This window comes from Aethalodelphis obliquidens, unplaced genomic scaffold (assembly GCF_003676395.1).
Source record: "Aethalodelphis obliquidens isolate GAN/ISIS:26980383/991018 unplaced genomic scaffold, ASM367639v1 scaffold3, whole genome shotgun sequence".
Lineage (NCBI taxonomy): Eukaryota > Metazoa > Chordata > Mammalia > Artiodactyla > Delphinidae > Aethalodelphis > Aethalodelphis obliquidens.
This window is the reverse complement of record NW_020837947.1, coordinates 2,425,825-2,856,089: the sequence shown is the minus strand read 5'-3', so window position 1 is coordinate 2,856,089 and position 430,265 is coordinate 2,425,825. Positions and strand designations below refer to the sequence as shown.

The window sequence follows — 430,265 nt, the reverse complement described above, 5'->3', positions numbered from 1 at the left end:
AAGGAAGGAAGGAAGGAAGGAAGGAAAGAAGGAAGGAAGGAAGGAAGGAAGGAAGGAAGGAAGGAAGGAAGGGAAAGAAAAGGAAAGAGAGAGAGAGGAAGAAAGGGAAAGAAAAAAAAGACAGGGTAGAAAAAAATAGAGGAAAACACAGAACCAGCTTTTGCAATTTGAAATAAATATTACACTCCTGTGAGAATTCTCATAATTTTGTGCTTCTTTGCAGAGTTTTATTTTTTCAGTAAGTCATTATACTAATGGCTCTGGGCCCCTTCCGATTTACCATGTAGATTACCTACAAATTAGAAGCTTGTAGCACTAAATTCTAAAAAGAAAGCAGAAGAATTTAAATTGAATGAACTCAATTTTGAAAACAAAAATAAAGAGAAATTGAAATGCATTCCTAGACAAAAATGTTTTGACAATGTACCTAAACTTTCTAAACTGGAGGAAATCTCCCCAGAAAACTTTCTAAACTTTGAGGTGAACTGCTTTGGGAGACTTGGAAATCCTAAAAATATTAACTCTTATCCCTGAAAACAAAATGTTTTTCAAGAAAAGCAAAAGGAAGAAAGCAATGACGTTCTGGTGCCTCTGCGGAGCAGCTAGAGCCCTCCAGTAAAGGCTGATGTATTTCAGCCTTAACTTTACTAAAACCTCAGGATTGGAAAGCAAATTTCTCGTGTGCAATTGGACGCTCCTTCCTCCCTGAGAGGGGAAGCAGTGGATGTCGGGGAAGCCCGCGGCCTGGCTGCCCAGGCCCTGCCGCCTCAGCCGGGACCACAGGAGGGCACGCCGTGAGTCTGTGCCTCAGTTTCCCCCCACCTGAAAGACGAAAGAAAGAAAGCGAGCCTCTGACCCCCTGGAAGTCTGTGAACCAACAGGCGTGAATTCAGAATCGTGGGCTGTTCGCCTCCCTTAGCTGATCCTTCCTCCTGCTAGGCCTCAAAGCTGAGGACGGGAGAGCCAAACAGGACGCGGAGAGAAGGGAAGCCTGAGCCCCCCGCGCCCGGCGCAGGCACGTCAATTCGGGCAGTTTTCCAGACCTCAAGTCTGCAACCCCTCGCTCCACGTATCCAATTCAGGGGATCTGGCCAGCATTTTGCAATGTAATAGAAGAGAAAACAATGTAACATATATTCTATATAACGTAAATGTAACAGAGCAGAAGAGACTGCATTTCACATAGTAAGAGTGAGGGTGGTATCATTACATTTTGGTTGTTTCAGACACACACAGTCCCAGCGTAGAGCACATTTCCTCTGCAGGTCACAGTGAAGGTGTGGGGGGCCAGGAGAGGCTCCCGCGACCCTCTAACCACAAGAGGACACTCTTACCCACCGAGCAGACAGAAATCAGGCTGTGCCTGTGCAGACCTGGCCTTTCCCTGGGTTGCCATGGCAAACCGCTCCCGCAGTCTCCACATTTGCAGGATCCTGTCTTTCTCCCCGATGGGCCTGTGAGAACCCGCTGTCTGGGGTCTCCATGCACCCCCGGACCCTGACACCCACAGACCCGGGGGAGGAGGGAGCCCGATGGGAAGCCCCCGGGCCGAAGCCAGCACAGGAGACCCGCCCCGGGGCCCAGCGATTCTCATCAGCAGGCAAAGCTCTAGTGTCGTGTTTTTTCCTGTTACATGAGAAATGCGTTTACGGGGCTCGGAGGGGGGGGAGTGGAAAGAACAGAAAACAGTCCCTGTTTCCCTGGTGACAGCCTGAACCTGTGGCGCAGGATTGGACAGCAGCCTCACTGGTGAGGAAACAAGATGAAAGGAGAGGGCACTGAGTGCCATTCCTCACGCTCCAGAGACAGACGGGCCACAAAAGCAGCCCCTGGGGACCGCTGTAAAGTGGTCTCATCGAGACGTAGATTCAGTATTTCTATTCAGAGCCTGCTTCATCTTCACTATCTAGTATCTGCATTTTCATCTCTTAGTCACTGAGGAAAGAAGACACCTTCATAAGGACAAAAATACCAGAGACAAAGGAAATTGTTTAAGAAAACCACATCCAACAGCTGCATCTGTGTAAGCGTAGTATGTTCTAAATCTAATTTCTCCTCGTCAAATATCTGATGCCTTTTCAGTGAGTTCAGGGACTCCTTAAGATTAGAATGAGGCTAATCATCAGAAAACAACCAGTTTTTTAAACGGGCAAAAGATGTGAATAGACGCTCCTCCCGGAGAAGACCAAGGGCTGGCAGATGAAGACGGTGTTCAAATCAGAACCAAGGTGAGACGCCACCACAGGCTTAAGAGAACAGCTAAACGTCAACAGGCGGCCACACCAAGTGTGGGCCAGGGCGTGGAATTCTGCCTCTGGCTGGTGAGGATGTGAAACGTGCAGCCACTTTGGAAACCAGCTTCAGTTTCTTAAAAAGTTAAACGTACATTTACCACTTGAAGCCCTTGTCTACTTCTAGGTATTTACCCAGGAGAAAGTGTATGTGTCTATGTGTACATGCGCGTTTATAGCAACCTTACATGTCACAGCCAACGACTGGAAATGACCCAGTGCCCATCAAGAGGCACGTAGACAGCAGAGCTCGTAGGCCACACGACAGAATGGAAAGCTACCCAGCAGTGGAAAGGGGTAAGTCATTGATACACCTGGCACCCTGAAACAAGACCGATTCTCCAAGAGCAAAAAAAAAAAGACAGACAAAAGAAAGTAAAGAGTGCAGGCTTCCCTGGTGGCGCAGTGGTTGAGAGTCCACCTGCCAATGCAGGGGACGCGGGTTCGTGCCCCGGTCTGGGAAGATCCCACATGCCGCGGAGCGGCTGGGCCCATGAGCCATGGCCGCTGAGCCTGCGCGTCCGGAGCCTGTGCTCTGCAACGGGAGAGGCCACAACAGTGAGAGGCCCGCGTACTGCAAAAATAAAAAAATAAAAAAAGTAAAGAGTGCATGTGGGAAGATACTTCTTGGATAGAATTCTAGAAAATGCACACTAATCGATTGTGACAAAAAGCCAATCAGTGGAGGATAAGGGGGAGGACTTCCAAAGGGACACAAGGATATTTAGGGGGTGATGACACATCTACTGTTTTGAACATGGTGATGGTTTCGCAGGAGCACACATGCATCAAAACTGACCAAAGTACATGGGTTTACATAAGTGCAGCGGATTGTGTGTCAATGACACAGCAAAAAGCTATAAATCAAAAACCCTCCTTTGCCTCTCAGGCCCCTCTTACCCCTGTCAACCGTCTTCTTCCCTCTAAAGATGACATTCACCTCCTTCACCAGCTCGTCTCTTATTTATTGCCACTGTGATCTGATTTCTACCCTCGCAGCTCTACCGAAACCACTCTCGCAAAGGCCACTAATTATCCGCGGAGTGTGAGACCCACTGGCCCTTCTCCCACCAGCTCGTTGTGGCACCCGACCCCTTGGCCCTCCCCTGTTTTCTCCCTCAGCTGCTGGTCCTTTGGTTCCCCTCCTGTCTCCATGGCCTCTCACCTCCGTCTACCTCGTGGGTCCTCCCACTTGCCCACGTGCAGTTGGTTAGTCAGGGCTCTGTTCGGCCCTCTTGGCCCTTCTGCCATGACCCCCAGGATGCTGAGGGGGCCACACCCCAACTCCACATCCATCGGGAGGTCCCGTCAGCCCCCGGAGCCCCATGCATCCACACCTGAGCTCCTTCTCTTCTCCTGAGGGTCCCCCGCACACCAACATTCCCTGTCTCGGGCAACATCACACGATCAACCAAATCAGAAAACGGGGTGCTCGGACACACCTCCCCCTGCGCGTAATCAACCCGCACATCCTGTGAAATCCCCCCACCAGGAGCGTTCAGGTTCAGTCCCTCTGCTCCAGGTGCATCGCTGCCCTTTGTCTCGGCCCTCACCCTCTCTAAGCGGCCTGCCTAGATTCCTCCGCCTGCCAGAGCGATCTTTCCAGAAGGGAAATCTAATCACCCTCTCCGCGCGCACTTACAAAGCTTCCTTTCCAAGCTCTTCCCATCTCTGCGGCGCTCAGACTCTAACGTGTGTAAAATCATCTGGGAAGATTGTTGAAAAGACAGGGTCTAACCTCACATCCCAGAGGTTCTGCTCCAGGAGCTCTGACGCGGGCACGGGAACCTAACACTTTAATGAAACTCTCGAGTGGGGTGGGGAGGCCGCAGGCAGGAGGACGGGGGCGTGCTTGTGGCGTCCAGTGAACAGAGGCGGGATGCTGGTCAACATCTCGCAGCACGCGGGGCAGTCCACCCGCCCACCAGCGCCGAGAGCTCTCCAGCCTCAGGCATCAGTGTCTGGACTCAAAGTTGCGCTGAATAAATACTCTTCTTCTGTTCCTTATCTCTTTCAAACAACTCGCTGGACCGTTTTGCTGGTGATGTAATTGTGTTTAAGGGAAGGAATTTTTTTAAAACAACAGTGTATCTTTTTTTTGGTACTAATCTTTAAACTAGCCAGCATTTTCCACCTGCTTCTTGTTAACCTTTCTGTAGAATAGAATAAAGTCTGCAATCTGGTTACTCTTTTGAAATAATAAAATAAAGCATCAGCGACATGGAGGTTGGGGGCTCCGTCCCCTCCTCCGCAGGGCACATGAGGCCCCCTGACTCCCCTGAGCGCTGTCCCCGGGGAAGACCCTCAACAAGACCCATGGTTGGTTGCTGTCCCCACTCACCGTGCTCGTCAAAGCCCCCGCCACCTTCTTTCCAAATCCCCGGTCCTGGCAGCTTCAGCCGGGCGTGGGACCTGCACCTGCCCAAACAAGAGCTTTGGCTTGTAATGTGATTCCCGAGGGGGTGACGCAGAGGATGTGGTGGCCAGGATACAGTGGGGCGCCCGCGCCCCAGCGGAGCAGGGTCAGTCGTGGCGCTAGATGACTGTCCCTGTCTATGACTTTGCCCACACCCGGTCTCCTTCTGTCCCGCTCGCTACCTAGACCCCTTGTTGGCTCTGTGAGCTGCTTACCGCCCCTCCAATCAATTCTCTTTTTTATAAAGTTACTCAGAATTAGTTTCTACTGTTTGTAGCCAAGAGTCTCACTGGTACAGCCCTTGTTACTCAATGTGTCTGGCACTAAAAAGAACTCAATAAATATTTGTTCCATAAATGTCATTACTAAGAAGGAAAGTGAAAAGAATGCATGGTTACATAAAACCAGGGAAATCTGGACGTTCCAGTCCACCAGCAAGGCGGCAGTCACCCTTTCAGCGGACGTCATAGCATCGTGGATGGGGCAAGACAGTTATTGCCCAAAAATACAGTTGGCCTCTGTACTACCATGCTGGCTTTTCAGAGTAAATGGAAGATGGATTAGATTATAGCCTCATCCCAAAGCTAAGGAAGTATTTTCCAAAACAGAATCAGAAAAAAGGAAAATGACCCTGCAAAGGATGGGTGCTGTGGTGGACACATGCACCTCTGGGGTTAAATCCAACGAGCCCACACTTGTTGTGCACATGAAATAAGCAGGAAGAATGACTGGGAACTGTGTAAAACTAATGATTTAACTGAAAACAACACAGAAGAATATTAAATAGAGTGGGGCTTAATGATAGGGATACGGTGAAGCCTGAAGCAAAGGTCCAATAAAAAGTGTGCCGTGCAAGTCTCCTAATCCAGAGAAATTCTCTCCTTCAGTTTGCCAGGAGCTGAGTTCAGTCTCCTAATCATAAAAAAAAGGCACATCTAGAAGATTCTAAACATCATGCACATGTGCAAACACACAAAGAGCAGAACAATGATGCTCAAGCGTGGGTCATGGGACATAAGTACAGAAACTGACAGTGAGGAACGAGAAACTGTTTAGAAAATTGAATGTAGATATTTTACACCTGTGAAATTAATAAGAGAAAATGTTGCCTTGCATTTTGTAGGTCTTTTAAATTTTCATTGAAATTGAGAATAGAAAAAACCTGATTCTTCACCCCAGACAACTTGAGAAGCAAAGATACCATATAAAATGATGGGCTGGGCTTCCCTGGTGGCGCAGTGGGTGAGAGTCTGCCTGCCGATGCAGGGGACACGGGTTCGTGCCCCGGTCTGGGAAGATCCCACATGCCACGGAGCAGCTGGGCCTGTGAGCCATGGCCGCTGAGCCTGCGCGTCCGGAGCCTGAGCTCCGTAACGGGAGAGGCCACAACAGTGAGAGGCCCGTGTACCGCGAAAAAATAATAATAATAATAAAAACATAATGGGCTGATCGATGGAAATAATAGTTTGTAGAAAATCGGTCAGATCAGTATTCCACGTCTAATAGAACAATCTTCAGGGGGAAAAGCATAGAATGAAAGTACTAAGATGGGGCAAAGCTTGATGAGGTAGAGTGAACTCTTTGTTTGATATTCTGTTACTCTTCCCCTGGGTGTTTCCCTACCAGGAAAATGAAGAACCTTCCAGAAGCCTGAGCCACAAGCCAGAGAACACGGCCTGGGACCTACCTCCAGGAAGAGAAGCCGCAGGAGCTAATCGAGGAACATTCCATCCCTCTGCCCCTGGCAGCACTGCCCCTGGGATTTCAGAATCCTCAGTCCTGGACGTGGAGCCTGGGAGCCCGGGGAGGGTCTCCCTTGGGGAGGAAGCAGTGTATTTTGCACGTGGAAGAGAAGAGAAGCAATTCCTTGTGACAAGGAGGAAGAGGATGGTGGATGGTCTTATTTGTTTCCCATTTGCTGTCTGCCCCTCCTGGGCCTGCACTTCGGGGGCACGGCCCCCAACCCTGAAGTCGGGCACTGGGCCTTGGCCAGCGTGTGCCCGGGCGGACTGTCACCAAGTTGCACCACAGTTCTTTCCTCTGCCCTAAGCACCGTCCCTGCCAGGCTCCTCCGCCAGCCCCAGGCCCCTCGAAGGGAGACGCTGAGGAGGCAGCAGCCTGGCCTGCGGCTGATGTGACTCAGACACCACCACCGAGCTGTAGGGATCAACACCCCAGAACGACAAACTCAGTGGACACTCTCACCACAGGATCAAAGCTCTGACCCTCCCGGGTGTTTGCAAATGTATTCACACTGAACTTGGATACATCCAGGGTAGCATGGCGTGATCCGTCTCAGCTGATGTGTGCTGCAGTGGGGAGGGAAACGGAGGCTTTTGTCTGCAGGGAGGCGGGGAAAGGGGAGCCGTGCCTGCGGTCACAGCGTGCGGGCCGGAGGCACAGGGTGTCTCCTGCGGGGACTCAGGTGTGAACGTCGGCGAAGCACAGCCTGGCAAGTCACAGGACAGAGCCCATGACCCAGCGTCAGGTGCACAGAAAGGAAAACATAAGCCGCCTGTTCTGAGGTTGATGGTGTAAAACTGGACAGAATGAGCCGACGTAGAACTGGGTCGTGAACTGTGAGGGAGGGTCCACAGGCAGCCACTCCTGTGTCTCGGGAGCCGCTGCAGCGCCTTTGATTCCTAAGTGGGAGCGAGCTTGACTTCCGAACCTGAGGGCACCCAAGGGGGGCTTCAACATGGCCGGGGCGGGGCAGGGTCTGTCTCCACCAGAGCAGCCTCTGTGACCCCTATGTCGGGACCCACAGAACACCAACGACCATCTCCAGATGAAGCCTCCTAGCCCCCGGCTATGTAACCTCAAACATTCGTCTTAGGTAGGGGACCAAGAACCGGGAAACGGTTCAGCCATCTTTTTGGAAAGTGTCCTCTTGCAGAGTAGGATAGGCACCATCTCAAGGGACCTCGGTCAAGATGTGTCCATTTGCCCGACACACAGGCCAAGCTGCAGGTTTCTCAGAAACTCCACCAATGTGACCAGGGACCGCCCAGATCCTGTGGGTCTCCACCTACTTACGTGCAGACATTTCAGGTCAGAGGAAGAGGCCCAGCTTAGGGACGGATGGGTGATTTGAGCCCCATACCCTCAGGAGCACCCATGTCCTCCGTGAGGTCCGGGAACACAGGGAGAATGCGGGAAGGAGCCTGGAACCATCTGGTCTCTTCACAGATTACACGTTCACAGTTAGAGAAACTCTGGTCTCGAGGGCCCACATCTTCTGAGAAGGGCCACATCCAGAGCTCCAAAAACATCATATACAATTCAGAGATGCTCTGCTGATTCTTACACCACCTTCACTCACATGCCTTCTGCTAACGCCCCGGGACCCAGCACCAGCTGGGAGGGTCATCGCCAAAGCTTTGCAGAACTTGGGATTTCTGTTTTACCAGGATATTCAGGGGGCCTTGGAATGAAGCCCAGCGTTTTACAAACACACAAAATATTACCTGTCGCTGGGAACGAGTTGTAATTGTGTTAAAATCAACATCAACATTTTATCTCATTAAGACTAGCCGCTCGGGAAGCAGAGACCCTCCTATGTGTGGCTGAGTGCCGGGTCTCTCCACAAACACCGCGTCCCTCCACGTGGCCAGCTCTCCATGACTCCCGCCTTGCCCTGGACTTCCACACACTTTCTCCCATCCCAAATCTGACCTTATTAGAGGCCCGTCATGGAGACAGTCCCAAACAAATGAAGGGGGAAAGACAGGGGGGCACCGTTCCATTTCTATAACTGGAATATACTTACTTCCTCTGTTGCCAGTTATCCAGTATATGACCAGTTCATGAGAGTGACACGGCAGGGGCCACTGGAAGAGAGGGAAATGCGATTTCTTGGTAAAAGTGAGGGTCAGCCGCCATCACCCAGAAGGGGCTCCACCACCTGCTGTGAAGACAGAGGACAAAGTCGGATCGGTTTTCCTGAGGACACTCGCCAAGGTGTGACACACCAGAGCAGGGTCACAGCCACTCCAAGGACCCCCAGTTCCACCGTCCTCCCCGCAGACCATGCTGGGACGATGGCCAACAGGAGGATGAAGAAAGAGCAAGCGGCTACTACTCTACGGACATGGTTTCCTCCTGGACGGTCTCCCCGGGGGGTGGGGGAGGGCTGGTCAGAAGGTCAAGGCTGACCTTCGGTACCTCTTCGGTACCCACAGGAAAACATTCAATAATAACGTGTGTTCCTACGATGAAGAAGAAGATGATCTGGTCCATGAGGGAAGCACCTTCAAGCGGAGGGAAACTCAGGGGCTTCTCAGGAGCTCTTCCAGCAGTCGGGGTGCACGTGAGGGGTCCCTCAAGGCTCTGTCGTCTGTCCCGATCACAGAGAAGGCCTGGGGGCAAGGGGCTCCTGGAGTGATGAAAGGGCCCTGCAAGGCAGGAGGCCTGGGGCCAGTGTCCAGGGTCTGCCGTTAACTGTGACTTTGGCCAATCAACTCCAAGCTCAGGTAACCAAGACGTGGGAAGACAGGGGTTCTCCCCTGGGACTCTGACCCCGACTCCGACGTGTATTAACACTCTGGTCTGTTAGGGACTGCTCGGCCTCCCTTTAACTTCAGTTACCTAATTTCTAAATGGGATTGGAAGAACCCCTTACCTGCCGGAGGCCGGGAGTCCCAGTTAATATCTTGGGACCTTGTGGCTTCACACTCTAAGGGGCTAATCCTGTCCATACCCCTAACCAGCTGGAGGCGACTGGGCTCTGCTTTGTTCAGTAAAATGTGTGGCTTTTCTCCCCATTGCCTTGGACAAGTTTCAACATTACTGAAAGCCAGAACACTGCTTCCCCAGGTTTTTGTATCGGGAACTGAAATTCCCCTGCATCTCTTTCTATTCCCCTCCCACCCCCATTACACCGTGAACATGGCGCCCTCCTGGGACCTGCGTTTCCAAGGTTTCTCCTCTACAAATGATGGTGAGGAAGGAAATAAAACACGCCCGGGTTTTAAGTTGCTGGTGTGTGTGATGTATTTAGAGAACTACATGAGGCAGGGCGGTTAGTGTGGGAAGTAAAGTTTTAGACAGAGATTCCCAACTCTAGCCGCCCATTACAATCACCTGGGCAGTTTCAGCCTGATGTCCAGGCCATCCCGGGATTCTGAATCACCGGGCGTTGTCTCTTGTTTTGTTCTGTTTTGTTTCTAATTACCCAGGGGCAGCCAGAGTTGAACACAGATCACCCGCCCATGACAGAGAACAGCCATTAACTCAGCTGGGAAGGAAAAAGATAGTTTAATGGCGCTGCCACTTAAAAGTCATTTTAATGACTCAAAAAAAGTAAAGACAAAACCCCAAACCCTCCGTGTTATTGCCAGGAGTATTTAAGAATATAATACATTTCTTTTTTTTTTCTTGAATCTTTTTTCATGAAAATTAGAGGAGTACAACAATCTAATCTCCGTTGCTCGATTTATTTTTGCAAAACAAAACAAATCCAAAAGCTACCAAGGTGATGTTTGTTTTTCCACGGTGCTATTTTTTTTTTCCCCCCCACGGTGCTATTTTAAATAAAGAGGCCTCACAGGCCTGCTGCAGCATTTTCATGCGTGATGTTAATCTCCTGATTCCCTAGAGAAACAGGCCAGCAGTCTTTCCCGGGCCAGCACAGAGGGTGCCCAGGTGGCCTCACCCGGGAGGGGTCAAGGGGCCCATGACCGTGTCCTTCCCATCTCCTCTCTTCCGCTCCCTTTCACACTCCTCACGCCTCGCTCCAGCCCTGATTTTGACGACGACCCCCCACCCCCAACCCCAGACGCCCTCCTGGTGCCCAGCGTGCCCACCCCCGCTCTGCGTTCTCTGGGGCGCAGCTCCAGCCGGTCGGTCCCGGTGCGCGCCGCCCCAGTCCCGGCACGTCCCGGCCCGGGACTCACCGTGGACTGCGCGTCTCCATAGCCGGCTGTCACAACACACGAGCAGTGTTTGGTGACACCTTGGTGCTCCCGGGCGCTGCTCCAGCATCCTTTGTTCTCATTTACCGTTCTACCAACAGCTACCGGTTCATGTGGGAATTTAGTGCTTGTTTGTCCTCGCTGTATAACTTTCTTGCTCTTGTTAGATTCCTTCCCCCAAGAAAGCTCCTTGAGCTTTTGGACTTTTGGTCTTGCCTCGAAATTAGTAAGCACTGGGGAACACCCCCAGTGTTTGCATTTTCAAAAGCTGCATGCATTTGTGATACTGAGAATTATACTAAAAATATAGTGTGGTAATACCTCATCAGGCTAAATAAGTATGGGAATAGAAGTCACTTTCTGTTTATTATTCAATCAATCACATCATTCCATCCTTTCAGGTGCTTTCATGAATCCTGGCATCAGGAGGGTGAGGAGTGTGGCTTGGGCAGGTTTGGGAGCCGGGAAGCTCTGAGTGGACCCACGTTCATGGAGGGGCGAAGGTTCTGGTGGCAGGAAACACATCTGAAGCTCCTCCCTTTTGCACTTAATTTGTTTGCTCCAGCTGGGAAGAGTGAACAGTTACCCTCAAATGGAGGCTTCCTGTTACCCCACACAAACCTTGTCCACGGGACTCTAAGGGCAGAGCGCTGATCTAACAACTGAAAAAAAAATAGAACCGTTTGGAAGGGGATTTCTTTATCGATTATAAATCTACAAGCCTCCTTCCCTCCATCCTTAAATCCTGTGAGACTGGACGTGTAGCAGCAGTTAGGAGCAGACTGGCCCAGGCTGAATCTTCGCTCCCACGCTCACTGCTGTGTGACAGTGGACAAGCTGAGCAGCCTTTCTGGGCCTCAGTCTTCATGTCTGCAAAATAGCGCCTACCTCACAAGGTGTCAAGATAGTTCAATGAGTTCATACACACACCATGTGTGGCGTTAAAGAAAAAAGTATTCTGGCACTTGTGAAAGCGGTAAGGAAGATGCTGTTCGGGGCTATTGCGTCACGGTCAAGACTGTCACGACAGGGAGAAAGACTGGGCTCGGCTCCAAATACAGCAAAGGCAGCCGGGGATTCAGAGCCGGGGTATCGTGATGCACGCCCGGCTCTCAGACCAGTGCCGGCACATGTTTGCATCTGGTAAGTGAATGCCCGTGGCCACCGCATGAGACAATGCACATAGGTGCCCAGCGCAGGGCAGGTGCTCTGCGTCACTGAGTTGCAGTGGCCGGTGGCATCCACCCTGCCCTCCTGTGGGCAGACATCCTCACTTCCCCACCCCCACTGGGTGAGGACAAACCACAGCCGTCTTCTCCCCAAAATCTGCATCCTGCAGGGAGTGACACAGAGCCAGCCAAGGCGGGCTCCCCATTAGTGCCTGCGCCCTGGATCCCCGAGCCTGCTCTGGTCCCGCCCTCTCCAAAGCCTGATTCCTCAGCTTTTCCTCCCATTCTTTCTATTTTTTTTTTACATTGAAGTATAATTGACTTACAATCCTACAATATTGTATCAGTTGCAAGTGTACAACATAGTGATTTTATATTTTTATGCATTACAAAATGATCACCACGATAAGTCTAGTTACCATCTATCACCATACAAAGTTGCTCCAATATTACTGACTGTATTCCCTATGCCGCGCGTGCCCCTCCTCGTTTATTTATTTATTTATATATATTTTGGCGGTACGCGGGCCTCTCACTGCTGTGGCCTCTCCCGTTGTGGAGCACAGGCTCCGGACGCGCAGGCTCAGCAGCCATGGCTCACGGGCCCAGCCGCTCCGCGGCATGTGGGATCTTCCCGGACCGGGGCACGCACCCGTGTCCCCTGCATCGGCAGGCGGACTCTCACCCACTGCGCCACCAGGGAAGCCCCCCCTCCCGCCGCCTCGTTTATTTTAAAGCTGGAAGTTTGTACCTGTCCCTCTCCATCACAGATGCCTCTCACCCCTCCCCCTTCCGTTCTTTTCAGAGTCCATAACCTTCTCAGAACTCTCTTGTGTTCATGTTGAAGCAAAGTTAGCTTCTATTTTTAGAAACCAAAGAACCCTACAAGTAGATTTTGCCTTCTCCATATCCCTATTTAAATGCTCTTATGGATGGTGAAAACCAAAGTTAAAAAGTTGTTTGTTTTTACTTAATAACTGGACTGAGTGTGTAGTTCCTGCCCAAATAACCCTTGACTGGTCACTTCCAAGAGCTGGAAAGCCACAGAGCAACCCCACATTCTGCAGACCGTGGGAGCCGCTCAGGGGCAAGCAGAGCGGCAGATTACGCCTAGCGGATCCATGAACTAGGAATTCCAGTGTTAATTGTAGCAGGACCCAATACCAAAGAAATAAAGTCAAAATCCTCCCGTCCACCCCGGGGCCCGGAGCCCTCACTCACATCACGACCCTGTGGGCAGAAAGCACCTCACTTCGTCTGCCCACATCTCTGGCTGGGACAGGGGCTCCCGGTGAACTGATTTTTGAGTTACCAGCTCTCTTGCTGCCATGTTGAGAAGTCGTCAGATCACCATCTCATTCGGCTACTTAATACTTTAGGTAAAGATGGATGTGAAAGATAATTGAAGAGTGAACGTGGCGAGTTTTCAAGTACTAACTGGAGAGCTAACGTCTATAGGTGATGGGTAGTCCCACCCCACCTAAAACTCTAACAGATCAGAGGGACGGTCGGAACTAGTGGGTAGAAAACTTGGTGAACAGAGCAACACCGTTTCATTGCTGATTCTCCGGAAGCGTTTGCTCAGTGGTCCTACCTGCCTGTAGATTTCTCCACGTGCTGAGAAAGGAGAATCCAAGTCCCCTTTTACGGGTGTTGTACGAACGATTTCTGATTAGTGAATTGAGCCAGATGGATTGCTCATTTAATCAAAAGGCGTTCACTCACTCATTCACTATTCACTCATTTAAGAGGCATTTTTACACACTGACAACGTTCAAGCAGTGTCACAGGACCGGTATTGTGTGTAGCGATGAGTCACAGCTCCCAGCTCCTGCCCTTGGCGGGGATGTGTCTAAGAGGGGAGAAGAGAACGGTGCAAAAACAGCTCCAACTCAAGGCAGAATACGGCCCACGTCAGGGGAGAGCGGGGCAGAAAGGGAGGTAACTCTGCTGCGGGTGCCGGGACGCTTCCAGCTTGGAGGGGGCACTGAGATGTCAGGTGTGACAGTGACGTCCGCTTTCATTAGCACGAGCGCAGCGGGAGAGCCGCTGGGGGCTGGAGGTTGTGCAAGAAGAGCCCCTGACACGAAGGGGGCCCCAGGGATTGAACTGCTGGCTCTAGGACAGCCCTGAGGGGCAGAGCCAGGCGCCTGCGCAGAGCAGCTCCCAGCCCCTGCCCCTACGTTAGCACCTGTCCTTTAAAATCTCCTCGGACCCTCACACTTAAGGTGGGAGTTAAATATGAGTACAGTATGAATAAATGCATTTAGAGGAGCTGAGAAGGCCAATCAGATCTTAATTAAGGGGAAAAACGTGGTTCTTCCTGACTTCCAAAGCAACAGGAAGATTAGGGAAGGGTTAATCCAAACTCTTTCATCGTTAGAATTAAACCCCAATTTCAATCTGAACCACAGCAGTGTTCAGATTTGAACTGATATTTAATTCCAAGCACATAACGCATGAAATACTTTTGTTTAAATCTTATTTCTTTCCCTGCTTGAAGAAAATAAGAAAAGGGACGACAAGAGAGAGTTAATCTTTTTGACCAAGATCACGGGATCGTGGGGAGCCTTCCCTGCGTCTTTGCTCCCAACTGATCCTTTATGTTTTTGATTTTAGTATTGCATAGCTATGCGGGGAAATCTAGTATTTCTGTTCACTGTAAATTATAAGCTGTGTACTTGATCGTAAGCTTTTATAAGATACTAAGTTTTTTGAGAAAGGAAACGCCAAATGAAGAGGGTCCTGCCGTCTAATTAGTTGACAGACAAATAAAACCAACTTCTTGAGAAGCCGGGGTCGCGGAGACCTTGGGGAAGGTTCTCCTGTTTATGATTGTTTCCATGGTGGCTTTAACCCACAAGTTCAGGTATGTACTCTGCCCTGGGCTCATTCTTTATTGTGGTTTTGTTATTTTAAGATATTATTATTTGACCAAGACACAGAGAGAATTCTGAACAAAGGCGATCATTTCCTCCCTCTGTGTTTATGTGCACCGGAGCGTCCCTTATTTATTTGCAATGAGCTGGAAGGGGCTACTTTGGAGGAGTACATCGGGGCCTTCCGGATCCTTCCAGCCGGCAGAGGAGACAAGAGGAGGGAGAAAAATGAAAGAGGCCTGACCTGGGCAGTGGCCCTCGATTTCTCCCAACAGGAGGTAAAGTCGACGTGGGGGAAGAACCTCAGTGAAGCAGAACGTCCCTGGAAAGCCCGGAGTTTGTGGGTGCGGTGCTTGTGCAACTGCATTCCCCTCCATCTCCTCCCGACGGGTGCGGATGAGGCCCCCAGGGAAGTACGGCCAGGGCAGCTGTTCAAACAGCCCACTGTCCTGGCAGCTTGCAGCCCAGTGGCTGAGACCTTGACAACCACCAGCACGTTTGCCTAGGGTTTTGCTGACACATGGCCGGGGCCCGGGGCCCCTTTGAGTCACACCCGTAACCATCAAAGTCTTTTGGTGGGCAAATGGGGGAGTCTTTTTTTCTAATATCAGATGAATATTTTTAATAAGCTTTCAAAAAAAACCACATAATTTCATCTGTCTTCAGTTTTTCAATTTTGCAAAATGCACAGGTTAGTAACCCCAGCAGCAGAGATAACAGCAAATCTGAGGTCGAGTGGAGAAAGCTGGAAGGAACCCAGTCTGGGTTCATCCTGGCAACACAGACTCCTAACTTTTTCTTTAAAAATCTGGTATCTTTGGTCACGATCAGCATGTGTAATTTTATAATTTTTAAAAATCTGATAAAGCAAGCTGCGACGGAATCATCCTCCTGTGCGACGCCTGCTATTCAGTTGACGTGGGAGAATCGCTGTCTCCGTCACGTATCTGGGATTGCAGATGGTACGTGGGACAGCTTCTGGGTCCTTCCAGCACCACCGGGAAATGAACACGAGCCAGCTCAGCATAACCCACTAGCACACACCGCTCACAGCTCAGCGACGTGCAGGAGTAAATCTGCGTGACCCGTTCAAGGTCCCGGAAGACCCCTGGGTGTGTGCCTGGTAGCACCAACACATCACGATGGCACGTGCCCTGGGGGGGCATCCGCGGCACTGAGCACCGGGGCTCCTGATCTCTTGAAGGAGCACCAATACCGACCAGAGCGAGCGGTCACGTTCTGGAAACAGTGGGCTCTGCGGCCCCAGCTGAGCGAACAAGCCTTTCATTCTCTGCGGTTCAGTGTGGGACGTTAATGGTTCTTCACAGTTAACGGACAGTCAGGGCTCTGAGGCACAGCCAGCCTCACTGTGCTGCCGTGCAGAAGGAAAGAGCCGCCCGGGACATACCAGTCACCCCGGCCAATGGGCCGGCATCTGAACACACGTGGTGTGCGTGCTCCCAGGCGGGCACCCCGCCAGCAGGCGTGCCCGGAGCCTCTGCTCACGCCCCTCCCAAGAATGGGGCCCCCAAACATGTCTTACGCTCAAATATATGTTTGAACAATGATGTCATGGTACTGATTTGGGTGTGTTTCCTGAGAAACGGACTCAGGGTGTTTTCCGTCCAGGGGGATCAGAACTGCCTCAAGCTTTGGAGAGTTTGCTCGGACCCGGAGGATGAGGGCGAGGGAGGTTTTGGAGGGCGCCTGGCCTGTGCCCTTCCCAGGAGGGTGGCCCACGGGGACCCCTGGGCACGTTACAGAGCCCGCCCCCGGCGGGCCCACCCCCTCCCTGCTCACTGGCTTTCTCCTGCCCCTCCCGCAGGGCTGGCAGACACGACGGCCACAGTGGACGCGGCTGTCCGGATCCTGCATCCCATCTCTCCTGGCCCTGACGCTCCGCCCACCCTCCACCTCTTCAGATGCATCATGCTCCCCACTCCACCCCCTGGGAGAAAACATCCCACAGCTTGTCCTGGAGCAAACGGGCCACCCTCCTGGACAGGAGAGGCCCCTGTCGGCCTTGCCTGCACAGCTGTATGTAGACTCACCTGCGTTTTAGGGCAGAACTAGAATCTTCACGCCACTGACAGTAAGCACGTGCACTCCTAGCTCAGTGACGGGGCGGTGCAGAGCATCTGTACCCCAGGCCGACTCCGGCCATTTCCCCTTATTTACTTTCCTAACGAGGATCTACTGGTGATTCTAGAACAAAGGTCAGCGCAGCTAGAAGACCACAAATGGCAAAGCATCGCTCACTCTTGTAATCACAGCTCCGTTTTTGCCTGGACGTCTGCTCGTCTTTCCTTTCTACCGATGAGGGGTCCCTTCTCTTTGTGCTGCATATTTAACATTTTGAGGGCATTTTTTCTAAAATTTGGTCAACTATTCTGTTGTTAGTGGAAGAGCGGGTGTAATTTCTGCCAGGAGCTGCTAGGCTCTGAGAACAGACAGGCGTCCTTGAAAAGGTGCCCCTGACTTTCGGACACGCCTTCTGTGGAGATGGAAAGTGAGGGACGCGGGTGAAACAATCTCCTTAACGTGGCTTCGGCCGTGGGGCGGTGGGCGCCCGCCGGCCAGTCTGCCCGGGACAGCTGTGCTCTATAACAGGGATGAAATCATCTGATCGTCTGTCGTTGGCCCTTCCATCGCCCGTGGTGTTTCTCTGCAGGCGCCGGGACGGCACAGCAGTGGGTACTGGCTGTGCTTGGTCATGAGTGAGCCCTTTGTTGGAAGGCCTGTCCCCACCACTAAGAGATTGTTCCAGCACTCTCTGGCTGGGCCTTCTTTGCTGGTGCGGCGCTGCGGTCAGCGGGGTCATGTTCAGGGGTCTGTGCCCAATGACGGCGAGCACCGCGTGACCGCGTGCCAGGCCCAGCCCCCGGGCCGGAGCTCCCATCGCCCTGGTCCAGAGGGGGAAGCCGGGAAGGCAGTGACCGAAGAGGTCACTGAGAACGTGGGGACCAGGGATGGGCCAGGCACTGGGCTCGGTGCTGCCAGCCCACCGGCATCACCGGGTGACACCTGGACACAGAGACCCTCAGGGTCACTGAGTCTCCCTCAGGGTCTGCTTTCTCTTTCACCCAGAAAGTTGGTTTCTTCTAAGAGCACCTTTTCAGCAAGTCCCTGGGATAAGGTTTTCATGTTTTTGGCCTGGAGACCACATCACCCCATCCCAACCCCTCCGCTGTGTGACACACCCGTGGGTCTCAGGTGACTGTAACACCTCACAAGCATCATAACTGAAGGGTGTGGCCCCTCCGACTCGTGAAACTACAGAGTGAAACTAACTCGTGAAACTACAGAGTCCAGGTCAGGAGGCGTCCTGGGCAGACTTCCCTGGACGCTTCCCTGTGGGCGTGGGACACAGCAGCCGGGGGGAGGGGCGGGGACACCCGCCTCTGCCGCCCCAGCACCCGGGGAGCACCGGCCACAGTTCGGTTGTTGCCACTCATACCTGAGTGCTTGGACACATCACAGGTGCCCCTTTTGTCTATAAAATTGGCCAAAGTGTTTCATCCAAACTGGTGATGAATGTCAGAGCTCGGAAATGAAGGCTAGCGTTGTTACTGATGCAATAAAAAGGCAAAACAGGGCTGCAGGCAGGCAGATCACAGCGCCAGGGACCAGGGCAGAGACTCAACCCAGCGGCTCGACAGAGCACAGCCTGCTGTGGGGGAAGAGTGAGCCCGAGCGGCCCCGGGGCAGAGAGGGGGGATGCCCAGGGCACGGGAGAGGCCCCGCACCGCGAGTGACGTGGCCGCAAACCAGGCGCTCCTTGCAGAAGGGAAGTGACTTTTTCCAGCGTCTTTGTGACTGTACGTTGGAGGCTTTCTGTTTAATCTTTTGCTTAAGGAAACAAGCAAAATCCTCCTTGCAGCAAAATGAGTCACAATGCAGAATAAACACGTGTGCCTCAGACATGCAAATATCAGGTGCTTTCACTGTTCCGCAAACTAGATACTGACCTTGGAAAGGAACTTTTTCTAAAATAAACAGCGAACACTAATAAACACTAAGAAAACACGCTGGCCAGCGCCTGCTCTGACCAGCACTGCCGGCGGTGGGTGGGAAGGCAGGCCTCCTTCTGTCTCACGGTCTAACTGCCCTTTTAAAATCTGTGGGATTTGCAGTTAAATCCCTCCTCTTACTTCTGATCTTGGCGATTTGTGCGTTTTTTTTCTCTTGATCAGTCACACTAGACGCTTTTTTTTTTTTTTTTTTTTTTGTGGTCACGCTGCACAGCAATGCAGGATCTTAGTTCCCGGACCAGGGTTCGAACCCGCGCCCCCTGTTGTGGAAGCTCGGAGTCTAAACCACTGGACTGCCAGGGAAGCCCCTCATTTTAACTAATCTTTAAAAAGAACCAACTTAGGGCTTTGTAAGTTCTCTCTATTGTAAGTGTCCTACTTTGTTGATTTCTGGTGTGATCTTTGTCTATAAAAGGTTTTAAATCTATGCTCCACGGAAAATTCAAGATTCCCAAAACCCACTGAGGGAGGTTCCTGGAAGGGGCGCCGTGTGAGGGTCCTCCCCACGCTCGCCCACGTGTCCTCCACATTCACTGGACCCTCTGTGTGAAGGTTAAGAAGTTGAATCCGGAGACCCGGGTATGAGGTCAGCTCTACCACTGGGTGGTGGTACAGGTGCTGGTGTGAGCTGCTTTCCCCTCTAGACTCATCTACATCTGCAGATGGAGAGAAGGCGGCCGTGTCCTTGCAGCCGGGGCTGCATCCCGAGCCTCCTACTGGCGGAGGCTCCACCTGGGGCACACGGGGAGGCCCCCCGGGAATCCCGCAGAGGCCGCAAGCCCCGGCTCTGTCTTCTCCCACGCGTCTCCACCAGGTAGAGCGCGCTGCGGCCATTTCAGGCAGAGGGAATCTAACACCGCACGTGGGTTTCAGAACGCAGAAGGGCGGCGGCAGTGGTGGCGACACGCAGTCGGCCTGAGTCGCCCACGGTGGTCCCTGCAGGCCACGCGGCTGCCAGGTTCCCTTCTGCCGGAGCAAGAGCCCCCGAGAGCTGCTGTCTGAGGCTGCTGGGCCCCGAGCTGCCCCGAAGCTGGTCCTGCTGTCTGAGTCGGCCCCGCCTGAGGTCTGCTGAATTAGGACATCTAGATGGGGTTTGGATGGTCTGTGTCTTCAAATGCTTCCCCAGGATTTCAGACGTAGGCCTCCACCCCCCGCAGAGATGACAGGCAGCAGGAACTGAGGATACACATGGTGGAAACGAGTGGTTCTCAAAGCGGGCTCCAGGGGCTTCTGAGGGTCCCCAGATTCTTCTAGGGTCTTGGCTTGTATTTCTAATACAAGAAGTATTGATAGAAATATAATCTACATAGATTTAAGCTCTTTGGCCTCCTTCAATAACTTTTAAGCATAATATGTTTTTAAAGGTTTTGGTCTTGAGACCAAAAAGCTTGGGAGCTGATTTGCAGACAATTTTCTGGTGTTTTAGGCTTGTTGTTGCTAAATAGTTAAGCAGCTCTAAAACTACTTCCTAAAGACTCTCTATTATTATTTTTTCAGGTTTCCATATAATCCACCTCCATCACGTGGGACGGCCCAACTGAGGATGCAACTGAATTATCCCATTGGCTTTCATTAAGAACTAAGAGTAATATGAAGAACATTTATGCATCTTCTGGAAACTGCATTTAAGGATTCGGTCTACCATATTGTATGTAATACAAATATATACATAACACAGAAATAGTTTCCTCTAAGAAAAGGTTTGTCTCTTGTAATGTGTTAGTGTGTCTTGTTATTAGATATGGAAATGAACAGCTCACTACTTTAAATTTTGCCTTTGCTACCAGGAAGCTCAGAGCTAAATTTTGTGTTTGGCTTGAAATAAGTCTGAATTAAGGAGGTGAACCACAAGACAGGTTTTTATTTTAAACTCCTCAGGGAAATAAATCTTTAGCCCTCACCACACATGTGCATTCAATGGTTAGAGAGAAAAATCTCGGAATACTCTAGCCAGGGAGGGTTTTGATTTTGCACACATAAGTGCCAGAGAATCATGTTTCTGGAGAGTAAAGATTCTCTGAAGTAGTAATTACAGCTGACCTTGAGCTGGGGATGCACCGTGTGGTCCCAAACGCTTCACACACACACCTCAGCATAATCCTTACCAGGATCCACCGTGTCCTCTTATCCCCATAACACTTAAGAGATGGAGACGCAGAAATTTAATGAGAGATGGCTGACAAAGAACAGCAGGCTGGACGGCTCCAAAGGCCACCTGTGACCTCCAAGTGAACATTCTCCTGGACCACACTGGGGAGGTGCTCAGTCTCTAAGCTGAGCACAGGGCCACCATGCCAGGCCACGGGAACAGCAGCCCTCTTCACCGGGCAGCATCTGGACAAAGGCAGTGCTGGTCTGAACCAGGTCACGCTGGGCCCCTCACTGGTGACAAGGCGTTTGTGCGCAGGTCTGTAACACGCAAGTGTTTTTACTGCTCATTTCACAGTTCGCAGAAATGTTCATGCTAACATCAAAGGTACAAAATTACAATTTCAGAGTCAGTTTAATGGACCCAGATCCCACAGGTCACCACCTTCCACAGAATCGTATCATTTCTTGTGAAACCACAAAACTGAAGTTTCTGATTTCTGGCATCTGCTATTTCCGGAAAAGATGCACCTGCTTTCCAGCAAGACGCTCTGCAACATATCCTTAGGAGCATATTTGAATACAGCTTTCATGGGGGGTCTGTGCCACGACAGGAGGTTGAGTACCGTTGCCAACCTTATTTCAATACTCTTTGACTAGCATTAGAATTATTAAAATCCTGGTCACTGCTGGCAAGTAATTAAGGCCAATGACCCTTTGCCAACCCCTGGAAATTCCAGAGCCCCAGGTGGGGCAGCACCACGGAGAGACCATCTCAGATGAACTTTATTTATTTATTTATTTATTTGGTCTCGCTGCTCAGCTTGTGGGATCTTAGTTCCCTGACCAGGGATCGAACCTTCGCCCTTGGCAGTGAAAGCACTGAATCCTAACCACTGGACCGCCAGGGAATTCCCTCAGAAGATCTCTAAATATCTCGGTGATCTCTTCCTGATCAGTGTTTAATATCCTCCTAAAAAGAAATACAGTCATCAAATTTCTCTTTTATTTAAGCATTAAGAAGCTGCAGCACAGTGACTTAGAAAACATCCTCAAAACATCAGTTACAACATGAACAGACGTCACGTGTCATGTGTAGAAGCTTTCTCGCGTTTTACTGAGGGTCGTCAACCAGCGTAGTATAAACGTTCCACACATCTGCTTTTAAAGTGACGAACAAGGCACACAACTCTACCCGACGTCGCAAGGGAGAAAAATGTGTGTGGTGTCTTACTGCTGCCAGTTAAGAGCGAGATGGGGCTAGGAGCCCAGAGAAGGGGGGAGGGTGAGGAGAGGGAAACAGACAAAGGATAACACAGGGGCACAGAGACCACGCATGAGCAGCAGCAGGACCCAGACACACACGGGCAGACGCAGAAAGACGCTCTGCAAACGTCGATTCCTTTAGCAAAGTCTTTAAAATGCTGTTATCGTCACGATGGGCAGGACCCTGGGCCTCTTAATCACCGGTATTTGCGCTAAGTGCAAATGAGAGCAAGTTACGACTCTGCCCACCTTGAATTCACAGTTCACTCTCAACCTGCTGGTTGACGTCCAGAACGAGCTTTCATTTCTCCCCCAGGACCCAGCTCTGCAGACGCCACCGGGGGTGCCCGGAGCATTCATGAGACACGTGTCTTAATGTCACCTCCGGACGATGGCTGGCTTTGCCTCTCTGGTAGTAATACACTCATCTACAATAAAAGACGGTCTAGCTCTGTGCATTCAAACAGGAGGCAAGCTATTCAGCGGGCGGGGTATTTGGTTTTGCATCTCATCTGGCGGCTGATCTAGCTCCCACAAAATTAGATGCTCCGTGTCTACCTAGACTTGTGCCTGGCCCGAGAGAGCGAGATTAGAGCAGAGATCTCCACAAGAAAAATACAAACTGGTTTTTAAAAATGTAAAGCTTCAATGTAAATATAATCAAGACTTGACACATTAAAGTCTAATGAGATAAACATCAAACTAGTCATTAACTTTTACAAAGTAAGTCCAAAATTGAGGTAATACATTACACTGTTCTATAACGAGCTTTATCTGATTATAACATTTTTCCCCCTTCTCAACCTTCCAGTGAAATAGATGCATGGAAAAAAACAAATCTAGAAGAATCAGCCTGGAGTTAGTGGGGAAGAGCACGACCCCTGAAAGGCAGAAGAGTCTCACCCTTTGTTCAAATAATAGAAATTTCCTTTTCTCTAATCACTATATACAAATGTACAAAGCCACCACGTCACTGATTTTCACACAGCGGTTAAAATACTGAAAACACACATCTGCTCTGCACTCCCCACTTTTCTCCCTAAACAAGCGGCTCTCTGGCCCGGCACATCTTGTCCTGCGTCTGGGTCCAGCTCTCTGCACTTTGCCCCCTCCCTCTGCCTACCCTTCCTTTCTGTAGCACAAAAGACATTTGTGAGCAGCACTTCAAGTACAGAGGATGCATTTTCCAGAAGCTGAGCCTCGCTCCGGCTCACACCTTACCCCAGACGCTGAAAACAATTCCCGCAGCTGTGCTTCAGAAAGCCTTGTGTGTGTGCGCGCGCGTGTGAGGTTTGTGAGTGGAGACAGGACTGCCGGCAAGAGCATGCATGTGAACCAGTGTGAGTGTGAGGATGTGTGAGCATGTGTGCCTGTAGGAGCATGAGTGTGAGGTGTGTTAAGTGTGCATGAGAGCACGAGTATGAGTGTGAGCTGAGTGCGTGTGTGTGTAAGCATGTGTGAGTGTGCGTGTGTAAGTGTGTACGTGGGCTCGAAAGCCCCCACGAGTCAGTGTTGTGACCACCGAGCACTATGCCCGTCACAGCGCCCACTCTCCAGGCGGACCTTCCTGGTGGTCACTACCCTCCCCCTTCCCGTTGGGAAGTTCGGTTCACTTGAGCCCCCAGGCCTTCCAGTCCCCGGGACATGTTTCTACTCAGCAGAAACAAAATCCTAAGTGCAGCACCATGTCCAGCTCTGCACCAGACGGCCACCCTCCTGGTTCGCCCCGCACCCACACGTGGCTGTCACCCACTGCTCGGAGCAGGGCACCTGGCGTAGCGCACCCGCAGAGCGACACCCACAGACGGGGGCCCGCGCCCCGCGGAGGGTCTCCGGGACCTACGCGAACCTTAGGAGTGGGAGCTGAGAGGCACCTTCACCGCCGCTCATCCCCCCCACCACCACGAGCCCCGAGGACACCTGTGGGTGTGGAAGAGGCCCGCAGGTGCAGAAGGCAGACCCACAGGCCCCGGCGTGCGGCAGGGAGAGGTCGGCGGCCGTCCGCCCCCGAGGGAGGTGGGCCGCGTCCCGCTTGGGCCCCTCCGCTCCCGGGAGGGGCGCGGGGCGTCAGCGAGGCCGAGTCCCCCCGAGGGCGCGGTCACAGCGAGCTCAGGTGCGGCAGCGCGTCCAGGGGCCCCGCCCGGTCGCGCGCGGCGGCCGCCGACTCCACGCCGCGCAGCCACTCGGTGCACTTTCGCACCAGGCCCTCGTCGGCGGCCGCGACCTCCTCCTCGTACTCCACGTCGTCGTACTTGTGCCGCTCGTTGAGCAGCGACACCTTGAGCAGCGGGCGCAGGTCAGCGGGCCGTGGGCCGGGGTCGGGGCCCTGCAGGCCGCCGGGCAGCAGCGGGCGGCGGCCGAGGCCTGCGGCCCGGGCCCGGGGCCAGGGGGCGAGCGGGCGCCCGGCGTCGGTCGAGGGCGCGGGCGCCGCCCGACGGGGCCGCGCCAGCAACTGCTTCTCCAGGTGGCGCCGCTGGATGACCAGCACGGCCTCGGGCGTGAGGCTCAGGGAGAAGTGCAGGGCTGCGTCGGGCCCGGCCCCGGAGGTGGCGACCCCCGCGGGGCCGTCGCCGGAGCCGGCCGGCCGGGGCGTGCACGGAGCCGGGGCGCGCGGGCGGCCGGGCGCGGACGGGGGCGGGGCGCGCGGGGAGGCCGGGCCGGGGGCGCGGCGGGCCGGCGGCCTCTTCAGGGTGGCAGAGGGCCAGGAGCTGGACAGCAGCACCGGGGGTCGCTCGGGGGGCCGTCTCTTCTCCGCGGCCGCGGCGGGCGGCAAGGGCCCCGGCGGGGCGCAGGCGGGCACGGCCGCCTTGCGGGTGGCGCCCGGCTTCCGGGGCGGTGGGCGCGCGGCCGGGACCCCCGGGGCGGGGGTGGGCGGCGGCGGCTGCAGGGGCGGGAACGGCATGGTGCTGCCAGGCCGGCGGGTCGTCAGCGCCCTGGAAGGAGAGGGGCGGCTTTAGTCTCGGTGCGCGGGGCTCAGCGCCCTCCCCGTGGGTGGCCGGGGTCTGGCCCTCGTCCTCGCTCCGCACCCACCTCGGTCCGGCCGCAGCATCTCCGGCTTCCTCACGTCCCGGCGCCCACAGCCAGGGCTTCACGCCAAGGCACCCCTCTCTCCTTCCTCCCTCCCTCCCTTCTGGGGCCCGGGGCTCTGCCCCGACTCGGGTCTCCTCGCCTGGCTCGGCGGGCACAGCACCGTCCGCCCGGGCCACGCCGAGCCAGACGCGCCGGCGGGAGAAGGAGCCGAGCGCGGTGGCCGAGGACGCGGCGGGGCGAGGAGCCGCTGCGCCCGGCTGGTGTCACGAGCGACTGGACCGGGCGAGGCTCCCCAGCTGGCCTTCCACCGCCAGGGGCTAGTTTTAATCCACCAGAGGCGGGGAGAGCCGGGCGTGTCCTAAGCCCTAGGCGGAGTCCTTGCACGTTGGAGAGAAAATCCTGAGTAGCCTCTCGGTGCCTTTAAGATGGTGGGCCAGGTGGCGGCGGCGGGTGGTACCTCTGGCCGGGCCGGCCTTGCAGTCCGGTGTCGGAGGAGAAAGCTGGCTGGAGCTCAGAGGTGGGGAAAAGACATTTCAGGGAATCTTCCTGCTTTTGCTTTTATATAATGTTGATGCCACTGCTGAAAGACTGTCATTTTAAAATTAAAAACCTAGTTTTCTTTGAATAGGCAAAATAGACCAGTTTCAGTTAAATCATGATATAGGAAGTACCAGACATTAAGTTCTTTTCAGGAGTGATTCCTGTGAGCAAAGGAGAGTATTTATTGCTGCAGCAGTGGTTCAGAATGAATGAGACAGCTTCACCGTCAACTTAGATTCTAGTGGTAGAGACACGAAAACACTCCTTCGATATTCAAACGTTTGTTGAATACATGAATAATTCAGTGAATAATTACAGAGCAATACGTCATAAAGTCAAAGTTTCATACAAGCAGTCCCTGCATTACTTATGGAGAACTGTCGGTTGTTTAGATCTGCAAAAAATCATTTTCCATAGGATATGCTCTTCTGGGCTAACCCAGGAACGTAAGTAGGTTGTGTGGGGTATGGCCCCAGCTTAGCTAAGAGCATTCAAATGTGGGTACACTCGTATGTGACCAACGGCCCCAGCGGCCCCGCCCAGCTCTCTGAACGCTCCTGTCGTGGCACCGGCACCTCTCTGTGGTCGGTGGCCACGAGGGCACCGGTCACTTTCCCCCCTGCCTACTCTGATGTGTCCCCACTGGGTCAGGCACCCCAAGAAGGAAACTTGATAGGTGACCAGAAACATTTCTCATGACGGCTGGGGGTGGGGGTAGGTTTAGGCCCCATCATCTCCACCAGCACCCTCAAAACCACCACCACCACCACCCCACCACCCCCCGTTTACCTCTTCTCCATAAAATATGCAAACACAGCTTCCAGACATGGACCTTCTCCCCTTCCCCACCAGGGCCTCGAGGCAACCTGTCTCCTCCCATAGCCTTGGGTGAATACGTTTGAGACCGTTTAGGTCATAAGATATCTGTGTCGTAGGTCCCGAAATCACACGTGCATTTTATTCCAGGTATTTCTGGGTGGGTGTGGACTAGGTATGTTAGCCGTGGCAGCAGGTGGACACTCCTGCCGGGAGTGTGGAGGGCAGGAGATGAGGTGAAGCTAGTGAAGACGGGGGTGGGGGGCTGGAGGCCGGAGGACAAGGAGGGGGCTATGGTACCACTTCTGCAGGCACAGCCCAGCGGTAGCTGGACGCCCAGCGATTTGAGTAGGGTCCCCAGCAGTTCAAAAGCTGTAACCGTATCAGCGACTGGGTTTCTCTCCTTCCGATTTCCTAATTCTTAGGCTGCTTCAGAAGTAATGACAGTTGAAGGGTGAGGGTCGGAGGTGAGTGTGGATTGGCATCTCATAATTATAACAGCTAAGGGATGTGACTGACGTGCTACGTGGCAGGCACTCTCCTGACCCCTCTGACTATCTCCAATCTACTAGAAAATGGGGGCTTAGGTGCGGAAACACCTCCCAACAACACACGGCTCCAATGGGATGGAGATGAGCCTCAGTACCAGCAACGGGGTTCCAGAGCCGCGTCTGAGCCATCACACTAACGGAGAAGGACAGTCTTTGGGCAGGGGTGATGGGGGTAAGTAGCCTCCACCACCCACACCAGCAGAGACTGAGCACTTTCCCCCAAGAGAAAGTGAGAGTCCTCAGTTTGCCCAGCACATCTGACCAGCCTGGTCACGGGATTCTCCCAGTCCCCCCCATGTCTTGTCCCAGCCCAGAAGCTTGGGGACTTGGGAGGCTATAATCCGCCAGGCCTCTGAGGCAGGAGAGTAAATGCTGAGTGCCTGCCCCCCATCACCCACCCAAGTCGGAAGGGCATTCCTCTGCCCCCTCCCCGCTGAAGGCCCCACAGTCCCCCCGACCCATGGGGGAAGAGGAGTTCCCGTGCCTCGTGGCGGGTGGTCTGCTGTCCCAGGAGCCACAGGGGAGTTAGCATTTCTGAAGGGACTCCGGCCCGCAGACTCTGCCGACGCACCCAAATGACAGCATTACTGGTCCCTGCCCGCAACCTCCCCTACATGAAACCTCCAGCCCCTCGAAAATTAGAAACTAGAAACCCCAGCAAGGGCCTGGGAGGGAGCCTGGGAAGACAGCACGGGTCTCGGCACTGTCACGGGCAGCTGGCTGTTAAAGAATCCATTTACACATTCTGTTTGGTTGAGTTGCTAGCCGGTGACGGTTACCAGTAAGGCAAGTCACACCAGGAGAAGACTGCCAAACTTAAACGTTCAGATGGAAAAGGGATTAGTCAAGAAATACAGTACAATTTAATTCGTAATTTACATAGGATTTTGCATAACAAGCCCAGAACACAACATTGGGGATAAACTGTTTATATATTAAATAGTACAACTTAGCACTAGAATACTGTGGTAAGCTTATCAGTTGCACAAACATGTTTCTGGGATCATCAGAAAGAGCTGATCTCCAAAAAACACGATGATTACATTTCACCTCGAGGATGTGAAATTTACTATTTCAAATAAGCTTGTTAATTTGAAAGGAAAAATCAAATATATGTATTTGAACTGTCCACATTTTTACTTATGATATTTAATTTTCAAATTATGTTTATTCTATTTTCAAATTTCAAATAAACAAGGACGATACTTTTCCACCGTTTGGAAATTAATGGTAAGTTTTTCTCCTACTATTGTAGCAGAGTCAGTGTATGGAGAAAGACTTTTCACTGTAACAACCCTTTAAAGTATTTCCAGGATGAGTCAAATAAATGCAGAAAATATTTCAATCATTAAAATAAAATACCAAGAAGAGCATATCCAGGAGTATATCCCAAGTAAAACTATAGAGGGTTACTGGTCCACAGGTTTGAAACAGAACTGAAAATTATGGAGGCTGTGGTATGATGACCCCGCTCTGCAAATAATGGCTGTAGACATGCTCCCACTTCACACCTGGACCCCACAGATACATCCAAAATGGACGTGTGCTCTTTATCACACAGACATGTGTGATCAACTGGTCATCGCCACAGAGTTACCAGTTGATTAAATTACAGCCAGTGATCGCACCATAATACCAGGAAATTAGCCATTATTTCAAGAAATGTTTCATTTTCCTCATTAATGTTTTAGGTTCTTGGTTCTACTAAGGCATATACTTCAATGTTCAGAAAAATTTCAAAAAGGAAAATAAATCAATCTTATTTTTCCAGTTACACCCTCTTTCCATTTCTGTATTTTAATTCAAAGCATTTTACTTAATAGAGCGAGAAGTAAATGTTCTAGATCCAACATCTAGAACTAAAACTAAATCTGAATTTTAAAATGTGGAAAGCTCATTCTAGTTTTAAAAATCCTATTTTATTACTGAGACATAGAGAATTTGGCCAATAACTGGAAAACACCTCCATTTTTCCTTGTGACACTGGTCTGTTACTGTGAAAGCCTTCGCGAGTAGAAAACATTTAGGAAATTGTTCAGATATTATTTGCTTTAGTCTTTCTTTTTTCCCATCATTAGGATAATAATCTGCTTTATTGAGATTACTGCATTGAAACCTCTTGAGAGTCTTATGAGAGAAGAAGCAGTAACACTTGCATTTTACAGATGAAGAAACCAAGGTTTACCCAAATAGCCCCAGAGCATGGCGGGGGCGATACCCGTCCAGGGAGTGAGAGCCCAAAGCACGCTCACCACTCAGCGCCAGTGGGTCTCAAGACCCCTTTACACTCTCAGGACCCAAAGAGCTTCTGTTCTGTAGCCTCTATCTACTGATGTTAATCTTGTTAAGAATTTAAACCGAGGGGCTTCCCTGGTGGCGCAGTGGTTGAGAATCCGCCTGCCAATGAAGGGGACACGGGTTCGAGCGGTGGTCCGGGAAGATCCCACATGCCGCGGAGCAACTAAGCCCGCGAGCCACAGCGACTGAGCCTGCGCTCTAGAGCCCACGAGCCACAACTTCTGAAGCCCGCGTGCCTAGAGCCCATGCTCCGCAACAAGAGAAGCCACTGCAGTGAGAAGCCCACACACCGCAGCAAAGAGTAGCCCCCGCTCGCCACAACTAGAGAAAGCCCGCGCGCAGCAACGAAGACCCAACACAGCCAAAAATAACTTAATGATAAAAAAAATAGTTGGCTTAAGGATTAAAAAAAAAAAAAAGAATTTAAACCGAGGCTTTGAAAAAAGGGGTTAATAATACATTTAATGAAGATAATATTTTCTAAAACAGGTCAGAGATGAGTGGCGGGGTCTGTGCTCCATCCCTGTGCGATCGCACGCCCACAGCCTCATGACTCCGCTGTGCACTCACGGTAGAGTGAACAGTGCAGTGTCGGGGTAATTACCAAAGTGGACCCTGAAAAGGTCCCCGGGATGCCCAGGCATGTTGCTGGCCTGGGCCACACTGAGAACTGCTACACTGCCTGCCAGGCGGCACAAGGAACACCTCTCTGATATCGCCAACCATCACCATCATCATGTCCTCCTCTTTGAAAGCAAAACTTAATACTTGGTTCCTTCTTGTAACAACCTGGAAAAAAGGGAAGCAAGTAAAAACATGAGATCACACAGGAAGAAAAGTCACAAGCTGTACTATTAAAAATGATACGCCTTCAGTTTATATTACCCCTTTTTCTTGCAAAGCTCAGGTTTTTAGATGTATGAAATGTACTTAGTGTCTTCCCATAGGGCAGGGAGAAGCAGCAGCTGTCAGTCTTATTTATCCTGTGCTCGGAACGTGTGTGCAGATGAACGCTTTCTTAGAAACCCCAGGCCAGCAGATGCTTCCGGGAATGGAGAAATGGAGTTAGGTGGCTGCAGTCCTGGTGGAGTGAAAGAAATGCGGGTGGAGGACAGAAAAGCAGTGGTCCGAGCGGCCCTGTGGAGGCACCGCTGCCGTCACCTGGGCAGGTGTGCCTCGCTGGGGCCTTGCCACCCACATTACCCACAGGTGAGCGTGCTTTCTCAGGGTGGAACCCTTCTGTGTGACTGCACCCCTGCTCACCTCCACGCACCCCATGACACGTTAAACACAAGCACTAGACAGTCTCCATGAGAGGTAGGTGGCGTGATGTGCTTCCTCACCCCACAAAAGCATCTCGCTGTAAGCTGTTCCTTAAATAATTCACTTGAAAGAAAAGTGCCTAAATTAAGGATGGCGAGAAGGCCACTGAGGACGGCGCTCTTTAACGCGGACAGTCCCACGTGGGCCGCGACTCCTGTGCGTGTCCCGTACCCCCAATCCAGCACTGCAGGTGCAACGACAGGCTTAAAGCGGCTTTGTAGAAGCAGACCGTGATTTTAAATGACCTTGCAGATGTTTTCACGGCTAGTTCATATGTCAAGAGATGGCTTAATTACCACTGGAAGAGAAGAACAGAGCGAAGTCCCCATCTTCCCGGGTCACACGAGTCGGGGAGAGAGAAGATGAAGGATCTGCAAACAGGAGCTGCTGTCTCTTCGCCCTGCTCCACCCCGACTCCGGTGCGGGTCCTTCTCCCAGACCCCCACGGGTCCTCTGTAGACACTGCCACACGGGGCCCGTCATCTCCCAGCCCAGTTCCTGACTGGACGCCAGCCACTGACGCCCCAGGACCTGAGAGGCCGCCCCAAAGCCCTGTCATCGCTGCCATTTCCAGCAGGACACCCTTGGCACCGCTTCCCGCGGAAGCTCCTAAACAGCGATCCTGACGCCCTCGGGCCTGTGGGGCTCAGCGTCCCCTCCCGCAGTCCTGAGGGTCACTCTGGGGCCCCTCGGGTACAATGCACTGTGTCCCAAAGGCTCGCAGAGATGAGTGTAAAGCAGCCTTTCCAACAGATGCCCACAGGCTTTCTGAATGGTCCGTGTATAGAAGGCTGCCGCCAGGCACTGCTCACTCCTTTATTCCTCCCAGCCGTCCTGCCAGGGAAACACCGGTAGAACCCCATGTTTAGACATTTTCTTGAGATGAGGAAATGGAAGCTGACAGAGGTAAGCACCTTGTCCAAGCTCGAATAGCCAGACGTGGGAGGGCCACCCCACGCCCGAGGCACGCTGTCCTCCAAAGGGTGGCCAAGCTGCGGGCAGTCTTGGTGAAGGTCACCGAGCCCCGCTTCCCCTCCTGACGGCTGCTGCGGCCTCAAGCGGAGGCCCCTCAGGGGTTACGGCAGATTGTAAGTTCAGGGGGGAGTGCCTTTGAGGAGCTGGCAAAAGCGATGGGACACAGGAACTCTAAGGTTTGCATACGTGTGGGGACGAGGGGAGCCTCCCCAGGGACCCGCCAGGGGACCGCAGCAGCACGAATTGCTCTCGGGGAGGCCGAGAGGGAGGCGCAGGCAGGTGCCCGGGCCGCCGTGCTCTCCGTGCGCGCTGCCGGCTGGCCGCAGGGCCAGCGGTGACCCGGAGGTGAGGGCCGCTCTGGCGATGATCCTGCTGTGGATCGGACCTCCGACCACGACAGGCCCCCTCCCAAGGGGGACCCCCCTGCCGAAGGGCTGCCGCAAGTAGTCTGACGAGGAATTCTGCAAGTAACGAGAGACTGGTCCACACTTCCACGCAAGGCAGGGCCCAGCACGGCGCGGGCAGACCTCGGACGCCGTCCCTTCCTGCAGGGGTCACACGTGCACCGTGTCCCACCCAGGCCAACAGGCTCTGAAGCTCACTGAACTGTCCCCCCACCCCCTGTAGGGGGACACGGAGCAGCTACGGGGGGGACGCCAGGAGCATCTGCACTGCTGCCGCCTGGCTGGACAGAGGGTCCCTGTGAAGCCGGAGAGCTCCGAGGGGCCGCAGCCTGGCTGTCTCAGGGCTCTGTCCCTCCCTCCCGCACCATCTCAGCGGACTCAGTGACCCCCCCCCCCCCCCCCCCGTCCCGAGGCCACGCCCCACCTCCACGGAGTACATCTTCACCCGAAGCTGCTCTGTACCGTCCCGGGATCCTCTGCACCCACACAGCAACGGGCTTCCAGTCGGCTCTGCGGACACGTGGCTCTAAAGCATGACTCCAACCGTGGGCTCGACTGGAGATGAGGACCCCGTCCAGGACAGGGTGTGTCTGCTCTCTGCTCACCAGCCCAGCCCTCGTGCTGGTCCCCAGCAGACCCCTCACCGACTCAGCAAGTCCTTCTCCCACACCCTCCCAGGAGCCCGTCCTCCCCCACTCTCCTCACCGAGGCCGCCTTCCCTCTGCCCAGGGAGGTGTGGTGCCGGCACCGGGCCCGGGCCATTTCCCTGCAGACGAGCTGGCGCAGGCCACGCAGGCTCTCCCTCCTCGGCGGCCCGGCTCCTTCCTCTCGGCCGGCTTCCCCGACCCAACCTGGCCGGTCAGCCCTCCTCGCTCCTCTGCTCCGCCCCGCCTGCCCGCCTCCTCGGGCGGCCGTCCTGACCGGCTCTGTGTCCAGGCTCGCACCCTGAACAGCACACTGATGGATAAACGCTTTCACTGTTACTCGGCCTCTCATCCTTCACAGACTTGTGCTCAGCCCCATTATTAGGACAGAGATTGTATCCTACTCGTTTTTCTGCAGAAAGATTGCATAAGTGCCCAAACTAAATTTTATTCAACTGAATCAATGTACCACCCACTTAAAACATAAATTTGATCAAGAAAATGTTTTTCCCAAGTGTGGGTTTATTTCAAAATTATAAAGATTTATATATTATTTTTATTACATATAATTAGCAATTTTTAGCTTATAAAAAATTTCACATTTAAAGTTTTTATTTTAATAAGATATTTTTAAAATGTAGACATTTTAAAACCACCAAAAAAGCTGAATATATCTTGCAGCATAGGTTTACCCTTAAATATACACATCTCAGATGCTGTTTAGAAAAGATTAAAAAAACTGGCTAAAAATCATTTACAAGTGGCAATGATTAAAATCTCCTTATCTCTGGAAGAGCATCTTAATGACACAAAATGAATTTAACATCACAAGCATTTAACAGTTTAATTAGCATGTAGTTTTTATCAGTATACAAAATGGTCTTAAATGGTCAGTGCAGTTGTTTTTTTGGAGTGATTACTGTATCAGGAAAAGTATACTTCACCAAAAACAGAACATCAGCTTTCAAATGGTCTTTTCAAAGAGTTTCTGATTTTCAACTCAGCAAAGAAGAACAGCATTTAATTACTGCATCCCTGGTGAAAAAACAAAAGAGGAAAAACAATATAATAACCTGCCTCCAGAGTGAACTTGCAAAAAGATTCCTGCCGAGAGACAAATACACGATCACCTTTTCCCGTCAGAACTCAGCGGAACCCCCAGTACCTTTCCATAATTAAAACTTTGTTGAATATCACTTGAAATCAAGAACTGAGACATGGAAATAATTTGTTAGTTGCTAAAATGGTATTTATTTATTTCAAAATCTTAAACAACACATATGCTAATTTTATTATGAAGAAATAAATGTAAATACCCAAAACAAAGAAAGTATTTTTAAAAAGAAACAATGAACTGGATTTTAAAAAGCAGAACGTTTATAACTGTGTCCCTAAGAATTCCAAAAAAATTCATGTGAAAAACCTCATTCGCCTTTCACATGTCTCTTCACAACAGTTAGTTTGAACTGTTGTTATATGAATACGGACTGCTAAGGCGAGCACCAACAGACTGGAGATGTACGGACAGACTGTATGCTGCTCTCAAGGGCAGGGCCCGACAGTTCTGGGGAGGGTGGTCACTGCCCAGACGCCCTGCCCTGGCTGTGAGCTCCAGCTCTACTGCAGTGGACATCATTTGGGGCACCTTTTCCCCTCGTTGAGAAACAGCAAGAGCTCTCCCAGCCAAGGTCCTGAGGACTGGCAAGTTACCTCTGCGCTCCTGTTCTAAGCCTGCTCTCCTTTAGTTGACCCTGCTTTGCTTTTTCTCCTTTTAGGTGTTCATCAAAAAGAATCATCCATTTGAAACTGAATAAAAATAGAACTGCTATCAATTTCCTTCACTGTTCGTATCAGGCATACAATTCTGCTGTTTTTCATATGCAACCTATGTTTCCAAATTTCACAAAGAAACAAAGCTGTGCCTCAACAGAATATTCCTCCAAATCGGTCAGATTTAAGACTGCAATTAAGTATTTGTTTTTTCCTCCATAATTAAATTAGTACATTTCTCTGAAAAGATACAAGAAAACAGCAATTACCTCTTGCTATACAAAGGGCAATTACCTCCTGACATACAGAATAAATATGTTTCTACTGGCTTAAAACAAACATTTCTATATCAGATTTTTTCATTAACTTTCTTTTTTTTTTAAGTAGAATTTATTTTTGCTGAAGTCTCCATATCCTATTTACTGAATACTTGCAGTCGCGGAAGGATCTAGAATCTCTTGCCAAAATTCACTAACTGCAAATGTTCAGGTGGTAAATCAGAAGTACACTCCTAGCCTACCTGTTACATCTGTTCAACATGTTTTTTCTTGATATGGCAAGCTTCTATTCCACTCATTTAAAAAATAGTTTCCTTCTGGGAACAAAGTCAACCAAAATCAGCCTTTTAAATCACATTTTAATATGAAAATTACTAAAATTCACGTATCTGTGTAAAGAGCATTAGAGGAGCAGAAACAAGACAGAATTGAAACAAGCTCACCTTGCATACGGGATGTACGACAGACTATACCTGCAAGAAAAATTCAAGAACGTTGAAACTGAATGATGTTTTCCTTTTTGCCAAATGGCCATATTCTAACACCATAAAAAATGAAGCAGTAGACTATTGCACAGTGATTCTCAAAGTATGACCCTTGACGGCATACAGCATCACCGGGGAACTCGTTAAAAACGCAGATTCCTGCCCCCCCACACCTCCTGAATGAGAAACTGCGTCTCAGTAAGCAATGTGCTTTTAAAAAACTCTGATTCTGATGCCTGCTGAAGCCTGCTGTAATAAAAAGCCTGTTGTATTACCCTTTTCAAGTTATTTTTTAAAAATAAAAACTATAAAATAACAGAATAAACTGCACTCTCCTTCAGGGATAAAGCAATCATTAAGTACAGATTAACAATAAAAAGCAACATATTAACAGAAAATAACAAAGATTTAAATTTTTCCACATTTCACTGAAAAAGAGTAAAACAACATCATAAGGTTCTTTTGTAACATGCAGAGAACTGCATTTGACATCTGTTGACATTCCGTCAGCGGAAAGGTAGAAACAGCATCAAAACAAAGACTGGGGCTTCCCTGGTGGCACAGCAGTTCAGAGTCTGCCTGCCGATGCAGGGGACACGGGTTCATGCCCCAGTCCGGGAAGATCCCACATGCCATGGAGCGGCTGGACCAGTGAGCCATGGCCGCTGAGCCTGCGCGTCCGGAGCCTCTGCTCCGCAACGGGAGAGGCCACAACAGGGAGAGGCCCACGTACCGCAAAAAAACAAAAAACAAAAACCAAAAACCACTGATCTCAGATTGGGTGATATCAAAAAGGAGAAATTTAAAACAGCAAAGTCAGGAAGGGGTTTACTGACAATTGCAAGGAAGCAAACAAGACTGAGCTCTAAAGAAAAAGGAAAAACACTCGTAGAAATATTTTGTACGTGAAGAACACCTTTCTGGTCTGACGCGGGAGCGTGCAAGGAGGGCACATTCAACTCAATCGTATTCGCTGGGCCGTCAGCCCAGGACCTGAACGTGGCCTGGGGAGGGAGCGATCAGGAAGGACGGTGTGACTGAACGCTCAGAGGGGAGGGCGCCTCAGGGAGAGGCAAGGGCAGAGCAGCCTCGCTGAGGAGTTGGCACCAGAACGAACTCACTCGGCAGGTGCTCAGCAATACCAGGCAGTGAGTGGTTCCCCGCCGTGCCCTCGGGCTCATCCTGTGGCTCAGCCTGGACCTCAGGGTTCGTGTGGCACCTCCTGCATTTCTGTTTCACACGTTAGAGAAGTGAACGCAGCCCTGTGTGCCTCTCCTCAGCTCTCCCACATTTAGGCCCCCCAGGACACACTACAGACCTCAGGCACCTGACCTCTCAGGAGGCCCTTCCCCTCCAAGGCACAGGCTTACCTGACCCGGTAAAATGCCAATGACCTTCCTAGGCTTACAGGCTCAGAACAAAATGCATGGCACTGCTTAGGAAATTTTAACTTTCTATTTAGTGTAAGACTTACCAGGTCATTGACAAGAACTGCAATATGCAGAATAATAAGGCCAGCCCCTTCTTATGCCACTGACAACAGCAAAGACAAAGAAATAATGAGTTAAACATTTTTTTAAAAAATATTTTTCACAAGCAAGTTCAGTTCCTCCCCTTCAAAAATATAAACGATAGCTCCAACTTGTTTCATTAAATCCTAGTATGACAAATTTAAGATTCAGGAGATCTGAGAATTACATATCTATAAATTGTATCTTCTTTCTAGAATCCTCTGATTCCATTTATTCAAATGCTGCTAAGTATATGGCATTAAACATTAATGAAATAAATGTGCACAGGCCGAAAATATTAAATCTCTCTCATGTTAGGTCCTTTAAGTCAAGGTTAACCTTTCTAAAATACCCACTTGGTTATTAGATCTGTATCCTATGTGGAATTTACGTATCTTTCTCATTCACACTTGTTCATTTTCTTGAGTTATTTTTTGAACTAAAATTGTATTTTATTGTGATCTTCTGGAATAATGTAAGATAAAGTTTCCACAGTTGTTTTAAAATGATCTATTTTTAGAATTTCTTGTCCATCTTTATTTTAAATTTTTATTTATTTACTTTTTCACTTATTTTTAATCTACTGCTTATAAACAGACTGCTGGACCTTTCCAAACCAGAAATCAATTTTCCATAGGGAAATGCGAAGATCGTTTACAAAAATTCTTTTAAGTTATCACTGGGAAATGATGTATTAAGTGCATTCTTGCATAACTAAAGTCCGGTCCTTAAATCATCAAAATTAAAAGCAGAACATTTTTGATGAACGTTTCTGCAGTGTGTCGTATGCCACCCCATCTTCTTTAAAGTGTGCAGTGTTCTTGGGAGCTCAAGAACCTCCTCAGACCCCTTTGGAGGTGGATAAGGAACAATAAGCAAATGTAATGAAGAATCAGGAGCATCGACGAGTAAACTGAATTGTAATAAAGTAACTTCTCTGAAGGCTAATGAGGAGCCGTTCACCTCATCCATAAGTGGTGCAAGAATAATTTAAGTCCTTTTGTCCCTCTGTGTTAATCTGTTTGGGTTTGTTTTCCGGCCCTTTCTCCTCACTGTGTGGACACCCTGATGCTCACGATGCACCCCCCACCCTAGAGCCACAGCACAGCGAGGCTATCAGCACAGCTGACAGAGCACGCAGACCCTCAGCGAGGGCCTCTCACGGCCCTGGGCCTGAGAGAGGGGCCAGTCTGACCTGGACGCAAGCACGAGCTCACTTCTGTCTGTTTTAGGTGGCAGAATCTACTGCAAGCCTAGCTGTTAACTAGGTTTTAGGGACACCCAGTCTTTGGTGGGTTTTAAGAAACCAGACTTTGAGCTCCTTGGAAATGATGGTGCGATGACAGTCTACCTGGTGAGGGGCCACACAGTTAGTAGAAAACAGATATGGTTGAGGTAACTTACCCAAAGAGCAGCGCACAGGGTAAGTATGAAACACAACTACAGGAAAGGAAAGAAAAATCATCAATTTGAGCCTTTTCCAAAGCTTAACAAAAATGCATACACTATTCTGCATTCATTTGCATGGTAACACACTAGAGAACAAAATTAATGAGACCGCTTACTCTAGCTGTCCTTATATATTCCCTGAGTATTAGAGTCTGTGACTGCTGCAATATATATTCCTTGGTAAACTGAAAGCACGTAATAAATCACCCGCTGACTAAGCCAACAGAGAGACTGTTTCAAGAATGAATGAGAGTGACAGCAGCTGTTGTTATGGATTTATGAATGCTTGCACTAACGTTTACTAATTCAAGCTGCCACCGCAGGACTCAGTACAACCGCTCCTGTACAGTAAGTTCTGTTTTACTTAGCTTTACAAAGGAACCTGTTATAATGATTTCACACAGAAAGACTGCACTGTCATTCCACAGCTATGTCCCCCAGAGGAGGCAGGGGAGAGACGAGGAGAGGCAGGGAAAGCAGTGGGGCAGGCGTGGAGACAGAAGCCTAGGTATTTGTGCAACAGTCCAACGGGGGAGCGACAAAGGCCAGGTGACAGGCCACCAAAATTAAGCCAACTCTCCCTGAGAAGCCTCATATGGACCCAGAAGTGACCCGTCTTCCAGGCCCACCCTCCAGAAAGTACACACAGGGGTCCATTAAGGTGCTCCATGGGGCCTGAAAATGAAATACATGCAGCTCTCATTTTCACGTGCAATACACAGAGCTACACTGTTAGAATACACAAAAGAAAACAGGATTCACCCAGCCAATCATTTTAGGTAATGCTACAAATCCAAACTCTTTAAACACACAGCCTGAAGAATGTGACTGTCATATTCAACAAGAGAATTATAACATTAGTACCTCACAAAGTAATGCAAAAAGAAAAAAAAAATTCGAAAAAAGTTTTTTGAAAGTATCATTATTTACTTACCAGCATAACAATCGTTGCAAGCAATCTCGTTGTTTCAAACATTTTCTTCAGTTGTTTCACGGGTCCCATTAAAAAGCATGTACTATTTGAAACAAATAAAAGAAATGAGAGAGGGAGCTATTAACTTGTCCGGCTGTGTAAAAATAAGTACTTTTAAGAAAAGAAATCCTATGTTAGTTTAATTAGAAAATCTCACTGAGTCTGTTGCATTTCTCCTTAACATTAGAAGGAAGCGTTACTCCTTTTGTCTTCTGAGACACAGGAACGCCTGTCACAAATCACTCACAGTGCCGGTGAGCGCGACCGCTGAGCCGGTCCAGGCTGACAAGGCAGCCTGCTCTCCGTTGGTGCCAATTCAGCCACTGCTTCCTCACCTCTACGCACGTTCCCCGTCATAACAGGGAGAACAGCCCCACAAGCACTGTCTAAGGGCAAAAGTGTGCAACTGCGCCCTCAGGCCTCTTCCAGGCTGCGGTCTGAGGAGGGGCATCGGGGCGAGCCCAGGAGAGGGGACCGAGCTTGGCCACGGCTCACGCCTCTGCACTGGGCAGCACCTCTGATGCAGAACGTCCCTGAAGAGGCAGGAGCTCACCTCTGAAAGCTGAGAGCTCGTAAACGTGACAACTACGCTAACAGACATCAACTCCCCCAGAGATGCACCCAAGGCCCCCGGGGGGGACTCCCTGAGCGCCCAGTGCACAGTCCTCAGAGTCACTGCCACTGTGTGGCCCTGTCTGACTCCTGGGCCCGGCACTGCCACCCCCAATCTGCTTCCGCCGCTGGTCGGCTGGGCATCTGACGGTCCCCTCGCCGAGGCAGCTACAAGCCGGGGCTCCGGAGGACTCTCGGGTGGGAACCAGGCCTGGTCACCTCACTAGGCACCTCCCCGGGGAGTGACCCCCCCGCCCCATGCTACTACATCCTGCTATAAGATGGGCTGATAACAGTGCCCACCTCACAAATGGGGTGACAGACACAGAACACTTAGGATAGGGCCTGGCACACAGTAAGTACCTCCAAATGCTGGCTATTCCCACCATGAACACTCTATGATGGCAGCTGGCACACAGCAGGAGTCTAAGTATCTATTGAATGAATGTAAATTTTGAATTCACAGTATGTATAGATCTACAGAAATATATCCTATTAGAAAAGAAAATTTTGATAATGATAGCAAATGAAATATTTTGAGAAGCCAAACTTCTGTACATACCTGGCTAAGGCAGCAATATTTCCAAGGGTATAAAACACTGCAAAAAGCTTTATGCCACCAGGAAGCCACAGTAATCCAGTTCCCTGAGTTAAGATATTATAGTTATTTAAAAGTAATTTTACCACTGTAATAGATTAAAATATAAATGTGCTACTGTAGTAATAATAGAACAGTAATAATAGAATATACATATATTATAAAGTTTATGTATAAATGTGTTAATATATAGTCTCTATATAGTTTTTTAAAAAGTAGTTAATTTTCAATGTTATTTGCTAATTTGAATCTTCTGCCTATTTGCATATAAGTATATATAAATGAGCCATTACATAACTTTATTTATACATCTGAGTAAATCTCACTCTACTTAAGTATTCTTTTTATAAATGGCAAGTCAAAAATCTAAATCACATCTAAATCACTGACTGCAACTCCCCTAATACACACTGATCTTTCTTAAATGAAATTATTTTAACAATCCATAAACCCCCCAAAATATTAATCTCTGCATCTTTTTATTGATCTCTACCCCTTTATTTCAGGGGACTAAATATGTCCCATCAGAACAGTCCAGATAAAGTGGACTGCATGTTGGGACTAAATGGAATGATCAGTCTCACACAAAATAGAAATTACGGAGCAACATACAGCCTTAACGCACAAGAATAGAGAAGACGATGCCACTGGCGAAGCATATGGCAAACCATTTCAGCCTGGTGTTGAAACTGAGGGACGAGGCGTCCAGGACCTGAGGAAAGAAGGGGAATCAGAACGTGTTTTTAAATCATCACTTGCCGACCTGATGCTTTATACTACATTAAAGCAAAGCTTCATGTTAATATAGACAATGAATCTGTTTTACTCTGCACATTGTAGTGTTAAGAACATTACGATTCCATGGCCGTAAAGGGGAATATCAACAGGTCTGGGAATGAGACGGTCCTGAGGAGTCACTGTTAACTTTGCCAGGTGAGATAACAGCATTATTGTGTTATACGGTTTTAGAAAGCTCTCACCTGTTAGGGACAGGAGAATCACTGATGTGGATGAAATGACATAAGCTATGAGATACCTTATAAAATACTCATTGATTGAAAAGTAGGGGAAAGATGAAACAAGACGGGCAAAATGTTGACAGGTCAACACCTGTGGACTCATAGACACACACCTTCTCTCAACATCTCTATGTCCGAGGGCATCTGGGCAAAGTCCCTACACGCAGAGCCTGACACGGGGACTGTCCTGCCGGAACCTCTCTGGGGGCGGGGGAGGGGGGAGCCCTCAGGCAAGGGAGGGCAGCTGGACAGAGAAGGGGAGGGACGAGTGAGGCCCTGCTTGCAGCTGGAGCTCGGTTAACACCATACCTCACTGTCTGTGCCGCTTGAGGCCAGGCCGCCCTTCTGGAACCCTCCTCCCAGCAGCTGGTGGCTGGCTGCAGGCAGAGGGCGGAGGGCCCAGGCTGCTGCAGGAGCTACAGCGCGAGCACAAGAGGACAGCTGTGAGCTGCAGGGCGGCGGGCACGTCCACCCAGTGACTGGGACCTGGGGAGCCCCCACAGCGTCTACCACGGGGCACATCTGACAACCTCAGCTACAAGTCACGGAAGCCCTGGCGTCCTCACAACCGTTATTAGAAACGCACGCGAATCAACTGCAGGGGGACAACATCCCCGCATGTCACGTGGACTCCAACCAGATTATACGGGGCCGCACTCCACACACGTCACACTGTGATGCGGCACACAGTAACGATTAAGCACACATTTCCTTTCACTGAAGTACAGTGTAACTGAAGTACTAACAATATTATTATATTATTTAAATATTACATTAGTTTCAGCTGTACAGCACAGTGATTCAATATTTTTATAAGTTATATTCCCTTTAAGGTTACTACAAAATAACGGGGATATTTCCTTGTGCTGTACATCTCAGCTGCTTAGCTATTTTATACACACCAGTTTGTATCTCTTAATCCCCTCCTCCTATCTTGCCCCTCCCCCTTCTCTCCCCACTGGTAACCACTAGTTCGTTCTCTGTATCTGTGAGTCTGCTTCTGTTCTGTTATACACATTTGTTTTATTTTTTAGATTCCACATATAAGCAATAACATGCAGTATTTGTCTTTCTCTTCATTAAGCTTAATGCTCTCTAGGTCCATCTACATTGTTGCAAATGGTAAGCACACATTTACATTACTAAGTACACCATTAAAACTCATTTTCCCAACAAGGCTGAAAAAGTATCAACAACAGATGTTTCAAGAAACTAGAAATATACAATAAGGATTTATATTCCAAAATTATTATTAACTTGCATTATCATATACTTGAAAGACCACATGCTTATAATGTATTTTCAAGAATAATGATGCAAAAATACAAAGTTTTATATGCAAAAGCTCAAAATTCCTTACCTCAATAGATTGATCTGTGAATCCTTATGCAGCATGAAAAGCAGATAAAAACAACTAAAGATTCTGTCAATGTAACATCCATCACTTTTGAACACATTTTAAATATTTTTTAAAATCTGCTTTAATCCACAGACATTCTTGTTTCCAGCAATGTCATCTGTTTATACTAAAACTGATCACTGTCTTTTAAACAAAGAATGAACCTGCCTATAAAAACATCTAAATTTCATTTTTATCTGATTAGGTAGAATACACATAGAACAGAATAAACCCTGCAGACTGCATATCGCACAGGGAATCTACCGGTTTGTAAAAAAGGAGAAACGGTACCCTAAGTAAGCAGGGTTTCTAAGTGGTCAGTGCAAATACACGATGACGTGAGGACTTAATGAGAGTGGAAGAAGCATCTGTTTTTACTTCCTTTACAAGTTTCAATCACCCCATTGTTCTTAAGTTCAACTCAGTATTAAGCAGAGTCATTTGTATAAATAGTAGATATTTTTCCTCTCATTACCATCAGCCAAGTGATCTTTAAATCGAAACATGTAACAAATTCTTTCCATTTGTAAATTTGGAATATTTGATCCACAAGCAAATGACCTGTCGCAAGCCCTTCAGATTGCCCAGGATACAGAAACAAATCACAGACTCCCTAACTCCCAATTGGGAAAATGATACAGTGCCCACCATGCAAGAAAACCAGGCACTGCCCTGTCCATGAGGGAGACGGAGGGAGCCCTGACCCCGCAGACCCGCGTTAGCATGTGCTTGTAGGTGTGACATGCGTAGGTGTGACATGCTTGTCCGACGGGATCAGGAAGGAGCCCACCAAAACCAGCAACTATTCTGATCTTGTAAATTTAGTCTTAGCAAAGAAACACACATTGAAGTGGCCACCAGTTATTTTACTTATTTGTTATCAAAGGAAGAGGAAGCCAAGAATAAACCTCGTGAGAGCAGGAGCGACTCTCCCATTCGCCGGTGCCCTCTTCCTGCTGCAATAAATCAACCTCACCTGGAACCAGAACTTATTAAAAAAAAAAGTTGGAAACAATGGAGGAAAACGTCTTCACCGCAGCACCAACATTACAAGTGAATGAATGAACCCATAGCACAGATACGAGCTGCCTTCCTAGGGGATGGAGAAGCCGGGAGGAGAAGGACACCATCACAAGGGAACAGCATGGGCACCTGGGCCTGGCTCCCGGGCCACCACCACTCGAATAAAGGCAACCACCGCATACATGGAATTCCTAGAACTGCTCCTCCAGAGACAGTGGTGGACGATGAGATAAAGACGAGAGGACAGCGAGCACAGAAGCAGGCGCCCACGGCCCCTCCAGTGCGGTCCTGACCCACCTCCCCAGGGGTCCCCTCCCCTACTCAGAGGCTCCTCATCGCCGTCACCCACCGTTCTCCCAGGCATCCTCTCTCACTCAGCAGCCCCGACCACAGGTCCTGCCCCAGATCCTAGCAGAGTCTCGGGTGCTTTCTACATGCACATTGACAGCCCAGCCTTTCTGTTCCTCACTCTCTCCTCTCCAACAGCCTCTGCTCTCCCCTCCACTCAGAGACCCTGGGACTCGCACTCCCCGAAATCACTCCAAGTCCAGGCCACACTGCTCTCCAGCTGCGACATCCTCCCCAGGGCACTGATTCAAGGGCTCCTGCCTGGATGCTTCGCAGCCTCTCGGGCCCCTTTATCCCCTCCTTTACTTCAATACAAAAGCGCAAGTTCCCTTTCTGCTCTATCCACCAGCAAAACCCTGGCATGACTCAAGCCCTCCTTCCTCTTCCTCTGGGTGGAGTCACACGGCAGGACGTGGCATCCTAACCAGGTCATCGCCAACTTCAGGGGGCCCTGGGCACTGCCTGCCAGGCATCCCAAGTGCACTGCTGTTTAAGTTGACCTGCCTTCTCACTGTCACCCCCTGACCCTGCCAACCCACCTCCATTTCAACCTCCAGTTCCTGCCCTGGCACCTCCCCAGTCAGCAGACACACTGCCTCTATTTCCCACAGAACACGGAAGCCCCGTGGGGATGCCCTGCACCGCTTGCTGTTGCCAAACACCAAGCTCACCCTAGGAACCCTCACCTCCCTTCCTGGCCCCGGACCACAGCACAGGGGCAAAGGCCAACGTGGCCGCCCTGCTTCAGAGGCCAAGCCCTCTGACGCCCCAGGGAACTGACACAGCTGGCTTTTCTCCCCGTGTACAACAGTGAACCACATTCTTGCGGAGACCCCCTTCCATCAACCTGTGAACACGCGTAAGCCTCTTCCATCTTAAACAGACAAAAATGCCTGACTTCACCCTCCAGCCTTTGCTCAGTCAGTCATTCACTGATTCACTCAACAAATACCTACTGGGTGCTCCTGGGTGCTAAGTGCGGGGTGAGGGCCTGGCTCTTGGTTAAAAGGCGCGGGGGGGGGGGGCCTTCCCTGGTGGCGCAGTGGTTGGGAGTCCGCCTGCCGATGCAGGGGACACGGGTTCGTGCCCCGGTCCGGGAAGATCCCACGTGCTGCGGAGCGGCCGGGCCCGTGAGCCATGGCTGCTGAGCCTGCGCGTCCGGAGCCTGTGCTCCGCAACGGGAGAGGCCACAGCAGTGAGAGGCCCGCGTACCGCAAACAAACAAACAAACAAAAAGGCACGTGGGGGAAGCTGCCAGGCCCACAGCCCCTGAGAGGAGCTGCAGGCAAGGACAGCGGCTGGTCCTGCCCTTTCACCTCCCTGCACCCCCAGACCCGAGGCTCTTTGTCTGAGGCCCTTAGAAGAGCTCCCTGTCCAACAGGGGACACGCTCCTCCTGACTCATCCCCCTCGGCCCTCCCAATCGCCCTCCTCCCCTGACCTCAGAGTCCATAAAACTGCCTGACCCCAGGCCTTCGCTGCCCCATGAGACCCCAGATCACCACCCCGTCCCTGGTTTTAGCCCCGGGCTGGTTACATCGCAGGAAGTGATCTGCGGCTGAACTAGCCCCTTCATTTGTGGCTCTGCTTGAGGTGCTGAGCTCCAAGGACCTGGCCCTCTCCAGGTTCCCAGTCTCCTGAGCTCCTCACTGAAAGCTCCAGAGGTCAAACCCTGGGCCTTCTCCCTTTTCTACTTACCCACAATCCCTTGGTTATCTCAAGTACTTCCTCCCATGAGCTCTAGAACCTGCACTCAGATGCTAGCTGGCATCTCACTCAACATCCAGATGACCCCCCAGCGTGCGCCTTCCATGTCCCAGTCAAGGGCGACTCCATCTCTCCAGCGGCTCAGGTCAAAACCAGAGGCACCCGGGCCCCTCCAGCAGCACTCTCACACCCAGCCCGTCAGCTCTGCACTCAGACCATTTACAGAGCCTGGCCGCTCTCACTTTAAGCCACCGTCACTCCCACCTCCCTGACCCAGGTCTCTTCCCAGGACCACTACCCTAGTCCTCTGACCAGGCTCCAGCTGCCACTCTTGCCCCTGCAGTCTGTTCTCCACAGACCAGCCAGGGCGATCCTTTAAAATCCAAGGCAGTCACATGCCCGCTCTGCTCAAAACCCAACGGCTCCTCAGCACACTCAGAGTAAAGGCTGAAGTCCTTACTGTGTCCTGCAACACCCCACATGACCTGGAGCCCACCTCCCACCTTCCCGCTTCCCTGGCCCTTGGCTCCAGACACCCTGAGGCCTCTTTACGGGTCTTGAACGTGCTGAGCCTGTTCTCAGGATCTATGTTTGCATGAGTTGGGAGATATTTACTTGTACGGGTTACCCAGATATCCCAGTGCTCTTCAGATCTATGCTGTAATGTCACCCTAACAGACACATCTTCCCTGACCATCCAACACAACAAGATGATCCCAACCTCATCCACCTGCTTTACCTTCTTCCATGGCACTTATCACTGGCTGACATATTTTTATATTTGCTTGTTTATTAACTGTTTTCCCCAATTAAAATGTAAGTTCCATGTAGGAGAGGCCTTTCTTTTGGTCACTTTTATAACACCAGCATCTTGAACAGAGCCAAACATATGCAGGCGCCAAAATATTTGTTGAATGAATAAATGATCACCTCTTCTGAACTCAATGCACTTGTCCATTCCAGTCAATCACTCCAATCTTTGGTCAATGACTTCTCTACATAATTTTTCTCCCCTCTACAGAATGGGCTCAAGAGAAGTGGCACCACCACCTTCACGCCCCCAAGGTTTAGAGCAGCTCTGTCTAACAGGACTTTCTGCAATGGAATGCCCCAAGCATGTACTGTCCTATGCATCAGCCACTAACTTACTTGCCCACCCAGCACCTAAAACGTGGCTGGTATGGCTGAGAAAGGAATTTTAAATTTTATTTAACTTAAATTTAAATAGCCGCATGTCGCTAGGGCTACTGTTTGTATAGCACAGACCTAGAGCATAACGTGAAGCATAAAACAGTGGTTTAATAAATGAGCTGGGGGCTTCCCTGGTGGCACAGTAGTTAAGAATCCACCTGCCAATGCAGGGGACACAGGTTCGATCCCTGGTCTGGGAAGATCCCACATGCCACAGAGCAACTAAGCCCGTGCACCACAACTACTGAGCCTGCGCTCTGGAACCCGTGAGCCACAACTACTGAGCCCGCGAGCCACAACTAATGAGCCCGCACACCACAACTACTAAGCCCACGTGCCACAACTACTGAAGCCCGCGCGCCTAGAGCCCATGCTCAGCAAGAGAAACCACCACAATGAGAAGCCCGCACACTGCAAAGAGGAGTAGCCCCGCTCGCCACAACTAGAGAAAGCCCGTGCGCAGCAAAGAAGACCCCACGCAGCCAAAAATAAAATAAAATAAATAAATTTATAAAACAATTAAAATAAAATAAAATAAATAAATGAGCTGGGTAAGCCATTGCTGCCTAATGGACGTTTCTCATATTACCATTTATGGGTTCTTGTATTACCATTACGATTCGCCAAACTGGTTAGAGCAGATGCCTGGCTTTCAGTCTCTGAACCCTCACAGACTAGTCCAGAATCCTGTTCACAAGAGGTGCTGTTTATAACAAGGAAGGAAGTTAGGACAAGAGAAGGGACAAATAAAAGGTCCTTACGTAATACCGTTTCATTTTAAATGTTCCACTTCTGTGACAGGCAGGCAAGAATTTGTCTGCATGCAAATGACAAAGATACTTATAAAGCAGTTCCTCCTGCACTATTTTTATCCCTCCTTTTAACGGAAGGAACCCTTTTCAAGTCTCGTGGGTAAAGTACGCAGACAAGGATTGTTTTTTAAAAAAACCGCTTATGAGGGCTCAACTGACAACTTTTAATTCAGTATTATTTCACTTCTCAATGACCTGTGTTTTTTTCTTTTCTCCCTCCAGTCTCCCTCCTTCCAAAAAACATACACTCACAACACCTCACTTAATTCCAGGGTCTAACAGATGCAACGAAGCTTTAAGATTTCAGCTTATGCAGCTGGCAGGACGGGTACCCGCACAGCTACTGCGCTGCCAGCCCGAGTTCAAAGTCCACACCAGGCGCAGAAAACCAAGCGGAGGCTGGGGGAGAGCAGCGTGGGGGCAAATGGGTTATTTGGGAAAGGAAGACATGCAGCGAAGTACGTTCCTGAGAGTCGCAAGGCCAAACTGGGGGTGGGGGGGTCTCAAAGTGAGCTTCTGTAGACTACATGGAAACCTGGAAAGCGCCCCAAGTTCTTCCCGGGAGGCCCGTGGCGCCCTCCCGCATCACCTCTGCAGGTAGAAGCGGCCCGCTGCCCACGCTCCGCGGCCCCGCCCCAACACACGTTCACCCCAGAGGCCGGAGGCAGGCTCCCTACCTGTGCAGTCAGGCCCTGCTCCTCGTCGTCCTGGCCGCTCAGGACTCGCCGAAGCTTATCCATGGCCCTGCTCCTGGGCCGCAACGGCCCTTCTCGCCCGCCGAGAAACCCGGAACCGGAAACTCTTGCGGTCCACCGGAAGTCTGGGTAGCCCGCTTCCGGCACGTCGGCGCGGCCCTTGCGGCCCCCGTAGCAGCGTGCGCATGCGCGTCGGGTTCCGCCGCTGGCCTGTGTGGGCCCTGTGGCCGCGGGCGGGGGTGCCTGGGGTATGGCGTCCACATTGTGCTGGCTGCTCGCCGGCCCGCGGGGCGGAAGCTGTCCGGGAAGGACGCGGAGAGCCGCGGTCTCCCGCGCTCCGGTTCAGCAGTCGCTGCCTCCGACCTCCGGGAGTCGGGACCCAGAGGTGCGCACAGCCGTTGCTTGTTGGATGAATAGACCCACGAACGCGGATCCTCACGAGTGTCCTCGAAGCCGCGTGCCTTGGGCCCACGTCCAGGCCTGCGGACCCGGGCTCCAGTGCCGGGACTAGAAGTCTAGATCTGCAGACTCAGGTCCAGTACTGAGGCCCCGTGCCCTAGACCCGCTTCCAGGCCCGACAGAAGAAGGCTGGGGCCCTTGTGCCAATACTGGCAGGGATTCCGTTCTAAACTGCCGTTCGCCGAGTATCTCCGCTCGAAGGGAGTCCGGGGACAAGGGGCAGGCTTTGGGCGCTGGTGGTGTAACAGGGAATAGCTAAATCCGACTCCCTGTTCCGTCTGTTTCTTTGATTTCAGCCTTTGCTTTTCGTCGCTTTTGTTGGTGTAATCACATACATATATTATGGCCTGCCCCAGGGAACCCTGCCCCTCTGCCTGAATGTTAAACTAAAGAGCGTCTCTTCGTTTCCCAGGGAGACAGTCTCACCCCGCCCACCTGTAGATGGCTGCCAAAAAGAAAAAAAAAAAAGACATTAACACATCCCCTCACTCAGGCTGGCAGTTCCAGGGAATATTTGCAAAACGTATGGCCTTTTTACTTTGCTTCCTCGTCTCTAACCCCTTTCTGTGCCATAAAAGGAACTGGCATCCAAACCCCGATAAGGTGGTTTATCGGAGACACTAGTCAGCCGTCTTCTCAGTCTGCCGGCAGTGACTTATTTTCTCTCTTATTCTCTACCTTGCTAAGGAGAGATGAGAAACTAGGGCTTCCTGTACAGTGTGAATTCCAGAGAATCCAGGAGTTTTCCAGAAATACACTCCTGCTTTCCAGTTTGGTGTGATCGTGATGAAATGCCTACTGTTTTGTTTTATTACATCACCTACTCCGTTCCTTCCCTAAAATGTAACAATTAAAAGGTGGAGCCCCAAAGGCTTTTATTGCCCATCCTTACTGCTTTCAGTAGAATTGTATCTAATCTCAATGAGATAGAAAACACATGGTAAGACCCGTAGAAACACAGATGATACACTTGCTCTGATAAAACAGTCCAATGTTCAGCATATTTTAGGTGGAAAATACTTATATTTGGCCTGTTTATACTGAAGTGTGAGATCCTATTCTTTTGTCCTTAACTTAAAAAGATCAGAAAATAGAGCGGAAAAAATGCTATGAAATAATAAACCTGTGTGCTTCTATAATAAGAGTACCTCTATACATTCTCTAAATTTTTTCCTTTTGAAGTATAGTAACTTTAGTTTTGCGTATGCAAAAAGACGAAACAAACTGATACCTCTACTAATGGGGAGAAAGCTTTCCAAGGATATGTGAGGTTGAGCCATGGAATTTGCCAGTGTCCAATTGTGTTTAACCTAAAAAGGGCAATTTCATGATTTTCAACCTGTACCTGGGTGTAAGAAATTTTACTTAGAAAAGAATATTGAAGATTTAAGAATGTGATTTGGGCCTTTTCACTTCTCATGCCCTATGAGCCAAGCTTCGTTTCCTAAAAAATACCACATAAAATTTACTGAAGTCATAAGCCAATGGAGATAATTGGATAAGAGTCTAGGCTCCGTAGTCAGACTGCCTGGGTTAGAATCCTGGCTCCCCCGTTTTGTAGCTGTGACGTTTGGGGCAAGTCAACCTAAACTCCTGTTTCACTTTCTGATATGAGAAAATCAAGGTGATAATAGTGCCTACCTTGCAGGGTTGTTATGAGGATTAAATAATACATCAATCGACCCTCATCATTCAGGGGTTCTATATTACAAATTCACCTACATGCCAAAATTTATTTGTAACCCCGAGATCAATACTTGCAAGCACTTTCGCAGTCACTCAGGACATGTGCAGAACAGTGAAAAGTCAGACACCCAACACTCACCATCACGGCTGGGGTGGAACAAGGCCGTGATGTGCCTTCCTGTTTCAACTCATACTGCAAACAGGCGCCGTTTTTGCGGTCTGCTTAGTGCTACATTTTTTCACATACTTGTGCCTTTTCTTGGTGATCTCACTGTTTAAAATAGCCCCCAAGCCTAGTGCTGAAGTGCTGTCTAGGGTCCTAAGCACAAGAAGGCTTATGGAAAAAAAGTATGTGTTAGAGAAGCTTCATTCAGGCTGTTGTATGCTAATGTCTGTGAGTTCCACATTAATGAATAATACATACTGAATATGAAGTTTTTAAACAGAATCACTTCAGACAAGGTTATGGGTTGATCAGTTGAGGAACACGCAGTCAGAGGCTCGCAGGACCCTGACCCGTGTCTGCAGGAGTGGGGCCTCAGTCTTCGTAAACCAGTGTTTGCAGCGACTTTATCAAACGTAACCTGCAGATGACAAGGATTGACTATAGGTGTAAGGACGGGGCCTACCACATGCCAAGTGCTGAACAAATGCTGGGTTTTGTGATTCTAACCATTACTGTTGTTTCATCGTGTCTAATGTCTGCTCTGGGTCCCTGTCTCCCTTCCCATCTGTGAAAGGAAGATCTAAACGGAGTCATTATTGCTCAGAGAGCTCTGTGACCTGGAACCAGGAAGCCACGGAGGAAGGTGACATGCATGCCTCAGCCTGGATGGACTCTGACCTTTTGACCTGATGAAGTTGTCCAGAGCACCTGCCAGAAACGCAAGATACTTATCGGACCCTTACCCTAAAATAACTTGAGACAGTCTATCTACTTATTGGACCCCTGCCCTAAAACAACTGACGATGCCTTAAGGACAAATCTTCTCTCACTTGCGACTGTCGATCACGGTTCTTGCCAGGCAACCTTTAACAGCCTCCTGGCTTGTTTTCTTTTTTCCTGGCTTTGTGTCTTCAGAAGCCCCTGATCCTTTCTCTTCCTTGGAACACTTCTTTGGGGTTGCCCTGAATCTGTCTCCCAGACTGCAATTCTTAAGACCCCAAATAGATTCTTCCTATTTGCACCCTGACACATCCTAGTGAACAGTCTGTAAGGAAGCCCGAAGTTAGCTTGTACTTCGTGCCCAGAATCCTAGAACAAAAGCCGGGAGCTTCCTACTTCCTTCCTCTTCCTGCTTCTCAGCCACAGGTCTTTCCAGAGGCAATGGCCTATCCAAACATGAGGCAGCCGGACAAGCAGGAGGCGGTCCCAAGTGGTGAGATGCAAAGCTTGAGAACATCTTTCCTGGGCCCCGAGATGAGGGTCCCCGCTTCCTTCCAGGCCCGCCAGAGGGGGTCTCCGCACCTGCGATGGTCCCTCCTCCCTCCTCCCTCCACCCACCCTCCCTCTGTCCCTTCACCAGCCCGCAGGGGAGCCCGAGTGAAGGAAGCAACAACAAGTTCCAGCAGAGCCCTCGGTCAGGGAAGCTGAGGTCCCCCCGGGAGACGTGTGGTCCTTTCCGGAGGCAAGCCCAGGGCCAGCCCACCCCCCAGAGGCCACTCCATCCCACGTCAAGACCTCTGCCCCCAAGGGGCCCCACGCACAAACCAGCACCCCTTCACCAGCTGACTGTGGTGAAAGAGGCTGGGTTCCCAGAGGGGCCTTAGGAGAGGTAACACCTGGTGAGCCTCTGCGGGAACCCTTCCCCATGGAAACATTTTAAGCATTTTGAAACAAAGACAATACAAAACATCTCAAGTTTCCTATTCCCATTTCTTAAGTTTCATACAGTACTTTGTAGAAAAATGTATCAGACACTCTCCAGTGACAATTCAGGTAGGAAATTACACTGGAATCTGAGCCCCTGAGCGGCTAGAAGGGCCTTAGAAAGAGTGCAGCAGCCATGAGTTGGGAGAGAGCTGGTGACAGTTCATCATGGGCCCTTGACTGTCTCATAAGCTTGCCTTAATCCCTTCTCTGGACATGATAGCAAAGCTGGGCACAAAATGCAACACAATAGCTTTTCTTCCTTGAGGACTGAGGCACCAGAATGCTTTGTGAGTGAACCAAGTCGGTTGCCCGTTAAGGCCGTGAGGCTGCCCCAGGCAGAGGGTGGGGACCAGCTGTCATTGTGCAGGGGTGGGGATGGAGAGACCTTCATTCCTTTCTGCCTCCCGACCACACCCCTGGAAACAAAGCGAGCGCCCTGACAAGCCCTGCCATAAGGGCGACACTCAGAGTGTCCCACTGGAACAGGAGGTGGGCGCCGTCGCCACGCTCCCGGGTCAGCAGGGCCCCTGAGATGATCGCCACACCGCTCCCGCACCCAGGGGAAGGCAGACGGGCGGGCAAACAGCATGTGGTTTGGCAACGCCACTGTCCCAGGACACACACGGCACAGAAGTGGCCGACGTCAGCACCAGCCAATCCCTCGTCTGGCCCCGCAGCCGGCCATTCTCCACACGTGGCGTGGAGGTCATTGTAAATCTATTCATCTCACTCCTCTGCTGAAAAACCTCCAAGGACTCCACTCCAGCCCCAGAGTAAAGGGCACTATCGTGATAACAAAGGGCAGGGTAGATTAGAGAAGCGCACAGAGCTGGTCCTGACCCAGCCCCGGCTCTTCTCTCCAGCCTCACACATCACCACATCTTTCTTTCCACAACACATACAGGGGCACACGTACGTGCATGCCTGCACGCACACCATGTAAACACACGTGGAGACCCACCTGTTTAGCCAGGCCTCCGTGCTCAGCGTCTGCGGCATCCACAGGCCTGTTCTCGTTGCTTGAAATCTTGCCTCCCATGTCCCCCAAGGCCCACACCCAACTCCTCCAAACTTCCTTTCTCGGCCAATGCCCACTTGACCTCTGGGTCTCCTCCTCGGGGGAGCCCTCCCGGACCTTTTACGACGTGGCCAGGGGTCCGAGCCCAGAGCCCTCCTCATGCTCTGTCCATCCCTAAGCAGGGTCACCAGTCTCTCCCCAGCTTTGCCTGGCCGAGGTCGGTCATCCCACTAGACTGCCTCGTGTCCAGACCCCACCCCGTGATGGAAGCTCAGAGGATGTTTATAGAATGAATACATGAGTAACAGTAACGAGAGCACGTTTAAAGGATCTGAGACATAATTTGCCTCAATACGACGTCTAAAGTTCATTGTAGGGATGAAAGTAAATCTAGGTGTCAATAAATGAACAGTTATGTGTTGAGCACGTTCTGTGTGTAGCTGTCCCTTCAGCGGGCTGGTGAGGTCTAGAAAGATACAGCTGAGCGTTCAAACGGCCCAGATAAGCCAGGCGTTTCTTCCACCGTGGGTGCTCACGGGGCCTCCCTCCACTACTGAGGAGGAGAAGGTCCGAACCTTTGCCATGTGTGAGCTAAGTGGTGTGCAGTGTGCTTTGACCCTCAGGCTCCCTTCTCACACACTGAGCCGCGTGAACCACTGAGTGCTGAGTGAAGGGGTGTGTCCCCCAAAGATCTGCTCTTTTGGAAAATATCCTGCTTCTTAATTTTGCTCAAATGTGTTATTCCAAAGAAAGACACAAAGGTGATTCTTTTTATGATTATCTGTTGGGCATTATATCTTTCCAGGGGAGAAGGTTTTTTTTGTTTTTCTTAAGATTTTTTGATGTAAACCATTTTTAAAGTCTTTATTGAATTTGTTGCAATATTACTTCTTTTTTTTTTTTTTTTTTTAATGTTTTGGCTTTTTTGGACCCGAGGCATGTGGGATCGTAGCTCCCCGACCAGAGATTGAACCCGCACCTGCTGTATTGAAAGGCCAAGTCTTAACCACCGGACCTCCAGGGAATTCCCCAGGGGAAAAGTTTTTGCAACTCAAACCCCTTGACGAGAGAAAATGCCACCCCCAAATCCTGTTTCCTGAGAGAGAGCAGAGAGCCTGGTAGGTAAGAACAGAACTCTGCTCTTGCTCTGTCTTTCTGTCAACAGGTGGTGGTGTCAGCGATAAAATCCCTGCTGAGGTCACAGCTCTGCTGTAAATGGAGCTTCCAGTCACCCTATTAATGTCCATTTGAGGTCTTCAGGAAACTCCTTTACTAGTTCCTCAAAGCAAGGGACCCTCACACGACTTTGAATGAGTGAACCAGCTATAAACGAGTTTTGGATGTTGCTTGCTTAAAAGCAAAGGTAAATCCAGCATTTTGATCATTTATTTCTCCTGCTCCATTTGCTATATCCCTACTGGATGATGGAAACATGACTGCAGTATTACACGAATGGTTAAAATATGTTCCCATGGTAACTGCGACCAGGATGCAATCTATAGAAAAAGAGTGTGTATCAGTGCAACTAAATGACAATCCAATTAAAAATAACCCAATCTGCCTTTTAAGGAATTAGTAGATTAACGTGCATTTGTTTTGTACTTGTTATTTTGTTCAGAGAAGAAAAAGATACTATCTCACCCTTGAAGAAGTTACAAATTAATTTTTGAAATGATATTTAATCATAAATGAACACAAGCAAGACAGCACAGGGTGAATTTTAACTTTGGACATTCGTGGCCCCTGAAGGCAGCACCTGGGACTGTTTTGGAAGCGTAGAGCCTCAGGCCCTGGAGTGAGGGCTTCCCGCTACCGGGCCCCTCGGGTGATGCACAGCGAAGTGTGCAAGCGCTGGCCTCCACTAGGGAAACAGGGAGATCCCGAGGCAGCCTTATTCAGGAGGCGGATTTGGAGGGATACTTGTATAAAAACAAGGATTTGCTGCCCAATTCCAGAGACCTTACTTTCCAAATCTGTATCGATTCCGTTCTTCTTTCTCCATCTCAACTCTCTCTGCAGAGCCCAAGCCTCGGCCCCCCTCGGCGGGCATCCCTTCTCCTACTCTGATGCGGCTCCCATCCCGCTGACCAGTGAAACGCAGGTGACAGCCCCTCGGCTTTCACACCTGCGTGCGGCTCCCTTCCAGATAGGTCAGGTCCATACCACCTGCCCCGACTGGGTTCCCATGGAGACAGTGCGGCAGATGTCTGTGTGCAGGACGCAGGACCAGCCCCAGCAGGGGCGTGACAGGAGCAGGTGTGCACCCAGACAATGGGATAGAGTCTAGGCAGAGGCTTTGAGCCCATCCCACGAGGCAACCCATCATGAGGGCAAAGGTCCAGGCCTCCACTTCTGCGTCCATCCGTCACTGGACAGGACTGCCCCTGGGGACAGGCGTGACCTGGTGTGAGGCGGCCATTCCCCAAGAGGACTCAGCCAGCACTCGAGTGGCTTCACCGAGGTTACGTGTGAGAGGGGCGGTCAGCCTGGGAACCAAGGAGAAGTGAGCACCACCGTGGGGCCACCTGCAAGGTCAGTGTCAGGAGCTAAGCCACCGTCAGCAGCAGCCATGGCCAGCCGGCCAGCGTGAGTGGGGCGGGGAGATGCAGCTACAGCTGCCGTGGCCAGAAAAGGCTATTGGCCACAGGGGGACTCATGTGGGAACAGAGAGCGCTGAGTTAGACCCATACCCCTGAGTCCTTGAAGCTGGTTTGGCTGAAGAGGAAGTCAGTTTACAGACAGCTTGGGCACCGCTTATACCAATGTTGGGTCTCTGAATCCTGTCACTTATATGACCCGTTCACTTCATATTTGTCTCTGTCTCCTTTTTCTTCTCTGTAAATTGGGAATCATAATAGTACCGACATGATAGGGATGTTGTGAAGTAGTGATCTTGGACTGCGCCTGCTACACACTGAACGCTTGCTCAGTGATGATGGGTATTAGCATCATTTATTTGGATAAACCTGTAATTATATTCCAGCCTGGCCTCTTAGGTGCTGTGACCTTGTGCAGGTTTTCTGTTGCTGTTTTTTTTACTTCATGTCTCTGCTTAGAAATAATATTATTTCATGCACTTTTCGTTGATTGCATCTTTTGGAAATTCTATTCCCTGGTTAAGAAAATGAATTGCAAATTTGTGTTAAGATAAGCAAAGATTAAAAGGAAACATCTGTTTTGTGCTGCTACAAAGAATATTAACATCCAAGATGCATGAGCTGGGGTCTCACTTAGCACCCAGCACTCTCCTTCTTGGTACTCCATTACGTGGGCTGACTGAATCACAAGCTATCTTTACACCAAAATAATGCATATTTCAACTTCAGAAAATGTATTAGATGTCTGTCACGATTGTCAAGTCTGTCTTTGTTTTCCTGTCATCGGAACAGTGAATGTATTTTACAGGAATTTAGGCAGGGACTTTTCATATGTTGTATAAAAAGCTCTTGCAAGTGCAGGAAATATAACTGATGCTGATAAAAGTGCCTAAAAAGTTAAACGGCAAACTGTCCATTCTAGGTGCTCATATGAGTTTCTGTTGATGTAAATAGGATGACTTGTGACAATTATTATAAAAGCCAGGGTAACCCAGAGATGTGTGCACTAGTTTTCTAACTAGCCTTTCAATAATCCTTCTAGAACCTTTGCCATGGGAGCACACCTGTATACCTGGATCATATGTCCACGGGGGCTCTCCAGCTTTACCCGGCGGTTGGTGTATTGCAGTAAGTAGAGGGTCATTTTTCCATAAGCTATAAGGTGTTTGAGCAGGTACAAGGTGATTTCCTCAGCTCTTTGCATGGTTTTCCTAGGATCAGAGTCTGGACTTGTGATTGTGGTATCCCTGCCCATGACACTGTACACTCTTCCCAGCGAAGAGGGGGAACAGCTCCCCTCAGGGTAAGCTTGTTGAACTCAGGTACCACATCGAGGTCATTCTGTTTGTTTCCTTCTTTATGTATTCCCAGCGTCTGTCAGACTCATGGAACATAGTAAATGTTCCCTAAATATTTTTCGCATGAATGAACGAACAAAAAGTTATAACTCCAACAGTTCACTAGAAATTATCTCATCTTTCCTCCTTTTTAAATAAATAAGGCAAGCATCCTCATTCAGTAACATTCTTGCAGTCTTACAGCTGGTTAAGAGCTGAGCAAATGTCAGCCACATCAACAGACCGTTGGTGACGAGACTGGGTCATTTTGCTCGGCCTGAGTGGGAGAGAGGTCACGAGGACGGTTCCCAGACATCCTTCCTGACACGCAGGGTCTTCTTCACTCACCACTTGCGTTTCCTGTCCAGAGATAGTTATGGAAGCAGAAGATGGTTAAGGGGTAGATTTGTTTTTGCATCAATTTCATTGTTAATCACTCTTGCAGAAGGGTTGGTTACGAACAAACAAAAAAATAAAAGTTGTACAATCTAAAGCGCTTTGTTTTCAGACAGTCTTGGCCCTGCCTGAACTGGCCCAGACGCTAAATCTCAGAAACGTGTGAGCTTTTCGTCCTAGGTTTTCATGTGTATGTTAGGAGGCGAAAGGGAGATTCTAAGAAGGAGGATGTATGTGTTTTTAAAAGTGTTGTTGTATTCCTTACAACAAACATTAGCTGAACACAATCACGACTCCATGACCTCAGGGTTTGAACCTTGTGAGGCCACAAGGGGGCGTAATTTGGCCACAAAAGAGTCTCAAGCCTGGAGAGAGCCGAGGAGGGCAGAGCCTCTTTGGGAACCACCTGCCTCCGGGAGGAGAAGCAGGTGTCTGCGCTTTCCACCTTCTCCCTCAGGTGCTCCTTGCTCCCAAAGCCGGGGGCAGAGTCTCTTCCAGCCCAACCCAGTGACTGTGTCCCTGGGGCATCACAACTTAACACAGGAAGAGCAGGGTCCTCCCTGCAGACAGGTGGAGGCCTTAGGAGATCTTAATGATTTGTGTATTTTATTGAAAACCCCAAATATTTCATTGGCTGCTAAAACTGACGACACACAAATTCCTCCCTCCGCCCCCGCCCTTCTCTTTCTTTCTTTCTTTCTTTCTAACTCATATTTAGGAGACTCCATCCCCTTTATTTCCTTTTTTTTTTTCTTTTTTTCTTTTTGCGGTACGCGGGCCTCTCACTGTTGGGGCCTCCCCCGTCGCGGAGCACAGGCTCCGGACGCGCAGGCCCAGCGGCCATGGCTCACAGGCCCAGCCGCTCCGCGGCATGGGGGATCCTCCCGGACCAGGACACGAACCCGCATCCCCTGCATCGGCAGGCGGACTCTCAACCACTGTGCCACCAGGGAAGCCCCATCCCCTTTATCTCTTTTGGCCCTGATCTTGCACCTCTGCCTGGGGACCAGCCCACAAGTGCCAGTGTAAACAGGGGAAAGCGCAGAGGGTTAGGCCTGCACCTGGGAAGGCAGCTCTGTGCTCCAGGCTTTCTGGAAGGACTTCTTCTCTTACTGGTTGTGTTGCTTCCACAGGATGAAAATTATTTTCTCTGACTGTTGTGTGTTATCTGAGTTCCAGTTAGGAAAACTCCAGCTGGACGGCAGATGCCCGTACTCTTCTTATGGAACTTGAGCTGAGATCAGGTAAAGTAAGACAAACGTCTTTGCTGCTGCGACTACCGGCAATTAACACGTCAGACAGAACTTGTCTTAGGTGAATGTTCCATGATTACTGGGGACTGAGGTTGACCATGTTGCTTAGTGGTTGGGTGGTGGGTTCTGGTCTTAAAGACCTGGGTTCAAACCCTGAGCCCCTTGCTGTGTGACTGATCTCAGACAAGCTATCTAACCTCTTTGTGTCCAGTCTCTATCTGTGGAAGAGGGAACATAGTGGGATGTAAAGTACCCAGAGCGTCTTAAGTGCTTCCTATACACTTGTTATTATAATGTCATAATGTTTATAGTAGAGTTTGCTCATACCCTTCACCTAATTCTCCCTAATGTTGACATCTTACATCACCAGACCGCAGGGATAAAACCAGGAAATTAACGTGGATGCAACACCATTAACTAAGCTGTGGACTCTATTCGTGTTTCTCCAACTGTCCCCCTAACGTCCTTCTTTGTGTCCGGGACCCAGTCCCAATGGGTTCAGCGGCCACGACTCCTCAGCCCCTAGCGGGTCTGCAGGCTTCCTTCCTCTTTCACAACCTGAGCACTTTGAGAGATTCCTGGCAAGTGATTCTGTAGAATGTCCTTTGCTTTGGGCTAATCTGATATTGCCTCACAATTACACTGAGCTTACGCATTCTGGGGCAAGAATACCGCAGAATTCTCAGTGCATCCTGTCCGGAAAGACGTGTGTTGATATGTCTTATTACAGACACAGTCGGTCCTCCGTATCCACGGGTTCCCAATCTGGTGGATTCAACCAACTGAGGTTGAATGAAAACATTAAAAATAAATTTTTCCAGAAAGTTCCAGGAAGCAAACCTTAAGTTTCAGGTGTCAGCAAATATTTACATAGTATTTACCTCGTACTTACAACTACAGGCATTGGCATTTTAATAGGCATTGTAAGTTATCCAGAGACATTTAAAGTATAGGAGGATGTGCATGGGTTATATGCAAATACTACACCATTGTATACAAGGGACTTGAGCACCTGCGGATTTTGGTGTCCGAGGGGGGTCCTGGAACCAGTCAGCCTCGGATAATGAGGGACGACTGTTCTGTTAACTTTATTCCGGTGGCGTCAGCCGTGTGTCCTCGCCGTAGAGTCACTGTTTTCCCATCTGTAATTGGTACACACCTCGGAGGAGATACACTGAGACTGCAGCCATGATTCCTCATCATGCCCACACCCACCACGTTTAGCACCACTAGATGGTTCTGGCCTAGGCCCATTATTACTGTGGTGTCAGCCTAAGGGAAATTTTCTATTTCCATCATTTACATTTACCTCTGTAATTCTACTGTAAGGAAGAACTGTCCCTTCTCTGCTGTATGCATGTATGTATGTATGTGTGTATATATGTATGTGTGTATGTGTGTGTGTGTGTTCATTCATTCATCCATTCATTCATTCGTTCTTCATTGACATGACTATGGACTTATGGGTATTGATGTTATCCTATGGGTTAGTAATTACTATCACTTTTTTTGCCAAAATTGTCCCAGATTTGGCCCCTGGGGCTCTTCAAGCAGAGGCTCCTGTGTTTTTTCAACATATGCCCTCACGATTTTTTCAGCGCTTCCTTAATTTCTGGCACCATAAAAATGTTCCAAGCTCATCGTGTGTTTTCCTAACCCCACGCTGGAGTTGACCATTTTCCAAGGAGTACTGTTGCTTTTATTGGAAACTCATACTTAGAAACGGGTATCTGACCTCTAGGTTGTGCTGCCCCTGGGTGTCCTTGACTCTCGGCCACCCAAGCAGACAGAACTGGATCAATATATAGACACTATGAGTTGATTCTTACACCTCCCCTTCATCCTGTCCTCCCCTTTGCCTGGCTCATAACTGTCTTTTTCTGACAGTGAGAAACCTGGCTTTTATCATCCGTGGTGTATTTACATATTTGCTCAATCCTGGATTAAACGTAATTCAGTTCACAATTTCTTACCCTCACTCCTTGGGAAACACATTTCCGAACGAGAGTGAGATATTTGAATGTGGATCGTTTTGTCCTGAGCGTCACCGTGTAGTCGATGTACCGTTTTCCAAACGTAACGGGTTCGTGATTTTCTTCCCCACTCGCTTCATTGCCGGTGTCATCCAGTCTCCCCACAGCCAGGTTCATGTGGAACCTGTGCACTACACCCGGGCTACCCCACATCCTGGCTGACTTTAAGTACTTATTTGAGGGAGCTGTTCTAGAACCAAAGGATACACAGAGGTGTCTCTCTCCCCTCACCTCCTTTTCCTCATTCCCTTCCCTTCACTGTCTCCACCCCATTCCCACACTTCCCTGGCTGGTGACTAATCTCATTAATTTCTAGTTTGTGCTTCTGCATTTCTTTTGCACAAAGAGCAGATACATGCGTATTCTCCTGCGTCACCCTCCTCTCTTACACAAGGCTGGTATACTAAGGTACCCTTCTGTATTTCACTTTTGTCACTTAGCACTATATTCTGGAATATCCATATCAGTTCTTAGAGGTCATTTTTTTTTTTTTTACAGCTGCATAACGCTACATTGTATTCTGCAGTTTTCTTAATGACTACTTAGGTTCTTTCTACATTTTTTTCCATAACAAATAATGTTACAATGAATAACAATGCATACATATATAGATACACATACATATACACATATGTGTATGTGGAGTTATGAGCTATCTACTGCTGCCTAACAAATTCCCTCCAAATATAATATCTTAAAACAACGAACGTTTATCACCTCACGGAATCCGGGGGTCAGGGATCTACGCACGGCTTCTCTGGGTCATCTGTCTCGGGTCTGTCGCAGAGCGCCGTCGAGGTTCCAGCAGGGCGGCGGTCTCAGCTGAGAGGACCCAGGTGCAGGCTCACTCACGCGGCTGTTGGTAGGATGCAGTCACGTGGTGGCGCTGGGCTGAGAGCCTTGCTGGCTGCAGGCTGCTCTCCGTTCCCAGGTCATCCGCGGGAAGCTGGCTTCCATCCGCGCAAGCGAGCAAGACAGAACAAGACCCAAGTTACAGGCTTTTTGCAGCCTAATGTCAGACGTGGCATTCCATCCCTTTGCCACATTCTGTTCATTAGAGGTGAGTCAGTAGGTCCAGGTAACACTCGAAGAAGGGGAGTGCACGGGGGCCTCAATTCCAGGCGGTGGGATGCCGGGGAGCCGTTGCAGAGCCTGCCTGTCACAGAATGAATCTTCAGGGTAAAGCAGAGGATTGCTGGGCCAGAGTCCGTGTGTGTAGGTTTGCTGGGTGTCACTGAATTCCCCCGCAAGGTAGGTTACACAGATTTGCATTCCCACCAGTCACACGTACGAGTGTGTTTGCCCACAGCCTGGACAACACGATGCATCATTGGGCATTTCTATTTTGACCAATTTGACAGGTAAAAAATATTTCAATGTTGTTTTATTTTGATTTCTTTAATTATGAGTGAGTGTGAACATGTCTTCCATACATTTAAGTACCATTTTAATATCTTTTAGGTGAATTGTCTGATGGTGTATTTTTCCTATTTTTGTATCACAATTTTGTTTTTTGTTCTTCGATTTTAAAGAGTTTTTTATATATTATAGTTATTAGCCTTTCTCTGTAACATGAGTTGCAAATGTTGTCTCCCAGCTTGACAGCTGCCTTTTGACTTTGCATATAGTGCTTTTTCCATGCAAAATTTTTAAATTATTTTGGTAAGTCAAATTTATCACCTTTTTTTGTATTACTTCTGAATTTTGAGTCATAGTTAAAAAGCCTTTCTGTCCACTAATGTTAAAGAGGAATTCACCCATGGTTTCTTCCAGTGTTTGAATGGTTTCCTTTTCCACTTATGTCCTTGTTTCATTTGGTGTTTATCCTCGTGTATGGTGTGACGTAGGACTGTGACAATGTCTATTTGCAAATGGCTACCCAGTTGTCCCAGCAACATTTATCAAAGTCCTCTTTTTTTTAGAGTTTTGACTGTCTTCTTCTTCTTCTTTTTTTCATTTTTAACATCTTTATTGGAGTATAATTGATTTACAGTGGTGTGTTAGTTTCTGCTTTATAATAAAGTGAATCAGCTATACATATACATATATCCCCATATCTTCTCCCTCTTGTGTCTCCTTCCCACCCTCCCTATCCCACCCCTCTAGGTGGTCACAAAGCACCGAGCTGATCTCGCTGTGCTATGCGGATGCTTTCCACTAGCTATCTATTTTACGTTTGGTAGTGTATATATGTCCTTGCCACTCTCTTACTTTATCAAAGTCCTCTGGTGTCCTGTTTTGCTATTGAGAATCCACTTCAATCTGACTTATTCTTTGCCCCAGTGACCTGAGTATATTAAATTTTCATATGTGCTTGTATCTATCCCTGGGCTTCCTTTTCTCTGCCACTGGTCTCTGTCTGCTCATTCCCCCACACCACAGTATTGTAACTTAAAAGGTTTCTGGCAGAGATAAGCCACCCTCATAGTTTTTCTTTTTTAGTATTTTCCTAGCTATATTTACATGTTTAATTTTCCAAATGAAATTTAAAAATTTTTTTAAATTTATTTTTGGCTGCATTGGGTTTTTGTTGCTGCGCGCAGGCTTTCTTTAATTGCAGTGAGCGGGGGCTACTCTTTGTTGTGGTGCGCGGGCTTCTCATTGCGGTGGCTTCTCTTGTTGCAGAGCATGGGCTCTAGGCGCACGGGCTTCAGTAGTTGTGGCTTGTGGGCTCAGTAGTCGTGGCTCACGTGCTCTAGAGCACAGGCTCAGTAGTTGTGGCGCACGGGCTTAGTTGCTCCGCTGCATGTGGAATCTTCCCGGACCAGGGCTCGAACCCATGTCCCCTGCATTGGCAGGCGGATTCTTAACTACTGCTCCACCAGGGAAGTCCCCGAAATGAACTTTAATATTAACTTGTCTAACTCCATAAAAAAAGCCTATGGATATTTTTATTTCTATTGGGGTTTTATTGCATTCATAAGTTAATCTAGGGAGAACTGACATTTTTCTAAGTTTGAATCATCCTATCCAAGAACAGGTGGTGTCTTTCCATTTGTTCAAGTCTAATTTTGTGTCTTTCCAGAGTACTTTAAAGTTTTCCTCCTATAGTTTTTGCATATTTCATGGTTTTTTTTATTCCTAAGTGTTTCATCTTCTGTTTATTCCTAAGTATTTCATCTCCTTTGTTGCTTTTGTAAATAGGGTTTTCTCTACTACCGTGTCCTCCAATTGGTTATTGTTTGTGTAAAAGAACTCTTGATTTCTGTATGTGAGGTCTATATCTTGCTACTACACTAAATTATTTTATTGAGTTAGTTTTGTCATTGATTTTCTAGGGTTTTCCTGGTATATTTTCATATCATATATAGAGTTGTTTTTGTTTTTTTGGTTTTTTTTGCGGTACGCGGGCCTCTCACTGTTGTGGCCTCTCCCGTTGTGGAGCACAGGCTCCGGATGCGCAGGCTCGGTGGCCATGGCTCACGGGCCCAGCTGCTCTGCGGCATGTGGGATCTTCCCAGACCGGGGCACGAACCCGTATCCCCTGCATCGGCAGGCGGACTCTCAACCACTGCGCCACCAGGGAAGCCCAAAGAGAGAGTTTTTACTTCTTCTTTACCAATCCTTACACCTGTACTTGATTACCCTTCTCTAATTGCATTGCCTAGTATCCCTATACAGTGTTGAATAGTTGAGGAGATACTGGGCGTCCTTAACCTTGTTCCTGATCTTAGTAAAAATGCCTCTAAAGTTTCTCCATTAAATAAGATGCTGGCTTCAGGACCAAGGACTATGTATGTTATCTTTATTATTATCATATTAAGAAAGCATCTGGGGACTTCCCTGGTGGCACAGTGGTTAAGAATCCGCCTGCCAATGCAGGGGACCCAGGTTCGATACCTGGTCTGGGAAGATCCCATGTGCTGCAGAGCAACTAAGCCCGTGCACCACAACTACTGAGCCTGTGCTCTAGAGCCCGCAAGCCACAACTACTGAGCTCATGCACCACAGCTACTGAAGCTGTGCACCTAGAGCCCGCGCACCGCAACGAAGAGTAGCCCCCGCTCGTCACAACTAGAGAAAGCCCGCACCCAGCAACGAAGACCCAATGCAGCCAAAAATCAATCAATCAATTTATTAACAACAACAACAAAAGAAACCATCTTTCAAATCCATTGAGTAATTTTGGTCAGGAATGTGTTCTGAATTTTGTTCCAAGGCTTTTACAGCATCTGTAATTATATGATGTCTGTAATTATATGATGTAATTATATGATGTGGAGATACTGTAATTATATGATGTCTTCCTGGATCTGTAAATAGGTGAATAATATTAATGGATTTTCAAATATTGAACCAACTTTGCTTTCCTGGAATAAGTCACACTTGGTCATGGGGAATTATTTTCTTAATGTGGTATTGACTTCTACTTGCTAACATCTTATTTGTATTTTTATCATCCATTATATGCAATTTTTCGGTATCTTTCTGTTTTAATTATGTCTCTTCTAGACATCATATTATCGGACATTGATTTTTTTTAATAGTCAATCTGAGAGTCTTTATCTTTTATATTTGTAAGTTTTATCTATTTATAATTATTATGGTGACCATATACTAGGATTTATCTTATTTCATATTTTGCTTTTATTGAACTTTTTTTGGCTTCCTTTATTCTCTTCTCCTGTTTTCCTTGGTCATTTTGAGTATTCTGCCAGTTTAAAAAGTTAAACATTATATTTTCGTTCTTACTGTGGCTACCCTCTACTTAAAACCTATAATTATGCATATTTACCTGTAGTAGTAAACTTAGAAATATCTTATTGTGCCCTTATTAGTCAGGATTTTCTGCCCACGATCATGTCCCTTGGTCTCCCTCTTCCCTCAGCCCCATAGTGCTGAGATTTTAGTTCTAGACTGTTATGGACAGTCTGTTTCCCACTTGGGTCCTATAGTGGACTTTACCTAAGCATTTGATTATCCTTAATTCCACACCTCTTATAGCAGTCTCCTGAATTTGTCTCTTTTCTTGTCTGAATCCTTCCTTCAAGAGCATTTCCACTGTGTGATAACATTTTTGAGGCTTTATATGAGTGAGAATACTTATATCCTCACATCTGAGTGACAATTTGGATAAAAAAATCTGACATTCAAAGTTCTTTACTTTTACTACTTTAAAACCATTACACCAGTATCCCCTTGTACCATTTCCCTACCAGTCTGTCTCTTACTCCTTTATAGTTTAGGGTGAAGATAAAATTTATCGTTCAACCAGGACACATTTGAGAGTGAAGAGGGCACTACCAGTAATTAAGCTTGGGCAGTCGGTGTAAACCAGGATGATCCTGTGTAAACTGAGACATAATACCCTGCTTACTTACAGGTGGTTTAGTCACCCCACTTATAGATGATTACTTCTTTCTCTCTGGAAGCTTTTAGAATTTTCTTTCATTTGATATTCTTGGGTTTTGCTGTAACACTTTTAGGTGTGGTTTTCTCTTTTTTAAAATATTTACTTATTTATATTTTTGGCTGCGTTGGGTCTTAGTTGCAGCAGGCAGGATCCTCTGCTGTGGCCCACGTGCTCAGTAGTTGTGACCCATGTGCTCGGGGGTTGTGGCACGGGGGCTTAGTTGCCCTGAGGCATGCAGGCTCTTAGTTCCCCAACCAGGGATCAAACCGTGTCCCCTACATTGGAAGGCAGATCCTTAACCACTGAACCACCAGGGAAGTCCCTAGGTGTGGATTTTCTGTTGTCCCCTACTTGGTCTTCTATGAATTCTTTCCATTTGAGCCATATCTTCCTCCCTCCCTCCCTTCCTTCCTTCCTTCCTTCCTTCCCTTCCCTTCCTCCATCTATGTCCCAGTGACTCCTGCTGTAATTTCTTTCACTCCCAGACTCTTTATTGTAGTCAAATGCAGAGAGTCACTTATCCTGCCAGCAGGAGTTCTTTCAGTCTATGTGAGATGTATATTTATTACTGCAAATTTTTAAAAAGGATTTTGTTTTGCACCTCTGTCTCCAGTACATTTTAATTTTTGAGTGCTTTCACAGCCTTAGGCACTCTGGGCCTGCGGAGTCAGGAGCCCCATCCCCTGGCCTTCCCTAAGAAGACATTACACTGGGCTAATCGTAAAGGATATTTCCAGATGCCCACGGCTCCACTGATGTCTCATCAGGAATTGTGGACATGAAGCCTAAGACGTCACGTTCCTTGTCTCAGGATGGTTAGAGCTGCTGATTGCAAACAGTGGAATCTACTTGGACCAGTTTAAGCAGAAAAGGGATTTACTAAATGCTTTGAGGTCCACCACGGAATCGTGCAGAATGGAAATGAGTTTTAAGACTATGTTTCCAGGACCAACACCTGGACCGTGCGATGCGACTGGACAAGTGAGAAAGTGGCCTCCACCTGCTTAAAGCCTGGGCATCTGCTGCCGGAACTGACGCCCCTTCTCAGTGACGGAAGCTGCACGTGGACCCACAAAGTGGACGTTGTGTGGAGAGCCTGCTTCCTGGGATGCTCGCTTCCAAACGCAGGGTCACCTGGGAGGCTGTGTGGCACAGAGGGAGCCCTCCAAGGCTCCCGGCTGCCAGGGAGGCTTAATTAGAAAGACTTTTAGAAGAAAATGGAATGTGGTTGGATTTAAATGAAGCAAAACTTGAAAGACTGGATCCATCCATTATAGACTGTTATTATCATCTATATAATAATGCAGATTATTATATCTGTAGTGCTGGTTTAAAAATACAGAGGAAGGACTTCGGCAGGCCCAGGGCAGGTGACTGGAGCCTGTTTGAACGTGTTTCACCCCGTGCTCTTGTTTCACTCTTGGCCAGAAGCAAAGATATTGCAGCGAAAGTCACTGCTGCACACATTAGACTTCCAGCTGGCTCGCTTGGACCTTTACCCTGACTTTTGGCAAAAATTGTGTCAAAAGTGGTGCTGCTCTTGCAAACTAAGCACATGTGGTCTGGCTAAACTCTTGTGTTTTATTTGTATTTTAAAGGACATAACTATAGTCACTATAAGGTTTGAGGTGGGTGAACTACTTAGAGGGTATTTGATTGTGCTAGAAAATATATTAAGAAAGCAAACCCTGCATTCTGACTTCTGAGTGAAGAGAGGATTTCAGACAAAAATTTAAAAAATAAAGAGAGCTTGTTTTTACATGTGTTGCCTTTGCTTACCCTGTGGAATCTTGGGACCATGTGTCTCCTCAAAATCTCCGTACAAGAAAATTAAACACTGACTGCATGCGGTTAAGAAAATATTAACTGAGAATTATTTGAATGTATATAATGTAAGCCTTGGTGTGAAAATACAGAGCGTGGTATGCAGAAAATTTGGATATTATTATTTCTATTTAAAGAGAAAAGTGATAGCTCAAAAAGGGCACAAGATAAAACTTGCACGTCAGTACAAGATTAAAAAATTAAACTATGTAGGTTGTAACAGTACTAGAAATTAAGTAGGAAAAGGTAGAGTTGATTTGTTCAGCCAGAACCCATGAGTGTAGACAGACTTCACCGTCTACACTGGAGAATTGAAGCGATCATAGAGATGGAATTTCCCCGATAGTCATTTAACTGTTAGCCTGGCCTCCAATTCCTGTACTAGGAACACGAGTCAGGAGCTGCCACCTTCTAAGAACTAGCAGCCGCTAGAATGCAAGAGCCTTCACATTGAAAATAAATATGAACAACTGTGTTGAACTCTACATTGGGGAAGTGCTTGCGTAGCAGAGACAAAAGATTATTTTAAGTGAATTTAGAACGATTACTTGGAACCTACATACTTGGGACGTTCATTCCAAGGACAAAGAATAAGGGAAATTTCGGGCTTGTATTCAGTAGTTTCATTGTTTACAGTAATAATGGTGTGACTGAGAAACCATTTTTCTTTATATTGTTGGGTAAAGCAAGTAAGTAATGAAACGTTTGTGTTAGAAATAATGCAATTCAGTATAAAAGATTCAATTACGAAAGTGAAAGAAATTAAGTAGAGGTACTATAGTAGAATTGACAGGGAAGTATCAGTATGAATGCATGATTTCTTTTTAAAGTCCTTTTGAGTACTGTGCGCTGAACTGGCCAAGAAGCCCTGTACCTCTAGCAGCAAGTGGGTACGGAGAGCCCGTGTGTAGGGCGCAAACCCCACTTCCCATATACATGGAGCCCGCGCTCCCCATACACGTAGAAATGTCTTCGTGGTGGGGAAGCAAACATTCAGAGTGGGCAGGAGGCATCGTGCCAGGAAACGTGGAGGCTTAACGGGATCAAAGCCCAAGAGACCTGGAGGGGGGCTCCCAGTGGCCAAAGTTACGACAATTGAGCCAAAAAATGATAATAAACACTGTTGATAAAAACACTTTCAATCTATGAAAATTCGTGAGTCTGTTATGCTCAAAAGGGAAAACGCCAGAAAAATTAATTCAAAATAATGTGTTACAACTGAAACAGCTATTGAACCAATTATACTTTAAAAATTGGGCAGAAAAGGAAAGAATTGAGTATTTATCCTGCCTTTTCAGTAGGGCCCATGTCCAGGTTAGGGTATAGTCTTAGTTAATGGAGTAAAGCCCTAGTTTATAAAAGGCCCTCTGATAACTGGACATAGAACACCACTGTCTAGCGGCCCTCATGAATGATTAGGTGAGAAATACTAGTTGGGGCTGAAATATTGTCTCGATGGCCTCAGCTGGACCTTCAGAGCAACTGAGAGGAATCAGAGCCGGGCTCCATCAGGAATATAGACCAACAGCCCGTTTTGTGCCCGCCGCCTAAGGAACGTTTGCCCGAGGTGCCTGCCAGCAAGCAGGTCTTGGCTTTGAGATCAGCTTTTGTAGTAAAGCTCTCAGGGAGGGTAGCTGATTCTCATGCAGCTTTTCTGTGGAGCTGGGAGCTCCATCACAATCCTGGGAGCCCCGTGGCCACCCGTTGGCCAGCACCTCCCCCCAGGCCATCCTCCGCCCTCCTCCCATCCCCCATGGCTCCAAGGCAACGGCCCTGCCTGGGGCTACCGCCCCCCAGTCACCAAGCTTTGCTCTTGTTGGCTCTCTCCTGGGCCTGAAAAAACAAATTATTTTGAGACAATGAAATTGATCTCAGAGAGGCAGCAGTGCCTTGCCGCTTGAAGCGCAATCTTAGTTCCCTGACCAGGAACTGAACCTGGGTAGCCTGGATGGAAACCAGGAATCCTAGCTGCTAGACCAGCAAGCCACCAGACAAGCAAATTTTCCCTGGTTCTTTTCCCCACCGAAAAATGCATTTCTCCCATAATTCAAAAAGACACATGCACGCCAATGTTCACTGCAGCACTATTCACTATAGCCAGGACATGGAAGCAGCCTAAGTGTCCATCGTGAGACTAATGGATAAAGAAGATGTGGCACATATATACAATGGAATATTACTCAGCCATTAAAAGGAACTGGGTCATTTGTAGAGACGTGGATGGACCTAGAGAGTGTCATGAAGTAAGTCAGAAAGAGAAAAATAAATATTGTATATTGCATACATGTGGAATCTAGAAAAATGGTACAGATGATCTTATTCGCAAAGCAGAAGTAGAGACACAAACGTAGAGAACAAATGTACGGATACCAAGGGGGAAGGAGGGGTGGGAGGAATTGGGAGATTGGGATTGACACATATATATTATTGATACTGTGCATGAAATAGATAACTGAGGAGACCATGCTGTATAGCACAGGAAGTCTACTTAATGCACTGTGGTGACCTAAATGGGAATGAAATCCAAAAAAAGGGGATATATGTATACGTATAGCTGATTCATTTTGCTGTACAGTAGAAACTAACACAACATTGTAAAGCAACTATACTCCAATAAAAATTAATTAAAAAATAAGCAATGCTGATGGGAAAAATAAAGAAAGAAAAATGCATTTCTCAAGGAGGCAAAAACTGTAAAAACAGGCACAAGTTTATTATTAGAGACACGGCACAACAACAAGTGGGAGAGCACACAGAGAAGCAGTTTGTTTAGTTAAGACAGAAGCAGGGCAGAGATGCACCCCTGGAGGGAAAGGGTGTGGGTGTCCCCCACCAACGAGGAGGAGCCCGGTAAAGAGGCGGTTAAGTCACTGACAGGACACTCCTTCCAGGTCTTTGTTTGCCTTAGGCCAATTATCTGGTATCTTTCTCCACACCCGACCTCCCCCAGGACCCTCCCCACCGTGCGTGTGCAACTTTTTTCCAAGATGGATTCCAGCCCAGAGGCCTATGGAGAGCCTTGGCGTCACATATTATGGGGTGGTGCCCCCTCCTTTTTGACCCCCAAGGAGCCTTTCTGCACATGCGCAATGTCTCCCTTGCCCCAAGGATGGGAGATACGTGACCTGTGGATCTGTTACTCAAACAAGGGTTAGCTCCTCTCTGTTCATGCCGCGACTGTTATCTTAAAGTGTCCTCAGGAGGCAAAATCCAACTATTTACCCTGGTCCTGTTGTTATTTCTATCTCAAAGTACAAACAGAGGGCTGGTTGTAAATATCTAGCCTGGAGCCCACTTGCCTCCCGCCTCAGGAAATGTAACCAGAAGGCTGGTTGTAAATGCCCCGCCTGGAGCCCATCTATCTCCAGCCTCAAAATGACTGGGAAGAACTCTGATGTAATGTCGGGTGTCAGGACCTCAGATGTTGTAACAACTCTTGCTGCTTTCCCGCTACTGTCTGCAAACCTTCCCTACACATGCACCTGAGAAAACGACTAAGAAATCCTGGATGAAAATGTAGAAAGACAAAAGGAGTCACTGAGCTCTGCAGGGAGGCGTGTGGCAACTGTCACCACCGACGCTTATCACCCTTTGCTCCAGGGGAGGTACACGTCCCAGCCCAGGACCCACGCTGTGGGTGGGAAAGATGGGGCAGTGCAGGACGTACTTCACGATGGTCACCTCTGTCCCGTGACTTGTCAGAGAAAGGAAATGCTCCTTGGCTGAAGCCCTCGTGGCACTTTGGCCCTGACAGTCAGTGTCCCTTATCATGGAGGTGGCATAGTGCATTCGTAGCTTCAAATTCTCTCTGTATTTTATTATTTGAAATGAAAAATATTTTGAGATCTTGAGTATTTTTAGAGACAACGTTATATGTGGTAATTTAAAAATCCGGAAATGTATTTTTACCGACCCAAATTTGGGTCCACTTGCCCGCACGGTAAAGCCAAGCCACTGACCCCGGGCTGTGGGGAAGGAAAGTACAGCCTTTACTGCAGGCGCCGAGCAAGGAGTCCAGACAGCTGGTGCTCAAAACACCCGAACTCCCCGATGCATTTCAGGAAAGCATTTTCAAAGGCCAGCTGAGGGAGCAGGGGGCTCCCAGGGTGTGTGATCCGCTCGCGCACAGTTCTGATTGGTTGATGGTGAGGTCACAGGGCGGGGTCACAGGGGTCCACATGATCAATCCTTAGGTGCCAGTAGGGCTGGGGGCTACGTGCCCATGGTCGTCAAGCAGTTAATTTCTTCCATTTGGTGGCGGTTTTAGCATCTGTAAAACAACTCGGGAAAGGTGCATCAGGTACTATGATCTGGGTACTTCAGAGCGGAGCTGATGAAGAGGACCTGGGGGAGGGGCCTGTTCCAGGAAGGCCCCATCGGGTCCTGCTCGGTTACAGGATCATTGGGCCTTTAGAGTAATTACATTTTGCATCAACCCTGTCCTTGTGTTTTCATGTTTTAGCTGTGCAGCTGTTGTTACTGTAAATGTGAACTCCTGTTCATTGTTAACGTATTTACGTATTGACATTGCTGGCAGTGTTCTCTACTAATACACCCCCAATGCCCAGGTATGATGCCCTGAGGACACCCTGAAGGGAGCAGGCACTGCTCTCACAGTGTAGACCAAAGAGCCACATTTTTTCTTTTAACTTTATTGGAGTATAGTTGATGTACAGTGTTGACCACCATGCTGTGATGACACACTTCAGATGTCTCCACAAGACAGAGCTCTTTAAGTTCCCAGGAAGAGCACCGAGCTTGCCCAGGCCCTGGAGTCGGTGCTCCCAGGAGGGCTCCTGTCCAGTCCCCACGGCAACGAAGTTTTCATGTCGTTTGGTCAGTCTGCTTGAAGAGGGTTTCACTTATAAATGGAACACCCACTTGTTTTAAGTGTCCTGTTTGCTAATGAGACACTGGTCACTTTAAAGGAACCAAGAACCTTTACAAAATCTTGTTCCAGAGCACAGTTTTTCCTGTTGGTGTCGACGCTGTAGGAAATTAGGGGTCAGATGCCAGCCGTGGAAGACTGCACACCCTGCCCCACCTTTTCTCATTGTTCACTTGGAATCCTTGCCTCTGTCCTTGCCAGTACTCGGGACACTGTGCTCAGAGAAAGAGGACAGCTGGGGGCTTCCCGAGACCCCATCAGGGAGCTGCCAGGGTACGAGACCCGTGTCCTCTGTCTGGGCCCCTCAGGACCCTCTCTGATGTGGGCCGTCCACCTTGCGGCTCCCACGGGACCCCTTCCCCGCATACCTTCTGCCCACGCACACGCCCTGCTCATCCGTGTTCATTCAGAGCACTAGTGACCTTGCTGGCCTCTGCCCCATTTCCTCACCAGGTGTGAGAGCAGCTCAGGGAAGCAGACCGTTGACTGACGTTATCGGGCCCTCTCCTGCTCCCATCTCTGCAGCATCTCTCCAGGGCCTGGGGCAGCATCTGTCCCGGGCCTGGGGCGGCATCTCGGTTTCCAGCCCGGCTGACCCCCGCAGGCTATCCCTGCTCCTCACTTAGCACTAAAGACAGGTAGGTAGGACGAGTTTCCCAAGGTGAAAAGGGAAGCGGAAGATCCAAAACCACAAAAGCTAACAGTGGTGACTCCGGACAGATGGGACAGGAAGAAAGGCACGAGCCTGCGGTGGCTCCTTTATATGCGTCTGTATAGTTTGAATTTCTTACCAGTTATATTACTTGTATGTCAGATTAAGCAGGACGCACGGTTTTAACTGAATTAAACCCATCTGGGCTCTTATCGCCAGCTGCTTTCAACCACCCTCAACTCCAGTGAGCTGTGGAGGAATGAGCCTGAGGGCCCCCAGCCCCGGGTGGCGGGGCAGACGCAGCCGCGTGTCAGGAGGCCCCGCCACGCACACCCCCTTGTACCCCGTGTGGAAGCGCACCAGTCCGGCTTCACAGGGCTGCGTGTGGCTCAAAGAACGCATCCGAAAGCGCTTTGAAAGCGGTGTAACGCCTCTGAAGGAAAGAAAAAGTGACAGAAATGATTCAGAGGGGACAGGCTAGCTGAGGAGGTGCTGGGACACAGACCCGCCGACGTCAGCCCTGCGCCTGCCGCTCTCGTCCACTATTGCCAGGAGATGGGAAACCGTGCTCACGTTCACGGTGAAGGTTGAAAAACTCCAACTAAGTGCGTGATGTGACCTGAGGCGTGAGGACTGTGCTCTCAGGACGCTCTCGGGCCGCGGGTCCACCCCTGCCCCGCAGAGCTGGCTCCCTGCCCAGAGGTCAGCCTCCACTCCCGGGGCCCAGCGCGGCACTGGCCACCAGGCCGTCGACACGTGCTGTGGGCCTGCAAGCCCCACGGCTTCCCTGGAAACAGCACAGACGTTAGCTGACCTGCCTCGGGGGGAAACTCAAGCCCAGGATGCTTCCGGGCAGCCTGCAGTCAGCTAGTGCGGGGCAGTTTTAGGCGCAGTGCTTGGGTGCCTTTTCTAATATCTGCCCATTGCAAGAGCGCATTATGAATAGCTGGGAATGTGGACGCTTTCCCGAAACTGGCCCCCAGCTTGTCACTTCCCTAGCCATCTGAATCATTTTCAAGGAGTTCCACTTTTCACCTGTAATTGACCTTTTAGGGATATAGTTCTTCAGTTTCTTAATAAGGCATTTAATCATGCTCATTTGACAAATATTTAAATCATTTATTGCCATTAATTTACAGCATTTCAATATACACACTGCATGGAAATACAAATACCTTTTCAAACACTGGCAATGTGATTTTAGCTATGTGGCCAGCTGCCAGCTGTCTCATGGTCATTAAACGAAAGGTCAGGATTTCTGAGTACTTAAATGCTGATGGTTACAAATTTTGTTCTCTTCGGTTTTTCATAAGGTAACTTCTAACAGATAACATACATATTACTGCAGATAAAACCATCACTGGGAATCATTACATTGATCGCATATTTGAGCTACGCTTTCTGAAGAGAAGTAAAACATTCAGTACTTGTAAGGCAGCCGAGAGTGGGTTTGGGAACTCCCTGCTATTTCTAGAAGAATCATCTGGTTAGTAAAAATAGCATTCTGCATATTTCTCTTAGCAAGACTATTCACTAGGGTGGAATGTGTGACTCAGCAGCAGCAGCTGGCAATGCCACCCCTTCAAGAAGCCGGTTCTTCATTTTCCATTGTTATGCTGAGGAATTTTTAGACATCCTGGGAAGGAGCACAAAGACAAAAGCAGTGAGAAACAAAACTTCACCGCCAGCCTCGAAGGCCTTGGGGGGCTTTAAGAAGACACCTTTACGTTAACATGTATTTCAACTCACGATGTCATAAGAACAGTAATGCCCTATTTCATGCTAATTTTCATGTTTGATAAGTGAATTCTCATCGCACTGTCTCAACGGCGCAGTCGCTTCTCAGCGTATTTCTGCTCTGCATCGAGTCTCCCCAGCCGCACAGTCACAGCCCGCCCCACGACAGACACAGGCCTCCCCAGCTCCTCAGAACACAAAGCTCAGCGGGACCTACTTACTCGTGCTGGAGCAGCCGTCCGCCCTGGGTGAGCTGGGCTACCTCGTTGGTGGCGTGGCAGGCGAACAGCAGCCAGTTGCGAGGCTGCACCTTGTAGGCGAATCTCATGAACGCCAGCGAGTAACAGCAGAGGGCTGCGGGGACACGCAGGACAGTGACCTGCAGCCTCCAGCTGAGGGCTGCCGGGGACACGCAGGACAGTGACCTACAGCCTCCAGCTGAGGGCTGCGGGGACACGCAGGACAGTGACCTGCAGCCTCCAGCTGAGGGCTGCGGGGACACGCAGGACAGTGACCTACAGCCTCCAGCTGAGGGCTGACAGGGCTCAACTGCCTCAAAAAAAGAACCTTTTCTGCTAAAACCTTTACAAATGATAAAAGCTATTGCTTAGATGCTTCCATGAATGGGAAACTCATCAGATGGTTTGCTCCCGTTACGTATTGTTACTTATTACTTAAACAGTTAAAGAACATAATGTCAGTAAACTGACATCAGTTCTAGCCTCCTTTTCTGTCCCCTAGAGTGGTTTATAGTCCCTTATCTGAAAGAACTGCTATTTAATCCCCTCAACGAGTTTTATGTTCAAATATCAGGACTTCAAGTAAACTTTAAGATCCTTTTTCCACATAAAGTTCAAGAGGACACAGTCCTTAACTAGGGGGACTACATCTGAAAGGTAAATGGGACCTTAACAAATACTTCCAACTATAGTAACCCTTTTCCTTCCTTACCATGAGGAGTTAACACCCATCAATGACGTCAGGCGCTTTGCATTACTTTCTAATGGTGACTGTAGTGTCTGGTGCTACGCACTTGAAATGTAAGCAGGAGCTGTATTATGCTATGATTTTATATGTAAAGAGCCTCCCAGTTATTCCAATCTGCATCCTTACCAAATGTCATCCGCCCGCTGATAATCTCTGGAGACTTCTTCATGTCATTGATGGCGGCAATGGGAAGACCCCAGTTGGCTACTGGGCCCCAAAAGTGCTGTTAAAAAATGAGGGGAGAAAGAAGAGGAAAAGTGAAGACAGAGCGTGAACAGCTACAACTTCTCTTAAACAGTGACGTGAAGTGTGCGGTTAACTGGGGAAGGTTACCGTGCAGGCGTTCGGTGTGCAGGCATGTGCCTATGAACCAGCAGCTCTCACCAGGTGAGAGCCCCAAACCAGAAGGGATCGGGCACTTTACCAAGGTCCCTACCAGCTTCCAGATCACAACTAAGTAATCTCGGACTGTCCCGTTTAGAGAATTTTCAAATGAGATTAAATTCTTACACAAGTCACTCTTGCTACAACTTAAACCTGTTACAACCATTCTCGTAATGTAACGTTTAAATCTATCAAACTTTTTTCAAATTTTCATTAAGGTATTTATTTGTCAACATCTCTTAAAATGCAGACCCTAAGTTGGATACTTTTTCTGAAGAAAGTAACTTAATAAGGGAAGAAATTGCTTTTCGGCTCATACGAGCTATATGAAGATCAGAGAACCTAAAATCTACACTCAGACCCCCAGATAATGAGAAATTAAACTGAAAATTAATTTTGAAGTAATAGGAACAGCCTATATTTAAGAAATGGATCAGGAGTTTCTCATGTACGGCCATGGCCATCCCAGGGTACCGAAATGAAGTTGTCCACGTTGAACAGTAGCAACATGCAATTTAACTTCTGAGGTTGAAATAAGTCCAGGGGCTTTCCCCATTAAATTAAAAATTGTTTTATTTATGTACGATTTGCAAATATGAAGGAGGGAGTTCCCTGGAGGCCCAACGGTTAGGACTTGGTGCTTTCACTGCCCTGGCCCGGGTTCCATCCCTGGATGGGGAACTAAGATCCCGAAAGCAGTGCAGCACGGCCCAAAAAAAGTGAAAAACAAAAAATAAAATAAAATATGAAGGAAACCACACACTGTTGGATAAAGACCCTTTTCAGTTATCAGAACATTAAGCAGTGCTTTATTTCTGCCTATCAGAGCATTTAAGATAAACGCAGACTGCAAAATACCTTTCTAGACCTGCATTTCTAATACTGACCAAGAGTCATTAAAATCCAAAAACTTCGTAAGAATGAGAAACAAGGAAATGCAAGAAAAATAAGTGAGAATTACCTTCGTCATGATTTAAGAATATTTTGAAACATTTACATAACGTGTTTAATGTAAGCATGAGGCCTCTGCCTTAAATAGCTGTAAAACTGTCAGAGCTGTTCTACTGCCAGCATGGTGAGTACTGCACAATCTCACACCTGAGTTATGGACGCCGCACCTCAGGCACAGTTGGTATAAAGAATCTTTGAGGTTCTGGGGAAGGCTATTTAGTCCTCCTGCTTTCAGACTGGATTTTGTCTCAGCTACTCATTGCTGACACTTTAATGCTTCTTGTGCCTAGATGAAGCCTGGCCATTTTCCTCCTTCCTCATCCTCCAGACCTCTGGTGATGGAGTATCTATCCCTCCTCACCTACCCGCCTGTTTCCCTTCCTGTCCTTCCCTTTGTGTCCCTTCACTTTTAACTCTCTGTTACTCCAGTGATGTTCCTCTCCTCCTTCTTTCGACCACGTCAGTCTATTCCCATCGCTTGCCTGTTTAATCACTTTCCACCGCTCTGCTCTACTCTGCACGGTGGCCCCCAGATCCCCGCATTATGCACACACTCAGGGCTGCCCTGAGGGGCTCAGCGAGGCCAGGCGTCTGCGCTCACAGCTGCGGCCAGGTAGTAAGAGGCCACGGCATAAATCTGAAACCTGAGGCAGCCCGGGGGACTTCTGGCCACAAGACAGTATTCAAAGTTTTACTGTGGTGAGTGTAGGGTTATATGAAGCAGCGTTCTGCAAGTTAAGGGCTATATATACACTTGTGATTATAAGCATTGAGATATACTTGAGATATTTCATAAAAAGAACATAAAAGGTAAAGATAATTTCAACACTAGTTACTAAAATATCTAACCACAGAAAGTTAATAATACATCTTTTCCATCGAGTACAAGACTCTAGTTCTCACTTCCCTTTCCTGGAATACATGTTTGGTCTGTGCTCTGTCAGATATTCATCAGTCAATGCACTGGTCCTGCAGAGAAGTTAGTGTCCAGAGTGGAACCGGAGGACCAAGGGGTCACTGGAGGTGCCCTTAGCCTGGGACCCACAAGGTCCCAGGATGTGGCATGATAGCTGTCTCCTGTCCATACTCTGTTAATGCAGAAAGTCTGCAGAAGCCTGATATGAAGTAGCGACAGGTTCTTACCGTACTATTTTGTGAGGAGTCACCGAGGTTCAGACAGGAGAGACATGAGGGGAAAAAAAAAAAAAGATCAGATGCTTTGTAAGATTTCGGTTACTTTAACCTCATACATGTGTTCAAGTTTCAGTAACAGAACTACAACACTAGGAGCACATATTCTTTTTTTTTTCTTGAGAAGATCTAGTGATATTAGGTCAATAACTTTGACCTAATGAAAGTAAACCTTAATTTTTGAAACGTAAACTTAATCCTTAGAGTGGAGCTATCCAACAGGAATATAATGCAAGTCACGAACAGGAGTCACATGAAATTTAAAAATTTCTAGAAGTCATGTTAACAAAAGTGAAAAACAACAGGAGTTAATTTTATTATTTATTCCAACATTTCTAACTATTTTAATTTGAACACGTAATCAATAACAACCTACTGATGACGTATTTTACATTCTTTTTCGGCACTGAGCCTCCGAGATCCGGTGGGTGTCGACACAGCTCAGCTTGGACTGGCCACCCTCCACGAGCTCCCCTGCCACCTGGTGCTTGTGGCTCTCAGACTGGACAGCACGGGCTTATAGGGGGCATTTCTTTGAAAATGACAAGTTGGAGAGAAGCACAATGCTGCAGAATTCTACCAGCAACGGACTTTCCGTTTTTACTTACCAACAGCCTCTCACCAGAACGTAAGCTCCTAAAAATAGGCGTGTAATTCCATATTCTGTTCACAGCTGAAACTCTGGCCTAAGTGTGCCCAGAATTCACAAGGCACTCAGAAAATGTTTGCTGAACGAATGAAGAGAAAGGTCTTCTAATGTTAAGTGAATTGTTTTCCTGAATGCTAAAATTAATACCATTCAGAAATACGTCGAATTACTTTTACTTCTGAGATGGCATTTCTTCTTTTCAGGATATAGCTTAATTGTTCTGACAAGGCAAACTCTTGAAAGTGTAGCTCCTGAAAGAATTACTGAAATAAAATGATAAAATCCTCTATACACACTGTCTCGTCCAAACAGCTCCGCTAGTTGTTTTGATGCAGAGGTCAAGGAGGTTCTAATCTCCAGCATGAGAGTAGTTGTTGACGATGCTAATAATATACTTCAAATAGGTTCTGTTATGAAATACGAACAGCCTAGAAAGAGTCCATCTTTCAATGTTAAGTGCACTGTTTTAATAGATAATGTTTCAACTGCGGTAACAAATTACATTGCCAAGATTGTATTTCACAGCAAGTCCAAGCTGAGCACAGTGTTTGGACGGCAGAGAGGGTGAGTCCCTTATCAGGTCAGAGGGCAGGATCCAGTAGTTTATGGACTATAGTCACCTGTGGTGTCACTCTCCTTTGTTCAGGATCTGAACACAGGCCTTTTATTTATCTGTAAATTACCAACGGCACATTTTTTTTCCAACAAAAATATTTTAAAAGATGTGTTTCTTAAAATCTAAATTGTCAGCTCGGAGATAATTGAGTTTTCAATTCAGGACTCTTTCCCTGAGTTGTGCAATAGTTCAAATTCTACCCTATTTTACAACAGGCAGGTCATAAAGGAGTGTGAAGGAGGAATAACTTCTGCCATCATACTCTGCTCAATCCCAAAGTCCTACGTGAAAGTGACCACAAAAATAAAGTTGATCACATCACTTTAATAGTGGTTTAATGACGATAAGCCAATCTGAGAATAAATTTATTCTAAACATCCCTGGGAAATACAAAAAGCCACAACTCAGCATCCCTTAATTCTATGTCAGAACTGTCCAAAACATGCATCAAGTACTCAGGCAAAAAATCTGAGAAGCATATTTGCGCAGAGCCAAACTGACAAGAAAAGCTTCCTAGTATGTATTAGCTTCTGTTCCAAAGAAAGGTAAACTTATAAGCAACACAAACTGCAGTTGGCGGACAATAATGTTAAAACTGTGTGGAAAATACCCTTGACTTTCTCTTTATTCGGTATGTTGCCTGTATTTTGTTTCAGTGAAGGTTAAAACAACCTCAAAATGCATAAGGGTTTTCTTGGTTCACTTATGACCTTGAATTCTTGCGGAGGAAAAACCGATCTCCCCCGTTAAGAATGATGATGGAGGTGACAGAGGATGACTACCCTGCATAAATTTTATCCTCTGTTTCCCCTTAATTTGGAATACTGTTTGTTTGGCTCCAGGTTTCTTCTAAGCTCATTTTTATTTTCTTAGTGTCTTCTTGGCATTGCCAATCTGTTTCTTCCTTTCCTAAAATTACTGACAGTAACTGTTAGCTTTCTCTGAAAGTACTGTGAGTAATTTATAACTTGCTTACACAGTACTAAAAGGATCTAAGTGGCAGCCTAGCATAGTCTGTTTATGTCATCACTGAGAGCGGGGTAAGGCTTGGAGACGTTCGAGACTGCAGTTCTCCTACAGGCTGAAAACGCTCACTGCCATTTCAGTTATGCTCAGCAACTTGTACCTCATTTTCTAGTCCAAGTTAAAATGAGAGGGAGTTTTTACAATCAGAATGTGTGATATTCAACTGTATTTAGATGGTCAAAACTAAACTGGACGGCAGAAAAGAGATTCCTGTGGCCAGTTCTGCTTCAACGCTTTCAGCCTCAGTAACTTTCTGAAGGTCATTTACATGGCAGGGAAGTAAGGCCAGGGGCGGGTATGCAAGCAGCATGGCAGAGAAGGGAGGCAGACACAGGAAAAGTAGGTGCAAAGAAAGTACCTGAAACCTTCTTTTCAAAACTGTTTTTGTGCATAACCATTTCCCTTTAAATCTTAATGTCATCTTAATGACATTCCTGTTTTGGTTTCACAGGTTTGGCGTCCAGAGGGTCTCAACTTTTCCGCCTGGTTTGGATCTGTTTTTCCATATGGCAGGTGAAGTGTTGGACTACTGATGTCTGAAGTCCATTCCAGCTCTAATATCCTATAACTTGTGAAAGACTCCCTGTTTTCCACTGCAACTTCTCACTTGGGTAGTAAATATAAATTCTTAAAGCTCTCCTGGAAACTAAGAAGTTAAAATAACTTAGAATAGATAATCTCATTAACTGGAGAATATTCACTGCCAACAGCCAACTCACTTCAGATTTACAAGAGCATGCTGACTGATTAACTGATTTTCAAATACTCGTGATCTAGGTTCTACCTAAGAAAGCATTCTTTGCACATATATCCAAATACATATGTGCACGTATACCTCTGTTCACTTCTCTGAGGGAGGGGAGTAAATCTCTAGGATAAATATACACAGACCTTGACCGACTCAGTCACTAGAACACACATCCTACCTCAAAACTTAGTTGCTCATCTAATTTATTTTTCTTAACCAAAATTCAGGAGGGAGAATAAGAGCAAAAAAGAGACAGCTATCTTCTTTTACTCCACCAATAACGTATGTGAGGAAATAGTTTATTTAAAAAAACAAAACAAAACGATAATAGAGATCCAGGAAGTTCTTGATTCAAGATTTTCATTAAAGTAAGTGAGAAGAAATCAGTGAAAGGAAGGATGGAAGGCATCAGAAGGAGCACTGGGAGCCCAGGGATTAAACATGGAATACTGATAGCAATAACAAGAGAACATTTACTTCTGTAATATACACAGCACTGTGCTGTGTTGTCAAACAGCTACCAAAGCCCCAACACCAAGCAATTTGTCCAAGACTACACAGCTGGAAAGCAAACGGGCTGGGTTGCAAACCCATCATCAAACCCATCACCTATAGGTGTAATACTACTGCCATCGCTTCCAACAAAAACTGTCAGGAATTACTTAACAGTTTAATACTAAGACCCAAGTTAAATGCCCCAGTTGTCCCAGTAATGCCGTTTATAGCTGTTTTTTCCCATATCAGATCCAATCAAAATCCACACACTGCCTTTGGTTACAGCCTGTTCTAACTCCTGTTCCTCAATGAAAAAAAAAAATCAACATTTTAAAATACACTTGGAAATTCACTTTAATAAGAAAGACATTTCAGTCTTATCCATAAAATGTAATTGACAGGAGGTTATAATCTATGTAAAATATGACTTTAAATTTTTGCTAAAAACTTCAACTATGTTGTTAATAAAATGACTTTAAAAATTCTAGAGCAGCTTTAGTTTGGAAAACCTCTACACCCCTTCGGCAGGCTGTAAAAACAACGCTAGAGAGCTTGAGTTGTTCAGGAGTGCAAATGATTGACAAGGCGAGAAGGCACAGGGCTCCGTCTCTGATTGGAAGAGAATATGAAATTGTCTCCTTATGGCTTTATTTATTTGCCAAAGCAAAGCAGGGGCCGTAAGCAAGAAGACTAGAGGACCAAACAGGGGAAACGTTCCTCTAATAAATGCTGGGGAGAAGTGACTCCTTTCTGGAGAAAAAGCTAATAAATGAGCTGCTGCTGAGCGTTTTGATATCAGCCCAATCACTGCTCTGCAGGCTGGCATGAAATCCTACTGCTGCCAGGAGCAGCAGGGAAGACAAGGCCAGTGGACATCTCACTTCACCTGTTCAGTCCACAGAAGGATTTCCAAGTCAAAATCGCAGAGCTTTACGCCTCATGAAACTGAGCAGGACCCTGCAGGGCCTTCCTGAGTACAAATGCCCCTCTGTGTCCCCCGTTTCTTGTTGTAGAAAAAGGCTTGAGTCTTCCAGGCCTTCCCCAAGTTCCCAAGGGCGGACTCAAGCAGTTGCTAAGGAGGGAAGTGAGGGAATGCAGGAAGAAGGAAAAGCAGTTAAGCAAGAAAAGTAATGATAGCTTAAACAATAGTTCAGCGATAAAACAGAGCCCTAGTTCCTCCTGAAGGGATACACATATCAATCTAACACATATCTTTGAGTTGTTCTGCAGGAACTAAGGCTCCCACCCAGGTGGAGGATGGTCACTACATTCCCACCACAAGAGGTAGCCTCAGACTAGTTGGAACCAGAAGGTTGACATTAAGATTCCCAAAATATCACCCTGTTACCTCACCACCTACCAGTCAGAAGAAAGTCCACAAACTGATCACGCACCCTGCAAGCCTCACTCCTAATGTGTCTTTAAAAACCCCTCCCTGAAAGCCATCTGGGAGTTTGAGCATGAGTTGCCCCTTCTCCTTGGTTGGCAGGCGCCCTGCAGTAAACGCTGCACTTCCCTTCCCCACAACCAGTGTCAGGAGACCGGCTTTGCTGTGTGTCGGGTGCACAGACTCAAGTTCTGTTCAGTAACACTCACACTTAAGATTTTAACTTTTCCCATATCAGTACACTTTTTAAAATGTTTCTGCTACAAAAATAGCAAGATATAATAGAAATACATAGTGATTTGGGGTTTCCAAGTATTTTCACATCCCTCATCTGGTTTACTTTTCTCAACAACCCAACCAGATAGGGCACTGTCATTAAACCCATTTCACAGACAGGGTAACAAAAGTCCACTGGGATTGACTGCTGGGGATCCCTTGGCTAGAAGTCATTCTTCAGAATCCTAGCTGGATGTCCTACCAGGCAGCACTTTCCTGGACACTGCAATTCTCTTTTTTTCCTCATTTAGTCAGAGCTTGATACAATAAAAGCAATACTAGAAAAGGCATGTAAACATTAAAGCTACATGAACTTAATCTTTGAAAAAAGGTTAGACCATATATCAAAGTATTCAATTGAAATACCTGGCTCACAGACCCCTGTCTAGTAAAAAAAAAAAAACATACATTTAGAAAAGCAGGGCTAACTCTCTTCATTGAAAATACATATATTTTACAAATTCTTCTTGTGTAATAGAATGTTAGGTAATCATCAGCATATTTCTAATATGGATAAGACTTTATTCTTAATTACATCATACAGTTTTACCCTTAGCTGTACTTAACTATTAGGAAGGCTCATACAAAGGAGAAACATTAGTGAAACCTAAGGTAATATTTGAAGTCATAGAGAAACTTGACTGCAGGGACTAATAACACAGCCTCCCATGACTACTTTCCTCCGATCTCCCCAGCACATTACTCTGATAAATACTCTGCTCCACAGTACTAAACATCTGTCCTAATTAATCATGGTCCTATGCAAGTACACAAAGTTCATTTTTGGAAAGTCAAGAGTGAAGCTTCTGTTTCCAAATTTACCACGTGGCAATTATTTTTCTTACCCTACTGCCCTTAAAATTACAAGCAAACAGTATTTGCAATAAAATTCAGAATTTAAAAAAAATAATCCTTTTTTTTTCTTTTACTGGTAAAATGAAGCTGCCTTCATACTGTACCCTATGGATACTTATTTCTCCTCAGTTGTCATCACTTCACCTCTTTACTACACTAACCTGTTGAAAAATACTGCAGCCCTACACTTACCTAGGTTTAAAAAAAAATCACAAAGAAAAACTAAAATGTATACACCTAAATAAACTATATCAAACGGTTTTAAAGTTATATTAAATAAATGAAATAAAAAGCAAGCATCTCAAGATTACAGGCGAAAATAAAATACAGAAAGTGGGACTTCCCTGGAGGTCCAGTGGTTAAGACTAGCGCTTCCAATGCAGGGGCCGCAGGTGGCCCCTGTGGGGGGGCGGGATTAGGACCCCGCCTGACGAGCGGCGAAGCCAAAAAATAAAATAAAACATAGGAAGTAGGCTTTTCATCCCGCCACTGCCCTTTCTTTCTCATTGAAAATAAAGACTTAATGGAAAGCAGAATATTAAAAAGTATGCCCTTGGTTGGCAGAATATTCGTATGTTAGATTTGATTCCGTCCCACGCTTGACGTCCTGAAGCTGCGAAATCCGAAGGGCGAGGTCGACCGGGCAGGCTCAGTGCCCTTGTCGCGGAAAAGGAGCACCTGCGGCTCACCTTCCACCGAGCGATGCCGGGACGCGCCCTCCCAGCCCGCGCCCGGGGCAGGTCCGCCGCACACCTGGGCACACACCTGCCAAGCAGGTGCAGCGAGCCGGAGCCCCGGCCCCACTCGCCGGACCGGGCCCGCTCTCGGCGCCCGCCCGCGCCGGGGTGGGGCTCCCCCCACCGGGGCTCCGGCCCGCCCCGCTGCCCCACTGTCCGGAGCCCCAGGCGCCACTACCCCGGAACCCTGCCCGGCTGCCTGGACTCCCGCCCCGCGGCCGGGAGCCCCAACCCCGCTGTCCGCAACCCACCGCCCCGCCGCCCCGGAATCCCCGCCCCGTTGCGCGGAGCCCACCCCGCTGCCCGCACCCTTGCGGCCCCTCGTTCCGGCGGCGTCGGCTCCGCACCCCGGACCCCTTGGTGGGTCCGGCCCCGGGGACTCGTCACCTCATGAGGTAGTCCCGGAAGTCCTTGCTCCGGACATAGTCCGCCGCCTTCCGCACCAGCGCGCCCGCCATGGCCGTGCCAGACACCAGGCCGCCCGCGGTGCCCTGGGCGCCGCTCCTCGGAGCCCAATGACACCCGGCGGAGCGGACAGCGCGGACACCGCAACCGCTCGCCGGCGTGCCTCACGACAGCTCGGCCCCACCGTACGGTCGCGGCCCGCCACCTGACTCTGGGCCAATGGGAGGGCGCAGGGCGGGAGGCGGCGGCACGGATTGGCTCGCGCTCGCCGCACACCTCCTCCCCGCCCCTCGGCAGCGCGTGGGGGCGAGGCTTGCTGCCGTAAAACGGCCGGGGTCCGGCGGCGATTGGCTGGCGGTTGCCAGGCATCCGCGCTGGCGCGCTCAGGGCGGGCAGATGATTGTCCGAGGGCGCGCGGGACTACCCGCCGCCCGCACCTCGTGGGCCTTTGCAGCGTCCGCGAGCCCCCGCGGCCGCCCGGGCCTGCAGGCTCCAGACTGGAGGTGGGCGCCGGGAGGAGCGCAGCAGCGGCGCGCGGGCTGCGTCCGCAGTTGCCGCTACACGTGCCGGAGAGCAGGTCCGCTAGCTCTGGACCAGCGCGGGAACCGCAGCGCCACGTGTGGGGCGCACCGCGTGGAGAGGGAGACGTGGGAGGCTCCGGCTGTTAAGGGCTTTGTTTTGTTTTTGTTTATTGTAAATGTTTTACCCTGGCCAAAACTGTAGACGGCCGCGTCATCTAAAATGCCCCGGATGAGAGCATGGGGGCAGAGACCCTTGGGCATCTCTAGCAAGGACTTCAGTTGGAATGTAAACACCATTATTTTTGATATGGAAGGATTGGAAATGAGTTACATATCCACCAAAGGGACAGAGTCAAATAAATCGTGGTGCATCCATTCCATCATCGAATACTATACGGTAGTTTAAAAGAATAAGGGAACTATGTGTGCTGATATGGAAAGATCTTTAAAATTTATAGGGAAAAAAATCAAGGTGCAGAATCCTGTGTGAAGTATGCCAGTCATTTGTACATAGGGACAAAGAAAGTATAAATTTGTCTCCAAAGATAGAGGAGAAATGTTAGTGTTTACCTGTAGGGAGGGCTAAGGGGGTGAGGGAGGGAGGGAAACTTCACTGTATACCCTTGTTCCTTTTGAAGCGTGTAAAATGAACATATGCTATCTATTCAAAATAAAAAGCATTAAAGAAGAAACAAAATGCCTTTGAGAGTTAAAATAGCAATCGTTTCATTGAATCAGATTTATTTCCTGTTAGGCTGTCTATGGGTCACACCTAACCTTGATCTTCTGTGAAAGTATATCTTAATACACAATGTTGCAATCCCATAATAACACCGGGAAGGCCGTTAGATTCCACTGGTGCTTTATGATGGAGAGAGGAATGTACGACCTAGCAGGACCAAAGCGGTCTTTATTATTCATAATATTATTAATACCTCCCATTTGTTGACCAAGAGGCACTTTGTTTATTTATTTTTGGCTGTGTTGGGTCTTTGTTGCTGCGCACGGGCTTTCTCTAGTTCCGTTGAGCGGGGGCTACTCTTCGTTGCTGTGCGCGGGCTTCTCATTGCGCTGGCTTCTCGTTGCAGAGCACAGGCTCTAGGCATGCGGGCTGCAGTAGTTGTGGCACGCGGGCTCAGTAGTTGTGGTGCACGGGCTTAGTTGCTCTGCAGCATGTGGGATCTTCCCGGACCAGGGCTCGAACCCGTGTCCCCTGCTTTGGCAGGCGGATTCTTAACCACTGCGCCACCAGGGAGGTCCCAAGAGGCACTTTTCAAATGTAATTTCTCCTCCTCACATCAACCCAGAAGGTGGGTGTAAGGAAACTGAAGGGCTTTTTAAATAAAACCAAACTGTGTCTGCCCCCTGCCATGTGAGAAGGGGCTCCCGGATCTCAGTGGTTCAGTCTTATCCCCTAATATTTTTCTTTCCCTCATAAGCAGTGGTTCTGAAACTTGAGCTGTCAGAAGACCCCCCAACCTCAAAGCCTCAGGAGGTCCAGAGTGGAGCCCTGCGCCTCATTGTCAAGTGACAGCACTTGGAGAAAGGCTGCTGAGGTCATCTGTCCCAATTCCTGCTGTCCTCTCTCGGCCGGCCTCGAGGACTCAGCTTTCCCATTTGGGCCTCAGCTGGGCCTTTGAGCTTTCCATTGGTTTCCCATTGTGTGGAGGAATGTCAACTGGAGTATTTAAGTATAGGAATATACTGGATAAAGGAATATATAAATGTCCTACTAAGTAGCTAACCTGGGATCCGAACCCAGTTCTCTTACTCTGAGAGCCATACTTTCTCCACTATTTCAGATGTTGGGACAAAGAGGATTTCATGTAATAGTATCTTTGCTGCTTTAAATATGGAGCAGGCAGTATGGGCTAATGTATAAGAAAACATAACAGTAGATAAACCCAGCTACATTATTTCCTAAATCTTCAGAAAGGCCCAACCCTCCGTGGTCCCTGCACGGACAGAGTATGGGAGGTGAAGATGCAGACATCACTGGCTACTTTGAACCCCAGGTTTGCAAAAGTGACTGCAAAGGCCTAGCAGTGAGTGGGAACCCGCATGCCCATCCGAGTCCAGGAAAGGCAGTCACCGCCGAGGCTGCGCTCAGAGCTTCCCTGCTGGCTGAGGACAGACTGTGAGCTTTGACAGATTGCTGAAGCCAGAGGTTGGAGGGAGGCTGGCCCCGGGTTCAGAGCAGTCTCATGGCCAGCTCTGTTAGTACGGGCTGTGTTTACATAGGGCTGTGTTTACATACGGTGTGTGCAACGGCAGTGCTTGTGCTGTAGAAGGGCGGGGATGTCCAGTTCTCCTTCCCTGCGTCCCCCTTGGGAAGGGCTCCCGCCTGCCCTCCTGTCTTTTGCTACTGGGTTGTTTGTTTTTTTATTATTATTATTAGGGAGAGGTTGTACCTTGCACCACCCTTTAATCCTCTGAGCATTATCTACTCTCCTGAAGGACAAAGGTGGCAAGAGGTTATCTGTGTGGATTTCTGTCCTTGGAGGAAGGTCGGAGGGGTCAGAGCTCGCCTGTGGGGGTGGGGTGGGGGGGTGGGGGGGTGCTCATCTCTGCTTCTCCTGCACGATCATTTGGTTCTGTATATGCGGAAAATCAGGTTAGGGGAAAACCAGGTCCACCCAAAGGGTAGCTCCCAGCTCCGACCCAGGCTTAGCTGGTGGTAGGAGCCTGCAGGGGGAGCTGGCCCTGAGCCCTGTGAGGGACTCTGGGGTAGTGGTTACAGGGGCCTGGGAAGTCCTCTCTCATCTCCAGCTAACACTGACCTGAAATTCTACCTCTGTGAGGACGCTCTTGAAGACAGTCGGTGTTGTATTGACAGAACAGGAAGCCGTCCTTGGAGGGTCTCCCCCTGGCTAAACACAGACAGGCTGAGTATTGAAAAGAATGACTACAGACAATGGAAACATGCATGCGATTTTGTGAGTTCACAATTGTCAAGGAAAAACAAAAAGATAGATACACCACAGAATGGGAGATTTTTGTAAATCATACACCTGACAAGCGACTTGTATCTAAAATATTTAAAGAACTTTTAGAACTCAATAATACAAAGACAAAGAACCCCATTAAATAATAAGCAAAGGATCAGAATAGACATTTCTCTGAAGAAGATGGACAAATGCTCAATAAACGCATGAAAAGATATTCAACATCATTAGCAATCACGGAAATGATAATCAAAACCATAATGAGATACCACTTCACACTCTCCAGTATAGCTACAATCAAAAAAATGGAAAATGGTAAGGATGTAGAGAAATAGGAACCCTTGTGCACAGCTGGTGGGAAAGGAAAATGGTGCATCTGCTTTGAAAAACAGTCTAGCAGTTCTTTGAATGATTAAACACAGAGTTACCATGTGACCCAGCAATTCCACTCCTAGGTATACACCCAAGAGAAGTGAAGACATACATCCTCATAAAAACTTGTGTACGAATGCTCATAGCAGCCCTGTAAATAATAGCAAAAAAGTGAAAACGACTCAGATGTCTAATCAGCTGTGAGTAGGTAAATATGGAATATCCATAAGATGGAATATTGTCCAGCAATAAAAAGAAATGAAGTTCTGACAGGTGCTACAACATGGACAGATCTTGCAAACACTGCTAAAGTACAAGAAACCAGACACAAAGGAACACATGTCCTGTGATTCCACTTACGTGAAGAGTAGGCAAATCTGTAGAGACAGTAAGTTGCCTGGTGGCTGCCTCAGGCTGGGAGGGTTGGGGAAACAGAGATGCTAATGGGTCTACGCTCTCCTCTTGGGGTGATGAAAATGGTCCAACATTGGTTGTAGTGAATGGTTGCACATCGGTGACTATGCTAGAAACCATGGACTTGTACACTTTTAAGGGATGAATTGTAGGATATGTGAATTATATCCCAATAAAGTTATTTTTTAAAACTTAACAGAAAAAAAATCTTTAAAAAGATGCACAGAAAAGCAAACAGCAAAAATCCTGAAACCCCTTTGTCATAATCAGTACACCAACTCTTGGTAATTAAAGGGGAAGAAGCATTTATCTGTATGAACTATTTCAGACAGCCCTAGTCATGAAGGAAAGCTCTTCTTTTCAGAATGAGTCCAGCTAATAAATATGAAGGAATGGCAGAATTAAAAGAACATCAGTCTGTAATCCCACGTGAAATATTGATTCAGACAAAGATCATCAAGGACGCTAACCCTGTTCAGTAAAGGAACGGGAACTGGGGCTCGCAGGGCAGCAGTGTTATCCCAGGGATTATTTGCTGGTCTGAAAGGGGAAAATGCAAATTTGCAAGGAGGGATGCAGCTGGACCAACTCAGCATCACAGCTGACTCTTAAGTGCTTCCCGGCAGCACCTGGCCTACAGTACCCCCACCCCCCCACCCCGCATCTTGAACCTGAATCTGATTAGGCATGTGGGTCCATCTTCGAGTTCCCAGGAAATGAAGGTGCTAGAAGAACTAGTCAAGGGAAACTAGTGAGGGAGTGACCCAGCTTCTCCAGTAAGTGGAACATTTTAATAGGACAACACGACAACGGAAGCCCTCTCTTCCCTGGCCTGAGGAAGGAGGACGGTCCAGATCAGCAGTGCCCCGTAGAAGTGTAACAGGAACCACAACCCAAGCTCTGAGTATTTCAGTAGCCACATTAAAAACGTAAAAAGAAACAGAGAAAGTTAGTTTTGATAATGCATCTATTTAGCCCAATATATCCAAAATATTATTTCAAAAATAATCAATAACATATATCACTGAAATATTTTATTTTCTTCTTTTGTACTGTCTTCAACATCTGGTGTGTATTTTACACTTATAATTAATCTTAATTCAGATGCTAAATTTTCATTGGCAATATTTGATCTGTATTTAAATTTCATAGCATTTACAGTTTAAAAAAGTATATTTACACACCCAAGTTGTTCCAAACATACTGAAAAAATTTCCAAAACTGAACCAAAAAAGAAAAGAAATCATTTTCCTTTAACATTTGCATTTGCATTGACAATTCAAAATTACATCAGTTCAATTTAAATTCACCTACTCTTGTTTCAGCTCAGTCGTGTTAACCTTAATGTCAAAGGTTAGTTATTGTCCGACTTCCCTGGTGGCGCAGTGGTTAAGAATCCGCCTGCCAATGCAGGGGGCACGGGTTCGAGCCCTGTTCCATGAAGATCGCACGTGCCACGGAGCAACTAAGCCCATGCGCCACAGCTACTGAGCCTGTGCTCAGGAGCCTGCGAGCCACAACTACTGAACCTATGTGCTGCAACTACTGAAGCCTGCGCCTAGAGCCCGTGCTCCGCAAAAAAAGAAGCCACCGCAATGAGAAGCCCGTGCACCACAACTAGAGAAAGCCTGCGTGCAGCAGCAAAGACCCAACACAGCCAAAAATAAAATGTAAATAAATTAATTTTAAAAAAAAAGGTTAGTTATTGCCTAAATGGAAAAGCATCTCTTTAGTTTGAGGGTAGTTCTTGCAGTTAATTTACATAATGCTGTTTATTACTATTAAAATGTTCTGCCTATGTATTCATGTTAGGAAAGCTTTGTAAAATCATTATTATTGATCTGTAGTCCAAAAATTTCAATTGCAAATAAATTCTCATACCTGTCTAGCTAGGACACAAATGTGAAAAAGTTCACTTTTTTTTTAAGAAATATTTTTTTATTTATTTGGTTGTGCTGGGTCTTCGTTGCAGCATGCAAACTCTTAGTTGCAGCATGCAAACTCTTAGTTGCACCATGCATGTGGGATCGAACCCGGGCCCCCTGCATTGGGAGCGCGGAGTCTTAACCACTGCACCACCAGGGAAGTCCCCCCTAAATTCACGTTTTAAGTGAAGTTTTTAAGCTTCAGGTTTAGCTCATTCATATGCAGTGTGATGCTGGGGAGAAAACCCAAATCACACAGCTGTTTGTTGCCTTTGATTACTGAATATTTGGCAAATAGTCCCTTTATTTCAAGAAATCCTTGAACTGGAGGTAAAGTAGGAGTAAAACTCTGCCAGTGAGCATTGGCACACATCATTACATTCCTCGTCCTTAATGGGTTCTTTCAACAAATCCATTAAACTGAGGATGAGTCATAGCATTGGCACACATTTAAGGAACAATTAAAAGAAAAACTATTTATGACACTCTTTGCAGTGTCTGCTTCAGAAAACCGGATGCAAATATTTTCAATACGCATCACGCAACGGAACAAAGCAATAAGAGAAACATCAGTGTCATGTTTTAAAATTCCAGGGCCTTCCCTGGGGGCACAGTGGTTGAGAATCCGCCTGCCAATTCAGGGGACACAGGTTCAAGCCCTGGTCCGGGAAGATCCTGCATGCTGTGGAGCAACTAAGCCCGTGTGCCACAACTACTGAGCCCACGTGCCACAACTACTGAAGCCCGTGGGCCTAGAGCCCGTGCTCCGCAACAAGAGAAGCCACTGCAATAAGAAGGCTACACATCGCAACGAAGAGTAGCCCCCACTCGCCGCAACTAGAGAAAGTCCACACTCAGCAACGAAGACCCAGTGCAGCCGAAATAAATAAATAAACAATTCCCCAAAATTCCTGATTTCCGCTAACATAGTTGGAGCGCCATCCATTGTGTTAGAAATTACACCCGTTTTTTTCACCTGTAGCTGACACTCTAAAAGACCCCAAAATGCCCGCCTTGGGCTCTATTTTCCAGGCCATGAATTGGCAACATTTCTTTCTACCTTTGCAAGTCAGCTGCTGGCCTGGTACGTGGCTTCAGCCTTGGACCAGCCCATGCCATCTTCCTTCATTTCATATCTCGTTCCATATTTGACATGTTTAGGTGCGTTTTAGATCCGTTTATTATTATTACCTTTTGAAAACCTAAATGATGTTTCGAGCAATTGAAAGATGGGTGTATTCTGAATACATAATATTGGCAACTTGTCACCAATTTTTCATGAATATGAATTTTCTTTATCATAACATGCAGCGCCCACCCTGCTGTGTCGGTTGCTAGTTTCTTCAAGACACATTACAGATCATTTCCTCTGATGCCCCATCCTGGTTTCTCCTTGTTTTACCTGCAGAACACCCCACAAGCTTTGCCAGCTTTCCACAGCGGTGCCTCATCTCAGCCTGAAGCCAGTGGGCTGGGAGCTTGGATTCTAACGGCTCCAACTAGGCCTCAGTTAACACATCTTCAAAATGGGAAAAAGGACAGAGATGAAAGTAGCTGGTGGCCTTGGGGCATAGTTGAAGTGCATACCCTATCAGTATAATGTGGTTACACAGACTAGTCACAAACACTGAAACCCAGGATAAGATCGATCAATTTCTTCAGAAATCTTTCACCCACAAAATGGGTTAAAGTTTGACTGGGTTAAGTCTATTGACTTGACCTCAAAGACACTTCCACATGGGCCATGCCCTGTGGTCTGGATTGCAGTTCTGAGTGGCGAATCTAAAAGCTAATATTTGCTCTGTCCTCGCCTGTTATCCTCGGCCTAGGTCTACACTTCAAAAGAGAAGATGCAGCCTTACAGGAGTCTATGCTATCAAGCAAACGCCAGTGTCCTCGGGTCATTTAGCTGAAGGAGGCGTTGCCTGCAACAGCAATAAGAGTTGCTCTGGACGTTTCCACCGAGAGAGAGAGGGAACCCGTGAGGCACCTCCCGTGGTCCCCACGTGTCACGCAGCTCCCCTCCTGGGGGGAGAAACAGGACGGCCCCAACTTCACTCCACATTCCCTTCACCGAAGCCCCTGGGACAGGACAGGTCCTCACGCAGCTCAGAATAGCCCAGGGTTTGAGCCTGTGGCTTCCAGGTGCCAGAGGGAACGTGCTTTTCTATTTTCACACACGGCTGGTACCGGCTGTGGACATGAAGTCTTCCAGTGACTTTGGGTGGGGTGGGGAGCGGAAGGGGGAGGTTTTCTCTATCTAGTGACCCCAGATCTTACATGGTGCCCCCCCCCACACCGTCTCTGCGCTGCTCCCATGCTGGTCTCCCTCCAGTCTCCATCCGTACCACGGGTGCTGCCTGAGAGCCCGGGAGATGCCAGGTGGCGCACCTGAGGTTCAGGGAAACTCAGACAGATGAGGACTCTGCTCACATTCCAGCAGAGAGACAGACAGACAGACAGACACGGAGACAGAGAGAACGAGTTAATGCGCTTCTGCCAAGCGCCAGGAGGGGGAGGCAGGGTGATGAGATAGAGCAGGCCGTGGACAGGGCGGGCTAGGCGGCCCGCTGCTGCTTTGGGTGGGATCATGGGAGAAAGCGTCTCTGGGAAGCTGAGGCCTGAGTCCCCAGCAGGAGCCGCTAGGGAGGGGTGTCGGGGCAGAGGAGATGGCAGAGAGGACCAAAACTCCTTTTGTTAGAGAAACAGCTGGGAGTCGGGGTGAGGGACAGGGCGGGTCACCCAGCACAGGTGTGTCATGGCAGCTGGAGTCTCCGCCCCCTGGCACCTTCCACATGGCCTCCAGGGAGGCCCCCCCCGACTGGCTGAGTGGGCCCAGCTCCTAGACAGCCCTGTGCGATCAGACGGCCCCCATCAGGCTTCTTCACACAACAGCCGTGGGCTCACCAAGCGCCCGTCACCATGGACCCGCCCAGTGTCGTTTCTGCCCAAGGGGCTCAGAGCAAAGGGGGCGCGGGGAGCTGAATGTCGCATCCCCTCCCATCCATATGGTGAACCCTAACCCCCGTGTGATGGCACGTGCAGGGGGGCCTCTGGGAGGGGCTTAGGGTTAGACGGGATCATGTGGGGAGGGGCTCTTACAAGATGAAGGGACCAGAGCCTTCTCTGAACCAGGAAGCGGGTCCCCACCAGACACCGAGGGGGCGGGCGCCCCGACCTTAGACCCCCGGCCCCCTGAACTGTCTGCTGCTTCAGCCCCCAGCCCGAGGAATTCTGCCTGAAGGCTCATGCCTCCGGGATTCAGGGTCCTGCCCAGCTTCCTTAAGGCCTGTGGCGGTGTCAGGGTAGGACAGCGCCGGGGCCGCCCGCGGAGAGGTCACCGTGCGGGGACTGGGGTGTGGTCCCGGCCTAGGCGGTGGGCACTGAGACACCGCAGTTCTGGGGCTTTTCTCTGTCGGGCCCCAGGGGCTGGAGAAGGAGGGGCGCAGGTGCTGGTGGGACCCAGTGGGCCATGAGCAACCGGTGTCTTGGCTTTGCCTGTGTCTTTGGGTGCTGCAAGTGGGGAGCGAGGGGAGAGCGTTTCCCCGGGGACACAAATGTGGCTCTATCAAGCCGGTCTGCCAGATGCCGCCAGGCTGCATCGCAGGCCAAGAGCTGTCGCCGCGTGGTGACCTCTCCTGAGGAGGCAGCGGTGGACGAGGGCTCCTGCTACAGTGGGGAGGGAGGAGGCCCCCACGCACAGCTCGCGCAGTGGGGAATATGCCCCGGCTCAGGAGGCGAACCAGCGGGATCTGAAGGTTGATGATGCGGGAGGGGCTGGGGGAGAGGCTCTGGACCAAAGGATGGGTCCATCTCTGGATGGATCCTCTGGAAATGGTGTGAGTCAAAGTGTCTCCACTGAGTTCAGGGATCAGGAAGGAGCGGCAGGTTTTGGGAGGCTGGGGTGAAGACGCAGGTTCAGGACTGATGAACCAGGATGAAGTGCTTGGCAAATGTCTGCGTGGCGACGAGCAGCCTGTAGTGGCCAGCAGCTTGGGTGTCCAGCCAGGGTAGGACCTGGTTGTTTTTGGAACTTAGAGCCACGCATGGTGTTCTGCTTCTCCAACAGGGCCGATCCGTGAAATCACAGGGTTGCTTTAAAGCTACGGGTGTCGAGTGTCCAAATCCATTGTCTGAGCGTCTCTCCTTGGTGGTTACCAGGGTCACTGATTCACAGCCATTTTCACCATCAAAGACCTTTTTAGAAATTGTTTTTCCTATAGACCTGTTCTAAGAAAGACTGTCTAATAAAGATATATTTGTTAAGTAACTTTTCTGCTCCTCTCCAGGAGCATTTTAAAAGTGAAATTGTAAAATTTCCCCTGTGTGTGAGGTAATTAAAGTTAAGGTAAAACCAACCAAGGCCCAGAGGAGCCTGACGTGTTGCCGTGTAGGTTCCTGGTGTGTAAACCTGTGCTTCTCACACAGCTTTTGGCGATGTTGACATAGATCTCAGACGCCCAGATCTGCCGAGAGCTCAGGCTGGCAGTCCCTGACCGGGTATAAGGAACCAGGGGCAGGACTGGGGACAGCTGCCATCCCCGCACCGTCCCAGGGAAGCTGCGATCTGGGAGGGGTGCTGGGGAGGGAGGGGACACTTTCAACACTGCGCTCTAGTGGCACATTGTGACAATTGCAAACTCACAGAAAGCCCTTGCTCTGTGCCCGAGGCTGTAGTGAAGCTTTGGGGGGAGGAAATGAACTCATGTGACCCTCCCTGCCCTGCAGTACCTGCCCCCCACTGCCGCGTGCTGACCCACCGGTGACGCCTTCTCTGACCCTGTTTGAATTTGCCCAGCGCTGCCCACCTTGTCCTCTGTTTCTCCCACAATGCTCAGTACCATTTGAGAGCCACATCCTCTGTGTGATTTGTTTCTTCTGTTTCCCCTCACTAGGAAAAAGGCTGATGGAGGGCAGAGAGATTTGTCTGCTTCCCTGGTGCCTGGCGAAGAGCTGATGTCAGGAAATGTTTGTGTGAATGAACCAGTAGATCGAGAGCCGTCCGATGGAGAACCTCCCGGACAGTGGCTCAGGGCTCTGCCCTTCCTGGACAGCACTGGACACCCCGTGCAGTGGGCCCTCCCCTTTCAGCGCCTCCATCAGCCGTCAGGAGGCTGAGACCCCCGCCCAGGGGTCACTGCCTTCTCCCATTTCTGCAGGGGGTCCTGGAAGGTTTTGTTGGAGGAAACGGAAGTCTGGAGTCACTAGAACGTTCGGGGGATGTGGGAGCCTGAGTCCCAGCCTGTGAACTGTAGTCTGGGAGGCGTACTGACCTCTGGCCTCCTTTTGTCTAAAATGTCAGGGACAGTCGCTTGTCCGGTTCCTGTGAGGCCAATGTTTATTATTTTATCATTAATCTTCTCAAGGGCTTAGACATTAAACTTTCACTACTGTTCATACCAAAGGCTTTTAGATCGAGTTCTATGTGAGTCTGGGTTTCCTTGGACGCTTTCCAGGTTTCACTGGGGATATTTCGTAACTAGGCGAGAGTTTACGTTGTTAGCAAAACCTTAGGCTCTAAAAATGTGTTTTAAAGTTATGTGAAGAGCTTAACTCTGCTCTCAATTTCTCTTAAGAAAATCTTTTCTTCAGTCTGAACACTTACTTATTCAACTGTTATTTAGGACTAAAAACAAACCTGATCGATCCAGTTTCCAAGTCCATGAAGAAGCAGGGTTTGAAAGTCTGTGGGTTTTGACGTGTCTCCGCGTGATCAAAGTTTCCAATTTCACAATCTGTCCCTCAGCCCAAAGCAGAACCCAGGAGAGCTGAGGTCAGGGGCCAAACTGGCTTCCTATTCCCTCAGGAGAGAAAACCCCGTGTGATACAATTTGGGGAAAACACCGAAATAAATGGAACTTGCTGCCAACAATGACGTTTCGGAGCTGAAACCACAGCTGCGGTTTGGAAATCGTGGCTTTCTCGCCCAAGCTCAGGTGTGATGAAAAGAGCATAGTGAAGGTGGTTCCTCTGCCAAACATTTATTTGATGTCTCTCCTCACCACGGTAAAGGACACACACGTGCCCACACTGGACGTATGTCGTAAACGAGTGTTCTTGATTTTGGATCCTGAATTGTAGCCATTATCGGGGAATCAATTAAATAAAATTCAAAAGTCATGGGCTCAACATTGAAAGGTTGGTAACATCTGTTGCTGAGGAGAACCAGCAAATCTTAAGGATCAGTGCACGTTCTGAATTCCCTTCCTGAATAAAACGTCAAGTCCCCTCGGTCCGCTCTGCTTTTCCCTCAGAGCGCTCGCCACCTTGGCATCTACCGTTTATGTGCCGTTACTGGTTTGCTTTTTCTCCCCTGCTGGAAGCTTAGCGTCACCAGAGGAGGGCCCTGCCCTGTGGCTGAGGAACCTCTTAGGACAGCGATGGGAGTGTGGTCCAAGCTCAGGAAATGTGTTCTGATTGAGCGAATCTCTGCTGTGAGGGATCATCTGTTTAGTCTGAGTTTCCACATGCCAGGGATGAAATGACTGTCACTATGTGAAAGCACTGACAAGCTGAAACAACTGGGGCGGTTGTCCTCCCGTCAGTGGAGATGCCCCGACCCTGGTACGGCCAAGGAATCCGAGCCCTGGGATGGGGACGTGTCCACACCACACTGGCAGCAGAGCACGACCCCATGCCCAGCCTCTGACTCGGGATCCTGAGTCACAATCTGCCCTGCCATCTGCCCTCGTACACGAGATTTACTCATTTTACCTAGGAGGTCACAGACCGGATAAAACACCAGGGATTTGGTGGGCGGCATAACTGGGTGACCCGGGGGCTGCCTTGGTAACCAGAAGCCCAGGCTCGAGGCTCCCTTACCCGCCCCATGTTTCCAGCATCTTGGGAAGCAAATACGGCCAGTGGTCTGGGATGGCATTACTTAGGACAAGTGGCAAGCTGGATTTGCAAGTATAGATACAACGCTCTGCATGAAAGGCACCTGGAGGACTAGGTTACATCCTGCAAAAGACGGATGTGTGCGCTTGCGGTTGAGTTAGCGGGACATCCCCCGAGACACTGCACAGCCGGGGAGACAGGACTGCGTCCCCATCCCGGGCAAAGGATGGCTGTTTGCCTGCAGCCCTTTATAAATGACTGGTGTTTCCCAAGTTGGGCCCCGGCTGTCACACAGCCCTCTGGGTAACCCTCGGCCTGGGCCACACTCCACCACCCCCGTGAGACCGGGGGGCCAGGGGACTGACACACACAGGGTCTCGCTGTTTGCTATGGGGGTGGCTGGGCTCTGACCCAGAGTCTCGCGTCTCGGTCCGGCATCCACGAGACTGTGGCAGGTAACTTGTCAGCTTCTGAGAAAGCAAAGCCCCAAAGCGACACAGCTCCTGAATCTCGTCCCCCTGTGAACCACACACAGGCTGAAACGTGTGGCCAGATCTTCGCTGGCCCGGCAGACAGAGTGACGGGCCCCGCAAAGATGTCACATGCTGGTGCCGGGGCAAAGGGGAGCTGAGGTGGCAGGGGGAATTCAGGCTGCTAACCAGCTGGCCTTACAGAAGGGAGTGTGTCCTGGGTGCTCCAGGTGGGTGACAGATGTGAGGACCGTAGCTTCGGCCCCTGCGGCTGGCTCTGAGGCTGGAGGGACACTGGGAAAGGGCTGGAAAGGTCTCCCCTGGAGCCCCAGAAGGAATGCAGCCCTGCCCACACCCTGATTTCACCCCACGGGACCCATCTCGGACTTGTGACCTCCAGAACTATCACATAACGAATTGTTCAGCACCACCAGGTTAAGGGAATTTATCACAGTGGCAATAGAAGATAACACACATCGGATGTAAGAGATGCTTTCTCCAATTCAATCTCTTCCACTTGGCGTTTTCTGAGCACGCTCTGGGGCAGCAGGAGAAAGAATTCCTTGGGCGTTATCGTTGGCCCTGAAATTCAGCGCTCCACCTGCACCGTGAGGCTGTAGGATCTCGGGAAGATCCCTCACCTGCTGGGGAAGCAGCCCCAAAACGATGGCAGAGATGTGTGCGTGGGGGGGTCCCACCGGCTGACACACGCAGGTTAGGAACTGACCAAGAGGGAAGAAGAAATTAGGTTGCAGAGCTCACGACCGACAGCGTAGCTTCTTGTTTTATTACTGTACGAAGAAAAGCTGGGCGTGGGTGGCAGGTGGCACACCCGCGAGAGACCGCGGGGCTGGTGCCCAGCAGTCCACCCGGACCACCTGCTTCGTTACCAACATGACCACCCCGTCTCCTGCCGGGTTGCACGGGGAGCGGACGCACACACACGTGCTCACACGTGCAAACGCACACACACGCGCATCACACAACGCGCTTGGGCACGCGCTTACACACCCACACGTGCACGCACGCGCGGCCCCGTGCACGCACAGCTCTCAGGGTGGGGGACGGCCGTGCCGCCTGCCCCCACGAGGAGGCCAGCTGGTGGCAGCAGAGGCTGGGGCGGCCGGAAGGCGGTGCAAGGGGAGGGGGAGGGCCTGGTCAGAAGCTCACCTGCAGACTGTTATTCGGGACGGTATACAAAGTCCAATATCACAGTTATGCTAGAAAAACATTACACTTCATAAAACCCACGTTTATTAAAAAAATCTATTCAGAACGTCTGGAAAGCGTAATAAATATCGTAGAGTGGCCGCCCATCTCCAACATAAAATAGAAAGCGTGAACACGAGAGTCCCCTGTAAACGTGGACGCGGGCAGGGACGCAAAGTGCTGGCGGCGTCCTCGGGGGAGCGCGGGCTCGGCTGCAGCTGGCGGGTCCCTCCCCGGGGACGCCGTGAGCCTGCGGGTGGCTTCTCCTCGTCACTCAGGGCCTGCGGCGTCCTTTCCATTCTAGAACCCCACGGCTCTCGGAGCGGTGAGGGCCACCAAACCACGTGGGAGAGGACGAGTGCGGATCAGATCCCTCCCGTGCTGGAAGCACCCAGTGAAGCAAGGCCACCACCCCAGAGCGGCGCTGGGTCACGCCACTAGTGAGCAGGGCCGGCTCGCATCGGAGCCGTGGCCAATCGAGCCCTGACAGCCGTCCGCGCAGCAACACACACGCGGGTAGTCTGAAATCACGCCCCACTGCCCCTGGGGAACAAGTGAAACCTCACTCTTGCCCAGTGTGACGTGGGGGGCAGCACTGGGCGAAGCTCTCCCTCCGGGGGGCGTCAGGTGTTTCTCTTAAAGTGGGCAGGTGCCAGGGTGGATGGGACCACAGTGGGTACCACGGAGGGGGACCGGCAGGGCCAAAGGCCTGAGACCCCGGGCTCGGGTTTATCACAACCAAGTCTGGTTCTGGTGATCCTGAGGGGGTCTGACTCTACAGGAGGGCAGGGCAGCCAGTTAACCTGCTGGGCTGTCACACCACGTGTGCAAATCCCGCAAGGCCTTGCGTGAATGGTGGAGGTGCCCGTACAGGTGAATAACGCGGTGATCGCACCTTCATTCACATACCGACTGCCGGTTAGGAAGCCCAGCCACTGGCTACTTGAGACTTAAGCCAGTTCAATTAAACACAGGCTCTCAGCTTCTCTAGGCTGCCTCTCTGCAGAAGGGTTTCAAGTACCACTTTGTTTTGCAGAAGGGCGAGGGAGTGGAGGTATCTCAGGGCATTCGAGTTGGTTCAGGAGAGAGTGGGGAAGAGCCGGGGTGCCCCTGCCACAGGCGGGGTCCGGTGCGGGGTGAGTCCCGGGGTCCCCGCGGGGCTCTGAACGGTCAGAACTAAGGCTGCACACGTAAGGGGGCTGGTGTGACGCACAGAAAACACGCGCTGGCCGCTCTCCCAGCCGTGCTGCATCTCTGTCTCTCCTTTCTGTCCCCTTCCATCACAACACACGATTTCAAGCAAACCAGCAACGTGCCGACGAGCCCAGGACAGAGGCCCAGGCGGCTGACGGACCGGCCGTTGCCTGTGCAGCAAACACAAGATACAAGGACCACTGTCGATTTCTGGGAGGGCAAAACCTGTGAGCTGGGGCCCCCCAGGTGTTCCTAAGTTTCTAATAACAGACGAAATAGTTCTGACCTAAAACAAAACTCTTGTGGGTGGACGTCTTTTGAGCCTTGGGAAAAGAATTGAGGAATATGCCAAGTGCCCAAGAGGGCTTTGTGGGAAAACAGGTCCACGAACCTGTCCCCACCTTTTTATTCCTTGTGGTTCTGAGGAAAAGAAAAAAAAAAAGGCTCACGGGATAATTAAAGCTTCTGCAATACGTTTATATTTTCAGGTCTGAAAACCATTAGACCAAGCTAGGGAGCTAATGTTTAGAAGGCGGCATTGTTTTTGTTTTTGTCGGTCGAGTTGGGTACCAGAGTGAGTTAAAATGGAGGGACTTTCAGAAATTGTCTTCTTGGTGAAAACCCGGCTGAGACCAACAGGTGCCCTCCCTCCCCCCGAGGGCAGGGGGTGCCCAGTGATGCTGGCCAGTCACAGCACAGTGGGCAAGGGCCTGGTTTGGGGCCGGCTGGGAGGACACAGGCCTCTGTCCTCCAGGCCCCGGTGGTGGCTCGCCCTGCATCACACCCACTCCTGTGTTCACACGCCCCGGGGGAAACATTAAATATCCCTGACATGTCAGGTGAGGACAGACCTGTGCAACAGAAACACAAAGCACGACACAAAAGCACAGCTTCCACAAAGGGCACCCCTGCTCTCAGCAACACATCCTCTGCTCCCCTCTGGCCCCGGGCGGGGGGCAGGGGTCTCCAGGGGAACCGGGAAGGGATTGACGGGAGGCAACCCAACTGAGGGTTCCCACGGGCCACAGGGTTTCCATGAAAGGGGAAAGCCAGCACTCAGGGAAGCCCAGGCCCTCTCGGAAGCTCGGGGCGGCCGCGGCGACCCTTGAGCCGCTCCTGCAGACCCCGGTCCTCAGGAGAACGCGCAAACATGGGCACAGGTTGGGCTGGCTCCCTCCCAGGGACGCGAGCGATTCTTGGGAAGCGTGGCCACCGAGGCGAAGTTGCTGCTCCCGGGGCCGGGGTGGCCTCACCCCATCAGATCTGCAACGGGAGAGAACACGGGGGCCTCAGTCCCGAGTGGGGGGCAATGAGACGAGGGCTCTTTGGATCATCTGGAGGGACCAGGCATCTGCTCCTAGGTGCCCTGTGGCCCGCCGGTCACTCAGCCGCGGGCAAGGGCAGAGGCGCAGAAGCCGGGCCCCCAGGGCTCTGCCGTTAACTGTCACCTTCGCACCGTGACACCTGGGCTGTGTGTGCCGGAAATCAGACCAGGTCACTGACTTTATAACTGGGAAACACATGTCTCCACGGAAACACAGGCCACGACTGCGCAAGACCCACGGGCTGGGGAGCCTCCAGGCACTCGGCAGGTCCGCAGTGGAAGGGCCCCGGCTGGTCGGCTGGGGGCGGAGACGGCAAGGTCAGCACAGCCAGGCGTCGGGAGGTCCCGCCTGGATCCCCTCCGGCTGCCCGAGAAGGTGCAGGATGAGCGGGTGCCAGGCTCGGCTACAGCCGCGTAGACGTGAGTCTCTTCATGCCCCGGCGCTGCGCCAGGCTGGAGGACAACACGGGCTCCAGCCGCGGGGCCTGGGGGGCTCTGTTCAGAGCGAAGTAGGTGGCGGCCATCGCTCCCTGCAACACAAGGGAGCGGCGGTGACGCTGTGCCGGCCCCCGACCCGGCCTGGGCCTCGCCGAGCCTGGGCTACGGGAGGCCTTCCTTCAGGGCCACGGAGCACCGGCTCTCAAACATCAGGGTGTTGCTCTGATTGCCGTGTCCACCCGCCCCCCCGACCCCATCTGTGAACCGTGCGGTGACTGGGGGTAGACGCTCTGGGCTCCCGGGGAGCCCCGGGGTGAGGTTCTCCCGGCCCCCGATCCGCTCTGTGGCTGCGGGGTCCCTGGGGTGCCCTCCTGGCAATGGCACCCCAGCTCTGCCAATCTTGAGGATCCGGGACCAACCTGGGTGACTGGGCCCCTCCTGGAGCAGCTCTAAACCCTCGGGGGGTCTTGAACGGGAGGCTCCCAGCAGGAGAACCCCAGCCGTGCATACCTCCCAGAAGAGGGGCCGCCCCTTCTGTGTTAACAGAAGTTGTCACTTGCTCAGAGTCTGGCATGTGACTGCACGTATGGGATGAACCAAGTAGCCGTAAATACACCGGGGTGCCTATCTGGGCCTGTTGCGGGTTCCCTGCCGGCACCCCGTGACCCCTGGGGTTAGCCGTGCGGGTATCGGGGCAGCTCTCCGGAGTCCTCGCTCCCACCGTTCTGCCGTGGGGACCAGTGGTCGGTACCTTCACCAAGTGGACGTCCTGTCTGCGGAGCTGGTTTGGGGACAGGTACTCTCTATTCACAATCCAGGGGTGTCTGAGGACCTGGACGGCTGTCAGGCGCTGCTGAGGGTCCACGTGGAGCATCTTGGACACGACATCCTGTGGGGGGAGGGCAGTGGGTGCCGCTGCTTCTCAGGGCTCCCAGCCAAAGTCCTCCCCTGCTCACGGCGACACCCGGCCACCAGGCTGACAAGCTCCGCGCCTGGGGCCGAACGTTTACCCCCAGGTTTCTACACATGTGATTTTTTTTTTAAAGTTTTAACCATCGTCAACTTGGTGGATCACCCCAGGTTCATACAGTATTAAAGATTTTATGTCTGAAGAGAAATCAAATGTGGAAACGTTCAATAGCGGGTGTAAGTTACTGAAATATCATTTGAGTAAAAACGATAATCTTCCAAAGGGAGAAGCTGAAATAATGACTATCCCACAGATATAAACCAGTCATAACAATGTCCTCAGTTACATTTTATCACATATAATAAATATTACTATCCTCAAATCCACAAGTGTTTGCTGCAAATAATCACCAACTGTGGAATTAGTCATCTGCTGCTGTTACTGTGTCCAAAGGGGCTCATGTTCCATAGAGGTGATTTTCTTATTTGAGTTTGTTCGTTTTTTGTTTTTTTTTTTTTTGCGGTACGCGGGCCTCTCACTGTTGTGGCTTCTCCTGTTGCGGAGCACAGGCTCCGGACGCGCAGGCTCAGCAGCCATGGCTCACGGGCCCAGCCGCTCCGCGGCATGTGGGCTCTTCCTGGACCGGGGCACGAACCCGTGTCCCCTGAATCGGCAGGCGGACTCCCAACCACTGCGCCACCAGGGAAGCCCTGATTTTCTTATTTGATTGTAATGTAATAGCAACAAAAACTCCTACAACGGGTTTAGAGACTGAGCTCCACTTTAGATTTACAGGTGGCAACACATGCAGATGTGTGTACCTACGTCTACACACACGTACGACTAGAACTGTGAGCTGCATCTGCATGGAATTCATGAGACTGTCTTCACACGCTTGACGCACCTGCTCTTGTGAGCATCAGGGCTGTCCTTGGGGGAAAGAGGGTGAATATTACATCCCTGTTTTGTAGGTGAAGACGTGATGTGTATAGTTCTTCACCAAGTGCCCAAGGAAGAGCCTCGGTGAGAATCCGTGCTTTTCTGCTGGCCTCCTCTCCTCCTTTCACTCTTCCCATCACATTCCAAAATGAAATGAAATCAGTTAGAGTATCTGTTTAATGTGAAGTTGCATCACTCAACAGAATTTGTGGTCATCAACCGCAACAAAGAAATATTATACACTAATAAAATACCCTTCTACAGAGAAATACAATGCCTTTTGATATTTGATAACATTAATCTTGGTAACTTCTTGAAACAAATATCTCCTGGAAGGACTGTTCTCCCCATTTCTATGTGTGGAAAATGAAAGCAGGGAGACCTTTATTGACTTGATCAAGACCTCACAGTAGGGAATTCCCTGGCGGTCCAGTGGTTAGGACTCCGCACTGTCACTGCCGAGGGCAGGGGTTCAGTCTCTGGTTGGGGAACTAAGATCCTGCAAGCTGTGTGGCGAGGCCAAAAAAAACTCACAGTAAAGCAGTGTGTTTTTACACAGTGCATGCAGGAGGCGGATAAAGTATCATAAAAACATACAAATCCGTAGGCCTTGCCTGTTTTCGGAGGATTGGAGGTTTTGTTGTGTGGCGAGCACAGAGGGGGGAAAAGGCACAGGGCGAGGGGAAGACATGGCAGGGAAGGAGCAGGGAGAAGCCGGCAAAAGGTCCTGGGAGGCAGCGAAGCCCTCTCCCTGCAGCTGTGACCTTGGTAATGTGTCCTGTACCTGACGAACTCCTTTCCTGCCACCTTTTCCCTGCCCCTCACTCCTGTTTGAAATCACCTCTCAAAGAAACCACCAGCACCCAAGTCCTGGTCTGTGGCTCTACTGTGGGAACCGGAACTAAGACAATTCCCATACTCATTCAAAACAGAGTGGATGGAAGGAGCAATGCGGGTGTCAGGGTACAACACAGGGGAGGTGCTCACTAAATGCCAGCTGCCATTACCTCCACCATGACCTCCACCATCTCCTCCACCATGACCTCCACCATCTCCTCCACCATGACCTTCACCATCTCCTCCACCATGACCTCCACCATCTCCTCCACCATGACCTTCACATCACCTCCACCACTTCCTCCACCATGACCTTCACCATCTCCTCCACCATCTGCTCCACCATGACCTCCACCATCTCCTCCACCATGACCTTCACCATCTCCTCCACCATGACCTCCACCATCTGCTCCACCATGACCTCCACCATCTGCTCCACCATGACCTTCACCATCTCCTCCACCATGACTTCCACCATCTCCTCCACCATGACCTTCACCATCTCCTCCACCATCTCCTCCACCATGACCTTCACAACACCTCCACCACTTCTTCCACCATGACCTTCACCACTACATCCACCATCTCCTCCACCATGACCTTCACCATCAGCTCTACCACTTCCTCCACCATGACCTTCACCATTCCCATCATCTCCACCATGACCTTCACCACCACATCCACCATCTTCTCCACCATGACCTCCACCATCTCCTCCACCATGACCTTCACCATCACATCCACCATCACCTCCATCATCTCCTCTGCCATCTCCACCATCCTCTTCACCACCTTCATCACCTCCATCATCTCCTCCACCATCACTGTATGAGGTCACACAGAGACGGTAATGGCAGAGCTGGAATCAGAACCCCAGAATTTCTCCTCCTCTGGTCATTTTATAGGAACACAGGAAATAGACTGTTGATGCTGTTTCTTACTGTGGTTGGACTATAATTTACTATTTGATTAGAGAGGAATTCCAAGTCTGATGGACAGAGAAACAGGGCTGGTCACAAATGGTGCAGATGCAGAGAAGTCCCAATTCAAAGTATTTTTTAATAACAGAAATACACCCCTGTACCAGAGTTTTACTTGATCAGTCTGTGAACACTCAGGGCTATCATTTTGCAACATCCCTAAAAGTGTGACGGTTAATTTTCTGTGTCAACTTGGTTAGGTCATGGTACCCAGTGTTTGGTCAAACACCTGTCTGCTTTATAATAATTATAAATGGAGTACAATCTTTAAAACTTGTGAATCACTATGTTGTACACCTGCAACTTACATAATGAACCATACTTCAATGAAAAAAAAGAAAAACAAAACAAAAGACACTCGTCTGGAGAACTCCCTGGTGGTCCAGTGGTTAGGACTCTGCCCTTTCACTGCCGAGGGTGCAGGTTCGATTCCTGGTTGGGGAAGTAAGATCCCACAGGCCGTGTGGTGAGGCCAACCCCCCCCCCCCCCCCAAAAAGAACCAGTAGTGATCTAGATGTTTCTGTGAAGGTGACATTAACAATTAAATCTGTCAACTTCTCCATAATGTGCGTGGGCCTCATCCAATCAGTTGAAGGTCTTAAGTGAAAAAAGACTGAAGTCCCCGAGGAAAAGGGAATTCTGCCAGAAGATGGCCTTTGGACTAGAGCTGCAACATCTACTCTTTCCTGAGTCTCCAGGCTTCTGGCCTGGCCTATAGGTTTTGGACTTGCCTCCACAATTCCATAAAAATAAATAGCTCATCCTCTGTCTTAGTCTCTCTCTGTCTCTGTCTCTATACATACACATCCTATTGGTTCTGTATCTCTGGAGAACCCTAATACACCAAGGCTGTAGAAAATGTGAAAAGTGCGCTGAAATATTTTTGCAAAATTTCTTTTTTTTAGCTGTGTTTCTTAAAAAAATCTACGAGTATAAAATATCTATATGATTTACACGAAAAGTATCCTCTAGTATTCTCAAAGATAAAATGGTTACTGCAGAATGTCCATACCTGAGAAGAGCACTGGGCAATGTACTCACCTTTGCCGCATCAGATATGGAATCCCAGTTTCCCCCGGAAAGGGCGTACTTCCCGCTGCCAATCCTTGCCAAGATATCCTCAGGGGTATCATCTGGTCCGTTTGCAAAAGGGGTAAATCTGTGTGATGAGAGAATTTGTGGTAATGAGCTTCCATTTTATAATCTAAGATAAAGTTCATTTCGCCTCTTTGTTGTAAAAAGAATAATATTTTCTTTCCCATCATGCCCCAAATCCAGGATTCATGGTAAAGTGTAATTTATTTCTTACTGCTGTGTCTCTTTTCCTTACTCAGCCAGTGAAGAAAGTTCTGTGGACCCAAGGATGAGCCTTTCTGGACCGTTTCTGGCTTCCCTGGTGACAGTGTGGTACAGTGGTTTGACCGGTGATGCGGTTTCCATGGTGACAGTGTGGTATATAGTGGATGGGAGACTGGGATTTGAAGTCTGAGAGACCCATGGTCGATCTATTACCAACTCTGGCTTCTCTGACAAATGAATTTTTTGAACCTCAATTGCAAAATGGGCAGAATAATACACTTGCAGGTACGCACAAACACACACAAAATGCAAACGGTTCTTGCCCTACTGTAAGTGTGTGATAGATGTTTACTGTCACCCCTTCACGTAAACCAGGGTGGGTCAGCGTAGCCTCCCCAGAAAGAAAATTATATGTAATCCTAACGCACTTCCTTCAGTGGCAGGGTTTGTACTCCTAGTTTATGTATTGGCAAAGTAAGCACCAGAAGAATCACAAAACGTGGCATTGGGAAGAAACTGCAGGGCCTCCTTTGCTATTGCAGCCCTCAGGGCACGGCCCCAGGCTCACCGGGGCTCCCCCCTCCACTGCGACACTAGTCACTGATTGACTAGGAAATACCTCACTGAGGCCACGCAAAAAGCAGGGCATTCTCAGTCACTCCTGTGATTCACCGGGAGCAGAGCTAGTGAGGGTGAATCTATGACCCGGAGCCTGGGCTGCCTGCCTCTTCGAGACGTGGCTGCTTCCTGGCTCGAGAAGATGTCTGTAAGGAAAGATGCTGTGACCTCTGTGCAGAGGATGCGTGGTGCAGAGGCGAGAACGTGGACCCGCGGTCAGAGGCTTGGGTTTTTGTTGATGAGCTGGGCTGAGCTGTGGAGCCCCAGTTCCCTAATTCCAGAGACACACTTGAACGACAAGGCATGACTTTCTGCCCTTGCTCTCTGGTTGTCCTGCAGGGGCCTCAGGAGACTGAACTCAAGGTCTGTAGGTATGGGCCCACACCGTGCACAGGGACAGGCCCACAAGGGCCAGCAGCCTCGGCAGGGGCGCCCTGAGCGCCGACACCCACGTGAGGGTTTGCGTTACCCCGCCAGCATGGTGTACAGCAGGATCCCCAGACTCCAGATGTCACAAGCCGCGTCATAGCCTTGCCGCTTCAGGACCTGCCGGGGGAAAAGCAGACGACGGATAAGCACCTGGCAGGGAAAATTCAAGCTGTGATGAGTCCATAACCCCGGCGGGGGTCGGGGGGATGGCTGGGGATGCGGGGTGACTTCAGTGGAACTGTCGCTTATCGCCGCAAAGCCAACCCTAATTCCTTGCCGTAGGATTCCCCAAAGACCCGCGCACACAGGGAGCCCTGGCTCTTGCCAGATACACGACAGACTGAAGAGGAAACAGTTAATTTTTAAGGCAGAAGAATTTTGGGAGTTCCCTGGTGGCCTAGTGGTTAGGATTCCGGGCTTTCACTGCGGTGGCCCAGGTTCAATCCTTGGTCGGGGAACTGAGATCCTGCAAGCCGTGCAGTGTGGCAAAAACCAAAACCAAACAAAACAAAAACCAAACGAAACAGAAGAATTTTTTTTACTCTGGTAAAATATACTTAGCATAACATGTCCCACCTTTGCCGTTTTTAGGCGTACAGTTGAGTGATACTAGGTACGATCATATTGCTGGGCAGCTGTCAGCATCACCCATCCCCACAACTCTTTTCCTTTTGCAAAACTGAAGCTCTGTCCCCATGAAACAACAACTCCCCCTCCCCTCCCCCCAGCCCCTGGGAACTACCATTTAACTTTCTGTCTCTATGAATTTGCCAACTCTAGGTCCCTCATGTAAGAGGAATCACAAAATTGTCCTTTTCTTCCTGGTGTATCACACTCAACACAGTGTCCTCAAGGTTCGTCCATGATGTGGCGTAGGACAGGATTTCCCTCTTTCTTAAGGCTAATATTCCACTGTACCGTCCATCCATCGATGGACACGTGGGTTGTTTCCACCTTTTCGCTGCTGTGAACACGGGTGGACAGATACCTGTTCTTGCCTCTGCTTTCAACTCTTCTGGGTTTGTACCCAGAGGTGGAGTTGCTTGGTCACCTGGTAGTTCTGTGTTTGAGTTTCTGAGGACTAGTTAACATGGGAGAGCGTTCGTGTCCCGGGGTTACACACTTCAGGGGAGGGCAATCCTCTCATACGTCTACAGTTGAATAACAATGAAGAAAAGCAGCGCGAGTACTCCGGGCGACTGCAGGTCACTGGACTGACATTGAACGTGAAGTCAGGAGAGCCATGCCCAATTTCCTTAGACACGAGGGCCGGGATCTTTGCACCTCAGGCGTGGTGTCTGCAGCATGGCAGGTCACCGAGGCGTGTGAACACACCAAGCGTTCGGGGTTCAAGCCCTTGCCCATGTTCACTAGCTGAGTGATCTTCAGTCCCTTCAACACATGGGGTCTGTTTTTTTTTTAATCTGTGAGCTGTTTGTGGCTAACAGTATCTACCCTGCCCACTCCATGTGGCATAGGAGGATAAAAGCAAAAAATACAGGTAAAAGTGCTCAGTAAATGGTAAAGTAATATACCAACGTAAGGCAGTCTCTAATCACTAAAACCAATACTATTAACATTAGTAGTGATCAAATAAGGCAATAACATTGCTCAAATAGAACCAGATTGTTCTTAAAGGGGCTACAGGTAGCATCTGGACAGCCTAATGATGGCCCCAGCTGCGTATCCATCCGTATCCTGGCAGGCACGTGGACATCTTCCTCGTGGACCACTGGCCGTGGTCACCTCGTGGACCCCACCTGGGTCACCTCTCAGCTCACAGACTGGCCACTAGGGGCCAGCATGCCTCTCTCTTAGGACTTTCTGTACTTGTCACTGCACCCACCAGGGCCACCCTGGAGCGGCTTCACCAACCACCAGAGGGATCCACGCAGAACCTAACGTCTGTTTTCATTCCTGACCTCGCCCCCCACCCTGCACCCATCAGCAACGTCAGCCTCTTCTGTTTCCAGCTCTGCTCTCACCAGCATCTTGGGTTTGGTTGCTTTTCTAAAAAGCAAGAAACTGGATTTGTCTCCACAAACACATCAGTGAGTGCAGGACCTACCGGAAATGATCCCCAGAGCCCGAAAAGGGCACAGCACGTACGAGATGTGCTGCCGAGGCCTCTGGTGCCCTGAGACGAGGGGGCGGGAGGGGGGGCCCGCAGGATTCACGTGCGTTCTCATCCACAAATCTCGGCGGAACCCCAGCGTTCGGTCCCACAGCACCTGACCCGCTCCTGGAGCTCTGGGAAACAACCCAGATCAAGAGCTCTGGCACCAAGTCCACGCACATGCCCTCCCTCCTGGTGCAGCTGCTGGTAGATTGCTGATCCCAGGTGACCCACTGGCTCCCCGCCCGGTTGTAGGAGAGACCGACGCACTATTTCTCACCGCAACTCCTAACAGACAGGCAGGTTTGATGGAAATCATCTAGAGCACAATGACAATTCCACATGCAAACCTCACCATTACAGATTTTACGAATAGGAAATAAAATGATAAAATAACTGTGTTTGAGCGAAAAGAGACCGAAGCTCCTCGTTTCTGCCCTCTAGAGTTACTGCCGATGCCAATACACCGAACCGCGCAGTGACTCTGGAAGTAGGAAAGGGCCGTCCTCCCGCCGGCTCAGCGGCCCTCTCACCTCCGGGGCAACGAAGTTGGCTGTGTAGCAGGGGGTCATCAGCAGCCCGTTCTCGGCTCGCAGCTGCTTGGCGAACCCGAAGTCACAGATCCGGATGGACTCGGGGTTTCCAGACTCGTCCATGTACAGAATATTGCTCGGCTTCAGGTCTCGATGAACAACCTAGAGAGGCAGGAGGAAGTACGCCTGAGCTGGGGCCCAGGCTGAAGCAGGGGACAGAAGCGGGGACGCACTCAGGAGATAAGGGCTTATCTGGAGTCGTTTATTCTGGGCAGGTCCTGAGGCAGGAAGCAATCGGCTGGGATGCTCTGATCTCTGTAGGTCCTCCCCCCTCTCCTTCTCTCACACTGACACTCAAAAATCGAGGACCCCACCTAAGCCCCTCGGATGGCGAGTATTTGGATGAAGAGATAAGTAAGCCTGTGCCCAAGATCAGGGAGGCCCGCTGGGGCCATCACACAGAGAGACACTGGTGGTGAGCTCAGTAACACGGATGGAAGATTTCTAAAGATAAACATCTGCTGTGTGATGCCACGTTCCAGCGGGCAGGTGTCGGGCACCCAGCGGGTGATGCAGACAAGAAGCCTCTGTCGTGTGCACGTGGCCAGTGGACAGAAACCCGAGAGCCGCATCTGTGCGGAGGGAGCCGCACGGCGCTCTGAGCACCGAGGACGGGGCCGGCGGCGCCTCAAAGCACAGCGGCTATGTAGCTATTTAGGGCACAAAGCGGTTTCTTCTGAAGGGGACAGAGGCCGATTGTAAGAACATGTGGTGTGTCTGCATGTGGCTTGGGGCCCACGTGTCTCATTGTCCTGCTAACACCCAGGGAGAGGACAGAGAAGGGAGATTAAAGGGCCACGGCCGGCAGCCGGCTTACAGGGGCTCCGATGGCCAGGAAACAAAAGACTTCGGTTCCAGGTGTATTGCCCCCCCTCGTGCAACAGAAGCCAATCTGCAAAACCATCATCTGCAGGGCTGCTTCTACAGTCTGACCGTCCTGGGAAATGACCATCGTGTAGCCCTGGAGGAATGTCCTGGTCAGACGGGGCTGCATTTTAAAAGCTGACAGCCACACGTGCACAGCTGGCCAGGGAAGCACTGCTGCTTCCTGGGAGGTGCTGAGAAGGTGGGGGTCTGGGGCTGAGGGCGAGGGGTCTAGAAGCATGGTGCTGGGTTAGAACCCGGCTGTGTGTGCAGCTTTGGGCGCGATACTCAACCCTTCTGCGCTCTGGTCTCCTCATCTGTGAAATGGGTGTGATCCAGAGTCTAGAACTGCCCAGACGAAGAGCTCAGAGCAGCACCTGGAACCCTCAGCGGTCGCTGTCATTTTACCACCATATTTCTTGGCATTGGTGGAGGAATTCAATTCTAAATAGGGCAACTGATGAACATTCCAAATTTCCCTTTATCAAGCCCAAACTACTTTTTTGCTGGTCTCGGTGAATTTAATTTCTTGACCTAGCTCCTGGACACACAGCGTGTGTGTCTAAAATCATTTAGACCCAAGAGGGACAGTTGTGATTCACAAGGAAGACGAGGACACCTGAGTTCCCAGCTCTTGAGCCCGTGGCCTGAGCGCCCCCGGGTCCCGCTCTTCCTCTGTCCTCCCCGCGGGGCTGCCCAGGGTGGGGGTGGGGCGTGGCCTTACCCCCTGGGAGTGGAGGTAGTCCATGGTCTTGGTGATGGTGCACAGCACATCGCTGGCCTCCCGCTCCGAGAAGTACCTCTGCCGCAGGATACGGTCCAGCAGCTCCCCACCCCGCATCAGCTCCATCACCAGGTACACGAACTTCCCGTCGTCGTAGACCTGGGGGTGGGGCGGGAGAGCACACAGGCCTCAGGGACCTCGCGGTCACCCTCGCAGGCCTGCTGGCCACTGGGAAGGAGGGGCCACCCCGGCAGGGGCAGGGGGCGCATCAGTGCATAGAGCCTGGAGTCCCAGTACTCCCCTGGGAGCAGACACAAGACTTCTGTAGAAAATGAGTGAGGATTTTCTAGTCATGCCAGACGAGGCTCTTCTTGGGAAAAAAACCGCTTTAATGATCTGCTGCTGGGCAGGGCATGGGTCAGCAGCGCTGAGACCTGCACGGATGGATTTAGCTGCAGTGAACCCTGGTACTGCCCCGCCTCCGGGAGAGCGATGTTCAGAGACGGACAACGCGATGCTGGCCCAGCCCCAGGTGGCGGCGTTTTCCAGGGCCGCGCTTTTCAAACCTTACCGAGCAGGTGGTTGGTGGGGAGCCTGACCCCGGGGGCCCTCTACGCTGCTGTGCCCTGTGCGGGGGACAAGCCCTGGGAGTCCGGGAGGAGAGGAGGTAGGAGGGCTGGTCTGCTTTTATTTCAGAAAAGCAGTAGATGAAGAGAGCTTTCGTCATACTAGCGTTAATCTCCTGAACGTAAAAGACAAACCAAACCAACAAGCTCTGGGTCTCTGTCAGGCCGATGGCCCAGCAGAGGGGCCGCCCAAGTGCTGAGAAGAACCAGAGAGAGACGGAGCAAAGCACCTGAATACGGTGACTTTCTAGCTTCCGAGCCAGTGATTTCAGAACAAATCACTAAAACAATCTGGCTGGCACGGAGCTCAGTAAAGGACGTGAAGTTCATCTTGTATTTACTTCTGAGTTTCTGAGCAAATGCTCTGCTTTCGAGAATGTGCCCAGGGTGCCATCACTCATCCCAAACACAGTCAGGGCTCTTCGGGAGTTTTCAAACTCGCTGATTTCTGTTTGCGGATCTCCGCACACACACGACGAAGGCAAGAGCGAGGGGGCTGATCTCGCGCAGGGGAGCTGACCGTGACCCACAGGGACGCAGCTGGGCTGCACTTTAAGCTTTGCTCACACAAGGCCTGTTCCACGCTTTTCTCAGAACTGAATTGGCATTTGGAAGGCCTCTTACTCCAGGCATTCATGGGGCCCAAAGGAAACTGAGGTGGCCCCAGTATTTTGAGGTTTTGGGTTCGCGATGCTGGGATCACTCTGGAGTTGGAGAGGAAGACAAGGCTCTCTCCCCTGCCTGACCCCAGAGGCCCAGCCCTAGGCTGCCAGGTGCACCCAACTGGCTCCAGTGTGACTGGGCCCTGCTCCCTTCCCCTCTTCCAGGGACAAGGGCCACAGATCGCTCAATCGGGAAAGCGAAGGGAGCTGGGAGGGGCTCCGGGTCTGGAGTCTCAGAGCTGGAGCCCATCTCATGGGCCCCACGCTCTCCATGACAGCGAAGTGAAACACACCTGGATTAGAATCCACACCAGCTCTCTCTCCTTTACACACGTGCACATTCTGTGATTTGGGAGGAGTGGGGTGCCGTCAATGGGGTGTGAATAAACGGCCCGGCAGGTCGGGCTACCCAGCTGCCGGGTGTCCCCGAGCTGTCCGGGCAGCAGCCCCTCCGGCTCCGAGCTCCTGGGCGCCAGGAACAGCCGGTGAGCCGAGCAGCCGGCTTGCACCAGATCAACGGTGGCTTCTGGCGCCGGCCGGAGGGACACAGAGCGCAAGCGACACCACTGTTGCACGAAGGCGCTTACGTCTTTGAGGGTGATGATGTTGGGGTGCTGGCCGTACCGCAGGAGGATCTCAATCTCTTCCGAGGGGTCCCTTTTACTCTTATCGATGATCTGAAACAAACAGAGGTGGACGTGAGGCTTCCAGCTGGCGCCTGCGGCTGCGACCCTTTCTGTCCCTCCTCCCCTCCGGCTCAAGCTCAACCAAGGTAACCCGCGACTGCCTAGGAATTCACGGCAATCCTTGCTTCCCACTGGGCAGAAGAGACTGACGTGAAAAAAAGAGAGAGCACCTGCCTCCACACGCTAATGTTAAGCTATGACAGGGCTGCATGGAGAAGGGTGGGTTCGGGGCGCTCACACAGGCACCACCGAAAACAGAAGGCGCTCTTCCACCACTCACAGCGCAGGCTCTGGGCTGGCGGCCTGTGCCCCCTGCCCCATCCAAAGTGGGCCTCCGGCTGCCGTGCATCTCTCTCCCTGTTTGGTGGTCACACGCCGGCAACAAAGTGAGACCCAGTGTGGTTCTCACCAAGAGACACCACGGCGGCGTGCGTGCCGAGGCTGCGCTGTGACTTACACATACGGACGCTCCTTCTGGCTCCTATCTCCTCCTCCTGGTCTTAGGATGGCAGATAAAATCCTCTTACCCCATGAAAACAGATGGCTTCCGATCACAGGGTGTCATGAGTGAAAGCCCAGCTGGAAACAAGGGGTCACCTGTTGGTGGACAGTCACTCAAACCTCTGGGGACAGCTTCCTGGGCCCCAGCTCCTGCTTCTTACGGGGATGCAGCTGGCTGGGGAGGGGACCCCACTCAGGCGAAGGCTACAGCCCGTGTGTGGGAAACGACACTCAGAAGAGGAGGATGGTTTTTGTGCATTAGCTTCACCCAAGTTCAAAACATTCGCCATGTGGACGACGTGCAGTCATTTCGCTGCTAGAGTGTGAGGGAAGTTCACTTCCACTCTCTATCACGTCCGAGGGTCTGAGCGGAGGCTTGCGTGAAACTCACTTTCTTCTTTAGATGAACTAAATGCTCAGGTGGCACAGGACCCAGCGTTGGAGCTCTGCCCGCCCGATGCCCTGCCGCCCCTTCGCTGCAGTGGAAGACGGTCATGGTGCCCGCGCTTCTCTCAGTTTTAAACCCACTGCCAGGCTCTGACGACATTGGCGCCCAGGACCATGAGCCCCATGACACACGTTGTTCAACAAGGAAAAACCCAAGCTTCTTTTTTTTTAAAAAATAATAAATTTATTTACTTTTTGTTTATTTTTGGCTGCATTGGGTGTTCGTTGCTGCGCACAGGCTTTCTCTAGTTGCGGCGAGCAGGGCTACTCTTCACTGCGGTGCGCGGGTTTCTCATGGCGGTGGCTTCTCTTGATGCGGAGCACGGGCTCTAGGCGCACGGCTTCAGTAGTTGCGGCACGTGGGCTCAGTAGTTGTCGCTCGTGAGCTCAGTAGTTGCGGCACGCGGGCTCTAGAGCGCAGGCTCAGTAGCTGTGGCACACGGGCTTAGTTGCTCCGCAGGATGTGGGATCTTCCCGGACCAGGGCTCGAACCCGTGCCCCCTGCATCGGCAGGCGGATTCTCAACCACTGCGCCACCAGGGAAGCCCCAGCTTCCTTTCCTGACACAGCTTCCCTCCTTTTGTTCCTAAAGTTCCAGCTAGGACACTGGGGTCACTTCTGTTACTGGTAGAAGCCAACACACAATGCATCCTTCTAGAGGAGAGTTTTCTAAAGGCTCGTTCAGTGGGTGATGGAGGGGATGCCCTAACATGTGGGTGCCCAGGCAGCCACGGGGCAGACCCTTACACTGCCTGGATCACATGTTGACCAACAGGGTTCTAGGACCGTCTCTGCCCCAGCTGCCTGCCGGGCCATTCAATCCCTGGGCTGCGATCCCTTTGCAATTTGAGAAGGTTAAAATCACTAGTGGTTTTTTTAAAAAGTTAGTGGTAGATTCATAGTTTTTCAAATAAAATTTCATGATAAAGGAAATGTATTTTTAGCACAAATCACAATAGAATAGGATGCAAGATAAACAAGAAAGAGGAAGCCTTTTCTCTATGCCGATGGCCCAGAGCAGGGGGGGGAGGGAGCAGTTACGGGACCAGAGGGGCGGCTGCACGAACAAGGCACCCACAGGGGCTGGGGGCTCTACCCTCCTCCCTCCTGTGGCGTCCACCCCGGCAGAACCGACTGGAAGGCAGAGGGCAGGCAGGGTGGGGTGATGGGGTCCCCAGCGGGCACGGAGGAGAGGGTGGGTGCCTGCCTGGAAGGGAGGCCCCCGGGGAGTGGAGGCAAGCACGGGCTCCTGCACCTGCCCAGCCGGCCGCTGCCTCTCCTATAGTCTGGGCAACGTGGGACCGACACACGGCAGCAAGTTCTGTTCAGACCCAGCGCTGTCATCCTGATCGCTGTCAGCAAAGGCCGGCAGCTTCGTCCACAAATCTTTTTCCGGGATGTTTTTGGGCGAAAGGTCAGGAAGAAGAGACACAGAGCAGTGAGGTGTGATGACTGGTCCCTGAGCACAAAGCCCAGGTCTGTGGGGTACAGCGGAGCCTGGGGGAGGGGGGTGGTTTGAGCACATTGTTCAGACGCACCCAGGAAGGAATTTCTTCTCCGTGGGGTCCATTTCTCGGGATTGCTATTGTGGGACTGGCTTCTAGTTCAAGTGAGCCCTGGTTAATCGAGGCCTGTATCTTGAGAACAGTATTGTTTTATAATCTTGCTTATGCAGCAAAACCGAGGGAGGCGTTCTCAGCAAACACGTTCACCCGCAAGACCTCCTCTCTCCATGCCGATGCTCAAATGATGCGACGGACCGCGAGCGGGGAGGAACGGTGGATCTGTCCTCACCCGCAGCAGGAGGCCACCCACAGGTCAGCACCCAACGGGCCTGGCAAATCAGACTCTCACGGGGCCGCTGTTTGACAAGCTGTATATTTCCACAGTCCGTGAAGCGAGGCTGGCCCCAACAAAGGATGGCAGACAACGTGATTGTCCTCAGCAGGTGAAGCGTGCGGGTGGGTATCGGTACATCCTTACTCCTGGTGGCTGAAGGCGGGGGCAGGACTGGTCCAGGCTTCACTACCATCCACGCACTCTCCCCTCTGCCTTTTGGTCTCTGCGTTTCCCCATCTCCCTCTTGCCCATCTCTCTCCAGCACAGGCTCCCCTCCTGGACACTGAATGGCGTGGGGCTTCGAGGTGGTCAAGAGGCGGCCTGAGCTCACAGGCTGGCCGAGCACCTCCGGAGGTGGGCGTTTCTGCTGACGTGTCGAGAGGATCCATACGTTTGACACGGGAGGAGTAGAGCACGGAACCCCTTGTAAAATTCAACAGATACCCTCTCCTGTTCAACTACTTTAAACAAATGACACAGAGAAAGGACTCCAAGTTTTCCTGCCGGAAAAAATTAAAATTTCCATGCCAATCAGTTTTCCTTCTAAAAATAAGCTCTATTCACGTCAGGCATCTGTCAATTCCATTGCTTTTTCTGGCTGACAAATTACATACACAGTAGGAAAATGAGCCCAGAAACGCGATGTAATTGTCAACGGTCTGCTGTGAATACCAATTGGGGCTCCTTCTGGAGAGAGGCAGCCCAGCTTCAGCCCTGAGTGTGTCAGCCACACTTCACTAGAATTAAGGACTGCATGACACAGACTCCTGTACAATTTCAAGGATCTCACTTTATTTTCACCTGATTCTATTGCTACTTTAATAACACAAAAATCTGCTCCTGAAAGGACATGCAGCTGTGCTTCCCTCCAGGAAAACGTGGCCATGGCTGGTGACATCCATCCATCCCTGAGTGAGCCTCTCAGACAAAGGGGGCAAATGTGCGAGTGGAGCTTTGAATGAAGAGAAGCGTGTGTCTGCATGTTGGAAGATAAAACAGGCCAACAGGAAAGGCTACAGCGACAGGAAAGCTCCCTTAGCTTCTGATTCTTCAGTGACATTCCCCTTTTCGCTATGGCTCTGGTTCTGTGATCAGTAAAGTCCCTCCATGGCTTGACTGTGAGTTCCCTGAGAACAGGTTTGTTTTTGCCTGGAACCTAGCACTGCGTCTGCCTTGGAAAAAGCGTTAATAAAAAATTTGTAAAAACGAATGAAAGGAACTGGTTACTGAACAGGGGAGTCCCTGCAGAATGAAATGCGTTCTAGAGACAAGAAATGTTCTTTGGAGCAGTCGTACTGCCCACTCGACAATAAAAAAGCCAAAGAAGGGGATGAGGTGATTTCGAATTTGAAGAAAAGCTCCTGATTTATATTTCTCTCTCTCTCTCTCTTTTTTCTTTTTTTTTTTGGGCCACACCACTCAGCTTGTGGGATCTTAGTTCCTCGAGCAGGCACTGAACCCAGGTCCCGGCAGTGAAAGCGCGGGGTCCTAACCACCGGACCTCCAGGGAACTTCCGGTATCTTTCTCTCTTAAATAACATTGGTCCTCGACACCACCAAGCACCATGACAGGGGTGTGGAGACAGGAAATGAGCTGCGAAGCATGTCAGGGGTTACAAAAGCCCTAAAGAAGGTACTGAAGGCGAGGACGATGGGGGAGGACCACATCGGGGTCAGAGGTCAGCACCCAGGCTGGGGAGGAAACTGCTGGGCTCAGGGAAGAGTGTGTCGCCCTTGCGGGAGAGGGCTGGGGACAGAGGAGGGGCCTGAGGCGCTCCAGGAACGGGGCTGTGAGGCCCTGCTGGCCACTGCAAGGATCTGGGCTCCATGTGAGTGAGACGGAAACCACTGGAGAGGGGGGTTTGTGCAAATGGCAGTGTCCAGATCCTGGGTCATGTCAAGCCACAAAGACCTAAAACCGAAGTAAAAATGAAACCTTGTGCAATTTTTGAAAAGTGAGTACAGAACCTTTCATGAAATAAGAATATTATCTTTTCCTTCCAAATACACCTCTTCCCTTTGAATCCTACCCTGCCACAGTTACTTTCTGCAGTTCATCGCTGATTCCATTTCAGTCTTATTTTAAATGACAGGTGCATTAATGCCCTGGCATCTATGCAGTATTATGTCATGCTTATTTCAAAGTCCTATATACACTTTCACCTCCTACCACTAGCCTCTGGGGCTGGCTATGAAGACAAAGGTGGACCTGAGTTTCACATCAGACTCCTGAGCTATTTTGTCCCATGGAAATAGCTCCGAGAGCTTGTTTGGAGGTTCTAGCAGGGGAGTGCAGCTACTCGTATACCCTTGACCGAAGAACGGTCCTCCTCTATCGGGGAAGGTCTTCCTCTTCGACCGAGCACACAGCTTTGGGAGGGACGCACGTGGAGTGGTGAGGGAGGAAGGGGACACCCGCCTAGCCAGCCAGATCAGCTGAATCAAGCCTGGCGATCAATGGGGTGACAGATGTCGCAGCCAGACGGACTTGAGGATATGGGGAGGGGGAAGGGTGAGCTGTGACAAAGCGAGAGAGAGGCATGGACATATATACCCTACCAAACGTAAGGTAGATAGCTAGTGGGAAGCAGCCGCACAGCACAGGGAGATCAGCTCGGTGCTTTGTGACCACCTAGAGGGGTGGGATAGGGAGGGTGGGAGGGAGGGAGACGCAGGAGGGAAGAGATATGGGAACATATGTATAACTGATTCACTTTGTTATAAAGCAGAAACCGACAGACCATTGTAAAGCAATTATACTCCAATAAAGATGTAAAAAAAAATTAAAAAAAAAAAAAAAAGAAATAGGTCCGAGATCCTAGAAAGTAGGGCACATCTGTTCACTGGGATGTGTCTGAGAGAACGTCACGGTTTTTCTCACTGAGCCATCCTAGCCCAAGGCAGGTGCACTGGGAGGACACCCCCAGCAGGTGGAGGGCGTCAGCACCCTGTCCTCTGAGGCCAGATTCTCCCGGTGGAGGATCCCGGGCAGCCTGATGGTGTTTTGCCACAGCAGAAGGGAGGGACCAAGCCTAGGGACCCAGACTCTGAGTGAACCCACACTTACTGAGTCGCTATTCCATGTAGGCACTGCCCTAAAGGTTTTGTTAAGTGGGAGCTAGAATTGGTCTCACTAATTTAGGGCCTGCGCAAAAGTATGCAGCTGAGAGCAAATGCAAAACCAGCGATCTTGTTGCCTGGGGTACGCTGGGGCAGGTTGCTTGTTGCCTGGGGTACACTGGGGCAGGTTGCTTGCTGCCTGGGATACACTGGGGCAGGTTGCTTTACGTATATCCGTTAAGTTTAACTCAAATGCGGTTAATATGATGACAGAATAATTATTGTGCAAAATTAGGTACTTATAAGACAGACATAAACTTAAAGCAAGACACAATGGTATTTCCAAGGATGTGAGACCCACTGTATCCCACTCTTGAGTTTGGAGGCTGACCGTTAAGGGCTGGCACTGCCGTCCCCTCAGGACCGCACTTGGTTCCCGCCCCTGCAGAGGGTGGGAGCCGCGGTGCTCTTGGTCTATCACCTTCCTGCTGCCAGAACAGTGAGCGGAGGCTCAGCAGAGGGAAAACCCTCCCTTGTCTCCGGATACCAGCTGCTGGAACTTATCTACATAAGACACCCCTTCAACTCTATGCTTTCGGCTGGGTTTCCCAACCTCGGCACCCAGACATTTTGACTGGGTGAGTCTCTGGGGTGTGTGGGCGGGTGTCCTGTGCAGGAGGCAGGGCAGCACCCTGGCCTCTGTACACCACATACCAGGAGCGACTCCCGCCCCAGGTGTGACAGTCAGAAGGTATCCAGACACTGCCAGCGTCCCCGGGGTGGGGGGCAGAATCACCCCGATACGACGGCCTCAGGCAAAGCCCGTGTACTCGGGCCACAGGGCTACAGTCCCCTGGGGACCTGCTCTCTTGCCGGTGCTCTGTACTCAGTGGGGAAGTTCCCGAACCCTCCCCGTAGCTGGATGGAGGCCCCGACGGGATTGTCTCTCAAGATGAAACGGACACCGTTTTCCATCCAAGAATCTGCAGAGCTGGGTTTGCAAACTGTGGTGGCCCAGAGAGGTGACGCTGAACTCTAGCGGCTGAATCTCAACGGGGCTTCTGCGGATCCACGTCACTGAACGGCACCCTTGCTTCCATGTCATACTCGAGAACACGCTGAGCCGTGCGGTTTCTTAGTTCCTCAGCAGTAAGTGGGGTACTGCTGCCCATCCAGATACAGAGCAGAAAAAAGCCCGAACACATTTCAGCTACGTTCTACCTGGAAAACTCTGGAAAGGGAACAGAACAGTGACCCTAGGGGAGTTACAGCAGTTTGGGTAGCAAACGGGCTCATTCTAAACACTCTTTGCCATGGCACTCCTGCCAGCTCTTCCATCTTTGAAGGAAATCTGCCCTCGGATGGAGGAACCGACCTGCAGCGCGCGGCTTAAAACGTGCCCCGAAACAGCCCTGGGTCCCGGGGCACTCATCTCACTGGAAAGGCTCTGCTTCTTCCTGTGCTCGGGTAGTTCAAGCATCTTCCAGACAATGAATTACGACCCACCAGAGTCTCGGAGAGGATGAGGGAAAGCCTTGTAACGTCCACTTGCCCGGTTCACCCCGGGAACTTCAAGGCTTGTAAAACAGAAACAGGACGCCTGGCTCTTTCTTTCTCCATCAGTTGCAGCCTCAGCTCCTGGCTTTGCTGCCAGAGAGGCCGGGGCTGAAATTCCCCAGAAATTCCCACCGCAGGGTCTGATCTTCGGGGATCGAGCTATAAGCCACTTGTTGCCAAAGCTGATTCGGATGGTGTCTTTTTGTGAGAGCTGGATATGGAGACATAAGACACTATTGCCTTTGTCTGGGGATTTATTTTCAGACACGTCCCAGCATCAGGCTGTTTTCTAGAAAGGCATCAGGGTCAGCGAGCTTGCCAAACACTAGACGGGTTTCTTTGCACTCAGTGGAAGCCGCGATTGCTTCTAGGACTGCTGCTGGTCACCTGATAAACTGTCTAAAGAAATTCTGCGAGAAATGACACACGCAGAAAGAATTTTAAGATGCCTGTGCACGCTTATGAGGTATGTGAAATATATTTAAAGTAAAAATGAAATTCTCTCGTCTGAGGTAGGACTAGGGTCTCCTCTCCATCACTGGCTCGTCTGGATACGGGAACGGCATCACCCGAGCTCCCCTACAAACTCTCCCAAGGATGGGGAAAAATAAAAGTCCTCAACGATCCAAATCCCGAAATACATCAGGCCCACACGCCAGTGGCTCCCGTGCAGTCTCAAGCCCCCTCTCCCAGGAATTTTAAATCGCGCGACGTTTCCTCCCGTCACCCACTCCTCAGCATGTTCAAGACACTGGGCAGGCTGATGACCATGGACCCAAAGGACCCACACACTGAGCCTTCCTCCAATGTAAACACTCTTTTTTGTTTGAGGAATTCAAGCTAAACTTGCCAAAAAGCCGCAAATTCCCAACCCAAAAGTAAACCAACGGGCCTGCGTTTTTTGGGGGCTGGTGACTTTTTGGACAGGGCAGAGCATTTCCTCAGGGCCAGAAGCACTGTGCAGACATCCCAGCAGATACGAGGGTGTATCTGCTTCCACAGAGCGGCCGTGAGCCGTGGGTGAGGTGGAGCGAGGCCATCGCTTCATCGTCACTGTTTTGAACAATTTTCTCAGAGCTTAGGAAAATCACAACGGACGGAATGACTCCTCTTACACAGCTGCCTGCTGGACAGGCTCCATCTGTCCCCAAAAGTTCTTTGAAGAGCAGGGTAGTGTCATGTGCTCCAGATGAGTTTGGGATAAGCCAGGATGGTCTGGTCACCATGACACCGGCTGGACCTGGGTCCTCAAGCGCCTCCAGGTCAGCTGAGTGGGTGAGTGGTGGACAGACCAGCTCTCGCTCCCTTGGAGGGAGAATGTACAATTTATGCTTTTTACAAAAATTAGATGATGCCTTTAGCAGAATGCTCCAGCTGTTACACACCAGGAAACGCAAGAAACTGGTAACTTGGATTTCCAGATCGAATATTTAATTTAGCAACGATTATAGAAGCCAAAGGCAGGATGGAGAGAGTGCCAAACTGGGCTGTAGTTGTTATTCTTTTCCTATGTATTTACTTATTTATTTAGGCTGCACTAGGTCTTAGTTGCGGCACGTGGGATCCTTTAGTTTTGGCATGCGGGCTTCTTCGTTGCGGCATGCATGTGGGATCTAGTTCCCCGACCAGGGATCAAACCCCGGCCCCCTGCATTGGGAGCGCAGAGTCTTACCCACTGGACCACCAGAGAAGTTCCCTGTTACTGTTTTCTGTTCTTGATGATTCAGGGTAAAACTACCAGCTCTCTCCTTAAGGTTTTGCAAATATTACAAAAGATTTGATTCTATTTATTTCTTTGATTTAAGTTTTGGTGACTGTAGCTTCCTTTCCCTTCCTCTTTCCTCCTCCCCCCCCCCTCCTTCCCCAAATGTTCTGCCTGGCCCCCAACTCTATATTTTCCAAAATGCTGAGTGCCCAGAGCTTTTGTTCCAGTGTTTTATGTAGAAAGTTACTAAAGGTGGTCAGTACCTACACGTCGGCTGGAGCAGAACGTATTCATGATTTGCAAAATAGTTTTTTAACAGGTGACCTAATATCAAAGTCAACGGAACGGCCCCGCATCAGAGCTTAGAAGAGGCCGAGGGAGAGTGTCTGCGAGGCTGGGCGTGCCCGCCGGGGCCTGGGGCCCGGGCAGCTGCAGACGCGGCCGCCGCGTGCCCCACTCTTACCTTCACGGCGTACTCGGCGTCTGTGGCCATGTGCACACAGCGCTTGCATACGGAGTAGGCGCCCACCCCGATGTCCTCCTTGACCTCATAGCCATCGGTGAAGCGGGTGTTGTTCCCGTGTAACTGCTGCAGAGAGAGCGGGCGGGCAGAGAGCGCGATCAGGGGCCTCTCGTGCAAGGGCACCGAACGTGGTGCAAAGGAGGCTTCAGCCCTTGCACGTGGGGACACGGAGGCCAGGAGGTGGTGGCGTCCTCGGACCACAGTCACGGAGCTAGCTGGCCGTGGTTCCAGATCTCAGCCCAGCTTCCCCATCTGTCGGGTCAGGACCCTGTTCTCAGACACCCAGCACCCTGTGTCGCTGACCTGCCTGCTTCCCCACAAAGGTCCGAGAGAGGTGAGAGGTCAGACGTCCCCGAGACCGGGTGCAGCTCTGACGCTGGTGTCCAGAGCGGTGTCCAGATGCCAACGTCTGATTGGGAATCTGACCCCCTGACGCCCCCTCGCCACCCTCACCCTACTGACTAAGGGCGCAGAGAGCGTCACCCATTACAGTGGACGCTGCCACAGCAAGTGTCCACTCTAGACACGCCGTGTCTCCCCGGAGGCCCTTGGGGAGAGAAGCATGGAAGCCCAACGCCATCTGCTGTGCCCTGCCTCGGCTCTTCAAGGAAACGTGGTCATGATCCCTTCTAAAATTCTCTACCTCTGCTCGTATTAATACGGTGGGAAACTCCTTATAAAAACAGCACCTTCACTGAGCCCCGAAGACTACATTTCGCGATGGGGATTGGTGCCCACAAACCCAGCCACTCTCTCGCGGTGCTGGCTCGACTCTGCACAGCAGAGACCCCCGAGCGTGAGCCCTGCTGGGGCTCCAGCCACAGCCACACCACGATGACATCCTTCTCAGGACTCTTTCTGTCTTGAGGACGAACGTGAAGCACGGCTCAGATCACCATCTCAATGACCCCGGGGAGGCGGGGGGGAGGAGTTCGTGAAGGAAGTGCACCCCAACTCGGCTGAGACAGCTCTGTCCACGGGTCGCCTCAGGGCGGCCACCTCCTTGCCCAACCCGCTGGGGGCGAGCAGAGCCGGGCTGTACGGGATGCCCTGCACCACGGGGGGCTGATTACCTGCACGATGGGGTGAACCGCGGCTTTGTGCAGATCCTGCTGCGAGGGCTCCTGCACCAAGCTGGAGGCCACAAAACTGAATCCTCTAAACAGATGGTGAGCGTTGGCACTGGGGGGGACGCCAGGTGAGTCTGCAGGTAACAACCAGAGAGTCAACAGCCACGACGTGGTGAGGTAACCCTGTGGGTGTGTGATGTGTGCGTGTGTGGTGTGTGTGTGCATGTGTGCACACGCACATGTGCATCTCTGTGATGTGTGCATGTGTGTGTGTGTCAGGTGTGCAGGTGTGTTAGGTGTGTGCATGTGTGCGTGGTGTGTGTTCGGTGCGTGTGGTGTGTGTGCATGTGTCAGGTGTGAGGCATGTGTGTGCATGTGTGTCAGGTGTGTGTGCATGTGTGTGTCAGTTGTATGTGTCAGGTGTGAGGTGTGTATGTGTCAGGTTGTGCACGTGTGTGTTCGGTGTGTGCATGTGTGCGTGGTGTGTTTGGTGTGTGTGCACATGTGCATCTGTGTGATGTGTGTGCATGTGTGTGTAAGCACACCTTACAGGTGTGTGTGTCAGGTGTGTGTGCGTGTGTGCATCTATGTGATGTGTGTGTCAGGTGTGAGGTGTGTGTGCCAGGTGTGTGTGCACATCTGTGTGATGTGTGCGTGCATATGTCAAGTGTATGTGTCAGGTGTGAGGTGTGTGTGTCAGGTTGTGCACGCGTGTGTGTTCGGTGTGTGTCGGGTGCATGCGCACGTGTGTGTTTGTCAGGTGTGAGGTGTGTGTGTGTGTCAGGTGTGAGGTGTGTGTCAGATGTGTGTCAGGTGTGAGGTGTATGTGTGTCAGATGTGTGTATGTGTCAGGTGTGTGTCARGTTGTGCACGTGTGTGTTCGGTGTGTTGGGTGTGTGCACACGTGTGTGTTTGGTGTGTGTGTGTMAGGTGTGAGGTGTGTGTATGTGGTGAGTGTGTGTGTTGGAGAATGGGGTGAAACGGAGATCAGACAGCCTGAACCATATGAAACCACACTTTATTCTGGGCGGTGCCAGTGGTTTGATACCCGGCAAAAATACCCAGAGCAAAAACTTGAGGGTAATCGTTGATCATCACTTACTAGATATTCATTCTCAGTGGCAACCCTCTGCCCTGCGCACTCCAGACTGAGCCCAGAGCCACCAGCAACCTCGGGGTGAGCTGTCACTCCTGGGCCAGGGCAGAGGAGGCCACCCTCTGAGTTTCTCAGGTCAGCAGGAACCGGGCACAGGGACGCAGGCCCGGGCATTGGTGACTCTTCTGTCCCCCCTGCCCCAGGCCCGAGGAGCTCGAGGGCAGCACGCAGGGTGCTCTGCTCCCAGGGAGCCTCAGGGAGCCCTTCAATCGTGACCCCTCTAAGCTCTGTCGATTTGTCTGAAGGCTTGACTGCTGTTGAGATGGGTCCCAGTTCAAGGTAGAAGTGGAGTTATCTACCAAAGTACAAAATACACCTGTCTTTTGAAGAGCAACTAGACTTTTATGAATTTATCTGACAGAATTACTTTCAAAAATGCTTAGAAATAAATGTAGAAAATGTTTGTCTTGGTGTAGATATATACTGATTTAATGGCATATTACTCAGCCTTTAAAAAGAATAAAATAGTGCCATTTGCAGCTACACGGTGGACCTAGAGATTATTATACTAAGCGAAGTAAGTCAGAAAGAGAAAGACAAATACCATATGATATCACCTATATGTGGAATCTAAAATACGACACGAATGAACCTATCTACACAACAGAAACAGACTCACAGACATAGAGAACAGACTTGTGGTTGCCAAGGGGAAGGTGGGGTGGGGAACAGAATTACTGGGAGTTTGGGGTCGGCAGATGCAAACTATAGTACGTAGAATGGATAAACAACAAGGTCCTACTGTATAGCACAGGGAACTATATTCAATATCCTGAGATAAACCATGATGGAAAAGAACATGAAAAAGAATATATATATAGGTATAGCTGAGTAACTTTGCTGTATAGCAGAAATTAACACAACACTGTAAATCAACGACATGTCAATAAAATTTAAAAACAAACAAAATGTGATCTTTAAAAACTCTAAAAAAAGAGAAAAAAAGAAAATGTTTGTCTTAGCAATATTTGTAATAGCAAAACAAACAAACAAACAAACAAAAACTGGAGACAACCTAAATGTTCACCACTGAGGAAACCATGCACAAGACCAACAACGTTCATGCGTGCAGGTAACACTAGTTAAGACTACGATACCCGGGATGAGACATGGCTGTGTGAACTGACACAATAGTCTGTCAAGTCAAAAAAGAGAAAACAAGCTGTAGAACGTACACACTGCAGGAAAAAATGTTTTTTTAATTTTTTAAAAACTTTTTTTTACATCTTTATTGGAGTATAATTGCTTTACAATGGTGTGTTAGTTTCTGCTGTATAACAAGGTGAAATCAGCTATATATGTACTAAAATACATTACAATAAACTCATAAGCAATATATAACAATATGATAACATAAATTCTATCACTTAGGCATTATATATATAAATCTATAATAATACATAAAGTATATAATGTGGATTTAAATGTTTCTTACAACGTACATATGTAAGATTTAAATCCATATTATATAGAAAACTCTGGCGAGTGGGACTGGAAAGGCCATAGGAGTGGGGGTTTGCTTTTCTACTACCTTCCTTTTCTGCTACCTTTTTACTTGGCCTTGATACTTCACTTTGATGTGGAAACAGTACACTAAAGCTTCCATGGTGGGGCAGGTGGCTGGGGGCTTGGAGGGTGAGCTGTTGCAGAGAATGTGGGTTTTATTCCTGAGCATTTTATTTTGAGGGAAAGGCGACTGGGGCGCTCCTTCCACACCTGGGAGCTACACCACGAGCTGCGTGATGTGGGATCTCTCCCTGCAGATAAGTGGCCGACCCGGTGGCCCACACGGCTCTTCCAGGAAGACCTTGCCAGGTGACAGGAGGCTTCACGTGCCTGACCCACTGCGCCTTCAGCATCTTGGACCACGAGGGAGAAGACTCGGGTCTCAGCCCCGTACCTGTTACCTAGCAAAGAGCTCCGGAGTCACCCCGGAGCTAATGAGATCAGAGCTGACTGTGTTTGGAAATAAGCTGCAAGGCTAGAGAAGCTTAATTAAAAAGCACAAGGCTCGGCTGAGTCATTTTTAGAATCTGGAAATGATGCACCGCAGGACAGCAGAGGCAGCAAGTGTCCTCTGAAGACGCTGGGCTTTGCTCCCGGGCTGGCTTTGCACTTTGCCTTGCTTCGCCCTGCACAGAACCCTGGCTTTGAGGTCTGCCTGCTCTTAAAAATCCCCCAGACTACCGTGTCCTGCCCTAGGTCTGCACAAGCACAGGGATATAGCATCGATTCAGCCACCGTCAAGCCCCGAGGCGCAGGTTTTAGATGCAAGAACTGGAGCCCGTCCCAGGAACTAGTGTGAGCTGTGCAAAGGTTGAGGGCCGAGTGCATGGAGGCTCAGTTACAGCACCTGGGAGTGTGTGTGTGGTGGGGAGGTACTGTCCGGTGAACTTGAACTGATACACCTTCCCTAGTGAATGGAAAGTCTGTAGATCAAATAAGGAAGGACTTTCAACCATCAAGGAGGCGTGAAGCCCAGGGCCATGCCTGCTGTGCCCGGGCTGCCTCTCCCTGCTCAGACCAAGAGATCAGCTGAGGTTCACATGTACTTCACGAGAGGTTGTCACAGCCAACACTGGGTCCGTGTAGCTAGATGGTGACCACGTGGTAGGTGGTATCAACGGCATTTAACACGCTTTATAAGTGGCTAGGGAACGCCGATTCTTAGCTCGGTACTAAGAGAAGAGCAAAGATGTGAGTTGGATGAAAGGAAATTTAAAGCTGAGTACAGTCAACCTTCGTTGATCCTAGGAGTGATTTCTGACTTGTGCAATACGTTTCTGGGTCTTTAAATCTTAGAGTGGCATCTCCCATCGGTCAGCAGGCTCTGATGGGCAGCTGGTGTGTCTTCAGGGAACATCCACCAGCTTCAGCATCGGTTGAAGTTAAAAAGGAAAGACTTTAAGGCCACTACAAAAAATTCCGACAGGCAGCATCCGAGTCTCACGCAGGAGGTGGATTACCCGCTGTTTCAGAATCACGTCACCTCTGCTGCCCTTTAAGAGCCGTGCGCTCAGCTCATGTGCTTAGAAAATTCTACTCTCTTATAAATATAGAGAGAGAATGACTACCTCCTCAAAGGCAAACTGTCCTGCAATAAGTTGACTTTAAGTACAACTGATTGGAGAAATCCAAATAGTAAGGAGTAAAAAAGCCATTTCTGGACGTCATTAAAATGCATGGTGTCTAATTACGTTTTCCTTCAGCTAATAATAAAATAAATTTGAATTCTCTGTGCACAAAACGTGCATGAGGTGCTAAAAAAAAAGCCTGCTAATCTCACAGGCCGACTAGGTCGGAGTTTAAATTCTTCACGGATAACACAGAAAGCAGGTAAAGGCGAATAATTTCGAGTTGGCTGTATGAGCATTTTCTTGCTAGGCAGCACAAACGTGGTCTTTATTTCAGTATTTTAAGCACAGAGTCCGAATGACGGAAACCCTCGGTGAAACAGTGCACGTTTCATTAAGGACCGGGAGGTCGTGTGGGTGGCGGTCACAGGCAGTGTCCTTTGTCAGGGTTAATTGTTTCTGTGTTCCTTTACGTTCAGGTAAACCACAGGAGGAGAAAGAAAGCGACTTGCTCAGGTGAGCTGCGGGCACACCCGGGATGGAATCCCCAATCCTTCCCCATCTTTCCAAACTCTGAAGCTAAAAAGTAATCTGATTCTGTGAAGTGGTCAATTTTGTCAACAGGAAGGACTGACCCCAATACCCAAGAACCTTCTGAGGCCGTTGAGAACTGGAGAAACATTGGACCGTCTCTACTAGAGAGGACAGACCTAGATCTCCTCCACCTCCTCGACAGCCACGGTACATCTAGCAGCAGCGACTACCCCAGACTGTGACAGCAGGCATCACCCTAGCTCTGTCCCTGAGGACAGTCTTAGTTTTATCTGGGGGCTGCAGGAGGACCCGAAAGAAATGAGTGAGCGTCTGCGTCCCGACTCCCTCATTGATAGCCCCCAGAATTTGCTTCTTTCTCGGTCCTGGAGCCCCTGCTGTGTGGGTCAGGAGATGCCCTGGGACCACCAGCGGCCCCATGGATGCCCCCAATCCTCTGTGTTTGCACAGAGCTCACACCCCTAATGTGCCCACCCGCGGCGTGTGGGACACAGGCTCTCACCAGCAGCTTAAACCAGAGGGAGCCCAGTGGACTCTCTGTTGCAACTTTATCTACTTGATACTTTCTATCTGACCATCTATTTGTTTCATGATACTTTTTTAATCACAGAAAATTTTAGATGCAATAACAGTGAGAAAAGCATGGGAACCCCCCATGGGCACATCACACAGCCCCAAGAGCTACCAACTGGCTGAACTTTTCCCACCCATATCTCCAGAAGGGGCATGTTAATTTGTTTTTTAGACAAAATCACCATACCTTCACTGGGATGAACTGAACCGTGCCCCACAAAATTCACGTGTTGAAGCCCAATGTGGCAGTATTTGGAGAAGGAGTCTTGCGGAGGGTAGTTAAGGTTAAATGAGGTGATGAGGGTGGGACTCTGATTCAGCAAGACTGATGTCTTTATAAGAAGAAGGGACACCAGGGACTTCTCTCTCCTTCTCCTCGAGCACAAAGTAAGGCCATGTGAAGACACAAAGAGAAGGAGGCCGTCTGCAAGCCCAGAAGAGAGCTCTCACGGGAAACCAAGATAAATTTCTCTAGTTGAAGCCGTCCAGTCTGTGGTATTTTGTTATGGCCGCCTGGGTAGACTAGGACAATTACCATATCTAAAAAAGGTTAGTATTAATTTATCCATATCACAAAATGACAAATTTTAAAGGGAGCTGACCAGTTCTGATTGAATTTGGTAGACCTTAGGAGTAATTTAAGACGTATCATAGAGGCTAAGTACACAAGTCCATCTGCCGTGCCGAGATACAGCAGCTGATGCAACTTTTCAAACAGGTGTTTGTTTTTTGTATGAATAAGAACAATAGTCCACACATTAACAGACTTAACAGACAGGCTCCCTCTTCCCATAAAACCTCCCTAATTAAACAAGAGATTTTCATTGTCTTGAGGTTCTTTTCTCGAGCTTGCCCGGGTGTGTCCCTCTGACAGGTGGACACTGGATTGACAACTTAGGCCAAGAGGCAGCATGAGGTGGGCGGGGGATACAGAACACCTGGGAAATTTCCCAGCTGGGTATTACCTGGGCGCTAACTGATAAGTGTTTCTGTCACGTAAGCCTTTACTACGAGCAGAGGAACAAGAGGACTGAGGACTGTATCCCATGGAAGGGCCCTTGAACATGGCGCTCTCTGGCTCCTGGATGCCTGTCCCCACCTGGCCAGGTTGGAGGACCCGCCATGGGAAAGACACACAGGCCCGCCCCCCTCTCCCTGCCTGCACGCACCTGTGGGCGTCCTCGCCGTGAACTCGGGGTCGAAGTGGAAGGTGTCCTCTGGCCTGCCCACCGCCGGCTTGAAGGGCGGCTTGATCTCCTTCCTGTACAGCTTCTGCGTGGACAGCAAGACAGGGCGCTGAGGGCCAGCAGGGAGAATGCGGGCGGGAAACCCATCTGTGCCACCTGCCAATCAGGTGCTAGCACACGGCAGCCCCTCCCAGAGCTCTGCCACGTTTAGTAACGCACACAAAATATGATATCTGTTGTATACGACACAGAATAGTTACATAGTTTACAAAGAGGCATAAAGGCCACAGTTCGAGGGAAAAGGGTCTGGGGACATCTAAGTATTCTTGATTTTAGGGCAGTGGCTTTCAACCTCTTTCGGGCAGCAGAATCTTCTTCTTCAAGTAAAATCTGACAGGACAGCTATGCCCTGCCCCACCCCCAGGTAACAGCAGGAAGAGCCCTGCTCCTTGGCAAGTGCTTCCTGCCCCGGCGACCTCGGAGCCAGCACCCGGGACCCTGCTCTGCGGGGACACAGACCCCATCCGGGTCCTTCCTCACCCACACCCCAATGCCTGTGCACCTCCCTGGGGCACCTACTCCGGCTGCCACCAAATTTGGGCGTCCAGACCCCTCTGCTCAAGTCGAGGGGCTGCATCGGGCTCTTGGGTTTAGTTACACATTTTTGTGCACTTTAAGGGCCTGACGAGCACGAGCCAGAGAACTGGCCACGTGTGGAGCTGCCTTCGGTGGGATGCAGAGGCCACACCCTCACGTGCACTGTTCCAAGCCTCGCAGGCCCAGCAAGGACCCCTTCTGCTGGAAGGGGTCCTGATCCAGGACTGTTTCCCGGCTGGAAACACCAGGCTCAGGCACTTTTCGGAGCTCCTGTTTCACCAGGTCTGGACTCAGGACCCCCCCACCCCCCGTCGGGGGAGTCTGGAAATGGAGCCAGTGACTTGTGGAGATCCGCTCTCAATCTTTCAATAACACAGTAAAGCAGATTTTGTCACCCGAGTTTCCAGACAAGGAAATAGGCTAAGATTAGGTAAGACCCCCTCCAGGGTCAAGGGCGATGAAGGGTCAGACGGGAGGAGGGCCTGGGTCTCCAGACTCTTCCCATCCCAGGGGAGACCCCGCCCAGAGCACAGCCTTCCAGAAGGCGCCGTCAAACAGCTGCACTGACCGGTGGCCGCTGGGCTCCCTCCCAGGGCTCAGAGCAGCCGGGGCTGCAGGTGTGCATGTGGAGCTGGGGGTGGGGGGGCGCCGTGCACTTGGGAGCCACCGGAGGAGGAAAGAACGAGTTAATTCAGTGGAGCATTATTCGGTCGTTTCCTGCCCTGGGTGAAGAGATGTCATTACGAATTGAGTTACTCTATAAACCCTTTCCAGATAGAAAGAGGATGCCTTCCACGCGGACACACCAGTAGGGTGGGAATGCACCTCCCTGATGCTTGCACTTGTCAGGGGAAGTCTAATAAGCAGGGGCGAGCTCGGCACCCCGCTTCAAATGCTGCCCAGCCTGGCCTGCGGGGCTCGGCTCTCCCCTCCCACCAGCGATATTTGAGCTGGGTTATTAAATAAATATATGTCCTGATCCAGTAAAAATCACATCCTCATCCCTCTGCCTTCACGAGTCCTCCTGTAACTTCCCAGAGAAGGGGGAGGGACGGGAATCTCCACTGCAGCAGGACTCCTGCTTCTATGACGAGGGGGGATCTGTTTACAGGAGAGATTTCCATTATAAAAACACACGTGTGGCTGCCAGAGGTGGGGTGGGGCTTGGGAGAGTTTGGGGAGGGGGGTTGGAGCGGCTGAAATGGACCCAATGAAAGGAAGAGGATCGAAAGGTGCAAATTTTCGGTTATAAAATAAATAAATCCTGGGGGTGCACGGGGCAGCCTGGTGGCTACAGTTCGTAAGACCGTGCTGCAAGTTCTCTGCACAGGAAAAAAAACCTCTTATAAGTGTGCGGTGATAGATTTTAACTAGACTTATTGGGGTGATCACTTCACAATGCAAAGATCAAATCATTACGTTGTACACCTGAACCTAACATAATGGTTTTTTAATTTTAATTTATTTTTTTACTTTTTATTTTTCTTTTTCAAACAGTTTATTTGTTGTTTAGCTTACAAATGACCAAGTTTTTTTGGGGGGGGGTTTGTTTTTTACAGCCCATGCTGTCTCTTTCTCTAAAATTTAATTAATTTATTTATACAGCAGGTTCTTATTAGTTATCTATTTTATACCTATTAATGTATATATGTCAATCCCAATCTCCCAGTTCATCCCACCACCCGCTTTTCCCCCTTGATGTCCATATGTTTGTTCTCTACATCTGTGTCTCTACTTCTGCCTTGCAAACCGTGAACCTAACATAATGTTATATGTCAACTGTATCTCAACATACACACACACACACACACACACACACACAGAACTGGTTGTCATTTCATGGAAATGAGAGACATTTTGCATCTGAAGGCTGAAGCTCATACATTTCAGTTCCTCTCCCCACCCCAACTCCCAGGCCGATCCTTCTACTTGCCTCCGTTGACTGCAGCTCACTGGTCCTGGCTGGGAGGCTGACCCCTTGGGAGAAGACGCAGCCCCTGACTTCCAAGTCCTCAGCCATAAGGAGAAGAGTTCGTCGGAATCAGACTGTCCCCTGGCCGTGAGCTGCTGTGGACTTAGTTTGGGTGGAGAGCACTGCACCCTTTTAACTGAGGTATCTAGTGATGACTCGGGAAGCGAGAGAGGACGTGGTACCCGGGGTTCCCCGCCCAGGACGGTGCCCGGCTCACGCTTGCCCCACCCTGCCCTGTGCAGAATCCCAACTCCAGACGCCCACCAAGCCAGTCCCAGAACCCGGTGTGCAGCGTGTACAACCTCTGGCTTCGCATGGCAACGTGTGCAAGCACATGTCTGTGTTTCCTTGCATTTTCCAAACCGCCTCTGTAAGCCTGTGCCTCAGCTACGGAGAGCCTGACTGACCCGAGGCACAGCGTGGAAGAAAGCTTCCCAAGGCTTGCAGGAGAGCAGCAGGAAGTCCTCTCGAAGACCCCTCTTCACCCCAACACTGGTCCCTGCAGAGACAGAGCCTGTGAGCGTCATCTGCCCACCGGCCCCCAGACCTCCACCCTCTCTGTCTCCGGAGGTTGTTGCGGTTTCATCCTGGTTTCAAGTGGGCAGCAAAGAGCTGTGTAGGCCACCTGGGGTGTTTGGTCACCCTGCCCTTCGGATACACCCTTGTGTTTGCTGCAGTCTTAAAGGCCTGTCAATGTCTTCCTGTTACTGGATAAACATTTTGGAAAGTGCTAATATGTGTTATTCTTATACATGTTTTTTCTTCCTTTCCAGGTGTCCAAACCTAGGAGTGGGTTTGAGGATTTAGGGAAAAGGTGACCTTGCTTCTCATTCTGTAATGTCCGCTGCTGTGCACGGGGTCAAATGGAGAATGAACAGTCAGATGTATTCTGTGGACTTTGAGCTTGACGAGGTGCAGGCATAGTTCTGACCTAGATTCCCCTTTCTGAGCCTCTGGAACAATTTACCCCACACTGATGGAAGGAAAGTGGGATCTCATGACCAAATGCACCAGGCATCACCTTCAATCATGGCATTTGTCCCAGGATCTCAGGATGATGATCTCAAGTTGCAAGGTGTAGCAACGCTGGAACGGGATTTCACATCGCACAGGTACAGGCTGGGATGCTCTCTGCAGGCGCATCCAAATTCTACTTATACCTAAAAGACCTTCAGGTGACTCGGGAAGGATAGAGGAAGCAAAATAAAAATAGCAACTGAAGAGATAATGAAGAGAAGACTGATTCTAGTTCGGGGTCACAGACCTAATGTCTGTTTTCTGCCGGCACTTTTGGCTCCGGGCATATCAAAATCAACATGCTCCAATTAGGCAAAGGGCACCGTTAGAGATGATTCCTGAAATAGCAACGCAGAAATGATGCAGATCCAGATGCAGAGCGACGGCAGGACAGGAGGAGGAACAGGAAGAATTTCATGACTGCAGCATGCCGTGGGCAGATCTGGGGCGTCTGGTCCACGAGGTGCAGAGCTCTGCTTCCACTGGTGACCCCACCGTGAGCTGCTCCAACCCCAGTATCTGGATTTACAAAACCCCCGAGCCAAAGGGCGATTAAGTCTTTGAACAAAGACACCTGTCGGCTCCTTGGAAGGGTGAGTTCTCCTGGTGTACTTAACATGGGAGTAGATCGACAGCAATCTTCCAGTGGGCCGTGGAAGGGGCCCACGCACAGTGAGATGCCAAGCAGCAGCGGGTAGTTCCCGGGACCCAAACCGGAGGGGTCCCCCCTCTGCGGCCCGGAGCCCCACTCTCCTCCTGCCAGCCCACACGGCCGGCGATCTGGGGGCTCTGCACACGATGCCGGGTCGCCCAGGGACGGGGTGCACTCCTCTCACTGCCTTGGGTTCAGTTCCCCCCGGGGAATCCCTCCCATCTCACACCCACCAACCGGTGATGTGCTTGGAAGGGTTTCAGAAAGTAAAAAGAACAGCACAAGCACACTCCCAGCGTTAATAAAAGTGATTGGAAGAATGAGTCGTCATAGTTACAGGGCGGGCCTTGGCTGTGGAAGCGTTATTCCCACTGCGAGGGGAGCCCGGCTCACGGGGCCCGGGGTGATTAACTCGGACGAAGCTTATTTGGGGTCTGTGCTCACTTGTGTGTTCTCGGCACCGCTCCAGCCACGGGGGAAAAGTAAACGCAGCTTCTGTGCCCGACTCTCCCATCAGCGGCTGCAGAGGCTTTCAGTCTATAATTAACTTGTAATTTTTCATTTCTCCTACCGCAGGGAGCGAGCTTTCAGGGAGGATGCCTCCTGGGCAGGTGCTAATTGCTGGGCTCTGAGGACAAGGTGATGGCAGAGCAGGACAAACGGGGCAGCGCCCCCCAGGTGCAGTGTCCCTGGACTCACTCTGCCCCAGCAGGAAACCCGAACACCCCAGGGAGAAGCGCGGGACGACAGGTATTTACTTAAAAAAACCAGAAACTTCTGCTGGCAGTTCTGGGTCACAGAAGGAAGCAGAGGTGAAGTCATATCCTTATATGTCCCAGGCTGGATCCTGAGGCCGGCTCTGGGGTAGAGTCGGATAGTCAAGGAGATGCCTTGTCACTGTCACTCTGAGCATCTGCCTGGCAGTGGGAAGGCCCGTTGGTACTAACAGTTTTCGCAAATGCGTCTCCCTCCCCTGTGGTTTCCAGTTATCTAAGCTGCCGAAAGCAGAACGAGCGCATCTGGACAAATCTATCCCGTGCATGTCCTTCTAAAGCTGGGGCCGGTCACTGGCCAGGACCCAGCGGCCCCTACGGGGCTGACCAGCTCGTGCCGGGGCTGGAGAGGACGAAAGCTCATCATCCCGGGAAGGGCCCGAGCGGCTGGAGCGAGGCTGCGGTCCCAGGAGATCTTTGCTGGGAGGACTCCCTCCCCCCCGCCCCCCTCCCCCGCTCCCCCCCTTGTCAATCCTCCTCAAATCTCTGCGGCGTCACCCCCTCCCAGACGGGACAGCCCCACCGCACGCCTCTTCCGTGGCTGGACGACGGCACGCCTGCACCCCCGGGACTTGAAGCAGCTTGAGGACAGCTGTGTCTTTGCATCGTTATGTCCCGGACACCTGCTCACGTTGACACGGGCAAGCCCCAGGTAGTCATTAAATACACCAATGCGCACAAAAGTGGTCTCTCAGTCCTCCCCATCTCTGGCTGCTTCATCCAGAGCGAGGGATGCACTGAGATCCTCGCACGCCTCTGGCCCTGCCTGGTCATCCTCGGGGAATGGAAATGACAGGAGGTAAGGCTGTCTGAGTGCGTCAGAAGGGTCTCTCTCAAAAACCAAACCAAACCAACAAGAAATGAAACGAAACGCTAAAAGCAACGGAAGAAACTTCCCAACCTAACTCCAGCCTGATTGCTCTGACATGACGCAGAAGTACCACCTCCTTGGTACAGGAAGCCAGGGGCTTTGCGCCGACCACAGAGCCAGGCCCAGCCGTGCACCAGGGCTGCTCTAAATGGCCGGGCGCCTCAGCTCGTGCTCAGCGCTCACGCAGACCTGGGCTTTCTGGAACGCACGGGAACCCGGCCTGCAGCGTTCCAGGGCCACTGCGCTGTGAAAATCCCACGCACCTCACGAAGCTGACTTGGATCCCCCCGTGACAAGCCCCTTCTTCGGCGCCGTCCTGGGGTGAGCATCTCCCCAGCACCTGCCCACGGCCCCCCTTCCAGCCAGGCTCTAGTGTTGAGCGGTGTGGCCGCTGGGACCCCCTCCTTCCCCTCTGTGCTGCTCCCTTCCCACTGCAGCCCCTGCCCCAGCGATGCCGTCCCTATTTCCCAGGCGCCTCACGTCACCAGAGAGTCACCAGGTTTCTCTCTACTCTTACCTCTGAAACCGAGTCTAAGTGTGTGCATATATTCTACCACCGGCATCTAAAAGTAGGTTAGCAAACTACTGCCAGTCGGAGTGCTTCCTGGGCCGAGGTGGGGAGCGGAGGAGAGGCTGCAGGGGTGAGGCTGGGAAGCTCGGCGAGCAGCGGGTTTTACGTGCCGTTTGTGCGGAAATGACCCCAGAGGTGAGACCTGGGGCGGGGCCTGCCCACCCACCGGAGCCGAGGCGCCACCCCTTCCCGAGGCCGCGGACACCCCACACTCCGCGGGGAGGGGGGCGGGCAGACACGGGCACTGCCCTCTGCAGCATAGAGAGACTTTCACTTTGTAAACATTCTGGTCAAATCCTAGCTCAGGAAAAGAAAACCCCACAGCTAAGAGCTGTGCTTACGCAGTGGGAAAGGACCAAGGACCTGCTCCCAGAGGAGGCCTGCCGCCTCCAGACGGGGAGCCTGGCCCGGTGGTCGGCTGGCGCCCCGGGAGCCGCCCGCCCTGACCCTCCCCCACAGAGCCAGCAGCCGGGCGCCGGGGAGGTGAGAGTCGGGAACTTCTGAGCCGACGTCCAGCTCCACGCCGCGTCCAGTCGGGCGGCTGGGAGCGCTGGACCCGGGGTCCTTCTTGGTGGGGGGGGGGGGCGCAGTCCACATCCATCCGGCAGCGCGGAGCCGGCGACGTCCCCTGACTCTGACCCGACCTGCCCGGGCCCCTGAGCTCTCCCCAGCAGGCCTGACCCTGACCCGGCTCAGCAAGAATCCTGGTCGGTGGGTTTAGCCGGAGGCCCCTTACCCTGGTGCTTCCTCTCAGTCCCTTTCTGGCCCCTGACACGCCCCCTCCTTCCTTGTTGTATTCGGAGTTGAGCCCCATCTCTCTCCCGACGGCTGGACCCCCTACCCGCCTGCAGTGGTCCCCACGCCATCTCGACAGGCCCCCGAGCGAAGTCTTCTTTATGTCTTTAACAAGCGTCCCGAACAGCTTTGTCTTTTCTGGTCTGGACAATGCTTTTCTGCAGCAACATCTACAGGACTGCTGAGTGCGGCGTGATCCCGTTTAGAGGCAGGGAGCAGCACCGAATCTGGGCGCCCAGAGGCCCCAAACTGAAAGCTCTGTGCAGCCCGGGAGCGGCCGAGGGGCCCCTTCAGCCTTCTGCTGGGCCCAGGGAAAGTGTGGAAGGGGTTCCAGGCCTGGAGCCGCAGGGAAGGGGTGGCGGTCCCTGGTCTGCGCCGGGGAAATGCCTGCGCGTTCAGAGCCCCCCAAGGGAGCACGCTCCCCCAGGTGACGGGTCTATACTGACCTCGGGTTTGTACCAGCAGCTGCCGGCTCCCCCGCCCCACCTCCCTGTGCTTTCTGTGCAGTCGGGACCCTGGCCTGCAACTTACGTTCCAGTCGATGGTGACAAAGAAAGGGTGGCGCTTGATCTCCTCCACGCCGTCCAGGCCAGCACCTGCCGTGACCACAGAGCAGAGATGAGCATCAGAGCAAACCCGTGACTGCAGTTCTGACGCAGCAGGGAGGGGGCTGGGGTCCTGACGCCCTCCAGGGGGAAGGAGCCCCCAGCTGTGACCTCTTCTGCCAGCTGCCCCCTCACAGCCCATAGCGGCCACCACTCAGCCCTGCAGAGCTGTGACCAGGTGAGGTGGCAGAGAGGGGGGCGGGCAGGCTAGACCCTCCTGCTGCAGGTGTGGGGATGCCCGGGCACCTGGGCAAGGAAGCGGAGGCCCATCCCAGTCTCCATCAGAGCCAGCATCAGGCCGGGCCTTCCAGAGGATGAGAACACGCAGGCGAGGGCAGGGTGGAGGCTACAGTGCAGAGAACCTTGTATGGCTGCTCTGGGGCTTACAGGGAAGGGGAAGGAAGCCAGGGCCTGGAGAGGCTGTTTCTAGCAGGACGGGAACCTGGAGAGAGACGGAGGTGGCCTGTGTCCACCTGGGCCTGCGCGAGACAGAGGTTTCTTGTCACCTGGACACTGTGTACAAACAGTGCTGCTTCGCCGGCTCCTTCTGCCTAATCTCTCCCTGGCTTGTTGCTTATGTGAAATCCTGAGCCCCAAGGGAGGAGGGATGGGTGAGGGCGTGCAGAGGACTTCGGACACCTAATGGTAGACACATGTCGTCATGCACTTGCTGAAGCCCGTAGCTACCCCTCCCAGAGTGAACCCTGATGTGAACCGCGGGTTTCAGGTAGTAACGACGTGCCGATACTGCTTCACCACTTCTAACAAGCGCATCAAATCAGCAAAAGCTGACGCCAGGGGACACTGCGTGCAGGGGGTGACGGAGCATGTGGGACTCGCTGTACCTTCTCTTCCATTTTTTCTGCAAACTTAAAATGGCTCTAAAAATAACTCTATTAATTAAAAAAAAAAACCCAAACCGAAAATCAAACAGCCAAGCCCTAAGGCCCCATGAGGTCTGCGTTTTCTCCAGGATGGGAAGGTGAGTCAGGCAGGGGCCGGGAAGCAGCGCAGATGCGGGAAGGGGTGGCAGGCGGCCTCGGGCCGGGCGACTCCTGCTCCAGCTTTGTCTGGGGAAACGGGTCCTGCGTCTCAATCGACCAGGTCTTGTGTGAGGCCCACACAGGCTTCCCGGTTCTGCACCCCGAGCGCTGGGGCCCAGCCCCGCCCCGTTCAGAGGCTCGGCCCGCATCTGCCCCACTAGGCTGAGCCGCCCCCTTCATCCCCGGGAGGGAGGCAGGCGGCTGGGAGGCCGGAAGCAGGAAGGTGTGGAGGACAGCGCGAGGCCCCCCGAGCCGCCGTGGTCACCGCGGAGCCCCCTGCCTGGCCTTGCCGTCCAGCCTGAGAAGCGAGAGGACCCTCTCCCCGGACGCCGGGGGTCCCGGGAGACACAGCCCACTGTGGGCTCATGGCTTCCTGTTGTCATCTCCGGCCCTGTTTCCTGGTCAAAGCTGTGACATGGGCAGAAAAGGAGGCGCGAAGCTGCCCGTGGCATCGGGGTCACCTCTAGGTGGACGAGGGCCCAGCTAGCTCCCACTCCCTGGGGAAGCCTGGCCAGGCCATCACCCTGGGAAAGAGGAGCCCCTGGCCTTGTCACCACGCTGGACTCCGGTGACCTGGTGATAGTCACTTTGGTACGCAAATGGACGAACAAGGGGAGGAAGCTGTCAGCCCCGGAATTTCCCCCTCTAGGGACACGGGGAAGTGCCGCGGGGCTGACACACCACAGGCGTTTCCCCCGCTAAATGCCGCCAATACCCAGTGCCCTGGGCACCATCCCTACTCTCTAGATAAGGAACCAGCCTGATGGAGGCTGGGTAACGTGCCCAGGACCAAACCGGAGTTTAGGAGCAGAACCGGAAGACAGAATCCGCTCCCCGTCCCAGAACCCCACCCCGACGTGTGTATCCAATTTGGTCTTTCTCCTGAGACATTAGGATATAATAAGAAATACATATTTTGGTCTTTGTCTCGGGCTCCTGGCCAGAGCTCCTAAGACGCTCGTAATTTCCTGAGTGGTAAGAATGATGGAAGCATCTCCTGTTTTTTTTTTTTTTTTGGCGGTACGCAGGCCTCTCACTGCTGTGGCCTCTCCCGCTGCGGAGCACAGGCTCCGGACGCGCAGGCTCAGCGGCCATGGCTCACGGGCCCAGCTGCTCTGCGGCATGTGGGATCTTCCCGGACCGGGGCACGAACCCATGTCCCCTGCGTCGGCAGGCGGACTCTCAACCACTGCGCCACCAGGGAAGCCCGCATCTCCTGTTTTGATGTCTGGCTTTGGTCACTGGCTCCTGGAATGGCTCCAGGCATGAAAGAGGCATCTCTTGTTATTCATAATAAGCCCCTCTCAAGCACACCTGAATTTGTCTTAATGCGGTGACTTGTGGAAAGACCCTAGAGACGGAGCCAACCCCGTGACGAGGCTTGGAACTTTCATCCACGTCTGAGGAACTCGCCCACACGCCCCAACCGCAGGGAGCAGAGAAGGGCCGAGACTGAGTCCAGTCGCCAACGGCCAGGGATTGAATCAATCACACCTACGTAATGGAACCTCCAACAAAACCTGAACACCAGGGTTAGGGGAGTTTCTGGGCTGGTGAACAACCAGGAGGGTGGCTCCCCCCAAACCCCGAAGGGACAGAAGCAGCTGGGCTGGGGACCCTTCTGGACCTCGCCCTATGCACCTCTTCATCTGGCGGCTCATCTGATCTTGTAGAACATCCTTTGTAATACATTGGTAACAGTAACTCACTAAAGCACTTTCCTGAGTTCTGTGGTCTGTTCTCGTGAATTCTCACAGCTGAGGAGGGGGTCTTGGGAACCCTGGGTTTACAGCTGGTGGGCCGGAAGCACATGGACAACCTGGCACTTGGGACTGGCATCGGAGATGGGGTGTCTGGTGGGAGTGACCCTGACCCTGGGGTCCGAGATAACTCTGGGTGGTCAGGGCCAGAACTGAGCTGAATCGTACAGCACACAGTCGGTGTCTGCAGAGAAGTGGAGGATCAGTTGGTGTGGAAAACCCCACACGTCTGGTGTCAGGAGTGTTGTTATGAGTAGAGAGAAACAGTTTTATTGAGAACCTCACGCTGAGGACCCTCCAGATGTCCGTGTCCATCCCTTGCTGTGTAAACCCCTGACCTGAGTCCGGAGATCTGGTCTCAGCCTGAGCATCCCCAGCTAGAGGCCCTCCACAGGTGCCCAAGCGGCTGCTGGAACAAGATGTCGAGAATGAACAGTCTGGCTTCGCGCCCACCTGCGTGCAGCCCTCCTTTGATGGAGACCAGAGCTCGGGACTGAAAAAGGCTTCTGGCCACGACGATTAAAGAGAAACGAAAACCCGCCTCTGATTTGTACCTCTTCCCGCTCTTTCTGGTGAACGCGGGTTGCGTTGCCAGAAGCTCTGTGGGTTAGTCGAAGGTGGGAGGCTGCTGCTCACACGCTGAGCCCAGGGAGAGGCACCTGTACAGCGACTCGCTGACTGTGTGGCTTTGAAACATCTACTTTGCATTTTGTACCCACTGCATTTCATGCTCATTCGTCATTTGCAAGAATGCTCTGCAAGAATCAAAATGAAGTAAAACAGAAAATACAGGTGTTGGTGGAGCTACAGTTGTTTGCTGGTTCCAGCTGGGCCGTCTCGGGCGCCTACTCGGAACGTTTTTATCTGCATCTTCGTTCTTCCACTGCAGTGAGGTTTTGCACCACGTTCGTGCTTCGAGGCCTCAACAAACACTCGAGAGCGAATTAACACTTTGGTTGTTACTCAAAAATTCCAGGTGTTCCAGGGGCGAAAACGTAAAAGAGAAAGAATTTCTGCACAGAGTTCTCTAGAGCCTTTGTCAACCTTCCTAGGGCACACGGGGTCATTATTGGATTCTAGTTCCATTTATCCTCTCCTGAAACATGTTAAAAGAGTCTACTTTGTGCTGGACAATTCCTTTTTGTTTAATACATTTGACAAACGGCAGCGAGCAGAGGTCCGAGCTGGGACAGTCCAGAGATTGTGTCTGTGTCTGTCTCTGAGTCTCGGCTGACTTGCTGTGGGATCATCACCAAATGCACTCAAGTCTCACTCTGTCCCCAAGAGGCGGGCTCACGAAGAATTGACAAGAACAGGTACTTATGGACAGAAACATGGAGAACGGAAGAACAGCATTCTCTCTATGCAGTTTGGCGAGTCTCGATTAAGATCCCCAATGCCTGGCAAATACGCAGAAAGAGTTCACTGGGGCAGCAGATTCAAGAGTTCATGCTTATTCTCTGGTGTAGGAACATTTAATTACTTCTGTTCCGAACGCTTTTGGGCTGCCTTCCTGAACCTCTGTATCTGGACCCCCGTCTCGATTTCTCCGCGTTGGTCGAGGGGTAGCTTTGCATCGCACTGGAACTGTCTTCCACCGGCACGTGGCTGGAAAACGCAGTGCTGTGCCTGAGGCTGGGACCTGTTCTATGGCCCTGGGTACCTGCAGCCCTTCCACCTCACATTTTTAACGAGGCGACCCCGTTCCTTTCCTCCTGGGCTTAATCATCAACGGGCTTCCGCTTTCACAGTAAATCATCTCCAAAAGGTTTGGGGATTGGCCAAAATGTTTTGCTTGAATCTTCCTGTCCACAGATAGCTTTGGGAAATGTTTAATCCCTGGACCCTTTGTGACTCTGTTGAAATATTTGTTTTTGTCGTTTGAGAGTCACACAGAGTCCCTCTCTAATTCTTTTGGGCATGTTCAGAATAAACTCACGTCTGGCTCTTTTCCTTGCATACTTTGTGTGGGTCTGGTCTACCGGACCCGCATACTCCTAAAGGCCAGTCCATAACCACCCCGTATTTGAACACCAGGTCTGCTTTTCCACTTCTCCATCACTTATAGGTCATCTACACATTTTTAGTCTTAAAGTACTGTCGGTCAGCTTGAAATTTCATTTACTGTTTAAAGGCTTTGCTTGGCGTAGTTTGTGTCTTCTGGGACCTGCTGGCTGAGGCGGGGCCCCAGCAGCACCCTCAGGGCTGGCTTGGGACCAGCAGCTCCAAGCCAGGGGCTGGGGCGTTCGCTCAGCCTTGACCAAGCCGTCAAAGGCTGGCCCTTTACAAGAGGTCACAGCGATGCCCGTGGGACTGGAATGAGATGGTTGGAGCCCAGAGCGGACTGTGTTTGAAGTCAGATCAGGAGAGCACACCCTCTGGAGATCGAGTCTGGAACGGAAAATGGAAACACGAGAAACAGAAGCCCTGGGCGAGTGGACGGGCCCCGCCCACACGTGTTCTCCAGTCACCAGCAGTAGTTTACCCGGATGCGCTGTTTTATGCTCACGGGCACGTCTAACGCCTTTCTAACCTCTGCCCCGTGTGCCCCCAGGAGTCCAGCATGTCCAGGACTTAAGTTACAGATGCTCACAGGGGTGAGCTAGAGACGCCCCAAGAGGGTCTTTCTCTAATTCATGACTAGAACGATCGATCCTCTGAGAAACAAGACTGCCGCGCTCCGCCTGCCGCGTCCTTCCGAGGGTCCCGACTGGGGGACGTCGCAGCCCCGGCCTGGCCCAGGCCGCTCCGCCTGCCCTGCCCTCCCAGCCCCCCACCCAGGCCGCCTGGAGGGCACGCGTGCTCTCACGTGCTAGTCTTCTCCGCTTCTGCAACTGCGCCCGTGACGTTTCTCGGGCCCAGAGCTCACGCCCCCCGCTGCCCCCTCCCCAGCACACGCACAAGCCTGCAGATGCCGCCCAAGGGTCCCAGGCAGCCCTGCCGGGCGGGCATTTTGCACCTGCTTCCATCAAGTGCGAAACCCAAATAATGCAGTTTTCCAGCTGCCGGGTCCACACGCCACCGTGGTGGAAATAAACTCAAATTTGACTCCATTTCAGTAAAATCTCTCCACTCACGGCATGGAAAACCACCCGTTCCCTCCCTGCCCTCCACTGACCGCCCAGCCCTGCCAGGCCCGGCCCGGGTGGGGGCCTGTCTGCCTTCTCCATCTGTCTGTCCCTCCAGCACCGCCCTGGCCCTGCCCCCGCCCCTCAGCCCCGGCGTCCTGCCCGGAGGAGGGGCCTCCCTCTGGCTGGCTCCTCAGGTGTCTCAGGTCTGCAGGGGGAAGGCGGGGGGATCTCTACCCGAGATTTCTGGCCTCTTTGCCCACACGGCTGTGTTTCCCACGCGGCAGCATCCTCTACCTGTGTGTCACCAGCACCTGGCACAGGTGCATGGGGCACTTCACTGAGCAGGGCACACTGCCGTCAGCGGTGGGCTGGAGACTTTGACTCGGACGCTTTGGGTGAGGGCAACGCATCTTAAGGGGACAACGGGGGGGAAAGGCCAGCTCTAGCCTCGGCAGCCATGCCGCCTTGGGCAGGTGATCTGGGGCGAGGACCTCGGTCTCGTCACCTGCCGAGCGTGTGACATCAAGCAGAAGAACCTCTGCCATTTCTTCCACTGCAGATGCTGTGGACACCCTCTCGGAGGCGCTGAACTGTGATCCTCCAAATTCAGACAGTGAAGTCCTAACCCCAGAACCTCAGCACGTGACCTTACTTGGAAACGAGGTCGTCGCAGATGTGATTAGAGAGGATGAGGCCACACTGGGGCAGGGTGGCCCCGGATCCAGTATGACCGCTGTCCTGATCAAGAGGGGAAATCTGGACAGACAGGTCTCTTCCACAGTTCAAGTGTCAAGAGACAGAGATCTGGGCTGATTTGAAGGTAACGTGGTTAAACCACAGATCTACGTGAGGAACCGGGGTTTGGGTGAGGCCTTCTGATACTGACGAACTCCCCAAATGGCCTGTGGACTTTTCGGGGGGGAGTCAAGAACAAGGCTCAAGGCGATCAGAAGGGGAAGAGTCCCAGCCTCCCAGTCTAGCTCCCTGTGCAGACCAAGATTAATCTACTCGACATAATTTCCCCACCTTAAGGCTAAAGATTTTCAGGCAATTAAATTTAGTGGCTGACCCGGGTCAAGTTGGGTGAGCAATAATTCCGACTACAATTTCTTCTTATGTGAGTCTGGACATCTTGGATATGAAATACTGCTGCAGGATGGTCCATAACTCCTGGCAAGCTTTATGATAATTCACTTTAGAAATTATCTGAAGGGCAATCTTTGGTCGTGGATGGGCCATTTTCCATGCTTCTGTGGGCTCCACTGGGCTAGTATCTTTTTTTTTTTTTTTTTGCGGTACCCGGGCCTCTCACTGTTGTGGCCTCTCCCGCTGCGGAGCACAGGCTCCGGACGCGCAGGCTCAGCGGCCATGGCTCACGGGCCCAGCCGCTCCGCGGCATGTGGGATCTTCCCGGACCGGGGCACGAACCCGCGTCCCCTGCATCGGCAGGCGGACTCTCAACCACTGCACCACCAGGGAAGCCCTATCTCTGCTTTTTTATGCATTTATTTGTCAAACACACTAGAGTGTTTCCTACGTGTCAGGCACTGGTCCAGCTCTTTACGTCTTCCTAACAACCCTCTGAAGAGGTTCTGCTATCACCCTCAGCTCACAGGGCGGGAAAGCAGGCACAGAGAGGGGCAGCCATCTGCTCAAGGTCGCCCAGCAAGTACCTGCTGGGGGTGGATCCCCCCCTCTGCTTGGTGCTGCCACTCAGGGCTGCTCGCTAGCTCCCTCCCCCGCTCATGTCTGTGCTCCCTCCACGCTCCAGCAGCCCCCCGGCCCCTGTCCCTTGAGGTCTTCCCCCGCTCTTTCTCATGGCAGCCGAGGGGTGTTTGTGTGCCCCATCTTTTACCATCCTAGAGGCCCCATGAGAACGAGGGCCACAGTTTTGCTCCACTGTTTCCCCAGCGCCAGAGCCTGGAAAGTATCAGGGAACCGGTGAGGGTGTGTGTGTTTCTGGGTCACATATACATCGTCCCTCTCCTTCCTAATTAAAGGGCCCTTAGTATCTGCCGACAGGAAGGCAGGCCAGGCCCCAAGCCCCCGACGAGTCCACACTCTTGCCATCTGCCTGTCTGGGCAGCTCCGAGGCCAAGGACGGGTTCCTGCACCACACAGGAGTCTCTGAATATCCCGTGTTTCTCTCAAAACCAAATTTTACAAAACTAGGCTTTTCATCATAAAACGAGTGTGTGTTATTGATTAAAGAATCAGACTATTGACGTGTCTGGGGTGAAAGGAAAAGCTCACCTCCCCACCCGGCCCTCCACACTCGCTGCTAACAGCTACTTGTGTTTCCAGAAATTTTCTTTGCTCACCTCCCTCCCTCTCTTCTAAAAATAGGATCATTCTGGACATTTGCTATTTTTCCTTAACTCTTCGTTTCTGGCTGAGACGCATCTCCGAGCCAGTGGTGTAGACCTGCCTCACCTCCCGGGTAGATGGACCCCGCTTCCCTGAACCATCCGTCGGTGGTGGGAATGTGGGCTCCTTTCTTCCCCTCCTTCCTGCACTAACAACATCCCGTATGTCATCCTGTATTGTGCGACTACGTCCTAGGAAACATCCCAGAAGTGGAATTACTTGGATGAAGGGTATGTGCTTTACAGACATTTTCAACGGATGTATGGAAAGATCGGGGCAAAAGCACCTCCCGCCGAGGGTTCCTCTGTCCTCACACCTCACCACAGTGGATGGTTCCAGACATGGGCCGCCATGCCGGATCGAGAGGCTAAAATGGTCCAGAACGTTTCTACAGTTAGGAAGAGGGCACAGCCACTGCGGAAGATGGTCAGGTAGCTCCTCAATAAATTAAGAATAGAATTACCACAGGATCCAGGACCTCCCACTTCTGGAACTCAGGGTCTTGAAGAGCTATTTGCACACCCATGTTCGTAGCAGCGTTATTTACAACAGCCAAAATGTGGGTCAACCCAAATGTCCACGGATGGAGGACGGATGAGCACAGTGCGGTATACCCGTTCCACGGAATATAATTCAACTTAAAAATTAGGGAAATTCTGACATCTGCTACAATACGGATAAATCTTGTGGACATTATGCTAAGTGAAATAAGCCAGACACGAAAAACCAAATTCTGTATGCTTCCACTGACATGAGGCCTCAAGGGGAGTCAAAACACAGAGACAGAAAGCAGAAGGGTGGGGGCCAGAGGCTGGGGGAGTGCGAGTGGGGGTTTCTTGTTTCATGGGGACAGAGCTTCAGTTTTGCAAGATGAAAAGAGTTCTGTGGATGCATGGTGTTGACGCTGCCCAACACTGCAAATGTACTTGACTACTGACCTGTGCCCTTAAAAAACGGTTAAGATGATACACTTTTTGCCATGTGTATTTCACCACAATTGGAAAAGACAGGAGGGGGCTAAGATATCACAAAGAGCTGTACAGGCACTCACTGGTTAAAAAGTATAGCAATTATGAAAAGCAAGAAAAAAATTGCTCTGGCTATAGCCGCTTTACGACATAGGGAGGTCTTTAGGTAAACACTGAAACCCTCACCTCATGCTTGGGTCTGATAAATACACCATTTTATTCCTCAAGACTGTGATTTTATGTATTATCTTTCTTGTGTTTTTCTAAATCTTGATACTTTTTGTCCAATTTTTCCGCAGAACGAAAATTCCATATAAAATGAAAACAAGTTGAGATTTTCACACAATTCATTAAATCCAATTACAGTGAAATTTCAGGGAGTTCGCTACAGGCGAAGGGAGAAGAATTATATCCTCAGCTCAAATTAAAGTAAAAAAGAATCAAGTTGTGAGCTAAAGATAGTTCGAGGGAGGGTGAGGGTTGAGACTTGGAGAGAAAAGGAGGGCGGAGGGCGAGAGACCCCCATATCCTATTTTACACGAAACACTGAGCCATTCTCCAACACTCCCATCAGAGAGTCAGTCAAACTGGGGGGGACTGTTTTTAATTAGTTACCTCCCAAAGGTGGATGGTCAACCTGAGACCATCAGTACGGAGCCCCAGTATTCCCCCAGTTGCCTAAAAAGCAGGCATTTCTGAAACACCAGAGGGACGTGGTGGCCCAGACCTGCACAGTCCGTCAACCACAGGGACCAGAAGATGAGTTATGATGGGGTCGGTTTCCTAGGATGCATGATGAGGTGAGGGGGGCCCCGGGATCCCGGGGGCGTAGGGGGCACACATGGGACCCTGTGCCCACAGAGCTGGGAGGCTCTGGTCAGGAGCCACCTCGTGCTCCCTTCAACATGAATGTGATGCCTGGAGCTGCAGCAGCTATTTTGTGATCGTAAGGCACCACGTGTGAGGATGAAAAGGCAATACACTGAGGACAGTAAACGAAGAAGACAGACCTATCTGGGCTTTTGAGAGCAATAGTTCAGCTGCCCAGCCAACGCTTACAACCCTCTACTGCAACACGGCTTGTAATGTGAGAAGAATAAACTGCAGTTTGAAACATTAAATTAGCTGGGTTAAATAATTTTAAATTATTTAAGAGTTCTTTACTTTGCAGCTAAAAGCAATTCTTAGGGATATACCTCTTTTCGTAAGTGAATCTAACATTTCTCCTTTTATCTACTTTGTAGTATTGTGAGGATCTGAATGAGATAATAATTTTATTAGTGCAGAATTCCATGTGTATCACTGTCATCCCGAGAGGAACCAGAGGCTCAGGAAGAGAAATGACTTATTTACCTGGTTTGTGAAAGAACCAATCGGCAGAGGGATGTGAGAGGCTGTGTACCTGCCTTGCCCAGCACCCCTGGCCTCTCAGTGCTGTACGGAGAGCCAGTGTCTACACTGGATGGGGTAGAGCACCAGGAAGGAGTCACAGAATCAAAATAAAGGAGTAATTAACCCAAAGTTAATTGTTGGGATCAAACATTAAAAGATTGATGATACCAGACTGGGGCGGGGCGCTAGACTGGACAGGCTCAGGGGTTCAGACAGGGGCAGAAGTGATGTGCAAAGATGTTTACGTGCACTTTGATGTTTCACAGCTCTGCAAACCGGATTCTGAGGCAGGTGTGTTCTAAATCGGGTTAAGATCTGCTGAGCTGAACGACAAGTTGGCCTTAGACTAGCAGAGATCATTTCAGTGTCTCTCTTGAACTGACGGAGACATTAACGAAAAGTAATCAATTAATTCATGATCCAAATCAGAAGTGGGCAAACCATTATGATCTCTCTGTAACATTCAAAGACAAATTAGACGGGGTGGCTTTTCCAGGGTTGTCTTTAGTTTACGGAGTTCTAAAGTACCACCATTTTGTGTAAAAACGGTGACTGTTAGCACAATACTTGGGCAGCAACCGTGTGTTTTTGAAATCCTCAGAGCTCGGACAACACGTGACAGAACTTCCCCCCCTGCGTCAGGGCCTTTTGCTGTCAGAGAACGTGGTGAAATGCGGGGCCAGACCAGAGCAGAGTGTGAGCATGTGGGCGGCCCGGGGCGGGCCCGGGGGCTCAGGGAGTCTTACCCAGCCGGTTGCAGGGGTTCCGTTTGAAGAGGGCTCTCAGGAGACTCTGAGCCTCCACGCTGAGGAACTGCGGCATGCCCAGCTTGGCTCTGAAAAGCACAGTCGTATTTTCGGGTAAGAAGGATGAGCCCCAAAGGGAGCAGGGCTTTCTTCAGGGCTCTGCGGTTCTGCAGTCAGCGTTCACAGACAAATCCAATCACATCCACGTGACCCAGAGCAGCTGTTTACAACAGCTATATAATGATTCACTAAAAATAACAAGGCCACTAAAAATAAACAAGAATGATCCCACTAACATACAGAACATTTTAAATGGAAATTAACTATGGTTTCCAAGACAACAACAAAAAAGGCTTTGGAGAGATGCCAGCATGGTTGACATTTTAGGACTCTCCTCTGGGCTTGAGGAGACAGCTGGATCCTCCCCTCTGCCTCTGGTGTGGTCTGCGGCAACGTCTGGGACAGGGGGGCCTTGCAGGACCTCGCCTTGGGAACCATGTGTCCACAGTTTGCTGCTGCCCCTTCAGAAATGCCGTCACTCCCAACGACAGGTTACAAGTTCACACCTGGGATTTGCTGGAGGGAATTATTCTTGCTTTAGAAAAAAAGGTCTTGTTCCCTCTTAAAATTAAAAGGAACAGAGGCCATCAAAAACAAAAAACAAAAAAGACCAGAGTAGACTGTAGTTACGCATGTCATCCATAGTGTAAGGTCACGTGATACAGGGAAACATCGTTTACATCCTGTCTACGGGGTGTCTTCCATGAACTGCTCTCCTTCTATTTATATAATGATGTATCTACAAAACCGTAAGCTTTGCAGGTGCCTCCTGGTTCTACAAGCGTTGCGTGTCCACCTGCAAGCAGAGTTTGAGAGAGCTGGTCGTGAGGCCAAGCACCTTCATGGTCTCCTGCAGGTGCGGTGGGCCCAGCCTCTCACTGAGCAGGGAGACAGTAACTTGGCGCCTGCCTGATTCCAGGGCCACTTCCTCACCCCGTCCGCCCTCCGTCAGCTTCTCTCTCCCAGAGCTTGCCCTCTGACATCTCGCTCAGAGGAAGCCTGCTCTGATGAAGATGTTACAGCAAGGGACTTTCCTGGCGGTCCAGTGGTTAGGGCTCTGCGCTTCCACTGCAGGTGGCATGGGTTCGATCCCTGCTCAGGGAACTAAAATCCTGCATACTGCGCAGCACGGCCAAAAAAATAAAATGATGTGTTTTTTTGGTTTGTCTTTTCTTTTGTTTGTTTTTTAAAAGCTATTACGGCAAGACTGGTTCTGGGTTTAGACTTCTTTCTAGGGTTCTAAGAGCAAAACCCATTTTTGTGTTAAAAGATTCTTCATGAGAATTAAGGAGAAAATTATGTTCATACTCAGTGACTCGGGCCGTATGATTCCTGCTGATGTCAGGCAGGAGAGCTCAGCCACGTGCACGAACGGGTCAACAGGCAGAGAAGGGGAGCCTCTCTCAGGAGCCCCTGCGGCCCTCTGCCCCCTGAACCTGCACTTTTGAAGGTCACCAACCATCATGTCTAAAGACCTTGCCGTTGGACAACTTAGATGATTTTTACTGATGGAAAACTTTATCTTTGGTAGGAGATTTCATCACAATCACTGAGAGATGCCACTGGCTTCACCCACTGACATGAAAATGCCACGAATGTTCATTACCGTTACTGCCCACTGAACAGTCCCGCTTCTGAAGACCGAAGCTCTCGATATCGCAAGGCGCTAACGCGTACTGGGGTGGGTCCCAAGGTGGGGTCTTACTCACTTGAGGATGAGGGCCATGGTCTCCTTCCTGTCCTTCCCCTGGAACGGCAGTGACCCCGTGAGCATCTCGAACTGCAGACCAACACACAACAGAAGCAAGAGTTCAGAACCAACGAACTTCACAGTGGCGAGACCCAGACAGGCAAAATGCAGCCCAAGTTCACGTAGCCACTCAAAATGTGGTCAGTTAAGTGCAGGCGCTGGCCTACATGCCTGGTGTACATCAGCGAACAGAACTGCACTGTGGACCTTGGCATTCAGTGGGGAGACGGATGGATGATGGACACAGTAAACGCTCAGCTCTACGGCCGTGAGAAGGTGCTCAGCGCCATGGAGGGGGGATGGGGACCTGCAGCCCATGGCCACACACCTTCCACGGGGTCGACTGAGGACCCGTCCTTCTCTGGAGGGTGCCGTGGAGGGGCTGAGCGAGGAGGGGAGGACAGGGGTGGGGAGAGAGTGCTCCGGGTCCAGGTCGAATGGGAGGGTGCTCTGCGGACCCTGAGTGCCCTGCAGACTCATCACCGTGACGACCCTCCTCCTTCAGGCTGCTGTGACCCACCTCCCCAGCTGTTACGAGACACCGAAAGAGGAGGGGACGAGTCTGTCAAAGGAGTGAGCAATTCAGGGAGGAATGTCCTGTGCCCGAGAGCAAGGCGGCGGGACCGTTCCTGGCACGTGGACCATGGCAGACAGCAGAGGCTGGGCCTCTCCTGGAAGAGGCGAGGGGCCAACCTCTCCGGTCGCCTTCTCCAAAGTCCAGGGGCATTTCCCGTCTCATGGGGGCAGGAGGCGCAGGGGCCCGGGGAGCCCAGGCCCACTCTGCTCTCACTGCCTGTGGACCCTCGGGGCACAGAGCTTCCTGGGCACGGGCACCGCCACCTGAGCTAGGGATGCGTGAAGGTCATGCCCTGTGCCCGGGAGACCCTCACGGAGACGCGTGTTCCCAACACAAGATGACAGGGCCCGTAAGAGCGTCACGGCAAAGCACCAGCCATCGACAGCTGGGGAACCAGAGGAGGTTCCAGAAGTGAGTGTGGGGAGCCTGGGGAAGACGTGGAGGAAACAAGTGGGAAGAAGCCTGACTGGGGGCATCAGCTCAGAGCAGGTCACTTTCCTCCTCCCTTTCTTGTCCCTCCTCCTTCGCTACCTTTTTTTGGTTTGTTTTTTGCGGTACGCGGGCCTGTCACTGCTGTGGTCTCTCTCGTTGGGGAGCACAGGCTCCGGACGCGCAGGCTCAGCGGCCATGGCTCACGGGCCCAGCCGCTCTGCGGCATGTGGGACCCTCCCGGACCGGGGCACGAACCCGTGTCCCCTGCATCGGCAGGCGGACTCTCAACCACTGTGCCACCAGGGAAGCCTCTCCTTCGCTTTGACTTCTCTTCTCTCTCAGTTGTTTTTCTTTCCATCTTTCTTTTTATGTCCTCACTGCCCCTTTTATTTCCTTTCAGCCTCTCCATTTATTTCTTTAACATGCAATGATTTTGACCAGAAAAAAGTATGAAAGGCATATTTTATATTTATGGGACAGATTTTATTAATATATCTAGAAACAGACGAGGGGGATGGCATAGTCCCACTCCCCTCTCCCCCAGAAACCTCACAAAACTAACTCCAGGTGGCTTTGATGTGTGTGTGGTTTTAGCTGCAGTTTTCTCTGCTGTGCTGGCCGGTAAGACAGTCCTCTCCAGGCTCGGGCCGGCCTCCTGCTCTTTTAAATATCGTTTCCACAGAGACACACGTGGCATTCTGTGACTTCAGAGCATCGGGCAAGAGTTCCCTGGAGAACCGCTGTACGGTCACTCGTGAGCCCAGCCTACATCTTTTTTTTTTTTTTTTTTTTTGTGGTACGTGGGCCTCTTACCGCTGTGGCCTCTCCTGTTGCGGAGCACAGGCTCAGCGGCCATGGCTCACGGGCCCAGCCCCTCCGCGACACGTGGGATCTTCCCGGACCGGGGCACGAACCCGTGTCCCCTGCATCGGCAGGCGGACTCCCAACCACTGCGCCACCAGGGAAGCCCCCAGCCTACACCTTTAAGGGCTTCGCGAGTATCCCTGGGATCCAGGGACAGGATGAAGCCTGTGGTCTCCCTCTGGGAGCCCACCCCACCCTCCAGAGGAACGTGCTTCTCAGGCGGATGCGGACTTAAGAATTGGAATCACTCCTGAAGATGCAGAGCTGTAACCTCGGACCTGGGAGCCGGTGTCGGGAAGACAACATCAAACTTCCAGTAAAATCCGCAGCGAGGGTGCCAAGGCCCCCGTGCCCGCCCCCCACTACACACCCTCCAGACAGGGTAACGGGGAAGCACCCACGTGGACAGGAGCAGAGCTGAGGATGCAAAGTTACCCTGCAGAGGAAGAGGCTACCCTGACGGTCTCCCCAACATATCTAAAGAGAGGTGATCGGTGGGAAGGTAAGCAGAGCGGGACGTCCCCGTGGCTTCTGGCGTGGAGACGGACTGCACCCCAGCAGAGGCTATTCAAGGTCTGTATAACCACGAACACGGCAAGCGCCACCAGCGCCCTGGCAGCTGACGCTCACGGAGCCCTTGTCAGGTCGCGAGCTTGGGCCCATCGCTTGCCTGTATTAATGTGCTTAATTTGTTGTGATTCTGTCTTGGGAGCAGTCTTCTCATTACAGCCTGACTTCCCTCGTAGGTGGCTGACGGGGGGAGAACGCACTGACCCTGGAGACGGGGGCACTGCCCCGCGTGGTGTGACGTCACCTACTGTACGCCCGTGAGCTGGCATCCCGGCCAGAGCCGTGGGAACGGCCTCCCGAGCTGGTTTGACGTGTCTGCCCCCCACAGACAAGGGTCAGCCGTCCACGCCGACAAATCCGACACAGCCAGCGCTTCCGAGCCCACGGGGCTGGGGACCAGAACCGAGACTGAGCGTGGCCTCCTGGGTACCAGCCTAGGGGTACCCAGCTGATGCCCTGCACCGTGAGCAGGACCCAGCCCAGAGGTCCCGGGGCGAGAGGCACGCGTGTGGGAAGGAGGCTCTGCCAGTGCTGGCCGAGCGACGCGCCTCAGTTTCCTCATTTGTGGAATGCACAAGGAGGGGGCTGACAAGCCGGGAATGCCACGATGCTCCTCCCATCCAGTCAGTGTGAGACTCACAGCCTCGGAAGTCTGGCCCACGCCGAGGGCCCGGCGGGCCGGCTGCGGGGGATGGGTGGGGGGAGGGGGAAGGGAGGAGAGGAAGGACTGCGTGAGGCGGGGGGACGGCAGCCAAGCCCGCTTCTGTTGTGACTACAGACCGCCCTGGCGTTTGCTGCACGCTCTGTCTGCGAACACGTGACCCAAAGAAAATCCAAGTTTCTAGATGCAGATGTAAAAATGCTTCACTCTACGTGTATTTTGGTTCATGGTGATTTTGATGACTAAGTGGAGGGATTCTGTGTTTGAAATAAGAAAAATATGTTTAATCTGGAGATAGCTGCATCCCTTCAAATCCTCCTGCTAAACCCGTAAGAGCGTTAAGGATAAAAGTTTGACTCTTAACACATTTGCATCCTAACTTGAATCCCAGCTCTGTTTCCTGATGGTGGGAGTCTGGAGGGGGGACAGAGAGGAGGCTGCCAGGAAATGCTAGGGTCAGGAATTGGTGCCCCCCCTTGTCCTGAGTCACACAACGGGCACTGTTTTCCTCGGGTCACTCCTGGACCTCTGAACCCCAGGAGTGGGCGGGCGCTCAGGGGACAGCCACACGGGCACCTTGGGGACCGCAGATGCCACGCCGCAAGCACATTAAGCCACGAGCACATATTACCAAGAGCACATCATATCCCAAGCATACCATACCGTGAGCACACCATGCCACGAGCACGCCGTACCACGAGCACGCCACACCATACCACGAGCACACCATACCATACCATGAGCAAGCCATATCACGAGCCCACCATACCATGAGCACGCCAAAGGACCACCAGTCTGCGCTCTGCGTGTGGCCCCGCCGGTTCACCACCTCGGGCGCCATGTACTCGATCGTCCCGCAGAACGAATAGGCTCTCTTGTCGTGGTCGATGGCCTCCTTACTCAGCCCGAAGTCTAAAAGAGAAAGAGCACACAGTGCTCAGTCTCCGGGCGGCACCTGGAGCCCTGCTGCCCGCCGGCCCACCTCCCACCGCTGTCCTCTTGGGGCCAGGCTGCCCACAGAAGCTGAACCAAACCCGACACCTCCCGGTCAGCTTCTATAGGGACCCACACATTCAGGAGTGCTCCCGAGGGCGCCTAGAAACTGCATTCCTGACGCCTGACACCAATTCCCCGGGAGCCTGTTTTTAGCAGGACACCCTGGACGTCAGCGGCCCCAGCGGAGACGCCTGCAGGGCTACTCCGAAGGAAGGGCAGGAAGACGGCGCTTGTTCTGAAGGAAAGGGCGGGAAAGGGGTTACGAGCAGGAGGCCACTCGGGAAGGAGGTCCCCGGCTGGTGAGGCACGAAGGGGAAGGCAGACAAGGTGGGCAGGGCTTCAGAGCATTTGCCATGGGGTATCCTCCCCTGGACCTTGTCCACAAAACCTTCCGCCAAGGCCGTCATCCTCCAGTGCCCGCGCTACTGCACCCAGTGGATGAAGGACGCAGTGAACACGCTGGTTCTAAGATTCCAGAGCCCTCCACGTTCGCCGTCTGTGAGTTTAAGGTTGACATCCCTTCTTCCTGGGGCCGCGTGAGGACCAAGCGAGCTCACGGCTAGGTGAGAGTCCCCAGCACCCACGTGGGGCTGCTCCCTCCCTGCCGAGGTGACGCACTCAGCACATCAGGGTCTCGGGGCTTGTTTGACCACAATGACTAAACACAGGAAGCCAAACCTCTGTAATACGACACATAAATTTCACGTGGTAGCTCATACTTATTCCAGCTACCTCCGTACACGTGAGATCTATATAATACACGTGCAGCTCCTCACTCAGCAGAGAAAACCGGTCAGGTACCAGCAGAACCTTCAGTCTCCACAAAGTGCCACGCGGGCACTTCTGAACCGCCTTAACCAGTGGTAGAAGTCAAGTCAGGTTTACTTTCTCAGCTTGTTAAGGGTTAACTTCTTCTGCTGTTCTACACGTGGGAAGGCACAGAAGGCCCCAGCAGGTCAAACTGGACTCATTGCAGGGGGCAGGTCCCACCAGCAGACACTGCGGACGCCCTTGGACCTGTGCAGCCCCTGGCAGGAGGTCGCCGTCTAAGGGTCTGTCAGGTGAGTGCCGTGCTCTTGTGTGTAATTCATGAGAAATTTAAGAAGTCTCATTGTCTGACATTAATGAGCAGTAACTGTCAATTGCTCTGTGCACTCTGCTGGGACTGGGGGTCCATCAAGAACGGGGTGAACCAGCCCAGAGAAGGGAACAGGCAGCAGGGAGACCACATGGCGTGGGGCTGAGAAGCAGAGGACAGGAGGCTCTGAAGACAGAACAGGGGTAGAGCAGGTGTCCCGCCTAAGCAGAGACAGCTGCCACTGGAGGCGAGGGGGGAGCATTTGCGCAGGGACAGCCCGCTGGTGGACACGGGGAGCGGGTGTGAGTGGAGACCAGGCCAGGACCCGGCCAGCGGGGGGCCAGCGGAATGGCTCCCAGAGACGTCCACACCCCAACCCTGGAAGCTATGAATAGGTCACCTTACCTGGCAGAGGGGGCCCTGCTGTATCTCGAGAAGGGAGGTTATCCTGGGGCGCCAGGATGACGCACAGTAAGTACAAGGTCCTTACGTGGACTTGGGGGCAGAGGCCAGAGTCAGAGAGAGACTGGGGTGCTGCCCCCTGGCTCTGAAGGAGAAGGATGGGGCCGTGAGCCCAGGGAAGTGGGCAGCCGGAGAGGCGACAGGACCATCCTCCCCTGGGGCCTCCACAAAGGAGCGCACCCCTTTTGATCTTAGCCCTGTGAGACCTGTTTTGGACTTGTGGCCGCCAGGGCTGTTAAGATGATGAGCTGATGCTGTTTTGAGCCACCGAGGTTGGTAATTGTGACACAGCAAGAGGAAACTAGCACAAGCGGGTGTCACGGAACAAGGGGGGGCGGTGCTCGTTCTGGCTGAACCGACGGCAGTGGGACGGGTTTGAGGTTTCAGTGGGGAGATCGGCCCCGCAGACATGCTAAGATGAGATTCTTGAACGAAACATCCAGTGACGCTGAGCGTCAGCAGGAAGGCGCTAGAAGGGTCTTAAGTCAGAGGGAGAGAAGGAAGGAGGGCCGACCTGGGAAGCGTGAGCGTCCCCGGGAAGACACACACCAACAGAACTAAGCCACGGCCACGGGGAAGGCAGCCCTGTGTGCACACGCTGGTGTGACGAGAGAGAGGGCTTGAGCTCTGGGTCGGCCCCCAGGTACCAGGGGCGCCGGGGTGACGTCACCGCTCGGTGGCGGGTGGAATTTTACAAACCTGTGATCTTAATATGTCCCTCTTCGTCCAGGAGGATGCTGAAAGAAAGGGGGGGAAACAGATGCTTTAAAAGAGACGAGACACACGGAAGGGCACGGAGACCCCAGGGGAGCCGCCCAGGCCCTTGGGCAGCACTCTGCACGCTGGCTGGGGGGCGGCAGGTCACCTGCTGTTCGCAGATGTGGCCTTTAGACCACTGCTTCCTAGTCGGCAGCTTCTGCTGGGTCAGGAGCACAGGCACATCCACAGTGTGTGGGGGGCAAAGGGCACCCCCATGTTCTTGTGCCTGGGTCAGCAGGCTCACACTGGGGACTGCAGGTGTGAGACCCTCTCAAGCCCAGGGGAAGGTCTGGGGACCCCCCAGGCTGTCTGTCCTGCATGAATGGGCCTGAGAGCGTCCGCAAGTGCCCTGGCTTGTGCAGACGCAGAGCTGCTCAGAGGGGACTTCCTGAACCCAGGCGGGCCCTCGACGGCTAGAGCCTGCTCTTCTGGCCAGACCCCTCCACGAGCCCCGCCTGGCCCTGGGAACCACCGCGACCCCCGGGGGAGTCTGTGACACCTCAGGCCTCAGCCCCCGGGAGCCATGTTGTGGGAGCCGGTCCCACGGGGTCCCTCCTGGTGCCCTGGACCAAGCTCTCAGTATGCCGGCATCTGACGTCCGGATGCCCCACGGGGAGCGCTGTCCTGTTCCTCCCAGCTCTCTGCAGTACGGCGAGGCTGACGCCCACGGGAGGGTGGAGGGAACGTCTGAGGGGATGGACGCAGGCGAGCCTTCCACGAGGCCCTTCTCCAGCCCATCGGCCCACAGGCCCCCGGGGCTCCTGGCTTGCCCTGTTTCTTTCTTTGCTGTAATTAAACTCTGTTCCACCAGCTCCTGGGAGGCACCAGCCCGGATCTAAAGAGACCAGGACGTGGGCTGTGAGGATTAATATGTGGTACGTTAAACACATGTGGGAAAGGAAGGAAGTTCTGACACAGGCTACCACATGGATGGACCTCGAGGACACCACGCCGAGGGCAATAAGCCAGCCACAAAAGGACAAATACTGTGTGACCCCCCCCCTTATGTGCGGTCCCCGGAGCAGCGAGATCCACAGAGACAGAAAACAGAAGGGAGGGTGCCGGGGCTGGGGGAGGGCGGTGGGGTATCATGGGGACAGGGCATCCATTTTGCCACTTACGTGTGGCCCCCAGAGCAGTCAGATCCACAGAGACAGAAGACAGAAGGGAGGGTGCCGGGGCAGGGGGAGGGCGGGGGGGAGTTAGTGTTTCATGGGGACAGGGTGTCAGTTTTGCAGGATGAAAGAAGTCTGGAAGATGGATGGTGGAGACGATCGCACAGATGGTGTGAATGCTCTTAACACGACTGAACTGTGCACTTGAAAATAGTCAAGGTGGTAAATTTTATGTCATGTTTGTCTTACCACAATTTTAAAAAGCTGCCATGGGAATAAAAATCATACCTACTGTTTTATGGAAATGGGAAGGAAAAATCACAGTGTATAATTAAGATGACAATTTACAATGAAAGAAGCGAATGTTCTTATCTTTGCTTTTCAGTTATACTTAATCTTTGCCCAGAAGTGAGCAACTTTCATGATTAACTCCCTACTAATTCTAATGGAAACAAAATCCTTTCTCTTCAATCCTGCAATTCCATATTACTATTTTTAGCTATAAAGATCCCTTTGACCTTTAACTAGAGGGAGAATCGGGGTGCTGCCTTCATGGGGCAGAGCTCACAACGGAGGGGAGCAGGTCAGCAGAGCTGGCTGTGACAGCGGCCTCAGCGCCTGTTTTCCGAAGGCGAGGCTGAGTTTGCAGGACACGGCTCTTACGGGGATACTCAGGAGAGAGCCTTTCACCGTTATTTAAACATCATTTACACGTGCAGCCAGTGAGGCTGTACCCAGCTGGTGGTTAAGCTGATGCCGTGCGTGGGGAGCACTTCCCTCTGGTCACAGGCAAATACGCTTTGCATCAGGGACATACACAAGGTTCCTGGTCTCTAGGCAAACCCAGGCGTTTCCCTTAAACGACTGCCACTTCTCAGAGCAGAGTTTGCATTTCTCTCAGTTCCCTGCAGGTGAAGAAGGGACCAGGAACAAGGGCTGGGATCTACTTCCTGTGCCCTCAGGGCCTGGGCTGCCTTGTGCTCCAAGCCTTGGGGTCCCACCAGGCCCCACATATCCAGGGACAGGCATGGACCTCAGTCTATAGGGGGACAGGGGGCCGTTATCAACCACGTCACAGGCCAGAGGGAGAAAATCATCAACTTCGCTGCAGGGACCACTGTCAGGTCAACCAAATGAACTTAAAACAGCATCCGCTAGATCCTTCCTTTTCAAGTGGGTCCTCCTAGTTTGTGCAGCTCTACACAGAAAACAGCAGGAAAAAAACCTGAAGTAAGAACATTATTATCTGGAGGGACTTTAAAAAAAGATTTAGACTGGATTAGCAAAATATCCTAGAAATAGTATTACAGATGATCATTGCCAAAGATACACAAATCTTATTGGAATTTGGGCTGGGAATCCGGTGCCACTGTCTTTTAGAAAAACTCAGAAAGGCTCATCTGACTCGTCACCTAGAAATGGGCCTGTCAAGACAGCTGAAAGGGCTTTCCAAGGTGGAGGTGGAGATGGGGAAGAGACCGGCACAGAAGACACACACTAGTGAGGGGGTGGCGTGTGAGACATTCCCAGTGCAGGATGGGTCCCACCGAAGGAGGGAGGGCAGGGGCTGTGGGAGGAGGAATGGTGGGCTGCCTACCTGCCCAGCCTCCTCTACCTGCCCAGCCTCCTCTACCTGCCCAGCCTCTCCACCTGCCCAGCCTCCTCTACCTGCCCAGCCTCTCCACCTGCCCAGCCTCCTCTACCTGCCCAGCCTCCCCTGGACCACAGGGATGCAGGCCCGGCCCTGCCTCCCTTGGAGGGTGTTACGAGGGTCAGGTGAGAATGGGCTGGGACCATCCCACACAAACCAGCACAAGCCACACCTATGTCTGGGCACCTTTCCAGGGGCGGGCAGGTGGAATCCCTGCCTGTGGGGCGCTAGCACCGGAACGTCCCCAGGCTATGCCCTCCCTGGGGAGTTAAGTACAGGGACAAGGCGACGTGGGCAGCAAGAGGGCCCTGCCCTGCCTTGTCCTCACTCACTTTTCTGGCTTCAGGTCTCTGTAGATGATGCCCAGGCTGTGCAGGTGGTCTAGAGCCAAGGCCAGCTCAGCCAGGTAGAACTTGACATCCTCCTCCGTGAACATCACCTGGCAGGAGAGAGAACAAGACTTCAGCCTGCTCTGTGGCTGCTGGCTTTAAAGACAGAGGCACTCAGCCCCACGAAGACTCCGCTCCGCTCTGCAGACCGCGGCCCCCAGACAAGGCTCTTCCGACTCCTACAGTGGAAACATGAGTTCTCAGCAAAGTTTTAGGACCGGTGAAGGGGAGGGGGCGCTCCTCACACAGCCGCTGGGCCTTGTGGGTGGAGCCCCGGGCAGAGTTTCCTCCCCCGACCTTTCCTGCCCCACAAACCATGCAGCTCTGGAGTGTATTTCTGGGTTTATGTTTTAATATGTGTGCTTCTAATGTAACACTTTAATACAAAAAACTAAACCACACTGTGAAGGTCTGATTACAAACAGGCCTGAAGGATTTACTGAAAATATGTCTCAAATTTCATCCCTCCTCCCTTCAAGTTCACCTCTTCCCCCCTCTTGGGTTTATGCAAACTAGGGACTGCCGTCTCCCCAAAGCGGGACGAATCCCACCAAATACAACCCGCCCATGGAGCATCGGTGGGCGCCCCTTGCCGGAGAGGCTGCTGGGAGGGGGACACTGGTCTAGCTAAAACACACACGAGGCCATGGCGCCCAGCACACCTCAAGGTCATTGTCTCCTACTGTTTCCCTGTCCCTGCGGTTGTGAGAACCGCATGTAATTTGGTAGTCACCTTACCGGCAAGCCAGATGGTATCAGAAACCATTCTTTACCCGCACCATGAGAAATGAATGTCACAGAGACTAGAAACCCGTGTCATGACTGAATTCTCTCTGAAGGCAGACGTGTGAAAAATCAATACATGATCAGAAGGTTGCCTGGAAAGCTCAGGATAAGGGCAATTTGGGGAATTGAACAGTGACTACATCAGGCTAATGACAGCGGAGCACATCCATTTCACAAAAGGGATGCCTCCCAGTGGGGAGGACGTGCACCCCAAGTCCTGGGTGACATTTGGGTACCACCAACCCTCGTTGCCCCTCTGGCCTCTGGAATCTCCTGTTCTGCCTTCCACACTCGGCCGGCACCTTTCCTGCTTGGGTATTTCTTTTCTACATTGGTTAGCATACTCAGTGCGCTTCCCTGTGAGAAGGATTTCCCCGTAGGAGATCCTGCTGGCTGTCGAATTCTCTTTGGCCCGACTTTCTCCATCTCTGTCCATAACCACACAGGCACATCTACAGCTCAGTGCTCAGGGGCGGCCGTATGACTCTCCTTGGCCGCTCTTAGGGCACAGATCTGCGTGGCCTCCAAGTGCAAATGACAAAGGGTTTCTCTATGGGAATGAAACACCCATGGATGTGAGCTCTTGAAGGCAGTCAGTACGGAGACTGACACACACAAGGATGTTGTCTAGTGGACTCGGTGAAGAGGATGGAAGGGAAGTACTTTTTTTCATAGGGTTAGGGTTAGGGTATCATTCATTTCCTGTGTTTCTGTGAACTGGGACCCTCTTGAGCCCAGGCTGGACAACTTCACTTCTACTCTGAAATAAAGGGTCCTATGGGTACCCTGCGTGTTGCCTTTTTGGTCAAGAAGCCCAACAACAGGGTGTGTCACCCTGGATGCTGGACAGACCAACCCCTAGTGGCCTGACTTCCTTCGGCCGGGGTGGGAAGGGAGCGAATCACTAGGCATCAGATGAGACACTGGCCGAGGTCAGTGATTCGCCGTCTTTGGAAACGTGAGCTCTGCTGGGAGGCAGGTTAAGGGACCAGAGACCTGACCCAAAGGGCTTTGGAGAACTTGGATCTGGATCCTCCAGCCCGTGCTTTCAACCTGTATCGCCAAGAGCCCAATACATCCATTGTGCCATTGCCCGAGGGACCGTCAGGAAACAGAGGGAGAGCAGCCCGAGGTCTCGGGGAGCCCACTGCCGCTTCACCTTGACTGACAGCACTTCGGAGTTTCACACAGGATGGAGGGATCTCCTGCTGTAAAAGTGGGCAGTGAGGAAAGGGGGAGGCCAGCCCGAACCCCCTGTTACAGCCCAGTAAGAACCCCGGTGCCGGGTGAAGTTGCGTCAGAAGGGCCGGGAACCTGTTTTGTGCATCGTGTCAACACGCTGTCACCTTCATCATGCTCTTCTGTATAAAGGAAACTGCACAGAATCAACAGGATTAAAAGCCTGGCATTATCACTGCCTCGAGCAGGGTGCGCAGGGGGCAGAGAGCTTTCACGTTGCGCTGCAAGACATCCCGGAAAGCTCCTAAGTCAGGCAGTGGGGGTCAAGGACAAGCCCTGGGGGGCATGGAGCGCTCACGGGTGAAGCCCTAATTAGACACTCCCGACGGCCCTCCCAGGATGTGTGGTCAGCGTGTTAATAGCGTCTTCCTACAGTGGAAAGTGAAACGTTGTGAAATAAAGTCTTCCCTACGTAACATAAATCAAGTTTCCATCTGCTCTACACAGGGAAGGTTCTAGAGCTCCACGGGGGTCTTGGGAAGAGTCCGTTTTCTTAAGATCTTTCGAGAACAACAGATTTCTTCTCTGTGTGACTCGTGAGACATCTTTAAAACACGCGCACACACCACACACCATATACCCTCACACCAAATACGTACACACACACACACACCACACACACGCCACCCACCACACACACATGCGTGCATGTACACGCATGTTCACACATTCCCTTGCACACACACCACACACACACGCACGTACACACACACACGCCGCCCCCTGCTCTCCTGTCCCTCGAATTCTAGGCAGAAACCCACAGCCTGCACTCCATGTACCTCTTTGGAGAGCCTGGTGAAGAGGTCTCCTCCGCGCAGGAAGTCCAGAATCAGATAGAGTTTTCCCTCCGTCTGGAAGGCTGCGGAAGGAGAGAGTTGAGAGCATTTCGGCGTCACGGTCCCCTGCGGTGGACATCATTCCCCTGGGTCCAGGCTCTGAGTGCAAAAAGCCCGTCTCTCGTTGGCTCAAACAATACTGTGTAGCCTGTAACCCTGGGTCATTTCAGAAACAGGACTGGGGCCGGGCTGGAGACCGCACAGCGGAGAGGGCAGGACTTGGAGAAGGGAGTGGACGGTGATGAGTTCTGTCTCTCACTTTACTCATGGTCTGGAGGTTATTTCTCCTCCTCTCCCCACCCCTTCCCCACCCCTTCCCCGCCTCCTTCCTTCCCTCCTTCCCTCCCTCTCTCCTCTTCCTGCCTTTTTTTTAATCACAAAGGGACTGAAAGACACATGGAGAAGAGTATGTGTAGGTTCCACTTGCTCTCATCACCACTACTGACGCAGGGCTTTGGGCATAACCGTGTCTTCTTAGAGACTTGGCTTTGCTGGCAGGTGTCTGGTAAGGAGCAGGGCGATCGTAGTGAGCGTTTGGGACGAGTCCCCTCCCCTTCCTATGGAGTTGTGTTCGGTACAACTCAGGGCTCAAGGATATCCACCATCTGCTCCTTCTTTTACGGCTGCGCTGGGGATGGGTCGGCCCAGCTACCTGTACCTGGTGGCAGCAGCGCTCGTGTGCTCTCAGTTTGGTCCCTGAGGGCCACAGTTATGGGCATGGAGTTCACGGTTCAGCCCCCGCCCGCCACTAGCAAGGGCACGCCTTGGTCAAAGGGGGGGACGGTGCATGCGCGAGAGGCTCAAGAGAAACTAACCACCGTGGCTACTGGATGGTCAGTTCAACTTTCCCGCTGGCCTGGCACGTGGCATCTGTTCTACACACAAAGGAAGCATGGCTGGAAGGGGTGCTGACATCCCCACACACTTGGGAACTTTTCATTTTCTAAAAGTCAATGCCAGAAGCATTATAAATGTTGGGGTTTTAGAAACATAAAGCCTATAACTAGAAATCCCTTTGTCAGAACTGTGTAAACTGCAGCGTGGATGAGTGCTCTGTCCTAGGGCTTGACGAGCAGATAGAGGACAGGTATCTTTTTTTTTTTTTTTTTCTTGGTACGCGGGCCTCTCACTGTTGTGGCCTCTCCCGTCGCGGACGGAGCACAGGCTCCGGACGCGCAGGCTCAGCGGCCATGGCTCACGGGCCCAGCCGCTCTGTGGCACGTGGGATCTTCCCAGACCGGGGCACGAACCCGCGTCCCCTGCATCGGCAGGCAGACTCTCAACCACTACGCCACCAGGGAAGCCCGACAAGTATCTTTTGATCAATCACAGAGGTAACGTGGAGGATGCCTTTACAAATCTCTGCAAGATCCCAGTTCTCAACGTCTTCAGAAAAACACCTGGGAAACCAACCGAAACGACACCTGGATCGGATCTGACACCAGCGAATCAGCAGCACTGAGGCGGCCGTGTGATAAAGGGGGGTCAGCCTGCCGCCACCGTTGGGATCTAAGGGCACCTGCCCGTGGCCCGAGGGATCCGGTCACCACGCGGCTGCCCGCAAGGTCACATCCATGTTGGCTCTTATTATTTCTGAAAGGAGAGGCCATGTGCTTTCCAAACAGGACTTTCTAAACTGTCGTCCTAGGAATCTCAGAAGTTCACGAGCAAAGAGCCCTGTCCTCCTGGCTTTGCGTGTGTTCATGCCTTCACTCCCGACGTCGGTAAAAGTCACGGACAGTCTCCTACAACTCCGCCCGCCCCCGAGCCCCTGTGCCAACCAGGTACGGGATTTGCCCTTGTTCTGCCCAGCGCTTCGCCCACACTAATTACTCGGTTAGGGCACAAAGCTGCGGTGCGGTCCTGCCATGACTGGCGCCACCACCTGCCATGACTGGCGCCACCATCTGCCATGACTGGCGCCACCACCTCATTATTTTTAACTTGAAGGTTTCACTTACTGCTTCTCCGAGGAGAGAAAAAGGCAGAGAGCAAATGAAGAAGCCTTGTGTGGCGTCGCAGATGCGTGGCCTCAGAAATCGGAATGATTCCGTCTGAGTCTCAGTTTTCTCTTCTGAAAACTGGAAACGATAGCCTACCTTGCAGGGCCGTTCTGAGGCTCAAAGCGCTACCGTCTCTCAAATGCCTAAAATATCGCCTTTACTTAAAGTGCAGGAGATGTTACCACTCTGGTCTAAAGAAACTATGGGGTCACAGGCACTCTACTCTGAAACAACACAAAAATATGTCATAGATTCACCCCACCTAGGTCCAGACCTCTTTTTAAAACCACTTTCTCCATGATGATGATTTAATTAAGGGTAACCTCTCGCTCCCTCAGATTCGGTTTTTCGAGATGAAAAGAGGGCATCTTCCTCCCCCAGAGAAGGAGAATCTGAGGCTCAGGAACCCGGGGGGGAGAGAGCTGCACCCCAGACAGGGCCGGAGGCTGAGACAAGGAATCTACGCCGATTTCCTCTGATTTGGGGGAGGGTTGGTCTAGGTGCTCCTCTCAACAGTAGGGAATTGTTTTTCCTCCCTTTACCGTAATGAAGCTTTACGATGAAAGGGTGATTCACTTCTGCCAAAATGTCTCTCTCCATCTTCGATCTGACTCGGTCCCGAACTGCAAGACAGAAAAATCGAAGGCTTTCAAAGGCAGGATGTGAAACACAAGACATCAGATATAAATAATTTCCCCCGACTTTTGTTACCAACTTTTCAAACATATACAAAAGTTGAAAGAGTAGGTTGAATGACCACCCCTCAGTCCCCCACCTAGATTCAACAGCGGCTTGCGTTTCGGTACATTTTCTCTCCCCCTCTCTAGCTCCCTCTCTGTCCGCACACATGCACACATTTTAGCCACAAATCTGACAATAACTTGTCGACACTGTGACGTTCAACGCCAAGGTGCCTTTACACGCAGCATTCCCTAAGAACAGGGTAATCTCTTACATAACCCTAACGCGACTGTCGCCCTGAACATTCACCATCTTTCCACAACATCATCTAATATCTGATCCATATTCCAATCCTGCCCGCCCTGCCATGTCACTTATAGCTGTTATTTTTTCCAACCTCGGATTCGGTCAAGGTTCCCACGTTAGATCTGGTTGTTACACTTCCTTATTCCTTTTGCTTCTAGAATACAATGGTCCGGCATCTTTTTTTTCCCCTGTGCTTTTTGTGGGCTTTTTGGTTAAGTCCAGGTCAGTTTTCTTGTAGGTTGTTCCTACGTGTGTCTGATTGTTTCTTTACTGGTTGCTCTAACTCCTATATTTATTATAAACCGAGGTTAGGTCTGGAGGCTTTATAAGGTTGAGGCTAAACATTTTTGGCAAAAATACCTCCCGGGTGATGCTGCAGGCCTCAAGGTGCAGCAGATGGGGGGAGGGGTGCCGCGTTACCCTTGCTCAGTGATGCTACATTCCATTGGGTCAAGGTGGCAAGTCACCAGCCTCTCACTGCAAAGATGCGTACATCCCCTTGTAAGTAACAAGTAACGTGAGGGGTGATATTTTGGTAGGGAATGACCTGTGGGTTCCCTTACAATCCTTCATGCGTTAGCTTACGTACATGATCCTTGCTTATACGGATCAAGGATGCTTGAGTCATTTAGGGTTACAAAATGGCAATGTTCTCATTTCTGATGGGACTAGAAATCAAGAGGAAAATCCCTTCTCTTCCTCTTCCTGAGGATAACTATGGATTATGGAATTTTTAAAAAACTGAGTGTGTTATAACCAATTACAATATTATTCTTTTCAGTGCTGACATTGCCTAAAGTTTAGCCATCTGGGAATGCAGATGGGATTCGTTTTGAGGAAAAAATAAACAAAAAAACAAACAAAATCACCACTTGAGAATAAGAACAACTCCAAGATTCCACAAGCAAATTGGTACACCCAGGGCAATGCCCAAGTGACGTCCTACGGCCCCGCGTGTGTGAAGGCAGAACCTTTCCTCAAATATTTCTAAGCGTGACAAGCATGATGAATATCACCGTATGGACCAGGTATTTAAGTTGTTATACTTTGGTCTTATGTACTTTTAAAGTTTTATTTAAAAAGTCCTTCCCATGGGCTTCCCTGGTGGCGCAGTGGTTGAGAGTCCGCCTGCCGATGCAGGGGACACGGGTTCGTGCCCCAGTCCGGGAAGGTCCCACATGCCGCGGAGCGGCTGGGCCCGTGAGCCATGGTCGCTGAGCCTGTGCGTCTGGAGCCTGTGCTCCGCAACGGGAGAGGCCACAACAGTGAGAGACCCGTGTACTGCAAAAAAAAAAAAAAAAAAAAAAAAAAAGTCCTTCCCAAAGGATGGCTATAATAATAAGAAAAAAAAACCCCCACAAAAAATGGAAAATAACAAGCGTGAGTGAGGATGTGAAGTTGGTGGGAATGTAAAATGGTGCAGCCACTGTAGAAAACACAGAAATACCATATGACCCAGCAATTCCATTCCCCAAAGAACTGAAAACAGGAATTCCAACAGATACTGGACACCCACATTTACAGCAGTATTATTCACAACAGCAAAAATACGGCAGCAACCCAAGGGTCCACTGATGGACGCCTGAGTAAGCAAAAGGGAGTTTGTCCATGCCATGAACTATCACTCAGCCCTAAAAATAAAATCCTGACACGCACTACCGCAGGGCTAAACCTTAGAAACACTACACCACGCACAGTAAGCCAGACAGAAAAGGACGAATACCATATAATTCTACTTATACGAGGTCCCTGGAGAAGTCAAATTCATAGAGACAGAAAGCAGAAGGGTAGGTGCCAGGGACTGGAGGAGGGAAGTGGGGAATTGTTTAATGGGGACAGAGCTTCTGCTTGGGATGATGAGTACGTCTGGGGTAGAGACAGCGGTGATAGTTACACAATGCTGCAAATGTATTTACTAACACCACTTACAGACGCTTAAAATGATGGATATCCTATTATGCATATTTGACCACAATTAAAGAGAACAGAAGTCCTTCCTGTCCCTGGGCCCCAGGACAGTCTCCTGCGTTTTGCTCCACGACCGGTTTCCTCTCTCACACTCAGGAGCTCAGGATCCCTGGGGTCCACCTCTGCTTTGGCGCCCTGGCCGCTCGCCTTCCCGGGGGGCCCGCGGCCTGGAGCACACACAGCCGGGCCCCGTCTCTCCCAGCGCACGGGTGGCTCCGTTCAGCTTCCTCGTCTGTAACCTGGGGTGGCGATGGTACCTGCCTCACGGGGTCACGGCGAGACCAACGGGTAGCGTGTGAGCACGACGGTGCTGGTCCCACAGCCCAGGCCACGCCTGCGCTGGGGTCACTTTGCTGCCTAGTACGTGGAGTCGGCTTCACTGCGTGATAAGAGGCAAGGGCTCGTCCCTCATCTTTCTCTCTGCTCTGATGCTTGGCTGTGCCCGGTCCGATACAGACCCCTATGACCGCAGTGGCCCTGAATCGCCCTGAGACGCTGGAAGGGCCGAGCGCCGGCACACAGGACGCAGAGCTGCCCCAGCAAGTGGGAGTCTGGGGGCCACAGTGTGAAGAGGGAAGCAGAGGAGCCTCCCGAGGGCTGTGTGCCCGGGGGAGTGGGGGCCGGGGGCCCGGGGAAGTCTCCATGGGCGCCACCTTCAGGGGCCCTGGGAGGGCAGCAGCTCCTCCGCTGGGGACGCAGCCATGGCCGCGTCCACCCCTCTGGAGGGAGGCGAGACACCGGGTGTGTGACGGGGTCGCTGGGCAAGACCCGAGGAGAGGTCGGTGTCTCTGGGTGGCTTTTTTTGGTGTGGTTTTAAGAAGTTTTGATATGCTTCTTAATTAAAACACATTTCATCTACTCATTCTTTAAAAAAGTAGTTTCTGGTACAGGTAAAAATAAGACGGTCTGTTATTGAACATGACTGCAGCTACAGAGAGAAGGTTTTATGGCAGCATCCGTGCGGCTCCATCAGGACACGTTCCCAACACAAGCTCCTCCCTTGGTCGTTCTTGCCGTGGACACCCCAGCACGGCCGCCACTTAGGAGAATGCACAAAGGGGGCAGAAGCAGACAATTCCCAGGCAGACGGCACAAGGAATCTCTCCATTTCCTGTCTATCTCGAGTTACAGGTTCCAGTGGCTCTGCCAGGGAGACAGCAGAGAAAGGGTTTCAGGAGAGTCAACAGAAGCAAGAGCTGAAACCCATTCATTCAATAAAAGACGCAGAGGACGCCAGCTAAAGACCCTGAAGGGAGAAAGGGATCCCACGTAAGCGGTGGGATCCGAAAGACGTCTCTCCAAGCACGTGCGCAGGCTGAGAAGGAGACCTTGGGTGGGACAGGGTCACAGGAAGGAAGGGGGGATGCGTCAGTGACAGGGGGCCTGGGGCCGCCCCTCCCAACCCTGGCTGACAAGGCGCCTCTCTGAGCAGCTGCTGTGCGGACCCATGGGCTCCTCACGGTGGGGACCTCATCCGACGCATCTCAGCCTCCTGCGTCCTTTGCCTCAGGGAGCGGAGCCGGTGGGAGACAGTCTTCTGTCACCCCCATGTACTGCCACCCCCAGGCACGTCCTCCTCTGGGGAGAAGCCCTGGCCCACTCCCACCCCCATGACGTGATCTGGTGAAGCAGGTGGCAGAGGACCGGAACACAGTGTTCCTACCCCCGTCTTGCCATCTCCTTGCAAAGCTCACTCTTTGACTTTGGTTAAGAAAATCTAAAAATCCTCTAAATGGGATTGATGTTATTATCATTGAGTTCAGACCTCTTTGGAATGAGGAACACTGCTTAGTGTTACTTACATACCTGAAGATAGTATTTGTAATGGAAAGCAAAGGCCATAATAAACCTGGTGACAAAATTAGAAAGAGATGCTTACATTCAAATTTCCAAGGGGCTGTCCGGTTATAGGGGTAAAATAAATATATATTTCTCCCCTACATTTTACACAACAATAAATCCAAGATCGATTAAAGAGGTAAGTGTTAAAGAAAACAAGCTGTAAAAATGGTAACAAAGATGAACACTCATCTGATGTCTGGGTGGGAATCTTTTTTTTAAATAAAAGCAATGGAAGAAATAACACAGGAGAGAGTGATAGACTGAGTTACCAAACAGATTTCCCATCCAAAAGGCCATAAAATTAAAAGGCGGACAAAAAATTCAGAGATTATCTGAAACAAACAGAAAAAGGGCCAGGAGCCTACATGCACACACTATCTAAACACTCTTATTCTGTCTAAAGTAACAGAGGAGAAACCAAGACTCCAGCCCCAACAGTGAACCTAATGGAGCACAGATAAGACACATCGGCTTGGGGAAGATGCTTTCACAACCATGTTTGGTAAGACTGACCCCCGGCGCATAAACTGCTGAAACACAAGCACACTGGGTCCAAGGTGGCAGGAAAAGGGAAAGGCTGTGTTCATGCAGGGGCAGGATTTTATCACTGCAGATGGCCCACGGGGGAAGTGACCGGGGCCAAGCTAACACGATGCGGAAGGACCGCTGTCACACAGGCAATGCCCTTCAGATGTGGAACAGCAGGCGTGAGGCCAGCTCTGCAAAGGTGACTGGGCATCTCCGGGCCTGCGAGTTCTCGCTTTGCCGGGCTGAACCGGCACCCGACCTCACCACCGCCCGCTCTGGGTGGTGGCAGTCACTCGGGCCACCAGGGATGGAGGGAAAGGCCCTGAACGGTGCCTCAGCCATCTGACGGGCAGCTGCAGAGCGGTCCCTCCACCAAGAAAGAAAACCGACGTGAGAGCAAGTGCTTCATTTCTGACGCTGAGCACTTCAAGCTGCCTCTGGAGGCTAAGGATTCCAAGGGGTTTTGAGTCCCAAGACTCAGATGCATAAAAAAAAAAAAAGCCCAGAGAGATGCTTCCTACATCCTTCCATTGCTGCCGTGCCAACGAGTTACAGAAATGGTGAGACACGCCAGCCTGAGGCGAAACGTCCCCAGTAACCTGCCGCTGGGTGTTCTGGACCGGCGCAGGGTCTGGGGCCAGGCCACTGCCTCCCCGGGATCTTTACTCTCTGGCATGAGACACATGAGTCTGGAATCGAGCGGGGCTTGACCGTATAGATGGAAAAACCCAGATGTCCTAGACTATTCTGAGATTCACTAATAAACCGTAGACATCGGTGATAAATTAACATCTGTTATACTTCACATCAACCCTGTACTTGTGGCTGACCCACGATGCGAACGATTAGAGTGACGTGCTTTCCATGGTTGCTTTGCTCTGTACGGAAACCTGCAGCTCCGGGTGCCGGCTGTGACCTTCCCGCGTCCTTCAGCCTTCCGGGCTCGGGGCTGCCCCTGGGGCTGACATGAAGGCGGGAGCGCCTGTAACTTCGTCCTACCTGAAGGGCACAGTTTCCTTCCCAGGAAAGTAGAGGATGAAGCCCACTGTGGGATTACCCTGCTGGACGTGACACACAACACAAAACCAGAGCTGCTTTCTGGAAACCCCCCCCCCCCCATTTTCCAGACCAAGCCCCCGTCCCCAAGGCTTCCCCCCCCCCCTCTCCATCAGACAACTTCAGGGGCACCTGCTCCCAGGTGCTCCTGTGGAACTGAAGGTGCAGGACATGCTACCCTGTTGATTTTCTTTCCTCAACCACGTGGCCTGTTCTGGACTTGTGGAGTTAAAAGGTTGGCTAATGCCCCCTGTGCCCTAACTAAAGGTCTCAATATCTGTAGCCCTTTGAAGTCTCTGGCAAGTGACAAACCACAATGCACGCAGGTGCCTTTTGCCGGCCAGCCGACGGCTTGGCGCCCTGAGCGGATTTGAGCCTTGAGGCCCCCTGGGAGTTCCTGCATCCCCACCCTCTGCGAGTCACCACGACTCTCAGAAAAATGGTCCATACGATCTCCTAGAGCCAGTCGGGAAATGCTCATGAAACTGATCTTGAAGTGCGTGGCAACTGCAAGCTGCAGAAGAACCCCTGGTAAGAATAATTAACCTACTTTGGAGGAGGGATTTACTTAGGACAGCTCCACCTGCAGCGAGGCTGGGACCAAAATCCTCTCGTTAGAGTTGGACATCATTGCCTGTATTTGCCTGTTTTTAAATGACCTCCATCAATACACATTACTTTTACGCTACATTATATATCATGTCATATCATGTTACATTACGTTACATTACATTATATTCTACTATATAGAGACTGTATTTGAAAAGAAAATGAAGCGTAAGATAAAACCAAGTCCTATCGGTCACGGTGAAGATGAGAGATGGCCAGGTAGGAGGTACACCTTAGAAAAGCCCGGGGTCGCTGTGGACGGGGCTGCGACATCCCTCAGGGACCGCGGGGCGCGGGATCCCACGCGCTGCACGCAGCCGTGCATCTGCAGGCGGCCGCGGTCACGGGGAGGCCTGAGCCTTTTAACTGGAGCCGGACACCAGGCTGGTGAAGAACTCAGGCTCTGCCCGGCTGAGTGACCATGCTTACTGCCTCCTGCCTCTGTCCACAAAAACCTGCCAGGTCTGCAGTTATATCCCAAGCGGTCTCCTGGATGCGGAATAAAAATCCACCTTCACACAATATCTTTGAACCTTCAAAGGTCTAATTCATAGCAAAGAGGGGCCTCCCGTGGGAAGTTGTGTTGCTAAACATTTGGTGACCAAAACTTTGTACTGCTCATCACTTCAGAGAAAAAAGGAAGAAAACCATGAATGATGAAAATTAAAACGTTAGCCACACTGATGATCATATCAGGCACAATTCCCCAAGATGTGTTGCTACACTAGATTATTTAAACCAAGACTGGGGCTTCCCTGGTGGCGCAGTGGTTGAGAGTCCGCCTGCTGATGCAGGGGACTCGGGTTCGTGCCCCGGTCCGGGAGGATCCCACATACCGCGGAGCGGCTGGGCCCGTGAGCCATGGCCGCTGAGCCTGTGTGTCCGGAGCCTGTGCTCCGCAATGGGAGAGGCCACAACAGTGAGAGGCCCGCGTACCGCAAAAAAATCCCCCCAAGACTGACATGGTTACTTAACTAACTTCTTTACCAGAGAATCCTTCTGTGGGTATATCTTCAGCCCATTATGCTTTCATATTTACAGGCATTAAAGATGCAAGTAGTGAAAAAAAAATCTATTTCCTACTTTTTCTCTACAATGTAAGAAATGCAATTCTGGTAGAAATGAACATATAAAGGACGCCAAGGCACACCGCCGGTGTATTACAACAAACCGGAGAGCTATTACTTAAGGATGATGTTTACATGTTACTTTTTGTCTTAGATCATCTACTGGGAAAACAGTTCCCCTGAATAGTAAATATCCCAGGGACAGCTGGATGAGGATTTCTGATGAGGAAATGATGCCCTGGGGGTGGGGGGCACGGCTGGTCCCAGGTGCCCCCCTCCTGGGAGGGGAGGAACACGGGATAGAGACCCCGCCACCTCCAAATCATGTGATTCTGAGTGTGCGGCTTCACTGCATTGTGACTCAGTTTCCTCATTTGTAAAATGAGGATAAGGGCACTTAAAACCTCCCCTCCAGGAATCTGTCATCATCCAACGTGAATCAAACGACATAAATGCAGCAGCATGGAAATAACAGCTGTTCAAACTAAGGCACCGACTGAAGCTTAGTTTCTAAGTCAGTGTTTTTCAAACAAAGCATCTTGGTGTAAGAGAAGAGGAAATAAAGTGGTGCTGGAAACCACATTCCGAGGTTTGAAACCAACCAGGCTAACTCTGACCAGGGGCTATTTCAAAACGTTGTAATCAGCGTGAACGTAATCCATGCACTTCTGTCCCGGTCACCCCGCACGCTCCCGCATTCCCTCCTGTATCTGCTGACATTCGAGTGATGGAATCAGAGCTCTACTTAAAGAAAGGATAGAGGAGCGACAGAAACTGGGCTCCAAAGGACAATCCGACAGGCTCAGAAAGCACCATTCGGGACCATCTGCGTCTTCTCTCCCAGCCAGGCTCTGGCAGTAACCCCCACACAGCTGGCCAGAAACACCCGTGAAGTGACCGTAACGGTCTATTAGTTCCTTACTAAACAAAGAGATTTTGCCAGAATAATATTTTCTTCCTTTAGAATCAACAGGACACAACTTCCTCCCTTCAAAGAAAGGAGCATGTATTACCTTTGGGCTTAGAAAGTTGACTTATAAGGAAAACGGCTGAAAAATTAGTTAGGCATGAGAACACAGATGAAGTCCTACCAGAAAGTTTTCATTGCGAAGACATATTTCACATAGAAGCTCTCTCCACAGAGAGAGAGCGGTGTTTCAATCCTCACTGAAACGAGAATTCTACACAAGGAGCCATCCTGGGGTGATGTCTGTGGTCCCCAGCAGGTGCCAGGCATCCTTGGTAACTAACACGATCACAGGCTCTTCACGTAGCGGGAGGAACCAGGGCTGAACAGAGACGTAAGTCTTTCTAACCAGATGGCAATTAACGCTCAACCCTCATCCTCGCCGCCCTCCTGCCCCCCCCCCTTAATCAGACCTAAGCCAAACCTAGACCAGAAGAGTCCTAACACACCTCCAATGCCAGTTTTCATGGAGAAAACGACCAGAAATGAATACAGCTGACGGTGAACCTTGTGCCAGCAGCACCTCGCGTGCACTGACGGATCTAATCCTCACATCAACAATGCTGTGAGGTAGATACTATTACTGACATCACCTCATTTAAGCAGGAGGAAACAGAGGCCAGGAGAGGTTCCCCAAGGTGACACAGCCAGTGGGGTCTAAGCCGGATGGGGTCCCAGGGTCCAGTGTGTGTGCTCCCAGCCACTGCATCGGGGTCCTCTTGCTGGCAATACCCTAGAGACACCCGGATACTCATGCCCAGACCACATCCAGACCAGGGGTTCGAGGAGTTGACCTGAAGTGACCCCAGCATTTTGTGAAAGTCCTGCAGGCCATTCCAGCTTGTGGCCCAGGCTGGGAACCCCCTTATTAAGGTGGGTGACAGTCCCCACTTACCAGCTCACTAAACAGGGGATGGAGATCAGGCTTGGTTTTTTTTTTTGTTTTTTTTTTTTTGCGGTACGCGGGCCTCTCACCGTTGTGGCCTCTCCCATTGCGGAGCACAGGCTCCGGACGCGCAGGCCCAGCGGCCATGGCTCACGGGCCCAGCCGCTCCGCGGCATGTGGGATCCTCCCGGACCGGGGCACGAACCTGTGTCCCCTGCATCGGCAGGCGGACTCCCAACCACTGCGCCACCAGGGAAGCTCCACGCTGACAGTCTTTTAAACCAAATTCCTCTACAACACAAAGTGGGGCGTCACCCTTTGGAATTCATGACGTTTGGAATTCCTTACATAGAACTGTCACCTGCGATAATTCAGTGTTGAATTTTGTCAATCAGAGACACTGAACACTTTGAAAGGGTCCTTAAGCGACGGGGGCACAAGCAGCGCCGTCCATGCTCGCGAGGGGGGCTGCGGGTCAGGCTGGGGGTGGCTCTCGCCTGCCTGCTCGTCACACTGTCAGCTGCTTCCGCCGTTGACACTTGCCTTAGAAATGGCGTGCCACCTCTTTAAAGAAAGGCGGGGGCAGGCCCCTGACCCCTCCAAACCCATTTAAAGGAGAAACAGAGCTGTCAGAGACTATTATCCGTTTGCCAAGTTATTTGGAATCCAAATGACGACGACGCTCCCTTCTGTACACGGGACAGCCATCACGTTTCTGAGAAACCATCCGGAGGTTTGCAGTCATTGCCGTGGGTCCTCTGCCCCCCTCTCCGTTTTCCCCTTTTCAAAATAATTTCACTATCGAAGTTCCTGGTCTGCACTCCTGGAGGGCGCCGCTCTCACCCACATTTCTTTTCTAACCCGTTCTTCTGATTCACTAATGAGCCTGAAAACTGGTGATGCTTTGAGGATGGAGAATGGCTTACGAATATTCGAATCTCTCAGGCTAACAGAATGCAGAGGTGTTGGAGCCAAAACAAATCTAAACAACTGGCTTCTTTCACAAGGGAGGAGAAAAGAAGGTCTAGAAAGCTCCGAAGGCCCCCCCCGGTGGCTCAGAGACCTGGCCTCCGGGCTGGACGTCCTTGGTCCTCCTATCGTGGGTCCAAGCACCACCTCACACAAAGGACTGTTTTGTAAATCTTCTATATCTTCTCTTAGGGAAATAAGTTCCGATTGCACGTCTGGGGGAAAAAATCTGTTCTTTAGTGATGGACCGTTTTGAAAAGCTAAAATAGTAGATGATACAAAATAACGTTTGGTTCAAAAGCTGGCTTTTAGAGGAGCGCTCGGAAGTGGGAAATTCTTCTGACTTCACGCTTCTAAGTTCTACGCTTATGTGGCTCGTTCTCACAACGTAAAAATGATTTTACACAGTCAAGCGGATTGTTCTGGAATGCTACACAAAAAACTGTATTATACAAAGTCAAACAGGTTCTATGTTTGTTAAAAGGTTGAAATATAGAACAGAGAAGAAAATAAAAGCTCCCAATAATCCTGTGAGTGCTTTCGTTTTGGCGTATTTCCTACGTGCATGACACATATTCAGTATTCGCACACACACAGGCATCTACCTGTACACGTGGAGGCACGCGTGCACTTAACAACATCGCTGTCGTTCTGTAACACAGCTTTATGTCCCGCCTAATCCATGTAACCTTGTATCAGGAGCACTTTCTCAAGGACACTGGATCGGATCATAAACAACCGTTGAGACTTGCGTTCCCGTGGGAGCTGAGATCACCGAGATGAGTGTTTGCACACGCGCTAAGGTCAAGGCTGAGGCCGATGGACGGGCTGAACAAGGGCAGCGCCGGCCCAGCTGCTGGCTCTCTCTCACGCCTCCAGAGCAGGGTGAACACACAAGTTCCCCCACGGTTCCAATTTCTCTCCCACTTCTCCCTCTTCCTCCTTTGGGGGCAGGAGAGGGTGAGATGGTATTTGATGGGAAAGAAGGAACAGTTACAACTTGAGGAGAAAGGGGACAATTTAAGGGCACTGAGCACGTGCTGGTGAGGTTATCAGATATGCTGATGGAAGGTGAGATGAGCGGGGGATCTCACCAGGAACAATCTGGTCAGAGGATGAGCTGACATGGCTTCTGCTTCGACCTGCCTCATCTTCAACCACAGGGAGCTGCCCGCTCTGTGTCTGAGAGAGTAAACCTCCATGCTTTGAGGATGAAAGAGTGGGTTTTAGCAAATGGCCATGTTACGTACCAGCTGTTCATTTTAAAACTAACAGCTTTACCGAGATATAATTCATGTACCACTCAGTCCACCCAACGTGCACAATTCGATAGTTTCTGGAACATTCAGAGCTGTGCAACCATCACCACAGTCAGTTAGAAAACACCTTCATCACCCCCAAAAGAAACCCCATAGTCACTAAGCCACCCCATCTCCCTAACGCCCCAGGCCCCGGCAGCCACTCAGCTGCTTTCCGTCTCTGGATTCCCCTCTTCTGGATTTTCACATAAATGGAGCCCACAGTATGGGAGACTTTGGCTTCTTTGTACCCAGCGTAATGTTTTCAAGGCTCCTCCAGGCTGTGGCACGCATCAATATTTCATTTCGTTTTATTGCCAAATAATATTCCGCTGCGTGGACGTACCGTACTTTATCCATGAGTTCATGGATATTTGGGGCTTTTCCACTTTTTGGCTGCTGTGAATTAGCTAGTGCTGCTATGAACATTCATGCACACGTTTTTGTGTAGATGTATGCTTTTGCTTCTCTTGATTATACCTAGGCTAGAATAGTTGCGTCACGTGGTAGCTCTATCTAACTTCTGAGGCAGTACCAGAGAAGCCGTTCACTTTTTTAGACAGTCTGATGACCTTGAACTAACATACGTTTAATTTGATTTTCTATTGCTATGGAACTACTGTTTAGTGAAGAGATTATTTTATTCAAAGTTGGGGATAGAAAGTCAAAACCTGCTTTGTTTCCTATACATCTTTTAACGAACAATTCTTTAAAATTATATTATTATGAGGATCTTGGACTATTTGGCCACGATCAATCGACAAACAATTTTAGAAATATTATTATAGCTACAATAAAAAAAGTTCACTATAAATAGCACGGGTTAAGTTATGTTGTTGAATTTAAAACTCCAGTGTCAACAATAAACTATAAAACCAAAACTGTATCATAGAACCCAAAACTTTTGTGTACAGAAGAATTACTGGGACAGTTTGTTAGAAAACTCAAATTCTAGGCTCTGCCCCAAGAGACTACAATCCAGTAGGCCCGAAGTGGGGCCTTGGGATCTATTTTTAACAACTTTCCCCAAACACACATAGGTGATTCTGATGTAGGCTCCAGTCTGGCCAAAGTGGGCAGTTTTTGTATTTTCTTTCATGGGTTGTGCTGACAATGTCAACTTGATTGCTGTTTTCTATAGAAATATTGACCCATCCTTTAAGAATTGTCTTGCTCACCTTCTAAATCCTTTTTTTTTTTTTTTTTTTTTGCGGTATGCGGGCCTCTCACTGTGTGGCCTCTCCCTTTGCGGAGCACAGGCTCCAGACGTGCAGGCTCAGCGGCCATGGCTCACGGGCCCAGCCACTCCGCGGCATGTGGGATCTTCCCAGACCGGGGCACGAACCCGCGTCCCCTGCATCGGCAGGCAGACTCTCAACCACTGCGCCACCAGGGAAGCCCTCTAAACCCTTTTTGAATGGCCTCATGCGGAAGAACTCTTTCTTCCTTTGTATCTAAAATGTTTAGGTCTATATATATTTGGTCTATGCATTTACTGTTCTATATTATTGGTTCTATGTGGTTCAAAATAGATCTTATTTACCAGCTAGACAGTAAGTGACTTGAAGGCAGAGAATGACATATTTTTGTGCTGTCCCCTGCATGTAGGTGCTGAGGACACAGTGATGTAAGACCTAAAAATTCAAGAGCTGCCTTGACGTCTCTGAGTTTCATGGGCCCCAAAGGCTTAACCATGAGTTCCCCTGCCCTTGACAGATAAGCCCCCCATCTAGCAGGAAAGGCTCCCCACTCTGCTGGTTCCCTGCAAGCCAGACCAGCTGTACCCCATCTAGTCTTTAACCTAACATGTTCAGTTCCCTGCCAGCCCACAGAACTATTCAAACAAGCCCATCACATCTTCCCCGGAACCAGGGGCCACCCCTCCCTCTTGTTACTACAAAGCCTGAATCTCACAGTCCCTGCAACCCACTCTGCTCCTGTGCCGCCCCTCGTGGCCCAGCATGCTGTGCGGTGCCCTCCTCCCCCAGTGATGAGTATAGGTGACTGATAAACTCTGTCCTCTCACCTGCCCGGGCCAGGTGTTGCGTGCCCAGCCTCTAGCACTATTTAGGACACGGGTCCCTCCCTCACCAATGGGTGAATAGGAGGTGGTCAGAGCTGATGTAGTTGGTGCTCACTGTACGTACTGCTGGCTTAAATGACACTGAGCTTAGAACAGAGATTTTAGATAATAGCTTACCTTGACCTGCGTTATGTGCGTATACTTTTCTGGAGGGGAGGAGTATAGAAGCAGGGAATCAGGTGTGGGACTGAATTTCTAAAACCCAGTCCGGGGGAAGAAAGGGAAATAATACAGCCGTGAATCACATTTTGTTTAAAACTGAGCAATCCAGTCTGAAGGATGAATTTAGGCTGATTTGTTGCCCAATACAGCCAAAACAACCTCTTTTGCTTTCCTCCTCAGTGCTCTTTTCCCCAAATGGTACGTTACAGCAGAGCATATGTAGAGGATGGTATTTACACAATATGGCCTTCCCTCTGAAGAGCGTGGAAATCGTGCAGGGCTCTGTTAAGTACTCAGGGGTATGCTGGTATTGTGTATTATCAACCAGAGAGTAACATGTCGACATACAGAAATCACGCAACACTGAACGGAATGTCCATTTCCCCCAATAACAACAGTTACGTGTCTCCCCCTCTGTGACCTCTCACCTTTCAAGGTGGCCTTCTTCAGAACCTTCATTGCGTAGAGCTGCCCAGCATCCGACCCCTTGACCTTCCTCACCAGGAACACCTGGTGAGAAAGAGCACACAGAACACCTGCAGTTGATATGACTGTAAATTCATTTTCCTTATTTGATTTGACACGGGGATACGCAGGGAGTTTAGGAAACTCCAATAAAATAAATACACTGTAGGAAAAACCTAACTGTAAAATCTTCTCCAACATCTGGGACGTCAGGAGAAGTTCATCTAATTTATTACGACCCTGTGAGGAGCCGTGTTACGTGTTCGTCTGAAGAATCCCATTTGTTTTCGGCACCACTCACTTTCTATGAAACATTTCAGATCAGAGGGAATAGCACCCTCCTTTGAAAAAAAGACGAGTTGTTTAGAAAAACAAACACTATCCAGAAGTTTTCAGGGAGGTCATTCGGTGTCTTGTAAATATGCCCAGTAAATCCCCAAGGCGAAGGCCACCCTGAGAGCCACTGCCAACCGCACGGGACACCTGACTCTCAAGATGAGCCGGGCTCTCTTACCCTTGAGCTTTCTTCACCAAATTTCAGCTTTGAGTAGCTTAAGTTTACAGCTGGAGTTGGTTTCTAAATGGCTCTTACATAATCTCATGCGGACACAACATCTGCTGGGATACATTGTGACGTGTATCGTGGAGGAAAAGACAATTGTTTGAGAGGCTGAGCTTAAAAGACACATTCATAGTTGTTGAACAAAATTAGTAAAAAAACCAACCAACCAACCTGGGGTATCCGTTACGAACAGAACACCTTCCACGCAGACGAAACAACAGTATTTGCTTTTCCTAACAGTATTTACCAATAGATGCAAAAATCTGCTCTCATGACAGAGACGCGGGTGCAGACGACATGTGTGTCCAGAGGCACAGGTGCTGCCGCGTGTGTGCTTGCAGCTTCACCGCGTGCAGTCGCCACGGATCGCGTTCAAACCCACAGGGGCTGCGGGACAGAGTGATGTACCCACCGTACTGCAGTGAAGACGACTCATTAGCCCCAAGACGAGGGAACGCTAGTGACAAGAGTAAAACCCCTCTTTCAAAACGAGGGGACAATGGAGAAGAATGAGGACAGGTATATGCAGGATGTGCGTTCAGAAGGTCGAGCCTTTGGAATACCCAGAGTCGGTCTTCTCTGTCCCCCTTTTCATTCCTTTCTCCGCCTCTTCCCCACAATATAAGGGGGGTCCGTAGGAACTCACACGTGAATATGTATATGAGGTACATGCGTGGATTCAGAAGTAGGGAAGACTGTCCACTCAAGTCCACACGGAAGGCCGTGCTCACATGGCATCTGACCATGATGGTTTAGTTTCAAGGATGCAAATCTTGCATGGATCGCTTCTCATGAACCTGTTTTCTTTTATTGCAACTCAGGTTTTATTAATAAAAATGAGATGATGGATAATAATGGCTATCTATATTCATCTGTTTTAAAAAGGAGTTCTACTTTGATTTTCAAAAGAACAGGAAAAAAACCTCCACACTACCAATATTTGTCAGGCTCCTGCCACACGCCAGGTCCTGCAAGAAATGCCCTACAGCAAGCAGAGCACCCAATAGGAGACAAACGCATTTCGAGAGAAACAACAAAAATACGGTAACAATTGACTTAAAAGTGGATTTAATACGAGTGAAGAGCTTGTCTCTGTCTGCCCGGGGAGAGCCCTCCCGTCCGAGGCATCCCGCACCTCTCGCCTCTTCATCCTTATGTGATTCAGGAACACATGCTAATGTAGTGAGATAAGTTCCCAAACGACCGGACCATTTCAGCAAAGACAGCTGGCGAATCTCTGACACTTAACCCCGGGGACTTTTCACGTGCTCCCGCGTTTTATTTTTAGAGCTGCTTCTTCAGCAGCTCAGCCGGGACTCTGCAAAGCCCTTCCGTGAGCACACGTGGCGACAGATGCCGTGTCACCCAAAGCTGCCCTAGTCTCCGTGTATTACCGCGATCAGCCCAATCACTACTACCTCATTCTCTGAGCGAGATTTTCAACTCTGTCTCAGAACTGGAACCTGGCAACTGGTCTGCAGCGTCCCCTCAACACACGAGCCTGGCAGCTGGTCTGCAGCGTCCCCTCAACACACGAGCCTGGCAACTGGTCTGCAGTGTCCTCCCAGCGCACGACCCAAGTGCATGGCGGCCATGCGCTTCCAGGGGACGCCAGGGTACCAACCTTCCCCCCAGAGGAATACATTTACAGATAGTCACGGGGGAGCAAGGACGCTTCTCGTTGGGGCTTGATCCCACCTCAGAACGCGGGATCACAGTCCGGTCCTTATCTGCCTGGGGAGACCGAGGGGCGGGAGATGAGCCGGGGAGGGGCAAAGGCTTTGTCTCCACCTTCCGTGAAGGTCTCGGGGAACATGTGGGCGGCGCCACGCATTTTAACACTCGGACACCCTCTGCCCCATTCCTCAGCGTGTTTCACTGCCTTCCCACCGCCTGCTTGACCGATAAGGATAAGCTGTCTCCCTCTGCTCCCAAGCACTACCGACCCCCTGCTCTCCGGCCATCATTGAAATAATCATGGTCTGACCAAATTACTAATGGCCAGAAACCGTCCCCATCATTCCCAGCAAATTCCTTCGGCAAACGGGCTACTTGGCTCCCTGGGCTCTGCAGGGCGGAGCGTGGGGATGGCAGTGCACGCTGCCCCTTGTGTGGTCCCGTCTGGGGACAGTCCTGAGGTCGCCAGCCTCAAACATCCCTGTGACAGACCCTAACCCGAAGCCGGGGCCCCCCTTGGGGTTGAGCGCTGCTCCTTTCCAGCAACGATCTTCCGGCTGCACGAGGGGAGAGCGGGGGCTGAGGAAGGGGGGTGAAGGGTGCGGGCGGAGGACAGTCACTTGGGGGATTCCCAGCAGCAGGCACGAGCGAGGAGGTCTTGGTGGCGTTTTATCCATTTCCGCGTCTCCAATGGCTGCAGTCACTGAAGGGGTGACAGAAAGAACACAGGGACCCGGTGGGGGGCGAACGTGAGCCCAGAGCCCAGGTTCACGCCAGCTCCCTACTCTCTGGAGTCTCTGCAAGAGACGTCTGTGTAACGGGAGCTTCCTGCAGGATGCAAACTTGTAGTCGTGCCCTTCTTCTCTCTTACCGAGAGCAAAAGGAAGATACTCCTGCATAAGGACATGTGATTTCCATTTAGAGATGAATAAAATAATATGGGCGGTAGGACATATGGATTTCCCCCTCTTGTCATTAGTTCGGCTTTTATAAAACATTCGTAACAAATACTGCTGTGTGGACACAAAAGATTTGTCATCGTGGTTCTCTAGTGCCCACCGTTCCCAGGGGACCTCTGGGTGGAGCTTTCCAGAGCCCTGCTGGGTCAGCACAGCAGCCTCGTCCACCGGGAGCCCTGAACCTCACCTCCAGTGTCCGCTACGGTCCTGATCCGGTGACCAGGCCCAACACACAGGCAGTGGTTGAGCTCGTGAGTCAGTAGTTAATGGAGGTTAAACATCTGTAGGCGTTGCCACTGCCTCTTCCTTTTATTTCTCTTCACTTACTTATTTTAATTTTAATCTCTTAATTTATCTCTTTATTTATTAATATCAGAAGATATTAATCTTTTAAACTTTACTTTTTTATGCCTCATACAATGATGGCTGGGAAGGCAAAGTGTGGAGTGTTACAAAGCTTATCATTCCAAGGGGATTCCGCCCAACACCAGGATTTCGCTGGTTTCCCAAAGAATTTTTTTTTTTTAATCAAAATTGAAATTCAAACTTTGCAGGGAATTGGAAAATTCTTTTCTCCTTTCATTTTTAACGCCCAGATCTCTGAGCAGGGCATCGTCAACGTAGCTTTTGTCCAGTCGAGTTTTGCACGGACAGGCTCAGATCCATTTTCCTTGAGCTCAGAAGGCATTTTCCATCTCTGCTGCTTCCAGACACCCTGGCGGGAGGGCGCTCAGTGAAATCAGGGTCCTGAAATAGGCCAGGGCATCACACAGCACCCACCCAGCAACCCTGGGCCCCGCCTGCGAGGTGGGTCCCCATCTCCATCACTGGGGACAGAGGTGATTCAGCTGCACTGGTCCTGTGTGTCCTCAAGAAGCAACTCGTGGGCAGCGTCTCTGAAAGGGAGCAAGGGGCACCTTGCTCGTCCCTATTTCCACGTCATGGTTCTTAGAGAAAGACTTATGCCGCTTCATCTTTTTCCAACATTTCTAGTTAATGGGAAGACAGTCCATTACCACATAAATAGGTGTTGCTATGTCACTATGTTTTAGTAACAGCTTTTTACCCTGAGAGCCTGAAATCTTCATTTCCCTACTTTCATAAATGCCTTATAAACCATACGAAATAGCCATTTTTGGAGGCCACAACGTTTTGAACGCTGGTAATTTCATATGGTTCAAACGAACGTGTCTGTAGGTACATTAGTATAAACACGTGTTCCATACCACATTGTGTGGAAAAGAAAAAATAAAATAAAAAAAATTCTACCTTTTAAGAATGGCAAAAGAGAGGTTTCACAAACAATCGAATTTTCGTGGTCTGTAAGAGATTATCTAGAACATCACTAACAAACTATTAATCCTACGTGAAACCGACATGCGCTGGACTTCATCTCGGCACAAAGTCCCATGAAGACTGGGGAAATTTGGTGAATGTCCACATACCACATATACAAAAATAGTTACTTTAAAAAGCCAGGACTCTGTTCTGCTTAAACTCTAGGAAAGGTTGGCTTCATGGTTGGCCTCAGGCCCTCACGTTCTAGAAATCGTAAGTCTGTATAATTTCTAACAGTTACACCAAGGACGTAGAGATATTAGCACTGCCCTGGAATAACTCACTTATCCTCGTGAAAGATGTGTTGACATCGTGCCGTATGTGGATGAGGCCCTATATAAAGAGACAACTGTTTCTCATTTCCTGAGAGAAATCAGTTTTCATTTTAACTTGAAGGTGAAAAAGAAAGGAAACGAAAAATTCTAGTGCGCAGATTCATCGTAGACGATTGCTAGATGGCTAGGAGTCATGTCTTATTTAATCCATAGAATAATTATAGAAAGTAGTTCACATGATGTCCCTTTCCTAGATGGGGGAACTGAGGCTTGGACAGGCAGAGTATCTGCACAGTTTACACGGAGGGTGAGGGGAGCCAGCCTGCAGTCCCAGCCTCCTTGACTCCTTGGGGACGGTCATATGAACCGGTCCCGAAGGGCGCCGCCTTCTCTGTTCCTTTCTTCCTTGTTCTCCTACCTTTTCCTTCTTTTTGAGAAATACTTGTGGGGTATGCACTTCTAAGAAGATGCACGGCTCAAGTTCAAGGACCCTAGCCAGCACGGTGATACGCTAAAGGCCCACGGAAGCTACAGGAGAGGGAAGGTGTGTGGTGTCCCTAAGCTCAGCTCCATGGTCACGGGCTTCAGGCAAACCGAGGCCCCAGCTCCAGCCACCACGGGGCCCACCATGTGGGCGCTGCCTGTACTTCTCATTCCCTCAGCTTGGGGCCGCCTCTCCCTTGGGCTCAGGAGGCACCTCTGCCGTCTCCTTCACCAGACGTTCAAGTGCTTCGCCCTGACGTGCGGGACAAGCCCCAGTGGAATGCGACCCACCTGGAGGGAACCATGGACCTAACTTACCTTTCCATAGGACCCTTGTCCCAAAACTTTTAACAGTTCAAACTGGGAAGGGTCGGCCTTTTCAAAGCCTGCTTTCACATGATGACTGATGTCAATCTCCTTCACGATGCCCTCTTCCTGCAAGAGAAAAATGACAACAATACAAATCAAGGGGTTCCTCTGGATTCGTCCTCTGAAGGTACAACAAGCCGGGTACGGTACGGATTTTCAGGATAGGAGCTTAAAGCGGTGACACCACAGAGCTTCACAAAGTCAACCTGCTTTTTACACCAAGGATTCCGCTCGTGAGCCTGTAACGGCTTCCTTTCCCCATGGAGTTGTGTCACGTGGTCTTACCAATATCTCAGTGAAATCCATTCTGCTTCTTAACAGTTTGGGCAAAATTTTGGACAGGGAGGAATGCGGGAACCATGGAACAAAACGAACCTCTGAGAATCTGTCTTAACGTCTACGCTGCTGTGGTCAAAAAGGTTATCAGGGGCTTCCCTGGTGGCGCAGCGGTTGGGAGTCCACCTGCTGATGCAGGGGACGCGGGTTCATGCCCCGGTCCGGGAAGATCCCACATGCCGTGGAGCGGCTGGGCCCGTGAGCCATGGCCACTGAGCCTGTGCGTCTGGAGCCTGTGCTCCGCAACGGGAGAGGCCCGCCTACCGCAAAAAAAAAAAAAAAAAAAAAAAAGGTCACCAATAGGGATCCACAGGCAGAAGTAATCTGTGAATGCAGTTTTTTTCTCCTCCTTCTTATAATTCTACTCTCCCTTATATTTTTGCCAGAGCTAATGCAAAGAATGATTCATTGCCATCCCAGAGCTTATATTTCAGAAGAAGCAGTCAGATAGGATTTTCTGCCAGTCCAGAAGCCTTCCCAGTAGGAAAAAAAAGGCCTTGATCTTTAAATTAAAACACTGGCAGAAATCACTACAAATTCTCATCAGAGAACTACCTGTCCCCAGAGGCGTACTACTTCACCTGTAAGGGGGTATGCCACCTATCCACCACCAGCTATTTGACATGGAAAAACTGTAAAGTAGGTGGGGAGGTGCATGAGGTCACTCAACCTGCTGTGACCCCCTCGGCAGGCAGGTGACCCAGCTCCTGCAGTGCAGCATCCCCGGAGGGGTCCGTGCCCCAGACCCCAGGATTCCCGCCCAGGGCCCCGCGTCACCCCTCCTGTGAACAAGCAGCCCAGCACCCAGGCCATCAGGTCTCCCCAGCCCAGCGCATCCCACCAACACGTCAGCATTCACCTTCCTGAGTCACCACTGCCCGAACATTTCGACTCAAAGGCCTAGAAGCAGATCTCTCTTAACGTTTCACTTTGTGTAGATTCTTGCCGTCCAAGTATTTACAGCAAACGCACTCAAAGCACATACCTAACCCCCTCCTCGGGACGGGCGTTAAAACCTCAGGCTGCTCCCTGATAACGCTGCGGCGCAGTTAATGCCCCATTTAAAGTCAGTAAGGTCTTGAACAGCAAAGACTCTCAACTGCCCACAGAGAAAGGAACCAAGAGTTTCACATTTTAGATTTTAGAGTTCTGCATTCATAGTGACATTTTGGCTTGAACTTGCTTGAGATATTTTGTTTTCCTCTTTCCCAAGAATTAAAAAAAAAAAAAGAAAGAAAGAAAAAAAAGAGAAAAGGTCTGGAATCCAATGCTGATTGCTGTGTGCACAGGAAACACCCAGATGGGAGCACGGGGAACGTGCCCGGGCTTGTCTGCTTCTAACTGTTTCCAGACTGGACAGTGATATCTTCTGAATCATTTTGTGACTATTGCCTTAAAGGGCAAACAGATATAAAATAGTGTCTTGCTTCATTTGGAAATAAATGCTTTTCCCTTTTATGAGGCAGGTCATTTTTTCTAGAATTCTATGTGGATTTTAATGCCATTCCCTTAAGAAAATAAAGTCTGTTCCCTCTACATATAGCACCAAAAATTTGGTTTGTAGCATAACTCCTATGAAAGAGTATTTTTTTAAATAACTTGAGAAATCTGTGGGAGAACCTGGTGTCATGGTCAGGCCCTTGCTCTGTAAGCAAGGATTTCAAAAATGTTCTAATGCGAGAGAGAAAAACTAGAGAAATGACATCAACGTAGGACAAAATAATTTACGACAGTGAATTTTAGACTCCCCGTTGAAATTCTGACAGATGGAGGAAATTCCTGTGCAGGTATTCGAGACACAGGGGCAGTGATGGAAACGGCCGGAGGGGACCCGTCGCGGTGCCCTCCGTGCTCTGCCCGCACCGAAGTCACCCTGGAAGGTAATTTCGTCTGTTCTGAATCATCCGCTTTTCATGTCATTAAAGGGAGAATATTTATGAAAAGTAAACGCAGATTAAAAGTTGTGAAATATTCAATGTTCATTGCAGCTCTATTTACGATAGCCAGGACATGGAAGCAACCTAAGTGTCCATCGACAGATGAAGGGATAAAGAAGATGTGGCACATATATACAATGGAATACTACTCAGCCGTAGAAAGAAACGAAATTGAGTCATTTGTAGTGAGGTGGATGGACCTAGAGTCTGTCATACCAAGTGAAGTAAGTCAGAAAGAGAAAGACAAATACTGTATGCTAACACATATATATGGAATCTAAAAAAAAAAGAGGTTCTAATGAACCTAGGGGCAGGACAGGAATAAAGATGCAGACGTAGAGAATGGACTTGAAGACACGGGGAGGGGCAAGGGTAAGGTGGGACGAAGCGAGAGAGTGGCATGGACATATATACACTACCAAATGTAAAACAGATAGCTAGTGGGAAGCAGCCGCATAGCACAGGGAGATCAGCTCGGTGCTTTGTGACCACCTAGAGGGGTGGGATAGCGAGGGAGGGAGGGAGACACAACAAGGAGGGGATATGGGGATATATGTATGTGTATAGCTGATTCACTTTGTGATACAGCAGAAACTAACACACCATTGTAAAGCAATTATACTCCCATAAAGAGGTTAAAAAAAACAAGTTGTGAAATATTAATGACAAAGACGTAGAAAATAAGAATCGGGCAAGTGTTAGCTTTGTCTCCAAAAAAGGGGGACAAGGTCATTCTAGAAATCACTGATCTGCATGCAGAATATCACTTCTCAGAAAGAGCAAAGAATAAGTTATTGAACAGGTGACTCGTGAAAGTGCAGAAAAGAACAAGGAAATCACCGAAACTCTGACTCTCTTTGAGCAAGTCCTGCCAGGCTAACCCCGTCCCACTCCGGGCGCTGTTAACGCAGCGGTGGCCGGAGAACTGCAGCCTGGCTTTCCGGGGTCCCGCCGGGAGCTCAGGTCAGCAGAGGCCGACATCTCGAGGCATCTCCCATCAGGGCACCACGGCTCCCTCTTCTAGACCCCAAAACAGGACGTCCTCGCCAGGGAGTGACATCTTGTTCCAGAGGCTGTGGCCGTGGTGCCCCTGCATCAGAACCACCAGGGAACTCATTAAAAATGCAGATTCCAGGCCCGGGGCGGGACTACGGAGCCTGGAATCTCTGCGAAGGACGGGGCTTCACCTCGAGCCCCACTCCCCGTCCTGCAGGGTGGTTCCCTGCAGCACACAAACAGGCTGTCCTGTCCGCATGCTTCTCAGGAAACACAGACTGCGTGGTCCCACCGCCGCCCACCAGCTCTTTGAAGGGATTTCCACACTCGCTGCCCCACCTCCCTCCTCTCCTCTCTCACACCCACTGCCACCCATTCTCTTCACCTCATCAAGTCATTAAAACCCTCCACAGGGCTCACCCCAGGGGTCAGACCTCAGAGTCCGCGCACTGGGCACCATCCATCACCCCATCTTCCTCGAAACGCTTCCCTCACTTGGATTCCGGGACATCACGCCCCCCGGGTCTCCCGACACCCCTCTCTCCCGTCTCCTTATCTCCCTGTCTCCCAACATCCCCTGGACTCCGGCTCTTCTTCCCCGTCATCACCCCCTCGGGACCTAGTCCTGTCTCGGGGCTTTGTGTTACCGTCTGAACACCGACAGCTCTCAGGTCTGGACCTGCCCCCAGAACTCCAGACGTGAGGCTCATCCCCGGTGAGGTCCTGAGTGTGCGCGTGTAGTCGGGGAGACCTCGGGGGCCGGGAGCCTCCCGGGGCCTCCGCTCCACGCGGGCAGGGGAGAGGGCTACGGGGCAAACCTGGCATTTGTCGCTGGCCCTCTGCCCTGTCAGCTGCTCTGACCTGGGGCCTGGGCTCTGAGTACTTCCTACCACTTCCCAGCTCATCAATGCATTTAACTGTTTCAAAGAGATATTTTATCCATACTTTCAATTGTTTTTAGACAGAGAGCTCACCACACCTAGCCCACCGTACTGCTAGGAACAAAGTTCAGAAATGCTTTGAAAGTGGAGAGAAGTCACCAAGTAGCTCATCTGTCTCTTCCAGGGAGTGAAGACCGGGGACCCTTGAAAAGTCCCTCGGGGAGGCGCATCCCACCCCCAGTAAAGCGTCCAGAATCAACGACACAGGCCGTTCACTACAAAGACCCCCGAGGAGACGGCTGTGCACACGCTGTAACACAAGGTAGAAGGACCAGGCGCGAGCCTCAGACTCAGAGCCAGAAGGAACCTCCTCCTTCTAGGCAGGTCCGGTGGCTTCTCCAAGGGAACCCAGGGGCCGAGCCGCAAGCGGATCCCGACCTCCCGGGGCCCGGACGGGATGCAGGCTCCGGGCAGCGCGGCTTCCTCTCCCACCCGCCCGAGGAAGCTTCTGAGACGCAGCGGCTCATGCACTGCAGACTCTTCTCTGCTCTTTAAATTGCCCTTCACACGTCTCCGCCAATGTGTCTGCTCCCGCTGGCGTGAGCAAATGTGAGATGAAATTACAGGACCAGCTGCACTGGTCCAATCGGTTCCTCGGGAAACTATTTCTACTGAAAGTTTCCACTCCGTTTCCAAAGGGCTAAATATAAGCTAAGGCATTTAGGATGGCGACACTCCCCCAACGAGAGTGGGACTCCAGCTGGCTCTACGGGCACTTGCTGGCCTCTAGACAGAACAAGGACGGCCCACTGAAGAAAAACAAAACCCTGCGGGAAGGCACAGGAGCAAGGGAACGAGAAAGGAAAATGCTGGAGGAAACCAGAGGCCGGGGGCAGCGGCTCCGAGACGCAGGAGAAGGACGATGCGCGGAGCAGTGGCCCCTGCCTGGGGTCCACCGGGTGTGGTCCAGGGCCTGAACCGCAGACCCACCTGGTGCAATGCCCGCCTGGATGTTGCAACGCCCCGAGGGACAGATCGTGCAGTGCACGCAGGGCACTCTTTTCTCATGCATCTTGGAATGGCGCTTTCCCTTTTTTTACCAAAGAAAGTGACCCAGCCCCCAGGGCAGTCACGGCAGTAACTCACGCACAGGGACAACCAGCCGGGCGTGTCCGCCTTCAGAAAGAAACCTTGAGCTGCTTCTGAAGCCCCTCAGGGACTGAACTGGGCCGAACTTGGGACTCAAGACATCACAGCAGGGGGAAGTGAAGAAACTCAGAGGAGAGGGGAGGAGAAATGACCAGGACACGTCTCATTTTTATTCTCCGCCTTTTCCTTCCCGTCCAGACTTTTGCCCTCTACCTCCCTTTTATTAATTTTGTTATTAAAGGCAAGGTGGACTTTTCCCTCTGTTTTTAAATTAAAGTGCCACCCCTCACGGCTTCTGTCTTTCTTTGCCCTCGTTGCCTGTCTTTCCCTCGAATTATCTCCTCTTCCATCCTTCTGAAAGCCTCTCGGTCTGCTGGTATTTTTATAAATCACAGTCTATGCAAATTGGACGCCCTGGAAGCTGTGATTATAGCGGTGACGGGCAGACAGAGCCGCGTTCCTGCAGGGGCCTCCTTGCACAGAGAGAGGAGGACACAGGCGCCCACAGCATACGCGCTGCAGGCTCCCAGGTTCTGACACCTCGACGCCCCTCAGGTGGGTTAGTTCTAGTAAGTTCCATCAATCCTTGAGCCCCCGGAGAAAGCAACGCTCTGTGGAACATGAGCTGTGAAGTGACAGAGGCCCTGGAACCTGGGTGTGGTGTTTCAGGCGCAGGTTCTAGATGTGGCCATGGACAATTTCCATCTCACCTGGAAAGCCACCTTCAAGGACGTGCTTTGTACAGAGTCACTTTGCACACGGATGAGGAAGTCGCTATCTGCATTTGTCGAGAGGCACTGAGGAATCGCCAAAGGGCCTCAAAACTGTGGATGGAAACGTATGTCGCTATAGGTCCCGAAGCAGAGAAGTTTCCTTACGGAACACACAGCTCTGTATGGCGACAGTGTCTGTCCTGGGGCAGCGGGATGTGTGCTGACGGGGCTAAGTCTTTATTCTTTAGTACAACTTTAAAAATAGTGCCGAGTAAAGAGGGTGATAAAATGATACCAGGCTGCCTGCCTGCCGTGCACCGAACAGGCAAGTATCACCGTTTCCCATCCGTCCACATACTCAGAACATTGTCACTTCGGATCTGAGATGTGTGGTGTGAAAGAGAGAGAGGCTGCGCTGAGAGTTGAGAAAAGCTGACAACGTGGGCTTGAAATTCCCAAACGAAAAGCCTCCGCGACGATCACCCACTATCAGTGTAACTATAGTCTCATCCCAGTGAGATCGACTGGGACAGCTTCACGGTTTTTTCCAGAAAAGGGAAAATTTCACTTATCTGAATATCATCATCTCCAAGACTTAATTATTTACATATTTCTGACTTGATATCCAATTTTGTTTTTCAAAATCAACATTTCCGTAAATATCTCTATCAGAACAAGTTGTTGATAACTGTGATGTTTCTGACAGAGGTAAGGACATGCTGAGTCAGCTGGTGTCAGGGACTCTGTGCCCGTGGGACGCGTCCCTCCTGCCAGGCTGTTTTCTGTTCCAAGTCTCTGTATCTATTGTCAACGGAAGGCCCAGCATTCCCCACTCACAACTGTGCTCTCTCCACAACAGAAACGGGCTGAGCTACCTGTACAGACAGCTGGATGTCAATTCTCACTATTCCATGAGGTCAGCTCGTGCTCCTTCTCTAGTAAAAGCTGACAGACTCATAGGGACACGTAATTAGCGGAGAACATCTACCAGCATCATTACAAAGGTTTCACTTATTTTTCTCTTCAGGTATGAAACCAAAGGTCCTCCAGAACCATCCGTAAGAATTTCTTTGCATTCGAAGCTGGTCGTCAGATGGTAGGTTGCAATGTTCAAAAGGGCAAGAATATTCTCAAAGATAATGTGAAAATTCAACGTCTAGTGGATTGTTTGTGTTTTTCTTGCTCTACTGGGAAGAGTATCACTGTACATTTGTGCATGGGAACATTTAAGCCAAAGGTACAAATTGTAACGAAAGTACAGATCCGCCAGCACCCACTGGCACACTAGACATAAACAGTGACTCAAGGGTAAACACCAAACTATAGCAAAAGCTCTGGGCTGTATCCATCCAATCACTCAGACATCCTCTGAAGACACCTGACTCGGGTACCACAGACCAGTACACTGCACCCTCCTGTCCAGTGAGCAGGCACTGATTGGGCATCTCTAAGCAACACTTATGCGGAGAAGGGCCATTTGGTTTCTGCAAAGAAAACACTGCTAAAGTAACAGGCTTTTTTTAATGGTGCAAAAAACACACAGCAACAGTTACTAAAACTGATCGCTATGATTGGGAAAGTCTTATGCTGGAATGTCTATATTTATAGCCCTTCCTCAAAGTAGAGATCACTTCTTCAAAGAATCCGCCTGCCAATGCAGGGGACACGGGTTCGAGTCCTGGTCCAGGAAGATCCCACATGCCGCGGAGCATCTAAGCCCGTGCGCCACAACTACTGAGCCTGTGCTCTAGAGCCTGTGAGCCACAACTACTGGTCCCGTGTGCCACGACTACTGAAGCCTGTGCACCTAAAGCCCGTGCTCTGCAACAAGAGAAGCCACCACAATGAGAAGCCCACGCACCACAACCAAGAGTAGCCCCCGCTCGCCGCAACTAGAGAAAGCCCGCACGCAGCAATGAAGACCCAACGCAGCCAAAAATAAAAATGAATAAATTTATTTAAAAAAAAAAGGTGACGTTGGTGCCCCTCTCATTAGCAAGCATGTCTGTGATCCTCATGAGGGTGGACAAAGCAGAATCCGTGGGGTGTAGATAAGGATGAATTATTCAAACCGGTAACATCTTAGCAAACGGGAATAACTTGCAAAAGGATCATAGGCTGCCGCTTGGGTGAGTGGAACGACGGCAGCACGATTTAACATGCGGGCACGTGTGCAGGATGAGGTCATGTGTTTGGGAACGCGATGACTGTGCCCTGCAAAGCACTTTATGTTTTGACGGAGAGTCATCAGTCACCAGGCAGGACAGGATCTGAAAGCCACCGAGTCCACGCCTTGGAAAAATATATGCCACTATGAACAGAAAGCCATCGGTCTTACTGGACAGCTGGGCAGAGCGGTGGGCACTGAGCGGGAAGCCTGCTTTCATTCACACACCAATTCCACGGTCACCAAGAGGCACACACGTTCACACCGCCTGACCCAGGGATCTCACTCCTCAGACTTTACCAACAATCTGAATATGAAAGCCGTTTGTTACAATGTTTTTTTAAATAAGAGTGAAGAAATGAGAAACAATTTAAATGTCCAGCCAACAGTGGAAGAATTAAGTAAATGATGACATCCACCAAATGAAATTTTACAAAGGCATTAAAAGTGATTACACCATTTACAGTTGCTCCCAGAATAATGAAATACTTAGGAGAAAACTAACAAAACACGTACAGTATCTGTGTGCTGAAAATTCCCGAACGCGACTGAAAACAATCAGAGAAGAGGTAAAAAAATGAAGGGACATTCATGTCCACAGATTGGAAGACTCAGTAAAGACTATAATTCTCCAAACACTGATCTGTAGGCATAATGCAATTCCCATCAATGTCTGAACAAGGCTTTTTGTAGATACAGATAGGCTGACTCTGAAATTTATATGGATTACATATATATGCATTCGCATACAGTATTTGTTTTTCTCTTTCTGACTTACTTCACTCTGTATGACAGTCTCTAGGTCCATCCACCTCACTACAAGTAACTCAATTTTGTTTCTTTCTATGGCTGAGTAGTATTCCATTGTATATATGTGCCACATCTTCTTTATCCGTTCATCTGTTGATGGACACTTAGGTTGCTTCCATGTCCTGCCTATTGTAAATAGTGCTGCGATAAACATTGGTACATGTGTCTTTCTGAATTATGGCTTTCTCAGGGTATATGCCCAGTAGTGGGATTGCTGGGTCATATGGTAGTTCTATTTTAGTTTTTTTAAGGAACCTCCATAGGATATATGTATGCATATGGCTGATTCACTTTGTTGTACAGCAGAAACTAACACAGCATTGTGAAACAATTATACTCCAATAAAGATGTATAAAAAATAAAAATAAAATTTATATGGAGGGGTTTCCCTGGTGGCACAGTGGTTGAGAATCTGCCTGCTAATGCAGGGGACAGGGGTTCGAGCCCTGGTCTGGGAGGATCTCACATGCCGCGGAGCAACTAGGCCCGTGAGCCACAACTACTGAGCCTGAGCGTCTGGAGCCTGTGCTCCGCAACAGGAGAGGCCACGATAGTGAGAGGCCTGCGTACCGCGATGAAGAGTGGCCGCCGCTCGCCACAACTAGAGAAAGCCCTCACACAGAAACGAAGACCCAACACGGCAAAAATAAATTAATAAATTAATAAACTCCTACCCCCAACATCTTCTTAAAAAAAAAATTTATATGGAAACGCAAATGACCTAGAATCCCTAAAAACAATTTTCAAAAAGAATAATAAAGTGGGAGGAATCACTCTACTGATGTTAAGGCTTACAACGTAGCTACAGTAATCAAGACTGTGAGATACTGGTGGAAGGACAGACACACAGACTAATGGAACAGAACAGAGAGCCTGGGCATGAACCCATCCCATTCAAATACACCCAACTGATTTTTGAGAGGGATGAAGAAGAAATTCAGTGGAGGAAGGAGAGTCTTTTCAACAAACGGTGTTGGAGCACTGGACCTCCAAGGCGGAAAAAAAAAAAAACAAAACAGACCTAAATCCCGTTTTATACAATGACCTGAAAATGGATCACAGACTTAAATGTAAAACATAAAACTATAAAGCTTTTAGGAGAAAAGCTTCAGGACCTAGGAATAAGGGGGAAATTCTTAGATATGATCTCCAAAGCATGAGCCATCAGTAAACGGAGCTTAATCAATGTTTAAAACTTTTGTTCTGCAAAGACTCTGCTAAGAAGATGAAAAGAGAAGCTATAGCCTGGAAGAAAACACCTGCAAACCACTTACGCAACAAAGGTCTTGTAGCTATAACAAATAAAAATTCTCAAAACTCAACAATAAAATAAAACAAATAATCCAATTAGAAAATGGGTAAAAGAGATAGACAGTCATTTCACCAAAGAAGAGATACAAATGGCAAACAAGCGCCTGAAAATACATTCAACATCATTAGCCACGAGAGAAGGGCAAATCCACGTAAGATATCACTACACACCTATCAGTGGCTAAAACAGAAAATATAGCGATAACATCAAATGCCGGTGAGGAGGCAGGGAAACTGGATCTCTCATCCATTGCTGGTGGGAATGGAAAATGGATCAGCTGCTGGAAAACAGTCAGGTAGCTTCTTACAAAATGAAACACGAACTTACCGTACAACCCACTAATTGCATTCTCGCACATTCATCCCAGAGAAATGAAGAGTACGTTCACACAAAAACCTGAATGTGATAGTTCACAGCAGCCTTATACCCAAACAGGAAACAACCCAGACGTCCTCTAACTTAAATGCTTAAGCAAACTGGGACACATCATCGGCAACAATAAAAAGGGACAAACTAAGGATACACACGACACGAGTGAGTCTCCGCAGAATGATGCTGAGTGAAAAAAGCCAATCTCAAAAGATTATATTTATCCTGATGAAACAAAAATTCCTACTTGGAGGCAAGACAAGAAAAATGTAAACATAAAGCGTCTTCTCTGCCTGTTTGGGCCTCCTCCCTCCCCTCTAGTTTGCTCTGTGTGTCTGCATTATACATTAACCAGACTTTCCCAATGGCAGTAATACCAGCTCAGCCATGAAGATCAAATTTCTCCTTCTGTGTCAGCCATACAACTCCTTAGAAGACAGCATTCCCTCCTCAATCCTGTAAGGGGTCACGATCACCCACCACTAGCCTTGCAGACAAGCCTTACGTCCAAGGCCAATACATGGATTCCTTTAAAGATAGTGACTGGTGCAGAGCAGTCTGGTAAAACCATCTGGGGAGATACTGAGCCACACCTAAGGGAAGGTCTTAGCTTAAATACCTACTTACGACCTTATTAATGTTACCAGTTACATTACCTGTATTCTGCCTCTTTTACAAGATTATTGGTTCTTGCATTACCAATTGTGTGACTGAGTCTCAGATAAAAATAACAATGATTAGGTGACTTGAAAGGATTCATCAAACATATAGTCCTACAAGATGCATGACTGTAACAGTGTTAACTCGAGATTTGGGAGGAAGCCACAAGAGGGAACTCTTTCCTGGACCACAACAGACCAGTAAGGCAGGTGGTCCACAGGCTTTTGGCTGCTGTTAACAGGGCCTAGTCCAGTAACAGCACTTGGAGTGACCTCTCGACAAAATCCTCCCCTGACCCGGGGATGAGCACTCCTAGCGTCTTGGGGCAAATGGGTCAGGAAACGCCTCCCAAACCTTGGTCAAAATTAAGCCTGAAAGGGAAGGGATTGCAAAATAAAGACTGTTGCCCACCATCCAGTTCTACAAGAATCAAATCATTAGCCACTGCAGTTGCTGACCTACAAGACACCCTGAATGGAATTCAGAACAAAGATAAGGATGAAGCTCTCTGTGCTCTGGGACAGCGGGCGGAACCGGCCCTCAGAGAGTTAGATATTCTCAGGAGAAGCTTTTTATGAACCTGGATTCTTGCATCTTCCCATACTTACAAAAGCACTAAAACCATTAACTAAGATGTCTTCTCCTTGCACATAGCAGTAACCTTCTATCAAGATGTGTGCTTGATTGCCTGTACCCCCTTTGTCAAAATCACATATACACTGGCCTCCCCCTTACTCTTCAGTCCTCAGAGCTCTCTAAGAGACTGTCTCTAGGGTTATAATGCTCAGATTGGCTCAAATTAAAATTTCTATTTCTTTCTTAGATTGACTATTGATTACTTTTTCATCAACAATATGATTCCCATTTGTATAACATCTTTTTTTTTTTGGCCGCCTTGGGTCTTTGTTGCTGAGCGTGCGCTCTTCTCTAGTTGCTGGGGGCTACTCTTCATTGTGGTGCGCGGGCTTCTCACTGCGGTGGCTTCTCTTGTTGCAGAGCACGGGCTCTAGGCGCACGGGCTTCAGTAGTTGTGGCGCACAGGCTTAATTGCTCCGCGGCATGTGGGATCTTCCCAGACCAGGGCTCGAACCCATGTCCCCTGCATTGGCAGGCGGATTCTTAACCACTGCGCCACCAGGGAAGCCCTTTAAAACATTTTTTTTTTTAATTAGTTAATTAATTTATTTATTTTTGGCTGTGTTGGGTCTTCGCTTCTGCGCCAGGGCTTTCTCCAGTTGTGGGGAGCGGGGGCCAATCTTCATCGCGGTGCGCGGGCCTCTCACTGTCGCAGCCTCTCCTGTTGCAGAGCACAGGCTCCAGACACGCGGGCTCAGTAGTTGTGGCTCACAGGCCCAGTTGCTCCGCAGCATGTGGGATCTTCCCAGACCAAGGCTCGAACCTGTGTCCCCTGCATCGGCAGGCAGACTCTCAACCACTGCGCCACCAGGGAAGCCGTATAACATCTTGAAATGACAAAATCTTAGAGAAAAAGATTAGTGGTTGCCAGAGGTAAGGGATTGTGTGCGCATGTGCAGGTGTGCATGTGTGTGTGTTGCATAAAAGAGTAACAGGAGGGATCTTTGTGGAGATGGAAAAATTCTGCCTTGATTGTGGTGCAGGTTACATGAATCTACACGTGTGATGAAACTGCATAGAACCACACACACACACAAAAGAGCACATGTAAAACCTGTGAAATCTGCATAAGTTCTGTTGATTGCATCAAGTGTCAGACTCCTAGTTTTTATACTGTACTATGGTTATACAAGATACTACCAGTGGAGGAATTGGGGGAAGGGCAGATAGGACCTCTGTACTAGTTTCTAAAACTTTCTGCTATTTTATAATTATTTCAGAATAAAATATTTTTAAAAAGTGATTTTGAAGTCTACTTGCAATGTTGAAGGAGCCTTGTTATAAGATTTTAAATTAAAGAAGGCAGTAAATAAATTTTATGTACATGATGACTATACTGACATTTAAAAGAGCTGTCGGAGAAACATTAATGGGAAATACATCAGGAAGTTAACAGTGACGGTGTTAGAGAAGTATAAGTGGTTAATTTTCTTTCCTTTGTTTTCTGAATCTTTTATATAGAAATGTAAACGTAAGCAAGAAGACTCAGGCTTCCATATAAGGAAATTTAAATCAATAAAGTCACCTTGTTAACCACAGATGTGGGATTCCTATACTCACCCACTGCTATCACATCCAGCTAAACTGAAATACAATGGAAAGTTTATGTAAAATGAACTGTGAGTTTCGAAAAGCAGATAAGATCAAATAACTTGCTGCAAGAATACAAAAAGATGGAAGCCAACATGAAAGAATTTGGATACCTTTTCTGAATGCAAAGAATAAACCTACCATTTGGTGAAAAAGAAAGGCTCGATATTTTTAAAGCTATTAAAATTTTTAAACTCAACATGCAAGGTTCATCTTGGACGAATACAGTATTTCCAATCAGGGCACAGATGGTAAACACAAGGATGTACAACGCAGAGACCAACACAAACTTCCCAGCCTGGCGGGCGGCCAGGGAGTTAATAGAATTTTTTCCTGGGAGGTGGGTGGTATGAATTTACTGGAAACTGAAAAATGAGGGAAAAAGGTTTAAAAGTGAAATTAGAGATGACTGTCTGCTACGGTGTATTAGACAAAATGACTTGTGTGATAAATTTATTTCTCTTAAATAGTTTCACAGATATAAATATGAAGGGTTTAAATTTTTTTTCTTCAACAGTCATGAGTAGCAATCTAAGCAAGATCAACTGTAGTCACTTTTGTAATGTGTGTGCGTGTCGGATCAATAATCCCTAAACCTTCGAGGGGAGTTTCCACGTGAGTGGCATGCCCCATATAAGGCCAATGCATGAGGGCAATGCTTAGGGCAACAGACTAGAACTACTGTCAATACTCTGGTCCCAGCCATTTTTTCCTGCTAAAAGTAGATCGTCCCAAATATCCTTAGAGAAGACTGCCAATTTGGCTATCAGAGTCTCAGAACACACATGACATGGAGCTAGCCCTGGCCGTATCCCCTTTCTTATCCCGAAGATTCTTACACACAGAATCCAGACAGAGAACAGTCATGACCTTCAGAATTAAGCTTAAACAATTTCAGTGATAATGTGCTTTTATCAGGTTTCCAAACTTTTGAAAAGATGAAACTTTTGGCCAAAAACCTCAAAGAAGTTAGCTGAATAACCACCCCTCTTCCTCTTTTTAAAACCAACTTAGTTGACATTTAAAAAAATTATAAAACATTCTGCTAAAAAAATCAGATACGTGTTAAAGTTTTCAAATGCCCCCATCAGCCCATCCACATCACACTGCCCTCCAACCCCGAGGGTGGAGCTGTCAGAGCTGTGAGAACTCGGCCCCAAGGGACCCCTCAAGTGGAAAGAAGCTAACGGGTGAACTCCACACATATGTAAGCTCTTGCCACTACAAGCCAAAGATGCAGATTTCCAAACAGGCACGAGCACAGATGAAGCACGTCAAGTGAGGTGACAAACTGATTTGGTGTAGAGGGTACAGTGGCCTTGTTGCCATGCAGCTCCCTCCGACCAGCATGGCCACGGTTCCCAAAGCACCAGAGACTGAGAATCCAAGGACCCCCTGCAGGGCCACCGAGGGGTCTGGACAATTGAAATTTTACTCCACAGTAGACTCAAGCTGATTGTTACCCAATGACCTGTGAAGCTGTTTGAGAGAAGCAGCTGACCTGCAAACACTTCTTGGAGAAATCAGGGATTACACGCAGGGTAAATACAACATCACTGTCATTATCAGTTGAATCCCCCATCGGCCTGGCCCCTCTGTGCAAATACCTGTTTCGTTCTCGGTGGTACCCTCCTACCTCAAAGTGCCCAGCACACAGCATTTACTCGATACGTGTTTGTACAGGAATAAATGAAGACCTTGTGGGTGCTTTAAGCAAGGTGCACTGAACGCCCTCACGTCTGTTATCCCATGGGATGCTCGGTCCAGAGTACGTCTGCTGAACAAGGCCTGCAGCACGACCGAGCCAACCTGCTGAGGGGCAATGTGATTCATGGTGTAAGACATGGGCTTGGGAACGTCCCACATGCGTGGAGTCGAGATCTGCATTACATACGATTTTGAAATTCAAAGAAATCATATTATAAAAGTTTGTAAAAGTCTATCCTAGCTTGGGTTTTGCCAAAATGCTTCAGCCCTTTCCAGCAATTCGAGATATCTTGCTGTACTTCAAGATCACACCCTTTGTCTACAACAGGCTTAAGTGATGGTGGAGAAAATCCTGAGACTTTTCTGAGACTCTGGTAGTAGTATGTCAAAAATTAACTATTTATCCCAGAAAAAGTGATTTGAAAATTTGTTTAGAAAACTCCTTCTGCTGACGCTATTATCCCAAACTGCTGAGTAAAAGTTCTATCATTTCCTGCAAAGACAACTAATTCTTTACTTGGTGCTACAGCAGTGATGAACCAACCATGACACCTACGCCCTGAACCTCAGATGCAGGCTGGGAGCCTGGCGACAGCTGCAGGTGCTCTGTCACTTCTGCGGTCAAGCTGTGACACGCCGTCAACAGTGTTCACTCTGAATGGTTCCATAATCATTAGCGTATGAGCACACTCATGTAATACTGCTGGATTTAAAATTCTCGCGGTAGGCTGAGCTCATACGCTGTAGGTATCAAGTACCTTGGCCACTTACGCATGTTTTTTTCACACTATTGTTTTGGTTAAACTCCTTGATACAAGCAATGCTTACAAGGACCAGGATTCATTTAAACAGACTGGCGACCACTGGTGATGTCGTGAGTAGCAAGCATCCCGGGCAGAGTAGCAAGGACCCTCCCTCCCAATGCCCTCTCCTCCCTCTCCCCGCTGTGTCCTGCCCCGACTCAGCTGTCCCAGTATCACACGTGCGGCGCATCTCCCGGTCCATGACTTTGTTCCTGAGCCACACGTGGCTTTAATGGACTTGGCCGTTTTCTGTCGGCAGCTACACACTGAGAGGCTGAAGAAGGACAACCAGCCTGCTGTCATCTGTTTCTGAATGTTTCCAAGTTGCTCTTCTTTCCCAGAATGATGGCTTTGGAACTCCAGTGCAAATCCCACTGAGATTTCCAGTATCCTTTTGGATCTTACCCAGAACTGAGCCCCACCGGAAAACTCACAGGTTTAGGTCAGAGACTGTTCATGGGAAAAGAGCATCTGTGTCTAGGAAGGGGCTCTCGCCAGCAGGCTGCCCCAAAGTGGTGGCTGAAATTGCACCCAGCCCTCCGTGTGCGTGTGCGTGTGCGTGTGTGTGTGTTTGCGCGCGCACAGGGGGACTCCAGGGAATGATCTCAAGCAGCTCTTGGAGCGAAGAGCTCTTGGAATGATTGGTGACGCAGCTGACACAGTTCATAAGTTCAGCTTTCAGCTACTTCTTCCCACAGAGTGACATAGTTTTCTCATTATCCTTCGAACTTTTCAAATAATGATTCCCTGGGAAATTACTCCTACCCCTTTCCTTAAGTGCGAGCTCTGCAAATTTTCACTAGTTTGTGCACATCTCAACTTCTGTCTCAAGCCTCGTGACTACAATATTCCCAGATCGCCAGGCCCGCTTTATAAGGTGGATGTGAGACAAAGCTTAACCTGTCTCTTTTGTTGTGAAAACACTGGACTGCGAGCTGCTGACTGAATAAAAAGCCCAGGGGAGCTTCCGTGCCCGCCTCTCCCTGGATGCGCACGCTGTTTGGAGGGGGTGGACAGAAAGGCTCAGGAATAATGCCTGCGACTCGAGCCTTCACTGGATGAGAAGACAGAGGCAGAGGTGCTGGTGGCAGTGAGGACACGGTCCCCAAAGGACACACACTGGCCCATCAGACATGAGATCAAGCAAGCAAGTCAACGCGCTGTCGGAAAGAGTTGCGGGTTTCTTTTTTTGGTTTTTTGAGAAAACAGTGTGACCTTCCACCCCGGGTAAAGCTGAGGAAACACTCTGGACGACACCACCAGCAACTCTATCGAAAGTCTTAAAAATACTCAAATTGCACGTACACTCAGGGCCCAGCAAACGAAAGGCAGTCATGAGTTTTACAAGGATAAATTAATCGGTAATTTTAAAAACCTGATTTTGAAATGAGTTTAGGGATTTTTCATTCCTTGACCTTTTCCCTTTGTAGCTAGAATACTGTCCAAGTGATGACAGAAAACATCCATTCAATGAGCACCGCGGAAAAATTACCCATTTCGTCAGCAGTTTGGACTCAGATGTACTGAAACAGCTTGAACCTGCAACACTGCGCCTAAGCAAACAAGCCTGCTTTCCTCGCAGGTACGTGGCAGGATCTACACGACGGAAAAGACGGGGTCCGTCTCCACATCATGGCTTTTCACACCTCTCTTTATGACACACTCCTATCAGCCTCAATATCTGAGATTTCGGGCTTCCCTGGTAGCGCAGTGGCTGGGAGTCCGCCTGCCGATGCAGGGGACACGGGTTCGCGCCCCGGTCCGAGAGGATCCCGCATGTTGCGGAGCGGCTGGGCCCGTGAGCCATGGCCGCTGAGCCTGCGCGTCCGGAGCCTGTGCTCCGCAACGGGAGAGGCTGCAACAGTGAGAGGCCCGCGTACCGCAAAAAAAACCCCAAAAAAAACAAAACTGAGATTTCTTCATTCTGACAGAGGACACAGAGTCATCATCGATCAAGAGCGTCCTTTTTGAGGAAAGGAAAGGGATTGAGGGACGCTGGCCTCTAGACAAGGGACCACTAAGGGTGAAGGTGACAGGGATGTCCCAGGACACTGCTTTGAACTGAATGTGTCCCCCGAGATTCAAAGCCTGAAGCCCTAACCCCAGTGTGATGGTAATAGGAGCTGGGCCTTTGGGAGGCGATTGGTCAGGAGGGTGGAGCCCTCAGGAATGGGATTACTGCCCTTACAAGAGACCCAGAGAGCTTCCTCGCCCCTCTGCCACGTGAGGACGCAGCGAGAAGACGGCATCTATGAACCAGGAAGCGGGTCCTCACCCGACACTGAATTGGACGTTCAGCCTCCAGGACCTCAATAAGTAAATTTCTGCTGTCCATCAGCCACTCACTCTGTGGAACTGTGTAACAGGAGCCTGAATGCACCAAGTCAAGCATGGAAGTAAGTGTGTGCGGCTCTTGAGGGGGCAGAGCGTTGGAGACAGTGAGCGCCGAACGGAGGGGCCGTGTCTGGAAATCTGGGGGAAGAAGAGGTGATTTCTGATTCTCTGTCTCTGATGAGCCAGGAATGATCAGCACGTCCTTCATCCAGAGCTAATCTCTGGGGATTCAGCAAGCAGTCTGTTCCTGGGCCGTTCTTCGCTCCTTCTCCCAAGTTCTAGGTCATCAGGAAGCCTCCCTTCCACAGGAGACCCCACTCCAGCTCCTAAGCAGCTGTGTCACCTGCCTGCCGCGATGTGAACGGCCGTTTGAGGGACCTGGCCCTGCACACTAGGTGCTCAATTCACCCGAATGGGTTCCTCTGTCATTATCATCGCATTTTCATTCTTCTTGACCTGTGAGCCCCTGAAGGCTTTCCTCTTAATACCCGACATTATGGGAAAGACTATTCCTACACCCATTGAAAAGCACCTAAATATGCTCATTTCCCCTCTGAATCAATGGGTCTTTTTCAGCAAACTGGTCCTTCATCTTAGAAGGAACGTGAACTTCCGTAAGAGCTGCGGTTGAAGATCACATAGTACTTAGAGGGCAGGAGAATCCCACGCCCAGGAAGGAACACCATCGGGAATGGCCTGGAACAGACACGTGTGGGCAGGTGGCACATGGTGAGGCCAGGTGAACCAGGAAACAACACACACCTTCCTTTAAACAGAGGAACATTGTAAGAGAGAATCTGAAGTTGCTGTTCTCACGCAGAACGTAACACTTTCGCATCCAATTATTCCAGGTAAAGGAACTACAGTCTTCCAAAAAGTGCTACCAGACACCACACCCAACCCAAAGGCTTGTCTGGGTGTCTGGTACTCCTGGTAAGAGTACACTGCTCCAAGAAACGTGTCCCAGCCTCTTACCAAGGCCACCTTAAGAGCCTGTTGGAGGCTTGGGGTGACGGGCATGAACTGGGTGTATCACTGGTGTCCGTTGTCCCAACAACTCCACACCTTCCCAGTTAGACCAGTGCCAAGAAGCCAAATGCCAACACCCAGATGCCAGGGGCACTAACCAGTGCCTACGAATCATACCCTGCTTTACCAAATATGCTGTCTTTTCCGGTCGTCCAACGGCGCTGACTGTGCACGGGGGAGAGCCCACAGTGAGTACGCCCTCCGCCTGTCTGCGCAGTGAGCTGGGCGGCAGCAGACACGACGGAGGCCTGAGCGCGCAGGGACACACTCCTGGCTGCAGGGCGTCCTTCCCAGGCTCGCCTGCGGAGATAAAGCCCTGAAGCCTCTCTGACCAACATAAATGGGGTCCTGGGAACCAAGCCCCTGTAGACTTTCCACAGCGGGCAGCTCGGGTCACCCCGGAACTGGACTATTCTCACGCTGAGTGGTGTCTCCTAGCGCCTGGCTGTGACTCAGTTCAAGTTAACTTGAAGTTCTGTTGCGGAGCTTGGGGAAAATGAACGGACTGAATTACGCCAATATCTCCCCTACCCAACATCCTAACTGAGAGAGTTTTTCTGTCACCCAAGCTGAAAGGAGAAAAATTGGTTTTGGGTTTGCATGGCTGTGTGTTAGCAAAAAAAAGTGTTAATGAAGATATAATGCCACGTACTAAAACAACTAGGGTTTTCTATAACGTAAGGAAGTAATAGAGATAAATTACGAGACAGTCAAGTTACTCCCAGGCAAGTATCAAGAGATCAAAAGAAAACTTGAAATCATTCTGGGCTCTAGTTTATATACGGAATCCCCGTCTCTGAACCCTCACTTTCCCAATATTCCCTATAATGACCTGCAGGACGTTTTCCCCCCAGTTCACCCGCCATGCAGGAAGTCTGGGACAGCCTGGACCACACGTGTGCCCCAGCGACAGCCCTCAGGACCGATGAGAGGGTGGGAGAGGCCGCTCTCCTCCCACAGGATGGGGGCCGTGCCCAAGGTGTCACAGGTGTGGGGTGTCACTGTCGTCTGCCCCACCTGGGGAAAGGAAATGTCCTCTAAGATGATGGAAAACCCCATGAAGGAAGTGGGTGAGTCTAAGGGGCCTAGAAGCCTGCCCAGCAGGAGGAAGTTCAAAGTCAGGACGTGAGAGGTGAGCTTGTGCAGTTGGATGTCAGCCGTGGCTCGTCCGAGACGGACCCCACTGTGAACACGGGGACAGCCAACCTGGGTCTCCCGTGCTTTGAGTCAGGCAGGAATCCTGGGGTGATGATCCTGTTGGAGTTTCAGAGAGTTTTAGTGATATTCGGGGAAAAGGATTATGCTTTTCAGTTGGTGGAGCTGGGGACACATTAAAACGTTTGCCATTTAGAATGAGGGAATATAGGATCCTGACGTTCAAAAATGAATATTGTGAGGATATCCAAGTCCTCACCAGAGGATTAGATCTGGGTGGAGCTGGAGGCCTTTGGGACTGGAGTGTGACCCTCCAGGCACTACCATCTCCTGATGTGTGGAGTGTGGAGAGCAGGGGTTCAGGAGAGCTTGTGTTTTCTTTTTCAACACACAGAGAGCTCCAAGTATATAACTTAGGAGCAAATACTGGGGCAGGAGTAATGACGTATGAGTTTCACTGGTACCACCTCATTTCTCAAACGTGTACCCATCGGCCAAACATGCAAGTCCTCAAACAGTTTCTGAACACGGAGACCTTCGGTCAGAATGCGTGGAAAAGCGTCGTGCTAAGTGATGAACACTTTCCTTACTAAACACTAGTTAATAACTACACTGTAGTCAATATACACATCCTAGGCCTAAAATACCACTAGTAGGCTTTGCTGAGGTTCAGTAACATGTCTGAGTAAAAACGGGCATCGTGTTCTCTTAAATGCTACCAAAAAGAGGACATCTATGCTAGGACCAATGGCCCAATTTTCCAAGAACTATCAATCATTTCTTATGGTGTTCAGGAAGACACTGGAGAAGATGCGGGTGTGAGCTGACACGGAGTCACACCACGGGAAGCTTCCTGGTCACTAGTGCTGCAAGGTGCAGAGCAGAGCTGTTTACACAGACGTGTGCTCCGTTCAGACTGCACACCCCCTGCCACACCTGGACACAGGCCATGAGCCGCGACACCGACGCACACCGCGCCTCACACCTTCCTACCTTATGGGTCTGGATCTACTGTCCGACTCCTGGGACTGTAAGCACATATTTCAATGTGCTTCAATGAAATAGATTTTTATTTCAAAGAAAAACTAGTCTCAGCATCTCTTTAAAGAGGTCTTAACAAGCACCTTACAATAAACAGTAACCAAGCACAACAAAGGAAGACACAAAGTTAATACATTACCTGCTTTGTCTTCCTGAAGAAATGACTCTCCTAAGGCGTGTGTCACAAGGCAGCGTAAGGAGCAACGTCTTCCATGCCCGCCCCTTGAGATATGTGATCAGAGTTCAGATGGGGCTCAGGGTCCTGACATGCCCAGAGGGAATGTACCATTGGGTAGGGGCACAGAACCCACGTCCACAGGGACAGGTAAGTAGTAGCAGAAGAAGAGAACGGAGCTGTCACCAACATCCCGGGCGCTGGGCACAGGGGACCAAGTGCTGCAGGGGAGACGGGTTCGGGCGCACCTTCCCCCCCATCGCTCCCCCGCGAAGGGAAAGACCGGCTTCCTGGTCCGAGCCTGCGCCATCCTTAGAATTGTCTTATTTTTATCTCTTTTCTTCTTCCCTGACCCTTCCCCGAGCGTAGGTCCCAAGAAATGCCACCAGTGGTCACTCATTCCCATGCAGGTGGCCTGTCCTGTGGTCCTTTGGGAGCGCTTCTCAGCCCAACGTGGTGTTTTCTTCCCCGGGGCTCCTGGCCTCTCACCAGCGTGTGCATCTGGGGTGCGAGCCCTCGCTACCACCCTGAGGGAAGTGTGTTCAACCTACCGACCATTTCAAAAAGGAAAGAAACCCAGGGCTATTCTTTCAGCAGTAGTAACAATAATTTGAATGGACCTTCCTCCAGGTTGGGGTGTGCATACACGCTCTCCTCGAGGTCACCTGATCCTGGCCACCACTAGAGTGTCCGTCCACTGTGGCGGAGGACAGCCTTTCCTCGGCGGCCCCGAGGGGCCAGGCCTCGTCTCAGCAGACCCGGGTGTCCAGGAGGGGACGGAGGCCTTAGGATACGGGACGCCCCGTGTCGGAGCCGTCCACCTGGGGCCATGACCTGGCAGTGCTCGCTGAGAGGCTTTGACTTAACTACCCCTAAGAGGTGCAGCAGAGAGCAGGGCAGGCGACCAGCGGCTGCCGGGTGAGGTGGGAAGGGTGCTTCCTGCTCCAAGTTCATGTGAGTGAGAAGAGCCCCCTCATCCAACGGGACTTCAAGACCACGGGGCTTAAGAAACAGAAACAGCTTGTCTCCTCTCAGAGGCTCATGAAGTAAATCCCTAACACTCAAAAGAGAAAAGGAAAACGGGTCTTCTACAAAAATCTCGCCCAAAGCCACACTTCGTGTTTTACGGTATAAAATTGTTTTAAACGATGCAGATGTGCTTCAGAGAAGCCAGTTGTATTCTACAATCTAAGCAGTGAATCTAGGTTAACGGCTCGCACGGGGCTCTCATAAAAGCTCAACAATCCTAAGACTGGTCCCGCGCATCCTGGCCTGTGACACGAGAGCAGGGTGAGAATGACTCCGCTAGGCCACCTGCTGAGGGGTTCTGGCTCCCCTGCACCTCCCCCTCCAAATAATTTAATTTACAACCAATTCCAAATCATTAAGCTCAGGGGACAGGCCCACTCCCTAAGCTGAAAGTCAGCCACGACGATGAGAAGGAATCTGAAAAATCAAAGTCCTGGGTTCTCGCTTTCACATCCTACGTTTGCCTTTTCCCCAGCGCCCCCAGGAGGCTCTCGAGGTGTGGTTTATGCTGGCTCACCAGGCCCTGGATCCGAATGTCAGAGCTGGCAGTGACCCTGGGCGATGTCGGTGACGGTCAGGGTCTCAGTGGTCCTGCCCCGCCGCCAGCCCAGAAGGGCTTCCCTGAGTGTGCTCGGCCCCTCAGCTGCACACGTGGCCCAGTAGTGGCTCCCCAAGTGGGCCTGGCTGGTCCCCAAGTGCTGTCAGCTCTCTGCTCCTCAGCTGTGCCGGGACCTGGCAGCAGAGCAGAGCCAGGCCCAGATGGTTTAGACCATAATCAGTAGTGGATGCCCTGAGCCCGTGAACTACCAGCTGGGGGAGCCCAGTGCCAGCCCGGACAGGTGGTGTGCAGCCTGTGGAGAGCCAGCATGGACCAGGGTGGACTCCCGCCCCCAGACAGCATCCCTGAAGACGGCAAGCTCTGAGCCGCGTGCAGGCACACAGGATCCCAAGTGGGTCCAGAGTCACCTCGGGCCATCTCAGGAGACACTGTCCATGAATTCTGCAGCCAGGAGGCCAGGAGGAAGGCCACCTGTCTGGGTGTAAAGCTGCCACGTCGCTCTGATAACTACCTCTCAAGAGAGACACCTGGAAGCCGGGAAGGGATAAAGAATGAAAGGTTTTCACATCAACCCAGACTAGAATTTAGGGCTTCGCCTATAAGTGACGCCTGAATACGTGACTACTTATCGTCAGGTGGGCGTGAGATTCTTCCACTCCCAAACCCAGTGTCCAAACCCAGCCTCTCACTGCCAGCATTGTAGGACGAGGCTACCTTCCTCTGTAGGAGGGGCCTACATCAGCGTCATTTCTGAATGTTCCCCCCGAAAGTGCCCACCGGCTGTTTCTCAGCATCTGCAAAGGGACCCTCACTCGTGCCGGGTCGCAGCCTGACGAGTGTGCACAGTCCCCGCTTCCCCCTGCTCCCCTGCCCAGCCTCCTGAGGGGGGAACCATGCTGCCTATCCTCTGTCGCCTTGATTGACGACGTCCCTGTGGGTGTGGAGCTTCTGCCCCCAGGTACGGCCAGAGGTTCATCTCTGGACCACTCGGACGCATCGGCCCTGGGGGTCCCGTTGGGGTAGAACTCACCAGGTGGGGACAGCGGCGTTTGTGCAAACCCTGTCGTCTTCCCCAAGGCCTCCCCTGCGTCTGGTCTCCTCGGTTTCTGAGCATCGCCCAGCGCTGGCCTGGAGCCTCCCCAAGCCTTTCTGTTCACTTCTGGCCCTCAGGCCTCTGGGCGAGGGGCTCCACCTGCTGAGAGGCTGGAGGGAGAGCGCTCCCTCCTCACACCTGCACCCACCTGGGCCTAGAGAGGCTCAATGATGGCTCAAGGTCACACAGCAGCCACCCAGAGGCCTAGGGCCAGGGGAGCACAGGCCATCATGTCACAGAGGGTGAGCTGAGCAAAAGGGATCTTCCCTCAGGTTCTACTGACTCACAAAAGAAAAGTCCTAGTTACACAGCAGACGGCAAATGTAAAGTGAAGGCCCAGAGGGTTGGGGGTATGCAGAAAACAGCTTCTAGAACAGGGTCAGATGAATTAATGGATAAAGAGATCCATGATGAGCTACTGAGGTAAATTAGGAAGACATTAAAACATCAGGGGTCCTCTTAACACTCTTCTGCAAATACCTTTCTTGCTAAAAACAGACTCTTAAATTGGGTTGACTACAGGTCAACCATGACTTGAGAAGTGGTGCTCCAAGGACCTGCTAGTGACGGCCCGGGTCCTTGGCTGCTGGCCTGCAAACCTGGACCTGATCTTGGTATATGTTTTCCATACATGGGGCTGGGCATGAGTGATTAACAGAAGTTGCAACCAGAAGATTCAGAGCAGTGACTCAAAAACCCGAATGAAAAATGGGTGGCCAAGTTAGAGAGACAGTAAGAGATTGGCAACACCCAGAGGGGAAATAAGAAGAAGAGAACTAATTTTGGTCCATTTCCCAGGGCTCCAATTTAATATAAGAGTGTAGACTTGGACAGATTAACTACACAGAAATGCTGACGTGTTAACAGCACTAGGTATCCAAGAAAATAATTTTTGACCGGGAGGCTAGCTCCAAGCAGAGAGCGCCACACCAGCAGGTGATTATAACAGGATGTGCAATTCACTGCATCGCTGAAATGGAGCCGCGACTGAGACCCAGCCCGTCTGCACTGGAAAGTCTGCTCAGAGGAAACCCAGGGTGCTGCAATGCGACAGGGAGACCTGCTCAGACCAGCAGAACACAGGAGCGTACACCTCTCTCAGGTAATCCGGGATCAACTGAAATTCACCAAGCGTCTGCTAAAAAATGGCCCAGGGAAACCCATCTCCTTGGTCTTAATCTAAAAGCCAACTCGACTGAGGAAAGAGCAGCACGGAAGTGGAATTCCTGCAGCACCCACGCCGGGGCAGCCCTGCTCCCGGGAAACCCAAGGGCTGGGTCTCATCTCTGGTCTGGAGGATAAGGACAGACGCCCACTGCCCAGAGCGCCCTCACCTGCGGGTCCAGGAATCACCCCGTCCCCCATCTGCTGCTCCCCGCCCCCTGTAACCACCAAAGGGAACTTCGTTGCATGCAGCAGATCTCAACTTTCCTGGGGTGACAGAAATCCTTGAGAATGTGACAGAATCCTTGGCCTCTTCTTCCCAGAAAATCACACAAGGGCACACATGCAGGACACGTGTCACAGGATGTCCAGAATTCCCGAGAGCCATCCAAGGACACAAAGGGGTCACGCAATCTGGTCTCAGCTGCCTTCTGCCCACCGACCTGATAGGAAGTTACCTGGACAGCTATAACGGGTCCACAGTCAGAGATTAACGTCGCCAATGACAACACTTTCATTTTTCTTTCTCGTATTTCATCTGCAAAAACAGAAACGACCCCCGCCCCCGCAAACTACAGGGCTTGCAAAACACACATAATTACCATCATTATTTAACAGTCCCTTGGCAATTCTAGAAAATGCAATAAGCACAGAAATAGAAATAAGAACTACAAATGTAAGTCAAAGGCAGTAGCGAGTATGTTTAGCATAAACCTAAAGAAATATATTAGATCTAATGACAGGAGGTTTGGATGCAAAACAAAATACAAAACTCAATTCCATCCTTATAGCTCAAAATTATCAAGATAGCGAATGCAACAGGGAAACTAGATAACATTCAAAGGAGTAATAAAATATTAAAATTAACAACTAAATGGTATATAGAAAAGTAGACCAAAACGTTAGAGACACGAAAGTGGATTTGAATGAGTAGAAGGAAAAGCTGGGAAGATGATGCTGTTAATTCTTTCCAATGTCATGGATGTTTAGCTCAGTTTTTCTGTTATTTTAAATTTTCTAAAGTTTCAGCTTAATTGAGGTATAACTGACAAATAAAAATGTAAGATATTTTGAGAGTACATCGTGGTGGTTTGATCTGCGTGTACATCGTGAAAGGATTCCCCCCGTCGAGGTAATTAACATCCACCACTTCACATATTTATGACGCTGTTTAAATTCAAATTTTAAGGGCCTTCTTTAGAGATTTTTTAAAGACATGATTTCTCTAAATTTTACATGAAATAATAAAGAGTAGGATAGAAATCTGGGGGAAATGGAAAGCATTCCAGGGGAGTTTGCCCTGTCAAGCGCTGACCTATATTGTAAGTCTGGAACAGGTACCAAGTGTGGAGCAGGTGCAGGAGCTGCCAGCTTGGTGGGCAGACCCGCTGGACACAGAGGCTGACCTGGGGTGGAGAGCCGGCACTCGGTGACGGGGAGAACAGCCTGGTATCGGGGGAACCCAGCCCCTCTCCAGCCAACGTCAGCTACCAAAACACCTTCCGGCTGGTTTAAGGTCAAGGCACACACACCGTGGAAAACTAGGAAATGCAGACATGAAGGCCTCCTGCTTTCAGGATGGGAGGACAGGAGGGAGAGGCAGGGGCAAAGCAGAAAGAGATGGAACTACGGAAAAAGTTCTAGATGTTAAGAGCCCATGAACAACACTAAAAGGCCAGTGTCAAACAGGGAAAAATACTGGAACCAAAGCAACAGTTAATGTGTGTGTGTGTGTGTGTGTGTGTGTGTCTGTGGCATGACTTGTGTGGTTCGTGTCTATGGTGTGATGTGTGTGTATGTCTGTGATGTGGTGTGTGTGTGTGTCTGCGTGCAGGTGCCGGCACTACAAAATGAAAAAGTGGTCAATGGAAAGAGGAGAGGGTTTACATGTAAGGAAATTAAATCTCCAGGAAAGTTATTTTTTAAAGCACCTCACCAGGTATCACAGACTCTAGGTTGGACTCCCTATACCATTAAATAGATGAGACTTTTTTGTCTACCTAACTAGCCAAGATGCTGAAAATAAAAATATCCAATGTTTGCCAAATTGTAGTGATCACCTGCTGGCAACTGTCAGGGCAAACTGAGATTAAACACTTGTTCCGGAAAGCAAGTCGGCACCTTTGTACCAAAAACCTTAATCTTGAAACAAGTGATTTCACTTTCAAAATTTTTGGAAATAATCAGAGGGAGGGACAAATACCTATATGTAAGGATGTAAAGATGCCATTTTAGCATTAATTACAGTGAAACGCATGAGGGAAAAGAAAAGCACTTAATATTCTGTGTTGTTTAAATACATTAAAGACATACAACAGATCTTTACATATAAAATAAAATTCATTTATGATAATATTTAGTGACATGGAAACATACTATAATATTCAGTTATTTTAAGGGATACAAAATTCTGTGTTCAGAATTATAGCAAAATTATGCAGGCACGCACTTCAGAAAGAATGAAAACGTCCCGAATGTCATCTGTTTACGTCTGAGTGGTGGGATTTATAAGGATTCTAACCTTCCTGATCATTTGCTGCACGCTGGTGTAGTGTCTTCCACATAGTAGCTAATAAATACTGGTAAAAAGAAGGAAAGTGTTTCCAATTTCTGACATAAGCATACACAATTACTAATTTTATATTAGGAAAAGAACAAAACCTCTTGTAAAGCTAATTAATTAAAAACTGATCAGTGTAAGAGGACCGTCCTCCCGGTAGCAGCCGGTGGCCGTGGCCGTCGCCTGGCGCTCCTGAGCGCGGCGGGATGCTCACTCCTCAGGTTTCACGGGAAGGACCCCTCCAGCTCTGCACTGGGAGCAGCTCCCTAGAGGACTGAGATGCTTTCTACGCGTCATGAATGAAACAAGTCCCTGATCGGCTCTCCCGGTGGCCGGTCCCCTCGTCAAAGGCTCCCGGCTGAGTCCCCGGGACCCCTGGGCAGAGTTTCGTACCTGGGACGCTGGGTGTGGAGCCGGACCTGCCAGCGCTCCTGTCCCTCCGGCTGCCCGGGTCCCAAGGGGCAGCAGGACCCACACCTGGACCGGTCGCTAAGGACACCATGGGTGCCCCCTACACGGAGGATGCGAGACCAGAGCTCCCAGGGCCCCAGGGTCCCTACAGTCTGGGAGAGGAGCCCACTCGGGGTCGGGCACAGAGGCCGTGGGGTGGGGAGACCCCTCCCCCACCAGGGGACGGCGGTGCCGGCAGGTGCCCGGGGCTGTCAGGAACCACTAGGAAGTGCCCCTCCCTCTCTGGCGGAGGCAGCCTCCGGCCTTATCCTCCATCTGTGACGCTGCACCAGACGCGGAAAGGCTGTTTCAGAGACCAGGCCAGCCCCGCGAAGCCCAGCCGCGCCTCACCAGCTCCGGGCCTTACACGCCCCGGAGAAGCCGCCCTGACGTCTGGTTAGCGCCCTTGAACCGCATGCTCTGTGCGCACGGACGCAGACATTACCCTGCGATCTGCTGCGGAGGAGAAGGGCGAGGCCTGCAGGGTGCATCCGTCCTTCTCGGGGTGGAGGACAGCGCGCCGTGCGCACATCCACCAGCGGGCTGCTGCTTCTCACCGGGAGGGTGGAGCGACAGACACCTGCCGGGGAGGTGGCCAGGTGTCTCCGTGCACCCCGCCCCGGGAGCATCCGGGGCAATCACTCTGTTTACAAACCGTAAAGGTCCCACGGGCTTATTGTATCGACTGTCCTGGGATAAGTTCTTCCTGAGATTCCCATGGTCATTAGAGCTGGAGAGGGAGGGAGTCCAACCTAGAATCGATAAGCTGGGGAGTGAAGTGGTCTGGGATTTTGCCAACTTTGAAATAAAGTTATAGATATCTCAAAAAAAAAACCTTAAAGAGTTCAAAGGCAAAAAAATTTCAGTTCTAATAAACCCATTTCTATGCAGTCCGATCAAGATGCAGTTAGGCAACATCACGGGTAATTATACATCTCTCTATCCCACAGACAGGTAACACACGGACTCCACATGCTTTCCATCCATACGTCCTGACGCACGGACTCATGGCGGCCCACAAGAGTATGTCACATGTAACTGGACATCGATATGATGGTAAAACGGAAACAGGAACCATACAAATAACTGCAGGAAAACCCCGTTAATTCAGCAGGCGGCTTGAAAAGCAGGACTTTCGAAGGAGTAAAGTATCTGAGTAATGGCCTTCATAAAAATAAAGCTTTTATTCCTTTAGAATATAATAGTCTTATTAAGACCATCAGGAAGAGTTCCGAGGGGGTCCTATCTTTACCAACAGACAAGAATGATTTTAAACTAACAAACCACGATGTAGCAAATACTTAAAAACGCACGGTTTCTACACTAACGTTGCTCATTTCCCAACAACCAGAGCTATTGCCGCGGCCAAAACTATAAACATACATCACCAAGCTCCTCGCGCACGGCTTCTACTTCTACAAGCTGCACGTTGGTAAAAGCTTTACGACGTCTCATACCACATTGGAGGGTAGATTTTTTAAAATATAAAATGGTGAAGTTAAACTGTGAAGAATTATAATGGCTTCTGTGAATCTTTTTGTCTTTACATTAAAAAGTCAGAAGCGTGACCCCAGGTCACATGCCTGATCGGGGTTGGGGAAGCAGGTAGGGCTTCTCCCAAACGTCCTGAGAAGAGCCATTTCCAGCGCTGGCTTCGGCGTGGAGTCCAGACTTACCAAATCCAGCAAGAGTGGGTACCTTACTTGCCAAGATGAAAAGCACTTCGTAGGAGCGAGAGTTCATTGCCTGTTTAGTTTACGGGAGAAGCGGAGCTTTTCAGAGGAAAAAGGGAATTTCTGTTTTTATTGATGATACACTGATTTGCCAATGAGTTTGGTGTTACTTTTTGTTTATTCTCTCTACGTCTGGAAATATCTCACCACTTAACTTCTTTTGCAGGTTCTTTGTTACTAAACAGTTTATCTGAAGAGAGTTAAGAGCTCAGAACAACACCCACCCCCTAGATAAACCGAAAAACAAAGAACAAAAAAAAAAAACCTGATGGGTTTTTGTCTCTTTACCAATAAAGATCACCATGTCTTTTTAAAACAGAAATCCCTCCTTGGATTGAGTTGGAAGAATAAAATTTTCAGGCAAAAGGGAACTCGTCAGGACATCCATCATTTCAGATGAAGAAATGATTCTTAAGTCGACAGTGAAGTGACTTAGAGTCACTAACAGCACAAGGCAGGGCTGGAACCCGGGGTCCTGTGACCCCAACGCTCACCTTGTGCTCCTTCTATCGGGAAGCACCTGCCGTGGCCCTTCATCCCTGCCCCGAATACGTGGCTGCCACACACACAGATGTACAGACATTCCGTAAAATGAGTTTACACTCGGAAATCTTATGAAATAAAAGGCTTCTGAAACAGTGAGTCTGAAAGATACACCTTAGGAGAGCACGGTAGCCCACGAGCACTGAGCCTGGAGGATGCTGGTGTCGGGGGGCTGCCTGGGTCCAGGTCCTGGCACCAGTATCATGGGCCGCGTGACCCCGGCAAGTACCGTGGCCGTTCTGCACCTTACTCACTTCTCTCTTCTGCAAAGCAGAGACGGGGGCTTCACCAGTGAAGTCTAAGCACGTTACGTTATTCAGAGCAAAGCGAGCACGTGAGGAATCTTGGCTCCCACTGTAACCACTCCTTGCTTCTCTCCTGGCTTAAACACTCCCTCTTGGCTCAAATGTGGAGGTGAGGGTTTGCACAACTGGTCCTCCGGGACAGACGGCATCTGAACCTGTAGGGATGCTGAAATGCAGGGTGCAGGCCTGCCTGGTGAATCAGACCTCTGGTTCAGCTACGTGAACTTCCACCAGGAGTCTCATGCCGTTTGGCTCAAATAAAACCCTTTTCTATTCCTTTTATAGATTGTTTATTGATTAATTCCCACCAAGGGTAGCACAGGTCAAGGTCACACTTGCCGGGGGGAACTTCCCACCCGGGGTGAGAGTTCAGCCCAGCCCCCTCCCTCCTGGGGCTGCCTGCCCCTGGGGAAGACCAAAGCCGCCGGGGGAGGACTGGACGTTGGGTCTGATGGAGGGAGAATGAGTGGGGATGTTAAACCTTTAACTGGAGAAAGACACAAAACACAGCAATTAAATCACCCCCACTGCATATCCATATTGCCTATAATTCTCTGTTTGAAAATTCAAATATGCAGTCCACCTTTGATATCGTCTACTTTTCCCACTACAAACACTTTCCCTGGGACACATGTGCCAGGAACATGGACACAGGAGGCCGAGCCTGCCTAGGTGCCCAGCCCGACGGCCCCTGGGCCTCTCTGACTGCCAGGCCTTCTCCACCAGCCCCGCCACAGGCCCACCCCCACCCGGGCGCCTGGGTCCACCTTGACCCCCGCCCAACCCCAGCGAGGGGGCTGATGTCCCCTCCTGGCAGCTTTCTGTCCCCCGAGAAGGGATTCAGTGTTTCCCACGAGCCCAGGGAGAGGCCCAAGCAGAAGGTCAGGCTGTAGATGAGGGGTCAGCTTCTAGCTGGTTGGGTGGCTGGTGCCATTGAGAACCTCTCTCCCACTGTACCCTTCACGTTGCATTATGTGGACGTGGGCCCAGACACATGACTTGAAAGGCCCTTAGAAATCATCACTTGCATCTCACCTTGTCTGAGCAGGTAGGAGGGGTAGGAGGGCCGAGACAAAGGACCCGGGGGAATGCAGGCCAGGGCCCATCTCAACTACGGGTCATCAAGCGTTATCTGGATCTGCTAGGCTGGCTTCCAGGGACACGAACTCTTTGAAATAAAGCCTTTGTGTTTGAACAGGGACACATCCAGTAAAACCAAACTTCTACGGAAAGTGAAAGATGTTTAAATGACCGTTACTGACCCATCGCATGGACCATTCCCAGCGGCCTGGCACCAGTGACCTCGTTAACCGGTGTCCATGAACGTGCAGTAACCTTAGAAGCACAAATTATATCTCACAACTCAAATGTGTCACGGAACTGTGAGAGTTCTTTTTTTAATCACAAGTTTTATAGCATCAATTAATTTTTACCAAATTCATAGCATAACAGAAATGCATACAAAATTTAATAGGCATTTATTTTCTCCATGGAAAAAGTGCCAAAAAATAAACAGACAGTAATAAAATTTCCACTATTAAAAATGTTAGTTGTGATTTCTGTCTTAACTGAAAAAGCCAGAATACTTTGAAAGAAACTTTTAGAGTTTTATGTAAGGAACATTATTATGTATCCAATTTACCAAGTAGGGAAAACAAAAAAACAAAAAACGTCGAACAGTAAAAGCTATAAATATATTTTGTAATTTGATGTGGACAGTACTTTGAAGGAAAAACACCTCAGTATATTTTTATCCTCCATGCTTTCTCAGAACCTACTTTCAAATACATTCAATTTAATTTTGTTTTTTCACAAAAAAATCATTTGCGGAAAACAGAATTAAAGCACATATAAATATTGAACTTGGAAGACAAAATAGTTATTCCAGCATCAATTCTAATTAAGATATAGCAATTTTAAAATCCATTTCTCCCATCCCCACCCTCTGCTGCTGGCAACCACCTGTCTGTTCTCTGTGTCTGTGAGCTTGTCTTGCAATCCATGTGAACAGACTATCTTTCCATTTATTTGTGTCTTCAATTTCTTTCACTAATGTCTTACAGTTTTCAGCATATAGGTCTTTCACTTCCGTGGTTAAATTTATTTATGGGTATTTTATTCTTTCTGGCGCCACTGTAAGTGGGATGGTTTTCTTGATTTCTCTTTCAATTGATAAGTTTTACTCTAACTTTGGCTGTTTTTTTTTCAAAGTATCTTATTACACATAAATTAGTTCCTGGAAACTACCAAATTACTATTTATGAGCTAAAAGCAATGAATTTGTGCTTGTTGAGAAAGCACATGGACAATCCAAAAACGGGCAGAAGATCTAAATAGACATTTCTCAAAAAAAGATATACAGATTGCCAACAAACACATGAAAGGATGCTCAACATCACTAATCATTAGAAAAATGCAAATCAAAACTACAATGAGGGTTTCCCTGGTGGCGCAGTGGTTGAGAGTCCGCCTGCCGACGTGGGGGACACGGGTTCGTGCCCCGGTCCGGGAAGATCCCACATGCCACGGAGCGGCTGGGCCCGTGAGCCATGGCCGCTGAGCCTGCGCATCCGGAGCCTGTACTCCACAACGGGAAAGGCCACAACAGTGAGAGGCCCGCGTAGAGCAAAAAAAAAAAAAAAAACTACAATGAGGTATCACCTCACACCGGTCAGAATGGCCATCATCAAAAAATCTAGAAACAATAAATGCTGGAGAGGGTGTGGAGAAACGGGAACCCTCTTGCACTGTTGGTGGGAATGTAAATTGATACAGCCACTGTGGAGAACAGCATGGAGGTTCCTTAAAAAACTAAAAATAGAACTACCATATGATCCAGCAATCCCACTACTGGGCATATACCCTGAGAAAACCATAATTCAAAAAGACACGTGGACCCCAATGTTCATTGCAGCACTATTTACAATAGCCAGGACATAGAAGCAACCTAAGTGTCCCCCAACAGATGAATGGATAAAGAAGATGTGGCACATATATACAATGGAATATTACTCAGCCATAAAAAGAAACGAAATTGAGGTATCTGTAGTGAGGTGGATGGACCTAGAGACTGTCATACAGAGTGAAGTAAGTCAGAAAGAGAAAAACAAATACCATATGCTAACACATATATATGGAATCTAAAAAAAAAAAATGGTTCTGAAGAACCTAGGGGCAGGACAGGAATAAAGACACAGATGTAGAGAATGGACTTGAGGGCACGGGGAGGGAGAAGGGTAAGCTGGGATGAAGTGACAGAGTGGCATGGACATATATACACTACCAAATGTAAAACAGATTGCTAGTGGGAAGCAGCCGCATAGCACCGGGAGATCAGCTCGGTGCTTTGTGTCCACCTAGAGGGGTGGGATAGGGAGGGTGGGAGGGAGACACAAGGAGGAGGAGATATGGGGATATATGTATATGGATAGCTGATTCACTTTGTTATACAGCAGAAACTAACACACCATTGTAAAGCAAGTATACTCCAATAAAGATGTTAAAAAAAAAAAAAAGAAAGCAAGCACATGGCCCTCATCTGTGGGATGTCCAGTGTCAGTGACCAGGGTCTAAACGACCACGTCCTGGCAGGACCATCACACTGTCCCCTTTGTCCTGTGGGAATGACTCCCTTGATTCCGCTCGCCCCACCCCTTTGTGACCATCCACCTCACACCCCTGCGGAAGGTTTGCATGTGACAGTGTGACATAGGAAACTTAGGCCAAGCCCGTCAAACTCCTTTTGGATGTTTATTAAAAGCCCAAAGAAATGACAACTATCACCAGATTCCTGCCTCCCCACTCTAAGGGGCCTTGGATGTCTCTGTTTAGGTTCATCTCCACCGAGGAAGCACTGTACAAAGTGAGAGATGAATCTGTTCAAAAAGAAATGTGCACGGTTGCTGGTTCTCGTATTTTTCTACAGCATTTGATTTCCATAAACGCACCACAGGTTCTATTTAATGGTGGCGTAGCTAACAGCGCAACAGTCAGTCCGTTGATTTAGAGCGATCTCGGTGGCGAGAGACACTCCGGTTAAGGGCCAATGAAAATTTAGAGCGATCTCACAAGCTCGCCCGGTGGTGAGAGAGACACTCCGGTTAAGGGCCAATGAAAATTTAGAGCGATCTCACAAGCTCGCCCAGTGGTGAGAGAGACACTCCGGTTAAGGGCCAATAAAAATTTAGAGCGATCTCATAAGCTCACCCAGTGGTGAGAGAGACACTCCGGTTAAGGGCCAATAAAAATTTAGAGCGATCTCATAAGCTCACCCAGTGGTGAGAGAGACACTCCGGTTAAGGGCCAATAAAAATTTAGAGCGATCTCATAAGCTCACCCAGTGGTGAGAGAGACACTCCGGTTAAGGGCCAATAAAAATTTAGAGCGATCTCACAAGCTCGCCCAGTGGTGAGAGAGACACTCCAGTTAAGGGCCAATAAAAATTTAGAGCGATCTCACAAGCTCGCCCAGTGGTGAGAGAGACACTCCGGTTAAGGGCCAATAAAAATTTACATCTTAAAATCTATTTTATGGACAGGATATACCATGCAGTCATGCCATGAAATACTGTCAATAAATGAAAAATGCTTAGGCACTCTCTGCCTAGCACACAGCCCTACAGTATGCAACATACTGAGTCATACAGCGCACCCAATTGGCGCATTTTTATCTGTGATTGTGATCACATCTGTCACGTTTCCAACCTTAATTTACAGTGGGTCCAACTGAAAGTTTAATGAGACAAAGCAGTTAGGCTGCCATGCCAAGTTTTCAGTCAATAAATTCAGGGAAGAGCTGTGGACACGAAGATCATTCCAAAAGGAATCATCTCCCATTGAGCAGATCGTGAATGATCTATTTGCAATGAGATACTGGTCCAGAAACTCAGGAACATTTGGCAGAACTCAGGGGGTTTAAATGAACAACAGCGACTAAAGATTCATCGGGGGATATTTTAACGTCATCGGAGGCGGTGGCACGTCAGAGTGTCTGAGAAACACACAGCAGATTTCTACTATGGCAACTGACGCGGGGACCTGCACGCTTCTCGGTGTCTCTGCCCCTCTGGAGGCCGCGTGCATACAGACAAGTGCCTGCAAGGATGGGGGCTCTGGAAGCCTAGGTTCTCTCCATATTTTCCTTTCCCCCCAGAATGTCCCAAAATAGATACAAGTAGATATGACACTGGCTATGTGTAGGTGGTAGTGAGTACAAGGGCTGGGAAATCAAGACACCCTACTGGGGTATCATCTCATTCTCACACATTCAACTACAGCTTCTGAATTATAAGTGTCTCCCTTTGGGAAGTGAGGAACTGAGGTGTGCTCACATATTTGTATTGATTATTAACAGTTCTCCATTATGGCTGGCTGTCAACCTAAGTACAGACCGAATTTTGAAATTTATTTATAACTGTGTGCAATTGCCCAGGATGATTTTATAACATTAAAGGGAAAAACTCAAACACGCTATCAAAAGATTTTTTAATAATGCTTAGGAACTACTCCATAGAATTACCAAGGTTTATTCTGAAGTAGTGACAGACAATGTAAATCAGTTACACGTGGAGTCCCATTTCCTGAATACCACCGCCAACAGCAATCCACCTTCTCCCCTCATAGGTGGGCTGCACGATGAGGGCCTCCCAGCCCAAACTACATTTCCCAGAGCCCCTTGCGGGCAGGTGTGGTCACGTGACAAGCCCTGGCCAATGGAAGGGGAGCAGGGGTGGACCTTTCAGAAGCAGCTGCCTTCTCCTTCAGTCTCCCCCCTCTGCTGGGAATGCAGAGCCTTCCAGGCCCTGGCAGGGGTGGAGCTGTAAGATGAAGGAGCCTGGAGCCCTAACTTGGTGCCGAAGAAAACTGCCCACCGACCAGGAACACTGACATTTGGCTGATACTTGAGCAAGACACGAATCTTGCGTTTGGTACCTCACTGCAGTATCACACAGGGCACGGCACCAAAACAGCAGCAAAGTCCACAGCCCCCGGGTGACGCTGCAGCCCGAGAAACGCTGGCTTAGCGGACGTCTTCTAAGCTCACACACTGTGGGTCAGGACAAAAGGACTGCAGAACAAATGAGCACAAGCTGGGGAGCCGCCCACCCAAGCCAATTCCAGTCAGTGTCATTCTAGGCAGGCACCTTACTCTTTAGTTCCGTCCCCTCCTCCGCCGAATGGGACAATCCTACCTTGATTGGCTGAAGTGAGAAATAAATGAGGTGACGCATGCAAAACACTCGTCACAGTACCTGGCACGTGGCAGGCCCTCAAAATACTACTTGTCATGAGACATGATGATGATGATTCCTGAATATCTGATACGGTGACACAACACCTTCCTTGAAAAAGTTCGTGCTTCTGTAGTAAAAATCAAGAGAGCAAACCAGCACAAAATAAACATGATATATAAACAAATTTGGAAGCATAAGACGGAGAGCCTGAATCTCTGAAGAAAATACATCTTGAGATGGTAAAACCAAAGGTTTGGTCTTGCTGAAATTTTCAGCAGTGTGATTTCCTCCGGGCTCTCATGGTGGTGACGGCGGCACATACGGCACGATTTCACTAACACTTGCTTCCCTGTAGTGTTGGGAGGGCCTGGCCCCCTGCCCTGCATAGATGTGAGCTCCCCCTCACTTGTGACAGTTCAAGAATTTTAGGACCAGGAACTAAACCTGGACTTCTCCTAAAGAAACAGGAGGTTCCTCCATTTTGCTCCCCAATTTAAAAGCCTAAGTCGAGATCTGAAGTAACCCAGCTGCGCCCAAGGAGAAGGTGGGAACTGAGCCCCCCACTCCCCCGCTCACCCTCCACCCTCGGCTGCTTTTGGCGTGAGGTTTGAAAAGAGGGTCAGAGACCTCCAAGGAGTCTGCTCCACATTCAGAGGGGATGCGGGCAGCATAATCAAATGTTTTCCCAGAAACAGTATGTGTGTGCGTGCATGCATGTGAGTGTGTGTGCATGCATGTGAGTGTATGTGCATGCGTGTGTGTGCGCCGGTCTTTGGATCAAATGAATCTGCGCTGAATTCCATCACCTCCACCATTTAACAGCCGTGGACCTTTGTTACCCTCCACGAACCTACTTTCTTCCTCATCAGGACGACGTGGAAGATAATATTTACAGTAAGATCGTTCTGAGGATCAGATAAAAAATTCTAAGTTTTAAAGAAATATTCAAAGCACCATTTAATAGGCTTGCCACACGGAAGTTGCTCAAAAAAAAATGAGTCACTATTTTCAGGCGGGGAAGGAGTAAGTCGCTGCTGGGTGGGTGAGCAGGGCACTCAGGCGCGCATGGACCCAGGGCACGTGGCTGCTGGGGCTCCGGGGCTCAGGGGACGCCTCCCCGGTGCTGGCACAGACGCGCCTCACTGCCTTCTCTCCAGGGAGGGCCCCCAGCACAGGGCCGGGAAGTTCTGCAGCCTCCACGCCTCACCCAGGCCAGGCTGCGGGCGCTTAGCCTGGGAGCGGTTTCCAGGGCTGATTTTAGCTCTGCACGAGCATGGTTCATATTCCCACAGGAAAACCATCAGAGGCAGCGTGGACCCTGACCTCAGTTCCCACAGCTGTCGACTTGGTGGCTGGGGTGACTGAGGAACACCTGCGGCCCAGGGTTTCTACTGTGGCCCTGATGATGGACCCAGGCGTTCCCGGAGGCCCGGGGACCCGAGAGCACAGGAGAGGTAGCAGCGCCCAGGAAAACGCTGCTGCACATTCAGCCCAGGGCCAGACACACGCCCTTGTTCCGTGTCCACAGGACCAGGAGACTCTGCACAGAATCGCGGGTGCCGCCCCTCTGGCTGTGGAAGGGGTGGGGTCGCTCCCGCAGGGCTTATTTGCGAATGGGCAAGGAAGAGTGAGTGGGTCAGGGAACCTAGGGGGTGGCTGGCCAGGGTCGGCCCGCTGCAGAACAGGAGGAAAAAGCTCTCAGCCTTTGATGAATCATGACTGAAATTAGTAACGTGCCTCCCAAGGACATCGGGGTGTCGCCCCTCTTTCAAAAATTAAGTGCTTTACAAAAGAGCCCAGATGTTCTGGAAACAGAAGGTCAGGTTGAAAATGAAAACACCGGCCAAGGGGCCGGCTGCCTCCTGCCACCCGCAGAAGCCGGAAGCCCTCGTGGGCACCTTTGCTCACTTTCACGGGAAGAAAGAAAAGGGACGGGCGGAATTCGTCTGCAGCACTACTGGACTAAGTGGGAGGTTTTGCAAACACGTGTCCTACATTACCACCCTTACTAGCCACCCTGGAACTGGAGGGTCAGCCAGCCTGACTCACTGGCCCGACGACCTTGCCCCCGTGATCAGAATCGATCCTCCTCCTGGCAGGAGGGGCTGTAACTTCCAACCGGAAATCAGTTGAAATGAGCCACGATTTGTAGAAGAACTGCACTCACGACGCCATTCTGCCCTTAGGTCTTCTGTTTTATCCTTACTTTATTTTTTCCTTCCATTCCATTTTATTAATAAGAACTTCTAACCCAGCTCAAAAAGTGCATTAGGAGACCAGGACCTCCGGACTTGCAGCTTCGCTTCAACGCCGATTTCTAGAGGAAATGCAGTGCAGAGTAGGGCTGCGCTTTAGAGACACAGCTTTTCGTTGAAACAGGGCGTGCAATGTCAGTCTCATAAAAAGACTCTCATGGACTATTCAGGCCCAACGTGGTAACTGTCAGAAACAGTTTCAAAATGTCTAACTCCCTTACTTTGCATACAACACAAAGTGAACTCTGGTGAAATGAACAGAATGGAGAGAAACTTGTAATCTAACTGGAGAGGCAGATCATCTATCCCCAAACACAGATGTCCAAGATCATGGACATGCAACGTGAGATGCACGAATGATGACAGCAGGAGAGGTCACAGGAGCGGGGACGGGCTGGTGTGGCTGGGGCCCGCTTCCGGGAGGGACCGAAGATTACGGTGGGGCAGGGCATTGCAGGAGAGACAAAGCAGCCCAAGTGAGAGACACAGGGGCTGGCACTGGCGCCATTTGAACAATAGAGACTACGTCTGCCATTGTTTTGTTTTGTTTTTTACTTTTTACATAAAACTTGGAAATAGTATATGCCCAGTAGTGGGATTGCTGGGTCATATGGTAGTTCTATTTGTAGTTTTTTAAGGAACCTCCATACTGTTCTCCATAGTGGCTGAACCAATTCACATTCCCACCAGCAGTGCAAGAGGGTTCCCTTTTCTCCACACCCTCTCCAGCATTTATTGTTTCTAGATTTTTTGATGATGGCCATTCTGACTGGTGTGAGATGATATCTCATTGTAGTTTTGATTTGCATTTCTCTAATGATTAATGATGTTGAGCATTCTTTCATGTATTTGTTGGCAGTCTGTATATCTTCTTTGGAGAAATGTCTATTTAGGTCTTCTGCCCATTTTTGGATTGGGTTGTTTGTTTTCTTGTTATTGAGCTGCATGAGCTGCTTGTAAATTTTGGAGATTAATCCTTTGTCGGTTGCTTCATTTGCAAATATTTTCTCCCATTCTGAGGGTTGTCTTTTGGTCTTGTTTATGGTTTCCTTTGCTGTGCAAAAGCTTTGAAGTTTCATTAGGTCCCATTTGTTTATTTTTGTTTTTATTTCCATTACTCTAGGAGGTGGGTCAGAAAGGATCTTGCTTTGATTTATGTCATAGAGTGTTCTGCCTATGTTTTCCTCTAAGAGTTTGATAGTTTCTGGCCTTACATTTAGGTCTTTAATCCATTTTGAGCTTATTTTTGTGTATGGTGTTAGGGAGTGATCTAATCTCATACTTTTACATGTACCTGTCCAGTTTTCCCAGCACCACTTATTGAAGAGGCTGTCCTTTCTCCATTGTACATTACTGCCACCTTTATCAAAGATAAGGTGTCCATATGTGCATGGGTTTATCTCTGGGCTTTCTATCCTGTTCCATTGATCTATCTTTCTGTTTTTGTGCCAGTACCATACCGTCTTGATGACTGTAGCTTTGTAGTATAGTCTGAAGTCAGGGAGCCTGATTCCTCCAGTTCCTTCTTTCGTTCTCAAGATTGCTTTGGCTATTCGGGGTCTTTTGTGTTTCCATACAAATTGTGAAATTTTTTGTTCTAGTTCTGTGAAAAATGCCAGTGGTAGTTTGATAGGGATTGCATTGAATCTATAGATCGCTTTGGGTAGTAGAGTCATTTTCACAATGTTGATTCTTCCAATCCAAGAACATGGTATATCTCTCCATCTATTTATATCATCTTTAATTTCTTTCATCAGTGTCTTATAATTTTCTGCATACAGGTCTTTTGTCTCCTTAGGTAGGTTTATTCCTAGATATTTTATTCTTTTTGTTGCAATGGTAAATTGCAGCTCTATTTACAATAGCCCGGAGATGGAAACAACCTAAGTGCCCATCATCGGATGAATGGATAAAGAAGATGTGGCACATATATACAATGGAATATTACTCAGCCATAAAAAGAAACGAAATTGAGCTATTTGTAATGAGGTGGATAGACCTAGAGTCTGTCATACAGAGTGAAGTAAGTCAGAAAGAAAAAGACAAATACCGTATGCTAACACATATATATGGAATTTAAGAAAAAAATGTCATGAAGAACCTAGGGGTAAAGCAGGAATAAAGACGCAGACCTCTTAGAGAACGGACTTGAGGTTATGGGGAGGGGGAAGGGTGAGCTGTGACAGGGCGAGAGAGAGTCATGGGCATATACACACTAACAAACGCAGTAAGGTAGATAGCTAGTGGGAAGTAGCCGCATGGCACAGGGATATTGGCTCGGTGCTTTGTGACAGCCTGGAGGGGTGGGATGGGGAGGGTGGGAGGGAGGGAGACGCAACAGGGAAGACATATGGGAACATATGTTTATGTATGACTGATTCACTTTGTTATAAAGCAGAAACTAACACACCATTGTAAAGCAATTATACCCCAATAAAGATGTTAAAAAAAAAAAAAAAAAACTTGGAAATAGTCGGAAATAAGATCAGAATAGCAAGTTACTAGTTTCCACGTCAACAGGCCAAGAGGAGCAAGGACGCCCCAAGATCTGGGAGGTGTGAGAGGCACCAGGGTCTGGCAGATAAAACATCAACTTAAAATTAATTTACAGATTATCGGATGTGACCTCAGATCTCCCTCAGATTTGGGAGAGAGAAGATCCTATTTCAGGGCATGGAGCACATGAGACGGACTGCTTTAATTTTTAATAGATGCAGGGAATGGAAACAGAGCCGATCTGAAGGCCTCAGCAAAGATACCGACCAGGCCGTCTTCTTCCAGAAAGTACTGAAAGCGTATCTGAGTGACATCAAGATATGGAACAAAGCTAAAAGCTGGCCGATGGAAAACTTCCACGTGGCATTAGCAGTATGGTTTTAGACGGGCAGTGGTGGGACTGCTCTGGTCAAAATGGTCATTGGCATGTGTTATGGGTTGAACTGTGTCTCCTCCAAAAATATATGTTGAAGCCCCAGCCCCCAGCCCCTGCGCATGTGCCCTCGTCTGGAAATGGGCACTGCAAAGGCACTCAGTTAGGACGAGGCCAGGCTGCAGGAGGGTGGCCTAATGCAGTCTGTCCTTGTAAGAAGGCCGCGTGAAGACAGACACACGGAGGAGAGCCAGGTGACGGCAGAGGTCAGAGTGACACATCTCCAAGCCACAAGCACCTGGAGCCTCCAGAAGCTGGAGAAGGCAGGCAGGACCCCCCCACCCCGCCCCCCGAGGGGCTTGAAGAGAGCACGGCCCTCCTCACACTTTGACTTCAGACTTCTGGGCTCCAGAGCCGTGAGAGCATGGATTTCTGCTGATGCGCCCACTGGTTTGTGGTGGTCTGTTCTGACAGCCACAGGAAACGAACCCAGCATGTAGCCAGCACCGCGACTTTTCCTAAACCATCACCAGGACACCAACGGCCCGCAGTGACCCACCGTGACCCCTTCCGAGTTTGCCTACTACACTGTGCAAAATCAGTATCACAAATTTTATAATAACAGCGACCAAACCTGAACCAGCCCCAACCCAAAGGACGGATGAATCTTTCGTATCTTCAAGGAATAGAGCACATCTGTGACAGAGAACTTGATCAGAGCTTAGAAAATGAGAAAATGATGGAAGATTTACTTAATAAAAAAAAATCACCCTACAACCTTGCTGGACAACCTGTCAGGATGCAGCAATGGATGGGAAAGTTTGCAGAAAGCCTGAAAGGTGGGAAAGAGGAAACTGATGTTACAAATCAGCAGAAAGAAAACTATTTCTCAAGGGAACTGCAGGGTCAAAAACTATAAATAGTAGGTGGGAGTCACGAGGAAATCAATAGGGTAACTGAGGAGCTACTGCACCGGGAAGAGCTGGCCTCCAGCGCATCAGCTGGGTGTTGTCTCCAACTAAAACCAGAGGACTGCTCTCCAGGGAAAGAAGGGGCCTGGCGTGGGCACTGCGCACACTGACAGTGACCGCTGACCCTTAGTGGCTACCACGTGCCAGGCCCTGTCCTCAGAGCGCCACGTGCGCTAACGGATTAACGACCTTACGAGTTAGGCCCTGCTTATTAATAAGCTCACTTTACACAAGGGAGACAAAGTAACTGACTAGTTCCTCACCTGACTAGCAAGTGGAGTCTGAGGCCAGGACCCAGAGTCAAGGTTTCCGACCACTCTACCTACTACAGCGCAAGATACATGGAAAGAAGCGAGTCGGAACTTGAGTTAATTAAGGCCTGTCCCACATCAGACCCCGGGGGATAAAAGAGAGAGGCACGGAGGGGCGGGGGCGGAGTGGGGAGAGCAGGCAGGCAGCCCGCGAGGAGAGGGCTGCCTGGAGCACTTCTTCCAGTGAAGCATCCTTACCTGGCAGCCTGCGGGGTCCCAGCCCACCTGCTGCCTGACGGGAACACCGCCCTCGGACTTGTCCTCTCTTATTTACAGAAGAGGCTTGTGGAGGGAGCAGACCATACCAGCAACCTCTCCTAATTACATTCATTTATTCATGAGTATGAATCAATAACAAGGGATCCTTAGACATCTGAGAACAGAATCATCAGCATGAATCCTGGAGGGGAAGGCTCTTGAACCTCTAAGTCAACATCCATCCCAGTATTAATCACACGAGAGGGCAAAAGAAAGGTACTGTAGTTACTCCAGGCCTCGGAGCTGATCACCCCGCAGCCTCCGTGACAGAAGTGCTTGTTTGCAGGAGAGCAATCGGAGAGCTCCAATTACGTGCATCTGGGGATCCTGAAATCTCAATGTGGATGTTTGGATCCTGAAAAAAGAATTCTAAGTGTTTGGAAGAAAAATACCGTAAAGGTTATACCATCATATAATTCCTAATGCAACTCTGTCCTCTGAAAGTCTACGATGCTGCGTCGTAACTCCAAAACCCGGGGCTCAACAACAGGAAAGCTCAGGGAGGCGTGCTGGGCCCCAGGTCCCCCCAGACGAGGCCCATCCACTGGGACTTCACTCCTCAGATAACTTTTTAATCGTAAGCCCCTCTTCCACTCTGAAAAATAGAAAAGTCACAGCTGGGGGACAGTCACAGCTGGTTCTATTTGCCAGTGAGGCGTAAGCACATCTTTTTACACATTAGTAACCTCTAGAAATCGTAATAACTTCACAAAAACCCTATGTAACAACACTGAGACCCACACTGCTAAGAAGCTGTCTTGTTAGGAAACCCAGCCCACACGTTTTAGAGACTCATCTAATGTGCGTTGACCTTCAGAGACATTCTGTGCCGACCTGATCTACTCTGACAAAGATGGGTAAAGGATAGAAAAGAACGACAGGAGAGCTTATAACGAATTCAACTGATTATTACCGAATCAACGAACTGGATCCCTTACTGGCCGGCCTGATGACCAATCCAAGCCAATCACAGATCAAGACCTCTAGACGTGGAACGCCTCTTAGAATTTATGGGAATGGTATTCAGTCAGCTTTAACAAGCTTAAAATAAGATAGCGTGGAAGTCTAGAGCTGGGTCTGGATATAGACATCTCTGAACACTTACTGGTATCTGACCTTGCAGGAAGGGAAAGCGTTTCGATGGGTTTAAAATCTGTGAACTGCACTCGGATGCCAGGGACACTGCTCTGCAGGTGACATGCAGGAAAAGTCTGGAAGGCGTGGTCACCAGTCACCGTGGGGAGGGGACAGGGTAAGGACGAGAGTGAAGGAAGGAAAAGGTGACCTGGACGTGGGAGGTGAGAGGCTGGAGGGTTTCCACCACTGAGATTTTCACTGTGACTAGGAGAGAGGTTACAAAACCAACACATAAAGATACGGAGAAGGGAGCTTTGGAGGGTCACGTGGTCCACCTCTGCAGCTGTGCAGCTAGAGACGGGGGACCGGGTGAAGGGTGTGCAGCTCGGGCAGGGAAAGGGCTGAGAACCGGACTCTAAGCACCTAACTGTGGAGTCTGCCGCGTTTGCTGGGGAAAGGAGAAATCAACGAACACCTCACAGAGTGGGATCTCAGAGCGAAAGGAGGAGAAACAAGACAGGCTGCCACATGGCGGGAGGGAGGGGAGGTGGTACCAGATAAAGGCTGTGCAACCATGGAGAAAAGCGGGGTCTTCAGAGGGGCTGGCTGGCACGAAGCTCTAGAAAGCGCAGCTCCAGGGCTGAAGCTGGAACGCGGCCGGTGAGGGGGAGAGAGGTGGGTGAGCAGGTGAGGTGGCCCTGGTCTGAGAAGAGGGCAGAGGAAGAAGACGGAAGACGGGCTGGCAGCCGGTATGGCCCAGGGACCTGCGCATCCTCCCAGCGCAGGAGCAGCTGTCGATGCAGGAGGTGAAGCGTTTCCAGGGAGGGAGGCCTGCAGCCAGAGGAGACAGGGGTCTGGAAGCTAAGGGAGAATTCGTCAGAAAAGAAGGAAGAATTTCTCTTCTTCCGGAACAAAAGATGGGGAGAGACTGGTGTGCAGATAAAGATATTCAGTAGATAAGGGAAAGTTCGACGAAAATATCAGGGATGTTAGAAAGGAAATGAAATGATTTTGATGATATACAAAACAGTTGATCTGATCGATAACACAGGCAAAAGCAAAACGTTCATGATTTTTTCTTTGGATTTAACAGTAACATCCACATGGACCTTTCAAATAATTAAACATAAAGAGACAAGCAGTACCCAAGGGGCACGACCCCGTGGAGGGCAGAGGAGAGGAGAAACAGGTCCAGAGCCTGAGATGGTGAGAGTGGTCCAGCTGCCCGGCTCTGCCCTCCACTCTGCCGGCCGCTGCACCTGGCCTGGGCTGGGCTTTTCTCCACCAGCATCTCCGGCTGCATCGGGAGTGCTTGCCCGCCTCCTAGAAGCACCGCAGTCATGCAGCAGAGCTTTTGTGCAAATGGCGTTCTCCTTCCTCTGTTAAAACGTGCCACTCTGGTCCCACCCAAACGGCTCAGGAGACACCTCCAGCCCCACTGGGACACGGTTTGCTCTTCCAGGGGCTCCCAACAGCCATCACTGTTGCTATGATTTCCCCTTACTGTCCACCTCTCAGGCAGAAAGCACACAGAACACTTCTCAGGAGGGAGGGGAGAGAAGGCGTGGGGGGCAGTGGGAGCACAGGAGCTGCCCCTGCTGAAGGCTTCGGCTTCCTGGGGCCTCACCCCTCTGCCCTCCTCCCTAGCCTGGTGGGCAGGGGTCCCTGCCGGAGGCAGTGGGGCAGACATAGCTCGTTTTATTTTCTCGTGGGCATGTATGCTCTTACAGGAACGATTTAAAGAGGCTTATGGATGGATGAAATGGTTTGCAGAATTAACGCTGGACTCCACAGTGGAGACAGGCAGGGCAAACGAAGCAATTGAGAAGCCACCCACATTCAGGGCTGATGCAACTTCAGAGCGAGCTCTGGAGAGAGAAGTTGGAAAAAGATGACCCTTTGAACGTCAAGACTTTTGGTTAAACAACCTGGAATCTGCTCATCATGAACTAAATCCTGTGTGGTTTGTGTGGGTAAAAGCTCTAAACATTTTGGTTCTAAGTGCCTCTGTTTATACAACATTCTTTCCTCCTGTGTCAGGAAAAGGAAGCCTGTTTTCTTTGGGAGAATGGAGGCGGGGAAGAGAAATCGTGTCCCAATTCTGTCACGATCCAGGAAACAAAGAGGGTTTTCTTTGTCTAAGCACCCAGCATCTCTCTTTTCTGCCTCTCTTCTTTCTTCCCTCCATCTCTGTCCCCTTCCCAGTGGATTAGGACTCAGCCCCATCAGACACCTGGGCCACTCTCAGAGGATGGATGGATCGCCGGTCCCTCACGACCCAGGAGGGGAGGGATGGCTGGGAAGCAGGTCACCTGTACATCTAACATGTTGTAACTGCTCACCTGGGCTTATACCTGTGTCACAGCCCAGTGACTGCGACTTGAAGACCTACTCTTGGGGATTTTTGAAGAGGCTGAACTGATAGCAAGAACTGAAGACATGCAAAGGTTTTAGAAAGGTGCGTTCTGTAAACTACAGGCCAGGAGACTTGAGGGCAGTTGAGAACATGTGAGATAGAAAGCTGGGATCAACCATAATCAGAGGGTTATACTAAAGGTAGGCAGACTTCCTTTTCTACGTCGTTGAGGTTACCTGACAGGTAGGTGAGGGAGATGGTAAACATGGGAAGACGTTTTATGACGTTTCTCATTGGTACACTGAACAAAACGAAGAAATAATGACCGATGGAGTAATAGCTGCCTGACTGCCTTAACCAGAGCAGAGTAATTAATCAACCCACGTCAACCAGGAAAGCTTCTGCCGGGCAGCCGTGCCTTCTTCTAGGCAGCGTTTGTCCGGGTGCCTGTGTGAAGCAGGACGCTTCCTGTCCTTTGCAAGAAGACAGAATACATGTCACCAAAAGTACCGATAAATTGCGAGGCTGAACTTACCAACAAGCTAAAGTAACAAAAATAAACGTAAGGTCTTACTCTTGTCAAACAAAAATCGAATAAGCCACAGACTAGAGGAGCCAGACTAGCGACAGGTTTTAGCCCAACATGAGTTCACCATGTGATGGTAACACGGATGGGATGAGCTCTACACGCAACAGGGAGATGACAGCGTAAGTCTTCTCTGGGCGGGTCAGATCACGTCCAGTGGGGCCCTGCCACACTTGCTCCCAGACACACTCCTGGGCTTCGGCCTGTGCTGGTCTCTCTGTCCTCCCCTCCCAGACTAGACCCTTCAGTTACATGCACCACGGCACTCTCTACGACTCCACTCAGGACGCTAAAACTGCTGCTCCAACGTCTGTCTTCCCAAGCAGACCACGGGCTCCGAGGGCACAGACGGTCTCTGTCTCATTCTTGGAGGTTTTCCCAAGGCGGCGCCTGGCATGTTGTCGAAATTCCATACGGACGCGTTCACAAAGAAATGAACGAGTCATTCCGTCAGATGTGGCTTTCCTATCCGAATTCATCTAACCTGTCCTCTCTGACATACTCCTAGGGAACTCAGGGACATCTCTTACTCTTGATGGATTTAAGATCCTGCAGTGCAAGGAGTGTGCCTAATTCATCTCTGAACAAGCACCTGTGAGAGTATCACGCCCAAAGGCTGCTTGAATAAATGACGGGAGAAGAAACGACAATTCTTTTAACATAAAAGTTGCTGACTAAATAATAAAGCCGCATGTAGAATTTTTTAAAGTGAAATGAAATTCTGAATGTGTAGAAATCAGTGAAAAAAGCTCTTTAGTTCACAAAGTGAATACAATGGCAAATGGTCTTATCAAAATCAGTAGGAAATTAAATTTTAAACTTGAAGCCATTTTTATTATAATATGCCTATTAAATTTGTTTTGCTTTTGCCTAGTAGACAAAGGGAGCAATTTATTAAAATACCTTGTGTATCTAGTACCTCTTAAAAGAAAAAAAAAACCTCCTGCCCTCACCTCAAAAAGATGTGAATAATGGAAGGAAGAGTTAGAAATACTAAAAAGAAAAAAAAAAAAACCCAACCAACCGAAGAGCTAACTCAGCGACCTTGAGCCTGACTGACTGATGATTCCATCCAGACAATATTTACTGAGCACCTAGAGGCTACATGACATTATAAAGAGAAAACAATGAAAATCAGGCCATATTTCTTTGCTTGTAAGCAAGTTACATACTAGCTGATCCATGGAATATGTAAAATTTTCTTAAATCCATAGAAATCACAACGCTTTCGTGATGTAAATACCCACAGCTTAAATCTGTGTAGCTCCCCACTGCTTATAAAACACTTCCACAGGAAACATCCTAGTTAACCTGGAAATAAGTCACTCCAGGTAGGTTCAAGATTCGTGTCGATGCTAAACTGCCACGAAAGCTAAGATAATACTGAAGAAAAACAATGCGGAGATAGGAAAGCCTTGCTGAATTTGATACCAAGCTTTATTTTAAATCAATAGGAAGTGAGGGTGGTTTCAGCACAGGTTAGACAAATGGGACAGAAACGGACCCAGTCCTTCTGGGAACCCCGCGATGTGGCAGAGTGGCCGTGCGGTGGAGAAAAGATGGACAATTCAACAAGTGGGGCTGAGAAAACGGTTACATTATTTACAAAGACAGGAAACAAAATTAGTTCCATATACAAAGGCTGTAAAAAGAATTCATGGCCAGTAGTTAAAGGCCAAAATAAACTTTATAACTTTTAGATGAAAACAGACTGTCTTTATGATTTCAGAGTGAGGACAGATTGAATGCAGAAAGCGCCAACCATAAAGAAAAAGACTGAGAGATTCAGCGTCATAAAAACTAAAGACTTCTGCATAAAAAGGGTAAAAGATGGGTCACGCACTAGAAGCTGTCTACCTTACATCTAACTGATGAAGAATTCTTATTCAGAATACATAAACAACTCCCAGAAAACAATTAAAGAGCCAGAGAAAAGGAGAATTAAAAACAGTTACACAAAGGAGCAGTGCAACTGGAAATGCAAATGACCAGTGACACGTGAAAGAGGGCCAACCGCACCCGTCGTGGGCAGAGTGAGTTAGAACCACGAGACATCACCCCACAGGCATCACAGGGCAGACACCTAACTTCCGACGCCCGCTGACAGTGAGAATGCGGAGACCGGGACCGCGTCTATTGCTCCTGGGGGTATGGGTTATACCACCCACTCTGGAGGGAAATTTGGTGACATTTCGTAAAGTTGAAGACCTTGTGCTCCACAGCCCAGCAACCTCACTCCCAGGAATATGTCCTAGAAAATACCCTCCCCCATGCGTACAAGCAGCACTGCTCACAGTAAAGACAGAAGGAGCCTGCAGGCGTCCACCCACAGGAGGACTGATGATGAATATTCATAGAGTAGATAGCAAACACCACACAGATGCAAACATAAGGAACCGAGCTATTGGATCAACATGAATGTATCCCAACAATATCACAGTGCATTAAAATATATGCAATGTGATTCCATTTATAAAGCATGTACATCATGAAAAACTATGATAGTGTCTGGGATATATACATAGGAAAAATCAGAAGAAATGAAGAGGGATGATGGCATAGAATCCGGGAACGGTAACTTCTGGATGAGAAGGACAGGAATGAGGTCGGGGAGCTGTACTGATCATGTTTATTTCCTATGCTGAATTATGGGTATGTAGGAGTCTGTTACGGTCTTTTTTATTTGCATTTATGTCTGAAATATCTCATAATAAAAATGAGAAAGGAGTTAAGTCAATATTTCTGTTTATTGAATTGAGGCCCTTTTCTGCATAGCAATAGGCTACGTACGTAGTCGCGAAATGTGGAAAGACGTGGCTTTCACCCTCTGAATGAGTTTGTTCAGAGACTCAAAGTTCAGTGATTGTCAATGCGAACATTCACTTACATCCGCATAGGCTGCTGACATTATTTATGTTCTTCTGAAATGATGATATAAGCCCTCAGTGTAAAAGGGAGGTCAAGAACTGAATATTCTAGATCCAGAAAGACCTTTCCTTCTGCCAACTCCGGCCTCTCTGAGAGCCACGTGACCCACCATGGCTGCTGAGGGAGGGACGCTGTGCTGGAATCCGCCAGGTGCATTCTTGCCTCGATGGGCGTGGCACTTCCAAAAGCACTGTGCTCCTTAGTTCACGTAGTCACTCAGGAACTGAATGCAGTCTCGGAGCACGGGGTGGGGCGGGGCGGCGGCACAGCTATGGGAGCGGGGTGACGCCCTCCTTCCAGTCCGTCATCCGCCAGGAACACGGGGCTGGGTCACACGTGGGCTCTGCGATGCTGCTTCTGGCTCGAAATGGGATCGGCGTTGGGGCGTCCCGAGGACGCCTGGGTAGAGAGCTCTGCTGTGAGACACTGGGGTTCCTGAGAGGTCGTGCGGAGGATTTGAACGGTGGTTTTCCCCACTTTCCCTGGCAGAGTGCCAGGAAAGATGGCAAGTTCAAGCTGACCCAGGTGCCAGGTGAGCAAAGTCACAGGCATCACAAAGGACCCTCAGTAGCGCAGGGCCTTGGAGCGGGCGGGCCCAGGTGCACCAAATGAGGCTCCCGGTCCTGAGCAGCAGGGCGGAAGGTCAGGGCTGGTGGAGGAGCCAAAGACCCCTCCCCCAACAGCCGCCAAGCTGGCAGCCGATGCTGCTGCCGGCAGAGACTAGGCGAGCGCCACGTGTCCACGCGGGAGGGGGTGCGGCCGTAGCTGAGAACTTCTCCAGCCGGGCCCACGCCTGCCCCTCCTAAAGGTCACTAAGGAAAAAGGCGAAGGCCTGCAGAGTAAGAGGAATGAGACGCCAAAATATTTAAAAACAAGTGATAATGAAAACATTTCTAAAAGCTCTGTTCTTACTAACCCTCCATGGAAACATTCCCAAGCAGGAGACTGTTCCAATTTAAAGTTTTCACTGTGAGCAACAGTGTTTCAGAAGACACGTGTACTAATACTTTCCCCTGCAGACACTCTGGCATCGACGTGAGATTCGGACAAATGGTCTAGGAGACAACGGCTTTAAAATCAGTGTTTCGAAGTTTCAGAGTTTACTTAAATGGGAACATCACAGTGCACTGATAAAAAGTAGAAAAATGTCTTACTTTCTTCTTAAAACTTTCCCCCAACAGAGGTTTGCTTATGTGACCTATCTGGGGGTTTTGGAATGAGCTTGTGGAAAACTCAAAAAAAAAAAAAAAAAGGAAAAAGGAAAAAGCCGGCAGCAAATAAAGGGACGAACCACATTTAATACTGTCCACAGGGGCCCATGGGGCTTCAGCCCGAGAGGGGCTGAACTCGTCCTGAGCAACTCAACTAGCGTGCAAACAGCAGACTTCTGTCACACAGGGTGGGAAGGCCTTCTGGGCTGGCGCCAGCTGAGCTGCAGGTAAGGCTGGGACGCACACGTGGTCCCGCGGACCTTCAGCCAGTCACGGAATCATTTGATACCTTCACGGCCTCACCTGCAGGGCAAGTGAATAAAAGCACTTACATCGTGGGGCTGTCGTGAGGATCAAACATAAATATGAGTGGGAAGCAGCCACATGCACAGGGAGATCAGCTCGGTGCTCTGTGACCACCTAGAGGGGTGGGATAGGGAGGGTGGAGGGAGGGAGACGCAAGAGGGAGGAGATATGGGAACATATGTATATGGATAACTGATTCACTTTGTTATAAAGCAGAAACTAACACCATTGTGTTAGTTAAAGATGTAAGAAAACCCCATAAATGTGGAGCCTGCTTAGAGCACAGTGCATCTGGGGCCTGAGGAAGCCAACCACTAAGGAACGCGGAGATTTCTCCAGCAAAGCAATGGTTCACGTTACTCCAGACCACAAAGAGGCCCGCGCAAGCCCGCCCCACCTAACGGGCGCCGGCGGGGCTGTGCACACAGCTCCCCGCAGCTGCTCCCCTACCAGCTCCACCAGGGGCTTCACCGGCGTGGTGTCCTCACTCGGAGCACCCGTCCAAGCTCACATTCGCCATCCTACCCCCTCTGTGCCTCTCCTAAAACCTCCCCCAATCAGACTTTCTCTAGAGATTCCGGCTGGGTGGAAGCTGCAACCTGCAACAAGTCATCTGCATTCGGGTCCCGGTGCCCAGGGTCAACGGACATGAGTTCATTACATCAATGAAGAGCTCCGCCCGCAGAGACTTCTCTTTCTTCGCAAACCCTATGGCCTTACGGTTGATTTACAATAGTAGATTTATGTTGGGTAATTTATGCCATGCATGCGACAAAATCTTACAGCTTTAATTACTGCAAGAATATTACTCTTGTCTCCTTAATTCGATTATACGCCCCTTAAAAGGCAACCCCTGGGTCATCACTTAGCCTTGAAAACGAGATGAAATACGGGGTCCTAAAGTTCTGGCTTGGAACTTAAACTTGCTTGTTTAGGCTTAATCCAATTAAAATATCAGAATTTATCTTTGTAAGTTGCTAGTAGATTTTCCTATTTAAGTTTTAAAATATCATGCTTTCTCTCTAGGCACTTAAAATTTGATATGACATTATAGCAACAAATGAACATGCAGGCTATGATTCTAACTGTGAAAGGGCTGTGGGGTAGGCGTTTTAGATAGAAATGCAGGCAGAAACACCCATACACTCCCTGTTATGCATTCAGCTGAGATGTTCTAAAGGTGACATAAAACAAAAATAGCATACACATTTTACTGAAAAGAGCAAACCCAAAGATTGCTTTCTGTGGTAATAAGGCCTGAAATGAAAATACATGATCAATGGGTGAGATATAAAGGCTTTATCCTGCCAAAGACATGACAACCCAAATAGAAAGCTTTTTACTTTGCAGGCTGATACGAATTTAGCCTAAGGCGCAAAATCACCACCTGTTATCAGATCATTGGCCTCTGGGTCCTGATTCCCTACTGCAGGTTCAAAACCTTGATTAGCGTTTACATGAAAGCAAAGCCAGTGCAAGGCTACCCTTGCACTGGGATGGGACGGGAGCGAGGCAGACTCCACACGTGAGATCCTTCAATCCTCTTTTGTTATAGCTACAGCCCTGGGTTGTGGTTTCAGCAATTCCTGCCCATTGGAAAACAAGATGGTGGACGCAGTACAAGAATAAATAGATCAGATTTCAGCCAACTGTACCCTATTTCTTTTGAGACCCATAGACCTGAGTACTTGTAGGAGTTAAAATGGATTCCTTTGAAATACGCCTACCTGTTCACAGTGGGGAAACCAAGCTAAGGGTCTCCCTTGCCTTCCTTGCTTTATTACATGAGAAAATCAAGTGGCCCTGTGAATTCAATTCTTCAAAGATATATCCCATAGGGGCGGGAAGGGAATAAAGACGCAGAGCTTCTAGAGAACGGACTTGAGGACACGGGGAGTGGGGAGGGTAAGGTGGGACAAAGTGAGAGAGTGGCATGGACATATATACACTACCAAACGTAAAACAGATAGCTAGTGGGAAGCAGCCGCATAGCACAGGGAGGAGATCAGCTCGGTGCTTTGTGACCGCCTGGAGGGGTGGGATAGGGAGGGTGGGAGGGAGACGCAAAAGGGAAGAGATATGGGAACGTATGTATATGTATAACTGATTCACTTAGTTATAAAGCAGAAACTAACACACCATTGTACAGCAATTATACTTCGATAAAGATGTTAAAAAAAAAAAGATATATCCCGGACACAACACCCATCTGGAAATCTGGATGTCCAAGCAGGGTTGGAAAGGGCCTTGAAAGTGACTGCAAATCATGGTGGGATGATGGGGTTAACACAGAAGTCATGGCACTTATGCCGCAAATGATACCATCAAGAAAACGAAAACACAACCCACAAAATGGGGGAAAATATTTACAAATAATATAGCTGGTAAGGGACTTGTATCCAGAATATAAAAAACCCAACTCTTACAACTCAATAATTAAAAAATCACCTACTATTTAAAAAAGGTGATCTGAATAGATATTTCTCCAAGGAAGATGTGGGCAATAAACACATGAAAAGATGCCAATACCACTAGTCATCAGGCAACACAACCCCAAACCACAGTGAGACACCACTTCACACCCACTAGGATGGCTCTAATCAAAAAGGTGAGCAGTAACGAGTACTGGTGAGAAACCGGACCCCTCGATCACTGCTGCTGGGAACGTAAAGTGCTGCAACCACTCTGGAAAAGTCTGGAGGTTCCTCAAAAGCTTAAACATAGAGTTACCATGTGACCCGGCAATTCCAGTCCTAGGTATCTACCCAAGAGAAATGAAAACATATGTCCACACAAAAACCTGTTCACAAATGTTCACACCAGCTTTCGTCACAATAGCCAAATAGTGGAAACAGCCTAAATGTCTATCAGCTGATTCCTGGGTAATAATATGTGCTATGTCCACGCAATGGAGTATTTGGTGCTCAAGAGAAATACCTGCTACAGCACGGATGAACCGTGGACACACTGTGATAAACGAGTGAAGCCAGTCACAAAACACCACCTATTCTATGATTCCATTATATAAAATGTGCAGAATAGGCCAACCTATAGCGATGAAAAGCGATTAGCAGTTAGCTTGGGCTGTTGGAAGGAGGGGCAGTGGATGGAGAAATGGAGGCTCATGGGCAATGGGTCCAGAGTTTATTTGGGGTGATGAAAAAGTTCGAGATTGTGCTGATGGTTGTACAGCTCTGTGAATATACCTTGGCACTGTACGCTTCAAAGGGGTGAATTGTGTGGTATGTGAACTAGATCTCATAAAGCTCTTTATAGAAACAAGAAAAAAGTCATAGTATTCAAGGGAACTTAGGACAGAACAACTACTGAGGTGATTCAAAGGAGAACTTTCTTGGTACCTTTCATGAAAGTGCACATTAAGAAACGAAGCAGCGTACACGTTTCTCATGTATCTGATTTTAATTCTGCGTCAGTTCTCAGGAAAATTTTTGGAATTTTTCACAAAGACAGCCCCCCACACACCCAGGAGATATCGGCTGAATGTATGATGGGCTGTCTCCCAGGATATTTGCTTACTGACAGTGCAAGAGAATTTAGGATGGGCATTTAACACATTTTGGAAACAGAGTTTCCAGGGTATAGACAGCCCTCCCTTAACAATGGTATAAAGCAACCACTCACAGTTTAGAAGTTGGATAACTTTAATTGTATGTGGTAACAACAAGTATCTCTATATCCAAGAAAACTTAATCCAATTGGGTGCTACAAAAATACAAAAATGTTTGGTTCAAAATTCTCACATCTAATTTAACAGTCTATCAGTACACGGAAGAAAAAAATCCCCATCCAGAATTTCCAGCTACAGATTCGGAATTATTTCCGTCTGTGAGGGAGATGAAAGCGGGAGTAACTTTTGAGTCTTGGGGAAAACATAACATTTTGCCTACCGTTTAGATCTAAAAGGCATATATGAAAGCATTGTCCCTGGATCCCGCACAGATAGAGGCCACCCTGCAGAGCGTGGTAAAAGGGTCTGAGGACTTCTCCCCACGAGCCTGACAGAGGCTCCCTGACCCCTTTCCAGCCCTGCTCTGTGAGCAGAGACCTTCTCAGTTGTGGCCCCTCTCTCGGATGGGGGTGTTTATTCTGTGTCTTCCACAGCTGATACACAGTCAGACGTAAAGTCATGTTTATTCCCAGATCCAAACAACCAGGATGCTAAGGACATTTTTTAAAAACAGAACTTTTATGAAAGAGAAAAATGAACTAAACGTGAATAACTAAACAATTTAGGATGGGGGACTGACTCTGAAGCACAACCTCAGAAATATACAGTAGGGTCAGCCCAAAGCCAACCTGGCCTCTGCTGACATTTGGAGAGAAGAGAGCAGGCTGTTCTGTCAACTTTGCTCTAGGACTAATGTGTAGAGACAATAAAGGGGACAAGGCTGCTATCTAGTTGCTTGTCTAGACTGGTTGCTTTTCAAACTGGGGTTCTCTGGGACCCTGGGGTCCTGTGATCTGGCCACAGATCGATGGGGGAGGGGGGAGGCCACAGGGAGGCCAAGACCCTCTCATCCCCTTGCAACCAAAGTGGCTCTTCTTCAAAATCTGTTTCATGTACTGCAGTTCCGCATGAGATGTTTGAAAACAGGGTTCCAGTGTAATAGACAAACGGAAAAACCTTGATTCAAATTTACTTTCAGGGTAATTACAGAAAGGACCGCTGAGCTGCTTGACCGTTAGATCAAATGATTCCATCGTTTTTCTATGATACTACGGTATGGTTATAGCTACGGTGCTGGACCACATGTTGGATATTTATATTGATGACCTAGGAATATGGAGACATCATAAAGTACACTCTGAATTATCAAAAGCTTAATTTTATTCAGAGAAGTTTTAGTGCCAAGTATATTTTGTTAATTTGTACTTACTTGGAAATGGGGAATTCACAAACTAGAATACTCATGTAATCAGATAATATCCGTCTACGCTCTTTCAAGATAAAGAGAATTTAGTAGCTTTAAATCACTTATTCTTGTTCTCTTTTTCTATCCTTCTTACTCTTTTTTTTCTTGTTTTAATTTATTTCTCCACTTCCTTCTCCTTACTGTATCTCTTGCTACTTATTTCAACACAATATCTTCCACTACTAAGTAGCTTGCTAGAAACAGCAATATTTACTGGTAAATATCACGTAAAAAAAGGTCTTCTGAAATGGCTCTGTGAGCGTGAAGGCAGCTACTACAGGGTGTGGCTTATCATTTAATAAATGTATGAAAGCAAGTCATTCTTCTCCAATCAAGCAGTATGACACCACCACGGAAGAAAATGAAAAGGCTCTCTCTTTTTCATCCCTGTGAATAAAAAGATAATCAAACCAACACAGACACTGGTGGCAGAGTGAGGCGCAGGAAATTAATGTGAATCTCCTGAATTCTGAAGGAATTAGCTGTCCATCATTTATAAGCAAAAATCAAGGACGCGATTCAAAGGAAAGAACTCATGACAGTTAAAAAAGATAAAATCCTATGCAATTAGGTTACACGTTCCGTGATGCCAAACACTTAGAAATGCACTGAGTACAAAGTTTGTGGATACTTCCAGGGTAGAAAAGGCTGCTTGCTCACGAGTCTTTATCTTATATATCATAGTTTTGTACATCGTTTTATATAACAAATTCTTTCTAGCAATTTATCAAAATGTGACCACTACAGTTAAAAGGTAGTGTTGGCAAAAATTTGGATATAAAAGTATATGAAAAATAATGGCATAGAAAACAATGTTACAGTGTTTTCACAAAATGTATTCTATAAAATGAATATATGCATATCCATTTTTACATAGAGTTATATGGCTGAATAATTTTAAGAGCAGGAAATTAAGTATAATAAACAAAATACTCTTTCTAGAATCAATACCACTTCTATCTTGTTTTGAATCCTTATTTCTTTAAATTATTATTTACATAGTCTAGATTTTAGACTGGAGATAGTTATGACAAAGAAAAGTAGACAGAAAAGGAACAAAAGTATTCTTAGACCCACTAAACACACTGAAAGAATGATTGCAAACATAAAATAATACATTTCAGTTTTCAGCACAGAGAACTATATTCAATACCCTGTGATAAACCATAACGGAAAAGAATATGAAAAAGATTGTATATATATACAAATATATATACATATAATATATAATATATATTATATATATTATAATGTATATGTAATTACATACATATATAATAATATTATAACTTAATCACTTTGCTGTACAGCAGAAATGAATACAACATTGTAAATCAACTATACTTCAATAAAATAAATTTTAAAAAACACATCAGTTTTTTAATGAATAAAAAAATTTAATTTTAATGTTCCCAATTTGCCATCTCAATTAAACTGAAAAAAAGTCTTTCTACTATGTTTTGAAACATAAATGTAAAGGTATTATTATATTTTCCAAATAATATATGTTATTATCCTATGACGACACGTCCCTATTCTTCACTGACAGCCATCTGGCAGAGTTCTATCTACATTTGCAAAACTATTAAATATACCACATACGTCCCTTCATCCAAATGAACCAACAACACAAAGGCATCAGCAGAACCCAGCCCCCAGGCAGAGATGCCAACAGGCTGTAACGACCTCTGCGCACAAGTACAAGCCTCACCTGTACTTTCCTCATCCTGCCTCTCACTGGGACCTTTACCTCGGGACACAAAAGGTGAGCAAAAAGGAAGATGGGGACATGCCTCTTCTGCAATTATAAAGGTAACAACAGAACTGTGTTTTATGGAATCTGGAACCCTGGACCTGGAGGGGCCGGTCCCACTGAGCTCTCGGGTCCCCCGGGAGAGGGCCAGGAAGCATTCACACGCTCACTCCTTCACCACTTATTTTAGCTGAGCACCTAGGTACACCAGGCACCTGCTACAAGGCAGCCCGAACCTTAAACACAATGTATGACCTGTAAGCAAATCCCCTTGTGATTTTTTTAGACAAAAAACATCTTCAGGAGAGCAGTTTCCTGGCCAGTGTGAATAGAACAGAATTATCTAGTCTAAACGTGTTATTTTAGGTCTAGTATATATCACAGTGGTTAAAGGCACAAGGTTTGGAGGCAAATAGAACCAAGTTTGATACTTGATTCCCCACTTACTATCAGGACGACCTCAGTCAAGTTATTTGATCTTTTAATATAGTTGCCTCATCTATGAAAAGAATATAATTGTACTCATTTTTAGGGTTCTAGTAAAGAGTTAATTAGATAGTAAGTGTATCGGGACGACTCTATTTGCATAAGAGAAAACCCAAATCAAACTGGCTTAAACAATAAGTGGAACTGGTTCGATCACGTAACCAAAATGTCCCAAGGTAATAAGGACTTCAGGCATGGGCTGATCAAGGCTCCAAACTCATTTCTCTACGGTTTTCTTGCTCTGCTCTCCTCTCTGTGTTGGCTGCTCTGTAGGCTGGGTAACCACCTGGTCTCAGAAAGCTCCCAGGCTCCACGCCTCCCTGTTCCTCCACAGCCGATGAGCAAAGGTCCCAAGTTACATCCCATTTTGACTGTCTTGGACCGCACACTCAACTCTGAGCTAATCACCGTGGCCAGGAAAACGCCACATGCAGTGTGTGCACTCATACACACACACACACACGCATATAGTTAAAAACATATGTACATAAAAACTTGAATATTTATAGAGAGCTGATCATTTTAATCTCCAGGTTGTCAAAGTGAATATTTCAAACTTGTCTTTGCTGAGAAAGAAAACTTGTATTATTTAGTTTTCAAATGGTTCAGACCCCTTCACCTTAAAACCTATAAAGTGCATGAAAGACCTATTGGCTGGAAAAATAATAGTCATTTTAATCCTGATTTTGTCTCTACTTTTTTTCTCCCAGATGGAAGAGCTCTGGGAGTGAGAGTATCTGTCACTACTTCAGTGGCAGATGTGTGTCTTGGAAACATGAAATGCACCTGAACGGTAATTACGGATAACCATGTCTTTTCAGACACAAAGGTGAGTTGCTGATGCTGACATAAGACTGTAAAAGAGTGACATTCATAGAATACGCTGGTTACGAAGAATTCGGGAAGCGAAACAAACCCTTGTAAGTTGCCATTCTGGATTCTTTCATCACAGACGTTGTAAAAACTCTTAAAATCAGTCCTGTGGGCTCCTAAGAAAAGTTTCCCACTGTTGTGTGCATGACAGTACAGTACCTTCCTACATTTCCATAAAGCTTTACATCGTTTTCAAAACTCATCTTGCCCCACCAGTGGGCCAGGGATGTTCCCGCTGGGCTGGGGGGAAGGCACAAACGTGGATCTCGAGAGGGGGTGGGGGGCTGCGCACGGGCAGCCAGTCACCTAGTACAAGCATCCGCTGAGAGCAGGGCCACCTTGCTCTCCCTACCTGCTGCATTTGCTAACTGCAGGAGAGACACTGTGAATTCACGAAGCATATGACTTTGTGCCCAAGGTCCCTTTCCAAATCCTGTTTGCTTTTTCCTCCAGTTTCTCTTTGCTGTTCCAGCCCTCGATGCCAGGCTCTGCCCACTCGTCTCAGGGAGGGCTTGGGGCGGCAGGAGGGATGTCTTCGGCTGTCCCCCAAGAAGGGCCTGGAGATTCCCGGTCCTGTCCTGCCGTGTCCACCAGGTATGACATAAGCAAGGAATCCGTGACTCCAGTATTTCTGCTACCTCGGCCATCTGCTCCCTACCAGCGCATTGGCGGAATCCCGAATCCTAGCTCCTCTCACATGCTTCTGGGTCCCCTACAGGAATGCAGCCTTCACCCCAGGTTCATGTTCTGGAACTTCCCACGCCTTGTGCCTCAGCTACAAACAGGGCAAGGGCACCAGAGTGAGGAGCTCTGTCTAGGATCCCTGCTGGCTGCTCGCTGACCCTTCCCTCCTGCCTGTGTCTAACCCTATGACTCTAATTTAGCCAGAAACAACTTCGGGGAGGCCACAGGTGACACTCCATCTATTACCGGGCTAGGCGTGTGCTGCTCTCATGCTCGGGGGGTGAGGGCGGCCAGACTCTACAGTTTGCATGCAACTGCTTCCCACATTCTGGTGTTTTGCCCTAAGCGGCCGCCTCAAATCTCCTCAATGTCAGTCCCGCTCCTCCTCAATGCATCTGCCTTTCTGTGTCTGTCCCGCCTGTCTCTGCTCCCTCATGGCCTCTGCTGCTGGCTTCTCCGTTTCTTTCACTCATCCTCCCCCTCCTCTTCCCTTCCCTGTTCCCCCGCTTCTCTCTCCTCCAGTCCCACTCCTCTATTACCTTTCAAAACTAAGTAGCAGTTTGGTGTTATCAGGGCTCAGAGAGAAGGCTTAGCCACAGGGAATGGAGCCGTCCATTTGTAGTAAATTTTCAGAACCCTTCCTTATATTTCAAGCCTTTAGTGAAAAGCATGCACCTGAATTTTCTAGGTTGGAAGGGAAGTTTGATTTAGTAGTCAGGAAAAAGTCCAGTCCTGAAATGTGAGTGCCTCTGCCTGGAACCCTTCACTTTAAGTGGCATTTGTAACTTTTTACTAATGCTTCTGATGTTGTATTTAATAAGCCCCCTGACTGCAGCATGTCTGGCTGCCGCTGGTATGCAGGACCCGAGACTGGTGTGCGGGACCATGAGGCCGGCGTGCCGGTCCCTGAGACTGGTGTGCGGGGCCCAGTGACGGGCGTGCGGGACCATGAGGCCAGCGTGCGGGACCCTGAGGCCGGCGTGCGGGTCCCTGAGGCTGGTGTACAGACTAGAAGCTGTGCTGCAGGAAGCTAGGACTGAGTGTCGTAAACAGATTGCAGTGTAATGGGAAACATGGAGTTGTTTTTTTTTTAACTAAGCGCCCGCCGGGGCCCGTGGACAGGCCATTCCATCTATTCCTGGCTAGATCCCTGCAGGCAGGTATTGTACCAATTTTCAAGGGAGGAAACTGAGCCTCAGAAAGGGTTAGCTGGCCACCTGCCCAAGTCACACAAGTACTAAGTGGCTGAGCAGCGACAGAAACATGGGGTCTCCTCTGACCCCACCGGCCGCTTGTGTCACAGGCAGGAACAACCTAGCTGGCTGTGGTGCAGGTCAGGGTGAGGGGTGAAGCCAAGGCGGGAGAAATAACCACACGGCACTGGCAAAGGCTAACCCCCTGCACAGCCAGCGACCAGCAAGGCACCCCTGTTTCCTGAGCGGGGTCGGCTCAGCCACACTCCCCACGGGGTGGGTGGAGCTCCTGCTCAGGGCTGGGGGCTGCTCGGGGCCGGAGACGCCAGGAAGACAAACTGGACCCTGGGCTTTTGGGCACCTGCTCCCGGGGCCCCCGGAGGCCGGCCGGCCTTGTCTTGCTCCTGCCTCGGCCTGGGCCACACGCCCAGGACGGCGGAGCAGAGCACAGCGATCGGCCCGCCAGGCACAGGGTTTGGGGGGCCGCAGGTGGGGCACGCCAGGGCCTTCCTACAGGGGCGCAGGCTCACGTGCTCCGTGGGCTGCGAGCCTAGGTGTGGCGCTGGGAGCAGAGGGCGCCCAGCTGGCCGCTGTGTCCCTAAGGAAGGGGCCCGACGTCCCACGCACAGAGGGAATCCTTCAGAGAACCGGCCTCCTCCTGAGAGGAGGGCACTCCACTCCCTCTCCAGGGCACAGTCGTGGGCTGGTAGGCTTTAAACTGAAATCGCGCATCACAAAACTCAACGTTAGGAAGTCAAAAGCTTTTAAATTTGACTAGAAATTGCTTCAAGATGTCATAAAAGCCATCTTCCTGGAATTAACCCTATTCCTCTGTAAGCACCGGCTTTTAAAATAAAAGCCCCATTGACTTTTAGCGTTTTTCAGTTTTTAAAAATTGCTAGTATTCAAACATTTTGAAATTTCTGAATTTGCTTTTAAAATGTTGACAGTTTTCACCCTTCGAAGATATTTTACTGAAAATTTTTTAAGTGAGGAAAATGATTTCTTTGGTTTTTCCATACTTTTTCCTGCAGGTGACACTCTCTCAGCTATACTGTGAATGTAGATGAGACATTCGTTCTATGGAAGCTTTTAAATGCCAAACAGCAGACTTGCAGCTTGTGAGCTGCGTATGTGGGCCTACCTCAAGCGGGCGTGAGCTTTTGTAACGGCTTCTTAGTTACTTCACTTCTACAGAGGTTTTAGTTCGCCACAACTAGTCTTAGGTCAAGGCCATTTCTTTCTACTTTTTAACCCTCTAAACGCAAGTCCTACAGATAATCGCCAGGCACACGGTGAATGTTGAGTTAATACCTAAGACGGAAGTTCCGAAAAGACCTCCACAGACTTCTCACGCGTTGACCCAGAAGGCGCGCACCACAGAGAACACGCGCGCGGGACACAGCAAGGCAAGGGTCCCGACAGCCACCCACAGCTGTCCCTGGACACAGAGCCACCGGAGCCGAGCCTGACGTGTCCCAGACCAGCCACAAGCTGGCTAAAGAAGGTTTCGTGCAAATTCACACACAGCAACGAGGCGAGGCTCGGAGCTCGCGCAGAGGTGCGGGCGGTGTCCACACGGAGGATGCCCTCAGAGAGGACAGGGGTATCTCCCCAACAGCGGAGGCAGCGCGCAGCTCCCGGACCCGGCCTGGCCCCGCGGGATGGTCTGTGATTCAGTGAACTTCCTTAAACCCAGAACTTGACGGAAATGGGTGACAGAGCCCAAGCCACCGGGAGGAACTCTTCTAGTGGCTTCTCTGCCCAGCACCCTCCTCTGGAGATGGGGTGTGATGAACACGAACCGCCCTGGCAGGCTCCGACTCTGGCAGCGGGCTCCACGCCACCCTGGGCCACACGGCAATGAATACTCCTCCCCAATTCCCACAGATCCCCCCTGTCCAAATCCAAGTGCCGCAGGCCAGAATCTTCGGAAGAAAGTGATGGCCCTGAACCTAAGCCACGGGTCAGCTCAGAGCCAAGGGGGAGGCTGGGAATGGAAGCAGGTGGATGGGTGTGGGCTGCCACGTGCCCGAGTGGCAGGCGTCACAGGAGGGAGGGCGTGGAGGGGCGGCCGCAGATGAACGGGCTGGGTGGAGGGAAGGACGGGTCTCACGGAGGGGGACAGGGGCTCTGCGAGCTCACTCAGAGGGGTGGGAAGTGGAGGCACTGGCAAATGTCCGTCCCCCCGCTGAGCATAAACCCCATCCTCGTGCACATACACAACAACTACAGCCGGTTCATTCTGACAAATCAGTCTCACTTCCTCACACCCACTGCTGGAGTTCCACTGCGGCGAACCTCAACAACGAGTCAAAGAAGAAAGTGGGACACGCTGATGGAGGCGTAAGACGGGGCTCTAAGTACCCCAGCTGTCCTGCACGCCAACCCTTCACAGATGGGCTTCAGCGTCTTCTGACCAGGTTCAACATTTTTATTCACATCTCTGTCGGGGTGGATTCTGCAAAGTCTTAATTGAGTCACACATCAAAATTCATGCCTTCAGGGGCTTCCCTGGTGGCGCAGTGGTTAAGAATCTGCCTGCCCAAGCAGGGGACACGGGTTCGAGCCCTGGTCCGGGGAGATCCCACATGCCGTGGAGCAACTAAGCCCGTGCACCACAACTACTGAGCCTGCGCTCTAGAGCCCGCGAGCCACAACTACTGAGCCCACGAGCCACAACTACTGAGCTCACGTGCCACAACTACTGAAGCCCGCGCGCCTAGAGCCTGTGCTCCGCAGCAAGAGAAGCCACCACAACAAGAAGCCTGCGCACCGCAACGAAGAGTAGCCCCCACTCAATGCAACTAGAGAAAGCCCGCGCGCAGCAACGAAGACAACACAGCCAAAAAGTAAATAAATATATAAATTTATTTATTTTTTAAAAAAAGAGAGAGAATGAAGAAGGGGAATCCTATTAAGAATATAAGTATATATAAAAAAAATTCACGCCTTCTCTATTTTGCTGAGATCTAGAAATACAAAAGTCACGCCCAACCTCACGCTGCTTCTTGGGGTTTTCTGGGGTGAAGGCAGGGAGCAGTAATCGCTACCTTGTTCCAGCAGCCCATCTGCCCTGTTCCCTAACCTGATTACAAACTAAGCAGGATGCAAGAAGCCGAAGGTGATCTAAAAGGAAGTGCTCCTTTCTGGTTTTTCTGGTTTTTTTTTTCTTTACTTTATCTTCAAAGTCAACCAAACAGTGTCATTGTAGCAAGTCAAAAGGCAAGGGTGTCTGTCCCCTGTGGCCCCCTTGCACGCTCAGCTTCGGGGTCTCGGGGCACACAGAGCCCGCCCAGCCGCCCAGCTCTTGCAGCTCCTCTCTGCCGCTGCCCCCCACCTGCACCCCCAGCCTCCCTCCCGCCAAGGCTCTCCAGAGCACCTTCTCCGATCTGCGTTCTACTCACTTTTCAGAATAAGAAGCTTTCTTAATTTTTCATTCTTAGAAAGTCCACACTATATTTTGATTGTCCACACTATATTTTGCACGTTAAATATATATTTGGAGGTTAATATTATATCTAATATAATACTATATTAGATAATATAACTAACTTTCCTTAGCCGTGGAAAGTTTGCAATTATCCTGGGCCAAAAGTGTTAAAATTGGGACCTGAATGAGCGATTTCCTAGGTAGTCACTAGAGCATTTCCACCGTAGGCATTCCAAAAGAGAGTCTTTCAAAGTAAATCCCTCCATCCCTTTTCCTTAAAGATCTGACCGCACGTTTTAAGGAGTAAAAGCCACCTCGGGCAGCCTGGTGTGGCCTGGGTGTCCTGACTCAAAGAATGTCACGGCCTATGTTGACTGCACAGACACGTCAGAGAGGTCCCGGACTCGAGGTCTGGCTAACATCCACCCGAAAACCCCAAGACTGATGATACGGCACACAAATCACCCCAGCGTGTGAGGCAGATTTTTCAGAACTTTTCAGTCTTATTCAGAACCTTCTTTTCTTGGGCAACAGGAGGAAACATGCAGGCCAACAAAGTAAACACTCCTCTGATTTGTGTTTTTGAATCTTATTAATTTAACGTAGGAGAGTAGACCAGCCAAAAGAAAAAGCAGTTCTTCTCCCTAAGAAGCCAGGTCATTTCTACCAGTTCCTCAGCCCCTGGCTACAGGGCTGACACCAGGAACAGCGTGAACCTCTCTGCTTTACAAGAGCTGCTGTTTCCATGAATTATGTTTAAAGTGACAGCAACATGGATGAGAGCGTCACTCCCAGGAAGCTCAGCGTAGCTACAACCTAGGAAAGCTAGCTCCGTGGTGACAGTACTAACTTGAAACAGATGAGTCCTCAGAAGCATGAGGGCGAGGAGGCTGGCAGAGGAGGAAAAGCCTTCTTCCCCCATAACGTAGTACAAACCCCTTTCCAGACGGGGTCCAATCAAAGCCAGCTTATTTGTGTGACATCACAGAATGCCAAGGGCGAACTCTTCCCTGGCCAGGCGCATTTCACCTTCTAAGCGTTTAATAACCTGAGGACACAGCATTATCACGGGGCAATCCCTGTTTTGTAGCTGAGGAGACAGGAGCTCAAAAGCATGAAGTGGCCTGGTGGGGCTGACAGCAGAAGAGGGAAGTGCCCAGGGCCAGGAGAACGGCAGATCCGGGCACATCCAGTGGAGGGAGCGTGGGAGCCCTGGGCCGGGGAAGGGGGCCCAATGCAGGGCGAGGGGGAAAGCACCTCTGCCTGGCCCACGGGGACAGAATCTTGGGGCTCTTAGGGGGAGGGTGGCCTGCAGACCCTAGGGACCTTTGCAAACCAAAGCTCGTGGAGAAAGATAGGCTGCTGTTTGCTGGTCGGAATCAAGTAGGGCTCTCTGATCAGTGGTGTTCCTGGGACCCCTGTTAAGAGATCTCAAGGAACACATGCAAATTACTACTAATAATAGGTACTGCTCGAGAAAAATTATTCTGGCACTTGTTAAAGATGGTGAGGAAGACTTTATTCAAGGGACCACTGCAGCGGGGCTTGCCGCAGGGGTAAGAGATGGAGCTCGGACCCCACACAAGAAGGACATGTGGGGATCTGCAGCAAGGGGCAGGTGCGGGGCGGTGGAGGAGGGCAGTTCCTTCTAAACTGAGCTGAAGGCAGGTCAGGGTCATCTCATCGCACCTGGGGATGTGGGGATGGGGAACTGGACCAGATATAGGGGTGATGAAAGGCCGAGGATGGATCGGGGTGCTCTCCAAATCAGCTCAGCAGAATTCTTGCTAAACCGGGTTGTGCAGGCCCAGCAAGGATGACAGAGGAGCCCGAGGTCCGGCCGAGATGAAACGAGGGGCCGGGGAGCCGGGCTAAAGTTTGAGGGAGGAGAGCTTTGTCAGTGCGCATCTCGGTGGTTCCAAACACTGGCTCTTGCCCACCTGGTGATCAACCATGGTGATGCGGCCACTGCAGTCACCCCCATAGCCCGGGCGGCAGGTTCCCAGGTTTAAGCATAGCTGCACCGCCATTACGTCTCCTTAGCCAACGCATCAGCAGGAAAGGCTTCCTACACAGCTGCAAATCAGATACGATGAACGATATTTTATACTGAATACATTTGTGTCTGAGCCATTTGCTTGATTAAATCACACTGTAGCTTAACAGACTATTTGTTGATAATTCCTACTTGAGTTTAATTTAATAGCTTTTACCAGTGAAAATATATCAGCAAACATATGACGCTGGGGGAAAAATACAACACAACAGAACCCAGCGTCATCGGAAATAAAGGCAGAGCATTCTAGAGAATGCTTTTAGTGCTGCACCGGCTTCACTTACTTAACAAGCACAGAAGCTTGGACCAGAGATGAAGAGCATTTCTGGCTAAACTGCTGGTTACCAACTGGATTTCATACAGAACAAGCTCACCCCCAGTCTCCCTCCATTTGGAAGGAGCGCTCCCCACTGGAGCCCTGCACTGACTGATCCCCGGCTCACAGGCTCACTCTTCACCTCCTGCCCAAGCCCCTGCTCTCTCCCTGCCTCAGGGTTCCGACGCCTCCTACCCACTTATAAACTTGACACATCTAGGAAATCGCCCACCCAGCATGCAAGAAACAGAGCGAAATCCTGGGGAAGCAGCAAGTCAGATGATGTGGACATCAGATATTCCAGTTTTCACTCAGTGTGATTTCAGTTTATTCCTGTACTTCGGAATGCATGAAAAATATACATAAAGAGTCTTTGCTGCATCGAGGTGTGTGGTGGAAGACTCTCAGAATGAATAGGCCAAAGAGGTGGAGAGAAAAAAGGGTGAATCTATGAAACAGACTCACAGACAGAGAGAACAGACTTGTGGTTGCCAAGGGGGAAGGGGTGAGGGAGGGATGGATTGGGAGTTTGCGATTAGCAGATGCAAACGATTATATATAGAATGGATAAACAACGAAGTCCAACTGTAGAGCACAGGGAACTATATTCAATATCCTGGGATAAACCATAATGGAAAAGAACATGAAAAAGAATGTATATATGTGTATAACTGAATCACTTTGCTGTACAGCAGAAATTAACACAACAATGTAAATCAACTATACTTGAATAAAATATTTTTTTTAAAAAAGGGGTGAAGTATGGGCTTCCCTGGTGGCGCAGTTGTTGGGAGTCCGCCTGCCGAGGCAGGGGACACGGGTTCGTGCCCCGGTCCGGGAGGATCCCACATGCCGCGGAGCGGCTGCGCCCGTGAGCCATGGCCGCTGAGCCTGCGCGTCCGGAGCCTGTGCTCCGCAACGGGAGAGGCCACAGCGGTGAGAGGCCCGCATACCGCGAAAAAAAAAAGGGGGGGTGGAGTAATATTTTGGGTTGTCTTTTCACATATTTTTAAATAAGAAACAGTACTTTGGGGAGTTTTCTTGGATGTTAAGGAGAGAAAAGTATGTAATGAAATTGCAAAGATAAGGCAGACCACCAATAAGGAATTAAGTCTAGTGTCTTCAAAACAGAACAAAGCATAAATAGGCAAAACAATAAGCAAGTTAAGTATTCACTAAAATGGACTATTTCTCGTGGTCTTCTCTGACTTTTTGGTGCTGTTATTGCTATCCAAAAGCCCAGCAAAATCAGGATTAACACAGAATTTCTTTGGGTGCATTTACTGAAATTACCTGTAAATTATTTTTAATTAGAAATGGTTTTCCTGGAAACCTCCCAATATCAAGAAGTTACCAGTGAAGGACCAAGAATAAGCTTGAATGTTTAACTTTCCAGGAAGTTTTCTTTCTTTTTCTTTTTTTCATGACCGGAGCCAACACGGCTCTATTTGCTAAGAGTCCCTTAACATTTAATTTATTAGGATACCATGCTTCCTTTAAAAAGGGGTAAGCAATTAAAATATACTCATGTGTGCACATGTTCACACAGATAATGCCTGATTATCTGTGAGCGTTGGAAATCGGAACAGATTGACAATTGATGTAATCAGACCACTGAACTCCAATGATGCCAATAATTTCACAGGACTTACACCCTACATAGCGGGCTGCCATTTACGTGTCTGCCTCTCTCTCTCACTAGATGTTAAGTTCACTGAGGGCAGGGATCAGACCTTTATATCTCAACTGCTTTGCACAATGCACATGGTATACACTAAAAAGTCTGAGTGTGTAGATAATTGAGCTAAGTAATAGATGAAATTCTTCTCCACTCAACAGTTTACCACTATCAATACCCCAGAGAGAGGACTTGTCTTTTATCCTTCTCACTCACCCGCAACTGTCTTTCAGTAAAAATGTCAAAACCAGATGAAATGATAGGTAAACAAAGAGAACCAACTTCCCGTCTTTGGTGATAACCTCAAGCAAAATAAGCGTTCCCTAAATGAACCGACACTGAGTACTGATACGTTTAGCAGATTGGTAGATAAATCTTACCCCGAGTAAACAATATCACTTTTCACTAACTGAAACCCAATATTTCCTCCCAAGCCTTTCCTGGCCAACCTCTCTCAACCTTCCCCAGCCCCAAGGCTAGGCTCTGGAGTTGGCTCACACTTTGGAGGTTTTCCCAGGCTACTGAAGGATGAGTAGGCGGGCTTCCTTCCCAAAGCTCTGCGAAGTCAGGACATTGACGCTGGGGCAGGTCCTGACTCTAGAAGCAGCCTGAGCTCTGGGTGCCGCGGCTCCAGGACCTGCACTGTAATGCATTCTCGGATCCCAGGGTGACAGGCAAGATAAGGAAAAGGACTATCACCATCCCAGCCAGATGACGGACTGGGGCTGTCATCTTAGCAAATGGGGCCAGTCCTATCGAATGAAACAGGCTGGAATCCAGCCTGGGAGGATTGATCTCTGCCTATTCTTCCCCAAGGCACTCAGCAAGGGTGCCTCAACGATTAATTAATTACCAGGCTGGGAGACAGCACGAGCCATGGGCTCCGCAGGCCGTAGGGGCAACCTCAGCTTCAGACAGAACCAGCAGACACTGAACAACATGAAAAATATCAATGAACCCGGGGAATATTTTATCAATATCCATAGCCAACAATGATTGATCATTGATTTTATCACCCAGACTCCGCATTAAGCCTTTACATATGGTGGCTCAGACCCCTCATACTAACCCCGAGAGGCAGGAACTACTACCATCCCCATTTCACAGTGGAGAAAACTGAGGCTTAGGGAGCTTAAGGAACTGCCCTGCTGTGAGATGTAAAAGTGAGAATCCAATTTCAGTAAACCTGATGCAAAGCCCCAATTCACCTGGAACGTTCTAACTTCCAGGAAAGGTTTTCTAGAGTAACTTTAGGTTACGAAGCACATTCCAAAATAGCCCCTAGAGTCGTTTTCTTTTAAAGCTTGTAACAGCCTTCATTCAGGCATCATCTAATACTTGGTAAACGCCAATAACCACGCAACCTGAAATGGCTAAAATTAATAATAAACAGTACATGCTCTTAGAGTAACGAACTCCCTGTCAAACATTTTAGGAGCATAAGCAAGTCATTTTGCTTCCCTGGGTCCCATTTTCTCATCTATGAATGAAATGGACAGTTAGATGAGGCAATGGTTACACCTTCTAGAGGTACTATGGCTCTCAGGCAATGTTGTCAATGACCTGATATCAGAGCTTTCTCGGGAGTGAGGGTCTGGCAGACGCTGAGCCCTGAAACCATTCTAGGCCATGCGCATAGAAATCTGTGCAAGACATCCAAGTTGCCTTTAGAAACCCCCAGAATCATCCTTGTCAGAGTCCAAGATCTAGCCGACTCAGCTGCTGCAATGCTGATACACTGTAAAAACATTTAAGCTGTAATTCATAAACTGATTCCAAATCTGATCAAACAACCCGGCTTCTCTGGTGGTTAGAGTTGACCAAATGCTGAGTTCTAGATCGGAGAGTCAAGTCAAATTTAAAAGCGAGTGTGAAACACTAGGCCTCTCCCTAAAAGCCTTTTTGACAAAGATGATACTGTTTCAACCTTAAAGTAAGTACTATTACTTTCCTGTTAATATCACTAGATTTTGAATGTAAAGAAAACAAAAATTTTCAAAGTCTCTGTGTATATTTTAAAATATAAATTTCCCAGAAAGAGTTTAAAAATAACCACGATTCTTTTTACAAAATGAGTTATCTTTTTCATTAGTCCAAACAGAGGACTACATACCTATCCCTGTTAAGTACTTTATATGTCCTACTTCTCAACCTCAAATTATTGACAAACCTGCCTCCTAATTTTCACAATGTTTGGTGAGTTCTTCTTGGTCTATAATCTGCTCTGACTATACAAACGAATAGACAGGCTTCTTTGGGAAATGATGGAAGGTAGCCGGGCAGGAACACGGAATTTACTGGACTGAAGCACTGGTCAGTCAGTCACTGATTCGATCCCCCACTAGGTGGGGGGCACCATGAGGCCAGCGCTGCTCCGTCTTATATTTTTTGGACCTACAATGCCCAGAAAAGAGCTGCACACATAGGAGGTTCTCAGTAAACACTTGCAGAGTGAATTAGTTGTTCGGTTTTCAGCATGATTCTCAGGTTTTGTTCTCAGGGTTTTTCCTCCCTAGCAGTAGAATGAGGAGAGTAACACATGTCTACCTGGATTTTTCACAAGTATCAACTGCAAGCAGCTGCTGAGAGCATCTGCAAAGAACAGAGCACTGTTATCAGTGCTGGGCATCTTTATCAGACCTTCTGTCCAGCCCCCAGCACAAGCACCTGGGTCAGACAAGTGCTCGCTGACCACATGCTGACAGACTACATTTCCTCCTCGTCGGCTTGACCTTCTGCATAGCTGATGGTTTATTTATAGTTTTATTTTGTATACAGAAATTTTATTTTCACATTGAAGCAACATTGTTTCTAAGCAACACTTGGTTCCTATTATATATATTTTTTGAGGCACTTCCACAACCCGGTTCTCCTTGCCGAACCAGAACACCAGAGGTGAGTATATCGTGCCGAGAGGACTCCTGACTCCACGGCTTTGCCAGTGTTTATGCCCCTCTTCTTAAACGACTCCGGGACTTTACTGCCTCGCCTTGACAAGGACAATAAATGGAAGGAGACAAGGCGCTGAATAATAAACTTGGCATTCCGATGAATAAAGACATACTAGGTATAAAGGTGAATACTTCCTGAGTTTCTATTCTTGTCCACTTTCGTTTTTTGAGTGCCTGAGACCCAGGAAAATGACTTATCTCAGTGAACTTATGCTTCATCTCTGTCAGCATGAGGTTTAAAGCAAGCCCTCCTGCACAATTTAATGAATAGTTGTATTTGTTTGAAAGATATGTTTTACCCTCAGAAACCTAACCTAGTTCTTAAAATTCTGATTTAGTGATATCATAACAGAAACTTTTTAAACAAGTAATTCCCTGTTGCTTTCATGTCTATTCCTGAGCTTTCCCTAAAGCCCTCTTAATTGTTGCAGAACCCATGCCTGTATCTAATATCATGGCAGCCAGGACAAAGAAACTCAAGATGAAAAATGTGACATTGTTCCAATTGATTTGACTTCGTTAGAAAAAAACACATCAAAACCTCCATAGGTGCCAGCCTTGTGGCACAGGCGAGGGCAATGTCAAAAGAAACCTCTAGGCTGTGTCATCACCTCCCACCCCCTCCCCCCAAACCCCACAATGTCTTTTTCTTTTTCTTTTTTTTTACTTAAACATGCTTCACAGTTAGGTCATCTATAGATTCAACCATGTACTCTGGACACTGGGATGAAGAGAATAAGATGTGATTTGTGAAATACAAAACACATTAGAGAACCGTCCACAGATGACTTGGAAACCTGAACATGACATGATGCAGGACCCGAGAAAAGGACACTATTTTCAGGGTCCTCTGGCTTTCGGGACGAATCTATATCAAACCCCGAGCTGCAGAGATATTGCATCAGGCACTTTACTACTGAGCACCGTTTCAGACTGATCCAAGTAAATTGTGTTGCTGCCTTTTTTAAAAAAAAAAAAAAAATCCCTTTTTGTCAATTCTACACTGATTTCAAATACACGAACAACCTACACTACATGGTAGTATTTGTGTGGCTCTGGGTCAAGGCAAAATAAACCCGATCAACACCAGCCTAGGGTGGGGCTAGGCAGGTTCTGTACTTGGGACTTCTGAGGTGCCACAGCGAGCGACACGGGCTGAAAAGCCCTCCCCACCCGGAGCACCCCTGTGGGCACCCAGGGTGACTACCCCAAACCCTGCGCAGAGCGTGTAACAAAATTAGTTAGAAATTCAATGGGGGCAAAGTTTAGTCCCTGTTGAGGACCCGAGGACCGGTCCAGTTATCAGTAAGTCCCAACAATAACGTTCGGTTTTAGGAAAACCGGACCAGCTTTCAACTTTAACTCCCTGACATGGATCTCAGGGTGACCGTGCATGTGACAATAGGAAAGGGCTCGGGATGTATGGCCCCAAGACCCGCAGCATCCTCCAGGGCGCGGCGGGGACCTGGGTACCTGCGCGCTCAGAGGCTAGGGCATTTACCTCGAGTCGGCTAAGACTGGAGCTCTTGGAGCGCGACTTCTTGCGCAGGTACACGGAGAAGAACCTGCGCACGGTGAACTTCTTCATGCTCAGCTCCATCGCCCGGCGCCCAGCCGCGAGGAGCAGCAGGGCCGGAGGACGCGCATCCCCGGCGCATCCCAGGCGCGCGGGGTTAGGTCCGTCTGCGGGCGCGAGCGGTCAGGAAGCCCGGCGCAGCGGCCATCGGCACGGGGCGCGGGCTGCGGGCACAAAGGGCAGGCCGAGCCGGCCACGGCGGCCGGGGGCCCAGCGCTCCCTCCTCCTCCTCCTGCCTGCGAGGACCAGCCCCGGGCAGCCCCGCCCCGCCCCGCCCCCAGCCACTACTGCCAATCAGCACCTGCCGCCCCGCCCGGCCCTCCGCCACTACCGCCAATCAGAGTCCGCCGCCCCAGGCTCTCCCTCCCCCTCCCTCTCCCCCTCCTCCTCCTCCTCCTCCTCCTCAGGCCCAAGGAGGAGCCGGCCCCCGCCACTACCGCCAATCAGAGCCCGCCGGCGCGCCCAGCCACGCCCACCTCCTCCTTCTCAGCCACTACCACCAATCAGCGCCCACCGCCCTACAGCCCCAGGCTCTCACTTCTCCTCCCCACCCCACCCCCTCCACCCCCGCCTCCAAGTACTCGCTCTCTGCGGCTCTGCCCCGCCCACCGCCCCCTCCGCCAATCAGCGCCCTCGGAGGCGCATGCCTGATGAGCCCGAGGAGGACTGCTGCGCCGCGCGGGGAGGGCGGTGAGGCAGCTCAGCTGCGCCTGTCGCTTGCTCTCTGTTCTACTTCGTTGGCCTGTTGGGCTTTTTTCTAGCTTGGGGTGTCATGTTTTCTTTCCTTAAAGCACCCATATACAGACTTTGGAATCATGCTCTTCTGTGCCGTACAAAACTTTAATTGCTGATTAGCAAACACTTCTAGAACCTGGAACAAAAGGGTGGAGGGGTGCACCATGAGCCTGCACACGTGCGCTCTGCACCTCTCCTCGCCCCTTGGCCCCTGCGGCCCTCTTCTTGAGCCCGTCCCCGCGGCCCAGGCGCCCGGCCTGGGGGTCCGCCAGTCCTTGCCCGGGTGACGAAAGGATCCCCACACAGCCCGGGACGCCGGCAGCCAGCTGGGGAAGCCTCCCAGGGCAGTGTTTGGAGAACAAAGACACATCCGTTCTCCATGACCTCCGACTCCATGTATAGAAAATTATCCAAACGGATGACTTATCAGGGCCTAAACACAGAGTGTCCTGAGTCAGGGCTCTCAGAAACCAGCTGCTGGGCTGCAGGGGATTTGCCTTAAAGGGGAACACCCTTTGTTTTTCTTTTTTTCCTAGAAATGCTCACCAGAGGGCTGTAGGCAGTTCCAGATTTGTGAGCTTAGGACTATGTGCAGCCTTTTGTTTTCCTCTTGTGCACTGTCCACGTATTTTTATGTTTAAAACAGGGCCAAACAATCTCATTAGCATACTGCCACCAGCCCCTGAAAAGTCCAGAAGCATTCTTGCACCCGCTGCTGTGTGCCAAGTACCGCTTTGCTAGGCAGATTGTGAAAAATCTACATGTCATATCATCCCTCGGCGTAATCAAAGGTCGCATTACTACTTGTGTCAGGCTATCTTTGCTGAAGTGTGTAAAGGCAGCGGATGCTCCCAGATAAGAACTGGTCAGTTCGTGCTGCATCTGGGTCAAGAGGTGAGGTCAGATAGTCTCCCTGGGGTTCAGTGGTGGTAAGAGTGCAGTTTAGCATCACGATGCCTGGCACTGCCACTTCCTTAACTGATGGGCTTCAGCACACTTGCATGTTCTGTGTTCCCACCGTGCATCCCTAAGATGAAAATATGCCCCAAACCGGTTCCTGCTTCCCACAAGGATTCTTCTGCTGGAGGGCCACTATCCCCACGCTGGGAATGAGCTTCCTACCACCCTGGGTCTCCCGCCACCACCACTCAGGTATCCCAGCTCTAAGCAAACAAAGACACGCCAGGGCTGTGCCACGTTGCTTCTCTGGAAAAGACAGCAGCTGACGGACATCAGACATCAGGCTGGTCACCTGCTCCGAGAATGAGGAAGAAGCCGGCTGTGGGTAGATGGTACAACTAGTCAGAGACAGGAGTATGGTTTGTCAGTGATGCTAGCTCAGGGGCACCCTGCACAGAGCAATAGCCTTGGGGCAGGCTTGTGTATTACCAACAAGAGCATTTTGAGACTTCCCTGGTGGTCCAGTGGTTAAGACTCCACACTCCCAGTGCAGGGGGCCTGGGTTTGATCCCTGGTCAGGGAACTAGATCCCGCATGCTGCAACTAAGAGCCCATATGCTGCAACGAAGACCCGGTGCAGCCAAATAAGTAAATAAATAATTTTTTTTTTTTTTTTTAAAGAGCATTTTGACCTGGTGTAACAGGACTGGGAAGGCAGGGTCTTATGGGACATCCACAATCCCTCACAGCTGAGTGCTACAAAATGGCTCTGCTGAACTTGGACATCTCAAAAGAAAAGAAAAAGCAGCTTCCATATTTCAACTAAGAAATTCATTTCATTGCTAGAACAAGTCTGTTTGCCCTTCTGCCAGTAAAACAGAGGTATATCAAAGTCTCTGGCAATCATTTACCACCAAACCCTCCAGACCACCAAATCTGGGGTAGGTATCAGGGCCCACTTTAACTTGGGTCCAAATGATCCCTAGCAAATTTTGGGAAAGAAAAAGTGAGCTTAATAAAGGCTGGGCTGGTGCCCAGATGATGGGGGGGGGGGGGAAGCTTGGAGAGAAGACCAAAAGCTCAGCAGACACCTGATCATCTTGGGTTTCTCCCCGACTTAAGCACGATCGGTCTGGGACTGAATTCCATGGCTAATGCTGCCTCCAAGAGAGGACCAGACTGGCTGTGTGCTTTCGATTCAGTTGAACACACGATTATGAAGCTCCTCTGAGCACCTGGCCCAGTGCTTGGCCCAGGGGAAACGGACGTGATTATGACGCGGCTCCTGACCTCCAGAAGTTCACGGCCGTGTGTTAGAGAAGGAAAGTGAATAGGCAAATCGGATGCAGGTTTTACATAATGTGAAAGAAACATGTAAGAAAATGCTACAAGAACAGAGATAAATGAGGAGCGAATCCTAACTGGAGAAGCCGAGGAGGCGGCATTTGGGGTGAGCGCCGCGGACAAGGACGCGGGTCCTGGACAGACAGAGGGGACGCGGTCCCCAGCTGCGGAAGAACAGGATTATTGAGAACTTGGAACAAACAGAATTTCATGATTGATGAACGGAAAGTAAAGTTCCTACCAAGTCCCCGATACACAAGAGGTTAATGATTTCAGAATTCCAAGGATGATAACCGACAGCCTTCCAAAGCCCTGGAGCTGCCCCTTCCTGAGAACACAGGACGCCCTGGCAGGAAGGGGAGGGAGGCTTTTGTCAGCAAGGTGACTGGCAAAATCTGTGCCGTTCCACCTTCCCTTCCCTCCACCCAAAGGACCTTCCGGGGTTGGGGGGATGCCCCTCCTTTATTTCAAGCCCCACCATGACAGCTGTGATGTGCTGGGGCCTGCCTTCTAAAGGGGGGAGCAGGGCGGCCATGGCCCTGGGGAGGCACCAGGGGGGACTGCTCACGGAGTGGCCTGCGTTCCCAGGGCTTGTGGGGAAAAGGATACACCAATGTCTCCGACAGATGAGACGTGGCCGTGCAGGAGACGGGCACGTTTGGAGGTCCCTGAGGCCCTGCCCGGCACCAGGCCCAAGGCTGAGGGAAGAATTCTAAGTAACCCCCAAAATGAAAGGCGCTGTCCTGTAAGTGGGCTGCAGCTGGGGAGGGAGGGCACGGGGGGAGGGTCTCCAGCCACAACAACCTCGGAAGAAGACGAGACAGCTGACCATGAGAGAAGGGGTCAGCTGGGCCAGGAGCAGTCTAAGTACGTCTTCATCTCTCCTCTCCTCCCGCTCTGACCCTGAAAAGGATGCTGCAGGCTTCCAGTGTGATGGAAATTCAAGCTGGGCAAAGAGAATGTCTGAGTTTGATCAGTCCTAGGACTGGAAGCACTAACTTCCTGATCAAGTTTAAAACCTAAAGTGAATGCAGTTGTCTCTTGTTCAAGAAAGGGAAGGAAAGCCGTCGAAATTGCCAGGGTCCTTTCACTGTCCACTCTTCCGACAAAGAGTGGAAGGTGTGTGGTGATCCAAGCACACGCCAGGTTTGTGCAACAAACCAGTTACGATGGAAGTGGGCAGTGCGGAGTCGAGAATGCCGTCCAGGGTTGCAACCTGGAGATTCAAATTTAACCCTCAAGGGCCACAGAGGTCAGATGCCCAGCCACGCAGGGTGGGGTGGCAGGGAAGGGAAAGAGCACAGCCAGCCCTGACACAGGCCTGTGGACCTAATTCACTTTCCATGTAACCAAAAACAACAACGACAACTCAAGTTGAGTACTTAAAGTGGTCTCAGCTGGTTCTGAGCCCAGGTGCCCAGCAGAAACACACAGAAATGCTCTCTAGAGAAATCCACATTAAACCCAGGATTCAAAGAATTCCTCGCACACAGTTACCAGGAGCACAAGCTCACAGCCACTGAACGCACAGTTCACAAGGACACGGGGTATCGGCAAAGCCAGCAAGACAACCGACTACAGAATCAGACGCGTGGACTTCAGCTGCTGGACTTAGCAGACGTCGAATGGAAAATTATCAAATCTCACATGTTTTAAGGAAATAAAAGGAAGAAATGAAAATGTGAGGAACAAACAAGAGACTGTGAAAATGAATAAAATACTCTGGAAACGAAGCGACGTAGCCCTGGACACGGAACAGAGGTAGCGGAACATAAATGTCCTCTTTGTTAAAGAGCAAATGCGATACAGCTGCGGCTCGGGGAGCAATAGCTAAAAACGTACAGTGGTAAGAAGCATCGCATCGTGGAATGTACGTCAGAAAGTGAAACATCTTGAATCGAATTTCTACCCACTGTTCCGATTATGACTTCACCTTTGCCCAAATCCTCCGAGCCTTTAGAACTGGGGGTGACTTTGTCGAGCGGACATTTGGCAATGTCTGGAGACGTTTTGGGTTGTCACAACTGGGGGTGACAGGAAGGAGGCTGCTGGCATCTAGTGGGCAGAGGCCAGGGACGCTGATGAATCTCCACAGTGCCCAGGACATCCCCACCAAGAACGATCCCATCCGAAACGCGTCAGCGCTGAGGTCCAGAAAGCCCACACTGTGTGATGAAGGGGGAGCGGGGGAGGGGAGAGGGGAGGGGAGAAACCTGTCTACTTTCCTCACAAGGTTGTCACCTACAAAACTGGCAACTCCACACAGTAAACCAGTATGAGGAAGTGCTCTGTAAACTGTAAAGTGCTCAACAAAGATGCTACTTGTTAAAATCCTGGAGTTTCACACAGAAAAATCAATGACACGTCTGGGAAAGGAGTAGATCCCCCTTTTCTAGAATTTTAACCTGAAAGCTCTCTCCGTTAAACTCTATTGTCCTGTGCAGGGCACGGCCAGTCACCCCACCGCCTGAACCAGAAGATGAGGAATAGCCACTCTGTCACTCCTTCATTCCGTATGTGTAACGACCCAGGCTTGTGACACTTCCTAAGTAGCGTTCCTGTCTCCCTTCCTTCCAGCCCCGCATCAGTAACCATTGGTGCAGGAATACAGTAACTCCTGGCTCAACGCTGCCCCCACCCCCGCCCCGCCCCGGCAACCCGTCTGCAATCCCACTACCAAAGCAATCTGTTTCGAAGCAAACAGCACGCCATAGCTCCAGCGTCTGCAGGAATGAAGTGCGACCCCAGAGCCAGGAGGCCGTGTTCTCCTCCATCACGGTGCCCTCTCCTCCTGGGCCCACTGCGCGGACACCTGTGTCAACAGGAACGTCCAGCCTCCACTGCGCTGTGGCCACTGCCTGGACATCCTTCCCACCCGCTTTCCCACCTTCTTCAAGATTCACTATTGTTGCTGGGAAGCCTAATGGAATCCCCGCACCCACAGGCTGTGCTAGGGAGTCCTCCCCTGGGGTCCTTGTTTTACTTACTATGCTGGGTTACGACTCCTGGCTTCTGCGTGTCTCTTACCCACCTGGAAGCACTCGGGTTGGCCACTGTCTAGAGCAAGCACTCTGTGCGTGCTGGCTTAAAGGGATTCTGTGATGAATGTCATCAGGGATTTGCTGGTTATGAAGATCTGGGCCTACATTATTATTCCATCTCTGTAACACACTGGGAACTCTATGAAACAGACACAGTGAACCCCATCTTATGAGGTGGAGAAACTGAGGCCCAGGGAGGTGAACCAACCGTCTAAACTGACACACAAGAGAAGAATTCAGACAAGGTCTGCATATCCAGGACCTCACAGATTCACAGCGTATCAAGCAATAGTGGCTGGGCACCAAAAGAAAGCACTAGAAGGGGTGGCAACCACGGGGTGACAGGCTGGGGTCCTCACTTCCCTAGACAACTGCACTTGCCCAGGAAACGCCACTGGGGCCAAGGGTCTGCCGTCAGAGCATCTCACAGACAGAAGTCCAGGTGGCAGCCGCCAGTGGCTCCATTATGGCCTTGGGGCCAGGCAGCGTGAGTGCCTCTGGCAGCAGAATGCTGTGCTCTGGGAGCCGAAAGCCTAGGTTTCCTTGTGAAAACTTAGTTTACTCAGGATGCAGCGGAGGGACGCCAAGGTGAGGCGTCTGACTACGCGTCCATGCCGCGGTAGGACACTTGAAAACATTAATGCCGGTGCTCTCACTTGGTCTTTTCTAATGATCAGTGTTTTAAAGGGGGGAGGGGCAAAACCCCCCAGTCTGTCGCGGGAGGCGACAGCATCCGTAGGACTTCCGGGTTTGAGCTTCACTATTGTTCACATGTTGTTACAGGTTGGGTTGTGTCCCCTCTAAAAGCACGTTAGAGCCCTGACCCCCAGGACCTCAGAATGTGGCCTTATTTGAAAATAGGGTCATTGCAGACACAGTAAGATGAGGTCACGCTGGAGTGGGGCGGGCATAATCCAGTGAGACTGGTGTCCTCGTACGAAGGCCACATGAAGGCAGACAGTGGAGGAGGCCACGTGCATGGAGGCAGAGAAGGGAGAGATGCAGCCGTGGCCGGAAGCTAGAAGAGGCAGGAAAGATTCCCTACAGGTTTCAGAGGACCAGCGGCCCCCTGATGCCTTGATCTTGGACTTGTGGCCTTCAGAGGACCAGCGGCCCCCTGATGCCTTGATCTTGGACTTGTGGCCTTCAGAGGACCAGCGGCCCCTGATGCCTTGATCTTGGACTTGTGGCCTTCAGAGGACCAGCGGCCCCCTGATGCCTTGATCTTGGACTTGTGGCCTTCAGAACAATGAGACGATACAGTTCTGTTGTTTTAAGCCACCCTGTTGGTGGGGCTTTGTGTTGGCAGCCCTTTGTTGTGGACACGAACACACTTCTCATCCCACAAATGTTCAGGGAACCTTCATGACAAAGACGGTCAGTAGGAAGGCTCACGACTGAACGGAGAATCTGGAATAACAGTATGTGAGGAAACTGACCTGTGAACAGAGAAATAAGGGCTTTTTCTTGTCAACCTGAGCCTATACATAAATTAGAGAGGAACTTTAAAAGGAAGGGAGTTAGCCGGAAAGAGGAAACAGGTTACAACTATAGCAGGAAGGATTTTTGCAACTTAAAAAGAAAAAAAAAAAAGACCTCTTATAATAGAAAAGTCTCTCAAGACCTGGAATTGGGTACAAAGGAGAATGTGAAATCCTTGCCAAAATTTTTTTTAGCAGGAAATGTTCATCTTTTAAAAAATATTTCATAGACATCTACAGCCTTTCGGGCACTAGATATTTATTTTAGGGATGGGAACTAGATAAGCACATTAAAAAATACGCAGGGACACTAAAAACAAAACCATAGGGGCTTAGGCTCCATGGCGTGTGGTGTCCTGTGGTCCATCCCTCATCATCCTCACGAGAAGGCCACAGGACCAGGCTGGGGCAGGGTGAGGGCATTCTTGGCAATACAGCGGGTTACGTATGTAGAGGCAGATTTCCTGCGATACGTAAAACAGAGGGAAAATCCTCTCTTTTTTTTAAAGCACGGAGGAGCCAATAGTAAGTGGGGGGAAACACACTTAGACAAAGGATGAGCATGAGAAGATGTTCTCCAAAGGTAAGCAGCATTCTGAGCAACATTTGTCCTGTAGCCAGTGTCAATCCCTGTGATCGAGACCCAGGTCTTATCAGGCTCTGGGGAATGGGCGGGTTGGGGGAGAACTGGAGAAAGCCTGGGGCCCATGCGCAGGGTAGGAGGGCAGGTCAGACCCACCCTGAAAGTCAGGACCCTGGTGGGGCAGAGCCTAAGGTAGGCTGGGAAATTCTCTCCCTGCAGGAGGAGAGTTGCTTATGCAGGTGTGAGCGCTGGAAAGAGAAGGAGATTCTCCTTTGATGTTTCTGTGGCTCCTCTTCATGCTAGTGGAGGCCAAAATTCTCACCCTGAGAAACTCCAAGCCACATATTTACTTTTTTTTTCCGTTTTCTTTTTTGCGGTACGCGGGCCTCTCACTGCTGTGGCCTCTCCCGTCGCGGAGCACAGGCTCCGGACGCGCAGGCTCAGCGGCCATGGCTCACGGGCCCAGCCGCTCCGCGGCATGTGGGATCTTCCCGGACCGGGGCACGAACCCGTGTCCCCTGCATCGGCAGGCGGACTCTCAACCACTGCGCCACCAGGGAAGCCCAACTTTTTAAACATCCCAGCTTATAGCAGCCCGAGGGCCACATGGAAGCAAATGTCAGTACTCTGGAGGGGTCTCAAAGTTTAACCACAGAGAAAATTGTCAGGAATATGGGCTCACGATCATGAATTGCTAAACACACGAGGAGGTAAGCCACCGGGAGCAAACAGTGAGTAGGAACAGCGAGTTGCAGAAGCAGACGTGTGAAGACTGCATGTGCTTAATATGTTTAAAGCCCAAAAAGGGGGCCTGAAGACATTACAAGGAAATTAGAGGTTATAAAATGGTCCAGCAGATTTGTAAACAAAAGTAGAACTTTAAAACTAAAACCGTGGGCTTCCCTGGTGGCGCAGTGGTTGAGAGTCCGCCTGCCGATGCAGGGGACACGGGTTCGTGCCCCGGTCCGGGAAGATCCCACATGCCGCGGAGCGGCTGGGCCCGTGAGCCACGGCCGCTGAGCCTGCGCGTCCGGAGCCTGTGCTCCGCAACGGGAGAGGCCACAACGGTGAGAGGCCCGCGTACCGCAAAAAATAATAATAGTAATAAATAAATAAATAAAATCGTAATGATGTAAATTTTAAAATAGGTAGATTAAATAGCACTTTAGACAAAGTCCAAGAAAGAGCTGATAAAGGAAAAGTTAGATCTGCTGAAAATTGACAGAATGCAAACCAGAAAGACACTTCCAGATCAAGAACCTGAGAAAGTTCACTACCAATGAAAACATATGGGGAGAGCTAAACACTCATGGACTGCATAAAAAGAAATAAAAATCAAGTTAGAAATGAAACCTTGATTGAAAAAACAGCATATGCATAAGGAGGGTGATCAGAGTTACAATCTTCTAACGTCCTTGTATTTTTTCTGGAAGTCAATAAAGATGCAGATTACTTTTAGACTAAGTTAAATATACATGCTAAAATTTCTAGAGCAACCAATGAAAAAGTAGAAATTCACTGTGTACAGCTGTCCATTGGTATCCATGGGGAACTGGTTCCAAGACCCCCTCGGACACCAAAATCTGCAGATGCTCAGTGCCTTACGTAAAATGCTGTCGTACCATCGGTGGATCCAAGCTTGGCTGAATCCACAGATGCTGAATCCGCAGATATGGGAGAGCTGACTGGAATTCTTAAATTAACAGAGACAAAAGTATAGAGCAAGAAAATATTCCAGAAGTAGACAAGAAGGAAGGGAAAAAAGAAATTCAGAAAAAGGAGGATAAATGGAAAACACAAGCTGCTGGGAGCGGCAACCACCAGGGGCAAGCGTGTCTCTGCATTCGTCACCCATTCATGCCGAGTGTGTGAGGAACATTGCACACTGAGCATTCTTAACCCATTTCTCAGGCTTGTGTTTGCAGCGAGCAACTTTGCAGGATGAGGTAGCATTTTCCTCCAGGACAAAGAACAGGCTTGCTTACCCCTTGCTATAAACACAAGGTCCCCAAGCTCAGCGTTCCTCGACTGGGATGCAGGTTCACTGTGAGCATAGCATCCATCTGCTTCCCCTTCACTGCACCCTGAGTGGTGGGGGGCAAAGAAAACCAATGCAAATATGGTACTCATGTCACTAGACTGGTAAAGGTCCCTTCTCTCTGATCCTGGAAGCTTATGTCTTCTTGCAACACCCATAAAACAGGAACATGCTAATTGTTAGTTTGAAAGTCACGCAAAGTCAGATCCTAGACCTTACACAAACTAACAGCATAGGAACAAATAAAAATATATCAAAAATTACAATCAGTGTGAGTGGGCTAAACTCTCCAGTTCAAAGACAAACAGTGCCAAACTGGTTTAAAATGAATTTAGTTATAGAGACATTTCTAAAATAAGAGATACAGAAGATCTGAAATAAAAGAATGGAAAAGATATATATCATGCAAATACTAATGAGAGGAGAGCTGATGAAGCAATATAAATGCAATACAAATTACACAACAAGCATTTGAAGATATCAAAAACTCACTACATATTGATGAAGTTTAAATTCACCAGGAAGATAACAATATTTCCAAACTCGTATGCCCCAGATAATAAAGTTTCAAGATATATTAATCAAAAATTGACAGAATCAAGAGGAGAAATTGACAAATCCATTATTGTTTGGGGAAATATCCAACACATCTCGCAATAAACGATAAATCAAGCAGAGGAACAAACATCAGTAAATAGTTGAATAATTAAACAATACATTTAAGAAAGTTGACGTAAAGAATATGTATATATATCCAACCACTTTGGATTGTGCATTCTTCCCAAGTTCATATGAAATATTCACAAAAAGTTGACCATGTTTTAATCTAGGCACAACTATCTAAACTATCTAAACAACAATCTCACAAGTAATTGTTGCCATGTAGACTGATTTTTCTTACCATACCACAAGGATCACTTTTATGCCATTATTAATAACCCCATATGATTGGAAAAATTTTAAGTACAATTTTAATAGGATTCCCTCCATCAGAGGCTTTAAGAAACAGCCATAATGTTTTGACACAACTCTCAAGCTTATTTCCAGATCAGTGCCTTGGGCTGCCTTTCTTTCCCTACAAACCCAAGCAGGGCGGCCAGTCGCACCCAAACCTATGGAAACAGCCTAATGTCAAGAACTGAACTGACCTCAGCCCTTCCGACTCATCTCTCCACACTCTTCTCCTGCTCCCGGGCTCCAGCTACACTGACCTGCTCTCAGCTCTCAGATATGCCCCCTCCTCATTCTCTCGGGGCCACTGCACATCCAGTTACCCCCAGCTGGACCATGCTGTGCTCCCACTCGCACTCACGAGGTTAGACTCCACCTCTGGCTCTCACCTCCAATACCAGTCCTTCAGAGATGCTTTCCAAGAACCCCCAGAATCAGCCAGTCCCCACCCGAGATGCTCTTAAGGCGACGGCAGCTCGTTAGACTGGAATATACTCAGGTGTACACGTGTGACGATTCGGTTAATTCTTGTTCCCAACGGACTGTAGACTCTACAAGGGCAGGAATCGTGTCTGTTTTGCAAACCACTAACCACACTGCCTGTCATGATGCCTGAACATGCAGAGCAAAGATCTGCTGAGTGGACATGTGAGCGAATCAGGCAGTGGACTGCCAGGCCGAGAGCCACCAGTGCTTTCAACACAATGTGCTTTGTGACGCAGGACGGAGGGTAGAATGAGGACTGGCTTGCAAAGGTCAGCTGCCCACCCTCTTCTTCTCTCCCTCCCTCTTCCTGTCTTTCAGCCAGTAATTAGCACATCACCTCCCATAACTGAGGGCCAAATCAGCTGTATGCTAAGGACGTATGACATATAGTTTCCAAAAAAAAGAGAATTCTTTTGCAGGGAACAGATGTTAGACTCACAATGGTACATCCTGAAGTTCGACGCTGTGTACAGCCCACATTTCTGAGCCAACGTGCCCCATCTCCTGTGTCTGCTTCTCCAGCCCGTGACGTCACTGCTTCCGGTTATTCTTGTGACTGTGCTTCCTTCCCGGGACAACTGGCTGGGGAGTCTGGTGACTCCAGGAAGTCAGAGACTCCAATCCTGACACCCTCTGCCAGGAGCAACTGCCTCAGCTAAATCTCCCATCCTTCTCAAGAAGGATTAGACTGAAGTTGCAAACATGAAAGCATGTTGCAAAAGCATTTTAGCTTGGAAATATTTTAAACGACGGTCTAAAAATGTGAAAAACCTGGGAATTTGTCGTTTTCATGTAGCATTAACATGACTGGGGGTGTGGTTGGTGTCCCCCAAAACATAGTTTGAAGTCCCAACCCACAAAGCTGTGAGTGAGACCTTATTCGGAAATAGGGTCTTTGCAAATGCAATCAAGTGAAGATGTGGTCACAACTGGATGAAGCCTGGCCCTAAATCTAATGTCTGGTGCCCTTGTAAGACACACATCACAGAGAGAATACCATGCAATACCGTGCAACCATGGAGACAGGGACTGGAGCGATGCGTCTACGTGCCAAGACTCGCCAGCACCAGAAGCTGGAGACAGATTCTCCAGCACCTTCCGAGAGCACAGCCCTGCCAACGCCTTGGCAAGGGGAGAGCATCATGAGAGCCGGGGGTAGGGCGGGGGCCTTGGGGGTCACTTCTTTGAGAAGTGCTGGTGCAAGAAGCCCCCCTGTAGAAAGAATTAGGGTCCCCGACACTGCATCCCAGAAGATGATCCCGCCTTCAGGGAGGGCCGGGTGAGCCAGGAGGACGTGTCCAGGATAGAGGCTGAGCCCCAGGACAGGCCACCCCGGCAGGGGCTCCCTCTGCACAGACACAGCCTCTGGAAAAAAGCGTAGACCCACGCTACCTGGGGTTTCCTCCTCTCCTAGGACTTATCCTTTCCATGTCAATGCCGCTGACAGTCAACTCCACGGCTTAATTTTGTTCTTTGAATACTACAGCTCTTCTTTTGGTAGAAGATTTATTTTGTTTTGTTTCTCCTACGGCCTCTGGGAATGTACTGATTGTGGGGTGACCCAGCGCCGCTCAGGATGGGCATCCATGCTTCCCGTGTTCAATCTTCCCTTGTCTGAGCTGCTTTCCCTTCTGTCCACAGCCCGGCTGTGCGGACTGACCTCTGCTGGTCGAGGTATTACACACTTGCACCGCTGTGCCCACAGCATGCCAGCCTCCGCGCTCAGGGCAGGAAACGGCTGTGGAGGGCGTGTGGGAAGCCACCTGCCTCCCGTGGCCCTAGGACCCTCTCAGGTATGCGGTGAGGGCTTCTGAGTTTGGGGGTCATTCCACAAGCCATTCGGATATGTTTTAAAAGTCTGGTCAAGCCCCCCTTTATCTATGACTTCTATGATTTCCCATACTTTTTAGGAAAAAGGTCAAGTCCCTTAGATGAACCCACAAAGTGCCCACATGCCTCTTCAACCTCTTTCCTTGCTTCTCAACAACAGAAACTCTTCACTACAGTGGTTCTGACTTAACTTGAAATCACCCAAACAGAGTGTTTCTGTTATTTTTCAAAAAGTAGAATCTTCATTTGTCCAATTTCCTCTGATCCTTCAAGAATTCATTTAGAACCACCTCTTTTGGGAAACTTGCCTACACACACACACAGGCGTGCACACACGTGTGCACACACTGATACAGACATCCCCACACACACATGGCCCCACCCCTGATGTTCATGCTCTTTCCCGGTGCACCTACGCTGTGATATACACACGAGCATCACACACTTTACAGCCACCACGATAGCTCCTTCACCTTTGTATCCGTGACTGGACAGCCAAGAGAGTGGAAGCTGGGTCCCAGCTGCCAAGAAGGCACCTGGTACCAGAGGGACATTTAACAGATGCTCCTTGACTGCATGAATGAAAGAATTCAGGTATTCGTGAACCAATGATTCTCACTCAGGGGCTCACCATTTGAGCATTTTCATCTACCGCCTTTACACAGCTAATTTCTGACCCTATACTTCCAGCTCCGACAGCTCTCGATGGCTCTGATCTCATATTTATAACTGTCTGCTGGACGGCTCCATCTGGACGCTCTGATCTGTATTTGTAAGATTTATTCCCACACCTGCATCTCCTCCAAGGCCCTTACCTTCAGAACGGCATCACCCGTCCGCTGCTCACTCAGCTCTCAGACTCGGAACGAGGGTGCCCGGCACTCGCGCGCGTTGACTCCTCCCTCGCGCTACCCCTTAGGCGTTCCATCAATTGCAAGGCCCCGTGGAATTCACCTGTGCGGCGTCTCAAAGGTTCACTTTCCTGTCGACCACCTCTGCCCCCGGGTCTAGGCTCTCCTCGCCGACCTCCTTCCTCAACTGCAGTCCAGTTCACACATCACTAACAGACTCGTGCCCCTACACTGCGCAGCCCTCAGCCTCCCCTGCTGAGAGTGATAAGTTTGCATTTTTCGATAAGTTAGCAATACAGTAATTTTTTTAAATTTATTTATTTTTGCTGTGTTGGGTCTTCGTTTCTGTGCGTGGGCTTTCTCTAGTTGTGGCAAGTGGGGGCCACTCTTCATCGCAGTGCGCGGGCCTCTCACTATCGCGGCCTCTCTTGTTGCGGAGCACAGGCTCCAGACGCGTAGGCTCAGTAGTTGTGGCTCACGGGCCTAGTTGCTCCGCAGCATGTGGGATTCTCCCAGACCAGGGCTCGAACCCGTATCTCCTGCATTGGCAGGCAGATTCTCAACCACTGCGCCACCAGGGAAGCCCAATACAGTATTTTTTAATTAAAAGTTGTACATCCTTATTTTTTTAGACATAGCGCTACTGCACACTTAATAGACTACAGTATAGTGTAAACAGACTTTTATAAGCACTAGGAAACCAAAAAGTTCATGTCACCGGCTTTATTGTGATATGTGCTTTATTCCGGTGTCTGGACCCGAACCCGCAGTGTCTCCGAGGCCTGCCTGTATTTGCTCTTGTGTGATCCTTCCTGTTAAATCATATGCTCCCTACGGGCAGGGATCTACATTACTCCATGCGGCCTCCACTTTGAGGACAGCATCTTGCATGTAGCAGGTGTTCAGTAAGAGATTAGGGTTTGGGACTGGACTGCAGACACTTGGGTGGGCTGATGCCGGAGGATCCCCTGCACCTCGTCAGGCATGCGGGCTTGTGTGCAGGTGAAGCGGGGACCACGGTGACGTCTCCCGTGATTGGTGCTACCGGAAGCACAGGGCTGTCTGGAGGCTTGTCTTTCTGCCACCTTTCACAACAACGGGCTCCTAGCACAGAATCTGGAATCGTGTGTCAGACCTAAGTTGACAGGTAGTGGTCACCGCGAGGGTAGAAAGATGGTGGTCTTTCTTTAAACTATTCTTATTTAAAAAGTCGTTGTTGGGCTTCCCTGGTGGCGCAGTGGTTGAGAGTCCGCCTGCCGATGCAGGGGACACGGGTTCGTGCCCCGGTCCGGGAAGATCCCACGTGCCGCGGAGCGGCTGGGCCCGTGAGCCATGGCCGCTGAGCCTGCGCGTCCGGAGCCTGTGCTCCGCAACGGGAGAGGCCATAGCGGTGAGAGGCCTGCGTACGGCAAAAAAAAAAAAAAAAGTCGTTGTTGCCCTTAAAAGAACAAAGGCCTGAAGGCTGAACTGTTAGTCGGGGTAACGTGATGGGCTCTTGTCCCTTAAAAGCAGAGAGTTATATTCAGGAGGAAGATTCCCTCAGCATCACGCTCATTTGTTTTGTTGGGAATTACCATCTCCTTACACCCCAAGCTGCAGAGCCAGATTCCCTTTCTCCCTCTGTGGGAGTGAGACTAGCCCTCCTGGGCTTTCTATTCTGGGGTCCTCGCGGGAAGCCCTTCATCACTGCATTCTTACTCACAGACACTGAAACAATACGACATCCAGATTGCAGCAGGCACTAGGAGAGGCTGACAAGAGAGGAGAATCTCCTGCCACCCAGAGGCAGAGGGGGTGGGGGTCCCTTTTGATCGTCCTCTTTCCACTGTCATCACTTTAGCGTCAAGAAATGATGACCTTTTTTCACGCCCGTGTCCTGTATGCACTACAGCTTGCCTCAGACGCAACGCCCTGAAGCATCAATATTCCTGTAATGCTGGGCATAAAGGTAAGCTGATTCAGGCATGTAAGCAAAGGCGACATTCCATGGTGGGAAGAATTGAATTTGTGGGCTTCAAACTCCCCAGTTCCCTCTCTCTCTCTTTCCCTCCTTCTCGTTCTCTCTCCCTGATGTCTCAGCTGAAATTCTAAGTGGTGTCGACCCTCAGACCCGTCTGTAGAAAGGTTCCCCCCCGGGACCTCGGACAGGACTGCAAGACTCATCCCCGTTGGGCAGCTTCTCGGGTTTGAGACGGTGCGGAAGCTGGGGATGCTCAGGTCGGCTTGGGTCTAGAGCCTGGACAGGCCACTTTGTTTGTTTCTGGCATCTAAAACTATGTCCCATGGACGGCTCCGTGCAAAGGTCCCCTGTCTGCAGGACCTGCACCCGAGGGGACCCCATTACAGAGCCTCACCCAGCACCTCCTCTGAGAGCTGGGGACACCTGCCCACGAGGAAACACCAGTGCTTTGCTCACGAGCACATTTTCGGTTGGAACCCAGAGCTCTCAACTTCACCGTGGTCCTTTCTCTACTCTATCTCATAGTTACATCTTAATATTATAATTTTTTTTGGTGAAAAGCAGAACATATCTTCTTGTAATCGACCATCTGCAACCATTTGTGCAGCTCAGCAAGTACAGAAAAGTGTTGTATCATGTGGGCAGCGATTCAAAGATTTTTTTTTAACCAGATTACACAATTACCTCAATGCACAGCATTATGTAAGTGCACCTGAAAAACAGGCCGTTACAAGGAGTAAAACTAGAGATGTGCAGTTGATTCACTTCTGTTGTATTTCTCAACCTTGCAAAGGATTTGTGATACCCACTAGGCTACTTCCTTGCATAGCAAGAACATTTTATCAATAGGAAACAATCCTTCACAGGACGACAAAGGAAACCCAAGGAAAAGTATGACTGCTTTTATCTCAAGGAAGGGAGAAAAAATGTCCTTGAAGCACTTTATGCTGTCACTTTGAAATACTGGTGACAGCGATCAAATATGCCACCAGTTACTAAGCTTGCTTAGAAGCCATAGAGACGCCAACAACCCTTACGCAGGATTCTTAAATAGTATGTCTAACTCACTGGCAAGGGATGACACGTGACATTCAGGTATTGATGTGTGTATGCTTAAGAGGCGTGGATACAGGGACTTCCCTGGTGGTCCAGTGGTAAAGAATCCACCTTACAATGCAGGGGATGCGGGTTCGATCCCTGGTCAGGGAACTAAGATCCCACATGCCGCGGGGCAACTAAGCCCAGGCACCACGACTACTGAGCTCGCACGCCTCAACTAGAGAGCCCGCGTGCTGCAAACTACAGAACCCATGTGCCCTGGAGCCTGCGTGCCTCAACTAGAGAAGTGAAAACCTGCACGCCACAACTAGAGAGAAGCCCACAAGCCACAATGAAAGATCCCGCATGCCTCAATGAAGATCCCGCATGCCGCAACTCAGACCCGACGCAGCCAAAAGTAAGTAAAATACATAAATAGTAAATAAATCTTAAAAAAAAAAAAAGGGGGGGGGGCTTCCCTGGTGGCGCAGTGGTTGACAGTCCGCCTGCCGATGCAGGGGACGCGGCTTCGTGCCCCGGTCCGGGAGGATCCCACGTGCCGCGGAGCGGCTGGTCCCGTGAGCCATGGCCGCTGAGCCTGCGCGCCCGGAGCCTGTGCTCCGCAACGGGAGAGGCCACAGCGGTGAGAGGCCCGCGTACCACAAAAAAAAAAAAGAAAAAGAAAATTGAAGCATGGATACAGCACACTGTCAGCTGAATATTCAGTTGAATGCATCCTGAGAGCTTTTTCCCTGGGCCCATTTGCAAAGTGCTCTCTTCTCCCGAGGAATCCACGTTTGAGCTGCTGCTGCTCTGTATTATCTCAGGCGCCCACGTCACTGTGGGCCAGACCAGTCCCTCTCTGTTCTGCCCCAAATACTGACAGTGCACAGATTTGGGGGCAGGACGCCTTTTGAAAGCATGTTCTCATTACTGCTACACTTTCACTAGACCTTCGTCTATTTCTGCTATTGGGTTTTCAAAACCACTGATGCTAAAAGAATTTAAGAATGGTAGAGAAGGTTAAAATAGAGGCTATAGGAGAATATCGCCCTTTGAACATTTTCACTACACAGAAAGTAGAAGTCAGAGGGCTAGCGCTGCAGATTGCCTCAGAAAGAGGGAAAACCTGAAAATTACATGTGGCAAAGGTCATTTTGGGGTATTACACCCTCTCATCTCTCTTTGCTATTTAAAAAAAAAAGTCTTGACAGAAACTTATTATTATGTGCATTTTACATTCCAATTCTCTTCCCAACTTCAAACAGTTTACATAGCTAAACTAACTTTTCTTGGGAAATGCACACCAACTGGGTTTACTCGAAGCATGGTTGAAAGTGCTTAGTCTTCAACATAAAAGAAATCCGTTTGCTTTCCTTTAAATGTTACCAGACGAAGTTTAACTCTTCACTTTTCGATCTTTGAGGAACTTAGCCAAAGACACAGGGAGATGGCTTTCAGGTGATGTGACCATGAACCCAGTCACCGTTTCTTGACTGAACCAAATTATTTCCTCTTTGTTGCTCCTAAGGAGCTGCTTTACGTCCTTGATAAACAGCCCGCCCCCGTGGCAGAAGGTGACATCATCCGATGCTGCTCGAAGCACCTCGTTGGGGTCAGAGCATGTCCAGAGGCTTGGAAGGACTGCTGGTCCCTGGGAGCTGCTCCGGGGTTTTCAAGCCCCCTGTCTTGGTCAGTGTAGACTAAGAGACGCTCTCTTTAATTAAACAGGCAAGCGCCGTATTTAGATTCTCCCTGCCATCAACCACACCGAGCCCACGTGGTATGCCATCCCCCCACCCCCGGGCTGCACGTCGGGATGCGGGAGATCTGTTCCCTAGAGTAGCCCTGAACTCCGGAACCTGCCACAATGTGGTTCATTATGCCGCTCTTTTCTCCTAAGTCTTTTTTGAGGAGGTAAATCATTCTCATCCAACCACCAGGCTCAGTCTTGGTCTGAGCTCCAGTCAAGCTGGGCCCCTCTGTTCGCGAATCAGGCAAGGAGACAGAATCTACATTGTCATCAGCATCTAGAAAGGCTCGTAGGCCCTTGCACGAACCATCTTCTCTTCCTAGAAAAGCACAGATGTTTCCCTGGACTTCCTATTAATAACCAGGAGTGCAGAGTGCAGGGGAACCCAACCTGGCACAGATTCCCTATGACCTGATGAAAATAGCTGGTGGCATTTTATTTGTGACCCTTGGTTCATTTTATCAACTAAACAGATGGAAAAGAGAAAGGAACGATAACTGGCATTAGGTCTAAGAAGTGCTGTGCAACTCTAAGTAGGGGCTTCCTCTTTGTAAGAAGAACAGAAATCAATGGAGCGGCACCGAATAGAAACACATTTTCAAATGCTTACTACTGTGGATTGTAATGCTTTGCCAAAGTCATGAATAGTCTCGACCTGTGTCCCAAGGACATCTTTCCCACCACTCACTGTGATGCCAGGCAGAACCCTCGTATGAAAAATACCTATTGTGAGACGAGGAAGACGAATGAGATCTAGTAGCAGGTTGTATTTTTAGCTAAATTGAATTATTCTTCAACCATGTTGGTCAAGTTTTCAAAAACACTTCCCCATACTCCGGGGTAAAAGATTCTTAATGTCCTCTATTTAATAAGTGTTTGCCTCCAAACTATTAAAAGGAAAAAGAGTAAATGCTAGAAAATAAAGCAGCCACTGCTGCACGTTACTCTTCTGAAAATTAGGTATTTTTCTGCAGATAATATTACAGAACCACAATAAAGATAATCGAATGCTTTCCATCAAGTACTGAACATGGAACAAGCAACCTTACTGGCTGTATTGGGTATGAAAGGGCTTAGGTCCCGTCTGTGAGCTCCGTGAATTACAGCAGACCTTCGCACAGACACAGACCTTCGCACAGACACAGACCTTCGCACAGACACAGGAGGTGGGGAAGAGGTGCGGGCGGTGAGGCTGAGGCTACGGTGGGGTTGTGCTGCGTTCTGCATTTATGATCTTAGGCAGCTCATCGCTCTCAGCCTTTAGTCCTCTGTAAAGTCAGCGTGTTTTACTGGATGATCTCACAGATAATTTCCAACACGTTATGATCAAAGAACCTCATTTTCTTAAGAGGAACTTACTGGGAATTTGTGAAATGCAGTCCATCAGGACGCCTCCCTGATGGAGCTTCTTTTTCCACATGGCATTTCCTTTCCACGTCACCCAGAGCCACGTGGCAGGGGTAGGGGTGGGTAATCAGCCCCTGAGAGGGTGAAGAGCTGCTGTGGACCCCGAGGCCACTGGGGCCTCAGAGGCCTAAGGGATGCTGCACGCCTTCTGCTCTGCATCTTGTCACCCTATGACTTGGTTATGTTGTCAGAGACCCACTAGACCAAGGAACGCAATGGAGCCAACTCCCTCCATGGCCATCGGCCTGCAGCGGGAGCCAGCTTGGGACTGGAAAGGGAGTTCCCAGAACCTGAGAAATCCAGTGGTGACGTCACTTGTTTCCCCCCAGAGTTTTATTAGATGTCATTTCAAACGCTTCTTTGTTCTTCAAGGCCTGTTAGTCTGCCATTGCATTTTTTCTTTCTCTCTAACTTTTTATTTTTGAAAAACTGAAAACCTACAGAAAGAGTACAGTGGTCCTGTACACCTTTCATCTAAATGTACCAATCTGTGAACATTTCACCACATTTACTGTTTTTTTCTCATTCATATGTGTATGCATATAACTATTTCTACACATGTTTTCACTAGGTGGATTTGAAAGCAAACTGTAGCTAGCATTCACCCCTAAAATGCTTCAGCATGCGTCTCCTAACAAACTCGACACAATCACAGTCGTTAACACGGCCTAGAAAGTTAGCACATGTACAATGTTATTTATTTAATTGGCAGTCCGTTTTCAATTTCTCCAATTTTCCCCCAAACACCCTTAAAACAGCTTATTTTGCTCCATCCAAGATCCAACCAAGGATCAAGTTTTACATTCAGTTGTCACGCCTGCGTAGTACTCTTTGATCTACGGGAGTGTCCTCTATTTGTGTGTGGTTTTATGACATTTACATTTGTGAAAAAGCCCCAGGTAGTTGTCCTGGGGGAGGCTTCACAGCCTGGACTTGCTTCGTTGTTTCTTCTTGATTAGAGGTGAAGACAGAATATTTGCAGGAAGAGCGCAGGCAACCAGAGCACCTGGCATTGCGTTGTCTCCGGAGGCCCGGGAAGCCAAGTGACCATCACTGAGTCACCACGTTCCGCCTGGTGAGATCCTCTTTGTAAAGATGACATTTCCCTTTGTGACGGATGAGCACGACAGGGATGACAGGCGTGACAGATAGTTCAGGTTATGTAACTTGTGTCCCAAGTTCAGATTATGTAACTTGTGCCCCAACCAACCTTCCCCTAACGGTCTTACCATCGTGAAGGAGAAATGTAAAGGAAATTGCCAGAAAAAATAATGATCTTTTGCCCCTCTCTCTCCGTATTATTTACTAAATCCCCCAAGAAAACTGGAAAAAGATACATTCTGTTTGTTGGGCAAAGTCTCAGCGGTTGGATTATAATGCGTGGTTTCTAATGGACGCTCTCGGGGGTGCGTTCTAAACCTTCCCCCTCAATACAGTTACGCATTTACACGAATAACCAAACTCTGGTAAATGCACCCTCCTCCCGACCTTGTGGCCAAAGGTTCTAATAAGGAGGAAGGAGAAGACAGGAAGGTTACTAGGACGCCTGCACGTACAGCGTCCCGCTGGGCACCTCGGGAATATCCCACCTCATCCTCATCGTGATCAAGGAGAACGCACAGCCCCATCCTACCGATGACGACACTGATAATCAGCAAAGTGAGCTCCTTGTGCAAGAACGCTCAGCTGGGGCTTCCCTGGTGGCGCAGTGGTTGAGAATCTGCCTGCTAACGCAGGGGACACGGGTTCGAGCCTTGGTCTGGGAGGATCCCACATGCCGCGGAGCTACTAGGCCCATGAGCCACACTACTAGCCTGTGCGTCTGGAGCCTGTGCTCCACAACAAGAGAGGCTGCGATAGTGAGAGGCCCGCGCACCGCGATGAAGAGTGGCCCCCGCTTGCCACAACTAGAGAAAGCCCTCGCGCGGAAACGAAGACCCAAGACAGCCAAAAAAATAAATAAATAAACAAATGTGGGGTTTAAAAAAAAAAGAATTTAAAAAAAAAAGAACGCTCGGCTGGAGAGGCGTGAAGCTGGGATGCGAGGCACCTGCAGTGACAGCAGCACCGTCTAGGTGTCTCCTTTACGTTCTTCATGTGACTTATCGCCCCCTGGCTTATTATACACCTCTGTCTATTGCTTCATTTTCTGGTTCTCCCGATTTGTAAGGCAAGCTCCCTGCTGATGGAGACTTTGCCTGTTCCTTCCGCTGGTCCTCCCAGCACTCAGAAGAGGGCCTGGCAGGGCAAAGACCAGCAGTACCTACGTGCTGAGGCCATGAATGAATCAGGTGGTCCTGTCTCTGGAGCCCAACGCTCTCCCACCCGCAGACCCGGCACGGCTAAGAAAGAAGGTCTTTTCCTGTGTGATGTGAACCAAAACTGGTAACTAGCACCACGACTTCCCTCTGCTCCCAGAGGCCATGCTGGGTGGGGTGAATCCAGGGACACGAGTATGGGGAGTGCGGGGCGCCTGCAGGCAGGGCGAGAGCTCGGCTTTCACTGGGAGGGAAACGGGGGAGGGGCAGCTCCAGCTAAAGTCACCAAGGGGCCTCAGCTGTCACCCTGAAAACAGTCCACAGCCGAGCTGTCCAATCAGGAGCCACCTGCCGCATGAGGCTCCTTAACTTCAAATTAACTAAGATTAAATACAATTTAAAGCTGAGCTCCATTAAAGGAAAAACGGATAAAAATCCAAGTCAAGTCTGCAGTTTAGTTAATAATAATAACACACCGATGCTGGTTTCTCAGTTTTGACAATCGTACTGTGGCCATGCCGTTTAGATGTTAACGTAGGGAAACAGTGAGGAGCGCACAAGGACCCTCTATCTTAGCAACTTTTCTGTAAATCTACAAGTATTTCAAAACAAAAGCCGGAACAAAACAAAACAAAATGTAGTTTCTTAGTCACACTGGCCACATTTCCAGAACATTTCCATCATCACAGGAAGTCCTAGGGTTCAGTGTCTGTCTATGAACAAGAAAGGGCGGAAACTCCCGCCATAGCCCAGGGACCAGGGCAGCAGGGGTGCTAAATGCTGTCACATCTCGAAGCACAAGACCATTCAGCCTACAGATTCTGCGTTCAGATATACAAGCGGGTGTGCTCGGCCTCCAAAAGCCAGCTTGAAAGGTATCCAGCTTCCGGGGGTCACAGGCAGCCTACACAGGCACCCTGGAGAGACCACGCCCCCCGAGCCCACCCCCCCCCCCCTCCACGCCCCCCTACGCCTTTGTTTCTTCCCAGGACTCAGCAGAGACTGTCTCACCTGACCAGTCACTACCAGCAATGTATCAGGAAATTCTAAGTTCTGGTTAAAATAAAGGAAACTATGAAAAAAATGAGATCAACTCCCCAAACACTCTATTTTAACATAAAACACATGTATTTATTTGCCAAATGTTTTAGGTAGGCTTCTTTGAATGTGGGTCCATTTTCTTCTCTGGCTAAACCATGCCCCCGCATACGGGGCTGTAGCAGGCTATTTTCAGTTGCAAGCCATTCGAACGGCATAAGTAATAACAAATTCCTTGTTCCCGTATCTAGGGCTCCAAGGGTTAATGCCAGCTCAGCCCAGCTCCTTCCCACTCTCCCCTGCAATCCACAAGGTCAGCCCGCTGCGAAGTGCGTCTCTCCTCAGAGTCATAAGTGAAGCAGGGCTCCATCCATTCAGCTGGGAAGTGAGAACTCGCCCCCATTATGGAATCCTGTACTTCATCTCTTCGGAGATGCTACCCGTTCTAAAATGCATTCCATTTTCAGTAGTATTAACATGTAAAACAAGGTACATCTCAGCACCAATGGGATATGAGGAAATTTTACCCTTGGTTTAATTGGCCAGTTTAGGTCACAGGCTCACCCCCAGACCAACAGCACCGTAAGAGAAAGTCAGGTGCCAGTTAGATGCTGCCTGGCACAGGGAGTAGGGCTTAGTGCGGTGGGCTGTGCACCCACTCCTGGGCTGAGATGAATCTGTCCCGAAACACATGGGTGTAGAGATGAGGGGAGAACACCTGAGCAAACACAGCACCCTGGGAAGAAGAGAGGGAGAAGCTGATGTGGGTGTCCCCAGCGGTTTCCAGCACCCCACGATTTCCAGGTGTGAATTCTCAAGGTAGAAGAATAGGGGAGAATTTAAATTAACTTTGCAAAGCACCCCAAGGGCAGACTCCCTTGGAACAACTGTAACTCTTCTCCCCAAATGTTTACGAGTATCTCACTCAACGCTTTTCAGTAGCAGTTCTCATTCGTGTTCACATATGTTGATTGTTTCCAAAGTATTCAATTTACCTTCCATAGATATTGCTTTCTTTACTCCACACTCAAGGTTCATCTGTTTGTAGTAATTAATTATCATACCTCGTGAACCTCAGGGAACACTGATTGCAAGGGGCGCTATTATTTACACCCCACCCAGGACGCAAACACACTGCCCACTCAATGGGCATGTGTAAGAAGCATCAAAGTTCAGTGACGGTGTTCACTCCTACAGTAAATGATGCCACGTGCACAGAGTGGTGTGGACAAGGTTAGGGAACCAGTACAGGTGGTTCTTGGAAAGCTTGTAACTTCACTGGTGGAGCTGAGCCACACCGACCTGCTGGAGGATCCCGCCCTGGCCATGGCCATGGCTGTGCAGCCCAGGGGTGTGGGCTGCATGCTCTGCACGTGGGACGGGGCTGAGAGCAGGTTAGGCTGGTGGGCGGGTGATGGGAGGTCGGACTAGAGAGATTCTATTTGTTACTAACTTCACAAAAGTTAGCAAATAAAAAATTTAAAGTATCGAAAAGATCCATTTTCCTTTCTTGTTGAAATTCGAAATAGCTGACGGCTGTGAAAACCCTGCTTGCTACTCAAGGTGGGCAAGAATGCAGGGCAACTGGCTGGGAAGAGAGTAAACTGGTGTGACCAGTTTGGAAAGCAGCCACCTGGGAAGGTTGCAGGTCTTCACGCCCCGTGGCTCAGGACTGCAGACCTCAGCCACCATACAGAATGTGGCAGCTGAGTGCTCAGAGACACGCCCAGGCAGCCGCCTCGCGCTGGAAATGACCTGTCGTGGTGGAAGGAACACACACACCGAGGCAGAGCAGGCAGGAGAGCATCTCCACCGAGAGAACAGGGAGCCGCAACCACACGCAGCGACACGGAGACTCTTCGGGAGTTTAAGGATGAGCGAGAGGAGAGAGACACAAGAGAAAGGGCGATGATGGCTTCTGTTTACATGAACTTCAGAAACAGGGGAAACACACTGCTTGCTCAGGACACGCTGCGGGGGTAAACTCTAAGGAGACAGAGCCAGGGCGTCTGCGTCCTCTGGAAGGGGAGGAGGGCCGGCCGGCCTGAGTGGGGCGTCTTGTCATTTCTTCAGCTGTATCTTTGTCCTGCGGCACCCATTGTGCATGTGACTGTGTTTCAAACTAATGGGAGATGCTCTTCCTCCCAGCCCAGCTCAGATGGCTCCTCCGAGGTCTGAGGTGGCGTGAGCCCAGAGGGAACTCTGTTGGCCATGTGGGTGCTCACCCCACATGCCTTACAAGGTGTGACTCAGACACCGTGCGTGTCCCCTAGTTCATTGTGTGCTTCCCGAATTAGAGACTGCAAGTTGCCTAAAATAGAGCCACTCGCAGGAGGCTGAAATCAGCAAGTGTATATTGATCAGCACGGAACGGAGCGGTTCGATCAGTGCTGACGTAATCCTCCGTGCTCAGACGCAGATTAGGAGGCAGCACGGTGCGGTACCTGATTTCAAGGAGCTCTCGATTTAGGCTGAGAGGAAGACAAGCGTTTGCACCGCAAGCTGAAGGCCATGGGCACCAGGATGCCCATGACAGGCCCACAGAGAGACGTCATCTCTGCCCATCGCTGGACTCAGTTCAGCATGGAGCGAGGCAGGATGTGCAGGGGGACGGCCCTGACCCAGAACACAGGCTCTGGCACAGGCTGGAACATTACAGAACCTCTCAACCCCCTTTGTCCAAGAAGATACAGCTCCTCCCAAGAGCTGTTGACCGATAGCCGATGGTTCGGGTAAATGTCCTGGTAACAGACGGTGCTCAACCAACAGAGCTACTCTTGTCAGCATCTGGGTTTGGTGAGACCTTGACTGAAAAAAGAGGACAGGACAGCTGCCCTGTTCTTAGGACCAGGATCTGAGTCACTAACTCCCTTCATGGCCTTGGGCAAGAGCCTTCAGCCTTCCGAGTTTCTGCTTTCTCACCTACAAAATGGGAATAACCACCTAGTTGGGAGAGGGGATGAGCCAATGAGATAAGAGATGGAAGGTGGGCTCGAGGCTAAAAAGCAGCGTCATTGGTCCCTGAGCCCCAGGAGCCACGTCATCACCAGTGGGCAGAAGACCTAAATGGACATTTCTCCAAAGAAGACATACAGATGGCCCATAGGCACATGAAAAGATGCTGGTCGCCGTTAATTATTAGAGAATTGCAAATTGAAACTACGAGGTACCCCCTCACACCAGTCAGAATGGCCATCCTTAAAAAGTCTACAAATAACAAATGCTGGAGAGGGTGGGGCGAAAAGGGAACCCTCGTACATTATTGGTGGGAACGTAAATTGGTGCAGCCACTATGGAAAACAGCATGAAGTTTCCTCAAAAAACTAAAAATAGAGCTACCATATGATCCAGCAACCCCACTCCTGGGTATATATCCAGACAAAACTATAATTTGAAAAGATATATGCACCCCTATGTTCATAGCCGCGCTGCTCACAATAGCCAAAACGTGGAAGCGACCTAAGTGTCCATCAACAGCGGAATGGATAAAGAAGATGTGGTACCTATATACAACGGAATATTACTCAGCCATAAAAAGAATGAAACAATGGCATCTGCAGCCACATGGACCTACCTAGAGATGATCATTCTAAGCAAACTAAGTCAGAAAGAGAAAGACAGATACCTTATGATACCGCTTATATGTGGAATCTAAAATACAACACAGATGAATGTATCTATGAAACAAAACAGACTCACGGACCTGGAGGACAGACTTATGGTTGCCAAGGGGGAGAGGGGATGGGGGAGGGATGGAGTGGGAGTTTGGGGTTAGCAGATGCAAACTAGTATATACAGAATGGATAAACAACAAGGTCCTACTGTATAGCACAGGGAACTATAGTCAATATAGTGTGACAAACGATAAAGGAAAAGGATGTAAACAAGAATGAATATATGTGTGTGTGTGTGTGTGTGTGTGTGTGTGTAACTGAATCACTTTGCTGTGCAGCAGAAATTAAACACAACATTGTAAATCAACTATACTTCAATAAAATTTTTAAAAAGTCATCACGGGATGTGAAATCCACCACCTGGGCGAGGGTGTCACTTCCAGTTTAAAGAAACAGAACAATGAGTAAGGCTGGGTGACAGGACAAGTGTCCTTGTGTTGGGTAAATGCTAGATGCTAAATAGTTTGTCCCACCGTTGCTGATTTTCTAAAAAAAGAAAACTTTAGGGAAGCTTTAAATAGACACTAGGAGAGACAAATACGTTTTAATGATAAAAAACGTAAGTTCACCAAATGATGGCATAGATGAGGCTCAAATATGCATAACCGTAATATTCCTCATTTCCTGTAACAAAAGACTAACCTCTGGGGAACTGCAGGAAGGCTGTGTGGAGCTTCCAGCAAAGGACCACACGACGGAAAGCACACGCAGAGCCACATCCTTTCCGAGCCAGGATGTGCAGAAGGGTGTCGGGGGAGGAACTGGAGAGGGGCAAAGCCTCACACTTAAGCAGGTTTCGTCCCTAAAGGACACGGGGAAAAGCGGGTTTTGAGGCAAGAAGCCATGCAAATACATATGAGACGTCTCATAACAGAGAACGGAAACTTAGGTGCAGCTCAGCCGAAGGTGAGCTGGGATGTTCTCAGCCAGGGCTGATTTCTGACTCGAGTATCATTGGTGACAGACGGGGAGCAATGAGGAAGGCTGCCCCGGGTTAACCACAGGTGTCAACACTGAGCGTCTACTCTGCGCCCATCACCCTGCTAAGAGCTCATGCAGATTCTCCCTAATTTTCCCGACAGCCCGTGGTACACAGGTGACCGAGGCCGCGGGAGTTTAAACTGAAGACTTGGGACCAGGCTGCATCCGAGCCCCGCCCGGGCAGCATCACACACCCTCTGCCGCTGCAGCTCGCGGACTCTTCACGTTATGCTGGCTTCAGACATGACACGCATCAGGCAGGTCAGCATCCTGGGTCAGAGGCTACTTTAAAATTATGTGCTGAAGGTCTTTTAGACAAAGAGGCCATCATCAACCTGAGGATGCACCTTGACACCTCAGTAGAATCATCCAGGGGCTCTGGGAGCAGAAGACACAGAAACAGCCACGAAACCCACCAAAGTGGGAGCCGCCGGGCTTCCCCACGGGGTTCGGCTGTGGCTTTCACGTGGGCGATCCTGACCTCCAGCATCTCCAGGGGGCTTGCTGAGCCACATGAATCCCGGCAACGCAAGACCCTAGACTTCCCCGTCCCCGACAGCAGAGGACAAGACAAGAGAGTAGGAGCTGTGGCTGGAACTTGGCCTTGGGGGCTGGAGTGGACAGACTCCGGCCGTGAGTCCTTGGACGTGGACCAGCGGTGTGTTCTCGGAGCAGAGGCTGCGCCCGAGACGGGGAAGCAGCGAGGCGTCGACGCAGGGTAGCTCAGCCGACTCTGCCCCGTTTCCTGTCTGCCCTGTGCAACACGCGTGTCAGCGCGTGACACAGGAGCGCTCGGACAAAGAGGGGGGACGTGCTGGGAACACGCCTCGTAGCCCTGATGTAACGTCCCTGGCATTTAACCGGATAATTAAATACCCTGGAACGAAGACCGCCAAATCTGCCCCCTGACAAGTACCAACCTCCAGCCCCTCCAGGATCATATCTGCCCCCCCCACAGTGAACTCCCCCATTCATGTGACCATCTGTCCTTCCCTCCTCAGCCCCACCGCACGTGACCATAAAGCAACTTCACTGCCAGGGGCCTTCGTGGCACTTACACGGGGACCACGGAGTCATCAGCTGAAGATACAAATTGGACAGATGTCTGAAAGGAAGTGCTAATGCAGCAGGAAGAAAAACAAGTTAAATATGGTAAATATATGAAGACAACGTCAGCCCTATTAATTAAAAATCAAATTTAAAATTATGTCGGATCACTCATTAAGTCGTTATTTTAAATACTGGTCGAGAAAACTAATTGCACTAAAAATCTCCCCCAGCTGTTCCCTGCTGGCCCTGACAGTCCTAGGACATCTCCGGGTGATGCCAGCCGCAGAAAGCTCACCCGCTCTGCAGAAGGACAGAGCTGAGGTTATTCAGGGGTGATGGGTTTCCTTCTTTCTCTTCACTACCCTGCAAAGAAAGTGTTTGCTTCCGAGTTTTGTCTTCTTCTTCCTAAACGGGGACTAGGGCCATGAATGTGCATTTCACTTCCTGCAAGTGCAGTGGATTATTAATTCCAGGGACTTGGGTGGAAGGAGGAGGGTGGTTCAGTGCCACTGGTCCCCGAGGCAGTGATGGGTCTGCACCGGGGTGAGTGTCCAGACTCAGCGGCCTCACTCTCCAGCCCCTGTCCTGCTGTCCTCTGGCTCCTACACCAACCATGTGACCAGGGATAGCACCTCCTGGACCCCATCTCCTTAGTGGGAACACGGGGGGATGTTTGCTCTTAGTGGGTGAATCAAAGGAATCAAGGGAAATTAAGAATATTCAAAAATTAGTTTTATAAACTGGAAAGCACTAGATAAGTGCAGTGCATTAGTATTTCCCACTAGGAGAACTAAGGCATTTCACTCTCTTAATTCCTTCACAGTACTTATAATGGGCAATTGTTTCATAAAGTGGATGGAAACATAATGGCATGTTTTTTAAAGTAAAGAATCTTACTTATATAACAGTACTATTATTTTGGTATATTCTCTTCCAATGTGTGGGTGTGAGTCTGCCTGCATCTCACTCTGTGTGTGCGTGTGCGTGTGCGTGTGTGTGTCTGCCCGAGAGAAAGAGAGAGATTACTGAACAAATATTTGAGTGCCTGCCTAACACACAACACAGCATGCTGGGAATATCCTTCCTGGGGGTACAACTACAATAAACACAGTTCCTACCTCAGGAGCATAAATTTTATCTGGAAAAGCACAAACAATTATTTTCACAATTAATGGTTTAATCACAAAAGGTCAAGTGTCGCAAAGAACAATTTGGGTGACATGAGAGTGTATAATAGGAGAACACCCACCAAACTAAGGCTTTACAGAACATTCAGTTTTCAAGCCTGACTGTGTAACAGGCATTTCCACAGGCTTTCTAATGGTTTCATCATAGTATCATGATATGGGGTAGTGCAGTTTGATCATTTCCCCATTGTTATATTTCTTAAGTTAAAAATAATACTGCAAGGAGTATTCTTGAACATAAATCATTAATTAACGTTTTATTTTCTTAGAATATTTTCCTACAAGTTGGAATACTGAGTTAAAAATCACAAAAATTTTGAGGTTAATAATACATATCTCAAGTTGTTTTCCAAAAGCTGAATCAGTTCACGCTCCGCAGCAGTTACACCACATCACTCAGAGAACACCTACTAGTAGTAAGTATTGCCCTTAAAAAAGTGCCAATTTGCAAGGTCAAAAATCGTTTATTGGGACTTCCCTGGTGGTCCAGTGGTTAAGAATCCGCCTTCCAATGCAGGGGACGTGGGTTCAATCCCTGGGCAGGGAACTAAGATCCCACATGACATGGGGCAACTAAGCCCACGCACCGCAATTACGGAGCCCGCGTGCTCTGGAGCCTGTGCGCCACAACTAGAGAAGCCCGCGTGCTGCAACGAAGATCCCATGTGCTGCAACTAAGACCTGACGCAGCCAAATAAATAAATAAATATTTTTAAAATTGTTTACTATTCTATTTTGCATTTTTTCAGTATAGTAATGTTTAAAAAATTTGGCGGCTGTATTTTTTTATTTTGTAAAGTATATGCATATCATTGGCCCATTTTTTCTATTGGCAAGTTAGTATTTTCTCACTATTTTCCAAGAGTTCTTTATATATTAAGGAATTAGCCCTTTATCAAAGTTTGGGTATATATATTTTCCTAGTCTATTGCTTTATCATCTTATTTATAAAATTTAACATATAATATCAAATTATTCAGTTCTCAATATTTTAGTAAGTCAAATCAAATGATGTCTTTTTGTGAGATTTTTTTCCTCCCTTTCCATTATATGCTTTGAAAGCCCTTACCCATTCTGAGATCAGTTAAATACTCAACCATATTTTCATTTCTTTATGATTTAGTAATTTCTCTTTAACTATAGCCCATCTGGAGTTGGTTTTGGAGCACATAATAAAGTGAGGGTCTTCATGACTCATACTCAACTTTCCAACATGACTTATTGATCGTATATACCTCCCCCAATTTTGAGGATTCTTCCATTACACACTAAGTATTAAAGAACTACCTCAGGCTGTTACACTCCCGTGCAGCACCTCACCGACACGAATTCTTCGTGGGGTTTGTGGGAATCCTTGCCTTGTTCCTGACTTAATAGTGCTGTCTTATGTGAAGAAGACAGGTTTTCTTTACCATCTTACAAATATTTCTAACTATTTACTATCTTAAAATTACAAACACCTTAGATTTTACCAAATTACTCTTTTCTCTTTTAAGATTATCACTGCTGTACAATTCATTGCTTCACATGAATTTAATTCTTTGGTCCTCCTCTTTCTGGGATGTTGCCATTCTAATATGTGATGCAACGTTGGGGTGAAGGCTTTGGGGGGAGGTAATTTAGCTCTCAGTTGGCAGGCAGTGGCCACATCTGATGCAGGAGTGGTGAGAGATGGCTGGCTCCGGGGATACGGAGACTCGTCAGATGGCAGATGACAGGACTCCAGTGAGTTGCCTGCTTTCGGGGGTGGGGCTGTAGGAACAGCTCTGCCTGCAAGCCCAACCTCCCTGTTTCCATATTTGGAAAGCGTCACTTAGCATTATGAGGGGTTGTTTATGTATCAACACCAATCCATTAACATCAGGTCCGGGCATGCAGAAATATGGAAAGAGACCAAAAATGAAATACAAAAGAGAAGACTGATTTCTTAATGTAAGCACAACAGGTGAACAAATATTCCGTCTGGAACCAGCCCATCCTCATGCAGAACCATCTGTGCCTGCCTGGCTCGCTGCACTCAGTGTAAATGTGGAAGCAAACAGAAAATAAGCTTAACACAGCGACATCACTGAATGCATGTGAGTGTAACCAGACACAGTGTTGGGGGCACAGAAATGTGACTCGTGTAGCACATACCTGGGCTCTCTGATTTTGCGTATAAATCCAACATTTCATCAGAACCCATTAAACAAAAGTAACTGTTATGGGCTTAATTGTACCCATCTCTCAAATTCAGATGTTGAAGTTCTAACTCTCAGGACCTCAGAATGTGACTGTATTTGGAGATAGAGCCTTTAAAGCGGCGATTAAGTTAAAATGAGGCCCCTAGGGTGGGCCCTGACCCCATCTGACCGGTGTCCTTATAAGAAGGGGAAACCTGGGCCCAGACACCAGGGGTGCTGTTGCACAGAGGGACGGCCATGAGGAGGGGCAACAGGAAGGTGGCCGACGGCAAGCGGAGGAGAGAGGCCTCAGAAGAAACCAACCCTGCCGACATCTTGGTCTTGGACTTGCAGCCTCTGGAACTTCGAGAAATAAACGTCTGCTGTTTTATCCGCCCAGTCTGAGGCACTTTGCTATGGCAGCCGGAGGAGAATAGTACATTAACATAAAACTCGCATGTCCACTGCTTCCCCACCAGGGATCTGAACTGAAACACTGTCAAGAAACAAAAACCGATGGATAACCGTCCTCTCTGGACTTGCCCGTAAGAATGAAATCTTTCCTCTGACACGCTAGGCTTCACCGGGGAGCCATTGATGCAGTCTGTAAAGACAGCTCTGGGGGAGTAGGAGGGCCTTGCAGTCTGCAGCTGTGATGCTCAGAGCCCCTGTTGCCCACCTCACCCCCAAAACCCAGAGTTCACCCCTGAAAATGCAGAGACCAGGTGGCTTCCCCACCATGTTGAGGGGTGCTCCAGGGATGCCCCAAAGGATGGGGGGCATGAAAGGGGCACCCCCCTTTGTTGCTCCAAAAGGAGTACCTCCTTTTCTGGATGGTTAGAATAATGATTCCCACTGTCCTTCAAGGAACCTGGATCACCTAGAACAGCACCTGGACGAGAAGCAGGTGCTGGAGGTCCTCACCTCCTCCTGAAAGGGCTTTGGAGGAGGGGGTGGCAGGGGGGAGGAGAGTCCCCGAAGACAGAACGGGAAGACGGCCACGGCGACTGGCTTGAGCGCCCAGGAAACCGGCATGTGGCGCTGTACCCATCCACTGCTGAAAGGGAGGAATTCAGTACCAGTGAACGGCAGAAGATTCCCTGTCCAGGCCGCCTTTAAGCTCTGAACTGGTGATCCGTCAGCTGTGGGTCTTTAAACAGACTACACGGACGAGAGATGTCTCAGTTTTATTACCCGTAAAACAGGACAAGCTCTACCCAACTCATAGGTTTTCTGGAAAGTTCAGTAATGGGTGAAAATGCTTTGTAAACTTTCTCTTTACAGAGGAAACTTGTTAGAACTCTTAGTATCTTACTCGTCCATCTGCACGTAGCAAATGGCGCAGGCCACCCTCTTCAGCATCACGCTTGGACTTGATTTAATTTCCCTTGTTCTGTTCAGCTTCCAAGGCCATAATGAACATCACCATGATGTTTCTGTTTTTGTCTCTACTGGCCGTCCCTCTGAGTAAACCTTGGCAACAAACAAGGCATTATGCCTCTTCCTACAAAGCCCAGTGCCACCAGCAAATGGAAAATAAACACGGTTTAAGAGAGACAAGAGTCACGGCCAATGTCTGGGATATTCACTTACGAATAAAACGTTCTTAGAACCACTCATACAGGTACTCAGTATCAAATGTGAACTTTAAACGATGCTCTAAAGGGCCTGTCCTTGAGAGATTAATACACACACACACACACACACAAATACTTACGCACATACACCCCCTTTTGTTTTATTTTGTTTCATCGTGTTTTACTTCTTTGTTTAACAATAGGAATTGCAAAGCCATCGGTAAAGAATCTTGAATGGTATAATAAACAAATTATTAGGCTGAGTCACTTTCAAAAACTTTCCAAAGTTTTGTCTATTTCTAAATTAAAATTACAATTTTGTATATTATATTTTAGAACCTACAGAAGAAGAAAATGGCCTGTTACGTGGTATTTGTGAGAGATTATTCCACGGTGGCTGGACTAGAAAAAGAGGAGACGTTACAACTGACAGCACCTCCTAGATCGGGGGTGCAAAGGGCAGGCTTCACTCTCCTTAAGTCACATAATCCTCATGACCACCCCAGGGGCAGAGGCTCCATTTCGCAGATTTGGAAGTTGAGAGTAAGAGCAAATAAGTCACTTCGCAGTTAGCGAATACAAAATCAGAGTTCAAATCCTGATCTGATTTTAAAGCCAAATTTCAGCCAAAGATCGAAGACTTTGAGCTGGTGGGATTGAGTGGGTTGTCAGGAAAAGGGGAGTTGCCAGGATTTGGTCACGGAATCACCCTGCTAAGCAGGCGTCCCTTCGATGCTGTGTGGCGGTGTCTGTCCTGACAGACAGGGCACAGGCCACGGGCTTCACCGACCGTCACGGCCTCGTGAGCCAGCCTGTGGGGCTGGGAGCTGATGGCGCTGCTCCCGGGACACAGAGAGCCCTGGGCTCCAGCCACGACACTCCTTCCGACAGGTCACAGGGTAGGCATCTCACCACCCTTTCCCTCTGCAAAGTGTGCCGCTTGGTGTTCTGAGTCCACGGTCCTGCCGACAGAAGCATCGGGAGCCTGAGAGCGACGCTGTGGCCTCTCTGAGCCCTTCAAGCGCAGCCCGAGGGCACAGAGCGGCCGCGGCCAGGCCTGGTCCCCGCCTGAGCTGGCGGCCTCACCAGCCTGGTCGGTGATGCTGCTGCAGCCGCCCCCGTGGGCCCGCGCCTTCCTTACTTTATCCCGGGGTTTAAGGGAAAGTAACTCTGCAGGGAGGTCTCTGAGCCTTACGAAACACATACCCAGCTCTGGACACCCGCACTGACTGCAAACAGGCTGTCCCTGTCTGCTCTCCAGGCCCCCAGCCTCCCTGGCCCCGGCTCTTCTCCGCCCCCACCTGAACCCTGTACCGCGTTGCCATCTAGGAGGCGTCTCCCAAACCCGCATCCCACCTTCCTTCCCAGACTCAACTCCCCTCACCACTCACGCTCTGGGGAGTCTGAGTTCTCGCAGGTCTCAAGTCGCCAGGTTCCACCTGCACCTCCTGGGGCCCCGCCCACTCCCTGAAGGCCCTGCCACCAGCCTCGGCTCAGCACAGCTTCCTCTGGGAAGCTGCTCGCCTCCCCTCGTCCACGGCCGCCTTTCTCGACTCTTTCTCGCCCGGCGTTCCTCCCACCTCAACGGTTTCGCTCACTGGCGTGTCTCCAGCTGGACGAGACCCACCCCTAGCAGCCTGGGCTTCCCCGCCCGCCCTGGCGTCCGGTACCCTGAACGGAGCCCCTCCCGCCGCGGGCGCCGAGCGCACGGGTTAGGCAGAGAGATGCGATGAGGGGATGCGGTCCTCATTTGACCCCCTTACTTTCCAGAATAAGGACTTCATTCCCCAATTTCATAACATTGGGCCTGAGACAGTGGTGCCTACACAAAAGTCAACTTTTCCTTTTCCATTTTGGCTTCTTCCTTCCCCAAAGTATAACAGTAATGTTCTTATTAGTTATCCATTTTATACACATCAGTGTATACGTGTCAATACCAATCTCCCAGTTCATCCCACCACCACCACCTCCCCCCGCCACTTTCCCCCCTTGGTGTCCATACGTTTGTTCTCTGCATCTGTGTCTCTATTTCTGCCTTGCAAACCGGTTCATCTGTACCATTTTTCTAGGTTCCACATATATGCTATTTGTTTTTCTCTTTCCGACTTACTTCGCTCTGCATGACAGCCTCTAGCTCCATCCACGTCTCTACAGATGACCCAACTGCGTTCCTCTCTATAGCTGAGCAACATGCCACTGTACATACGTACCACCTCTTCTCTACCCATTCGTCCATCGAGTTTATCTTTATACCTTGAAAATTTTACTAATTTTAATAGACTGTAACACCGAGAGTGAACCCCAATGGGCTATGGACTCTGGGTAACTGGTACACTATGGACTTTGGTGAGTACAGCGTGTCGATGGAAGTCCATCAGCTATGGGCTATGGACTCTGGGTAACTGGTACACTATGGACTTTGGTGAGTACAGCGTGTCGATGGAAGTCCATCAGCTTACACTGATGCGGATGCTACCAATGGAGGAGGCTGTACATGACTGAAGGCAGTGGGCATATCGAAAACCTCTGCACCTTCCTCTCAGCCTTGCTGTGATCTAAAACTGCTCTAAAAAATAAGGGCTTTGGGCTTCCCTGGTGGCACAGTGGTTGGGAGTCCGCCTGCCGATGCAGGGGACACGGGTTCGTGCCCCGGTCCGGGAGGATGCCGCGGAGCGGCTGGGCCCGTGGGCCATGGCCACTGAGCCTGCGCGTCTGGAGCCTGTGCTCTGTGGCGGGAGAGGTCACAGCAGTGAGAGGCCCGCGTACCTCAAAAAAAACCAAAACAACAACAAAAAAAATAAGGCCTTTTGGGATTGACATATATACACTAATATGTATAAAATGGATAACTAACAAGAACCTGCTGTGTTAAAAATTTTTTTGAAAATAATAAGGTCATTTGGGGTTTTTTGCACTGATCATAGGATTTTTTTTTTTTGGCTGCTCTGCGTGGCATGTGGGATCTTAGTTCCCGGACCAGGGATCAAACCCGCACCCCCTACAGTGGAAGCGTGGAGTCTTAACCACCGGACCGCCACAGAAGTCCCTCAATCATAGAATTTTGACACCAGAAGAAGCTTTAGAAACCTGACAAAGAATGTTATTCTTGGGATCCCTGGGGGCCTTCTTAAACAGTAATCGTGTTCCCAGATTTTCAAATTTTGAAAAGTCTCTTCTAAAACTTTTTCCCATGATAAAACTGACAAAAGAGAGAAATCTCCACGCTTTTGGCTACAGTTACAGCTGCTCAGCACGGTACAGCTGTTTGACTTATCCCGATCAGAATTTGGCAGTTGTGTGTTTGAATAATAAAAGTTCTCTGAAAATACATTTTGCTTATTAGTTTTGATACAAAAGTCTTAGAAAACATGGAAACATAAGGACAAAGATGATTAGAAGGCTGGGACCCACTGCTTTCGTCAAATGTTTTATTTTGCACGTGAGGAACCCGAGGCTTAAGGACCCTGGTACATTTAAGACCATCTGGGGACGGAGCCCAGGCTCTTGAACTTGGGTCCAACGCCATCCACACAACAGCACGCGCAGAAGAGCACCAGAAGCAAACCTCGAGCTGGGACCGATTTTCAGGTGTGTCCTCACAGCTCGCTACCAGTTTGCTTTCTGAGATCAAGAGCAAGCGTCTGAACCCCAAATCGCGGCCACACGATCACCAAAGATGCCCGGCTTGTCTTGTCTTACGCACTCTTCTCTGTCGCCTACGCAGCTGTGTAAGGAAAAACTGGACACACAGGCTTAGGATGTGGGAGGATGAGAGGACACTTCCTGTCCGTGGCGGAGCCCCTCTGGAAGCCCACCGTGCCAACAGGTGTATCAACGGGATTCCTACACCTGTCAACGGGCGTCCCATTCATTTCCCTCCACGGCTATCGGTTCAGGCTGGACGGTCCTAACCGTGTTACCACGTATGGATCAACGACACTGCAGTCATGCTGCTTTGATCTCCGCTCTGCTGTGCGCTCGCGACCCAGCACCAGGGTGGGAAAAGCACAGGAGGTCATCGAGGGACTGTCCCATGCGGACTGCAGGGCGAGGTCTCTGAACTCCCGGCTGGGCTGGCTAATGCAGAGAGACAGTAGCTGTGGCTCTCCAGAGTTCTGGGTGCCCCAGTGGTTGTGGTGGACGAGGGGGGCACCTGGGCTCATCTTGGCGTTTCTGCTTCCTCTGGGCTGCACAGTCATGCTGGCCGTGCTTGGCAGGGGAAGGTAGGGCGAAAGGGTCACTGCTTCACGGTCACCCCCGTGACTGAACAGTGGCAGCAACAATCCAAGCCATCAGCCTCAGGAAGATCTTTAAGGCGAGAGTGTTCGCTCTGGGTTTAGACCTGGGGAGAGCCAGACGGTCCGATACCAGCACTGGGTCAACATGACAACAAAATGGTAAAGACCAAATGGATGTTTAAAAATATCTTACTAGGGGGCTTCCCTGGTGGCGCAGTGGTTGAGAGTCCGCCTGCCGATGCAGGGGACACGGGTTCGTGCCCCGGTCCAGGAGGATCCCACGTGCCACAGAGCGGCTGGGCCCGTGAGCCATGGCCGCTGAGCCTGCGCGTCCGGAGCCTGTGCTCCGCAACGGGAGAGGCCACAGCAGTGAGAGGCCCGCGTACCGCAAAAAAACAAAAATCTTACTAATCATTGGTTGATCACCAATTCAAGCAGGCCGTGTCAAACTTTGCAAATCAATCTTTTACTTAAGGCTACAGCATGGTTCCTTCTGGCCAAAGTGTATGTACCCAAAATTAGCTGCTGGAATTTCCAGCAGACCTCCCACAGGCCTGTGGATGTCTGGAGCGTGAACTCTCCCCTCTATCCCCACTATCCACATACAGAGTTCAATACAGCCTAGCTTTTTGGCTTCTTCTATATCAAACAGCAGGCATACATACTAGAAAAAGATGGTAAATGAACAGAAATTATAACCAGTTACGAAGGTCCAGTCGTGGTTCAGCCACACAGCGGCGCGACCCTGGCAAAAGCTCTGGACGCCTCTGGACCCTCGCCTCCTCCCCGGTACAGCCGGGGTCATTTCTACCTCACAAGCCCGTAGCACGTTTCCACAAATGAAGCTGTGGGAGTCCATATCCAGTTGAGAATAATGGCCCTATTTTAATCCTTAGTTTAATAAACGTAAGCTAGAGGGCCCAATATTTTTATGCCAATAAGATAATGTTACTACCGTAAATGTCTTGAATTCTCATCCGCATTCCTCTGCAGCTCTCCAGCTCTTCCCTGAAAAGCACAGTGACCTCGTTAAATACCCTCCTCCCTCCAACCTGCCTGCGTAAGTCTGAGCACGTCGCTCTCCCAGATTCCTGTCCCGTGGGCTCAGACATGCATGTCCCACGTGGCGCTTTGTGGGTATTATTTTAGCTGACATTCTGGCTTCTGTTTTCGGCACCACCTCCTCCAACAACTGGTGCGCGTCTCCAAGGCCCACTCTCCTCTGTGCCTCAGGGCCTTTGCTCATGCCATCACGGCCGCCTGTCCTGCTGTTCTCCCGACTCATCTACACAGGGTGGTTTGGTGCCCTGCCTTGACAGGCACCTCGCTGGCTGGCACAAAGTACTTCATTTGTTTCTTATCACGGCATTGAACGTGAAGCCACAGCAGTTAGCCCATGAACCGTCCACCCACGAGGCCTGCATGTCCCAGTTGTGCTCTACTGAGACCTGAGTCTATTGAAATACCTAGCTACCCGGCCCACAGCACATGATTAATAGATGTGAAGAATGCATGTAAGAACGATTTTATAGAACCATCTATTACCAGATTTTGGTCTAGCCATCTATCTGTATTTGAAATAGCTTTCAAAAATATTTCTTTCTTAATAAAGGAGAAGAGTTCTAGATCATTGGAAACGTGGGGAGCGTGGAAGCTACCAGAGTGCTGAAAAGAGACATTTGTTTATGGGATTCTCCAGGAAGGAAAAGCAGCACACCTCTTAAGTGTATCCATTTATACTCAGAAGATCAACACTAAATAAAACCAGCCTGCAGTCTCACAGCTGCTGAGATGTTCAGGTGGGTTCTGCTTTGCAAACAGAACAAACTCTACAGGGCAGGTGCACAGAGAAACGGCCCCGGATGACGCTGAGGCAGGTGAAGGAGATCCCTGGGGATCTGTCGTGAGGCGCACACACCGTGGTTGAATTTCCAGGGCACTCGAGTCACAGCGTCCCTAAATTGGCGTTAAGAATACAAAGTAAAGGCTTAAAGGAATCAAAGTATGTTATAAAACCTTTTGCAGGGCTTCCCTGGTGGCGCAGTGGTTGAGAGTCCGCCTGCCGATGCAGGGGACGCGGGTTCGTGCCCCGGTCGGGGAAGATCCCATGTGCCATGGAGCGGCTGGGCTCGTGAGCCATGGCCGCGGAGCCTGTGCTCCGCAACGGGAGGGGCCCCAACAGTGAGAGGCCCGCGTACCGCAAAAACAAACAAACAAACAAGAAAAAAAACCCAAAAACCTTTTGCAACTGGCACTGGGCTTTCTCCTGTGCGTCTACAGGCACTGTTACCAAACCTAACGAAGGCTCTAGTGCAGCAGTGGTCAGACGAAACCTCCGGGAGCTCAGTCCCACCCTCTCCTCTGGGAAACCTCCAGGTGGCCGTCCCCATTCGTGCAGACAATCACAGTTCAGGAAAGAATCAAGTACAGAAGCCAAGCACAAGCACGGAAACACTCAGAGTCACGTTTACACTCTGGGAGACCCCAGAGCTGGGGCAACCCTCATTCAGAACAAGACCGGAGGCAGGAAGTTACTTTCTAAGATCACCCAGCGAGCTGGAAGCAGAGCCCCAACCAAAGCCCAGGGTGGAATGAAAAGCGCATCCCTCAGAACTCGTTCCGAGCTTTGCTTGGGGACGAATTTGGTTTTCTGTCCCCACGTCACCAAGAAGGAAGCTGAGGGAGGGGGAAATCAGGGACCTTTGCAGAAGCAGGAGCGGCTCAGAACAGAGCAGGTGACCCTGCTTGGCTGGCGCCGCCCGGCTGCTGCTGCGGGGAAATTCAGAGAAGAAATTCACAGTCCTGAGAATCTGCCTTGAGTCAGCGCGCTGAGCCAGATTACACGCGCACGGCTTACATCAAAGCGGGAAACGTCAAGGGGGCTTATCGTCCACTTCATCCTCCCGGGGGCCTGTGAGCTGGAAAGAGCAGTGATTAGCGATCCCAAAATAGAAGAGGTCCTGAAAGGCGATCTTCTTCCAGCTGAGGGATCAGAAACGACAGAAGAAAAAGGCCGAGCCCTTGTCAGCAGTGCCTGACCCCGGCAAAAGCTCTAAACTTGAAGACTCGCTCTACAAGGCACGCCTGGGTCACCCGCGTCCACTAGGCTCTGCACGTTCTCCTGTATGTCAGAGAGACAGCAGGCCATGTGGCATCTTCCCGGGGACACAGGCCACAGGGGTGCCCTTTAAATGTTGTTGATGGTTTCTAAACCAATCCCTCTTCCTGCTGATGTCAATAATGTTGCATTTGGTTAAACGGTCAGTCAGGTATCTGAATCGGACAGTTGTCTCATCTGCAGAAGTGCTATAAGGTACCATTTTAAAATGCCAATATATTTTGTTTTCATTTGTCAAACATGAGGATGCATTTTCCAAAGAAGATATACCCATGGCTAACAAGCACATGAAAAGATGCTCAACATTGTTAATCATTAGGGAAATCCAAATCAAAGCCACTTTGAAAATACCACCTCACACCTACTAGAATGGCTATAATAAAGAAAAAAACCCACAGGAAATAACAAGTGTTGGTGAGGATGTAGAGAAATCAGAACTCTTGTGCACAGCTGGTGGGGATATAAAATGGTACAGCTGCTCTGGAAACAGTATGGCAGGTACTCAAAAAATTAAACATAGAATTATTATATGATCCAGAAATCCCACTTCTGGATATATTACCCCAAAGAATTGAAAGCAGAGTCCCAAAGAGACATCTGCACACCCACATTCATAGCAGCATTATTCACAATTGCCAAAAGGGGGAAGCAACTCACGTCCATCAACAGTTGAGTGGATAAACAAAATGTGGTCCACGCATACAGTGGAGTGTTATTCAGTCTTAAAAAGGAAATACATTCTGCCACCGGCTACAACATGGATGAACCCTGAAGACACACCTTATGCTCAGTGAAGTCAGTCAGTCACAAAGGACAATTACTGACAGTCACCAGCTTCAGAGACAGAAAGTATTGGTAGAAGGATGGGTGCCAGGGGCCGGGGGGGAGGGAGATGGGAGTTACTGTTTAATAGGTGCAGAGTTTCAGGTCCGCGTGAGAAAGAGATGCGTGAGGAGATGGGTGGTGATCATGCCTGTACAACAATAGGAACGCACTGAATCGCGCTAAGCCGGACACTGAGAAATGGTCAGGACGGTAAATTTTACGTTACGTGTCATTTACCACAATTAAAAATGTTTTCATGTGAGGATGAAAAACTGCTGCAGACATAAACTCAATGAAAACAGCTTGTTGTCCTGCTCTTTTGTTTTAACATGATCGAAGCATAGTTGAATTTATAATTCATACTGAAACTTTTTGGTGTTGCATGTATCTGTGTAAAATCTGAACGGTCAGACCTCTTCACAGAACAGGCACACCGGCCAGATTTCATGTCATTTAGTCAACAAAACGTATCAGAAGAATGCACAGTTCTTTAGAGACAGCAGCTTTCAAAATTTCCCACTCTGGACCACCTGGCTGGGTCAAAAAGAGCTCACTGCAATCCTGCCTGTTGTGAAGATGCAGAAACATATGCTGAAGACAGTGGCCGGGTAAACAGAACATCATAAACAACCCTTGGGGGAAACACACTTGTAACGCCATTGGTTACATACTTGGAATATGACGAAATTCGGAAGATCTGGGTGCGGGATCCAGAGTCCTCGGTATAAACAATACAGGATTTTTCGTGGGAGCCCAGGAGAAGCTCAGGAAGTGAGTAACCTCCCCGCTGAACAAGATCTCCCTGACGGAAGCAGACAGCGCATGGCACCATGGGGGCCCTGGAAGGCCAGAGGGGCAAACACAAATTTGGGGGACTGATCCTGGAATGTGAGACCACGGAGCAATGATGAAGGGTTACTGGAGCATTTGGACAAACTGCAGAAAACAGAGTGAGGAGGCCGCCTACAGCCCAGAACAGAAAAGCACGGTCACAAATCCCTCCGAATTTCCTCCGCGCTTAGGGGCCCTTTGAACTCGCCCCTAAGTTCACAGGCTGACTCAGCACCGAGAACACAGGCTTCCAGCCTGACGGTGGCCGTTTTCATCCCCAAGTCACAGAGCATCCAAACACGAGCTTCCTTGCAGCCGGGCACAGTCCCGGCATGTGGACGACTCAGGGCTAATCAGGACACTAGAAACCACACCAGTTATTTTAACAAAAAGTGTTTAATATAAAGACCGAGATCTAAAGACACTCAAGAACATCCTCCTTGGGAGGGTGGCCCGGCAGTCACCAGGTCTGGGGCTGCCCTCGCACATGCAGGCGCAGAACCTCAGCCCTTCCGGGAGGCTCACACTGACCGAGCTCACAGACGTGCAAAGCAAAGCACCACCACCTGAATTTAAAACAGAGAATATTCTTTCCCAGTCAGTGCCGTCGCTCAAGTCCCGTCCTCAGGACGACCTTCCCAGTGTCACTAACCAGGAGGGTAACTGGCACCAACGCCCCAGTTCTTCGCCCGCCCACGGAGCCCTGCGCTCTGCCACGTCACCTGCAGCCACTCCACCCTGAGGTGCTGAGTTCGGCCCATGACTTGCTCTGGTCGGTGGGCCGCTGGCTGACGTGACTGACACTCGTGTGATGGGGCTTCCCTGTCGCACTCTCTGCCCTGGGGGAAGCGAGCTGCGCTTCTCCACCGGGTCTGACTGGAGACGAGAGTCCTCCCCACATGTCCTCCTGCTTGTTTAAGAATGCCATGGAGTTTCCTGACGGGGCTTGGGACGGGAAAACGCAAAGAAGAAGAGAACAACGACAGGACTGAATTTCTGGGCCGCCCCTGCTAGTTTGGGGGGAACAGACTCAGAGCAGACTAAATGGGTTTAAAGGGATTTTGTTAAATGGCATTTCTTATATCCATGCTATTACTGTAAAGGAAATTCATGCCGACTACAGAAAGATCTAGGCAACAGTGAATATTAACCCTTCATAAGATCTGAACTTTGCTTATAGAATCTGTGATTCAGGAGCAATTCTTCTTTTCCAGTCTCACGCCCTTGAGGATTTTCACAACGCTGACAAAATAATCATCCTCTTCTCCAGCAAAAAGAACCAAAATAATACGGAAGGAAGAGGTTAGCTGTGATCCTGCTTTCTCTCCTCTTTCCCCATGAAATGAATAATTCCTGGCTTAAGCAGCAGTGTCCTGGGCAGCCTCCGAAATGTCCCAAATGATCCTTGCCCCCCGGCATTCACCCGCGTGTACAATCCCCTCCCCTTGAATTCCAGCTGGACCCAGTAACTTGCTTTCAACAGGCAGAATACAGCGGAAGTGACGGGATGTAAGTTACAGAAAGACTGTGGCTTCCGTCTCCGTGCTTCCTCGCTACCCCTTGGATGGCTCGCCCTGGGGGGAGCCAGCTGCCATGCTGTAACTCAGACATGCGGAACGGCCCATGTGGCGAGGGACGGAGGCCAACAGCCTCGTGAGCGAGCGTGGAAGCAATTCCCCACCAGTCAGGCCTTCAGGTGAGACCACAGCCCTGGCCACAGGCATTAAAAAATGCTTGTTTTTTTAATGCCGATAAGTTTGGGGGTACATTGCTAACCATTAAAAGGTACTTAATACAGGGAGTAAAAAGCTGAAACATACTACTTAACTCTGAGATAACGTGACTCGACTCCCAGACTTTGAGACGATTAGTTTTTAATGCTTATTCCTCTTTAAACATAAGCATAATCTTACGCACTAATTCATCAAGATTTGCCAAGGTAAACCAGGCAACTGTGTACCATGTCACACTGTGATCCTCACCTCCGAGAGCCTTTTATCCAAAATTTTACTTGTCACCATTGAAATGTGACAACTTATAGTTCCTACAGATGGTAGGGATGAAAGGCATCGCTCTACAATTCCACTAAGTGTCCAAAGTGTTACTTACATGCAATTTTCCTGATTCCCTTTTTGCCAGCGCACCACAGAGTAAAAGGTCAGACAGGTTTAAGTGAAGTACAACTCGGGTAGAGGGAGCATATCTCATCCATCCCTCTAGTCCCACCTAAGCGGAGCGCGTTAGAGCAGGTGTGTCTGGTAACCACCTCGACGCAAAACTGGACACAACGCACCAATCCGCAGCTGCATTAGGTAGAAGGCATTTCTTATTAACAGCTGTGATTACCGGATGTGAATTCCCCAGGCAGGTGGTGTCAACCCCCAGTGGTGTGTGGACGGTGGAGGGACAGCCGCCCCAGAGCATGACTCTCCTCAACATCAGAAGACAGACACTCACGCTCAGTGGTAGCAGCCCAGCTAAGCTGTCATGCTGGGAAAAGGCATCGCACAGCCTCAGGATGCTACGTCAGCTTCACCAGCATCCGCCTTCACCTCTAGGCTCTGAGATCAACCGAGTGAAGGGAGAAATGCAAAGCCTGGGCGAAGACACAGGCTGAATGGGAGACGCTGCCCAGCCAGCCAGAGTCAGGGCTGGACCAGCCCACGCTGGGAATCTCAGGGGGAGCTGGATTTTCTAATTCCACATCTGTGAACCAGCAGCCTCCGAGGTCTGAATCGGGATGAGAGTTCTCCAAGGCTCAGATTTACAGGGAGACGGGGCAGAATCAGAAAGGTCGATGCTCGGTGGAGGGGGAGACGCTGAAGGTCTGAGATCAGCCTTCCTGCCAGACGCAGCCCCTGCCCACCTCATCCTGACTTACAAGCCGCGTACACAGTCCCTGAGTCTCGGGAGGGTCCTACCAGCTGAGGGATTACAGGTTGTGTGTATATTCTGACGTCTGTCTGGAGAGAATACATAAAAACAAAGAAGAACATGGTTTTGAGATACAATCAGTGGAGACTAAAGGCACACAGAGTTCCGTAGAAGGAGGACCTGCCACACGGGCGCGGGATGGAAGAGGGGACACACCGGCGAGAGCGCCGCAGGCCTCCGGAACCCAAGTGACGTTCCTCCAAAATTCAGGGCAGGTAAGAACAGTCAGCTGGCGACACTCATCTGTTAGTGTCACACACCAGACAACAGGCAATTAATTAACCCACAGGTACTAAATCCCAGTATTTCCTGAATTCCCCCTCTTTGAACACTCGGCTAGTAATAGGTGGGAAATTTTCAAATCTCTATCTTGGTTCTTTGAGTGCAGTGGAGACAGGGGGATATTTCACTTTCATCAGATCTCTCTGCATCTTTTCCATGATCCCAGACAAGAAAAATTCAGAAACTGCTCAGTCCTCTAAACCGTCTGCTGCGATTCTGACGGTCGCGAGCATCTTACCAGGACACGGCCTCAGACGGGGTCATTCGTCAGACACCAGAGCATCTCGGGACACGCGGCCTCCCCTCCCGTCCCGGGACGCCTTCGGACTCCGCGTGTAGAGACAGGAAGTTCTTGCCTCTCAAGAGGGAAGCCTTGTCGGATGAGGGACAAAGGCTCACCTTGTGCCAAAGCCTTCGCAGAAGCAGGCCTCACAGTCTCCTGTGCCCCCGGCTTTGGGAGCCATGGGAAAGGGGCCCGAGGGGGTCCAGCCCCGGACAGCCCTCCTCCCGCCCTCCCCACCTCCTCCCACCTCCCCGTCAGACACACGCTTACTATCAGGACAGTCCCGTGGGACCTGGGCCCCTCCGTGGCCCCCGCCCCGTGCTCAGCCTCCCTCCTCTGCACACACACACGTCTAGGGCCCCAGGCAGTTGGCCTGAAAGCTGGGCTCTGCGCTGGGAAAGGCCTTGGGGAGCACTGCTCCGCGGGGCCGGAGCCTCGTCCCCCTTTGCCAACCCTGGCGGGCAGCGCACGGAGCCCACGGCCTGTTGTGCCCTGGCCACCTGGTCACCCGCCAGGGACCCTCCTGGAGGGGGCTCCTTGAGTCCCCCGCCGACCCCAGCTCTGCAGCACCTGCAGGTATGCTGGGCGGGGTGCGCGCTGGCCGAGGGCACACACAGGGTGAGCAGGCTGCAGCCAGGCTTCTGAGGTGGGCACCGTTTCCTCCCCATTTGCACTAAAAATAGCCTTGATTTGTCACTGGTCCTAATGTGCTTGTTCACAAAGGTTGCCATCCGATAAACAAAAAAGAGCCTGAGGACTCCCGCCCTTGGCGACGTGCGCTGGGAACACTCCTCTCCGCAGAGTGTCCGCAGGCACTGAGGGGAGGTGCTGTCTTGGGGGAAAGAGTTCTTCTTTCTGATAAAGAAAATGGGTACCAGTGCTCTCACATCCCTGCAGAGTCCAAAAACAGGAAATGTCGAGAGCTCCTCACCAAGACACTCTTTTATAGTCATCCGTGGCAATAAACAGATTATTTTTAAAAGGAAAGCAACGTAATGCATTCAGGAAGTTAACTCTGCGAAAGAGGAAAGCTCTTATTTGAAGATTTGTTGCCTCTGATTAAGGACAACAGTGCTTTGAACACACAGGCGGGTGGGCCCTCAGCGGGAACCCTGCCGGGCCGGGCAGCGGGCAGCAGGTAGCGAGGGGAACACTGCGTTTCCGTCCAGTCCCGGGGAGGGAGGGAGATGGCCAGCTGTCAGCGCCTTGGGTCTGAGGGGACAGCCGGCTGCGAAGCCCGCCGGACACACAACAACGGGCTGATGCCTCTGCAGGGGGGCGGCTGAGTTGAGCATCTGGGAATTAGGAAGCACAGAACAGGAAATCTAGGGAGGCGCTCACGACTTATTTGCAGACAGAGCTCCTACTTGAGAGAAGTGGGAAGTGAACCAGAAATAAACACCATGATCCCAAAGCAAACTGTTTCAACTCGTATTTCTACAACATATTTCTGACACTAACACAGATACATGAACAGTATCTGCTGCAACAACGAAGTCAGGCCCTGAGGTTCCAGAGGTCCTCCTCCCGCTTCCAGGACCCTCGGCCTGGGCTCTGCGCTGGCCCGCCCAGCTCGCAGACAGACAAGCGCCCGGTCGGTGTCAGCACCCACCTCCTCATTTGAAAAGGACTCAGGAGGAAGCAGAGAGCCCCGGGCAGGCCTGTGGAACCTTGCCCCTCACTTGTTCCCGGGGGAGGGGAGGGGACCCGCACCCCCCACCCCAACCCCGGCACCTTCAATCCCTCCAGCCCTGCTCCCAAGTCGCCCTGTGGTTCCCCTCAGTTCATAAGCCCCCTGTGTCACCCGGTCCTGGTTTCAGCCCTTCTGGGTGGTTCCCTCCGCGGGTGTGAACAATGACCGACCGGGTCCCTTCCTCCCTGGTGAGTTAAGAACGTGACGGACTCACCGCCATGACAGATGAAGATCTAAGGAACTTTCTTCTCTTTTCAATCATATTTTCTGTGTCTTTTTCCTTCGTACTAGAAGAATTCGTCAGCATTTCCCCACTATTTCTGGGGTTTTTTTCAGCAAATATGTTTTTGCTTTTGTTTTTTTCTGTGGAACGCGGGCCTCTCACTGTTGTGGTCTCTCCCGTTGCGGAGCACAGGCTCTGGACGTGCAGGCTCAGCGGCCATGGCTCACGGGCCCAGCCACTCCGCGGCATGTGGGATCCTCCCAGACCGGGGCACGAATCCGCGTCCCCTGCATCGGCAGGCGGACTCTCAACAACTGCGCCACCAGGGAAGCCCAGCAAATATGTTTTAAGTCTAAAAGAATGCTTTCTTCTCCCTCGATTACTCCTTCTTCATCCCATCCCGTTTAGTCATGGCTTTAGTGCCGTATGTTCTCAGATCTCTCGGGTTTTAAGGTCTCATCTGTTCTCCGAGCTCTCTTTGCTTCTCTGAGGTCACTGTCTTGTTTTCTCTCCAGGTAAGGACAGAAAGCCGAGTGCAAACTGGCTTTGCCTCAATACAGGAATTTACTGCTCACAGATGACAGCTCCAGGGTGGACCAGCTTCAGACCATCCTTATCCGTCTCTTCTCTCCTGAAGTTCTGAAACAGCCCTTCCCTGGTCTCCCCTATAAAGCGGGGCAGATTAGTCTCCTGAAGTGAATTCCATCCCTGCCCTTTTGCTCCTGAAATCCTCAGTGGCTCCGCATCTGTCTCACACCTTCTAATCCCTCGTTCTCATTTACAGTCATGAAGGTAAGATCTCACCCACCCCGAGCAGGTAGAGGCCCCAGATGTTCCTGCTTTCTTCCGCGCAGCCCCTCCGGGGGCGCCCCCGTGCCATGCCCACCGGGAGCAGACTCTGTGGACCCCCGCCTGATAACACGTTTGAACTTCTGGTGTGAACACCACTGAGAGTCTACACGCTCACTCCCAGTCAGGTTCAAACTCCGGCAGTTCACACCTTTGCATGTTACCTGCACCACCGAGCACGGTCATGGCTGATCATCACGAATGAACTATGTTTCCCGTTGCCTCCACGCTTTGACCGATCACTTACTATTGGGGGAAGACTCTCCTGTCGCAAATGGACTCAATGCTACCAAACTTAGGGGAATTTCCGTGTAGCTGTTTGCCTATTTTGAAAATGTATAAAGACAGAACTTCTGGAAATCTCAACAAGTCCCCCAGGGAGCTGGGTCAGTGCTGGCTCCCCTCCCCGGAGACCCAACTCGGCTGGACTTTACACACAGGAGGTGGGACCTCCTGGGACTGAGAAATGGGGACCAGCAAGAGGCACACACAGGAGGAGGTACGAGATCTCACCGCAGAGAATTTAAAAATAATAATAAATCTGTCCACATCAAGTTCATCTACCAACCTTAAGTAGGTATTGGTGCTACTTAATTTTTGCCACTTAAAAAATTGAGGGAGGATATTGTCGGACTAAATTATATGACGACTACGATTTGTCTCAAAATAATCTGGAGTGGGGGCAGGCAGAGGGGGTAGATGCATAAATAAAATAAGACTGGCTTTTCCTTGATAATTTTTATATAACTGTGGTGACACATCCATGGAGGTCTGTTCAACTCTTTTCTTCTCTATGTGCTTGCAGGAAGGGACTTAACCTCTCAAGAAAATGACTGTGGTTGTACATTATTTGTAGAGGTTATGGCTTTTAAAAAGCTTCTAATACCAAAACCACTCCCAGAGCAGCATGGAATAAGCCACTTTTAAAGCCGGTGTGCTCAGACGTAGCTGGGACCCTGAGCAAATACAGAACTAACTTTCTACACTGAACCGCACTTGTGCGGTGTCCCCCTGGCCAGCCCAGCTCAGGGACACACGGCCGCCAGGCTCCGTAACGTCTCACCACAGTCTCCCACCGTGGGGGGCCACGTCCTCAGCCCCCTCCCCGTTTCACCTTACTTCCCTCCACTCGGCTGCACTCAGGGCCTCAGATCCTCTCTGCTCCCTAGAAAGGCTGCTCCATTGTTCAGAGCATCTCCTCACCCCCCTGAATGTGCCATCAGCCTCCACCTGTGGGATCAAATCCGTCCACAGCTACAGTCTTCAAGACGCCCCAAAAGTCCACGGAACAAAGGAAGATGAATCCCAAACAAGTTAGCTCGAAGTCTTCTCCAAGTTTATTTTACTTAAAAGCAATTTCAATAAAGACACAAGTTTCTGCCTTCATTTCTTCTCTCCTTTGTTTCACATAAGAAATGTTGGTTCTCCTAAGACTGAAGGTGAGGATGATGCAGTAACATCTTTCCCAACAGGTAAGATCGTTTCTGCAGATGTTCTCACACCTCACCCGATACGTGGGAATTACTGTGATTCATGACCCCTCCCCAGGGGAGGGGTGGCTGTGAGGCAAGGTGAGAGACTGAGCTTCAAAGAGGCCAGGAGACCTGCATCAGACTCCAGCTGGGAAGCGGCCCAAAAGGCTCAAAGTGTGGTTTTTTCTTTTCTTTCCTTTTTCAATTGAAGTATAGTTCATTTACAATGTTGTGTTAGTTTCAGGTGTACAGTGAAGTGATTCGGTTATGTATACGCATATCAATTCTTTTCCCTTAAAGCTCATTGCAAAATATTGAGTGTAGTTCGCTGTGCTATATAGTAGGTCCTTGCTGGTTATCCATCATCCCAATTTCTGCGTCTTCTGCTGCAGCCCCTGCCCACCCTGCTCACCATATTTAACACACAAGTACACAGGAATATTCGGCGACCGCACATGAGTTTCTAAGTGTGGCGACAGGGTTGAAAACTCTAGGAGCTGTACAGGTTTAGATGTGCATCCCGGAAGTGAATTTATTATTTACTAGAATAAATTTTGGATCGCTTCCATTAGTACATAAAACCATAATTTTTTAACCACAAATATTAATTCTATAGGATTTAGTTCACATCGCAAAACCTGGCTTGACCAACGAGCAGCACAAATACCTAAGAAAATAGTAAGTCTTGAGAATAAAACTGCAAACAAAAAAACAAGTAAGTGGGAGATGTTGCTTTTTAAGTCCCAACACAGCAAAAAAGTAGTACATATCCACGGATTCTGCATCCTTGGATTCAACCCACCGTGGATTAAAAATACTTGAAAAAAAATTACAGAAAATTCCAGAAAACAAAACTTGAAATTGCCGAGTGTTGGCAAGTATTTACAAAGCATTTACATTGTACTTACGACTATTTACACAGCACTCACACTATATTAAGTATTATAATCTAGAGATGACTTACAGTATTATGGCAGAGGGTGCACGTAGGTTACTTGCAAATCCTACACCATTTCAGATAACGGACTTGAGCATCCACCAATTCTGGTGTCCGCGAGGGCTGTGAAACGATCTCCGGCGGATACTGAGAGATGGCTATAAATGTTTTCACTTAGATTTGCCATTTAAGACAATGCAAATTAAGAAAAGCTGAGAAAACATGCAGGACGTAGTCAAAAACAGGACATAAATGTAAAAGGAGACATTCTGCAACCAGCAACACAGGTCAAGTCTCAGCCAGAGGTTAAGTCAGAAGTGCTCCCGCCTCACGGCCGTTCTCGCCTTTTATTCTGGGAGGCCTGCCTGTGGGCCGCCTGAGCAGATCCAGAATCAGGAGTGTGCTCTCTTCCCCATCAGTCCCTTGTCTCCTCTGTCTCTTCTTCTCCGTTTCTGCTCTAAGTAAGTCTTTGTTCCGCAGTTAAGACCAAAGACAGGAGGGGAGTCAAAGAAAAGAGCCAGAAGGAAAACGGGAGTGAACGTGAGAGCAGGAGAAAAAGACTCCTTTCCACGAAGTATCACCCAGACCCGGAAAAACTCGAAGACGTATAAGCAAGACTCCACAGCTTAGCACACCGCACTCTGAAGAATCATCCGAGGGCCAGAAATAGACACCACACTACAAGGCAGAAAGGATCAGTGGGCCGCACGGTGGGCTTGACTTCTACCATCCCTAATACAAATGACCCTCATTACCCCAGCAAGATGAGGCAAACCCGACGGCCTGGACGGAATCCCTGCCCCGCTGGAAGCCAAGTCCCAGGTCCAAGCTCTGTCTGGACACAGAGGACAAGTCCCCCATCAGCAAGCCCACTCGGCACCCTCACCCGGCAGGCCTGCCCTCGGGTCTTCTCTCGCGCCTGCCTCCTGGTGCTGGCCTGGACCCAGGAAAGCTGAGCCTTCTTTCTGCTGGTTGTACCTGGGATTCTGGGCATCGAAGGGTAGACCGTGCCTGGGTGGCTCCCAGCCTCAGTCCCCTCCTCGCGAGATCCCAGGTCCCAGAACTGCGCTTCTGCTTAGTTTCTGCTCCAGATTTGCTCCTGGGGGCTTCTCTCTCAGAGACAAACGTCCCATCTTGACCCCCAGGAGCTGGGGCTGGGGCCCTGACACCCCCGACACATCCCCCAGGATGCTGATCCCGCCGACCCTCCAGGGCCCCTGGCTAGCGGTCCTGGGAGGGAACCCTGTACGCAATTCCCTCTGCATGTCTCTCAGCCCCCACCAGGCCATTCTCTCTCAGGACGGGGGCTTAGGTTTAAATCTTATGACGATAAATAAGAATATAAAAGAAAAATGGCCTACACGATATATTGTTTATTGTGAAATTCTGCTCACCCTTAAGGGGAGTTCTGAGGGTTTCCAGAGGCTGCTTTTACATTTAACCTGTGGGCAATTTACCCAAGGAATACGTTTCAAAATAAACTTCCACTGAATAATTATAGGCAATAAAATGTACCAGCTTCTCCTTTTCCTTCATTAATGAATTGGGGAACATAAAAGCTCAATTAAAATTAAAGGCACAGGGACTTACCTGGTGGCTCAGTGGTTAAGAATCCGCCTGCCAATGCAGGGGACACGGGTTCGAGCCCCGGTCCGGGAAGATCCCACGTGCCGCGGAGCAACTAAGCCCATGCACCACAACTACTGAGCCTGCGCTCTAGAGCCTGCGAGCCACAACTACTGAGCTCGTGTGCCATGACTACTGAAGCCTGCGTGCCTAGAGCCCGTGCTCTGCAACGAGAGAAGCCCGTGCACTGCAATGAAGAGGAGTTCCTGCTTGCCGCAACCACAGAAAGTCCACGCGCAGCAATGAAGACCCAACACAGCCAAAAATAAATAAAATAAAATTATAAAAAAATATTTAAAATAATAAATAAAGGCACATGCACCACTTAGCTCTTCCTTCAGTCCCTTTAATTTAATAAAGCACTGGTGTTGAAAGGCCACTGTAAGACAATGAATATTAGTGCTCGGGGCTGACACCCAGCTCACACCGTCAAAGCAGGGCACATCCGCTCACCTCGCTTCATCGGAGCCCAGAGCTCCCGCAGCCCGCAAGGTGCTGGCCCTGTACAGGCCAGGCTGGGAGAGTGGGGACGAGGCGCGGAGGGCGAGCTCCAGAGGGGGTGGAGGCTCTGAGGCTCCCCCAGAGTCTGCTGAGAAAAATACAGTGACACAAAGGAGACAAGGGTTGTTTCATACCTAGAACAAGATGATTCATCAGACACTCTGAAACGAAACTGGAAACCAAAAACAAGCCTCCAACCCCCACCCAGTAAAACCACTGCCTTGTCTGTCTGTCCTCAGAATGTGCTTGGACCTCCCACTTGAAGGAAAAACACAGCCGTGCTTCCATGGCGTCCTAAGGCTTGCATTCCCTTCTGTAACTGATGTTCTTGTAAGACCTTTAGTCATTTGAGCCCTAACTTTTATCATCATGTTCTTTACAGCCACATCACTCTATTTAAAAAGTGAAAAAATAAATGAGAAAAGTAAATGAGGGATGATGGGAAGGAAGGTCAGGCAGCAGGTGGACATGTGGTCCAGTCGCTGGTCTGGTGAAGCCAGCCCTGAGGTCACTGAGCTGCATTCCTGTCGGAAGGGACTCCCGCCTCACCCCAAGGCCAGTGTCACCCACAGGGCAGGAGCTCCCAGGAGGGCCTCTGTCAGCACCCTGGCCACAGAGGCAAAGCTGAACACAGAAGCCAATGCATCCTCAATCGCAGTTAACACAGGGTCTCCGCATAGACACACTACTGCAGATCGCAGACGTCTAGGGTCTCCGCATAGACACACTACTGCAGATCGCAGACGTCTAGAGCCTCAGAAGGTTTTAATTTAGAAATGATACGCACTTATGTTCTCTTAATTAGGAGAAAACATTGAAAAGGCAAGAAAGGACACAATATTCTCCAAATCCAGCAACAAGTAAATAGCAACAAAACGTCTGCCTCTCGGAGTCCATTACAATCTACAGGCCACATTCCCTCCGTCCCAGAGACCAGAAATATTTCAACTGGTCCCAGTGTGGACGATTAGTTTTGAAGTTTTAAAGTAATTACCTAATTACTTATGTGGTCACGTAATGTCGAGTTTCATTTGCAATAAATCAGTGATTCGTCGAAGGATGATCCAGGACTAAACCAGTTCCCGCCATTAATCAATAAAGGTCCCTTTTCCCGGCAGTGCGTCCCTGTCAGGAAAATCACTATATACACAAAATGCCCCCAGAGCATCTCGGAGTAAGAAGTACAGAGGGAGAACGTATCCAGAGCCCTGAACCCTGAGGGGTGGAAACCCACGGCTTAGACGGCGGAGCCGGTCCCCACACCAGCCACAGACTGTGAGCCAGAGAGGGGTCTGGGGAGCGTCGGCCGCCACCTGGCCTCTCGGGGTCAGACCCAGACCGGCCGCAGGCATCCAGCGACACAATGTCCCCTCTGCTTCCCGTGAGCTTCTCCTGCATGGAGACCCAGAGCCCACTGGGGTTCACAGCAAAGGGTTCCAGAGCCTGAACTCCACCTGGCACCATCAGTCCCACACGTCCGGCAACAAACTAGGGGAGCGAGTGAGTCTATTAGGAGGTCTTGTCATCCAGCTGTGTAGACACCGAGGGCCAGGTAACCCTCCCAGGCAGAGCTGGGGTCTCGCAGCTGCCTGCCCCAGAGGGCCCAGGGACCCCACAAGCCCTCAGCAGCTTCACCTCTCAGCATGAACGTTTATCAAACACTTTCCCCCAAACAGCTCGATTTGTTTCCCAAGAAGGATACTGGGGGCAGGGAGATGTTGGTGCTGGGCAGCAGCCTCCGGCCCGCCGGGGCCTCCTGCTTAGCCCCTTGTAGCAGGCAGCAGTGTGAAGATGCTCACAGAGGCTTTAAGCACTGGCACAAATGCACGGGCGCGAGGACGGAGGGACTCTGAGGGCTGCGGGGACGATGATGCCCTGGTCACTTCCATCAGTGTGCTCCCGCCCCTCCTGCCTCAGCTACTGGATCCAGAGTGGAAAGACCCTCAGCCTCTGCCCTCCTCTCTACCTTCCGGTCATTCAGGATAAACCCCGCCCAGCACACACCACGCCCTGCAGCCTGTCCTCTGCCTGCAGACTCAGGCGCACCCACAGCCCTTTGTGCCCCAGCCTGTGTGCCCTCCTTTCTGCCTCCCCTGGCCCAGCCTGTTTCTCCTGTGGAACTCGCCACTTCTTCCAGGAAGCCTGCCTTGACTGCCCTAGATTACACGTCTTTCATCTGTCTTTCCACAATATCTGTGGCAATGCTTTCAGTCCAGCTGAGGGCCCTGTGTTCATCTTCGTGTCTCTGCAGTGGGTGCTCATTCGTCTTTGTGGGGCTCCTTCATCCATCGGTGGTGGCAGAGTCAGGCCCCAGGACAAGCCGGGAAGGACCGAGTCCAGTGCGAGATGCAGCTGCAGGTCACGGTTACAGCAGCCCTTCCCCGTGCTGTTGGAACAACCCACGTGGAAGAGGGGAAATGGGCCAAGTCTCTGGCCACCTGCACTTCTGCCCACAACTGCTCGAGGCCAGAGAAACGGAAGCGCAGCTATGTGGTCCTCCCCTCCCCCCTCCTGCTTCCACCATCTCTGACAACGTGATAGTCCCTAATCACAACAGCTCCGCGTGCTTAGTGCCTACTGTATGCAGAGCAGAGGTGACCGCTGGCCCTGCCTGACCTCACCTGACCTTGACCTCGGGCTGAGAGGCAGGCACCCGCTTCAGGCCCAACGTTCAGACGGGGAACGTGAAACTGTGAACTGCGCTGGACAGTTACATGCTCAAGCGCTTGACGGTATAAACCACTCTTATGGAGGGTAAATTGGTGCTGTTGAAATACTCATTCCTGAAAGAGTGGCAGCAGCCCCTTCCCGTCCTGGGGCATCCCTCCAGGGGCCTGGGAGTCAGGGCCAGACCCGCAGAGGCAGTGGAATTTCCTGCCACTAAAACTGAAGAAAAACAGGTGGTTTCGAGGAAGAAGAGTTTGCTAAGAAATTTTACAAAACTGCTGGTGTCCATCTGATGCCGTCGTATTTGTTTCTCCATGAAGACAGCTCACCGCATTATTTGGACTGCACGTCTCCAATCATCTGTATTTGCCCAGACGGAGCTCGTTAGACTTTGATTTTCTGCGCTGAATAGCAAACACAGAATGTTCAAACAAATTAAATTTGGGAATGTTTAAAGAAGGCCCAGCACCGCCTCTGAGCAAGCGGCAGTGGCTCGCGGACACCGCCCTGTGTGAGACGCTATCAGGATTTGTCAGACAGCGAGCACAGCCGCGAGTAACCGTGTTCCCCAGAACTGCTCTCGCACTGCGTGTGTGCTCACGACCAAGGCTCCGGCCTGCACTGGGAGGGTTCCGTTGGCCGGAGGGGTTCATCACCAGTCCGGACCTCCCAGCTTGGGAAGAGCTGGGCAAGCAGAGTAGCTCTGCTTCCTGGTCGGGTGGGACTGGAATTTGATGGCAGGGAGATAGGGGAGAGGAGGGAGGGCGAAGGGGGGGAGGTGGGGGGGGGATTCGAGCAGGGGCCGCTGGGCCTGGGCTTGGGTGGGAAGGCTGTGCGTTGGGGGCGGGAAGGCCCGGGCAGGGCGGGGGTGTCTGGAGGTAGAAGATGCAGCAGGATTTCTGGGTTTCCTGTGAGACGGTGGGTGTAGTCTTTCTCCTTCTCCACCTGCCCCCCAGAACCTGTCTTCCCTGCTCCCCAAAAAAGCTGTGCATTGGGACATCCGGGGCGATCTGAAAAGGAGCTGAGTCTGCGTCCGCACCTGGTGGACCCGCTGCGCCACAGGGGCCCGGGGCCAGAGGGGGGAGGCTCTGCTCTCTCACCCCCACGGTCCCCGCTAGGGGGTCATGTTCCCACACGCGAGCCACACCCCTGCGGAGGGCAGGACTCCCGGAGAGGCCAGCGATGAGGACCCCGCGTCCCAGGTCAGCACGTGGTTAGCCTCACCACGTCCACTCATGGAAACTCAGGAAACGGCAGAAGCAATTTATCACCACTGATAAATTTCTAGGGAAGAAAGACAGCTAATCAAGGGCACACAGTGACGTGACACTAGGCAGGGGAAGGTGTGGGTGAGGCTGGCCGAGTGGAGCCGGGGTGACAGAGGAGAACCACAGGTGTGTGCGGGGCTGAGCAAACGCCCAGGTCAGCTGCCCGACGCGATCCTGAATGCAAGGAGAGCTTGGGGCAGCTTTATACCCACCAACATACTCACATATAAGCACCTCAGTTTCCTCCCCTGTAAAATGGGATAGTAACTGTGCAGGGGGGCCCCCAAGAATTACGAAGAGTAAATGAATTATTAGGTGGGATGCACTTGGCAAACTTTTAATCGGGGAGTGAGAATTTTAGATCCCTAAGCAACGAGGACCTATTGCACAGCACAGGGAATTATACCTGATATCTTGTAATAACCTATACTGGAATATAATCTACAAAAAACCAAAATCACTAATCTGTACCCCCAGATCTAACAGAATATTCTAAATCAACTATCCATCAATAAAAATAAGAACCTTGGATTCTACCCCAACTTCACTTTCTGGATTTAAAACCTAAGGTCCAAAGAGTTTGACTGGCTGTGTTAACATCACGGAGTCGGTGAATTAGGGAGAGACCCGAGGTGAGAACATATTTGTCATGGCAGCTATGGGAGCAAGGTCGGAGCTGAAAGGTGGAGAGGAAATGGACCAGCGCAGGGATCAGGGAGCGTGAGCCACAGGTCAGCCCCCATGCATACGTGCACACACCTGCACACCCACGCACCCCGGAGCCCCAGGAAGTCATGACCATCAAGAAAACCTCGGCGTAACCCCCAATAAGCAGATAAGGGCTCATGGTGCAAAGGGAACCCCTTCAAGGTGGAGGCCAAAGACAAAGGAAGGCCCCCAAATCCACGGGGTGTACAGACAGAGTGTGACTCCAGGGACACAGGAAGGAATGAACCCCAGGCCGTCCACCTGCCCCAGCACACGCTGTGCCCTGACGGCAGCCGTCCCTCCAGCAGATCCCAACCGCTGCCCCCAAGACCCCGACTCATGGCGCGCCCGCCTCTCCTGGCCCGGAACCTTCCCTTCTCCTCATCTGCACCGTCCCCCCTGCTCAGAAAAGCTCACTCATTGGGGAGCAGAGCCCGGGCTCGGGAAACAAGGAGCGCGTTTGCCAGCACGTGGAGGGCAGACGCAGCCCAGAGGTGCGTGTACCTCCGTCCGTGACGCCACGGGGTGCTGTCCCTTCCCATCACCATCTCAGGCCGCCTTTCCCCAGTAGTCACCGGGCTCAGCTCCTTCTGGGGAGAAAGGGTCCCTTTGCCCACGGGGCTCGGGCAGCATCTGTTTCTCCAAGACGCAGCTGCCTAACGGGCCTGCTTTTCACCTTGGCCGTTTCTGTCAAATGACCGCATTTCCTGAGAAAGGGCCTCTGCCTGGCCGTCCTCTGAATGGAAGTGAAGCACTTCAGCTGAGTAGAGATACCTTTCCCTTTCCTCAGTCCAAACAACTGAAACCACTTAAACGGAACCAGGCTCCACCCAAAGGCGGCCCTAAAGCCACCTTCCTCTCGGCTCCGTGTAAGACCAGCCGGGATCAGTGCCGGCCCCCAGACCTCACTCTGGGTACTCGAGGCTGCTGCCCTAAAAACCTCATGCCATAAACCACTGGTTTCCCAACCCCAGGTCCCTCACGCTTCTGTATGTATTTACACTATTTCTTCTACTGTAGAAGGACTGGTTCCCCTTCTGCAAGCAGAATTCATGTCCGAATTCACAGGAAGAGACACTCAAACCTGGGCACCTGGGATTGAGAGCAGAGATTGTGACAATTTCAAGGAAACCTCTGACGCAGACCTCTGAGCGCCCCGCCACGGGTATGTGTGCGTGTGTCCCCCCAGTCTGACGAAAAGAGCAAAAATACAGGCACCACGTGAAAAACAGTAACCATCTCCTTGGAGGAGCGAGTAAAGGATGCCGAGGGGAGGAGGTCGGGTTTGAGCCGCGCCAGTCCCACCACTTAGGTCCCAGAGTGCTCCTCCCGGGTCAGAACCTTCCTGCTGCCGCCGCAGCCCTGGACCAGCTGGACGGACCCCACAGGACAGGCGTGGGCAGGAGATGCAACCATTTCAGCTGCTATAGCCGCCTCGTGCATTTTTTGTTTTCAGATCCTCGGATGCTAACAGGCATTAGACAATAGCCAACAACCATTTTTTTAAAGTGAAGTATAGCTGATTTACAGTATCACATTAGTTTCAGATCTACAGCAAAGTGATTCATTTATACACACATATATCCATTCTTTTTCAGATTCTTTTCCTTTAAAGGTATTACAAAATACTGAATAGAGTTCCCTGTGCTGTACAGTAGGTCCGTGTTCTTTATCTATTTTATATACAGTCATGTGTATATGTTAATCCCAGACTCCTAATTTATCCCTCCCCCCTTTCCCCTCTGGTAACCATAAATTTGTTTTCTACGTCTGTCTCTTTCTGTTTTGTAAATAAGTTCATTTAAATAAGTGCCCCCCACACAGTCCCGACGCAAATATTTGGCACCTCTGAACAAAACTGTCCACCTGTAACTCAGGAAGCCGGCACCTGCCGGGCCTTCACTGCCCGGGGCTGAGCCCAGATCCCGGGGCAGTTTGCTGGGAGGGCGCCCCACACTGCAGAAGGAAGCCGTGAACGGTGAAGCCACCCGCCGGGTTGGTATTCTGCCTCCAAGTTGACTGACAGGAAGTTGGAGTGGGACCACCAGCATCTCCGAGGTCCCCGATCTTGCTGGCGGAGCCAGGGGTCCTGACCACATCCCTTCCCACGAGGGCCCCAGGAGGTGGCCTGTCCAGGGAAAGTCCATGGTGGGAGTGGAGCGGGGAAGATAAAGGCGAGAAGCTGTACATCCCTGACCCTCAGATGCAACAGTCCCGGTCAGGACCCCCCTGCCCTTGGTCACCTCCCAGCTCCACACCCGTCGTTAGCTCCACTGTTGGAGCCGCAGAGGCCTCTGTCCGAGGCTCTCACACAAATGTGTACGATGTATCCAGAGCAACTAATCAAACCTGCTCTGGGACACAGAGCGGTCCAGCGTGACACCTGCCCGGCCAACGTCCCCAGACACCTCTGCTCTGGGCCAGCCGCTCAGACGCCTCCCTCTCCCCGTGGCCCGCTGCACGCATCGCTCCCACGTTGCACCCCCCATCCCCAGTCCTCCAGGGCGCAGGGCTCTCAGCCAGTGTCCCCTCTGGATGCCTTCAACCCTGCAGGGCCCAGCGAGGCCTGACCCTCTCCGTGAGGCTTTCCTAACCACGGCACGCACCGGACTCCGGGTTCTGTCTGCACCCTCCATTCACACCACCATGTGCGTGACACACAAGGGATGGAAGGGTTCTAAGGACCCCTATCTAAACAGCTTATCCTCAAAAGGACGGAAGGCACATTCCAAAGAACAGTGCTCAGTACATCTCAGGCATTTACTCAGGTAATTACTTACTTATCCACAGACTAGAGAAGAAGAGCAAGAAGCGCAGTAGGCTGGAAGGAGGCTGCCCAGGCCACAGGCCGCGGCAGCATTCTCGATGCTCAGTGAAGCACTGTCCATCGATCAAAATCATCCCCTTTATCTGGGATCAGTAACGGGACAGGGTATCCCGTGTTGGGGGAGAAGAACTACAAATTAGCAAAGATGCAATTAAATCGGACAACATTCTAGAGGGTAACAGAGAGATGGGAGTGAGGGTCCTTGAGACGAAGTCCCACAGACCAGGCCCAGGACAAGGATCCCACCTCCCGGCTGACCGTCACCCTCCCAGCAGCACCTGCTGCCTTAGGGAAGGAAGCATAGGGAGGAAAAGGAGGAACGTAGAATAAAATCAGGAGAAAAAGACAAAGGAAAGATGGAGAGAAGAAGTACGCGAGAAACAGAAAAGAAAACACCGCCCTCCCACTGGCTAGTACTGAGGCTTCAGATAAACTGAAATCATCCCTCACTGTAAAGAAACCACAGGGATGTCCCCCGTCAGCACACAGCCCTGTGAGCAGAACCTGTGCAGAGACACACGGGACAAAATGAACATCAGCAAACTCAAGAACGAGATTAAGTAACAGGAGAAAGAGCGCCTGCTCTGCAGAACGGGGCGCTTCTGCGAGCCCAAACTGAAAGGAAAACAGAAATAAAAGAGAACGAGATGGGACCCAAATGAAGACAAAAATGAGAAAAGTGAATGTTTAAAAAATCATACTCGAAGTCTGACATTAACGAAAATAAGGAGAGGGGGGAAAAAGGGTTACAAATGTCATGCATGACTTTGAAAAACTCACTACCTAAGTGACTGGCCAGCTGACTTCCAAATAGGATTGGGGACCGTGTTGAAAAGAAAGCCCTGCATACTCCAAAGGGCTCTGTAGAAACGTAAGCCAAGGTACTTACTAACAGTGCCCCATAGAATCTGGAGAAGGCTTGGTGGAGGCAGGAGAGCATGACCCCTAATGAGAAATGACGTCAGCTATGGCCGGGGAACCAAGCAGCCTTCCTCTCCAGGCATCGAGGCTCTTACTCATCCATGTGTCAGAGAGCAAACCTCCAGGAGAAGTTTGTAAACATTCGGGCAGGTTCGTCACCCGAAAAGGGGGCGAGGACACAGCTCCGCTTCCTTGGGGCGAGGGTAAGTCAGAACCACTTTTAGTAACTGACTTAATCGAGCGCCTTGGGGTCATTTACTTAATATAGGGTCTGCTATTTCCGTGGGTGGCAAGCTTTCCAAGCTTGGCCACCTGTTCTGCTGCAAGCCTGCCTGTCTTGAGCCAGCCACTGTCGTGCAGCCAAAAGGTGACAGGGCGGCACAGAGCCGCGGGCATTGGCCTCACGGCCGCGTGCAGTGCTGTGGTCCCTCCGCTCACCTGGAAGGCTGCAAAGTGGTCTCCAAGAAAGGGATTCTTAATGGCATTGTTGATATTGTTTTTATGCATTTTTTTTCTTGGAGACTCTGTTGATGTCATTTTGAAACTCTGACCTCCTTGCACCCTGGGTAGGTCCTCTCCGGAAGAAATTTAACACTGGGAGAACTATGTCCGAGGCCACACAGCTTGACCACAAAGCCACAAAGAGGATTCTCTGTTCCTCGTGTCCAGGCTGTTCTCCCACGGTCCTAAATCAGAACCTCTCTCCCAATCTGTAGCCACGAGTAGCTAAAGTAGACTCAGATTATTCAATGTTCCCAGCAGTTCTGTAATGATGTCGTTCAAAAAGTCTACAGCAGCGAGGCGGCGTTGTTCTGTTTCCCCGTTAGTACAGCACGTCCACCAACTTCAAATCCCTGCCACAGACGCTCGATTTTTGTTCTGTGCTTTCCCAAGAGCAGCTGAATTGGGATTAGCAATTTTGGGGGAAAGTAGCAAAATAAAGGCAATTCGTACAAAATAAACTCCACCCATCATGCTCTGGCTGACACACCTCTTAGTCAAAGGTTACTGGCCTGGTTTGCTGAGCGATGGGGCCGGAACCTCAGTTCACATGACCTTAGTTATAAGTGTCTCTCCGTCCTCCCTGCGAGGACATTCTTCCCTCACTTAATTATGAGTCTCACCATTCTGCTGAATGACAAAATCAAGAAATGTCTCTATCGTGCATTACCTGGATTTGCTGTTCCTCGGAAATTTCTTTCACAAGGATCATCTTTAACAAGAAGGTAGAGTACCTTTGTGCCCATAAATCTCCCAGGGAGGCCCGTCCAAATGCTCTCCACTGCCCACACGTGTTTATCTACCACGTGGAGACTAAAGGCTTGGGAAAGAATTCCACTGGGCAGATCCTAGCTACACAGAAACCACGTGTTTGTTTCCTGGTGAAGCGATCACCTGGGTCTCAGAGGAGCAGGAGAATTTCGTCTGCTTTTTTTCCCCGTGTCGCTGGGAATCACCCCTCTGTCCACCCATCGTCTTCCAGTACAGTGAAGTCAGCATCGTGGTGACTAGACTCGGTAACTGTTGCACTGTGCAGAGATTTCCAGTAACGTGGAAGAGATGAGGATGGAGTTCCTGATCAAATGAAAAGATCTTTGAAACTGCCAGTGCCAAGGCTGGCCGCGTGGGCCTCCACCTCCCATTATCTGCGATGTGTGTGGCCAGGGTAAATGGCAGGGGACACTGTTGGCTGTTGTCGCTGAGGCTGTAATTCCAGGCCCCAGGAAGGCGGGGCTGGCTTCTACCCACGGCTCTAAACATCACGCACAGACTGCAAGATCCAAGCGAGGTCTCGAGCCGACACCTACTCCTGAGCTGCAGAACCCGGCACCTACCACCCGCTGAACAGGTCCTCTGGGCGTCCAGCAGGCAACGCAGTTCCGGACATCCACACGGAACTCCTTCCCCACCCCCTCCCTGCTCGCGCAGGACATGGTCCCAGCGACAGCACGTCCTCCACCCAGTGACGCAGGACAGAAAAGGGGAAGTGGTTTCCGTTCCCCACACTGACCCGTCTCTCCGCCCTATCTTTGTATCGCCAGCCTCGGCCCCCCGGCGGGCGCTGCGCATCCCCTGGGTTCCTGCAGCATCACCACCCCCGGCCCCGCCCGGGCCCTCCAGGTCCAGTTGCGTCTCAACCCATTCTGCACGGAGCATCTAGACCGACTCTAAAATGAGAACCTCAAATCCTCCAGGACCCTCGTCATCCTCAGGGAGGAGCCCAAACCCCTGAGATGGCGCCCGAGGCCCGACCTGCTCTCCCGCTCTGCCAGCCCGGCCTCACCCACCCTCTCCTCGGCTCGGCGCCTTCAGCCCGGACGCTGGCTCCGCCGTTCCGCTCTCAGGGGGCATCTCTGACCCACCCTCTGCGCTTCCAGAGCACGTTGGGCCACCCTGCCCGCACACAGCCGCGTCCTGCTCTGTCACGCCCTGTCCGCAGGGCCCTGCGGGCCGGGGGGTACCTCACTTGCCCTCATAAGGACAGTCGCACCCCCAGACCCAGAGCCTGGGCCCGCGCTTCAGGGGTCCTCGCCTTCACAATCTCAGCACAACCCACGCCCCGAGGGGTCGGGGTCGTGACCAGCTCTGCTCAGGATCCACGAACTGCTATTCCAAACTCCCAGCCGCAGAGTCAAACCCCACGAAGGTGGGTGAGGGTGAGTGAGGTGACCTGGGAGACAGGCGGACCGACAGACGGACACGGTCCGCGGCGCGGGTGTGGACGGCCGCACCGAGCTAGAGAAGGCGAGTCAAGCCCGCTCTCAGTGTGGATGCCCTTCCCACTGGCGCCACCTGCACGTTTTCTCGCTTCTCTTCACGCGCCAATGCACGATTTAAGAAGCACTGTGGGATCTGCAAAACTTGCGAGGGGCAGCGGAGGAAGATTTTACAATATTCAACAATTCACATCCTTCCTGAACGTGTACCTGTTCCCCTGAACATCCGTACACACGCATGAACGTGCTGCTGACTCTCACCTCCACTGTGCGGAACCAGAGGCCACTCTAAGGGAACCAGAGGCTCCTCTAAGAAACGGTAAAAATAGCGACACGAGTGACATCAATTTATGTGATGAAGTACAACGTTCTGTAAAATTTTTTCTGATAACAAAGTTATGAGACCTCATTACAAAGGTGGAGCAGGATATACAAAATTCCCAGTTTATATCTAAAGCTAAATACGCCTTAAAGAATTTTATGGATGATTTCAGTTGCTTTTGGCAGAATTAAAGTTTTCTAAAATTAAATGAATAAAAAGTTAAGTACGCTGACTCAGAAAAGGTTATGTAAGTTGACATTACTGCTCATAAAGCACAGTGTGTGTGAAAAACCTGATTACAACAGCATAATTAGTTAATTTTGCTGAATTTAAGGGAAGAAAAATAAAATGTATGGAATAACATATTTTGTACATTATGTATGCTTTAATTTTATTACTCATCCAACTGTCATTAGCCTGTCACCAACCAGACATGAATATTTAAATTTAGTCATTATGGGTATTTTATTGATTTTCAATCACAGATAACGCATAGTTTTAAACTTATTTTTTGAAATTTTGGTGTTTGGCAACTCTATTTGTTGAGGTGGGAATAGATAACATGTCTTACTTACAACTTTTAAATGTTTTAAAATATGGGGTAGGAGGGCCTCCACTTACACACTTCTGGGCCTGTTGTGAGAGTGGTCACTGATTGCACAGCCCACTAGTAGCCTGCCTGCTCAATAAATATTTCTGAAATGAAATGCATGTGTATATATGTCTAAGGTTACACAGGCAAATTTAAGAGTTATGGGAATTGTTTAATACTGCAATAACATTTCTGAAAGGAATTAATGACTCTCTTTCTCTATCAAGATAGAAGATACTGTGAATTAAGTCACATTAACACATCAAGCGGCTCAGAAAATCCCAGCTTTGAGGTGTGTTTCCCGTCAACAGCTGAAACACATGGTCGTCAGGAGAGAATGTCTGGACTCTGGTTCCATCACCTCATGAATTCACCTTTCCTCCAGCTTGGTCTTAGCGACCAATGGGATCCGTGTGTTATGTGTTTACGCAATTCTGCTCGCAATAGCCATTTATTCAGGAAATCAGGATTAATCCCCGAGGCTGTGAAATAACCTCTGGAGAAGCAGCGGTGAACAGGGAGAGGCTGGCTTCACGGAGCTGGCCTTCTGGTGGGGGAGCAGTCACGGAACAAATGACAGCATAGTTAACTGTGCACGTACGGCTGTCATGGGAACAGGTAACAGGAGGGCCTCATCCCAGGCCAGAGAGACAGGGGAGCCCCAGGGAAAATGAAAAGCAAAGGGTGAGTTAGGTATTATCCTGGTAAAGAAAAAAGGGAAGAGAACCACCCACACAAAGAATACGGAGTCCTGATCAAAACACAGCCAACCCCACGTGAACAGCCCCCGAGCTTGAGACAGCTTGGTGTACTCAACGCCCGTGAGAAGGGGCCTCCAGGGAGGACAGGGGCCCGCCTTCCTCTCCAGAACTTTAGGTTCTGTCCTGAGTGCAAGGGGCCACTAAGGGGCTTTAATTAGAATGTTTTTCTCCGGTTTTACACTCTGTGTGGTAACTGACTCTGATCCAGGAAGAGCTGGAAAAGAAGGGTAAGAGGTACCGGCACGTCTGCAGGAAGCAGACGGGTGGGGCTGGGCCGGGGCGTGGTGAACAGCAGGCCCGTGGAGATCTCGTCGGCGGGAGCATCAGCTGGACTGGGGATGGACCAGATGACGGGCAGACAAAACGAGAGGGCAAAGGTGATGGTCAGAAACCTGACAGGGTAGCTAGCTAGAGACACACCATTTATACTCACATGGTATCTCCATTCTTATCTCTGTCCCAGACTTATCTACCAAGCTTCAGACAAACGTATCCACTCACTGCTGGAAACTGTAACTCCACGACCTCCCTGGAGACTCAAGTAACACGTCCAGACTGAACTCATCATTTTCCCCTGACTCAGCCAGGAACACAAACAGCTCCTCCATCTTTCCTTATCGTAGCAAGTGCCCTACCATTTGCTAATCACCTGGGATGGTTAATTTTATGTGTCAACTTGACTGGGTCAGAGGAAGCCCAGAATTTGGTCACACGTTATTCTGGGCACGTTTGTGGGGAAGTTTTTGCACGAGGTTAACATCTGAACCGGCAGACGGGGTGAAGCAGATGGCCCTCCCTAATGTGGGGAGGCCTCATCCCATCAGCTGAAGGCCTGAGTGCAACAAACATGAGAGACTTCCACCTGCCCGGCTGCCTTGGAGCCGGGATATCAGCCTTTTCCTGCCCTTGAACTCAAACTGGAACAATGGCTCTTCCTGGGTGTCAAGGCTGCCAGCTTTCAGACTGGAACGTATACCACTGGTTCTCCTGGGTCTCCAGCTCTGACTGCAGACATGGGACTTGTCAGCCTTCGTAATCACATGAGCCAATTTCTTGTAGTAAATCCCTTTCTGTCTCTCTCTCTCTCTCTCTCGCTGTGTATATATATATATATGTATCTCCTATTAGTTCTGTTTCTGGGGAGAAGCCTGACTAATACATCAGCCAAAGAGGGGACGGTGTTGCCTGGGAGGAAGGTAAAGTAAAAAATGAAACACACAAAAGCCCCCAGAAAAACTCATATAAGTTACAGGGTACCCCGATGTCACGAATAAACTCTAGAGCAAAGAAAGAGAATGAGGCCAGAGTTTACTTCAAAGTCATGTAGGTTGGACTGTGGCAGAGTTTCACTGGGTGCATGGCCACCTCGCTGGGGGCTCTACCTCGCAGACTTGTATACTGCTAAGTGCGGCTGTGTGGCTAGGGTCAGACCAACGGAACATGAGGGGAAACTGATGTAACTCCAGGACATCTCAGTAAAGGTGAAGTCATCTTCCTAGACCTTTACCTCTTCTGGTTTTTGAAGGTCGGAAACCTAATTTGAAAATGGTCCGCTTTTAACCCCAGCGACAAGCACCACACTCTGAAAGATGCTGGAGGAAGGAGATGGAAGGAATCAAGGCCCCTGAACGACCTCATGGCGCGGAGCCGCCACAGTAGCATGGGCTGTCGGTCCATCTCTGGACTGCGTTCCATTAGAGAGATGAAGCTCTCCCCTATTCGTCACGATATCCTGGAGTCTCTGTTACAGCAGTTCAGCTTTATCGTAACTGAAACAGACACATGGGATCAAGCACATGGGGAATCACTGCAGTTCCACACAGTGGGGACAGAAGTGACATTTGTCTTCTGTGTTCACTGCTGCAGCCCAGAGGACGGAACTACTGGTATCTGCTCATAGTAGGCACTCTGCAAGTATGTGCTGAGTGAATAGATAGGGGGAGTCAATGCCGGATTGGAATTGAAAGGAAAGTGAAGAAGTGGGGCGAGGGTATCGAGTTACATGTCTGTTACAAAGATCTGCTGACGAGAAGGGAGAGGCTCTGAGGAACCATCTGAGTGTCTTTGCAGAAGCATAAGGCATGTGTGCGTGAACGTGACACAGCAAAGACGAGGGCAGAGCTAAACAAAACTGGAACACATACAGTATGAGAAAGGAGGGAGACAAAAGAAGTGAGTATTGAACAGTCTTGTGAATTTCCTGATTACCCTTAGCCGGGGTAAGATACTTTCCTCACGTTGCTGGAAGGGAAGAAGGAGGGGCTGGGTACAGACAAGTATCAGCTGTAGGGTCAGAAGCAGGTGTCTGAGGATGTTTCTGAGTGTTGGCTTCTATTTTTTCCCTCTTTCTGTAGAGTGGGAAGCACGGTGAACCACTGGAGAGAATGGTGCCCAGAACAGGGGCCCAGCTGATGTGAGCAGAGGAAGTTGAAAACAGTCATCGTGAAGAAATAGCAGAGTGAGCGCAGGACCACGCCGGGAAGAAAGGGGCATCCTGAAAGGCTCGCTGATGAGGCTGTTACAGTAGCGATCCACCCGGTATGTGTTTCCCTGGTAATCTACTGTCAGAGTTCAGACACAGACACGGAGGACGGAAAAGGATTGGCTTCTTCCAGGGTTGTGCTTTTCCCAGATGAACAGAATTAAACGGCTACAGGACAAGACATTTTAGAGAATCGCAGTAGACTAACTGCTGGACCCTTGTTGGATGAAAGGGAAGTGGTGGCAGGAAGGGCTGGTGTGGCAGGTAGGTGGACTCATCGATGGCCTGGAAGGTCTTAACAGGAGGATGAGAACCTACAGTGTGGCCCCATACCTGGCCAGTTAGGACAGGAAACAGAGGCAGACAGAATGGTTTTGTAAATTAAGACTGATTAATTTCCAGCATGACAAAGTTGAGAGGAGGGGGACGGTCTGGAGTAGAAGAAAACGTCACTGGGGGTGAGGGGGCAAAGGAAGTAAGAGACCGTGTGTGCGAGATGAGTTCCTGGTGTGGATGTCCAGGGCCCCACGGGAGGGTGCTCTCAAAGTGGCCAGAGAAGGCGCCACGGCCACACCAAGTGGGGCAGACAACAGCCAGGAGTGGAGGGGAAGGCGGTGGGGCCAGATCGTGCGAGATTTAAAGGAGCAAAAGCTTTCCAGCTAAGAGAAGAGCTGTGGTCGGAAGGCTACCCGAAGGGCAGGGAGACAGTGACCCAAGCTCCAGCGCTCGGGCGTGAGGGGCAATGGGCGGGCAAACAGCCTCCAGTGGACAGGATCCCAGAGGATCAGGAACCAGCCACGTCGCGGTTACAGAGCAGAAGGGATACGAGAGGAGCGTCTAGGAGTCGGGAAGGGTGGGTGGGGAGAGGCACGTCCGGAAGCCTGGGTTTGGGAGGCTGTGTGGAGAGACAGAGCATGAGTGTGGGAATGGTAACAACTGGCTGACGAGGCTGCACCTTGAGTGGCGACGGGACAAAGGGACACAGGCTCTGGTCAGCTTGCAGGGACCGCTGCACACTCTCCTGGGGTTTGACAAACTCATCCGATGGCTCTAACTCCATCTGTCATCCTTGACAGAGACTCTACCGTACCTTCCCGAACAATCTGTCTGTTGCTGTAAACGGGGTCGGTCTGAGATGGCCGGGCCTTTATCAATCAGTTGCTATTTCTTTCGTCGATGCGTGTGGACTGTCCTTTGCAGACACCGTCCGTCCTGGACCTCATCTAGTCATCCACGGGCTTCGGACACCTTCAGTTTCACAAACTCATAGATTGATGTACACATGTAATCAGTGAGGAACCTTGTCCAGACCAGGAGACTGGGACCCACACTGAGCTTCGAAAGAGAGGTTTTATACTCCTTTCTCTATTACTATTAACCTTGTGTATCCCCAAAACAAGAGAGTTTGGGCCCTGAGAACAGGTCTTCTGAGCCCTGGCTCTGCCGCTTACAAGCCCTGCGACCTTGAGAAGCCCACGGGGAGCGTCCCACAAGCCAAGAACCGTAATCTCATCTTATAAAGGGAGATAAGCGCCCTACGGTGCCTGCCTCGTACGCCACTGTGGCCGCTGAGCGGGAAGAGGTACATGCTCGCACGGTCACAGCAGGAGTGCAGCTGACCATTTACAGTTCCGGGCAAACATAAGACGGCGTGTAGGTTCAAAATGCCTGTTTCCTAAGCGGGGGCTGATTCCTTCTGATGCTGTGATGAGGGATTTGTCTTAATCCCCCTGGTGTGTCTGCTTCTGGCCTTTCCCACCTGTGCTTTTCCAAGCTGCCTCTAGGAAGCTACTTGTGGGATCAGACTGGATTTTTGAAAATAATTTCTCCCTTTCCCCTTTCATTAGGATCACGTGAAGTTGCGTCGCCTAAATTGTGCACCGAGAATGTCTCTTGGGAGTTGTTTCCCTCTGGCTTTGTCAAAGTACCTGCTTCATAAGGCCTGCCTCCTTGGAGCCTGGGACACGTCTGACCACCCAGATCGTCCTCTGTGACACAACTGTCCCCTGAACCTCTGCTCGGACCTCCCCCGATGAACCGCTCCCATCTCCTTCCTTACTGGCTTCCCCTGATGACCCACGGATGTCCCTGCAGTCACAGGCCTTTTGCTGGGGGCTGAGCAAGTACAGCATCGTTCATTCTGACTCCCCCATCCATCCGTCTCTCTGAATCTGCTAAAACTTTCTTAGTCGCTCTCTAACCATGACTCATCTCACCAAGCAAAACGGGTAAAGCCATGTTACCAACTATGTTGTCATTTTAAGTTTACAACCCACGGAACACTTATTCACCGGCGCATGTCGATGGCTACGCACGTTGATTTAAACCCCCTTTTCCAATTATGTCATTATGGGAATAACTGGACACATTTTGAATCTTAATTATCTTTTTATGCTATACCGTAGGCCATAGGAGAGGGATGACAGCTTTCTTTGGACTGACACCCTAGCTTGTACACAGGGTTCAAGTCACATGAGCTGAGATCAGTTTTAAGTTCAAAGAATATATGTTTTAACTTCCTGAGGAAGCAGAGAACATGATTTTACCAAGTTGCCATGTTAATCAAACAGAGACACAGCCTTGAAGGGGAGCGAGCTCACAATCAGAGCTCAGGCAGGTCAACAGTGTGTCCCATGAGAACGGTGGCCATCAGGGGTGCGCCATTGCTTTCAGAACCTGCGTCATTAAAAATACATCTTCTCTTCTTCTCAAGTATTCCCCTTGGTTGCTCAAAATTTCTTCACAGAAGAAATAGAAGAAAAAGTAATACATAGCACACGAAATCAAAGAACCAGGGTTTCGTTTAGAAGAATGCAAAACTGTATTTACTGTGATTACGATTCAGAAAAACTGGCAGCCTCCAATTTCTTTTCTGCAATTCAATTAACCTTATGCGTACCTTTCTGCTTTAAGGTGTTAATTTTTTCCACTCAAGAGCAAACAAAAGGAGAATGAAATAAATTATGAGAATGTGAAATGTAACTGATTAAAAAAATGGGAGAGACTGGCATCTCTTCCTCGGGGAACATTTGTTTTAGGGTCACCTTTCAATTCCTCTAACTGCTGTCTTCAGAAGGACTTACATTAATTCTGGATATTATTTTCAGTTTTTTGAAGAAATTGGCTCACGTTTCTCACAATCAAGGAGTTGGAACTTGATTTTGCATAAGATATGAGTGTTGCATCTGGAAAAGAACTGCCCCATCTCCCACATAATTAGGATAAGTTCAAGTAGATCGTAAGTAACAGACGCTTCAATACCCCTCACGCTTACAAGGAAATCTTCAGATAGAACAGTAATACACAGTCTGCAGCCAAGGTGGTTCAAGGTCAGTTTCTCCATCTCCCCACCACTGGACCCTCTACAAAAAGCACACCTAGAGATACGCAAGCTGTGGATGAAATGCAGCGGGTTTGCTAGGGGCACGTGTTTTATAACATGCACGTGTAACTGATGGAGTTGGGACCGATCAGGTGTGAATATAACGCAAAAGCTGCAGCGGGCGTGGACCCATGTCTCCGGCACACAAGGGTTCTAAGTCACGACACTGAACACAAAAGGCTAACACAAGTGAGCGGGGCAGGACGCAGAGGCGCGCTCTTCTATAAACGATGCCCTGTGACCCCACGCTGTCCCTCTTGGTCCCGTTTGGTCACACGTTCCGTCTTGAAAGTGTCTGTTGCATGCGTCTCCGGATCTTTGTCAAAAGAAACAAGCGCAGACAGTGGTCCAGAACAGCCGACGCTGGCATCGCTGCGTTTGCCTGTAACCATCCACCTCTGTCCTCGTCTCCAAGGCCAGGCACCCCCACCCGTCCTCCCCTGGTCTGTCATCAAGCCGCCTTTGCCTTCCTCTTGATTAAAGTTCTGTGTGTACTGCAGCTTACTTTATCTATTAGGAATTTCATATGCCCTTTCTGTGCAAGGATCTTTAATTAGGATTTTTTTTTTTTTTTTTTTTTTTTTGCTTAGTGTTCCGGTTACAAAATTTCCAAGGTTTTGAGTATTCTATCCCAACCCTACATTTTCCCAAATCCTTGCTATTTTCAGTGGATGAGTTTGCATGATGCAGACTTCACAGTAACACACCTGCACCGCCAATCCATTCCTGAAAACTTCGAAGGTAGAACAGCTCACTGCATCCAGTGCCTCACTAACTTTTAATCCAGTTATGGTGGTGGAGTACGGAGTTATAATTCATGTACTTAAAATATATTAGTTTCTTCATAGTTCACAGTTGTTACTAAAACTTTGAGGAGTTTATAATTATTCACTTACCCAGACATTTAGATACAATTGCTATAATTTGTGATGTAATGTTTAGCCCTTAGGAACAAAACTTTCTGCCTGAATGGGAGGGAGCCTCTTCAATTTCCCCTGCAACACCTCTTTAAACTGGGTATTCTGATCTTTTCCCAGATAGTTATTTTCAGCTGTGTCTCTGATTATTGCTTCTGTTTCTGCTGTTCCATTCTGCCCCTCTGGAACATCTAAACTACTGAAGTTCACACTGGTTTCCTAGCGGCCCACATCCATTAGCTTTCAATGAGGTTCGAGTCTAGACTGAACCAGATCCCTCTTCTGCGCTCCAGGCCCCTGGATCCTGTATCTACTCAGCATCCTACTGTGACTACCTCGAAAACACGTCAATGTCACCTTGTGCAGTCAGTACCTCTTGCCGCGTTCCCTACCCCAACAGTGGTGTCCACCCAGCTGAGCAAGCCAAGAGCTGGCAGTCAGCTCTGACATTCCCTGTTCCTCCTTCCCCACATCCTGTCTATCACCAAGTCCCATTAATCTCCCTTTAAGCAGTTCTCAAATGACTCACTTCTCTTTGTCTCCACCGCCACCCACCCTCCTGACGCAGGCTGCAGTCTTGGACTTGGGCCACCGCAGCAGCCCCTCTCTGGACCCTCCACATGCAATGGCCAAAGTGACCCTGAAGAGACACCAGACTGAGCACATCACCAACCCCCGTCCAAACTCTTCCAGAAAACTGGGAGTGGAAGAAAATGTCTTCAATGTGGCAAAGGCCACATTCCCAAAACACTTAGCAAATATCACACTTAGTGGAGAAAACTTAAAATCAGAAGCAAGGATTCTTCCTTAACATCACAACTGTTAAACAAAGGTCCTTACCAATGCAGTGAGACAGAAGAAGGAGAGGGAGGAGGGGGAGGGGAGGGGAGGGAGGGGGAGGAGAGGGAGGGGAGGGGAGGGAGGGGAGGGGAGGGAGGAGCAGGAGAAGGGGAGAAAAAGGGGGAGAGGAGGTAGGAAAGAAACGAGTGGCACACGGTTTGGAAGGGGGAAGGTGAAAGAATATCCTTATTGGCAGATGACACAATCCTAACCATAGAAATCCCGACAGAACAGAGGGACTTAAAACTAATGAAAGTTCCAAAAGACTGAGGGATATAAAATCTGCTTAAAACTCAATAGTATTTCTCTATGACTACAATAAACAGTTTTTATCAAACTTCTGTGTTGAAATTTCATCAACTGCTTTTTCTGTATCAATAATCACATGGTTAATGTACTTATCAATGAGAAAAGACAGGAACCCAATCAAAACATAGGAAAATTTTGAAAGCAGTTTGGAGCAAGAGAAATCTACGTGACTGGAAAGTATATGAAGACACTCTCAACTCATTAAACATGATGAGAAAAATAAAATAAAATGAGGAGATGTCACTTTACAACCGTTATATAAAATTTTAAAAGAACGATAGCACCAAGAGCTGGCGAGCAAGTAATCCACCATGCACATGCCCCCGCATCACCAGGGCCTGTGAACAGGACTTTATTTGGAAATAGGGTCAAAATAAAACAAGTCCAAGATATCCATAATCAGTGACTGGGAAGAGGAAAATTATCCAGAAAAGTCTAGAATAAAGGATGCTTAGGGAAGAGAATTAGTAGGAAAAGAGAAAGAAACCTAGCATCTACTAGGTATCTACCTTGTGGTTAGGGCTTGACATCTATCATCTTATAAAATGTTCTCAGTAACACTAAAGTAGGCGGTGTCATCTCTTTACATAGATAGAGAGGTGACTTCCTTAAAACCAGACAGCAGGACTAGAACCCAGCTCCATCTCACCTGGATAGCTACAGCTCAGGAATAAGAGAATAATCAGTTTCCAAATGCAGCATTAGTCTTAATGAGGAAATACTGATGACTTACTAAGAAAAAGGTAAACAGTAGCCTTCTAGAAACAATTTCAGTGGCATGGTAAGGGACAAAGCTGGGTTAGCGGTAACAGAAGAATTCAAATTACCTTGACTTACGTCTTCTCTGGTGGCGCAGTGGTTAAGAATCCAGCTGCCAATGCAGGGGACACGGGTTCGATCCCTGGTCTGGGAAGATCCCACATACCGGGGAGCAACTAAGCCCGTGCGCCACAACTACTGAGCCTGCGCTCTAGAGCCCGAGAACTACAACTACTGAGCCTGCGTACCACAACTACTGAAGCCCGCGCATCTAGAGCCTGTGCTCCACAATAAGAGAAGCCACTGCAATGAGAAGCCCGCGCACCGCAACGAAGAGTAGCCCCCGCTCGCCACAACTAGAGAAAGTCCGTGCGCAGCAATGAAGACCCAACGCAGCCAAAAATAAATAAATAAAAATAAATAAATTTACAAATTATCTTGACTTATACTAAAGGGTAGTGAATGTCTGGGCACATTTAAAATGATGGAAGAAATATAGAATAAAGGTGTTAACAAGATAAAGGGCAATTATGAGAGAGTTATTCTAGAAAGGTGAAGAGGAATTAGATTGAGAAGTGGACTAAAGAATTATCTATTATTATTATTGCTCATTATATTTTATTATTTATTTTGGCTGCCCTGTGTGGCATGCGGGATCTTAGTTCCCCAACCAGGGATCAAACCTGTGCTCCCTACATCGGGAGTGCAGAGTCTCAGCCACTGGACTGCCAGGGAGCCCCTATTACTGCTCATTATCTTTAAAGAAGAGAATTTTTCTTGCTAATATTGCACAATCACAGAAAAAGGAAAATATTCCCTAGTGTAATTATATCTGTGTATTGACAGTTAAAAGTCATATTTAGTTCATTAAAATGTTTGTGTTCTTTATTGGATCCGGAAAAAAACTAATTTAACTCAGTATATTTTCGTCATGACTAATTCTGTTGGAAACATACTAGGACTAAGCTTGATATCAAATAACAGAGTTGAATCACTTGGATTCTACACAGAAAATTTCCATCTCTCAAAAGCTGAGCTGCACCCAACAGCCTCCTTTATTAGGATGCTGTAAATAGGATGCTTGTTAGGATGGTAAAAAGTAACTGGTGTAAACAAAGGCTCTTCCCTGCGGCTCCCGTTTCTCCTGCCTTGTGATTCTGGCTCGGAGCCAGGAATACAGAAGATGCTGGATGACGTCTCGTAGGCGAGGCGCCTGTGATCAGCAGTGTGCTCTGGGAACCAGGCAGACCTGTGCTGCCGCTTAAATCAGTGGTCCCCAGCCCTTTTGGCACCAGGACCGGTTTGGCGGAAGACAATCCTTCCGCAGACAGGGGCGGTGGGGTGGGGTGGCTCAGGTGGCAATGGGAGCGATGGGGAAGCAGGTGAAGCTTCCCTCACGTGCTCGCCGCTCACCTCCTGCCGTGCAGCCCGGTTCGCAACAGGCTGCAGACCGGTCGCGGTCTGTGGCCCGTGGGTCGGGGACCCCCAGCTTAACGATTAACAGCTGTTAACTTACTCTAGGTTTCACCACCATGGCTTACTTTCCCAAACAACTGAAATCTTTACACTTACATTTTCACTACGTGATCGGAATAGGTGACTTCTAAACTGAAGTCCCCACCACTGGTTTCCGTGAGCAAGAAATAATAGACATGATCAGTTGTACCACCAAATTAAAATGTATTGAGTTCTGTGGCTTAAGCTGAGCTAATTATGTACACAGCTAGGAGGAATAAGAGACTCATGAGCTGCACAGTGTGTAGCCGTCAGAGAAGCAAAGGAGGAGCAGGGTTACACACGTGCAAGCCGGGAGCCTGGACAGGGCTCATCCCCGACTCTGCCACCTGGGACATCACTTATCCCAACGGGGGCTCAGTTACCTCTTACATAAACTGGGCATAATTCATATACGTACCTCCCCGGGTCCTCACAGGGATGATGCCTGTGGAGATGCCGTCAAGCTGGGCACAAATGTAACAAATCACTACTTTCATTGATGGAGGAATAAGAACAATGGCCCCAGAAGCCAGAAATAAAGACGGACATGGGGCTTCCCTAGTGGCGCAGTGGTTGAGAGTCTGCCTGCCGATGCAGGGGACACGGGTTCATGCCCTGGTCCGGGAAGATCCCACATGCCGCGGAGCAGCTGCGCCCGTGAGCCATGGCCGCTGAGCCTGCGCGTCCGGAGCCTGTGCTCGCAACAGGAGAGGCCACAACAGTGAGAGGCCACAACAGTGAGAGGCCCGTGTATTGCAAAAAAAAAAAAAAAAAAAGACGGACATGTACTTAAGGATAAACACATGCAGAGAAGAAGAAACTACTTAAGATAACTTTGTACGCGACCTTAATCTCAAATCACATTCCATTTCTTTTTTTAAAAATTATTTATTTATTTATTTATTTTTGGCTGCATTGGGTCTTCGTTGCAGTGCGCGGGCTTCTCATTGCAGTGGTTTCTCTTGTTGTGGAGCAAGGGCTTTTAGGCATGAGGGCTTCAGTAGTTGTGGCACACGGGCTCAGTAGCTGTGGCTTGTGGGCTCAGTAGTTGTGGCTCGTGGGCTCTAGAGCACAGGCTCAGTAATTGTGGCGCATGGGCTTAGTTGCTCTGAGGCATGTGGGATCTTCCCGGACCAGGGCTCGAACCTGCGTCCCCTGCACTGGCATGTGGGTTCTTAACCACTGCACCACCAAAGAAGTCCCTCACATTCCATTTCTAATCATTCCTAATCTTTACACCACCTTGTTCTCAGGAAAGTCAGAATCTCCAATGAAATTGGTGAAGACCCTGAGGTAGAGGTGGGTTGAGAGGATTAGTAAATGTCAAATAACAAAAGAGAAGAAAGGATGAATCAAATCCTGGTCCATTCTTCAGTGAGCTGTATGCAATCTTTCTGGTCCCCACCATCTCTTGGATTTATAGATGTATAAACATAGCCTCTATTCTCCAGGATGGATTTAATTACCATCAAGAAGTATTTTTCAAGTAAACACTTCAGTTTCTGCGTCTGCCTCTGACTCAACACAGCTGAAAGCAAATTAGGGGTTAAAAAGGTTCATATCATTTACAGAACAACCATGATTTTCTAAATGGAAGGACATCTTTAAACACCTGAGAGGGCTTCAATTTTCATAGACGCCATATTCTATATTTAACTAGAATCGACAGTATAATGTTCAAAATACCCATGGAATACTAATGAAATCAATGCAACTTAAGTTTAATCGCGTTTACGTCTAGAATCGCCGTGCAAGGTCGTCCTCTCCTCTCCTCACCAATCTCTTGGTTTATTGCTGGAACGATGCTCCTTCGGTACCATCATGGCAAGTAACTGAAAAATGTACAACTTGAATCTCTGAACATCTGCAAGGTTCAGTCCAATTTTGCTTATGTTAAGCCTTATTTCAAATCTGGAGCATTAAAGCTAAAACCTTAGCCTTAATCCCTGAAGCATGCCAGGACTTTAAATCAATAACAATGGACAGATATTCGCAAACACTGCCTTCAGTATTGTGATCATTTCCCCAGCAGAATGCACTTTGTTCTGAATTCTTCAGTATACTTTCTTGTAAAACAAGGTGCACATGCACACACCTGCACACGTCTGTGTGTGTGTGTGTGGTCCAACACCGTCTCTTTTAATTTTTTCCTGGAAGTACATATATTACGTCTTCTACTTCCAGGAAGATGGAACACATGCTCCTTTCCCTATTCCTCTCATTATGAACAACTGAACACCCTGGACATTTCATATACAACAAACATAAGAAGACTCTGGAAGGGGGAGAGAAGAAGACCTCAGCTGAAGACTTCAGGCCCTGAGGAATGACACAGTGGTGATGAGTTCCCTGGGTTTGCTTTTTGCCTTGTGTATCTCAGACTTGCAGCTGAAGAAACCAGTAACCCAGAAATAGCAATGGGCACAGACCAAAAAAACCCAAGAAGCCCCAACAAAAGCCTGCTGTCTCATGTGAGAAGCCTATTGTCCTCCCTCACCAGGCTGGAACAAGATGCCCCAACACCACCACCAATGCCCAGTGGACACAAAGGCTCCAACCACTGCCCAGTGGTATTGACACCCTTCCCCTTGGTACCAGTGAAGGCTATGAAAACCTAGAATTCTTGCACCCATCCCTGTGGTAATGAGGTAGACCCTCACTTCCTCTGCTGGAGTGGTGTTCGAGCATGCCTGTTAAACAAGAGCCTTACATAGCAAAATACCCCAAAAGTCCAGGTTTCAATAAAAAAATCACTCATCATACCAAGAACCAGAAAAATCTCAATCAGAGTGAAAAAGAGCACCGTGGGTGTCAAACCAAGATGACAAAAATGTTAAGAATTACCTGACAAACATTTCAAAGCAGACATGAAAAAAAAATGCATCCACAAGCAATTTCAAACAGGCTGGAAACAAATGAAAAAAAAAAAAAATAGAAAACTTCAGCAAAGAGATGGAAAGTCTCAGCTAAGAAACAGGAGATATAAAGAAGAACTAAGTGGAAATTTGGAATCTGAAAGGCACAATAACCAAAATAAAAATTCACAGGTTGAGCTCAAGTAGCTGAATGAAGGGAAAAGAGGAAGGAGCGGGTGAGACGGAGAGTTAAGCAATAGAAAACGCTCATCTCAAAGACCTAAAGAAAGAAGAGCAACGTAAACCCAAAGCAAGCACAGGGAAGGACATAAATAAATAGAAGAAAATGAGTGAGTGCATCCAGGAACAGAGAGAAAGAACAGAAATACAGGAGACTGGAAAGGGAAAATCAATGGGACAAGAACTGTGCTTTTTAAAAGATCAATAGAACTGACAAATCTCTAACAACACTAACAGAAAATAAGAGAAGAAAGAGAAGACACAGATTACAAGTACCAGGAACGAACGGGGGACGTCACTGCAGACCCTGCAGACGCGGAAGGGTTAACAGGGGAACCCTAGGGACAACTCAGCACACGTATCTGACAACATGGATGGAATGGACATGGGGATGGACACACTGCTGGCGTGGCCCACCCCTGGGGTGGACGGACCTCCACAGGAGTCCCACAGAGGCTCAGGAAGGAGGCCTGGCGGTCACGGATGCAGGAAGTTCTGGATCCCAGGCGCCTGGAGCATCGTCTAGACGGGAGGGGAAGAGAATCTGGAGGAGCACACCTTTAGTGAGGGGCAAGGCCAGTGCAGGCCAGAGGGGGCTTCTAGTACTCAGGGCCCGGGCCAGGGCTCCTCTTGTCCAGGTGTAAGGACTGTACTGATTAAAGATTCTTTTCTTGCTACTGTGAGGGGATGACCGTGAGTCAGAAGATACAGAAGCCTACTAGGGATTTGGGGCCAGAGTTAACACCCATCCTGTAGGTTTATATATGGCTTTCTTTAATAAGCATTTACGGGTCTTTGCGATGAGCAGGAGCTGGGCTAAGCTTACAGTCTCGTGGTAAAAGGAGACCCCAGAGGGGCCATGAGAGCGTGAGGAGAGACGCGCCGCTTGCCTGCAGCATTGGCATGAGCCCCGCACGCCCTGGGGAGGCCACTACTCTCCCCGTGCTGTCTCCATGTGGGCCCACCAAGGTCCACAGCTGTGCTGTGTCCCTACATGTCTAGAAAATTACTGAAGCCGGAGGGCTCTACCGTCTCAATTCCTCATCCTATATGTCGTCATGATCTCTGTGGATGGACAAACGTGATCTACATGTGGCCACTGAGACATAAAGTTTATCCCGAGTTTTCTTCTTTTATTGGCAAGGAAGTAAGCTACTCAGTATCTCAGGGAGGTGGGTTAATGAGAACATACCAGCATGCAGATTTGGGAGCTGACCATCTGAGACCTTCCACCTGGCAGTTATTCCTTTAACAGCTGTTTGTGTTTAATTACTTGCTCTGCTGCCCTCAGGTGGGAGTGAAGGTTCTGCTGGGAAGAGAGACGACTCTCCACGAACGAGGTCTGGCTTCCTGACAGCTTATTTAGAATTAAGCCAAAAACCACAGGAACAGATCATGAAAACACAGTCATAAAATCACTAGGAATGATCAGTCTTTCCTCCAAAGCTGCATCACTGGTCACGTTCTCCAGGGTTCGGTCCCAAATTTAGTTTTTGATGAGTTCCCATCCTTCCCCTGTAGCACCCCGGCTATCACATCTCCCTGCACAGACGCTCTGCCTCACCACCTACACTCTCCCACCACTGACTTTTACTCAACACCCCAGTCTAAGAATACATTTTTTCCCCTTCAAAGTGTGGGAACCCTGTAGCCACAGATTGACCTTGTGGCCAGTTGGATTCCTATAAACTAGAAGAACACAACAAGAGGAAGTAAGTGTAAGAGTCTTTTTAAAAAATCATACTTGATTGAATAAAATGAGAAAAATAAATCTAAGGGATACTGAAGGGCATGACAGAGAAGATTTTTATGAAAAATTGGTGCAATCTGTGCAGATGAATTGTGCAAGAAAAATAAAGAAAACAGCTACTGCTTTTTGCTCTGTTCTTTTAAACAACAAATGTCTAGATATCTGGGTCATAGCCCTGAGCAGAAATATAAAAACATTCATGCATGATACAGAAGGAAAACAAAGAAGAGGAATATCTAGGAGTGGCTGAAAACACAAAAAGAACAGACGAGGAATGGATGACGAGTCCCAGAAGCGACATTATTCCAGACCCAATGAGTCATTTGTTCAGATTCACTACATGAGCAAGTGAAAACCACGACACTCCAAGGTTCATGAAAGATTCAGAGTGAAACCAGAGGCAAAAAATAAATAAGACCTTTTTCCCCGAGGGTCAGTTTTGGCCATGTTACTTGCGTAGGTGATGGATGTCATGGTGACCAGCTCACCAGTGCACCCGTCACAGCCGACCAGTCCCCATATCCTGTTGATGTTTTCCACAAAGTCACTCTGCTGTCACCACATTAACCCCATCACTGTGGCCGCCACCCAGCCCCAAGCCTCACTGCTTCATGCCTCAACCCCCATGGTAGCTGGTCTGACCCCGCCTCTCCCTCCCAAGTATCTCAAGAGCTCTCCTGGGCTAGTTTTCCTGACACCTGCCCCACCGTGTCCATTCCCTGCTCAATCGTCTACGGTGGACCCTTTCTTCCTGACCTGTCCAGTCGTTCCAGCCCCACACGGCTACACTGGTTATATCCCCAACATCCTGCAGGGGGCGAGCAGGGAGGCAAGGTACTCGAGTTTGGATGGTGTGCCGCTGGATTGAAACATGGACACATCCTCACGTGGAAGCAACACTCTGGACCACGTTTGGTTCACAGAAAAGCCTGTGACTCAGAGCTGAGCCCCATAATGCAGGCTCAGGTCCCAAGAAGACAGAGCCATGAGATGGAGGACGGAGGAGGAGAAAGAAAGTATGGGTTGAATTGTGTCCCCGCAAAAGATATGTTGATATCCCAAACCCCAGAACCGGAGAATGTGACCTTACTTGGAAATAGGGTCTTTGCAGATGTAAGTAGCTAGAATGAGGCCACTGGGGGGGCCCTCATCTGATATGATGGGTGTCCTCATAAGACGAGAAGACAGAGACACACAGAGAAAAGAAGGTCCTGTGATGACAAGACAGAAACTGGGGTGATGTGGCTACAAGCCAAGGACTCCAAGGACAGCCCACAACTCTAGCAGCTAAGAGAAGAGCACGGCACAGAGTCTTCTTCAGAGCTCTGAGAGGAACCAACTCTGCTGACACGCTTCAAGTGTGTGGCTGCAGACTTGTGGGAGACCCAATTCCTGCAACGTCACCCAGTCTGTAGTCCCTCACGATGGCACACCCAGGACACTATTACCTGTTCCTGGGCAACGTTTTGCCAGAAGGCACAATTTGGCTTCAGCACCATGCGTTGAACCCCGTGTTCTAGACTGTCCTCTGTGGTCTGAGGGCCCAGGCCTCATGCTGCCCTGGGCGCGTGTGAGGCGGCCACCCTCACTTGGCCTCGTGTCCTGCCATGTGCTTCTCTGGCTTTGGATCCAGCCTAGGGACGTGGTGACATAAACACCGAACCACATCAACACAGTGGTTCATGAGAAGCCCTGGAACGGCCTCTGCAAGGGGACAGTGAGAACGGGTAGGAGGGACCCTTGTGAGGGAGGCAGCTGTGAGCAGAGCCCCTGCCAACGCTCCTCAGTGCCCTGCTCCACACATGGGCTCAGGTGAGCTGGCAGAACTCCACTTCAGGAGGAGGGGTTCGGGGCGTGAACTACCCTCCTGACCCGCAGCTCTCAGGTGGGCATGTGAGCCCTGCCGAGGGAGCCCTGCCAGCCCCACCAGCTGCCTTTTATGAAGGAGTATGGGTGGGGTGAGTCAAGGGGGTCAAAGGGTACAAACTCCAGTTATACGGTAAATAGGACTTGGGGATGTAACACACATCTCACGACTATAGATCATAAGTTAATAACCTGACAGCTGCTAGGAGAGTTCTCGGAAGGTCTCACTGCTGCACACTTGAAACACTGTAAATCAACTAGACTTCAACAACAAACCATTCCAAAAGACAAAAAAACAAAACACAGTCACATCATTACATTAAAATCACTTTAATATTCAACTTGTCTGTCACCCATCAAAACAAATTCTTTAAAAAGCATAGTTTTCATGTGAAATACTCCATCATAAACTCAAGGACATTCAATCTCCAATTTTATTTCTAGAGTGCAGGACACGGGAATAAAATGAGTCCTACAGATAATTTGACCTGTTTATAGTAGGTACCAACGACTGAATATTTGTGGGGGTAATTTTATGATCAAAATTTACTTATGCACTTTAGTATTTCACAAACTGGTTAATCAATGCACAGAGAAATGACTCACCATTTTTTAAAAAAGTTCTCATCACCAGAAAAGAAATACGTAACTATATGTGGCAACAGATGTTAAATTTATTGTGGTGATCCTTTTGCAATATTTACAAATATCAAATCATTATGTCATACACCTAAAACTAATATAATGTTATATGTCAATTATATCTCAACAACAAAAAAATCACACAAAAAAATAAAATAAAAGGAACTATACTTACCTAGGAGACTAAATCTGTGAGAATAGCCCAGAAATTCCTGGAGAAGAAGAGGAATGAGAGGCAGCTTATCTTAGCAAATATTAAAATATGATCTCTCTCGACCTTTCGGCTAAGATCAAGTGTAAAATATAATATCAAAAATAGTATGAAAATTGGCAACAAATTTTGGGGTATGACACCAAAGGCACAGGCAACAAAAGCAAAAACTAAGTGGGACTACATCAAACTAAAAAGCTTCTACACATCAAAGGAAACCATCAACAAAATGAAAAGTCAACGTACAGGATGGAAGAAAATATCTGCAAACCATATTTCTGATAAGAGGTTACTATCCAAAATATATACGGAGTTCATACAACTCAACAGCAAAAACAAATCTAATTTAAAAGGGACAGAGAACTGAATAAACATTTTTTCAAAGAAGACATCTAAATGGCCAACAGGTATATGAAAAGGTGCTGCACATTACTAGCTGTCAAGGAAATGCGAATCAAAACGACACTGAGACATCACCTCACACCTGTTAGAATGGCCATCACCAAAAAGACATCAAATAACAAGCATTGTCAAGGATGTGGACCGTTAGTGGAAATGTGACCTGGTGCAGCCACTGTGGAAAGCAGTATGGAGGTTTCTCAAAAAATTAAAAGTAGAGCTACCACATGATCCAGGAATCCCATTTTTAGTCATATGTCCAAAAGGAAATGAAAACAGGATCTCAAAGAGATATCTGTAATCCCATGTTCATTGCAATATTATTCACAATAGCCAAGACATGGAAACAACCAACCGACCTAAGCGTCCATCAACAGATTAATGAGTAAAGAAGATGTGTGATATATACATTATTCATTCATGAGTCAGAAGGACATTCTGCCATTTTCAACAAATTGGATGGACCTTGCGGCATTATGCTAAGTGAAATAAGTCCTACGCAGAGAAAGACAAACATTGTATGATATCACTTATATGTGGAATCTAAAAAAAGCCAAACTCATAGAAACAGAGAGTAGAGTGATGGCTACCAGGGGCAGGTGCTGGGGAAAACGGGGAGGTGTTGGTCTAAGGGTACAAAGATCAGTTATAGGATGAATAAGTTCTGGGGCTGTAATGTACAGCATGGTGACTGTGGTTAATAATACTGTATTATATGTTGGAAGTTACCAAAAGAGTAGAACTTAAATATTCTCACCACAAAAATGAAATGGGAATTATAAGTAGTGATGAAGGTGTTAGCTAACATTATGGTGGTAATCATCTTGTAATATGTGTATCAAATCAACACATTGTACACTTTAAATTTATATAATTTTATTTGTCAATTATATCTGAATAAAGCTGGAAGAAACAGTATGAAGAGGCAGACTAATGTAGGAGAAAAATCCAAAAACAGAGCAGGTATATATGAGTTTAGGACATAAGTGATATCTGTAGTCAGAACAGAAAAGTTATAATAACAAGTGATTAGAGAATAGGTCAGCAATTTGGCAAAACTTAGTTAAATCCCTAGGATACAACTCACAATCTAAAATGCCAGAAAAATCAAAAGTCTAAATGTGACAAATTTAGACCAAAGTATTAAAATAAAACAACATTTATGTCACCTTTTGATGGATGCAACTTTTCAAATGAAATCAAGACGAAATTTAAAGCTTTTGGATATCACAACCAAAATTGAAACAAACTGCAAAAAAAAAACCATCCATAACATGTATATAACAAAGAGTTAATGCGCCATCTAAGGAGCTTATGCAAATTAGTAAGAGAACAAGGAGTCTGTTTATAAGCTGAGAAGGGCCCAGTGAGTGGGAGGGACTGGAATTCCAGGACAGAAAATGGGCGGATGGACCAAGCCTGGGAGGAGAGACAAAGGGGGGACAAAGGTGGAAGTTCAAGAACAGGGTGGGGGGGGAAGGGGGTGGGCGCGCTGGACACACAGAGCATATCTGTGTAAGCTGCAGAATGTCCCAGTAATACAAACCGGCGTCCTGGAAATGCCCCAGACATTTCACCGGCAGTGCTTTCCGTAACTAGCTTGTTCTTGAGGCAGGTACATTCAACAGAGATTTTCCACTCATGACTGTTTTACTGGGCACTTTTCTACAAAGACAAAAATAGCTTTATGAGTCTACCTTCACTTCCCCTTCAGAGCTTCCTTAGTTACAGGCACAAAGGGAACCAGCGAAGATCTTATCTCCCACAGGCTGCCATTCTGTCTGCAGATAGCAGTTATCAGGGGCTGGCCTTGGGAGGAAGTTGCTGCAGGATGGTCCTTAGAAAACAGCGCTCAGCCTTATCTGTCAGGCTGAATTTTCGTTTACAAGGGGAAACCTAAACCAGTGCATCAGGAAAAACTAAAAGCCTTTGAAAATAATTTTCCCTTTAAAAAGACTAAGCGTTCCATGTTTGTTTGAATAAAGTGAATAATCTTAAGACCGTATCAAAATGTAAACCAATACATATTGACTTTTTAATCATACAGTAAAATACAAATATGTCTGCAAATATAAGACAAAAGAGTTTGGGCATATATTCCTCTTAAAATGGTCAAAATAACTTGACCCCAAAACATGGATTAATGAGGTGTTTCTAAGAAAGTAACTTACAAATATTTCAACACAGACATATCTCAAAATCTCACCCACTGTTGTAAGATATCTGCACCCTCACACACACACGGGCAACGTGAACTTGGCAAACGCTTTGAGATCAGTTATGTCTCAATAGCTGACCTTGAGGTTATGAAAAGTGAGATCCCAGTATTTCTAGACACACTGAACAGGCCTTTTGCTTGCAAATAAAATTGGGGGTGGTGGTAAATAAAAGGTCAACCAGGTTACAAATCCAGCCATTAGATATTTTTCTTACTTGTATGTGTGTCTGTGTACATGTACATATGTATGTGTATTGATAAGTAATTGGACATCTGAAAGTTACTAAGAATGGCAGGAAGCCAAAGAACCTGAGAACTGTCTAATACCACAGGGACGAAATCCTCAATATTCAACCAAAGGTTGACTCTGAGAGTCAGTGGATTAAAGTCTTCCTGTAGAAGGCAGATGGTAAACATTGTGGGGCCCCCCCGGCCTCTGTCACAATCACTCAGCTCTCACTGCCGCAGGAAAATAGCCACAGACAACAGGTAAATTAATGAGCGAAGCTGGGTTCTGAGGATACTTCATTTATGGATGCTGGAATTTGAATCTCACGTGATTTTCACGGGCCATGGAATCTTGTTGGTTTTTCCCGCCATGTAAAAATGTAAAACTCTTCTAGACTTGACGACCACACAGACAGGTGGTGGGCAGTGGCTTGAGGACATGGGACTGTGGCACCTCCACCCCTCGAGGGTCAACGAAGGATGTGACCACGTCAATGACGAAACTGAGAATGAACGGCAGCCAACCGGTGGGAAGACCAAGAGGAGGGTCCTGGCCCTTCCTGGGGACCAGAGGCCCCTCTCCGCTCTGCTCTGGGGGTGGCCTCTGGTGCTGTCCACTTTCTGGTCTTCCCATGATGTTTTCTGATCCTTCAGTGCCACCTGCTAAAACGGCCCCAGGCGCTGACGGAGCCTTCTTCCTTCTCCAAATGTCACACAACCAGAAAGCAGGCGAGGTTTGAGATCAGGTAGAACTTTGAGCAAAACTCCATTTGTTTCTAAGTCATGTATGTGCTGCCCTACTCTGCCTTCTATCCCATTGCAATACCGTCAATTGAACAACACGTTGTCTCATTTTTCTGTGTATCCACTTCTGTTTTGGATGGTTTTCTTAAACCCCACGACGGATATTCTGGCTCCAGTCCACTGATCGATAATGTATTGTTAAATATATCAGATGAAGGAATGATTAAATGATGCATCTCAAATTCTGCTCACTTATCATCAAAACACTCATCAATAGCAGATGGCCAGCCAGTAGGCACGTGAAAAGATGTTCAACATTGCTAACCATCAGGGAAATGCAAATCAAAACCACAATGAGCTATCACCTCACACCTGTCAGAATGGCCATCATCAAAAAGAACACAAATAACAAATGCTGGAGAGGGTGTGGAGAAAAGGGAGCCCTCGTGCACTGTTGGTGGGCATGTAAATTGGTGCAGCCACTATGGAGAACAGTACGAGGTTCCTCAAAAAACTGAAAATAGAACTATTATTTTTTTAAAGATTTACAACATATATTTATTTTATTTTGGCTGCGCTGGGTCTTCATGGCTGTGCACCGGCTCTCTCTAGTTGCGGCGAGCGGGGGCCACTCTTCGCTGCGGTGCGCGGGCTTCTCATTGCGGTGGCTTCTCTTGTTGCGGAGCACGGGCTCTCGGCGCATGGGCTTCAGTAGCTGTGGCACGTGGGCTCAGTAGTTGTGGCTGGCAGGTTCTAGAGCACAGGCTCAGTAGCTGTGGCACATGGGCTTAGTTGCTGCGTGGCATGTGGGATCTTCCTGGACCAGGGTTCGAACCCGTGTCCCCGGCATTGGCAGGCAGATTCTTAGCCACTGAGCCACCAGGGAAGTCCTTAGCCCCCAAGTCTTAAGAGCTGCTTCTTATCACAACTATTAATAAGACTTTCACTTATATAAGCCCTTCTTATTGTAATAACTCAATATATATATTTAAATAATAAAATGTAATATAGGCATTTGCATTAAATATCTGTTCATATTTTATTTTAGGTGGTAAGTACTCACATTTGGTAAATCCTGTACAACAATCACTACCATTTAGTGAACTCCTATTATGTGCTAAGGATGTGGTAGCTACTTCATAAACCCTTGAGCTGGGAGCATATTAACTACAATATTCACCTTCCAAGCTCACTACAAAGAGTAATGTTCTAATAATTACAATGAATGGATGAATATGTTAACTCTACAAAAGAACTAATCTCTCCACAATCAAGGGACGGCATTGAAAGTTGAATACCACCGATGTACTTCTTTTCCCCAAAGTAAGCCAGGAGCCCAGAGGAAACCCAAGCCTGTCTCACCCAGAAACAGAGCCGTCAACCTCCACAGAAAACTGCCTTTCAAGAAAAAAAGCGTAAGACAAAAAATGCATTATCGAAGGAAATTGAGTCAGTGCTTGAGTGAGAAACTAGCATTGAGTAATTACCAACCTCACTTCTTCCTGTTAAATCATCGCGAACTTCCTATCACCTCCCACAAAGAGCTCCAGTGTTCATAGAATAAACTCCCGTATTTAACCTAAGATATTTGAGAAGAAGATGCTTTTTAAGAAGCTGCTTGTTCAATAATAAAGGGTAATTTTCCTGTTAAAAGTCCTGTTATACAAATGTCACAGAAAACGGAAGTGACTTTCCTGGCTTGCATATTTTGTAACACCTGAGTTCATACAAATACTCTATGTTATTTTATGAGATGACTAAATTGCTTAACGATTCCCTGAGGATCTCAACTCAAAGTCCGTAATTAAAATTGGTGTGACTAATAAAGTGGTTTAATTTGGAAACAATTATAGACAGGGCAGATGAAATAACAAAAGGGTCAATGCCTGAAGCGTTATGGTGCCACTTGGACAGTTTCCAAAGCGCTCACAGCCACCAACAAAAAGTTAAAGCACCTGAGAGGAAGAGTTATAACCGAGTGAACTTAGAAGACGATTCGCTGTCCAGGACCCCTGTGTGGAAGGCCACCCTTCGGGCAAACGTTCAAAACATTTGATTCCACACCACGGGGCTGGTGTGAAAGGAGGTTGTGTGGCCGGGGAAGCCAAACCAACACCACGGGTTCCAGGTGGGGCTCAGTGGAGCTGCCGGAAGTCAGTCTGCTTCTGTGGGGACAGAAATAGTCACTTGGTGAGTTTCCTCATCCTTAAAATGAGGAAGTTAGAGCCTACAGGGCTGGGTCCTTCCCAGCTCTGAAATTCTGTCAACTCTAAGGCTACAACAGGAGACTATTCGGGCCAGTTGGCAGTTAGCAGAACAATGGTCCTGAGATACTCCTGCGTCGTTGTTAACCACAGAAAAACACCACAACTCTAAATGCCCATCTATATGCAGATGACTTAACAGGCGACGATGCTTGCCAGCTGTTGAAAAGGATAATGGAGAGTTACCTCCAAGACACGCTGTTGAGGGAAAAGCAAGCTGCAGTTATAATAATTATATGAATCCTCTCAAAATACTGCTGTATACTTCATATAACCAAATATATGTTTCTGCAATAAGAAGAAAACCCACTCTAGAGACAGGTATGCTTGGTAGGATGGGAATTTTAGGGCAGGAGCACACTCTATGGTCCAGCAGACTTTCACCTTATCTGTAATGTTTATATTTTGACAAGGACATGATATTCAAATAATCATGAAAAATAACTTGCATCTAGGGCATCTGCCACGTAATTTTAGCCACCCTAAGGCTTCAGTGGTCCAGGTTTATTTGGGAGCTTGGTCCTAAGGAACTGGCCTCCCGCTGGGCTCTCAGGCTCTCTCTCTGGCAGCACCTGCCTCTGGAGCAGCTTCTCCAAGCAGATGTGGAGCCCAGGAGAGGATGTACAGCCCAGCTACTGGGACCCGGCCCACAGCACCCACTCTGGCCAGCAGGGAGCCCCTGGAGATGGACAGAGCCTGGGTCATGGTCAGTTAGGAACCTCCCGGGCAGTTGAGGGACCTTGAGGGTGGGAGAGCGTGTGAACGGGGTCTTGGATGAGCCTGGAGGACTTTGGGGCCCTGTGTTTGATGGAGAAGAAACTGCAGAGCAGGCATCCAGGTTTGGAGTCAGGACCCCCGGTCCGAGCCCTGCACTGACTAGCAGAGGCTTGGGCATGTGGTGTGGATTCTCTGAGAGCCAGTCTCCTCATCTGGAAAACATGGATAATCATGACCACATTTGTACTTCACACGGTAGGTTTGGGAATCAATGAGACAGGAACATCAGCTGTAGACTGTACAGCGCTTTAACTATGCACCTGTAACAAAATACTGACTTCCCCAAAGACTTCAATATTGTTTAAAGCCACAACTGTCACTACAGAGTAAAGGGAAGCCAACAAAAGAAGAGCTGGCAGGTATGATGCCAACACCCTGGTGAGTCAGGCAGGATTACAGGGAGGAACAGTGGAGGTGGGCAGGTATCAATGGACTAAACAAACAGTCTTGCAGCCGATGAAAATCTCCCACGTTGCCCATCAGGACACACAGGCAACTTCATGTAGTGGGTGAGGGAGCAGACGCTGCAGTCAGATGCTCAGGTTCAAGTTCCATGTCCACCTATCACTAGCTGTGTGACCTTGGGCAAATTACTTAACCTCTCTGATCTTTGGTTTCCTCCTCTATAAAATGTAATGATAGTATGACCTCATAAGTTGTTATGAGGATTAAATAAGTTACTACTGATAACGTACTCAGAACAGTGCCTGGCGCGTACATAACAAGTACTGTACTGTATAGTCATTTGTGAAATAAACCGGACAAAACCTCGGTCTTCACGCCCACCACCAGGATGTCCACTACCGAGACCATCTGGACTTTCTTGTACGTTCCCAAGGTGCTTTGTAGCTGATTAAGTACATTTACATGCAGCATCCCATATGGGCAGCCTTGTGCCACTCATGGTTTCCTGCTGTTTCCCACTGGCTACCCTGGTTGGCGGATACTTGGTAAGGCTGGGTTTTAAAGTGCCTTGTGAGAACATTCATTCATTCAAACGTTGCAAGGCTCTTTGCTGGGAGCTGCAGAGGACAGAAAGTGGTGGAAGTTACAGGGGTTTTCACGGGGCCGACGATGTAGAAAGGAGCTCTGTCATCTTTGGAGAGAATCTGATTATGGGCAGCCGGTGGTTTTCGTTTCCAGCTCTGTCTTTCACCACCCAGTGAAGACAGTTACAAAAGGAATTGTACCTCCAGCCCGGCATCGCTTCCCCGCAGGGGGCACACGTGGCCAGGCCCTTCTCTGCATCTCTCCATTCTCAAGTCCCTCTCTCACCAAGGATTTTTTTTTTTTAAAGAGGGTGTTAAAAAAAAAAAAAAACTTCTAGAAGATGTAGCTTTTTTTATTTTTTTGCGGTACGCGGGCCTCTCACTGTTGCAGCCTCTCCCGTTGCGGAGCACAGGCTCCGGACGCGCAGGCTCAGCGGCCATGGCTCACGGGCCCAGCCGCTCCGCGGCATGTGGGATCTTCCCGGACCGGGACACGAACCCGTGTCCCCTGCATCGGCAGGCGGACTCTCAACCACTGCGCCACCAGGGAAGCCCGAAGATGTAGCTTTTTAAATGGCTTTTTGTTTTCTGAGCAAAAATCACATGTGAACATGTCAGAACTGCTTAAAAACTAAAGGATAGTGTGCTCTCCTCATAGTGCTGGTTGATCCCAGTCGATCTGCGGATGAGTCCTTTCCCCCAAGGCAGAACCCCAAGGAAAGGCCAGCACACAGAGCTGCTCTGGGCTGTTTCCCTGGATGGCAATGGAATTAGCAGAACTGGGAGCTCAAAGTAAGCCCCTTCTTTGTTTTGCAACTTCTGTCCATCAGCTGAGCCACTTGCCTTCAGGGGCCGCCAACTCCGAGCAGAAAGGCAGTGCCAGAGACCCCCGTCCTTCCATTCAAAAACAGCCCTATCGCTACTACACGGCTCTGCCTGCTACTACACGGCTCTGCCCGTTACTACACGGCCCTGCCCGCCGCTACACGGCCCTGCCCGCCGCTACACGGCTCTGCCCGCCAGTACACGGCTCTGCCCGCCACTACACGGCCCTGCCCGCCACTACACGGCCCTGCCCGCCACTACACGGCCCTGCCCGCCGCTACACGGCTCTGCCCGCCAGGATGCCACCGGAGTAGTTAACTACCCATTTCACACATATAGTCGTTAGAACAGTCGATTTTATTTGGAATGTCATAGCAGAGTAAATATAAAATATAGTAAGAAAATAAAACTGAGACAAGATATAATCAGAAAAAACCCCAGAAAATATAAGCAGAATAAATCAGTAGGCGCTGGTTTCCTCAGAGTCTATCTAGTTCTGAAACACTGGACTGTCCAGAAAGGCAATATACATTTTGGGTACTGGTTACACGGAAGTAGGGAATGGTTCAGAGATCCCCACAGGTCATTCCAAATTCTGGCTCTGTGTTCTAACCTCTTTTCAAAGTCATGTCAGGGCACGCATGCACGTAGAGGTCAGAGATCCCACTTCTTTTCTTCAAGGGGAAGGAAGGGTTGACAACGGATTTAAGGTGGAGGAGTGTTGTGCAAGGTCCAGCAGACATTCAACAAAGCAGGTAAAAAGGAAGAAATGGAGGGGCAGTGGGGACGGGGAAACAGAGGCAAAGCTCGTAGGAAGCCTCACCACATCTTAGGTTCCTCTTTTGGTCGTGAGGACAAGTGCGTCATGGCTCTAAAAACACCTGTGCCGCATCCCGAGGCACCAGCTGACCACTGGGTCATACACCATGGAGCTGAGCACCGTCCATCAACCATCTGACGGGAGTAAAATGCTCATTCGATTTGGGTTCACTGTTGGTTCTTTTATCGTCCTTTCTCTGCAGTTCTAGAAGAAAAATGCCAGGACCCCTTTCAGTTGGGGCTGCCTGAAGTCTGTTGTGGCCAGAAAGCTTTTTCGCTTTCTCTGATCTCGTCCTCCGAAACATCTGGTGCTCTGTGCTTCCCTTCTGGAGATTTGCCCTTCTTCCGTCTACTGAGATTTTACTTTCAATTATTCTTCAGTTTCTGTGGGATCAACCACTTCATTTTCAGTTCGTGAATCCTGTTCCTTTCTGCATTTCTGGAGTAATTTCAGCCACTCTCCTTCGAGCAGCCCCACTCCTCATGACTCCACGGGGCACCGACCCCTCCCACCGTGGTCCATCCCTGTACTGGGGTCCTCGGGAAGATCTCCATGCTGACCGCAATCTTCTGGGCCTGTATTCCCAGGGCGAATTACAGAGACGTTCTGTAAAGATGAACAGTACAAGGGCCTAGAATACTGTCTGAATAGGGACCAGATAAGGTAGTACAAAATCACAGGTGAGTTAGGGAAGGTGTGCCTTCAGGAGGACCCAGCTCAGTGTTAAGAGCCTAGGCCGTGGCCAAGGGTCCTGTCCCTGGCTCGGTGAAGAATCTCCAAGGTCCCCCTACTGAAAAGTAAAACCCTAACTCCTCAGGACCAATGAGACGCCATGTGGACGCATACAAACCTACCGATACATACACGTGTGTGTGATGTAGACATGAAGAGAGAGACAGAGAGAGAAATCCACACCGGGAAACAGACTCCACCTGCCTTTGAAGCATCCACAAAGCATACTAGGGAAAGGTACTCTGACTCTGTCCTCAGAGAAAAGCTCTGTCATTGCCTAAAAGTAGCCTCAGTTCAGACCGTAGTCTCTGATCGCAGCATATTCTCTGATCACAAATAATGCCCTCACTTTTTTTTCATTTTCCTTCTGCAATTTGACTCCAGCTGCCCCCTTGAAGAACGGACAGCAGCCCCCTGGAGCTGCTGGCGGTCCCCAGGGTGCAGGGTGATGACAGGTGGATCGGACACACTCTGGGGGCAAGGAGAGTGCTGGCGAGACCCATGCGTCCCAACAGAGGCGAGCTGGAATTTCCTAACTTGGGGATTCTTCGCTGTTGTATTTTTAGCAGGTTTTGCTTCGTGACTTCTGACGCTGCTGCTTGATTTATGGCTTCATGACAGTTAGAACTGCATTATCGATTGTACCTGTATCGCCATAACGAGTGTCCTTTAATGTCCTTGACTTGAACCTTCTTTGTTATGCATCTTGCAGACTCTGCTTCCCTTTTTATTTGAAATCCTTTTAGTCCAGACTTTTAGAGTCAGTCTTTCACAGATACACTATTTAGGATGCATTTTTTAAATACAAATAGGTAGGTTTTGTTTTTTCACTTAATCTGAGAATGTTTTAAATGTATGTTTAACCCATTTATATTTTTTGAAATGACAGCTATACTACGTCTTAATTTTGTTGTCATTTTTCATATTATGTTTCTCGGTTTTCCTGTTTCTTTTGTTTTCTGAGTTTTGTGCTTTGTTAGCTTGGACCAACGTGTTTTAATTAAACAGTTTTATGATAAATGTAAACATTTATCCCTGATTCATCAACCTTAGACAGACTCCCTTGGTGACCTAGTTTGAAAGACAAACATATTTGCTTACTTCCTCCACCTCCTCTCTACCTTTCATTTCTGGTTTATTAAATCACAATATTTAATTTTTCTAGTAATTCAATAACTTTATGCTTGATTCATCAACTTGAAATACTTTGTCCTGACTCGTGGCTCTGAGAGTTGAAGAGACAGATGCAGGCTTTTCCCACCTCATCTTCCCCATCCCCTGTCTGCTCGTTCCGATTTTACATGGTTCAAGTCGGTGACATTTACGTTCTCTTCTAGAACAAAATCCCGCAGTTATTTGGCTTTGATTCTGTATTTAAATAGACTCAATGTTTTCTATTCTCCATGGCTTTCCCTATATCCCTTAGCTTGCTGGGCTTAATTTAAATTTTTTTTTTTTTTTTAAAGAAAGGCTTATTAACATTGCACCATTACCTGAGTTCTCCTTTATTTTAAAAAATGTCTCAAGGGAAGGGATATGGGGATATATGTATACATACAGCTGATTCACTTTGTTATACAGCAGAACACAACATTGTAAAGCAATTATACTCCAATGAAGATGTTAAAAAAAAAGTCTCAATTCTCCTTATCTTTGAAGACAACCTAGGTTCAGAACTACATTTTTATGTATTATGCCACATGTTTTCTCTTTTAAACATAACATTTGGAAAAACTGTATGTATTATAGCATCCTAAATTCTACAACTTATTTTTTAATCTTTATTTATAATATATTGAGGTGACCAACTTGTTGAAAATTATGACTGAAAATCATCTGAGATAACCTGAACATTCAGATAATGGTTTAAGAATCTTACATATCAAAAGACAAATATTCGGGCTTCCCTGGTGGCGCAGTGGTTGAGAGTCCGCCTGCCGATGCAGGGGACACGGGTTTGTGCCCCGGTCCGGGAAGATCCCACATGCCGCGGAGCAGCAGGGCCCGTGAGCCATGGCCGCTGAGCCTGCGCGTCCGGAGCCTGTGCTCCGCAACGGGAGAGGCCACAACAGCGAGAAGCCCGCGTATGGCAAAAAAAAAAAAAAAAAGACATATTCAAACTTGTATTTGATTTAAAAAATTGATGGTGAACATGATCAACTCTTGACTTGCTTCCACATCCTATTATGAGCAAACTTTGTCTTAGCTCTCTCAAGACCTACATCTTGTTAGGTGCTAAAACTGCCTTTTATGCCTAAGTTACTGGAAGTAGAATACTTGCAGTCTTTGAAGGCACCATCACAGAATTCATGTAACTGTGATGGTCACACACAACTGAGGACAGTCAATCCTCTATCAAAGTGTGTGACCAAAGCCCTAAAAGGAAAACTCCCCTTTCTGAGTGAAAACGTCCTACGAACACGTTGAGGTTGGTTGGTTGAGCTTGGCTGCGACAGGCTGTGCCTTTCTCTCTCTCCCCTATTCTAGGGCCACGTGGAGGAGCCAGGGTTTGCTTTTATACACATTGTCCATTTATGTATCAAGCTTTTATTCAAGCTCAGAATCTGACAGCCCTGCTCTTCTGCTGTTGAGCAGTTAGATCAGGAGAGTTGAAGGAGGGAAAGACCCACTCACAGGGGAGAGGAAGCAGGCGACGGTCTCCGGCAAAGTGGCGGAAGTGCTGGGGCAGAGGCCAGGGTTGCTCCCTGGAGAAAGAAGGCGGCCAGACAGCTGGACGTGCTGGACGTCCTGCAGGACACAGACTCAGGCTGGAGCGAGAGCAGGTGGCAGGGTGTCCTTTCCATTGTGTCTCCTCATTTATTTCGGCTCAAGTACCTCTGAAACCCCCGAGATGAGCCGCCTTCCTGCTGCTGGTCCTAGAGGTGCCGAGAGGTGCCCAGCGTCCCAGTCACTCTCAAGAGGAGACCCGGGCTCTTGCCACAGAGAAGGCCAGGGCCGTGCGGCGCGAGCCGCCGGTTACTCGTCCCCCACCCTCGGGTCTTCTGGACTCTCCCACGCCCACCCCGCCTGCTGCTCCCGACTCTGCTCTGTCCCGGCCCTGGGACCTGCATCCACTGGTGTCCCTTCTAGTTACGATTCCAGGCAGCCCTGCCCATCCGAGTCCACCCCCCACTGCACCACCCGCTTTGCCCCTTTGCTCAGCAGGCTCTGACGCCTCATCTGCCTTTCCCGATGGCCCCCCGAGCCCAGCTCTCGCCCCAGCGACCTCTCGACTTCTTCTGATGCCCCTCGACTTCCTCCTGCCCTCTCACCATGCTTCCACCACCTCAGTCCTTTACGGCCCCTCCCCTCCCCAGGGGTGACCCCTGCTGCTCGCCCTGGGGACATCCATCCAGTGATGTGGCTTCTACTGCCACTTACATGTCAAAAATCCATCTTCTCCCTCAAGATGCCATTCAAGTCCTCAATTCTAAAATCTGCATTTCTAAATGTGACCTGGAGACTCAGGAAGAAAGTACCCCAGAAATCTCGAAAGCAACACGTCTGACAATAAACTTACCTCCTTCCCCCCAAATAGATTTCCTATCTTAAGTAGCATCACAGTTTCCCCGCTCGCCCAGGCTAAAGACTGGGGTCTGATTTGGGGCTCTTGCTTTTGCACTATTGCATTCCATTAGTCATAAACGCTTCTCAAGTCTACCCGCGAGGCTCTAACACGCACGTGTCCCCAGCCATGCTGTCCTCCAGCCCCCCTCCCCCCGCCCATCTCACCTGGGCACTGACCTGGAGTCCAGACTCCTGGGTTCCTGAAATAGGGAAGTAAGTGCTCAATCCATTTTGCCAAATGAATGAACTGAATGGGTGCGAAGTCCAGGGATAATAAATTCCCATCTGCATCCAGCACTTCTCAACCTCTAAGCACTCAGGAAGTGCACGCCTGTGCAAGTTGACTCTTCCCCAGCAGTGTTCCCGCCGCAGTCGCTGACGTTGCCACACTCAGCGACCTTACCCCCATGAGGCAGAAACCCTGGCAATGGGCAAGCCGTCTGACTCCCCTGTGCTGCAGGACCCTGACCAAGTGGGACCCAGGGGAGCGGACAGCAAAGAGAACCACTTCTCCTTCCACGAGCAGGTCCCCTTGCACATGGACAAACAAGGAAAAACTTCTTTTATTATAAAAGGAAAAAGCTCTCCCCTTCCAAAGTGGTGCTCAGCTTTCTAATGCAGGCATCTGACACACAAGGATGGCCTGGACCGACCTGACAGGCTGCTTCATTCCCTGAACATGGAGCCTGCTGGAGCATCTCTGCTCGTGCCTCCCTGTTGGAAGCGTCCCTAGGGGTGGAGAGAACATAATGTAAACACAGCGTTTGCTTGCTATCTGAAATAAGTGTCTTTCTTAATATGCCAGATAAAATTAAAAGTACGTTGCAGGTAGCTTCAAGACGGCGGAGGAGTCAGACGTGGAGATCCCCTTCCTCTCCACAAATACACCAGAAATACATCTACACGTGGAACAACTCCTACAGAACACCCACTGAACGCTGGCAGAAGACCTCAGACTTCCCTAAAGGCAAGAAACTCCCCACATACCTGGGTAGGGCAAAAGAAAAAAAGAAAAAACAGAGACAAAGAATAGGGACGGGACCTGCACCAGTGGGAGGGAGCTGCGAAGGAGGAAAGGTTTCCACACACTAGGAAGCCCCTTCGCGGGCGGAGACTGCGGGTGGCGGAGAGAGAAGCTTCGGAGCTGCGGAGAAGAGCACAGCCACAGGGGTGCGGAGGGCAAAGCGGTGAGATTCCCGCACAGAGGATCGGCGCCGACCAGCACTCACCAGCCCGAGAGACTTGCCTGCTCCCCCACTGGGGCTGGCAGGGCTGGGAGCTGAGGCTTGGTCTTCGGTCGGAGCGCAGGGAGAGGACTGGGGTTGGCGGCATGAACACAGCCTTCAGGGGGTTAGTGTGCCACGGCTAGCCAGGAGGGAGTCCGGGGAAAAGTCTGGACCTGCCAAAGAGGCAAGAGACCATTGTTTCGGGGTGCACGAGGAGAGGGGATTCAGAGCGCTGCCTAAACGAGCTCCAGAGACGGGCGCGAGCCGCGCTAAAAGTGCGGACCCCAGAGACGGGCATGAGACGCTAAGGCTGCTGCTGCCGCCACCAAGAAGCCTGTGTGCGAGCACAGGTCACTCTCCACATGTCCTTTCCCGGGAGCCTGTGCAGCCCGCCACCGCCAAGGTCCCGGGAGCCTGTGCAGCCCGCCACCGCCAAGGTCCCGGGATCCAGGGACAACTTTCCCGGAAGAACGCACGGCACACCTCAGGCTGGTGCAACGTCACGCCGGCCTCTGCCGCCGCAGGCCCGCCCCGCACTCCGTGCCCCTCCCTCCCCCCGGCCTGCGTGAGCCAGAGCCCCCGAATCAGCGGCTCCTTTAACCCCGTCCTGTCTGAGCTAAGAAGACGCCTTCCAGTGACCTACATGCAGAGGCGGGCCCAAATCCAAAGCTGAGTCCCGGGAGCTGTGAGAACAAAGAAGAGAAAGGGAAATCCCTCCCAGCAGCCTCAGGAGCAGCGGAGTAAATCTCCACGATCAACGTGATGTACCTGCATCTGTGGAATACCTGAATAGACAACCAATCACCCCAAATTGAGGAGGTGGACTTTGGGAGCAACTGTAGACTTGGGGTTTGCTTTCTGCATCTAACTTGTTTCTGGTTTTATGTTTATCTTAGTTTAGTACTTAGAGCTTATTATCATTGGAAGATTTGTTTATTGATTTGGTTGCTCTTTTCTTTTTTAAATATATATATATATTTTTTCTTTTTCACCTTTTGTGAGTGTGTATGTGTGTGCTTCTTTGTATGATTTTGTCTGTAGCTTTGCTTTTACCATTTGTCCTAGGGTTCTCTCTGTCCGTTTTTGTTCTTTCTTTTTTTCTTTTTAGTATAGTTAATAGTGCTTGTTATCATTGGTGGATTGGTTTTTTGGTTTGGTTGCTGTCTTCTTTCTTCCTTTCTTTCTTTCTTTCTTTTTTTTATTACTTTTTAATTTTTAATAATATTTTTCATAATATATTTTTTATTTTAATAACTTTATTTTATTTTTCTTTCCTTCTTTCTTTCTTTTTTTTCCTCCCTTTTCTTCTGAGCCGTGTGGCTGACAGGGTCTTGGTGCTCTGGCCGGGTGTCAGGCCTGAGCCTCTGAGATGGGAGAGCCGAGTTCAGGACACTGGTCCACCAGAGACCTCCCGGCCCCACATAATATCAAATGGAGAAAGCTCTCTCAGAGATCCCAAACTCAATGCTAAGACTCAGCTCCACTCAACGACCAGCAAGCTCCAGGGCTGGATGCCCCATGCCAAACAACTAGCAAGACAGGAACACAACCCCACCCATTAGCAGAGAGGCTGCCTAAAATCATAATAAGTTCACAGACACCCCAAAACACGCCACCGGACATGGTCGTGCCCACCAGAAAGAGAAGATCCAGCCTCATCCACCAGAACACAGGCACCAGTCCCCTCCACCAGGAAGCCTACACAACCCACTGAACCAATCTTAGCCACTGGGGACAGACACCAGAAACAACGGGAACTACGAACCTGCAGCCTGCGAAATGGAGACCCCAAACCCAGTAAGTTAAGCACAATCAGAAGACGGAGAAACACACATCACATGAAGGAGCAAGGTAAAAACCCACCAGACCTAACAAATGAAGAGGAAATAGGCAGTCTACCTGAAAAAGAATTCAGAGTAATGACGGTAAAGATGATCCAAAATCTTGGGAATAGAATGGAGAAAATACAAGAAATGTTTAACAAGGACCTAGAAGAACTAAAGAGCAAACAATGATGAACAACACAATAAATGAAATTAAGAATTCTCTAGAAGGAATCAATAGCAGAAAAACTGAGGCAGAAGAATGGATAACGGACCTGGAAGATAAAACAGTGGAAATAACTATCGCAGAGCAGAATAAAGAAAAAAGAATGAAGAGAATTCAGGACAGTTTCAGAGAACTCTAGGATAACATTAAATGCACCAACATTCAAATTATAGGGGTCCCAGAAGAAGAAGAGAAAAAAAAAGGGGGCTGAGAAAATATTTGAAGAGATTATAGTTGAAAACTTCCCTAATATGGGAAAGGAAATAGTCAATCAAGTCCAAGAAGCACAGAGAGTCCCATACAGGGTAAATCCAAGGAGAAACACGCCAAGACATATTAATCAAACTATCAAAAATTGAATACAGAGAAAAATTATTAAAAGCAACAGGGAAAAACAACAAATATCATACAAGGGAATCCCCATAAGGTTAACAGCTGATCTTTCAGCAGAAACTCTGCAAGCTAGAAGGGAGTGGCAGGACAGAATTAAAGTGATGAAAGAGAAAAACCTACAACCAAGATTACTCTACCCAGCAAAGATCTCATCCAAATTCGATGGAGAAATTAAAACCTTTACAGACAAGCAAAGCTAAGAGAATTCAGCACCACCAAACCAGCTTTACAACAAATGCTAAAGGAACTTCTCTAGGCAGGAAACACAAGAGAAGGAGAAGACCTACAATAACAAACCCAAAACAATTAAGAAAATGCTAACAGGAACACACATATCAATAACTACTTTAAATGTAAATGGATTAAATGCTCCAACCAAAAGACATACTGGCTGAATGGATACAAAAACAAGACCCCTATATATGCTGTCTACAAGAGACCCACTTCAGACGTACCGACACAAACAGAATGAAAGTGAGGGGATGGAAAAAGATATTCCATGCAAATGGAAATCAAAAGAAAGCTGGAGTAGCAATTCGCATATCAGACAAAATAGACTTTAAAATAAAGACTATTACAAGAGACAAAGAAGGACACTACATAGTGATCAAGGGATCAATCCAAGAAGAAGATATAACAATTTTAAATATTTATGCACCCAACATAGGAGCTCCTCAATACATAAGGCAAATGCTAACAGCCATAAAAGGGGAAATCGACAGTAACACAATCATAGTAGGAGACTTTAACACCCCACTTTCACCAATGGACATATCATCCAAAATGCAAATAAATAAGGAGACACAGCTTTAAATGATACACTAAACAAGATGGACTTAATTGAAATTTATAGGACACTCCATCCAGAACCAACAGAATACACTTTCTTCTCAAGTGCTCATGGAACGTTCTCCAGGATAGATCATATCTTGGGTCACAAATCAAGCCTTGGTAAATTTAAGAAAATTGAAATTGTATCAAGTGTCTTTTCTGACCACAACGCCATGAGACTAGATATCAATTACAGGAAAAAAACCGTAAAAAATACAAACACATGGAGGCTAAACAATACATTACTAAATAACCAAGAGATCACTGAAAAAATCAAAGAGGAAATCAACAAATACCTAGAGACAAATGACAATGAAAACACGATGACCCAAAGCCTATGGGATGCAGCAAAAGCAGTCCTAAGAGGGAAGTTTATAGCAATACAATCCTACCTGAAGAAACAAGAAACATCTCAAATAAACAACCTAACCTTACACCTAAAGCAATTACAGAAAGAAGAACAAGAAAACCCAGAAGTTAGCAGAAGGAAAGAAATCATAAAGATCAGATCAGAAATAAATGAAAAAGAAATTAAGGGGGGCTTCCCTGGTGACACAGTGGTTGAGAGTCTACCTGCTGATGCAGGGGACACGGGTTCGTGCCCCGGTCCAGGAAGATCCCACATGCTGCGGAGCAGCTAAGCCCGTGAGCCAGAGCCGTTGAGCCTGCGCGTCCAGAGCCTGTGCTCCGCAACGGGAGAGGCCACAACAGTGAGAGGCCCGCGTACAGCAAAAAAGAAAAAAGAAAAAAGGATGCTATCTCTACATTAATTCTTTTTATTATCCACTGGACTTCTAGAGCAATTTAAATGAAACTTTCATTATTTTTAATGAGGATAAAGTTCTGCCATTTCTGTCCAGGAATCTCAGGATTGAAAAGAACACAGAGGCCATCTAGATGCATTTTAGATACAAAACCCCCTTCAGGATGGCCCTTCCCTAGCATCTCTCAGGTACCTGCTCTTCAAAAAGAGCCAAGAACGGGGAGTCCATTGTCTCTGGAGGTAACTCCAGCCCTGGCTGTGATGGTGGAGCTGCGACCCTGCTCTAAAACTGACTGGCTCCCCCCGACCCCTTCTCCGCATCTGTTCCTGTCTTATCCACTGGACCTGAGCAGAATAAACTTAATTGGGTTCCCACGTTAGCACCTCAAAGATTCTAGCCCCGCTACGCATTCTAGCCCCCCAACCACAATTTTTATAAAACCTGTCGCCAGGCCCCTTCCTCACGATTCTGGTGACTTTGGAGTGTTCTCCATCGTGCCAAGTGTCCTTAGAGCTTTCTGCATCTTGCTCGTGGCTCAGACACACCACTAAGGGCAGCATCCAAGCAATAAACGTTATGGATCATGAAAAATAATTTCTTAAGTAGAAGAGAACTTAGTAACTAAATATACTACACTTTTGGCCAACCATGAAAAGAAAACGTACCCAACTTTCCCGGTTCTGCCATGCAGTCACGAGAGAATTTCATTGATCCTACTATTCATCCGGAGCACGGTCTTATTTTGATTAAGAAAGTTTACAGGGTTCTTCTGATATTTTTTAATTAAAATTTTAAAACTTATCTTTGTTCTCTGAATGATAGTTTTTAGAAGTTTTACTCTCTCAAGCCTTTGATTCCTTTCTTGAGAGACAATTATTTGCTAAGTAATTTACACGGTCATCTTATTTGACCTTCACAGTGACCCGAGGTCCTCACATACCAGTTGTGCACCCTGGTCTCGGGGAGGTGGGGACGTGCCGGCCACACAGCCGGCGGGGAAGCTCCCACTCTCAGGAGAGCTGGGCCCTCTCGGGTGCTCAAGCTTCAGCTGTCGACAAGCCGGATGCGATCTTCACTGCAAATATTTACTTGAATGACCCGGTAAGGTTACTAGTCTCTGAGGTTTGGAAGCGGGGTCCCGTTCCTGTCTGCCGCGGAGGGTGGCACGCCCAGGTGCCGTGCTGTCCTAGGACAACTGTGGGGTGGGACAGCAAAGGTTGAGAGGGACAGCAAAGTCATCAGCTGTGGCTTTGCGTGTCATTTCTAATAAAGTCTATAAATACAGATACAGTATTTTCTTAATGGAAGTTTATTAAAAAGTTACTGGGATTTCTGACCCCTTCCTCTTGACTGACTAGCCCGACAAGCTACTCGGAATCAGCGTAGCCTGCGGGAAGGGCAACCTTGACCTTACTTACAGAGCTGTAGAGCATCGGACAGGAAGGCACAGTGGAGATCGCAACCGCACGTCTTAAACCATCCAGGCTGTCTTCGTGAGAAAGGATGTGAGCATGTCTATAGGCTCAGTGGGTGAACCAACAGAAAGGGAGAACTTCGGTGATACAGGAGAGGTGGGAAAATGAACAAAATAAGGTTTCAAAGGACGCTGCAGGGCAGGGCAGAGCTGCCGCGTTAGGGGTGTGCACCTCAAATAGGAAGAGGGCCCCTGGTCGCAGAGGCTGTGCACAGTAAGTGAACGTGGGTCCAGGCAAGGATTCATTCATTAAGAGACACAGGAAGTTGAGGTCATCTGACGGACTGCAAATGGATTGCTATTTTCTCCAACAATAGGAGGTGAGGCCATCTGTTTAGAAGTTGGAGGGCCTTGAAGAGAGATGACAGTTTCAGGGGGCCCCTGACAAACAGGCAAGAGAGTGCGCGCGGCTTGAGCTCGAGGACAAGAGATTAGCCGCTCTTCTTCCTGCTCTTTTCCAATGCCTTTAACAGTACGCGATCACGCTTACCACCCAGTTTTCTCTTTCCCTTTAGCAGAGGTCTGAGCTTTTGACCTGGGCCCTTTGGAGTGAGTGTTTACACTGCAGTGGGTTACAGAGTTTCCTCCCGAAGTGGCATCTACTCCAGCGTCAGGTAAGTGGGTTCTCCTCCCCTTGCTCAGACTCCAGGACACAGATAGGAGGTGTCGGCAATCGCATCAGCATCTTACACTTCAGGAGGACGTCACTACTCTGTGTGCATGAGCATCGAGTCATAAAGCAATTAGGAGGTTCCAGCCGTCATTTCCTTTATGTGCCAATTAACTCAGTCATTATTCATTAAGGGTGTTAAGAGACCTAATGAACTTCCACACAGGTACGCGGGCCCTGACAGCACCGCCAGAGTAGCCGATGACAGGTGTGCTTTCACACTTGCTCACGGGAACGAGAGCGTGTGCTGCTGAACTCAGCACACCTGACAGGGATGCTGAGCCAGTGCTGAGCGAAGCCGTGCTTTATTTGTACAGCAGTTCCGCTTTCGGGGGTATTTAAATATTTTATAAATTCGTCTCGTGAAATATTAAGCAACCTCACCTTTCTCATGACAGCCTTTTCATACACAGAACGATAAAATATCGCAGATTTGAAAAGTTCCTATCTCCTTGTTTCCACAATCAGTAGAACATTACTCCAACAGAAAGGAGTCTCAGGTTACAAACTATAAAACTCTGCACCTATATCCTTGTGCAACTTTACATTCAGTTTCTGAGTCTCGGTTCACGGCAAGACGATCTCGGATTAAACTCCCATCTAATCTGAAAGAACGCTGAGAAGTCCTTTTGCTCGTGCACATGGGAGAGCCATCGACAGCGCAAGGAGCACTGGCAAGGACTGTCCTTTGTTCCCCAGCCGCTCTGCTTTAGGTACACGCCATAGATGCACAAGGAAATGTGTTAATGGCAATGATTTGCAACACAAAATAACAATAACACCAAAAAAGGAAAAAAATCCTGAATGTCTACAGGTGAGAGAACTGATAAAAATACCCTCAGGATGGAATAGTCTACGTTTACGGGGACACTGCAACAGAGAGCTCTGGAAAGCTAAGAGAGAGGCAGTATCATGTATGATTTATGGGTACAAATTGAATCCCACTGAAAAAGGCACTGACTGTTTTATTAAAAATATGTTATGTAGGTTCCCAAATGATAAACTTCATGGTAAAACTCCCTGAAACAGCCAGACCCATCAACAAATGCAGAACAACCCATTTTCTAGTTGTTTACCACTGAAATGACATTAATCACATACAAATAATTTGGAAATTAAATCAGCACATGTGACATTATCTCTGTTACCTTCGGAAAATTCTTGAGGCTCGTGGACCTAAAGACATCTGTACTTCACGTCTAACAAGACAGGGCTGCAGTTACTTGGCTCAAAACATATTCCACCCACGGAGTCCTGCTGCTCTGTTCTTTTCCGGACGTTACTTCAAAGCAGTGATCTCTGCTGAGATTTCCCTCAAGAGCCACACACAGTGATTTTACACAGGAAGAGCACGTCGTCACTGGGTACCACCTGCACACTACTCTCAGGTGAGTCCCAAATTAAAACTTTATTTCTGCCACCACTGCCATCTCAATGGAATCAACAGAATGGACTCTGTAATGTTTTTGCTGGTTTTTTCTTCCAATTCCTTTTCATTTGGCAGTAAAATTTACCCAAATTCAAGAAACAGGCACAAAATATCCAGGTTGCATGTAGTGAGGAAGGTCGAGACCACTCAAAAATTCTTCTTGGTCACAAGAAAAATCCATTCCACATACGCAAAACACTAAAAACGCTAAAATATCATCTACAGCTTATCCTGTCAAAACAGCAGTCCTGTTGCTCTGCCAGCTCCCCGGGGCTCAGCCCCCTACCCCACCCCCAATCCCTGCACAACCCCTGCGGATGATCAGTTTGAGGGTGCAGGCTCTCTGTGGAGGGGGCGGTGCAGCTAACTGACGAGGGGAATTTCAGAGGGAGTAGGAGAAGCCTTTTTCTTCCAGTTAGAAAGTTCACGAACCACAGCCTAGCTGACAGTTATAATGGCAAGAGGAAACGCAAAATACCTCCTGGCAGATTTGGCCAAATTGGAAAATCCCTGAAGACCTGTACTTCCAGAACCAGACTGATTAAAGGGAGGGAAGACAGGAAGGGGAGGAGGGGGAGGGAAGAGAAGGCAAGAGAGATCGACCTAACAGGGGCAACAGGATAGACAAGGCAGGTTGTCCTATTGCCGGGAAGGTTCTAGACTTTGAGAAATCCTAAGATACAAAATTTTCAGGTCACTTCCTTTCAGTTGCCAGATAGTGATTATTCTGTGCTCTATCTACAGAGAAAGGGACGGCACTTGTAAATTATTTATAAGCAAACAGGCCTGCAAAGCTGTCAACTCCCTATTACCCAGTAAATCACGCTCGGCCGTGATCTTCGCCCCAGCTGCAGCTTGGTGTAATATAATTGGTATGTACTCACAGTCTGCTTTTTACTCCAGAAAGTGCTTAATTGCCTCCTTTGATTCCTAGGCGTGTGCGTTCAGGCACCTTGGGAAACGACTTGTGCACTCACCCACCTCTATCACAATCGGCATCATGCAGACAGTGAAAAGTAGGTAAATGAGAAAGGCGCTGTACGCTCCGGAGGCAGGGAGGACGATTCCAAACTTCCTCTTTGCAAGTTAACAGAATGAGCCTTCTCACCTAGGACACTACCACATACTCCTCTAAAGCTACGGAGACAAACTCAAGCGAGGAGCCCTGCCGGCCACGCCTGCCTACGCCAGGATGCGGCCCGCAGGTGTGAGGTCCCCTGTCTAGCTCCTGGTGTAAAGGAGCCATTGACACCCGTGAACCCGAAGACGCGGTACCAAGGGAATGGGTCTCTGTGGGAAGAGGAGCTGTGATCCTGCCACTTTAAATGTGATCCAGAAGCTCATATAACGACCCTGACGTCGGAAAAATTGGGCCGAGCGGTGGAGAAAACCAGCGGTTCCCTTCCAGGGAAGGAAAAGCGAAGCACGGAAGCGGGACGGGCTTTCTCTGAAAGGGCTGTGAGGAGGGTTCTGTGTCTGAAACTAACGTCACTCGTTTTACTCACTGCTCCTTGCTTTTGACGAGCTAGTCCCCCACCCCACCCCCAAATCTGCACAAAGAACTCACACGTGCCTTTGACATGGTCCCCAGTGAACACACCTCCTGGGACTCATCCCCTTGTGCTCCCCATTTCCCCAAGCGCAGGTCAGACTCAGTATCTTGCTTCTAACCAACAGCATGTAGCAGAGACAATGGAATGTCACTCTTGCAAGTAGGTTACAAGAAATTATAACTTCGTGTTGCTAGCGATCTACTGCATTCTCAGTTTGCAGGCTCTGAGAAAGCAAGCTGCTGTGTCCGAGACGCTTATATGTCAAGAAACTGAGGCCCTTGGTCCAACCAAGTGAGGATGGAAGTGAGTCCTTCCCCAGCTGAGTCTTCATTCGGGACCAGTCCTGGCCAACACCCAGACTGCAGCCTGTGAAAGACCCTGAAGCTCAGGAGCCCGATTCCTGACCCACAGAAACTGTGAAGTAATAAACCTGGGTTATTTTAAGCCACTAAGTTTTGGGGTGGTTTGTTACACAGCAGTAGATAACTAATGCACTCCTCTTTTATTGCACTGTCCAAACACCACCTTCCCCCTGGAAATTTCTTGGTCCCCCCACCCTCTCCCCCCTCCCCTCCTTTGTACTTTCACAACCTGATCTGTCTTCTCCTCTTGTCATCACTGTACTTGCCTCTTTCTGTCTCAGAAACTCTGTCTCAGAGTTTTTTGAGCCTATGGTCCTAGCTAGATTACACATGCTACCTGAGGGCATCAGTGCCAACATCCTTCTAGACCCGATGTGGCTATGTACACAAGAAGAGCTCAAATATGACCTGATGTAACTTAGAGATAAAAAAATATGCCTCTACATTTGGAAAATTTAGGGCAGGAGTCACATGACAATTAGAGGACAAGAGACCGCCCACAGAAGCAGACCGCCCACCTCACTGCTCAGAAAATACTCTGAGAGCATTATATTCCCTGCTTAGATGAACCTTAAATCCCCTTTATTTTACCCTATTTATTAATTTTTTCATAAGGAGAAATAACCTTATTTTTCCAATTATGAAAAAAACTACTATTTCTCATTACAAAAGAAATGGGAAAAAAGTATACCAAGTGAAATAAAAAGTCTGTAACACTACCATTTACAGAGAATCACTTCTGACATTGTCTTTTATGTCCTTCTAGGATCTGTATGTATAGATAATACTCATTTTTAATTAAAATATAATTTTTGCCAAATGACTGCATAATTCGCCTTTCGCATTTCATACATGTGGATATTTTTATCAACTAACATTTCAATATCTATTTTATTGTTGAATGTTCCAATTCTGTATTGATGTACAGGATACAGTCATATATACTTATATAATCCTGTATTAATGTAGGTTGTTTCCAGTTCATTATTATCATAAGTAAAATGACAGAAAGGAAAGTTATAACTCAACAATCCTAAAAAACTACTGTTTTGGGAAGAAGTCTCCCAACATTTTAGAAAACGCTTCCAGAAAATTCCATAGGTCCATCCCCTAGATGCATTACTTACTGGAAGGCAATGGAGCCCAGCTTTGGAGGAGGACTTGGAAGGACAGGCGCAGGGAGAAGGGAAGGGCCAGGTACCAAGACCATTCAAGAGCGGAGCCAGATACTGGGCAGCAAGAAGGCCAAGGCATCACGACACAGAGGGGGCTCCACTGTGGCCGTCGCAGTCAGCAGTGCTGGCAGCGGCTCACACCAGAGCCTTCCACGGTGACTTTGAGCCAGGCGCTGCCTCACACTTTGACATATTTAACTGTCTTCCAAGCTTGACCAATTCCATTGTCCCTAGAGCCCTAGAAGCTGTATTCCCAGAATGGGTCCCACTTCACAGATGAAAGAGAATATGGCTTTCTTGAGTTTAAAATCTACATAATTGGATACAGTGAGATGAGCCAGGGGGACGGCAAACTTTTACACAGAACTTGGGTGGTACCAATCCATGGAGTTTCAAAAGAAAAGTCCTGAAGGAGAAATCTTTGATTCCAGGAATGCGATCTGCCACGAGGAAAATACCCAAAGGCTTCAGAGGTTATTCAGTCCCTTCCTGCCAGTGGTTCCACGACACATTCCCGAGCCTAACACAACAGGGGCGTGATTAGAGCCCAGAGTTTACAAGATGAGTATCTGTGAAAACACATACAGGTTGAAAATGTGAACAGTCTCGGACTTCCCTGGTGGCGCGGTGGTTGAGAGTCCGCCTGCCGATGCAGGGGACACGGGTTCGTGCCCCGGTCCGGGAAGATCCCACATGCCGCGGAGCGGCTGGGCCCGTGAGCCATGGCCGCTGAGCCTGCGCGTCCGGAGCCTGTGCCCCGCAACGGGAGAGGCCAAAAAAGTGAGAGGCCCGCGACCCGCAAAAAAAAAAAAAAAAAAAATGTGAACAGTCTCACAAACGCCAGCAGTATTGTTTCAATGGAGATTGTAGAAGAAATCAAGGGTTATTTTTAAATGGAGAGGGAGAAAAAATAAACCCTAACATCAGAAATAAAACTTACAAGAGTTGTAGCAGATACTTATAAAACTTAGGACAAGCTTAGTGTCTGCAACGAGCCATTCAGATTTAACTTGTCTAAACTCATGTCTTCACCAATTTTAACATTTCCTCTTTGCCTTGATATTTTTCACGGTGCTATTCCATATTTAAAGTGTTCTAAACCTGCAAGTCCCTTAAAGCTGTGATGCAAAAAAATCCTTGGTCAGATAGAATTATGCACTCCAAGAAACCCACTAGGTATAAGGATCCCCAAATGGATCACTTAAACATGATTGTTAGGTCAACAGCATAACCCTAAACATTTATGAAAACACTCTAGCTTCTCATCAGGGACATCCTTATTAGAGCTTTCTCTAAAAACTGGGCACCGCCACTTAGACCAGATCGGGAGTCCATCGGCTCCATTTCTTAAGGTTTCACTGTACCTGAGTCGGGTGACTGAGACAGAAAAGCACGAACCCTGTAAACTCCATAGAGGACAGAGAAGGAGCTTGTTGTTGACGGACCGGGAGCCTCAGGCTGAGGACCACCAGGATCACGGAGGACACTCACACTTCTGCACAGCCCGCCCTCTGGCCAATGCCACCCCACGTAAACCCCCAGGACGGGACACACATGTCCACTTAGGTGAGTCACTGCATCCTGGGAAGGCTCCAAATCTGAGAAGAGCTTCGTGTGAGCCAGACATGCCTCCCCACGGCCCCTGCCCACTGCACCCACGGTATCCAGAGCCCCTCTCCACAAAATGGCCAGGTATTTGGAAACCTAGCCTGTTTTTACTGTGCTCTTTCCTGCACGTTACGACACCAGTTCCTTCATTGTTTCCTATAAGACATGCTTTACAGGAACTTAGTCACTAAGTATTTACGGAGCCCCTTCCAGGGCCAGGCCTGCTCCAAGTGCCGAGGCCCATGTCCAAGGTCCTTACATTCTAGCAGGTGGGGGAAGGGTGCCCCTAAGACATCTATGAACCCCTCCTGGTTTCTGTTCCCTGCAGAGCGCAGGGTGTGAGCACAACACAGTAACCAGGTGTGATCTGCCCTGCTCTGGGTCCAGATTCAATGCCTCTTCTTCTGCATCCTAAGAAACAATCTGACTCCAGTCCAGCATGGTTGAAAACTATGATTCAGAATGATCACGTGTCCTAGTGCCTACGTCAAAAATAATTTTCAGCCTAATCATCTGTTTACCTCCCTGGTGGCTAAGGGGCTCATAGCACCTAAAATGTACAGAGAGAAAAAGAGGCAACTCAAAGGTGGACTGTTCAATGGATCCACAGAGAATAATTGTCTCTCTACAAGAAAAATAAAATTAGATTCCTATATCACCATATACAAAATCAAATTTAGTACAATAATTTAGTATTAGGAGAAAAAGGAGACGGTCTTTATGTTTTTAGGTAGGAAGAACTTCTTAAATGACAAACAAAGAGAAAAACAACAAAAATACTGATGGGTTTGAAGAGCTCAAAACCTTCGTATTGCAAAAGACCCCGCACACAGGCAAAGTTAACGTCAGCAAACCACGTGAAGTTATCTGGAGCCTTAGTGACAAGGGATGAGCGTCTAAAGTTTATAAAGAACGTCAGGGATCATTAAGGAGGAGACATAAGCCAACAGAAAAATACACAAAGGACGTGAACAGACAATTCACATGGAAACCCAAATGGCCAACAAAATATTTCAATAAATACCCAACCTCACCAGTAACAGAGAAACACAAAACATTTCATGCACTAGTTTGGCAAAATGTTTAAAAAAGTCTGAAGACACCAAGTCCTCCCACTTAGTAGAAACTGAAACAGAGAGCAATTGGCAGCACCTAATAAGGTTGAAAATGTACATACTTTACGATGCAATTCCACTCCTATGGCTGTAACTGCAGGAAACTCGGGCTGCCATTGCAGCCGTGTCTAACAGCCCAAAACTGGAGATAATGTGAGTGCCCATCAAGGGGAACGAGAAAACAATCAGTAACATGTTGAAGGAAAAAGGCAGTGGCAGAAAAACCTGTGCACTGTAATTCCACCGATGAAATGCTGAAAATGCAGAAAACAATTCCATGTGCTGTTTATACACAGATTGGTTATACGTATGCTTTAAAATACAAAGATGTGGAGAAGAGGGACCGACCACACGTCCAACTGAAGCCAGTGGCTGCCTTTGGCGGGGACTGGGTGGCGGGTGGGATTGAGGGGGTTTTCGAAGGGGGCTCTGGTTGATCTTAACACGATCTGAAGCAAACGTACTCTATGTTATTCTGGCGCGGTGGGTACTGAGTTCAGACGCTGAATGTCAAATCATCCTTCACAGGTCCCTAAATTTAACTTCCTCCTAATTGAAAATGGAAACTCACAAAACCAAACAAGCTGGCACTTGAGTAACTCAACAGCCCCTAACGAGCACACACCTAACTGAATCGGGATAATTAGGGTCCTCCTGTCATTAAGAATGTGCTGATGACTCAGGTCCTGCTCACACCCACCCCGCGCGCACGCAAATGAGGAAGGGCCCAACCCAGCATCCGTGTGAGGGCGGAGACACAGCCCACCCTCCTCCGGGTGCTCGTGCCTGTGGCTGCACCTGGACCCTCACCCCTCCACCCGCGCCTCAGCCTCCCCACCTCCCAGCTCTATTCCTTCTCTGCCCTTTACTTTTCTCCACGGCATCACCGTCTCACGCCGTATACTTTTACTACTTACAACGTTCACTTAATGAATTGCTTACTCAAATGTAAGTTCCATCCGGGGAATGAGAGGACAGGGACAAACCACATTCCAGGTGGTGCCTGTACCCACACGGTGGGGCGACACGCAAAGACCCCAACACCACGGAGGGTCCCGGAAGGAAGCGGAGCTGCTGGGGATACAGGCGCTGGGACAGACCGCGACCAGCCATCCGCCCGCCAGCGCCAGAATTCTCCCCAAGACGTTTATGATGGAGCTAAGGAACTGTAAAAAATAAAAAAGCTAATATATTTCCCCAAAGACTATTCTGATAGGGAAAAAGAAGACAAGAAAGATCTGTTCGCGCTGCCACCCGAGCTGGCTTTTCTGCACTTTGTTTCCGCATATTTCTCTGAGAAAGTAGGCAGGCCCAGAGGCAGGGCGGACTAGAACTACCCTCCTGCACGGGGCTGAGCTGTCAGCCCCACAACCGGACGCACAGGGAACCTCGAGGCACCGTCTGAGGACCGAGCCACCACCTCCAGGAAGGCGCCCAGGAGAGCTTATGTCCCAGCATCTCAGGCTCATAGGCCCCGTGGCAGGCGAGGACCCCTCGGCCCACATGGCAGGACTGGCCCCTTGGGGAGGACTTGGAGAGCAGTACCCGTGGGAAACCACGGAGCCAGACGCCCAGGCAGAGTGCAGAACAGGCCTGAATCTAAGTGCATTCCGAATTCCGGCGCTTCACTGCGGCCCGCGGCCTAAGGCGTGTGGGATATAAAACCACCATCTGCTACTATATAGAAAACAGATAACTAAGAAGGACCTGCTGTAGAGCACAGGGAACTCTACTCAATACTCTGCAATGGCCTATATGGGAAAAGAATCTAAAAACAGCCTGGATATATGTATATGTATAACCGATTCACTTTGCTATACACCTGAAACTAACACAACATTGTCAATCAACCATACGCCAATAAAACATTAAAAACAAAAACAAAAACCACCATCGGGCAGATGCTTCTGGCCGTGCATACTTGAACAGGCAGAGGAAGTCAGTGGCCCCCGGTTGACATAGCAACAGCTCTGCTACTCTGTGGAGAGCACACTATGCCCCCTGCACCCAGGGGGGCCACCCTGCTCCCTCGGGACCCTTGGTGCAGCGAGACCCGCACGAGGATTTGACGAGGCTTTGACTTACTGGGCGGATCTGTGCACCGTCCTATGGGCACAGATGCTGCAAGGGGGCCTCTCCCTGTCCCTCCTCACCTTTCCCACCATGGGACCCAGTACAGACCAGGCCCACATCATGCAGGCCCTGGCCCCCCATCTGGGCTGGGCCTCGTCTCCCTTCGAGGCAGAAGTAGAGAAAACGGAGATTCGGAGGGACAAGGGAGTTTTGAGTATTTTCCTTCGCGCACCAGCTCCCGCTGTCAGAAGGCCTGTCCTGCTGGGGCCTTAGGGCGTCAGAGCATCTCAGGTGTGGTCATCGCTACCTGCCCCCGAGAACCTGGGTTTCTACAGGTGGTCCCTGCTCCTTCACCCCTGGGTAGACATCAAGCACCACCCGGCTGCTCCCGGCACACAGCCCCCTGTGCTCAGCTAACACCATCCACTGACCTGCATTTTCCTCTTTAAAGAGTCCCTGAGAACACACACCCCTGCAGCCGAGGTGGCTCCCTGAGGCCTGGGCCGGGGTCGCTCCCCCTGAGCTGGACAGGCAGGCTGGTCGTGGGCCATGGTGGCTGCTGATGCCAATACACGGAAGCTTGGCAACCACGGTGAGCCCGTCGCCTGGGGAGGCCCCTGGAGCAATTAGCGTCCCTGGGGTATTTCCTGCCTTTCAAAACACAGGCCTCCGCGACAACAGGCAGGAGAAAAAACCGGGCCGGCTCTCTGCCCCACGGAGAGCCGGAGCCGCAGGTAGAGGGGCGCAGGGAGGAGGGCAGAGAGCGCGCAGGGATGGCGACTCGGCCGGAGAGGCTGGGGCCGCACCCGCCTACCTGACGGCTCAGACACACTGCGTGTCCTTAAGGGCGAGGCCATGAACACCGGGGAGATTGGGGGTCCTGCTGGTGTTCTGTCCCCGCTTACAGAAGGACGCAGGGGCATCACCCCGGTGCGCCCAGTGACTGGAACCTGAACTTGGACTCCAGCTGCAGACTGGACGCAGCGCGGGAGGGGGGGCCACCACCCCAACCTCCGGGGCAATGCGTCCTGGCAGTGGGAACACCCGCTGCCCTCTGCCTTCCTGCTCAGCACTCTTCACTGCATGAGTCAGCGAGGGCTGCGTAACAAACAGCCAGACTGAGGGCTCGGACAGCAGACACCTCATCTCACAGTCTGGAGGCTGGAAGTCCGAGACCAGGTGTGAGTAGGGCTGCTTTCTCCGGCCTCTCTCCTTGTCCTACCCCTGTGTCCTCACACGGTCGTCCCTCTGTGCGTGTCTATGCTCCGATCACCCTTCTTATAAGGACGCTACTCATGTGGGATTAGGGCCCACCCTAATGACGTCATTTTAATTTACTCGCCTTTGCAAAGGTCCCTTCTCCAAATATGGTCACATTCTGAGGCCCAGGAGGTGAGGGCTCTAACACGTGGACTTTGAGGGCATAGCTCAGCCCCTAACAAGGGCTGGATCCACTTGCTGAGTTTCTGCAGGCCACTCATTCAGGGAGCAGGCGGGCACGGCCACGGCTGCTGCTGTGAGCATTACAAGCTCGCAGGTCTGTGCGGCCAATGCTCTTCACCCACCTCAGGCCCTGGGGGACTCAGGCCTGGCAAAGAGTCTCTAGCAGGTCACTGTCTAAAACGATCTACCAAATGTGGAGATGGTAATGCATCGTCCCTACAAATACAGATGACTCAGAAGACAGGGGCTGATAGGAAAGAGCCGTGGCACGTTCGTGGTGCTCCCGCGGGTGCCCAGTGAGGACGCTGCCAGGCAGTAGTACCCAGAGCACCTGACAATAATCTCAGGATGACAGGGCTGCCTAGTGGCCACTGTGCGCTAGGGATGCCCCCTCCACGTCCCCCAGCAACGACCGTCCTGAGTCCCGAGACAGAGTCTGTGTCCTCACACGGCAAACCTGCTCACCCTGGTTGCCAGGAGGCCTCGACACAGTGTGGACGCGGGGCACCCAGTGCACGCTCACGCCGGCCCTCCCGGGCCAGGGACCCTCCTGCTGGGTGTCTTTGCTGCCTCAGCAGAAGGGCAGTGGGGCCTCCCGCTGTGGGGTGGCCACAGCGAGAAGGAAGCCCGTGTCCCGACACAGGGTCCTCCAGGTGCACCACCCACGGGAAGGGGCGGATGCAGTAAAGCAGATCTGCCGCGTCGCTGTGACCCGTGAAGCTGGAAATCCCATAAATCCAAGCGCCCCGCGTTGAGTCACTCAAAACTGGCCCAGGGGTGCGATCTCCCTCTTGCTGTGTAGAGTGGGATCACATCCAGAGAGGAAGCACAGCTCTCGGGGACAAATTCTATTTGCCCTAAACAGAGGTGGGGCTGCATCCTGGCCACACTGAAGGTGTGAAATGTCCTTCCTTGGGGTGTCAGCAAACCGCTGATCTCACCAGGCTTAAGACCTGCAGCTACAGGTCACGGCAGCCTCCTGGGGTCAGTGGGGAATCAGCACAGAAATAAGACATTACAGCATTAGTTCGGCAAACCCCACGCTGCCCTGAAAACTTCACAGTTGTGACTTCAACAAATACCGTATGCTAACACATGTATATGGAATCTAAGAAAAAAAAAAAAAGTCACGAAGAACCTAGGACTAAGATGGGAATAAAGACACAGACCTACTAGAGAATGGACTTGAGGATATGGGGAGGGGGAAGGGTAAGCTGGGACGAAGTGAGAGAGAGTCATGGACACATATACACTACCAAACGTAAAATGGATAGCTAGTGGGAAGCAGCCGCGTGGCACAGGGAGATCAGCTCGGTGCTTTGTGACCGCCTGGAGGGGTGGGATAGGGAGGGTGGGAGGGAGGGAGACGCAAGAGGGAAGAGATATGGGAACGTATGTATATGGATAACTGATTCACTTTGTTGTAAAGCAGAAACTAACACACCATTGTAAAGCAATTATACTCCAATAAAGATGTTAAAAAAAAAAAAAAAGCTGTCGGCTTATTCTTCGTAGGTGAGGTGTGGGAAGACCCTGTGGCCAGGAGAGATCAGATGGAGAATCTCACAGGCCAAGGGGACGGATTATTCCAGGGGAGGGGACTGCACAGTCCTGTGTCAACAGCCCCAGTCACGGGGGGACTTCTCTAGGTTCGCTGCGGGCAATCTGCTCCACTGCAGGAGACGGTCAGCATGTGCCTGAACCCTCAGAGGGGAGCCTGAAGCTGGCATGGGCCTGTCCGTCTCAGGGCCTGTCCCCATGGAGAACTGCCCTTCGGTGACAGATTCCAGATGCTGAAAGCAGGCGGGGACGAGGACCCTGTCTTCCGCTGGACCGCCTGTGAGGACCTGAGTCTGAAACAGCCGGCGGCCACCAGGTGGAGCCTGGGAAGAACCCACCCAGGCCAGGAGCCCGGATGGAGAGTGTCTCTGAACTCTGAATCACGGATTTCTAAGTTTTCAGTTTGTGAGCCCCGTAAGTTCCCATTTTTTGCTCAAGCCAGATGCACTGGATTTTGTATCACTAGTGGATTCTAATACCTAACTGATTTGGGGGGTTTTATGCAAAGCCAAACAGATGCACAGACTCCTGGAAATCTATAGACCAAACAGAATGGTCTTCATGACATTCACAGTCATACCCGAGGAGCAAAGAAAATCCTGAAAGGCGGAAGCCAGTCATCTCATGAAAAGGGGCCTAAAGAACAGAGAGGCAAGACCAGGCAGGGGCTGTGCAGACTGCGAGTTACCGCTTTCTTCCTGCCCAAACAAGAGGGCATTTAATCTGCACCTGGCTGTTGACATTTTAAAAATCTTGCTCTAAAGGCTGTATCAACGGCTCATGTGCATTTACTAGAAACTAGATCCAATCGATGCATATCATTTTACATAAAGACTTCGTTTCTGTGTTAGTTATTAATCATCTGTGACCCTCCAGACAGGGCTAGCCTTAGTCGCCTGGGCAGTACCCACCTAAGGGCCATCTGTACACATGCTGGAGACTTCACACAGGGGCACAGCCTCTGAGTCATGGGTCTGTGAAGCACACCCACGACGTTGAAGGGAAAACTAGAGCACAGACAGTCTTTGAAAACCTCAGCTTCAGGTTCAAGAACGGCAGGAGGCACTTGGGTTTAAGGAGACAATTTACAATAAACAGAAAGAGAGAGAGAAATCTCATTTTATGCAGTAGCTAGCAAACCTGTAGGGAGAGAGTTACTTCAAAAGATGACTCTGGTATAGAATATTAATGAGTTATTAAGTATTTAAATTAACTCAAGGATGGTAGATCCATAGTGAGTGATAAGGTTATCGTAGAAGAGGATGGTTCTTGGCCTTGGAGATCGTTTACTATCTGTTGAGATTACCGCTCCCCCCCCACATCCTCCCCACAGTTTTGTGCTGGTGTCGGTTCATTTCCTGGTGAACTCTGGGCCAGATGGAGGGATGCTCTTGGGGACGATTTACTTGGGAGGTTGCCGAGGCCCCATCCCTGATCCTCGTAGCAAGCCTTATGTATTCTGCTAGGAGCTAAATATTTCCATGCACCAACTGCACCCGGCCTACTTGCTCTGATACGCAGGGCCCAATCCTGAAGTTTATTCTGTGGGTGTAGTCACTGCGGAGGGCAGAAACAAGATGCCGTTTCCCTGCATTAGAAACGAACTCCTCTCGTCTGCAGTTATGCTATTTCTGTATCTCACTCCTCAGCATCATTTATCTAGGGCAAGGGGCTGACTGTCCTGCAAGACTGTAAGCTGCTGAGCGTAAGCCCACCTGTCTGTTAGGGCTGTACCCCTAGACCCCAGTTGGTGCAAATCAAGTGCCCCGTCAATAAGTATTTATGGAGCGGATGGACCATCATCCTCAGGCAGAGCAAAGAGATGCCATCTCTTACGGTTATATAGCGGGACTCACCCAATTTTCTTTGTCCATTTCAAAATAAACCTCTTGCAACTAAAACTTTAGCCATAACTTCAGAAAATTAATCTCTGTAAAGACCCTATATCTTAAAATCTCTGTTATATTTTCCAAGGCAGGGGCCGTCTCAGTATTTTCTTGATACCGCCCTGCATGACAGAGAGTGGATCCACGGTTCTTTCCACTCTGTTTTCAAACCGCCACAAACAAGGGGTTTTAAGAGCCGCAAGGATGGCCCCGAAGCTATTGGAGTCACACCCACAGTAAGAACACTGACCCTTTCTTCCCTGGATTCTAGCTGCTGACCTTCTTAACCCTGTCTCTTCAGCTTCTCTGAAGCTTCGCTGCTGTGAACTTCCTCGGAACGTAAGTTCTCATTGATAACATGGGAAGAGAGAATCAATAAATTGGCAAATGTTTATTGGATACATTTTGCAGACCCCGCCCTCTCCTCCTTGACGTGGGTCATGTATTTCTGCAGCCACTTTTTAACAATTCAAATAGCAAATGTTTGGGATTAGCTGTCTTCACATCATCTCTAATATAAACTGCTTTTTAAAATGCATCTCCGGGGCTTCCCTGGTGGCGCAGTGGTTGGGAGTCCGCCTGCCGACGCAGGGGACACGGGTTCGTGCCCCGGTCCGGGAAGATCCCACATGCCGCGGAGCGGCTGGGCCCGTGAGCCATGGCCGCTGAGCCTGCGCGTCCGGAGCCTGTGCTCCGCAACGGGAGAGGCCACAACAATGAGGGGCCCACGTACCGTAAAAAAACAAAAACAAAAACAAAAATGCATCTCTGTCCGTGGCTCTTAAATGTGGTAGAAATCTGTCACAATTTTACGTTTTTAAGACAACACAATTACATTTCTCCTCCCTAATCCGAGCAAGTCAAAACTTTGCTTACACTTTATATCACAAAATAGCTGTGCATGATGCTGTCAGCGGTTTTCCTCTCATCCTTCATTAAACACAAAATGTCCTATATTTGTATAAAAATCACCGTCTCTGGTTGACCCTATGCAACGTTCTTCCACAGCTGTCTTTTCTCATGTTGTAGAAGCACAAAGCATACCGACTCAGATGGCTCTGAGTTTGGAAATGGACCCACAGGGAAAAGATGAACTGCTGTCAGCATGGGAACCCATCACATCATTGGAAACCCACTTGGACTGCTAATTACGTAGACTGTTAACGTGATGTGTGACTATCACGAAGTTCCTATTATTATTACAGGCAGTGTGACTGTGAAACAGTCCTCAGTATCTGTGAAACTGGAAAAACATCCAGGACTGCTTTGCCCGTGGGCTATCAGGGGTTAACCATGAAAACGTGAAGATGCTCACCTACCTGAAATTTTAGGACAGATCAGTGTCAGTGACCTAGTAATCCAATGCAACGATAAGGAACCCAGATTCTGGGAGACACCTTTGCTCAGCTGCGTGCTTCACCTGTAACGCGCTCCTTTGCTGCCCCCCAGGCTGGGCGGCCCCAGACCTGCAGCCCTTAGCTATCTCAGCCCCTCGCAGGACAGGGCACGTAGCACCGCAGCCTCTCCTTAAAGCGGAATCTGTGTGGTCTTTGCTTTCATTACAGTCACTCCTGTGCCCGTCCTCACCTGGAGTGGTTTCTCAATTTCAGGAACTTGGTCCTACTACTGTCTCATTGCCCACAACATACGTGCTGAACGTTTCAAAAACAACTAACAGTGTTTTAAAGTCCAGGTTTCATTATTATTATTTAGGTATGGCCAGGCCAGTGGATCAGGAGACAACGACCACTGAGAAGACGGTTTGTTACCCACAGTTCCCAAGAGGGAAGGAGGCCCCTGGCTCCCTATGTGGGGAGGACCACGGAGGGAGGCCGGCCAGTCAGGAGGTGGGAGGAGGGCGGGGGTGAGCCTTTACTGTAGTTTCCACGGGAAGGAACAGGCACGGCTGGGTGAGCAAAGCTCAGCACAGGCTAGTCTGAACCCCTCCCGGGGCTGTCCCCAGCCGTCGGGTACCTGGCCCTGGGGTGATCAGGGCAGGGAACGGTGGCCTGGAGTGGGAGAGCACCGCAGAGCGAATGGTTAGGGTGTGGGCTCTGGGTGGTTGGTCTGTATACGGAAGGTGCCCTCCCGAGCGAGGGATTTGGAATCTGCCTTCGCTAGCCCCTTGGGACAGCGCGGTCACTCCAGGGTCAGCAGCCCCATAATACAGACAGGGTTAACACAGGCGGGGAGACACACTTCCAGCCCTCTAGCGGCTCTGCTGAACCCTCCCCACCGTGGGATAAAGGGAAGAGCTCAGGAGTGGGTGTCCGAAGCTTCAGGTCTGGCCCAGGCTCTGCCACTCACTCACCCTGTGATCTTGGGCAAAAGGCATTTCAGCTTCTCAGGCCCCCAGTCTCTTCATCTAGAAAATGAAGTGTATGGGCTGTGAGATTTCTAAGACCTCTTCCAGCTTCCAAATGTTATGAGCCCCTCCTCGTAACCTGCAACATAGAGAATCTGCACTCCTGTACTTGTCAAGGAACCCAAACTAAATCCTAACAAAATTTATGGATTTCCTCCCCAAAGCTACGGAGAACTGTCTGGGGGTGTGACATCAGACGGCTTCAAATGTCCCTGGATGATGCAGCTCTCCAGAGAGCTGTTTACCTGAACCACATACAGCTGACTTTGGATAGAAGCGCTTTTCTGCTCTGTACTTTGGTCTGACCGCCTCCGCTTACAATTCACAGCATTACAAAAGGCATTACTGAGAAACGTGCTGCACTTCACAGAGGCTACCCTTAGGCATACCGTTCACTGCATTTACGCGGTGCCCTCTTTAGGAGGACCCGCGGGAGATGCTCCTCTCTGGGCTCAGGGACAGAAAGAGATGTGTCCACCCGAACAGCTGGGCCTGGGCTTTTGTCTGCGGTGTGAGCTCACACTGTGTCCACCGCTGGGAAGCCAGCAAGCTCAGAGCTGGCCTCCAGCCTGCTGTGCCTTGCTTCCTTTGCCTCAATATCTGCATTTACTCACTTTTTAATCTCTTATGGAATATATCTGCTAACTTTATCGATGTCTTTGGGAATAAGAAGGGGTTTCAGTAAGGAAATACTCCCAGAGATGTGAGGTTCACTTACATCAGAGCAAAGGGCCACATGGGGAATGAGGGTAAGGACGTCGCAGACTAAGGGCTGGGTGGGTGAGGGGCTGGGATCCAGAGGGTGCGGCTTTTACAAGCAGATCTGTTCGTGCTTCTGAGAGTGGGCACGTGCCCGGTTCCTTAACGCCTCAGTTTTCTTCACCCCCAAACTGGAAGGAAACGACTTTCATTTCCCTTTATAAAATCATTAGAAATATTATTTCAGGAGTGATTTTAAAGTGAAACATAAGTTTAGTTCAATATTATATTTTCATGCATACAGATCTACACATAAAGAATATTTATGAACCACAAGTTTGCAATATATGCATATGCACACCTAGAGATAGTTACTAAAACAAGAGAATCAGAACATTTCTTCCCCAACTTAAAAAAAGTTATATGCACGTTGTTGGAAAGTCACAGATTTTCTTCAAAAAAGTGTTATGACTCACAAATCCTATACCCCTGCGTATGTCTGTGATTTTTAAAACCCTGTATTTCACACCTATCGTTTTTAAAGACAGTTATATGAGATACAATTCAAAGTAATTTCTCTAACAAATCCAGAGAACAGACTGCAGGAATTATTCTGCATGACCTGGTTTGGACTGTAATCTGAGGCATACTTATTACATATGACTATTATGTGTTTGAGTTATTTCACTTAAAAACGGGCTAACTCGGCAGGGTGGGGCAGAAGGAATGGGGAGTTATAATTTCATGGGCACAGAGTTTCAGTTCGAGAAGACGAAAACGTTCTGGAGACGGACAGTGGTAACGGCTGCACAACAATGTGAATGTACTTAATGCCACTGAAAGTGGCTAAAATGGTAAATTTTATGTTATGTATATTTTACTACAATAAAAAGGTTCTAAAAAAGGCAAAAAAAAATGTTTTTAAGGGCAAACTTCTAAATCTGATTCTCTTCACCTTTTAGTAACTTTACCTTTTAGTAACAGCTTCAATAAACATCAACTTTGTCACATTTTCTCCCCTTCGCTTCTAAAATTGCAGGAAAATGACTGAGTGGCCCCGGTTCCCCTCGACTGTGAAAGCACACGAGAGCATAAGATTAAATCCATTCGGGCTGTAACACAACCTCAAAAAGAGGGCGACCGCCTTCACCCCAGCTGCCGACCTGCTCTTTGCCTCCATCTGTGACCTGTGACCCTTTCACATTTAAGGACACACAGAATTTCACTCTGTCCCAGAAAACAACTTTCGAACTTGCCCTTCACCTGCCAAGATCTGTCACATTATCAGTTTCCCAGCAGAAAATAAAAACCGTCAAAACTTCCCCGGACCCCAGTTCCAGTGCGAGGGCTCGCCCTACCTTTCTGAGAAACAGTTTCTGCAGCTTCTTGCGCGGCAGCCCGATCATCCTCCGTCCCCTCCGTCCGCAGGCCCAGGGGCTGCTGGGCTGGTCTGAGCCATCGCGCGTCCCGCATCCCGCATCGCCGCCTCCTCCCATCCTGCATCCCGGCCGCCGCCCAGGACCACGCCCCCCGCCCTCCCCCCCCCCGTCCCCGCCCCTCCCCTCCCCCAGCAGAGGACGTCCGCGGGGCTGGCAGGGCTCTGGCGGCGGGACGCACGTGCTCTGGCCGCAGCCCAGACGGCCTGCGCGCCCACCGGGGGGAAGGAGCGGAGAACCAGCCCCCAGGCTGCCCGCGTCCGTCTCCTCGCAGAGTTAACGCGCAGCGCTCGCAGCCTCAACAGGTGTCCCCGGCCTCCGGCCGAATCGCCGAAGCCGGAGTCCACGTGGACCGAGTCAAGTGGTCAAAACTGGGAAATTTTCAGAGACGCCACGAGGGGCGGGCTGTGAGCCCCTCGCCGCAGCACACCTGCCACCTGCCGGCGCGCGAAAGGCACCCCCAGGCACTGAGAGAAGGAGACAGATAGAGGAGGGGGCAAAATGAAAAACGGTGGCTTATTTTTTCAGGTGGCGCCGGGTCAACTAATGCGCACTGACGTGCAAGGTTTGCGTTATCCGGTGTTATTAGTCCTTTAAGTAATCCTTCCACATGGACGCCTAGACAAACACACTCACACATGCACACACACACCTGCACACGCACGCACACAACACTCACACGTGCACACGTGCACACACGTGCACAGGTGCACGCACTCCCATGCACATGCACTTTTTCTCTCCATCTACTGCAGGCCAACTTGGAGTATGTCCCATGTGGGTAACAAAAACGTCTGCTTTGCCTTCCCTGTGAAAACTGAATCCCTATGTTTCCTCCAGAACGATCAGCCCTGTATGGCTGTGCGTCAAGCTGTGTCTCGGTACAGCCAGAAGCACGCAAGGTGTAGCATCAAAGCAACCTCTGAGAGGAGAGCAGCAGCTCAGAGGTGGACCATTGCTGGTTAAGAGTTTCCTTTTCTAAGCTTCTTTTTAATACATAAACAGGCTCCTCCTGTGAAGACCTAAACATGAACTATGAAAAAACTACCAACTAACAATCAGCTTTTTAGGTGACGGATAATACAAGTCATGGTTAAGGGTGTGGGTGTAAAAATATATTGGTATAAAATGACAGGGCCTGAAAAGAAGGAATTGAAGATAAAGAGGATATTCAAGACTGAAATGGACAGAAATGGCCCAGATTTGGGCAGTGCACAGCCCTGCTCATCTCGTCCTTTAATATGTTAAACACATCTTTCCAATCAAATGAAAATGGCTGAAGTACAGTTGTTGTTTCTCAAGTGGTTGCTATTCCAGGAAATTTGTTCTTCCAAAACAACTTATCATTCATTCCATTGCTTCTGGAGCACATATTCTATACGTTCTTTTTCCTGAATAGGAGAATTGATTAACACGCATTTATCCAAGTAAACGTTGTATCTGTCTGTCTGAACAACCCCGACCTAAAATTATCAGACTCTTTGTAACACTATCCTAACTGCAGTTCAATTCGAACTTCCACAGGAATTAAAAGGTAATTATCTCGGGCTTAGTCCTTTGGAAAATGCATTAGCAAAAAGATGGGGTCTTGGGTCTCTGGCTAAGCCACGGTCATGTCAGATCTAGTGGCTTTGCAATAGAAACCCTTCACTGCCGATGGAATTTAACGGCAGGTATGTGTAAGTATGTGAACTGAATGTTGCCATGGTGATTATAGCAAGAAATTGCCTTTTATTTTATGCCATAGAAAATTGTCATGACAATCTTGGCTTACTCATCTTCCAAATACATTTTTAAAAGAAATTATTTTGAAAAACAGCTACCACTGTTTTCTGGTCCCTGCTTGAAAGGAACCGCTATCAGACTGGGCATCTGCCCTCCAGCAGCCGAATCAAAAATGCTGGCACGATCCAGCCCAGGAAATAAACCGCCATCCCCACCCTAAACAGCGCCCATCTTGTGTTTCCATGGCACCATCATGTCAACTTTGAAGCATCAGGCCGTGGCTTCCTTCACAAAACCTAGAATTCCACTTCTCTGGGCCCCCAAGGGATCAGACAGACATCTCAGAGCTGTAGTGTCCAAAGCCACCCCATGTGTTCACCACGTCTTTCCTCTTCCCAGGCCCAGGATGCAGGCGGGTTGGTTAGGATGGGACCACGTGGCTGAGTCCTCACAGCTGGGATCAGGAGTGCAAGTGACGTTAAAAGGGCATGGGCTTCCCTGGTGGCACAGTGGTTGGGAATCTGCCTGCTAATGCAGGGGACACGGGTTCGAGCCCTGGTCCGGGAAGATCCCACATGCCGAGGAGCAACTGGGCCCGTGAGCCATGGCCGCTGAGCCTGCGCGTCTGGAGCCTGTGCTCCGCAACGGGAGAGGCCACAGCAGTGAGAGGCCCGCGTACCGCGATGAAGAGTGGCCCCCGCTTGCCACAACTGGAGAAAGCCCTCACACAGAGATGAAGACCCAACACAGCCAAAAATAAATAAATAAATAAAAGCCAAGCATTTGAAGCCCTTTAAAAAATAAAATAAAAAATAAATGTACACGTGGTAGAGCTTGCAAGTATGAACACCACGATGAATCAATTCATTTCATTTAGAGGCACGGAAGGATTCATGCAGCTTTGCTCAACGCATGGATAACAAAAACGCAACCACTGTGATGTGGGTGGGCGGCCTGTGATTTACTATTCTTCTTTTTATTTTAAACAAGGAGTCTCATACTAAAAAAAAAAAAAAAAATTGGGGACCCGCTGACTTAGAGGTCCTGGAGCAAAGAGCAGGATCTAGGAGGAGCCCGATTTCTTGCCTCAGAGTTTCTGACTTCCAGGCTTAGCTGAACCCTGCTTGATGTCGTTTGGTTAGCATGGAAAAAGTGGAGGCTAAGAGTAATTTCAAATTGTTTTTGAGTCATCAAAGGGTTATATGAAGAGAATGTAAAAATGTTACTTACTTCCACAAAAGAAATCACAGGAGAAAACCGTCTTTGATTTTGGCAAATGTCTACAACTTAGCACCATCACTGGGCTAAGACCCTAAAGCCACAGAGCTCAGGTTCAAGTCTCAGCTCCACCCTCGGCTGTGCGACCCTGAGCAGTAACTGCCTCAGTGTTCCCACCTGTAAAATGGGGACAGTAACGATCACGGTGACTACTTCATACGGATATGAGCATTAAAGAGTTAATGTCTGTAAGGTGCTTAGAGCAGTGCCTGGGACATAAAAGTATTATACAAGGGTCTGTTAAACAAATTAAAGGAAAACAAAAAATAAATAAATAATAAAAACCAAAGAAATCAACAAAGCAAGAGATACAAATGTCCTTTTATTTTGAGAAAGAGCAAAATATCAAGTAGTCCTTTAAAGATTTTTCCTCAAATTCATGACCTCATGATTCGGTTTTTGTCCACACGTCCACCATCCAACACTGATTATATCACACATAATGCTTTTCAAGAACTCCTCTAAGATCATTTATTTTATGATTCTTACTGTTTAGCTAGAAAGAGTGGAAAGCACGCAGAGTTCTAAATGGAAGGGACATGTGTGGAGTCTGCGGACACCAGGGCTGCTGTCAGTGTCTTAATACCGAGCATGTGGTCACACCCGCACTTTGGGGATCACTGCTCAGGGGCTGGTGACCCCCAGTGGGGGAGGGATATAGATGGCCCTCCTGGCGCACGGGAGCTGAGAGCACATTGGGGTTTAGGTACGCTTCAGGGATGGGTGGAAGAAAGGGACCCAAAGGAGAGGGCCCACAAGGAAGAACCACAAGGCAAGGGGAAGCCAGGGGCCTGACCCACCACCGCTAAAGGGAGCGGGTGTTCCCGAGAGGGAGTGTGGTCCACGCTACCGCCGCTGCTGGAAGATAGAGCTGGAAACGTACCAGGAGGTCATGCAGGGGATCTAGCAACACGGAGCACGTTTCCCTTCTCATAAGAGCGGCTGTGGTGAGGTCGAAGCCACCGGAGTAGGTCACAGGCAGACAGAGAGGGCTGCGGGTGGGAAGGGGCGAAGCCGACACGCGGGGACATCCCGACGGGAAGGCTGGTCAGCCCACCGCCAGCAGGTGTGCAGGACCGGGGGCGGCGGGATGCTGGCCTTTTACCACCCGCTCGAGTCAGGGCCATGAGCCTCCCCACGCACCGGAGCTGGAGGGTCAATACTCTCAAAAGTGCAGTGGAAACCTTGATGACGAATGAGCAACTTCTAATAACGCGAGCGGAACGTTTGTGAGAAGAATCTGGAGACCACAAGCAACAAATATATCTACATGTTTGTGAACGTATCATTTGTATACTATACATTTATATATTTATAGAGAGAGTATATCTGTGTGTGTTTATGTATATGTATAAATATATACATGGAAGAAAAACTAAGCACTTAGAAGATCTGACAGTTTATCTCCTGTTCAGCTCCATCCTTTCACAGCCACCCAGCCAGGTGACCTGGCCTCTAACCGAAGTCATATTTACCAAGTAGCCGAGTGGGGCGAGGGTAGGACTGCGCCCCAGGTCCGTGAGCTTCCGGTCTGGTCCTCTCCTCATCCTACAACGTGACCACACTACTGGCCAAAGCCAGTGCTGTAACGAACGGTATGAAGAACGGTCGCTGTGTGCTGTGGAAGGGAAGCATCCCCGAGTAAAATCATATGAGAAGCACCACAGGACTAGGGCGACGTTATGCCTCCGAGAAAGGAGTATGGAGAGCTCTTTCTGTTGAACCAGTCGCGGGTGTTGACGTCGTTAAGGCCTGGGGCATCTCTAGCCCAATAAGCTGTGTTTCCCAGGCTATGCTCCACAGAGAACCAAGGGCTGGGGAAAGCTCCCGGGCGTCGCCGGGGCCACTGCTGGCTGCTGTTCCGCAGGTGCGTCAGGTACGGCTGGCCGGCCAAGCAGCTCCCCACTCTGACATTTTTTTTTTTTAATAAATTTATTTATTTATTTTTGGCTGCATTGGGTCTTTGTTTCTGTGCGCAGGCTTTCTCTAGTTGTGGTGCGCGGGGCTACTCTTCACTGCAGTGCACGGGCTTCTCATGGTGGTGGCTTCTCTTGTCGCGGAACACAGCCTCTAGGCACATGGGCTTCAGTAGTTGTGGCTCACGGGCTTCAATAGTTGTGGCTCAAGGGCTCTAGAGCACAGGCGCAGTAGTTGTGGCGCATGGGCTTCGTTGCTCCGCAGCATGTGGGATCTTCCCGGACCAGGGCTCGAACCCATGTCCCCTGAACTGGCAGGCGGATTCTCAACCACTGCGCCACCAGGGAAGCCCCTCCACTCTGACATTTTTAATCCCCCCTGGAGTCACTGCATCTGTAGCTGATCGACAGGCCAGGTGCACACTAGTATAGAGCCTCATACAAGGCCAACTTGTAATAAAACAATAGTAGCTTTGTTTAACTTTTACGAGATTATAAAAGATAGCTATGATTTCCCATGGCTCTTTTTTCCCCCATGAGACCATGATTTAGAAAATGCTACCCTAAACTGCAGTACCAGGTGTAAGATGGCGAGCTGGCATTTAGAAGAGAGAACTGAAAAGCTTCCTGCTTGTTTGAAAGACACAAGACTAAGCATCACCTTTTGGTTGTACTGACCTCCAGTCCCTCGTCTGTACGAGCAGTAACAACAGTAAGGAAACAGTGACCCCGTGAAGCTGCCTGACCGATGGTAGGTACACAGCTCTGATGAGTGGAGGGAGTGAGTAGGAAGTGAGGTGCTGGCCTTCACGACGGCGCAGTCCTAATGCCGTTAGAAATAAACAGAGCACTTCCTCCTTCTCTGATTCGCCACAGGGCAATGTCATTACAGTCCTGATTATGACTGAGACATTTACAAGGTGAACTGCAAATGTCAAGCAGAAATCTCAAACCCTTTGGGTTGCTTGGGTGTATAATTATGGTGACAACTCTTATGCTGCAGAGCAAATCGCAATGACTTGTCAATTAATGAACTGACTACTTTTTTTCATGCCATTTGTCACTAAATGCCACTAAACTTCCCCTTCAGTTGGTGAAATTATGTAAGCTATTAGTGTTAGCCATCTGTTATTAAATCCCAGACATCTGTAATATAATCATCACCCAATGATTACAGTTATTTTAATATTTTTAGGATGACTTGAGTCTTGGCTAATTATTTCTTAAGATATGATTATTGCATTAGTAGTTTAGATTTCTTTGGAAATTATAGAAAAGCATGAGGAAGAAAAAAGGATCACCTGGGATCCTAGAACATAATGAACAGGCTTAGGAATTCTGGGATTTTTTGGCCTGTAAATCTTGTCAGTTTTGGTTGGGGGATGGGAAGTAAGTTGTAGCTGAATACGTTAAAATTTGGGGTGAGTTTTGCCCTAAAATTAATGTTTAGTTTTTTCCCCAGATATCCCCAAAGGAAATTTAAAAGTATGACCTCGATCAAAGGATATTCCTAGCTCCACATGTGCCTCTGAATACTTAGCTAGTTTCCACTGAAGGGCTACATGCAGACTGGGAGAGATCGTCCTACAACTACAGAAATATAGGAATGAGACTGTATTTGTCTCTTTCGTGACTGTTCAAGGAGGGAATGAAAAAAAGCGCAGAGGTTGCATTGTGCTTCTTTTTAGTTGTAGGCATCTCCTCTGCTACCACCACTGCTCTGGAACCGTCCCTTGGTGCCCCACCTGCCCCGTGGAGATGTCTGCACCCATCCTTGTGACACTGCAGTCCTGATGTGCCTTCGTTTACCTGCCCCAGGTCTGCGATGGGGCGGGGGGGGGGCAATGTAACCCCTGCCCTGCACAGACGTCCACACACCCACTGTGGCCTGAACACGGGAAGAGCCTTAACCCGGAGCTGAGTTAGTGGAGGTGGAGGCAGCTCAGCTCCATGGTAGAACTTCTGTCCCTGAAAACAGACTGAAAACCCAGATTCCTACCTTTGATTCCCTCTGCTTCACACATCTGTTAATGTCACCCATCACCGTCACCTCATCAACACTACCAACACGCAGAGTGCACCTGTGAGCATCAATTCATACGCTTCAGGATTCAAGGCAGAGGCAAGAAAAGATCTGATGAAAAAGACGCAGTAAAACAGAAAAATCACCCTTATTCCAGGGCTCCACATCCTCAGAGGATCAAGTTGGTCCCGGATGAGCAGCTTAAGGCATGGCCATTACAAGGCAAAACAGAAAAGAGAAGGCAGCTCATGCTCCCCTTTCAAACTGCGAAACTGAAAGCTCCTTTGTGACGCAGCTGGGGACTGTCTGTCATACAGGAGTGTCTCAGCCGGGCCTCCACTCGCCAGGAATTCCGGAAAAGAGGCGAGGCCGGGTTAATATTCCACCTATATTTATTGAGTGGCCACCATGTTCCACGCACACCAGCAGAGTTTTAACTAAGTTTCTTTTCAAAGGGTTAAGTTTGAGTCACCATCTTATTTAGTTGCATACTGAGGTATCTGGCAAAAGAATGGATTGTTTTAGAAATTATTAGGAATTAAAACAACATCAGGGCTTCTCTGGTGGCACAGTGGTTAAGAATCCGCCTGCCAATGAAGGGGACATGGGTTTGATCCCTGGTCGGGGAAGATCCCACGTGCCGCAGAGCAACTAAGCCCGTGCACCACAACTACTGAAGAGGCCCGCGTGCCTAGAGCCTGCGCTCCGCAACAAGAGAAGCCACCGCAATGAGAAGCCCGTGCACCGCAACGAAGAGTAGCCCCCGCTCGCCGCAACTAGAGAAAGCCCGTGCGCAGCAACGAAGACCCAACGCAGTCAAAAATAAAAAACAAATAAATAAATAAATTTATATTTAAAAAAAAACACCAAACAGGCACAACACAAACACACACACACCCTGATGTCAGGCAGGCGGTGGACAGGTGCGTGTGGGGCACAGGGCCTGACCTCACAACCGGGCACAGCCTTGGCCTTGCTTTTCATCTTCGTGCAAAACTGTATGTCTGTCCTCGTCTCCCCTGGTAAAGCTGCAGTCTGGCCTCAAGTCCTGCACAGTAATGACCAGGACTGGCCTCATTCCCCTGCTCCAAACAGCAGGAAACTGAGGGAACAATTGCTTTTTCTTTCTTATAAAGTTCTGCCCAATCAATAGCTCACTGAACAATCCACTCTCTAAAAAGGGCATGTGTGTTCATTCCACAGCAGTAAAAAAAAAAAAAAGAGGAAAAAGAGGGAAAAGACCAAAACCACCCTTACAGGGGCAGAAGCTGCTCTAAAGAAGCCACCCTTCTGTCCTGTGCAGGGTGAGTGCTTGGGCAAAGAAATGTCCTCCCCTTGGAATTTTAACCTCCTCTGTCTCCTTTTTAAATTTCTTCTTATAAAACCAAATAAAGAGTGAAACCATAATAGAGTAAGAGGAAATTCAATTCGCTGTTAAACAGGAGGCGGGTGGGGGGGGCGGTTATCACGTGAAAGATGCAAATGACTAATCGCTGTGTCAGCCAATCAGCATCTTCCACGACATTCCTGGTAAAATATCATTGTATTTCCTATCAAAGTTGTAAGGAGCACGTGCTCACACCCCAGCAGCTAAATCTGTGTTAGGATTTTAAACAGGAGCCCCTCTAATACTCTCAGTTGGTGTAACGATCTGTTCAACACAGAGTTTTGCAAAGTCTTATTAAAAATACATAAGGAAAGAGAGGGGGAGAGAGAGAGGGAAAGGAAAACTGCTGTGATCCATGGCTGTCCTAGGACCTTTTCCACGCTTTCAGGTGCTCCCAGGCCTGATTCGTGGGTTTCATCCTCAACATAAGAAGGGACTCCTACTCATCATATTCAAGGTGGATCTGAAAACACGGCCAAGCATTTTCACCCACTGGAGGGCTAAGAGTCCTCGACGGGAGCAGGCCACCCCCAGCAGCTGCTCCCGGGCTCCCAGAAGCCTCGACTAGGATGTGACCCAGGCCTGATGGAAACAACCACCCTCCCTGAAAAGCTTTGCAGTCCCGACCGTGGCTCTTACAGGTCACACCTTGTAGGCCTGGCCATCGATTGCAGAGGAAATGATGCCCAAGGGCCCCGCATCTCTATCCCACCCCAGTACCCAGTCCATCACCCACCAGGCTCCTTTTATTTGCCTACGTTCATTTCTACGACCGAGAAAAGAGCAACGTGCTCCTCCTGAGACGGCACTCCTGTTCGCTGTGGCTGGTCTATGCGGGGATCATACGATGGGACTTGATTTTTCCAACAGACACACAGTCCCTCCCACATCTGTGTGCTCCCACATAAAGCCAAATGAAATTTTATTAAGAATCAGCAGCCAGAGCTTAATTATGCTTTCCTTGAACAGGTTATAAACTAGACCTAGAAAAGGTTATGAGAAAAGTACAAAAGGTCAATGTCGTGCCACAACTCACTTTGCTTCCTGAGTTTACTAAAATTAGGACGCAGTTCAAAATAGTCCTGACATCTATCTAGTCACTTAGCTAAAATAATTAGAACCACCTGGATTTTATATAGCCATGTAAAAAACATTAATTTTTAATTCTACGGACACAATTTTTATGTCTAATAAGGAAATCTAACTCATACAGGCTGACAGCAGCGAGGACCTTTTTTTCAACCAAGTTGGGCTGTTGATAAAAATACAGTCAGACCCAGAGAGGAAAAGCCCAAGTGTGCAAAAAGTAAAACCCTGGCATTCGGTGATAAGCATTGTTTGCACGCATACCGGCAACCAAATGCAAGCTCGGCCACTCACAGCCCCAGCTTCCTTTGCTCCAGGAATACAGGTCCTGGAACTACTGAGGCTCCGCACAGCCCCTGGGGACCCCCGACCCACGGTGAGTTGCTGAGAAGCCGTCCCTTCTTGGAGCAGCTCCCGACCTGCACGGGTTCCAGGGGGCCCACCACCTTGACAAGGCTGGTGAAACAGGACTATTAGAAAGATGCCAATATGCCGAAAACCAGGAGTCTTTCTGTCTGGGAGGAACAGAACGTAGTCTGACGCAATCACGTAGATTAAATAAGCCTGACCTGAACCCTGGCTTCTGTGACCTGTTTGGTAGCTACAGGGAACGGGCCCATCGCACCTGCCGTGCCTGTGGGGAATCTGCAGCCCCGACAATCACAGGTGCCTCGGCTTTGCTAGTACACGTAGCACTACTATGGCTGGGATCGTGGGAGCTGGAGAAACAAAACACCCAGAAAACCGCCTCATAAAATTCCTTATTTATAATGTGAGTATTCGAACCAGACAGCTGCTTGAAATACTACGAGAAATCTACCTCCATCTAAAACAATTCGTTTTAGGCCTAATTCCTACAAAAGCTTCTGATGGACCCTCAACACGCATGCAGTAGGATCCTGAAGCTGGCCGGCCGCCAGCCCACCAATCCCCAGGCAGACGGCATGCGACACCCGGCATCGCAGCCCTGCCTTGCTTCGATATCTCACTTGCTGCTTTTAACGCCAGCGTATTGTGAAGGCACGTAATAGAGTTTTAAAAGAATGGCTGCACATAAAATCACATATATGATACCCCCAATGGCCCACAGACTCAGAATAAAACTCTCAGTCTTCCTGGGAAAGCAGGATGACTTTCCCAGTTTGACGCACAAGGCAGACCCCTGCCGTACAAAGACGTTATTACACAACTCGCGTTTCTGTGTTTCACGCAGAACATCAAAGAATTTAAATTGTACTGTGTAGGGCTGTGCTCTTCTGAAAGCGCACCACAGCTGGCTCTGCTGGACTTCGGGCAGCGTAAAATAACCAAAGAAAATTGAAAAAGACTTCACGTTTAACATTAAAAAAATGTAACTGACATTTGCACGCAGGAAGATAAGCCAACGTGAGCGCTACTTACCTCAGCTGACGAGGCTGCCTGTGTCTCGAGCGAGGTTGGGTCACACTTGCCCTGTGGGAGCAGAAAGTGAAGAAAATTCCTTTAAGTCACAGGGCCTCGTTGACGGTAGCTCCTTAGTGAGGACAGTTACACGGACACTCACCAAGCCTGGCCGTTTTCTGCTTCTAAACATAAACCTCCACATGATTTTCAATAATTTGAGGAGTTTCACTAGCTTTCAGGAAGCCCTTCAGTAAACACTGAAAGAAGGGAACTGGCAACCTTTTGTGCAACTTTTACGATTCAGCCAGAGGAAGTGATGTTCCCATCACCAACCTCAAAACGCAACCAGAAAAAAAAAAAAGTCACTTGTTAATCTCCAAACGCACAGCATTTGACTAAGGAGCTGTGCTTATCACCAGGGGCTGGGCTAACGTCTTAAGGTGACTTCAAGGCCCTCCATCCTACAGAAGGTGTTCATTCCAGCTACAGGGGAGAAGAATTCGAATCTGTAAACAGGCTAAGGGACGCCTAATTAAAATTCCAAACATGTTCGGTCATCGGGGTTCAGCCTAGAGACACACACGTCGAGGACACTCTTCCTCTTCCCAAGCCTGTCTTTGGCTGGACTCAAAGTTTGAAATAACCTGAAGATTTTACTTAGGAATGTGACTTTAGGGTCTGGACAACAGAAATCACGCCTCTGCCCACTTCTGCACACACAACCTGTGGATGTGCAATTTTCATTTTCTGCGTTATTCCTCATTTCTCCTCTGTTCTCTGTTCCTGGGCTCAAACCCACTAAAACACAAGATGGAGAAAGGGGCCACATTTAAGTTAATCTCTTTCACCCCTGACTAATAATGGTGGCTTAAGGGTCAGAAGACAGAGGGGCCGAATCCCCCCCATGACTTCGGGACACGCTCCTGCCTAACAGGCGAGAATGGGGGCCCTGGGGGGACTCCACCGAGAGAGAAATCTGCACAGCGGTCACTACCATCCCAAGTTCACCCTGCAAGGGTGACACCGCCTCTGTGTCCCAACACCACTGACAGAGGACAGTTACCTGCAAGGGCTTTCATTTCTTCACATTCCTGGTTCTCCACATTGGATGCACGTTAGAAATAAACTCCCAGATCCAATAACCCAGCGCGTCTGGGGACAGAATCCTGGCCCATCGGTCCCTGTAACACCTCCAGGGGCAGCTCAGTGCAGACAAGGCTGCGAGCCCGGCCCCTGCTCTTCTGTCCTGGCTTTATGTCCCCCAGCTGGACGGTGACCGTTAAACGGCAGGAACACGTTTCCTTCTACGTGATTTGCTGCTTGTTTTTGCAGCTCCTATACCAGCTTGCACCGCACGGGGCACATAGGGCCAAGGTCTATGGTCTTTCCACCCACAGTGCTTCTCCCTCCTCAGCAAAAGCTACCTTTCCTTCTGTGGGAAGGAAACCCCACGTGGTCCAGTGAAAGCGACCCCACCACAATCACCCACCCCTGACGGGGGTGTGAGTCAGGCCCCGTCATGCTTGGGTGCAGTGCTGGCTCAGAGACAGGCATGAAACCCACAGCCGGGGAGGCCCGCCCAGGCTGGAGCCACTGGTGGCCACTATGCAGATGCTCTGAGCCTGGAGTCTGTTACCTAGGAAATGGGCCTGGAATCAAAGATGGAGAGAACGTCAGCGTCCTACTGACAGTTTCAAAACCTCTGGATTCAAACCTGCCAGAAGCCACCTCTTCCATGACAGGAGCTGATAAACACAGTTTTGCTTAAGCCAGTTTGATTCGGTTTCTGCAACTTGGAAAAGGCTGGAGCCCTGACGCCACGTAAGCGATGTGTTTACAAATGACTGCCTCACAGCAAGAAATGCGGGTCCCCAGAGCACCACACCACCATGCATCCACCCATTACCTTACCCCACGACCAAGCCCCAAGGACCGCCTTCTCATGCGGGGTGCACCCTGACCCCGGCCATCCCAGAACCCAGGGACTATGCACACGGGCACTCACGGTTTGGGGTTCTCCCTGAAAAAGACAAGCTGCTAAATTCTGCATATTCCCTCCTTTAGGATCACTAATCCTCGTTCTCATTTTTCTAGGTCCCCACTTTGCAGATAAGGTTTAGAGAACTGAACGGGGGAATCAGGAATGACTTAGAAATGATGATTCTCCAGTCATTCCGCAGCCACACTCTCCCGCCATTGGTCCGTCCTCTTCCTCCCGCTGCCCCCCGGACATCCCCTCCACTCCACGGTCAGCCAAACTCAAACGTGGGTGCACGGGGGCAGGGGCTCTTTCAACTCCAACGGTGAAGCCCCAGGCCTTACTACTGCAGTCCCCGGTGAGGTGGAGAGCACAGGGTGCCTTTCCAGATCCCACCTCCTTCCCTGGAAGCACACGTGCAGGTGGCAGGCGGGCTGGAAGACAGAGAAGGCAGTGGGACGGCGAGGATGCGCACAATTCCCGACGACACCTGCGGCTCAGGGTTTGCTATCGGCCCAGCGGGAAATCCTGACTCTCAAGCGGTCCATGTTCCTTCCTCTTCTTCCTCTTCCCCAGAGCCCATCCTGTCACATCCCGGCCACCTCGTTCACGTCAAAATGTGTCTAGCGTGATTTCAATAGCATCACGGCTAGCTCCACTAGGGAACAAAAGCTAGAGTGCGGTGATGTAAGACCCTTCGTACAAGGGGACTGAACTCCAGGCGTATTCTGTGAAGAGGAAACTTGTCAGCCTTGTTTGTGGGAAACAAACCTGGGCCAGCAATTATTTTTGTGTTTTATTGGTTTGAAATAAAATACCAAACATTTCTAAACAAATGATCAATGACCATTTGGGGAAAAACGTGGCTTGAATATTTTCGTAAAGCTCTAGGAATATTTTCGTAAAGCTCTAGTCGTGTGCCGTGGGGCACGTGTGAGAGGCACGCGCTGCTGTGCTCACGGTGTTTGGAATTTCTCGTCTGGATGACAAAGCTTTACGTGATCTTCGTGGGTCTTTAACAGCAGCCTTTAAGTATATAAAGCTGACAGTCCAGTTTCATAATGCGAGAGGGGTCTGGCTCGCTCCCCGACTCCCTGTTTACTAGAAGACTTCGTGTGCAGTCCTCAAAGCCGCATTGAGTTAGGCAAGCAGTTGACAGAATGAATATGCTCTTACTCCCTAAATGAAATTAGTACATGGGACTGATTCTTGGAGAGCTCGGTCCTCTCCAGCCAGGACTTGGCTGGCGTATTGCTGATGTCTTTAATTAACAAATGTGCACACAGCTGACGGCTGCCGGTCTTGGAGAAGGCTGGCGCTCACCCTCCTGCCTGGCCCCGCCGCCCGGCCCAGCAGCCAGCACTGCTGAACGTTCTGGAGATGCAGCAGCGTGGGGCTGGGGCTCAGGCCCTGGAGCAGCAGACCAGAGGGTGTTTCCGGGCACCAGGCGCTAGGCGAGTCACTTGACCTCCGTGCCTCGGCTTCCTCATTTGCAAAGCTGAGATGCGGTAGCACCTGCTGTCTGGGGGAGCTGGGAGAAACGAGCTGTACATCTTAGGCGCCCAGCATGCAGGAGCCTCAGTCAGTGCTGGCCACGGGGATGCTGTAGGAAGATGAAGGGGCTCTCCAAGTGGAGTAGTAGACAGGGGCCCCAAGACAGCCCGCCCTTGTCTGCGAGCACTGCCATCCGTTCTGGGATCCCCGAGGAGTCAGCATCCAGGGGCTTGAGTAGATCTAAGGGTCCTTTATTCCACCTGCTGGCTTGTGAAGGTGGAACAGCAAAGCAGAGACAGCAGAGGCACCAGAGACACTGGTACACAGGACTGAGGCCTGCTTGACCCGAAGACCGCGCTGGACACCACCCAAATCCTACTCGTTATAAACAAGTACGCTACAAATCAATGCAAGGGTCTGTCGTTTTGGAACCCTTTAGAAATTACCAAAACAGTTCACTTAACCTGTTGGATAAACCGTTCCTCTGCCGTACTGAGTCTTAAGTGTCTTTGCACGGCGGTGGCTTCAGTGTCCAAATCCACCCCTGCCCCACACACAGCCCTGCAGCGGGGCCTGCTGTTTTGGGGGCGTCTGTGGGTCCGCGTGTCCTATAACCCTGGCTCATCGTGGTGGCTTCTCCCGCCCAGCCTGCATCGTCCACCACGAGGTGGCAGCAGAGGACGCGGCCCGGGAGAACCTCCTGCCTGGGCACCTGCTGCCGGACAGGCCTCTGTCCTCAGGCCTTACCGAGGCTCCCGGGAACAGAGCGCTGCCTTCACACGCGGACCAACTGTAGGGAAGGCAGGGCTTGTTCTCCATCACCTCTCCTTTAAAGACCCTCCTCTCCCCCTTCCCTGGGGACCCAAAGCTCCAGAGATCCGTGGGCCGTGTCTGGGTTTCCATGGGCTCTAAGGGGTTAATAGGTGTGTTCCGGTGTCAGTCAAGAAACCTGCCCTCTTCAGCCGTTTGCTGGTTTCTGGGCTGTGACCTGTGTCCTTTCTAGATAAAACAAACCAAGGGCTTTGTCACTAGTTGCAGGCGAGGCCAAGCCCTGACTGGATGGGAATGGGTGCCCCTCCTGGCAGCTGCGGCTCCTTCCCCTCTGCCCCGCGATTAATGGACGGAGAGCCGCTCAGAGGTCATCTGCCTCCGGTGAGAAGCAGATAAAGGTACCCGAGGACTATGTCACTGTGCACACTTGGAGATGAGGGAAAACAGAACAGAAAGTGGCTCAATGAATAACTGAGCTGTAAGAAGGAAGCAAAGAGAGGTGAACCCACGGGGGCTAAAAGAGGGGGCCCAGGGGGCTGGACCACCCCTAGGGTCTGCAATCTCTGTTTAGGTTTTTTAAATTTTTCTACATTGAGGTGAATTTCTGTAGGGCGCGGTCAGCTAACTGCCACGCAGCAGGAAGCTGAAGTAAGCTGAATCATCCTTCCTGTGGCCACTGCGCTTGCGCTAAGTATACTAATGAGGTTTTAAAGTAGCGACCTATCCGACGCTGGCTCACAAGTCGCACCATCGGCGAAAGCCAATCACAGAGCGACACATGTTCTTAATCCCTATATAAGCAGACTGCTATAGGATTGCGGTGTCTTCCTTCCATCTTTTCTTTAACCAAGCTGTGCTCCAATAAAGTGTGATACGAGAAGAATCTTGCGTGTGGCGACTCGTCATTCTGCTGGTCGGAGGCGGCTCGCCGCAAATTTCACATAAGATGAAGCAGTTAAAATGTATAATTCAGTGGTTATTTAGTGCATCCACGGTGTTGTGTAACCATTATACTATCCAGTTCCAAAATGGTTTCATCACTTCAGAAGAAAACCCCGTGCGCATTAGGCAGTCCCTCCCCACTCCCCGCCCGCACCCAGGCCCTGGCAACCAGCAGTCTACGCTCTGTCTCTGCGGATGTACCCTCTGGAAATTTCACATCAGTGGAATCAGACTGTGAAAATAAATGAAGGAACCTCATTTTAAATGGAGCTGGGGAGTCCTGAAGGGGCAACTCTCCCTTGTACACCAGCCCTTCATCACCAGCGGGAAGAAGGAAGATGAGAATCACTTTGACGAGGAAGGACACTTTTCACCCAGGAATTTCATCTCCTGATTTAAGAAGAGAAGGAAGGTCCGATTCCTCCCTGCCCCAACGATAAGGCGCTAGCTCCTGTTTGCAGCCAATGAGAAACCGCCAAACCTCGAACTCCAGGCTCTTCCCTGGTAAACCTGGGTTCGAAACAACCCTCCCCAATTGCCTCCTAAAACCTAATACAGGCCAATCTTCCCCTTGTCTCTTTGGATTTGGCTACGGTTTACCATAGCCTGCTTGTCCCAGGTTGCAGTTCCTCTGCTCTTCCCAAGTAAACTCATTTTTTCTTAAATAAAATTGTTCTTTGTTCTCTCCAAGGTTGACAAGACGATATGTGGCTTTTTGTGTCTGGCTTCTTTCACTTAGCATCAGCTTTCTGAGGCTCGTCCACATTGTAGCGTGTGTCACTACTTCATTCCACTGTTTGTACACCCCATGGTCTGTTTATCCATTCCTCTGTTGACGGACACTTGGGCTGTTGCCACCTTTTGGCCTTTGTGAACAATGCTGCTATGACCATGCATGTACATGTATGAGCGTGCGTGTATATGAATAAACATGCATGTCCGGGTTTGAGTCCCTGGGTATTCATCTAGGAGTAGAATTTCTTCACTCCTACAAACAGCATGAGCGGGACAAATTGTATCCAACGGCAGCTGGCGAGTACTTGGAGAAATAGGAAATCTCATAACGTTGCTAGAAGGAGAATAAATGAGTAACCACTTTGCAGAGGAATTTTTCAATACCAAGTTAATTTGAAAATGCATGTACCTTGTGGTGCAACAATTTCATTTTTAAGTCTCTAGACCAGGGAGAAAAATTCTAGTGTATGTTCATGAGACATACAAGATTTTCCACTGAGCACCGCTTAGAAGAGCAAAACAATGGAAGTCATCTAACTTGGCTCCTTGGTAGCAGAACAGAAAAATAAGCTGGTATTTTTTATGCCATGAAATACTACACAGCACGTAAAATGAATGCAACAGAAGCACATGATCAACATGAATAAACCTCAAAAATATCAAAAAGTTTTTTAAACAGTAAGTTTCAAAGGGGATCCATTTAAAACACACCTATCATTTATAAATACAAACTATTGTGGGCTGAGTTGTGTTCCCTCAAAGAGTCATATTTTGAAGCTCTAGCCCGTAGCGCCTTAGAATGTGACCGTGTGGGGAGATGGGGTCTTTACAGAGGTGATTAAATTAAATAAGGCCATGTGGGTGGCCCTAATCACATATAACGAGACTAGGGCACAGCCACCCACAGAGGGACGCCCACATGGGGACACAGGGTGATGCCAGACATCTGCAAGGCAAGGAGAGAGGTCTTAGAAGAAACCAACTCTGCTGACACCTTGATCTTGGACATCCAGCCTCCAGAACTGAAAGGAGATACATTTCTGGTGTTTAACCTGCCCAGTCATGGTATCTGTTACAGCACCTCTAGCTGACGAAAGAGTCATGGAAGCCAGAGGATTCCTTTGTGGGTCAACCCAGAATAGCAAGAGAACTACGTCAAAATATCCACTGAGTATTTAAACAATTGTAGTAATTAGATTTGAAATATAAGCCAATCCTAGACATTGAAGAGTCCACTGGGATTGTCTTATGCACGCTTAACGTGCTGTTTATGGCCTTTCTCTGCACCTGTAGAAAATACATGCTTATCTAAAACACTCAGGCGTCCACAGCATTGCTTTGCAAGTCAGTCCTGCGTGGTCACCATGGTCACCAAACCCAGTTTTTCTGACTCTGAAATGTCTTTCGCCAAGCAACCACTGCTCGTTCAGTAACACACGTGGCCCATGGCCACCTTGTCCAAATCACAACCGCTTGGATGTCCTGTGTTGTTTTGCTACTACAAAGAGACTATTATCTACTTATTATCGAATCCGACTAGAACATCAAGCTCCTCTCCCAGCCTTTGAGGACTAGAAATCCGTCTAAGTAAACAGTATTGCAGGACTGTGGGGCAGAGCTCTCTCCTCTCATGGAAACACAAACCGTCTCGCTCCTTCCTCTCTGCCTCCATTTAAGGAGGCCCTGCCTTCCGAAGACCAATCTGTATCTGTATACAGATTAAACTGAGGGCAGAGGGCCCGGGTGTGGAGAAGACCCACCTCTCCCACCAGCCTGGAAACAAGGGTATTTAGGACCAAGTTGGGTATCAACTACTCTTCCAAAGAAACTAGAAGCTATTTCATTCTTAACTGTCCACAAATTGATGGTGCGTTTTTGGATTATTTGAGATAACATGAGGGGCTTCTCCAGTCCTTGGAGTGTGTTCCTGCTTAACTCCCCGACTCCCGTACACTCCTGGGGTTGGGCAGGTGGTCGGCTGGCAGGCCCAGCTGCAAACGACGGAGGGACCGAAGGGCAGCCTTCTTGCCGTCAGAGGGCAGAGCAGCCAGGTGTGGACACGGCATCTCAGATCAGAGAGGGGGCTGAGCCGCGAGCCACGAGACGGCGGAACACAGGAGGGGCGGATCCGGGAGGTTCCAGAGGCGGGCTCTTCCCAGGGAATCGGGATGAGCAGTCAGTTACATCCCCTACACCTGTCAGCCGCCTTCGCCGACCGAGCTTGCTCTGTTTTCACAAAATCTTGCACGTCCTCCAAGAGGCACGTGGCCTAGGCGATAAGATGTTTGCTTGAGTGGTTTTTCGGGAGCTTGGAGTCAGCGGTGCCCAGTTCGAGCTCAAGTTTGTTAAGACTGGTTGGGACCCACGACCCGCCAACTGGGCATGCCGAGTGTCCCCTCGGTGACCGTCTGACGCCGGAAACTCCACCCTCGGAGCAGGCCCACGCTGCCATGCGTCCCAGGGAGAAGCCTGTGGGTTAGGTGGGCCTTCCCAGGGCCCTGACGACCTCACCTTTTTCTTCTCTCCAGTCACCTTTCCCCTCCTCCCCAGACCTCAGCTTTCCGGGGAGGTGGATTTGAGATCTGTCTTCCCATCTCCTTGCGCGGCGCCCCCGTGAATAAACCCTTTCTCTGCTGCTGAACCCCGGGTGATGAAGCTGGCGGGGTACCTGGAGCCAGCATTTGGGGTCCCTTGTCCCAGCCTCAGCACCGTTGACATCTGGGGTGCCGGGGGCCGTCCGCGCCCCGTAGCAAGTCTAGCAGCATCCCTGGCCTCTACGCGCCGGATGCCAGGAGCACGCGCCGCCCTCGTTGACGGCCAAAACCATCTCCGCAAAGTGTCAGGCATCCCCCGGGCCGGGGCGGGGCAAGGTCACCTCTCAATGAGAACCAACCACGGCTTTAGGGGCAAGACTCCAGCCTGTCGGGGCTGTGGGCCGGGTTTGGAGGCCGAGGACCCGGGTATCACAGGAGACTCACACCCACACGTGGGGCCGTTAACAGGTCCTGGCCACGCTCTCCAGAACAGCTCAGAAGCCCTGTACTAAGACTGTAGCTCAATGTCAGAGCCACCAGGAGAAAGCGTGCCTGGGTTCCGAGGCCCAGGGAGCAGGGCCGGCCGCCGTGAACCGTCCCTCGGCACCGGCAGGATCCTTCCAGGCCTGATCCGCAGGGCAGAGGCGAGCGGCTACACCAGGCTCCAGGGGGAAGCAGCCGGCCACGCCGACCAGGGCCTCCCTGCGGTCAGAGATGGTCCCCACCGCTCAGCCTCGTGCCCGACAGAGACCAGGGTGTGTGCAGGGCGGGAGCACGGGCTTGGAATGTGTTCACAAATCCGCCGGATGTGGGAGTTTCCCAGCACATTGGTGCTGCCCCTGCCCTGGATGGACACAGAGACCAGGGTGTGTGCAGGGCGGGAGCACGCGCTTAGAATGTGTTCACGAACCCCCCGGATGTGCGCGTTTCCCAGCACAGCAGTGCTGCCCCTGCCCTGGATGGGCACAGAGCCCCGCCTGGGACCTGTCTGCCCAGCCTCAGCCAGAGACACGCCGCTGCTTCCCGGGACGGCGAGTTTATGTGTCACCTGGGCTGGGCCACGGTGCCCAGAGTTCAGTCAGACACCAGTGCAGTTGTGCACGTAAGGCTATTTCAGGTGCAGCGCGGTTAAGATTTAAATCACTAGGCTCTGAGAAAAGCAGATGACCCTCCCTGCAGTGAGTGGGCTGCATCCATCAGCTGAAGGCCTTAGAGGCAGAGATCCCCGTGCAGAAGGAACCCTGCCCCCAGGTGGCGCACCAGGCTACGTCGTCAGCCCCTGCTGGAGCGGCCAGCCTGCCGGGCCGCCCCGCATGCTGCAGGCCTGCCGGCCCTCACAGACGCATCAGTCAGTTCCTCGTAATAAATTTCTTGCCTGTCTCTCTCTGTACAGATGTACGCATACACCCTGTGGATCTGTTTCTCTGGGGAACCCTGACTAGCTCAGTCCCTTCCATTCCTAAGGGCGCTTCTCATCCTGAAATGACAGGATTCTCACAGTCCTTGCAACACTCAAACCCTCCAGCTCGATGTGAAATCTACCCCTGCCCGGGAAGGGAAGGGACTCGCTGCTTTCTCTCTGACACTCCACGCGGCACCACCCACTAGGCTGCCTGGGCAGCTCAGACCGGCTCTGGAGGCCTCACCGCCATGTCAGGGGTTCGAAGGATGGATAAACACTAGTCGCTCTGTTGGTTTATGGGAGCTATTGCTCTTTTCTTCTACTTACTACAAGGTTTATTATTTCTAAAGTAATTACCTCCTGTACACAATGTTCCAGAAGACATCTGAAGAACAGCAAACAGATTAGATGCCTCCCTGCCTCGGTCCCCATGGTAACTCCGCGAGGTGCGAACTCCACGTTTCTGATGATGAAACGAACACTGACAGAGGGTAAGAAATTTTCCCAAAGTCACACAGCTGGTAGAGCTAGGATTTGAACTGAAATTCACTGAATTCCAAAGCCTATATTCTTAACCATTATAATTTGCTTCCAAGCATTTTGGTTTTAAAAGGCTCAGCGGCCATGGCCCATGGGCCCAGCCGCTCCGCGGCATGTGGGATCCTCCCGGACCGGGGCATGAACCCGTGTCCCCTGCATCGGCAGGCGGACCCTCAACCGCTGCGCCACCAGGGAAGCCCCTAAATACTTTCAAAGCAGCTGTGTATGATTTCCAGATCCTCAACTCTTTTCTAAAAGTTAGGTAAGAACTCCTCCGGCCAGTTCCCCTTTTCCACCGGCCCCTTCACAATCTCTGCTTCCACTTTGCAAAATAAAGGTACACCTCTCACCCCTCCCCAAACCTTCCTCTGGAGGATGGAAACCCCGAGTGTGGACAGAGCTCCTGTTTGAAACACGAGTAGCTGACTGCACTCGGATGACCGAGGAACCAATCTTCTAGCAAGTGTGACAGTTTCCAATTCTCTACTTTCAACAAATGTGAAGGAGAATTTATTCAAATTTTCAGCTGATAAGAGCTTTAGAAATAATCTTTTGTAATAATCACAAGGTGATTTTTGGCATCCAGCTTGGAAGGAGCTTGAAAACATTCCTGACATTATTCTATCAAATCTTTTTCCTTGTCCATCTTTCACTTCTATTTATGTGACCACGTTGCCTCAGCTCATAAGAATGAAAACTAAAGAAAACACTGATGCTTGGTCCTGCTCACTGTGGCAGCACTCTGTGGACACATGAACCTGGGGGGCTGTCCTTGTCACTCACATACTCTGAACTTCCCATCATTTTACTTGTTATATTTAATAATTATCAAGTTAAAATATTTTATTTTAATCAACTGTATACCAATAACTCTAATAATTGAAAAGAAACTTGAGTCTTGTGGTTACAGAAAATTAAATTTAAAAATCAATTTCAGGGCTTCCCTGGTGGCGCAGTGGTTGAGAGTCCGCCTGCCGATGCAGAGGACACGGGTTCGTGCCCTGGTCCGGGAAGATCCCACATGCCGCGGAGCGGCTGGGCCCGTGAGCCATGGCCACTGAGCCTGCGCTCCACAAGGGGAGAGGCCACAACAGTGAGAGGCCCGCGTACCGTAAAAAAAAAAAAAAAATCAATTTCAATTTATGCACAGACTTTTTTCTGCCAGAATATAAGGAATAAAAGACTTTCTAGCAAATATTCATGTATATCACATTAGGATAATATTCTAAGTGGGACGGAAATCTGAATCCAAGGATAAAAAAGAGTCACAAAACATTTTTGCCTGTTTAGAGAAAAGCATTTTCATGTATTTTTTCAGAAGAATCATGGTAGGTTATCAAATTGCTACAGCATTTAGATTCCAGGGGAAACGCTTAAGAGTGTTGCAATTGTTTTATTTGGAAATACCAACGTTTTTAAATGTCAGAAGATATCCCCTTTGTAACTAACAAAACTTACTGTTAGATGCAACTCTTTTTAAAAGGGTTATCTGCGGGCCCCTCCCCTCACGCCCAGCTAGGGAGACCCCTCTGTCTGGTGTGGGATTTGCAAAGTAGCAGCTCCCCTGGGATTAGGGGCCCTACAAGACCCAAAGACAACCCTCAGAATGGCAGAAAATATTTGCAAATGAAGCAGCTGACAAAGGATTAATCTCCAAAATATACAAGCAGCTCATACAGCTCAATAACAAAAAAACAAACAACCCAATCCAAAAATGGGCAGAAGACCTAAATAGACATTTCTCCAAAGAAGATATACAGACTGCCAACAAACACATGAAAGAATGCTCAACATGATTAATCATTAGAGAAATGCAAATCAAAACTACAATGAGATATCATCTCACACAGGTCATAATGGCCATCATAAAAAAATCTAGAAACAATAAATGCTGGAGAGGGTGTGGAGAAAACGGAACACTCTTGCACTGTTGGTGGGAATGTAAATTGATACAGCCACTATGGAGAACAGTATGGAGGTTTCTTAAAAAACTAAAAATAGAACTACCATACGATCCAGCAATCCCACTACTGGGCATATACCCTGAGAAAACCATAATTCAAAAAGAGTCATGTACCAGAATGTTCATTGCAGCTCTATTTACAATAGCCAGGACATGGAAGCAACCTAAGTGTCCATCATCGGATGAATGGATAAAGAAGATGTGGCACATATACACAATGGACTATTACTCAGCCACAAAAAGAAACGAAATTGAGATATTTGTAGTGAGGTGGATGGACCTAGAGTCTGTCATACAGAGTGAAGTAAGTCAGAAAGAGAAAAACGAATACCGTATGCTAACACATATATATGGAATCTAAGAAAAAAAAAAAAAAGGTCATGAAGAACCTAGGGGTAAGACGGGAATAAAGACACAGACCTACTAGAGAATGCACTTGAGGACACGGGAAGGGGGAAGGGTAAGCTGGGACAAAGTGAGAGAGTGGCATGGACATATATACACTACCAAACATAAAATAGATAGCCAGTGGGAAGCAGCCGCATAGCACAGGGAGATCAGCTCCGTGCTTTGTGACCACCTAGAGGGGTGGGATAGGGAGGGTGGGAGGGAGGGAGACGCAAGAGGGAAGAGATATGGGAACATATGTATATGGATAACTGATTCACTTTGTTATAAAGCAGAAACTAACACACCATTGTAAAGCAATTGTACTCCAGTAAAGATGTTAAAAAAAAAAATCAGGCACTTGTTTTGCTTCTAGCAGTCTGGCAGTCTCTGATGTGATGAACTCATTTAAATCCTGGAAAATAGTTGTTTCAATTAGGACAACTCCTCAGGAGTTCTAGAAAAATATTTTAAGTCAGTGATTCATCTGAGTCCCAGATAGGAGTACACTCTGGTGCAATTAGGCCCACAGAGTAGGAGTCCAGATAAAAGGTTTTCGGTGATTCTGACACATCTGTGGCAGTGTCTGCCCTCAGCCCTCCCAGAATGCAGGCAGGGGATGAGATGCAGCCCAGCTCCTGACACGGTCCATCTCCACGTCCTGGTCCCCTGTTAAATCAGAAGCTGTGAACGGCCAAGTTTTTTTTAAAAAGGAAGGGGTTGAGAAGGGAAAGGTAAACTGTAAGAATGCGCTACCCGCCAAATCGCACTTGCATGTATTTGTGTAGTCAGCGTTCCTTCACCTGGGATGATTTCAAGTTCCCTCGCCCTTAACTTCATCATCTGTCCCAGGGAAAATACTTCACTTCATGAGAGGCACTGGAAGCACAAGGCTTCAGTGTGCTCTTAATTGCAAAGGAGATTTATCATGTAAAATAACTGACACGTGATTCTTCACTTCAGCTCTTAAACAGGAAGAATCCAGAAGGAATAAAACTTAGACCCTACAAAAGGAACTGGATAAATGCCAAAAGTTTTAGATAGAACAGAATTAACAGTGAAATTGAGAAATTCATGAGGTTCTTACGGACTCAGTGTCTCTGCAGAAGAAGACAAGGAAAACAATTTAAACCGGGAATTAGCACTTTCGTAAGTGGTTTTTCAGAAGTGTTGTCGTCAGTTTTGTAATAACTTAACCGTGTATCTTTTAAGGACACTTACTGTGTGCTTTTAAAGAAATTTAAAGCATTTAAAAGGCTCTGATATGCTAGACTTATCTAGCATATCAGAGCTAGAAAAAGCATAATTGATAAAGTTATCGATCCAAAGGGAAAACATAGAGGATCCAGAGAAAAGAGAAATGAAGTAGGAGGGGCGGGGGGAGGGGAGGTAAAGGGAAAAGAAAGGTTCATACAACTTTTAACGAAACAAATTTTATTTTTATAATTATATTCAACTTTTAAACTCTAAAAATTTTATATTAAAAATGTTTCACATACATATATTCACACACATAATTTTAAATCAATGAGTATATTTGATTGCAAAAAATTTAATATTTTGAGAAATCAAATTTGTTCAACTTATGTTTTATCACTTATTAGTTGTGCAAATAGTTTATAACCGATTAAAGGAAAAGGATTAGGAGGAATAATTATTTCATAGTCTTAAAGGTGTGCAATTTCAAAAAGCCAGGGTAGGGTTTGGTGGGGGGCCGTTTTCAGAAAATGTTTTTTTAAATCCCTCCCTAGACCTCAGCAAACACAGAAGAGAAGTGAATTACTTCCAGCTAGTTGTAGGGACCCTTTACTTTAACTTATTCACAAAAAAATAGAAAAATAGACTAGATAATCAAATAAGATTTTAAAATAAGACCCAGTCTTAGATTTTGGAGGGTCTTAAGTGCTTAAAATAAGGTAGAATTTTGACACCAGGAGATGGGGACATTCCCACAGCAAAGCCACCACCTCTGCTGGGTGATGACAGGTGCCAGGCACCGGAATGGATGTTTTTAGGTCACCCTCTCGGGGCGGGGGGGGGGTGGTACAGCAGGCACCCCCAACCCCCAGATGGAGAAACTGAGGCACAGGAATTGGGAGCACTAACCCAGGTGCACCTAGCCCACCACTGACCCAGAAGATTCCCTGGACTAGTTCCATCAGAGCAAAGTTTAACCAGTGGTTGGAAGCTTTACTAAGAAATAGAAAAAATTAGACAAGCCACCTCCTTAATAAACACAAAATATTCGTATGTAACCATAAGGTTAAACTGCTACTTAAAGTATAGTTACTACTATTGAAGCGATCATGTCTGTGATCAAACGATACACAGCACCTAACATGTTTATAAAATGATGAAACGCGACCAAGTAGAACAATTTTTAAAACCTAAACTGACTGTATGTCATTTCTTTTAACCAATACTCCTTAAATACTGGGTATGAAATATGTCTCTTTGGCCCTGAGGTTTTGTACAGACTAATTAATTAGGGCCTTAAAAAGAGAATGTCCAGAAATGGGACCCAGAAATTATTGTACAGTTTGACTAAATATCCTCCAAAAGGAAAATCAGAAGTATGTGAGACATGAAGCTTCCACTGGTGAAGCGCGCGAGAAGCCAATGGTTTAGCAAGCCCACTGGCTGTTACCTGGCCAGGTAAAAGGTGTTCACATTTGCAGCGTCATTGTACCAAAAGGTGGTAAGTGCACCCGTGCCCGCAGTTCACAAATGCTCCACCAGGATGCCGAGATGCAGACTCAAGCGTCAAGTAACAGCCCTTCTATTTCAGATGTGGTTTTGTTTGGGAAACAGAGGCCCGAGCCAGGCTGCACATCACAGTTATGGGCCCTTAAGCCCCGCTCACCTGGTCGATCTGTGAGGTGAGGACCCCAGCCAGGGTGTCCCTGCCCTTCACCCAGGACCTGGCCACGCTGAGGAGGTGAGAGACATGGGAGAAGGCACAGGTGAGAAGCCGCTGAGAACGAAAAGCCCCCGTGGGCAAGGGGGGGGGGCGGCAAGGGTCCTGGTGAGGGTCCTGCCCCCGTACAGGGTCCCATGGTCCTTCCTGAAACCCCAGCAGGAGGACATGGGCTGGGCACCCACTCTAGCAGGAAAGGAAGGAGGCACTAAGGAAGCAAGAGGAAGAAGGGATCCCTGTCACGAGCCCCAAACCAGCAGTTTACCTAAAGATCTGAGTCGTGGCAATCACAGGGCAGGAAGTATCCCGACAAGCCCGGCAACGAGACCTGAATCACAGGCCTGGCAGGACCACTGGGGGCCAAACGCCTGCTGAATTATCTGGGTTTCGCAAAACCACGTCCCACACTCTGACTTTACAGGATCTGGGACTCGGCACCCACAGGGCGGGACCTTGTTCCACTCTTATGCGTTGTTCACGGTCACCTCGGAAGGAAGAGCTGGGAAACATATGATGTTTTAATTTGCATAACATCTAGAAAATGTCCCTGAATTTTCCATAGCTGCATTTCTAAGCCATTTTCTAAGATTCACACGTGGAAACTCCCGAGGGGATGAGCAAAAATGGCTGAAAATTGCTTTTAAGATGCTAGAGGATGGCTAGATGTACGGCTGCTGTGGAACTGCCACTGAAATCACACATGTCATTATCAGTCTGTTCTTGTGGAACCCGTACTGTACACACATGAGCCTCTGAGGATTTTCCTCTTGAAATTTCTGTCAGGTTCCTAAAGTCTTGAAGATTCTGGTTGTTGTTTCGATTATACTTCTCATCTCCCTAACTGGTTTTTAAAAGTTAAGCGCTACAATGTGAAATAATAAATATGACTAAGATACTATATGGACATAAAAATAAATTCATTAATAAGCTGCAGTTAGGGCTTCCCTGGTGGCACAGTGGTTAAGAATCCACCTGCAAATTCAGGGGACATGGGTTCGAGCCCTGGTCTGGGAAGATCCCACGTGCCGCGGAGCAGCTAAGCCCGTGAGCCACGACTACTGAGCCCATGTGCCACAACTACTGAAGCCTGCATGCCTAGAGCCTGTGCTCCGCAACAAGAGAAGCCACTGCAGTGAGAAGCCCAAGCACCGCAACCGCGCGCAGCAACGAAGACCCAACGCAGCCAAAAATAAATAAATAAAATTAATAAATTTAAAAAAAAAAAAAAAGCTGCAGTTAGCACTAAAGTTTCCTATCATAAGATAAATTATGACCCGCAGGCCCATAAAAATAAAGAGCACCATGAAAGATCCAGGCATTACCAAGAGTATTGTGTATTTATCTGTATACAAGGACCCTCTATTTGTGTACTTTATCCCTTTTTTGTTATTATCCATGAATGTTAAAAATTCTATGAAAGATATAAGCATTTTGTGCATTCATGTCCTCTGGAATCCCCCTGTGGGGAGAGCAAAGTTATTCTCTCCTTGAACAGAAGGGATCTGTGCACCTGCACTGACAGGAGAGGTGACGTGGAGCTGAGAGATGAAAAGCATCCCAAATACTTGGACTTCAATCAAAGAAAATGCATGTAGTGAACCCGCAAAAGGAAACCAGTGCGCTGGCAGGTCCAGCAACCAAGGCAGCAGGCTGGCCTTTCCCCTCTCCTCCTGAGAAATTATTATTATTATTATTATTAAAAAGAAATGTGCCAGGCTTCGCTGGTGGCGCAGTGGTTGAGAGTCCGCCTGCTGATGCAGGGGACGCGGGTTCGTGCCCTGACCTGGGAAGATCCCACATGCTGCGGAGCAGCTGGGCCCGTGAGCCATGGCCGCTGAGCCTGTGCGTCCGGAACCTGTGCTCCGCAACGGGAGAGGCCACAACAGTGAGAGGCCTGCGTACGGCAAAAAAAAAAAGAAATGTGCCTCCTCACGGCCCCCGCTGCAACATGGCCAGTTTACAGTCTAGTAAATTCTTGGGCCCCAGGTCAGCTGTGCCCAGCACCCCATGGGCTCCTCGGCCCATCCCACATCTATCTGCACATCGGAAGGTAATGAAACATCAGCCTCAGAAGCAGGGCTCATCCCCAGCAACACCGCCTCCCTCAGGACCGTTGTCTCATGTGCACGTTACAGAGAAGGACGACGTGCGAGCGGGGCCGGCACCTGGGACCCTTTCCTGAATTTCAAAATGAGGTCCATCGGTCGCCCGCGGAAATGTACATAAATCCCGTCTAGGAATTTCACTTCTTGCTGGTTCTGTCCAAGGCTCTCCTTCCGAGAGAGCCACGCCAGCCACAGTTCCCGGGCGCCCCGAGGTGTGGACTCACCGCCCACCCGTGGTGAAGCCACTGGACCCGTGCCTGTCACCCCCAAAGTGTGGGAGTGGCCACAGGCAGAAATGAAGTCTCCAGAGGAGAACTTGGCTAAAACATGTAGCAACAGTTTTAAACGGGTGTGAAGCCACTACTTCTGGACACTCCCACAGGAGGACGACACTGATGGGACACCATGTCACCTGCACAGGATGTGACCTTTCACGCGGAAACACTGATGGACTCACAGACAAATTTAGGGGCCTCATGACAGGTAAATAAGGGTGCCTGAGACAAGTTCACTTTATAAAAATGAATGACACGTTCCTAACCCAGCAAAACCCAGCTGCAAATACGGTAAGAAGAAGGCCTCATTCACAGCCACCAGAAAGCATCACCTCTAGGCGCTGACTTAGCAGAGGGCACAGGCCCACAGGGACCCGGGGGCAGGGGTGGGACCCGGGGTCCTGGGCAAATTCACTGGACTCCCGCGCTGGAGCCTCGGCGATGACCCACGGCCCCCTCCCCTGCTGCCCGCACTGCTTTCCTTTCCCCCTTCTGCTGCATCTCCTCTCCCGTCCCTCTGGAACTCACGCTTCAGCCACGCCTGCCCTCCACGGTGCTGAGTCCAGCAGGTCTCCGCCTGTCTCGGCACCTGGCTCATGCCCTCCCTGAAACCCTCTTCCCGCAGCCTCTGGTACCACAGCCTCCTCCATGACCACACGTGATCTTTCAGAAAGTGCCCTTGGCTCTGCCCTCCACATACGCCCACAGCATGACCTCTTCTTACCACTTCCCTACCTCTCTACCTGCCTCTGGTCCAAGCAGTCATGGCCGCTCACGTGGATCAGGGCAGAACGGTCCCAACACGGAGGCCAGGTGACCCAGTGGGAACACAAGTCGCATGTCCTGCAGGCTCAGTGGGTGCCGTGGGCCGAGGCGCAGCCCTGTGCTTACCATGGTCTGGAAGGGCCCGCCCAGCGTCCTCTGCGCTCACTCTGCACCAGCCTCGCCGGCCATCCAACTCCTCCTCGCCGTGTGCACGTGGCCAGCGCTCTCCTGTCTGCCTGCACTGCTGCCAGCCTCCCGACCGACCGAGCCGCTAAAACTACATCAGCTCCACTCCAGCTCCCGACTCCCCTTCCGCCATCCACAGCCCTGGTCACTTCCACTGACACGGTGGCCACGCTAGTGCCAGGCTCAGACCTCCCGCTGGGGGCAGACTGGACTCATGGCCCGGCTACTTCCGGTCGGGGACTCTTCCAGTCCTTATTCGTTCCCTCCTCTCCTGCTCTGTGGTCTCTGCACTCCCTCCCCAGTAAATCCCTCCCCAGTAAATCCCTCCCCAGTAAATCCTTTGCATGTCTAACTTTGTCTTGGTGTCGGTTCTAATCTCACCTTTAATCAGTGGTTTGGGAAACCTGGATCAACATAAAGAAAGGTGAAGTCAGGGACTTCCATGGTGGTCCAGTGGTAAAGAATCCACCTTCCAATGCAGGGGACGTGGGTTCAATCCTGGTCGGAGAACTAAGGTCCCACATGCCGCGGGGCAACTAAGCCCAAGGCCACAACTACCGAGCTCGCGCCCCTCAACGAGAGAGCCTGCGTGCCACAAACTACAGAGCCCACACGCTCTGGAACCTGTGCGCCACAACTACAGAGCCCACGCGCCCTGGAGCCCACCCACCACAACTAGAGGGAAGCCCGCGCACCGCAACGAAGAGCCCACCTGCCTCAACGAAGATCCCACGTGCCGCAACAAAGACCCAATGCAGCCAAAAATAAATAAACAAATAAATAAAATAAATCTTAAAAAAAAAAAGGTGAAGTCAGATTGCTAGCATCACTACATGTAATGACGGAGTCGCCAAGGGTCAAAGAACTAAAAGTGGAAAATTAAACTATGAGTTTGTAGAGGGTGAATGAATGTCTATTCTATAAGGGAGGAGTAAACTTCTGTGACTCCAGAACGGAGAGAGATGTTTAAATGAAAAAGAACCCCCAAAGCTCAAACCATAAGGCGAAAAGCAAAAGTGGCTTTGATAATATCAACTCTACCATGTTGATTCACTGAAGGACAGAGTTACTGTACAGTGGGAATATCAGGACATGATACGTAAACTTTTTAAAACTAAGACGGGATCAACATCAAGAATAAATAAAGACATCCTCCGAATCCAAAGAAAAAGACAAGAATTCAAACTCAGAAATGAGTGAAGAATATGAACAAGCAATTCTCAGAAGAGAAAACCCAAGTGGATACCGAGCTCACGACGGGGCCGTTAAACTGACATTAATTAGAGACACACAAATTAAATCACCGTACACGGCTTGGTGAAGCTGAAATCTGGGCAGTGCCAAGGGTCGCAGAGAGGACTCCACGCACTGCAGGGGGTGCAGGCGGGCACAGCCTGGGGGTCGGGGTTCACCCAGGGAATTCCTCTCTGTCGGAATTCCATGCAAACGTCTAAATACACCCAAAGTTGGTTGTAAAATAAGCCAGTATGACCACCAGCTGTGGGGATGCTTGTTCAGGGGAGAAAACCTCACGCTGTGTGCACGGCGACGACCAACAGGTTAGGGTACGACGGTCTGGACTCGCTGCAGCGCGTGTAACAGGGCGAGGTGGCTGGGTATAGGCTCCTCTCCTACGTCCATCTTCACAGATCGCCTATGAGAGTAGCCCCCTCACCCCGCATCGCAAAGAGCAGCTCTGGGCCGTCCCAATGCTACACCATGGTGGGTGGGCCAGACCCACCCACTAAATCAGCTCCACTTCTTGGGGGGCCATGGCTCAGCTCTCCTCCACGTGCGCGAACACGCCCAACAATAGGCCAACGGGGGCTTCCTGGTCAGGCTGCTCAAGGTCACAGAACAGTCACCTGCATCTATAAAACAGCTGTTCCTGTTGTAGATGGAGAGAAACAGCCGTGGGAACTTCCCGATGCCTCATGTTCTAGTTGCGCTCAGGCGGCACTGATGGCGTCCCAGGAGGAGTCTGTGTTGAGCAGCCAGGGCTCTGTTAATGCCACCACATGAAAACCCGCAGCGCCAAATCCTCATATCAGGGGATGTTTGCATGAACTTCTGACCCCTCGAAAGCAGAACACTCTTAGGATGTGTTGAATCAATATTTACTCTAGAGGGGCTTCCCTGGTGGCGCGGTGGTTGAGAGTCCGCCTGCCGATGCAGGGGACACGGGTTCGTGCCCTGGTCCGGGAAGATCCCACATGCCGCGGAGCGGCTGGGCCCCTGAGCCGTGGCCGCTGAGCCTGCGCGTCCGGAGCCTGTGCTCCGCAATGGGAGAGGCCACAACAGTGAGAGGCCCGCGTACCGCAAAAAAAAAAAAAAAAAAAATTTACTCTAGAATCAACACTTACTAATTTAAAAAGATAGTTCACATGTTCAAAAATTCTTTTTAATCTTTGGATCAAAGGCAGGTATCCCCCGACCTTTCAAAATAAGTCCAAAATAGCATTTTTGGAAATCTGAGTCCCGCATGCAAGCTGTAGCTGCATGATCAAGGAATGGAAAGTCTTGGTTAATTGTTCCTCTTAAGTCATCATATATACAACGCCTAGAACAATAGCTCTCAAAAATTAAAACTTACTTAACAAGAAAATTGCCTGGAATATAATGCAGCCTTTCTTTCTCCAGGGGTTCCAAAGTCGTCTCAGGCATTTCAGTACCTGTTTCAGGATGTTAATTATAAAGCTGAACACTGGTTCCCAGTCACTGTAGGCTCAGAACTGTGCAGACAGAACGTCTTATAAAACCTTACCACCACCTCGTCTTGGAAGATGAGGGGATGAAAGCAGGTGTCCAACCCATCCACAGCCCCCTTTGGCTTCAGTCCAAACATCGCCCTAAGGGGGGGGGGGCAGGCAGCACTGTGGAGCGGAGTCCCCTGTCCCCTAAGACACCCTCGCAAGCCTGCAGTGTCCTCTGCGTTGCTTTCCTGGCCTTTAGCACAGTGGAAACCCTGATGCCGCGTGTGTGTTGGACACCTGGCCCCCTCCCCCGACTCGACAGTGAACAGGAAGAAGCTCAGGTGACCTGCTCCCAGCACCTTCTCAGGCAGGCTCCTGCAACTTCACACCTCATTTTATGAGTAATTTTAAACTAAAAGCGTCAAACACCTTGAAAGGCCCTACCCAGTTGCATGTTTTCGAGTGATATAATGAGCAGATCAGTTTAACAGTGTCACGGGTTTTCCACCTTTTAGGTCCACTGTTCCTCCACCGAGAAATCTGCCAAGGAGCGTCTGATGGGCTATAAATTCAACGATCCCGTCCCAAACTAAACAGCGCCCAGATAAAGAGTACTTCCTGTAAAAGTCAGAAAACTCTCCCTTCCTAAATGAAAATAACTTTAAGACAATTCAGAGGAAAAGCGGTCTCATAGGCTGTATTTTCAAATGACTCAAACTGAATGATGAGACCCTCGTGCGGGCGTCTCTGTGTCCTCTGGGTCCTGTCTCTGTGTTCTCGACCCTCCAGGGATCGAGGCGACATGGAGGCTCCCAGAGCGTCCATGTCCAGGAGCCACATCTGACAAATCCCCTCCCTGCTGCTGCCGCCCAAACCTCACTGTCACCTCCACGACCAGCTTCCTACAGCCAGCAAAACCTATAAGGTGATTCTGCTAAAACCAGATTTGATTATGTTGAGCTCTAACAAGATTAAATTAACAGAGCCCCACAAACTGGGGGGATGAAAACAAGAGAAGTGCTTGTCTCACAGTCTGGAGGCCGGGAGTCTGAGGTCAAGGTGCTGGCAGGGCTGGGCTCCCTCTGAAAGCTGCAGGGAGGACCCTTCCTTGTCTCCTCCAGCTCCTGGTGTGGCCGGCAACCCTCGGTGCTCCTGGGCTTGTGGAAGCATCACCCAACCCCTGTCCCCGTTGTCACGTGTGTGTCTGCGTCTCTTCTCCTCCTCTTGAGAGCCATGCTGGGCCAGGGCCCACCCTGAAGACCTCAGCTTCGCTTCTTTACATCTGCAGAGCCTCTTTCCAAAAACGGCCACGTTCACAAATACTGGGGGTTAGGACCACAGCACATCTTTAGCAGGGGCTCAAGTCAACCCGTAACATATAGTATTGGAACATTTACTTTCACTATAAAGAAAACTCTTTGGACATTGTTGTTGTTGTTGTTGTTTTTCAAAGGAAGCATGTTAAAATTATAATTGAATTTAGAGCACATTATGGAGTAATAACATGGGAGATAGACTAGATTTCTACTTCACCTTCCTCCAGCACATGTATGATGGATATTTAAGTTGGACTGTCTTTACGTCAGAGCTGAGGGATGACTGGTACCTAGTATTCTATCTGGCCCACAGCAGACATTCAATAAATACTGTCTGGTTGGTTGATAGTTACTGATCAACTCCATGTCACTGGTATACACACATTTTTGGAATAATAAACATAAAAATATATTTAAAGTTTTTCATAAATACTGAATGGCTTTATGCCCAAGACTTCTAATTGCACCCAGACCATCTTACTTGGACATCACATCAAAGATATTATGTTTTTTAAAAGGATTGTCTGCAAAACCAATTATAATCAAGAACCATTTTCAAATGTTGGCTATGTTAACCCATAAAGAACCATGAGAACACATTTTTTTAAAAAAAAAAGAGAACATATTTTTAAACTCTAATCTAAAAATCATATGAGCCCTTTTATCTAAAGGCACAGTACAGCAAGAATAAATATCTGCCTTTCAAATTGCCCATTATTATTATTATTATTATTCACTGAAGCTAAAGGAAAATATCTTGGCAACACGTGCTAATGCCTTCTCTAAAGCTGGATATATCTGAGCCTAGCATTTGAGAGAGCTCTGAGGGAACTGCCGTTTCCTGTGCAGGATCTATTAAAGAAACAATGATCAAAGATCGCTTTTTATGAACGTGAAACATGAATTTAGAAATTATTCTGCACCCACCATTCTGCAGTCTGGAAGAACTCTCATCTCTTCCATTTCCCCTCCGACTGTCATGGGGACCCAGTGAGACCTGCGAGGAGAACCAGGGTGTGGTGGCACTGACCAACTGAAGGGGCCGGGCCGCAGCGCACTGCCTGCAAAGGCTGCCCACCAAATACTTTACTGGGCGTGACACGGGGAGGGATGGACTCTTACTTCTGCAAACTGCTGAGCTATTGGGATAGTTTGTTACTCTTTTCAGCCTCCTTTGATTTCTAACTGCTAACATACGATAACGCCCGTATGACTTACATACTACTGAAACCTAAATTCAAACGAACATACTTTACCAAAATTGTATCATCTAGCCTATAACTTAAGACCTTCAGATACTAATTAATTTAAGAAACAGTGCAGTGCTCAGAAGGAGAAATTCCCACTGAGAGGTGGCGCTGCCTTTGAGGGTCCATTCCCATCTCTTCCCCCCATTCAGCCAACAGGACAGGCATTTCAGAGAGAGCGCGAGGGCCTGAGATGTATCCATGGCAACAGAATCAGACAGAAAGAGACAATAAAAAGAGAAATTCAAAGGAACTGCTGAGTGAGTGTGCAGGGAACGATCCCAGAAGCTTTTAGCCCGAGGAGGGCTCAGTACCATGGACAGGGATATGGTATTGCTCTTTGCCTACTTTGCCTTAGTTTTCCATCTATGCTAATTCATTCTACAAATAAAAGGAGTGAATAAAAACCACAGCGTAGCTCACAGAGGGTAGTAGCCATACTATTTGCTTCTACACAGCACCAAGCTGATAAGAGAGTTTTCAGTAGTTTTAAAAAATAGTGCTGTTGATACTGATGCCTGTTCTGAAGATGTCAAAGATGAAGCAGTGTAAAAACTATGCCGCAAGTTTCTTTTTGTTTTGTTTTTGTTTTTTTTGGTACACGGGCCTCTCACTGTTGTGGCCTCTCCCGTTGCGGAGCACAGGCTCAGCGGCCATGGCTCACGGGCCCAGCCACTCCGCGGCATGTGGGATCCTCCCGGATCGGGGCACAAACACGTGTCCCCTGCATCGGCAGGGGGACTCTCAACCACTGCGCCACCAGGGAAGCCCTATGCCGCAATTTTTAAAACATGAGTATGTATGACAGATATACAAAAGACTTCCACTGAGATTTTAAAATAAGGGAAGAACCCTTCCACAACTTTCCATGGGAATCCTGCTGTACGTTCCACAGCTGCACGTGCCACATCGCAAGACCTTGCAGGGTCTACGTTTTCTTAGTGTGCGCGCAGTGTTGACCTCAAGACATCATTGAAGTGAACTGAACTGGAAGATGGTAGGAACACCTTCCGCATTACTCGTTCTCTGAGGAAAATAAATGGTAAGTGGATATAAAATGACTCAGTCTGATTTCAAAATATTTGAAACCAGAACTTCTTGTATGTGTTACTCAGTGGAAGCATTAAAAAAATTAGATAACCTCTCAGGAGGTTATCAAATGGGCAACTAGGGGGAAAAGAAGCAAAGTTTCAACTTCACACGGATTCATATGCTTCCCTCCTAAGACAGATATTATTTTAAAAAATAACTCACAAGGCACTGGTCCGTAGAGCAGTAACCCACTGACAAATACCTGGGTCCAACATGGGTCGGGACCACCAAGGGCTCATGCACCCAGGGGTCCACGCCCAAGACACAAACGCACAGGCTTCCTCCGGATGGGGCTGCAGTGACCTAAACCGGGATTCCAACAGAGAAGTCAGATTCTTATCTTGTACAGAAATAAGATGAAATGTGTGAGCCTTTGGGAGTAAAGGGTCAAAAGGAATAAAACATATATGTATTTCATTCTAATAGCATCTAATAAAAGTCACAAATCTGACGTGAATGTCAAAAAGCTACGCTCTTCCCTTTCCTGTGCCTCTCTCCCTCATCACCACGACGTAAGCAGCGCACACGTGCATGGGCACACGCACACACACTGCGCACATACATACCACGGACCACAATCAGCAAAGCAGAACCACACACAGGTTTGTAAAATTAAAAACCTGCCTGCCAGCTGCTATGACCCCCTCTGAGATCTGCTGAGAGTCTAGCTTTTCCTCCAAATGTTCTATGTGAAACAATCACAAACCCATAGAAAGGTGGACAGAACAACAAACACCCATGTGCTCTTTGCTTTGGTTCACCAACTGCTACCATTTTGCAATATTTCTTTTATTTCTCTCTATATAATTACATACGAATTTTTTTTGGCCAAACCTATCAAAAGTAACTTGTAAGCATCTTGACATTTCAACCTCTTAATATTTCAGCATGTTCTTCTAAGATCCAGGATGTTCTCCATGGTCACAATAATATTATCATGTCTGAGAAATTTAAAATTAATGATATTATAAAACGTACAGTTTCTAATTAAATTTCTCCAATTGTCCCTAAATGTCTTTGCAGCACTTTTTTTTTTTTTTAATCTTTTAAAAAAAATTTTTATTTTTGGCTGTGTTGGGTCTCCATTGCTGCACGCGGGCTTTCTCTAATTGTGGCAGTGCGCGGGCTTCTCATTGCGGTGGCTTCTCTTGTTGCGGAGCACGGGCTCTAGGTGCACAGGCTCAGTAGTTGTGGCTCGCAGGCTCTAGAGCACAGGCTCAGTAGTTGTGGCGCATGGGCTTAGTTGCTCTGCGGCATGTGGGATCTTCCCGGACCAGGGATCGAACCCGTGTCTCCTGCATTGGCAGGTGGATTCTTAACCACTGAGTCACGAGGGAAGTCCTTTGCTGCATTTTTTTAAGCCAGGATCAAAATGTTGACTATTCTACATTGTGCTGTCACAGCTCTTTAGTCTCATTTAATCTAGAAAAACCCTCACCCTTTTATCTCTGAGGAGTCCAGGCTAGTTGCACTGCAGACTCCTCCACAACCTGAATTTTTCTATTTGTTTCCTCCTGTTAGAATGAGATTAGACCTTTTTTTGGCCAAGGCTTTTGTTGGCGAGAAGGCTGCGGAAGTGGTGCTGTGTATCGTCCTTTGCCGCTCATCAGAGGAACGTTACTGCTCATGCTGTGTGTGATCGGATGATAAAGGAGGTGTCTGCCACACCTCTCACTGCAAAGGTGCCCTTCCTAGTCCCTGGTCACGAGTGGTTTGTGTGGCGACACACAGAGATTGTGCGACTGCCCTGCTTCCCAACCTGTCACCCGGTGGTTTCAGTGTCCACCCAAGATCCTTGCCTGTACTCCTTAGTAACTGGAGGTTGAAATGGTGATTTTCGAATTCTATCATTCCTTTGTCATTTATTAACTAACTTCCTTCTATTAAGAAGAACTCCCTCTCGGTGGCAATGTAAATTGATACTGCCACTATGGAGAACAGTATGGAGGTTCCTTAAAACACTAAAACTAGAACTACCATCCGACCCAGCAATCCCACTACTGGGCATATATCTGGAGAAAAACCTGGTTCAAAAAGATACATGCACCCCAATGTTCATTGCAGCGCTGTTTACAATAGCGAAGACATGCAAGCAACCTAAATGTCCATCGACAGCGGAGTGGATAAAGAAGATGTTGTCTATATACAATGGAATATTATTCAGCCATGAAAAGAATGAAATAATGCCATTTGCAGCAACATGGATGGGCCTAGAGGTTATCATACTAAGTGAAGTAAGTCAGACAGAGAAAGACAAATATTACATGATATCACTTATGTGGAAATCTAAAAAAATGATACAAATGAACTTATTTATGAAACAGAAATAGACCCACAGACATAGAAAACAAACTTACGGTTACCAGACAGGAAAGGAGGGGAGGGATAAATTAGGAGTTTGGGATTAACATATACACACTGCTATATATAAAATAGATAACCAACAAGGTTATAGCACAGAAAACTGTACTCAGTATTTTGTAATAACCTATAAGGGAAAAGGATCTGATTCAGTTTTTTATATATATATATATATATATATATATATAGACACACACACATATAAATTTTTATATATATATATAAAACTGAACCATTTTGCTGTATACCTGAAACTAACACAACATTGTAAATCAACTAAACCTCAATTTTTAAAAATTGGAAAAAAAAGTGAGAGGCCCCTCTCACTTTTTTTTCCTTTTAGTATCACAATAGATTCATCAATTTTTTAAATTCTAGGTTTGATAATCTATTGCCACTATTATTTGTTTCATTGCATAACTTTTCAAAATTTGGTTAACAGGTCTTCTAAAGAGGCTACCTGTCCTACACGTCTCCACCAGGCCTGCCTGTGCTTTGCCTGCTCCAGACCTGGAATCATCTGCTACTCCAAGCATCCTCCGTCCCCTTCAGTGGGGATGTAACTCAGAAAACAAGATCTAGGTGCAGGTTCTCTCCTGACTACTGGGGTGTCCTCCTGCAAACACTTGTCAGTGGACAAAGCCATGAAGTTATGGCTGTTGGTATATTAACACCCCGTTTAAAAGTCAAAAAAAACTGTTTTAAGTATATTAAAAGTATCTGAGAAGTCTCAATCTAATCCTTATGCTTTCTGCACCATTCCTACTCACTCTATATTCATTTTTGGTGTATCCCCTCTGTGTGGTGTTTGTTTTTACAAAATAAGCAACTACTTATATTTATACTTAATATTTGTAAATATTTAAAGTATATATGTACATTTTAAGTTTCCCTCACTTCTATTTTTTTTTCTTTATTTGAGTATAATTGCTTTACAATGGTGTGTTAGTTTCTGCTTTATAACAAAGTGAATCAGTTATACATATACATAGGTTCCCGTATCTCTTCCCTCTTGTGTCTCCCTCCCTCCCACCCCTCTAGGTGGTCACAAAGCACCGAGTTGATCTCCCTGTGCTATGCGGCTGCTTCCCACTAGCTATCTATTTTACATTTGGTAGTGTATGTATGCCCATGCCACTCTCTCACTTTGTCCCAGCTTACCCTTCCGTTACCCTCACTTCTTACACAAAAGGTATATATATAACACGCTATATACATATTATACTTTATAAAGTCTTTTAGTGAAAAACTTAAAAGCAAATCCCAGAGATCAGCCCCATAATATTTCACAGGGATCCTTCTCATTCTTTTTCAGGGCTGCACAGCACTCCATTCTGTGGATGCCCCACAGTTTATTCCATTAGTTGCCTAAGGATGACGTCTAGGTTGTTTCCAGTAACTGGCAACACAAGTAACGCCACGAGGAGTAACCGTTCCTCCGTAAAGTCTTCCCCAATTTCCTTCCTCTACCTCAACCTGAGATTGAGTTCAGTGCCTCTCCCTTGAGCCCCAGTTTTCGGATTGAACTTGGTTTAAATTATGTTTGGATTCCTGGGCTGCATCAGTGGAATTTAAGGAAAAGCCTGAGCAGGCAAGGCTTTGTCTTGGGAATGTGAAGCCCCCAGGCTGGTCAAAAAGATAAAAAACATTCACGTGCCTGTCAGTGTATGATTCAAAGCCGAGCCCTTTATCTCAGCACCATAAAGTTGAGCGACTGAATGTCTCTTTGCTGCAAAGAACCAAACCCTTTCTTATAATATTGAAAGGTTTGTTCCACGATTCCAAGAACAGTTGACTTGTACCCCTGAATTATACACATGTTATAGGAAACCAAGTTCCTCAGATTTGTGGTAAAGAATTGCGCCCGTGAAATTTTAAACTATGTTTGTCACAAGAGAGTAAACCGCCTCCTTAACAAAAAATAACTAACCCACTTATGATAGCCTTAAATTATAATGAATCAATTGCTGAGTTAAAAGTGCCCTGTTAATTGCTAGTTTAGGAACATTATTTGAAATCTCTCCTCCCTGCCTAAATTCTATGTAAGTAATAGTAATAAGTATCTCCAACAGATAAATTTTTAGACATAGCACAAAATAGTATTTTATCACAGAGAAAGCTAGGGACTCAGAGCTATTAAGATTTGAGCATCTATGTTGATGGAACCATATTTATACTCACAGGCCAGCTGAGATAGGATGTGTGAGCTCTATGCATTAATTAGGATGAAAGAGTGTAAATTAGGCACATTTGAAGTGTTATTTCAAACTGTCAAATGACTTTATTTTTAAAATATAGATGTGGGCTTCCTGGTGGCGCAGTGGCTAAGAATCCGCCTGCCAATGTAGGGGACACGGGTTCGAGCCCTGGTCCGGGAAGATCCCACATGCCACGGAGTAACATGCCCGTGCACCACAACTACTGAGCCTGCGCTCTAGAGCCCACGAGACACAACTACCGAAGCCCACATGCCTAGAGCCCGTGCTCCGCAACAAGAGAAGCCACCACAATGAGAAGCCCGCGCACCACAACGAATAGTAGCCCCCGCTCGCCCCAACTAGAGAAAGCCCACACGCAGCAACAAAGACCCAAAGCGGCCAAAAATAAATACATAAAATAAAATAAATAATTTTTTTTAAATAAAATAAAATAAAATACAGATGTGACCACATAACACCTAGACAAGCATTTTTGTAATCTCCTTTTCCATCAGAAACACTCCAGGAATGACAGGTGACATTCACGTGATACCCATTCAGAGAAGACTGTATTGCAGTGAACCAGGAATGTCTTTTATTATGCAGATGGCACTGAATCCACCCTGGTGTGAAAAGTACAGGAAATCATTTATAAGTACTGAGTACAAAACAAGACCTCCTTGCCTCGCCTCTCAGCAGCTGGAGAGGAGATGGTGAATTCAGGCCGATCTGACAGGCAAGGATCAAATCAATCCCATCAACTCTCAAATGCTTCAAATGACTTGGTACATTGATATTAGAAGTTGGCTCTCTTTTTTCCTGCAAAGTGGGAAAGAGTTTGTCACACGACCCCTAGTTAACAGGAAGGAAAGTGTGATCTCTAGGAAATCTCCAGCTTCTCGAGGGGGCAGCAGACAGGCACTCAGGAGGCCCTGCTGTGCTGCAGGGGACGTTGAGAAATCTCTCCTGCAGAACAGTCAACAAGCTGCCTTTCCCCAAGATCCACAGGAAGAGCGTGACACACCCTCCCAGGCAGAAATCTGGAAAACCCGCCACACGACTCAGTGTATGTTTCTTTCAGCCTTTCTGTGTCCCCTGTATTGTGGACATTTGAGGCAAAGTGACATGAGAAAATGCTGCTGCGACTTGAGCCTGAAGCCAGAGCATGATTCCTTAATCATGGGGTGGAGGGGAGGAGGGGTGGCGGGGTGGAGGGGTGG

General features: G+C 49.4%; 4 protein-coding genes and 4 long non-coding RNA genes across 20 annotated transcripts; 3 read left to right on the top strand and 5 right to left on the bottom strand.

The window, feature by feature from the left end:
* Nucleotides 1-21,717: 21,717 nt before the first annotated feature.
* On the bottom strand, nucleotides 21,718-24,978 carry PRR18 (proline rich 18). The gene has a single exon (XM_027079155.1). The coding sequence runs from the start codon at nucleotides 24,952-24,954 to the stop codon at nucleotides 24,151-24,153; it is 804 nt and encodes a 267-aa protein (XP_026934956.1). The 5' UTR covers nucleotides 24,955-24,978; the 3' UTR covers nucleotides 21,718-24,150.
* Nucleotides 24,979-29,726: 4,748 nt separating this feature from the next.
* Nucleotides 29,727-32,354, bottom strand: LOC113606853 (uncharacterized). The gene is made up of 2 exons (XR_003427721.1): nucleotides 30,173-32,354; nucleotides 29,727-30,076 (listed from the first exon to the last, which is right to left on the bottom strand). It is a non-coding gene; the product is annotated as an uncharacterized LOC113606853 (long non-coding RNA).
* A 783-nt stretch (nucleotides 32,355-33,137) lies between these two features.
* On the bottom strand, nucleotides 33,138-48,611 carry SFT2D1 (SFT2 domain containing 1). Of its 3 annotated transcripts, none has more exons than XM_027081488.1 (8): nucleotides 48,485-48,611; nucleotides 40,935-41,021; nucleotides 40,274-40,356; nucleotides 39,061-39,142; nucleotides 38,082-38,117; nucleotides 36,641-36,699; nucleotides 35,125-35,154; nucleotides 33,138-33,668 (listed from the first exon to the last, which is right to left on the bottom strand). In XM_027081488.1, the coding sequence occupies exons 1-8, from the start codon at nucleotides 48,545-48,547 to the stop codon at nucleotides 33,629-33,631; spliced, it is 480 nt and encodes a 159-aa protein (XP_026937289.1). In that variant the 5' UTR covers nucleotides 48,548-48,611; the 3' UTR covers nucleotides 33,138-33,628. The 3 variants fall into 3 exon arrangements, with proteins under 3 accessions (XP_026937289.1, XP_026937305.1, XP_026937296.1); XM_027081504.1 differs by lacking the exon at nucleotides 48,485-48,611 and adding an exon at nucleotides 47,607-47,630 and having other exon boundaries at nucleotides 33,374-33,668; XM_027081495.1 differs by lacking the exon at nucleotides 48,485-48,611 and adding an exon at nucleotides 47,585-47,608 and having other exon boundaries at nucleotides 33,374-33,668.
* Nucleotides 48,612-48,679: 68 nt separating this feature from the next.
* On the top strand, nucleotides 48,680-51,840 carry LOC113606844 (uncharacterized). 2 transcript variants are annotated; one of them, XR_003427711.1, is made up of 2 exons: nucleotides 48,680-49,035; nucleotides 49,374-51,840. It is a non-coding gene; the product is annotated as an uncharacterized LOC113606844 (long non-coding RNA). The 2 variants fall into 2 exon arrangements; XR_003427712.1 differs by having other exon boundaries at nucleotides 48,682-48,887.
* A 2-nt stretch (nucleotides 51,841-51,842) lies between these two features.
* LOC113606845 (uncharacterized) lies at nucleotides 51,843-68,266 on the top strand. 6 transcript variants are annotated; one of them, XR_003427720.1, is made up of 5 exons: nucleotides 51,843-54,299; nucleotides 54,704-54,901; nucleotides 55,558-56,070; nucleotides 57,178-57,438; nucleotides 67,150-68,266. It is a non-coding gene; the product is annotated as an uncharacterized LOC113606845 (long non-coding RNA). The 6 variants fall into 6 exon arrangements; XR_003427715.1 differs by having other exon boundaries at nucleotides 55,558-57,263; nucleotides 57,351-57,438; XR_003427716.1 differs by having other exon boundaries at nucleotides 55,558-57,263; nucleotides 57,351-57,438; nucleotides 66,993-68,266.
* A 6,700-nt stretch (nucleotides 68,267-74,966) lies between these two features.
* Nucleotides 74,967-86,495, bottom strand: MPC1 (mitochondrial pyruvate carrier 1). 2 transcript variants are annotated; one of them, XM_027081481.1, is made up of 5 exons: nucleotides 86,298-86,495; nucleotides 79,074-79,077; nucleotides 76,722-76,818; nucleotides 75,830-75,962; nucleotides 74,967-75,507 (listed from the first exon to the last, which is right to left on the bottom strand). In XM_027081481.1, exons 1-5 carry the CDS (start codon nucleotides 86,366-86,368, stop codon nucleotides 75,483-75,485), a joined length of 330 nt encoding a protein of 109 aa, XP_026937282.1. In that variant the 5' UTR covers nucleotides 86,369-86,495; the 3' UTR covers nucleotides 74,967-75,482. The 2 variants fall into 2 exon arrangements, with proteins under 2 accessions (XP_026937282.1, XP_026937275.1); XM_027081474.1 differs by having other exon boundaries at nucleotides 75,830-76,007; nucleotides 86,298-86,494.
* A 14,538-nt stretch (nucleotides 86,496-101,033) lies between these two features.
* On the bottom strand, nucleotides 101,034-399,393 carry RPS6KA2 (ribosomal protein S6 kinase A2). 4 transcript variants are annotated; one of them, XM_027081432.1, is made up of 22 exons: nucleotides 399,305-399,393; nucleotides 399,163-399,213; nucleotides 189,423-189,539; nucleotides 183,774-183,855; nucleotides 169,466-169,546; nucleotides 166,864-166,943; nucleotides 164,003-164,109; nucleotides 160,845-160,882; nucleotides 158,379-158,521; nucleotides 154,465-154,535; nucleotides 152,696-152,784; nucleotides 141,275-141,339; nucleotides 133,478-133,580; nucleotides 126,957-127,087; nucleotides 125,824-125,949; nucleotides 116,153-116,242; nucleotides 114,278-114,436; nucleotides 112,630-112,791; nucleotides 110,021-110,097; nucleotides 108,676-108,793; nucleotides 104,719-104,856; nucleotides 101,034-104,059 (listed from the first exon to the last, which is right to left on the bottom strand). In XM_027081432.1, exons 1-22 carry the CDS (start codon nucleotides 399,344-399,346, stop codon nucleotides 103,934-103,936), a joined length of 2,196 nt encoding a protein of 731 aa, XP_026937233.1. In that variant the 5' UTR covers nucleotides 399,347-399,393; the 3' UTR covers nucleotides 101,034-103,933. The 4 variants fall into 4 exon arrangements, with proteins under 4 accessions (XP_026937233.1, XP_026937242.1, XP_026937224.1 ...); XM_027081441.1 differs by lacking the exon at nucleotides 189,423-189,539; XM_027081423.1 differs by lacking the exons at nucleotides 399,163-399,213; nucleotides 399,305-399,393 and adding an exon at nucleotides 263,928-264,273.
* LOC113606809 (uncharacterized) lies at nucleotides 332,024-336,742 on the top strand. The gene is made up of 3 exons (XR_003427692.1): nucleotides 332,024-333,094; nucleotides 333,277-333,460; nucleotides 335,252-336,742. It is a non-coding gene; the product is annotated as an uncharacterized LOC113606809 (long non-coding RNA).
* Nucleotides 399,394-430,265: the final 30,872 nt, after the last annotated feature.

Coding starts and splice junctions, on each gene's coding strand:
- PRR18 (XM_027079155.1), bottom strand. CDS start 24,954: ATGCCGTTCCCGCCCCTGCAGCCGCCGCCGCCCACCCCCGCCCCGGGG.
- SFT2D1 (XM_027081488.1), bottom strand. CDS start 48,547: ATGGATAAGCTTCGGCGAGTCCTGAGCGGCCAGGACGACGAGGAGCAG. Junction 39,143..40,273: donor AATATTGCTGCCTTAGCCAG/GTATGTACAGAA, acceptor TGTTTCAAATAG/TACATGCTTTTTAATGGGAC. Junction 36,700..38,081: donor CCCTGTGCGCTGCTCTTTGG/GTAAGTTACCTC, acceptor TGCTGTTGTCAG/TGGCATAAGAAGGGGCTGGC.
- MPC1 (XM_027081474.1), bottom strand. CDS start 86,368: ATGGCGGGCGCGCTGGTGCGGAAGGCGGCGGACTATGTCCGGAGCAAG. Junction 76,008..76,721: donor CAGCGGGCGGATGACATTTG/GTAAGGATGCAG, acceptor TGTCCCCGGCAG/CCCTCAGCTGGAGGCTGCAG. Junction 75,508..75,829: donor GGACGGCTGCTCCAGCACGA/GTAAGTAGGTCC, acceptor GCTCCTTCCCAG/GATGTCTAAAAATTCCTCAG.
- RPS6KA2 (XM_027081423.1), bottom strand. CDS start 264,026: ATGGAGCTGAGCATGAAGAAGTTCACCGTGCGCAGGTTCTTCTCCGTG. Junction 154,536..158,378: donor GGTCCTTTGGCGTGCTCATG/GTATGGTGGGCT, acceptor GTTGGTCTGCAG/TTCGAGATGCTCACGGGGTC. Junction 141,340..152,695: donor GAACCCCTGCAACCGGCTGG/GTAAGACTCCCT, acceptor TGGTCACGGCAG/GTGCTGGCCTGGACGGCGTG.